A 558192-nucleotide genomic window follows, 5' to 3' on the forward strand; every position below is an offset into this window, starting at 1 on the left:
GAGCACACTTTCCCTTAGCTGGTCAGCGTAACAGAGGGGTCAGATGTTGTAAAGACCCCCCGAATCTCTGTGACCTTGTGTGGACTGAGTCCTGACATGGGCCTGGCATGTCATCAGGGCCTCTATTAGCTGCTGGCACTGGCAGAGCAACTGAAGGGGCCCGGCACATGCGCTCTGAAAAAATAGACACATTAACTCCCTTGATAGTCTGAATTCTATTATAGTCTAGCCAGGGCCTCCCTGTTCAAGCAGCAGAGGAACAGCCCTAAAAATGTGATTTGCAAACCCAACATGATGGCTAAGTGGCTAAATCCTTACCTTGCATGCGCCAGGATCTCATATGGCTGCTGGTTTGTGTCCCAGGTGCTAAACTTCCCATCCAGCTCCCTGCTTGTGGGCTAGGAAAACAGTAGCGAATGGTCCAAAGCCTGGGGACCCTGGGAGGCCCAGCGGATGCTCCTGGCTTCATATTGGCTCAGTTCCAGCTGGGGCCACTTGGGGGTGAACCAGTGCACAGATCTTTCTTTTTCTCCTCTCTGTAAATCTGCCTTTCCAATAAATAAATCTTTAAAATATAAAAAAGCGTGTGGTTTGCACATAACCACATCCACCCCAAGGCTCACCTCGCCTTCCATCCTGGTCACTAGCAAAGCAAAACTCACCCAAGTGCGGTGGCATAGCAAGCTAATCCTCTACCTGCAGCACCAGCATCCCATGTGGATGCTTGTTTGTGTCCCAACTGCTCCACTTCCAATACTGCTCCCTACTTATAGTCTGGGAAAGCAGCATAGGATGGCTCAAGTTCTTGGGTCCCAGCACCCATATGGGAGACCCAGAGGAAGCTCCTGGCTCCTGACTTCGGATTGGCCCAGTTCTAGCTGTTGTGGCTATCTTAGGAGTGAACCCGCAGATGGGAGATCTCTCATCTCTCTCTTTCTTTCTCTCTCTCTCTCTCTCTCTCTCTCTCTCTCTCTTTCTCTCTCTCCCTCCTCCAACTCCTCCTCCTCTCCCCGTCACTTGTTCTCTCTATAATTCTGCCTTTAAAATAAATCTTAAAAAGAATAAAAATTAAAAAGGGCCTTGCATGCACCGGGAACCCATATGGGTGCCAGTGTGTATCCTGGCTGCTCCATTTCCCATCCAACTCCCTGCCTGTGGCCTGGGAAAGCAGTCGAGGACGGCCCAAGGTCTTGGGAACCTGACCCCCGTGGGAGACCTGAAGGAAGCTTCTGGCTTTGGGTCAGCTGAGCTCCAGCCATTGCAGTCACTTGGGGAATGAATCAGCAGATGGAAAATCTTCCCCTATGTGTATCTACCATTCCAATGAAAAAAATAAATAAATACATCTTAAAAAAAAAAAAGTAGCGGACTTGCATGGTTCTACTGAACAGGTAATCTGTTTTCCCTCTCTCTGTAGCCAACCTCAGGACTGTCTGGTCATGACTTCCACAAAGGAGCAGGCAGCCATCAGCCGGCTCTTGAGTTTTTTGCAGGAGTGGGACAGGGCCGACAGAGTCGCCAGGAGTCACATCCTTGACAGTTTCATCGCCACCAACCAAGGCAAGACTGCCCCGGAACTGGAGCAGGAGTTCTCCCAAGGAGCCAGCCTGTTCCTGGTTCGCCTGACCACGTGGCTCAGAATCATGTATCCTTTGCTGACCAGACATAAACATACATGTCAATAGAGGCAATCTCTGGTAGATCGGTGAGGCAGCTGTCCAGTTGGGAGGGGACAGTGGATACCACAGATGATCCCAAAAGCCAAGCGCTCCCCTGGCTGCTTGTCTCGCTGGCCCCCTGATGCCCTCCCGCTCACGGCAGTCCTTTTGTCACACAAAGCAGGGGCAGACATTCCCCTTTCCCTAGTTTAACTTGGTTTCTGCTCTGCTCGGACCCCCTCGTACTCCCTCAGAGATTTCATTCTCTTTCTCCTCTTTCTTTCCTCTTTTTACCTCGTCACCAGCTCTCCCTGACCCTCAGCATTTGTAAATTGTGGAAATTTCTTCTCCCTTTAAAACGATTCAATGAAATCCATTTCTCAAACCTGGGTTCCCACCTCTCCTTGCTTCCATTCATTCTTCCTCACTCCCCTGGCCCTTACCCACCCACCACCCACACACACTCCTCAGATGCAGAGCTGGTAGTTTTATGATTGCAGTGGCCACCCCGGTCACTGCCTCCGCAGTCCTTCCCCCTGACCCCTTCATGTTCATCCATCCACCCTTCCCGCTTCTGCACGCCTGCCCACTTTCTGGAATAACAGTCTCTCCTGTTTTTCTTTTTTCTTTCTGTCCGTTCCTTCCCTAGCCATCCTTGAGATGTAAGGGTGTTCCTCTGGATTCCATCCCAACCCCCACCCCTGCCGCTCACTCCTTGAGTGAGCTCATGCCTCGTCAGTTGCCAACACATCTTCAGTTTGTGGAGCTCCCAATTTCTCTCTGTTGCAATCAGAGTCCTAGAGCTATGCATGCAGCTACCATGTCCACTCCTGCTCACTTTCCTGGTGAATGAAACAGGGTCACAAGAGAAAGGACATTCGCTCTGAAATGTCCGTGGCAGGGCCCAGTGTGGTGGCCTAGCGACTGAAGTCCTCACCTTGCATGCACCAGGACCCCATATAAACACCAGTTCTAATCCTGGCAGCCCCACTTCCCATCCAGCTCCCTGCTTGTGGCCTGGGAAAGCAGTCAAGGACAGCCCAAAGCCTTGGGACCTTGCACCCACTTGGGAGACCCGGAAGAGACTCCAGGCTCCTGGCTTCAGATTGGCGCAGCTCTGGCTATTGCAGCCACTTGGGGAGTGAATCATCTGATGGAAGATCTTCCTCTCTGTCTCTCTTCCTTTCTGTATATTTTCCTTTCCAAGAAAAATGAAATAAATCTTTAAATTTGTTTTATAAAATAAATCTTTAAATTTATTTTAATAAATCTTTAAATTTTATTTAAATTTTTAAAATAAAATTTTTTTTTGCATGGCAGTCAAAGCTTTGGAACATGTTGAGTTCAAAGCATTGTGCTTAGCGACCCTTGAAGGCAGATGGGGACTGAAGACTGACTGGTGGCCATCAGGTGGACAGTTCAACAATGATGCATAAATTTCTGGATATTCCTCCTCTGTGGACCCACAGCCCTCGCACTGTCTTACTGTATATTTTTAATTGGTTTTTCTTTAACGTTTCTCTCCTCTGTATTCAGCAAGCTCTCTGGGTCTCAGTTTAAACATGACTTTCTTGGGAAGCCCTTTTTGAGGTCTAAGCTAACTCATTTTCCCCTGTTATGCATACCCAGAGCCACAGCCCTTTGCTGTTACTGCCTACCTGCAGTTCCTCTCCCCTCCACCACCCCCTCGGAGTGTAAGCACTGTGAAGGCGGCAGGTGCACCTGCGCGTCCTGTCGCATGGTGCTCTCACACATTTACTGAGTCAAGGAGAAGTGGACCACACGGTTGGCAGCCTCAAGTGGACACGGCTCAGCCATCTTTTTCCTAACATTGAAGTCACTGATAACATCATTATTATTCAGATCTAGGCCTCCAACACAGGCCACAGGAACTACCTCCCGAGTATGTCTCTGAGTTGACCCTAGTGTTTCACACATCAATGTGCATAAAGGAAGCCGAAAATGCAGATGAGCAGCCTAGCTCCCCCACAGCGCTGATGGAACCTGAGGGTAAGTCTTTGGCCCCTGTTTTACTGACTCTGTCGCCTGGTTCACAGATCACACAACAGCGCCTGTGTTCTGGCTCGCGTCCCCACGGATTGGGCACTGACCTTGCCAAGGTCATCAGCAACCTCCTTGCTGCCTAACCAGTATTCTCTTTTCATTACTTGTCTTTGCTTAACATTTTTCATTTGATCATCAGGTGAGGCAAGTGAGGCAGGATCAGACAAATACAGAGCCCAATCCAGTCTTCATTTAAAAATATTGTTTTGGGGCCAGTGCAATAGCTCAACTAGCTAACCCTCCACCTCCGAATGTTAACACCTCATGTGAATGCCAGTTTGTGCTTGTCCCGGCAGCTCCATTTCCCATCTAGCTCCCTGGGACCTCGTACCCACATGGGAGACCCAGAAGAAGCTCCTGGTTCCTGGCTTTGGATCAGCTCAGCTCCAGCTGTTGCAGCTATTTGGGGAGTGAACTAGCAGGTAGAAGATCTTTCTCTGTCTTTCCTTTTCTTTGTGGATCTGCCTTTCAAGTGAAAATAAATAAATATTTTAAATTAAATGAATAAATACAATTGATGTTTTATTCTTCATAGATCTTTATATTACTTTTGACTTTTAAATGTTGCATTGCAATATTGTTTGATGGCTGAGGTTTTTTTTAATACCTCCTTTTAAAAAAAATATTTATTTATTTATTGGAAAGACAAAGTGACAGAGAGAGAGATTATTCACTCACTAATTCATTCCCCAGATGCCCACAATAGCCAGGGCTATATCAGACCAAAGCAGTAAGGCTGGAACTCCTTCTGGCTCTCCCACATGACTGGCAGAGACCCACGTACCTGCGTTATCACCTGCCTCTTTCCTAGGAGCATCAACAGGGAAATGGATCTGCAGTAGAGGTGCCAGGTCTCAAAGCAGCACTCTGTATAAAATGTGAGTGTTCTAAGTGGCAACTTAACCCACTGTACCACAAATGCCAGCCTCTCTTTTGATGCCCTTTAAATTCTGGACCCTAATCCCAGCCCTGCTTGACCGTTGCCTCTTCTTAGTCTCTGCTGTCCTCTGCCTTTTTCCAGTGCTGGTTTCCAGTCCCTGTTGCAGGGTTTCCTCAGATTCTGTGTTCAACTCACCTCTTCCTCATTCATGCAGGGAGGTCATTTGCATGCATAGCTCCACCCCCTTCATTTATCTGTAGGCAGGAGGGCCAGGCGAGCTCAAACTCCCAGTCAGAATGCCCAGGTTCCACCCCTAATTCTTATCAGTTAAGTCTGGCACGTTGGATGTGTCCAAAGCCAAGATGGTGACCACAGGTCACTCTTGAAGTACAGGGAGATGCTGACAGCATCCACCAGAGTGGCATGATGAGGGTTATATGAGACTGTGTGCAATATCCAGCACACTATAAATACTGGTGCTTGATAACTACAGACTAATGCTGTGACAACCCCTGGGCCTAATTACTGGAAATAATAGACCAGAAATCTGTGTATAATGAGCAGCTATGAAAACAAGAACCACCTAGGACAAAAGAGACCAAAGATGACAAATGTTGATCAGCCATGCTGGTAATTGAAGGAACGGGGGAGAATGCGTTGAGGCAGGAATGGGGCCAGGGTTGGGGTGAGCACGCCGGGGCCAGTGCAGGAAGGTGGGGACTCACTGAGGGGACAGCCTGGCCACAGCTATGGCCGCAACAGGCGGGGGGAGCCTGGCTCCAGAGCAAACACTGTTTTTGCAGTAAAGAACCTTTGCTAATGAGCCAATCTGTCTCTACTTCTATTGGCATCCTGGGAACCAGGGTGCAGCAGCGATAATTTGCTTCCCGCCCCCACCCTTCCCCCGACAAAGCACCATTACCTCCAGCCCATTACATTAGCCTTTATCAGTCTTAGAAGCTCTCAGTCATCCTCCATGAGCCACGATCATTTCAGCTAATTTCTTAAGTGTTCTAAGAGCCTGTGATGTGTTATGAGCCTAGTAATTGTTGACTGGGTCCTCTTCTGCAGCTTGATTTCATACCTTGTATCCGAGCAGACGCGTGCTCTGCGTGTTTTATTGCAACCAGGCTTCTCTGCAAAAGCTCACATTAAAAAAAAAAAAAAGAATCACATTAAATACGGAGGTTGTTTGAAATTAGCGTTTAATTGTCCCACCATTTCCTGTTACTCTTATTAAGGAGCCACTCAGGGCTTCCTAGAGAGAATGACCTCCTGTGTGAAGTGTCAGAATTAAAACGAAGCTGGTTTTCTTTTCAGAGAAGTCTAGGAAGGAATCACAAAGTGATAAACAGTGCTGAGACCCAAGGGTGCAGTGGTCATGGCTTGGAGAGGCCCCAGGAGATGGATGCCTCCACCCACTGGCTTTTCTCCACGCACTGTTGCCTCGTGAGCACCACCACCACCTCCCCACCCATTTCTGGCTTCCTAGGGAGTCCATCAGAGCCGAGCTGGCTGACGAGGGAACAGGCCAGCACCCACTGCCTTTCACCTTCAGCTGTGGCCCCTCCGAGGTCATCCCAGGCCCCAGGGATCCCAGCCCAGACCACTGCCCCCAAAGGCTGTTCTTTGACTCAGCCTGCAGCTACATGACTGGCTCGTGCTTGGAGAAGCTTCTGAGGTGCATCAACATCTTCTTGTCAGCCGTGAGCAGGTGAGTTTCCTTGCAGGACAATCCTGGCTCGTGGTGTCCTTGGTGTTTATCCAGCCCCAGTTGCTCCCTCTCTCATCGCCTCTGTTGGCCCACTACCAGCCAGCCATCTTCAGGTTGCAAATCACAGCAACCCTATACTCATCCCGCCTCAGGAGAAAGGAACTTACTGTCTCACTTAAAACTGACAGATTCGTAAGGGTGGAAATGCATATTTCAGGCCCAACTAGACCCTGGGAAGGGGAGCAGGTGGGCAGGTGGGGGGGGTCAGCCCTCCGTCTCCTCCTTTCTCTTCTCCATTCCTCAGTCTGTTCTGTGTGCTGAGGGTCCCAGTGGATAACGCACCTGGCCCTAACCGAGTGCTGCACTCAGAAGGATGACGCACACCTTCACCCGCTCACTTCAAAACCCCCTTACCTGCGAGTGACAGGAAGTGTTCCCCAAGGTGCAGTTACAAGAGTCCGCGGGAATAGAAACTGGAGAGTCAAAAATAATGCATTTCCAAAGTATCGGACTCCAGTATTTCCTACCAAAAAAAAAAAAAAGAAGGAAGAGGAGGAGGAGGAAATAAGGATTTCCAAGCTATTGTGCCACCGTGTGCCCACGCCCGTTTCCCACAGAGGATGTGAAAACAGGGCCTGGGGCATTCCTTAGCCAGGTTCGCACCAAGGAACTAGCAAAGTGCCCTCCTTCTGCCTCTTGGGACAGCAATCGGTACCTGATCGAGTTCCTCGAAGTTGGAGGTGTCCTAACGCTCCTGGAAATCCTCGGGCTGGAGAAGGTCAGGGAGGAGGACAAGAAGGAAGCCATCAGGCTCCTCCAGGTGATTGCGAACTCCGGCAGGAAGTTCAAGGAGCTCATCTGTGAGAGCTACGGTGAGTCCAACGTGCAAGCTGGGTGTCGCGGCCCGGGGCTCCCACGTGGCAGCACCCACCTCCGCTGCACAGACAGCTCCCATGTCCTTTGTCTGCCCAAGAGGCCAATTTTTTTTAAGATTTTTTTTTTTCTTACGTGTACTTATTTTTATTGGGAAAGCAGATTTGTGGAGAGAAGGAGAGACAGAAATGTTACCAGAAATGCTTGGTGGGTTCTTTCCTAGCTTAGTATAGAAATAAAAAGCCGGGAATCTGTTGCAGACAAAAAACGTTTATTTGCGAAGGGACCAGGTGAGCAGGGATGGGAGGGGGAAGGGGAAGCAGCTCCGGAAGAGAAGCCGGGAGGTGGGGTGCCTCTCGAAAGAGGAGAGAGAGAGAGAGAGACACCAAAGGTTTGAGGAAGAGTCTTGGGATTTTAAGCATTCCCTGACCCCTCCTTGTTGGGCGGGGAACCTACAGGTGAGATGTTCCCCATTGGTGGTCTCTTAATTAGTTAGAAAATAGGTGGGCAGGGCCCGGCAGCGTGGCCTAGCGGCTGAAGTCCTCACCTTGAACGCTCCGGGATCCCATCCAGCTCCCTGCTTGTGGCCTGGGAAAGCAGTTGAGGACAGCCCAAAGCCTTGGGACCCTGCACCCATGTGGGAAACCTGGAAGAGGTTCCTGGATCCTGGCTTCGGATCAGCATAGCATCGGCCGTTGCGCTCATGAAGATCTTCCTCTCTGTCTCTCCTCCTCTCTGTATATCTGACTTTCCAATAAAATAAATAAATCTTTAAAAACAAAGAAAAGAAAATAGGTGGGCAATTCTGGCGCCACCCACCTGAAGGTGTGGCCAAGACCTCAGCATGCCTGGATGGTGTCAAGAAAGTTTTTCCATCTGCTGGGTCATTGTTCAAGTACTCTCATCTGCCAGAGCTGAGCTGATCTGAAGCCAGGAGCCAGGAACTTCTAGGCCTCCCATACAGGCACAGGGTTCCCAGGCTGTTGGACCATCCTCCAATGCTTTCCCAGGCCAAAAGCAGGTGGAACAGCCAGGACACAAACCAGTACCCATGTGGGATCCCGGCACATGCAAGGTGAGGATTTAGCCCCTGAGCCGTAGCGCCAGGCCCACAGAAAGCCTTTTATGCAGTAGCTTCAATCATGTTTGTCTTTGTCCTCACCGGAAGACCCAGATGTGTAATTTTCCTGATCCGTTATACATGTAAGTGTTTCAGTAGTGGTTTTTAAAAATATTTCACTCTTCGAAAGAAATGCTCTTTGCTGAATCTATTCAATAAATGCATTAGCAGTTCATTTGTGAAAATGGGTTATGGATAAATATGGAAATCAAATGGAAATAAGATTATGGAACATGTACTACATACTAGGTCTGTGCTAACGTCAAAACACCATTCCTTGGCGAGGAGATGGCAGGCTCCAAATGTGCAAGAGGAGGGCACGGAAACGCCAGTTGCCAGATCCAGTCAGTATATGCTGTGTTGAAGCATTATGTACCTTATGAAAATGTACAATATTACAGACATTTTTTATAGTTTTTATTTGTTTGAAAAGCAGAGAGGGACTCGGCATGGTAGCCTAATTGCTAAATCCCTGCCTTGCACGCACTGGGATCCCAGATAGGCGCCAGTCCATGTCTTGGCTGCTCCACTTCCCATCCAGCTCCCTGCTTGTGGCCTGGGAAAGCCATAAATGATGGCTCATGTCCTGGTGACCCTGCCCCCTACCCCCGTGTGGAAGACCCAGAAGAGGCTCCTGGCTTCGGTTTAGGATCAGCCCAGCTCTGGCCATTTCAGCCCTTTGGGGAATAAACCAGCAGACAAAAGATCTTTCTGTCTCTTCTTCTCTCTGTATATCTGCCTTTCCAATAATAAATAAATACATTTTCTTAAAAAAAAAAAAAAAAGAAAGAAAAGCAGGACAGAGACCGACTGATGGAGACCATCAGTCCATTCATCAACTTCCTAAATGCCCCTAGCCGGGGCTGGGCCAGTCCAAGGCCAGGCGCCCAGGATTCTGTGTGATTCTCCCCTACGGGAAGCAGGGACCCCACTGCCTGCCAGGATGCACACCCGTAGGAAGCCAGGGCCAGAGTGGAGCCAGGGCTTCAACCCCCACAATCTGATGGGGGACTCGGGAATCCCAGGCAGCTTTAACTGCTACATGGAGCATCCAACCTGCCCCATTTTTTTTTTCATTTTTAAAGATTTATTTATTTTTATTGGAAAGTCAGATATACAGAGAGGAGGAAAGACAGAGAGGAAGATCTTCCGTCTGCTAGTTTACTCCCCCAATGGCCGCAATGGCCAGAGCTGAGCCAATCCGAAGCCAGGAGCTCTTCCTGGTCTCCCATGCGGGTGCAGAGTCCAAAAGCTTTCCCAGGCCATCCTCGACTGCTTTCCTAGGCCAGAGGCAGAGAGCTGGATGGGAAGCAGGGCTGTCAGGATTAGAACCAGCGCCCATATTGAATCCTGGCACATTCAAGGCAAGGACCTTAAGCACTACACTATCATGCCAGACCCAATTTTTTTTAAAGATTTATTTATTATTATTATTTTTTATTGGAAAGTCAGATATACAGAGAGGAGGAGAGACAGAGAGGAAGATCTCCCATCCGATGATTCACTCCCCAAGTGAGCGCAACGGCCGATGCTATGCCGATCCGAAGCCAGGAGCCTCTTCTGGGTCTCCCACACAAGTGCAGGGTCCCAAGGCTTTGGGCCGTCCTCGGCTGCTTTCCCAGGCCACAGGCAGGGAGCTGGATGGGAAGTGGGGATGTCGGGATTAGAACCGACGCCCACATGGGATCCTGGTCGTGCAAGGCGAAGACCTTAACCACTGCGCCACCGCGCCGGGCCCATATAGACCCAATTTTTAAAATAGAATACAAAAACTGTTCCAGGCCTGAGAGCTTGCAGGTGAGGAAGGGCCGTGGGCAGCCATCTCTGGATAATCTGTCCAGTGTGCTGACGGGTTCCTGAAGTAAACGCCACCTACCACAGCATTCCCCACCCCTTAGCTCACCCTCACTCTCCCTTCCTCCCCCTTCCTCCCCCATTCTCCTCTGTTTCCAAGGGAGGCCTCTCTGAGCCTCAGTGTGCTCATCCACGAAGTGGGAACAATACTTCCCTCCTCCCAGGATAGTTTCCGGGATTAAATGAGGGGGAATTTGTCAAAACAGTTTGTAAACTGCTGAGGCAAGCAGTTAAAAAAAAAATCCAAATTTCATTTGCACATCTTCTTTGATTTTTAAAATAGTTGTGGCGATGCCATGCTTATGCTGGAACAAAATTGGCAGTTTGGTAAGCGAGCCAATGCAACGTGAGATTCTGACCTGGACTTTAAACAGGCACGTGAGAAAAGATCTTAATTCTACTCAGGTTATGGAACCCGGAGCGGCAAAATCCCTGTTGGAGCCGACGTTTCCTCCCTTTGTGCAGGTGTACGCTCCATCGCAGAGTTTTTGGCCAAATCGAAATCGGAAGAGACCCAAGAGGAAGTGCAGGTTCTGTTGGATTCGTTGGTCCACGGTAACCCCAAGTACCAGAATCAAGTGTACAAGGGGCTGATAGCCCTGCTGCCCTGCACCTCGCCCAAGGCGCAGCAGCTGTCCCTGCAGACTCTGCGGACGGCCCAGGTGAGCCAAGGGCACGCGCCCCCGCAGCCAGGGTTGGCGTGCCATCATGGGCCCCTCCCTCCATCTGTCCACCATTCCATCTGCGCTGCTCCCCAGCAGGCCAAGGCCGGGCAGGGAGTTCCTGCCTCCCAGCCGGTTTGCTTAGGGACCAGAAGGATGTCAGCAACTGAGAAGCTGCAGAGAGGAAGAGGCTGATGAAAGGGCTGCAGGAAAGATGAAAGGGTTGGGTCTGGTAGGGAAGGCAGCGTGCTTGGGTGTGTAGCCAGCATTGTCAGGGAGGCAGAAGAGCCTGTTTGTACCGGCTGGCATGCACTGTCCCCTTCCCTAGTGCCTAGAGAAAGCGTGGGACGGCAGAGCTGGGCAGTGTGACCTTATAGAGACGCCATGCCTGGCAAGGAGGGGACACAGACCACAGAGGGTTAGAGAGGCTTTCAAAGGCGCTCAGCCCAGCAACAGAGGATGGGCTGGGGTGGGGATGGGCGAGGGCATGAAGGCCAAGGGACACCGAGGAATGATGAGGCTAGAATGATGGTGGGTAATGATGGCTGCAGGAGTGGAGGTGGCCAGGTTAGAGAAGTGCTTGTGACACAGAGGGTGTGGGAAGTAGGGAAGGAAAGGGAGAGTGTTGTGGCATAGTAAGCTGAGCCTCTGCCTGAAGTGCCGCATCTTATATGGGCGCCAGTTCAAGTCCCAGCAGTTCTACTTCTAACCCAACTCCCTTCTTGCTAATGGCCTGGGAAAGCAGTTGGAAGATGGCCTAGGGCCTTGGGCACCTGCACCCAGGTGGGAGACCTGGAGGAAGCTCTTGGCTCTTGACTTCTGGCTTCAGACCAGCCCAGCCTTGGCCATCACAGTCATTTGGGGAGTAAACCAGCAGATGAATGATCTCTCTCTCTTTCTCTCTGTCTCATTCTCTTTCTCTCTCTCTCAAACTCTGATTTTCAAATAAAAAAAATGAATGAATCTTAAAAAAAGAAGGAGGGAGGGCCAGCACTGTGACTTAGCAGGCTAATCCTCCACCTTCAAGTGCCAGCATCCCCTATGGGTGCCGGTTCGTGTCCCAGCTACTCCACTTCTGATCCAGATTCCTGATTGTGGCCTGGGAAAGTAGTAGAAAGTGTTCCAAGTCTTTAGGACCCTGCACATCCACGTGGGAGACCCTGAAAAAGCTCCTGGCTTCAGATCAGCTCAGCTCTGGCTGATCCGTTGTAGCCATTAGGGGAGAGAACCAGCAGAGGGAAGATTTTCATCTCTCCTTTTCTCTGCAAATCCGCCTTTCTAATAAATAAATAAATATTTTTGAAAAAATAAAGGGAATGCAGGTGAACACATGGCATTCAGGTGGCAAAGTGGGGTGTGAGCACCTGGAGGCGGACAGTGGGGGTAAAGAGGGGAGCCTGTCTGAGTTGGGGCAAACTGGATTTGATCCAACAAACATGGCAAGTCTTGGTGACTCCAAGGTGCCCGTATGAGGGCCAGACAAGGCCAAGTGCAGAGGATATTATGGTTCTCCTTTTCTATTATTGGTTCATTGATTCAAAAAAGGAAGAGTGAGTCCAAGAGAAATATCCTCCAAGTCCACTCCAAATGCTCATGACAGCTGGGGTGGGGCCAGGCCAAAGCTAGGAGCCAGGGTCACAGGGCGGATCTCTAATGCAGGTGCCAGGGGCTACTGGAGCCACCATCGCTGCCTCCCAGGGCGCACCTTGGCACAGCCCAGACTTGACCTCAGGCACTCCTCTATGGGCTGCGGGCATCGCAAATACCATTACTGCCCAACCCCTTGCCCACCCCTGCTTCATTTTTTAAAAGAACATTAGATTCAGACCCACACCTCTCCCTCCATGGAACCTGAGATGGCTCTCAGATGGCCCTGAGTGGTGGTACCTTTTGTCTCTAAGCTCCCTGCACGGTTCTGGTTCCCACTGAGGATAGTTAGACCCTCTATGCCCACGGGCAGCCCGGCCAAGGCTGATGGGAAGCTTTACTGCACTGTGGGAAGGAGCAGCGGGGAGGAGCCTGGCTCGGTGTTGGTTAGGTCAGACAGGAATGAGTGTGAGGGTGTGCAGTGCCAAGATGCCCAGACACAAGGAAATGTGTGAGGCGCTAGGAAAGAGGGGCTACCTGATGGGATGAGTGACCTAAAATGATTGTGGGAGCTGGCATGAGGCGTACACCTCTTTGCGCCTAATCACCAGAACTTTGTCCCTGCACCTCAAGCAGGGGGACAGCTCAGCTCAACCTCATTCCTCCTGAGCTGGTGGCCTCAGCGACAAACTCAGCAACCCATCTCAGCCCCAGCTCTCCATGGCGAACGCCAGAGACCCACAGCTGGCCACTGTCCCTGAGTCCTCCCCCAGGCACCAGGCCTTCGGGAATTCGGTGCTTCCACTGGAGGGTAACCACTGGCCGTGTTGTCTCCCTCCCCAGTCAGTCATCGGAACCATCCACCCCAGCATCGTGGAGTGTGTGCTGATGGTGCTGGGGACCATGCACCTGGAGGTCCAGTATGAAGGTAAGGAGCTCCGCTCAGATGGGCAGGGTGGCAGGGAGAACCAGGAGCAGGGGGTGATGGCTCCAGCGCTTGGGAGCCACCCATATGGGAGACCCAGATGTGGGCTTCCAGCTGCTGAGGGCAGATGAGGAGTGAAGTGAATTAGTGGTCAGAAGATTCATTCTCTCTCTCTCACAACCAATATTCTAAGATATGAGTCTTTGTCACAAAGCAACTTGTTGAGCGCCCTGGCGGACACAAGGTGGCGCCCCATCAGCGACTGAGTCATACTGCGATTCAGATCCACCCCTTCCAGCCTTAGCTGAGCATCAGCCTGCCTGCTGCTTCCCTTCCAAGGCCAAGTCAGCCCCGGGGGAGGTCCTTCTTCCAATACACTGAGTTGGGCAAGCACCGTATTGATCAGCTTTCATTCACCGAGTGCCCCTGCATACCAACCAAGTTTCCAGCCATCATTTCATCTCATTCTCCCAGTAGCTGATGCCTGTTATGCTTTCAGAGGTTGGAAGGAATGCATGGTGGACAAGCGAGAGAACACGCAAGCACAGAGAGGTTAAGGAGACCTCCCGAGGTCACACAGCTTGCTGGATCCAAACAGGATCCGTGTGATGCCAAAGCTCAGCTCGGCACATTCCGCACGTGGCGGCTGTTTAAAGGGATAGCCTCACCTTCCCTCTTGCTCCAGCGGTTCAGAGGAGGGTGGTGTGCAATGAAGGAAGGGCCCGCTGAGAAGGTGGCACTGCAACCGAGCCCTACAGTGAGGATCAGGATTTGGGGAAATGAAAAGAAGTGGAAAAGGGGTTAGACACGGAAGTGGCAGGCGTCTGGAGAGTGATTTCTGGCCAGGAGTGTTTGGAGGAGGCAGGGTTCATACCTGTGTCACCGGCAACATGATCAGGCCTGTGAGCATGTGTGTGTGTGTGTGTGTGTGTGTGTGTGTGTGTGTGTGTAACTCCCACAACTATGGAGACTGCAGTTCTAAAGCTTAACGCTTCAAAACTCGGCCGAGCCAGTGATGGAGCCAGGGCAGAGCTCCCAGGGAAAGATGGCAGAGCTGGTGCCCTGGCAGTGGAGTCAGGTGAGGCAGCTTAGTGAAGCAGCCCCAAGGAAACTAGACTGGTGCTGCTGACACCTGCCTGCCCCGGCCCAAGCCTCCATGTGGCGGACGTGCCTGCTCCGACCCACTGGTGGCTTCCCAGCTCTGGGTTCCATTATGCACAGAAAGCCCCAGAGTTGAAACTGTGCCCGGCATCCTGCAGGCCTGGCCTGGTACCAAGTCCCACTGGAGCAGACAACGAGCACACGCATCAGCTCATGTCATGCGTCCCAAACTCATAACAGGTGTTCAGGAAATGTCTATGGATTGAACAAATTTTTCTTTTTCTTTTTTTTTTTTTTCTTTTCTTTTTTCTCTTTTTTTTTTTTTTTTTAGCAAGGCATTGCAAAGTAGTCTTCTAGTAACTTTGGGTGTAATAGAGGACGTGAATGCCGTGGTCGTCCATCGGGGGCACTGTGTCACGGGAGCTGTTATAGGGCTGCGAGTCCCAGGCAGGGAACCCGAGAGCTGAAGGATCTTAAATGTGGCCCTAATGGTGGCGGCTGCAGACTATCAGAGGTGAACTTTCAGAAAAACCCGAATTACAAATCCAAGGTGGAACCGCGCCCGACGCCGTCAACTGAGAAAGCCCCCAGCCTAGGCAGCTAGAGCAGGTGGCACGGCGGGAGGGGCCGACCTCGGAAGGGCAGGGAGCGTTTGCTGTGTGTTTGACCACGTCCAAGTTGAGTGTCAGTGGATGCTGGTGTGTCCCTCTTGAGAGGCTCGTAGCAAGTTGAGTTCTCTGGGAAGGGCAGGGCTTGGAGGGCCTTAGGGCACCTTCTGGGGCTTGACTTTGTGGGGTCCCTGGGGAGGAATCAGCTGGTGGCCTCCCCGACCCCGAGCTTCGTCTCACCAAGCTGCCTCCCGACATTGTCTGCCTTCCTTCCCACCACAGCATGTCCCTGTTCCTGCCACAGGCCACCTCTTCTACACTTTGCGCAAGCACATCCCCTTCACGGCCCCTCTCCTGTGGGTAGCCTCACCCTTTCCCTCTGGCGGAGGGTGGGGGGGTGGGGAGGCCAGTGCGTCTGCCCTGAACCTGTGCAGGCTCCCTTGTCACTCTCCCCTATCCAGTACAGGCCGACACTGCTTACAGAGCATTCGCGTTGTGTCAGGTAGCATTAGCAAGCGGGAGATGGCTGAAGCACATGGCGGGTGGGCACTGCGGGGGCCGTGGGTTAAGCTGCTGCTCGTAAGGTATGGGAGCAGGGTTCCAGTCCCATTTCAAATCTCCACTTCTGATTTAGCTTTGTGCGAATGTTCCTGGAAAAGCAGCAGGAGGTGGTCCTCAGTGTTTGGAGTCCTGCCACCCAGGTGAGAGACCCAGGTGGAATTCTAAGCTCCTGACGTCAGCCTGTCACCCTGGCTCAGTCCTGGAAGATTTCTCTCTCTCTCTCTCTCTCTCTCTCTTTCTCTCTCTCTGCCTTTAAAGTAAATAACTTTTAACATTTTTTTAGGGTCTGTACAATAGCCCAGTGGCTAAGGTCCTTGCCTTGCATACACTGGATTCCCATATAGGCAATGGTTCTAATCCTGGCTGCCCTGCCTCCCATCCAGCTCCCTGCTTGTGGCCTGGGAAAGCAGTGGAGGATGGCCCAAAGCCCTGGAACCCTGTATACCCATGTGGGAGATCTGGAAGAGGCTCCAGGCTCCAGGCTCCTGGCTTCGGGTCAGTGCAGCTCTGGCCATTGCTGCCAATTGGGGAGTGAGTCAATGAACAGAAGATCTTCCTTTCTGTCTCTCCTCCTCTCTGCATATCTGAGCTTCCAATAAGAATAAATCTTTGAAATAAATAAATCTTTTTTTAAAAAGTGTCAACAGAGATTAAGAAAGTTTTTTTTTTCCCCAAGGGGCAGATTTACAGAGAGAGACCGGGGTGTCTTCTATTTATTAGTTTGCTCCCCAGATGGCTGCAGTGGCCAGAGCTGAGCTTATCTGAAGCCAGGAGCTTCTTCCAAGCCTTCTACATGGGTGCAGGAACCCAAGAATCTGAGTCATCTTCCACTGCTTTCCCAGGCTACAAGTAGGGAGTGGGATTAGAAATGGATCAGCTGGGATTGGAACTAGGCTCCTTATGGGATGCCACCTCTGAAGACAGAGTATGAGGTTGCTAAGCCACCATGTTGACCCAAAAAGTAAAAAGACTTTTTTTAAAGTAGCATCCAGGGAGTTTTACCCTAGCAGTTTGGATGCTGGCTGGAATGCCCACTTCCCACATCAGAGTGCCTTGGTTCAAGCCCAGTGCAGCTCTGCTAAGGCAGACTTTGGGAGGCAAATTCTCTCATATGGGAGAATCAGGCCATACCCCTGGCTCCCAATTTGGACCCAGCCCAGCTCTGGCTGTTGAAGCATTTGAAGGGTAGAACTGTAGATAGGAACTTCTTCCAGGTCTCCCATGTGGGTGCAGGGACTGAACCACTTGGGCCATCTTCTGCTTTCCAGGCACATCAGCAGGGAGCTGGATTGGAAGTGGAATAGCCCAGTCTCTAACGGGTGCTTGTCCAGGCCCCACATGGGTCAGCAACCCTGGCAAACAGGCCTCTCCTCATGGGGCATTTCAGAGAAGTTTCTTGAACTGACACCCCTGTGAGATGCCGGCACCGCAGGCTTTCCCTGTCACCCCCCAGCACTGGCCCACAGACAGGTCCTGGGGCCCCAGCCGATGGATGTGTCAGACCCACAAGGCAGGTGGCAGTGGCTCGAAGTCTGTCCCAGAGGCATGGGCCTCTCTCTCTTGCCCCACTTTCCCAGGTATGCTCATGTGGCTTCCTGAGGTGTGTGTTTCCACCAGAGCATGGCTCACGGAGTCATTGCCCCGGCCCCTGTGCTGGTGGCACCGGAGGAGGCTGCAAGTCCAGGCTGCTCGGCTTCTGATCCAGCTTCCTGCAGGTGCTCGTGCTGGGAGAGAGGCAGTGGTTGATCGCTTCAGATGATGGGCTCCCACTTCATTCAAGTCCCTGAGCCAGAAGCAGGGAAGCTGTTTGCATCTGACCCACAGTCCCCTGGGAGGTGATGCGTGTCTACTGTTGTATGGTTACACCGCCCCCTGCTGGTTCTTCTCTTGGCAGCAGGAGTAACCAGGGCAAGGGGCCTGGTGCTCCCCCGTCCCCTCATTTCTCAGGTGCTTTACCACATAATTAAGATTTCAGAGTTGCTTTTCATGATGGCCCCAGTTACCACCAGGAAAACCAAAGTCAAGATTAAGGGAGGGTGCTTCCTGCCTAGAATTTATCCTCATTTCTAATTGCTTAGAAGTAAAGAAAAAAAAAAAAACCAGCTTCCTCGCCCCAGAGAATGACTGTTCCAGGAATGGAATGTTCTAGGAATGGAACAGGGACCCCCAGCAGGCAGGGACTAAACTGGCGCTGGTCTGGTGGTCTCCAGCCACAGGGGGAGCTGCTGCTGAGCTTCTCCTCCCTGCTGGGGAGAAATCTCAAAGCCAAACTTTCTTTTTTTTTTTTTTTAAGATTTTTTTTTTTTTTTATTGGAAAGGCAGATATACAGAGAGGAGGAGAGACAAAGAGGAAGATCTTCTGTCTGATGATTCACTCCCCAAGCAGCTGCAATGGCTGGAGCTGAGCCAACCCAAAACCGGGATCCAGGAGCTTCTTCCAGGCTGTCCTCAACTGCTTTCCCAAGGCCACAGGCAGGGAGCTGGATGGGAAGCGGGGCCACCAGGATTAAAACTGGTGCCCGCATGGGATCCCAATGCATTCAAGGCGAGAACTTTAACCACTACGCTATGGTGCTAGGCTCAAAACCAAACTTTCTTAGAAGAAATTAATACATTCGGGGTCTGGCACAGTGGCCTAGCAGCTAAACTGCTCACCTTGAATGCACCAGGATCCCATATAGGTGCCGGTTCTGATCCTGGCAGCCCTGCTTCCAGCTCCCTGCTTGTGGCCTGGGAAAGCAGTCAAGGATGGTCCAAAGCCTTGGGACCCTGCACTCGCTTGGGAAACCTGGAAGAAGTCCCTGGCTCCTGGTTTTGGATAGGCTCGGACAGCTCTGGCCATTTTGGTCACTTAAGGAGTGAATCCTCTCTGTCTCTCTTTCTCTCTGTATATCTGCCTTTCCAATAAAAATAAATCTTAAAAAAGAAAGAAATGAATGCATTCTGCTGGGAAACTGAAGTGTGTGTGTGTGTGTGTGTGTGTGTGTGTGTGTGTGTGTAAATATGTTAGTATCTCTTAAAATAAGCTAGTACCTTGGGGACATAAAAATTACTAGGGATGACTTAATTAGAAGCAGACTAATTCACTGTAAAGTAATTTGCCAAATGCGTGCCTGCCGAAAATCAATTGGCCAAATGACCAAGTTGCTGAGTGGCCGATTTACCAAATTGTCAATGTACTGAATACGTGTTTTCTGTAAATACGCGTGAAGTGGCTAACAGTTCACAATGGTTGTAAGAGCGGGGCCTGCGGGAAGAGAGAGAAGCACCAATTCCAGCGTTCCCCAGGGTTTCTGCTCCTCCCTGCACACGCCTCAGGCCTCCTCCCTGCCCCAGTCGGCCCCTGGGTCTCCTTCTCCCTGCCCCACTTCCCGTGCCCTCAGAGCAGATGCCTGGGCTGTCCATCCAAGTGACCCACAACAGGTGCCCCCGTGGTCCCTCTGCCTCCCACCTCCAATCTGCCTAGAGCTCGGGCGGAGACAATTGTTCAAATGAAGGACGATGACATGAAGACGCAATGCGAGCCATCATGTTCAGATTGTGCCTGCACCTTCAGAAGGCAGTTGATCCGAGTGAGTTACCTCTTGCTATAGAAAACTTAGCAGCTCAAAGTGACAGACTTGTATCACCTCCCAGACGCAAACAGCTTCCCTGCTTCTGGCTCAGGCACTTGGATGAAGTGGGAGCCCATCATCTGAAGCCTTCAGCCGCTGCCTCTCTCCCAGCACGAGCACCTGCGGGAAGCTGGATCAGAAGCCGAGCAGCCTAGACGCCAAGAGATGAGGGATGCTCGCGCTGCCCCTCCCCCCCAGTGGTGATTCAACCGCCAGGCCAAGTGCCCACCTGCTCATACCTTTTCTGATTCAACAAGGATGAGCACCAGGTGACAAATGAGGCAGCGCTTACGCTGCCCAGGAGTCTCATCATAGCAACAGTACCAGCAGCACTGCAGCCTGGTCACTGTGGCACCAGCTGCCCAGGGACCATGGACCTGGTGCTCTTCCCGCCTCTCCCACCATCCCACAGCTCAGTGGGAAGCGGCAGGAAGCCACCATGCAGCACCATTAATAACCTCTCCAAGCCCTGAAGCCAGTGGGAAAGCTGTGGGTGAAGGCCAGGCAGGTGGGCTTCTGTGCCCACTGCCTGTGTCCCCACCACCACACAGCCCTGTCCGTCTGGGGTAAAGGAATGGGAGTCTCTTAGCTTTCACTGGTGTGGGGATGCAGGCTAATCCTAAGGGCGGACACCATCACGAATATTACAGGAAAACTCGAAAAATGTTCGCCAAGCTTTGCAGCTTCACAGGTTCGAAACATGCTACTCGATCTCATTTGCTTTTCTTTTTTATGAAGATTTGTATATTCATTTGAAACCCAGAGGTGGATCTTCCAACCACTGGTTCACTTCACAAGTGCCCCCAGCACCCCGGGGTAGGCCAGGTTGAAGCAAGGAACCAGGAAATTCCATTTGGGTCTCCCACATGAGCGGGCTGTCTCCCATTGCCTCGCAGGCGCGTTAGCAGGGAGCTGGGTCGGAAGATGAGCGTAGCCAGGACTGGAACTGGCACTCCTACGCAGGATGTGGGCGTCCCACACTGCACACATCGTCTACACACACAAGATGTCAACTCTCGCCTCCTGGAACCCGCGCCTTTGCCTCGCTCTCCCGAGCTAACACAGCAGCCTCGCCTGCTGAACAAGAGGCCATCTGTCTAGTGTGACTTTGCTGGATAGCAGGCATGGAGCTCTGTGTCACCTACAAATGTCCTCTTTTGCAAAATTTGCAGTTTATAAAAAAATGCATTACTTCCTTAAGATTATAGAAGCATTCAGGGCCCAGCAGAGTGGCCTAGTGGCTAAACTCCTTGCCTTGCACATGCTGAGATCTCATGTGGATGCCAGTTCTAATCCCGGCAGCCCTGCTTCCCATCCAGCTCCCTGCCTGTGGCCTGGGAAGGCAGTTGAGGACAGCCCAAAGCCTTGGGACCCTGCACCCGCATGGGAGACCAGGAAGAAGCTCCGGGTTCCTGACTTCGGATCGGCATAGCATCGGCCGTTGCGCTCACTTGGGGAGTGAATCATCAGATGGAAGATCTTCCTCTCTGTCTCTCCTCCTCTCTGTATATCTGACTTTCCAATAAATAAATAAATCTTAAAAACAAAACAAAACAAAACAAAACACACAATTGGAGCCAGACATTCCCACAGGCGCCTGCTGAAAAGGAAGCATGGCTGTGTGGACTGCAATTCTCCGGTATGGCCACTAGATGGCAGTTTCTTCCTTCTTTCACAGATTTATTTTTATTGGAAAGTCAGACATACAGAGGAGGAGAGGCAGAAAGATCTTCTGTTCAATGGTTCACTTCCCCAAGTGGCCACAACAACCAAAGCTGAGCCAATCCAAAGCCAGGAGCTTCTTCCAGGTCTTCCATGCTGGTGCAGGATCCCAAGGCTTTGGGCCGTCCTTGACTGCTTTCCCAGGCCACAAACAGGGAGCTGGACGAGAAATGGAGCATCCAAGACATGAACCAGCACCCATATGGGATTCCAGTACATGCAACACAAGAATTTAGCCACTAGACTATTGCACCAGGTCCCCTTCCTTCCTTCCTCCCTTCCTCCCTCCTCTCTTTTTCTTTCTTTCTTTCTTTCTTTCTTTCTTTCTTTCCTTCTTCTCTTTCTTTTCTTTTCTTTTCTTTTCTTTTCTTTTCTTTTCTTTTCTTTTCTTTTCTTCTTTCTTCAACTGAGACCCTTCTGCATTCCAGACCCAGGTCCCCATTTGTATGCTGAATGTCCCCCTTGCACCCCACCAACACATTCCGAATGGGGTCCTAGTATCCCAGCTCCACACCTTCCCTTCTCCAGCAGCCCACCAGTGTGTGTGAAGCTGAATGTGGGTGATGGACTGAGCCCAACCCTGCAACTGGCTAATACACACAGGAATCAGATCTGGGGTCACCTCTGGCAAGGTTTCTTTGGGGAACCCACTGGACTAATGGACTCAGAATTCCAACCATGATAGAAATTGCAGGATCTGTGGTCTGAATATGAAGTTCATGTGTCAGAACTGGGCCTCCTCAGTGTCTGCGGCCTGTGTGGTGGATGGCATGCCCAGATGCTCATGGGAGACATGTCAGCCAGTTCACTGAGGAAATCTAGTGCCATGGAGGGCAGAAGAAATTGGACAGCTCTCCTGGTCAGGCTTTGATAGCGAGTATCTGGATGAATCGAGACTCTAAGGGGGACTGTCAGTAAATGGCCCTTGAAGCAATGAAATCAACAGCATCTCAGAACTCTTGAAGCCATTTAAGCAGAACCCTCAGAACATGCTCCACATCGGGGACCCTGGGGTGACATCAGATGGCTGTCTTCTATCCCTAGGTACTGATGCCATTGGGCTGCTGGGAGTGGCCTCTCTCCTCTCCCCGCTTTCCAGATACAGGAATAAAAAAGATTGGAGGCATTTGTCTCATCCACTTTCACCCATTCCTCGACCCTAATTGATGGTCCACATGGGCATACATCCTTCTCAACCATGTAAACATCATAAAAATAAAATGAATTTATTATTAAAAAATATTTTTATTGGAAAGGCAGATTTAACATTGAGAAGAAGAAACAAAGTGAGAAAGATCTTACTTCTGCAGGTTCACTCCCCAGATAGTGACAATAGCTGGAGCTGGGTTGATCTGAAGCCAGGAACCAGGAACTTCTTCCAAGTATCCCACATGGGCGCAGCGTCACAAGGACTTGGATCACCTTCCATTGCTTTCCCAGCCACAAACAGAGAGCAGGAGGGGACGTGGAGCCATTGCAACTTGGACTGGCATCCAGATGGATGGCAGTGCCACAGACAGAGGCTTAGCCCCCTGCGCCACAGCACCAGCCCCACATATGTCATCTCAACAGTTAAAGAAAATGCTCTTGAACCCAGACCCTTCCATGTGGGATGTGAGCAGCTTCAGCAACATCCTGTTAGGTCAGTGGCCTGTCCCTTTTAAAAGGCTCTCCTGGGGCTGGCTTGGTGCCGTGTGCTGTGCAGCGTCCCATGTGAGTACCAGTTCGTCTTGGCTGCTCCATTGCAGCTCCTGATCTAGCTCCCTGTTTATGGTCTAGAAAAGCAGCCAGTAATGGTTCGAGTCCTTGGGACCCACGTGGGTGACCTAGAAGAAGTCCCTGACTCCTGGCTTCAGATCAGCCCAGCTCTGGCTGTTGTGGCCATTTGAAGCGTGAACCAGCAGGTGGAGGACCTTCACTCTCTCTTTCCTTCTCTCTCTATAAAATCTGCCTTTCAAAAATATAATAAATATTTTAGGGCCCAGCGCAATAGCGTAGCGATTAAAGTCCTCGCCTTAAACGTGCCCAGGATCCCATATGGTCACGGGTTCTAATCCTACCAGCCCTGCTTCCCACCTTTCCCTGCTTGTGGCCTGGGAAAGCAGTCAAGGAAGACTCAAAGCTTTGGGACCCTGCACCCGTGTGGGAGACCTGGAAGAGGCTCCAGGCTCCTGGCTTTGGGTTGTCTCAGCTCCAGCCGTTGCGGCTGTTTGGGGAGTGAACTATCAGATGGAAGATCTTCCTCTCTGTCCTTCCTCCTCTCTGTATATCCACCTTTCCCTTTCCCATAAAAATAAATAAATCTTTAATATATATATGATAAATATTTTAAAGATGGCTAGCTTAATAAATAAAGGAGATCTCTCTTCCAATAGTCTGTTATGTCACATACATGCCTTTGATGTGCTGTTTGGCCCTGCCTCGGCAAAGCTGAAAACACAAAAACAAACTTGTACAGGGTCAGGCATTTGGGGTGGCATGTTGGAGCAGCTGGATTCCCAGCTGCAGCTTCTCACTCCTGCTTCCAGCTAGCACGGACCCACAGAGGCCACGGTGATGGCTGTGGTCAGGGCTTCTTGTCACCCAGCACCCAGTGGGAGATCCGATTGTGCTGTGGCTCCTGGCTGGGCCCTGGCCCTAGCACCACAGGCTTTGTGGACTGAACCAGCAGGTGGATCTCTCTCTTTCTCTTCCTCTTGTATTTGTGCCTATGTCTTTCCCTTTACTTCTCAAGTAAAACTTTAAAAAAAAGAAAGAAAGAAAAAAGAAAAAACTTCCAGCCCATCTTAGAACAGCCTTCTCCCTAAGAACTCTGCAGAGCTGAGCCAGGGTCAAACTTTTGTTCCCGCATCCCAGCCTCTCCTGCTCCCACTGGCCCCTGTGTGCATCCCAGCAAACGGGCCTCTCCCGGTGTTCTCACTGGATGTTTCACTCAGCAGCAAGGAAGCAGGTGGTCAGTCTTCATTGTTCAGACATTCCTGGTATAATTCCCACGTGTGGGCCCAGCGCAGTGGTCTAGCAGCTAAAGTTCTCGTCTTGAACGCACAGGGATCCCATATGGGGCACCAGTTCTAATCCTGGTGGTCCCGCTTCCCATCCAGTTCCCTGCTTGTGGCCTGGGAAAACAGCTGAGGACGGCCCAAAGCCTTGGGATCCTGCATCCATGTGGGAGACCCAGAACAGGTTCCTGGCTCCTAGCTTCATATAGGTGCAGCACCAGCCACTGCAGTCACTTGGGAAGTGCATGATTGGAGGGAAGATCTTCCTCTGTCGCTCCCTCTCTCTGTATATCTGACTTTACCATAAAAATAAAATAAATCTTAAAAAACAAAATAACTCCCACGTGTCTGCACTGCTGGGATGCAAATGAGCTAAGCAAGGGAATAAAAACCTTCCCCAAATCCTGGGATGCAAAAGAGAGAAGCTACGGTTGCTGTGGGTCACGCCTTCCAGTCTCCCTGGAGATATCCATCCGTCCCTACTCCGGGGAAGCCCGGATGCCCATCAGCAGGCTACCATCCAGCCCTTTTCCTCTCCCCTTGCTCCCCACGAGCACAAAGCTGAGGTGTGTGCCGGGTGCCAGGCTGGCAACAGGGCCAAGGAAGGGTGAGTGGAGGCACAGGGCACAGCGACGCGACAGGGCATCGCGGGGGTGTGAGGGGAGCCCCAGGCCTCAGCAGCGTCTCTGCTCCCCTCCACCCTCCCTCAGCGATTGAGCTCATCAAGGACCTGGTGGATTACGACCACGTGCGCCTGCCTCTGCTCCAGGGCCTCGTGGCACTGCTGACGCCGTCGGTCAAGGAGACCTCCAAGCTGCAGCACAAGATCCTCATGGGTAAGGCGATGCCATGCCGGAAAAGGAGGTCCCCACTCCCACCCCCGGGCTCATGATTGCCGCACGCTCGCCCACAGACACCTCGGTGCTGCCGCTTACCATTCACCTGCCCATGTTTCTGCAGCAGGCCGCGGCCGCCAAGACCATAGGGTAGGCAAGCAGCAACTGCGGCGGCGGAGGGAGTGGCCGGGCGGGCGGGCGGGCGGACTAGGGGAGCCCCAGGACTTCGCCCCAGCCCTGGATCCCTGGCCCCAGGGTCCTGGCTCGCCGCGACTTAAGGGTTGCGGAGGAACTCCTGCATCTGCACGTGGTGCATAGCCTGATGACGGCCATGGGCAACATGGACCACAGCAACAGCCAGCGGCTGGCAAGCCTCACGCTGCAGGTGCACACCTGGCCGGGTGACAGCGATGTGCGGGGAGAGGGGCGCGGCGCCCGGGCGGCCACGGCCCACGCCCCACGCCCCACGCCTTCCCTCCCGTGCACCCCGCAGTTCTTCGTGCAGACATTCCCGGTGGTGGAGGAGCTCGCGCGCCGCTCCATGGGGGAGGACCTCTACCAGCTCTTCAGCGTAAGTTCCTGGCCACCTGCCCTGCCCTGCCCACCTCCCTGTCCACAGACCATCCCTCAGGACTTCCTTTGGGCGTGTCCTCAGAGCAACCCGGAGAACTTGTATCTGCAAATGGACAACGTCCAGGCAGACATCTTAGCGTCCAACAAGGTCAACGTTCCCAAAGGTAAGCGGGCGCGCTGAGACACCTGAAGACACCCACATACACACTCCCAGAGCGCAGCGCTCGCTCACGCTCCGGTTCTGCCTGCAGCCATGCGCCTCTGCAGCATCTCCAAGAGCAACTCGAGCTTGCTCTTTGGCCCCGAGGGCTCGGACCACGTGGCCAGCTGCCCTGACTTGGAAGAGGAAGATAAGGAACAGAAGAAGTGACAGAGGCAATGTGGGAGAGAAGAGATGTGACCATGGCTTAGTAAAAATTCAAAGTTACAGAAAGTTCGAACAATACAGTTAAGTATCTGTACCCCCAAATACATCCTTTGACTCACATGTCTTCTGTGTGGTTGTTTGAAAGTTTCAGAAATTGGGCCCGGCACCGTGGTCCAGTGGCTAATGACCTTGCCTTGAATGCCCGGGATCCATATAGGTGCCAGTTCTAATCCTGGCAGCTCCACTTCCCATCCAGCTTGTGGCCTGGGAAAGCAGTCAAGGACAACCCAAAGCCTTGGAATCCTGCACCCGTGTGGGAGACCTGGAGGACATTCCTGACTCCTGGCTTCAGATCGTCACAGCACGGGCCGTTGGGCTCACTTGAGGAGTGAACCGGCCAGAAGATCTTCCTCTCTGTCTCTCCTCCTCTCTGTATATCTGACTTTGTGGTGAAAATAAATCTTTTTTAAAAAAAATTTTTTTAAAGAAAGTTTCAGAAATCATAAACCAAATGCTTCAACTCTTTGACAAGGAATAAGGATATTCCACATAACGACGTCACTTTTTTTAAATTAAGGGTTCACTTTCATTTATCTGAGAGACAGGATATTTCTATCAACTGCTTTACTTTCCAAAACTATACCACTTTTTAAAAAAGATTTCTTTATTTGATAAGCAGAATATCAAAACACAGAGACAGATTTTCCATCCTCCAGTTCACTCCCCAGATGGCCCCAAGTGGCCAGGTTGGGCAAGCTAAGCCAGAGGCTGGTACTCTAGTTTCCCCGCTCCAGTTGCAGCAGGCGTCTCCATACTGCAACTGGCATTGGGTTAATGCGTGTCCCACACAGCAGCTAAGCCTACTGCACCACAATGCCAATTGCAACCTTCATGCTGTGACTAAACACTAAGCTCCAAATATGCCCTCACCCCAATCCCTAAAAGCTATGAATATGTTGTCTGACATAAGAACTTCGCTGGCATGATTCATGACCTGTAATGGACGGGAACAGGGAAGGGGGGGTCCCAAGCTAACATAACAGGGGCAAGAAGTCAGAATGGTGGGAACACATTCATGTCATTCCATGAAATGCACAGTTACTTACATCAAGCAGACACAAGAAATCCATAACAACAGCACCTAAAAGAATAAGCACAACACCAATTACTGTAAAAGGACACTACTGGAAGCTCATGGGAAAACTGGATGCAAAAAAACCTTTTGAGTCCAACAAATCAGTTGTCCTGCTGAACAACACAGGAAACTGCATACTTAATGCTAAACACAAGGTTTATTCTACCCTATGGAACTTCCCTATAGTCTTTTTTTACGGTACAGCATTACTAGCCTCACCAGAAGGTAAGGCCTCAAAAAATTGGTTAAAGACTCAGAATTGTTCCTCTCCACGGAAATCTTTAGTAAAAGGCGAAAGATTTATACGATCTGAAGAGAAACCAGAGTATGCCAATTTCCCTACCTACACAGAACTTGAGTATCTACAACACCTAGCACGGCAGTGGTAACTACTTAAGTAGCAGAATTGGTGAGTGTATCCCTCTCAGGCAATTCTAACAAAGAAATATCACTTTTGTTAGTAACAGAAAAAGCAGAAAGAAAGGAATACTCTGTCCATGTTAACGTAAAAAACGGTCTGTGCGCAATGTATTGTGGGTATGTAAATTAGGTTGCGCGACCGCTTCCGAGGCCCGGAAATACCTTCTATGGCTCATCTGCTTTCCGGTGGCGTTTGGTCGGGTCACCACCAGGGGGAAAAGCAGAAACCAGGCTTGGGCCGGTTGTGCTAGAAACAGCTTTGTGATCAGTATCTCATGTTTTTAAAATAAAATTAATGTAAACGTCGGTGGGAGACTGGGTGGGGCTTCTCCCTTAATAACCCCCTTTACCTCAGATACATGAAGGAAACAATATGGAAATAATAGTCTCACCCACTTTCCTGTAGCCCTTGAACCTTTTTGCTCTAATTAACTATGTAAAGATTGTCAAAAATATAATTTTAAAAATGGAAAATTTTTCATTTAAAAACGGAAGAAGAGGACGGGACGCTGTCGCAGCGATGATACCGCAGGTGCCAGGTCCTTGTTGCGCCCGCGGGGGATGTGGACCCAGCTCCTGGCTGTTGGTGTCACCTGAACCCCACCTGGGCTGGACACCCAGTCTCCCTGGCTTTCGAGGAAAATGAAAATAAGAGAGAAAAGGCCTGGAAATGAGTGTCCCCGTGCGTTCCGTCCACACAGCCTGAATGAGCGCCGGCCCTGCGGAAAGTTGTGCGGAGCATTGGCCTGAGAATGTTCTCTGCCATAGAAACATCCAGAAGAACCCAGAGGTGAGGGCGTGTCACGCAGCAGCACCATGAGAGTCCTAAGGATGAGGGCGAAGCTTCATGGGCTTCCGTGCCCCGTTAGGAACTTGAGGGAAATGGAGCCTCCAAAATGTTGTGGCGTGCAAGGGAGATCTCATTGGACCCAAGTGTAGGATGTTAGAAGGAGTCTGTTATCCCATTACATTCCAGAAGCCCCTGGCCGGGCCACCAAAGTCATGGGGTTTTAAGCTCTCATCTCCAATCAGATTGAGAGCCATGCAGTAGAAACAAGGTTTCAGGCAGGAACGGATAGTTAACTAACCTTACCTAGCCCAACAGGAGGCAGGAAGGGCCAGCTGTGCTGGGCCTCCAGAGTAATTTCTTCTCTGTCAGTAGTGAATGGTGCAGCAGGCAGGAGGGGCAGGGTGCACTTTTCGTACCCTCACTTAACTTGCATGGTAAGAGACGAAGTAGGGAGGGCGGGGTGCGAGAACTCCGCTTCTGCGCCCTGCGCGCTGTCAGTTAACCTGACAAGCAGTGCGTGCGGTCAATGGCGGCACCCCGTGACATGGAGAGTGGGGAGGGTGAAGAAACCCTGGAAAGCCTCACAGAATGGTGTGCTCAGTGTTGTCAAATCAGCCGTGTTCCCATCCCCGGGTAGTGAACTGTCTCCCATGCCTGGACAGGAAGTACCTCAGAATGCACCTTTATTTGGAAATGGGCCGTTTTGTGCCTGTGGTTCGGAAAGCTGAGGGCGCTACAACTGGAAGACAGGTGTCTGTTAAGCTGTCCAGTTTGTGGTTCCTTGTAAAAGTAGCCCTAGCAAATGTGCTTCATAGACATGTGAGCTAGAGACCACCATTGTGGGTAAGGCTGCTTCCCAAACGGGCACCAGCACGCATCCACTTCCAATCCAGCACCCTGCTAATGCGCCTGGCTCAAGTACTTTAGCCCCTGCACTCACATGGGGGACCCTGTACTGAAGCTCTTGGCCTTGGCCTGGCCCAGTGGACTGGTGTAGCCATCAAGACAGAGAACCAGCAGATAGATCTTCCCTCTGTCCCTCTACCCTGCTTTCAAATAAGTAAATCTATTTTTTAACTGTGACTGGCCAAGCCGCACTTCAGATGAGGTGAATTAAGGAAATCTGGGAGTGATCCCAACAGCCTTGCTGATAGGGTTTTGTTTTTTTCCTAGCAGTCAATGAGTAAGCCTTCCAGGTGACCCTGATGCAGCGATGCTGGGAAGTCGTGGGTGATCCTGGCTAACGTGGAGCTAGATGGAGAACACGATGTTCAGGAGAGGGGAGGCTATAACACCGGGCCCCAAACTGTCCTACAAATAGACATAAATCTTTGGAGGAAAAAAATGGTTTTCTTCCACATAGCCTCTTTTGAAAGAACTGATGCTTGGGCCGGTGTACTGACCTAGCGGCTAAAGCCCTTGCCTTAAGCACGCCTGGGATCCCATATGGGCACCGGTTCTATCCTGGCAGCCTCACTTCCCATCCAGGTTCCTGCTTGTGGCCTGGGGAAGCAGTCGAGGACAGCCCAAAGCCTTGGGACTCTGTACCTGCGTGGGAGACCTGCCCTCTATCTCTCCTCCTCTCTGTAATCTGACTTTGCAATAAAAATGAATAAATCTTTAAAAAAATTGATGCTTAATACCTATTGGTATCAGTCCACAATTCCTTTATTTGGGGCTCTTTTATCTGCACTTGAGTTATGGACATACAAATGATAACTTCAAAATTCCCTACCTAGAGTCCCATATCGATGCTTGCTGCAAGCTCCAACTCTGTTTGAATTCCAGTTTGCCGGAGATCAGCTCCGCTGACTGCAGAGCTTGCAAACGATGCAAGGATCAGCAAGAAGAGATGTAAACCATTATGATGAGCTCATAACAGACAACTCAGAAAAGCTGCCTTCTTATTTATACAGAAATCATTACAAGCTTTTGCATAGCATAATTGTTTTATTTTTACTTCATGGCTAAAAGAATACAAAAACAATCCTAAAAAAAAACATTATTACCATTTTACTTCAAAGAAAACATTTTCAGCAAGCCATTACTCATTCAAACCTGCAGTCACCCAGTTGAAGCCAGGAACTCCACAGTTGGCAGCACATGCGCTTACACAGTGACAGGTAGGTTTACTTATACCCAAAATTGATTTTCACTAAAGCTAAACGAATAGTATTTAAAATATCAAGAATACAGAATTAAAAATAAAACTTACAAATGAAAGGAATTTATAAAGAATCATAGATTATTTTATTAAATCTTTTTTTCCCTGGTTATTATACTTTTTTCCAATTTTTTTTCCTTTATTTTTGACAATCTTTACATAGTTAATTAGAGCAAAAAGGTTCAAGGGCTACAGGAAAGTGGGTGAGACTATTATTTCCACATTTTTTTTTCCTGTATCTGGGGTAAAGGGGGAGATAAAGGGAGAAGCCCCACCCAGTCTCCCACCCATCCCAGGTCCCTGATGTGGGGCATGCTCCGAGAATCTTGCTCAAGAACTATCTTTTGATAGTTCAACAGTTCTGAATTGCTGCCAATCTCACCACTCCAAGCATGATGAAGTTGCTGCAGAATCCACTGATTGACATATTCCACCTTAGAGTCTCCGTTTGCCCAGTTTTTCACTGCCATATGGCTGGGGTAGTTGATTGATTTGTTCTGTCCTCTGTTGTGGTACCAGGTGTCCTCTGCAGGTTCCAATAGACTGCCATATCCTCCACGTGCAGCTGGTTATGCTCGCCACTGCTCCATCTGAGCATCTGAGGAGGCTTGGCTCTAAAACTTGGTCTCCATGACAGACCATGGGTCTAAGTCCGGCAGTTCAATTGGGAAGATCCCAAAAGAAACTTTGTCTGAGGTGTTCCCAGACCAGATTCTTGTTTGTACTTGCAAGGACAGGGCCCAGTACAGTCCATCGCCCCAATCAGCTGGTGGTTGCAATTGCTGGGTCAGTTCTGTTTCCAGCCCTGTCTTCCACTGGATCCAATGGGTGTTGCAGTCCAGCCTGATTCTGCCCAGCACACACTTGCCCTCATATAAACCACTGGGAGCTGCAGCCCAGTCAGAGCGACCAACAATAACCCCCACAAGGCCTGCCCCCTACCCTAGTTCCCATGCTTGCCAGTATGTGCAGCAGACTAGTCCAGTCTGTCCCATATCAGATTCAGCTCTCATACATGTCTATGAGCATTGAAGCCTAGTTCAACCTAACCAGCTCCACTATCCAGCCTAAACACATGCTGTTGGTTGCCTTTCTGTCTAGCCACCCCTGCCCCTGTTCTGGTTTTTGTGCCCTCCAGTGGGAGCAGTAACCCAAAAGGGAGGAGCCCACTATTTCCTTTCTAGGAAACTCCCACTCCTGGATTATGCACCTTCCAGGTGGTTCTGGAATTTAACTTGACAGAATCAGCCCCTTAGTGCCAGCTTCTGCCAGCTGATGCAGCAGTAAAGCCCAACCAACCCTTACCCATTCTAATTTTTGCCAATCCAAGCTGGCTTTTCCCTGATCTAGTTCACATGAGGTCCACAGGTGTTGTAGCCCTGCCTGGCCTGGTCTGCCCCCCATCTCAGCTCACACTCTCCAGTGGGAGTGGCTGTCCAGCAGGGGAGCCCTCCACATTGCCCCTGCCTCTCTAATGCTAGATTTCACGCATACCAGGGGGTCCATGAGCCAGCCCTACTCAGTCCACCTTCTGTCATAACAGGAACAGTGGCTTTTCCTGACTGGCCTTCGACCCAAGCTGGTTCTTACTGTTGGATGTTTCAGCCCAGCCAAGGCTCGTCCATACCCACACACAGCTCACACATGGCTCAGTAAGGGCTAAGACTTAGCTTGATCTGTCCCACATCTACCCTGGTCCTCCAGTGCACCAGATGGTATTGGAATAGCCTGGCTTGGTACACCCAGTTCCAGCCCACGCTTGAGCCAAGGGAGACTTCAGCAATATCCTGATCAGAACACAGCCCCCATTCTAGCCCCGCATTCCTCGGTGGGAATTTCAACTCAGCTAGGATGTCCCCTTAGCTCCCCACCGGGCCTGTTCCCAGCCATAGATTGCACACATGTCAGTGGTTGCTCTGACTCAGCTTGGCACAGCCCCTCACCTGTCCCAGCCCCTACCTTAGATGCTGTGGCTTAGCATCCCTGGCTCATGCAGACCAGCAGGTGCAAGAGCCTAGCTAGGCATGACCTGCACGCCATCCTGATTTCTAATTTTGCCTGTGAGCTAAGGTTTGCTCAGTTCTAACCGGTCCACTCTGTTCTATTACCAATCTACACATTAGCCAGCCATTGGAGCTGCTTTGCCCAGCTTGTCAGACCCCCAGGTCTGGACCACATGTTCACCAGTGGGAGCTATGACTCACCAGGGGAGTTTCCCAAGTTCCTCCACTTGACCCACTCCCAGACCCAGTTCTCATACATTCCAGTGGATGTTAGGCCAGGGCCTGGCGCAGTCTGGCCTTCCTATTTGCCTTGTATGAACTGGTGAACGTTGCAGCCCGGCCCACCTCACACCCTATTCAGGATGTACATTCGGGTGCTGCTGCCTTAACCAGTCCAGACTGTTATTGGTTTCTTTGCCCATAAATGATGGCAGACTCCTTGGTCACATCTAGCTTAGTCCATCACCACCCCAACTCTTGAGCTAACCAGTGGGACTAGTATTTCCACAGGATTTGGCCCACACATCCCCCACAAAATCTACCTCCAGAAATGGTTCTCTCATGTGCTAGTTAATGTCATGTCCCTGCCTGATGTGACCCATCTCCTGATCCATCATTATGTCAGGTAATAGGATATGGTCCTGCTAGACAAGCCCCGAGCCTTAGCATTTGCATGGACTGGAGTTCGGTAGTCAGCATTGTTCAGTATAACAAGTTCTACACATGACTCAAAGGAGGCTGGTATATCAGTCTTATCCATAAAAATCATCTGGTCCCTCTCCTCCAACCTGCCAGGTCTCAGTACCCTTGCTTACCTTCAAAGGAAAAGTTATTCTGTCGTTGGGAGTCTTCAGGATTGATTTGAAAAACAAAACAAAACAAAACAAAACAAAACAAAACAAAACAAAACAAAACAAAACCAGAAGCACAGTGGGCTCTACATGGAGCTCCCTAAGCAGCAATTCAAAGCCCCAAAACCCCAGAGCTCGCAGCCTGGCGGCCAGCAGGTGGAGCCTGGCATGGAAAGGCGCACTGGCTGTCCGAGGACAGCTCACTGCATGTACCCGGTGGCTGGAATAGGGGCTCTGAGCATGAAGAGGATCCCAGCTTGGCAACCACCAGCAGCCAACAAGGGCTGGTGGAAGTTTTAAGCCCCAGATCCCAAAGTCGCCCCCTCTCCAATCCCATCCACTGCGCAATGTTGGCGGTGGGTGGGGCTTGGGCCCACCCTGTTCTCCAGACTTTCCCTCTCAGAGTATTCACCATGAAGGGAGCAGCTTCCGGAGCTCCGGGCAGGCCCAGGGACAGCTTACCGCGTGTACACGGTGGCTGGAATCAGGGCTCTGAGGATGAAGATGATCCCGGCCTGGCACCCATCACCTATTAAATCTTACAATTAATCATATACTACCATCACTTTCACCTAGTACTGATTCAATTTTTTCTGTTCCTTTGTTAAAGGGCAGTGAAAGGAATCAGGGTTACTCAGCCTTTCTATAGGCAGAGAGCCTTCGCGAAAAATGTCTTTTTATCTTTTTAAATTATTTTCTTTTCCTAAATATAAGTGCCAATATAAGGTAGATTTTTCAAACCATTTCCCTCTAGGGGCTGACAGCATTTGTTTCCCTTTAGAAGATGCCCCATATACTTTCTGCTTTATATGGTGGAAAGTCAAAATGCATCATTTCATGCAATGCAGCAGTTTGAGGCTGTGCGGTAAGTAAACTCTTTGTACCTCCATGATTACATCTGTTTCCAAGATATTGCCAAGCCATTTCATAAAGGGAACATTACATATTTTAAGGTAAGTTTCAGGACAAAAGTGGGCACATTATGAGACGTTTATGGGCTCAGTTGTACTGTTGCATGCTTTTAGCTGTGTCTCATTGTCTTAAGTTGCTGAAGACCCTTTTACCATAGCATGATTGATAAAATCATTTTCAGGTGTTACACCAACTACAGAAATCATTTCATATTTGCAGAAAAACAACAACACCCTCAGGAGAATTCCATGAGATATCAGAGAGGTGATGGAGTGTCCAGTGAGGCAGCCATGAGGTGACTAGAGAGACTTCCAGCCAGGTCTTGCCAAGCAGCCAGAAACTCCTCGTAGCCTTGCTAACCAAGAAGCGGTGCTCATCACACCCTGGTACCATCTGTCCCAACTGCATGGATTCTCACACGAGTTCACTGCCTAAGGAGCACTCTGGTATGCACATGTTGATGCCTGGCGCTTGGAACCCTGCTATGCATGTGGGAGACCTGGAGTGAGTTCCCAGCTCCTGGTTCCTGGGGTGGTATTTGCTGTCCTGCAGCAATGGACTTGGTGAACAGACCTGATAGTAACAGACGTGGACTACTGACTGATGGCCAATAGCTAAAGTTTATTAGTGGCATCAGGCTTCTGTAGACTGAGGGTCACATGGGTATAAGGCAGGAGGTATTGAGGAGCTTACATTGTTTCCATAAGCCTGTCTACAGAATTCATCAACTGTTTCCACACCATTGTCTGAAAATATCTCTCTTTGTTTTGTATAACCACTCAATTGTTCTGATACAAATGATATCCACCCAATTGTCCTCCTACAGGGTAGCCCTCACTGTTACAAGCATCTGGGAAGCGAACCAGTGATAGGAGGATGTGTGTCTGTGTTCAGTGTTTTGCCTTTTAAATAAGTAGGTAGGTCTCTGAAAAAATAAGGGTAATGTAAATAAATGAGATTTTGTTTGACATTCACTCAACAAGAAATACAGATGGAGGAATATTTTTTTAAAAGAAAATCTGGAAGTAAGTGGTTGCTAAAATTGGTTCAATTCCCAACTATCAGCAATGCTCCTGCTTTTCTACTTGGTTATCTTGAGTCTGTTGGTGTTTTAGGCTGGTGACTAGCACCTGTCTCAGGATCAAGAGGTGGCTGTCACAACTCCTAAAGGTACATCCATGTCCACGGCAAGACATAGTGAAGCATCCTTTATGTCACTCTCTTCTATTAAGCTTAGCCATAAGTCCCACCCCCAGAACATTCCTGCTTACATCTCATTGGCAAGGACCGTGTCACATGGTCAGCAATAATGGCACCTGAAAGCCTTCTTCTGGGTCTTTAATGTAGAGGTGAATGAGGAAGTGTGGAGTGGGAATGGATGCTTGCTGTGTAATCATAAACAGTGACTTATTTGTGTTCCACCTTCCTTGTTTTCCTTATTCCATCCTGCTAATTTATGGATGAATCCTCACCCTAATCTTACCACTCATCATTTCATTTTAACGTAGCCATTTGATACTCAGGAAGGCAAAGATACAGAGAGAAGCATATGGAGACATCTTCCATCTGCTAGTTCACTCCCCAAATTCCTGCAGCAGCTGTGGTTGCTGGTTGGACCCACAGCAAATCCAGCACCCAGAATTCAATCTGTGTCTCCCATGTGGGCAGCAAGAGTCCAAGTATCTGAGCTCTGCTGTGTCTCAAAGAGTGTGCACTACTGAGACCCTGGCTTGGAAATGGAGGGGCTGGGATGTGAGTCCCTGGAGCCCAGGCAGATGACTTGGATTGAGTGCTGAGCTGCTAGCTTCGGCCCACTCCAGCTGTGGTTGTTGGGAAATAAACCTTCCAACCTCATCAGAGGATAAAGCAGAGCGGGTTGGACAGCTCTCCCAGCCAAGCTTTGCAGCAAGTATCTGGGTCTGTGGATGCACTAAGATGGACCTGGTCAGCCTTCAGAACATTCTTCCTCACATTGGGGTCATTAAGATGACATCAAATGATCATCCCCCATCCCTGTGTGCTGATGCAATTTGGCAGCAAGGAACAGTCCCTTACATTCCCCAGCCCAACCTTGCAGATACGGAGAAAATGAAAAAATTGGGAACATTTATTCCACTGTCCTTCCTCTATACCTTGATCTTCCCCACCTTAATCAGTGGTCCACATGGGCATATATCCTTCTCAACTATGTAAACAACATTAAAAAATAAAGTTAAAAATGCGTTATTTTGGGCCTGGCACAATAGTGTAGTGCTTAAAGTCCTTGCCTTGCACATGCCCGGGATCCCATCTGGGCACCGGTCCTAATCCCTGGTGTTCAGGCCGGCTGGCCGGTAGCACGGACACGGCGAGAGTCAGGGAATCAGACACCGACAGGAGACCAGTAGTGGTGGAAGAGGTCTCTCTCAGCCTCCCTTTATTCAGCCATATATACCTTTCCCCCAAGCCTCTAGCAGAACAATTGGATGCTAATGAGTCTGACAGACAAGGTGCCACTAGCCTCCAAGCCCATTTCCTGCAGGAGCCAAGCTTAACAAATGCTAATCAACTCCTCAGCCCACAACACCCTGGCAGCTCCACTTCCCATCCAGCTCCCTGTTTGTGGCCTGGGAAAGTAGTCGAGGACGGCCCAAAGTCTTGGGACTCTGCACTGGCTTGGGAGATCCAGAAGAGCTCCTGGCTCCTGACTTCGGATTGGCTCAGCACTGGCCGTTGCGGTCACTTGGGGAATAAACCATCAGATGGAAGATCTTTCTTTCTGTCTCTCATCCTCTCTGTATATCTTCTTTTCCAATAAAAATAAATAAATCTTAAAAAAAAAAGCAAATTACTTTTTTCCTGACACTTATTGAAAGTTGACCATTTTCCTCAATATCTAAGCACTCAGGTTCTGAAGACCACTGGTTACAATTAGTAATTTATTTGTGTTATCAGATAAAATTATAAGAATTTTTAAAAAATCATAAGAAATTTCAAGCTCTCCGTGAGGAGTTAGGTTCATATTGTTGCACATGTTAAGCTGCCACCTAGAATGCTGGAATACCATAAGTGCTGGTTCGAGTCCTGGCTGTTCCATTTCCAATCCTACCTTGGACAGCAACAGACTAGCTTGAGCCCCTGTAATCCATGTTGGTCTCCTAGTCTCTGGCTTTAACCTGACCTAGCCTTAACCTTCGCAGTCCATTTAGGAGTGAAACCGGAGACACCTTGTGTCTCTCTAAATATACCTTTCAAATAAAAATCATTTAAAAATGCATAAAGATCCCAATTGAGTTGTGATTCCGGAATCAGCCAACACCTCATTTCCATAAAAAAGGATGAACTGCCACACTAAGCTGAGGCAAAGAAATAATACAATGTTTCCCATTTGCTGGTTCCTTCCCCAACCCCTATGCACGTCTCCGCCAGATGCTGAGAAGGACCCAACTAAGCCATCCCCTTTGCCGCTTAGGGTGTTATTAACAGGAAGCTGCAAGGGGGAGAGAGATGGAGCTCAACACAGGCGTTCAGATAGAGGAAGCAGAGTAGCCGACCTGGAGCTTGTGAGCCCCAATGCTTGTTCTGAGAGATAGGTTTTTCACACTCAGGGAAGCATGGGAAACGCAGAATCAGTACAAAAAGTGGACTGGTTGTTTCAAAACTTCTTCCTGGTGAAAGTTAAGTTTCCAATGCTGGAAATCCAGAACAATGGATTCAGTGACTCCACTGTGGTTTGGCCACTTGCGCCTAGTGCAGGAATCCCATCCAAACGAACGACCTGCCATAACTTTAAAGACTCATTCATTGCAAAGGCAGAGCGACAGAGGTACACCTACTGCTTCACTCCCTCAATGGTCCCCCCCCCCCCAGGTCAGGGCCGCTGACACCAGGCGCTCCAAGCGGTTCTCCCACTGCAGGGCCCGGAGCACTCAGTGTGGAAACACCAAGGACAACACAGCCGGCAGTAAAATCGGGAAATCGCATTTCAAACAAGAACCCCGCCTTTTAGGCAGCATTTCCAGCAGCCACAACGTCGGAGCGAGTGGCCACACAGACGGTCGGTCCCGAGCGCCTGCTAAACGGGCTGAGAACTACAAATCCCAAAAGGCCGCGCAGGAGCAGCGCTGATTGGCGGAAGCGAGGTGGGCGAAGCATGATGACGAACAGGGACGCCGGCGCGCGGGATTTAAAAACTGCGGCGGTTTAGGCGGCGGTCGGCTTTGGAGGAGTTAGCTGGGTTTTGGTTCTTTGCCTTTTCTTGTTTTTCCTACCGCAGGGCCTCCGCATACTAATGGAGTCATCGCTCTCCGCGCGCCTGTTTCCCGGCCTTACCATCAAGATCCCGCGCAGTAATGGTGAGGAGCTAGGTCCCCCAGGGGCTTGAACTGACTGCCGCGCCCTCAAACGGCAGGGCCCCGAGTGCCGGGTGGGAATTCCGCCCCACATGTGCAGGGTGGGTCTCCTCTGGCTTCCCCTCGCTGGGGAGAGGCCTCTGCCGCGGTGGTGCGCCCCTCCCTCGGGAGTGAGCGCGGCGTCTCCCTGGGACAAAGCACCTGTCGGGGAAATGGGCGCTGCTGCTTTGGCCTCCCTCCCCACACTCCTCGCCGCCCCGCCAGCGGCTCTGCTGTTTCGGGGATCTCGGTTTTGTGGCCGCTCCAACAAGAACTGCTGAGGTGCAGCATGTCAGGTTCTGGTATTCAACGAGACAGACACGACCCTAGCTCGTAAGGAGCGGGTAGTCCCCTTGCTGTCTTGTGGCCCAGCAGCTGCTGCGGCTCTGGTGAGTTCCATGTTCGTGATTTTAGGAGCATGTTAGACGTGAGTTAAGGAAGCCCCTATGTCCAGATCCTTGGTGACTGTTCAGGACAGTTTGTGTGACTGTAATGACTACTGGAATCAAAAATCCTCCGTAGTGTGGTAGACTTTTAAAACAAATACTGTTTTATGTAGAGACAGAGCTGCCATCTGCCGGTACGCTTCCCAAGTGTCAAAGTTGAGCCTGGCATTGAAATCCATGTCTGATGGAAGGGACATAATCAACTGAGCGAGCACCGCCGGTTAGCCGGGAATGAAAGCCTGGTTCCCTGATGTGCTCTGTGGACATCTCAACTGCTGGGCTGTTGCCGGCTCACAGGAGGTTCTTATGAGTGGGAATGGATCCTTACCCCCTAGGAACTCACTTGAACATCTGTTCCCTGCCTATCTCGCTGTGAGATGTTCTAAGGGTGAATATTTGTTTTAGTGCTTAAAAAAGAAGGGAATTCTGGAGTTGATGGCAGTGGCTTAACAGATTAATCTTCTACCTGCTAATGCTGGTATATCACACGGGTACCTGTTCGTGTCCCGGATGCTCTACTTCCCGTCGGGCTCCACACTTGTGGCCTGGGAAAGTAGCGGAAGATGAACCCAGTCCTTGGGACCCTGCAGCTGTGTGGGAGACCTGGAAGTTCTCGACTTCGGATCAGCTCAGCTCTGGCTCCCGAGGCCATTTGGGAAGTAACCAGCAGACAGAAGATCTTCCTCTGTCTCTGCAAATCTGCCTTTGCAATAAGAATTAATATTTTTTCAAAAATGCTCTTTTACCCGCTGGCTCACTTCCCAAATGGCTGCAGTAGCTACAGCTGAGCCATTCTGAAGCTGGGTGGCAGAGCTTTATATGGGTTTTTCATGCAGCTATAAGGTCCCAAGGCTTTGGGTCATCGTCCAGTGCTTTCCCACACCACAAGCAGGGAGCTGCATGGGAAGTGTAGCAGCCAGGACAAGAACTGCTACCCATTCAGGATCCCTGCTCTTGCAAGGGGAGGGTTAGCCAATTGAGCCATTGTGCCAGGCCCAAGCTATTTTTTTTTTTTCAATTGGAGAGTCATATACAGAGAGGAAGAGAGACAGAGAGGAAGATATTCTGTCCATTGATTCACTCCCCAAGCGGCCGTAACGGCTGCAGCTAGGAGCCAGGAACTTCTTGCAGGTCTCCCAAGCAGGTACAGGGTCCCTCGACTGCTTTCCCAGGCCACAAGCAGAGAGCTGGATGGGAAGCGGGGCTGCCAGGATTAGAGCTGGTGCTCATATGGGATCCTGTTGCACATAAGGCGAGGGCTTTAGCCACTAGGCTACCGCGCCAGGCCCAGGCCCAGGCCCAGGCCCAATCTTTAATTAGAAAGAGACAGTAGAAAAGAGACAGTGAGGAAGATCTTTTGTCCATTGATTCCTCCAATGGTTGCAACAGCCAAAGCTAAGCTGAAGCCAGGAGCCTGGAACCCCTTCCAGGTCTCCCACATGGGTGCAAGATCCCAAACCTTTGGGCCGTCCTTGACTGCTTTCCCAGGCCACAAGCAGGGAGCTGGATGGGAAGTGGGGCTGCTGGGATTAGAACCAGCACTCATATGGGATCCCAGTGCATGCAAAGCAAGAACTTGAGCCGCTAGACTACCACACTGGGCCTTCAGCTGCCTCTTTATCCAGATTAACTCACATTGGGTGTCTGTAGGATCCATCTCTTGGAAGCTGGTGGGGTAACTCTGATCTCCTTGTATTTCAGGTTTAATCCACAGTGCTATCATAAGGACTGTGAGCTTAGAGAAATCCTGTGTTTCAGTTGAATGGACAGAAGCAGGTAGCACAAAGGGCAAAGAGGTAGGTGTGATGACCGTGTTTGCCCCCTTTCATACCATCCTATGTGAAGCTGCTGTGTGGGACCTGTGAGAGCCTAATTTCTGATGCTGTGTTGTCCTCCCTAAATCTTAAAAATAGCCTTCCTTGTTTGCACTGGGATTTTGTTTAGTCAAGCCCGCTGCAGACTGAGGCGGCTAAGGGTTTTGGGTGAGTTCCTAGAGAACTGGCTTGTGCAGAGTCCGAACACTTAATTCATCCAAGCTCAATTCCAAGTGCAGACTTACCTGGACTCCACTCCCATCACTCTTTCAAAGTATCCTGTGTCCTGGCAAACGGGTCAGCTCACCATCTCCCATTGCTTGCTTGCTTTCTTTTTTAATTTACTTTACTTTTATTGGAAAAGCAGATATATAGAGAGGAGGAGAGACAGAGAGGAAGATCTTCCTTCCGATGATTCACTGTCCTAGTGACCACAACAGCTCATGCTGCTCCAATCCAAAGCCACGAGTCAGAAGCTTCTTCTGGGTTTCTCACGTGGGTGCAGGGTCCCAAGGCTTTGGGCTGTCCTCGACTGCTTTCCCAGGCCACAAGCAGGGAGCTGGATGGGAAGTGGGGCTGCCGGTATTAGAACCTGCTCCCATATGGGATCCCAGTGTGTGCAAGGTGAGGACCTTAGCCACTGGGCTACCACACCGGGCCCTCTTGCTGCTTTCACACTTGCATCTCATGTTCCAGCTTTCTGGAATGTTCTACCTCAATCCTCAACATGAGAATCAGTGAACATCAGAGCTCGGGTTAGAACTCTGGAGCTTGAGGTCAGAGAGATGTGCGTACACTAAGGGTTCCAAAAAGTGTGGTTACTGAAGTGCTTGTCAGCTTTTCATTTCAGTGATTATAGCAATCTCATCTTGTGCTATTCTTCAATTCCTATTCCTTTATGTGTATGACTTACCTTCCTGGTTAGAATTTAAGATTACTGAAGGCAAGGTGATATTATTGTTTTTGCTTTTTTAAGATTCATGTATTTGAAAAGCAGAGTTGGAGATCTTCATTTGCAGGTTAATTCCCTATGTGGCTACATTGGCTAAGACTGGCATAGGACAAAGCCAGGAGCTTAAAACTGCATCACAGGGATGGCAGGGGCCCAAGAACTTTCCCCTGCTTTCCTAGGCTGTTAGTAGGGAGCCAGATCAGAAGTGGAACAGCTAGCAGTTGCAGTGGCACTCATGTGGGATGTTGGTGTCATATGCTGTGACCCAGGTGATAAATATCTTAAATCCACCTTTGAATATCTTCCCCTTGCACAGTGGATAAGTATAAGTTGCATGTAAAGGTGGTCAGGCACTCATTCTGGCATGCATGCTGTCCCTCTGTCACGTTTGAGATGTAAACAACCGGATTCAGACTAAAAGTGCAGGTGAACCTGCTCTGAAACATTGGTGACATCTAGGTTGTTCCCATTGGCTCAGGCTCTGATGATGTAAACCTGGAATTATGACTTCACTGCAGGCAGAAACAGCTGCTAAGGCATGAGCAGAAAGCTGTAACATGAAGTAGTTTCTCGGCCCAGGAGAAAATGTAGGTAGACTTAGGGTTAGCTAGCAGCTGTTGGGAACTTGTCCCTGCCTGTAAGATCTTAGGGGCCTCAGCACTTTGACTGTCAGCAGTTAGAACTTGTTTCCTCCATCGTGTCAGCCAAGGGGTGCTCAGGGGACTGCACCCAGCAGGACTCCACTGCCCAGCTGAACAGCAAGGGAGCCAAGAGGCCTAGCTCTACCGCGGACTACCAGCGTGCCTGCCTGTCTTCCTCTGCACTTCATTTCCAATACTGACATCTCCCGTAGGCTTGGAAACAGGAGCCTATATCCATCTAGACGGTAAACCCTAATAAGCATAACCATTTCATTTGTAGTGATCAGTACCTAATGGAGCTTCAAGTTAGGAATGTCTGGCTCTAGGGATGATCCTTGGTTGTAGAAATGTGTTTGGATTGAATGAGCTGTTTTGTTTCACTCCAAATTTTACTTTGTCATTGCAGATCGATTTTGATGATGTGGCTTCTGTAAACCCAGAACTCTTACAGCTGCTTCCCTCACAACCAAAGGGCAAGCTGCCCCTGCAGGAAAATGTAGCAGTCCAGGTATGCCCCGCCCCCAGGGGTCATCTCACCTGCTGGCTCTTTGCTGGCTTGTTTTCTGTCTGCGGCTTGAGCAGAGCACATGGGCTCAGGAAAGGTCTATGGGGATTTTAAGAGACCTGTATATTTTGTTTTTCAGAAACAAAACCGCAGATCAGTTAACTCCAAAATTCCTGCTCCAAGAGAAGGTAAATTAATCTCTACTAGCCATCGTCAAGGAGTTTGTGGCAGGAATGAAGCTGTGGGGGCTCAGAACTGTGGAACTATAAAGTAGATTGTTCCACTTTGCCAGGTGGTGTCTGCGTGGGCTGAATTCTGCTCTTTGTCAGGGAGGAAAAATCCAATGTGCAGTTATTGGGCCAATCCAGTAGACCCAAGGCCTGGTGCCTCGGGAGTGGGAATCAGCCACTGGCAAGTTTACCTGGCTACGACTTAATTTCCTCAAGGGAACAGTGAGACTAGGGGTGGGGGACTGGTTGAGGGAGGCACGGGGAGAAGCATTAGGTGTGAATTGTTTAGAAACGCCGTGGATGGTGCCGTGGAGGTGGGACAAGGGAGAATAACAATAATGCTGCCTAGTTTTGACAGAAGTTGGGTTGACCCTACAGAAGCTGCAGCCTAAATCTCCTGTGGCTGTGATAGACGGTGAGCACGGGAGATGGCTAATGGGATGAACTGCCTAAGAATTAGAACCTCCAGTTCCTTGGAGTCCACCTAGCTACAGATCGCCTCGTTCAGGGCCGTCATTGATCCAGCTTCTTCAGATACTCAGAATATGTGGTTGGACTTCAGGGGCCCAAGAAGGCAGATGATCCATGACCAGCTGGATGGGTGGTGGTGTCCTGGCCCTGGGTTGGTGGCTGTTCCTTCAGGGCCTGTTGAAGAGATGAAAAGAACAGCAGTCCCTTTGTATTTGCATAGCCTCAAGAAATATTGCCACAGCTCTTTATATTTTATTTTTATTTGAAAATTGTATATTTATTTATTAGAAAGGTAGAGCAATGGACAGACTAGGACAGACAGAGATCTTTCTTCTGGTACCTACCCTAAGTAGTTTCAATAGTCAGGCTAAAGCCAGGAACTCCATCCTGATCTCCCACATATGGAGCTTTCATATTTCACATGTTGGGCTTCAATACTTGGGCTTTCATCTGCTGCCTATCCAGGCACATTAGCTGGAAGCTGAATCAAAAGGCAGAGCTGTGGGGACTCAAACAGGTACTCTGATGTGAGATGCTGGTGGTAAAAGCAGTGGATCAACTTACTGCACTACAGTATCAGCTCTAAGTTTTGTGTGTGTGTGTGTGTGTTTTCTTTTTTCTTTTCTTTCTTTTTTTTTTTTTTAATTTGAAAGAGCAATAGAGGACCCAGCACAGTAGCCTGGTGCTGAATTCTCACCTTGAATGCACCAGCATCCCATGTGGGCACTGATTCGTATCCCATGTGGGATGCTACACAATCTGTGGCAGCTTAACTACAGCACTTATGGTCCACTTCCAGTCTGGCTCCCTACTTGTTACCTGGAAAAGTAGTAAAGGATGACCCAAAGCCTTCAGACCCTGCATAGGAGACTTGAAAGAAGCTCCTGGCTTCTGGCTTCAGACCAACTTAGCTGTAGTTGTGGCCACTAGGGGGTGAACCAGTGGACAGAAGACCTTTCTGTCTCTCCTTCCATCTGTATATCTGCCTTTCTAATAAAAATAATAAATCTTAAGAAAAAAACAGTAAAGTGATAGGAGACAGAGATTTTTCATCTGCTGGTTCATCTCCTAAATTCCCCTAAGGACCTGGCTAGGCCAAAAAATAGGAACCTGAAATTTCATCCTGAGCCATTCCTGCTGCCTCCCAGAATGCAAATTTGCAGGAAGCTGGATCTGAAGGAGAGCAGTGACTCCAACCCAAGCATTCTGAAATGCTTAACTACAGCACTGATGGTCCACTCAACCAAAACTCCTTTTTTTTTAAAAAAAGATTTATTTTGTTTTTATTGGAAAAGAGATCTACAGAAAGATCTATCTGCTGATTCATTCCCTAAGTGGCTGCAACAGCTGACACTGAGCCTGATCTGAAGCCAGGTGTGTCTTCTGAGTCTCCAATATGGGTGCAGGGTCCCAAGGCTTTGGGCCATCCTTGAATGCTTTCCCAGGCCACAGCAGGGAGCTGGATGGGACGTTTAGCAGCCAGGATACAAACCAGTTTCCATATGGGATCCTGCTGTTTACAAAGTTAGGGCTTTAGCCACTAGGATATCCTGCCTCACCCACAACTCCTTTTAGTGGAAAAAATTATATATATATGTTAGTCAAATTGTGTGAGAAACTGAAACATTTATGTTAATTGTTTCATATATACACAGCATGGATACACAGATGCTCCTTTGAGTTAGAATGGGGTTACATCCTTTTGCTAGAAAAATGGGGTTACTTGCTCCAGATACAGGAAAAAAACAATGTGGAAATAATAGTCTTACCCACTTTCCTGTAACCCTTGAACCTTTTTGCCCTAATTAACTATGTAAAGATTGTCAAAAATAAAGAAAAAAAAATTTTAAATGGGGCTACATCATGATAAAGCCTTGGTAAATTGAAAATAGCTTCTATCTAATCTATGAAACATCAAATGTAGAAATGCAACACAAGATGGGATTTCCATGGCTTACTCTGCTGATCACATAGCGGGCAGTTCAGCTCACTGCTGCTGGCCAGCATTGAAGAGGGTACACCAGCCTGAGAAAGATCCAAATTTAAATTTAAATTTAAAAAAAAATTTTTTTGGGGGGGAATCAGATTTACAGATAGAGACAGAAAGGGTCTTCTGTCTGCTGGTTCACTCTCCAAATGCCCTCAATGGCTGGAGCTGAGCCAACCTGAAGCCAGGAGCCAGAGCCTCCTCCATGTCTCCCACACAGGTGCAGAGTTCCAAGGCTTTGGGCCATCTTGGGGCTAAGCTGATCTGCAGCCAGGTATCAGGAGCTTCTTCTGGGTCTCATGTGTGTGCAGGGTCCCCAGGCTTTGGTCTGTCTTTAACTGCTTTCCCAGACCACAAACAGAACTGGAGGGGAAGAGTTTAGCCTCTAGACTACCACATTGGGCCCGATAATGCATTTTCAATTGCATAAGATTTGTGTCTTCAGAAGTGATCTGAATGTGGCTTCAGATTGGCTGTGGGACCCTCCATGTACTCATGAAAGATGCTTTTATTTTTTTTTCTCGGGGGCTCCTAAATTTGCAAAATGGAGTCTAATAAGTTTTGGCATTACAGGTACTTGGCCTTTCTAGTATTTACTTTCCTGGTGACCAGGACCTGTGTCCCCAATTTGACTGTATGCAGAAACTTAAAAGTGGCCCCAACACACCTCTTTGGACCTGGTTGTCCTCCTGATCCAGGAACATTCATTGATTATTGGCGTCCTTCTCCAGGTCTTCGAAGCCGTTCCATTCGCATGCCATTGACGATGGTCTCAGAGGTCCGCATCACAGCTCAGGAGAATGACATGGAAGTGGAGCTGCCTGTGTCTGCAAGCTCCCGCAAGAAGTTTTCAGGTCCCAGTGAGTGATGGATGGGCTCTCCCCATCTGAGGCCTTGGGGCTAGCCCTTCACTGCCCTTCCCCTGGGCTAGAATTACCCTAGGTTTCCTGCAGCTCCCTGTGCACCAACGCTGCTTCCTTATCTGGAATTGTCTCATTGTACTCCTCAAATACCTGAGAGAATATGTATGTGTATATATGTTCACACATACATACACATTGTTGATTATATAGTTCAGTGTGTTTTCACAAACTAAACTATACCCATGTAACTAACTCAGATCAGAGCATGCACAGTTTCTCTGATAGCATAAGTTAGCTTTTGGTTTCTGTGTACTTTGTATAAGAGGAATTTTAAGAATACCAACTGACTGTTGGTCAGTCTTTGATAGATATATAGAATAATTGCAGATTTTATAAGATAGTCATTGTAGTTTACGTGTATTAAATTCAGCTGCACTGGATGAAGGTAAATGGAAGGGGAGTTAATGAGCTTGTGGATTGCACTTTTCTGTACAAAATCCAAGTAGTTATTTGTTGCCCAAGTTCTTGGCTTCTCAGCTGTTGCTGCTGTTGTCCAGCTGGTCTCTTTAGGCTTTGGAGAAATTGAAAAGGTCTGGCCTTTCAGGGGTAGAAAGGCCTGCCTGGTCCAAGAGTCCCTGCTTGGGTCAAATCTTAAGGAGTTCAGGTCCCCAAAGGCTTTTCCTCATCAAGGCCAAAGTCATTTTGAGCCCTGACATACCCTTTGTGGCACTGTGGCCCCAGTAGCTAGCCCTTGCAGAGAAGACAGTTGGGTTCCTGTCATGGGTAGGGGAAAAGGAAAAAGCTCCTGCTCTGCCTGTGCTGGGAGTCAGAGGCCTTGCTGCAGGAGCCCTCTGCCTGGCCTGGTCCGGCCCACCAGGGCTCAGGTGAGGGCAGCTGCAACACATCCGCTTGCTTCTCCACTGACTCTCATTCCCCTACAGCTGGCCTCCCCAGGCCCGCCTGCCCTGCAGCGACTGACATGCCATTGACGATGGTCAACGAAGAGGTAGAAGAGCAAGTCCAAGTCCATTCCAACCAAGGCAGCTCTTCTGCAAACACTGTGAACACAGGTAGACTCACTGAGCTGTCTGCAGTTCTGTACCTGTACAGGACAGGTAGTTAACATCTTGTGCCAGTCCTGGCCTACCTTGGCATCTGAGTTCAAACCATGTATGGCACATGCAAGTATGTTTTCCTGAGGCTTTGAACTCAGTCTGTCAAGGGGTAAAAGATTGGGCAGAAGCTCTTAAATGGAGTTCAGGTGTTGCGGCTGAAGTCTTGGCTGACATCTGAACAACTGAAAATGCGTATCAAGATCAAGTAGGAACTGTCCACTACTCTCTCTGTCTCTTTTAGCCTTTTAAATTTTGATTTATTTGAGAGGCAGAGGAAGAGAGAGAGCTGTCTGCTGAGTCACTCCTCAAATACCCACTACGACAAAGGAGGGTGGGTGTTGAAGCCAGAAACAGGCAACTCAGAACAGGTGTCCCACATGGTGCTTTAAACAGGAAGCTCAAATCAGGAGCCAGAGCCAGGTATCAAACTCAGGTACTTGGTGTGAGACATGGTGTCCTGACATCTTTCCCAGCAATCAGATGGCTTCTTTCCCCTCTTCTTGATCGTTGAGACAATAGCCACAGAAGCATAGGGAATGTGGTGGGTTAAGACTGAAGTGTTTCTGTCACTACTCTGATGTCACAGTAGCCACGATTTTACTGTGTGGATTCATTCACTCCAAGAGTCATGTCAGTTGCTTCTTCTCCTTGCATATAGCTAAGAACAGGGATCTGGAATAAGCCCAGAACTCGGTGAGAGCCAGGAAAGAGCAGGCTGGCCTAAACACGTAAGAGTGAGCTTCCTTTCTTTTCCTCCCTAGTTCGGCGGAAATCATGTCTTGTGAAGCAAATGGAAAGAATGAAGAACAAACGAGAAGAAAAGAGGGTCCAGAATTCTGAAATGAGAATAAAGCGAGCTCAGGTACCTTCCTTATGGAGCTAAGGCCAAAGTTTTAGAACAAATATGCTTTCTGAAAACGCTACCAGCAACAGAAATTTGATTGGGTCCCAGCTCTTTTGTTTTAATTTTTGAATTTATTTCATTTTCTTTGAAAGGCAAGAAATATATTTTAAATCTGCCAGTTCAAATGCTCAAAACACCCAGATCTTGGTCAGGCTGAAGTTGTCTCCCATGGAGTGGCACATGCCTTCCTTCCTCCCAGGGTGTACCTTAGCAGAAGGCTGGGTCAGATTCAAACCAGGCACTCCAGTATGGCATGTGGGCAACCCAAGTGGCAACTCAAACCACTATGCCAGCTAAGAACACAATGTCAGAGTACTGATTTAAGCTCTGACTGCTTTGCTTCTGATCCGGGGAGGCAACAGATGATGGCTCAAATGCTTGGTCCTCTGCCCACCTACAAGGGAAACCCAGGTGGAGTTCCTGGTCCCTGGCCTCAGCCTAACCCAGCCCTGGATGTTGGGGACATTTGAGACACAAACCAGAGGCTGGAAGATCCTCTTCCTCTCTGCTTCTCTGCCTTTCAAATCATTTTAAAATAAGTAAACTGCTGTGCCAAATATTTAACCTGGGCCCCAGCATTTCTTTTTTTGAAAGACAGAGTTACAGGGAGGGAGGAGGATTTTAAGATTTGTTTATTTGAAAGACAGAATTATAGGGAGGGAGAAGGAGAGACAAAGAGATCCTCCATGCACTGATTCACTTCCCAGATGGCCTCAATAGTCAGGGCTGAGGCAAGCCCAAATTAGGAGCCAGGAGCTTTGTGCAGATCTCCCATATTGGGTGCAAGACCCAGGGAGCTGGGCCATTTTCCATGGCTTTTCCCTGGCCATTAGCAGAGAGCTGGATTGTACATTGGAGCTGGACATAAACCAGCTCCAATATAGAGTACCACTGAGCCGGCCTCTGGCATTTATAAGGCTCCTCGTCTGATACTCAAAAAGTTTTGCAGGTGTCTCCTGAGGATTCAGGAACAAATACATAATGAACCAGTAGGCAAGATCATCACCTGGTAGCATGGCCAGAGGGATGCTGGACTACTTGTCTGCTTTCCTCCACTTTCCCTGAAGCAGTGTGGATGGGCAGTGGCATGGGGAAGAAGGCAGTGGAGTGCCTTTAGTTGGGTTAATTGCTCTGAGTATGTTTTGCCTGTTTCTGTGCTGTCTCAGATGTCAAAGAGTAGCTCTAAGTCCCACTTTGTAGGGTGGCTTGGTGCATGCCTGGACCACCAGCCAACTCTGTTCCCCAGGGCTTTTTACCTGGCTTCTGAGCCTGGAGCCAGGTAGGGGCTTTGGGAACTAACTATGAATTTGTTGTAAGAGCTTTCACTGTGGCTCTCACTGCTGCTTAGCGCTGAGATCTGAGAGCACTGCACAGCTTAAGTCTGCCCTGTTTATTATTGTCTCAAATAGGAGTATGATACCAGCTTTCCAAACTGGGAATTTGCTCGGATGATTAAAGAATTTCGAGCTACTTTGGAATGTCATCCACTTACTGTGACTGATCCCGTAAGTAAATCTAAAGGACTTCCCTCTCCTCCCTGAAACGGTGTCCACCTGAAGGACAGAGAACTGACCTTTACTGGAACAGCAGCCCAGGGGTCCTCCTCGCTTGCTGTGTGTGTGTGGGTTGGCTGGAGCTCAGGAGGCCCAGAAGGGAGTTTGAATTGTACCCTCTGCCCACTATGTAAGGTTGGCTAGATTTTTACTAGTACCAGGAAAGTGCTGAAACCTCTTATAGCTAACCATGAGAAAAAAGAAATTTCGTGACACCTTGCATTTTGGAATGGCCAATGTGGACCTCTAACTGGACCAGATAAGAGATTGGAGGAGGAAATTACCTGGACAAACTTGTTCTTTAAAAAAAAAAAAGAGATTTATTTTTGAGCTCCGGCACAGTAGCCAAGTGCTTAAGTCCTTGCCTTGCACGTTCCGGATCCCATATGGGCACCAGTTCTACTCCCAGTGGCCCCACTTCCCATCCAGCTCCCTGCTTGTGGCCCATCACCTGTGAGCTTCTTGCTGGTAGTTTTTCATAGAATACATAGCAGGTTGTCACGAGCCATGATCGCCTCCAGGCTTGCTTTTGGTCCTGTTCTGCTGTCCCCTGGCTCACTGTCTTCTCTCATCTTCCTGTAGATTGAAGAACACAGGATATGTGTCTGTGTGAGGAAACGCCCGCTGAATAAACAAGGTAAGCTTCGGGTCAGAAGGACACAGCAGAGTGAGTCCCTCTGTGACTGGCAAGCACCCCTGAAATTCTCTTTCTGCAGAACTGGCCAAGAAGGAGACTGATGTGATCACCGTTCCCAGCAAGTGTCTTGTCTTAGTACATGAACCTAAATTGAAAGTGGACTTAACAAAGTACCTGGAGAACCAATCCTTCTGCTTTGATTTTGCATTTGATGAAACAGTTTCAAATGAAGTTGTCTATAGGTGTGTCCCTTTTTTTCTCCTTGTGCCCCCCTTTCTCAAACCCTTTCACAGGACACTGCAGTGACACTTCTCAGACAGGCTGGATTTGAAGCCCCTTGTTAATGTTTCGTGCCCTGACTCCTAGCCCCAGGAAGGCCCATTTTGTACCTGCCACATGTTTTCTTCAGCTGCAGTGAATGGACTGAGTGAGACAGTGTCCAGTGCCCCTGAGGCTGAGCACATTCCAGGCCTTCGCATGGGGTCCTCCTCGGCTGCCCCTGTTCCCATTAAATTTCATGGGCTTGGGAACCTCAGATCTGCTCTGTCCAATAAGACACACACTGAACGTAGCTATTTAAATCTAATGGCTGGTTAGCTAAGTTTGGTAGAGTGTGGTGCTGATAAATAAATCTAAATACAACTTTAAATGCCAGTGTCTTAGTTACACTGGCCACATTGCAGTTGATTGGTAGACACATACATGCGGCACTGGCTACTGTTGGACAGCACAGTGGCTACTGCCCATCATCACAGAAAGTTCTAGTGCACAGCACTGTTCAAAGCAGAGTTTGACTCACTAGGTCTAGGCCACATTTGGCTCATGGCTGTGCGGGCAGAAGCCAGGAGCCTGGAACCCAAGCACTTAAATGATCTTCCTCTGCCTGCCTATGTACATCAGCAGGAAGCTGGATTGGAAGTGGCGGAGGTGGCACTCCAGTATGGGATGCCTGCTTCACAAGTGCTCGTTCAGTCTTCTGCACTAGACATCAGCCCCAGGATCCATGACCAACCAACCATGGATCAGAAACATTCAGGAAAAAATATTACTCCTATATCTTACATGCATAGGTGTCCCCTGCCTTCCCCCTTTGTGATTCCTTCCTAAGCAATACAGTGTCACAACTCAAATAGGTAATATTTACATTGTACTATACAGAGATGGTATAGGGGAGGGTATGCATAGGTTATATGCAAATACTGTGCCATTGTATACAGGAGATTTGAGTATCTGGATTTGGGCATCTGGGGTTGGAGGTGGGGATCTGAAATCAATCCCCTGCCGATACTGAGGGAGAGCTCAACAAACCCTCCTTCCCTCCTTTACACACATTCTCCTAGATTCACAGCAAGGCCACTGGTCCAGACAATTTTTGAAGGAGGAAAAGCAACTTGTTTTGCCTATGGCCAGACAGGAAGTGGTAAGACACACGTGAGTATTTAGGGCTGGTAGAGGGAGAGCCTTGCTGTGCGGCAACTTTGGGCCTCCAAGAGGAAGACAGTGCAGATGCTCCAGATAGTCTTACTGTGGCAGATGCAGGGTGGGACCTTCGTGGGTGCAGCCTTGGCTTTTAGTGTGGCTCATTGTGGCTGTGCCAGTGGAACCAACACAGCTCTGGCCTAACCCAAAGGCTTTTAAGTAAATAAATAGATCATTTATCATTATTATTTTTTAAGATTTATTTATTTTTGTTGGAAAGGCAGATATACAGAGAAGAGGAGAGACAGAGAGAAAGATCTTCCATCTACTGATTCACTCCCCAAGTGACTGCAACGGCTAGAGCTTGAGCCAATCCGAAGCCAGGAGCTAGGAGCTTCCTCCGGGTCTCCCACACAGGTGCAAGGTCCCAAAGCTTTGGGCTGACCTTGACTGCTTTCGCAGGCCACAAGCAGGGAGCTGGATGGGAAGCAGGGCCGCCAGGATTAGAACTGGCACCCATATGGGATCCCACCGTGTGCAATGCAAGGACTTTAACCACTACGCCAGGCGTAGTGGTTAACATTTTGAAAGGTGGAGAGAAATTTCCATTTGCTGGCTTACTGAGCTACACCAGGCAGCCAGCAGCTAGGAACTTAATGTGGCTCTCCTAAGTGGGTCTCAGGTACCCAAGCACTTGGGCCATAATCTGTTGCCACCAAGGGTGTGTATTGGCAAGAAACTAGAATCAGAAGTGGAGCCAGGATTTGAAGCCAGTTACACTCTGGTGTGGGATGTGACTCTCCTAATTGGCACCTTACAATTGCTGCACCAAATCCCTGCTCCCCCAAGGGTCTTCTCCTGCTTTGTTTTACAGACCATGGGCGGAGACTTCTCTGGTAAAGCCCAGGAAACAGCCAACGGGATCTACGCCATGGCCTGTAGGTATTATGTTCTGTCTCCCTGGGACTTGGTACAGAAAGGCATGTGGCTCACTACTTACCCAGGTTTACTTTCTCTCAGCCCGAGATGTCTTTCTTCTGAAGAACCAGCCTCGCTACCGAAGCCTGGGCCTAGAAGTCTATGTGACATTCTTCGAGATCTACAATGGGAAGGTAGCTGGCAGGGTGCCCCTACTTATGCTATTGGGGTTTCTTTTTTTTTTTTTTTAATTTATTTTATTGAAAAGTCAGATCTTCATAGAGAAGGAAAGACAGAGAAAAATGTCTTCCATCCGCTGATTCATTCCCCAAGTGGCCACAACGGATGAAGCTGAGCCAGTGCAAAGCGAGGAGCTTCTTCCAGGTCTCCCACATGGGTGCAGGGTTTTAAGGTTGTTTTTTTTTTTTTTTTTTAAAGATTTATTTTTATTATTTTTTTATTGGAAAGGCGGATATACACAGAGAAGAGACAGAGAGGAAGATCTTCCGTCCGATGATTCACTCCCCAAGTGAGCGCAACGGGTCGATACTATGCCGATCCGAAGCCAGGAGCCTCTTCCGGGTCTCCCACGCGGGTGCAGGTTCCCAAAGCTTTGGGCCGTCCTCGACTGCCTTCCCGGGCCACAGGCAGGGAGCTGGAAGGGAAGCGGGGCTGCCGGGATTAGAACCAGCGCCCATATGGGATCCCGGGCGTGCAAGGCGAGGACCTTTAACCACTTGCGCCACCGTGCCGGGCCCTTTTTTTTTTTTTTTAATTTATTTTTAATAACATTGTATTATGTGAAACAGTTTTATAGGCACTGGGATTCCCCACAACCCTCCCTCCATGGTGGATTCCTCCACCTTGCTGCATAACCACAGTTCAAGTTCAGTTGAGATTCCTTCATTGCAAGCATATACCTAGCATAGAGTCCAGCATCTTATTGTCCAGATAAGTTCAGCAGCTTCTTGGGGTGACCTTCTCTGGTCTGAGGGCAGAGCTAACAAAGTAAAGTCCCGGTCAGTTAAAAGCCCCAACAAAACATCAGCAAGAATATACAATGTTATGGAATTAATTGACATAGTATTGAGTAGACAATATGTTAGAAATAATGCAAGTTCAATTTTTCAAAACACATGGGTTGAGACAGTATCAATGACAGGTTCAAAAACAAACAAACAAACAAACAAAAGAAAAATTGTACAGGTTGGTTTTAAGGTTTTGAGCCATCCTCAACTGCTTTCCCAGGCCACAAGCAGAGAGCTGGATGGGAAGTAGGGCAGCCAGGACCCAAATCGGGGCCAAATCCTGGGGCATGCAAGAAAAGAAAGGCTTTCAGCCACTATGTTACCCTGTCAGGCCAGGTTTCTCATTTTTCTAAGAAATCTTGAAATTGTCTAGAAGTTGGTGGAAGCCAAGCCAACTCTGGATGGAGTCCTCTATGCTGGCGTGAGTAGAGGATTTCACTGAAGGCTTCATCAGGAGCGGGGCTCCCCCTCAGATGGGAGTCTGCCTGTGTGCCGTCATCCTTGGCCCACTCCACCCTCACCTGCTTCCCCTGAGCACGCTCCTTCAGGCTCTGAATTGCCCCCTCCTCTTGCATACATCTCTCTACCTCTCCATAGTCTGTTTTTGTACGGTTGCCTTCTGCAGAGCAAGACCTGAGTATTACAAGCAGCTAATACATATCATTCAGGATACCGTATGCTGTGCACTATCTGCAGCACATTACTGCGTCAACTTCACAGATGGGAAACATCTGTAACATGGGCTAGAGTGGTTAAATAACTCGCAAGGCTGGCATAACTGATCACGTAGCAGAGTTGCATCAAATTAGGGCAACTTGTTTCAGATCCCAGGTATAGTGCTGTCTGCTAGCCTGGTGTCTCACCAGCTCATGCTCTCTTTGTCCTTCATGCTTCCCAGTCTTTGTCTAGCTGCAGTGGGCTCTGTGGGAGGCAGGAGTTGGGTAGGATGACTGATAGCCTCAGCCTCCTTCCTGTCTGGCACAGGTGTTCGACCTGCTCAACAAGAAGGCCAAACTGCGCGTGCTGGAGGATGGCAAGCAACAGGTGCAGGTGGTAGGGCTGCAGGAGCACCTGGTTAACTCTGCCAATGATGTCATCCAGATGATTGACATGGGCAGCACCTGCAGGTCAGAACTGTGGCAAGCGGGCAGGGCCATGTAGTGCCTGTATCAATAAGAGTCTCTGTTTCTACAGCGTGCTGCTTCCACCCTTATTGGTAAGGGCTGTGAAAGCCAGGGCACATCAGAACCAACAGTGATAAGTTAACCAAGATGGGCTTTATTTGCAGGCTGGTATCCCAGAGGCATATTTCCTGATTTTGCTGGGTTCTTCCTTGTTCTTCTGACCCTTTGTGGTACAACTTAGGAGCTCTGGGTCTGTTGCTGCCTAGAAGTAATGGAGCCATAACTCCTGAGTACAGAAGTAGGGAGACTTCCTTCAGGGCCCTGGACATGGCCTGCTGTGGCACTGGGCAGCTGTGGAGGCACTGGAAGGGTGCTGTCCTGTGCAGGGCCATCAGTTTCTACCCAGTGTTTCTGTTCAGGCCCCTTCCTTGTATGTTCACCTAGCATGGCAGCTCAACCTTCCCCCAGTCCATCCGAGCCCCCAGATCTACCCGAGGCTTCACACCGAGTGCATTCCTGCTATCAGGAACATGCATTAGGCCAGTTCAGTCTGGGCTGAGATGTGCTACCCAAGTAGCCCAGCATGGAAGTCTGGGGCAGGCACGTAGGACTTCCCAGAGTCCTGCCTGTACCGGAGAACTCGCTGTCATGGGCTGAGGTGGTTTAGACTTTGGGATGCCAAGGGTCTGGTGACACCCAGAAGCTCATAGCCTTTTTGTTCCCTCTCTTGCCACAGGACCTCTGGGCAGACATTTGCCAATACCAACTCCTCCCGATCCCATGCCTGCTTCCAGATTCTTCTTCGAGCCAAAGGGAGACTGCATGGCAAGTTCTCTTTGGTGGATCTGGCAGGGAATGAGCGAGGTGTTGACACTTCCAGTGCTGACCGGCAGACCCGCATGGAGAGTGCAGAAATCAACAAGAGTCTCCTGGCCCTGAAGGTAGTGGGATGAGCGCAGAGAGCTGCTTGGGAGTCTCGGAAGGGAGGGAATGGCCAGCGCAGGAGAAACAGGACCTCACTTGCTGCTGCTGTCCACAGGAGTGCATCAGGGCACTGGGACAGAACAAGGCTCATACCCCATTCCGTGAGAGCAAGCTGACGCAGGTGCTAAGGGACTCCTTCATTGGGGAGAACTCAAGGACTTGCATGGTGAGCGGGGTCACTTTGGGAGGTGATGGGTTAGGACACACCAAGTTCTGTCTTGGCAGGAGGCTCAGTACCTGGCTCCCTGGGGGTTCCAGGCGCTAATCTAACTGCGCTTGAACACCCACTTCATTGCCTACTCATGTGGGAAGGGAAGGATCTACCCCTTTTCCACATGCAGGTGCAGCTCTTGGTAGGGGCCACAAGGGGTGGTGGTGATGAGCCCTCCCTCACCTAGAAGACCTTGGAGCAAGTGGGAAAGCCAAGTCCTGTATTTTGTATAGCTTCCCTTTGGTTCACAGGTGTTCAGCCTAGAAACTGAACCAAAAGAGGAGGTTGCAGCCGTAAAGGACTATTCTTCCTGTTTTATCCCCACACCCTTTTACATGTGGTCTGCCCCTCCTCTCCTTCAGAGAATAGCCTTTCCCCTGCTAGCTCGGTTTCCACAGCCCAGGTGCTAATTGAGTTCTGTCATTTGTGTGGGTCTGGACAGCTACTGGCAGCTCCTCTGGGAGCTGGCCGTCCAGTGCCCTCATCTTGCAGTCTTCAACCTCTAACCATCCTTTCCCTCTTTGGCAGATTGCCACGATCTCACCAGGCATAAATTCCTGTGAATATACTTTAAACACCTTACGATATGCAGACAGGTACTAGTACCTACAGCCAAGTAGGATGGGGGCTGGCATTGGGGAAGGAAATGGCAGTGATGAAGAGGGGAGGACTTAGGGTTTCAGCCATGATGTTAGCTAGGTTTATCTAATCCCTCTGGGTCTTGGTGTGTGGGGTCTGCAGTGCCTGGTTCTTAATCTGGCTAGCTTCACCTTAATGCCGCCTCTCCTTGGTGGAAGGCAAAACTGCTTCTCCATCCCCCTGGAGCCAGGAGTGTCACAGCCTGAGTGGGCTGCCCTCCTGTGGTGGGTGTCTGTGAGGTCCCAGCCCTTGTTTCCTCAGGGTCAAGGAACTGAGCCCCCACAGTGGGCCCAGTGGAGAACAGCCAATTCAGATGGAAACAGAAGAGTTGGAAGCCAGCTCAAATGGGAACCGGATTGCAAGCAATGTAAGGGGCAGAGTGGACCGGGCAAGACAGAAATGGGGCCTGCAGAGGTGGGTGCTGGGCCTCACTGTGCCTTTCTGTTGACTCCCTTAGTTCTCCGAGGAGGAACTGTCTTCGCAGATGTCCAGCTTTAACGAAGCCCTGACTCAGATCAGGGAGCTGGAAGAGAGGGCTGTAGAAGAACTCAAGGAGATTATACAGGTGGGAAGTTGCCCTGTTAAGAGAGGGGCTGGAAACACACCCTGGCACAGCCGCTGGAGTGTTGAGAAACACAGACACCTCAGCAGGATTCTCGGGCTAAGGGCTGGTGCTATAGTTCATGCCAGGGAGATGGGAAATGTCACTGAATGAAGTTTAGCACAGTGGGAATATGGTCATACTGAATCTTTGGATTCATCCTTGTGACCAGCAGTGTGGGGATTGGTTTGGGGGCTGGCAAATGCAAAGGTGGAAGCAGCAAGGAAATAGCTGGAAAGAATTACAGAAAAATGTTGGTGCCTAGATCATGCGTCCACGGCAATGAGTAGAGGTTAAAGAATGGTTTAGGAATTAGAACTGGCAGATCTTGATGACAAGTAGGGTGAAAGAATAAAGCTGTCACAAAGACTTTTGGCTTGGTGCTGATGATCAATGATGTCGACAAAGGGGACAGAAACAAGTTTGGAGTGGACAGAGAATGAATTCGTGCTGAGAACTTCCCAGGGGAGCAGGACAGGAGGCATAGTATGGGCTATGGACAGGGAATGTCTTATCACACAAGTGCCTGCGCTGCAGGTGGGACAGCCCCAGGAATGGTGTACACAAGTGGGTGAGTTGAGACTGAGTTGATAAGGTCTTTCCTGTGTTGTTGCAGCAAGGTCCGGGCTGGCTTGAGCTCTCTGAGATGACTGAGCAGCCGGACTATGACTTGGAGACCTTTGTCAACAAAGCAGAATCCGCCTTGGCCCAGCAAGCCAAGCACTGCTCAGCTCTGCAAGGTGGGTGTGGCTGGCTGGGCATGGTGGAGTGGCTGCCTCTGCTGGCTCCCTGGCACCTGCTGTGATGGCAGCTCTGCCCTGAGACCCTTTCTAAAGCCTCATGAACCACACTGCTCCTTCTTCCAGATGTCATCAGTTCTTTGCGTCTGGCCATGCAGATGGAAGAACAGGCCAGCAGACAGATGAACAGCAAGAAACGGCCCCAGTGACAACTGCAAATAAAGCATCTGTTTTGTTTTGCACCCTCCCCAGCAAACTGTGCGCACTGTGGGTTGATCAGGGTCTGAGCTGGCCCAGGCTTTGGCAAATGTCAGTTGTGAGGGAATGCGTCTCAGGACAACTAGGGAGGGGTCAGAATGACCTGGGACACTGCTTGCCTTTTCCTCAGTTGTTCCCCTCAAGGGAGCAAGGAGGAAGGAGGTCATGGTTACTTTTGTGTGTTGTTTGCCCCCAGGGAAGGCTCCCTGGGGACAGAAGCTTGGGCCCAGTTTCTGCTGGTGTTAGCCAGCTTTATACTCTAGGTCCAAGCACTTGTGTCTTCTATTTAAAAAAGGAGAAAAAAATTTATAGTACTTCCTCGTTCCTTGCTAATTTTTAAGGCCCAGGAGGAATGTTCCTGTTTTGTTTCATGTGTTCATACATTTTATCTAGCAATAAAGAAAGAAAAAAAATATCAGCCTTCTGAGTAGTTTTGGGGGAGGACCTGAGCTGTGTCTGAGCCTTCTGAGACCAAGGACAAGACCGCAATTTTAGCCTGTGGGCAATGCCAACTGACTCTTCTAGGCAGCCAGGCCACACCTGCGGCTTCAGTGACACTGAAGACTCAGCTCCATGATGTGTTTGCTGTTTCATTACACACTTGAGGGCCTCTGGCCCTTTCCTACTGACAGGAACAACAGAAAGAGATGGGCTGGGACCATGCTGTGGCATAGCAAGTTAAGCCTATACCTGCAATGCTGGCATTACTTGTAAGCACTGGTTGAAGTCTCCACTGCTCCACTTTACATCCTGCTCCCTTTATGACTTGGGAAAGCAGCAGAGGGTGGCCCAAAGCCTTGGATTCCTATACCTACGTGGGAGAACCAGAAGAAGCACTTAAGACTGGCCCAGCTCTTACTTTTGGCCATTTGGAGAGTGAGCCAACAGATGGAAGATTCTCTTCTCTCTCTGTAACACTGTCTTTCAAATAAAAATAAGATAAATCTTGAAAAAAAAAAGTGTGCTGGGTTATCTGAGCCAAGCGTAGGGCAGGGGCAGTTTGGAAAGCGGAAGCTGTCACATTCCAAGTACAGAGCATGAATTACTGCATGAGAACAAGCTGCTGCTAGTTTCAAGGCCAGGAGCCATGGAATTAAGACCTGGGTGGGAACTGAACTGCTGAACTCGGAACCCGAACCAAGAAGAGAAGTGCAGGTTCCATGGTCTGATCATGGGGTCCATGTGTCTAAGCTGAGCCTTCTTAGAGGATCAGTCAGAGCAGTGACAACATATCCAGGTGCACATGGAGGATGTGGCAGTACATTGGAGTCTGCAGAGGACGCCTGGGACCACAACAGAGGATGGAGGACAGAACAAATTGCTCAACTACCCCAGCCAAGTGTTGGCAGTGAAAATCTAGGCAGGGGCCCAGCATGATGGCCTAGTGGCCGAAGTCCTCGCCTTGAACGTGCCGGAATCCCTTATGGGCGCCAGTTCTAATCCCAGCAGTTTCACTTCCCATCCAGCACCCTGCTTGTGGCCTGGGAAAGCAGTCAAGGATGGTCCAAAGGACAGTGCACCCACGCAGGAGATCTGGAGGAAAGTTCCTGGCTCCTGGCTTCAGATCAGTGCAGCACCTGCCATTGTAGTCATTTGGGGAGTGAATCATTGAATGGAAGATCTTTCTCTGTCTCTCCTCCTCTCTGTATATCTGCCTTTGCAATAAAAATAAATAAATCTTAAAAAAAAAGACAAGAAAGAAAACCTAAGCAGAGACTAAGGTAGACTATGTCAGCCAGTGGATTCTGGAGCGAGTTCATTGTGCTTGAAATGACAAGACTGACAGCTGGTGGGTCTCAGGACGGGGCGTCTCATGCCTGGATCCCAGACGACAGCAACCATGTGCACGTGGTGAGCTGTCCTCTGGCCTGCCTGGGCTCCATTTGGTGCCAGGTTCAGCCTGCTGGCCGCCTGGCCACAGAGCTCTGGGGTCTTGGTTCTTTGAGTCACTGCTTAATTAGCTCCAGGTTGAACCCATTGTGCTTCTAGGACCTGAAACATTCATAAAGATTCCCACTGGCAGTAACTCTTCCTTTGTAACACTTGTAATCACTGAACAATGCTGACCACCAAATACCAGTCCATACAGAAGCTATGGCTTGGGGCTTGTCCTGCAAAAGTAGCTCCAACAGCTGGCTAATGTGTCAACTGGTAATGGAACAGGGTAGATCAGGTAGGACTGAGCAAACGTTAGCCCACAAGCAAAACTAGAGACCAGGACGGAGCACAGGTCATGCCGAGCTAGGCTCTTGTACCTACTGGTCCACATGAGCCAGGGACCCCAAGCCACAGGGTCTAAGGCAGAGGTAGGCACAGGTGAGGGGCTGTGCCAAACTGAGTCAGAGCAACCACTGGCATGTGAGTGATCTATGGCTGGGAACAGGCCCGGTTGGGGAGCTAAGGAGACAGCCCTAGCTGGGTTGAGGTTCCTGCCAAGGGGCATGTGATCTGGAAGGGGGGCTGCATTCTGATCTGGAAATGGTTGTAGTCTCCCTTGGCACAAGTGTGGACTGGGATTGGATGCACCGAACCGGGCCAGACCCCAACACCCCCTGGTGTCCTGGAGGACCAGGGCATATGTGGGATGGACTAGGCAAGGTCTCAAACCCCCACTGAGCCATGTGTGAGCCATATGTGGGTATGGACAAACCATGGCTGGGCTGAAACATCCAACAGCAAGGACCAGCTTGGGTTGAAGGCCAATCAGGAAAAGCCAGTGTTCCTGCTACGACAGGAGGTGGACTGAGTAGGGCTGGCTTATGGACCCACTGGTAAGTGTGAAACCTGGCATTGGGAGAGGTTCTGATGGAGGAGCCTGAGCAACTCCTCTGGCAAGACACAGACCCAGCAGGTAAGCACAAGAAACATGATAGGAAACAGCCCAGAACAGACCATGGAAAGTTACCCACTGGCATACAATTGGCAGAGGTTGGGGGAAGACCAGGCTGAATCTGTCCACGTCATCCACTGGCAAATCCAAGCACCAGTGTGGGTCGAGCCAGGTTCAGTTGCAACAATGACTAGTGCACAATACGGAATGCCAAGGTGAGGTTGCCTGTACCAGAAGGGGCCGCAGTGCCCAACCAGCGTGAGAACAAGGAAGGGAGGGGGCAGAGCCGGCAGGGGAATAAGGGAGGGTTCTTTTGCTGGACAGCTACTCCCGCAGGAGAGCATAGGCTGGGATGGGGGCAGACCAGACTAGGCAGAGCTACCACACCTGTGCGCCTGATGTGGCCTGGATCAGGGAAAAGCCAGGCTGGGCTAATTATTCCTACTGGTGCAAACAAAATTAGAATGGGCGAGGTTGGGCTTCGCCACAGCATCAGCTGGAATCTGGGAGTGGGCGAGGCCTGGGAGGGAAATAGTGGGCTCATCCATCTTGGGTTTCCACTTCCACGGAAGTGGACATAAAACTAAGACAGCAGCTGGGGTGGAATGGGGGTGTGGGACATACTGCTGCACATACTGGCAATCCAGGGTAGGGGGCAGGCCTGGTGGGGGTTATTGTGGGTTACTCCAACTAGGCTGCAGCTCCCACTGGTTTATGTGAGGGCCAAGTATGTGCTGAGCAGAACCAGGCTGGACTGCAACACCCATTAGTTCCAGTGGAAGTCGGGAGTAAAAACAACCAACCCAGCAATTACAACCACCAGCTGATCAGGGTGATGGACTGTGCCGGGCCCTGTACTTGCTAGTACAAACAAGAAGTTTCTTTGGAGATCTTCCTAATCTAAATGCTGGACTCAGAACCCCAACCAAGAAAAGAGAGAAGACAGAACAGGTCAACCAACCATCTCAGCTATGATGGACTATGTCAATGAGTGGATTTTTCAAAGACCTCATAGTGCTTGGAGTGGCAAGATTGACAGCAATTCATAACTGTTGCAATATCAAAACCACTTGAGCAAGAACCTCAGAGCATGTCCTACATCCGGGACCTGGGGAGGGTGGGAAACTGGGTGGGCCTTCTCCCTTAATACCCCCTTTAAACATGGAGGAAACAATACGGAAAACATACTAGTCTTATCCACTTTCCTGTAGCCCTTGATCCTTTTTATCCTAATTAACTATGTAAAGATTGCCAAAAAAAAAAAAAAAAAAAAAAGACAAGACTGGCAGCAATTCAGAACTATCAAAACCACTTCAGGGCCTGGCGCGGTGGCCTAGCAGCTAAAGTCCTCGCCTTGAACGCACTGGGATCCCATGTGGACGCCAGTTCTAATCCCGGCTGCTCCACTTCCCATCCAGCTCCCTGCTTGTGGCCTGGGAAAGCAGTCAAGGACAGCCCAATGCTTTGGGATCCTATACCCATGTGGTAAACCTGGAGGAAGTTCCTGGCTCCGGATTGGCACAGTACCGGCCGTTGTGCTCACTTGGGGAGTGAATCATCGGACGGAAGATCTTCCTCTCTCTCCTTTTCTCTGTGTATCTGACTTTGTAATAAAAATAAATAAATCTTAAAAAAAAAAAAAAAAAACACTTCAGCAATGCCTTCGGAGCATGCCCCACATCAGGAACCCTGGGATGGTTGGGTGCTGGGTGGGGCTTTTCCCTTATCTCCCCACTTCCCCCAAAATACGGAAATGGAAAAAAAGAAAAAAAAAGAAGAGCGAGAGAGAGAATGTGGAGAAAAAAGACCTGGGTGGGAGACTACTGCAGACACTCCAGGTACCACTGGGGTCAGCACACCAGACCCTGCCCTCCAACACACAGGGACAGTCTATCTCCTGGTGAGAGAATTAACAGATTTCAAGTAGTAGTGAGTTTAAATTTTTGGATTGAGACATGTACCTTAATCAAAAGGTCGAGAAATGATACCATCTCTGACCCTGAGAAAGCTTCCAAAAACCCAAACTCCCCTCATCCATAAATGAAGCTATCAGTTCACAGAACTAAAGAATGCCACCGTCCTGGCCGTGGTTCATCGGAAATGCTATGTACAGCCCCTAATTAGTTTCCTGGCTTGAATTATTTCTTTTTAAAAACTTATTTTTATTGGGGCCCTGCATGGTACCCTAGCATCCCCCCAAGATCCCCAATGGGTGCTGGTTATATTCCCAGCCGCCCTGCTCATGGCCTGGGAAAGCAGTCAGGACAGCCCAAAGCCTTGAGATCCTGCACCCGCATGGGAAACACAGAAGCAGCTCCAAGCTTCAAATTGGCTCAGCTCTGTCCGTTTTGGTCACTTGGGGAGTGAATCATTGGATGGAAAATTTTTCTTTCTTTTTTTATAAGGAATTATTATTATTATTATTATTATTGGAAAGGCAGATATACAGAGAGAAGAGACAGGAAGATCTTCAGTCCAATGGTTCACTTCCCCAAGTGGCCGTGACAGCTGAGCCAATCCAAAGGCAGGAGCCTCTTCCGGGTCTCACACATGGGTACAGAGTCCCACAGCTTTGGGCCATCCTCGACTGCTTTCCCAGGCCACAAGCAGGGAGCTGGATGAGAAACGGAGCTGCTGGGATTAGAACTGGCACACATATGGGATCCTGCTGTTTGCAAGGTTAGGGCTTTAGCCACTACGCTTTTCTGCTGGGCCCAATCTTTCCTTTTTTCTTCTCTGTATATCTGACTTTCCAATTTTAACACAATTAAATATTTTTTAAAAGATTTATTTTTATTGGAAAGGAAGATATATAGAGAAAGGGGGAGATTGATCTCCCATCCACTAACTCACTCCCCAGATGTCCACAATGGCCAGAGCTGACAGGATCTGAAGCTAGGTGCTTCTTCCAGATCTCCCATGTGGGTGTAAGGTTCCAAGGCTTTGGGCTGTCCTCAACTGGATTCCCATGCCACAAGCAGGGAGCTGGATGGGATGTGGAGCAGCCAGAACTAACTAGCATCTATATAGGATTCCAGTGTTTCCAACGTGAGGATTTAGCCATTGAGACATTGTGCTGGACTCAGTTTATTTGGTTTATTTTTTAGTTTTTTATGTTTGTAATTGATTGGGGTGGGAAGGGTCGAGCATCAGGGGAAAGTGAGTGGAACCACTGCTTCCAGGTTTTCTTTTTCTTCTGTATTTGGGTAGCGCCTGGTTTATTTGTAAAACAGTGACACAGGCTGGAAGCGAAGAGAGAGCTCTTCCATCTCCTGGTTCATTCCCTGATTTCTGCAACTGCCAGGTGAAAGGTCAGGAGTTCGGCCCTCCATCCTGGTTTCCCACACGGAGAGCAGGGGCCCAAGCACTTGAGTCATCATCCGCTGCTTTCCCAATTACATCAACAGGGAGCTAGACTGCAAGTGGAGCGGCTGGACCTTGAGCCAGCGCTCAGTTGCAGCCAGGCAAAGCCAGGGGTGAGAACTCAATCCAGGTCTCACGTGGCTGGCAAGAGCCCAAGTCCTTGAGCCATGTTCCCTGTCTCGAGGATGCACGTGAGCGGAAGCTCGAACTGGAAGCTGAGACAGGATTCAAATCCAGGAACTGACAGGAGCGGTAGGTGTCCCAAGCGATGTAGCTGCTCTACTAAATGCTGCCCCTTAATAACTTTCACTGACACAAAAGATCAATTCTGAATGCGCTACCAAGACTTCTTCGGCCCTGCCTGGCTGGTTCCTCTCTTGCTCCTGTTGGGGTACTAGTTAGGGCAATTTGGAGGCTACAGCGCAGCTTCTGGTGATCCACTACAGGTGGTACCCTGCTCTATAATAACTTTAGGGGCTCACCTTTTGTTGTAACTTGTTAAGCCTACATGTGCAGTGCCCATGGTTCCAGTCCTGGCTGCTCTACTTCCTATCCAGTTCGTTAATGGCCTGGAAAGCAATGGAGGATTGACCAATTCTTTGTGTCCCTGGACCCAGGTGTGTGAGACTCAGAAGGAACTCCTGGCTCCTAGCTTCAGATAATCCCAGCTCTGGCCTCAACGGCCTGAGGTGTGAACAGCTACTTGAGGAGGAAACTGACAGATGAAAGCTCTCTGTCTCTTCTCTATCTGTAATTCTGCCTTTCAAATCAAAATAAAGATTCATCCTCCATGTAAGATGTATCAGTATTTCATTTCTTCTTATGGCTAAATATTCCACTGTATGAACGTACCATATATTTTTCAGGAGCAGGCACTGGGGGCGGCAGATTGTTGCTATGACATTAGCATCCTGTATGAGCATTTGTGGCTGCTTCATATAATTTTTTAAAAGATTTTATCTTATATTTTTCTCGTTAAGACAGATGTACAGAGAGGAGACAGAAAGATCTTCCATCCGTTGATTCACTCCCCAAGCAGCTGCAGCAGTTGCAACTGAGCCGATCTGAAACCAAGATCCAGGATCCTCCTCGGGGTCTCCCATGCAGGTACAGGATCCCAAAGCTTTGGGCCGTCCTCGACTGCTTTCCCAGGACACAAACAGGGAGCTGGATGGGAAGAGGGGCTGCCGGCATTAGAGCTGGCACAAATATGGGATCCCAGTGCATGCAAGGCAAGGACTTGAGTTGCTAGGCTACTGCATCTGGCCCTGCTTCATATATATATTTTTTAAAGATTTGTTTATTTTTATTGCAAAGTCAGATATACAGAGAGAAGGAGAGACAGAGAGGAAGATCTTCCGTCCAATGATTCACTCCCCAAGTGACCCCAATGGCCAGTGTTGCACCAATCTGAAGCCAGGAGCTCAGAACCTCTTCCGGGTCTCCCATGTGGGTGCAGGGTCCCAAGGCTTTGGGCTGTCCTGACTGCTTTCCCAGGCCACAAGCAGGAAGCTGGATGGGAAGTGGGGCCACTGGGATTAGAACCGGTGACCATATGGGATTCCGGCACATTCAAGGAGAGGACTTTAGCTGCTAGGCCACCGCACCAGGCCCCATATATTTTTTTAAATGACTGTTTACTCAACAGAGGCAGAGACCAATTTTCTGATTCACTCCTCAAATACCCACAACAGCCAAAGCAGGGCCAGGCTGTGCTCTGCTCAGGGGAGACATGGGAAGAGCATGTGAGGACAATGTTGCGTGGGCGGAGGAAGAATACTGTTTCTTCAAAAGCAGGCTCAGTAAAGGCCTTCCAGAACACATGGATGGCAACAGAAGCATGCTTGAAGGAGCCAGGCTGAGACACGAGATGGGGGTATTTGCTGTTGAAGCAAGAAGCAAGGTAGGGTACCTGCAAGCTGGAGTGAAGGAAGGGCCATCAGTCAAACCAATGAGCCTGATGCACCTGCATCTTGTATGCCATGGAGAGACCTGAGTTTATTCTGAAGATACCAGCAACTCAAAGGAAAGTTGGAGATACTGAAAGAAAGATGGAATATTGAATCAAAGGGACGGGAACAAGTGTAAAAGGGCCTATTCATTAAGCATGTTAGTGCTTTAAAAAGCTATCCTTCTGGGGGCTACCTGCGGCACTGGCATCCCATTTGGGTGCTGGTTCAAGTCCTACCTACTCCATTTCTAATCCAACTTCCTACTAAATCATCTGGAAAGACGGCAGAAAATGGCCCAACTTCATGGACCACTCCCTGGCTTGGCTGTCTAGATTGTTCTCGACTCTAGCTGCTTGCTGATGCACAATGCAGGAAGCAAAAGCTCAAATAATTAGACTCACCAGCCTTTGGAGTGGACTGGTGGTGAGAACTCTTCCAGATAAAAACAAAACAAACCTTTTGCTCCATGCTTTTCTGCAGTCATCAGTCTTTTTCCTTTAAAGTTATATTTCCAAAATAACTACTTCCATGTAAAACATAAGTTTCTTATTCTATCTTGATTTTTTCACCATTTTACTAAAACTGCTCTTGTCAATATCACCAAATACTTTCAGGTCATTAATCCCAATAACCATCTTTTGCTCTTCATTTTTTTTAATTTTAAAAAATGTATTCAAAAGGTAAACCGATGTGGAGGCAGCAGCAGCCGGGGTGAGTGGAGATGCTCTTCTGTCTGCTAGCTCCCATCCCAAACGTCCACAATAATCGTAACTGGTGGGCTAGGACAAAGCCAGGACACAGGAATCCATCTAAGTCTTCCACATGGGTGGCAGGACCCCAAGTACTTGGGCCCAGGTGGCAGCTTGCGTACCCTCAGACCCTCATTTTAAGCAGACCTCACAGCCCCCTCAGACCCTGACAGAACTCAGCACTGCCTTCCTTCCTCGCGCCACCACCTGCCCCTCTGCCTCTTGTCTCAACATCTCTATCTTGCCTTGAATCACTGGCATACTATAAACCTTGGACCTTGGAGGACCACGGCCCTGCTCTTGCATCTCGTTTTTTTCAGGGTTCGCAAATTATTGTGTATTGACTAGACTCCAATGGCTAAACATGGATTATGTATTTCGTTTAAAAATTCAAAAGTATATCATTTGTCAAAAGACAAAATTACAAATTTAGCTTTCTTTGAAAGAACTTTTATTTTCACTCTGCTGGTTCACTCCTCAAACAGTTGCAGGCCAGAGGTGGGCCTATCTGAAACCAGGAGCCAGAAACTTCCTCTGAGTCTCTCTTGTGGGTGCAGCAGCCCAAGGACTTTGAGGAATTTGTAACTGCTTTCTAAGGCCATAAGCAGGTAGCAGGATTGGAAGTAGAGCAGCTGGGACTTAGGGGATACCAGTACCACAGGTGGAGGCTTAACTTAATATGCTACAGCCCTGACCCCCAAAGGAAAAAATGTTAAAATAACGGATCAGTTAACATCAGGCTACTTTTTTCTAGTAAGAATTAAAGCAGAACCAGGCCTGGTACATTGGCTCAGTGGCTGTTCTTGCCTTGTACATGCTGGGATCCCATGTGGGTAGCAGTTTGAGTCCCGGCTGCTCCACTTCCCATCCAGCTCCCTGCCCTTACTCTGGGAGGGCAGTAGAGGAAGGCCCAAGAACTGCTGACCCTGCAGCTGCACAGGGAACCCAAATGAAGCTCCTGGCTTCGGACTGTCTCAGCTTCGGCCTATGCAGCCACTTGGGGAGTGAAGGAGCAGACAGAAGATCTGTCTGTCTCTCTGCCTTTGCCCGTTCCTGCCTCCTGGCTGGCTACTCCCAAAGTGCTACCAGACAGCTGCTCAGGTTAGTGATTTGTTTTGCATAAGAATTCAGAGGAAGTTGGGCCCAGCGCGGTGGCGCAAGTGGTTAAGTCCTCGCCTTGCACGCCCGGGATCCCATATGGGCGCCGGTTCTAATCCCGGCAGCCCCGCTTCCCTTCCAGCTCCCTGCCTGTGGCCCGGGAAGGCAGTCGAGGACGGCCCAAAGCTTTGGGACCCTGCACCCGTGTGGGAGACCTGGAAGAGGCTCCTGGCTTCGGATCGGCATAGTATCGGCCCGTTGCGCTCACTTGGGGAGTGAATCATCGGACGGAAGATCTTCCTCTCTGTATCTCCTCTCTGTATATCCGCCTTTCCAATAAAAAATAATAAAAATAAATCTTAAAAAAAAAAAAAAGAATTCAGAGGAAGTTAAAGGAAATGGGACCCAGCACAACAGCCTTACTGACTACAAGTTCTCGCCTTGAGGATGCTAGGATCCATATGGGCACCATTTCTAATCCTGGCAACGCTGCTTCCCATCCAGCTCCCGTGGCAGACCTGGAAGAAGCTCCTGGCTCCTGGCTTTGCAATGGCTCAGCTCCGGCCGCTGCGACCACTTGGGGAGTGAATCCGTGGGTGGAAGATCTTTCTCTCTGTCTTTCCTCCTCTCTGTATATCTGACTGTCCAATAAAACTAAAATCTTTTCCAAAAATGCACCTGATAAGCTTTTGCGAATACGGGTGAGTGTCCTTTCTGTTTCTTGCTCTTCCCTGTCTATCCCTGACAGGTGGTTTCCTGGGTTAGCAACAGCTGAAACTCCTCTGGGCGTGTCACTAGGGAACTAATAGACCCCTGGCAGGGCGGGATAAACCCCTTAAGCTTTCCGGAGGAGGGCGGGAACCCACCCGAGATCAAGGAACAGATTAGATGCATGTCTGCTACCTGGCTCCCCTCATTCTGCCACATGAAAAATCCCATTTCCTTTAGCTCCTCCTTACACACGTACGCCGTCCACCTAGCAACCTTATGCAAAGTAACGACTTGATCTTCTGTCGCAATCACTACCAGCGGCCCAGCTATCACTCTCACCTCCGGTGGACAACGGTCTCAGACGTGGCCAGAATAAGCTCCTATCTTCCACTAAACGGCCCCAACTTATGACTCCTCGGCCCTAAACCTTGAGGGAGAGAGCGACGTCCCCAAATCTCCAAACCGTTCAAAACAAAACCCAAGTCCACCACTCACCACTATCGCAGCCACACGCACCTATCCCCTTGCTCTATTGCAATAGCCTCTGAATGTTTCAAAGTGTAAATAAAACCATCCTGAAATCCCACATCCACCAGTAGGGCCAGGGCCTCGCCCCGCCCCGCCCAAGGTCAGACGCCGACGAGCGCAGACGGGCGGCGCAGCGGCGTCGCACACTTAAGGCGTCGCCTAGTGGCTCTGATCGCGTCCCCAGCGGCGCCCGGAAACGACATCAAGGGAGGCGGGGCCGAGCCTGACAAACCGGACCGTGAAGCTTTGCGTTTTCTCTTTCCAGCCGGCCGAGCGATGGGTGAGTGTTGCTCCGTGCTGGGCCGGGGAAGGGGCTGAGTTCAATCCGGCGCCATCCTGCGTCGTAGCCAGGGCAGGAGGGCGGACACCCTCATCCCTGGGCACGAGCCCGCATAAGGAAGAGCGGCCATCGGGTTTTGGCCGCTAAGCCCTTCTACAACCCCGAACTTCCAGGGTTCCGGGCTGCGGGTTGCAGGCAGCAGTAACATGGCTGCCGTGGGGAAACGAGTGCGGGCGGCGGGCCGCACGTGGATGATGACACATCGGTAATGCTGCAAACTCCCGACTTCGCGGTGGGGAAGCGAACCTTGGAGAACTGAGCGTGCGGCCCGCCCGTGGCGGGTTCTGGAGCGCTCTTGCCGCCGGCCCCGAGTCCCCGCGGCCTCATCGTCCCGTCCCTTGGCTCCCCGCACACAGGTATCTCTCGGGACAACTGGCACAAGCGCCGCAAGACTGGGGGCAAGAGAAAGCCCTACCATAAGAAGCGGAAGTATGAACTGGGCCGCCCTGCCGCCAACACTAAGGTGTGTGTGTACAGGGCATATGCTGCAGGGGTGGGGAACATTCCTACTCGAGATCGTGGTGCTCAGATGCAGGGCTGGGCTCCCCTTGGGATCCTTGCGAGGCAGGTGGTGGTTGGTGCTGTCTGCAGACTTGGTGGTGGGACGTGATTGGGGTCTGTGTTTCTTGGAGGTAACCGGAGTGATGAGAAAGTATCCTTAGGCGTGGTGGTGGCCGTCCTGGTCACTCAAGTGCCACTTGCCGATGCAAGGACCTGTCATAGTTACACTGACTGGTGCCTCCCTCCTGCCAGTCCGGGTCCCCAGCTTCCCCGACGGCTTGATAAATTGGTCTTCATCTTTTGTTTTCCAGATCGGCCCCCGTCGCATTCATACAGTGCGCGTGAGAGGAGGCAACAAGAAGTACCGGGCCCTGAGGCTGGACGTGGGCAACTTCTCCTGGGGCTCCGAGTGTGAGTGAGGCTCCTCAGCAGGAAGTCCTGTGGCCTAGACCAGGTTCCTTGAACTTGCCTGATGGCCTTAGGGGATCCGGAGGGGCGTCCTGCCATGCCCCCTGAGGGATTTCGGAGGCTGGCTGGTGATCAGTCTTGCTTGGAAAACCGAGAAATGGAGAAGCTGACTTGATGCTCCCATCTCGGGCTGTCCTCGCTTGAGCAGGCCACTTGGCCCGTGGTTCCTCACGACTGATATCTGTGTTTCTTGAGAGCAGGTTGCACTCGCAAAACCAGGATCATCGACGTCGTCTACAATGCCTCCAACAACGAGTTGGTGCGCACCAAGACCCTGGTGAAGAACTGCATCGTGCTCATCGACAGCACCCCGTACCGACAGTGGTACGAGTCTCACTATGCACTGCCCCTGGGCCGCAAGAAGGGGGCCAAGCTGGTACGTGGCCCCTCCTGCAGGGCTGTGGGGAGGGGTCGGCCTTCTTGTGATGAAACTCTGTCCAGTTCTGCTACTGAAGGGAGAGAGATGACAGCCTTGAGTGCTGAGGAAGGCGGGTGCACACAGGCTCTGGTGAACAGCTGCTCCTTCCTGAGCTAATGTGCCTGTTGCTTTCATTCAGACTCCTGAGGAGGAGGAGATCTTGAACAAAAAGCGGTCCAAGAAAATCCAGAAAAAATATGATGAAAGGAAAAAGAACGCCAAGATCAGCAGTCTTCTGGAAGAGCAGTTCCAGCAGGGCAAGCTGCTGGGTGAGCTGGCTAAGGGGCTGGGGTGGGGGCAGGCCCCAGAGGCGCTCGCTGTGTGCCCGTCTCTGGGCCAGGGGTGGAGGTGTTTGGAGAAATCCATGGGCGGGCTGAGGGGCTGTCTCAGTGATGAAAGCTTTGTCCAGTTCTGCTACTGACTTTTCAGTGAGGATAAAGTGTGCCTGAGGAGACAGGGCTTCACGCCTGCCCCTGGGCTTCCTGTGCCTTGTAGAGATGGGTATGAGTGTGGCCACTTGGTTATTGTCCTAAGGATCACATATGCTCTCTTGCAGCCTGCATTGCATCAAGGCCAGGTCAGTGTGGTCGAGCAGATGGCTATGTGCTAGAGGGCAAGGAGCTGGAGTTCTACCTAAGGAAAATCAAGGCCCGAAAAGGCAAATAAATCCGCCCTTGTGTAATAAAGCTGTTTATTCTATTTGTTACGTCCATGTTGTCTGAATGTTTGGCTCGGCTCACCTGGATCCTTATGATAGTAAAGTGGATCCTTGCAGCCGACAATACTTGCCTCCCTCCCGTGATCCTAACCCTGATTCCCCTGCCCCATCTGTGGAGTCCCTTTGGGCCTTATTTTGTGTGTGTGTGTGTGTGTTTATCTTTATTGGAAAGGCAGAAACGGTAGGAGGGACAGGTCGTGATCTCCCATCTGCTGGTTCTCCCCAAGTGGCCACAGTGGTCAGAGCTGAGCCAGTCCATAGCCAGGAGCCTCTTCCAGGTCTCCCATGTGGGTGCAGGATCCCAAGGCATTGGGCCTTTGTCGGCCACTTTTCCCTCACCACGAGGAAGGAGTTGAATAGGAAGTGAGGCTGCCAGGATTGGAACTGGTGGCCATATGGGATCGTGGTGCAGGGCTTGAGCCACTAGGTACTGTACCTAGGTCTTCAGCTCTATTTTTTAAGGCTAGACTGACAGTGTGGGCTTTGTATTTCCAGCAGGGAAACTGCTAATCTTTCGATCTCACTAGCATAAACTCTGAGATTGGAAAGCTGTGCAGGAGCAGTACAGATTTGAATTGTCACTCTGGCATGGGGTGTAGTGCCACATATGGAACCAGTCCCAGTGTCAGGCTGCTACCTGTGATGCCAGCATACCAATTCAGGTCCTGGCTGCTCTGCTTCCTTGTGGTTCCTCACTTTGGCCTAGTTTAGCTCCGTTTTGGGGCTGCTGTTGTGCTGCAGGTTAAGCCATTAATGGGATTTCTGTTCTAAATTTTCAATGTCATCAGCATCAAACAGCAGCCTGTGCTCCCTCGCTGTTTGAAGAATATTCATTGCTTCAGAATAAGGGGCACCTTGTTTGGTGTTCAACACAATGCAGGTCAATGACTTCGTTTGTGCAAATTCACTGGCAGTGTGAATTTTCTGTGTGTTTGTGTAATTCTTCCAAATGTGACCTGAATGATAATTTTATAAGAAAACTTTTCGGGAAGAAAAAAAAACCACCGAGTGGCATGTAGTGTATTCCTCCAACACGTGCAAGACCTCTGTGCAAGTTTGAGATGGAAGATCTGTCCGATGATTCCCCAACTGACTACAACAGCCAGTTCTGTGCTGATCAGGATCCAGGAACTTCCTCCAGGTCTCTCACATGGGTGCAGGATCCCAAAGCATCGTGTCGTCTTCGACTGCTTTCCCAGGCTCCCGGCCCACAAGCAGCGAGCTGGATGGGAAGTGGAGCCGCCAGGATTAGAACTGGCGCCCGTATGGGATCCCAGCGAGTTCAAGGTGAAGACTAGCTGCTAGGCCACCATGGCAGGCCCAGACTACAAGTATTCCTAGGAAAGTACCAGAAGTTGATTTTAAGTGCATGGACCTCTACATGGGAGATTTAGATGGCTCCTGGTTTCAGCAGGTACTAGTCATTGGAGGAGTGACCTAGTAGATGCAATGCTGGCTTCCCACCTGGGTGCCTTAAAGGTTTTTATTGATAGAGATAACACAGGTTTAGAGGTGAAGATATGCTGGTTTACTCCCCAAGTGGCTGCAACGGCTGGAGCTGAAGGAGTCTTGTAATCTCCCATGCCAGTGCAGGGCCCAAGGCTCTGGACCACCGTCTGCTGCTTCCCCAGGCCACAAACGGAGCTGAATGGGAAGTGGAGCAGGTGAGATGTGAATGGTCTTATATGGGATCTTTGCACTTAACAGGATGAGGAGTTATTATTGAGCCATATTGCTGAGCCCACTAAATCGGTAACGGAGACCAGTTTTACATGCACCAATTGGCACTGGTGGCTGCAGTGGCCACAGCTGGGCCCTGTCAAAGCCCAAGAGCTGCATCTCTAGGTCTCCTGTGTGCTTGGACAGCTGAAGCACTTGGGCCATCTGCTGCAGCTTTAGCTGGCGTTGGAAGTTGGAATTCAAAGCACATGTGGGTTAGCAGTGCCTTGCCAGTCACTTCAACCTGGAGCAGCTAGGGCTTTGTGTGGGGTGTTCTCCATTGCTTACGTTGTTTTTAAGGCTTTATCGGAAAGGCAGATTAATGAAGAGATGTGAGCTTCCATCTTCTGGTATACTCCCCAGATGGCAGCAGTGGCTGGAACTGAGCTGGCCCCTCTGTCCCAGAACTGGGATTTCTCATGTCTTCCATGTGGGTTCAGGGCCCAGTGATGCTATCATATTATCAAGTTAGAAGATAAACGGTTCAGAAGCCAACTGGTTCGTGAACTTGGCTGAACTGTGGGTGGTCCCTTTGGTAGGTGACTAGGACAAATGAAGCAGGCGTTCAGACCTCTTTTTTCTGAGTACAGAAGCTTCCCTTAAGGACCAAGTGAGCTCACCCAGGGTGACCTCACCAAGTTAGTATAACACATGGCGAACACCAGACCTCTCTATTCTTGCTTCTGATTGACCAAAAAAGTGAATGGGTTCCTTGTCTAAAATCTTTAATTCCAGCACCTTTCCCTCTTTCACAGTTGACTAGTCACCTCCCCCCTAAAACTTAGGGAAAAAATTGCACAGTTATTTGAATGTGTACTGTCTCAGTGTGGACCTGGAAACGGGCTTAGAAATGTTGGTTGTGCAGTATCAAGCGTAGCCAGTTCGAGCTGGGCTGCCACCTATTAACCACTCAGTTGGCTGTAGTGGCCAAGGCTGAGCTAAGTGGATGCCTGGAGCACGTGGGCAGGAGCCCAAGCAATTCCCCAGATGCATTGGTGGAAGAGTTGGATCTGAAGCAGCCGGGGCTGGAAAAGGTGCCCATATTTAGCAGCCCCACCCATCAATTTAAACAATACTACACAAGAATATTCTCATTGTATTAGAAAAAAAAAAAAAAAAAACACTTGCACGTAGCATACAGCAAAGCCCCCAGTACACACCTCTGGAGATGTTATAAGGCTAAGGAAGATACAATCTTGCAGGCATTGGCAAGTATGACTTTGAAACTGACCACTGTCCTGCCTCGCCCCGCAACTTGTGAAAAAATCTAGCTGTAACCCAAATCCCAGACAGATGCCAAACTCCGCAGGACCTGCAAACCACCCGCCTTGCTACGCTGCCCAGGAAGCTGGGCTGTGGTTCTCCCGCACCCGCCCAGGCTTCCTTCTCGGGCCGAAGCAGCTGCACCCTCCACCCGGCCGCAGGCACACCGGGAGAGAGCTACTCCAGTCGCGCAGCTGGGAACAGGGAGGAGAGCAGCGGGGTCGGCCTGCAGGCACAGCGACCCTCAGGCTTCCAGGGCCTCCTCCCCGAGCTCATCCTCCTCCTCCTCGATGCGGTCCGCTGCCTCTGGATCCCCGCTCTCTTCCACCCGGAAGCGCACCACGTGCGGGGTCCGGGGCACTCCCCGCGCGCGGCCGAAGTTGCGGAGGCTGATGGCGGGGGAGGGCGCACCTGCACCCAGGAAGCGGCCGAGCAGCGGCGTCTGCGCGGCGTGCCGGGCGGGCGCGGGCGACGGCTCCACCTGCAGACTCTGCTCCGGGTCGTCGCTCATGCTGCAGGAGAGGGCGGAGGGTGGCTGAGCACTGGCTCCCACGAGGGTAGGGGCCCTGTCACTGGCGCCCCTGAGGGTGGGGGCACTCACCGCAGGTTGAAGGTGGAGCCCAGGAAGGAGGGCCGCAAGGATTCTGCCGCCGTGGCTACCGTGTAGGGGGGTTGCGGTTGGGCCTCATCCCAGTATGGGTCCTTCTCGGCAGGAGGCAGGTTCTGGTACATGTCGTCTACCGACAGCAGGGACACCTGGGGCAGCAGAGGGACATGCAGCGGTTCCCAAGGCAGAGCAGGCAGGGAGAGAGCAGGAGCTGAGATGCTGCCCCTCCTCCACCCTCACCTGCAAGTTGCGGTCTATGAGCTTGTTGGTTTCAAAGTCGTCGTCATCTTCACCAAAGGGGTTGATGATCTGCTCTGCCACCTGTGGCAACACAGTGTCTGCGCTCAAGCCCCGCTCTCTGCCCCCAGGGTTGAGGTGGACCTGTGTTGGTCCCTGTGTCCTGCAAGGGCAGGCTACCTTGAGCCAGCCAGCGTAGAAGAAGAACTGCAGCAGAGTGGTAAGAGGCACGTACATATCCGGGTCTCCCAGGGTCGGTGCGGCCTCCTGGCCGGGCTCCAGAGGCTCCGGAGGTTTGGCTGCCCCTGCCTCCGGCTCCAGAAACTGGCGGCCAACCAGACACAGGGCAAAGAAGGAGTAGACGGCTATGGTCACCACCTGGAGAAGGGAAAGCCAGGCTCACCTGGAGAAACGCCACCCCTGCCCTGAGGACCGGACTGGTTACAGGGGAGGGGGCAGGGTATTTAGCTAAGTGACTGGTGAAGCTGTTGGTTGGAACGCTGGCGTCCTACACTGCAATACCTGGGGTCTGTTTCCTGGCTCCTAAGAGAAATAAGTGCTTCCCTTGGCTGCTTTACTCCCCAAATGCACGCAGCAGCCAGACCAAAGCAAGGAGCCAGAAACTCCTTCCTGCAAACAAGCAGTCCCTTAACTTGGAGCACAACAATGCCGGCCCCTGTGTCTGGCTCCTGACTCATTTCTCGATGAAGCGGAGCCTGGGAGGCATCATAATGGCTCCAGTTACAGGGTTCTTGCCAACTGTGTGGGCAACGGGATTGAATTTCCAGTTTGGGGGAGTGGCCCAACAGATGGGAGTTCACTCTGTTTCTCTGCCTCTCAAATAAAAACAAAATCCACAACATGTAACAGGATGTGGCAGCACCCGCAGGGTGGTCATCTTGACAAGGGCGGGAGTGGATGAAGACATCTAATTCTGCTGTGTCTTTCTTGCATGTGGCCTGGGACATACAGGAAGCTCCAGGACCAGGAGGCGAGAGGCAGTTACCTGGGTGTAGACCAGCGGGATGCTGATCCAGTCGTAGTGGAACAGCATGCTGCACTTGGCCCGGTACTTGTTCAGCTCCTGGCAGGAGAGCAGGAACAGGTGGTCAGCACAGGTGAGGAGGCAAGCATGGGGAGGCAGCAGGGGTGACCGCGGTGCAGCTCAGGCCTGGAGGCTCCCTTTGCTGTGAGGTGTTACCGCTGGGTGTCTGTGTGACAGCAAGCACAGACCCCCCCAGAGGAGCCAGAACGCTAGTGACTTGTACCTCAGTCTCCTCATTTGTGACAGGGGGATGATAATAGAACCCTACCTTAAGGTCTATTGTGAGAGTTAAATTAGTTGATCTGGAAGAGTGCACCATCAGCACGTGGTTCAGGGACGTGCTGAGCACTCATACAACTGCTTTTCTTCTGCAAATCTAGGAGGGAAAGGGTACACAGCCCCGTCCTGAGCTGACTCACTTCCAGAAGAAGGCAGAGAGCAATGTCATCTCGGATCCGCCCGTCTTTCCGGGCCTGGGCCGCCAGGTTGGTGAACCACACGCAGGGAATCCAGTACTTGTTGAAGTCGGATTTCAGACTCTCAAACTTTTTCCTCTCTTCCTGGGACATGAACCCTGCTTGGGTGAAGTGGGTGGAGTGCAGGTGCATCCGCTGCCGCTAGGGGCTCCCCTCTTTGACCTGCACCTGTGGTCCCCAGACTCGGTCCTCGGAGCGCCCCCTTGCGGGGAAGGTCTCAAAGCTCCCCTTCCAGGGAGGCCTCGGCTCCAGGACTGCCCACCCTGTCCCTCCTTCCAGGGCAGGGCTCCCTGCAGCTGCGCACCTGCGTCCACCACGTGCTCCATGGTGGGGAAGCGCTTGAGTACGCGGGTACTGACTGAGCGCAGCACCAGCACCGACGCCAGGTTGGCATACCGGATGAGAGTGCGGCGCAGCAGGCGGCCGCGCTCGTCCACGCCATGCACGCTGGCCGAGATGACGCACATCAGCTGGTCCGGCAGTGGAATGCTGGTGTACTGGGACCACCAGCGGTTGACCACCAGAGTCACGTAGAAACCTAACCAGTTGCCGTTGGTGGTGTGGACAGGAAGGGAGTATGAAGGGATGGGACATCAGGGTTCCCGGTTCAGCAGCCAGCAGCCCTAGTGCGGGCCCAATGAGCCACGACACAGGGCAGATCACGTTCTGTGGGACCCCTTCCCCAGGCCACATCACCCGCCCTGTTGTGCCAAGGCCAGACCAGAAGAGGTGAGGGTCAACTTCCCCTACCCGAAGCAGAAGTGGGAGTTCAAGGCCAGATAATGGTTAACCCTGAGACCTGCTTCCCATGAGTGGGGAGGGGCCTGGCACCTCTCTCCAACACCTAGAGGCCAGTCATCCGGCCGGTAGGTGCTCTGTGCTTTGTGCAGAGTGAGAGTCCAGCAAGCAGAGCTTAGCCAGCTGGAAGTCCCGCACCTGGCACGCAGCTCTGCTTGCAATACTGTTGCCTCCTTCTGACCCTCAGAGGCACCAACTCAACCCAAAGGCCAGAGACGACAGCACAGAGGACCCCAGGGAGAACAGAGCCCCCAGGGGACCTTACCCAGGACAAAAGACAGGGGGATGAGGTCCGCGGAGCGGTTGCAGTAGCGGGCCACCTGAGCGTACACTTGCCTCTGTTCCTGGGTCAGCAGCAGCCTGGGTTAAGTACACATCAGGTCAGGCCTAGGATAGCCTGGTCCCCCAGCAGCTAGCCAGCTGTGGGTCCCCTGGCCCTTACCGGTAGGTGATGCTGAGCGTGGCATACAGGGCGATGAACAATAGGAACTCCTTGTAGAGCAGCTTGTAGATGCTGCCCCTCCATCGGAGCAGCAGGCCAGAGAAGCCTCCGAAACGGGCTTCTGCCACTTTGAGCGTGTATGAGACCGTCATGGTGCTGGGGACCTGGGGCAGCAGGTCCAAAGAGCTGTTCCTCCTCTTAGCTTGCCTTGCCCTTACCAGGCAACCTTTCTTCCTGTCAGGTCACACACCCAAGCTTCCACCCTTGGTAGCAGGCAAAGTGCTGTGTGTCCCCAGCAGGACATATATAGTCCATGCTGAAGCCAGGACTGGGCTGGGCAAAGCAGAGCTGAGTGCCCCTCAAGCAGGAACTTCCCAAGCTCCTCTTCCACCTGCACACCGGAAGTCACTGTATCCTGAACTGCTGAAGACAGCAGCCCCATCTCTGGCCCAGACTCACTCTGCAAGCCCATTTTCTAGTTTCCCCAAGTCGAAGGGTACTCTCCTGCTCTCTCCCCTCACTCCCTTGCCACATAAACATCTGCTTACCTGCACAGAGCTGATTGAGAAACAGCTGAGTTCCCCTTCGTGCCCCCAACTTAAGTACCTCCTGGATCCATAAAATGAGGCTGGCCTGAAGTTATCATTGATGGATTAAGGCTGTCACCCAACTTCCCCTGGGAACTAGGTGTGGCTCCCTAGCCAAGAAGGGCTGTTAGAGTGCCCTAACCTGCCCCCCACCCCCACCCCCCGCAGGTGGGATGGCAGCTTGGGACAGGGGAGAGCACGATGAGCTGTTAGAATGCCATCAGTGCTGATCAGAGAGCACTGCCTGAGTGCCAGGTGCAGTGCTAGGGACACTACTGTGTCATCTCTTGCAAGCCTCATCATAGTCCCACAAAGCAGGAATGATTCCATTTACAGATGAGCCTCCAAGAGGTGAATGACTTACCCATGGTCATGGCAGCCAGGCCATGTTGGAGGCAGGATGCAAAGCCAGAGTGGATAGCCTTGAAAGGCTGTGCCAAGGCTTGAGCTCTGGGGCCAGGGTCATTTGCACTGGCCACAATGCCAACCTTCTAGGTCAGGTTCCCAGGGTCCTGAGGGAGCCTTCCTGCCATCACTATGCCACAGAGCTGACAAGGCCACACATGTGGGAACTCGGGCCCATGGAGACAGGCCTCCTGGAGTGCTCTGTTTCCACTGTGTTGACAGCTTGGAGTGTTCAAGAAACAGAGGGGAGACTTCCACATCCAGGCTTCGATGCTTAATTTGTAGAAGAAATGATGTCTGAAGTGAGTAGAGGTAGTACCTGAGGCAGGTCCCTGGCTTAGAGGTTAAGACGCCCTCATCTCACCTGGGCCAGGTGCGTGGGTGTGACACTCTGTTCCTCGTGCCAGCTTCTTACTAACACTGTGCAGGCAGCAGGTGGTGACTCAAGTACCTGGCTTCTGGTCACTCACTTGGAAGATCTGGACTAACTCCTTAGCTCCTAGCTTTGGACCCGCCCAGTCCCAGCTGTTGCAAGGATTTGGAATATGAACAAGTACATGAGAGATTTCTCTTTCCCTATCTCTCAAAAAAGCCAAGAAAGTAAGCATTATGGGTTTTTTTTTTTTTTAAAGATTTGAAAGACAGATTTCACAGAAAGAAAAGGAAAGAGAGGAAAGGTCTTTCATCTACTAACTTACTCCTCAAATGACCACAATGGCCAAAGCTGAGCTGGGAGCTGAGGGCTGCTTCCCAGTCTCTTGTGTAAGTGCCGAGTGCCAAAGACCTGGGCCGTCCTCCATTGCTTTCCCAGGCTACAAGCAGAGAGCTGGATCAGAAGTGAAGCAGCCGGGACACGAACTGGTGCCCATATAGGATGCTGACGTCGCAGGATGGAGGATTAGCCTCCTATGCCACCAGGCTGACCCCCAAGATTTATTTATTAAACTAAAAGGCAGAACAACACAGAGAGGGAAAGAGATAAAAATCTTTTGTTTTGAAAGATTTTTTTCGGCGGGGGGAGTCCAACATACAGAGGGGAGGAGAGACAGAGCTGGTTCACTCCCCAAGCAGTCACAATGGCCGGAGCTTAGCTGATCCAAAGCCAGGAGCCCCTTCCAGGTCTCCCACGCGAGTGCAGGGTCCCAAGGCTTTGGGTCGTACTTGAGTGCTTTCCCAGGCTATAAGCAGGGAACTAGAAGGGAAGTGGAGCAGCTGGGACACAAACCAGTACCCATATAGGATCCCAGTGCATGCAAGGTGAGGACTTCAGTTACTAGGCCACCACACTTGGCCCGAGACACATTTTTTTAAAGAAACTAAAACTCAATGTAGAAAGAAAACTGAATAGCTCCTGTTCCTCCCAGGGCTAATGCAAAATCCCAGGAGGATGGGCCCGGCGTGATGGTGCAGTGGTTAAGGTCCTCGCCTTGCACGGGATCCCATATGGGCGCCGGTTCTAATCCTGGCAGCCCCGCTTCCCATCCAGCTCCCTGCCTGTGGCCTGGGAAAGCAGTTGAGGACGGCCTAAAGCCTTGGGACTCTGCACCTATGTGGGAGACCCGGAAGAGGCTCCTGGCTTCGGATGGGCGTAGCATTGGCCATTGCGCTCACTTGGGGAGCGAATCATCGGACGGAAGATCTTCCTCTCTGTATATCTGCCTTTCCAGGAGGATGATCCTGCCTCTGACCTCTCTAGAACCTTCCCTCCCTCCCCACTCTCCACTGCTCCCCAGAGCTTGCTTTCACCCAAAACTTCTGAAGAAGAGGAAGGATAGAGAGGCCATTAGGAGCATGGGCTTGCACTTCTGACAGACATGCGTCTGGAACCCAGCTCTGTAGCCTAATCTCTTACACCTCAGTTTCCCCCGGGGAGCACATGGAAGGAATGCCTGGAGCCCTGAGCGCTGCAGCCATCTGAGTGGGGCTGCTGTTACTAGGAAAAACCGAAGCTGTTTCCTTAGCTTGCTTCCTTCCAAGATTTTGTTTATTTGAAGGGTAGTGTTGCAGCGGGAGAGGACAAAACAGAGTAGGACCTTCTGTCTGATTGTTTTCACACACACACACACCCTGATGGCCACAACAGCCAAGGCTGGGAGCCTGGAAGTGTACCCGGGTCTCCCACATGGGTGCAGGAACCCAAGCACTTGGGCCATCTTCTGCTGTTTTCCCAGTTGCATTAGTAGCAACTTGGATCACAGGTAGAGCGGCTGGGACTCAAACCTGGTTGCAAGGCCCAACGTGGTAGCCTAGTGGCTAAAATCCTGGCCTTGCATGGATCACATGTAGGTGCCAATTCATGTCCTGGCTGCTTCATTTTCCTTCCAGCTCCCTGCTTCTGGCATGGGAAAGCAGTTGAGAAGGGCCCAAAGCCTTGGGACCCTGCACCTGCTTGGGAGACCCAGAAGAGCTCCTGGCTCCTGGCTTCAGATTGGCGCAGCTCTGGCCGTTGCAGTCACTTGGGGAGTGAATCATCAGATGGAAGATCTTTCTCTCTGTCTTTCCTTCTCTCTGTAAATCTGACTTCCCAATAAAAAATAACAAGTAAACTTAAAAAAAAAAAAAAGCCTGGTTGTATGCTGGTGTCATGGACTTCGGCTCAGCTTGCTGTGCCATGCTGTACCCGCATCCCTTAGGTTTCTGCCTGTTTGCTGACTACTGCCACCCTAGCCTCCCAACATTTGACCGAAGAGATTTTCTCCTCTTGCTCTGTCAGCTAATGCCCAGCCAAACAGTGCTAGTCCTGCCCTCTAAGCCAGGTATACAAGGTTGTCTGGGACTCAGCCACTTCTACCCCAGTCACCAAGCCCTAGCCTGGTATTTTTTTTTTTTTAAGATTTATTCTTTTATTGGAAAGTCAGATTCACAGAGAAAAGGAGACAGACAGAAAGATTGTTTATCCACTGGTTCACTCCCCAAGCAGCCACAACACCCGGAGTAGAGTGGCCCCAATAGCCAGAGCTGAGCCAATCTGAAGCCGGGAACCAGAAACTACTTCTGGCTCTCCAATCTGGGTGCAGGGTCCCAAGGACTTGGCCCATCCTCTGCTGCTTTCCCACATGGCAATCAGGGAGCTGGAAGGGAAGTGGAGCATCTGGGGTATGAACCAGTACCCATATGGGATCCCAGTGCATGCATGGTGAGGACTCGAGTCACTAGGCCACCATGGTTGGCCCAAGACACAAGTCATTTTTTATTTTTTAATAAGATTTGTTTATTTTCATTGGGAAGTTGATTTACAGAGGAAAGAGATAGAGAGGGACAGTTCTTCCATCTACTGGTTCATTACTCGAGTGGACACAAAGCCAAAGCAGAGCTGGAACTGAGCTGATCCAAAGCCAGGAGCCAGGAATATCTTCCAGGTCTCCCACGCAGGTGCAGGATCCCAAGGCTTTGGGCCGTCCTCTACTGCTTTCCCAGGTCACAAGCAGGGAGCTTAATGGGAAGTGGAGCAGACAGGCCATGAACCAGCACCCATTTAGGATCCCAGTACAGGCAAGGCGAGGACTTTAGCCACTAGGCTACTATGCTGGGCTAAACCTGATGCTTTTTACAAGGCTCCTTCCAGGTTTGGCCCAGGGAGCCCCTGGGTAGTTTGTGATGAGCGCACCCAGCTCATTCCTCAGATTCCCCATATTTCAGCCACTGAGCTGTGCAGCCTGGGGCACCTCCTCCAGCCTGTGAGCCGCTTCAGGGCCATGCTGGATCTGGTCAACTCAGTGAGGCCAGTGAGGCCTTGAAACCAAGCAAGCTCCTGGCCCTTCTCCCTTCTGTCTCTCCTCATTCCCGTCCTGTCCTTCCTCTCTCCCTATCTTCCTTTATTGAAGATCCCACATATGGATGATTTTGAAACCTTTTTGTATCCAAAATGAATTTGTTTAAAACTTCTATTTTCTGGACCCAGTGCAATAACCTAGCGGCTAAATCCTCTCATTGCATGTGCCAGAATCCCATTTGGACACTGGTTCTAATCCCAGCAACCCCACATCCCATCCAGCAAACTGCTGGTGGCCTGGGAAAGCAGTTGAGGATGGCCCAAAGCCTTGGGACCCTGCACCCGCTTGGGAGACCCAGAAGAGCTCCTGGCTCCTGGCTTCGGATTGGCGCAGCTCTGGCCGTTGCAGTCACTTGGGGAGTGAATCACCAGATGGAAGATCTTTCTCTCTGTCTCTCCTCCTCGCTGTATATCTGCCTTTCCAATAACAATAAAAAAATCTTTTAAAAACCCTACTTTCCATTTCCTTTTTAAGGAAATATTTTATTTGAAAGGCTTAGGTTCAGAAAGAGAAGGAAAGACAGAGAGCTCTTCCACCCACTTGCTTACTGTGCAAATGGCTGCAGCCGTCAGAGCTGGGCCAATCAGCCTGGTTGAAAGCAGGAGCTTCTTCCAGATCTCGTTTGTGGGTGCAGGGACCCAAGCATTTGGATCATCCTCTGCTGCTTTCCCAGACTGTTAGCACGAGGAGCTGGACCAGAAGTGGAGCAGCCAGGACTCAAAGCAGTGCCCATATGGGATGCTGGTGCCTCAGGTGGAGACTTTAACTCGCTACACCATAAAGCTGGCCCCATGTACCAACTTTTTGCCTTATCCTTCTCGTGTGTGTGTGTGTGTGTGTGTGTGTGTGTGTGTGTGTGTGAGAGAGAGAGAGAGAGAGAGAGAGAGAGAGAGAGAGAAAGATCTAGAAGACCCAGGAAGGTGGGATAACAGCTCTGAGGTCTCACCCATCACGGCCACGAAGCCCTCAAGTGTAGCTTTCTGAGCATTTTCTGGACTGCTCTCCCCAGACAGATGTGTTCCGGTACTTCAGCCCCATGTCTCACTGACAACACTCCCAGGGCAACCTGGCATCGCAGTCCCACCCCACCCCCATCTGTGATTTCCACCTCTCTGCCTGGATTTCCCACAGAGCCTGGGATAGAGGCGCAGGCTCTGTCACCTCTGCCTAGGTCAGGGGACTGTCCCCAGCCCGCGCAGCCACTCCCTGCCAACTCATCTTACCTCCCCTCCCAGCTTCAGACAGGTCCCCTGGCCCCTAGTTTTATGGTCCAGGAAAGGGAACCACGCAGCCGTAAATCACCTGCCCCACCCCGCTTTCTCCTCTCCCAGGGCCGGCTACCTCTGCAAACCCTGCCCTCCCGCACCCTCCTTCACCTCGGAACTCTGGGTGGGGTCAACAGCAGAGCTGAGAAGAACGTGGTGGCTTTAACATGGTCACTGGGTCATCCAGCTTTGTGACGTTGGGCCAATCATTTAACCTCTCTATGCTTAATTTTTCCATGTAGAGTTGAGTCAGAATATAAAGTACCGACCATATGCATAAGGGGCTGCTGTAAGTATTAGCATGTCTTCTCTCTTTTTGACAAGATTTATTTATTTATTTGGAAAGCACAGTGACACACAGAGAAAAATCTTCCACTTGCCGGTTCACTTCCCAAATGCCTGCAATAGCCAGGATCAAGCCAAGGCAGAAACCATGAACCCGGAACTCCATCCAGGTCTTTGTTTAGGTTAAGAGGCAATAGAGAGAGAGTTTTAATTCAGGCGAAGAGTTTTATTAATCAGGGCAGAGGGAGTATGACGGACTGTTCCCCGGCAGGAGACAGCCAGGGACCACTTCCACAGGGCAGGTAACCATTTGAGGGAAATGGCCGCTCAGGGTATACAGCACTGGGCTTCTATACAGCTTAAGTGCTGGGGATGGGAGAAGGTGACAGCTGCTCTGTTCCCGCAAGCTTGTGGCGTGTAACAAGTGCCCTGGAACATGGAGTAGGCTGCCACAAGGTGGGCTAAGCCAAGGCCTGAGTGGTTCCTTAGGGCATTCCAGACATTCCTGAGGACCTAAGGCCCTGATCCATTGTGGAGTCAACTCCCACTCTGCCTCAGGCCAGCATCCTGCTTTGCCCAACCGTACAGTCCTCACATTGGTAGTAAGGACCCGAGAACTGAGGCTATCACCTGTCACCTTCCCCACCACCTTATTAGGAGGAAGCAAAGGAGGAGGGACTCAGATAGGTGCTCTGATGTGCGATGCATGCATCCCAGGCAGTGGCTTAACCCACTGCATCACACTGCCAGCCCCACATCTTCTAACCCTGACCAGACCTTGGTGTCTCCCTCCCTGCACCTGCCAAGGATACCTGGGTTTTCCTGCTTGTTGAATCCCAAATCATAACTCTCCTTGGCTTCTCTCATCTTTTTAAAGATTTATTGGAAAGTCAGATTTATAGAGAGAAGGAGAGACAGAAAGATCTTTTGTCCTCTAGTTCACTCCCTAAGTGGCCAGATCTGAGCTGATCTGAAGCCAGGAGTCAGGAGCTCTTCCACATCTCCTACATGGATGCAGAGTCCCAAGTCCATTCTCGACTGCTTTCCCAGGGCACAAGCAGGATGGGAAATGGAGCAGCCAAGACATGAACCGGCACCCATATGGGATCCCAGCATGTGCAAGGGAAGGATTTAACTATTAGGCCATTGTGCTGGGCCCAGCAGCTCCCATTCTTTTTTTTTTAAAGATTTATTTTTATTATTTTTTCATTGGAAAGGCGGATATACAGAGAGGAGAGACAGAGAGGAAGATCTTCCATCCGGTGATTCACTCCCCAAGTGAGCGCAATGGCCGATACTATGCCAATCCGGAGCCAGGAGCCTCTTCCGGGTCTCCCACGCGGATGCAGGTTCCCAAAACTTTGGGCCGTCCTCAACTGCTTTCCCAGGCCACAGGCAGGGAGCTGGAAGGGAAGCGGGGCTGCCGGGATTAGAACCGGCGCCCATATGGGATCCCGGGCGTGCAAGGCAAGGACCTTTAACCACTTGCGCCACCGCGCTGGGCCCCCCATTCTTTTTTTTTTTTAAAGATTTATTTTTATTATTTTTTCTTTTTTTTTTTTTTTTTAAAGATTTATTTTTATTATTTTTTCATTGGAAAGGCGGATATACAGAGAGGAGAGACAGAGAGGAAGATCTTCCGTCCGATGATTCACTCCCCAAGTGAGCGCAACAGGCCGATACTATGCCGATCTGAAGCCAGGAGCCTCTTTCGGGTCTCCCACGCGGGTGCAGGGTCCCAAAGCTTTGGGCTGTCCTCAACTGCTTTCTCAGGCCACAGGCAGGGAGCTGGAAGGGAAGCGGGGCTGCCGGGATTAGAACCGGCGCCCATATGGGATCCCGGGGGTGCAAGGCAAGGACCTTTAACCACTTGCGCCACCGCGCCGGGCCCGTTTTTATTATTTTTTCATTGGAAAGGCGGATATACAGAGAGGAGAGACAGAGAAGAAGATCTTCCGTCCGATGATTCACTCCCCAAGTGAGCGCAACGGGCCGATACTATGCCGATCCGAAGCCAGGAGCCTCTTCCGGGTCTCCCACGCGGGTGCAGGTTCCCAAAGCTTTGGGCTGTCCTCAACTGCTTTCCCGGGCCACAGGCAGGGAGCTGGAAGGGAAGCGGGGCTGCCGGGATTAGAACCGGCGCCCATATGGGATCCCGGGCGTGCAGGGCGAGGACCTTTAACCACTTGCGCCACCACGCCGGGGCCTGGGCCCCCCATTCTTGAAGAACTCTCTTGTCTTGGCCCCTAGGACCTGACTCTGTAAGGAGATTCTGACCATGAACTGAGCTGGCAGGCGGGAGGTGTATGTGACAGGGCCTGTGGGTCCAACACTTTCCTCTGAGGAATGCAGACCTGCAGAGCTAAGGAAAACCTCTGCCAGCCAAGATGCAATGTTAGGTGGGGCAGGGGTTGGAGGTGGGAGAAAGAGTGCTGATGGAGGGAACGAGAAGTCAGGTAGATGAACATGAGGACAGGTGCAAGTACAGGGAGCCAGTGACCCCTGGAGAAGCCAGGCAGTGGCGACAGACAGCCTTGAATTCCTGTCTTAGTTCCCGCCCCCCCTCCAGGAGCTGTGTGGACCTTAAACCCTGAGAACCTCAGGTTTCCCACCTTGCACTGCGGGAAAGAGCAATCCCAGTGTCTGAAGGCCACTGTGAGCATCAGTGAGCTCATGCCTGCCCAGGGCCTGGCACATGCTGTCAGGTTCACCACATAGGAGGTGCCTGAGCCCTGCTAAGGAGAGCCATCTGCTCTGCAAAGGGAGGCGGGCCAGGCCTGGAGATGGCAGACTCCAGGAAGCCCTCCTGGCATGCGGCTCCTGGAGGAGGCAGCCACAGCCTGGCTAAGGGTGTGCTTTGTGGCATAGTGGGTGAAACCACTGCTTTGGGCACCCACTTTCTATATCAGAGCACCAGTTCGAGTCCTGGCTCTTGTGCTTCTGCACAGCTTCCTGCTGGGAAGGCAATCGATGATGACTTGTGTACTTGAGTCCCTGTCATCTGTGCGGGGCCCCGGATGGAGTTCTGGGCTCCTGACTCTGGCCCCAGCTGTTGCAGGCATTTGGCACAAATGAAATATCTCTATCTCTCTGCCTTCCATGTGAAATGAAAACAAGGAAGTGCAGGTTCCATGGTCTAACCACAGGATGCATGTGTCAAAGCTGAGCCTCCTCAGAGGCTCAGACAGAGCAGTGACAGCATATCCAGGTGCACATGGAGGATGTGGCAACACATTGGAGTCTGCAGAGGACACCTGGTACCAGAATAGAAGACGGAGGACAGAAGAAATTGATCAACCACCCCAGCCAAGTGCTGGCAGTGAATCCCTGGGCAAACAGACTCTAAGGTGGACTATGTCAACCAGTGGATTCTGGAAAGATTTCATCATGCTTGGAATGGCAGGATTGGCAGCAATTCATAACTGTTGAACTAACAAAACCACTTGAGCAGGACCCTTGGAGCATGCCCCATGTCAGGGACCTGTGATGGGTGGGAGGCTGGGTGGGGCTTCTCCCTTTATCTCTACCCTTATACCAGATACAGAAAAAAATAATAATAATGTGGAAACAATGGTCTTTCCTGTACCCTTAACCCTTTGTGCCCTAATCAACTAGGTAAAGATTATTTTAAAAAAAATTTTTTTTTAAAGATTTTATTTTTATTATTTTTTCATTGGAAAGGCGGATATACAGAGAGGAGAGACAGAGAAGAAGATCTTCCGTCCGATGATTCACTCCCCAAGTGAGCGCAACGGGCCAATAATATGCCGATCCGGAGCCAGGAGCCTCTTCCGGGTCTCCCACGCGGATGCAGGTTCCCAAAGCTTTGGGCCGTCCTCAACTGCTTTCCCAGGCCACAGGCAGGGAGCTGGAAGGGAAGCGGGGCTGCCGGGATTAGAACCGGTGCCCATATGGGATCCCAGGCGTGCAAGGCGAGGACCTTTAACCACTTGCGCCACCGCGCCAGGCCCTTAAAAAATTTTTAAATAATAATAAATAACTAAAGGCCACAACAGCAGGACTGGGCCAGGCTGAAACTAGAACCTTCTGGATCTCCTACATGGGTATAGGAACCTAGGGATTTGGACCATTTTCTGCTGCTTTTCCAGATCATTAAAAGGGAACTGCATTAGAAGGGAGTGGCTGGAACTCAAACCAGAACCCTATGGAATACCAGTAGTGCAGGCTGCGGCTTCAACCTGCTGTACCACAATTCCAGCACAGTAATTTTTTTTTTTTTTAAGAATTAAAATTTATAGGCCCAGTGTGATAACTTAGTGGTTAAATTCTTGCCTTGTACATGCTGGGATCCCATATAGGTGCCAGCTCATGTCCTGGCTACTCCACTTCCTATCCAGCTCCTTCATTGTGGCCTGGGAAAGCAGTCAAGAATGGCCCAAGACCACACTACCTGTGTTGGAGACCCAGAAGAAGCTCCCGGCTCCTGGCTTCATACCAGCTCAACTCTAGCCATTGTGGCTTCTTGGGGAGTGAACCGGTGAATGGAAGATCTTTCTCTCTGTCTCTCCTTCTCTATATAAATCTTTCTAATAAAAAAATAAATAAATCTGGGCCCGGCAGTGTGGCCTAACGTCTAAAGTCCTCGCCTTGAAAGCACTGGGATCCCATTTGAGCACTGATTCTAGTCCTGGCAGCTCTACTTCCCATCCAGCTCCTGCTTGTGGCCTGGGAAATCAGTCAAGGATGGCCCAAGGCCTTGGGACCCTGCACCCGCATGAGAGACCTGGAGGAGGTTCCTGGCCCCTGGCTTCGGATTGGCCACAGCACCAGCCATTACAATCACTTGGGGAATGAATCATCGGACAGAAGATCTTCCCCTCTGTCTCTCCTCCTCCATGTATATCTGACTTTCCAATAAAAATAAACAAATCTTTAAAATAAATAAATAAATGTTTTTTTTTAAAGAAAAAGAATTAAAATTTATATGGGGCCAGCTTGGTGGCATAGTATGCTAATCCTCTGTCTGTGGCTCTCGCATTGCATATAGGTACCAGTTCATGTCCTTGTTGCTCTACTTCTGATCCACCTTCCTGCTTGTGGCGTGGGAAAACAATGGAGGATGATTCAGCTTTGGTTGTTGCAGCCATTTGGGGAGCGAACCGGTGGATAGAAGATCTCTGTTTCTACATCTCTCTGTAGAATATTCCTTCCAAATAAAAACAATCAAAATTTGCATTTAAATATCTATGGACAGAGGGGCAAGAATTGTGCCACAACAGATGGGGCTGCCATCTGAGATACCCACGTTGCATGTTGGAGTGCCAGCTTTGAGTGTAGCTCCACTGCTTCCAACCCAGCTTCCTGCTAACAGCCCTGGGAGTAGAAGATGATGGGCCAAAATAGTAGTAGTTATAATAATAATAACAATAATAATACAAAAGAAACAAATAAAGATGGTGGGTCAAGTACTTGCATTCCCACTGACTATGTGGGAGACCCGGATGAAGTGCCTCTCCTTCCTGGCTCCCCATGGCCTTTCTATTTTTTGGCTAAGATTCATTTGAAAGGCAGAGTTACAGGGAGAGAGGGAGCGAGGACTCACTTCCCAAATAGCCACATCAGCTGTGGTTGAACCAAACCAAAGCCAGAAGCATGAACTCCCCTGTGTGGGTGGCAAGGGCCCAAGGATGTGGGCATTTTCCACTGCTTTCCCAGAGAGTTGGATTAGAAGTGGAGCAGCTAAGACTCAACTGCTCCTTATGTGGGATACTGGCATCGCAGGCGGCAGCTTAAGATGCAGTTTTATGGGCCTGGCGCGGTGGCGCAAGTGGTTAAGGTCCTCGCCTTGCACGCCCGGGATCCCATATGGGCGCCGGTTCTATCCTGGCAGCCCCGCTTCCCTTCCAGCTCCCTGCCTGTGGCCTGGGAAAGCAGTCGAGGACAACCCAAAGCTTTGGGACCCTGCACCCTTGTGGGAGACCCAGAAGAGGCTCCTGGCTTTGGATCGGCATAGCAGCGGCCGTTGCGCTCACTTGGGGAGTGAATCATCGGAAGGAAGATCTTCCTCTCTGTCTCTCCTCTCTGTATATCCGCCTTTCCAATTAAAAAAAATAAAAATAAATCTTAAAAAAAAAAAAAAGATGTAGTTCTACAACATTGGCTGATGGGAGAGAGCCAAGGCAAACCTGTTCGTGACCTCTGCCTGGCCAAGTCCTGTCTGTTGCAACCATTGGAGAGTGCATTTGTAGGTGGAAGATCTTTCTCTCTCTCTCATTCTGCCTTTGAAATAAGTAAGTAAGTAAATCTTAAAAAGGATTGGCCTCACTGCTCACTCTACTCAATGAGGAAGGCAATAATAAGAGAGCAGGAAGGCTCAGATGGGATTTCATTTGATCATGACTTCTGGTCCCTGGGCGAGGTCTTCTGTTAAATTAAAAAGATAACAGAGGCATGAATCAGACAGCGCCTCTGGGTCACTCTGCAGAATGTACACAGCAGCTGGGACTGGGCTGGGCTGGGCCATAGCCAAAGCCAGAGGTGCCCCCCAGATTTCCACAAACGTGATAGGGCCCAGGTATTTGAGCAAGTCACTGCTGCTGCCTGGGCTCTGTGTCAGCAAGAAGCTGCAGTCAGGAGCCGGATCCAGGAATTGGCCCCAGGTGCTCCGATGTAGGTTCAGAGCATTTTACCTTTTTGGCCCAACTCTGACTCCTGAAGGACAAGGATTTTGCATGTATTTGACTTTGACTCCGCAGGAGACTGGGCCTTGTGTGTGGGGAAAGCTAGCCCTGTGACTTTGATGTGTGCGTGCTTTGACATAAGACTGGGGCTGCAGGAAGTCTCTTAGCATCCTGGGCTAATGTGAATTCTCTGCAGCACTACAAGATGTGACTGTTGAGCCGGTGTGGTGGTTCAGTTGGCTAATCCCTCTTTAAAAATATTTATTTATTTTTATTTAAAAAAAAAAAAGCAGGGCCCTGCGCGGTGGCGCAGTGGTTAAAGGTCCTCGCCTTGCATGCCCGGGATCCCATATGGGCGCCGGTTCTAATCCCGGCAGCCCCGCTTCCCTTCCAGCTCCCTGCCTGTGGCCCGGGAAAGCAGTCGAGGACAACCCAAAGCTTTGGGAACCTGCACCCGCGTGGGAGACCCGGAAGAGGCTCCTGGCTTCGGATCGGCATAGTATTGGTCCGTTGCGCTCACTTGGGGAGTGAATCATCGGACGGAAGATCTTCCTCTCTGTCTCTCCTCTCTATATATCCGCCTTTCCAATGAAAAAATAATAAAAATAAATCTTTAAAAAAAAAAAAAAAAAGCAGATAGACAGAGGGGAGGAGAGACAGAGAGGAAGATCTTCTGTCTGATGATGCACTCCCCAACTGATTGTAACAGCTGTTGCTGCGCCAATCTGAAGCCAGGAGCCAGGAACCTCCTCCAGGTCTCTCACGCGGGTTCAGGGTCCCAAGGCCTTGGGCCTTCCTCGACTACCTTCCCAGGCCACAAGCAGGAGCTGGATGGGAAATAGAGCTGCCAGGATTAAAACCAGTGCCCATATGGGATCCCAGTGCTTTCAAGGAGAGGACTTTAGCCACTAGGCCACTGTGTCAGGCCCAATCTTCCCTCTTCAAGCATCAGCATTCTATATGGGTACCTGTTCATGTTCCAGCTGCTCCACTTCCCATCCAGCTTCTTTCTTGTGGCCTGGAAAAAAAGCAGAGGATGGCCTAAAGCCTTGGGGCCATGTATCTGCATGGGAGACCTGGAAGAAACTCCTGGCTCCTGGCTTTGGATCAGTTTAACTCTGGCTTTTGTGGCCATTTGAGAAGCAGTAGATGAAAGATCATTCTGTCCCTCCTTGTCTCTGTAAATCTGATCTGCCTTTCCAGTAAAAATAAATAAATAAATGAGAATATGACTATAGGGCCTGGCTTGGTAGCCTAGTAGTTAAAGTCCTCACTTTGCATGCACCAGGATCACGTATGAGCACTGGTTCTAATCCACTTCCCGTCCAGCTTCTTGCTTATGACTTGAGAAAGCAGTCTCCTCCCAAAGCCTTGGGACCCTGCACTCATGTGAGAGGCCCAGAAGGGGCTCCAGGCTCCTGGCTTTGGATCAACTCAGCCTCTGGCCATTGCAGCCACTTGGAGAGTGAATCAGCAAACAGCCGTCTCCCTGTTCACTGTCCTGCAGCGATGGACTTGGCCAGTAATATCACATGTGGACTACTGACTGATAATCAATAGCCAGTTTGTTAATAGCATCAGACTTTTCTTTTTAAAGAAGACTTTTTTTGGTAATGATTTATTTTATGTTTATTGCAAAGTCAAATATACAGAGAGGAGGAGAGACAGAGAGAAAGATCTTCCGTTCATTGATTTACTCCCCAAGTGACTGCAACGGCCAGAGCTGAGCTGATCCAAAGCCAGGAGCCAGGAGCTTCTTCCAGGTCTCCCACATGGATGCAGGGTCCCAAGGCTTTGGGCTCCTGGGCTGGGCCCAGCATCAGACTTTTAAAAGAAGGTTGTCATGATGGCATCCAGGGAGGGGGCTTGAGCCATTTACATTTCAACAGCAAGGGACAGTCCTCCAATACACAACTTATTCCTCTAGCAGGTTCTTCATCTAAGCCTGAGGGACCAGGAAGTCTCCTGTCCATTCATCTCCATATCAACTGCTCTGGAGCCTTTCCAAGGAGATTCAACTGGCTCTGTCTCCCACAATAGCAAAGATTCTGTATGTCCTTCTCCATCTCCCCTCCTCCCTGTATATCTGACTTCCCATTAAAAGTAAATATATGTTAAAAAAAAAAAAGAATGTGACTGTATGGGATGGAACAAAGAGGTAATTTAAATTAAATCTTGCTTAGGGCCTAATCCAACATGACTGAGAAGAGAATAAGGACAGAGCGATAACACCAAAGGTACAGTCCTGTCCGCAGAGCCAGGCCATGCACACACAGAAAGAGCGCACGTACAAATGGAGAGGCTCGGAATGAACCAATCCGTGCACACCGCACATTAGGCCTGTTCTAGAACAGCCAGGAAACAAACCTTTGTTGCTTCAACTACCTGCTAGGTGCTTAGTGCATTTAAAGCTCCTAAAGTCCTTATGTTGTTACCGCAGCTAATTCCCACAGTCAAGTCCTCTTTTCACGATTAGTTTACTGCAAGCCAAAATCCCACACGCAGCATGGTGCTTAGTAGGTCCTTTATTCCAACAGGGTAGGAACGGAAGCAGGGGCGAAGGGAGAGAAAACTAGAAGGAACACATCTCCTGCCAGGGCAGGGCAAGGGACAAGATGGAGGAGGGTCGGGAGAGCCGGGAGAAGGGAGGGGCTGTGTGGACTGTGTACTGGCCCCCGGGGACTTGTGACTGAGACGATCTGAGCCACAGGTTAGTGGGTGGAGACTAGGGGGAGGGGTCGGAGACTGGGGAATGGGATTATCAGGTTACATCTGATTGGTGGATAACCCGGATGAAGTGAATTTTGTGAGCTAGGGCGGGAGGGAGAGGGGGGAGAAGGGGAAACAGGAAGTGGCACCGGGTCCGAGATGGGATGTTCGAATCACTGCTCACATTGTCCAGCTGCAGGGTTTCATGACAGCAATCCCAGCAAATGCAATCAAGGCTATTTTGCTCTATTTGCCAGATATAAAAGAGCAAAACTGAGTACATCTTTCAAAAACCCTCCATGGTCACCATCTCTTTGGCCCTAGAGACTTCTCAGTTCCTGCCTTACCTGGCTCATCTCCGCCTGGAAAATTGCTGACCTGAGTAAGCATAGGCCTAAAGGCCTCCCTATCCACCCTGCCTCCACTCCAGCTACTACTGCTTCTCCAAGCTTCAGGCTGTTCTGGGTCTCCGGGAAGGCTGTGAAGGGTGAGGTGGGACAAATAGACCTTTATGCAGCTGAATGATTGGGTGGGCCCTCTTTAACAGCACAGGGGGATGAATCACCAGTGGGAGCAGAGAGTGCCATAGTGAGAACTCAGGCAGTGACCCCAGTGCAATGGCTCAATAGCTAAATCCCATCTGGGCACCAGTTCATGTCCAGCTACTCTATTTTCCATCCAGCTCCCTGCTTGTGGACTGGAAAGGCAGTAGAGGACGGCCCAAAGCCTTGGGACCCTGCACCGATGTGGGAGACGCGGAAGAGGCTCCTGGCTCCTGGCTCCTGGCCTGGGATCAGTTCAGCTCTGGCTGTTACAGCCAATTTGGGGAAGGAGCCAGTAAATGGAAGATCTTTTTCTCTGTCTCTCCTTCTCTTCGTAAATCTGATCTGCCTTTCCAGTAAAAATAAATAAATCTTAAAAAAAAAAATTTCAGGCAGTGAGGGTGTGGCTCAGATCTGGGTGCAACTTGAACCTGGGTGTGAGGGGGAAGTAGAGCTGGCAGGAATGGTGACAGGAGTGGGCACCCAGCATTTGTTGACTTTGCTGTGCACTCTGTGTAAAGTTGGTCTTTCCTTCACTCTCCTGTTTACTTCCTTCATGGCACTTTTCACAACCTTCAATTACCCTGTTTAGGTACCTGCCTGTTGTCTGTTTCCATCTACTAGGATGTAAACTAAATGAGGGACAGATTCCATCCAGTTTCATCTGGGCGGGTGCCCTGGATAATCTCTGAGGAACCAGCAATATTAGTGACTGACCACATGGTCCTGAGAGAACAGAATAGAGGGCAATGCAACCAGCAGGAGCTACAGTCTTTGCACAAACACTCCGGAGGGATTACTACCCTGCCGGTCTCTGATCTTGGGAAGGCTGGGCTCTAAGCAGGGGCCTAAGACTCCAGAGGGCCCCAAGACAGTCATTCAGTTGCCTTTTGCTAGCATCTGAGATAACCCAGTTCTTACTCTTTATATTCTGGCCTGCTGCTTGCTGACCTGGTGGGTATTTTCAGGGGGAAGAGAATAGAAGACTCTGCAGGAACCAGTGATCCACCCCTCAAAAGCCATGTGGTACAGTGCGTTAAGCTGCTCCCTGGGATGTCAGAATCCCGCATAGGTGCTGGTTCAAGTTCAGGTTGCTCCAGTTGTAATTCAGCTTCCTGCTGGGTGCCTGGGAAGGTTGATAACAGCCCCAGTACTGGGGCCCCTTGCCATCACATGGGAGGCCTGGTGAGAGTTCTAGGTCTCTGGTAATTCAGGGACTGGACCTTTTGATGAAAGATCTCTCTTTCCATCTCTCCCTAACTCCACATTTCAAATAAATACAGCTTAAGAAAGAAAAAACAGAGTGAAGTGAGGTTGGTATTGTAGTTAAGCCAGTTCCTGGCACCTGGCTTTGATCTGGCCCACCTCTGGCTGTTGTGGCCACTTGTGGGGGGTGAATCAGCAAGCAGAGGATCTCTGTGTATCTCCCTGCTTATCAAATAAATAAGCATTGTTAGAAAAAAAAAAAGGCAGGGCCCACATGGGGGTCTAGCAGCTAAAGTCTTTACCTTGAAGGCATCAGGATCCCATATGGGCGCTGGTTCTATCCCGGTGGCCCCGCTTCCCATCCAGCTCCCTGTTTGCGGCCTGGGAAAGCAGTTGAGGACAGCCCAAAGCCTTGGGACCCTGACCCGGATGAAGCTGCTAGCTCCTGGGTTTGGATCTTTGGATCATCTCAGCTCCAGCCACTTGAGGAGTGAATCATTGGATGGAAGATCTTCCTCTCTGTTTCTCCTCCTCTCTATATATCTAACTTTCCAATAAAAAAATAAATCTTAAAAAAAAAATGGTAGGGCCCAGCGGCGTGGCCTAGCAGCTAAAGTCCTTGCCTTGAATGTGCCGGAATCCCATATGGGTGCCGGTTCTAATCCCAGCAGCTCCACTTCCCATCCAGCTCCCTGCTTGTGGCCTGGGAAAGCAGTAGAGGACAGCCAAAAGCTCTGGGACCCTGCACCTGTGTGGGATACCCGGAAGAAGTTCCTGGTTCCCTGGCTTCAGATCAGCATAGCATCGGCCGTTGCGCTCACTTGGGGAGTGAATCATCGGATGGAAGATCTTCCTCTCTGTCTCTCCTCCTCTCTGTATATCTGGCTTTCCAATAAATAAATAAATCTTAAAAAAAAAGGGGGGGGTATAAGTTAACCCCATACCCCTGGGGGCCCCTGAAGCTGGCCGGCTATTCTAGGATGCGTTATCCGGCTCGGTACTGCAGGGGGCAGCACTGACCTGGTCTGGCTGGTCTGAGCCAGGGCGCGGATCTCTTGGGACCGAAAAGTCGAACCCTGACACGCCCAGGCGAAAGCTGGAGCCTCCGCAGCCTCTCAGCCTGCTCCCTCCCCGGCTAGCCGGAAAGAAACCAGGAGCTCCGTCCGGCCTCTCACATGGGTGGGTGGGCAGGGATCAAGCTTTCCTAGGACACTAGCAGGGAGCTGAGAAGAGAAGTGGAACCGCCGGGACACGAACCAGCATGCCGGCGGCGGCTTTAGCCACCATGACGCCTAACCGCAGGCAACTATAGCAGGAAATTTTTTAAGTTGGTCATTTTGTGTAGTCCCTATCCACATGGATGCGCCATGGCCAGGGCGAGGTCCGCAGGAGACAGGCGACAGCAAACCCCTGCACCTCGTGGTTGACTGACATCGGCAGGAGGCGGGGCCTCGCGGCGCGGGAGGCGGGGCTTCGATGACGCCGGCCCGGTGAGGGGCGTGGCCTCGCGGTGACTCGCCGCCAGGAAGGGGCGGGGCTGTCGGTGACGCGCCGCCGGGGAGGAGACAGGCGTTCATTGATAAAAACGCTGGGCTCCCTGAGGCGCGAGCGCAGCGTAGCAAATCCAGGCAGCGCCACGCGCGGCCCGGGCCGAGCCCAGAGCCAGCCGGGCCCGCGCTGCGTCGCGCCGTCCGCATGGAGCCCGCAGCCACCGGCTTCCTGTCCCCGCGTCCTTGCCCGCGAGCCGCCGCCCCGCCCGCGCCCCCCGCCGGGCCCGGGCCGCCTCCGAGTGCCTCGCCCAGACCCGACCCCAACATGCTGGCCGGGCGACCAGCGCCAGACCCCGGGCGCCTCATCACCGACCCGAGCAGTGGCCGCACCTACTTCAAAGGCCGCTTGTTGGGCAAGGTGGGCCGGGGGGCTGCGGGCGGCGGGGAGGTGATGCGGGCGGCGTGTGGAGAAGGATCCGCCGATGGCTTTTCCGGCGTCGGGCGGGGTAGGGGCGCGTGACCCGACGCGCGCGGGGACGCGTGTGCGGGCCCGATCCGCCTTTCCCTGGAAGCGCCGGGACTGACGCCCCCCACTCCTCACAGGGGGGCTTCGCCCGCTGCTATGAAGCGACTGACACCGAGACCGGCAGCGCCTACGCGGTCAAAGTCATCCCGCAGAGTCGCGTCGCCAAGCCGCATCAGCGCGAGAAGGTGGGTCCCGAGCCGGACGGGTGGGTGGGGTCGCCTGGACGCCTGGGAGCCGTGGAAGGATGACAGCCTCGAGTCGCCCCTTTCCTTCTATTGCAGATTCTCAACGAGATTGAACTGCACCGAGACCTGGAGCACCGCCATATCGTGCGCTTCTCGCACCACTTTGAGGATGCCGACAACATCTACATTTTCCTGGAGCTTTGCAGTCGAAAGGTGAGGGGTGGTGATTCAGGCAGGGATGGGGGAGTGTGATGTGAAAGTATGTGGGGGACCCTGGGTGGAGGGAGGGCTTGGGGCGGCCTCGGAGGCTGAGGCAGTGGCTCTCTGCAGTCCCTGGCCCACATCTGGAAGGCACGGCACACCCTGTTGGAGCCTGAGGTGCGGTACTACCTACGGCAGATTCTTTCCGGCCTCAAGTACTTGCACCAGCGGGGCATCTTGCACCGGGACCTCAAGCTGGGTGAGACTCCTGGGCCAGAAGCCCGGCAAGGGTGGGGGGTGTGGGGAGGAAGCCCTGGAAGCCTCTGACACACCTCCTGTGTCCTCATCCAGGAAATTTCTTCATCACTGAGAACATGGAGCTGAAGGTGGGGGATTTCGGGCTGGCATCCCGGCTGGAGCCCCCGGAACAGAGAAAGAGGTAAGAGTCCACAGGGAGGGGTGGAAGAAGGGGTCATGGGTTGTGTGTGAGTGCAGGGGGCAGTCTGGCTTCCTGGGGCTGATGTGTGGGTAACACACTCAGGCGGAGTTGGTGGCCTCTGGGTCTAATCTTGGTGTGTCAGGATTTGCAGAGGTGGATGGCGGCCCTGTGTGGACTGGGGAAGGTGACAGGCAGTGTAGACGGGACGCGTGAGACAGACTGAGGGTGAGGGAACGGCAGAGGATGGTGTCCCGTGGCTAAGAAGGCAGCCTTGTGACTGGGTGTGCATGACACGCACAGCGCACAGCGTGTGAAGCCCATGAGTGTTCAGGGTTCCTGTGACAGCTGCTGTTGCTGTGTGTGGCACAGACCTTGGGAGGTGACAGCCTGGTGGCTGTCTGACATATGGGAGTGAGGGGAGGGGGAGGGAGCAGCAGGAGCCCCTCTGTGGGGGAAGGTGGAGGGCCAGGATGGGGTCAAACCTCCCACCCTCTTTCTCCAAAGCCGTGCGGCAGCTGGGCCAGAGAATGGGCGGAGCCTCAGCTGCCATCCCTGGGCATCTATTGTCCCAGGACAAGCAGGAGTTCTCTGGCCTTTGGTGACAGGCAGCTGCTTTGTCTGGGCTCCCAGCGGGGGGTGGGGAGGGAGAGCTGCTGGGCGGGGGCTGAGCCTCTCTCCCCTCCCCCTTCCTACCTTCTTGCAGGACCATCTGTGGCACCCCCAACTATGTGGCTCCGGAAGTCCTGCTGAGACAGGGCCATGGTCCTGAGGCAGATGTATGGTCCCTGGGCTGTGTCATGTGAGTGCCACGCTGGGACAGGTGCTGGGTCCAGGCCTGGGGGGTCACCCTTCCCCTCATGCCTTTCCCCTGCTCCTCCCCCAGGTACACGTTGCTCTGTGGGAGCCCACCCTTTGAGACAGCTGACCTGAAGGAGACCTACCGATGCATCAAGCAAGTCCACTACACGCTGCCTGCCAGCCTCTCACTGCCCGCCCGGCAGCTCCTGGCTGCCATCCTTCGTGCCTCACCCCGAGACCGCCCCTCTATTGACCAAATCCTGCGCCATGACTTCTTTACCAAGGTTTGTGGTTCCCCAGAGGGCGGCCATGTCCCTGCTGCATATTCCCATGGGATTCCATAGGGACGGGTACCAGCTTCCCTGGTACCCCTTTCCTCTTCATGTTCACCGTGCTCCTCCCCCCAGGGCTACACCCCCGACCGGCTCCCTGCCAGCAGTTGCGTGACAGTCCCAGACCTGACACCCCCCAATCCAGCTAGGAGTCTGTTTGCCAAAGTCACCAAGAGCCTCTTTGGCAGGAAGAAGAATAAGAGTGAGTTAGAGGTGGCAGTGGGGAGGGGTATGAGCGAGCAGGGATGGCAACCCTGTGGCTGGCAGGGCCATGGGGCGGGACACTGAGGGGCCGTCTCCTCACCCCTAGACAAGAACCGCAGCGAAGAGCGGGATGAAGTCTCCCGCCTGGTGAGCGGCCTTGTGCGCACATCCATTGGCCGGCAGGAAGCCATGCCTGAGGTGAGCTTTGCACGGTGCCACTGACTCACCCTCAGCCCCGCAGCCCACGGAAGCCTGGGATGAGAGAGGCTGGGGAGGCATCTGCCTCATGCTGGCCTAATTGGCTGGAACTCATTAGCCAGCTGGAGCTGACCTGGAGTGCCCTGGGAGCCGGGAGAGGGTTGGGCCTCCCAAGGATTTGGATTTGGGCACCCATCTCTTTCCCTTGCCCTACATGATCCTCCAGGCTCCCGCAGCTTCTGGCCCAGCTCGTGTCAGCCTGGTAGAGACAGCAGCTGAAGACAGCTCTCCCCGTGGGACACCGGCCAGCAGCGGTGATGGTGAGAGCTGCACTAGGGATTGCTGGGAGCTGAGGCCATCTCCCCACCCCCGGCACTCCCAAGGAAGGAGTGGGCGGGGAGGGGTGCGAGGTGGCCCGGGCCCTGGGGACAGCGGGGTGAGTACTGCCTAACTCCCAGGGCTTGTTCTCCACAGGCTTTGAAGAAGGTCTGACTGTGGCCACAGTGGTGGAGTCAGCCCTCTGTGCTCTGAGAAACTGTGTGGCCTTCATGCCCCCAGGTGAGGCTGGGTCTGGGACATGTGGATGGCCACGCGAGTGCTCGGGCTGTGAGGTCAGAAGCAGGTCCTGACCCCCCCCCCTCTATGACAGCTGAACAGAACCCAGCCCCTCTTGCCCAGCCGGAGCCTCTTGTGTGGGTCAGCAAGTGGGTGGACTACTCCAACAAGTTCGGCTTTGGCTATCAGCTGTCCAGCCGCCGCGTGGCCGTGCTCTTTAATGATGGCACCCACATGGCTTTGTCGGCCAACAGGAAGTAAGCACCGCTGTGGGGATGGGGGGGCGGGGCTGCTGGGAGGGGAGGCAGTGGCGGCACACAGGTACAGGGCCCTCCCTCCCACAACCTGATCTCCGCCTCTCCACTTCCAGGACTGTGCACTACAACCCCACTAGCACCAAGCACTTCTCCTTCTCGGTGGGGGCCGTGCCTCGGGCCCTGCAGCCTCAGCTGGGTGTCCTGCAGTATTTCACCTCTTACATGGAACAACACCTCATGAAGGTGCATGGGCTGGAGGCTGGGTCCCATCGAGACTGACACTCCTTTCCCCTTTGATGGTGGTCGGTGGTGCTGTGGCACGGGCTGGGGGTGGGGACACACGACGGCTCCAAGCTAGAGGCTGAACTCTCCTGGAAGAGACATTGGTGGGGAAGGGGCCTGATGTCGGTCAGCCCTGTGACCTGCCCTGCCACTGCTCTCAGGGGGGAGATCTGCCCAGCGTGGAAGAAGTGGAAACGCCTGCCCCACCACTGCTATTGCAGTGGGTCAAGACCGATCAGGCTCTGCTCATGCTCTTTAGTGACGGCACTGTCCAGGTAAGAGCCCAACCTGTTCTCGGGGCGGGGAGAAGGGCTTAGGAAGCCTGCAACCCCCGGGGTGCTGATCAGTGCTCCTTCTCTCCTGTGCACAGGTGAACTTCTATGGGGACCACACCAAGCTCATCCTCAGCGGCTGGGAGCCCCTACTCATCACCTTTGTAGCCCGGAATCGCAGTGCCTGCACTTACCTCGCCTCCCACCTCCGGCAGCTGGGCTGCTCCCCCGACCTGCGGCAGCGACTCCGCTATGCCCTGCGCCTGCTCAGGGACCGCAGCCCGGCCTAGTTCCCCGGAGCTAAGCCAGCAAGCTGGAGGCCTGCACTGTGGCCCTCCCTGTCTCTTTGGTGCCTCCTTTTGCAGGGGCGGGAGGGAAGGAGAGGCTCTAGGTGGAATCCTTCAGGGAATCGGGGACCAGCTTTACTGGAGTTGGAGACCCTGCTTGTTGCCACGGTCTCCCTCCTCCCTCCAAAAGCCTGAGCCGAAGCCTCCAGCTAGGGGGTGTTACTTATGGACCACTTTTATTTATTGACACTTATTTATTGGGATGTGAGCCCCAGGAGGGCCCCTCCTGGGACAATAAACCTTTTTTTTTTTTGCATAACTTTGGAGGCCTGTTCACTCGCAGTAGAGCCCGTGGACAATGGCCACGGCAAAGAGTGAAGCATTGGTGAAGGTGGTGGAGGCCAGGCCATCGCAGGCTGCATCCCAGAGCGTGCGGCTGACCACATGCACGCCCTGGCCCGTGCGCGGCCCCAGCACCACGCTGCACACTAGCTTGTAGCGGGGCGGGCTGAGCTCGCGCAGGCGCACATGCACCTGCTCACAGAGTTCCCTTGTCAGTTGCCCAGCCTCAGCGAAGGAGTAGCAGGTGTCTTGCAGCCTCGCTGCCAGCACCTCCTCCAGGGCCTGCTGTGCCCGCACAACCTCCCAACGCTCCCCGGGTGCCGGCTCCATGCGGTATGAAGGTGCCACACGCCGAATGGGGGCCAGAGACCACCCGGATAAGTTAAACCGTGAGCCCAGAGCAGGCATTGGGCCAAGGGATGGTCTCCGGCCTCCAGGACCTGCGCCTGGCCCAACCAGCGAGCTGCGGCGTGAGAAGGATGTGGCTAGGCCCAGCACTGAGCCCCGGCGGGAAGCTGTGCCGAGACCTGTGGGTCCGGCCTCATCGATGCTGGGCAGGCCGCCCCGGGGCTTCACTGGTATGAGTTTTGGCCCAGCGTCTTTGGCGGTCTCCTCCTCCTGGCGTCCACTGGGCAGAGGCTTGCCAGCCATGGATCTGCAGGCTGGAGAACTCGAGCTGAGGGTGGCCGTCACTGGTGGTCTTTCTCCACCACCCAGCCTTTGGCAGCGATGGCAAGGGCTTCTGTCCTTTCCTCTTCTTAACTGTGTTTTTAGAGCAAGTGGAACACACAGAGCTGGGCTGCGCAGCTTCCTAGGGCTTAGTGTGTTAATGGCTAGTAGGGATATGAGCCAGGGAAGGTACACTGCTGACTCTGAGCCTGAGCCAGCCCCTGCCACCAGCAGCCACACTGTCCCTTGGACGCTATGGAGGCCAGTGGAAGAAGGGGAGATGGAGCTGGCTTCTGACTGAGCTGGAATAGGAAACAGTTCCTCTGACCCCTAAAAAGGAGGCATGGACAGACCCAATTATTTGCACCCACAGCTCCTTCCACCCCCAGAGGCACTGGGTGCAGTCACCTTTGACCCCTACCTGTGCTGAGCTCCAACTAGCAATGGTGGCTGGAGGCAGGTGATTAGGAAGCGCCTTCCACCTGCTGCTTTGGATCTCGCCTCTCCAGAATCTGTTCTGGGATCATTGCCCTTTTCTCCCGAAACTCCCGCGGGCATCTGAGTCACCTGCAGCCTTTGGCCTCCAAGCCCTCTCCTGGTCTGATCAGCAGGTGGAAGGAGAAGGCGTGTGTTGTGGAGTTGCCATGGGTTGCTAGGCCACGCGCTCCTCCCACCCCCTGCTCTTCCCTCCAGCCCTGCTGTGGCGTCACTTGCTGAGCGTGGTGTGGCCCTGAGTCATGGGTAGAAGGGAGCTGTGTGGGTTGGGAGCACAGGCTACTCCTCCATGGACAACTGGAGGCCCTGGGCCCAGAGGTGTCTTCCTGCCGCAGAGCTCTCAAACGAGCGGTCATCTCCCATGAAATGGCTGGGAGTCCTGCCCCACTGGTGAACAAGAAACAGGAGACCTGGGATATGGGAAAACCTGGAGGTTGCGAGGGCAGCTGCTGGAATCCAGGCTCCAGGCCCACAGGAAGGAGTGCGTCATGGCTCTATCTTCTCCCCATCAGCCCTGAGGACAGTGGGGACAAACATTTCCGCTCCAGGCGCAGAGCTGGGGTGGGGCTGGATGACTTCCTCACTTCTGGGCTGGTGCGGGGGAGGGGAGGCCTATGGGCTCAGCTGGTCCGAGCCAAGCCTGACGCAATCCTGACTCTCCTGACTCGACGGTGACCCAAGGTCAGTCTCCTGACCCTTGCTGACCCAAGTGCCCTGAGGCTTGTCTCCAGCTGGCCACGCTTCCTGTGGGGCCCAGTGCTTCCAGGACTCCTCCCCACCCCCCAGCAGCAGGTACATTTCAGGGATGCCAGGGGCTATGATGCCTGTGTCAGAGCTGACACCTCCTCACCTGACCCAGCACGGGGAGGAACTGGGCCGGCTGTCCCAGGAAAGCCAAATCTGCATCCTGAAAACCACCCACGGGGATGAGGATTTTCCCAGCCGAGTGGGGTTTCCCAGGCCTAGCCAATCAGATTCAGACGCAGTGTGCCTGAGGGGGGGTGAGGAACAAGAGGGCAGGTGGCCCGGCCCCAGGCAGGACCCTGGGCAGATGCCTGAAGCAGACCAGTTTTCCCTGTGCCTGTGGGGAGGGGGGCGGAGCCTCCTGCTGGGCCTGGCTCCAGTTTCCATGGAAATCACAGGCTTCCCACCCTGTGGCTGCCTGGGCAAGTTCCCAGCCTGGGCCTCAGCTGCTGCTAATCTCCTTCCCAGACCACAAGCTGCTCTATCCTGCGCCTCTCTGGACCATTCTCAGGGTCTGTCTCTCTCCCTGAGCCTCTGGCCTCCCTCCATAGGCCTCTATGCCTACTTGAGGAGCCTGGGCCTCTTGCATTCTGTCCCTCAACTTTAGCCTCCTGACCAATAGGCTCCTTCCCTTTCTACTCTGGCGTTTCTTGGCTCCTCTGCTGCTGAAGGGCCTGGTGGAGGGTGCAGCCAGCTGCTTTCTGTTCTATCCCGCCCATGGAGACCCCAGGACTGGTTGTTCGTGGGCAGGCTGCGCCCTTCTGCGCAGCACTCCGCAGCCTCATCAACAACCCCCAATACAGGTGAGGGCTGGGGAGGGGAGACGGCTGAGCACAGGCCAGGGTCCGCCTTCTCTGGAACCCCGGTATCTGGTACAGCGGGGAAAAGAGCCCCCTGAGAGCAGGGGTGTAACTCAGTTCACACCACCCCCGCCCCTTTCCCATAAACCGCAGCTTGGTGTGGGGGCTTCCCTCCCGGAGGAGGCCGGAGAACATATGACTGTGTTCTGGAAACTGGGGGATTCACAAGAGAAAACAGAGTTCAAGGAGGCTGAGCCCGCGTCCCAGGCAGGAAGTAGCTCAAAGCTGCTGCGGACTGCTCACTGCTTCTTGCCTGGTTTCTGGCAGCAGGGACCTAGAACGCAGCTTCCTGTCATCAGTGTCTCCAGTCTGGGCTCTTGCCCGTGGCTTGGGGATTCCCACGACTGCCGCTTTAGGACACTTGGAGGGTTGGGGGTTGTCACAGCCTGGCCCCAGTGGTGGGAAGTCCAGGTTTTGGAGCTGGAATTTGGGAGCTTCCTAGCTATCTACCCTCCTCCCCAGCCTTGTTCAGAGGCCCAGAGGCTGGGGCCGGAAGTGATCAGGAAGATGGAAAATGTGGTCTGGCCTCAGGATGGTGCATCACTGCTCTGCGAGTGTGTGTGTGTGTGTGTGTGTGTGTGTGTGTGTGTGTGCAGTGCTCCACATCCACCCTCCAGCCTGGAGGAGGACTGAAAAAGAAAAAGAAAAAAAAAAAAGCTGAGTTTGCAGCAGGGGGGCAGAGCACGAAGGAGTAGGAGGGATTCATCTTGGCGGCGTCAGCCCAGGGGCCTCCCCATTGGTCAAGCCCAGCCACATGCCCTAAGATCCAGGATGTGGGAGGACTGTCCCATCTCATGGGTGAGACAAGTGCAATTCAGACAGCCCCTTGCCTGAGGGACCACAAGATGGAGCTGGCACCAGAACTTGAGCCCATGTATCTGCACCTTCTTCTCCTTTTTATTTTTTTTTCAAAGATTTATTTGTTTTCATTGGAAATATTTACAGAGAGGGGCCTGGCATGGTGGCCTCGCAGCTAAAGTCCTCAGCTTGAACATGCCGGGATCCCATATGGGCGCCGTTTCTAATGTCTGCTTCTCATCCAACTCCCTGCCTGTGGTCTGGGAAAGCAGTCGAGGACAGCCCAAAGCCTTGGGACCATGCACCTGCTTAGGAGACCAGGAGGAAGCTCCTGGCTCCTGGCTTTGGATCAGCGCAGCACTGGCTGTTGTGCTCACTTGGGGAATGAATCATTGGACGGAAGATCTTCCTCTCTGTCTCTCCTGCTCTCTGCATATCTGCTTTTTCAATAAAAACAAATAAAAAATTTTTAATAAAGATTTACAGAGAGAAGGAGAGACAGAAATCTTGTATCTGCTGATTCACTTCCCAAAATGGAGCTGAGCTGATTTGAAACTGAAGCCAGGAGCCCAGAGCTTCTTCCCAGTCTCCCATGTGGGTGCAGGGTCCCAAGGCTTTAGGCCATCCTCGACTGCTTTCCCAGGCCACAGCAGGGAGTTCAAAAGGAAATACAGCAGCCAAGATATGAACCAACACCCACATGGGATCCTGGTGCAAGGCGAGGACTTTAACCACTAGGCTATCACCTCAGGCCCATGTCTGGACCTTCTGTGGGAGAGACTGAGCCAGTGTCCCACCGAGGAGAGAAGGAAAGCAAAGCCCAGGGTCAGCCAGGGTCAAGCCTGAGTGGTGCGCTCGCGTCTGGTCTCCTTCCTCCCTGGTTCTCTGCTTCTCTCTCCCGTAGCGATGTGTGCTTTGTGGTTGGCCAAGAGCGGCAGGAGATATTTGCCCACCGATGCCTGCTGGCCTGCAGATGCAACTTCTTCCAGCGACTCCTGGGAATGGACCCAGGGCCCAGGGTGCCTGGGCCGGTGGTGCTGAACACAGTGCCAGCAGATGCCTTTCTGGCAGTGCTGGAGTTCCTGTACACCAACAGTGTCCAACTGCAGCGCCACTCCGTGAGCCCGTGGTGCAGGAGCCCTGAGTGGGAGAGGCTGCAGGGGTGTGGGGTGAGGGGCGGGGAGGGGCCTATCGCATTCTGGGCCAAGGAGTGTGGGAAACTACCTTTTGCTTGCCCAACCCTGACACGGTTGCAGGTGCTGGAGGTGCTGACAGCAGCTGTGGAGTACGAGCTGGAGGAACTGCGGGAGGTAGGCTCTTGTGTCAGGCTCTGGTCTGGTTTCCCTGGGCCTGTCACCGGTTCAGTTCACACATACTCCAGCCTGGAGAGCAGTGTGTGCCCACCCAAACAGAGGAATGCCAAGTCTCCCCTGGCTATTTCCTGCCTCCTCCAGCTTGGGTGGGCCTGGGGCTGCTCTGGCCTTGGGTAACTGCTCCAAAGCCTGCTCGCTGCTTCTGGGATGGAACTGGGATTCTCCTGGCGGGGACACCTCTGCACGCTGCCCCCCTGCACGCTGTCCCCCCCTTGCCCTTTCCTTCCTGTTCCCAGCTATGCCTGGAGTTCGTGATGAAGGTGCTGGATGTGGAGCTGGTTTGTGAGGCTCTACAGGTGGGTGTTGTCAGACAGATCTGGCTCTCAGGTGCCAGGAGCCTGAGTGGCCCCGTGTGTGTGGCCTGGGAAAACCTGCATACACTTGGGGGTCTGGGGACAGGGACAGACACAGGGGAATTCTGAGGATGATTTGGGAATCAGTTCTGCCCACAAGATCTGTGAATACCTGTGAATACGCCGATCTGTGGACATCAGTGTGGTCAGGGACAGGAAGCGTCTGCTGGCCTGTTTTTAGGGCTGACGGATATTCTCAACTGGGATTTTAAAGATTTATTTATTTTTATTGGAAAGGTGAATATACAGAGAGGAGGAGAGAAAGAGAGGAAGGTCTTCATCCAATGGTTTACTCCCCAAGTGGCCACAATGGCTGGAGCTGAGCCAATCCGAAGCCAGGAGCCAGGAGCTTCCTCCGGGTCTCCCATGCAGGTGCAAGGACCTAAAACTTTGGGCTGTCCTCGACTGCTTTCTCAGGCCACAGGCAGGGAGCTGGATGGGAAGCGGGGCTGCCAGAACTAAAACCAGCGCCCATGTTGGATACCAGCGTGCTCAAGGCGAGGACCCTAACCGCTACGCTATCATGCTGGGCCCAAGGTGTGGAGTTTAGAAGCCAAGTTTAGCCCAGGGTGGGTTTGAAAGACCTAACATGATGTTCCTGTAGCACCTGCTTGCATTGTATATGCAAATGGACGTGGCCCTGGACACTGACTGGGTGTAGCTTGCTGGCATGCCATGGGACCTGTCAGTCTCTCCAGCTAAAGCTAGGGTCAGTTTTGCAGTGGTGGTTCTCAGGGTAGAGGGCTGGACTTGGTGGCCTCTCTTCTCTAGCCAGTCTTCCTTCACTCTGCTCCCAGGTGGCTGTAACCTTTGGCCTTGTGCCCCTGCAAGAGCATTGCATAGCCTTTATAGAGGCTCACAGTCAGGTACAATGTCCCCTGTAGTCCCATCTGCATGCACCCTACCCCCACCCCAGCCATGGTTTCACTCCTGCTGACTCGGGATGCCCTAGGAAGCCTTGAGGACTCGTGGCTTCCTGGAGCTGTCTGCGGCAGCGCTGCTGCCCCTGCTGCGCAGTGACAAGCTGGGCGTGGATGAGGCCGAGTTGATCCAGGCTGCCAGGAGCTGGGCGCGAGTGGGAGCGGTGAGTACGGGCCTGGGGGAGTTCCTGGGTATCAGGAACTTGGCACCAGGGTGTCGATGGGAAAGATGCTTCTGTGCCTGGGGCAGTGCTCAGGGTTCATTTGCAGGCGGTGCTGGAGCGGCCTGTGGTGGAGGTGGCAGCTCCCGTGGTACCAGAGCTGAGACTGGCCTTGTTGGCCCCAGCGGAGTTGAGCGCTTTAGAGGAGCAGAACCGGCGGGAGCCGCTCTTTCCGGTGTGGATATGAGGGAGTTTTGGGGGCAAACCTGGCCTAAAACTTTCAGCAGCGTGGGAACTAGGTGTGGGGCGGGGCGCATTCCGGTCCAAGGTCTTCTGGAGAAAAGATCTCCGCGGTGACCAGCTTTCCCTGGCAGGTGGAGCAGATCGTGGAGGCATGGAAATGCCACGCTCTGAGGAGAGGAGACACAGCCCCAGGCGCTCCGTGCCGCCGCCGGAGGGGCACCTTGCCTCGGGAGCATCACCGATTTCTGGATCTGCCCTTCAAGTGACTCACGGCTACGATTCTGACAACTCCTAGGTCTGCGCTGCTGGACCTGTCCCGATAGGCTTGGAACTCAGAGCGTCCGTCCCTAGCACGCCAGGCGCGCAGCACGCAGGCAGGGCAGTTGTCGGTCTGGGGCCACGCCTTAGGCTGGTGCAGCAGGGGACGGTCAGGGACAAGTTTGGGCTGCCCCTTCTTGCAGGGCGGGGGGGCCAGGCCCGAAGGAGAAACTTTCCTTTGTGCCACGCCCTCGCCCGCCACCCAGTGTTTGGGCTGGCTTGTGCACTGGTCTCCTCTGGTGACTCTCAGGTAGTTTGAGTCTGAAGTTCCCTCCTCTTTCCCTTTACCCCACAGACGCATGACGCTCAGGGTAAATGAGGCAGACTTACTTTTCCCGTCTGCCCCCGTCGTGCTTCTAGTTTCCGTGCGCGTCCACACCAGAAACCCGGGCCTCATCCTTGCGTCAGCTCTTTCTCACACCTCCCTTGGGTTACTTTGTATTACCAGCAACCTTCCAGTATGGTCCAGCACGCAGCCTCTCCCCTCTTTGTCCTCCTCATTCCTACCCCCACCTTGCAGCCACACCCTTGTAGTTTGACCTGCAGGTTCCTCAGTGTCCCCTTGACTCTCCAGGGCAAAATACAAGTCTATTTCACTTTCAGACACTCAACCCTAATCGTTGCATAAATTCTTTTCCCTCTGAGGATCTGTCGGGTTGTTGGTGATTGAAAACTGCTCTCAGTCATCTTGCTTTTCTGAGAATCTAGATCTCCTTGGGGAAAACCCCTGGGGCCTGATTTGGTGTTTTTTTTTTTTTCCCCCTAAATTCCTTGCCAAATTATCAGTGCTCTGTAAATGTCAAGTGGGGACTTTATTTGCTTACTTAAAAGTCCCTCAAAAGTCTTCAAGGAGTTGTCCAGACAGCATCCATCTAAAGTAAGGGATGACCCAGTGCAGTAACCAAGCAGCTAAAGTCCTCCCCTTGAACTCGCTGGGATCCCATATGGGCGCCAGGTGGCCCCTCTTGCCACCCAGCTCCCTGCTTGTGGTCTGGGAAAGCAGTCGAGGGCGTCCCAAAGCCTTGGGACCCTGCACCCACGAGGGAGACCCAGAAGAGGTTCCTGGCTCCTGGCTTCAGATCAGCGCAGTTCTGGCCATTGCGGTCGCTTCAGAAGTAAATCATCAGACAAAAGACCTTCCTCTCTGTCTCTCTTCCTCTCTGAATATATAACTTTCCAATAAAAACTTAAAAATAAAATAAAATGAGGGGCAACTTCCTATTTAGAAGAAAATAAATGACTCAATTGGCTAATCCTCTACCTCAAAGTGCTGGCATTCCATAAGGGTGCTGGTGTCTGTCTCAGCTGTTCCACTTCCCATCCAGCTCCCTGCTTGTGGCCTGGGAAAGCAGTCAAGGACGGCCCAAAGCCTTGGGACCCTGCACCCGTGTGGGAGACCCGAGAGAAGTTCTTGGATTCTGGCTTTGGATCGGCACAGTTCTGACCATTATAGCCGCTTGGGGAGTGAACAAGTAGATGGAAGATCTTTCTCTTTGTCTCTCCTCTCCACAAATCTCTTTCCAATAAAGCTAAATAAATCTTTTCTTAAAAAAATAAAAAGAATAAAATTATGTTAGATTTCTGACTCAGGATTTTATACAAAAATAAGTCACTCACAGATTAGAAATAGTAACTTGACATTCTTTCACAGGACCAAAAATGTAGTCACCTGTACCTCTCAAGGCTACATTGCTTGCATAGTGAAAATAGAATGCATACCCAGTAGTAAAGGACTGGATAAACTCATCATATGTTCCTATGAAATGGAAAAAGATCAGTTGGAGTCATGGTGTAATGGGTAAGATGCCATTGGTGATACAGGCATCCGTATCAAATTTCTGGTTCAAATCCTTGATGCTCTGCTTCCCATCCAGTTTCCTGATAATGTGCCTGGAATGGTGGTCCGAGCACTTGGGACCCTGCTACTCATGAAGGAGATCAAGATGGAATTTCTGGCTCCAGGCTTTGGCCTGGCCTGGTCCCAACCTCTCGGGGAATCAATCAATGGATGAAAGACCTGTATCTCAGTCTCTGCTCCCTCACTCTATCTTTCAAATAAAGAAGTCATATCCATAGTTATGATTTCCATGACTTTTAAAAAATAAATTTAATGGGCCCAGTACAGTAGCATAGTAGTTAAAGTCAATACAAATATAAGTGTTTAAAACATAATAATAAGGGCCCGGCACCATGACCTAACAGCTAAAGTCCTTGCCTTAAATGCGCCAGGATCCCATATGGATGCCAGTTCTAATCCTGGAGGCTCTGGTTCCCATTCAGCTCCCTGATTGGGGCCTGGGAAAGCAGTCGAAGATGGCCCAAGGCCTTGGGACCCTTGTGGGAGACCAGAAGAGGTTCCTGGTTCCTGGCTTCAGATTGGCTCAGCTCCAGCCATTGCAGCCACTTGGGGAGTGAACCATCAGATGGAAGATCTTCCTCTCTGTCTTTCCTCTCTGTATATCTGACTTTGCAATAAAAATAAATATTTAGGGCCCGGCGCGGTGGCGCAAGTGGTTAAAGGTCCTCCTCGCCTTGCACGCTCCGGTCCCATATGGGTGCCGGTTCTAATCCCGGCAGCCCCGCTTCCCTTCCAGCTCCCTGCCTGTGACCTGGGAAGGCAGTCGAGGACGGCCCAAAGCTTTGGGAACCTGCACCCGTGTGGGAGACCCAGAAGAGGCTCTGGCTTCGGATCAGCATAGTATCGGCCCGTTGCGCTCACTTGGGGAGTGAATCATCGGATGGAAGATCTTCCTCTCTGTCTCTCCTCTGTGTATATCCGCCTTTCCAATGAAAAAATAATAAAAATAAATCTTTTTAAAAAATAAATAAATGTTTAATAATAATAATAAATTTATTGTTATTTGAAAGGCAGATTTACAGTGGCTGCAACAGCAGTAGCTAAGAAAATCCAAAGCCAGGTGTTTGGAGCTTCTTCTGGACCTTCCATGTGGGTGCAGGTCCCAAGGTTTTGGGCCTTCCTCGACTGCTTTCCCAGGCCACAAGCAGGGAGCTGAATGGGAAGTGATGCAACCAGGACATGAATCGGCGCCCACATGGGGTCCCAGTGCTTGCAAGGGGATTTAGCCACTAAGCCATTGCACCAGGCCTAGGGCTGACACTTACAATCTTGATAGATTTTACCCTGGGCAGGTAGAAGGAAATGTAAGAAGGTCAGACTGGATCTTATCAAATGCTCAAATGCAAAGGGGCATGAAATGCAAGAAAAGGACCTTCCCCATCACTGTTCTGGTCTGGGAAAGCAGCAGGACATGGCTTAAGTGCCTGGGCCCCTGCCTCACACGCGGGAGATCCGAAAGAAGCTCCTAGCCTTGGCCTGGTCTAGCCCTGGTCATCGCAGCAGCTATGAAGTGAGCCGGCAGACAGAAGCTCTATCTCTCCTTCTGACTTTTAAATAAACAAATGTTTGGTTGGGTGGAGCAGAAGGGCCTCCAAAATGACCTTCTCAAGCAGACATTTCCCTCCAGAAATGTTTGGAATGTGCTGCCAGGGCCACCCTGACTTTGTAGGTCAACATCTACCATGATGAGTACCCTGCACTACACGGCACACACATGCGCAGAGCATGGAGCTTCTGCCTTCTCCCATCCCCTGTGCACAACATGTGTAAGAGCTCAATGCTGCATATCCTAGAGGGCCGTTTCCTCATGCAGTTTGTGGACGTGGATTCAGACCGTTTCCAGCCGGGGAGCTGTCTGTCAAGACTCCCCTAGCAAACTTTTTGCTTGAACCAAGAGCCGCCTCTCTGCCTGTAGTCTCAGTCTCTCTGTCTCTTTCTCAAGTCTTCGGATCAACTCATTTCTAGCCATTTTGACCATTTGGGGAATGAATCAACAGATGGAAGATTTCTGTCTTTCCTTGTCTCTGTAAATCTGACTTTCCAATAAAAATAAATAAATCGGGCCCGGTGTAGTACCCTAGCAGCTAAAGTCCTCACCTTGAAGGCGCTGGGATCCCATATGGGTACCAGTTCTAATCCCGACAGCCCTGCTTCTCATCCAACTCCCTGCTTGTGGCCTGGGAAAGCAGTTGAGAACAGCTCAAAGCCTTGGGACCCTGCAGAAGTGTGGGAGACCCAGAAGAGGCTATGGGCTCCTTGCTTTGGATCAGAGCAGTTCCAGCCGTTGCAGCAACTTGGGGAGTCAATCAATGGATGGAAGATTTTCCTGTCTGTCACGCCCCCTCTCTGTATATCTGACTTCCAATATAAATAAAGTAAATCTTTAATAAATAAATTGGTAAATAAATCTTACAAAAAAGCCTAGCTCCATCCTTTAGTAATTTTGTTTTAAAGATTTATTTATTTCAAAGGCAGACTTATAGAGAAGACAGTCAAATCTTCCATCCACTGGTTTACTCCCCAAATGGCTGGCACTGGTTAGAGATAAGCTGATCTTAAGCCAGGATCTAGGAGCTATATCTGGATCTCCTACACAGATGTAGGGACCCAAGGGCTCAGGCCATCCTTCCTTGCTTTTACTGGGCCACAGTCAAGAAGCTGGATTGGAAATCTAGCAGCTGGGACATGAACCAGTGACCATACCAGCGCCTGTAGGTGGAGGATTAGCCTGTTGAGCCATCCCACTAGCCTCTAGTGAAGCCACTTAAACTTTCTATGCCTTACTTCTCTTTAAAATTAATTTTTCATTATTATTTTTCTTATTTCCCTTGCTTATAAAATGGAAAGAACAGAACATGCTTAGTAGAAAGATGAAATTCAGCAGTTCTGTGAAGTACATACACGAGGCACAGGCATGGAGCCTCTCAGATTTCCTTCACCTATAGGCATCAGCATCCCACTGACATGCCAGTTTGTGTCCCAGCTGCTCCATTTCAGATCCCACTTCCGGCCTGTGGTCTGGGAATGCAGAGGGAGGGTCGCTCTTGGGCCCCAATACCTGCATGGGAAACCCAGAAGCGCCAGGATCCTAATCTCCAGTTCTCGGACCATTGTGGCCATTCGGAGAGTAAACCAGTGAACGGAAGAACTTGTCTCCTTTCTATAAATTGTGCATTTCAAATTAAAAAAATATTAAAGCTATATGGTAGGAGTGGAACTGATACTCTACAGGATCCCCTACAGATATCGGAAGAGTCTGTGTAAAGAGTGAAGCATGTAATTGTGCATATTTCAAAACAATAATGTATTTTGCTTAATGAAACCAACTGACATGTTAAATAGTTCTCTTCTCAATAGAATAACCCAAACACCTGCAGAACTGTGAGTGTACTAATGGGTGTGCAAAAAAAACCTTTCACCATGCAGTGTCCATAAAGGATCCTGATGCTTGCAAGAAGTCTTACAGCACAGTAGCCTCACCAAGTGCAAAGCCTCAGAAATTGTTTATAAAGACTCGCAATTGTTCCTCTCCACGGAAATCTTTAGTAAAAGGCGAAACATTTTTACGATCTGAAACCAGAGTATCGCTGAGGCCTGGTACAGCCACACCCCTAAACAGAGGTCATTCCTAATCCACTGACTGTGGCTAACCGCCTGACGGGGTGCACGCTCCCTGTGTGGCATTTATTTCTACAAACACTTCTAACAACGCAACGCCCGACAGCAATGGAGAGACACCTGGGGCGTGGAAATCTAGCTTCGTGGAGCTGTCATTCCGTGGCGCAGCACGGATGTGCAAAGCACAGCGAGGGAGGCGGGGTCGGGGACACCTGAGCCACTGCTCGGGTCCTCCTAGAAGGACCACGCCCCGCCCCTGCCTTCTGGGCAGAACTTGATCCAGCCGGATTTGCAGAGCTTGTAGTTTCATCTTGCTAGCCTTGGCAACGTGCAGGGGAGGGGGAGGGGAAGGGACCACCCTGGGTGGACCACCAATGTGGGCACTTACGCGACCCACCCTCCCAGCCCGAATAGGGGCAGTGCCCGAGGCCGACCACGCCCCTTGGCGGGCCCACAGGCCACAGCCTCCCCATCCCCCATTTCCGGATAGTTCCCGGAGCAACCAAAGCAGAAACTTTCAAGATCTGCACCATCTTGAAACACAAACGGAAAACGCCCTAGTGTTGCCAGGCTACTTCTTGCATAAATTATCTAACTTAAAATCCTGCACGAAAGGAAAAACCCTCCTAAATAGGCCCCAGTCTTTCCATTTCACACACGAAGACCAGTGAGATTAGCTAATTGGCCCAGTTTACTCAGCTATTGTGAAACCATGCACTGACATCATATGTACTATTCTAGCTTCTTTTTATTGCCAGAGACTTAGTTGATTTACTTGAAAGAGTTCAGAGAGAGAGGAAGGAAGACAGATCTTTCGTTCCCTGGTTGACTCCCCAGATGACTGAACTGAGCCAGGGGTGGGCCTGGTTGAAGCTGAAAGCCTGGCGCTTCTTCCAGGTCTCCCATGTGGGCTGTGCTCTCTGCTGCTTTCCCAGGCTCATTAGCAGGGAGCTATATTTGAAGTGGAACAGCCGGGACTCAAACTGGTAGCCATATGGGATGCTGGCATTGCAGACAGCAGCTTAATCTGTTACGCTGACCCTATTCTGGCTTCTGTTCCGCTAGGAAGCTCTACAGTGACCCAGACGCTACTGGACCCGAGTCCGGTCTCCGCCTCCTGCCTGGGCTAGGTTTGAAAACAACTGCCCCTTTCTTCTAAGGCTCTTCAGGCATTTAGTACTTGTTCTACTGTAGACATTCTTTTGTTTATTTTTGGCTTTTGGTCAGAATAGCATTGTGGGGCCTCGGTGGGGAGGGAGGGGGTTGTGAGAGGCAGTGTGGCAGGGGATGGCCAAGAGGAAACGCCTGGAACCCAGGGTGTGTGCAGTACCCCAGGGAGAGTAGGGGAAAGCCAATGAAAGGTCTCCAGCCTACCAGGTGGACTCTGCATCCCTTCCAGGTCAGGGGCAAGGTCAGACTGCTCAGGATGTTCTGCCTTCATAAATGGCTTAAACCCAGTGTCCCCACAGGCTGCTAAGACCCCTTTCCGGACAGCTCCTGCATGAGGTCCACTGACTGGCTGTCCAGATGTCTCCCAGTGTCATGGTCACAGCTGACCTGCCTTGCAGTTGGCTCTGGGTCCTGGCTGCTTTCCTTTCATCCACAAACTTCCTGAAATTTTTCCCCACCTAGAGAAATACCCAGCTACTGTCTGGATGTGCTTTCATTTCCCCTTCCACCCAGCATAGGGTTTTGCCCTTGTACCCCTGGCCCCTGATGAAGAGGGGACGTAGAGGGGTGGCGGCCAGAACTGCAGAGTGATGGCTGTGAACGGCACAGGGGGTGGATGCCAAAGTCGTTGCATCTGGTGTCCTGAGCACTTGGTCTAGACTTTGACTAGAGCTCAGCATCCGGCCTTTCCCACCTAGACCTAAGTTCTCTCATCCCCAAGTACCTGAAGTGTCTACTCTCCACCTGCGAGCTCCTAACTCTGCAAGGATGTGAGGCTCCAAGTCATCGGAGACGAGTTCACATAGAATATATTTCACTCTTTAAAAATATAACTTTCAGCAGAGCCAACATCTATAGACATTACAAAAATAAAGATCTTTATAAATAACTTACGCGGAAGGACATGGGCAGGGATGGAGAGAGCCTATCTGAGGTGGGGTGGGGTGAGGTCACCAAACAGCAAAGGGCCATGACTGACCAAGGGCACTCAAGGGCCCCTCGGGCTTGCCCTGCTAGGAGGGACCCAGAACTGCACTGCAGTCTGATGTCTGGCTTCCACCCCTCCAACTCCTGCCAACAGACATGGACCCGTGGGCAGCTGCCAGCCGCGGCAGGGGTGGATACCGCGTCACAGTGCACAGGGCAGGGGTGTGGTGGCCGGGCCAGGGGATGAGGCAGACAGCAGCAGCAGGGGGTTGTCCTGTATTCGGTCTCCCATCCGGTGCTTCCCAGTGTCTTCCCGTGGCCTTAGCAGGCTCTCCCTACTCAAGCTGCTCCCTCATTCAGTGGGTGGATACAGTCCCGTAGAGTGGAAGCTGCCAGACCCGCTGGCGGCTGGGGCGGTAGCAGGGGACCAGGCGGGCTCGTCAGAGGTTGACTGGACATAGGCACCAGGCAGCGGAGGTGGGTGGAGCGCCACTGTCAAGGAGGTAGTCACTCTGGTGAAGCTCTGGGGCAGGGTGGGCGACATCCCCCACCTGAGTCCGCCTCCCCGTGCAGCCGTGGGGTTCAGGATCTCTGGACTTTCCTTGTATGTCTGGACCACCTAAGGGGAGACACAAGACCCAGTGAGCCCTTCACCCGGCCACTGCCATGACTGCTGGAAAGCTGGGGTCAATTCTGGATCTGGGAACTGATAATGGGAGGTTGAGGCCTGTGGCCAACATTGCATCTGGCTCTGGATCCTAAAAAGGCTAAGGTGGGTCCGTTGAAGAAGCCAGGGGGCTGAGGGGCAGGAGCTTGGGGCCTGGGAGTGGGAAGGAGGTGGCCAGAGGGCCCGACTCTAGGCCATTGAGGGCATTTGGTCCTGGCCTTGTCCTTGGCGATTGAGGGGATGCTCACCTCTGGGGGTGGGCCCAGGATGGATAGCAGGACAGGCAGCAGCACCAGTCCGTGCAGGAGGCCCAGGAGCGTGAGCACCGTCAGCACCACGAAGAAGTACCTGGGCGGGAAGCGGGGTAGTCAGCTGGGGCAGAAGCTGGGGTGGCTGGGGACGGGGCTCCATGTATGTTCCTGTGGCCTCCCCTACCTGACAATGAAGTCAAAGTTGGAACCAGCGAGCATGAGGAGACCCAGCAGTGTGGAGACGGCCCCGTCGGTGACAGGGGCGAACATGTGCTCCAAGGCCTGGGCAGCGCGCAGGTTCCGGCTTCCCTGGGCGGTCAGAAAGCCCTGGGGGGACAGAGTGGTCATGGGGACACCTCCCCTACTGGTCCTGCCCCAGCTACTGCTACTCATCAGTTTAACAGGGGAGGCTCACACGAGGTGAACAGGTGCAGGGGACACGTGTGGGTCCATTTAGGCACTTCAGTGTACACCCTGGACATTAGGTACACAGAGGTACACACTGTGCTTAAATATGAGCTGAGACCCCTGTTTTTGTAAGCATGGGCTCACGGACATGCGTGAACATGGGTCTTTGGGTGATGTGAGCCGCACAGGGGACAGTGGGCTACTAGCCTGCAACGCTTGTCACCAGATATGAAGGAGCAGTACAGCCCGGTTCTAGTGCCTTGGCCATGGTCACGGCTCTCCTGTGAGCCCATGGTGGCACCTGCTGCCAGGGCATCCTTGCTGGCTCCTATATTCTCACCTTCCATTCAACTATCCTTGACCCCTCCCAGAGAGCCTCTCCTCCCTACTGCAGAGGCTGCTTCTTTACCTATTGGTTTGTCTGTTGCCCGTCTCTACCCTCTAGAATACGAGCCTGTCCCAGGACTACCATCACAGCACAAATTCACACAGCAATGCTTCTTGGATTCAGAGTTACCCAATCTGTCCCTCCCACAGTGTCTGTGCTCACCAGAGCCACGTGAACTGTGAACTCTACGCCGATTCCGACAGAAGCCACAAGGATCACCACGGGGATGGCGCTCAGCTTGATGCCCAGGAAACCCATGATCCCAAAGAGTTCCACAGTCATCATTGCCAGGACCAGTACCTGGGGACAGCAGAGTTCACCCAGGGCTCCCAGCATGGGAAGATGGGCTGGGCGAGGCAGGGGGTACCACTGGGGTTGGGGCCTCCCTCTACCGGCTCCCCTGCAGGTGCTTACAATAAGGCCAGCTGTCCAGGGGCTGAGTAAGAGCAGGGCACAGACGAGGAAGCTGCACACCAGCAGGATGCCCACGGCCAGCAGGAAGCAGCGTCGCAGGCCCAGGTACTGCTCCCAGAAGAGGAAGGGGGAGCCGCTGGGGTAGGCGTGCACCCCCGCCCGGCCTGCCTCTGCGCACGCTGCCCGGGCCCCCTCAATGGCCTCCACGAAGTCTGCGGTCTGTCGGAGGCCACGCAGCAGGAAAGGGAACTGGGCGAACTCCAGGGGCTGGGCTGCAGGGACTATGGAGGCGAGAGCAGGGATGGGGCAGAGTGAGCAGGGCTGGGGGTCAGCCAGGGCCTGGGCGGCTGAAGCCAAAGCTCTCTGCTGAGCTACCCACCCCACGTCCCACCCTGAGCACTCACTGCGAAGGTTCTCCCCCGTAGTGTCATATTTGTCGTGTAGCCACTCGGGAGGCGGCGGGTAGAAGTTGGCCTGTGAGGCTGCCAACCCCAGCGGGTCACTGCTCACCCACACAGTTAGTCCCACATAGAAGAGTTCAGGCGGGATAAGGCCCTCCTTATCCACCAGCTTCCTTGTAGTCAGCTGTGGAGGCAGACGGGGATGAAGGCCTGGGCCTATGGGGCTTGGGAGACCGCCCTCCCCTCCCGCCAGCACGCGCTGCCCATGTCCAGCTGGCTCTTAACCTGGCTGAAATCCAGAGGCTCCTGGGCGTCCCCAGTCTGGATGAGCAGCTTGTAGGCCAGGGCCCCGTCCTCAGACCCATTGCGGTAGGAGTGGCGAGTTATGCGCCCAGCAGCCCAGTCCTGGTCAAAGGCAACCTGGATTCCTGGGGAAGCACAAATCAGGGCACAGTGAGCCCCTGGATGGGGGGGGCAGGGGACTTCTCCCCTCTCCCAATCCTGGCGGGGGTGTCTCCTTGCCTCTCACCCTGTAGCCAGTTGCGGTAATAGTGCAGCCAGGTGCGGGGCGCCTGGGTGGCAGGTGGAGGCAACACGGCCTTGAGGGCACTGAAGCGCTGGTGCAGATCAAAGAGGGCGCGTTGGGAGTGGGCGTAGTCAAAGCCGCCCTGGGTCACCAGGGCCACCTCATACAGGGAGAAGTACCTGAGCTGGGCGCTCAGGAATGCATGCTCCTTGGTGCCCCGAGGCACCACATCTGTCAGGGCCAGCCCGTCCTGCACCAAGGTGGCTCCGTAGAGGCTCAGGCCCAGAAGGGCCCCAAAGAGCACCAGCACAGCAGCCTGGGGGAGAAGGGCAGCTAAGCTGAGAGGCCCAGCTCCTGGGTGGAGAGCTGAGCCCTTTCCCTCCAGGGGGTTCTGCCCCACCTGGCCTTACCTTAACACGTGGCTGCAGCAGAATGGGTGCAAACTGATAGCGGGCAAAATGGGCAAGGCTCCAGCGAGTGCAGGGCAGGCTCTTGTAGGCGGGCTTCTGCCTGGCACCCTCATCCTGGCCCAGAAGGTCCCGAGTGGATCCCCCAGGGCCAAAGAGCTCAGAGCCCAGAGGGTCAGAAGGCGGCGGGGTTACCACATGGGCTTGGGGAGGTAGAATGGCGACCACATGCTGGCTGCTGCCTTCACAGTGTGTGAAGGCTTGGACCGTGGTGGTCAGGTGGGCCACACCCACAGGCACGGTCCCATCTCCCAGCTCCTGGGGCAGAATCTGAATCACTCGAGCAGAGCAGGGGCTGGAAGAGGTAAGGAGAATGGACGTCACCTCCACATCCTGGGCACTGGCGGAGGGTATGGACTGGGGGTGGGGTTAGGAGACATGTGGGAAGGAGTCAAGGGGTGGGGTTGGGGTTGGGGACATGGGGAGGAGTCAGGAGAGGCGGGGGTGTCAGGGGGTGATACCTAGAGAAGCAGCAGAGCACATCCAGGCGCTGGCAGTGGCGCCTGCGCAGGTCCAGGCTGAGGATGGCTGGGAAGACAAGCATCACGGCAGCAAAGTTGCAGCCAACCACTATGGCTGCCTGGGGGGAGGAGAGGGAGGGCACAACGGCTGGATGAAGCATGCCCCTCCCTACCCTCCTTACTCGATGCCCACCCTCAGCCTGCCCACGCAGGAGGCCTCACCTGCAGGGAGAAGGCCCGCAGCGCGGGGATGGGAACCAGGGCAGCCATGAAGAAGGCGACCATGTTGTTGATGGATGTGAGGGCGACACTGGTGCCCGTGCGCTGCAGACACTCGCCTGTGCGTGCCTGCCAGGACAGGGCAGGGACACGGGCTCAGGCCTCAGGGGAGGGGTATCACGGGGGCAAGAACATAGCAGCTGGCATGTGCTGAGCAGCCCCCACACGTCATGCATGGATCTCAACAGCCATGTGAACGATCGCTCCCCAGTCCTCACCACACCCCATGGGGTGCAGGCACTGTTGCTTTTACAAGAAACAAGGAGGTGAACTGGCAGTCCACCATGCTTGATTGTCACAGACCAGGTTGGCCCGGGAGAGCCTCACCTGGAGAGGAGTGCCAGGGGGAGCCTTTGCGAAAGCGTGCGCCAGCAGGAATATGTCATCCACGCCAATGCCCAGCGCCAAGAAGGGAAGGACCTGGAGTGGGGAAGGGTGGGCAGCTGGAGGGGCTGTGCAGGCTGACCAGGGCCCTCCCAACGCTGCTCTACAGTCCTTGCGTACCTGGGTAGTGGCAGCATTGAAGGCGATACCCAGCAGGGCGCAGAGCCCGAGGCCTGAGGCTACAGCCAGGGCCACCATCAGCACCCCGGCAAGGCCCACAGCGCCCTGGGACTGGGCACAGTCCCACCGCAGCATCGTCACGCAAGCATAGGCCAGCTGTGGGTGAGAGTAGACACGCTGTTGGACAAGGGTTCCCAGAGGCGGGAGTCGGGGTGCGGGGTGTGAGGCTGGACTGTTAGGGAGGGGAGGAGCTAGGAGTGGGCTGCCGCACCATGAGCAGGTAGCCTCCCAGCACGCGCGCTGCGCTGACTTCCGAGAACGCTTGTAGGATGTCATCCAGGGTGGTGGAGGAGAAGGCATGGACCTGCTGCGAGGCGTTTCTGGGCAGGGCCTCCTGGGCCAGCTGGAGAGGTAGGGTGTGTGTGAGGGCACGGCCTCAGGGCACCCTCCTCTCCTTCCTTCCCCTCGTTTGTCCCTGCAGACCTGCACGAAGCGTCGTTGCCAGGCCTGAAGCACGGTGCCAGCTTGCTCCTCGCTCCAGCCGATGTCATGTGTCTGGTAGTCGCCCCGGAAGTGTTCATACAACTGCCGAGGGCTCATGAGCAGGAAGGTGCTTTGCAGGGCCTCTGCCCTGGGGTGGGAGGAGAGCAGGAGAATGAGAGGGTGAGAGCTGGCCTGGACATCCAGGAGAGGACATGCAGGGACACAGGAGTGTGTGTGTGTGTGTGTACGCACACACACTGTTGCCAGAGTGGTCTGGCACCAGAATATGGGTTCACAGGCACAGGGTTCCCAGACCCCCCTTCCCAGGGGAGGCCCTACCTCAGCAGCTGTCCTTGGGCATCTCTGGCCGTGCCTCCCAACAGCAACTCCTCCTGCCAGTGCATGAATTTGTGGGAGAAGCCGTGGCAGCCCCCACTCAGCTGCTGAGCCACGTTGGGAGCCTGCAGAGGGGTAGGGGAAGCCCTGGCTGTGAGTGACTGGGTGTCCTGGGCTGCCTGCTCCCCTGGGAGTTTGGGAGACGGGAAGGCAGCCTCTTGTCTCCTCTGAGCATCCAGTGTCCTGTAGACAGCAGGCCACCAGAGGGCGCCCAGGACTAGAGCTAGGCTGCTGGGAGGAGCCAGGGCCAATTCTGGTGGATTTGGGGACAAATACAATCTCACAGGGCTACACAGAAATTTGGCAGGTATGGTAGATGCTCTCGCTTGGCTATTTTGTGCTTACTTTCCTGAACCAAGTGTATTTTGGCAAAGTTCAGTTCTGAGTTTAGTTCTGGGTTTAGCAAAGGCAAATGGGATTGATGACAACACAGAGGATTTCTTCGACCTGAATGTAAGGAGAACATGCTCTATCTAGCAGGATGCAGGGTGCAGATCAGCAACATCCCGGAAGTGGGGGTGGCAGAGGACACAGCACTACCAGTGCTCAAAGAACAGGACACTTTATGAGGAGGGGTGAGGGACGGAAAATGCGGTTTCTGTGGTGACCCGATGGGGACCCACCTCTCTGCTGTGATGGTTGGGAGCACTGGGTGGGCAGTGAGCGTCATCAGGGTGCAGACAGGGCCGGCCCACATAGGCCTGGCCCACCTGGGCCTTGTCCAGCAGCTCCCGGAAGCCCTCCAAGGAGGTGAAGGGGCCCAGCTCCTCCAGCAGCTGCTCAGGGTCCAAGTTGGTCCACTGGATGTCAGGGCGGCCTCTGGGGGCAGAGAACCCAGGGTTGGGGAGGGCCGGGGGTCAATACCCACTGCCCCAAGGACAGCTACGTGGCCTCGGCCAAACCCCACCTTGCCCTAAGCTGTCCTTCTTGGCACTGCTAGGTGACACCAGCCCACCAGGCTGCTGTAGTGTGCTGTGGAGCGGGTGTAGTGCCCAAGGCAGCTATCAATACAGACACACAGGGACACAGGCCCAGGAAGCCCACAGAGTTTCCAGGTTCTGACTCTGGCCAGGGAGGTCAACAGAATGGTAGCAGGGCGACCATCACCCTCTCTCCCACACCCCTTCCTGCTGGCCCAGGCCAGCTGTGGGCACTGCCCAGCCATGCAGTACTCACGGTAAGTAGGCAGAGCCACCCTGGAGCTTGGCTCCCTCCCAGAAGCAGTCAAGCGGGGTGAGGATCACGCATGGAAACAGCTTCTCGATCATCTGCCGGAGACATCCAGGCCCTGTCAGTCTTGGTGCTGGGCTCCTTTCCCCACAAGCTTCCAGGGGGGAGCCCTTTGTGATCCCCTGTGACCTTCAACCGCCCCTGCAGCCTGGGAGGAGGAGGCTCACCCGCTCAATCATGCCATTTTCAATCAGAGGAACTCCTGATTTGTAGCAGATCTTGTTGAGATCCCAGGACCTGCAGTGCAGCCAGGGCATGGGGAGATCAGCAGACGGGCATGGCCACGGTGCGCCTTGCCACCGCCCGCCACTCAGCCACACTCACTTTCCGTAGAGTGATACTTGCACTTTGCTGGCGGTGAGGGCTGCCTGGAGGTGGAGGCTGAGGGCCTCTGGCGTGAGAACGTTCTCCCCCTCCTGGCGTGCAGTCTGTATCAGCATCTGGGAGGTGTAAGCAGCCTCCTCTCCCAGCTTCTCCTTGGTGTAGCGCAGCTCCTGGCTTACCCGGCTGCCTACTGCCAGAGCAAAGAGAGAGAGAGAGCTGCGGGGAGAGGGCCCAGAGGGTTGGTGCTTTGGGGGACAGTGACCGTAACCCCTGAGGTACCGACAGGCTCATGGGAGCAGGCTGCAGAAGAAGCCCCTGCCATGGCCCAGGCTGACTGCCCAAGCTCTGGCCCTACTTCCAGCACCTGCAGCTTGGCCAGGAACATGGAAAAGCCTCAGCTGTATTATGGGTTCCATTTTGGGTTAACTATTTATTTGAGAGGGAGGAAGGAAGGAAAGAGAGAGAGAGAGAACATTCCATTTGCTGGTTGATTCCCCAATACTCCTGTTAGCTGGGGACTGGGCCAGGCTGAAGCTGGGAGTTGGGATCCATGTGGGTGGCAGGAGTCCCATCCGTAGATTCCCCCACTGTAGCTTCCCAGGGGCCACATTAGCAGGAAGCTGGAGTCGGGAGCTGGAGTTAGGCGTGGAACTCAGGCATTCCAAACAGGAGGCACCACTTGGCCAACTGCCTGCCGCTGTATGAGTGGTCTTGGGTTTAATCCTGAATCAGGTTGGCTGCAGGTGGGGTAAACCTTTGAAGTTGAGAATGAGCATGAACAAGCCTGGGCTGGAACTCCGTGGCACGGTGCCAGCAGCACTCACTCAGACCCTCTGCTCTGGTGGGGAGAGGAGGCAGCACCGGAGTGCTGCGGTGGCAGAGGTGGGTGAGGATCAGCCTAGCTCCAGCATGGTGTTCCCACACGGGACAGTCAGCTCCTGGACACTGGCAGAGGTGCCAGTGAGCAGGCCCAGGGCTAGATGCCCGCAATACCCTCAGCATCCAGCCCCTGGAAGGTCCCAGTGCCAGGCATGCCTTGGTCACAGTGTCCCCCAAGTCCTGCATGATGTCTGCCAGGAGGTCACGTTCCAACAGGAGCCTGGGCAAGGTGGCACATTACAAGCAGATACGACCAAGTGGGTTTATGGAAGGTGGGGGCTAGAGCCAAAGCCACCCCGGAGGCTTAGTGAACTTGCCCTGGGATCAGATCCAGTTCTGCTTCCCCCTGTCTGAGGACCCACATACAGTGCCTCTGTGCGACTCCAGCCCTGTCTGGGACCACCGTGCTCTTCAACACCCTTTTCAAATCCACATCATCTTCCTAAGCATGAGAGCCCCGAACCCCGGCTACACCGACACGGTTCCCCCTACACTCCCCTCCGCCAAGCCACAGTCCTGGTCCTCACTCATGAGCACAGCTGGTTGCTTCCCCTCCCTGTCAAATCCCACCTTCGGGGACACGGCCCTACTGCCCAACCCCTTTCCAGACTGTCCCGTGGAGGGAGAGGAGCAGCTCCCCGATGGTCAAGGGGTGTGCAGAGCGACAAGAGAGAGAAATTCAGAGAGCCAGAGGAAGAAACACAGATGGGAATGACAACATCAAGCAGCACAGCCAATCGTCGGGGAAAAAAAAGTCGGGGAGGGAGAAATGATGACGGATACAGTACTGACGGGATGCAGTGCGCAGACAGGCGGGGCGGGGGGGAGGGGGGACGAGGGGACAAGGCTCCATCCAAACTCAACTTTAGGCCTTGGCTCTGACACTTAGGCTTAGGCAAATCACTTCTTTTCTCAGGCCTCAATTTCCTCATCAACCAGGAACAGGCCAAGTGCTCAGGGGACTGCCTGGCACGTGGCAAGTTCAGATGTGGAGGTGACATGCAGTGGTTGCTGGGAGGGGAACGTTGTGGCAGAAAGAAGAGGAAGAACGGCAGGAAAAAGGCACTTGGAGGAGAGGGGGAGGGAACAGGAAACGGGGAGGCTGAAAGTAAAAACCGAGACATTCGTGAAGACTTTTAAGCCTTTCTGAAAGAGGGAATCTAGCTGGCTATCTGACAGGAAAGAAGTCCATCCCCTAAGTAATTCTATACACGCAATTTACAATAAAGATACGTTATCATCAGCCACATTAGCCAGACATTAAACATTGTGAGCACCCACTGCTGGGCCGCAGGAGCACGGGCTAGTCTGCTGTGGGAGTGCAACTTGGTGCTCTGTTCGGGGTCAAGCAATATCACCGTATGTGTGCTCACACATCTCTGGTCCTGACATTTCCATGTAAGGATCTAGGAGCTTTTGTAGGGATTCACGGTAGGTTATGAGCAGAAGGGCGAGACGACCTGACATTTTCATCACCTAACAAGTTATTCCGGTGCGTTATGACTCATGAGCAAGGGTCTGTGAGGGGAAGAGATGTGGAGCTGTTCTGTGCAGGGAATTGTTGAAGGCTTGGCATCTCGGGGCTGCCGAGAGTGAGCCGTGGAGGACCGGAGACAATGCTGGAGAAGAGTCGAATGTACAGGGCCCAGAAGACATGCTATGGTGCTCACGGCTGGTCCTGGAGAGTTACACAATCTGGTAGGAATTGCTGGAAGTAGGTTAGGGGACTGATGTGGCCAGAGCTGAGCCAAACCACAAGGCGGCGCTGTGGGGGCAGGCTGGAAGGTGCTGTTGACAAGGCGGTCACCTCCTCTCCTTCCTTCTGTCAGGACTTGGTACTGCTGGCCATTTTCTTAAAGGCCTAGTGATTCAGGACAGTTGGGCCCCTCCCCAGCATCACAGGGTGAAACCTGATTAGTCTAAGCCATTCAAGGTAATTTCACTGCCCTTGCCAAGTGAAGGCTTAAGCAGAGGATGCCACATGATTTTGCCAGAGATCAAGTGGGAAGCAGGCCACAAGGCTTCTGGTAGAGTTTTCCTTACTTTCTAAAATGGTTGTAGGGGCCATCGCAGAAGTATAGGAGCTTAGGCCTCCACCTGCACCGCTGAAATCCCATATGTCCTGGCTACTCCACTTCTGGTCCAGCTCGCTGCTTATGGCCTGCGGAAGCAGTGGGTGGGGGAAGGAGCGTGGCTGTGATAGCTCAAGTCCTTGGGTCCCTGCACCCATGAGGGAGACCCAGACAAAGCTCCTGGCTCCACCTTTGGACAGGCCCAGCTCTGGCCACTGAGGCCATTTGGGGAGTGACCCAGGGAATGGAAGATCTTTCTATCTCTCCTTCTCTCTCTGTAACTCTTTCCAGTAAAAGTAACTAATTCTTTAAAAAAAAAAAAAATGGTTGTAAGACAGAGATGGCTTCTTTTCTCTGCCACTACAGTAGCCGCCGTGGGGAAAGTCTGAGGACAGAAGTTCAACTTGCAGAGGAGTGAAGCCCAGTGTTTGTGTCCTTGAGCTGCTCAACTAAACATCCTTGCAACTTCTCCACCGCCAAACTTCTTGTATCAGAGGATAATAAATTAGCCTTCTTCCTTTCTTCCTTCCCTCCTCCTCCTCCTTTCTTTCCAGGTGCTAAAAGCATCCACACGTTGCAGTTGGGAATGCATGGAGGTTGGAAAAGGCCTCCCCTGGAGCAGTGGACAGACAGGAAGTGGGGTGTCTGTTGTGAGACAGCAAGAAGAGTCTGGTGGCCTTCTAGGTGCCAGGGAGCCCAGACTGACTCCCAAGGTTCTAGCGCTGGGCGTTTGAGTGGAGGAGGTTCTACCCAGGGTTGCGTGGTCATCTCTTGCCTTCTAAGCAGAATTGCTGGATGTCCCTATCTGCCAATTTCCTACTGTCTCTATCCCTGTTTCAGAAGTACAGGCTGGACTGTGTGTTGTGTGTATTTTACAGGGAGGTGTTTGGCGTTTGGGAAGGCAGGAAGGACAGGCCCAGAGCAAGTCTTATCACAGCAGACGGAGAGCTCTGAGCTCTGACGGCCTGCTCCCTCCACTGCTGGTGTTCTCAGCCGAGGGCCAGAGCACCAGAGACTGGCCTCCAGCAGCCCTCACCTCATTGCTGTGGGCATCATGGGGGAAAGCTGCAAGTGCAAAGAGGGCTCCACCATAGGTCTGCAGAGACTGGGTCAAGGTCACGGCTTTCACCTCCCCCTATGCTGACACGGGGCCGACGACAAGGGGCTGGCGCCCACCCTCTTAACAACACCTTCACCAAGCAGCAGCCAAAAACCAGGGGGGTCTGGCCTCTCCTGGAGCACAGCAGGGAGGATGAGGAAACACCGGGGTTCAGGAGGGAGGAGAGGTGGGGAATGCAGACTTGCCTCTGTTGTGGCAGGAAATCCAGGAGTCATTTGGGACCACCCAGGCAGCAGTGGTGTGGGTGGGGATATGTGTATGTGCAAGTACGCACATGTGTGTTCTGAGGATGGGGGCAGGCAGGCGGGGAAACATCTGCTTGGAACCCCAGGGCCGGCCCAGAGTGTGAACGTGTGAGTCTACAGAGGGCTGGGGGCAGGGGTGGAGATGGGATGTGGGGGCCCAGGAGGCAAGCAGGCTCCAAGAAACATCTGCTCTGGGTCCTCACACTTGCCAGGATCGGAAATCACTCCAAGGTGTGAGACTGCAACCTGGGCCCTGCCTTTGGGTACGGACCAGGGTTGGGGGAGGTCTAGGGCAGTCCACAATGTAAATTTCCCAGGGAAGAACTCTGGCAGAGAATTGTGCTGGAATGGATAAGAAAGATTTTCTATCTAAAGCCTGCACTAGGAAAAGAGCGTGTGACCCTAACACTGGTCAGAGCCTCGCATTGTAGGCTCTGGGCTGCTCCTCCACTGACTGGCTTACAAGTGCCTGAGTTGATGAGTCCGGGGCCTGCAGGCCAGCCCAGAGGATTTTCTCACTTTCCCCAGCTTTCCTGGCCCAGCATTTCTGATTCCCAGTGTCTGGTGTGATCTCCCTTCTCTCACCCATAACCACATCCTCCTTTGCCCTGCACGACAGCTCTCTCATTTCTAGTACCTATTTTCCTTGCAACTGAAAGACGGGTCTTACTTTTCATGCCTTCGCGGACCCGACGTACTACGGCCAATACGGTAGAACAAGTCTCCACCATCTGCCACGCCTGCCGATGGGCATGGGTCGGGACCAGCAATGCTCGCAGGTGCTGGCTGCCCACGACCCTTCCCTTCCTCCCGCGCGGCTGCTTCCACAGACCCAGCGGCAGAGCTACTCAGGCTCTGTATCCAGCCCAGCAGTGTCCACACTCACCTTCCACCCAGAGCTGCTCCAGGTCTGTCTCGATGACCGCCACGCGAAGACCCAGCGCCAGGGCCCCAAAGGCCAGCAGGCCCAGGAAGAGCACTTTGCCACAGTGTCTCTGGATCCCGCAGCCCAGGGAGAAGAGCAGGCCTTGGAAGTAAGCACGCAGCCAGAGAGGCGCCTTCAGGCTCCCGGTGAACACCTGGGGAAGAGAGAGCCACGGGAGCAACGCTGGCAGCCCCCGGCTTCTCTCCCTGTGTGCCTGCTGCCAAGCAGCGGCTTCCTGACGCACCTACACAAGACACAAGCCCGAACTTGGACCTTCCTCCCTCGCACACCAGCATACATCAGAGGAAGGCAGGAGCCTTCCTGAAAGCCTTTCTTTTCTGAAAGCAGCCCGGCCACACATACACATCCAGAGCCCTATTGCGAGGGGGCAAGATGACCCTATAGATACACTCCTTCTCACTGGCCAGAGCTCAAGGAGATACACACGTGTGCGCACGCACACAGGACTCGGGCGGCAGTGCTAGCTCTCACCTGTCTGCCAGCTGACACAAACCGCCATGCACACGCGGCACGTAGAGCCAGCCATCACTCCCTGCAGAGGCCCCAGCGACACACCCGGCCCCACTCTCCCCCCTTCCAGCTAGCTTCCGTTCTACTCACCTGGGGTGCTGTGGACCGAGCTGGGGGCGCGTAACCAGGGGGCGGCGGTCGAGCCATGCCAGGAGAGGGGGCGCGGGAGAGGGGGCGCCCCCGACCCGCGTTATCTCAGTGCTCCCATACGCCGGCCCCGCGTGGGGTCTGAAATGGGATGGAAGGGCGCGCGCTGGGGTGCTGGCTGTGGCGTGCGCCCGTGCGGCGGCGGCGACACGGAGGAGCGCCCGGTGCTGCAGCGCCTTCTTGCTCGGTTCCACGCGCTGAGGACACAACTGCCACACTGCGTCGCTCCGCGTAGATCTGTGGAGTTCGAGGTCCCGGCAGCAGTGCCAGGGAGGCGGCGGGAACCCCCAAGAAAAAGGGAGCAGGCCGGGGCGACGCCCTCCCATTGGCTGAGGGGCCCGCAAATTACCCGGAGCCGCGGGGCCGGAGCCGCTGCTAGGTAACAGCGCCGCAGGGGGCGGGGCGCGAGACCACCCAGGCTGGGCCACCCCCAGCTCGCCTCGCCGCCCGCGGGGCCCTCCAGCAGGAGAAGGGGCGGGGCGGGGCGAGCCCGGGGACGCTTGGCGCTGGCCCAGTGTAAGGCAGGCCCACGCTGAGAAAGCGCGTCTGGTGGCCCCAGTGGGGCCACGCTTCCTTCCAGACCCAACCAAAACTCACAGCTTTAACTTTTCCACTTTTCTTTGCTTTCATTCCTGCTTTGAGTCCACCGAGGCCAAGGTTATTTCTGTGTAATGCATATCTTCTGATAGTTGCAGAACGCAAGGTCTTGGAGCACAGGCACCACGGCCTCCCACCTAAAGCCTTCTCCCCCAGATGAAGCTCCCAGCGCTCCTTCCAGCCCTGCAGAGCCATGTGCAATTGCCTAAACACGTAATGCGCTGTGCTTTCCTGCCCTCATAAAAGTTGTGCCCCTTTTGTTTTGGAAACGGCCTTCAAAGCTTCATGTGGGAGCAGGCATCATGGTGTGAGCTAAGCCTCCAACTGAGGTGCCGACATGCCATATAGGCACCGGTTTGTGTTCTGGCCACTTCACTTCCAATCAAGCTCCCTAATTACAGCTTGGGAAAGCAGCTGAGGATGGTTCAAGCCCTGGGTCCCTGCACCCATGTGGGAGACCTGGAAGAAGCTCCTGGCTTCTGGCTTCAGATGGGCTCAGCGCTGGCCATTGCTGCCATCTGAGGAGTGAACCAGTGAATAGAACATCTCTCTTTGATTTCTGCAGCTTTACTGTTTAAATAAAAATAAATATTTCTGGTGCAAAGACTAGTAGCTAAATCCTCACCTGGCACTCACCAGGATCCCATATGGGTGCTGGTTCATGTCCTGGTGCTCCACTTTCCTTTCAGCTCTCTGCTTGTGACCTGGAAAGCAATAGAGGATGGCCAAAGGAATCCTGCACCCACCTGGGAGACCCAAAAGAAGCTCTTGGCTCCTGGCTTTGGATTGGCTCAGTTCCGGCCGTCGTGGCCACTTGGGACTGAGCCATCAGATGGAAGATCTTCCTCTCCCTCTCTGTAAATTTTTCTAATAAACATTTTTCAAAAGTCTTTAAAAAAGCTGTATATGAACGAACCACTCTCTGAAGGGTATCACATACCATGCTACATGTGATTTAATGAAAATTTTATTTGAAGGGCAGAGAGGCAGAGCGGGGAGAGGCAAAGAGAAAGACATGTTGCGTATGTTTGCTCACTCCCCAAACGACTGTGACAATCATGGGGTAGGCCAAAGCCAGCAACCAGGAAGGAACTCCCACACGGGTGGCAGGGGACCAAGTCCTTGGGCCACCTGGTGCTGCCTTCCCAGGAACACAAGCAGAGAGCTAGACGGCAAGTTGAGCAGCTAGGATTTGAACTTGCTATCCAATATGGGGTGTGGCTAAGCCACAACACTGGCCCCTGCCAGGCCCTGACTGCTTTGAGTGGCAGGGAAGGGTACAATCAAGATTTCAGTATGTAAAGTTGGGGAAATAAAAATGATCTCCAACAGACTCGTTATTTGTTGAACACAACTAATATTATTTCTGGCCAAGTTCTTGGTCAATTCTTCCAGGCTTCTTTGTTTATCATTGCATCATAAACATTTCATGTTACTACATAGTCTTTCTATCAGTCATTTGAAGAATGTCCTTAAGACAGATTCCCAGAAATGGGGTTGTTTGGGTCAAAGAGTATGAACATTTTTATGGTTCTTGCTGCGCACTGCCAAACTGTGAATTTGCATCATCTCCTGAGGCTCAGTCCTAGGGTAAGGGAGCCTTTGGGGTTGGGGTAGTGAACAGTTAACAGGCTTGTCACTCGTGTCCATCTGTTCCTCTAGTAAGGTGCCTGTGGAGGAGGAGCCGCTATGCAGATGATGCTGCTGCCTGCCATGTAGGAAGTGCGCATGGAAAGCTGGCTCTGTGAACAGTATCTTCCTCTTCCCTGGCATAGGAGTTGGCTTTGCTGTGAATAAGAAGGTTCATGTCCAGCCAGTCTCTGGAAACACACGGCATCTGAAGCAGACTGTAGGAATTCCTAGGCTGCTTTTGCTACAGTTAAAGATAGGCAAGGGCTAAGCATTCGTCCTGGGTGTCACCAGGGTCATGCGCTTCGCGTTAAGTAGTTTTTGGGTTCTCCTTCCTCAGACTCTACAAGCTCTGTGGAGAAGCAGGTTTGTAATCATCTGGATCTTGTGCCTCTGCTTCCACCACGACTAAGCTTTCCTGTTTCTATGGGGGCTTCTGAGGCAGGGCTTATCTATTTTGAAAACTTATTTCATAGTCCAAAGACCAGGCTGGGAGAAATAGATCTGAAGTTCCAGACTTGCTAACCTAGGCCTCGTGCCCTCTGGCTGCCTCAAGCTCCAAAATGATATTTCTTCTTCTCCCAACAAAATCATTTTAAGTCCAGCCCAACTTAGCCAGACAAGCCCAATAAAGCACAAGCAACAGGATGGAAGAAAGAAGATCCTCTCTCCACAAATCCCCTGCTTTGTGGCCGAATAGTTTGTTTCATTCTTACTTCCTTTAGACCTGGGTATGTGTTTTGGGCTCAAACCAGAGATACTTTTGAAAGAATAACAAAGCAGAAAAACAAGCTTATTAAATCAATCATCACAAGGATTACAACTAATTACTGATTCATGAGATAAACACATCTTGGGGTCCCCTTATGGGTCCACCGCTTTGCTCTAGGCTTCCAGAGTACCTGCTTTTGAGCTCAGACCCCAAGAGGGAAACCCAGAGACCACAGGAAAAACCACTGTGGGCTGAGGGCCTGTGGGGTGAGGTGGACGAGGTAGGGGGGATGACCTTGGAAAGGAAGGCATGGTACAAGGGTTGTGCTTTTAGCCGCTGGTTGTAAGGACTTGAACGGGGCTTGTTAACTGTGACGTTGACATGAGGATGAAATGAGATAATCTACACGGCTGAACAGTGCATGGAAAAATAAGGTGGAGAACATACATACATATTCGTGTTGGGCAAAGGGACCACTTTGGCTTAGGTGGGGGATTCCACGTGGGAGTTCCTGGAGGAGCCAGGGCAGGTCTCCTTTCCGGTATGCCCCCAGGTGTCTTACATGTGGGCAAAGTCACTGACCCTGAGGTGTTGAGGAGGGAGACAGGGGCCCAGGGTAACCCCATTTCCTGCTCCCATTCCACTGGGGGTCAAGCCTGGGAAACTCCCTGTTGGCAGTTTCGGGCCAATAGCCTGATCAAGTGTTTCGTGCTGGAGGCTGCAACCAGAGATGGGAGAAGGGATTTGACCTTGAGTGTGGGGGAGAGAGGCAATGAAGCAAAGCCGCGTCTCCCTGACGCAATCCTCCTGGGTGGTGGTGGACGGCTCAGGCCAAGGACTGGTCATCCTGGCCTCAACAGACTATTCTCCTGCCCAGCCTCTTTCCCTCCCAGTCAGCTCCCTCCAGGCTGAGCTTTCTAGATCTGTCTGGGTGGTCCTACCCACAGCCCCTCCCCTCTTCCTCAGAGGCATTTAGCCATTTAGAAACCATAAACAAAGGCCTGGTTTATAGAACTCTTAGGTATAAAGATGGCTGTGGATAAAGACACCCCTTCCAGTTCTTTGGAAATACAGAGTGCCTCTACACTGAGAATGCAGCTCTCTACATTATTTTTGGGGTGATATCTAAACATGATTCCCTCCCTTCTCTGCTGTGGTTGGAAACAGTAATGCAATGTAGGACTAGTAAGTTAGGGCATCTGGCTTTGGGTAAAAGCTTGGATGCAACCTTGGCAGTCAGTCCCCTTACTGGCTCAGAGAACTCTTGCCAGCAGGTGGGGGAGGTGCGTGTTGGTGGGGAGTGGTGTTCCTGCAGTGATGGCTTCAAATTTGGTGCTACTTGGCAAGCTCCTGGAACCCCATTTCTCAGTACCTCCCCCAAATTATTCCTGATTTGGTATGGAAGGCCCCTCTTTTCCCTCTCTTCCTACACCATCATGCATCCCTGCGAGAAGCTGAGCACGCCCCACCCCACCGACTCTTCTGCCTGCCTGGTTCTGGCTTATGAATCCTGGAGGGGTGGTCTGCCAGCGGATACTCTGTCGCTCACTACATTTCAGACCTAATTAACTCTCTGGCATTAACTAAAAGGAAGTGAAAACTGTCCCAGCTCTGGAGGACAGAGCCAAGAATAGAAAATGAAAGGATCCCAGGCACCTGGCCCCTCCTGTTACCGACGGTAGCAGTGTCCTGGGCTGGGGGCTGCTTCTACCTGGGACTCCTCTGAGGAACTGACATTATTTGCTATCTCCAGTGGACTCTCCTGCTTGATTGGCAAGTCCAAGGGGAAGGACAGGACAGAGTCAGGAGGGGTCTGGGACCGTTTAATCAATTCCCTTTCTTCCCCTACCTTATTCTTTCTCCAAACATGCCCAGTTTTCACCCCCTTTCTCTGATCAAAGAGTACCATCTTCTGGTATATTGGGCCCTGAAGGGCCAAGAAAGCACTACAAAAGGCAATCTAACTTGAGAGCAGGCTGGACCTTTTAAACTCTGCCCATCGCTCAGCGTGATGGCCTAGTGGCTAAATCCTCTCCTTGCATGTGCAAGGATCCCATATGGGCACCAGTTCATGTCCCACTGCTCCACTTTCCATCCAGCTCCCTGCTTGTAGGCTGGGAAAGCAGTGGAGGATGATGGCCTAAAGCCTTGGGACTTTGCATCTGCATGGGAGACCTGGAGGAGGCTCCTGGCTCCTGGCTTTGGATTGGCTCAGTTCTGGCTGTTGCAGCCAGCCTCTTGAGGAAAGAAAGACCTTTTTCGGTTTCTCCTTTCCTCTGTAAATCTGCCTTTCCAATATAAATAAATAGATCTTAGAAAAAAGTCTACCCATCTAACTCACTTTGCAGACAGGGAAACTCAGGGTCAGAGCAGAGGCAGTGATTTGATGAAAACCAAAAAGTGGGCCTGGAACGGTAGCCTACTGGTTAAAAGTCCTCGCCTTGCACACACCAGAATCCCATATCAGTGCTGGTTTGTATCCTGGCTGCTCCACCTCCCATCCAGCTCTCTGCTTGTGGCCTGGGAAAGCAGTCAAGGATGGCCCAAAGCCTTAGGACCCTGCACCGGCATGGGAGACCCAGAGGAAGCTCCTGGCTCCTGGCTCCTGGCTTCAGATAGGCTCAGCTCTGGCCGTTGTGGCCACTTACGGAGTGAATCATCGCTTGGAAGACCTTCTTCTCTGTATCTCCTCTCTGTATATCCGCCTTTCCAACAAACAAGAAAACACAAAACCAAAAGGCATGAGAGGTCAGGTCTTCTTCCACCCAGAACAGGACTGCTTCCAGCACGATTTGGATCCCATAGCTTTCTGTTTAGTTCTGGTGGCAGGCCTTCAGTTCTTTTTTTTTTTTTTAAGATTTATTTTTATTATTTTCTTATTGGAAAGGCGGATATACAGAGAGGAGAGACAGAGAGGAAGATCTTCCGTCCAATGATTCACTCCCCAAGTGAACGCAATGGCCGATACTATGCCAATCCGAAGCTAGGAGACTCTTCTGGGTCTCCCACGCGGGTGCAGGGTCCCAAAGCTTTGGGCTGTCCTCGACTGCTCTCCTGGGCCACAGGCAGGGAGCTGGATGGGAAGCAGGGCTGCCGGGATTAGAACCGGCGCCCATATGGGATCCCGGGTGTGCAAGGCGAGGATCTTAACCACTGCGCCACCGCACCGGGCCCAGGCCTTCAGTTCTTTATCTTTACCTTCCCCTTAGTTCTACTGCCTCAACTACTTCTGCTAGGCCTTTTCGGCAAACTTTCAGGAAACCTGTCATCTCCAGCAGGAATGTGAAGCTCCAGAGCTGCCAAGGAGGCTGGTGGAGGTGGGGATCCCCCAGGGTAGGAATGCTCATCTTGGTGTCTCACAAGTTCAATGAGAACACCACCAAGATCAGGCAAGATTACTAAAGTGAACTTGAGAGCCATGAGATTTTTGAAGCAGTATAGAAACCAGTATTTCAAATCGTTCTTTATAATTACTGCCACCCACAGTGAGGACATCAAGAGAAACCTGTACTTTGAAAATTCTAGGAGGTGAAATCTCACCCCAGGAGCCACTTTTATCTTCCACCAAACACCTGGCGGTCATAAAAGTAGCACAGGGAGAGACAAGAGCAGAGTATGTGTGTGTCTGAGCGCAGGGGTGGTACAAGGAAGGTGGCTAGGATTTCAGAAGAGCTATGGCTATGGAAATTCATTCCTCAATTATGTGAAGCAGGAGAGTCTATAATAGGATGCAAAGGAGTGTAGCTGAGGAGTCAGAACATCAAATCACAGCACAGGTTCCTGGCTCTTGCTTACCAGGCTGGCCTCACTAAGGGAAGTTGGGGGAGGTCTGCCTTGGCTCAGATCACGGTCTCAGGCCATGGATCTCCTTGGCCTCACTAAAACTATGGGGCTATTTTTGTTTGCAAGGCAGGGGGTGCCTCCTGCTTGCTTTAAGAGCCTCCAAGGGAAAAGGTTGAGCTGGAGGAAATGACTAAGGAGAGCTGGGATGAATGGTGGTGTGGAAGGAAGGGCTGGGAATTTATGTAGCAGGAGGAAGCAAAGAATAGTAAGTCCTGAACTGATGTTCAGGAGTGGCTCTGTAGGCAGCTGGGTCTGCGGGTGTAGGAAGCCTGACCAGGGTCAGGGACTGAGTGCTCAAGTCCTTTCACGTGGGAGAGAATGGTGGACCACTGAGGTCCCTGGGCAGAAAAGCAGTGCTTTTAGGAGCTTTTCCTATTGGATAGCCACAAATCCAGCTGGATAACCTTGGTATACCAAATCAGGCCATGTGTCTTTCCTGTTCCGCATGCTTGCTCCAGATGGTCTACATGAGATGACTCGTGCACATACGCTGTGTATTACCAGAGCGTTTACGATGGAGCTCTGGACTGTTCTGTCAGTATCCAACACACCTTTGAAAGATTTTCTTTATTGAAAATAAATACAGAATCAAATAGGTGGGCCAGACAACACCTCTCTTTTGGGGGCCACAAGGACGGAGTACGCCTTGGTCAGAACTCAGATCTCCATGAGCTGGTCATTTCCCACGATCACCTCGTTCATTCGTTTAGCTACAAAAGAAAAGGAAAAGGTTTTCTGAAAAGTGGCAGCAAAATATGTCATTTCAAATGCAACTCTTTCGAATTTTGTGTTTACAAGCAGGTGTTCTCTCCTGCTGTAGCGCTGCTTTCAAGAGGCTCTTGGGAAAACATAGCTTCCTACGAAAGGAGAATTGGAGCTGGGTCTTTATTTTTTAAATTTATTTTATATATTTTTTTAATTTAAAAAAGCAGATATACAGAGAGAGAAAGATTTTGCATGTGCTGATTCACTCCCCAAGTGGCCACAATGGCCAGAGAAGCTGAGCTGATCCAAAGCCAAGAGCTGGGAGCTTCTTCCAGGTCTCCCACGCGGGTGCAGGGTCCCAAGGTTTTGGGCTATCCTCGACTGCTTTCCCAGGCCACAAGCAGGGAGCTGGATGGGAGGTGGAGCAGCCAGGACATGAACTGGTACCCATATGGAATCCCAGCAGACGCAAGGCAAGGATTTAACCACTAGAGTATTGCACTGCACCCAGATGCTGGGTATTTAAAGATGAGTACAAATTTTTCCAGGCAGTGATGAAAAATTAGTCATTCTAGGCTGTTAAACAAAGGGCAAATACATGGAGGTAAAAGAAAGGAAACATGGTCCGGTACAGTAGCCTAGGCTAAAGTCTTTGTCTTGCATGTGCTGGGATCCCTTATGGGCGCTGGCTGGTTCCAATCCCGGCGGCCCTGTTTCCCATCCAGCTCCCTGCTTGTGGAAAGTAGTAGAGGACACCCAAAGCTTTGGGACCCTGCACCCACATGGGAGACCTGGAAGAGGCTCCAAGCTCCTGGCTTCGGATTGGTGCAGCTCCAGCCGTTGCAGCTATTTGGGGAGTGATCCAACAAATGAAAGATCTGTCTCTTCTGGCTCCTGGCTTCGGACTGACTCAGCTCCAGCCATTGCGGCCGCCTGGAAAGTGAATCATCGGATGGAAGATCTTCCTCTCTGTCTCTCCTCCTCTCTGTATATCCACCTTTCCAATAAAAATAATAAAATTAAAAAAAAAAATCTGTCTCTTCCTCTTTCTGTTACTCTCCTAACTCCCTTTCAAATAAAAATAAACTTTAAAAATTAAAATAAAAGGCCTCAAAAAAAAAAAGCCAAATTATTCTATTTTGCTATTACATTGTTAAACTTTATCATAGATACGCACATATAGGAAAAGCAAGGTTGATGTAGGGTTTGATACCATAGCTTTAGGCATCCTCAAAATGTTTTGATAAGAGGGGCTGTTGTATTTTCCTATTATAAATAAGATCTCTCTCTTTGGGTATCTCTCAATATCCTTCTAGCCTCATTTCTTCTCATCTTCCCTCTCATTTCCTGGCCTCTGACCATACCACAGCCAGGAGTCAGGAGCTTCTTTCAGGTTGTCCATGTGGGTGCAGTGGTCTAAGGACCTGAGTGATCCTCTGCTGCATTCCCAGGCCATAAGCAGGGAGCTGGATGGGAAATGAAGCAAGCTGGGATTTGAATTGGCACCCATATGGGATACTGGTACCACAGGCGGAGACTTAGCTTACTATACTACAGAGCTGGCCTCAAGGCCTTTTATTTTATTTAGCCTAGAAGGCTTTGGTGCAGCAAAATACAGATCCTTGATGATAGGACCAGGTATGAGTCTGTTTATTCTGTGTCAGTAGAAAGTGGGTCTCTATTGAGGCTTTGGAAGCACTGAGGCTTTTGAGATTTCAGCTTTGTCACCAGTTCTATCTTTCCTGTTTTGTTTCTTCCTACGTCTCCTTTGCACCTCATTCTCTGGATATTCCCACTGATTTGCAGCTTTCAACACACTGAACTGTTTCATTTTTAGGTGTTCACGTGGCTGTCCTTTGCTTGAAAGATTTTCCTTTTTGTATATTTGGTAAAGAGACTCCTCCCACCCCCCGCCCAAAGATTTAGCCATAATTCTTCCATTTAGGGCAGAACTGTGGGAGCTGGTATTGTGGCATCACATGTTTGGCCTCCACCTAAGGTGCTGGCATTCCATATGGGTGGCAGTTTGAGTAGCTGGCTGCTTCACATCTGAATTGGCTCCATGATGATTCCAGGAAAGCAGTGGAAGACGGCCTAAGTGCTTGGGCCGCTGGACCCATGTGGGAGAACCAAAAGTTGCTCCTGCCTCCTGGCCTCAGCTTGACCTAGCCTTGGCTATAGCATGTATCTGGGGAGTGAACCAGTAGATGGAAGGTCTCTCTGTCTCTCCTTCTCATTCTGTAACTCTGCCTTCCAAATAAATAAATAAATAAATAAATAAATAAATGGATACATATCTTAAAAATAAATACATTTAAATTTTGTTTTAAAAGAGTAAGACTTGGGCTGGCATTGTGGTAGAGTGGGTAAAGCCATCACCTGCAAAGCCAACATCTCAAATGGGTGCCGGTTTGTGTTTGGATGCTCTACTTCTTTTGCTTCTTCTTAAAAAAAGTTTTTTTTTTAAAAAAGATTTACTTATTTTTACTGGAAAGTCAGATTTACAGAGTGAAATAGAAACAGAGAGAAAGATCTTCCATTCACTGGCTCACCCCCCCCCACCCCACCCCGCCCCAAGTAGCCAAAAGGCTGGAGCTGAGCTGATCCAAAGCCAGGAGCCAGGAACTTCTTCCAGGTCTTCCATGTGGGTGCAGGGTCCCAAGGCTTTGGGCCATCATCTACTGCTTTCCCAGCCACAAACAGGGAGCTGGATGGGAAGTGGATCTGCCGGGATACGAACTGATGCCCATATGGGATCCAGGGCATGCAAAGTGAGGACTTTAGCCGCTAGGCTACCACGTTGGGCCCTGGATGTGCTACTTCTGATCTACCTCTCTCCTAATAGCAGCTGGAGATGATCAAACTCCTTGGGCCCCTGTCACGCACATGTGAAGTCCAGATGAAGCTCCTTGCTTTGGCTTGGCCCTGTCCCAACAGTTGTAGCCTCTGAGACCAGCAGATGGAAGATTCTCTCTATCTCTCCCCCTCTCTGTAACTCTGACTTTCAAATAAAAAAAAACTACTTTAAAATAAAGAACAAGGTTTACTGTTTGTTGTCTACTTACTCATAGTATATATAGTCGGAGTGAAGAAATAAGTACTTTTAGATTTTTACAGGTAAAGGGTTAATTAGGAACATATTTAGTTAGTTCTTGGCATAACTCAACTTTTAAAAAAATTGTTTTTTATTTATTTGAAAGAAAGAGTTAGATAGAAGAGATGGAGAGAGGGACCCCAGAGAGAGGGAATGTCCATTTTCTGCTGCTCTCCTAGGCACTTCAGCAAAGAGCTGCAGTAGAAGTAGAGCAGCCGAAAAATGAACCATGTCCATTTGGGATGCCAAAAATCCAGGTGGTGGCTTTACCCACTGTGCCACAGTGCTGATCCTGATTAGTTTTCATTTTTTATTTGCAGGGTAGAGGAATGAGGAGATTAATGAACAGAAAATTTTCATCTATGATTCAGTTTCCAGATGTCTTCAACATTGAAGGGTGGGCCAGGCTGAGGTCAGAAGCCAGGACCTTAATCTGGGTCTCTCATGTGGGTGGCAGGGACCCAGGAAGTTGAGATGTCTCCTACTGCTATCCACAGTGCTCCTTAACATGAAGCTGGGTCAGAAGCAGAGGAGCTGGGCCTGAGCAAGGCATTCAGAAATTGGATGTAGTGGTTCCAAGTGGTGGCTTAAGAGCTATGTCAAATTTCTATCCCTTTATTTTTAATTTGCCTAGCCCTCCAGTGCCTAAAATAGGCAATAAGTAAACCAAAGGTGCTTGGTGGCCCAGAATTCCCATAGGATTATTTTTCTTTCTCCAACAACAAGAGAAACTCAAGATCAGATGCCACAAAGCTTGTTGATATAGCATCGTTTAGACAAAGGCAATCCCATGTGCGAGGAAAAGGGTAGAAGGGGAGGGGAAAAAAGAGACAGGAAAAGAAAAGATTCTGAGTCAAATGATATATAGACCCTAATTTGACTTTCAGTTATTTCTCTGACTTGAGAGCATCATCTACCTTTGGTTTCAGTCTTCTCACAGGGTTGTGTGTTTGCGTAGGGGACGGCATTTGTTAAAGATGCCACTTGGGATTCCGGCACCCCACATCACAGTGCCTCGGTTCAAGTCTCAGCTCTGTTCCCAGTTCCAACTTCTTACTCCTGCATACCGCAGGGGGCAAGCCGATGCAAAGCTCTGTCTCCCTGCCTCCTTCCTTCCTTCCTTCCTTCCCCCCACCCTCCTTCCCTTCAAGATTTATTTATTTTTTATTTGGGAAGGCAGATTTACAGAGAGAAGGAGAGACAGAAAAAAAGATCTCTATCTGCTGGTTTACTTTCCAAGTGGCCACAACAGCCAGAGCTGAGCCAATCCAAAGCCAGGAGCCAGGAGCCTCTTCGAGGTCTCCCACATGGGTGCAGGGTCCCAAGGCTTTGGGCCGTCCTCAACTGGTTTCCCAGACCATAAGCAGGGAGCTGGATGGGAAATGGAGCAACTGGGACACGAACTGGCGTCCATATGGGATGCCAGCATGTGCAAAGTGAACATTTAGCCACAGAAACACTGTGGAGCTGCTGGGATTAGAACCAGCGCCCATATGGGATCTCGGAACATTCAAGGTGAGGACTTTTGCTGCTAGGCCACTGTACTGGGCACTTGTTTCTTTCCAATTCTAATTCCAGCTGACTTCCTGAACCTTCCTGTTGCAGATCAAGGAGGGAATGAGGTACCCGACAGGGGAAGGCACCATTTTTCTTCTGCTTTGCCAGGTTCCAAATAAACACTTGAGCCTTTTCTGGCTTGACTTCCCTAGTCTCCCCTTTCCTTCTGGTCTGTTCTTGGTCTAGAGGCCTTGCTCATGGGGATTCAGGGAGGTTGACATAATTTCACAGGGAGATTGGAAGAAATCTGCATCAGTTATGTGTCAGACCTTGATCTATGTCAGGTCTACCGTCATGGCAACTCCTGCAGTCACAGGGAACAAATCCAGCTTCGCTCACTGACAGTAGGAAGAAGCTCAGAGGAAGTGTACAATTAGGGTTCTCTAGGTTTTGACTCTTGGCTGTGGCCTTTCTACTGTTTGAGAAAAAGGTCAAACTTAGTTGTCAGGATTTTTGCCAAATGAGAATTATGGAGTGGAGTGAGAAAAGCCAGAGTTATTATAAAATGGCCTTTTTTAAAAAAAAGATTTATTTATTGGGATGGGAAGGCAGAGTTATATATGTCTATCGAGAGAAAGAGAGCCAGAGAGATTCTCCATCTGCTGATTCACTCTCCACATGGCTACAATGGCCATAGCTGGATTAGACTGAAGTCAAGGAGCCAGGAATTGCATCTTGTTCTCCCACATGGGAGGTGGGAACCCGCACACTAGGGCCATCTTCTATTATCCTACCAGGAACGTTAACAGAGAGCTTGATTGGAAGAAAAATAGCAGGAACTTGTGGATGCCAGCATTAGGTAGCAGCTTAATCTGATGCAACAGAAACTGGCACCCACTTGTTCTTTTGGTGGTGTGAAAAGGGGCCAAGAGGTCTGAAGTAGATTATTAAGAGTCACAGTTTTGGGAAGATGGATTGCTATGGATGTAGTGACTCTGTGGTATTAATATGCCTGGAAACTGGAGGTTGACACTATGGCATAGTGGGTTAAGCTACTGCTTAAATATTGGCATCCCATATCAGAGTGCTGATTTATTTCTGATCCAGTTTTCTGCTAACGTGTGTGGGAACACAGTGGTAGAAGGCTCAATTGTTGGGCCTCTGCTACCCAGTTGGGAGACCCAGATGGAGATCTGGGCTCCTGGCTTGGCCCTGACCAGCCTTAGCCATTTAAGTCATTTGGGGGAGTAAACTAATGTATGGAAGCTCTCTGTTCCTCTCTTTGTCAATCTACCTTTCAAATAAGTAAGTAAATCCTAAAAAAATAGCCTTGGACTTTGGATGGTGATACTTCTTTCTTAAAAAAAAATCCATATCCATATATTCACATTTATTTATTTCATTGCAAAGTCAAAATCATCTCAGAATAATTATGGAAACAATGGGTTATCCATCACTCTCACCACAGACTCTGGTTAGTTAAAACAGAGAAAAGGAGAGAGAGAATGATCTTTTGTCTGGTGGTTCACTCCCCAAGTGGCCACAACAGTTCGAGTTGAGGGGATCTGAAGCCAGGAGCCAGAAGGTTCTTCTGGATTTCCCATGTGGGTGCAGGGTCCCAAGACTTTGGGCCATCTTCTGTTGCTTTCCCAGGCCACAAGCAGGGAGCTGGAGGTAAGTGGGGCAGCTGGTACATGACCCAGCGCCCATATGGGATCCCAGTGTACACAAGGAGGGGACTTTAGCCACTAGGCTACTGCCCTGGGCCTGGATGACATGACTTCTCATTAGGGTGAATATTTTTTCTTGAAATGTCTCTGCTGTGATAGATCTTGAGGGCTGTGTTGATGGCTAGTTGTTGTGGCCACTTGGGGAATAAACCAGCAGATGCAAGATCTCTAATTCTACCTTTCAAGTAAAACAAATAAACACTAAAACAAACGAACAACATTCTGTTGTAACTAATCCTCACAGCACTCCTCCAAGGTAGGCATTAATGTCTCAATGTATGCTGTCCTCGGCACTGTGCACACGTGCATGCCTCTCACTCTGCTCATGGAGCACAGGACGGTGTCTGTGTCAGTGTGGTGGGGTAGCAAAAGGATGTGGGACTGTAACTTGGGCCTGGTTTACCTTTGGCTTCAATCCTCTGGCCGCTTCCAACCAAGCAGTCCTTGATCTCTGCTCCCTTCTCAATCACGGCATTGTTGCAGATGATGCTGCCGTGTATGCTGCTTCTGTAAAACAAACAGTCAATTTACAGGGGTGGCTACTGTCACCCCCAGCCTCCCCACTACTGGGGTTCAGGTTGTTCCTTAGGCCAAGAACAGCCATTCAGTCTGGTTAATGACTATGAACCTCAAGATATTCCTGAAGATAGAATGGCAGGCTAAGGGAAGACCTGACTTTAGAGAGGTCTGGAGTTTGGATATGCTGCTCGGAATGATTTTCTGCTGGGGCCTGAAAATATCAAATATTCAGAATTCACTTCTTTAGGGACCCAAACTCAGAGGCACAAAATTCCATATAACCTTCTTCCTTTGGTCAGGTGGCAAAGCTGATGCTAGCTCCTGGATTGACCTACTTCATCTGGGGATATATATCCATATCAATACCTAACTTCACTTGAGGCTCCAAAATCATGAATCATCTCAGAACAATTCTGGAAACAATGGGTTTGCACCACTCTCACCACAGACTCTGGTTAGTTAAAACCATATTCATTCAGTGAATAATGATAATAATAAAAAGGATATTTTAAAACTAGCACCATTCCACATAAAAGACTACTCCAAACCCAAACACACATTCTCATGAGCAGCACCACTGACCCTTAGCATCTGAGTGTATTTAAGGACCATCTGACTCTGGGCACTTGTCCTAGGGGTTAAGATGCTGGCTTCCACTGCAGTGTCTGGGTTTGATTTCTGGCTCTAGTTCTTGGCTTTGCTTCAGTTTTTCACCAGTGAAAAACCCTCAGAAGGAATCAGTAATGGTTCAAGTAATTGGGTTCTTGACATCCTGCTGGGAGACTCTGAGTTGTCAGTTTCTGGTTCTGGCCATTCATGGGGATAAGGAAGTGAATCAACAGAAGGGAGCTGTCACCTGGGAGACCAGGAGGATCAGGAGACGCTCCTAGCTCCTGGCTTTGGATCAGTTCAGCTCTGGAAGTTGTGGCTATTTGGGGAGTGAGCCAGCAGATGGAAATGTTTTCTCTGTCTCTTCTCTGTAAATCTCACTTTCCAATAAAAATAAATGAATCTTAAAAAAATCACCACTACTATTTATTGCATACCTACTGTATGTTAGGTACTGTGCTAAATATTCTAAGTACATTATAGGAGTTGTATAAAAAAGTATTTATTTATTTTTACTTGAAAGGCAGATTTTTATAGAGACAGAAGGAGGCACAGAGTCTTCTACCTGTTGGCTCTCTTCCAAAATGGCCACAAAAGCAGAAACTCAACCAATCCGAAGCCAGGCGCTTCTGAATCTCCCATGTGGGTGCAGGGTCCCAAGGCTTTGGCCGTCCTCAACTGCTTTCCCAGGCCACAAGCAGGTAGCTGGACGGGAAGTGGAGCTGCCGGGACCAGAACCGGCGCCCACATGGGATCCTGGCGCGTTCAAGGCGAGGACTTTAGCTGCCAGGCCACGCCGCCGGGCCCGAGCCAGGGATTTCATCCAGGTCTCCCATGTGGGTGGGTCATCTTCCTCTGCCTTCCCAGGTGCATTAGTGGGAAGCTGCAACAGAACTACAGCAGCTGGGACTCGAACCAGCACTCTGATATGGGACACCAGTATCACAAGTGGCAGCTGAACCTACTGCCCATATGTCGGTCCCAGGTGTCGCTGGTATAAACCTAGCTATTGCATCTGGAAAGTCACCTGGGTAGCAGAACAAAGGAAACCACTCTCCGTGTCCTGGCCTATCAATCACATTGGCAGATTTGGGATGGGAGCCTTAACCTGTTTAATTAGGTAAAAACAAACAAACAAACAAACAACAACAAAACAAAACAAAAAATCTTTCTATATGCTTCTGGGGGTATCATTTTTATCTCTGAGGCAGTACACATAGCAACCATCTTTTGCAGATGTAGTTAGATAAGGAGAATTTGAATCATTTACCCCCAAACCACATGACTGCTAAGGAACAAGTTATAATCCCCAGGTCTGTGAGTCCAGAATCCCTATTCTGAAGTGTAATGCCATACAAAGGGACTGAGCGAAGAGACTGGAGGAAGCCTAGAACTGCCAAGTCACTATCCTGACCTGAGATGGCTCTGTGGAAACAGCTGTGTCCTAACAAGGGAATACTCAGCACCCCTGAGTCAGAAACGAAGAGTCAAAAATAGGCAGACGGAAAGAAGAGTACAAGGAGGGTAGGAGCATGATTTAAACAAACAAAACAAACCAACTAAGGAAAAAAACCTTCAAACTAACCAGGAGACATGGAGGGTGGGTGGAACAGAGGCCATTCCAAGGCCTGGAAACATCGACGTACACACAGGCTGTTAAAAAGGATTGTACTCAAAGGACAAGCATTTAGCAAGATACAAAGTAGAATTTTAGAGCTTTATGTCACTTCAGATTCCTCTTTGTCTCTACTCTTCTGGAAGATTCAAGTCTGTCACCAGCAGCAGAAGGCCAAAGCCACAGCACCTCTGTGTATAGGTCAGAAACTGGCAGACAGTAGTAGTTTGCTTTTTGGCACAGACTCAGTATGCACTCAGTGGGTGGGCTTTAAAGGAACTTCCAGAACTTTCCAACCTGCCTAACTTGCAAACAGTCCAATTGTTATGGTGGTTCCTATTCCTTTGGGGGGAATTCCCTCAAACCCCACCCCCCAAAAACAATAAGGAAGTGTAGAAGGCCTTAGATTTAAGATTCGTGGGTTACTAGCTTATCTCTGAAAAGTCTTATTTCTTTTTCCAAGGAAGTCGTTGGGTATATATCTGACCTGGTAGTTTAAGAACCTAAGAATATAAACATTAGAACTAGCCAAGAGGTAAACAGCAGACAAAAAATACCCAGGAACTCTAACAGCCATAATTAGAGATCACTACACAGCTATTTTGGAATCTGGGATGTAAGTGGACACCTCTGGAAGAAGCTGGAATTGCTAAGGTTAGATTTTTACAGGATATCCTGGTTTTCCTTATGTTTAGCAGGCTTGACTAAGGTCTCAGGAACCTTTCATGTTGTTTATGTGCAGCTCTTCCTGAGACACATAAATCACTACTGCAGTCTGCAGATGTGATACCGTATTAGTCAATCTTTTTTGTTACTACAACAAAATACCTGAGGCAACTAAGTTTATAAAGAGAAAAACTTATTTAGCTCACAGTTTTGGAGGTTCATAATTGGGTCGTCCCATGGATTGAGCATCTGGTGAAAGTGGTAAATGGCAACGGCAGAGAAACGACCACACAGTGAGCCAGGATAGGGGTCTGGGCTGGATCCAGTTTAGAATTTTATAATTGACCCTATTGTAATAATTACCTGCTGGGGGCTGATGGTTTTGGTACAGTGAGTCAAGCTGTTGCCTGTAATGCCAGCATCTCATATGAGAGCAGGTTTGAATTCTAACAGTTCTACTTCTGATGCAGCTCCCTCTAAACGCATCTGTGACAGAAGTGGAAGATTACTCAATCACTTGTGCCCCTTCTATCCTTGTGGGAGAACCAGGTGGAGTTCTAGTTTCTGCCTTCAGGCTGGTGCTTTCCTGGCGGCTGCAGCTATTTCGTGAGTAAGCCAACAGATGGAAGATCTTTCTCCTTCCCTCTTTTTGTAATTTGGCTCTTCCTTCTTTCCTACTTTACTTATTTTTATTGGAAAAGCCAATTTACGGAGAGGAGAGACAGGAAGAAAGATCTTCTGTCCACTGGTTCACTCCCCAAATGGCTGCAAGGGCTGGAGCTGAGCCCATCTGAAGTCAGGAGCAGGAGCTTCTGGGTCTCCCATGCAAGTTCAGGATCCCAGGGCACTGGGCTATCTTCTACTCATTTCCTAGGCCACAGGTAGGGAGCTGCAAGGGAAATAAAATACCTGGGACAGGAACCAGCGCCCATACAGGATCCTGGCAGTTGCAAGATGAAGATTTAATTACTAGGTCACTGCACCAGATCTGTAATTCTGCCTTTTCAATAAATAAAAACAAATCTTAAAAACAGAATTTATTTTGGACATGCCACCAATGATCTAGGGACTTCCCACTAAAACTGCCTCCTAAACACAATAATTATAATAAATTTCTATCTTCTGAATATAATTAACTTATTAGTTTGGGGTTTAATGCATCTGTATGAATTCAGAGGTCAAATAATATTTAGACTATACCAGACAGAAAGGTGGGTGGACTGAGGGGAAGCTGAAGCCAGGAGCTTCTTCTGGGTCACCAAGAGTTGGTGCAGAGTCCCAAGGCTTTGGGCCATCCTCTGCTGCTTTCCCAGGCCACAAGCAGGGAGCTGATGGGAAGTGGAGTAGCAGGAGCAGGAACCGGTACTTTCAAGGCGAGGATTTAGCCATTTACCCATTGTGCCAGGCCCCTTTATTTATTTATTATTACTTTTAAAGATTTATTTTTAATGGAAAGACAGAACAGAGTTACAGATAGAAGGAAAGACAAAGATTCTCCATCTCTTGGTTCACTCTCCAAATTGTTGCCAAGGCCTGCTTTCCCTCACCATAATGAGAGAGCCGGATCAGAAGTGGAGCAGTTGGGACAGTGAACTGGTGCCCATATGGGATCCTGGCACTTGTAAGGTGAGGATTTAATCACTGAGCCATTTTATTTTGAAAGGCAGAGTGAGAAGAGAGATTGTCCATCTGTTGTTCACACTCCAAATGGCCTCAACTGCCAAGACTGGGATGATCCAAAGCCAGGATCTAGGAGCTTCTTCTGGGTCGCCACATGGAGGAGGGGTCCAATCATTTGTGCCATCTGCCACTGCTTTCCCAGGCAATTAGTTGGGAGCTTGATTGGAAGCCAAGCAGCTGGGACATGAACCAGCAACCTTGTGGGCTGCAGGCCCACAGGTAGAAGCTTAACTTGCTATACCATGGCACTGGCCCTAGAAATGATTTGTTTTTTTTTAATTAAAGATTTTACTGGGAAATCTTTATAACACATGCATGCTAAGGGGAAGGAAGATGAGACTAAGTCAAACAAGTCCTGTCTAGACTGCCAATCCACAGTAAGCATACAGGGAAAAGTAAGGCTTACTGAGGCTAAGCAATGTGCAAGCCCACACAGTGGGAAGTGAGTGTGCACTGTCTAGGGCGCCTGCTTCAGCTGCTGAGTAGGCAACAGTTGGCAAAGGGCCATGAAACTTCTCAGTAACTCTGAGGGCTGGCAGGTTCTTATCTTCCTTGGCTTTCTGAATCTACTCATAACCCCAGGGAAAGAAGAATATGGAACTGGAGATTCCTGCAGGCTTACCATCTGTGTGACGAAGATCTTTAATTCAACACAACACTTCCGCTCTAATCTCATGTTGAGTTATGTGCTTCTCCGCAGGGGCTGGGGAGCTCCTGCCCTTAGCCTAACTTTTGTCCCTCTACATGAAGAGCCATGTATTCTTTTCAATGACATGTTTCAAGTATTGAGAAAATAGTAATAAAATTTGGTATAAATATCTTAAGAAACAAACAGTACAACTTGTTGTACATTTTTCTTTGATTATATTTTCCCCTTAACATAGCAGAAGTATTGCTTTGCCCACCCTAAACTATTTTATTTTTTTTAGATTTTATTTATTTTTATTGGAAAGGCCGATATACAGAGGAGGAGAGACAAAGAAGAAGATCCTCCATCCAATGGTTCACTTTCCAAGTGAGCGCAATGGCCGGTGCTGAGTCAATCTGAAGCCCAGAGCCTGGAACCTCCTTCCAGGTCTCCCACGCAGGTGCAGGGTCCTAAGGCTTTGGGCCATCCTCAACTGCTTTCCCAGGCCACAAGCAGGGAGCTGGATGGGAAGTGGGGCTGCCGGGATTAGAACCAGCACTGATATGGGATCCCGGCATGTTCAAGGGGAGGATTTTAGCTGCTAGACCACTGCGCTGGGCCCATACCCTATACTATTTTATAGATGCTGTCTCTACGGATACTTCTGAAGCTTGCTTTCACCTCCTTTGACACTACATTTGTGATATTTAAGGCTAATGCATATGATATCAAGAAGTACGCTAGGTTTTTTCTGTTTATGTTCATTTTTGTTACTGAGTCACCTAATTTAAAATATACTGGCTTCTTTGGGCCTGGCATGATAGCTCAACTGGCTAATCCTCTACCTCCCTCCAAGTGCCAGGATCCTATATGGCCACCAATTCCTGTCCTGGTACTCTACTTCCCACAGCTCCCTGCTTGCAGCCTGGAAAAGCAGTTTAGGACAGCCCAAAGCCTTGGAACCCTTGACCTATGTGGGAGATCTAGAAGAAACTCCTGGCTCCCTGGCCATAGACTGGTGTAGTTCTGGCTGTTGTGGCTATTTGGGGAGTAAACCAGATGATGGAAGATTTTTTTCTGTCTCACCTTCTCTCTGTAAAATCCGCCTTTCCAATTAAAATAAATAAATTTAAAAAGTGCTGGGTCTTGTGAGTTGATTAAAATTTTCCTTGCTGGGCTCGGTGCCATGGCCTAGCAGCTAGGGTCCTCGCCTTGAATGTGCCAGGATGTCATACAGGCGCTGGTTCAAATTCTGGCAGCCCCGTTTCTCATCTAACTCCCTGCTTGTGTCCTGGGAAAGCAGTAAAGGACAGCCCGATGCTTTGGGACCCTGTACCAGCATGGGAGACCTGGAGAAGCTCCTGGCTCCTGGCTTTGGATTGGCTCAGCTCTGGCCGTTGTGGTAACTTGGGGAGTGAATCATCAGACGGAAGATCTTCCTCTCTGCCTCTTCTCCTCTCTCTATATATCTGACTTTGGAGTAAAAATAAATCTTAAATTTTTTTTCCTTTCTTTTGTTCTGTGGGATTTCCTTCACTATATGATAGTTTAGGTGAAATTTGTATCCCTCCTAATCCCTAATTTAAGAAAGAGGGGGAAACATGAGGAAATCAAGATGTAAGAGCCTTGAGGAATTCAACACTTTTTTTTTAAAGGTTTATTTATTTTTATTGCAAAGTCAGATATACAGGTAAAACTTTGGTATTTTTAAGACTATGATTAAAGACAAACAAAACAAACAAAAAAGACTGTATGACTAAAGAAATATGGATAGAATTTTTTTGAAAAAATTTTTTGGCAACTGAATTGCCACAGACTACGTTTTATGTTTAAATGGTTTATGTTTATACTTTAAAGTGCTACTCATTTGCTAAGTTTAGCAAGTTTCATTTTTGACTTGCCTATGTCTTCAAATCCTGTTTTCTACAGGATTGCTGGATGACACATGTCCAGAGTCCTACAATATTTCTGGTTCAAGTCGTGGCTGCTTTACTTCTGATCCAGCTCCTTGCTGATATGCCTAGGAAAACATCTTGAGCCCCTGCATCTACATGGGAGACATGGAAGAAACTCCTGGTTTTGAACCAGCCCAACTCTGGCCATGACAGCCACTTGGGGAATGAACCAGGGGATGGAAAATGTTTGTCTCTCTTCTCTCTGTAAATCAGCCTTTCAAATAAAAATAACGCATCTTTAAAAACAAGCAAAAACGATTATTTGAGAGGCACAGTTAGAGACAGAGAAAGAGAGTTCTTTCATTGGCTGGTTCACTCCTCAAATGGTCACAATTGCCAGAGCTGGGTCAGGCTAAAGCCAGAAGCCTGGAATTCCACTCAGGTTTTACAACAAAGCAGGAGGTGCCCATGTACTTGGGCCATTTTCTGCTATATTTTCAGGTACATTACCAGGAAGCTGGACAGAAAGTGGAGCAGCAGGGATTTGAGCTGGCATACCCATAATGGGATTTATTTATTTTTATTAGAAAGTCAGATATACAGAGAGAAGGAGATACAGAGAGAAAGATCTTCCATCCACTGACACTACCAAGTGGCTGCAATGATTGGAGCTGAAATGATCCGAAGCCAGGAGCCAGGCGCTTCATCATCTCCCACATGGGTACAGGGTTCTAAGGTGCTGGGTTGTCCTTGACTATTCTCCCAGGCCACAAGCAGGGAGTTAGATGGGAAGTGGAGCAGCCGAGAAACAAATTGGTACCCATATGGGATCTCAGCGTGTGCAAGGCAAGGACTTTAGCCACTAGGCTACTGTTTTGAGCCCCTGTGCCAGGTTTTGATGTTTTTTAAAAATGATGCTTCCCAGGGCCCAGCGTGGTGGCCTAGCAGCTAAGGTCCTCACCTTGAACACGATGGGGTCCCATACAGGCGCTGTTTCTAATCCCGGCAGCTCCACTTCCCATCCAGCTCCCTGCTTGTGGCCTGGGAAAACAGTTGAGGACAGCCCAAAGCCTTGGGACCCTGCACCCGTATGGGAAACCCAGAAGAGGCTCCTGACTCCTGGCTTCAGATTGGCGCAGCATCGGCTATTGCGGTCACTTGTGGAGTGAATCATTGGATGAAAGATCTTCCTCTCTGTTTCTTCTCCTCTCTGTATATCTGACTTTGCAATAAAAATAAATAAATCTTTAAAAAAAATGATGCTTTCCATTTCTTCTTTGGTTCATCTATTCCCATCCTTGTGCTGGTTCAATCTAAGTATTTTCTTTAGATTTAATCTAAATTACATTCTATTCTTGACTCTATCATGCTTGCAAGCAGAGGTGTTACTTTAGTCTGCTGCTTGAGTTACCTGCTTTGGATTAGGTGGAAATGCAGATGTTGCTCAGGATCAAAGGACCAAAAACGCAGAACACAGGGCTGACATTTGAGCTTTGACAATAAGGTTTTCAATAATTTTGAACTCCTGAGCATCCATTGTCATGTAGAGTGGCAGTAAATGAGACAGATGGGTGGGAATGCTCTCTGCATCGTCTCACTTACACCTCCAAGGTGGTCCTAATCACATCCCTCAAGCTGTGAGGACCTTGGGCAGGTGTCCAAGCCACTGTCCAGAAAGCCTCAGCAGCCTTCCACCTCCACCCCTGGCTGCCGCCAATGCTGATAGAGATGAGACAAGGAGAAATTCCTTCCTGGACAGATTTTACTTCCATTCTTACTCTGATACTGTCCAGATGTAATAGCAGCAGGGTAATCAAGACTCACATGACTGCACTGTAATTACCTGCCTCAAATTTACCAGAAGCAATTAAAACTAAATGACCCTAAAATAATGGGAAGAAGTTCATAAGGGATGCAGGATGTCTGATCTTATCACCAGGAGCTAATTCGCAGGATTGGGTAATCTCTAATGACTTTCCTAGTCATTAGCCCATGTAGGCTGCCTAGAGCTTTACTTCAATCTTTTAAGTTGGAAAATTAAGTAACAGCAGCCACTGGAGCCTCTTCCCAGCTCCCCAGCTAGCAACCTACCTAGATCATCTAGGATTATGTCTCCTTCAGGACAGTAGTTGACTAGTGGATATGCCTGCCTTTTTTTCTGAACTACTCTTCTCACCTAAGTGAGTTTCTTACAGTTGCCATGGTTTCCTCACTAAAGCTTCTACACATAAGGACACTGCGCTGCAGCATTGGGTCAGATGAGCTGTTCCTTTGCCCACTCACAGGAGGGGAGTGAGGGGTTGTTAAGCAGAGGAAACAGTGAAGGTCAAGAGCGTAGGAACTACAAAGCCTTGTGAGTTATTTTGGGAATGTGATCAAATAGATAAAGGTGAGTGTCTTCCAAGAAAATGGTGATATCTGGTCAGTTTCATACCTGAGAATTTAGACATCTACAAAAATGCAGAGTTCAGCTGGATGATGTTGAAAACTGCATCTCAATTCTCAACATTCCAGGATTGGGTTGGAGCCAGGTAATGAGACCTTGCTCTAAAGATCAGGAGGAGTCTTCAGAAGCTTTCCAAACTTGTAAGGCACTCGACTGGAGACATTCTTTATCAAGACACTGGTAATAAGCTCTCTTTGTGAAGTGAGATAAGGTAATAATAACAAAGATTTGAATATAAAATAGCAATAGTCCCTGAATTGAGCACTGTTTAAGGTACTTTATATTCATTAAGTCACTTACTACTCCCAATAAACCTAACAGTTGCTTTGGTTTTACCCCATCTTGACAAAATTATTTATTTATTTGAGAGAGTGAGCGAGCACATTTCTAGTTGCTGGTTCACTCCTCAAATGCCCACAATGATCAGGAGATCAAATTGGGAGCTGGAGATTCAATCTAGATCTCCCATGTGGGTAACAGGAATCCACTCATTATTGTCTCCTGGGATCTTCATTAGCAGGAAGCTGGAGCTGGGAGTTACTGAATCCAGGTACTCCAATATGGGATGCAGGTGCCCTAATCCACATCTATTTTTTGCTTTTATTTATTTATTTAGTTAGTTGCAAAGACAGAATTAAAGAGAGGGATAGACATACAGAGAGAAAGATCTATCCACTGGTCCATTCCCCAAATGGTTACAACAGCTAGGGCTGGGCTAGTTTGAAGCCAGGAGCCAGGAGCTTCCTCTGGGTCACCATTGTGTGTGCAGGGGTCTAAGCACTTGGGTTTTCCTGTGCTGTTCTCCCAGGCACTAGTAATCAGAATTCAAGTGGTCCAGACATGAACTGGCACCAAATGGGAGGCTAGTGCCACAAGCTGAGGTTTAGCTTGCTACACCACGACATTGGCCTCCTTAATCCACATCTTTTTCAAAGATTTATTTATTTTTATTTGAAAGTCAGATATACAGACAGGAGGAGAGACAGAGGAGAAGAAGATCTTCTGTCTGATGATTTACTCCCCAAGTGACCTCAATGGCCAGTGTTGCTCCGATCTAAAGCCAGGAGCCAAGAACCTCCTCTCCCACTTGGGTGCAGGGTCCCAAGGCTTTGGGCCGACTTCAACTGCTTTCCCAGGTCACAAGCAGGGAGCTGGATGGGAAGTGGAGTTGCTGGGACTAGAACTGGCGCCCATATGGGATCCTGGCGCGTTCAGGGCAAGGACTTTTGGCGTTAGGCCATGCTGCTGGGCCCTTAATCCACATCTTAACCACAAGGGTAAATGCCCATCTCCTTTCCCACTTAAGAGGGAGAAAACCAGGCAGGTAAGGCAAATTCTCCAAGTGGCTAACACGTGACAAGCCCACAATTCAGTTTGGCAATCTGACCCTAAAGATCATGGTTAATTCACAGGTTCAATGGTGAGTAGATTTGAGAGAAAGACTGATGAAGACAAGAAATAAGAATACCACATTGCTTCTCTGGGTCCGACTTTCTCTAACCCTTAATCACAACTTAAATCTGTATACCTGATGTCCCACATATATTTCCAACTCTTGTCCCTACACAGATCTCATCTCCCTACAAATCTGCAACTTCCAAAACCTTTCTCATCTAGTAAGTGTACCACTGTATGCCCTATTTCTCTAACTAGAAACCTGCCCTTTATCTATGATTGTCATCTCCCTACCTTTATTTAATTAAAAATAATGATCTATTTGTAAGAGTAACAGGAAAAAGGAGAATGAGACAGAATGGCGAGAGAGAGAATCTAAATGCCTATGATGTTCGGAGCTGGGAAATTCATTCAGTTCAACTATTTGGGTGGCCAGAACTCTCTCACTTGAGCTATCCCTGCTACTTCTCAGGGTCTTCACTAGCAAGAAACTAGGGTCAGACTGAAGGCAAGAACTGACCCCCAGGCACTCAAATATGTGACTTCGTATCTTTACTACTACACCGAACCCTGCCCTAATAGTATACTTGTACCATTAGTATTTTTAAATTTTCATTCTTAAAAAACTGTTTGTTTTTATTTGAAAGGCAGACTCTACAGAGAAGGAGAGATAGAGAAGGTCTTCTATCTGCTATTTGACTTCCCAGATGACTGCAATGGCCAGAGCTGATCTGATCTGAGCTGGGAGTCAGGAGCTTCTTCCAGGTCTCTCACAAGAGTACAGAATCTCAAGGCTTAAGGCATTCTCTGCAGCTTTCTCAGGCCATTAGCAGAGAGCCTGATTTGGAGTGGTGCAGCCAGGACACAAACTGGCACCCATATGGGATGCCAGCACCATAGGGCAGAGGATAAGCTTGCTGTGCCATCATGCCAGCCCATTTTGATTTTAGTTTTTAATTAATGTTTAACAGAGTCTATGTATATTACTATTCTTGTCTTTCAGTTTTAGGCATTATAAATTAATTTCCATTATTGGTTGATATCTCAAAATGAAGGATGAAGTAATTAAGATTCTTCTCCCCTTGCCCGCTTTCCCTTCCTGTCCCTCATCCTTTCAACAGAGTTACAGCATGACTTTGGTCGACAGCATTTGCTTTATTATGATTATGTAAAGTTCGCATTGTAGCTGAACCATATAATGCACTATAATGTCTTAACTCTGTTTTCCCAGAGTTAAGAACTACCTTGATTTTTGTTAGTGTTCTGTATCATCAATTAAACACTAACACTTTTAACTCGTATTTTTAAATCTCCTTTTAAAGAACTTCAAAACAACCAAAAAACCAAAACAAACAAGCCACTCAAGAAATGGGCACGGGAAATGGGCAAACATTTCACAAAGGAACAAATCCAAATGGCAAACAAACATATGAAAAAATGTTCCAGCTCCCTAGCAATAAGGGAAATCCAAATTAAAACATCGATGAGGTACCACCTAACACCAGTAAGATTGGCCCACATAAACAAGAACACCAACGACGCTTGCTGGCGAGGATGCGGGGAAAAGGGAACCCTACTCCACTGCTGGTGGAGCTGCAAATTGGTACAGCCTTTATGGAAATCAGTCTGGAGAACACTCAAACAACTCAAAATCAGCATACCATATGACCCAGCAATAGCACTCCTAGGAATATATCCACAACACCTGTTTTACGACAAACCAACATGCATCCCTATGTTCATTGCAGCACAATCAGTAATTGCGAAAACATGGAAGCAACCGAAATGCCCATCAGCAGAAGATTGGATAAGAAAGCTTTGGTTCATCTACTCCATGGAATACTACTCAGCTATTAAAAAAAACAAAATGCAGTTCTTTGTGGCTAAATGGGCACAACTGGAAACTATAATGCTAAGGGAAATGAGCGAATCCCAAAAGATTAGATACCACATGTTTGCCTTGATTTAACCTGTAATTTTTTGTTTGGTGGTTTGTTATTTTTTGAACCTGTCATTGATACTGTCTCAACCCAGATGTTTCGAAGAATGGAACTTGCATTATTTTTAACATATTGTTTACCCAATACTATGTCAATTAATTCCATAATGTTGTATAATGATACTGAGGCCTTGTTGGGGCTTTTAACTGACTGGATCTTTACTCTGTTAGACCTATCTTCAGACCATAGAAGGTCTCCCCAAGAGGCCACTGAACTTATCTGGACAATAAGACGCTGAACTTTATGCTAGGCAGGTGTTTGCAAGCAATGAATCTCAACTGAACTTGAACTATGGTTATGCAACAAGGTGGAGGAATCCACCATGGGGGGAGGGGTATGGGAGGGGTGGGGGGGATCCCCAGCGCCTATAAAACTGTACTACATAATATAATGTAAGCAACAATAAAAAAAAAAAAAAAAGATGCTCATATATATGTGGTACTTTCTTCCCAGATATGTCTCTTAAAATTTTTAAAATAGTTTTTAGCATATTCAATATAGTTCATAGATATAACTCTAATTTAATGGTATACCCTTCTTCCCTCCCTCCCCCTGAATATGTCTTACCTGCATTCCCAGTTGTAGTCTACTCTGTGGTAACTGTTCCCTTTATACTTCAAGCATAATTAATGTCCTTATCTCTTTTACTGTCATCCTATGAATTCTTTTTACGGTTGGAGCTCTTGTTCATCTTTAGTTTATTCTCCATTTTGGTGAAATAAATCTAGTAAAGTTTTAAGGCTCCTCATAAAATGTTTTTATTCTACTATCACATTTAACATCTGTGATCGCGTATAGAATCTAGGTTAAAACAAACCTTCCTTCACAATTTTAGAGGCATAGCTCAATTATCTTTTTTTTTTTTTTTTTTTTTTTTTTGTGGCTGAGAGGCCTGCTTGCCGTTCTTTTTTTTTTTTTATAATTATTTTTTATTTTGACAATCTTTACATGGTTAATTTGGGCAAAAAGGGTCAAGGGCTACGGGAAAGTGGGTAAGACTATTATTTCCATATTGTTTCCTTCATATATCTGAGGTAGAGGGGGAGGCTCAATTATCTTATAGTTTCCATGATTGCTACACATAAGTTCAAAGTCATTCTGGTTTCTCATTAGTTGTATATGAGCTATTATTTTCTCTTAAAAGTTTGTACACCTTGTTTCATTTTCTATGTTCTGAAATTTGAAAATGTCATGGTCTTATTTTTACCCATAATGTTGAACACTCAGTGGGCACTTTAATTTTGTTAACTCATATCTCAGTTCTGGCATATTTCTTACATTCTTTCTTTTTAAAAATTTTATCCATTTAAAAAATTTGAAAGATTTACAGAGAGAAGGAAAGTGAGAGAGAGATCTTCTACTCCCTGGTTCTCTCCCCAAATAGCCTCAATGGTTGGAGCTGAGTCGATGCAATGCCAGCAGCTTTCCCTAGGCTCGTCATGTGGGTCCAGGGGCCCAAGGACTTGAGCCATCCTCCACTACTTTCCCAGGCCACAAGCAGCGAGCTGGATCAGAAGTGGAGCAGATGGACCAGAACTGACACTCATAAGGGATCGTGGCACTGCCTGTCAGGGGTTTAGCCTGTTGAGACACCAGGTCAGCCCCCCTTCCTTCCTTTTCTTTTTCCTTCCCTCCCTCCCTTCCTTCCTTTATCCCTCCATTCCTCTTTCTTCCTTCTGAATGGATTCAATCATCTTTATTAACCAATCAAAGTTACATTTATATATAATATCTGTTGTTTCAAAAAGTTCTAAGTACATTAAGTTATCAGTAAAAAGCCAAATAAGATGGCTACATCTGAATGCAGCATTTTAATATATTCCGGATAAGAGAAGCTAGAAGATCAATTACTTTACGCATATGTAAGAGTGGTGTTCTAAAATAACTAGGAAGCTGCTACATTTTTAAGTAGGGGAGGAAAAATTTTTATTTAAGTCTTATTTTATATTCCTGCAATTTATACTTTTAATTAACAGCAACAGTTAAAAAATCATTCTAGACTGGATACAGCCCTGACAGGGAGGACAGGTACGTGCGTAATGGTTAGGCCCACTTGGAGAAGAGCTCCTCTTATTTCTTAAAATAACTTCTTACTCCTCCACTGTTTTCAACTCTTTTATGAAACTCTTAGGCAAGATGCTGACCCTTCTGAATTGGTTCTCTAATTTTCTTTTCCTTTCTATTCTCATTTATTTATGTTTAACGATTTAGTTAATTATGTATTTTATTGGAAAGGCAGATATACAGACAGAAGGAGAGACAGAGGAAGTTCTTCCATCCGATGATTCACTCCCCAAGGGGCTATAATGGCCAGAACTGTGCCAATCCAAAGCCAGGATCCAGGAACTTCTCTCAGGTCTCCCACACGGATGCAGGGTCCCAAGGCTTTGGGTTGTCCTTGGCTGCTTTTCCAGGCCACAAGCTGGGAAGTGGGGTCGCCAGGACTAGAACCAGCACCCATAAGGATCCCAGTGTGTGGAAAGCATGGACTTTAAGCTGCTGGGCGACCAGCCAGGCCCTCTGATTCATTTTTTTTTTTAAAGTTTTTTTTCTCATGAAAGATATAGCTTTCGTTTAAAGGCAAAGAGCCAGAGACAACTAGAGTTCCCATCAGCTGGTTTACTCCCCAAATGCCTATAGTTATCAGAACTAAATCTGAAGCCAAAGCTTAGAGCTGAGAAACCAATCTGGATTTTCTACATGAGTGGCAGGAACTCATCTGTTTCAACTATTAGTGATGTCTCTCCAGCTCTGTATTGGCAGGAAGGTGGAGTCAGGATGCAGTTATTCTAAAACTTGGCCAAAGAGCCACTCCTCTTCTCTTTCTCCCTCCCTGCCTCCTTCCTTCCTATTATTTGAAATGGGGGTTTGGTGGGGGTGGGGGAGAGAAAAGGAACAGGGCACTCTCTTACCCACTGAGTTCATTCCCCCAAACACCTGGGAACAGGAAACTCAATCTGTGTCCCTCACACAGGTAGCAGGAAGCCAAATATAGTAGTTCTCAAAGTGTCTATCAGCAAGAAGATGAAATCGGAAATAAAGTCAGGACTTGATTCTAGGAATTGTGATTTGAAATTGTCTGAATTGCTATGCCAAACATTTCTCCCTCCCCTGTTTTCTTTCAATGCTTCACTTTTGGGGAATTTGCAAACTTATCTTCCAGTATTATTATTTTTTAAGATTTATTATTTACTTTCTATTGGAAAGTCAGATTTACAGAGAGAAGGAAAGACAGAAAGAAAGATCTTCTATCTGCTGGTTCACTCCCCACATGGACACAAGAGCTGAGCTTAGGCTATCCCAAGCCAGGAGTCAGGAGCTTCTTCCAGGTCTCCCACACGGGTGCAGGGTCCCAAGGCTTTGGGCCGTCCTCGACTGCTTTCCCAGGCCACAAGCAGGGAGCTGGATGGGAAGTGGGGCAGCTGGGATATGAACTAACACATGCATGGGATCCTGGCGCATTCAAGGTGATGATTTAGTCACTAGGCTATTGCATATGGCCTTTACCTTCTAGTATCATAACGAGCCTTATCGTCTAGTTATATTTTTAATTTCTTAGAGTCCCCCGCCCTTGCAAAGCACTGGCTAATTTTTGAAGGATGAGGAGTTACTGCTCACGATTGCTCCAAGCAGCAGAGAGGGTATTATACCACATATTGTTAGCCTGGGAAAAGATGAAAATCCAAAGTTTGAAGTCTATGAATGCATATACATTCACACCAAAGCTGAAAAATAACAAGCTGAGCTACAGTAATCATGAGCCATCTGTGTTTGACTCAGTCTCTTTTTAACGATAGAGGCTCTCTTTAGAACTCTGGTTGTCCTTGGTTAGCTCTTTATATTTACTAATAGACTTTAAAACAGTTGATTGGAAGCTCTGACCAAAGAATGGGCTTTTTGTCATCCATAAGGTAATCTGACTACCTCATTAGATACAAATCTCTGATATACGGTTACCTTCCAAGAACTGTTAACTATGAAATAAATGAAATCCATTCTCTTTATATTAGTAGCAACTTAAAAAAGAGAAATCTATGGGCCTGGTGCGGTAGCCTAGTGGCTGAAGTCCTCACCTTGCATGTGCCAGGACTCCATATGGGCACTGGTTCATATTCCAGCTGTTCTACTTCCCTTCCAGTTCCCTGCCTGTGGAAAGCAGTTGAGGATGGCCCTAAAACCTTGGGATGCTGCACCAGTGTGAGAGACTTGAAGAAGCTCCTGGCTTTGGATTGGATTAGCTCTGGCTGCTGTGGCCGCTTTGAGAGTGCGCCAGTAGATGGAGGCCCTTTCTCTCTGTCTCTCCATTCTGTAAATCTGAGTTTTCAATAAAAACAAACAATACATCTTAAAAAAGAGAAATCTATGATTGTAAATAAATTTGTGTGAATCTCAATCAGTTTTTGCTTTTCCCTTTGGGCTGGTCAAATTCCCAGTTCCAAATTCATTTCCTGATAGAATAAAGTCAGGAAACTGACAGATCAGGAAAGTGGCTGGGAAAAGGGCAGAGTCCATCAGCCAATATCTCTGTATTTACCGACATTCTTGGTTTTATTATGCTACTTTCTTTCCTGATTCTGTCATCTTTTAGTCACCTTTGCTAATGAATAAAGACGGCTCCTCTTCCCAAAGTGCTTTTCCTAATCCTTCACTGGCAAAGGTAACTTCAGCTCTCACTAGCCTTTCCCCATCTTTCTCTCCTGCTAGCTTCCAGAGAAAGAAATCAACAGATGTCAGGGCTAGAATGCATTTCAGGCTGATCTAGCCAAGTGTTTGTTTGTTTATTTATTTATTTATTTATTTATTTTTAAGATGTATTTGTTTTTATTAAAAAGTCAGATATATATAGAGGAGAGACAGAGAGGAAGATTTTCTGTCTGCTGATCCACTTCCCAAGTGGCTGCAACTGCTGGAGCTGAGCTGATCTGAAGCCAGGAGCCTGGAGCCTCTTCCAGGTCTCCCATGTGGGTACAGGATCCCAAGGCCTTGGGATATCCTTGACTGCTTTCCCAGGCCACAACCAGGGAGCTGGACGGGAAGTGGGGCTGCCGGGACACAAACTGGCAAACATAAGGGATCCCAGTACATGCAAGGTGAGGACTTTGGCCACTAGGCTACCACATCAGGCCCAGCCCAGTGTATTGTAAAATCTGTTTCATGAATTCTGCTTCCTATCCTATACCAGGGACAAGTACTCAATCACAACTACATATAGGAATATATTGTGTTTCTATGTAAGATTAACTTAAGAGAAAGTGTCCTTTCTAAAAAAGGTCAGAATATTTGCTTTCTTTCTACCAACTATGCTTGCTTTGCATTATTTAAAAAAATTTTATTTGGGCCCAGTGAGATAGTGTAGTGGTTAAAGTCCTCTCCTTGAATGCACCTGGATCCCATATGGGTGCTGGTTGTAATCCCAGAGACCCTGCTTCCCATCCATCAAACTGCTGGTGGTCTGAGAAAGCAGTCGAGGCCCAAAGCTTTGGGACCCTGCACCTGTGTGGGAGACCAAGAAGAGGTCCTGGCTCCTGGCTTGGGATTGGCTCAGCTCCAGCCGCTGCGGCCACTTGGGGAGTGAACCATCAGATGAAAGATCTTCCTCTCTGTCTCTCCTCCTGCTTGTATATCCGCCTTTGCAATAAAAATTTTATTTATAACAAAAAACCCCCAAAATACAACCTCCCAAATAAAAAAACCCTAAAAATTTATTTATTTATTATTTTTTCTTTTTTTCTTTCTTTCTTTCTTTATTTATTTATTTTATTGGAGAGGAAGTGAGAGGATGAGGAAAAAGAAAGAGAAAGAGAGAGAGAGAGAATATGTGTCTGCCATCCACTGGCTCACTTTCCAAAGATGCTTGGGAACTGAGAACTCCATTCAAGTCTCCCACAGGGGTGGCAAGAACTCAAACAGCTGGTAGCTCAAAGAGCTGCCGCCTTGCCTCAAGGGTGCACAACAGAAGCTGCAAGTGGGTGCGCAGCTGTAACTCAAACCTATGCAATGAAATGGAATGTGGGAATCTCAAGTGATGGCTTAATTACTGCCCCAAATGCTGCCTCTACATTTGTATTTCATGCATTTAAAAAATCTGAGGTCTACACTGAGGTAAGTTCATGAAGCATCATTCAAGCCTTGTTATCTAAACACAGGCTATTTATAAATCAAGGTTTTATAACACTTTCAAGTGTCTGCCAATGAGGAGCAGATTCCACCAGCTGGAGAGGTCTCATTCCAAAGCACTCTGCAGCTGCTGCATCTGCTCCTCCTAGGCTGCGGCCTTCAGGACCACTCTGCAATGCTGAGGTAGGGCAAGGTGTGTCTTGGGAACTGGTGCAGTGTTATTCCAGTACAGCCAGTAGCTCACTACTGTGACCATCCTCTCAAAGCAGACACCAAGGTAAGGGAAGGCAGCTTCTCCCAGGATAATTGTTACATGCCGAAGAATGGCACTAGAAATGTTTTGAGATATTACATCATTCAGTAGGCAAAACCAAGGCCTCCAAGGACTTGTACGCTACTCCATTTTTTAACCATTTCCTCGATTTTCCTTCTCCAAGATGAGTCCTTGACTAGGCTGGACTGGCTCCAAAGCCTCTTCGGGGTACCAGGAGACATGCTTTAAGTTGGCATATGGAAACATACCCTTCCTCCACTGTGACTGAGTTCATGAGAAGGCAATTGGTAATATTCACTCTATCTCTTATGTGACAGGATGAACCAATGACCGAGTGCTTAATGGATGACTTCTCTCCAACCTGTGTGTCTTGCCCAATGAGGTTATCAGCTCCAACCTGCAAATGGCAAATAGAATACCTCACTTACTCATTTCCATCAAATGCAAGTCACCCCATAGATCATTTGAGCTGTGGCCTAATGGAATCTTTCCATAAAGACACTTCAGTAAGAAGTACCATCATTAGTTTTTCTTTGAGTTAAAAGGCAACACAACGTTTTTTAAATAACTCACACCTACAGTTGAAGCATAGGCCTTCCCTTGTCAAGAAAACAAAACAAAACAGACTTATATGCACCATACTCATGTACAGATATGTTCTCTTGAAGAGAATGCTTAAATCAGGGTTAAAAAAAAAGGGACAGAGAAGCTCCTGTGTCCAAGTCCCAAAACCACACCTTGGACCTGTCCTTATAGGTTAGTACTTGCCCAGGCAGCATTCTTTTATTTTTGTTTTTTTTATAGACTTATTTATTTATTTCTCACTCCCCAAACACCTGTAGGTCAGTGATAGGTCAGGCCAAAGCTAGGAGCCAGGAAGTCTAACCTGGACTCTCACATGGGTAGCAGAAATTCAAGTACTTGAGCCACCATCCATTGCTACTTCGGTGGTTTGACCTGCTGGGATGTGAAGTTTGCCTTATCAGGCAGTATTTTTGAGTGAGTTTATTATCCAGAATGCAGCTGGGACTTTCCTGGGTGCAATCAGGTTCAGGGCTTTTCAGGGATATTTGCAATGCTCTCAGAAAATGTTCCATGCCTGCTTTGCCCACGCTAGCACTTACCAGGTGTTTGTTCACAATCTGGGCTGATGAATGAATCAGTGATTCTTCTGGGCAAAGAGCAGGCAATAATTTGGGCACCTTGAGGAAAGAAACACATTTGATTTTACTAAAGATCAGAAAACACCAGGAAATACTTTACATAGAAACTAATGTCTAGTGGCTAGCATGCACGTTAAACCGCTGCCTGTGATAGCAGCACTCCATATGGGTGCTGCTTCTGTCCTGGCTGCTCCACTTTTGACCCAACCTCCTGCTAGTATGTCTGGGAATGCACTGGAGGATGGCCCAGTTACCTGGGCTCTTGCGTGCATGTGGGAGACCTGGATGAATCTCCTGGCTTCAAATAGGTCCAATTCTTTTTTTTTTTTTTTAAGATTTATTTATTATTATTTTTTTAAAGATTTATTTTTATTATTATTTTTTTTATTGGAAAGGCGGATATACAGAGAGGAGAGACAGAGAGGAAGATCTTCCATCCGATGATTCATTCCCCAAGTGAGTGCAACGGCCGCTGCCATGCCGATCCGAAGCCTGGAGCCTCTTCCGGGTCTCCCGCGCAGGTGCAGGGTCCCAAAGCTTTGGGCCGTCCTCGACTGCTTTCCCAGGCCACAGGCAGGGAGCTGGAAGGGAAGCGGGGTTGCTGGGATAGAACCGGCGCCCATATGGGATCCCGGGCGTGCAAGGCGAGGACCTTAACCACTGTGCCACCGCGCCGGGCCCTAGATTTATTTATTTTTTATTACAAAGTCAGATATACAGAGAGGAGGAGGACAGACAGAGAGGAAGATCTTTTGTCCGATGAATCATTCCCCAAGTGACCGTAAGGCCAGTGCTGTGCTGATCTGAAGCCAGAATCCAGGAACTTGTTCCGGGTCTCCCACAAGGGTGCAGGGTCCCAAAGCTTTGGGCTGTTCTCGACTGCTTTCCCAGGCCACAAGCAGGGAGCTGTATGGGAAGTGGAGCTGCCGGGATACAAACTGGCGCCCATATGGGATTCTGGCGCGTTCAAAGCGAGGATTTTAGCCACTAGGCCACGCCGCTGGGCCCAAATATGTCCAATTCTGACCACTGTGGCCATTTGAGGAGTGAACCAGCACATGAAGGATCTCTGTCTCTCCCTGTCCTGTAACTCTGCCTTTCAAATAAATAAATAAATAAATAAATAAATGAACAAATTTGAAGAACAAAATAAAACAAACCTATGTCTAATATCAGAAGTGGGGGGTTCTCAGGTGCTGCTTTCTTTACAGGTAAGGAAGGGCCAGAGGTTGCTGCATTTGCCATAGGACCAGGAATGCTGATGTGGCAGCTTCTAGACAGCCATAGCCTTAATCTCAGCTGAGAATGCTCTTTTGTGAAAGAAATGCCACGTCCTTCATCTGGGAGGCAGTGACACGCCTCTGAGGTACTCGCACACAGTACTTCTTGTGAGAGAAGGCCTGATGAGGGCAGAGAATAGCCTGAGGCCTGATCGTGGTCATCCTGGTTTTCTGCTCACTTCCTGGACTCTGTGGCCAAGCATGAGGGGACAATGGGAGCGTAGTCAGGCAAATTCTACAACCAGGACAGACTCTGACAACGCACCCATGTTCTTCACCAGCCAACACAAAATATGAAGAGGAAGTTCACACTCCAATGAGAATACGACAGAGGCTTGGCAGCGTAGCTATCTGTGATCCTTCAGCACGGGCAGTTTGCGGCAGCCACACTGGCTACACCAGCATTGCGAGGGCTCTAGTCCTGGGAGCTCCAGCACATGCCAGCCAAGACCTCTCAGACGTCTGTCGCACAGTCCCTGATGGCACTTGAGAGAGGACACTTCTCCAGTCGCAGGCTCCCCAGGAACCCGCTTTTAGGTCAGTCTCACACTCTCTATTCTGGAAAAATATGGGACTTACTGTGACTTTTTTGGGAATTCCATTGAATCTGTAATCAGTTCTGCTTGAGGTATCAGATTGAGGCTGCTCACTATCTAGTATGAGTCCTGAAGATTTCAGACCCAGATTGTGTTTAAGGTTCCAATCCCCATTTTTTGGGGGAAGATTTATTTATTTTTATTGGAAAGGAAAATTTACATAAAAAAGGAGAGACAGATAAAGATCTTCTGTCTGCTGGTTTACCACCCAAGTGGCTACAATGGCTGGAGCTGAGTGGATCCGAAACTAGGAGCCAGGTGCTTCTTCCAGGTCTTCAATGTAGATGCAGGGTCCCAAGGCTTTGCGCCCTTCTCCAGTGTTTTCCCAGGCCACAAGCAGGGAGTTGGATGGTAAGCGGAGCAGCTGAGATATGAACCAGTGCCCATATGGGATCCAGGAGTGGCAAGGTGAGGATTTAGCCACTATGCCATTGCATTGGGCCCTCCAATCCCAATTTTCAGCATGTTTAATATAACTCTTCTTCCCTCTAGTCTATAATAGCCATATTCATAGAATTCTACCAGGAAAAATGCCAACAATTCATATTTTCATTATCTCGACCTTGTTACTCTGAAATGCCAACCTCACATAGTTCCCTCAATTACCTATCTTTTCTGGCTCTTTCCTCAACCCTTTATTTGTCTGCATTTCCTTTTTTTGATCCGGTATCCCTCCTTCCTACAATTCCCACTACACAGAGAGCTACACTCAGCTTCAGTCTCACTCTCCCTCCATTGCCTTCACTACTGTCTGGCTTGTCTTTGAGGGCACTACTTACCCTTCATGGCAAGCTGCTCTCTGTCCCTTACAAACTGCATGGTTAAAAGGAAATATCAACGGATACCTCACTAAGCTGTTTCTGTCTAGATAACTATTTTTCCTGCGCATTCTTTCCTTAAAGCTTTGCCTTTCAGTCACTCTTGACTGTACCCCTTCACTTTCTTAGAGAAACCTCTGTGTGCATGTTAACCAAACCAAAGCAACGACTAAGCAGTATTTACCTTGTTGTATGTTAAATAAGTACTGTAAATATTCCCGTTTTGAACAGAATGGGAGCCAGAAGATAACCTTCCTAGAGATCATGGCCTTTTCTTGGAGCCATGGAAGTCCCATCACCAAGGACAAGGCCCTCCGTTTTTCCTTCTACTCTACCTTAGTAGCTCAATGGTCTTCCCTGGTATGCCAGATTTTGTTCCAATCTTTGAAATGAGAGATTTTGAATAATTTATCATGTGCCTAATGAAGAAATAAAAGGTTCAGTCTTTCTATAAATGGAGCTCCCAAAACTCCCGTCTAAACCCATCTCCTCACCTGTCTGTTTGCTTCCATGTAAAGTCCCAGTGTGTTCACTCGAGAGCAGAGCCCTTCTTTCATGATGTGAACATAGCAGCGCACCTGTGTTTTGGACAAGTCTTCCCATGTGTCTCCTCGACAGGCATTCCAGCAGGCATCATATGGAGCCAAGGTCAGTGTACTGGCTTCTTTTATAAAACTATAAATATCTTTGAAACAAACATTCAAATCAGGCAATTAAATGACAATGAGATGACAGAGTGGGTGCAGTTTTGAAAGGGGACAGCTAACACTTCTGTCCATGGAACTCGCCCATGAAGCATGGGTCCTGGGGAAGTCTCACTAAGTCCTTAATGAATAAGTTAAGTGAAAAGAGGCAATGTGTTTTCTTGTATGTTTGAAATATTATGCAATATAAGAGGTTATCCTAAAAGCAAGTTTGGTCAATAATCACGTACTACTAGGGAAAAAAAAATTAGGTGATCCTTGTCAATCATGAAATAACACACCTAGTACTTAGGTGTTAGTGACCAGCCATGTTGGCTTTGTCATTTTAGTCTGCGTTATCACATCAGGTGGCAGAGAGTGCAGAACTTGGAGCCAGAGTGCCTGGCATCCAATCTTTCAATTCTCATAGTAATCATCTGAGATATTTTATTTTATAATAAGAAAACTGGAGCTCAGAAGAATGAGTATTCTACCTCAGGTCATAGCTAATAAGAGGCAGAGTAATTTAAAATCCAGGTCTGACTTACTACAAGTCCAGTGATCTTAACCATCACATTATATTGCCTATTCATTTATTTGGTGAATATTTTTTCAGAATATCTACCACAGGCCCAGGACAGGGTCAGGGACTAGGTCATCTCCCAATGGTTGGTCTCTAATGATATATCTTGCCTTCCCTTGATAGAACCAATTGAGTTTAATGACAAGATGTCTAGTAAGAATCATAGCGAGAAGAGATTTCCAAAGGTGCTTCTAACCATGCCTCTTACTGCACCAACCCAGGCACTGACCTAAGGACTTGAGTTCCTTTTTCTTTAGGTCTTCCTCTTTGTCTTCTTGTCCCTGTTGTGAACAAGCTGAAGAAAACTGTTTTCTTACTAGGTATGGAATCAGTTCACTTCGGATTGAGGTAATTGACCTAGGAAGAAAGAGGGAACAAATATGAGAAACCTGACTCAGTAGATCTTCTGGATCAAAAACTTTGTGCATCTAAGGAAAACCCAGATTCTGTCATGCTGCCTTGGGGTTGGCAGAGATCAAATGAAGAATGGATTTGGCATTTCTTGAGAAACAAAAGATTTGGGTCTTTTCATGGGCTTCAGGCTCGGGCTGGAAGGCAGCATCCCAAGCGTGAATGAAGATCCCTCCTCTCAGTTAAGGCTGAGAGCAGTCTTCCATAAACTTCCACCTGATTGTATAAGTATGTATTTTCTTTTTTTTTTTTTTTTTTAAGATTTATTTTATTTTTATTGGAAAGGCGGATATACAGAGAGGAGAGACAGAGAGGAAGATCTTCCGTCCGATGATTCACTCCCCAAGTGAGCGCAACGGCCGATGCTATGCCGATCCGAATCCGAAGCCAGGAGCCTCTTCCGGGTCTCCCGCGCAGGTGCAGGGTCCCAAAGCCTTGGGCTGTCCTTGACTGCTTTCCTAGCAGGGAGCTGGATGGGAAGAGGGGCTGCCGGGATTAGAACTGGCGCCCATATGGGATCCCGGGCGTGCAAGGCGAGGACCTTAACCACTGCGCCACCACACCGGGCCCTGTATTTTCTTTTTTAAAAATTTTTTGAAGATTTATTTATTTTTATTCAAAGTCAAATATACAGAGAGGAGGAGAGACACAGAGGAAGATCTTCTAATGATTCACTCCCCAAGTGACCACAATAGTCGGTGCTGCACCAATCTGAAGCCAGGAGCCCAGATCCTCTTCCAGGTCTCCCACACGTAGGCACAGGATCCCAAGGCTTTGGACTGTCCTCGACTGCTTTCCCAGGACACAAGCAGGGAGCTGGAAGGTAGAGCTGCTGGGATTAAAACTGGTGCCTATTTGGGATCACAACTGGTGCCTATTTGGGATCTGAGCTGTTAAAGGTGAGGACTTCAGCTGCTAGGCCACAGCTCTGGGTCCCTCGTTCAAATTTTAAAGTACTAACTATTTTGTTCAGCATTTGCAAAGCAGCTACCTCATGTAAATCACTCTCTCGGGCTTTTGGACAAGAAATTCATAATCCAGTGGGGCATTCGCCTGCTGCAGGTTTCAGGAAGGAGAGAGCTAGACAGAGATGAAGCTGACCAGGCAGACAAAGGAACCAGATTACAGAAGCTCTCTGTGGCTTTGTGTCTACAATGAGAAGCCAGTGGTGTTCAGCAGGAAATGACACATTCAGTTTTACTTCTGAGATAATTCCAGTGGTGGAGGGAAAGGACCCTTGAACAAGTGGACTGAAGACAGGGAAACCAGGGCCCAGTGCAGTACCCTAGCGGATAGTCTTCACTTTGGGGAATGAATCACTGGACACTCTCTGTCTCTCCTCCTCTCTGTATATCTGACTTTGCAATAAAAACAAATAAATCTAAAAAAAAAAAAAACCCAGGGAAACCAGATGGATACTCTGAGAGCAGAGAGATAATGAGTTTTGTCAGAGGCGGTTCTGGAAACCCGCCTGCTGTTGCCTGGGTTCCATCCCACCTCCCTGCTCAGCAAAGCTTTGCTTGCGGACACAGGACCACACAGAAGCAGCAGAGGCAGGAAGGCAAGTCAGAGGCAAATGCTGAGGAGAGTAAGGAAAAGTATAAATCCTGGAGCTGTACAATTCATGGTTTTTGTCATCTTCTTTTTAAAGATTTGTTTGTTTATTGGAAAGTCAGATATACAGAGAGGAGGAGAGACAGAGAGGAAGATCTTCCGTCTGATGATTCACTCCCCAAGTGAGCGCAATGGCTGATGCTATGCTGATCCGAAGCCAAGATCCAGGAGCTTCCTCCAGGTCTCCCACACGGGTGCAGGGTCCCAAGGCTTTGGGCCATCCTCAACTGCTTTCCCAGGCCACAAGCAGGGAGCTGGATGGGAAGTGGAGCTGCTGGGATTAGAACTGGTGCCTATATGGGATACCAGTGTTCAACGTGGGGACTTTAGCCAAGAGCCGGCAGCTGAGTCCCAAGGCTTTGGGCCATCTTTCACTGCTTTCCCAGGCCACAAGCAGGAAGCTGGATGGGAAGCGGGGCCACTGAGATTAGAACCGGCTCTATATGGGATCCCGAGGCATATGTGTGAGGACGGTAGCCGCTAGGCTACTTTACAGGGCCTGAATTATGAATAATTTTAAAAAAGTTTTTGTATTTTTCAAATATCAGACACGGCCATTCCTTGGTCTTCTTCCCTTGTTCTTTATACCATCATTCTTCTGATCTGCTCCTAGTTCTGACACTTCCTCCATTTTCTCTCAACACATTTGGAGCTTAAAGTTTTTTTTTTTTCTCCAGCTCTGTTTATGATTTTCCTCATGCTGTTCATCTCCCTGAGATAATGACACTTGGTGGCTTCTTTACTGCTATTGTCAAATTTAGACTAAAGTCAAGACCTATCTTCTTGACTCTTACATTTTCAACTGACTGAATGTTCCCTCCCACTTAGTTGACTCATAGTTTCCTTGAACTCAGTATCTAAAATGAACTCATCATCTTTCTCCCAAACCACCACTCTATTTCCCCACAACACTAGCTACCTTGCTTGCTTAGTGATATGAAGAATAATCATTTAATCACCCAGTCATCATCCTATCTTCCATCACCCCTTACAATTAAATACCAAATCTTGCTGATTCTATCCCTTAAATCTTTCTCAAAACTGTCGACTTCTCTCTATCTGTATGGCATCTCAATGCTGTCATTAAGTCCGGATTATTGTCATCATTTGTACGGCTTTTAGCTGGTCTCTCTTCCTCCAGTCTTACCTCCCTGAATTTTAAAATATTTCTTTCTTTTTTTTAAAGATTTATTTATTTTTATTGCAAAGGCAGATATACACACAGGAGGAGAGACAGAGAGGAAGATCTTTTTCCGATGATTCACTCCCCAAGTGGCTGCAACGGCTGGAGCTGATCCAATCCAAAGTTAGGAGCCAGGAACTTCTTCCGGGTCTCCCACACAGGTGCAGGGTTCCAAAGCTTTGGGCCGTCCTTGACTGCTTTCCCAGGCCACAGGCAGGGAGCTGTATGGGAAGTGGAGCTGCCAGGATACAAACCGGCGCCCATATGGGATCCTGGTGCATTCAAGGCAAGTACTTTAACCTCTATGCTATTGCGCTGGGCCCCTTAAATATTTTCTAAAGCATTCAGATCAAGTGTCTTGTTCCTTCAATCCATCTACTTTATAGACACAGTGATTTTTTAAAAACTATAAATCTGATCTTATCTCCTTAATCTTATAGAATGCTCAGACTAATGACTACTTACGAGTTTGTGCCTCGAGGAGAGCAGAATGAGGGAGAAACTTCTGGATTTGTAATCATGTTCTGTTTGGAGCTGAGTGTAGGAGTTACAAAAGCATGCTCATTTTGTGAAAATTTATTGAATCATAATACCTCTCAAATATTATCTTTTCTTAGAAGCCTATAAAACATTTGTAGGCCTCTGCATTTAAATAATCGAGACAATTATATGTATTTACTTTTAAACAATATTGTATATGCTTGAAAATTAATATATATCATACCTCAAATTCTGTAGGAATTCTCATAATAGCTATCATTGTCCTTATTTTATAACTGAGGACAGTCTCCCACACGGGTGTAGGGTCCCAAGGCTTGGGCTGTCCTCAACTGCTTTCCTAGGCCACAAGCAGGGTGAATGGAAAGCAGGACTGCTGGGACACAAACCAGTACCCACATGGGATCCTGGCACAGGCAAAGTGAGGACTTCAGCCGCTCGGCTATCACACCAAGCCCAAAACTGGTATTTTTAACATTTTTTCTGGAACTGAGAAAAGATCTTCTTTACAACCATAAACTTCCAGAGAAGTTTAAAAATGATGTCTATGGCAAGATGAAAAAAATTTTTGTTTTGCATTCTGGATTTTCTTTTTGTAAGCAAACCAAAAGAGAGTTAAAATCCCCTAAATGTGTTCTACTTCAGCTCAGTCCTTCAAAGGATTAATTATTTGGGAAGGGTGAAGAACAGAAAACCTTCTTTTATAGGTCCTGGAACTCCAATCTGCAGAGCAGAAGGACTACAAGCTCGGGTTTTATGGCCTCTTGTCTCACCAAAGCTGTAATTGGAACGATAAGGCAATTGCTAAGTTAACCCTACGCTTTGTTCTCAGGGTTTGTTTATTACTTTTGGCCTCCAAAGAAGGTAGATATAATCTAGAAGGGTAAACAGGAAATTACCTTAGATTAAAAGGTACTGACTTAAAAGCTAGGTATTTGATACACAGTATTCTGTGATGCCTGTTTTTTCCTTCTTGGCAAACACTGATACCTTCTACGGGGATAAAATTTCAATGCTGGTGTATATGACTTGAGAATCAGAACATGTTCAGATATTACCAGTTGCAGAGACCTCTTAGTCTTAGGTCAATCCAATAAACTTACATCTTAAGAAAAACTACTGTATGTATTTGAAAGGCAGAAAGACATCTCCCATATGCTGGTTCACTCCCCCAAATGATTACAAAAGCTGGAGTTGAGTCAAGATGAAGCCAGGTGCCAGCAACTCAGTTCAGGTCATCCCTGTGGGTGGCAGGGTTCCAACTACTTGAGTCATCACAGGCTGCCTCCCAGCTTGTGTATGCGTGGAAGCTGCAGCCGAGAGTAAGACTGGGGCTCAAACTCAGGCAGTGCAACAGCAGACACAGGCGTCCCAAGAGGAGTCTTAGCTGCTACACCAAACACACGCTCCAATAAACATCTTAATTCAATTTACCAGTTGGTACCCTAAACATGCCAGACACTGTTCTCAGCAATGCAGATATAGTATTGAACAAAATAGGCAAATTCATGCTGTCACATGGAGTGAACAACTTGATTATCTTTACATTTACTATGTGTCAGAAGAAAGACACAAGATCAGGAAAGGAAATAATTAGTTATGCTTGATGGAGATAAGCACAGCAAAGAATTATGATAAAACATGAGCAGACTGAGAAGGAAAAAATGAGATAAGAGATAAAGCTTCCTATAGGAATTAACACCTGGATAAATTAATGCTTTAAGAAGATAATTTAAAAAAAAATTGTGTGTTTTTATTTATTTGGGAAATACACACACACAGGGTGGGGAGACAAAAACAGGGGGCAGAAGAAACATCTTTTCTACCCACTGATTCACTACTTAAATGTCCAACAATTACTGGTGCTGGGCTAGGTCAAAGCCAGGAGCTCCATCTGGATTTCCTGCATGCCTGGGAGGGACCCAAAGCACTTCAGTCATCACCTATCGCCTCCTAGGCACAGGAGCAGGAAGCTGGATGGAAAGTGTGGAGTACCTGAGACTTGTACTGGGTGCTCCAACATGAGACGGAAGACGTCCCAAGCAGTGGCTTAGCCCACTGTATATTAAGGCCTATTTCATCCTCTATCTTAAGGGGGCTAGCAGGGCTTCAAGACAGCAAAATGGAGAGAAAGGAAAATTTCTTTGGGTTTCTATAAAAGGAAATCAAGACTAGTTCTGGTATAAACCCATGCCTTGCATAATGTTAACTCAGAGTTGGCATTTTGCTTGAGTCCTTCACAAGTCCCAGGCTAATCTAGAGCCCTGAATCAATCTCTCTTTTGGAACAATAACTATTACAGCAAAGAGCTGAACCAACACTTGGGCTTCTACACCTCCTAAAATATCTGAAAGTGTCCAGCTGAAATTGTAAAAGAGTCAAGAACCTCTGGCTCACCAATAAACAATAGCAGAGACACCATTTAACACTCATTCTAAACTCTGCTTCTGCTTTAGACATAAACTTCTGATTTAAAGTGTTCTAGAAATTCTTTGAAACACTCACCTTTTCTATTGTATTCAGAGGTGCATTAAAAAGAAGATTGCTTGGACATCCGTATACAGCGCAATCATTAAACTTCTCATGAAAGAGAATACAGACTCCTTTCTACAGATTTTTTTTTAAAGCTTTATCATTTTTTTATTGGAAAGGCAGGTATATAGAGAGGAGCAGAGACAAAGATCTTCCCTCCCATGGTTCACTCTCTAAGCGGCCACAACGCCTGGAGCTGAGCCAATCCAAAGCCAGGAGCCTCTTCTAGGTATCCCACATGGGTGCAGGGTCCCAAGGCTTTAGGCCGTCCTTGACTGCTTTCCCAGGCCACCAGCAGGGAGCTGGATGGGAAGCGGGGCTGCCGGGATACAAACTGGCACCCATATGGGATTCTGGCGCGTCCAATGCGAGGACTTTAACAACTATGCTATTGCGCCAGGCTCTCCACAGATCTTCCTGAAGCTTTTCTGCTTAGTCAACTGCAGAAATCTTTGTCTGTTTTTCCACTACTGCTGCACTAAATTACTTCTGCTATCTGGTACTACATCTCTCTTCTCCCATTCACCAGGTATATATGGTAGCTAATTCATTCTGAAGGAATTTCAGTGTGGCATGTAAATGTGTAAACAATTAAGAAAACATAAGTGTGATTTTGAAAAAAACACAAAGTTTTCCATACAAAGAACACGGGATAGAACATGGGTTTGTTAGGTTTCAAAGGTAAACTAGAACAAAGGCTTGCAAAAGCAGTCATTTCTTGAAGTTATATCTATTAGGTTTAATCTTTCCATTCCTAAGGAATCATCATTTAATGACAAGATTATTATAAAGGTCTACTACTTACTTTGAAGGAATACCTTCCCATGCAGAATGGTCTATGTTCTCCTGCCAGATTGTATCATTGCTTGTTTCACAAAGACTATCTGTTTAAAGATCTGTAACTCCCTGCTCAGCTTTCAAGACCTTCTACATGCTGCTACTTAACCACCAACCAAATCAATCCCATCTCTCACAACTTCCCAAAGAGCTTCACTATTCCAGCCATGAATAAAGAATGTCCCTCAGGGCGGGCATTTGGCCAAAGATTAGATGCCTCTGTTCCACACTGGAGGCCTGGGTTTGATGCTGGGCTCTGGTTCCTGACAGGTACAGATACTGGAAGGCAGTGCTGATGGCTCAGGCAGTTGGGCTTCTGCCAGAGGGAGATTTGTACTGTGTACTGGCTCCCAGCTTAGGCTTGGCTTAGTCACAGCTGTTGTAGGAGTTTGGATTGTAGGGCTGGAAGCTATCTGCTTCTCATGTAAAGAAATAAAAAACTTGGAAAAAGAGGGGGCTAGTGTTATGTCAAAGAGGTAAGTTGCCATCTAGGACGCAATACCCATATTGGACTGCTTGGGCTCAAGTCCTCTGTTTCCAATTTTTATTCCCTTCTTACTAAGGCACACCTTGGGAGGTACCAAGTGATGGCTCGAGTACTTGGGTCCCTGTCACCCACGTACAAGACCCAGATGAAGTTCCAGACTCCTGACTTCAGCCTGGCCCGACCCCAGCTATTATGACCTGAGATGTGAACAAGTAAGTAGAAGGTCTCTCTTTCTCTGCTTTTCAAATAAATACAAAACCTTAAAATCATTCTGATCTTCTCTATTTTTCCTAATGTATTAAAATTTTTCCAATTTTTGGGTCCTGTGAAGTAGCCTAGTGGTTAAAGTCCTTGCCTTGAACATGCTGGGATCCCATATGGGTGCTGGTTCTAATCCCAGCGACCCTGTTTCCCATCCAGCTCCCTGCTTGTGGCAGGGAGGAATTCCATCTGAGGAATTAATTAGCAGATAAAAGAGTCTCTCTCTCTCTCTCTTAATCTAGCTCTAACTTTTAAAATAAATGAATAAGGACCCGGCGCCACGGCCTAGCGGCTAAATTCCTCGCCTTGAATATGCCAGAATCTCATATGGGTACCAGTTCTAATCCTGGCAGCCCCACTTCCCATCCAGCTCCCTGCTTGTTGCCTGGGAAAGCAGTCAAGGATGGCCTAAAGCCTTGGGCCCCTGCATCCACGTGGGAGACCCAAAATAGGCTTCTGGCTCCTGGTTCCCGGCTCCTGATCCACTTAGTTGCAGCCATTGTGGCCGTTTGGGGAGTGAACCATCGACGGAAGATCTTCCTCTCTGTCTCTCCTCCTGTGTGTATATCTGTCTTTCCAATAAAAATAAATAAATCTTTTTAAAAAACATTTTTTTCAAATTTTCTGATATTATTTAAAACATTCTTAAATTTTTTATTTAAAAGGCAGAGAGAGACAGAGCAAGAGAGTGGGAGATACTTTCTCACTGTTGTTTATTCCCCCCCAAACGCCTGCAAAAGTTGGGGTTGGGCTAAGCTGAAGGCAGAAGTCCCATGGGCATCTAAGAATTTCAGCTACCAGTTGTTGCCTCCCAGAGTGTGCTTTTGCAGAAAGCTACAACTGGAAGTGGAGCATGGGAGGCAGAGGCACCAAGTGGTATCTTATATCACTAAGTCAGGGCCTGGCGTGGTAGCCTAGAGGCTAGAGTCCTCACCTTGCATGTGCCAGGATCCCATATAGCCGCCAGCTCTAATCATGCCAGTCCTGCTTCCTGTCCAGCTCTCTGTGGCCTGGGAAAGCAGCTGAGGACAGCCCAAAGACTTGGGACCCAGTACCCATGTGGGAGATCCGGAAGAAGCTCCTGGCTTCAGATCAGCTCAGCTCTGGACATTGCGGCCACTTAGGGAGTGAATTAGCTGACAGAAGATCTTCCTTCCTTTCTGTCTCTCCTCCTCTCTGTGTATCTGACTTTGCAATTAAAAAACAAACAAACAACAACAAAAACCTGATGATGACAGATGTTTGGCATAGTGATTTTTTTTTTAAAGATTTGTTTTATTTTAATTACAAAGTCAGATATAGAGAGAGAAGGAGAGATATAGAGGAAGTGGAGCTGCCGGGATTAGAACCAGCGACCATATGGGATCTCGGTGCATTCAAGGCGAGGCCTTTAGCCACTAGGCCACGCCGCCAGGCCCCATGGCATAGTGATTTTTAAAAAAGATTTATTTATTTTTATTGTAAAGTCAGATATATAGAGAGGCGGAGAGACAGAGAGGAAGATCTTCCGTCCGATGAATCACTCCCCAAGTGACCGCAGCAGTTGGTGCTGCGCCTATCCGAAGCCAGGAGTCAGGAGCCTATTCTGAGTCTCCCACGTGGATGCAGGGGCCCAAGGCTTTAGGCCGTCCTTGACTGCTTTCCCAGGCAACAAGCAGGGAGCTGGATGGGAAGCGGGGTTGCTGGGATTAGAACTGGTGCCCATATGGGATCCTGGTATGTTCAATGTGAGGACTTTAGCCACTAGGCCACAGTGCCGGGCCCTACCATCTGTTTTTAATACATGCCCTCTGATTCAGCAATTCTAAGATCTGAAGATAGAGGGAGGGCGGGGGGAAAGAAATGAGGGTCTCTAAGAGATCTTGAGATGAGGAGGTAGTTTGATATCAGATTCTGTATCTCTCTGGGAAGGTGCCATTTGGTAGCGCTCTTGTCCGCAGTCATGTAACTAATTTAAGCACATTTTCTGTACTGCACTTGCATCGGTGGTGGCCACATGAGCTACAGATGAGCCACAGCAGTCAGAATGAGGCCAGCTTTGGGAAAACAGAGAAACAATGACCCTTTGGAAAACTTTCTAGGAGTCTAAACAATTTGTTATTCTATTGGCTCACAGGCACGGGCATTCCTGTGGGAGCCTAGCAGGCGTTAGTGGGGCAAGGGTTAGGATGCTGCAAAGAGGAACATAGTGGCACAGAAAATGATCACCTTTCCCTTAATATTTATTTATACACCAAAGTCCACAACCAAGGGCAAAATTAGCATTTAAAACCAGATTTTCAGATTCCCTTCCCCAGCTGATCTGAAGGAATTTGCTACTGTGTTATCTACTTTGTTGTCTTCAGTGCTGTTAAAGGCAGCAGTCATCAAGGCAAACTACCTGCTTCTCTCTCTCTCTCTTTTTTTAATTGTTAATAACATTGTATTATGTGAAACAGTTTTATAGGCACTGGGATTCCCCCCACCCCTCCCACAACCCCTGCTTCTCTTTTGTGCAGTAACTAAATCTCTGTTACATATTTCTCTAAGAGCAACTTTTCTTTAAAAATTTATTTATTTGAAAAGCACAGAGATAGAGATAGAGGGAGAGATAGAGATAGATGTCTTCCATTCGATGGTTCACTTTCCAAACAACCACAATGACCAGGCTGAAGCCAACAGCCAGGAACTCCATCCGAGGTTCCAGGACTCAGGTGTGTCATGACCAGGATCCGCTGCCTACCAAGTGCATTATTAGCAAGAGTCTAGATCAGAAGACAGTAGCTGGGACGCAAACCAGGCCCTCCAATGTGGGATGCAACCATCCCAAATGATGGCCTAACTTGCTGTGCCATAATGCCCACCCGAGGTTCCATTTCTTATCCAAAATGCTTGAGATCAACTGTCACATGTGCTTGGAGAAAAACAGCATCTGGCAAGGAGCTCACCTCGCAGGAGAGAACAAGAGCAAGGAAACCACAGATATGGGCATCCTGGGTTACTCAGTTATACCAACAACTTTTGCTGGTTTATTTTCTCATAGGTCCCAAAACACAAAAAGAAAACTCTTTGGTATAGACAAAATAATACTATACTGATAACATGATTTCATTTCTAAAACAAAAGTGAGAACAAACTATCCTATTTATATAAACTAGTGAATCTAATACTTCAAAGGTTTAAAATGTTAACCATATCACAAGGCAGCTAGTTAAGTGGTATAGCTTTGATTCTACCTCCCTCTTTCTTACTTGTTTTCCATAAGGAAATCCACGACGTATTTTTTCAAACAGTAGAGATGGGCATCCACCAGACCTGTGTGGAAACGAATTCTAGGGTGCCTGGAAGAAGAACAACAAAGAACAGAATCAGAATCTGGAAAAAAAAATTCAATCCTATTACCAGGTGCTATGCATTAGGAAGTTTAGAAGAATCAGAGCACGCCCCCCACACTTCTTCACTCCGGGAACTTGGGATGGGAAATCCCAGTTCTGATCTTACTGCATAAAAGTTCCCTAGACAAGGTAGTTCACACTTGTGAAGCTTTTTTTTAAGTTTTATTTTATTTTATAAATAAAAGCAGAGTTAGTTATAGAAAGAGAAGGAGAGATTGGATCTTCTATTAGCAGATTCATTCACTCCTAAATATTCATGACGACTAGGACTGGGTCAAGCTGAAGCCAGAGCCTAGACCTTCATCAGGGCTCCCTTATGGATGACAGGGGTACAAGCACCTTGGTCATTTTCTGTTACTTTCCCAGGTGCATAAATAGGGAGTTGGGTGGGAAGTGGAGCAGCTGGGGCCCGGACAGATGACCACATAGAATGTCAGTGTCACAGGCGATGAGTTAACATGCTGTGCCATAACACCAGTCAATAGTGAGGCTTTTTAGTTTCCAAAGAAACTTTTGAAGATGTCAAATTACTAACAGTCCAACTTTTATACTATCATAAACTCTTACCTACAATTTTTGCAACATTTTCTTGCTTCTTTCCTACCTGCCCTACTTTGCTTTCTATTTTTCTAAATAATTTTTTATTTATTTTTAAAATATTGTTTACATAGTTGAGAGAGATACATGCCCAGGTGGGCCCTTGATTACAGTGAGGAGGTTCAGGTACAGAGGAAGGTGGGTGGGACATACTGTTTCAGTTTTGTGTGTGACCAGGGGGTGAGGGGAAGGAGCCCCTCTTTGCTGTTAAACTACTTCAGCACCTGAGGATGGGGACCGATCATTGGATGACACCTTAAAACCTTGATGTGGGGAAGAGTGCTGTGAGGATGTTACTTGAGTGGTTTTGACAGTTCTAAGAAGTTGCTGGTTTTGTTGCACCAGGGTTGAGAAATCTCCAAGGCCTACTGGTTGACAAAGTCTACCTTAGTGCATTCACAGACTTAGGAACATGTTGCAAAACTTGACCAGGAGTTCTGCTTTTCATCCTCTGATGAGGCACTCAATACCCACAACAGCCTAGGTGAGCTGGCTGTCATGTCCCCTGAGTGTACCTGGGCATGCTGTCCACTAAACAGGCATCAGCAACTGAGGAGGAGCAGGCCTGATAAATGTACTCCAAGGTTGGACCACATATCCTGGGGATGGAGTCTGAGTTTGTGGTCCAACTGGGAAGTCCCACAAAGAAACCTCACCTGGGATGACCTCAGACTTGACTCTTCTGTGTGTCAGCCAGTGCAGGGTCAGGTGCAGTATGTGACCTATACCAGCCAATTCCCACACTGGTGGATACAGCTGCCTGATCAGTTAAGTCCCAGCCCCATATCTCATGTGAACTAACTGGTGCTGTGGCCCAGCCCAGCCAGTCCACTATAGACCTGGTCTTCACACGTATCAGTGGGTGCTGCGGCCTAGTCAGGATGATCCCAGTAACACCCACCAGGCCTGTTCCCAGCTCTTGGTTTTGCCCATGTCAGCCTCTGCTGCAGCCTAGCCAGGCCCAGTCTATATCCCATCCAGCTCTTGTGCACACACATGAGGACTGCAGCTTAGCTCTCAGCTTAACCTGCCCTCTGACCTAGCCATCATGTATGCTGACAGATGCTACTGTCTTGTTCAGCCTGGCCTGTCTCCAGCCCTTCTTTTTGTGCTCACTAGCAGGAGGTACAGCTTACCAGGGAAGTACTCATAGTTCCCCTGCCAGGCATACTCCCAACCCTGGATCCATCTTCCAGGGGGTAATGGAATGCCAGTCTGACATGATTGGCACCCAGTTCTGGAACTTGCTGTGGCCTAGTCTGGCTGGCCTGTACCCATATCTGCCTCTCTTTCACCAGCACGTGTGACAGCCTAGTCCAGCCTGGCTTACAAAATGCTGGCTGATGGGTGTTGGAGCCCTGCCTGGACTGGCTCACCCCCAGTCCCAGCTCTCATGCTCACCCATGGAAGCAATGGTCCAACAGGGGAGTCCCAGAGGTTCTTCTACAATGCCCGCTTCCATGCCTGGGTCTTGCAAGTGCCAGTGGGTACTATGTCCCAGTCAGAGATGGCCTGTACCTAGTCAGTATTTGCTAGCAGGTGCTGCAGCCTGGTTCAGCCCAGCCCATCCCCAGTCTAGCTCTCCTTGGTGGGTATAGCAGCCAACCCAGCCTGACCCAGTCCCAGCCCTCATGTGAACTGGTAAGTGTTGTGGTCCAACACAGCCTGGTCTACAGCCTATTCTGGCTCCCACTCACACTTCTGTGTGCTGTGGAATGACTCTGCCTGGCCTGCCCCCAGACCTGGCTCCGACAAATGCCAATGCGTGCTACTGCCTCACCTGGTCTGGCCACTCCCAGCCCCAACTCTTGTGCTCACCAGCAGGGTCTGTGGCAAGCAGGGCAGTTCCCCAAGTTTCTGTACCAGGCCATTCCCAGCCAACAGATCTCATGTGTGCACATGGGGGCTGTTTCCTAGACTGATATGCCAGCTCCTAGTCCTGGCACTCACTGGTGGGTACTGTGGTCTAGCCCAACTGGTCCACAATCATTATGGCTCTCACCAATGGATGCTATAGCCTAGTCCAGCCTGCTCTACTACCAGACCCAGCTCTCATGTGACCTAGTGGGTGCTATGGTCTAGCCTGTCCCGTCCCACATCCAATCTGGCTCTTGTGAACATGAGCACCAATGGGGGCCCGCCCACATGTGTTCCAATGGGTACTGCAGCCTTGCTCAACCTGCTCTATCCACAGCCCTGGCTCTCGCACTCATCAATGGGAGATGCAGCCCAGTAGAGCAGGACCCAGAGTTTCCTACCAGGCCTATTCCTATTCTTGGGTCTTGTGCATGTTGGCAAAAGCTTTGACCCAGCCTGGCATGGCTGGCCTCCAGGGTCAACTCTTGCTGGTGGGTGTTGCAGCATAGCCCAGCTGGGCATGGCGCAGCCTGGCCTATTCCCAGATCCAGCTCACACAAACACTGATTAGTGCTGCAACCTTGCCTGGCCTGACCCACTTCTAGCCCTAGCTCTTATGCTCCCGAGTAGGAGCCTAGTAGAGAAGTTCCCCAGCTCCCCTACCAGGCCTTTTCCCAGGATACTTCTGTGTGCTGTGGCGCTGCTTGGCATGATCTGCTTTCAGTCAGTTCTGGCCTTTGCATGTGCTGGCAGGTGCAGTAGACAGGCCCAGCCTGGCCTCCTTCCAGCCCCAGAGAGTGGTGGTTTCCTGTCAGAAAGTTCTATTGTCCAGCTTGGCTTGGCCCATCACCATCCCAAGCTCTCAGTACAAAGCAGTGGGCGGGTGCTGCAGTCCTACAGAGGTGATCCCACAACTCCTCTAGAGAATTTGCTGCCCTCAGATGTGGCTCCCTCATGTTCTAGTAGGTGCTGTGGCTCAACCTGACATGCCAACCCTTGCTCTGATACTTATGGGTAGGTACTACAGCCTAGTCCAGCCAAGAATGTCCCCCCGCCTCTCCGCCCAATGAGAACCAGCTTTTGTGTACACCAGTGGGCAGCAGATGATGCTATTTAGCCCAGCCCAGGTCCCCCATGCGGGAGGTGCCTCGGCCTAACCCAGACATGCCCCCCTCTAAACCACTCTGTCTCAGCTTCTTCTCCTACCTGTGAGTGCAGTGACCCGGTCCATGACTCCCAGAAGTCATTCCTCCCCTCTCAAAAATGACCTCAGCTGCTCCCACTCTGACATGTCACCAGATCCCCTTCCCCAGGCAATCTGCAGGACCCCCAACTCCACTGCTTGGAGGCCAGGGTGGCGTGTCCAGGACCAGCGTTCCCTGCCTTTCCCATATATCTTAAAAAAAAAAAAAAAGTCAGTCCTGGCACAATATCCTAAGGCTAAAGTCCTCGCCTTCAATGCACCGGGATCCCATCCAGCTCCCTGCTTGCGACCTGGGAAAGCAGTGAAGGACAGCCCAAAGCCTTGGGACCCAGAACCCATGTGGGAGACCCAGAGGAAGCTCCAGGCTCCTGGCTTCGGATTGGCTCAGCTCCGGCCATTGTGGCCATTTGGGGAGTGAATCAACAGATGGAAGATCTTCCTGTCTCTCCTCTCTGTATATCTGACTTTGCAATAAAAATAAATATATCTTAAAAATAGTAAAGAATAAATAGTATATAACTAATGTAGCTATGCTGACATACTGCTATAGCTAACAGATTTGGCATTCACCAGGCCCATTAGCCTGTTGGCTACTGGCTGCTTTCCTCCTATATCAGTGTAACACTCACCTAGGATAATACAACTTAGGCAGTTGCCTACAGCTGGGAATCTTTTTTTTTTCTTTTTAAATACTTATTTATTTATTTATTTATTTGAAGGGGAGAGTGACACAGTTACCTCTTACATATACTTTTTCTTTTTAAACTTGGTAAATAGCAGCAATGTCCAAGGTTTGTCTGGACTTAAACTAGTAGCCTGGAGCTGCATCCAGGTCTCCCACATGGGTGAAGTCATCCTCTTCTGCTTTCTGAGGTGTATTAGCTGGGAGCTAGATTGAAAGTGGAGTGCTCTGAATAATGGCTGCTGCTGTTGCAGGGGGCAACTTAGTCTGCTGTGCCACCACAACAATCCCTACCTTCTGCATCCCACACTTCAGTCATATTTACTTTTACTTCTAGTATTTGGTGTAAACCATTCCATTCTCATAGAAAATGAAGCACAATCTGTGAACATTCCTCTCTCCTCTTATTTATGCACCAGGATTCATTCAAGATATATTTCTTTCAGGAAACCTCTACTGACAATCCAAGTTAGTGTTCTCACAATACTTGGTATCTACATCCATTAGCTAATGTATATAGCCAGTTTATAAGTCTGTCTCAACAGGCTAAAAATCAGTAGAGACTCATATTCATAGCTTTAGTAACTTAGCACTGTGCCTCCCACAGCTTAACTGTACAACAGTTGCCAAATAAACAAATACAAAAATGAACTAGTTTACATTAAGGTATCTGTCTATTTGTTTTGTATTTTAGTTGACTGTCTTGTTTTAGTCTTTGCCTTTTTAAAGAATTATTTATTTATTTTTTTAATTGAAAGACAGATTTACAGAGAGGAGAGACAGAAAGAGAGTGAAACAGATCTTTCATCTGCTAGCTCATTTCCCAAATGGCTGCAACAGCTGGAGCTGAACCAACCTGGAGGAGCCAGGAGCTTTGTGTCCCAAGGCCTGTTTTCTCAGGCCATAAGCAGGGAAGCCAGATTGGAAGTCGAGCAACGAAATTAGAATTGGCACCCACATGGGATACTGGTGTTGCAAGGCAGAGATTAGCCTGTTGAGCCACTGGGCTAGCCCTTGGTTTTAATCTTCAATTTAATTTGTAAAAATTTTATTAATACACAGAGAACAGATTTCATGCATTCCAAGGAGACAACCACACTTCCCTCACTCCCTGGTTCCCTGGATTCCTCCCCTGCAATCCCTTTATTTTCCTCCCCTCTCTTCATCAGACATATTTCTTTTTCTTTTTTGGAAAGCAGTAGATAATGGCACAAAACCTTGGGACACTGCACCCACATGGGAGACCAGGAAGAAGCTCCTGGCTCCTGGTTTCTGGCTTTGAATTGGTTCAGCTCTGGCCATTGAGGCCACTTGAGGAGTGAGTCAGCAGATGGAAGATATTTCTCTCTGTCTCTCTTTATCTCTGTAAAATCTGCCTTTCTAATAAAAATAAATACATCTTTAATAAAAAAGGAAGTGCTTCTTTTAGGTGAAAGTACAGCTGCATATTGAAATAAATCAAATTAACATAATTTTTATTACAGTATATGTTTAAAACTGCTCTATTTTTAGTTATTGTTAATATCTTACTATGCTTAATTTATAAACTAAAACTTTTCATAAATATGTATGTATAGGGGAAAACATAATACATATGAGTACTATCTGTGGTTCAAGGTGTCTTTCTCAAGATCTTGGAACGTGTCCCTCATAAATAAGAGGAAATAAATCATAAATCATTTTTCTTTAAAATGTCTGAGAAAATTTACTAGAGCAGCCATTTTGGCTGAAAGATTTTAAATTACTAATTCAACTTTGTTACTTACAGGTCTATTCAAGTTTTCTGTTTCTTGAATCAGTTAGGATGTACCATGCAGATGAACCCAGGACTCTTCCCTGCTCTGACCTCTAACCTGCTCTCGGTATGTATCACTATGTGTGCACTTTAACACAGCACCTGAATTGATTCTGGCTGCTAAAGGAAGGAAGTAAGGGAGACAAGGAAGGAAAGTGGTGGGGCATCAACATTTGTTGAATAATGATAACTGGTCAGGAATTTTGGAATATGCTTTCATATATAACATGCTTGACTTCATTATACAGATGAGAAAGAACAGTTAAGTAACTTGTGTAGTCACAGAAGCAGACACTGGTCAAACTGGGTTTAAGGTCTTGGAAACTCTTCTAACTCTTCTACTGGGGTGGGATGTGCGGCACAACAGTTAAGTTGCCTGATAGTGACCTGTATCCACTACCAGAGTACCTGTTTCCCTACCAGAGTGCTTGGTTCCAGTCATGGCTACTCTGCTTCCAACCCAGCTTTGGTCGTGTCCATCAGAGAGATAATAACTGATGGCTCAGGGCAGCCATTTCAAAATTATTACTCTCTACGTCCAAAGCTTTTAAAGATTTTAGAAAAAGGTCTGGGTTTCTTCACTTAATATCAATATACTTAGCTGTCCCCAAAAAGACATCAATGGATTTCAGGTTCTCATCTCCTTAAAACATACAGATTGAGAGCAAGGGTTCCTAGTTCAGGACAATTACAAATGTTATTGAGGGTTTTTTCTCTTCATCCCATCTGCAGAATATGGAAAGAATTGAACTGCTTTAATGCTGCTCATTGCACAAGTATAGCAAAAGTCAACAGGGAATTCTATTCCTTAATCCCTAACATGCTCCTTTAATAATACTCAGTTACTTAAAGATTGGGTAGAAAAAGATGTTTAGGTGAAAAGGCAGTTTATGGTAGATGCATGTTTAAAAACTGAAATTTTTCCAGACATTATGCGTGTATACACTGTCAGAGACTTCCAGAACCCTTGTGAATGGGACCTGAATGATTTCTAGCCCAGTGGGGTTGCTGAGACAGTGCACAGTGGCCTAATGAAGTAGGAAAAAAGTAGGATACTAGGAAGAAAACCTCCAGGGATCTGCATTGAGAGTGACCTGACAGTTTATATGAATGTACATAGTAACTTCATCCAAACCAAATTGAATTGCAACTTTGAGGACAGGTACGCACAGAGGACAAGCTATAAGCCTGTTCAGGCTCCTGAGGTGAGGCCTCATGTAAGCCCATCTGATAGAGATCGCATGTCAAAAAACTACTGTTGAGACATTGTGGTTTACAAAACAATGTAGGGAGCTACGACAGATGAGAATGTAATGAATTGTCTAAGGAAACAGGCACAGGATAAGATTCATAGGCTGATGTAACTTGAGGTTGCTTTTACAAGAACTGTGTAGAGGCACGTGATAAGAAAACAGTATTTCAGATTGGCAGAATAACATGTACAAAAGCAAAGTAGTATGGAGAAAAATCAGGATATACTAATAAATGTGGGGGAGTAGCCAGGGGCTAGATCATAGCCTTCTAAGGTGCTATGTTAAGGTATCTATCTTGCAGGTATTGACAAATCGAAGAAAGTCGCCATCTTAACGAGATACAAAACATGGCATGCTGCTTTGTAGGTTTTAATTTAACTGAGCCAAAATTGTTTGGGCAAAATTCCCTTTCTTGAAAGGTTCTGTCATGGCCATGACAGGTATTTTATATGAGATTTAGAAGGTGGAAGAAAAGCTGGAGCCACATTTTTATGCTATGAATGCTGATGAATGGTGCCAAATACTATGGTAACTTGAGAGTGTTACAGATATGCCAGTTCATCTAGTGGGTATGAAATAGCACCAAGACTACAGTTTTCCAGATTCTGCCATATATCTCCACTAAGTTTCTCTTAAGTACTGAGCCAAGTATTGAACAGTTCTTTGGGAAACGAGGCAAGTCTTTTCTGCAGATCATCAACAACAAGGAGCCTAAAGATAGTGAGAAACAGCTGGAGTTCCACTTTGCCCTCCCAGGTCTCATGTGTCCTTCTGTGGCCCTGCCTGCTCTTACTCTTAACCATGTCCATTTGCTTTCTGACTGCTTGGTTGGTCTGCCTAACAGTGATTGCATAATAATAACAACAATGTTATAACAACTCTACACACAGAAGCAGTAAATGCATATGCTATTCTAGCAGTTTCCACATTGGCATAATATTCAGAAATCCTTTATTCTACATCCCTCACAGTATTTCTGCTTCTCTGACATAAAAATTGCTATCAGAAATGGTCATGGGGTGGGTTTTTGGCATGGCAGTTAAGATGCCAGTAAGTGGCTGATGCTATAGTGCTGTGAATTGTGTTTGTGACGTCAGTATCCCAAAAGGAGTGTTGGTTCTAGTCCCAGATGCTCTGCTGATGAGCCAGCTTCCTGCTAATGCATCTGAGAAGCCAGAGGATAATATAGTCCAGGTGCTTGAGGCCTTGACATCCATGTCAGGAACCAGAACGGAGTCTGGTTCCTAGATTAAATCTGGTTCTGATCTGGATGTTGCAGTCACTTGGCAAATGAACTAGCAGTTGGAAGATACTTTTCCTCCCCATCCCTCTTTGTCACTACGCCTTTCAAACCGCCAGTGAAGATGCCTATGTCTCACACTGGACTGCCTGGATTTGATGCCTGGCTCTATCTAGCTCCTAACTCCAACTTCCTGAAAATGAAGAACTGGGAAGGCATTAGCGATAGCTCAATTGAGCACCAGCAACCTATGTGGAAAAATCTGTATTGAGTTCTTGGTCTTGGGTTGCCCGTATCTGGCTGTTCTTGGCATTTGGGGAGTAAGGTGGCAGAAAGGAGCACTCTCTTTTTTTGAAGATTTATTTATTTCTATTGGAAAGGCAGACCTGCCTCTGTAGAGAGACAGAGAAAGATCATTAATTCAAATGACTGCAATAGTCAGTCAAACCTATCAAAACCCAGAATTCGGGAGCTTCTTCTGGGTCTCCAATAGGGGTACTGGGTCCCAAGGCCTTGGGTCATCATCCACTGCTTTACCAGGTCATAAGCAAGGAAGTGAATCAGAAGTGGTGCAGTGAGCACATGACCAGGCACTTGCAGGCAGAGGACCAGCCAATTGAGCCATCATGTCGGCTCCAAGCATGCTCTCTCAAAACAGAGTCCTAGAAGAATAGAATCTTTGTTGAAGTTGAGTGGGTTTTATTTGGAATCAGTTTTCTGATTTGATCAGGTTTAAACCTTTCAACTAATTGAATAAGGACCACTCACATGATTAGTCAAGATTGTCTCCCTTCTTTAAAATCAAAACATTGTTGTTATTATATTAACAAAATACCTGTTCAGCAACTTGGATTAGTGCACTACAGCCTAGCAAGGTTGACACACAAAACTAACCCTCACATAGGCTGATGTGAACTGTAAGGGTGACATAACACATGAGTCAGCAAAGCCCAGGCAGGATCACACACAACCAACTATCCATCCTTCCTCCATCTCCACTCAGTACCAGAACCTGCTGAGATCTGAGACCCTACCTCTCACCCCTCCAGAAGGTGCTGTAAACAAAGAGCTCCTACTCAAAGGCAAGTTCAGAAAAGATCTGTTTCTCCTGTCATTCCTCCAAGCTGCCTAGTTCATGTCTGGAAGTTAAATAACAAAAAGAAAAAAAGAAAGAAAAAAAGATTTGCCACTTTCTTCAGAATACTGGTGAGAATGGAGACATTAATTCACACTTCACTTTGGTGTTTAGAATTTAGCCACTAAACTTCTCTCCAATTTATCACTGTCCTCCACTTCACCATCAATTGGCCTAAATTACCACTGTTTCTCACTTGGATTACTATAACACCTCATGGCCATAATTATTTCCATATATATGGAAATAATATATAAAGGATATATATATATATGTATATATATATATATCTATATATCCTTTTGTAAAGTGACTTTGCATCTTCTTCCATTAAGAGATGGTCTGTTTTTTTTTTCCGCATGAGACTGAGCTGATCTCCTGACTGCTTTGATCAAAACAACGTGGTGACAATGATATTATCCCTTTTCCAATTCACAAGATGAAAAGGTCTCAGCTCTGCACAGAAAAACTCCACCACGAAGCATATTACAACAAAGGGTGACACTCTGACACTTGTTCCAATAAATATTTTGGGCTCCTACTACATTTTAGATTATATATTAGATTTTAGGGTTATAAAGACAAAATACAAGGGCTGGCATAGTGGGTAGAGGTACTGTATGTAACACCAGTATCTTCTGTGGGTGTCAGTTCAAGTCCCAGCTGCTCCACTTCAAATCTAGCTCCCTACTAATGTACTTTGCAAAGTAGTAGAAGATGGCTTAAGTGTTTGGGCCCCTGTGCCCATATGGAAAGCTGGATTAAACTACTGTCTTCTGGCTTTGGCCTTGCCCAGCCCTGGCTGTTGTGTTCATCTGAGGAGTGAATTACTGATAAAATATCTTTCTGTCTCTTCTCTCCTCTCTCTGTATAATCCTACCTTTCAAATAAATAAAAATGAATACAAAAATAAGGGCAAAAGCTGGAGCTGCACTGATCCAAAGCCAGGAGCCTGGAGCCTCTTCCTGGTCTCCCACATGGGTATAGTATCCCAAGGCTTTTGGCTGTCCTCGACTACTTTTCCAGGCCACAAGCAGGGAGCTGGATGGGAAGCGGGGCTTCTGGGATTAAAACTGGTGCCTATATGGGATCCCGGCACATTCAAGGTAAGGATTTAGCAGCTAGGCTACCGTGTCGGGGGCCCTCCTTCTTAAGACTTTAAGAGAACCAGAAGAACAAGGTTAGGATTATACAGCAAAGCCTGGTGGGTATAGTGTCTAAACTGAATAAAGAAGGAAATCAGGAGACCTAGCATGATGGCTGAGTGCTATCTGCTGAGATCCCATTTGGGTGCTGTTTTGTGTCCCAGACGCTCTGCTTCCCATCTAGCTCCCTGCTTGCGGCCTGGGGAAGCAGAGGAAGACAGCCCAAGGCCTTGGGGTCCTACACTGCATGGGAGACCTGGAAGAACCTCCTGGTTCCGGGCTTCAGATTGGCTTAGCTCTGGCTGTTGCAGTCACTTGGGGAATGAACCAGTGGACGCAAGATCTTTCTCTCTTATAAAATCTGGCTTTCTAATAAAAATAATTTTTTTAAAAGAAGGAAATGAGGGCAGAAAAGAGATGGAGAGGGAAACGGGACAAGGGAGGACAGAAGGGAGACAAAAAGGAGAGAGACAATAAAAGACTGGTGAGATATAATAAGATGGAAAGGAGGAAACAGGATTCTGGGTAAAGATGGCAGATTACAGTCATTAAACCCCTTCTCTTTTCTGAAAAGGTCATTTCTTTTTGTTTGGAAGATGTAAACTCACAAAGATAAAAAGCACAAAACAAAATGACAAAACTTTAGAATCTGGATAAAGAAGGCAGTAACAGATTTACTATATCCAAGAAAGCTGAATCCTAAACCATCCTTAAGCACAGTTAAGAAACTGTACTGGAGAAGTCCTGAAATGATCAGGAATCTGCAAGTTTGCTTGTCCAGGCATAAGTTAAGATTTTCCTTTGAGGTCAACAGCCAGCCCTAAAGAAAAGGCTTAAAATGGGGGTTTTATTTCCTTTTTTTGAAAAAAATTTATTTTTATTGGACAGTCAGATATGCAAAGAGGAGGAGAGACAGAGAGGAAGATCTTCCATCCAATGGTTCACTCCCTAAGTGATCGCAACAGCTGGAGCTGAGCCAATCCAAAGCCCGGAGCCAGGAACCTCCTTCTGGGTCTCCCATGTGGGTGCAGGGCCCCAACGCTTTGGGCCATCCTCAACTGCTTTCCCAGGCCACAAGCAGGCAGCTGGATGGGAAGCAGGGCTGCTGGGATCAGAACCAGCAGCCATATGGGATCCCAGGGCGTTCAAGGTAAGGACTTTGTCCACTAGGGTATTGCGCAGGGCCTAAAATGGGAATTTTCTTATAGTCACATCATTTTATAGAAATGGGAGTTAAAAGTATAGAAGAATAAAGTACATTATATACTGAAAAAGATGCTTAAGACAGATAAGGGTCTGCTACCCCATCCCAAATGGCAAATCAGGGAACTTCTTCAGGAATGATGATTAATTAGAGCAATGGAGGAGTACCATTTTCAAGACTTACCACAACAACACTACTGGGAAAATAATCAAGAGTTTAAATCATTTCTCATCATCTGTAGTCCCAGAAACACATCTGGCTATGATGTTAGAGTTCTTGACTAAAGTCTTTGTCTCCCAAAATATAAATGCTTAAGCCTTACAAAATGAACTTGTGAACATTTTATCCCATTTTTAAAGATATCCTTTAGAAGCTTGTTTTAATATTTTCATTACTCTTCCAGTAAAAAACATTGCTTAGAATAAAAAAAAAGCATTGGGGAAAAGCTACATGATTTTCTCATTAAATATTTGGCACACATTATCTCTTACTTATGAACTATTAAAAACACATGTCCATCAGAAAGAAAACAGGAACTTTAGAGCTGGAGGGAGAAGTCTTTAAAGAACAACTCAGCCAATTTTACTTAGGGAAACTGAGGCGAAAAGAAATAAAAGTGATTTGCTCATGGTTACTCAGCTGGTTTATCTCAGGACCAGATTCCACATTTTCTGGACTTGAATTTAGAGTAACATACTTTTTCTATCTGCAATATTCTTTTTTTTTTTTTTTTTAAATATTTATTTATTTTTATTGGAAAGTCAGACACACAGAGAGAAGGAGAGATAGAGAGGAAGATCTTCTGTCCAATGATTCACTCCCCAAGCGACCGTAATGGCCAGAGCTGTGACAAACTGAAGCCAAGAACCAGGAGTTTCTTCCGGATCTCCCGTATGGGTGCAGGGTCCCAAGGCTTTGGGCTGTCTTCGACTGCTTTCCTAGCAGGGAGCTGGATGGGAAGAGGGGCTGCTGGGATTAGAACTGGCACCACCCATATGGGATCCTGGGCGTTCAAGGCAAGGACTTTAGCTGCTAGGCTACTGCACTGGGCCCTGTCAGCAATATTCTTTTCCAGTACACATAACAGCTATCCCAGTGACAAATGCACATCTTAGACATGTGGGAAAGGTGTTGTGTTTTATCTAACCCACTGAGGTCACAAGAATCTGGGCCCTTTGAAGTAGTTTTGGTCCAGTTCAGAAGACTGCCTCTTGTCACAGGACTCCCACTCCTACACCTTCTCACTTCTTGGGACCCAAGATGCACGAAGCCCAACAAAACACAGTCTCTGAAATAAAAGGAAATACAAGACATGATCCTCTCAGAAGGGGAAGAAACAGATTGCAAGACATTCCTTCACAGTTCTTTCTTCCATTACAAAGTAAGAAAACTTCAAGAGGTTTCCATGTCTTTGATATACGCAAAGGCCTTTCCCAAGGTTACTCTGGTGTTTGCCCAAAAGGAACTAGCCTCCACCTTTGGAAATTCAGTTAAAACAAAACAAAATCAAATTAAAAAAAGATAGGAAGTCCTGAACTCTCATATTCAAAAGTTCTTGAAAAATTTGGGTTTAATTAGCTTCTGCCCTTCATCTCAACGAGGCAGGAGGAGCACAATGCCCTGGAGGGTCACAGGGACGGAGAACATTGTTTACTGCTCGTTTACCCGGCAGCTGACCTCTCATACAACCACAGGCCAAAGGTCCTGAATCCCTGGAGAATGGATCACAGATGATAAGAATGGGGTGGGGGCAGGGAACGGACAATCTGCCAGTGACCAAAAACTTACTCTAGTCTCAGGAAACTGGAAAAAGATCTGGTGTCAGTGGCCCCAGAGCTGACCAAAGAGCCTCAGCTTCACACCCGTGAAGGAAAATACACAGTCACCAGCTCTTCATCTCCATCTGACCTCTTACCACGTTTGCCTTTGCTCTCATCCTGCCCAAGCTTTGCTGCCTTGGTCAAGAATAACTGGAATTAAGGTGTTCACTAACATTCCACCATATAGAGCGACAGGGCTAGGTCTCAGGGATGCAAAAATGAAAGTACAAAATAGCTCCTACCCTTCCCTTGGGACTATGAAGTCTTATGTCTAGCTCCTAAGTCTTTAAAGTCCAAGACTAGCATAGACCAAAGCATAAACATCAATGTTTGATGAACACATAAACGAGTCAGGACTTTTATTATACTGCATAATAACAGACAATCACCATTAGTCCTTTCTGTATTCCAAAGGACATAATTCTGCCAGAGTCTTGTAATTTAGTAATGTACCTTGGTGTAGGCACTGTGGTGTAGTGGATTAAGCCAATGCTTGAGACGCCCACATCCCATACTAAAACAATGACTGGAGTTCCAGCTACTCTGCTTCTTCTGATCTAGCTCCCTGCTAATCCACCCGCAAAGCAAGAGATGATCGCTCAAGTACCTGAGTTTCTGCCACTCATGTGGGAGACCTGGACGGAGTTCCTGCTTCTGGTTTCAGCCTGACTCGGTCCTGGCTATTGCATCCACATGGGGAGTGAGCCAGGGATGAAAGATGTCTTTTTCTCTACCAGTCAGCTTTTTAAATAAATAAACATATTTATTTAATATATATATATTATTTTTTTAAGTATATATATAAATCCTCCTCAGGAGTCTTTGGAAGATGGCACAGCAGTTAAGACGCCACTTGAGGGTGCAGGGAGCACTGTGGTGGCAGGTGATGCTGCTGCTTGAGATGCTGCGACTTCACAGGAGTGCCTGGGATGAGCCTCGGTTCTGAGCCAGCTTCCTGCTAATGCATATTCTGGAGGCAGCAGCTGATGGCTTAAGTACTTTGGTCTGTGCTATTCCTATGGAGTCCTAGATGGAGTTCCAGGCTCCTGGCTTTGGCCTGACTCACATCCAGCTACTGTGGACATTTGAGGAGTGAACCAGTGGATGAAGATACCTCTTTTTCTGTCACTTTGCCTTTCAAATTAATCAATCAATATTAAAAAGAAAAGATGCCGGTAATGACAACCACATTCCACATTGGGGGATCTGAGTTAGAGTCTTGGCTCTACTGATTCCAGCTTCCTGTGAAAGAGCACTGTGGGAAGCAGGAGAAGATGGCTCAGGTACCAGGATCCCTGACATCCACATGAAAGATGGTGACTAAGTTCCTAATTTTAAGCATGGCTTAGCCCTGGTTACTGTAAGCTTTTGGGGGAATGAACCAGCAAGTGAAAGATCTCTCTTCTGTCTTTCAGTAAATAAAAATTAAGCAATAATGTCCCGCTACTCAAGACCCTTTGTTTTTGAACCAATGTAACTTCACAGCCTCACCTCCTAGTACCTCCAACCATGGCCATTCCATTTAGGTCAAACTTTACTGTTTACAGCTTTTACCATGCCTTGCACATCCTACTTTTCTACATTTGCTCATAGAATTTTCCATACTTAATATTCAGTTGCCTATATCCCTTTGTATACCTGACCTAATCTATTTTTTAAAAAAGATTTATTTTTATTGGTAAGACAGATATACAGAGAGAAGGAGACTCAGACAGAAGGATCTTCCATCCACTGGGTTCACTCCCCAAGTGCCTGGAGCTTGAGTGGCTGGAGCTGAGCTGATCCAAAGCCAGGAGCCAGAAATTTCCTCCAGGTCTCCCACACAGGTCTAGGGTCCCAAGGTTTTGAGCCATCCTCTGCTGCTTTCCCAGGCCGCAAGCAGGGGGCTGGATGGGAAGTGGGACAGCCAGGACATGAATTGGTGTCCATATGGGATCCCAGTGGATGCAAGGTGAGAACTTCAGCCACTAGGCTACTGCGCTGGCCCTAATCTATTCTTCACATCATAAGTATTTTGTTTTTCCTTACCATATCAGTCCCTATAACTGATACTTTCTCTGAATTCTCAGAACACTGTTGATCATAACTGATATTGCTTCCTATTGCTTGTTTACCTTTCAATATACATAATCTTATCTTCCATCAAAGCTGAAGAACTCTTTGAGGTGAAATCTCCTACCTCAAAGATAAAGTCACCAGTGGTTTGACCAGAGGACAAAAATGGGTTACATTTGTCATTTGAAATACATGTGGATGTGTGTATATTTAAAAAATTTGTTTATTTGAAAGTTACAAAGAGATATCTTCCATCCACTGACTTATTGCTCAGATGACCCTAATGGCCAGGGTGGGGCCAGGCTAAAACCAGAATCCAGGAGCTTCATCTGATTCTCTCATGTGGATGACAGGGGCCCAAATACCTGAGCCATCTTTTGTCTCTTTCCTGATCAATAGCAAGGAGCTGCAATCATGACACAAACGGATGGTATATGAGATGCTGGCTCCACCTTCTATGCCAGCTCCACTGAAGGACAGGATCTTGAAAAGGATGAACTAATGGAAAACACCCAGCATGAGCCTTCGTAGATGTGACACATAATACACCCTTTTTCTCTTCTGACATTAAATATCGTTATAGGAAGTATATAGGACTGAATAAAGTGGCTTTTAAGCTAGAACAGTATTCTGGCAATACCTATAAACAAAATCATCCTTTTTTGAAAGATTTATTATTTTTATTTGAAAGGTAGAGTTACTGAAAGAAGTAGAGACAGAAAGAGATCTTCCATTCATTGATTCACTCCCCAAAATGGCCACAATGGCTGGAGCTGAGCCAATCTGAAGCCAGGAGCTAGGAGTCTCCTCTGGGTCTCCCATGTGGGTACAGGGACCCAAGGACCAAGAACAAGGATCTGGACCATCCTCAACTGCTTTCCCAGGACATAAGTAGTGACCTGGATCAGAAGTGGAGCAGCTGGAACAATAACTGATAAAGGACTAGCCTGCTACATCATGGTGCTGGCCCAAATAACCATTATTTAAGAAAATTCACTTAGATGCTGATTGGAGAGATAGACAAAACAAGGTCCCATCTGCTATTTTATTTCCCAAATGCTGGTGTAGGGAGAGGGAGGTGAAGCCAGGAGCTGGGAATGCAACCTGCCTCATGTGTGGCAGGAACCCAACTATTTGGAACATCAGCGCTGCCTCCCAGGGTCTGCACCTGCAGGCAGCTGAAGTCAAGAGTCAGAGCGAGGTATCAAACCCAAGCACTCTGACATGCATGACTCAACTGATATTTTAACAAAATCCCAGGCAAAATGATCAGCTATGTTGCTGATCAATGGATTTAAGGGGGAAAAATACCCAACAAAATCCCCAACTTTTTTCAGAGAAATGTGCAACTATATTCTGACCACTCTATGAAACAAACTGAATAAATAAGATTCTATCAAAGCCATCTTTGCAGGGTGGGGTGAGGAACTTTTTGACAAACTATGTGCTACTAGTTGGATAGCCCTGCTGCCTAATAAATATGTGTGTGTGTGTGTGTGTGTGTGTGTGTGTGTGTATTCACTTGAAAGATAAGAGTTCTCTCTCTCTCTCTCCCTCTCTCTCTCTCACACACACACTTGCTTCTATCTACTGATTCATTCTCCCCAACAGAAGAAATGTCCCAGGCAGAAACCTAAGTATCTGGGTTATCTGCTGCTCAATTCCCAGGCCCATTAGTAGGGATCTGGAAAGGAAGTGGAGCAGCCGGGACTTAAACTGGTGCTTTCTTTATAGCACTATAGCAAAGGCTTAAACTTTTGTGTCACAACACAGGTGCCCCCCATCCAGTTTTCCACAGTTGTTTAATTTGTAAATAAGGCTTTATGATAACACCAACACACTGATTTGTTATATATATATATTTTGTGTTATCACTGCAGAATTGAATAAATGCAATGGAGATTTAATGGCCTGCCGAGCCTGAAATATTTACTATTAGGCTGTATACATAAAAAGCTAGCCAACCCTTGTTCTATGCCCCAACACACATCACAAATGCCAAAGTCCTGATTTTCAGCAACTTAACAGTGGCTAGTCACTAAGCAATTTACTAGTCACTCAAACAAGCATTTAGTGTTATTTCTTATTTCTAATGAATTCTTGATTCAGTTTCCTCATCTGTACAATGGGCATCATAACAGCATTAACTTCATGGGTTACTATAATGATTATACAAAAACTTTGGGCCTGGTGCCATGGCCTCGTGGCTAAAGTCTTCACCTTGAATGCGCCAGGATTTCATATGGGCGCCGGTTCTAATCCCAACAGCCCCTCTTTCATCCAGCTCTCTGCTTGTGGCCTGGGAAAGCAGTTGAGGATGGCCCAAAGCCGTGGGACCCTGCATCCACATGGGAGACCTAGAGGAAGTTCCTGGATCCTGGCACCAGATTGGCACAGCACCGGCTTCTGGGCTCACTTGGGGAGTGAATCATCAGACAGGAGATATTTGTTTCTGTCTCTCCTCCTTTCTGTATATCTGACTTTGCAATAAAAATTAAAAAATCTTAAAAAAAAAACCCAAAACTTTAACATAATACTTGGTACAATATTTGGAAAATCATAACTGATCTGTTTTGCCCCATTGCTGTCTTCCTTCACCTCACTGTTTCCCAATGTCCTATGAAAAGCAGGCCCCTTTTGATGGTCATAATCACCTGAGTGAGAAGAGGGAACCTCAGAATGCCTCTGATTTAACATTATATTTGGGAAACAGCTGTATAAGTATGCTACCAAAAAAAAATTCAGGGTAGGGCGCAGTAGCCTGGTGGTTGAAATTCTTGCCTTACACGCACCGGGATCACATGTGGTTGTCGTTTCTGATCCCAGCAGCCCCGCTTCCTAGACAGCTCCCTGCCTGTTGCTTGGGAAAGCAGTTGAGGATGGCTCAAAGCTTTGGGACCCTGCACCCATGTGGGAGACTGGGTTCCTGGCTTCAGATAGGCTCAGCTCCAATCATGGTGGCCGCTTGGGGAGTGAATCATTGGACAGAAGACGTTCCTCTCTGTGTATCTGCCTTTCTAATAAAAATAAAAAATAAATCTTAAAAAAAAGTTTTTAGATAGAGCTGGCGTGATGGCATAGTAGACTAAGCTGCTACCTGTGGTATCAACATCCATAAACTGATGCACTGGCTTATGTCCTGGTTGTTCCACTTTTCACCCAGCTCCCTGCTAATGGCCTGGAAAAGTAGCACAGAATGGCTGAAGTCCTTGGGTACCTGAACACACGTGGCAGACCTGGAAGAAGCTCTGGCTCCTGGCTTAGGATTGGCTCAGCTCCAGCCATGAAGGCTGTTGGAGCAGTGAACCAGTAGATGGAAGACCTCTTTTTCTGTGTCTCCTTCTCTTTCAAATAAAAATAAAATAAATCTTTTAAAAAAAGTTCATGGTGGGCCTGGCACCGGGGCCTAGCGGCTAAAGTCCTCGCCTTGAATGTGCCAGGATCCCATATGAGTGCTTGTTCTAATCCCAGCAGCTCCACTTCCCATCCAGCTCCCTGCTTGTGGCCTGGGAAAGCAGTCGAGGACAGCCGAAAGCCTTGGGACCCTGTGCACGTGTGGGAGACCTGGAGGAGGTTCCTGGTTCCCGGCTTTGGATCCGCGCAGCACCAGCCGTTGCTGTCCCTTGGGGAGTGAATCATCGGACAGAAGATCTTCCTCTTTGTATATCTGACTTTGTAATAAAAATAAATAAATAAATAAATAAATAAATCTTTTTAAAAAGTTCATGGAAAACAGAATTAGAAGAAGATAAACTTATTTCAGCACAAAAATTTTGAAACCCATGCACAAGTTTTCCAAATACATATTTTCTGTGAATTTTTTGACAGCACTCAGAGTAGAAAAACAAGCATATGAAGCAGGTTCTTTTGATAAGAAATAGCAGTTCAGTCCACAGAACTTTAACACCAGTGATAACAAGAACACATTATCTTTTCTGAGTTTATCATAGTCAACTATGATTGGAATACCTCCCCTGAGATCTCATGAGCTTACCTGAATTACCAAATTCACGCAACATTAAAAGTAATGTCAAGTGAAATTATTTCACTAACTTATTAATACCTTTTCAATGAACTAACTACCAAATTATAAGCAAATAAAATCTTCTAGTTATAGTGAGAACTATGATTTTGCAAAAAGCTTAACAGCCTGAAATATTTATTGCACTTTTATTTCTAACTTAATTCAACAAATAAATAGTATGTGATTGCTTTATGTTAGTCTTAACCTGTTTCTGTAATATGCACAAAGTTGGGTTAAGAAATATGTCTTATGTTCTTCTGAGCACCCTTCAAAATTCTGGATAATAAAATCTATTTTTTTTAAAGATTTATTTATTTATTGGAAAGTCAGATATACAAAAAGGAGGAGAGACAGAGAGGAAGATCTTCTGTCCGATGATTCACTCCCCAAGTAATGGCTGGTACTGCGCTGATCTGAAGCCGGGAGCCAGGATCTTCTTCCAGGCCTCCCACATGGGTGCAGGGTGCCAAAGCTTTGGGCCATCCTCGACTGCCTTCTCAGGCCACAAGCAGGGAGCTGGATGGGAAGTGGAGCTGCGGGATTAGAATCGGCACTCATATGGGATCCCGGCGCGTTCAAGGTGAGGACTTTAGCTGCTAGGCCACAGTGTCGGGCCCTGGATAATAAAATCTAAACTGATTCACTGGTGGAAAAAATATGATTTGAAATCAAGTTTTAATGTCAATGCAGTGGATAATTCAAGTATGATTTATCTATAATGGTGGAATATTATTCAACAACAAAAAGGAATGAAATACTGACATACACAACATATGCTCTATAGATAAACCATGAAAACATTATACCACATTAAAGAAGCCAGTCACAAAGGCCACATGTCTTATGATTACATGAATACAAAATGATTAGCACAGGCAAATGAGTAGAGACAGAAAATAATTAGTGGTTGCTTAGAATGTGGTAGAGAGGTGGTACCTAGGAGAAACAGGAATAATGATTCCAGGGAAGAGCCCTATGGTGCAGTGGCTAAAACTGCTGCTTGTAACACTGACACCCCAGCATCCCATGAGTACTGGTTTGAATTCCAGGTGCTTCACTTCTGATCCAGTTCCCTGCTAACATGCCTGTGAAAGCAGCAGAAGATATTCCAAGTGCTTGGGTCCTGGAATACACATGGGAGACGGAAACAAGCAGCTAGCTCCTGATTGGCCCAGCCCAGGTCATTGTGGCCATCTGGAGAGTGAACCAGGGGATGGAATGTCTGTGTCTCCTCCCTGCTCCACCTCTCTGTGGCCTTGCCTTTCAAATAAATAAGTAATAAGTCTTTTTTTGGGGGGGGGGTTAAGATTTACCTATTTTTATTGGAAAGGCAGATATGCAAAGAGGAGGAGAGACAGAGAGAATATCTCCTATCCAATGATTCACTCCCCAAGTGACTGCACTGGCTGGTGCTGCACCGATCCGGTGCCAGGAGCCAGGAACTTCCTCCAGGTCTCCCACGTGGGTGCAGGGTCCCGAGGCTTTGGGCCATCCTCGACTGCTTTCTCAGGCCACAAGCAGAGAGCTGGATGGGAAGCAGGCCTGCAGGGATTAGAACTGGCGCCCATATGGGATCCTGATGTGTTCAAGGAGAGGACTTTTAGCTGCTAGGGCATCACGCTGCTTCCCCTCCCCCCCCCGCCCTTTTTTTTAAAGGAGTTCCAGATTTCTTTTGGGGGTGATAAAAATGCTGTAAAATTTGATTGTGGCAAAGGCTGTACAACTCCATGAAGGTAATATAACCAAGGAATTATGAGCTCTAAATGGGTAGCCTTAAATCTGTAAGTTACATCTCAATGAAGTTTTTATACATTTAAAAGAAAATCAATGCTAGGACATCTCTGCCTTTTACCTAGGCTATAGAAAGCTGAAATAAAAGCTACATCCATTCTAATAATAAGGAAACACTGAGTAATCTTCAATATCATAACCTTCCTTGAACATGTAGACCAGCTAAGTTGTCAGAATTCCCAGAGAAGTGCCACTAAGCAGAGATGAATACAAGTACAGCACAACATGGAAGGAAAAATGGGGCCGTCACTAAAGTGGGTAGGGAAATTTCAGCTAAAAATTTGAACAAATTCTAAAGGCTGAATGTGTTAGCACAAGGTGATGCAATCCCTGGCAACTGTAGATAAGCAATGCATTTGCACTTTTCTCAAATATACAAAACTGTATACTACAGAACATAAATTTTTCTTATCTAAATGATACCTCAAAAAATCTGACTTAAAAAAAAAAGTCAAGTGGAAGGTAATTAGAAATAACTTGTCTAACAATATCAGACATGATTAAATAATTTATACACACATGAACGTATCATGCAGCTACTGAAAATTACACTAAAGATTTTACTAAAATTATAAAAAGAGTAAGATGGTAGAAGACAGTAAAAGATGTCCACATGTTGGGACTGGTATTGTAACAGTAGGTTAACCCACATGTTAATGGGGATGCCTGGTTTCAGTCCCTGCTACTTCATGCTTCTTTTTCCTTCTTGAAAGATTTATTTGAAAGACAGAAAAAGAGACAAAGACAGAGATCTTTCATCTGCTCACTTATTCCCTAGATGGTGGCTACAACTTGTGTTTGGCCAGACTGAAGTCAGGAACCAGGAACTCCATCTGGGTGTCCTATGTGGGTGGCCGGTGCCATCAACCATTGCCTTCCTGAGCACATTAACTGGAAGTTGGAAGTTGGATTGAAAGTGGAGCAGCTGAGACTCAAATAGGTACTCTGACATGGCATGAATATATCAGCTTAATCTTTTTTTTAAAGATTTATTTACTTCTATTGCAAAGTCAGATATATAGAGATAGGAAGAGAGACAGAGAGAAATATCTCCCATCTGATGATTCACTCCCCAGGTGACTACAATGGCCGATGTTGCGCTGATCCAAAGCCAGGAGCCCAGATCCTCTTCTGGGTCTCCCACAGGGATGCAGGATCCTAAGGCTTTGGGCCATCCTCGACTGCTTTCCTAGGCCACAAGCAAGGAGCTGGATGGGAAGTGGGGCTGCTGGGATTAGAACCAGCACCCATACGGGATTCCGGCGCTTTCAAGGTGAAGACTTTAGCTGTTAGGTCATGGTGCTGCACACAAGATTTATTTATTTTTGTTGAAAAGGTGGTTATACAGAGAGGAGGAGACACAGAGAGAAAGACCTTCCATTTACTGGTTCACTCCTCAAGTGGCTCAATGGCCAGAGCTGAGTTGATCCAAAGCCAGGAGCCAGGAGCCAGGAGCTTTTTCCAGGTCTCCCTCTTGGGTGCAGGGTCCCAAGGTTTTCAGCTGTCCTCAACTGCCCTCTCAGGCCACAAGCAGGGAGCTGGATGGGAAGTGGAGCAGCCAGGACACCAAGCAGCAGCCCCATGGGATCCCGGTACATGCAAGATAAGAACTTGAGCCACTAGGTTATGGTGCTGAGCCCAACCTTTTATGCAACAGTGCCAGTCCTTTCCCTGTGCTTCTGGTCCAACTTCCCGCTAATGTGCCTGGGAGATAACAAGCTCAAGAACCTGGGTTCCCACCACCCAGGTGGGAGACCTGATAAAGTTCCTGGTTCATGGTTCTGGCAGGCCTACCTGGCTGTGGAGGGCATTTAGGTAGAAAACCTGCAGATAATAATTCTGTCCCTCCCTCACTCTCTGTCACTCCCTTTCAAATACATAATTAATTGTCTAAATGAACAAACCAATCAAAATAGGTAGGGTAGTGTTTAAATCCCAATCCCTGGGAATTTTGTATGTTACCTTAAATGGTAAAAGTGACTTTGTAAATGTGATTAAGCTTTTCAGAACATGGGGATTGCCTTAGATTATCCTTGGAGAAGGGCAGTGTAATCACAAGAAACAAATAGCTAAGTGTTCTTAACTAAAATGTCATTTAATTTCTGGAATTACAGCCTGGAATGCTCAAAACGTTAGCCATATCATTAAGTCCGACTGAAACACCACAAATTTAGTGGGTTGTCATTTGAGTACTACGGTTCGTTTGGCTTTGGGAACATATCTACGGTGTCTCACAGATGTTGTTTACATAATCTGCAGCCCGTGTGGGCTCCTCCTTCTGCTGCGGGCTCCTCTTTATCCATGGCCTGCAGCTCTGGGAGAATGAGAATCAGGTCCTGGATCCACTTTCGTTCTGATGCTATTCATTCCTAAGAAACTGGAAAATTCCCTCTGATAGGCCAAATGATTATCTATCAAATATCAGAATGCTGTTGGACCACACACTGGAAAGTTGAATACAGTGGTTTTCAACCTTGGTACGTTAGGATTCTCCAAGAAACTTTCAAAAGTTTCTCATCCTATGCCAGCCCAATTAAATCAATCTCTGAGGGTGCATTTCAGGTATCAGTATTTTAAACATTCCTCCTCAGGGTTGAGAAGAACTGGTTTTGTGAGATGGGCAGACAAGAAGTCAATGCTTATACAGTATGAGGCTGGAAAGGTTTACAGTGAGTGGATATATTTTTTAAAAAATTACTCTGAGGAGTCATAGAGCAGAGATATTATTAGATAACATTCATCATAGTTACAGCTGTAGAGAGCAACACAGCAAGTCTGTTTCGAAAGAATGAAAACAATTAAACCATCCAGGTCCTTTAATTCTATAGCTAAAAGAATAGTTAAGAATATATATATGTGTATTTTTTTCCAGGGAGACAGACCACAGAAATGCCATGTTACCGTATTGTGTGTTGAAGGCTAGATTCCCCAGAACTAACACAGAATTTGGAATGCAAAATGTTTATTAGGGATTAACATCTCTGAAAGGAGAGGGAGGAAGCAGTGTGGGGCAGAAGAAATATTTGAACAGAGCAGGTTCTATAAAGCTTTCACCAACTCTGCAGGAAGTTCTGAAGCAAGGTCTGCCTGCCACAGTGGCAAGGCCTTTCTATCTCTGCCTCATCCAGAGAGGGTATGATCTCAGTTAACATGACTCTCTGTAAAAGAGACAGGCTGTAAAGCTGTTGAGAACCACAGGCTATCTGCGGACCATACTCCCAGGCGAGCAGCAGCAAACCCTTCCCTATAGAGGACCTAGGTAATACATTTCCGTGTCTTTCCCGCTATAGCAATACAACAGTGGCTTAAGATGCAGTTTCTCCTCTTAGGAAGTTAATTGTAACTCACTCTTTCTCTCTATAGGTATACAGGAAAGAAGAACTATGGGACACCTGCTGCCAATATTTAAACAACAAAAAACCTTGAAGTTCAGTAAGAAAAAACAATGGATGACTGCTCTTGCCTTCATTTAGATTGAGTTAGTGATTTGTTGTAGATCTCAACAAAGGGACCTTACAACCAGGTGAATCTACCTACTTCCACACTATGTGGGCAGCAAACTATGGTGGAAAGGAATGGTGCTATATATGATATTAAAGCACATGCTTTTTTCCTCTAAGATATTTTGGCTTTGTTGTTTCTAAGAAACTCTTGACTGGAAGCCTAGAGGTCTAGAATTTTATTAGTCATCTATTCTTAAGTAACATATTACCTCAACTCAAAGGCTTAAAACAACAAACATTTATTATCTCACAATTTTGTGGTTCAGGAATTAAGGAGTGGCCCAGCTGGGTGGTTCTGACTCAGTGCTTCTCCTGAAGTTTCAGTTAAACTTTTGGCTGGAGCTCTGCTCATTTCAAGGCTTGACAGGAAGAGGACCTGTTTTCAACCTGGTGGCTAACCAGCCTCAGGATATCTGCTTCCAAACTGGTTGCTGGCAGGCCTCAGTTTCTCACTACATGCTCTTCTCCAGACCCTGCCCGAGTGCTCAAGTCATGGCAGCTAGCTTCCACTCTCCCAGTGCTGAGTCATGGTGGCCTTTCCAGACTAAAGAAAGGTAAAACAGCATGGTGTGGCGGGGGGAAATCACATTAAGCACCCTACCCTTACACTGGCAACATTCCATATGGGACAATCAGTTCAGCTCCCACCTGCTCCACTTCCAATAATGCTCCCTGCCAAAAAGCCTGGAAAACAGTGGAGGATAACTCAGGTATTTGGGCCTCTGACACCAAAATGTGAGACCCAGATGGATTTTCAGGCTCACAGTTTTGGTGTGACCCAGCCTGGGCCATTAGCAAACAAGTACCTAGAATATGGATATATATCTCTCTGTCTTCCTGTTGCTTGCGCTCTTTCTCTCTCTCCTCCATCTTCCTCTGTATCACTGTGCCTTTTTAAAAAAGATTTATTTATTTTTATTGGACAGTCAGATATACAAAGAGGAGGAGAGACAGGGAGGAAGGTCTTCTGTCCGATGGTTCACTCCCCAAGTGTTGACAACGGCCGGTGCTGAGCCCATCCGAAGCCAGCTCTTCCGGGTCTCCCACGTGGGTACAGGGCCCAAGACTTTGGGTGGTCCTCTACTGCTTTCCCAGGTCACAAACAGGGAGCTGGATGGGTAATGGGGCCGTTGGGATTAGAACCAGTGCCCATACAGAATCCTGGCGCATTCAAGGCAAGGACTTTAACTGCTATGCTATCGTGTTGGGTCCAAAAATAAATCTTGAAAGAGAGAGAGGGCCCAGCATGGTAGCCTACCAGCTGAAGTCCTTGCCTAGCATGCACCAGGATCCCATATGGACGGCAGTTCTAATCCCAGCAGTCCTACTTCCCATCCTGTTTCCTGTGTGTTTCCTGGGAAAGCAGTGGAGGATGGCCCAATTTGGGACCCTGCCACCCGTGTGGGAGACCTGGAAGAAGCTCCGTGCTCCTGGCTTCATATCAGGTTAGCTCCAGCCATTGTAGCCACTTGGGGAATGAATCAATGGACGGAAGATCTTCCTCTCTGTCTCTCCTCCTGTCAGTATATCTGACTTTCTTTTTTTTTTCCCCATTTAAAAAATTATATTTTTGACAATCCTTACATAGTTAATTAGGGCATAAAGGTTCAAGGGCTCCAGAAAAGTAGGTATGACTATCATTTCCACACATTTTTTTCTCTATACCTGGAGCAAAAGGGGAGGTAAAGGGAGAAACCCCACCCAGTCTCCCACCCATCCCAGGTCCCTGATGTGGGGCATGCTCCAAGAGTCTTGCTCAAGTGGTTTTAATAGTTCAACAGTTATGAATTGCTGCCAATCTCACCATTCCAAGCACAAAGAAATTGCCTAAGAATCCACTGACTGACATTGTCCATTTTAGAGTCTCCATTTGCCTTGTTTCTCACTGCCAACATATGGCTGAGGTAGTTGACTGACTTGTTCTGTCCTCTGTCTTTTCATGGTTAGGCTTCTGAGTCTGGCAGTTCGATTGAGGGGATCCCTAAAGAAACTTTGTCTGAGGTGAACCCAGACCAGGGTCTTGTGTGTACTTGCAAGTACGGGTCCTGGTACAGTCCATCATCCCAGTCAGCTAGTTGTTGCAATTGCTGGATCAGTTTTGTTTCCAGCCCTGTCTTCCAAGGGAGCCAATGGGTGTTGCAGTCCAGCCTGATTCTGCCCAGCACACACTTGGCCCTCACATAAACCACTGGGAGTTGTAGCCTAGTCTGAGCCACCCATAACAACCCCCTCCAGGCCTGCCCCCTACCCTGGTTCCCGTGCTTGCCAATATGTGTAGCCAACTAGTCCAGTCTGTCCCACATCCCATTCAGCTCTCATGTATGTCAATGGGCATTGAAGCCTAGTTCAACCCAACCCACCCCACTATCCAGCCCACACACATGCTGTTGGTTGCTTTTCTGTCTAGCCACCCCTGCCCCTGTCCTGGTTTTTGTGCCTTGCAGTGGGAGCAGTAACCCAAGAGGGAGGAGCCCACTATTTCCCTTCTAGGCCACTCCCACTCCCGGACCATGCACTCTCGAGGTGGTTCTGTGGTTTAACTTGACAGAATCAGCCCCTAGTGCCAGCTTCTGTCAGCTGATGCTGTGGCTAAGCCCAACCAACCCTCACCCACTCTAAGTTTTGTTTGCACCAGGAGGAACAGTCAACCCAGCCTGGCTTTTCCCTGACCTAGCACACATGAGGTTCACAGGTGTTGTAGCCCTGCCTGGCCTGTTCTGTCCCCATCCCAGCTCACTCTCCAGTGGGAGTAGGTATCCAGCAGGGGAGCCATTTCACATTCCCCCTGCTGGCCTCGCCCCCTCCCTCCTGGTCCTCATGTATGCTGGTTGGGTACTGTGGACACATCTGGTACAGGTCACCTCGCCCTGGCATTCCTTAATGTGAACTGGTTTTTGTCATGACCGAACCTGGCCCAACCCACACTCTGTTATGGTACTTAGATTCACCAGCGGGTGATATGAACTGGTTCAGCTTTGTCTGCCCCCGACCCATGCCAAATGTATGACAGTGGGATACTTTCCATGGCCTGTTCTGGGCTTTTTCCTATCATGCTTCTTGCGCTTCTGTTTCCTGCCAGAGGAGTACCCAGGCTCCTCCATCAGAACCTCTCCCAGAGCTAGATTTTGCACATACCAGGGGGTCCATGAGCCAGCCCTACTCAGTTCACTTCCTGTCCTACTAGGAACAGTGGCTTTTCCTGACTGGCCTTCAACCCAATCTGGTTCTTACTGTTGGACGTTTCAGCCTAGCCACAGCTCATTCATAGCCACACACAGCTCACACATGGCTCAGTAGGGGCTGACACCTAGCCTAGTCTGTCCCACATCTACCCCGGTCCTCCAGAGTACTAGATGGTGTTGGAGTCTAGCCCGGATTGGTGCGTCCATTCCCAGCCCACACTTGTGCCAAGGGAGACTACAACCGTTTCCCGTTCAGAACGCACCCCCATTCTAGCCACTGTGCTCCTTGGTGAGAACCTCAACCCAGCTAGGTTGTCCCCTTAGCTCCCCAACCGGGCCTGTTTCCAGCCATAGATAGCACGCATGCCAGTGGTTACTCTAACTCAGCTTGGCACAGCCTCTCAGCTGTCCCGGCCCCTGCCTTAGATGCTGTATGCTGTGGCTTAGCATCCAGTAGGTGCAAGAGCCTAGCTTGGCACGACCTGTGCTCCATCCTGATTTCTAATTTTGCTTGTGAGCTAAGATTTGCTCAGTCTTGCCCGGTCCACCCCGTTCCATTACCAACGCACACATTAGCCAGCTGTTAGGGCTACTTTGCCCAGGTTGTCTGACCCCCAGGATATTTGACTTTTCAATAATGATAAAAAAAAAATAAAACAAATCTTAAGAAAAGAGAGAGCAAGCATGAATAGGCACCAAAGAAAGTAGCTAGGAACAAATTGCTAAGCCCAGGCCACTCTCAAGCAAAATTAAGTTTCACTTACTAAGGTAAATGCTTTGAGAATTTGTAAGTATAACTTTAAAACTCCTACAAAAATTAAACAGAATTAGAAAGATCTAGAATTCAGTTAAGTTTGTTTTTGCTATTGGGTAAGAAAGAAATGAATAATCCAACAAAGGCCATTTCCACTGCAGAAAACATTCTGAGCAACTTAACAGTCAGACAATAAATAAAGATTCTTCCCAGCAAGAATCTGTACCATTTTCACTAAACCAGGAAAGGCCACTTATCCAAAGCAAGGACAATGTCTTCACCCATTGGACTGTGTTTTCAGAAATAACACTGCCAACATCCAGCTCTCCTTTGGTCATTAGGATTCTTACAATCCAAGATAGTACAAATGTTTAGCTTCATACTTAAGCTATACTTATTAGGTTTGTGTATTATCCCTCCCCCCGCCCCCCAAAGGCAGAAAAAGAAAGGGGCAAGTGGTGATGATGGTGGTAATAAATATTTCATGTTTTGGTTTACTCTGGGTCAGGCCAAAGCCAGGAGCCTGGATTTCATTCTGGGTCTTCCATGAAGGTGGCAGGAATCCAGATATTTTAGCCATCATCTGTTGCCTCCAAAGGCCTTCAAAGGCAGGAAGCAAAAATGACAGAGCCAGAAATTGGACCCAGGCACTCTAATAAGGCATACAGGCATCTTAATTGCTAGGCTAAATTCCTGTTCCTGTAATTTTCAAAAAGAAATGCCACATTTGCTTTGTGAAAAAGATGCGTGTCTATTTTATAGAATTCAAGAACTTCAGAAAATTGCTAAGACAAAAATTTAAAAAATTCATTCCAAGAGTTGGTATTGTGGTATAGCAGGTTAAGTTGATTGCCTGTGACACCCACATCCCCTGTGGGCACCAGTTTCTGTACTGGCTGCTCACTTCTGATCCAAATCCCAGAATAAATGCTGACTTCCCAGAAGCATTAGCAGGAAGTTACATCAAAAGTAAAGTGGATAGTACTTGAAACAGCACTCTGATAAGGGATGGTGGAGTGGCAAGCAGTAACTTAATGTGCTATGCCAACATCGGCCCTTTCTTTCTATTTCTTGAGGTTTTGTTTTGTTTTGTTTTTTCCAGAATAGGTTGTCTTTTATAGTACATTTTTCTGGCTTTAATTTTGTTTCTTATAGTGTTTGTACAGTTGACATGCTAATCCCTTTGATCTTGTGCATGCCTGAATCATGGCTTTGCCCACAAGTTTTATTTGTTTTGATATGCACAGATGAATTTTTGTCATCCTCTTGGATCTGAAACTTGCCACATGAGTGCTGAGTATTTTATATTCTACGTATTTTCCTATGGCTTCACAGAATGGTGTGAGTGGAAGGGACAGGAGAAATTTAGAAAATACAGCTTAAGGCATTAGTCTTCACTAGAATATTTTTTTCCTGAAGTTTTGTAAAATATTCTTGGTTTATTCCATATAATTATGGGAGAATTCTTATAGACAGAATCCTTCTAGCTTGATGTTATGTCACCTAAGGTTAAATTTGTTTTGATATAGCTGGCCTTATCATCTATTTCCCTTCTTCATTTATACCACAACAGTTCTTCCTTTTATTTCTCTGTTGAAGAAGATAAGGGCAATGACATGCACTTTGTTTTGTTTTAGATTTAGGAATATTAGCAAAATGTGTAGGTTTTCATTAATGTATCAGTAAGGTTCCTGGGGAGGGTGACAGGGTAGAACTGGGACCCCTTTTTAGTTTATTCTTTGTTCCTTACCAGAACCTTGTTTGTTTCTTTGGTCTCCACTTTTTAATTTTTTATTAACTTAATTACCCTATCTGGGGGGCGGTGTTATGAAATGCCAGCATCCTAAATGACAGGGCAGTTTCAAGCCCTGGCTGATGCTCCCTCTCTGACTCAGCTCCCAGGTACAATGCCTGGGAAGGCAGTAGAGGGCTGCTTAAGTGTTTGGGTTCTTGCAGTTCATGTTGGAGACCCAGATGGAGTTCCTGGTTTTTTGCTTCAACTTGACCCAGACCTGCTATCCCAACCATATGGCAATGAATAGGTGGATGAAAGATTTCTCTGTCACTCTGCCTTTCAAATAAACAAATCTTAAAGAAAAAAAAAAAAAAAAAGGAACTTCTTGGAAGACAGAAGCTGATATGCTCCAAACACACACACAAAATAGGAAAATTGAAAGGTTAGTTACTTTGTTTGATTGGTTTATACTGTTTACTTGTACTGAAATATAATTAATGCCATAAAAATGTACAACTATTTAATGAAAATTAATAATTTAATAAACCAAAAATGAAAAGAAAGTTCTCAGTGAGACAGGACTACATACACATTAGGGTGGCTTCTATCAAAAACCAGAAAACCATGAGCCTTGGTGAGCATGCAGAGAAACTGGAATCCTTAAGCACTGCTAGTAGAACTACAAAATGCAAAACTACTCTGGAAAACAACAGGGAGGCACCTCAAAAAATTAAAACTAGAACCATCTGATCCAGCAATTCCCCTTTTAGGTATATATACAAAAATATTAAAAGGGAAATACTGAAGATATATCTTCATACTCAATATTTATTGTGGCACTACTAGTAACAGCCAAAGTGGAGGTAACTCAAATGTCCATCAATGGATAAAAAAAATGTAGCATTTACATTGGAATATTATTTGACTTTACAAAAGGAAGTCAATCCCACCACATTCTATAACATCAATGAATACTGAGGGCATTGTACAAAATAAAATAAGCCAGTAACAATGATAAATATTCTAATTTCATTTCTCTGAGGGATCTAACATAGTCAAATTCCTAGAAACAGAAAATTGAATGGTGGTTGCCAGGTATTTGTATGGAGAAGTAAAGGGGAATTGCTGTTGAGTGGGATAGGTTCAAATTTGCAAGATGAAGAAGCTCTGTAGATTTGTTTTGCAACAATCTGAACATACTGAATATACTGAACTGTTCATTTTATGAGATTTTTTTTAGCACAACCTTTTTTTTTTTTTAAATAAAAAAGAGGTTTTTGTAACACCATCAGAAAGACAGTCCTGTTCTTTCCACATGCTTTGCCCTACTCATATGTGTAGGATTTGCTCAACCTTGGCAAGAGACAGGGGAAAGCTAAGCATATGTAGTGAAGAGAAGCCTTTACCGTCTCCTGGGGAAAACAGTCACATACTTTGGTCAATTTCACACAGTATAATCTAGTTTTCATTCCCTCTTTCCCATGGTGGGTGGTTTTATTTTGTTTTAAGACAAGGAGAACTGCCAAAAAGAAAAACCCTAGGGCTTACTTCCGTAGGATGGATCCCTTAATGACCAGCTCTTCGTCCAAGTCCGCTTCATTAGCCATGAAGAGCAGCCTCTTGCCTGTGCTGTCCACTCCAACGAAGTCTCGCTGCTCCACTGAATCACATAAAAGAAAGAAAACCAAGTAAGACCCCATGCTTCACCTGCATGGTTAAATCAGAGGACAGGGGACGCTGCTCACACTGTTCTCAGAGCCAAATATGGGAAGGAGACAAGAGAGGAGTCACAGTAGCAAGTAGTTAATTTTTTTTTAAGATTTATTTATTTATTGGAAAGTCAGATATACAGAGAGGAGGAGAGACAGAGAGGAAGATCTTCCGTCCGATGATTCACTCCCCAAGTGAGCGCAACGGCCAATGCTATGCTGATCCTAAGCCAGGATCCAGGAACTTCTTCCGGGTATCCCACACAGGTGCAGGGTCCCAAAGGCTTTGGGCCTTCCTCGACTGCTTTCCCAGGCCACAAGCAGGGAGCTGGATGGGAAGTGGAGCTGCCGGGATTAGAACCGGCGCCCATATGGGATCCTGGGGCGTTCAAGGTGAGGACTTTAGCCGCTAGGGCACGCTGCCGGGCCTGTTAATTTTCTTTTAAATTGCTTTAACTAATGGATATTTGGTGAAGTCCGAATAAGGTCTGTGAATTCAAACACTGCACCTATATAATTTCCTGTATTGAGACTATCTGCGCATATGAAGGAGTCTTAAAATTAATGACAAATATACATAAATATAGAAAACTATGTATGGGTTTCAATTTTTTGCAACAAAACAAACATCTTCTAATTTCATTTTTTTCAGAAACGTTTTGAAATTGCTACAGATGTTATAAATACAGAGAATGATGGAACAAATGCTAATATTTGGGGAATCTGGTTGAAGATCACACATTCTTTATAATCTTATAACTATTCTGTAAATGTGAAGTTATATTTCAGATATATGAGGGGCAGTCAAGGGACTGTTTATTTTAAGGTTATTGATATTCACCCAACATTAACTGTTAACTATATGTCCACTGTGCTCTAGATATATAATGTTTCAGACATTGAAACAGATTTGTGAGTATTGTGGCAGATGGTTAGGCTACAGTTTGGGAAGCCTGCATCTCAAATCAGAGCATCAATTTAAGCCCTCAGTACTCTCCTTCCAACCCAGCTTTCTGCTGATGAATCCTAGAAGGCAGGAGAGGACACCCTAAGTGTTTAGGCCCCTGACATCAATGTGGGAGACCCAGATGAGTTCTAGGCTTCTGGCTTGGGGCACCTGAGTATTGAATAGTGGATGGAAGATTGATGTCTCTCTCTTTTGCCTTTAAAATAGATGATTATAAATGATAAATAAATAATGTTTAAAAAATTTTTTTGAAGATTTATTTATTTTTTATTGGAAAGGCAGATCAGATTTACAGAAAGAGATGGAGAGACAGAGAAGAAAGATCTTTTATCTTCTTCATTCCCAAAGTGGCCGCCAATGGCCGGAACTAATCTGATCTGAAGTCAAGAGCCAGGAACTTCTTTTGGGTTTCCCATGTGAGTGCAGGATCCCAAGACTTTGAGCCATCCTCTACTGCTTTTTCAGGCCATAAACAGGGAGCTGAATGGGAACTGGAGCAGCCAGGACTCGAATCAGTGCCTGTATGAGAGCCCAGCACATGCAGGGATTTAGCCACTGAGCCATTATGCTGGGCCCATAAGTACTTATTTTATTAGATACAGAAAATTCTTTGGAAGACAATGATTCCACAGCCATCATATTACTGTTATTTTCTGTTATATTTCTCTCTCACACCCAGATTATAAACTATTCAAAGATAGACTTGGAGCTGGTACAACTCTCAACTGGCTAATTCTCCACCTGCAAATGCTGGCATCCCACATAGTCACTGGTTCATATCCTGGCTGCTTCACTTCTCACCTGGTTCCTTGCTCATGACCTAGGAAAGCAGTGAAGGATGGCCCAATGCCTCATGATCCTGTACCTATGTGAGTGACCCAGAGGAAGCTCCTGGCTTCAGATCAGCTTAGCTCCAGCGGTGGCAGTCATTTGGGAAGCAAAAGTGAACTAGTGGATGGAAAATTTTTCTATTTCTCTTTCTCTTTGTAAATCTGCCTCGCCAACAAAAATAAATAAAGCTTAAAAAGATAAGACTTATGATTCCTTTTGATCTCACATAATATCGAGTAGAGTACAGGACACTTAATAAGATGTACTACTAACATATATACAGTATTCATAACTTACGAAACATAACAAATTAAGAGCAGAACTTCAAAAGCCAGACCACCTGGGTTATGAATTCCAGCTGAGCCACTTATGAATGAGTAAGTTACTTGACTTATCTGTTTCTAAGTTTCATCTATAAAATGGGGAAATAGCATCTACTTCACAGGTCTGTTATAAGGGTTCACTGAGTTAATATTTGTAGCGCATTTTACTAGTATTAAGAAAAACATTAAATGTTTAAGTTAAATAAATAAGATGCATGTTCTTCAATAATCAAAGTAACACTCTAACACCTTTTACATAAGAAAAACTAAAAACTTAGCACTAGGAAGAATTTTACCTGTAAGGATGACTTGGTTGGCATCATACTGACAGACAGTGGCTACTATTCCACAGAATATGCTTGACTGTTGCCCTGCATACCCAAAACCGAATTACCACTCAACTACAAAATACACTTATTTAGTTCAGGTACTTGAAAGCACTGAGGATTCCCAATGAGATGATCTCTGCTCATATTATCAGCTGTCAGCTTGAATCTGAATTGGAATTAGGAGTACCCCAGGATAAAAAGTTGTATGTTGAGGTTTTAGTCCCAATAACCAAGATTAATGAAATCCAAGGAAAGAAGAATAAATGCTGTCAATTTAAAACTAAATTTTAGTGTCCAGTGCAATAGCATAATGGCTAAAGTCCTCGCTTTGAATGCACCAGGATCCAATATGGGTGCCAGTTCCCATTCAGCTCCCTGCTTGTTGCCTGGGAAAACAGCTGAGGATGGCCCAAAGCCTTGGGACCCTGTACTTGCCTGGGGGACCAGGAAGAAACTCCTGGCTCCTGGCTTAGGATTGGCCCAGCTCTAGCCATTTTGACTTCTTGGGGAGTGAATCATTGGATGGAAGAACTTCCTCTCTGTCTTTCCTCCTCTCTTATATTTACCTTTCCAATAATAAATAAATAAATAAATAAATAAACAAATAAATAAAATCTTAAAACTAAATTACATCATGTACTTGCTAGTACATTCAAGAATCTGGTCTGAGAACACCTTAGACAAAGTTTCTTTAGAGATCTCCCCAATTGAAATGACAGACTCAGAACCCTAACCAAGAAAAGAGAGAAGACAGAACAGGTCAATCAACCATCTCAGCTATATGTTGGCAGCGAAATACGGAGCAAACAGAGACTCTATGATGGACTATATCAACCAGTGGATTCTTCAAAGACCTCATAGTGCTTGGAATGGCAAGACTGGCAGCAATTCATAACTGTTGAAATATCAAAACCACCTGAGCAAGACCCTCAGAGCATACCCTACATCCGGAACCTGGGGAGGGTGAGAAATTGGGTGGGCTTTCTCCCTTAACACCCCCCTTTAAACATGAAGGAAACAATATGGAAATGATAGTCTTACCTACTTTTCTGGAGCCCTTGAGCCTCTTTACCCTAATTAACTATGTAAAGATTGTCAAAATATAATAATAATAATAATAATAATAATAAAAACCCCAAATTACAGAGAATTTAAATGGCTGTACAGCAACCTTGACATAGATCAATTAATCTATTACATGGAAACTTGAGGCTGTAACAAAGTCTACAAAAAGTCTGCTTATGAGCCAGCCATTTAAAAAGAAACAGAGAGATGTTATTTTTGGATAAAGTCTGGAGTGCTTATCCTATCCAAGTCCTTAGGCTCACAGAATCTTGAATAAACGAAATGTCCTGGGCATAATCATCTCCAGCCATCTCATTTTTCACCTGTTTTACATTAGCAGTACTCTTCTCAGGCCTTCCTCCATGTATTGCTTCTTCTCAGCTACTATAACCAGGACCTCAGATTATACTACAGGTTATAGAAATGTGAAAATGGTTCTTTCTGTTCTATTTTACCACAGTAGGTAATTTAATAATGCCCATCCTAAGAAGAAAAGGCTATACAAGTAAAGTTATAAAAGCAGAAAAAGTCTCTATTTTTGACATTTCTGCACTATTATTCATATTTTCTCCTGATATTTACATCTATCACTGATTTGGGCTCTTCTCTAGTCATTTACTTATCCATTCACCCAACCAACAAACATATTTGCGCATATACTCTGTGACAGGTGTTGAGTTTAGAGGTGGGAATTCCAACTCATTTTATGCGATCCTGATGTCAAGACCAGAAAAAGAATTATGAGAAAGGAAAATTACAAGCATATTTACTCATTATTCGAATATAAAATTAATAAATAAAGTATTAGCAAACAAAACATTAAAACATACAGTAGATAAAAAGTAGAAAGTATTTGGCAAAATGCATATATTTATTTTTTTTTTAAAAGATTAATTTTTATTATTTTTTCATTGGAAAGGCGGATATACAGAGAGGAGAGACAGAGAGGAAGATCTTCCGTCCAATAATTCACTCCCCAAGTGAGCACAACGGGCCGATACTATGCCGATCCGAAGCCAGGAGCCTCTTCCGGGTCTCCCACGCGGGTGCAGGTTCCCAAAGCTTTGGGCCGTCCTCGACTGCTTTCCCAGGCCACAGGCAGGGAGCTGGAAGGGAAGCGGGGCTGCCGGGATTAGAACCGGTGCCCATATGGGATCCCGGGCGTGCAAGGCGAGGACCTTTAACCACTTGCGCCACCGCGCAGGGCCCAAAATGCATATATTTATGAAAAAAAGTTTCAATGAATCAGTATGAGAAGAGGACTTCCTCAATCTGATGACAAGCATCTGTTTCTAAACATCATTTTAAACATTCACTGTAGTAATTAGCATTTTATGAGATGTTAAAAATAATGTCTTTTAAAATATATTTATTTTCATTTGCTTTAAAGGCAGAGTAACAGAGAAGGAGAGAACGCATCTTCCACATGTTGGTTCACTGCCTAAGTACTGACACAGCCAGGACTAAGGTTAAATTCAGCAGAAGCTCAGAATTTCATCCCATTGCCCGCCTTCCACATGTGTAGCAGGAACCCAAGCACTTAAACCATCATCTATATGCATTGACATGAAACTGTATCACAAGCAGAGGTGTTGGGACATGAACCAGCACTACAATATGTGACGTGGGCATCCCAAGCGGGAGCAATCTGCTATGCCACAATGCCTGCCCTGAAAGCAATCTTTTTAAAGTCAGGAATGAGAAAAGAGTGCCAGCTAGTACCACCTGTATATGTAATTATATTGGAGGTCCTGGTCAACATAGGAAAACAAGAAAAATAAATTATAAACTACATTATAAATTTCAAACTATTATGGAGACAAAGGAAGTAAAAATTTCAGTTAATAGTTAAGTTCAAGAGACCTGTTTTACAACATGGTGACTTTAATTAAAAACAACAAAGTTATATTCTTGTAGTCAGAAACAACAGTTATAGTCTTGATAATTGGTGAGGCTAGATTTTAAGAACACTACAAACAAAATAACTCATGTAGGCCTCCAGAAAAAATATTTATGTAAAAACTTAAAAATTGAAATAATATTAGACCTCTTTACTAGAACACAGTAAAATACTATTTTCAAATATTTCAGGGAACATGATTCCCAACTGAAGTTTTTGTCCAGCCAAAGCATCAAAAGATGAGAGTAGAAAAAGACCTTTCACACATGAAAAAGCTAAACAAAAATCCACTTCTAACAAATCTCATCTTACTAGGCTACCAGAGATTTATCTATTACAAAAATGTGAGTATAAACCAGAAAAAGAAGATATGATTTCAACATGACAATGAAAAGTGACATAAATGACAGCTCTACATAGCAACTAACGCAGATTATGAAAACCCCAGGACAGGTATCTTTAACAATTCAAAATGTGGGAATATCTAATGTGTTGGATTTTTTTTAAATTAGAAAGACAGATCAGGGGCCCAGCATGATAGCCTAGTGGTTAGCTAAAGTCCTCGCCTTGAATGAGCCGGGATCCCATTTGGTACCAGTTTTAGTCCTAGTCGCTCCACTTCCCATCCAGCTCCCTGCTTGCGGCCTGGGAAAGCAGTTGAGGACAGCCAAAGCCTTGGGACCCTGCACCTGCGTGGGAGACCCAGAAGAGGCTCCTGGCTCCTGGCTTTGGATTGACTCACCTTCGGCCATTGTGGCCACTAGGGGAGTGAATCAGCGGATGGAAATTCTTCCTCTCTGTATATCTGACTTTGTAATAAAAATAAATAAATCTTAAAAAAAAAAAAAAGATCAGATTTACAGAGAGAAAGATCTTTCACTTCCCAAATGACCATAATGGCTGGAGCTGAGCCAATCTGAAACCAGCAGCCAGGAGCTACTTCCAGGTCTTCTACACAGGTATGTGTTGCAATTTCACAAGAAGAAATTCACAAACCAGTGGCTTGAATCAGTGATAAATACATAGAATGCAAGCAAACAAAGAAATAATACAATATTTAGGAAAACAAGAGGAAAAGTAACCAGATACTACCAGGCTCAGCTATGAATGCTATTTATGTAGCTCTAATAGTATAAATACTAAGTATTCAAGTAATCAATAATGCAGTATCAACAACTATATTAGAAAGATGAGAAAAATGGAAGTTTGCATATGTAGAGCAGGAGCTGAGGATGTGGTAAAACCTAACTAAACTTTAAAATTCATAGTAGGAAAAAAAATTACACACACACACACACCAGTTAATTCTTATAGCAAACAGAAGTTTTTGGAGAAATGGAGTTAAATGCCAAAAAGCTGGCTAAAAATGTTGGTAGAGGGGCCTGGTGCAATGGCTTAATGGCTAAATCCCTACCCTGCAAGCTCTAGGATCCCATATGGGCACTGGTTCATGTTCTGGCTGCTCCACTTGCCATCCACCTTCTTGCTTGGAGCCTTGGAAAGTAGTAGAGGCTAGCCCAAGCCTTGGGACCCTGTTCCTGCTTGGGAGACCTGGAAGAAGCTCCTGGCTCCTGGCTTCTGATCAGCTCAAGTTCTACTGTTGTGGCTATTTGGGGAGTGAACTAGCAGATGGAAGATCTTTCTCTGTCTCTACTCTCCATAAATCTGAGCTACCTTTCCAATAAAAAGAAATAAATCTTAAAAATTCTGATTATTATACTTGTCACATTGTGGTTTCTGAAGCCTTGCATATTTGAACTTACTCCTGCGTATTCTCCCTCCAGCAGAACATATTCAGTTGAGTATGCAGACATTTCAACATTTCTATTATCAAAAAATGGTTACAGGAGGTGGGAAGTTTGAGAAGAATGGGGATTGAGAAAAGAGCACAGATAAGCAGAAGCCCATGCAGCAATAAAAACTTTGTTTTTGCAGCATTGCCTTGGGAAAAATAGAGGAAATGAAAGCAAAGAAACAAAAGCTTTGGTTGAGGTTCTGGCATAGTGAGTTAAGCTGTTGCCTAGAATGTTGAATTCTAGTTGGGCAACTGTTTGTGTCCTGGCTGCTCCATTTTCCAACTAGCTCCCTGCTTGTGGCCTGGGAAAACAACAGAGGGTGGCCCAAAGCCTTGGGACCCTGAACCCAAATGTAAGACCCAGATGGAGTCGAGAATTTGTATAGTGACAGCAATAAACACTTAAACAGGGGAACGTACAGCAAAAAAAATGCCTCTTGGTAAACATTTGTAATATAGCAAAATAAATACATCTTCTCATTGAAATTGAGATGGACGAAGAAAAAAAAGAAATTGGGCAGGAAGGAAATCTTAATTTCCAACAAACAAGAGATGACAAATAGAATGCAATTTTCACAATTTAAGATATATATGATACAATATTCTATGTGTAGTATCCTGAATGTAAAAAATTATAGATATGAGGTAAAGTTCTTTCAAGATCATGTTCTCTAATTTTGCCCATCAGATTTCAAGTTTCTGAAAATGTTTTATGACTACAGAGAGATCATTGAGGGTAGGGAGATGGTGTATTTTCCCCCTTTTTCCCCCCACATATGTACACACACATCCCAATACATAGTTTATGCTCCATCAAACTGATCTCTTGATCATTCAATACGTACATTTAGCAATGATGAAGAATGGCTGAATATTGATAAGTAGAAGACCATATATATCAGTAATGATATCTACTGCTGCAAAAATACGATTTATGTATTTATTCAAAAGGCAGAGTTAAAGAGAGGGGGAAGAGACAGAGAAAGAGAAAGAGGGAGGGGGAGAGAGAAGGACAGGGAGGGAAAAGGAGGGGGAAAGAGGGAAGGCAGACACTGCAGAGCGAGTGAGCAGGTGGGTGAGTGCAACACAGAGATCATCCACCAGTTCACCCTTCAAAGGGTCATAGTGGTCAGTGCTAGGAAAGGTCAAAGCCAGGAGCCTGAAACTCCACGCGTCTCCCAAGTGGTATCCGGACTAAAGTCTACTTGACATTTTCTGCTACTTTGCCCAGTGCATTAGCAAGGAGCCAGACTGGAGGGAGAACAGCCAGAATTCAAATCAGCAGTATTACAGGATGCTGGCTTTGCCATAAAGCCAACGCTTAGTTACAAAATCTTGTATAAAATTTCAGTTAGATTGGAAGAATGTTTTAGCTATCTTCTACACTGATCATTATTAATAATAATGTACTATATATTTCAAAACTGCTAAAAGGAATAGTTCTCACAACACACACATACACACAAATGCTAAGATGTTGAAGTAACAAACATGGTGTCAGCTTCATTAAATCTTTGTTATTTATATATATATGTCAAAACATAACAAAGTACTCTACAAATACACGCAATTATTATTCTTCAGTTTAAAATAATCTTAAAACTACTTCTAAACATAAATAACTGACAATGACTGGTTTGTGAGAATCAAATTCCTGAATTCATTAGCTCATGGGCTCTTATAATAGCTTGTTATAGCTACTCATAAATCTTGACTACAGCTCAGATTCCAATCTTTAGGATTTTTAAACAAATATTTATTTATTTACTTGAAAGGCAGCGTTACAGAGAGGAGGTGGTGGGGAGAGACAGAGAGAGGTCTTCCATCCTTTGGCTTACTCCCTAAACCGGCACAACAGCCAGAGCTGAGCTAGTTGGAAGTCAGGTGCCAGGAGCTTCTTCCAGGTCTTCCTTGTGACTCCAGGCACAAGCATTTGGGGCATCCTCCACGGCTTTTCCAGGTACATCAGCAGGGAGCAGGATCAGAATTGGGGCAGCCAGGACTCAAACTGACACCCATATGGGATGCCAGTGTCACAAGTGGTGGCTTTACTCATACTGATACAATGCTGATCCCCATCTTTAGGATTTTAAACTGCTAGGGCTAAGGTTCATCTTCATTTACCTGTGAGACTACAAAAGCTATTTTTATAGACAGGCCATTTGACAGCTCACCATGACCCATAAAAGGGTCAGGTGTCGGGATAAAAATCAACAAAAGAGATCTAATCTCTATCATGCCTACAGTCTAAAGGGAAAGAGTAAATAAACCAGCAGGTTGCTATATCAAAATAAACATTTCTGATTTCACTTTCCTTGAACCTTTTGAAGTGCCCTTGTACAAGTCGGACTGTTCAAATCCTAAGAATAAAAGCACTAAGATATTAATAAGTCATGCATAGTTTCTAAGTATAAAACACTATTAACATTAATGTGTATAATAATTGAATAACAATAAAAGACTGATATGAAAGAACAATGAATCACATTATCCCAACTAAGCAAAACATAAAGAACACATAATCTCAGAAAAAAAAAACCGGGGGAAAAAAAAACCACATAATTCCAGGAAAAACTGAAACCCATTAAAATATGCTCTTACTTATAGCACTCTATGGTGGTATAGCACTCTATGACATAATTGAAGAAAGATAAGAATAATTAATAACTACCATGTTTATTGGTTAGTAAAAGCATTCAAAAGAATCAGTTATACTCATATATTTAGATTTTGTTTATTCGAAAGTTAGAGATCTGTCTATCTGCTGGTATAATCTCTGTTTCTCTGGATAACTCTTTCAAATAAAATATAAATAAAAATCTTTAAAAACAAAATCAAAAGCATTTAATTGAATTTATTATAATTGGGGCCTGGAGATATACTGCAGTGGGTAAAGTGGCCATTTGGGCACTAGATTGAATCCCAGCTGCTCTACTTCTAATCCAGCTGCATTAATGCACCTGCAAAAGCAGTGGAAGATGGCCCAAATCCTCAGGCCCCTGGATCCATGTGTGAGATTTGGATAGAGTTTTGTGGTAATTTTGGGAGTGAGGCAGCAGATGCAAGATACCTGTTTCTCTCTTTAATTCTGCCTTCATACATGAGAACCAGGAGGGAGGGGGCGAGGCCAGCAGGGGGAATGTGAAATGGCTCCTCTGCTGGATACCTACTCCCACTGGAGAGTGAGCTGGGATGGGGGCAGAACAGATAGATAGGGCTACAACACCTGTGGACCTCATGTGTGCTAGGTCAGGGAAAAGCCAAGCTGGGTTGACTGTTCCTCCTGGTGCAAACAAAACTTAGAGTGGGTGAGGGTTGGTTGGGCTTAGCCACAGCATCAGTTGACAGAAGCTGGCACTAGGGGCTGATTCTGTCAAGTTAAACCACAGAACCACCTGGAGAGTGCATGGTCTGGGAGTGGGAGTGGCCTAGAAGGGAAATAGTGGGCTCCTCCCTCTTGGGTTACTGCTCCCACTGCAAGGCACAAAAACCAGGACAGGGGCAGGGGTGGCTAGACAGAAAAGCAACCAACAGCATGTGTGTGGGCTGGATAGTGGGGTGGGTTGGGTTGAACTAGGCTTCAATGCCCATTGACATACGTGAGAGCTGAATGGGATGTGGGACAGACTGGACTAGTCGGCTACACATACTGGCAAGCATGGGAACCAGGGTAGGGAGCAGGCCTGGAGGGGGTTGTTATGGGTGGCTCAGACTAGGCTACAACTCCCAGTGGTTTATGTGAGGGCCAAGTGTGTGCTGGGCAGAATCAGGCTGGACTGCAACACCCACTGGTTCCCTTGGAAGACAGGGCTGGAAACAGAACTGATCCAGCAATTGCAACCACCAGCTGACTGGGGTGATGGACTGTACCAGGACCCGTACTTGCAAGTAGACGCAAGACCCTGGTCTGGGTTCACCTCAGACAAAGTTTCTTTAGGGATCCCCTCAATCGAACTGCCAGACTCAGAAGCCTAACCATGAAAAGACAGAGGACAGAACAAGTCAGTCAACTACCTCAGCCATATGTTGGCAGTGAGAAACAAGGCAAACGGAGACTCTAAGATGGACTATGTCAGTCAGTGGATTCTTAGGCAATTTCTTTGTGCTTGGAATGGTGAGACTGGCAGCAATTCATAACTGTTGAACTATCAAAACCACTTGAGCAAGACCCTTGGAGCATGCCCCACATCGGGGACCTGGGATGGGTGGGAGACTGGGTGGGGTTTCTCCTTTTACCTCCCCTTTTACTCCAGGTATAGAAAAAAAATGTGTGGAAATGATAGTCTTACCTACTTTTCTGGAGCCCTTGAACCTTTTTGCCCTAATTAACTAAGTAAAGATTGTCAAAAATTAAAAAAATAATAAAAATTATAATTATAGCAGACATTTGGCATAGTGTTAAGGTGCCAGCTGAGACACTTACATGTCACATTGAATGGTCTGGTCATGAAACCTGGCTGTTTCCAAACCTACCTTTTCACTAATGCACACCTGGGAAATATCAGATGATTGCTTAGGTACATAGGACTCTGTCACCCACATGGGAAATCTGAATTGGATTCCTGCCTTCTAGCTTAAAGCCTGATCTAGCATCAGCTGTTGCTGACATTCGGAGAGTAAATCAGCAGACAGAGATCTTTCTCTGTGTTTGTCTCTGGCCTCTCAAATAAGTATTTATATAAAACTAATAATCGGGGCCAATGGCATGGTGTTAATTCCCTGCCTGCAGCACCAACATCGCATATGGACATTGGTTTGTACCTTGGCTGCCTTACTTCTGATCCAACTCCCTGCTTATGTCCCGAGAAAGCAGCTGAAAATGGTTCAAATCCTTGGGCCACTTCACCCAGGAGGGAGAGCCAAGAAAAGCTCCTGGCTCCTGGCTTTGGATTGGCCAGCTTCATCTGTTACAGTCATTTTGGGAGAGAGCCAGCAGATGGAAGATCTCTCCTTCTCTTTGTAATTCTGCCTTTCAAATAAAAATATAATACATCTTTAAAAAAGGAAAAAAAAACTTTCACAATCAAAGTTTTGGGGCTGGAATGATGGCATGGTGTAATATGCCAGCATCTGTGATGTGAGCACCCCATATAGGAGAGCAGCTGCTCTACTGCCAACCCAGCTTCCTGCTAATGTGTTTGGGTAGGCAGCAGATGATGGCTCAAGGATGCAGGCCCACGTTGCCTATATGAGAGATCCAGATGGAGTCTGGACCCTTGGCTTTCATCTGGCCCAGCCCTGGCTACTGTGGGCATTTGGGGAGTGAACAAGCATGTAGAATTTCTCTCTGCCAATTTGTCTTTCAAATCAATCTTCAAAAAAGCTTTTATAATGAAAAGTTTAAATTTTAAAACTACATTTTCAATTATTTTTGTTTCCTACATATATTTATTTATACATTCAAACCTAAATAAAATGCAAATTTTTCGAATATTCCTTTCCAAATAAAAAAGGACATTACAGAATCTGATCAATGATTGTAACCATTTTCAAGTCAGGGATTGTCCTAATTTGATGTTGTAATGACTTCTAGCGGGCTGTGAAGCACAGAAAATTTCCCAATAAATGTTTCTTTAGTGAAAACATACATGACAATAATTTTGAAAATCCAATAAACAAATAATTTATTAAATCTTAATCTTCTTTACCTGCTTTTTTTTTCCCCTTTTGGCCTGGAACTGGCAATAAGCCATCTTGACCTTTTCTCATTAACATGGCGAGTGATGCATCATAAGCTCGGAAGAGGTCCACAACTTCATGTAAGGCAACATCTGTTATCAGATCACAGCTCAGGACCAAAACATCTGTCTGTCAAATAAAAGTGTGAAAAAAAAAATCATCAGCACCACAAAGGACAATGGATGAGACAAATGATCACAAGATAAATCCATGGTGGGTTACAAGAACAAAAATCAGGGGCTGGCGTTGTAGCACATTAAGTAAAGCTACTGCCTGCAGTGTCAGCATTCCATATGGGTGCTGGTACAAGTCCCTGCTGCTCCAGTTGGCTGTGCCTAGGAAAGCAGTGAGGATGGCCCAGATTCTTGGGTCACTGCACCCAGGTGGGAATCCTGGAAGAAGCTCCAAGAACTTGGCTTCAGCCTGCCACAGTTCTGGCCATTTGGGGAGTTTCCAGTATATGGAATATCTCTGTCTCCCCTTCTCTCTGTAAATCTTCCTTTCAAATAAATAAATACATCTTTTGAAAAAAATAATATAATATTTTTCAAAAGATTTTTATAGCAAAACCAAGTAAAATTAAGTAGACTTTTTTAATTGAACTGAGCTGCTAAAGTCTCTGAAATCTCTACCCCCTGCCTTATGAACCTTCCCAGATTCTGAAACATCTTTGGGATCCTAGACCTGAAAGAAGAGTTGGAAAAGCAATACCACATTGCCAAATATTTCTATAACTGTAAATTATTTTTTACAGTTTAAAAATTAGTTTTTCAGGCCTAGCGCGATAGCATAGCAACTAAAGTTCTCCCATTGAAAGCACCAGGACCCCATATGGTCACTGGTTCTAAGCCCAGTGGTCCTGCTTCCCAACTAACTCCCTGCTTGTGGCCTGGGAAAGCAGTCGAGGATGGAACAGAGCCTTAGAACCCTGCACCCACGTGGGAGACTCGGTAGAAGCTTGTGGCTCCTGCCTTCGGATTGGCTCAGCTCTGGCTGCTGCGGCCACTTGGGGAGTGAACCATGGGACAGAAGATCTTCCTCTCTGTCTCTCCTCCTCTCTGTATATCTGCCTTTCCAATAAAAATAAATAAATCTTAAAAAAATTAGTTTTTCATAATTTACTGAATGTCCCATGCTTTGGGATCTCATATTTCAGATAATAAGCAATAACCACATAATCTCTGATATGTATTAAAAACTCCTTGAATCTCATCAACTCAAGAGTGATATTATTAAGCGTATCAGTCTCTATGTATAAGAAAAATGAGATCTCTTGTCATAGCACCTGATACACATAGGCCTTTAGTAACTGACAAGCAATAAACCAAAGAAAAACAATATTCTCATTACAGTGAGTTTTCTGGTTAAAATTCTAATAATTCATATTAGTCTTAATAATTAAAATGAGTAATGGTAATCAATGTCTATTGAATGTTGCTATTGGCCACAAATAATGATAATGCTTTTTAATGTACTGTTTCAATCTTTTCATCTAGTAGTCATCATGTTTCACAAGTAGCTCTAACAAATGAAAAGAGCCAGAAACTTAACAGTTGAAAGAATTAAGGTGTTAGGGCCGGCGCGATGGCACAGTGGTTAAGGTCCTTGCCTTGCATGCCCGGGATCCCATATGGGCGCCGGTTCTAATCCCGGCAGCCCTGCTTCCCTTCCAACTCCCTGCCTGTGGCCTGGGAAAGCAGTGGAGGACGGCCCAAAGCCTTGGGACCCTGTACCCGCATGGGAGACCCAGAGGAGGCTCCTGGCTTCGGATCAGCATAGCATCGGCCATTGCGCTCACTTGGGGAGTGAATCATCGGACAGAAGATCTTCCTCTCTGTCTCTCCTTCTCTCCATATATCTGCCTTTCCAATAAAAATAAAAAATAAATCTTTTTTAAAAAAAAAAGAATTAAGGTGTTAGGTTAAAAAAAAAACATGTGTTGGGCCCGGCGCGGTGGCGCAAGTGGTTAAAGGTCCTCGCCTTACACGCCCGGGATCCCATATGGGCGCCGGTTCTAATCCCGGCAGCCCCGCTTCCCATCCAGCTCCCTGCCTGTGGCCTGGGAAAGCAGTCGAGGACAGCCCAAAGCTTTGGGAACCTGCACCCGCGTGGGAGACCCAGAAGAGGCTCCTGGCTTCGGATCAGCATAGTATCGGCCCGTTGCGCTCACTTGGGGAGTGAATCATCGGACGGAAGATCTTCCTCTCTGTCTCTCCTCTCTGTATATCCGCCTTTCCAATGAAAAAATAATAAAAAATAAATCTTTAAAAAAAAAATGCATGTGTATAGAACAAAGTCAGCAGGACAGACTAAGGTTAAGGAAGAAAAAGTTTCAGGCCTCAACTATGTCTCAATTTAAAAAAAGAACCAATTTTAAAAAATAATTATTTGCTTTTTATTAATTTGCAAGGCATAGTTACAGAGATAGGAGGGCCAGAGAAAGAACTATCCGCTGGTTTACTCCCCAAATAACAACTGCTGCAGCAGGGCCAAGGTTAGACAAAACTAGGATCCAGGAACTCCTCAGTTCTTGCACATGGGTGCAGGGACACAAATACCTAGGCCATCTGTAGCTTTCCCAGGTGCATTAGTAAAGAAACAGATCAGAAATGGAGTGGCCAGGACTCCATTGGGTGCTCATTTGGGATGACAATGTTGCACTGTAGCTGTGCCATGATGCCAGCCCCAGGAAGAAGCAAATTTTAAACATTACTCAAAAGCAAATTTAATGTAACTATGAAAAGTGGTTTTGGCTACAGTGTTAATTTTCTGGTAACAAAAGCTAGCCAAAGGACATTGTGGAGCAAAAGGTTAAGCCACTGCATGGGATACAGACATTCCATAAGACCCCTGGGTTGAGTCATAGCTGCTCCACTTCTCTCTCTCTCTCAGATTTATTTATTTTTTCTCAGAAAGACAGATACACAGAGAGTAGGAGAGACAAGGAGGAAGATCTTCCATCTGCTGATTCACTTCCCAAGTGGCTATAATAGCAGGAGCTGAGATGATTTGAAGCCAGGAGCCAGCAGCTTTTTCTGGGTCTCCCATGTGGGTGCAGGGTCCCAAGGCTTTGCCCATCCTCGATTGCTTTCTCAGACCACAAACAGGAAGCTGGATGGGAAGCGGGGCCATTAGGACTAGAACTGGCACCATTAGGGATCCTGGTATATGCAAGGCAAGGAATTCAGTCACAACACTAGGTTACTGTGCAAGACCCCAGATGCTCTACATCTAAAACAGCTTCCTGCTAACATGCCTGGGAAAATGCTGGAAAGCATCTGGGTACCTGTTACCCATGTGAGAGACTCAGATGGAGTTACAGGTTCCTGGATTCCTTGTGACCACCACTATCTCTCCCCCATGCTCTGTCATTCTGCTCCACCTCACTCCTACTGCACGGAAAAAAAAAAAAGCGCTAGTCTAAAAGAATTTTGTAAGGCTGTTTATCATCAGACATCTCAAGTCAAAGACCCAGCAACTGTGGTTATCTGGGGAGTGAATCAGAGGCTGGAGGATCTCTCTCTGGCCCTCTTCTTTCTGTAACTGTGCCTTCCAAATTAATAAAAAGCAAATAATTCTTTTTTTTAATGGTTCTTTATTCAGACTGAGAAGTCTCAAACAAGTGATTGCAATGATTCACTTTCTGACATTAATACGCACTTCTATGAACTAGAAAGTATTACATGTAAGTAGTAAGTAGACATAATCTATTACTTCAATTGTTTTTTAATTTGAAAGGCAGAGTGACAGTAAGAGGGACTGAAGACAGATGCTAAGAGAGAGAGATTTTATCCACTTGTTCACTCTGCAAATGCCCACAATCCTTGTAGCTCGACCAGATTGAAGCCAGAAGCTAGGAATTCCATTCAGTTCTCCGGAAATGGAGTAGCTAGCCAAACTAGCACGATGATATGTATGTGTCCCAAGTGACATATTAATCTGTTTTTATCACAGTGTTTGCCTCTACTTAATATTTTTTAAATCAATGTGTACCTATACCTTCTGTCATTATGCGACCTTAAAAATAAAAAAATGTGGGGCCAGTACACTGGTTCAACTAGCTAATTCTCCACTTTCAAGAGCCAGTATCTCATATGGGCACCAGTTGTGTTGTGGCTGCTCCACTTTCCTTCCAGCTCCCTGCCTGTGGTCTGGGAAAGCAGCAGAGGATGACCCAAAGCCTTGGAACCTTGTACCCATGTAGGAGACCCGGAAGAAGCTCCTGGCTCCTGCTTTAAGACTGGCTCAGCTCCAGTCATTGTGGCCACTTGGGGAGTGAACCAGCACAGCATAGAGATCTTTGTCCTTCCTTCTCTGTAAATCTGCCTTCCCAATAAAAATAAATTTTATGAAAAATGCAGAAAATGTACAGTTCAAAAACAGTCAACCAGGAGCTAGTGCTGTGGCGTGGTAGCCTAAGTTGCTACCTGTAGAACCAGCATCCCAAAGGGGCACTGGTGTCAGTCTCAGCTGCTCTACTTCTGATCCTGCTCCCTGCTACTGCACCTAGGAAAGCAGTGGCAGATAACCCAAGTGCTTGGGTCCCTACCACCTACATGGGAGACCTGGATGAAGTTCCTTGCTCTTGGCTGCAGCTGGCCCAGCCCTGGTTGTTGTAGCTACCTGGGGAGTGAACAGTAGACGGAGGATCTTTGTGTTTCTCATCTCTCTGCCTTGCAAATAAATGAACAAAAGATAAATTTTTTAAAGTAGAAAATCACATTGTAATTTAAATGTGAATGAAAATTTTATTTATTTATGACACAGAGAAGCAGATACAGACACACTGGGCTCTTCGCCAGCGGTTCACTCCAAATGTCCACAATGGTAGGGGCTGGGCCAGGCTCGTCAGGAGCCACAAATTCAACCTAGGTCTCCCATGTGGGTCGCAGGGACTCAACTACTTCATCCACCACCTGCTGCCTCCCAAGGTGTACATTAGTAGGAAGCTGGAATTGATGGGATGCGTCTGTCTTAACAGTGTCCCAGAAGTGCCTCAGGGAATACCTGATTGCTACAGCCCTTCCTAAACCGACCAGGGCAGGTCCTTTTTTATTAATCTTACTTTCTGGGTTTCTATATAAGCATTGGCTTAGAAGACAAGTATTATTACCTTAAAAAAAAAGTCTAAGTAACCAATGGATTAAATTACTCTGGTTTAGGTGAATATGTACATGGTAAGTTTTATACACAACCCTAACTTTCCTAAAGTTTTAATTTAAAATCAATTTCTGCTTTGGATAGCCAAATATATTTCAATCCATATTCTACTAATTCAGAATCTTATTTGCTCAGGAAATGAGATTAAACAACCAGAATGCCTTGTCTTATAGCCTGAAATTTCCTACTATGAACATAGATTCTGTATTCATCATTATTTCCTAGTCAAAATTCATTATTCATATCCTAAATAATTTCTTTTTAAGTTTTTCTAAGATTAAGGAGAAAGTGTTAAGCCTTGCAGTGGACACGACCTGTCTATATTGCAGTAACGGGTTAAATTCTGTGCTCTGGCTCTTCTTTCCAGTTTCCTGTTAATGGAACTGGAGGCAAAGTGTTGGCTCAACTAACTTGTGCCCTACCAGTCACATGAGAGATTTGGATTGAGTTCCCTGACTGCTTTTGGTTCAACCCCAACATGGTCACTGAGGATATTTGGAGAGTAAAGCACCAATTCTCTATTTATTGCTCCTTGCTTTTCAAATAAATAAATAAACAAATAAATAAAAGTTCAGGGATGGGGACTGGTGTGGCATAATGGATTAAACTGCTGTCTACAATACTGGCATCTCATATGGGCACTAGTTCGACTCCCAGCTCCTCTACTTCTGACCCAGCTTCCCGCTAAAGTGCCTGAAAAAGCAATGGAAGATGATCCAAGTGTTTAGGTCCCTGCATCCACATGGGCAACCTAGAAGAAGGACCTGGCTTTGCCTGATCCTGTGCTGGCTGCTGTGGCCATGTGGGGAGTGAACCAGCAGATGGAAGATCTCTCTCTCTCCTCGTTCTCTATAATTTTGCCTTTTAAATAAATGAAATAAATCCTATAAACAAAACAAACAAACAAATCAGGGTGGGGTGGTTATTGTGGTACAACTGCTTAAGCTGCCAATTGTGAGGCCTACATTCCAAATCAGAGTGGCTGGGATATCTATTTCTGCTTCTGATCCAGCTTCTAGCAAATGTACCTGGAAGACAATGGCCAGGGACTTTCCATCATCCACACGGAAGATCTGGACAGAGTTCCTAGTTTTGGCCTGACCCAGTCCTAGCTGTTACAGGCATCTGGGACTAAATCTTAACACCAAGGATCTCTTTCTGTCTTCACCTGTATTCATGTTATTTTGCCTTTCAAACAAATAAACATTTTTTTTTTTTTTTAATTCAAACTTGGGGGCCTGATGGCATGGCTTAGTGGCAAAGATCCTCACCTTGCATCCACCAGGATCCCATATGGGTGCTGGTTGGCATCCTGGCTGTTATACTTCCCTTCCAGCTCCCTGCTTGTGGCCTGGGAAAGCAGCAGAGCTCGGACCAAAGCCTTGGGACCCTGCACTTGCGTGAGAGACCTGGAAGAAACTCCTGGCTCAGCTCCAGCCATTTTGGCCACTTGGGGAGTGAATCAGCAGACTGAAGATCTTTCTCTCTGTTATCTCCTCTCTGTAAAATCTGCCTTTCAATAAAAATAAATCTTATAAAATCAATTCAAATTTGGATATTTTTCTACATCTCTGTTTAAGCCTCTCTTAATTCTTTTTTAGAAACTACCTAACTTTAATTTTATAATTAGGAAAAGATGTTCCTATAAACATCTTTTCAGGAAAAAAAAAAATTCTAAGCCTTAAAGTCACAGCCAAGGACCATCAAATATAAACAAATCTGACCGCACACATGCAAGCAAAGGAACATTGTGCAGAGTCCTACTTCTTACAACAATGCTTCGGAGGCCAAGAACACAGTCCAATACTAATGACATCCACAAAACTGTCACCACAATGGTGCAGAAGCTGTCCCATTTCATCAATGAAAATAACAGTTTGCTGAGGAAAAAATTCTCCTGTTTTTCTACATCTCCCTAATTCAAAAAGTGGCATTTTTGCAAGATGACTGCTCTTCAATAAATCTGAGTTATTAAGTGTATTCTTAGGTGAAGACACGACCTCAGTGCAGATGCTTTTGAAATGGTGACAATGTTGTTTTGGAAAATAAATGCCATTATCATTCAATATCTATAAAAGTGTTTAAAACTGTCAGTATAGTAAATGAAGAACACATCCTGAATAATTGTAAACAGGTTGTAGGCTCATTCAGATGCTTTTTTGCTAAACTGAAAGCAAAACCCCCCAGGGATTACGAGGAACAGACCCCTCCTCTTAGTGTCTGTTTGCCATCTGTTCTCAGGGCATAAAGGAGTTGGTCTCAAAGAGGAGGGCAGGTGGGATACAGATGGAGGTGCTGTTCCATCAGCCCATCTTGTATCTCTATTCCTGGAGAATACATCATACAAGATTCATGGAGGCTAAACATGTTCCCATCCTTTTTGCAGCTCTACTATTTCTAAAGAAAAGTATTTACTGTCTGATCAATGTACTTCATTTTCAAAGCTATAAATCCTAGAAGTAGAAGTCTAACAGGAAAATTAAATCAACTTTATACGTTCGTAACACTCCCTGTTTTTCCTTACATTTTCATTAAAGTTGTAATAGAAAGAAATTACCATTGTTTTGACCTTTGTCCTAAAAATATAAAAGCTCATCCAAAAATGTAAATGGCCTTCTCCTAATGAGAGCCCAGAGAGAGAAAGTAGAAAAACTGAAAAGAGATAAAGAAATAGTTTTGGTCATGTGTGATCATAAGGCATGGATAAACACACTGTACTCTGAAACAATTATTCAATGCAGTTAATTGGAAAGTTTCCTGATCACACCAAGCCTCAGGTGCCTGTGTTTCAGGTTCTTTTATTTTGCAGGGACCAGGTGAATCTCCAAAGACCTCCCTAGTCACAGACCTAGGTATCCTTCCCTGGAAGCCTGGTCTTCCGGAGAAGGGCAACATCAAGGGTGAAAGCTCAGCTTTGAAGGCCAATCATGTGTACTGTTAGCAGTTACACAGAAACACACAAGGTCTCCAGGAGAAGGCAGCGCTTTACAGTGCTTGAAGAGAAATCAAGACACCCAGGAACCCAAAATCCAAACTGCTGCCAATTAGTCTTGACTAACGCAAACAAATTAAACAGTAAACCCAATTACCAAGCCATGGCAAAGCCCAGAAATCTCACATTACAAGAATATTTTGCATCAAACCAAAACAACTGAAAAAACTTGAGGGGAACCTTCCCCCAAAGAAAAACCACCAAAACCCCAAAAAGTTAAATCAGAAAACTGGATGCGTGTGTGTGTGTGTGTGTGTGTGTGTGTTAGTGGTGAGGTGGGAGGTGAGGCGAGCTACTGGGAACAGCCCTTTCTCTTTTCCTGGCAGCTGTTCCATGACAGATTGTTATAAATAACACAATCTGGCAAACGATTTCCTAGGGCAAGGAAAAAGAAAAACACATTTCTTTCCTTGGGAAAAAAACTGTCAGAGCAAGGTAACCACCATGCTTTCATCCACGCAGGACTTCCACAAACACTGGCCAGGATCCAATCACCACCCTGTGCTCCACCCCAGCCCATATGGAACTAATGAATTCAGCTACTTGGCGTGACTGTGAATGGCCACAATTTACATTTTTCCTGCATGGTCTAGTCTCCATCCAGTCCCCAAGAGTAATCCATGTGCCTTAACAAACTTCTCACCACTATACCACCAGCGCCTGTGCCTTAACAAACTTTTAATGGTTAACTGTGATGGAGACTTCCTCAGTTCAGTTTTGGCAGAAAATGTTTGGAAAAAGACTCCCAGTCTGTAGTTCCCAAAGCAAAGAGAGCTCAGGGAAATAGGTACAAAATGGAATGACCAACTTAAGTTAGAAATTTAATAATCTTTGGGCTCAGCACTAAATGTCCTTCTTGCATTCCTGGCTCAGTGATACCATCATGCCACCCAAACAGTAATCCAGCCACTGAGCCCAGGACTCGAATCCGCTCTCCCCTCAACAGTCTCCAACCCTCACGCCTCTCTAGTCCCCTCGCTGTCCTCTTGAGAGGTCCCGACAGTGCTAGTTCTTAACTGATTTTTCTCACTCTAGTTTTTCCTTATTCTAATCTGTACTCCCATATTTACTATTTAATTTCTCTGCTAAAGACACCTCCAAAATGGTGATCTGCAAACACACAGCTGAATTTGTCACCACCTACTTTTAAAATTTCTTTTGAAATACAAAATCACTATGATAAAACATATTCTCTATATCACATATAAAATAGAAATTTTAAAATTAAAAGAAAGCTAGAAATCCTAATATTTTTCTAGAGCACTCCATCTCATACACGGCTTTGAGTACATCCTACCTTGAAGATCATTCTCAAAGGAGATGAAGTTCCAGCTCCTTAGCATGACATTCAAAGTATGATCCCACCTCCCTCCTTCAGCCTTTGTGCCCACTTCCCTGTCACAACTCCAACGCTGACAGAGTAAGCTGCCAAGAATCTATTCCCTATTCTCTTTTTCACATTATATTACGTATTCATCCATCAAAATTCAGTTCTTGTCATAATTTCTAGAAAGTACAGGGCATATATATATATGTATATCAATCACACACACATACATATAATTTTTTTTTCCTTTAAAGGCAGAGTTACATAAGAGAGAAAGGAGAAGGAGAGATATATCTTTCATCCAACAATTCACTTCTCACATTGCCTCAAAAGCCTGGTTGAAGTCAGGGGTCTCCCACATGGGTGGGAGGGGCCCAAATACTTGAGTTATCTTCTGCTACTTTCCCAGGTGCATTGGCAAGGAGTTGGATCAGTAGTGGAGTGACCAGGACTCAAAGCAATGCTTCAGATTCAAACCAATGCCTATATGGAATGCCAGCACTGCAGGCAGTGGCTTAACCCACAGAGCCACAGCACCAGTCCCTCAGCCAATATATTATCTTCCCTATAGATAAAGCCCCTTCTGATCCATTATAGATTTTAAATTAACTGGATTTTCTTTCTTTCTTTAGTTTTTGTCATCTAGATTTCAATAGCTAATAGCTTGCATTTTTAAAAGAGGTTTATTTTTTTTTAATTTTATTTATTTATTTTTTTAAGATTTATTTTTGTCATTTTCTTTATTGGAAAGGCGGATATACAGAGAGGAGATACAGAGAGGAAGATCTTCCGTCCGATGATTCACTCCCCAAGTGAGCCGCAACGGCCGATACTATGCCGATCCGAAGCCAGGAGCCTCTTCCGGGTCTCCCATGCGGGTGCAGGTTCCCAAAGCTTTGGGCCGTCCTCGACTGCTTTCCCAGGCCACAGGCAGGGAGCTGGATCAGAAGTGGAGCAGCTGGACTTGAACTGGCACTTTTATGGATGCCAGTGCTACAGGTGGAGGTTTAACCTACTATACCCCAGCACTGGCTCACCCCACTGGCTTTTTTTTTGGTCTTTGTATCCTAAATGTTCAACCTGGTACTGGCAAAGCATTGTCAATAGATGTCAGTACTCATCCTGTTACCCTTTTTAAAAAAAGATTTATTTTTATTTGAAATAGTTATGAGAGGGCAGAGAGAACAAGATCTACCATGAGCTGATTCACTCCTCTGCTGGACCTAGCTCAGTACAAAACCAGAAGCCTAGAGCTTCTTCTGTGTCTCTCATGTGGGTACAAGTGCCCAAAGACTTGGGACATCCTCAGCTGCTCTCTCACGTCATCAGCAGGGAGCTGGATGGGAAGTAGAATAGCCAGGGCTCCACTGGCACCCTTACGGGATGCTAGTGTGGCCAGTGCTGCAGACAGATGTTTAACCTGCAGTAACATGGTAGCAGTCCCATTCTCTTATTTAATTGGCTCAAAGATTATGACACAGCAGAGACTGGCACATGCAAAATCCTGGGCTGGGGCAGACCTAGTGGAGGTTATGAAGGGTTGCCCTGACTAGGCCACAGCACCTGCTGGTATGCATTAAGACCAGGTCTACAGAGGGCTGGCTGGGCTGGCACACAACACTCACTGGCTTATGTAAGATATGCAGCTGGGGCAGAACTGACCAGGCAGCTGTATCCACCAGTGTAGTATATGTGTTAGCTGGTACAGGTGATAAACTCCATCTGACCCTGAATGGTTGGTGCACATGAGAGTTAAGTCTGAGGTCAACCCAGGGAAGATTTCTTGTGGGACTCCCCAACTAGACCACTTGATTCAGACCCTAGCCATAGGGAGAATCACAGGATGTGTCATCTGACCTCGGTGTGCATATATCAGGACAGGGTCTTCTCAGTTGCTGATGCCAGTGTGGTGGGCAGCACACCCAGATGCCCATGGGCGATATAGTCACCAGCTCATCTAAGCCATCAGGAGATGTCTGCCTTGTGAAAGCAGAACAGACTGGACAGTTCTCCTGGCCAAGCTTTGCAGCATGTTCCTTGGTCTGCAGATGCACTAAAGTGGACTTTGTTAACCTTCAGATCTTGGAAAGATTTTCTCAACCCTGCTGCAACAAAACCAACAACTTCTCAGAACTATCAAAACCACTGAACACTCTTGGAACACTCTTCCCCACATCGGGGCCTCTAAGGTGCCATCAAATGACTGTCCCCCATCCCCAGGTGTTGATGCTGTTTAAACAGCAAGGAATGGCTGCCTCCCCTCCTCTCCCTGAGACATAGGAGAAAAAAAAATAGAAATATATGTCCCACTCACTTCCTCCACACCTGTACTTCCCCATCCTAATCAAAGGCCCACCTGGGTGTGTATTCCTTTCAACCATGTAAACAATATTAAAAAGAAAATGAAAAATTAAAATAAAATGGAGGCTCAATAGTTGTGTAGTTCCACTGTTAGCAGTTCATTTTTCTTCTCAATAGGAGGTTTCCTTCTCAGGTTAACAACAAATTCTATTCATGTATAGAGGAATTTTGTTTTTTTATTTTTTTTAATTTGTCAAACAGTTCCATAGGCTGCTCTGGGATTTCCCCTCCTTCCTCCCTAAGTCGCTCCCCCCACCCCAAATATATGCAGGGATTTTATTCATCTTTCCCTGGAGAGATTTCATTGTGCTTGGAGTGGTGAGATCAGTAGTAATTCAGAACTGTTGAACTATAGGAGCCTCTTGAGCAGGACTCTCAAAGCATGCACCACATCAGGGACCCTGGGATGGTTGAGAGGCCTGGTATGGCTTCTCACCTTATCTCTCTCCTTCCCCCAGATACAGGAAGAAAAAAAGAGAAAGTGGAAATGGTGATCTCACCCACCATCCTGTGGCCCTTCACCCTAATCACCCCAATCAACTATGTAAAAATCATGAAAAATAAAAATAATTTTAAAAAAGAAGTACCTGTGAATATAAAAATTTCTAATTCTGTTAAAATGAAGTTTCTACAAAAATATTTATCACCTCTCTAGCATTTATATATATCAGATTTTAATTACCAAATGTACAAATCTGTAACAGAAGAAAAACAAAGACTTCCCCCTTCCCAAATAAAGTCTTCACTTTAAAACAACTTCTTACTGCTGAATTGATGTTAATACATCTTTTTTTTAATTTGAGGAACACATGCCACAGTATAAAATTATTATTTCATTAGTCTAATAAACACCTCAAGACCATAAAATATGCTCCTAGAATTATAAAAGATATTTTCTTCCTGAATTTGAATTTTATCTTGCAGCAAGGCATAGAAATACTATTCAGGTTACTTAGGAACTAGAAAGCTAGGAGAAGGTCACAGGGAACAGTTACAGAATGTAATAAAATGGAGTTTACAATATAAAAAGGCAACTAATGACTTAAGGAACAATCAAAATCACAATTTTAATTGAAAGTAGTGATGGCTATAATTCATCACTTGTGTGGGAGACCTAGACTATGTTCCTGTCCTGGTCCTGGTCCTGGTCCTGGTCCATGCCCCAGCTTGCAAGGGTATCTGGAAAACGAAACAGTGGATGAGAGCTCCAACTGTTGCTGCCTCTTTCTCACATACATATAAACCTCTAAAAACTGCTTACATGGATAAAACAGATTCAAATGAAACTACATGATCAGCAAATTTTAAACAGTTGGAAAAAAGAGAATATGGACACATTTCTAGAAAGACAATGTTTATGGACCTGGGCAATGTTGGGAGGGGGTTAACCTAGCAGTTAAAACATCATCTGGGACGCTTATATTCCATTTCAGAGTACCTGTGTTCAGCTCCCAGCTGTGCTCCTGACTCCAGTTTCTTGCTAATGGGCACCCTGGGAGGCATAAAGTGACAGCTCAAGTAAATTGGATCCTTGCAGCCCTTGTGGGAGACCCAGATTGAGCCTCAAAGTTCAACCTGACTTCAACCCTACCGGTTGTGGGAAACTGGAGAGAAAATCAGCAGACAGGAAATTTCTCTCTCTGCCTTGCAAATAAAATTAATTAAAAAAAAAATTCTTAGGGAAGGGCCAGGGTTGTGACACATCAGATTAAGCCACTGCTTTGAGACATAGGCATCCCACATGAGTGATACTTTGAGTCCTAACTTCTCTGCTTCCAAGCCACATTTCTGCTAAGCCATTTGGGAAAGGAGTGGAAAATGGTTCAACAACTTGGGCTCTTGTCATCCACATGGGACATCTGGATGGAATTCCAGGTTCCTGATGTTGACCTGACCCAGGCCTGGCCCTTGAGGGCAATTTTGAGGAGTGAACCAATAGATGAAAGGCCTTTATTTTGGTACCTCTCTCTCTCTTTGTAAAGGTTTATTATCTATTTATTTAGTAATTTAGTTTTTGTTTGAAAGGAAGATTTACAGAGAGGAAAGACAGAGCAAGAGGTCTTCCATCCATTGGTTCACTCCCCAAATGGCCACAATGATTAGAGCTGGGTTGGTCCAAAGCCAGGAGTTTCTTCTGAGTCTCCCATGTGGGTTCAGCGTCCCAAGGCTTTGGGCCATCCTCCATTGCTTTTCCAGGCCATAATCAGGCAGCTGGATTCGAAGCGGAGCATCCGGGACATGAACTAGCACCCATATAGGATGCCAGGCTAGCCAACCCCCTCTGTCATTTTAAACACATTTTTTTCCAGGAAGTTTTAATATGTTTTCCACAAAAGCAGGGAATCAACAAAGGGCATCAAACTCAAGAAACTGACAATGAGAATCCTCTCAATGATAGTGAAGGGAAGGGAGATGACAGGATGTATTGCAGTAGGTAAGGTCGGGAGGGCAGACTAACTAGACTGTAGTTGCTTGGGCAGTAGGCCAGGCCTGTGTGAGGGTATTTTTCAACAATGACGGTATAGTTTGCAGGCGTGATATATCTTAGGGATAAGCTGAGTCGATTGGTTGTGTGGTAAATGGTATGTTGGGCATTTGAGGTGTTGATTTCTTGGTAGTGGTGGTAATGGCAAGGTTATTTGGGGGGGGGGTCGCATTGATGGCGGGAAACCACTTGTGTTTGGACAGGGGGTGTATAGTCAGGGGATAACATCTGGTCATTGATCCGTATTATATGTCAAATTGTATATCAGTGAATATTAATAATACTATTAAGTGTATTAATGGTGGAACTTATATTTGGGCGTTAATGCATGTAGGTGGTTCACATAGTAGCTCTAAACATTTTATGTTATGTAGGGTTAGTATCAATTGGGGTAATATTGGGATTGAGTCTCTGAGTTAAGTTTATGATAGAGTTGATGGTTGCTTCAAAGTTTGGGCTGGGTGTCTTAGTTCGAAAAATTTTTATTTTTGGGATTTGGATGTGCATTCTGAATGCAGGGGGATATTGCGGAGATTGGATGAGGAGGCAGAGAGATATCTGCCATCCACTGGTTTACTTCCCAGTGTCAGAAATGGCCAGGTCTGGGCCAAGCTGAAGCCAGGAGCCAGGAACTCCCTTCTGGCCTCCCATGTTAGTCATCTTCCACTGCCTTCCTAGGGACATTATCAGGAAGCTGGACTGAAACCAAAGTAGCTGGGACGTAAACCAGCACTGTGCTATGGAGGGTTCAGACACTATCAATTCAGGCTTAAGCTATTGTAACATCACACTGGCCCCAAGGACTAATATTACATATTTTAAAGCACTTATTCATGTATTTTATTTTATTTATTTAAGATTTATTTATTTTTATTGCAAAGTCAGATATACAGAGAGGAGGAGAGACAGAGAAGAGTACCTTCCGTCCAATGATTCACTCCCCAAGTGACCACAATGGCTGGAGCTGAGCCAATCTGAAGCCAGGGGCCAGGAACCTCCTCCGGGTCTCCCACACAGGTGCAGGGTCCCAAGGCTTTAGGCCGTCTTCGACTGCTTTCCCCGGCCACAAGCAGGGAGCAGGATGGGAAGCGGGGCTGCCGGGATTAGAACTGGCACCCATATGGGATCCCAGGGCGCATGCAAGGTAAGGACTTAAGCCGCTAGGTCATGGCGCTGGATCCAGAAGTGATTTTCTATTTGCTGGTTCATTCCCCCAAATGATCACAACAGCCATTTCAAGACATTTATTTATTTATTTGCAGAAAGAACTGTTAAGTACAGATGTTCTAAGGTGAAACGACAATGGCACGTTTGAGAAACAGCAAGAAGACCATGCTGACTGGAGCACAGTACAAGGCCTTGGAGTTAGATTTAGATCAAATCATTAACGAAGTTATAGACCACAGTAAAGATTTCGAGTTTAAATTTTGTTCTTTTTGGGAAACCTTTGGTAGGTATTTACAGACATAATTTGACTTATGCTTTTTTTTAAAAAAAGATTTTTATTTATTTATTTTTTTGGAAAGGCGGATATACAGAGAGGAGAGACAGAGAGGAAGATCTTCCGTCCCATGATTCACTCCCCAAGTGAGCGCAACGGCCGATACTATGCCGATCCGAAGCCAGGAGCCTCTTCCAGGTCTCCCACACGAGTGCAGGTTCCCAAAGCTTTGGGCAGTCCTCGACTGCCTTCCCGGGCCACAGGCAGGGAGCTGGAAGGGAAGCGGGGCTGCCGGGATAGAACCGGCACCCATATGGGATCCCGGTTGTGCAAGGCGAGGACCTTTAACCACTGTGTCACCACGCCGGGCCCCACTTATGCTTTTAAAAGATCACTTCAGCTATTGTAAGGAAATTTAGACTTAACAGGTTTAAGACTGAATTATCAAAACAGTTAAGTAAGTGGTAATTGTGGTAATCTCGTTTTATGGACTAGAGTTCCTACAAATAGCAATCTTTGAGAAGGTAAGATGAAAACACTTCCAGTCTGTACATGAAAATTTCCTAAAGAAAAAATGGGTTGAGCTTTGTGATTAGGCTGCTACTTGGGAAGTTTGCATTCCATACTGGAGTGCCTATTCAAGTCCAGACAACTCTGCTTGTGCCTCAGCTTCCTGCTAATGCATCCTGGGTGACAAGGTTGATGGCTCAAGAGTGTGCGTCCTGGCCTCTTACGTGGAAGACTCTGATGGAATTTCTGGGTTCCGCCTTGCCCAGTCCTGTCTTTTGCGGGCATGTGGAAAATGAGCCAGTGGATAGAAGACCTCTCTTTGTCTCTGCTTTTCAAGTAGATGAAAATACGCTGGGGGGGGGGGGGCGGGGAGATGGCAGGAAAGTTTTTAAAATTTCTACATCTAAGCCCCGTGAGTGACCTAGTGGCTAAAATCCTCACCTTGAACGTGCCAGGATCCCATATGGGTGCCAGTTCTAATTCCAGCAGCTCCACTTCCCATCCAGCTCCCTGCTTGTGGCCGGGGAAAGCAGTCGAGGATGGCCCAAACCCTTGGGACCCTGCACCTGTGTGGGAATCCTAGAAGAAGCTCCTGGCTCTTGGCTTCAGATTGACTTAGCTCCAGTTGTTGTGGTTACTTGAGGAGTGAAATCAACAGACAGATCTCTCTGTCTGTCCTCCTCTCTGTATATCTGACTTTGCAATAAAAATAAATGAATCATTAAAAAAATTCCTACATCCAACTTGTTTGTGGCCTAACTCTGGGGTTTTTCACTATGTCACCAGCAGGCTCAAAGAAGGCATCATCAAGTATAAACTGAGGCTCTCCTGGGCAGCCAAAGCCACCAAAGCAGTTATCAGAAGGAAAGTTACCACTCAATAAAGTTTTCAAACAAGTTGAGGCTAAGTTCTTACACCTTCCCTTGACCAAACTTTTCAAGCAGATAGAAATCTAACAAAAACAAATCCTTGGGCAAAATTAAAGGGAATGACAGAGATTTGTAATTTGATAAACACATCAAACACTCAACTGAAAGTAACTCGCATTTAGCTTTTTGAACATCTAAAAATAGCATATATGTTCAGTCTTTCTAATAAGCTGTCTCCAGGAGGGGGATTTCATCGGCATAGTTTGTTCTTTGTTGTAGCATGTTAGCTCTTTCATAAGGTATATAACAATAGGACCTTTTCTACATCAAAGGACCTAAATAACTAAACCTCTAACAATTAGTGTGTTGGTATCATTATCCCTATTTTCTTGGTTGTGAAACTGAGGCAGAGGGAAAATAAGCCTTGCCTGAGGCCAAAGGAAGATTCCTGCCTAGATAAAAAAAGAGATATCAACTCTTTTTTTTTTTTTTTAGCTTTCTTAGCTTTTATTTCACTATACAGAATTTGAAATTTAAAATTTCTGTTCTTCCTCTTTTTATTATTATCATTTAAAAACATTTTCATTTTGAATTTTAAGGTACAATTTTGTATAGGTTTGGATTCCTCCCCCGCAACAGATTTTCCCCATTTTACTACAATAGTATAATACATTTCTAAACTAAGAAAAGCAATGAGACCTACAATATAAGAAAGCGATTTAAACACAGGCTCCAAGATTGTAGTATAGATTTAGTTTGCTGATGCTTCTTAAATATACCTTACTAAGTTGTTCTCAAAATAATCATCTAAGGAATAATTGCATTCTGTTTCTAAAACAAACACAAAAACAGCACTGGGCAACAATGTAGTGCAGTAATTTAAGGCACTGTTTGTCACGCTGGCTCTTATATCATGGCACCAGTATGAGATCTAGATGGCTGCTTCGACTCTGATCCAGATCCCTGCTAATGTGTCCTAGAAGAGCAGCAGAGGATGAAGTGCTAAAGATCCCTGACACCATGTCAGAGACCTGGATGGAGTGCTGGGCTCCTGGCTTTGGTCTGGCCCAGCCATGATCACCACAGTCATTTGGGGAGTGAAAGTGCATGAAAGACTGCTTTGTCACCCTACCATTCAAATATGTATAATAAATACTTAAAATAATAATAATAATAAACAGCACCAATGGCTAAATATGTCAGATGGAGTAGCAACTCTAACATGCGTTAGATTCAATGTCCAAGGATCCAGGCCTATTCTGTAACCTTACTCAGCCAGCTCTAGACAGAAAACAGAATATCTTCCTATCAGACTGGAATCCCTTCCACTTTAGAGAAAGATAACCAACAAGCAACAGTGAGTTACACAATTGCAAGATAATACAGGAGTCCTGTAAAGAAGTATGCCAGGTTTCCTTAAAAAAAGAAAAATATTTACTTGAAAAGCAGAAAAACAGAGAATGGGAGGATAGTGGGACAGACACAGGCAAACAGAAAGGTCTTCCATCTACTGGTTTACTTCCAAATACCTACAACAGCTGAGCTGGGCCAGGCTGAAGCCAGAAACCCAAAACTCAGTCTGGATCTTTGAGGTGTGGCAAAGACTTAAGCACTTGAGGCATCACCTGCTGTCTTCCAGGGTTAGCATTAGCAGGAAATCAGAATCGTAAACAAAGTTGGGACCTGAACTTAGGCACTACAATACAGGACTTGCTACACATTCTAAGTAGAGCCTTAAATGTTAAAACAAAAGCCAGCTCTAGATCTGCTAGTTTTTAAATATGGATGTTCCTGAAATCACAATTATGTTATGTATGACCCAACCATGGGATGTTAAAAAGTTCACAGTTCAAAAGTTGATTTAATACACCTAAACTGCCAAACATCATATCCTAGTGACACAGTACACCACAGAATAGGGATTGGCACTGGTGAGTGCTGAGTCTGGGGTGGGTCATTCCAAGCTGGATTAAGGCAATCACTGGAACATGCAAGAACTGGGGCTGGGTGTGTTTCTGGTGGGGGAACTTGATGTACTTCCCTGCTAAGTTGCAGCTCCCATTGATGAGCATAAAAGCTGGGGCCAGGAGCATGGGTGGTCCACGATGGGCAGGGTTGTATCACCTGTTGGCATGCAGGTGGGCTGGATCTGGGAGCAAGCTGGGCTAGGCCACAGCACTCACCAGTTCACATGACAGCTAGGTCAGAGGGTTGGCCAGGCCGGACTAAGCTATAGCATCCACTGGAAAGAGTGGGGAAAGGGTGTAGCCCAGTGGGGCTAGCCCACAGTACCTGTCAATAATTGCTGGGACTCCACTAGCACTGCTGGGAGTCTATGCAGTGAGTACACACACTCTGCTAGGAAGGGCCAAGTCAGGCTGGGTCACAGAACCCACAGGCGCACGCCAAATTGGGGCTGGGAATGGGCCTGGTAGGAGACTATGAGCACTCCCCTGCTAGCCTGCAGCACCTGTCAGCATGCATGTGGGCTGGGTTGGGGGGTGGGCTGGGCTGAGCAAGGCCACAGCACCCATGGGTGTAGGTAAGACGGATGTGAGATGGATGGGTTAAGTAAATCATAGCACATGCCGGCACATGCAGAAACTGGAGTCGGGGGGTGGCTGCATCCATCGGTAGGTTTATGGGATGGTACAGGTGAGGGACTGAATCTGACACTGCACTATCTGGCACACTCAAGATTCAAATCTGAGGACTCCCCAGGCAAGCTTTGTGATGAGTCCCCATCTAGACCACTGCACTCAGACAGCAGCCTCTGGAAAAATCCCGATACATGATCTGATCTTGGAGTACAGGTAATCAGGTCTGGGCCTCTTCAGTTGCCAAGCCCAAACAATGGAGAAAACTCACAGACGCACATGAAAGGCACAACACCCAGCTCATCTAAGCTAACAGAGGACACTGAGTACCTCATTAAAAGGTGGAAAGCAGAACAGGTTGGACAACTCTCAGGCCAGGCCATGCAGCCAATGTCTAGGTCTGCTGATACACCAAAGCAGACCTGATCAGCCAACTGACCTTAGAAATATTTTCTCAATTCTGGTGCAATGAAGCCAACGGCATCTCAGAACTACGAAGACCACTTAGGCAGCAGTCTCGGAACATTCATTTTCTAAGATAACATTAAATATGGTAGCAGGGAAGAGGAGAGGAAAGGGAAGAGTCCCTATAACTACAAAAACTGTATCATGGATAATAATAACAATAAAAAAATGTTGAAAGTAAAAATACATATATAGGATGGGGGCCTGGTGCCATAGCTCAATTGGCTAAATCCTCACCTTACACATGCAGGGATACCATATGGGTACTGGTTCATATTCCGGTACTCTACTTCCCATCCAGCTGCATACTTATGGTTTGGGAAAGCAGTGGAGGATGGCCCAAAGCCTTGGGACCCTGCACAACATGGGAGGCCTGAAAGAGATTCCTGGCTACTGGCTTCAGATTGGCTCAGCTCTAGCCATCGCAACCATTTTTGGAGTGAATCAGCTGATAGAAGATCTTTCTCTCAAATCTTCTTTCCCTCTGTAAATCTGCCTTTCCAGGTCCTGGCGCGATGGTGCAGTGGTTAAAGTCCTCGCCTTGAACGCGCCGGGATCCCATATGGGTGCCAGTTCTAATCCTGGCAGCCTCTGCTTCCCATCCTGCTCCCTGCTTGTGGCCTGGTAAAGCAGTCGACGACGGCCCAAAGCCTTGGGACCCTGCACTCGCGTGGGAGATCTGGAAGAGGCTCCTGGCTTCGGACTGGCTCAGCTCTGACCATTGTGGCCGCTTAGGGAGTGAACCATTGGACAGAAAATCTTCCTCTCTGTCTCTCCTGCACTCTGTATATTCACCTTTCCAATAAAAATAAATATTTTTTTAAAAAAATCAGCCTTTCCAATAAAAATAAATACATCTTACAAAATACGCATATATGGGTTAGGGCTAGTGCTGTGGCATAGTAGGCTAAGCCTCTGCCTTTGGTGCTGGTATCCCATAGGGGTGCCAGTTCACGTCTTGCTCACTCTTCTGATTTGGCCTGATGCTATGGCTTGGGAAAGCAGCAGAGAATGGATCAAGTCCTTGGAATCCCGCACCCACATGGGAGATCTAGAACAATCTCCTGGCTCCTGGCTTCTAATTGGCTCAACTCAAGGCATTGTGGTCATTTGGAGAGTGACCCAGAGGATGGGTATTGCAGTTTGTGTCCCAGCTGCTCCACTTTCCATTCAGCTCCCTGTTTGCAGCCTGGGAAAGCAGTACTGAATGGCCCAAAGCCTTGGGACCCTGCACCCAAGAAGGAGACCCAAAAGAAGCTCCTGGCTCCTGGCTTCAGATTGGTTCAGCTCTAGACATTGTGGCCACATAGGGAGTGAACCAGCAGATTGAGGATCTTTCTCTCTGTGCCTCCTTCTCTGTATATCTGCTTTTCCAAAATAAATAAATAAATAAATAAAATAAAGCTAAAAGAGTATTGTATATTACTACTCCAGGAAAAGATCAAAGTATGGTTTCCACGGAATACAGTGTGTGAGTGAGCACAGAGGACAGGGCATATCACTTCCACATCATTATTAGGTTAAAAAAATTGTAAATCAAACCATAAGTCAGGGACTCTCCATACATTTTTCCCACAAATATTTAATTACGAGTTTTCTATGCAGAACAAGAAGCACTGAGCAGTACATTTGAAGACCTGGAGAAGCTCCTGGCTTTGGATCAGCTCAGCTCTAGCTATTGCAGGCACTTGGGGAGTGAACCAGCGATTAGAAGATCTTTCTCTCTGTCCTTCCATCTCTCTGTAAATCTGACTTTCCAATAAAAATAAATAAATCTCAAATATTTTTGGTTTCTCAAATATACTCACTTATAGAGTTAGCAAATGTATTTATCCCCAGAATTGCACGAAAGGTTGGAAACAGAGATCCCATATGAAAATAATGAGCTGTGATTACAAAGCAGGAGTCTACTCGCATCTCACTGCCTAATTTCCCAGCTGTCTCTCTATTCTTCCCCCAATAGTTCAACACTAAAAACCAACCAAATAAAAAAGGATCAAGATAGGGGTCAGCACTGTGGTTCAACAGGCTAGTTCTCTATCTTTTACTATATGGGTGTCAGCTTATATTCTGGCTGTTCCACTTTCTATCCTGCTTGTGACCTGGGAAAACAGTGGAGGACAACCCAAAATCTTGGGCCCCTGAACCCACATGGGAGACTCAGAAGAAGCTCCTGGCTCTTGGCTTCAGATTGGCTCAGCTCCAGCCACTGTGGCTGTTTGAGGAGGGAACCAGTGGATAGATCTTTTTATTTTCCTTCTCTCTGTTTTTCAAATAAAAATAAATAGATCTTTATAAAGGGTCAAATTAAACATTACCATTGAGAAATCAAAAATCATTTAATTGATTTCTGGGCATATACTTCAATGAATCACAGAGGGAAGTCAAAGTTTTAGGGTGTTTGTGCTTTAGATCACATAATCTGGAGTGTTTAAAAATACCCCCTTATGGTGGTTAAGAGTACAAGATCTACCAAGATTTTTACTCTTTCTCAGGCATTATTCTATCCTATTCCCACTAGAAATGTCTATCCTTCCTTATACCCGTTTATACACAATTTTCTATTTTTCCTGCAAAACTCAATTTGAAAGTCATGTTCATGAAATGGTCCTTCTTCCTCAACAAGCAGATCCAAGCAATGCTCCCTGATGAGCTCTGGAGGGCACCTGGTATTTTCCCAGCTCCTCGCCATGTCCCTAGACCACTCCAACTCGCCACTCTCCAATAGAAATTCAGTTTTCACCAAGATATGTCCCACCTGGTTATATCTGGTAGACATTTTTCTCTTAAATCTTTTCGTTAATGTATTTATGGAGACTCTGACACCTAATCCATACTCCTTTCCACTCAAACTTTGGGCAACTAATCCAAGCTCTCTGAGATCTACTTCTCCCATTTCTAAAATGGGGCTAAAGATACTATCTACCTCAGATTGCAGTTAAGGGATTATACAAAATAGTGCAAATAAAGTATTCAGCATAGAGGCATCTAGTATTGGAAAACTGGTAGACTAAGATAATCCCCAAATTCTGCTAAAAACATGTTTTTAATAAAACACAATTTTTTATTATTATTATTCCTTATGAAGATTTAGGTAAAGGCGAATCCTTCTTAACAAAGAATCTTAAAACAAAGGGCCACTCCATTAAAAGTCAAATCATTTAAAACACTTAAAATGCAAGAGAAATGAAGTTCTAAAGCAAAATACCTGCTTGTAATGAGCCATCTGTCCACAGCTTCAGGGAACTCTTCTGTTAAAAACTTTTAAAAAAAATTTATTGTTATGGAAAGGTCAGATACACAGAGAGGAGGAGAAACAGAGAGGAATATCCTCCGTCCACTGATTCACTCCCCAAGCGGCCAAAACAGCTGGAGTTGAGCCAATCCCAAGCCAGGAACCAGGGGCCTCTTCCAGGTCTCCCACACAGGTGCAGGATTCCAAGGCCTTGGCTTGTCCTCGACTGTTTTCCCAGGCCATAAGCAGGAAGCTGGATGGGAAGTGGGGCGGTTGTGAAACAAACAGGTGGCCATATGGAATCCTGGAGGGTACAAGGTGAGGATTTAGCCACTAGGCTACTGCACTGGGCCCCTGTTAAAAACTTTTTAAAATTCTGAGTATGACATAACAAAAATTTCAGATACATATCAGAATTTACAAGAAAAGAGAAAATGTCAAGTCAGAACTGAAGAAGGGAGTGAAAATAAAGCAAAGACCTTAGATGTGCTAATTTGGGCTTCTAAGAGTTACACTGCGCCAAAAGAAGCACCTTGAAGCTAGTATGAGTTAGGTATTGAAGAAAGCTCCTGTACAAGTGAAAAGGTAGTCCTGGAGTGGGACAGGGAGGGAGGCTGACCGGGTCAGGGGTTAAGAGCAGAATCTACTTACCAGTATACCTGCTCAAGAAAGTGTGTGGCTGCTTGGAATTAGCATAAAAACTTTTTCTTTCTTTTTTTTAAGTGTAAATATTAGGGGCTGCTAGTGTGGCATACTGGTGAAGGCTGCTGCCTATAGCACCACACCCGCATCGCATACAGGTACCAGTTTCAGTCCTAGCTACTTCCCTTTTGATCCAGCTCTCCGCTAATGAGTGGGAAAGCAGTGGAAGATGACCCAGGTGGTTGGGACCCTGCATTCACATGGGAAGCTGGGAAAAAGCTCCTGGCTCTTGGCCTTACTCCTGGCCATTTGGGGAGCAGACTAGTAGATGGAAGATCTCTCTTTGTGTCATTCTGCCTTTGAAATAATAATAATAATAAATAAAAGTCAAAGTAAACTGTTTATTTTCATCCACTTGAGAGACAGGTAGTGCTTCTACCTTCTAGTTCACTCCTCGCAGGTCCACAACACACAGGGTTGAACCAGGGTAAAACTAGCAGCCCAGAACTCCACTCAGGTCTCCCCAAGTCTGGCAGGGCCCCAGAAGTCGAGCTATCACCCACTGCCTTCTAAATTCTACAAACAGGAAGCTGGATTGGAAATTGAGCAATTAGGGCTAGACCTGATAATCCAAAATGGAATACAGGACACTCGAAGAAATTTAACCTGCTGAGCCACAATGCCCACTAACACCAAATTCTGATTCTTTCTTTTGCTTTCTTTTTCTTTTTTCTTCTTCTTTTTTTTTTTTTTTTAGGATTTATTTATTTTTATAGCAGAGTCAGATACACAGAGAGGAGGACAGACAAAGCGGAAGATCTTTTGTCTACTGATTCATTCGCTAAGTGACCACAACAGCCTGAGCTGTGCCGATCTAAAGCCAGGAGTCAGGAACCAGGAGCTTCTTCTGGATCTCTCGCAGGGGCAGGGCCCAAGACTTTGGGCCATCCTCGACTGCCTTCCCAGGCCACAAACAGGGAGGTAGACGGGAAGTAGAGCTGCTGGGATTAGAACCAGTACCCATATGGGATCCTGGCACTTTCAAGGCGAGGACATTAACCATTATGCTATCATGCCAGGTTCTCTACTCTTTTAAGAAGTCAGTAATGGGTAGGCACAGTGCCGTAACCACTTGCAATGCTGGCACCCCATATGGAAACCCAGCTGAAATCCTGGCTGCTCTGACCCTGACACTGAGGATGGGTTTGGGAAAGGAGTGGAAGATGGACAAAGCGCTTAGGCCCCTGCTGCTGACAAGGAGAACCCAAGTGAAATTCCTGGCTCTTGGCTTCAGCCTGGTCCAGCCCTGACTTGGTCCTCTGGTCCCCTGACTTGGGACCCTCACCCATGTGGGAGACCTACTGTGCTGGGCCTCAAAAATGTTAAAACTTGTGTGTGACAAATGATAACATAACAAAGGTGATAGCATTATCTGCAGTCCATTAAAATTTGGAAAAGACTAATACACAGAATATGTAGCATATATACAAATTAGTAAGAAAAAATACAAACAAAAAAAGAATATAAACAGACAATTCATTTAAAAAGAAAATGGCCAAAGCATCAAGCAAAAAAAAAAAATCAGACTCACTAGTAATAGAAGAAATACAAAATTAAACGAACAATGAGGTACTATTTCACAACCATTACACAAACAATACTTAAATCTGAAATCATCAGTTGTGAGGAACAAATCAGAACTTTAACTTGTTCTCCTGGTGGGACCACAGACTGGTAGGTATTTGGTACAACAGTCAAGATGCCACTGGGGACACTACACCCTACATCAGAGTCCTGGCTTAGGTAAGTCCTGGCTCTCCTTTCTAATCTAGTTTCATGCTAATGGGATCCATGGGAAGCAGCCATGACTGTTCAACTTTTCCTGTGTCCCTGTCACTCATGCAGGAAACCTGGTTTGAGTTCCTGACTTCCGGCTTCTGGATGAGCCACCCCTAGCTGTTGCACGTATTTGTAAAGTGAAACACTAGATGCCAGATTTCTCTCTCTCCCTCTGCTGTTCAAATAAAAATAAATAAACAATGAATTGCACTAAGGAAAAATCTCTGTGAATGGAATCCAAGCTGAGTTGGACAAGGACAATGAGTACAAATCAAAGAGAAAGGCCAGAGAAAATGGAGATAATGAAACAGCGAAGGAAGATCTCAAAAGAGAGAGCCGCAGGAGCATGAAGCTAGAAACCCCATCCCAACTCATTCTTCATTTCTCAGAACTTTGGAAGACCAACTTAGGATAAAAATCAAGACCAGAAAAAAATATAAAATTATCAAAAAAAGATAGTAATAAGGTTAACATCCCTACAGACAATGCAACCACATGTGAGAAAACCATGGCCACAAAACAGATTAAATCCATGGCTTTTAACACTGGAATATACTTTGAGTAATAAAATGATAGATAAGGTATAAAAGTATAACATAACTCTGAATTACAGAAACTAGCAGTGAGGCGAATTAGAAATAACTTTTAAAAGTCATATAAAAAAAAGTCAGTCAGAAATAAAAGTTGGGGAGCCAGCACAATGGCATACAGAGTAAAGCCAATGCCTGCTCCATATAAAACTATATGGGTGCTGGTTCGAGTCCAGCTGTTTTGCTTCTGATTCAGCTCCCTGCTAATGTGCCAAGGGATGATGTGCAAGTCGTTGAGTCCCCAATACCCATATGGGAAACCCAGAAGAATCTCTTGGCTCATGGCTTCAGACTGGTACAGCTCTGGTCCTTGTGGCCATTTGGGAAGTGAATCAGCATATGGAAGATGTTTGTAACTCTGCTTTCAAGTAAATAATTAAATCATTAAAAATTGGGGATAGCATCATGATACAGTGAACTAATCTACCTGCAATACTAGCATCCCATAGAAGTATCAGTTCCAGTCCCAAGTGATACTTTTTTTTTAATTAGGTTTTTATTGTATTCAAATGCAAGACTATCTTAAATATACAGCAATAGGCTCTGAATTTACAGTAGTACAACTATAATAAATTTTGCATTCTAACATTGTACAGCTATGATACACACCTTGTTATAACTGTCTGAGCCAGTCATCTAAATTTAAGAAGAGGTGAACATATAAGAAGCTCAACAGAAGGTTCATAACTCATATATAGGATCTATCACATCCCAGATCTTTATCCTGAATTTCTACTAGCAAGTCACAAAAGCTCTAATTTGAATTTATTTAAAGACCAAGAAAATAAAACAAAGCAAAATAATATATACTACAAACAGGACAAGATCATGTACACAGGGATATGCCTAAATTCCCAATGGAATTTAGGTCTACACAAGTGATACTTTTTTAAAAAAGATTTATTATTATTGGAAAGATAGGTTATATTTACAGAGAAAAAGAGAAACAAAGATGTCCCATCCACAGATTTACTCCCCAAGTGGCTGCATCAGCCAGTCAAGCCAATCTGAAGCCAGGAGACAGAAACCTCTTCCAGGTATTCCACGTGGGTGCAGGGTCTTAAGGCTTTGGGCAATCCTCTACTGCTTTCCCAAGCCATAGGTAGGGAGCTGGATGGGAAGTGAAGCAGCTGGGACACAAACTGGCACCCATATGGGACCCCACTGCATGCAAGGGGAGGATTGAGCTCTGAGCCACTGTCCTGGACCCAAGTTGATCCATTTCTGATCTAGCGTCCTACTAATGCACTTAGGAAAGCAGTGAAAGACAGCCCAAATGTTTGGGCCTCAGCCACATGGGAGATTCAGATGGAGTTTCAGGCTCTTGGATTTGGCAATGGCTGTTCAGGCTGTTCACTTAAGGAGTGCATCAATGAATGAAAGATCTCTCTGCCTCTCTTCTCTCATCACCCCTCACCTCTGCAGCTTTGCCTTTCAAATAAATGAATCTTTAAAAATAAAAATAAAAGTTAACCTACAAACAACACAAGAGTGAATAAAACATTACACCATAATACCTTAAGAGAAATAAATCTAAAAATAATATTCACAGCATTGAACAGGATACATTATGTAGCAAAGCAAACAAGATTTTCAAGGGAAAAAAAATGAGTGTTTCAGATGACATAATCCTATACATAGAAAAACCAGGAGACTCAATACAGAAACTGCTAGAACTTATACGAGAGTTTGGCAGAGTGGCGGGGTACAAAATTAACGAACGAAAATCAACAGCCATAGTGTACGCAAATAACACCAAGATGGAAGAAGATCTAACCAACAGGATACCATTCAAAATAGCAGAGAGAAGCTGAAGTATTTGGGAATAAATCTAACCAAAAGTGTAGGAGACCTATTCGAAGAAAACTACAAACTATTTAAAAAGGAAATTGAACAAAACCTCAAAAGATGGAATAACATCCCGTGCTCCTGGATAGGCAAAATCAATATCATTAAAATGTCTATACTACCACAAGCAATATACATTTTCAACGCAATTCCAATCAAATTGCCCAAAACATTCTTCACGGAACTGGATACAATGATTCAAAAGTTCATCTGGAAACACAAAAAACCACGAATAGCTAGAACCATCCTGAAAAATAAGAAATTAGCAGGGGGAATCACAATCCCGGACCTCTGGACATACTATAGAGCAGTGGTTATCAAAACAGCCTGGTACTGGCACAAAGACAGAAAGGAAGATCAATGGAATAGAATAGAAGCACCAAAAGGGAATCCACACAGATACAGCCAATTAATCTTTGACAAAAAGACCAATGACAGCTTAAGCAAGTGGGAAGGACTCTTTAGTAAATGTTGTTGGGACAACTGGCTGATAGCCTGTAGAAACAAAAAGATAGACCCACATCTATCACCATACACTAAGATCCAATCTACATGGATAAAAGACCTAAACCTACATCCAGAAACCTTCAAACTCTTGCAAGAAAATGTAGGAAATACCCTGCAAGACCTAGGAGTAGGTCCTGACTTTCTAAGAAGGACACCAAAAGCAATAGCAGTTGAGAACAGAATAAACAAATGGGACCTCATCAAACTAAGAAGCTTCTGTACAGCAAGGGAAACAATCAACAAAGTAAAAAAGCAACCCACAGAGTGGGAGAAGATCTTTGCACACGATATAGGCGATAGGGGGCTAATTTCCAGGATATACAAAGAACTTCAAAACAACCAAAAAACCAAAACAAACAAGCCACTCAAGAAATGGGCACGGGAAATGGGCAAACATTTCACAAAGGAACAAGCCCAAATGGCAAACAAACATATGAAAAAATGTTCCAGCTCCCTAGCAATAAGGGAAATCCAAATTAAAACATCGATGAGGTACCACCTAACACCAGTAAGATTGGCCCACATAAACAAGAACACCAACGACGCTTGCTGGCGAGGATGCGGGGAAAAGGGAACCCTACTCCACTGCTGGTGGAGCTGCAAATTGGTACAGCCTTTATGGAAATCAGTCTGGAGAACACTCAAACAACTCAAAATCTGCATACCATATGACCCAGCAATAGCACTCCTAGGAATATATCCAAAACACCTGTTTTACGACAAACCAACATGCATCCCTATGTTCATTGCAGCACAATCAGTAATTGTGAAAACATGGAAGCAACCGAAATGCCCATCAGCAGAAGATTGGATAAGAAAGCTTTGGTTCATCTACTCCATGGAATACTACTCAGCTATTAAAAAAAACAAAATGCAGTTCTTTGTGGCTAAATGGGCACAACTGGAAACTATAATGCTAAGGGAAATGAGCGAATCCCAAAAGATTAGATACCACATGTTTGCCTTGATTTAACCTGTAATTTTTTGTTTGGTTGTTTGTTATTTTTTGAACCTGTCATTGATACTGTCTCAACCCAGATGTTTCGAAGAATGGAACTTGCATTATTCTTAACATATTGTTTACCCAATACTATGTCAATTAATTCCATAATGTTGTATAATGATACTGAGGCCTTGTTGGGGCTTTTAACTGACTGGATCTTTACTCTGTTAGACCTATCTTCAGACCATAGAAGGTCTCCCCAAGAGGCCACTGAACTTATCTGGACAATAAGACGCTGAACTTTATGCTAGGCATGTGTTTGCAAGCAATGAATCTCAACTGAACTTGAACTATGGTTATGCAACAAGGTGGAGGAATCCACCATGGGAGGAGGGGTATGGGAGGGGTGGGGGGGATCCCCAGCGCCTATAAAACTGTACTACATAATATAATGTAAGCAACAATAAAAAAAAAAAATGAGTGTTTTAGCTTAGTATACTGAAAAGTACAAGATTCAAGCTGGCTTTCAAACTATGTCTAAATACAAAAAAGAGAAGTGGCGATCAAAACAAGAGAAATTCACACCACTGCATGTATGCAGTCAGAAAATTCCATCTCAAGTCACTGTATATCACATCATTTTGTTATGGAGTTTTGTTATGCATGCACTGGAATCCCATATGGGTACCAGTTTGTGTCCCAGCTGCTTCACTTCCCATCCAGCTCCCTACATATGGCCTGGGAAAGCAGTCGAGGATGGCCCAAAGCCTTATCATTTTGTTATGGGGTGCCACCAATAATAGCCAGCACCCATTGACAGTGGGCTAAGGACCTGATTAGTGCTCATTGAGCTGGGCAAGAACAGGAACTGGACTTGTGGCTAAAAACACCTAGACTAATTGGACTCATCTGTACCCAATATCCTGGCTAAATTAGGGCATGAGGGAGAAGAGTATATAAGGAGAGGTGAAGGAGCAATAAAGGGAGACTTAGCAGAGACTTCTACCATCACTGGTCTCCTGTCGGTGCTTCATCCCCAGACCCTCTCCCTGTCCCCATTACCAGCTCTGCTAGTCAGAGCAATCATGGTCCTTGTGTACCGCTTAGATGGAACAATGGATATAGTAATGTTGTTTCTGGTTTGTGTACTATCAGGAGTTCAGGAGACGTGAGGCCTAGCAGTGATGGAATGTGGGCAGCGAAGCCAGGAAAAGGTAAATGTCTGCAGCTTTGTAAGTGTGTCCAGGTTATTCGTTGCATGTCTCTTAGGATAACTTATATTATTGGGGAAGCTAAAACACAGGTCTTCAACTTAATGGATAAACTTAAGGGTAATGACCATTTATTTGTTTCCCTTTTGGATTATGTTTGGTTGGATTATCATTGGTTGGGCTGCCATATGAACTTGTGATTTGCTCTTTCTAGTATGTTCTATTATCACCAAGCTTGGTTAATAAAGACTCCTTAATAAACCTTAGACATGTCTGGTGTGATCTTGCTCACACCTCATAATAATTTTCTCTTACCTCCAAAGAGGACAGGCAAAACCTATAAACACAAATCTCCATTAAAAAAAAAAAAAAAAGACAAATAGCACATGATTTCAGCTTTACAGCAGGCAAAGTCACAGCAGTGGGTAAGACTCTGCTGGGAACACTGGGCTCAAGTCCTGGTTTCACTTCCAACTCCAGATCCCTGCTAATGTGCATCCCAAGGGAGCAGGTGATCAGTCAAGTATTGAGTCCCCACCACCCACACAGGAGACCTGAATTGAGTTTCAGGCTACTGGCCGCGATGGGATTTGGGGGACCGAACCAGAGGATGGAAGATTTCTTCCTTTCAAACAGATAAAAAATATATAAATAATTTTTTAAAGATTTACTTTATTGGAAAGGCAGATGTACAGAGAAGAAGAGAGACAGAGAGGAAGATCTTCCATCTGGATTCATTCCTCAAATGGCCACAACAGACAGAGCTGCACTGATCTGAAGCCAGGAGCCTCTTTGGGGTCTCCTATGTGATGCAGGGTCCCAAGGATGTGGGCCGTCCTCGACGGACTTCCAAGGCCACAAGAAGGGACCTGGATGGGAAGCGAGCCCGCAAAGATTAGAATCAGTGCCTACATGGGATCCTGGTGCATTCAAGGTGAGGACTTTAGCCACTAAGCTACCACACCAGGCCCTTAAATAAATAAAACTGTTGACTTTATCTGGACAATAAGATGCTGGACTCCCTGCATGATCCATACCCATAATAAAGGAATCCTGACCGGATATGAACTGAAGTACTGTAACAATATGGAGGAATTCAATATGGGGGGAGGGCTTTTTGGAGGGGTTGAGGGAATCCCAGAGCCTATGAAACTATGTCATAAAACGGAAAAAAAAAAAAAAAAAAAGAATGGTGGTTGCTAAAGTTTGGAGGAAGTATGAAGCTATTACTTAATGAGCTTAGAAATTCGATTTTATAACATGAAAGTCATGGAGATGGATGGTGGAGAATGTAGAACATCATGAATGTATTTAATATTACTGAACAGTACACTTTAAAAAAGGTTAAGATAGTAAACTGGGGCCAATGTGGTGGCATAGCTGGCTAGGCTACCCACAGTGCCAACATTGCATATGGGTGTTTCCTGCTAATACACCCAGGAAAGCAGCAGCAGATGGCTCAAGTCTTTGGACTCTTGCACCTACTTGGGAGCTCCTGGATCCTGGGTCTGGCTTGGTCCAGCCCTGGGCATTGTGGCTACTTGGAAGTCAATCAACAGATGGAAGATCTCTCTCTCTCTCAAACTTTCCTTTCAAATAAATCAATAAATCTTTTTTAGAATTATTACTTAACTTTAAAAAGACAGTAATCTTTGTTATGTGAATTTAACAGTTTTTAATAACTGAAAAAAATTGGGCCCAATGCCATGGTTCAGTGGCTAAATCTTGTGCTTGCCAGTGCCAGGATCTCATTTGGGTGCTGGTTTGTGTCCCAGTTACTCCACTTCCCATCCAGCTCCCTGCTTGTGCCCTGAGAAAGCAGTGGAGGATGGCCCAAGCCTCAGAACCCTGCACCTGCATGGGAGACTCAGAGGAAGCTCTGGGCTCCTGGCTTCAGATCAGCTCAGACTGGTCCACTGCAGCCATTTGGGGAGTGAACCAATGGATGGAAGATCTTTCTCTCTGTATCTCCTTCTCAATATAAATCTGATCTGCCTTTCCAATTAAAACAAATGTTTTAATATTTGAAAAGAAAGAAAGAAAGAAAAATTCCAAATTTCCTAATAAACCTGGCTTCTGTTCCAGTGAGAGAACCAAATTCTCTTCTCATTAACAGTGAAATTCTCCCTGTCTCCTCTAAGGAAATAAGCAACTTCCCGCACTCTGGAAAGTAACACCCTTGGTTTTATGCTGCTAGAGCCTCCACTGTAATCAGAGGCAACAAAGGCCAGTTGGCTGGATATACAGGAAAGCAGAAAGGCAGGCCACAAACTACATGGAAATGGCCAGAAAGATAAAAAAGAAAACATAATCCTGACTTGGGTTATAGGCAATGTAATAATATATATACAGAAAATGGTAAGGGAATTTACAACTTAACAGTCACAGGATCTAAATTCAAAATAAAAAAACAATAATTATATTTCAAAGTAATGAACAATGGAAAAATAGAATTCAAAATATCAGTTATAGTATCACTAAAACACTGATCTATGAGTAAAATAAATTCACCAAGATAGACCCAAAACATCTAGACTGGAAATTATAAACACTGTTGAAAGAAATTAAAGGAAACAAATATACAAATCATGTTCAGAAATGGAAAACACAACATTAAGATGTTAAATCTCCTGAAACTCATCTACAGAATTCAATGCACTTCCAATCAAAATCCCAGAAAGAAACTTTAGTAGAAACTGACAAACTTTTTCTGAAAGTTACAAGGACCTAGAATAGCCAAAATAATTTTTAAGAAAAAAAGACAGGGACTGGCAATTTGGCATAGTATGTTAAACTGTTGCCTGCAGTGCTGGCATCCATAAGGGTTTAACGTCCTGGCTGTTCCACTTCTGATTTTGTTCCCTACTGATGGCCTGGGGAAGCAGTGAAAGATGACCCAAGTGCTTGGCCCCTGCACTCATACAGACCTGGCCTGGTCCAGCCCTGGCTGATGTGGTCACGTGGGGAGAGAACCAGTAGATGGAAATTTTTTCTCTCTCCCTATTTCTCTATAGTTCTGCCTTTCCAATAAAAATAAATAAAAATCTTCAATATATATGTATATATCATATATATATAGCCCAGCACAATAGCCTAGTGACTAAATCCTTGCCTCACATGCCTGAGATATGAACCAGCACCCATATGGGATCCCACCACCCATATGGGATTCCAGCATATGCAAGGTGAGGACTTAAGGGCCCGGCGGCGTAGCCTAGTGGCTAAAGTTCTCACCTTGAATGCATCGGGATCCCATATAAGTGCCGGTTCTAATCCCAGCAGCTCCACTTCCCATCCAGCTCCCTGCTTGTGGCCTGGAAGGGCAGTCGAGGACGGCCCAAAGCCTTGGGACCCTGCACCCTTGTGGGAGACCCGGAATAAGTTCCTGGATCCTGGCTTTGGAGAGGCACAGCACCTGCTGTTGCGCTCACTTGGGGAGTGAATCATCAGACGGAAGATCTTCCTCTCTGTCTCTCCTCCTCTCTGTATATCTGACTTTCCAACAAATAAATAAATCTTAAAAAAAAAAAAAAAAACAACAAGGTGAGGACTTTAGCCAGCAGTCTACCATGCCAGGCCCAAAATAAATAAATGTGTGTGTGTGTGTATAAACACTATACATAAGTGTTACTGTTAGGGGCTGATATTGTGGTACAATAGGTTAAGCCACAACCTGTAACCTCAGAATCCCATGATCACCAATTCCAGTCCTAGCTGCTACACTTCCAATCCAACTTCCTGCTATTAACGCACGTGGGAAATCAGCAGAACCCTGCTAGCCTTATGAGAGACATGGATGGAGTTTCAGGTTCCTGGCTGAAACCTGCCCCAGACCCCGTCATGATAGCCATTTCAGGAGAGAACCAGTGGATGGATGTAAGATATCTGTCTCACCTTCTCTGTCTTCCACATAAATAAAAAAAAATCTTGTAAAAATAAAATCAAAGAGGGGCCCGGCGCGGTGGCGCAAGTGGTTAAAGGTCCTCGCCTTGCACGCCCGGGATCCCATATGGGCGCCGGTTCTAATCCCGGCAGCCCCGCTTCCCTTCCAGCTCCCTGCCTGTGGCCTGGGAAAGCAGTCGAGGACGGCCTAAAGCTTTGGGAACCTGCACCCACGTGGGAGACCCGGAAGAAGCTCCTGGCTTCGGATCGGCATAGTATCGGCCCGTTGTGCTCACTTGGGGAGTGAATCATCGGATGGAAGATCTTCCTCTCTGTCTCTCCTCTCTGTATATCCGCCTTTCCAATGAAAAAATAATAAAAATAAATCTTTAAAAAAAAATAAAATCAAAGAATATCACATACTTCAGGCAAGCAAAGATTTCTTAGAAAACAAAAGGTAATATTCATAGAAGCAAAAGTAATTTAGATTTCCTCAATATATAAAACTTCTAGTCTTTGAAAGACATTGAAGTAAAATGAAAAGGAAAGCCCAAGCTGTCAGAAAATATTCTCACTGCACATTTGACAAAATACTTGCAACTAAAACATATTAAAAATTTTTCTATAATCAGTAACAAAAAACTCTACTGGAAGATACACAAATACCTTGAAAATAGATATTTCATGAATGGCCATGAAACATCAAAAAAGGGAGTTAGCTTCATTATCAGGGGAATCTAAACTGAAACTACAGTGAGGGCCCAGCACTGTGGTACGGAAGGTTAAGCCACTACTTTTAATGCCAGATTCCTGTCCAGGAGTGCCAGTTTAAGTCCTGGCTGCTGTGTTTCCAATCCAGCTTCCTGGAAAGGCAATGCAAGATGGACCCCTGATACATGGACCCCTGAAAGCCATATGGATCTTTCTTAGCTTATGGGATACAAATCCTTAGGGAGACAGTAATTTCATGGTTATACACTTCTTAAGCACATGATAGTAAACTCAAATATTATACTCCAAATGTAGGCAACTGCCTAAGTTGCCTTTTACCCATGAAAGTGGTACATTGCTGGACAAAAACAGCCAATAGCTGGCAGACATTCTGGGCCTGGTTAACACCAACTCTGTGTTAACTATACCAGTGTGCCAGTATAGATCTGAGAAGAGGACAGAGTACCTGTCATGCCACCATGGTTTATACCAGTCAGGGCCACCACCACAAGTGCTAGGAGGGGGGTGGTTATGCATTGCTAGGAGTTGGGGGACTGGGACAAGTTGAAGTGGGGCTGCTGAGGGTTTATTTGACTTATATAAAATGATTGCTGGGGGGCTTCCAGGCCACAGTACCAGCAGGTAATCAAGGAAGCTGAGATGGGTTGGATCATAAGAGGGAATCCAGAGGACCTCCCTGGGTCAGACTAAATCACCTGGTCATGTACAAGAGCCAGAGTTGGGGCAGACCAAGCCAGGCTAGGTTGCAGCACCACCAGCCAGTGCTCACAAGAACCATGTTTGGGGGTGGGAGAGGAGGGGGCAGCGAGTCTGGTAGGAGTTCTTTAGGGTCACCCTGACTATGCTGCAACTCTTGCTACGCATGTGAGCTGGGGCTGAGGGTGGGTCCAGTTGAGCTGGGTCGCAGCATCTGCCAGCATTTGCAAAGGTCGGGTCTAGTGATGAGCCAAGCCAGTCTAGGTTGCAGTACCTGCTGGCAAACATGAAAGCCAGGGCTAGAGGTAGGCAGAGCCAGGCTGGCTCAGGGTACTCACTGGACTGGGGGCAGGCTGGGCCTGGCTAGGTTGCAGCACCCATTGGTGAATGTGAGAACAGGGTCTGGGGACAGGCCTGGTAGGGGTCCTCAGGAGTCTCCCAACCAAGCCACAACACTCACTAGTACAAGTAAGAGCTAGGTTCTGGGGGTGGACCAGGCTAGGCCACAGCACCTGTCAGGGTACACAAGAGCAAGATCTGGGAGTAGGCTGGGCCTAGGCTATAGCACCCACTAGTACGCATGAGTCAGGGTTAGGAGTAAACTGGGCTTAGGGCAGGCTGAGCCTGGCTAGGCTGCTGCACCTACCAACAAAAGTGAAAGCCAGGTCTGGGAGTGAGCCTGGTAGAGATCCTCAGGGATCTATCCAACTAGGCTACAGCACCCACTGGTGCACATGAGAGCTAGACCTAGGGAGGGGGCAGGCCAGGCCACAGCACTTGCCAGTACACATGACAGCCAGATCTGAGGGTAGGCTGGTCTAGGCTGCAACACTTCCCAGCATGAGCAAGCCAGAGCTGGGCCAACCTGGACTGGGCTGGGCTGGGTTGGGCTAGGCTGCATCACCAGCCGATAAATGTGAGAATCAGGTCTGCGATGGGCCTGAAAGAGGCCCTCGGGTCTCCCCTACTAGGCCACAGCACCCACTGGCAAAAGAAAGAATCAGTTCTGTGGGCAGGCTGGGCCAGGCTACTCACCTGCCAGCACACACCAAAGCTGGGACTAGGGATGGGACAGGCCAGACTAAGCTATAGCACTTGTTGGTGTGAACTGGTACTGGGGCACCTGTGCCAGGTTAGGCTAAATCATCCCCCTTGCACATGGGAGGGTCTGGCCTAGGAGCAGACCTGAAAGGAATCCACAGAGAACTCCCTGACTAGGCCATAGCACCCACCAGTACTCTTAAAAGGTAAGAGCTGAGTATGGAAGTATGATGGGCTAGGCTGCAGCAAGTACTGGCACATGCAGGGTCCAGATCTGGATGTGCATATGCTTAGAGTTCTTGGGGGTCACCCCAAACAGGCTGCAGTGCTGGGGTCCGTGCAGTTGGTGTGGATGACACAAAGATGTGAAGAGAACAGCTCCCCTGTTTGGTTGGGCCCAGGGAAGCTTCCAGCTCTTTGGCAGGGCCCAGCAGATGTCTCTCTGACAACTTTGACGTGGTATCACCCCCTTTTTGCTCGGACACTCAACCACCCCACTAAAAACTGTAACCTATTGAGGCATTGTTGTTTACCCTTGTGAGATGGTTTTTGCAACCCATGTGAGCTTGAGAGTTAATGTCACTAATAATGTTTTGGTGAGTGGGCCTTTGATAATTTACACACACAGGAGCACAATTAAGCCCATGCCATCCCTGGACACCTTATGGGGTGCTTAAACACTGCTTCAGAATCTGGCTCAGACATGCAACACACCTTCTGGGAAAGGGCTTGATAAATACCCTAAATATTAACGCAAGTGATGGGAGTAAGAGTTGAAACTGCTATGGCAATAAACATAGTTATTGGGATCTCAAAGGCTAGCCTGTCTTAACAATTTCTTTGGAGCACAGAAAATGTTAACTGTTTTAGCCACTTTTATAATTTTTAGCTAGAGTAATTAAGAATGCTTTCATTAAAGAAATATGCTTTTAATTATTGTTTGTTTATGGGATGGTAGAGGCTACAGTTACAGGGGGACTTAACATTTGAAACTGTTGGGCCCAGCGCCATGGCCTAGTGGCTAAAGTCCTCGCCTTGAACATGCTGGGATCTGATATGGGCGCCGGTTCTAATCCCAGCAGCTCCACTTCCCATCCAGCTCCCTGCTTGTGGCCTGGGAAAGCAGTCAAGGACAACCCAAAGGCCTTGGGAACCTGCACCCACTTCGGAGACCTGGAGGAAGTTCCTGGATCCTGGCTTCGGAGAGGCACAGCACCTGCTATTGCACTCACTTGGGGAGAGAATCATCTGATGGAAGATCGCCCTCTCTGTATATTTCACTTTGTAATAAAAAATAAATAAATAAATCTTTAACAAAAAGATTTTTTTTGAAACTTTTGCCTTGGATTTTTATGTTTTTTTTTTCTTGTGATATATTTTCCCATTAAATGATGGGTAAACTGTAAGAATAGAAATGTGGTAGGAATGTATTACTGATTAGCAGGTAATCACATATGCTTTGGCCTTGGAGTTCTGGCTGTCGCTCCATGGCTACTGTTGAAGAATGAATAATAGCTTGCTTTGAAGAATATGAATACAGTATTTTGTAGAATTATCTTTAGGGGCACCTGCTTAGCCATGAAGTACAGACAGAATGACCAAACGTCTATACATGCCCCCTTAGTCTTGAAGGAAAAATAGAACAATTAGTTGTTTGTGTAGAAGCTTGTAATGTGTCTGAGTGAATAAAAAAGAACAGCTTCTTGGGCTGTTGTGAGAGGGCACCAAGTGACAGTGCCCAGGTCTTTTCTTTTCACCAATGTCATACACCCTTCTTGAGCTCCAAACTTGGCTGGAGCTGGCCTTCAGCACTGCACACATGAGGCTGGGTCTAGCGGCAGGCAGGGATAAGCTCTGCTGCTGCGCCTGCTGGCACAAACAGGAACCAAATCTGGGGACCAACTCAGTAGGGGCTCTTAGGAGTTCACTCCACCCAGCCCCCAACCTCAGGGAGTGCTATGCAAACATCTGGTCTGCCTCAGAGCACAGGTTGCATAACTAGCCTGCCCCTTTACTGACTCTATGTAAGCAGAGACAACCTACTAGGATACACACAAAAGACAAGACAACTGGCTTCTCAGATTCAAGAGTACCTCGAGTGCCTCACAAAAAGATAGGAGGAAGAGTAGGATGAACAATGTTTCAGGCCAAGATTTCCACCAAGTATCTAAGACTATGAACATACCAAAACATTGACAGCCAAGAAATATGGGAACTGGCATCTCACACTTGATGCAGCAGAATCAACACCTTCTCAGAACAATCCACACTACTCATGTAAAACCCTCAGGACATTGTTCCCCCAGTCAGGGTCCCTAGAATACAAAGGACCACCTCTGCCCCCTGATGCTGATGTGATCTGGCAGTAAGGAGTAGCACACCATTTCCTCCTCTACCCCCTTGCTACCATGATCACGGGGGGCAGGGTCTTTCTTTACCCTTACATACCTTCCTTCCATCCCACTTAAAGACCTGTATAGATCTGTAATCCCATCACCCATATAACAAACATTTAAAATTAAATAAATTTAAATTTTAAAAAACATTATCACATGGTGGGGCAGGGGAAAATATATGAAATTTCTGAAAGTGTCCATGTGCTTCTTTCCAGCCAAGCCCCCATCTGCAGTCAACAGTAACTCTGATTCTGTCATCATATATTAATTTCACGTGTTCAAAAACTATATCCAAAGGAATCTTTTGAAGTAAGCTGGAATATTTTAAAATCAGGATTTATTATTGCTGAAAGATATGGGAGAGTTAAGGCTTTTAAGGATTTGTCTAGCTCCTCATAAAAAAAAAATATATATATATATATATAAACTCCTGTGGGGCCAGAATTGCAGGATTACAGCTTACATTGCTGTTTGTGATGCTGACATCCCATATAAAATCCAGTTAGAGTCCTGTCTACCCTGCTTCTGATCCAGCACCCTGCTAATGCACGTTGGAATGTAGTGAAATATTTCAGCCCTGCCACCCCCATGTGAGACCAAGATGGAGTTCAGGCCTCCTGGCTTCAGTCTGGTCCAGCCTCATCCATTGTAGCCAGTCTGAGGTATGAACCTCTCTGTCTCTCCCACTCTGCCACTATGCCTTTCAAATAAAAATAAATCTTAAATAAATAAAGGGTCTGGCATGCTAGCTCAATAGCTAAATCCTCAACCTGTAAGTGCTCTGAGATCCCATATGGGCACCAGTTCATGTCCTGGCTGTTCCACTCCCCATCCAGCTTCTTGTTTATGGCCTGGGAAGCAGTAGAAGATGGACCAAAGCCTTGGAACACTGCACCAGCATGGGAACACTGCACCTGCATGGGATACCTGCATGGGAACAGTGCACCTGCATGGGATACCTGCTTGGGAACAGTGCACCTGCAAGTTGTTCCTGGCTTTGGATTGGCTCAGCTCTGGCTGTCTGCAGCCATTTGGGGAGTGGACTGGTAAATAGAGAATCTTTCCCTCTGTCTCTTCTCTCTGTAAATCTGATCTGCTTTACCAATTAAAAAAAAAATTAAATTAGATCTAAAAAAAATTGTTAACAACTAAATGTCTAAATCTTTCCTAATAATCAAACCAAAAAAGCAACTGAAGGTGGTACCATGAGATACAGGAATGCATTTTTAAAGTTTCATAAATTCTAATGACTGGGAAAACAAAATATTATTTATCTTTGATAAACAATAGAAGTCAACAAATAGGTTTTCACCTTAAGCTTTGGATATATGTAGCGCAGAGAATCTGCAGTTCCCATGTCAGCCTCATCAGGAATACACACAATATCAGCCTTCATTTTCATCTTGAATTCTGCACAGAGAGCCTTTTGGATATCCTTGGTTGTAACCACAATGACCTCTATAGCATGTATGGGGGAAAAAAAAGCACAAAAGCTCATTCATTTAGAAAATGGTCTCATAATTTCAATATAGGTTTGGTCTGTTTCTACATATAATAACTGCTAATATTACTGAGCATTTTTAATATGTTTATAAGTACTCTCAATTCTAATAATAATCTCATTTTATAAATGAGGAACTTTGGGGTCCAATTTCACGATTCAGAGGTTAAAGCTGCTGCCCGTAAATCTATCAAGATGTGTCACAATCTCCTTCATCTGTGAAACTGAGCCATAAAAAGGAAATCTTTAAAAACTATTTATTTTATTTGATAGGCAGAAGGACAGAGATAGATTTCTACTGACAGATTCATTTCCCAAATGCCCACAACAGCCAGGGCTAGGCCAACCCTAAGTCAGCAGCCTAAAATCCCATCCATGTCTCCCACATGTATGGAAAGGTTCCAAGGCACTTGAGCCATCACCTGTTGCCTCCCAGGATGCACCTCAGTAGGAAGCTGGATTGGAAGCAAAACAGCTGCGTCTTGAAACAGATACTCTAATCTGAGGCATTCCAAGTGGCTATTTAATCACTGAGCCACATGCCTGTAACCAAAATGTATCTCTTAACAAGTGTTCATGAGAACTTGGCTTTTCCAAGACAAACTCTCAGAGAAACAAACACTAGATCACAGGATGGGGCAACCAGGATCTGCCAACCTATTATATTACATTGAACAGGCACTCTAATTTATTCTAACTACAATACACCTCAAACTCAATGTAGCCAAAGATGAGTTCGTTATCTTTACTTAAACTGTTCAAGGGTAGGCACTGTAGAGCAATGGGCTAAATTCCTGCTTAGAACATCCACATTCCACATTGGAGTGCCTTGGCTACTCCATGCTTCTACCACAGCTTCCTACTAGTGCACTTGGGAGGCAACAGATAATGGCCCAGATCTCAGGCTACTGCCACCCACTCAGGCGACTTGGAGTTCCAGGCTCATGGCTTCAGCTTGCTCTAGCCTTGGCTGCTGCAGGCTTTTAGGGAATGAACCAGTAAATGGAAGATATCTCCTTTCCTCTCTGTCAGTCGGCCTTCCAAATTAATCAATCAATCAATCAATCAATGAAGTTGGTCAATACCAGAACAATCGATCAATCAATAACAAAAATCACATGTTCACATCCAGACACATACAAAAACACCTGCTCCTTGTCTCATATTCCTTTCTCTAGTTAATGGCATCAATATGTATCCAGTCATCTAGGCAGAAAGTAAAGACATGTCTTCCTACCAGGCTTTAGGGTTCTAGAAGTCAGGGCCTGAGTTACCTTTTCAATTACGTACCCCTGTGTTTCACATATTACCTGGCATATAAGATTCTCAACAAGCAATGACCATGAGGCACTTAGATTCTCCATCTGCTCTTTCTGATATTTCAGTGTTCACTTAAGGTCATTGTGGAGATCAGCTACTTTCTCCATCTTTTTCACATAACAATAGAGTATACCCATGTTTCTGAAGTAAAAGGGGTAGTCTCCAGACAATTCTGAGTCTTGTCTTCATTCATTCATCCTTGCTTATCCTCCTAATGCTGACACATCTCTGGGATCAAACACCCTAAACATTTTATGAGTACATGTCATTGTCACAGCTCACCTTCAAATCCAACACGCTCAAGCAAGTTCAATGGGTACCAAATTAAAGGTTTATTCCCAACTGGAAGCAGAGGCTTGGGAATGCTGGAAGTCAGGTCTGTCATCCGAGATCCCCCACCAACAGCCATCACTACTGCTTGAAACTCCATTTTCAGAAACTGCAAGCACAGAAAAGGAATGAACAACAACAACAAAAAAAAGATAACAAAAAAAGTCAACACAAACCCAGTGCTAACCATTTTTATCTACAGCACTCAGAAACTCTGGCTCTTGCCCTTGATTTGCTCACGATTAGAAGACAAATTCAGTAAATTACAATATACTAGCAACAATGCCACAGCAAGGATATATCCGAGGTGCAGCAGGTATTCAGTGAGAGGAAAAGCCAAGTCCTCCAAGAAAACACAACGAAGGTTTCACAGGAAGCCAATACTTGAGCTGACTCTGAAGAAGCAAGAGCTTGCCAAGTAGGCTTCTGACAGGTGAGTTCTTACTCTTAAAAATGTTTTAAAATGTCTGACTAGAATTAACAGTAGAAACAGAACCATGGTAGGCTTCTGCAATGTATGAAATGACCTTAAGTTGCCTCCAACAACATGGTCATTTGCTCTAATTTTCTCATTACCCCTAAATGCTTTTTGTTCGTTTTTACATTTATTTATTTGAAACAGTTGCAGAAAGACAGAAACACAGGGAGAGAGAGAAATCTTCCATTTGCTGATTCACTCCCCTAAAAGGCCACAACATCCAGACCTAGGGCTGGGCCAGGCTGAAGTCAGGAATCAGCAATGTCTCACAGTTTTTCCTTGTGTGTGGCAGTGCCCCAATCACTTGAGTCATCTACTGTTGCTTTCCCAGACCACCAACAGAGAGCAGGATTGAAAGTAGAGAAGCCAGGGGCCTGGCGCCGGGACCTAGCAGCTAAAGTCCTAGTCTTGAATGCACCAGGATCCCACATGGGCGCCAGTTCTTATCCCGGCAACTCCACTTCCCATCCAGCTCCCTGCTTGTGGCCTGGGAAAGCAGTCATGGACGACCCAAAGGCTTGGGACCCTGTACCCGCGTGGGAGACCTGGAAGAGGATCTGGGCTCCTGGCTTCGGATCGGCGCAGCACCAGTCGTTGTGCTCACTTGGGGAGTGAATCATAGGATGGAAGATGTTCCTCTCTGTCTCTCCTCCTCTTTGTATATCTGACTTTGCAATTAAAAATAAATAAATCTTAAAAAGATTGAAAAAAAAAGAGGGCCCGGCACAGTGGCCTAAGGGCTAAAGTCCTTGCCTTGAATGTGCCAGGCTCCCATATGGGCGCCGGTTCTAATCCCAGCAGCTCCACTTCCCATCCAGCTCCCTGCTTGTGGCCTGGGAAAGCAGTCGAGGATGGCCAAAGCCTTGGGACCCTGCACCCGCATGGAGGATCCAGAAGAAAGTCCCTGGCTCCTGGGTTCAGATTGGCTCAGCTCCAGCCGTTGTGGCCACTTGGGGAGTGAATCATTGGACGGAAGATCTTCCTCTCTGTCTCTCCTCCTGTGTGTATATCTGACTTTCCAATAAAAATAAATAAATCTTAAAAAAAAAAAAGAAAGAAAGAAAGTAGAGAAGTCAGGACCTGAACTGACAGCCATATGAAATGCAGGTGTCACAGGGGCAGCTTTATCTGCACGCCATAATGCTGACCCCATCATCACCCCTAAATTCCATACTCAAATATCTGAACCTAGATTTGAAGAACCAAATTACAAAAACAAACAACAAAATACCCACCAAGTCTGTAATTCCTTTTTTCAAATTCAAGGTTGTAAGTTAATCTATGCAGCTACCACAAAAGACATGGTAAATTAAGGTCATAAATTCATATTGATTTAAACAAAATATTCTGACTTTAATAAGATGACAAAATTATTGTAATGAAAGTGCAATGTTTAGAAAAAAGAAATTTATGCAATGCCAAGTTGGCAAACAATGCTGTACTTTTTTAAAAAAAGATTTATGTATTTTTGTTGCAAAGTCAGATATACAGAGAGGAGAGACAGAGAGGAAGATCTTCCACTCAATGATTCACTCTCCAAGTGACCCCAACGGCCAGTGCTGCACCAATCTGAAGCCAGGAGCCAGGAACTTCCTCCAGCTCTCCCACATGAATGCAGGGTCCCAAGACTTTGGGCCATCCTCAACTGCTTTCCCAGGCCACAAGCAGGAGCTAGATGGGAAGCGGGGCTGCCAGGATTAGAACCGGCGCCCATGTGGGATCCCAGTACATTCAAGGTGAGGACTTTAGCCACTAGGCCATGGTGCTGGGCCCAAAAGTTTCAAATGTTAAATCCCCCTGTAACTATAGCCTCTACCATCCCATAAACAATCAAACAATAATTAAAAGCAAGGCAAGGACTTGAACCACTATGCTATCGTGCCTGGTCCCAGCAATGTTGTACTTTTATCTCAGTGACCATCAGTCTTGGGTGCCATACATCCATATCCAGGCTAAAGCACCTGGTGCTGTCTCACTGCACAACATTCATGGTTTAGAGATATGATATTTTATTCCAGCCTGTATTGTCTCTGACGGAATTTAACTACAACTTGGCACTCAACAACTTGGATCACACCTGATATTATTAAGGAAAGCTTGGTGGATCAAGTCAAAAGACTTGGGTTTGAGCTCTGGCTCCATCCCTTAAAGGTGTTATGACCAGGGGTCTGCCATTAAGACACGGTGTCCTCAGTTCCTAGAAGGGAACTTGATGTTAAGTTTACAGATCCTAGAGCCAGGTAGCCTAGCTTTGAATTCTAGCTCTATCATTTACTAGCTGTGTGAACTAGGGCAAGCCATATAACTTTCCTATGGTTCAGTTTTTTTTTTTTTAATAAGGTGGGGATAATTATAGTATCGACTTCAGGGTTGTTGTTAAAACTAAATGTGCCGCTCTATATAAAATCCACAAAACAGTGTCTAACCCAGGACAAGCACCATGAGTGTTTGGTATTATTGGACAGAGTCTGGACACAGGAAGCCTCCTATGCCAGCTGCACCAATGCTGTTCTCACAATCTGCTCTTGCTTCTTAGGTTTTCTTCCCCCTGTGCCTGGTAATCAATGACTAAACTTTTGATACTGAAGAATCACCTTGCCTAAGAAACCATTCCCAATCTTTCCCACACGTCTGGTAGAAATGACTCCTTCTAGAGCCAGGATAGTAGTTGAACAGGCTAATTCGCTGCAAGTGCTGGCATCCCATATGGGTGCAGTTCATGTTCTAGCTGCTCCACTTCCCTTCTATCCCTTCCAGCTCCCTGCACGTGGCCTGGAAAGTAGTGAAAGCCGGCCCAAAGCTTTGGGAGTCCCAGGAAAAGCTCTGGGCTCCTGGCTTCGGACTGGCTCAGCTGTGGCTGTTACAGTCATTTAGGAAGCGAACCAGTGGATGGAAGATCTCTCTATCTCCTACACTGTAAATCTGCATTTCCAATAAAAATAAATATATCTTTTTAAAAAACATGACGCCTTCTTTTGAAATGCTTCCCCTCTACCATCGCTGGCCTTACCAGGCTAACTGCACATACAGGTTTAGCTGTTCGTTTAGACATTCTTCAGTGTTTCTTAAATGGCTATAAGCGTGAATTTCTTGAAGGGAAGGAACTGTGTGTTTGTCATCACCATGGTCTTGGACCCCATTAGCGTTCACGAAACGGGGACCTGCGACTCTCCCACAAGTTCTGCGTAAGAGCTGAGCCCCAGCATGGGCGTAGGGCCACTAGAAGCTAGGCTGCTCCTCCCAGAACCTGTGGGAGGAAGAAGGCAGTCCAGGAGGCAGCACAGGGCCAACCAACCTAACCAGGCTGCTGGCTGAGTCTCTCAAAAGTCACTGATTCCCAGGGAGAACCCAGGACAGGCGACTTGCCAGCACCCCAGCCTTTGCTGGTGGCTGTGGGTGCAGAGGGGGGCATCTCAGACACCTGTGCTCTGCATCACAGCACCTACTGCCTCCGCCAGCTGTAACCGGGAGACAGGGCACGCGGTAACCTGTCGGCCAGCCCACTGGATGCTGCCCGAGCGCAGGGCCTTGCTGTACTCCAAGCAGCCAGGGCCACCTGAGTAAATGAATGAAGGACCAAAACGGACAGAGTTCCATCGGGGTCTTGAGGGCGTGTGTGGCCCCCAGGTCTGGGGCTACTGCAGAAGCTCCCTGCCCCGAAACTCGGCCGAACTATTGCACAAGGACCCCAAACCCCCTCCAGCCTTCCAGGTATGTAGCCCAGCCACTGGGCTTCACGGCGAGTCTAGCAGGGGACTTGGGCTGGCAACTTTTGAGACTCGCCATTCCCGCACGCGCGGCCCCTTAGGTTCGGCTCGACGAGCCCGCTTCCCGCACATGATGAAGCGGGGACTCCCGCCCACCCTGCGCTGCTCACCCGGGTCAGCCAGTTCGTGCGCGGCCCGCGAGGACTCGACCCGCAGCTTTTACCTCAGCTCCCCACGCGCCACCACCGTTCCCAGTGCTCCCCACGCCGCCGCGAACTGACAGCCCCAGAGCGCAGGCGCGCGATAGCCGAGCAGTTCGATGAGACGCGCTAGGTAGACCCAAGGAGAAGAGACGAGCGCCGAGCGACAGATGAGGGACTGCCAAGGCGAACAGAAAGGAAGGAAAAGAGGCGGGGCCGGGCGGAAAGCAGCTCACGCCCGTTGCTAAGGGAGGGACTTTGCCGGCTGTGCTCTGTCCTCTTCGCGCACGATGGCCAGGAACTCGGATGGAACAAGTCAGTCTCTGCCCTCAGAGATTGTCCCCCCTCCCGCATCACTCCGTGAAGAGAGCCCCGTGGGTTTGACTAGCAATGAAATAAGTCATCAGATACCTTGGCAGACCAGAGATGGCCAGGGCATCCTAAGCTGACCAGCCGTCATAGTACGGGGATGGGAGGGTGGGGGAGAAGACCTCCTTGAGAAGGCGGCGCTGAGAGAGGTGGGGAGTATTGGGTCATGCCGGCTCGGCAAACTAGCTAGGAGAGTGCAAGGTCAAAGACCGGTAGGGATGCCATTGTGGCCATGGACACAGTGAATGGTGGAAAAGGAGGTGAAAGAGGTGAACCCCGACCAGCACAGATGCCAGAGCCGGCAGAGCGAGTGAGAAGCAGCCAGACGTAGGAGAGCGGAAGGGCATCCTGTGGCAGGGTTTTAGAGGACCCCTCTGGCTGCTGTGTGGAAAAGCAGGGAGGGAAACCGCTGGTGTGGGACTGCAAACACCTCAGTCTGGAACCCTCTCCAATTGTGAAAAATGATAGGAAATACTTGGTCTAAGCCCTAAGCTTTGGGTGGTTGGTTAAACTGCAGTAGGTAACAGGAACGAGGGTCTTTATTCTCCTGCTGATTCCTGCGATTCCCTCAGCTTTGAAAGCTTCCTTTTGACCTGATAGAGGAGCTTGGGGAATTCCTTTGTCAGGACACAATCCCTGCAGGTAAACAGAGAAGAATCAAGAATGGGAGCAGCCCAGGCCAGGCCAGGCCAGGCCAGGCCAGGCCAGGTTACAGTACCTGCCGACATACATGTGGGTCAGGTCCTGGGGGCAGGCCAGGCTGGGCCAGTTCATAACACCCACTTGCATATCTGAGAACCAAGACAGAGTACAGGACAGACAAGGTCCAGCCGCAACACCAGCCAGTTCACATTAGGATTGGAGCTGGGGCTAGTTGGGCTGGGCTAGGCTGTAGCACCTACCAGCAAACGTGAGACCTGGAGGTGGGGGGTTGTGAACCTGGTAGGAAGGCAGCGGGGGAGGGGGGGGCATGAAAACTGGTGAGCATGAAAATTGGGACCTGAGGCAGACCAGACCAGGCAGGGATACAACACCTGTTGGTCTATGTGTGAAATGGGTTGGGGGAGAGCCAGGCCATACCCACTGATGCATGCATGAGCCAGAGTAAGCCCAGCCTTGTTGGGCTTTGCCACAGCATCAGCTGGCAAGTGTCAGGAATGGGGGCACGCCCTGTCAGGCTAGACTGCAGAACCACCTGGAAAGTGCAATATGTGGAACTGGAAGTGGGCCTAGTAGGGAAACCATGGGCAGCTCTCTGATGGGCTGCAGTTTCCACGGGTAAACATGAGAACCAGAGCTGGGAGCAGGACTGGCTAGGCAGGTGATAGCACCCACCAGAGTGAGTGTGGGCTGGATAGTGGGGTCAGTTGGGTTGAGCTAGGCTTCAATACCTGTTGATGTGTATGCTGAGTAGGATGTAGGACAGACTGGACCAGTCTGCTGCACATACTGACAAGTACAGGAACCGGGACTTGGGGTGGGCCTAGTGGGGACTATTGGGGGTTGCTCCAACTAGGGTGCAGTTCCTGTTGGTGTACATGAAAGCTGAGTGTGTGGTAGACAGGATTGGGCTGGGCTGCAGCATCCATTGATTTGCCTGAGATGGGGACAGAATTGATGGAGCAATTTCAACTACCAGCATTTGTAGGCAGATCTGGGTGGCAGACTGAGCTGGACCACACACTGGCAAGCACACACAAGGATCAGGTCTGGGATCGTCTCAGTTGAGGTTTCTTTGGGAAACCTTCCAACTGAACTGCTGGACTCAGAACTCCAATCATGTGGGGGGATCGCAGGGTCTGTGGTCTGACCGTGGAATGCATATGTCAGAACCGGGTTTCCTGCGTGTCTTAGATGGAACAATGAATGGCATGCCCAGATGCACATGGAGGATATGGCACCCCATTGGTGCCTGCAGAGGACACCTGGTACCATAGCAGAGAAAGGAGGGCAGAACAAATTGGTCAACTACCCCAGACAAGTATTGACAGCAAATATCTGGTTAAATGGAGACTCTAAGATGGACTATGTCAGCTAATGGACCTTGGGAGGATTTCCTTATGCTCGGATCATCGAGATTGACAGCATTTCAGAATTATCTAAACTACTTGAGCAGAACCACGGAGCCTGCCTCCACATTGGGGACCCTGCAATGACATTGGGTGGCCATTTCCCATCCCTGGATACTGAAGTGGTTGGAGGCTGGGTGTGACTTCTCCCTTTATCTCCTTCCTTCCCTCAGATACAGAAAGAAAAACAAGAACATTTGGAAACAATGGTCTCACCCACTTTTCCCTAATCCTCGGCCTTTCCCACCCGAAATAATGTAAACTATGTAAACATCATCAAAAATAAAATTTAGGGGCCCGGCGCGGTGGCACAAGTGGTTAAGCTCCTTGCCTTGCACGCCCGGGATCCCATATGGGCGCCGGTTCTATCCCAGCTGCCCCGCTTCCCTTCCAGCTCCCTGCCTGTGGCCCGGGAAAGCTTTGGGACCCTGCACCCACGTGGGAGACCCAGAAGAGTCTCCTGGCTTCGGATTGACATAGCATCGGCCGTTGCGCTCACTTAGGGAGTGAATCATCGGACGGAAGATCTTCCTCTCTGTCTCTCCTCTCTGTATATCCGCCTTTCCAATAAAAAAAAAAAAAAATAATAATAATAATAATAAAAATAAATCTTTAAAAAAAAATAAAATGTAGGGCCCAACATGGTAGCCTGACAACTAAAGTCCTTGCCTTGCAAGTGTAAGGATCCTATACGGGAGCTGGTTCTAATCCCAGTGGCCCCATTTCCCATCCAGCTCCCTGCTTGTAGCCTGAGAAAGCAGTTGAGGAAGGCCCAAAGTCTTGGGACCCTGCACCCATGTGGGAGTACTGGAGGAGGCTCCTGGCTCCTGGCTTCGGATTGGCTCAGTTCCAGCCATTGCAGACTCTCGGGGGAGTGAAGCAGCAGACAGATCTTCCTCTCTGTGTCTCCTCTTCTCTCTATCTCTGACTTTCCAATAAAAATAGATCTTTTTGGGCCCGGCGCGGTGGCGCAAGTGGTTAAAGGTCCTCACCTTGCACGCCCGGGATCCCATATGGGCGCCGGTTCTAATCCCAGCAGCCCCGCTTCCCTTCCAGCTCCCTGCCTGTGGCCTGGGAAAGCAGTCGAGGACGGCCCAAAGCTTTGGGAACCTGCACCCGCGTGGGAGACCCGGAAGAGGCTCCTGGCTTTGGATCGGCATAGTATCGGCCCGTTGTGCTCACTTGGGGAGTGAATCATCGGACGGAAGATCTTCCTCTCTGTCTCTCCTCTCTCTGTATATCCGCCTTTCCAATGAAAAAATAATAAAAATAAATCTTTAAAAAAAATAGATCTTTTTTAAAAAGTAAAAAAAAAAATAAATAAAGCTGCCTTTAATTTTTCTGAGCCACATTTCGTACATTTTTCTCTAATTAATGTTTATTTGTATATTTGAAACACACACACACACACACACAGATGGCACTTCTGTTCATGGGTTCCTTCCCTCAAATGCTGGCAGCAGTCAGGATTGGGCCAGGCTAAAGCCAGGAGCCTGGAACTTCTTCCTGGTCTCCCTTTGTTGCTTCCCCAGGGCAGGGAGCCAGATCAGAAATGGGGAGACCATATCTCCAACCAATGGAAATATGGAATACCAGTGTCTTTGCCTGTCATTGTCACAGTGCTGGCATCTATAATCTAACCAATGATTAGTAGAAATGGGCATTTGGTGTAGCGATTAACCCACCCTATTTAGACCTTTTCCATCTCACGTTGGAGTACTTGGATTTGATTCCTGGATTTGACTCCTGAGTCTAGCTTTTTGATAATGCAGACCCTGGGGGGCGGCAGTGATGGCTCAGGTCATCAGCTTCTCGCCATCTATGTGGGAAACCTGGATTGAGTTTGCAGCTGGGCGCATTTGGTGAGTAAACCAGTGGAGGGGAGTTCTGTTCTCTCTCTGTTTTTCTTTCTCTCTCTCTCAAATAAAAATTATAAACAAAACCGTTGCTTGGTAACATCAACATTTTAATTAAAATGTAATTCCTTTTTAAAAAGATTTATTTATTTTTATTGCAAAGTCAGATATACAGAGAGGAAGATCTTCCGTCCAATGATTCACTTCCCAAGTAACCGCCATGACCAGTGCTGCGCCAATCCGAAGCCAGGAGCCAGGAGCTTTCTCCAGGTCATCTCCCACACGGGTGCAGGATCCCAAGGCTTTGGACTGTCCTCGACTGCTTTCCCAGGTCACAAGCAGGGAGCTGGATGGGAAGCGGGGCTGCCGGGATTAGAACTGGCACCCATATGGGATCCTGGTACATTCAAGGTGAGGATTTTAGCTGCTAGTCCATGGTGCCAGGCCCAAAATGTAACTATTTTTGTAACTAAATTTTATGAAAGGATGTATCAGTATACCTTTTTGCAAAATTTTAATGTCTGATTTAATGGAAACTAGCTAGGATCTTCTGTAAAATTGGTATTGTCTTTTGGTTAAATTAGATGGTAAGGGCCAGTACGATGGCTCAGTGGCTAAACGCTTGCCTTGAAAGTGCCAGGATCCCATACATGCACTGGTTTGTGATCCAGCTACTCTGCTTCCCATACAGCTTCCAGTTATGACATGGAAAAGCAGTAGAGGATGGCCAAGGCCTAGGAACTCTGCACCCATGTGGGAGACCTAGAAGGAACTCCTGGTTTCGATGGAGCTGTGGCCATTGTGGCCACTTGGGAGAGTAAACCATTGGTTGAAAGATTTTTCTCTCCGTATCTCCTTTTTTCTATCAGTCTGCTTCTCCAACCAGTCTGCTGTACACATTGGCAAGCACGGGAACCAAGGAAGGAGGCGGCATGGTGGGGGTTATCGTGGGTCACTCCGACTAGGCTGCAGCTCCCACTGGTCTGCGTGGGGATCAAGTGTGTGGTGAGCAGAATTGGGCTGGACTGCAACACCCATTAGTTTGCGTAGGAGACAAGACTGCAGACATCTGACCCAGCAATTGCAACTAACAGTGTGCGCATAGGCGACAGACTGTGCTGGACCCTGTGTTGGCATGCACACTCAAGAATCAGGTCTGGGCCCCGGCACGATAATGTAGTGGTTAAGGTCCTCGCCTTGAATGCTTTGGGATCCCATGTGGGCACTGGTTCTAGTCCTGGCAGCTCCACTTCTCATCCAGCTCTCTGCTCGTGGCCTGAGAAAGCAGTCGAGGACGGCCCAAAGCCTTGGGACCCTGCACCCACATGGGAGACCTGGAAAGAGGTTCCTGGCTCCTGGCTTCAGATTGGTGTAGCACTGGCTGTTGCGGCTACTTGAGGAATGAACCATTGGATGGAAGATCTTCCTCTCTGTCTCTCCTCCTCTTTGTACATCTGCCTTTCCAATAAAATAAATAAATTTTTTTTAAAAAAGAATCATGTCTGGGATCACCTTAGATGAAGTTTCTTTGGGAATCCCCTCAACTGAACTATTGAAGGAGGGGATCCAGAACTCAGAACTCCATGGAGGAAATTGCAGGTTCCAGGGTGTGACCGTGAAATGCATGTGTCAAAACTGAACCTCCTCAGTGGCTCAGATGGAACAGTGGAGAGCATATCCAGATGCACTTGGAGGATATGGCAGTCCAACAGGGTCTGCAGAGGACACCTGGTACCACAACAGAGGACAGTGGACAGAACAAATTGAGTAACTATCCAGCTTAGAGTTGGCAGTGAAAATCTGGGCAGACTCTAAGGTGGACTATGTAAGCCAGTCGATTCTGGAGAGATTTCAGTGTGATTGGAATGGTGAGATGGGCAACAATACAGATCTGTTGAACAATCAAAACCATGTGAGCAGGACCCTTCGAGTATGCCCCACATTGGGGATCCTAGGATGGTTGGCACGCTGGATGTGGCTTCTCCTTTTATCTCTCCCCTCAGATACAGAAAAGAAAAAAGAATGTCAAAAGTGGTTTTACCCACTTTCCTGTAAGCTTTGACTCTTTACACCCTAATCAAATATGTAAAAAATATAAAAAATAAAATTTATATAATTAAAAAATAAAATTAAAATAATAACTTAGATAGTGAAAATCTGATCATATGCAGATATACATCCAGAAAAGACAAGAAGATTTTAATAGACTTTTGAGATAATTATAGGTAATCTTTTACTATACTAAAACTCAGTAAGTGGTAGTTCAAAGATTTACTTAGTTTTATTTGAAAGGCAGAATTACAGAGAGAAAGAGACATAGAAAGATCTTCCATCCACTGGTCCACTTCCCAAATGGTCTTAACGGCCAGGTCTGTGCTAATCTGAAGCTAGGAGCCAGCATTTTTCTAAGATCTCCCATGTGGGTGCAGGGTCTCAAGACTTAGAGCCATCATGTGCTGCTTTTCCAGGCCATCAACCATGAACAGGATAGGAAGCAGAGCAGCCAGAACATAAACTGGTGCCCATATGGGATGCCAACAATGCAGGCAGAGAATTAATCTGCTTTGTCATGGCGCCAGCCCTTTTTAAGTGGTAGTTTATTAAAAGTTAGTTATAATGTAAAACTTGAGTTTATAACAGTGAATATATTGTAATGTGTCACATTACAGTACTTGTGCTTTGAATGTTTCTTTTTCTTTATCCATCATGGTTTTGCAATTTTGTGTATTAATCATTTGTGAAATATTGCTTCACTCACTTATGTAGATCTTCCCAATACTGACTCATTATGCAAACATTTTAAAAGTCACAGCTCCACCAATCTCATCAGAAAATGTTCTTAAAATTAAAAAGCTGGTAGGGTTTATGATGACTGATACAAGTTTTCCAAAATTCTGATGTTGTCTTGAAAGCTCAAGTATTACTGCAAAAAAAATTACTGTAAGCGAATTTCCTTAGAGTGACTAGCTTAGTTTGTTTATTTGATGAATGGTTGGCCCTAATTTCTCAGTTGTCTTTTCATGTAAATACAGTGTCCCATGTAAAAACAATTCAAATGGGGGAGTGGCAAGACTGTTGTGCTGTGAAAGGTAAAGCTGTATCTGCTATGCCTGCATCCCATATGGATACCAGTTTGTGTCCCAGCTGCTCCATTTATGAACTAGCTCACTGTTAATGCCCTGGGAAAGGAACAGAATAGGGCCCAAGTGTTTAAGCTCCTCCCATCTGTGTGGGAGATCAGGATGATGCTCCTGGCTCCTGGCTCAAGTCTGGCCCAAGGTCATTACAGCTATCTGGGGAGTAAACCAGCAGATGGAAACATAATGTCTCTCTTCTCTCTCTCTCTTCCTCTCTCTCTCTCTCTCTCTCTCCAACCCAGACCTTCAAACTAAATTAACAAACCTTTTTAAAAAAAGAATTCAAATTGAAACCTAAAATAATGACATAAGAGCTTTTCCTAAGAAAAACATTATTATACTTTTGAATATGTAGAAGTGTTACACAAATATGAGTACTAACACAGAATGTTGAAATGATGTATGCTTGAAGGCCAATATTTACTGACAGGTGCTCTCAAAGAGTTTTATTGATTCTTAGGCATCCATGGAGCATACTCTAAGACCTCTGGTGACCAGACGTTTGGTACAGTGGTTAAAATGCAATAGGGATGCCCACATCTCATATTGGAATGCCTGGATTTGAGTTCTGGCTATTCTATTCCATATTCCAACTTCCTGCTGTTGCAGATGCTGGGAGACAGCAGATGATGGCTCAAGTAGTCGGGTCTTTGGCACCCACACAGGAGACTCAAATTAAATGCCAGTCCTCACTTTGGCCTGCCCCAGTCCTTAGTATTGCAAGGTTTTTGTTTATATGTATTATGTCAACAGATGATTGTTTCCTGTCTGTCTCTGTGCCTTTCAAACAAATAAAAGAATTAATACAATTTTAGTAAGAACTGAAACCTCTTGTGACTTTGTCTAAATGAACGCAGACTTCATCTAAGAGGATGCTTCCAGCATCCTTCCCCATGGCAAAAGGGTCTGGCTGGAGCCCAGTGAGATAGTGGAATCCCCAAAGCCAGTTTCTGTCAGCAGATCTGGAAGCTGATCCAAAATGTGCTCATCACCTGCAAGCTTGCGACTGTGCATTCCTGGGCTTGCTGCTGGAAAAACATCTTGTCCTGTGCGAGAGGGTGATCAAAAGGGTACAACCAATACACAAACGCCATGCCTGTTAACCTGAAACAGAAGGCTGTGGCTTCTGCACCAGCTGCTCAGAAGATACCACGGACCTATGAAGATCAGCTACTGTGCCTATCACAACCCTTACCTGAACGTGAAGGGAAACCCATTCAAAAACAAGCAACTTCTCATGGGATACATATTGGGAAGAATAACTGGGAAGAATATTTGTGAATCAATGGCCAACTTTTGAACAATTTCATATGTCTTCCACTGTTTAGAGCATTTACCCTTCTTAAACTATTCCCCTATTTCCTTGGCCTTTGGATCCATCCCCACACACATAGACACTCCCCAGCCGCACACACACACATTCCTTAGACAGAAAGGAAACAACCACAGATCACAGAAGGCAGATGAGGCCTGTGAGAAGCTCCTGGCGGAGGCCAGTGGATCTAAGACCAAAGACACCAATACCTGAAGTGCGCCTTCACACCACCAACAGTCAAGGTCATGTCCAATGAGGAAAAGACTAGGAAATAAAGCTTTCCCTCTCCCGTCCTTACATTGTGGTCTCAGGGTTGACAATGGACCAATTACTGAAATAAAACAAGTTCTGGGGCCAATACAATGGCTCCGTTGGTTAATCTTTCACCCGCAAGCTCTGGCATCCCATATTGGCACCTGTTCGTGTCCTGACTGCTCCATTTTACATCCAGCTCTCTGCTTATGACCTGGGAAAACAGTAGAGGATGGTCCAAAGCCTGGGGACCCTGAACCTTTGTGGGAGACCTGGAAGGAACTCCTGGCTCCTGCCTTCATAGTCTCAGCTCTGGTCATTGTAGCCATTTTGTGAGTGAACCAGCGAAGGAGGATCTTTGTCTCTCCTTCTTTCTGTAAATCTACCTTTCCAATACAAGTAAAATAAATCTTAAGAAAAAAAAAATTTAAGTTCTATTTGCAAAAAAAAAAAAAGGAGAAACCTATTGGTTCCTTCTTTCCTGCTGATTCCCCCTGTTTCTAGAGCTTACACTTGGGCGCTCACCATAAAATAAAATGGCCATTCTGCTTTCCATGTCATCTGTATCATATTACAGATACTTGGAGAGTAAACACTTCATCTTGTTTAGCTTTGGCTCCTTCCTCCACAAGACTTAGCCCAAGACCTGGTGTGTGCTGAGTAGAATTGAAATGAACTGAAAATAAATTTTCTTTTGGCCCCCCACTTTGTTGATGGGAAAACTGGGCTGAGAGCCGAGTTTGCTGACAACATCTGTTCTTCTTAACTTTTCCTCTCATTAAGTCATGTTATTATCCCTCTTGCCTAGCTTCGACCTTATTATTTATTATTATTTATGAAGTTCACAGGAAGTACTGAGTAAATGCTTATTAAAGGCAGACTGTACACTGTAATATTTTGCTTCCTACTCACAGTGATTTTTTTCCTCCAAGGGATGTGTGTGTGGCTCTGGGGGAGGGAGGGTAGTGAGGGAAGGGATTATTTTAAGAAAGACAAACTCTGTAAACTGTGGGAGACAAAAGAAATCTTTCAAAAGTTGAGCCTTAAAAATATTTTTTAAAAAAGTTGAGCCTTGAAACACAAATATTCTTCCCACAGTCTGTTAGAGAACTCTCTTTGGGGATTTGTTGGCCACATATAATATTCATCTACTTCTTTTGGCTGTGGACTCATCAGTGAAATGGATCATTTGTCCTGCCTTCCCAGCTGAACTGTAAGGATCATAAGGGTTGGAATTATTGTTTTTAGAGTGTCAAGTGAAACACAAAAATGAAAAAAAAAAAAAAAGAAAAAGAAGAAGAAAATGCTTTGGCAGCCAGTTGCATATCTCAAAAATACTTACATCTTATTTTTGTTTGTAACTCCAGTTCTTGCCCAAAAGTTTCACAGTAAAAGTTAGCAAATAATGCTACAGAATGTAATAGAAAGATCTGGAGAATAATTTTTACCAACTAGGGCCACAATATTTCTTTTTCAGAAATAACGAAATTTCATTGTTGTTGTTTTCTTTTTCTTTTTTTAAGTTTTATTATTATTATTTTTTTACAAGGCAGAGCTAAGCTAGATCAGAAGTGGAGCAGCCAGGACTTGAACTGGTGCCCGTATGGCATGTCAACAATGCAGGTGGCAGCTTAACCCATTATACCACAAGAACGGCCTCTGTTGGTGCTTTTAATCGTGATCTGGATGCATATTCTAAACTAAAATAAGTGACTTAATCCATTTTGTTATTTCCTTGCACTTTATTGTAAACAAAAAAACGCAGACAGCAATTTGTTTTCAAATTACAAAGTATGGTTTAGGTGTCCCAGTTCCTTTACTCATTTAGCAATTATTTATGGAGGGCCTATTATGTACCAAGTACCAAGAAGAGTTTAAGGCTCGTATGATATATTAGTTAATAGCAAAAAGATCCAATGCTTATGGCCCTTACAGTCCAGCTGGGAAGACAGCACAAAACAAAGAAAATTCTAGTTTATTAGAAGGTGATATGTGTATTGGGAGTAAGAAAAAGTTGGGCAGGAAGAAATGGGGGTGGAGGGAGAACACCACACTGAAAGCTTTATGGTCTCAGAGCCCTACGGAGGCTGCGGAAGCTTTGGACTTGTGTTACATTTAAATATTTTTAAATTTCCTGTTTAACAAATTTAGAAGTAAATATAAACAGAATGGCTTATGTTAGTGAGAAAAAGAGTGGAGTAAAACTACTCTTCTTCCTACCAACAGTGAGAATACTGTCAAAATTGCCAATGTCAGTTTGAATTTGCATCATGAGTAGTAGTAATCAAATCGAGCCACTTCCTTCAAAATCTGTTGGTCATTTATACACACACACTAATGAATACAATTGTATTGCTTCCTTGTTGTTCGGTGATAAAGACACGTGACTTAAAAAAAAAGATTTATTTGTTTCTACTGGAAAGGCAGATTTACAGAGAAGCAGAGAGAGAGAATGATCTTCCATCTACTGGTTCACTCCCTAAGTGGCCGCAATGGCTGGAGCTGAGCTGATCTGAAGCTAGAAGCCAGGAACCTCTTCCAGGTCTCTCATGCAAGTGCAGTCTCAAGGCCTCGGGCCATCCTCTACTCCTTTTCCAGGCCGCAAGCAGGGAGCTGGATGGGACGTAGAGCAGCTGGGAAATTAACCAGTTGGTGCTTTTATGGGATCCTGGAACATACATGGTGAGGATTTAGCCACTGAGCCATTGCCCCAGGCTCAAAGCATGTGACATTTTAACAAGGATCAGTTAAAAAAGAAATGGCCAACAAAATGAAAGTGCTATTTAAAAAATGAAAACATGAGAATGCTAAAGTGAAATGTTGACCATACTGACCGTTATGAAATGGACTGTGGATATGCAGCTAGAGGAACTTCATTGATTTATCTATATTTATAAACAAAATATCATTATAAATTGGATGAGGATGTCCAAAAAGAAGCAAGAACAGTAAACACTTTCATGTTAAAGGACTTCATGAGCTTGAAAATACAGAGAATAAAATGTTATTACCTGATAGAAAGGAATATGACAATTTTCCAAAGCATAAAGAAGTTGCTTGTTCCATGTACAACATGATAAAAACCAGCAAATTCTTTCAAGCTATTCTCATTAAGATTTTCTATTAAAGAAAGCAATTAATGTCCATTTTTCTTAATATTACAGTTCACTAAATAATCACTGCTTCTTTTTTTTTTTTTTAAGACTTATAGATTCATTTCTCTACCTGAAAGATATATATAGAGAGAAGGATAGAGAGAAAGATTTTTTTTTTCCATTGGTTCACTCCTCAAATGGCTACAATGGCTGGAACTGTGTTGATCTGATGCCAGGAGCAAGAAGTTTCTTTTGTTTCTTCTGCATGAGTCCAGGGGCCCAACTGCTTGGGCCATCTTCTGCTGCTTTCCCAGGCTTATTAGCAAGAATATGGATCACAAGTGGAGCAGTTGGGAGTCAAATTTGCAGCCATATGGGATACTAGTGTAGCAAGCTCTGGCTTTACCCCCTATATCATAGTGCCAGCCCCTGCTTTTTCTGCTTTTAAAGTTTTTCTACAATTTATAACAACAGTGGCACAGTTTTTGGAATAAAAATGTTTGTTTACATTTTTATTTGAAAGCCAGAGAGACAGAGAAGGATTTACAATTCATTGGTTCATTTCCCAAATACCTGTAACAGGCCAGGCTAAAAACAGGAACCTGGAACCCAACTGGGTCTACCACACGAGTGACAGGCACCTGAGATCTGAGGGCGTCGCCTGCTATCTCCCCGGGATGTATTAGCGGGAGGTTGGAATCAGAAAAGAAGCCAGGACTGACACCCAGGTGCTCCAGTAGCGGATGCAAACATCCCAAGTGGAGTCTTAACCTCCAGACTAACACCCATCTCACAAATTGGTTGCTTTATTCATCACAACATTATGAGGGAAATACTATTTTTATCCTTATTTTTAAAAAGTAGTATCTTGGACCTGGTGTGAAGGCTCAGTTAGCTAATCCTCTACCCTCTGCAAGCACCAAAATCCCACATGAATGCTGGTTCATGTTCCTAATATTCCACTTCCCATCCAGCTCCCTGCTTGTGGCCTGGGAAAGCCATGGAGGATGGCCAAAGTCAGGAGTCAGGAGATCCACCCAGGTCTCTCACACAGATGGGTGGCTCACAAACACCTGGGCAATCACCTGCTGCTTTCCAGAGCGGGTTTTAGCAGGTGGCCGGATTGGAAGAGGAGGCTGACTCGATCCCAGGCCCTCTGATCTGGGATGCAGGTATCCCAAGTGGTGGCTGAACCACTGTACCACCTCACCTACATCATCATCATCATCATCATTATTATTAGAAAGACATAGAGATCACATTTCCATTCAATGGTTCACTCCCCAAAAGGCAGCAATATCCAGGTCTGAGCTGGGTTGAAGTCAGGAACCAGGAACTCAGTCTGGGTCTCTTACAAGGATGGCACAGACCCAACTGCTTGAGCTCTGATTTGTTACCTCTCAGGATATGTAAGAAGCTGGATCAGCAGTGGAGAAGCCTGAACTCACCCAGGCACTCTGATAGGGGACACAGGTGGCTCAAGCAGTGCTGAGCTGCAGCAAACGCCTAGTGCATTCCCCAGACTTTATTTTAAAGGTTTATTTCCTTGAAAGACAGGTTTACAGAGAAGAGAACCACACACACACACAAACACACACGCACAAGTATCTTCCATCCTCTGGTTCACTTCCCAGATGACCGGTGACCACAATTGTTGGTGCTGAGCCGATCTGAAGCTAGGAGTCAGGATCTTCCTCCATGTTTCTCACATGGGTTCAGGGTTCCAAGGCTTTATGCCATCCTCCACTTCTTTCCTAAGCTACAAGACCTGGGAGCTAGATGGGAAGTGAAAAAACCAGAACATAAACCTGTGACCATTGGGAAACTGACACTAGCAGATGGAGGATAAGCTTATTAAGCCACCACGTCAGCTGGACTTTTAAAAGAAGTATTAGGGGCTGGTACAGTAGTATAGCAATCTAATCCTCTGCCTTGTGACACCAGCATCCCTTATGGGCATCAGTTCATTTCCTGGGGGCTCCACTTTATTTGTTTGTATTTATTTGTTTGTTTGTTTATATATTTATATTATTATTATCATTTTGTGGTACAATTCCATAGGCCCTGGGATTTCCCTTACCCACACAGGTCTCCCACATGGGTGCAGGGTCCCAAGGCTTTGGACTGTCCTCAACTGCTTTCCCAGGCCACAAGCAGGGAGCTGGATGGAAAGTGGAGCTGCCGGGATTAGAACCGGCGCCCATATGGAATCCTGGCGTGTTCAAGGAAAGGACTTTAGCCACTAGGCCACGCTCCTGGGCTCTTGATTGAGGGATTTAAGCCATTTACATTCAGGGTTAATATGAATGGGTGGTAATTTGGCTCTGTCATTTTAGCAATGGGTTGTTAACTAATTTAGTCTTCTGTCGTTGTTTTACCAGGATGTTCTTCACATTTGCCTTTGGTTTTGATGGGTGCTATTCTTTTTCTCTGTCAAGAGAACATCTGTAAGTAACATTTGTAGGGCAGGTTTGGAAGAAGCATATTCTTTTACCTTTAGTTTACTGTGGAAAAATTGAATTTTATTTTCAAAGACAAAGGGAAATTTTGTTGGGTACGTTATCCTGGGTTGACAATTTTTTGCTTTTAGAATCTCAAATATGTTGCTCCATTCTCTTCTGGCCTATCAAGTATCCTGTGAGAGGTCTGTGAGTTTAATTGGCATTCTTTGTAATTGAATTGATGTTTTTCATGTGCACATGCAAGCGTGTTTTCCTTATGTTCAATTGAAGAGAACTTGATTATCATATGTCGTTGTGAAGATCACTTGTGGTCAACCCTGCTGGGAGTCTGTGTCCTTCCTGGATGTTGTTTCCCAATTCTTTCTCTGGATTAGGGAAATTTTCCCTTATTATTTCATTGAATATATCTTTAATTCCAATTTCTCTTTCTGCACCTTCTGGGACTCCCATAATTCTTATATTTGGCTTGTTAATAGTGTCTTTCAATTCTTGAATACTTTTTTGGCCTGCTACAGCTCTGCTTCCTGCTTTTTGTCTGTTTCTCCCTGGTGAAAGCAAATATCTTTTTTTTTTTTTTTTTGCAGCAAAAAACTTTTATTTCCATTTGGTCCAAGGTTTAAGAGAGAGCTCTGGGGGCTGTTAACAAGCTGCCTAGTGGCTGGAGGGGATGGTTAGGCATAAATTGGGATACCTGGAGATGCAGGGGACACCTGCCCCCCCCCCCCCCGCCATGGCTGCTGGGCTCTGTTGCCCCTAGTCGTGCTTCAGAGTGAACTTTTCAAACTGAACTTTTCAAAGAGGTACTAACCCAGGCTGGCCTGGGATCCCTGGGGGGTGGCCACTCTGCGGATGTTGGTCAGGTGGTCACCCATCTTCTTGAGGAGTTTGACCTCCTTGTCAAGGAAGTGGTTCTCCAGGAAACACAGAGATGAAGGTTTGTGTGGGCAGAACCCAAGGTATGAAGTTCCAGAAGGGCCTGGTTCAGGTTCTTCTCCAGACCCGAGGCTGCTTCCAAGGTGTCTGGGTTTTGCCCCACTCATCTTGGGGCGGCTTCTGTACATCCTGGAACAGGACGTGGCCGCCACGTTGGTTTTGCATCTTCAAAAGACACTCAGTCCTTTCACGCTTTTCATCTGCCAGCTCGCAGAAGAAGTGGCCCACACCCTCCAGAGCCACATCATTGCGGATGAAATAGCAGCCCAGAGAGAGGCAGGTGTAAGAGGCCCGCAAGAGCAGATTGACCAGGTGGTTGACAGCAGCCTCCACCTTGGTGGAATAATTCTGACGAATCTGGAAGGTCATGGTTGTTCAGTGTCAAGGAGATGACCCCAAAAAACGGCGTTGGAGGAGATGGAGATGGCTGACAAGTGGTCCCAGAGGCTGTAAACTGGAGAAGAGATGGGAAGGTGGTTGAAGTCAGTGAAAGAGAGTCCGTGGGCCTGTTCCGTTTAAATACTGTTGAAGCAAGACACAGGTCTGCGGGTCTCCTGGAGCATCGCTCAGGAAATATCTTCTAATTTTGAGATTCTTTCTTCTGCCCTCTTCATTCTATTTTGGAGACTCTCCACTGTACTTCTAATTTGTTCCACTGTATTCTTCATTTCTGATTTATCAGCTTTCATTTGATTCATTTCCACTGTGACATATTCCTTGAATTCCTTGAATGCCTGCTCTACATGCTTCTCATTGTTGATAAGAAGCTTTATAAGTTTTTAATTATGTATCTCCCATTTTCTCGGTGTCTTCCTCAGTTAACTCTGAGGTTGATAAAGGCTTTTGCTACTTTGCAGGGGAGTCTTCAGTAATATTCATTGTGCCTCTGTCTCTTCTTTTGCTCTTGGTCATTATATTTCTGGTTAGCAGATTCTTCTCCTTGGGTCAGGTTTCTAAGCTGTGTCACCCACAGGTCCAGTTTGATTTTACTTATTACAGTTGGTACACAGCTTTTTGTTTGCAGTCAATTGTGTCACTCCCTCCAGAGAGTTCCAGGTCTGGATTCTTATGTCAGATTTCCACCATGGTCTCTGTAGCCCCAGCTCCTAGCTCACCAATCTCCACTTCCTGTGATACCGTGCTGAGGCTGCACCATTGTCTGTACAACCTTTTTCCTACTACTGGTTCGAACAGTTCCCAGGATTAGGGAGACACCAGGTGTCTTATACAACTAAGTTGTTGGTGGTGATCTTGCTGGAACCTGCTGGCTGTTAGGTCTGAGGGCCACATGGACCTGTTTTGACCTGTAAAATGCCATGGTCAGTATTATTTTCCTGTGGGACCAGTTATGCACTGAGCTCAGTGAGTTCTCGCCAAGCTTAGCAGATGCGCATCTCACTGTTGTCCCCTGCAGTCTTAAATTCTTGGCCAAACCATAAGAAATGGCACCTGATGTGCCACTGCTAGGAATCTTGATCTGCTGGCCGTCAGGTCTGAGGGCTACTTGGACCTGTCTTGGGTGGAACCTGTTGGATGCCATGTTATTGCAATTCACTGAGTCAGAAATGACTTCACTTCCAGCTCAGTGCATGCGCAATACTGTCCATAGCCCTTGCCTCCTTAAACAAAATTGTGCCAAATAGGGCTCCTTAAGCAAAATTGTGCCAAATAAGACAGACTGAGCTGTGAAATCCACCCTGTTCCTGCACCGCCTGTTTGGGGCCTGCTGTTATGTCTCTGTTTCCGCTATGTCTCTGCTCCTGATCAAATGAAACAGAGCATCAGGATGGGCAATTCTTTGGGCTCACCTCCTTAGCTCCCAGTGAACTTCCCATCCCATTTTGTTGCTGGTGGAGTTCTAGCTGCTGGTGGAGTTCAAATTGCCGTTTGCTGAATGCCACTGGGGCATCAGTCACTGCAACACCACATCATGGTGTCTGCTGCTTTTCTGTGTCTGTCAGTCTCCAGGTACCCCTCTGCTGTTGTTCTGCCCTCTCCTATTTCCTGGAATGTGTCCTCTTTGCTTCACACTGGTTAATATTTCTCCGTCTGTTTAAATATGTCCTTACCCTATTCTGCCATCTTGATCCTTCAGGATGATGGTTCTGTCTGCCATGACTGCAGCCATGTTGAGCTGAATCCCTGACTTGCTGCTACACACTCAGCATCTCAAGTCCCAACTGTTAAGATGATCCTGTTCTGATGTCTGACCACACACAAATGGTATGAACTGCGATAGTCCATATGATTGTCGATTATGAGTCTCTCATTATGGTTTAAATTCCCTGAGGGCCAAAATGATCTGTTTTAGCCACTGCACTTAGAAGGCTGCTTGATGTGTATTTTTGAGTGAATGAATGATTAAGTGAAAAGAATACCATGAAACATACAGTGTGAGGAAAATAGGGACCAGACTTGGGAGACCAACCCAGAAACTGACAGTGCCTGCAGAGAACAGAAAAAGGAAAGGCCTGCCCCCTGCAGGCCAGATGGGAGATTGCTCAGAAGAGCGAAGCCAGCTGGGCCTGGGGGCCCGGTGGTCTTCACCTGTCTGCCTGTTTCCTGGGTGGACTGGCAGGGACTGGATGGGACCACGGGGGAGTGTTAAACTGTATTTGGGGGAGTTGGCCAGTATCAGGGTGAGCACAAGGAGAGAGGGGTTCAACGCCACTACTCCAAAGTCCTCTTCTGGCTGAGGGTGCGTCAGAACACGCTAGAACACGAGGTGTGGAACAGCTGCAAGGATGCTGCCTGAGCCATGCTGAAGCCTCAAGCCCCCCACTGTCCGTCAATTCTGAGTCAACCTAGGAGTCAACCTAGGCCCCGGGGCTGTGCTGATCTTGCCTGCCCATTGTGGGGGCTGGACCTGCACAAGGTCCCTCACAGGTGATTCGTCCTTACATTGCACTCTAGCCTGAAGCAGATGCAGGTGGGTGGGGAGGGCGAATAGAGTAGGCTCCTCCCCCCCGGCCCCCGCCAGCTATCTAGCTTTGCCTTCTGCTATGAAATGCTTCAGGTTACTTGATTCCAAACAGACTCCCATCCTCAAAATCGCCAGCCACACCATCCCAGAATGCCAGGCCAGCCTCTTGAACCCCTCCAGTAGGGCTGTCCTTAAGTCCCTTGTCAGCTCACTGGAATGTCATAACGACACTTGACATACTTCTCTAGCTCTTCTGGGATTGAGCAATTTCCCTGTGTACTTCCTGTGCCAAGCACTGAGCCCAGTCAGATCTTAGGAGCCCCAAAAAATCACACTTGGAATGAATTCAACCATTTATTCAACTCTGTCATGTGCAAGACCTTCTTCGGAAGGCATGTCTCAAAGGCCCACAGGGGCAGGGCTGGGGCAGGGACGTGCATAGCCCTGGAATAGGTGCAAAGTTAGGCGTCGAGTTGGGCACGGAAAAGCTGTTGGTATCGGGGCGGACATAACTGGCCTTAATCTGTGCAAAACCCACAGCAGATGGGGAGGTAATGTGGGGGTGGATCCGGGGTGGTGGGATGGGTGTCAGGATGAGTGGATGTGGGTTTCTGAGTGAGGAAGGTGGTGGCACCTTGTCAATGAGACTGGTTTGGAGGAAGGGCAGAGCTCTCGCCTTGGTTATGGAAGAAGAAAAAAACTCGGTAGTGACACAGGGGATGCTCAGCTGTTCTACTCTTGAGCAGGTGATCAGGGGGATGGCCGTTGCTCCCTATCAACCCCTGGCCCCTTGCCATGGAGGGACAGACATTGTCTCCCAAAGTTTAGAGTCAGAGCTGAAGCCAGGAAGAAAGGAGATAAAAAGACTGAACCAAAAAATGGAAGCCAAATGCACAGGGTGGGGGGCCGGGCACCCCCCTTCAAGTAGCTCAGGCCTGGCAGCTGTGCTGGGCTTGTCTGGAAGGTCCCTCTGGCGAAGGCTGAACGCCTCGGGGAACAAGTCCCAGCACGAGTAGGGCTTGTGGGTCTGCGGGGCTGCACCGTGGTGCCAACTCCGACCACACGGAGGAGTGCGGCCAGGGGCTTTCTGAAGGTGTCTGCTCATGCCGGGCCACCGGCGCTCAGTGGTGCAGGGCAGGGTGTTCGTCCTGGGTGAGGCCAGCCAGGACCAAGCAGGCGCAGTGCTGCCTGCCCATGGCTGTCCCCTGGCAGCACCTCACTCTTCCCAGGGGCTCATGTCGGTGTCGATGGCCACACAGTTGTAGGCGGCATAGCGCAGCTTCTCTTCACACACCTTGGCGCTGTGGGGATGTCTTGCTCAGGCCCCTCTGTTACTCCTCAGGAGAACCGGGCTCTGGTCTGTGTCAGAAGTCCTCCACCCCACAAGGACAACACCCCCCTTAAGACCCCCAGGCTTGTACCCAGGCAAACCTACCTGACATAGTGCGGCAGGAAGAGGGTGCTGGAGCAGGTGGAAGACTCCGGCAGCGCATCTGTGGTCTCATAGCTGGTGGAGGGCAGGGAGGGAGGAGGTGGGGAACACAGAGCAGGCCGGTTTAGGCGTGTGTACAGAACGCTGGCCGCAGCACCTGCAGACCCCCGCCTCAGCACTCACCCCAGTTTGTCTGGGTAGATGTAGATTCTTGCAGGCAGGCGGCTGCGGCCCGTGACAAAGCGCAGGAAGCGGCTTCGGTCCTCTGGGTGGCAGCGGAGTGGGAACTCAGCACGTGCGCTGAGGGCCGGGCTGCAGGTCCCCTCCCTGCCCCCGAGTGGGTGCCAACCCCGGCGGGTACCCCATCCTCCTTCACTGACCGTTGGTGAAGTTGTTCAGCGCTTCCCAGAAGTACTGCACCCGCGTGTCGGAGGGTTCGAAGTCCTCAAACCGGGCTACAGAGGACAAAGCCAGCTTTCACTCTTAGGTCCCGGTCTGCCTGGTCCGAAAGCCCCGCCTAGCCCCCTGGGCCTGCCCTGTTCCCACGCGCCTCGCTGCGTGAAACTCACTGAGCTTGCGCAGAGCATCCACGGTGACCTCGGGGTCCCCGCACACCTTCTTCTCCAACTCTTGCCAGGTCAGCAAGTCCAACACAGCCTGCGGCACCACCTTCAGCAGACCTGCCTGCATGGCTGCCACCTGGGGTGCGGAGGAGGTAGGTGGGCAGAGGAGTAGGTTTCAGTGCATGGCTGAGGCAAAGGGCACAACCCTCAGCTTATCTTGTGGAACTCCTCCCTCCCCTGCAGGAGCATCGAACACAGAATGATGGGGGCCAGGGTTCCTAGAACAGGTTCTCACAGTCCAGGTTGGGTTCTGGCTTCTAAGGGCCAGGTGCTTAGCCCACAGCATTCTGGAACCAGTGCTGGCACGCTACCTGCTCTTTGCTTTCCTCCAGGCGTGCCTTCTGCACCAGCTGGATGAACCGAGAGCGATCTTCATAGCCCACCACGATGCCTGCGCCCCCCGGCACCAGCTCCACCACCTGCTGGTCACTTAGCACAGTGGTGAATGTCAGCTCCTTTCCAAACTTGAACTCAAATGTCTCCTTGTCCATTCCCTCCATCACTTCAAGGAGCTTCACCTGGGGTTGCAGAAAGAGCGGCTGGAGGTCAGCTTGTCTGGGGAGTTGCTCCTGGTCTGTCTGCAGGCCTCTCCCAGGGGAGGAGATGCAAGCCAGGCATGGTGGCCTTGTGCGGGCAGTGGGACGTGTGTGTGCTGTACAAGGGCTGTGAAAGCCTTGAGGATCAGGGGAGGTGTTGCGGGGGGCAGGAAACAGCATCTCAGCGGAAGCCTAGATAAATTGACAGCTGGGAGACAGAAGAGAGAACATCCTGCAGAGTCAGAGAGAGAGAGAGGGCCAAGGACTCCGCTCGGCAGGAGCCTGAACGTGGATCGAGTGGCTCCGAACACGGCCATGTGTGGAGACCTTCACGGAGCCCTGGGCCCTCTGTGAAGGGTTTAAGTCAGGCCGGGGGTGTATATGGGAGGGGCAGAGCCGGGGATGCTGGTTTCTGTAGTAAGTGGCCAGGTTAGACATGGTGCCTGCACCAGGCAGACAGCAGTGAAAGGGGAGAATGGAACTGGGAGGGAGACTTGGTGCAGTGTGAGGGGTGAGGGAGAAAGAGGAGTGAACGGTGACCTTGGTGTTCAGAGGGGGCAGTGCCATTCTGAGCCAGGAAGCCCTGTGGGGGGTGGTGGCAGCCTGGGGAGCAGAGGAAGAGTGTGCTGAGGCACAGATGCCACCATGGGACAAACATCCAGGGTGTAGGTGCACCTGGGGCCCTTGGGAGTCACAAGAAGTCACCTGGGGAGTAGGAGGGATTGGAGAAGGAGCATGCGCATGGCAAGAGAGTGTGTAGGACAGCCAAGGATGGGCCCAGGCCCTGCTCACCAGTACGGAGTCCACAGCCGGGAAGTCCTTGCTCCAGCTCACCTCCTCCCCGGAGAGCTGCTTCCACACGAAGCCAGGCAGGGCCAGGACCTGTGTGACAGATGCCCACACCCGCCTTCTCATCACGTGCTGCCCATGGCTGCAGGCCCCTTTCTCCAGGTAAGGCTGTGGGTTACTCACCAGAAATTCCTTCCCCCGCAGGGCGGCCCCCATCAGCTGTCCGATCCACTCATATTTAGCAAAATCTCGGCAGGAGGGGTTGGGGACATACATGTCCCGGGCCTCGCCGGTGCCGTTGCCCTGGCCAGAGACAGCAGTGAGCACGGTGGGGCAGACCTCACCTTCCTGCACTACTACCCTCTAGGGGTTTCCTGAATGGCTCTCCCCCGCTTCCCCTCCTACGTCCAGGGGCTCCTCCTCTCCTTGTCTGCCCAGAGGCTCCCCGGGCAGCCCCATGTCTCCTCTGTCTACTGTGCTTGCTTGGGCTCAGGGATCTGCAGGGGTAACTACCTGGTTGGCTGTGCGCACAAAGAAGGGCAGAGGTACGGGGGTGTCGGCTGAGCTGGGGCACAGCTCTTCTGACATATCCGCTAAGCTGTCCCGGAAGCCGCCACCTGAAATGAGATGCTGTCAGCAGGCACTCAGAGCCCAGCCCGGGTCTTCCTTAGTTGGTGGCTTTAAAACCCCTACCCCTGCACGAGGCAATGAGTGGGACCCTTGGCCTACCCCTCAGGGCCTCACCTTGGTCAATGATGCCTTCGGCAATGAATTTACACTCCCACCACTGGTCATACCGCATGGGCCACCTGGAAGGGGAGTGGGATGTCTCTCCATCAGGGAGGTCAAGGGTCAGGCAGCCAGGCAAAGAGCCACAGAGCGGAAATGTTGAGGGGCCAGGGGCAGGGTGTGGGTGGTCGTGTGTTCCTGTGTGCCCTCAGGCCCTACCTGTAGTCCAGGGGTTTTTCATACTTGTCAGAGGGCTTGAGGCCTTCATACACCTGGGGGAAGGGCACAGGGAGGGAGCTAGAGCAACGCTTGTGTCAAGACCTCGTCAGGTCTCTTTTGGTCCAGTCCCCTTCGCCCCAGGCCCCTAACTGCCCCTGGGTCGCTCAGACCCGGGGTGGTCCAGACCTGGGTGAAGACTGCGTTCTTGCATGCAGGGTCCCGAGAGGGGCAAGCCCGGTGCTCCATGGCGAGGCGCCGGTTGATGTAGAGGCGTGGCATGAAGCTGGGCTTGCTGCTCTCTGAGTCGCGCAGGCATTGTGCCACAAGGCCAGGCCGCTGCCGGGACAGCAGCAGGAACTGCTTCACTTGCTGTGGAGGAGGGGGAGCGGAGAGGGCTCTGGGCTCAGCCAGCCTCTGGCCAGGCCCTGGAACCTCCCTGCAGGCCTGGACCTGAGCGCACCATTCTAGTACCCGGCTGGGCCCATCTGTCCCATTCTTGTCTCCAGGTCTTTCCTCAGTCCAGCCACCAGGGGAGCCCTTGTGAACTAACAACTCTAACAACTATCACTCTCTGATAGCCTTTTCTTGGGGTTCTGTCAGCCTGGGATACAGCTCTTGTTTTACAGCCTGGGTCTCAGCTACAGAGCCTGCTTCCGGGCCACCGTGTCAACCTCATTCTATGGTCCTTCTGCCACTGACGAGTCTCCATCACTCATCATCCCTAGCCGTGGTGACTCCTGACACAGCCTGCCTTGCCCTTCTGCCACCTCCTCTTCCTCAGCCCTCGTGTACCCCACAGTCTCAGCTGGGGAACAGCTCCCCAGACACCAGGCTTTGGCCATTTGTATCCAGCAAAGGGTTGGTCTTAGTGTAGGTCCTGGGGCTCTCTGGTGAAGTATAAACAGCTGCATGTGTGCCAGGTGGGTGCCTGACAGTCCAGCCCAGTGCAGCCAGCCCAGCCCTGGGTGTGAGCCAGGCTCACCTTGATCTCGCTGAAGGTGCCTAGGGTGTGGTCCCAGGCAGGCACCAAGTGGTGCAGGACGCTGTCGAGGATCTTGATGAACCTGCCAAGGGGGTACAGACACCTGAGGCTTAAGAGCTTGTCGTGGCTGTGAAGACTCCCAGCTTCCCAGCACCTGGGGACGGGGGAGCGAGGGGGGGGCAGGGCCCTGGCTGCTCTGACCCCCAGTGCAGAGCACCGTGGGACTGGGGGACCTCCTCCACGCACACACAGGAGGCCAGTGGGGCGTGGGTGGGGTGGGGACGGAGGTAGGCCCAGGGGCACAGCCACCTCTGCAGGAGGACAGCTCTGCGGTACAGTACTTCCGGGTCAGTGCCTTCAAGGCGCGGATATCGCACCAGACTGGCTGGCTGGAACAGGTCTGCATTCAGCCCCAGTTCCCGCTGCCTGGACGACTTGATCTTGACCCCTCGGAGCCGAACATCAATCCCGTCATCTAGTAGGGGGAGGTGGTCAGAGGTCACATCTGCCGCCTCCTTGGCTTCCAGCCCCGGACTAAGGCTCCCGGATGCTCAGCCTTGGGGCCCCTCCTCAGCACCTGACCCTGATGCCCATATCCTTGCTGGGTCCTTTGCCCACCACTCCAATACTGAGCCCTTGAGGGTCCCATCTCACTTCCTCTTTTAGATGGGCCCAACTACCTGTGTGGCTTTAGGGCAGGCTACGGTTGGCAACCCCCTCTTGGCTCAGGCCCCAGAGGTCATGGTCTGGAGCTGGCATAGCCCTCGCCCAGCTCTAGGCCCGGCCGCTCCTCTCCACACTGTCCACTGGCCCCCACTACACACCGGGCTCCCTTCCCATCCTTACAGTCTTAGGCCCCCACCTCGGCACTCCACGATGCGGATCTCAATTATTGGGAGGTGGACGGTCATGTCCTCCAGGACACAGACATCCCCGATCAAGGTCCTGGGGAGATGGACGTGAGGCACTTCAGACCCCTGCCTTAGGCCTTCACGGACCTCTGGGGTCCCTCCTTGCTCCTCCCTCCGCACCCCTACTTCAGCTTTCAGGCTCAGCCAGGCCCAGGACCGTGCCCTGCCTCTCCCAACCCAGGCTGCCTGCTCACTCGTCAATGCTCACGTCACTCAGCTTCTTCAGGTTGTCTCCTTCGCCCCCGTAGACCACCACCCGCTTGGGCATGAAGTTGTCATCTGTGGTGTCCACCGTGAGGAGCAGCTTCCTGGGTGAGTCAGAGCATGCACCTGCTGCTGCCACCTCCCAGGGCCTGCAGCTCCTTCCCGCCCCCGGCCTCTCTCGGAGCCTGCCTACTTGACAATGGTGCCCTTCTTCATGGTCAGCCGTACCCAGTGCTGGCACTGGGACCCATCGCTTTCCCAGTAGGTGTCTGCGTTGCTGTCTGTCAGGCAGGACACGTTGAACTCCTCCTGGTTTGGGATACAGAAGTGGAGTCAGTGGGCAGGCCTGACTGCATATGCTTTAGGCCAGACAGCACAGGACACAAAGCATGCTGGATTCAGGGGGATGCTAGGAGCAGGGGGGCCTGTGGGTTGCCTACAGGCTTCCGAGATGGAGAGAACTGCCCTAAGCCCGCGGCCTGACGGGAATCTGGTTCGACTCTGGCCCGACCCTAGGGTTCTGGAGCTGGCCTTGTGCCGTGGCCACCTCTTGCCGGGAAGAGTGCCAGCACCCACCGTGTAGGAGGAAACGTCTATGCTCTCCACATACTGCTTCACACTGCCCAGGTTCTCGTCCTCCTTGCCCAGGTGGTCATACAGGAAGTGGATCAGGTCCTCGTCACACTCATAGGTCCACGTCGGGGGCACATAGCTGAGCAAGCCGCAAGCCCCTGGTTAGCGTGCTGCCAGACCTGGAGCTCCTCCCTCCCCGACTCCAGGCCCGCTCACTCACAGCAGCCTCTGGACGGCCTCCGTGTATGCCTCCGCCGGCTGGGGCCTGGAGCCCAGGCGGTGCGAGTAGGTCAGGTCCACCACCTGCTCCCACCTGCGGGCACCGAGTCGGGGGGCGGGGCATTGGGATGGGGCGGCATCAGCAAGCGGCGGCATGACACCACAAGTTCACCTCCACAAATACTGCCCGGACTCTGCTTGCTCTGGGCCGGGGTCTCCGCCCCAATGTCCACCCCTCCTCGTCCGCCCCAGCTTCTCGGGGCCACTCCCATCCTGACCCCCCTGCCCCAAGCGCGGAAACCTGAGCACCGGCCGGTAGTCCACGCCAAAGAGCTGCTGCTGCCGCTGGAGGTGGTCCGGGGTGTCGATGGGCACAAGGCGGGCGCCGCCCTCGGCCGGCCGGCACACGAGCAGCCAGCCTGCGTCCAGTCCGCAGTCGCCCAGGTGCTCCGCCAGCTGCTCCTGCCACCGCGCGCCAGATCGGGGCCAGCCGTCAGGGAGCTGCCCAGCCGGCCCCGGGGCAAAGGGCACCGAACGCAGGATGCCAGCTCCAGAGGGGGCTTTCCTGCCCCATCCCCGCCCGGGGGCGGGTTCTGCGCACCTTGGTCAGCTTCACCCAGAGCCCGTGGCCGTTGCACAGCTCCTCGCCCGTGGTGCGCACGCAGGCGCCGCGCCGGAGCTCGATGCTCTCGCGGGCGGTGCGGAGAGGCCCGGAGGCAGGCCCCGCGGCCGGCCCCGCGGTTCCCACGCGCAGCCCCAGGCCCTCCGCCTCCCACACGGGCAGCAGCACCCGCGACGGCCCCGCCGGGTCCTTGTACAGCTTGTAAAGCACCTCCCGCGGCACGAAGGCCAGCGCCGCCGGCAGCGGCCTCCCGGCGCGGAGGCTCCGCGCTGCCTCCGCCAGGAAGCGCACGCGGCCCAGCAGCTGCCGCGGGGACTCGAGCGCCGCGCCCGGGCCAGGCCCCGCCATGGCGAAGGGACACAGGGGAGCCGGGGCAGGGGACGAGCCCGTCGGCGAGCGGCCGGAGCGACCGCGGGCCACGCTTCCCACCACGCCCCGGCCCGCCCCGGCCCGCCCTCACCGTATATTCTGGACTAAGCGCACCTCCTCGTGGGCCTGGGCCATTAGACACCCCAGTTTTAGACACCCCAGGAGGGTCCCTACTGATCGTTATCCGCTTCAATGTGATAGCAGCTGTTTGGGCTCTCATCAGGCTGTACTTCCTTAAAGGGACTGGAGCAGAGTTGGACTCGTTCAACACCTGCTAGAGAAGTTGATTCTGGGGAGGAACCATCTGATAGTTGCACCATCTGGATAAAATCGTTAGTATCATGTGGTGTGGACGTGAGAGTAAGACTTGGGCCGAATCTTCAAGGTTCCCAGATAAGAACACGTTTTTCACGCCACTTAAGAGGTAGTTTGAGCGGAGTTTGAGCTTTTGGAGGTTTGTCGGTGCGTCGCTACAGCGATGTTTACGGCGAAAAATGTCCAGGGTCTTACAGGCATTCGTCGGGGCAGCCCCAGAACTGTCTCTGAGGCCGGATCACGTGGCGCCCAACATGGCGCCGCCCCTGGAGGACTCCAGGAAGGGGCGGAGCCTGGGCTGTCCACAGGCTCTGTTAGGGTTCCAGGGGGCGTAGGCGCTGGCAGTGACAACACGCCATGGAGACTAACGGGTCCGGGTGAGTTTTGCGTGCGGCTAGCGGGGCTTGTGATCTGAGTCTTCCGACTCGAGTGTTCTGTTCGTGTAGTCTCCATTCCCTGGAAACTTCCCAGCAAAGTTCCGAGTAGTCGGAACCCTGCAGCCGTGCTGAGACTCATTCCTGGGATCTCCTTGCATGCTTGTTCCCTCCCTCCCCACCCCGGCAGCTCTTCAGGAGCCGTCCTGGTGTCGTCAATTGGGTGCCTCTTTGGGTGTCCCCTCACCTCGGCCCTGAACCTGCCCTCTGGCACCCCCGGATCCTGCTTTCATTACAGTTCCCTCCGGAGGCTTTGCGGCTGGGAGCGGGGGCAACGCGTAGGAAGGAGGCCCCAGTGGAGGCCGCTCTGCAGTGCTGTGCAGCAGCTGATAGGCAGAGGGGAGCGGGGAGCCAGGGCTGGGGAAGCTGGCCTGGAGGTGGCAGATAGCGGACCCCGCCTTCAAAATGCACACCTCCCCCACCAACTCCCAGCCCAGCATACTAACCTCTACCCCCATCTCCACCTGCTCGCCAGCCCCAAGGGTTTTCCGGAGCTGAAGAATGACACTTTCCTTCGAGCAGCCTGGGGGGAGGAAACGGACTACACTCCGGTCTGGTGCATGCGGCAGGCAGGCCGCTACCTACCAGGTGGGAGCCGGACTGGGACTGGACTAGACCACACTGTGGAGTTGGGGTTTGGTAGAACAAATCTCCCAGGGCCTCAGTGTTGAGCCCGTCCTGCCTTCTCCTGTCAACAGAGTTTAGGGAAACGCGGGCTGCCCAGGACTTTTTCAGCACCTGCCGCTCTCCTGAGGCTTGCTGTGAACTGACTCTGCAGGTGAGGGGTCCGCAAAATGAGGGGGGGAATGAAAGCGTCAGCGCGTCACCTAGCAACTTGCTTCCAATTCCCTACAGCCCCTGCGGCGCTTTCCTCTGGATGCTGCCATTATCTTCTCCGACATCCTTGTAGTACCCCAGGTACCCACGCATGCCTGATCCCGGAATGGGCGGAAGAGGGGAACCCTCCTGTCAGTCCAGTTAAGGTTCAGGATGGGCTGTTATCCACATAAGCAGATAGAGTAATGCTGAGGCTGGCAGGGATGGGGCTGAATTGTATTCTCCTTTGCCTTTCCTCCTGACCTGGGCTGAACAGAACCTTGACTCTCAGGAGTTCCAGGTTGGGCACACAGATGTGTTTCCCCCCTCCAGGCACTGGGCATGGAAGTGACCATGGTACCTGGGAAAGGACCCAGTTTCCCAGAGCCATTAAGAGAAGAGCAAGACCTGGAGCGCCTACGGGATCCAGCAACAGTGGCCTCTGAGCTGGGCTACGTGTTCCAGGCCATCACCCTGACCCGGCAGCGGCTGGCTGGCCGTGTACCACTGATTGGCTTTGCTGGTGCCCCGGTGTGTGACATGACAGACTGGGGGAGGCAGAGGGGTAATCGGCTCGCCCTGGCAGGTCTGTTGCGACCTGGGAAGGAAGTGTCCTGCACCTGTGACCTCCGCTTTGTGTCCTTCTGCAGTGGACTCTGATGACATACATGGTGGAAGGTGGCAGCTCAAGCACCATGTCTCAGGCTAAGCGCTGGCTCTACCAAAGGCCTCAGGCCAGCCACCGGCTGCTTCGCCTCCTCACTGATGCTCTGGTGCCCTATCTGGTAGGACAAGTGGCTGCTGGTGCCCAGGTGAGTGCCCAGGGAGAGAGACAAACAGGCTGGGGTTTGGTCAACAGGACCAGAGGCAAGTATTGTAAAACTGAGAGGTCAGGGTCTTCGTGCCAAATGCAAAAACCGCTTGGCCTCCAGGCACCTGGCTGGATCCCACTTCAACAACGGCAGGAGAGCCTGGTGCCTCCTGTTTCCGAAGAGCAGCAGTAGTGCTGGGATCTCAAGAAGGCAGAACTTTGACTGGAATTGGGTTTATAGTCTCAGGCAGAATCAAGGATGCAAGTCACCTGGGAGGAAACTGAGGTTCATTCGCTATGTGGAGCTCAACACATTTCCTGGTTTGTGCTACATATTTCTTCTCGCTACCTTTGAACTGTAGGCACTGCAGCTCTTTGAGTCCCATGCAGGGCATCTTGGCCCACAGCTCTTCAACGAGTTTGCGTTGCCCTATATCCGCGATGTGGCCAAGCGAGTGAAGGCTGGACTACAGGAGGCAGGCCTTGCCCCAGTGCCCATGGTAGGGATAAGGGCTGGGTTGAGGGAAGGTGGGCCTCCTTGGGAAAGTCATGCATGGACCCAGAGTGACCACCAGAGGGCAGCAGAAGTGCAGCTGAAAAAGGTCAGTGCGCATAGTGGCGGGGGTCCTCTGTATCTTCTTTTCTTCTAGATCATCTTTGCTAAGGATGGACATTTTGCACTGGAGGAGCTGGCACAGGCTGGCTATGAGGTAATTGGGCTTGACTGGACGCTGACCCCCAAGAAAGCCCGGTGAGTGATGGAAGTGGACCCTTGAGGTGGAGGTGGAATGGGGACAGCTGCCTGAAGGCAGTTAGGAGAATGTGGCAGTGGCTCTGCTTCTAGGGAGCGCGTGGGGAAGACGGTGACCTTGCAGGGCAACCTAGACCCCTGTGCCCTGTACGCATCCAAGGTAAGAACCACGGTAACTCTATGTGTCTGTGTAGTCCATGGTGATATATGATTGTGGGTATTATTATGTATGCATTTCTAGCGGGCTGTTCCCTCCTCTAAATGCATAATCTAAGTCCAGGGAAGGCAGGCATTCTTATTATTGTTGATCTGTACTTGCTTTCTTTTTAAGGATTTAGTTATTTGCTTGAAAGGTAGAGTTGTAGAGAGGGAGATGAGAGATCTTCCATTTGTTGGTTTGTTCCCTAAAGGGCTGCAACAGTCACAGCTGGGCCAGCCTGAAGTCAGGGAGGCAGGAATCTCCTCTCCGTCTCCTTTGTGGAGCGAAGGACCCAAGCACATGGGACATCCTCTACCATCCTCCCAGGCACGTTAGTAGGGAGCTAGTTGGGAAGCGGAGCAGCCAGGACTTGAACTAGCACACATAAGGGATGCCAGTGCTATGGATAGTGGTTTAGCATGTTATGTCCCAGCACTGACCCCAATTTGTGTTTTCTTAGTGCAGGCTCCTGTCAGACATCCAATACATTTTGCTTGAATGAGTGGCCAAGTGGAAGCATGTCTGTGTATGTGTATGTCACTTATGTCTGGGGAGGGAAGGCTTGCTGGCTGCCTTGGTTAACAGTGCCCCATTGGTCCCCCAGGAAGAGATCGGGCAGCTGGTTCAACAGATGCTGGATGGTTTTGGGCCACAGCGCTACATTGCCAACCTTGGCCACGGGCTTTATCCTGACATGGACCCAGAGCATGTGGGGGCCTTCGTGGATGCCGTGCACAGACACTCACGGCTACTTCGGCAGAATTAAGTACAGTCTTGCCACGTGCTGCTTCCGGGTGATTGTTGTCAGAGAATAAACGTCCAGAGTTGTGATTTGTGAAACACGTCTGCCTTCAGTTCCTTCTTAACCTGTGCTTCTTCCCTGAGCTTTTCTCTGCATCCTCTCCCATAAGTACTTGAGAGTGCTCACTACCATCATGTGTACACACGGCCAAGCCCCAGAGCTACAGGGCACAGGAGTATATAGCTTCCTGCTAGTCGGGGCTGTGCCATTTGCAGAGAGAGAGGCAGAGGCACACAAAGGTGAAATGGACAGGATTTTGTGTCTGGAAAGGAAGAGGAGCAGACCAGAGGGAAGTACAGAAGTGTTCAGCACACTCAGGGAGGCCTGGGGCCCAAGATGAGCTCTTAAGGGAGTAGGGAGACACTGGAAGATGGAGGGACATAAAGGCTCAGTGAGGTGCTTAGAATTGGAGCCTTAGGCTAGTCTCCAAGCAGAGTGGCTGGGAGGCCACAGAGTGCTCAGGGTTCCTTGGCGTCGTCTTGAGAGCACTCCCTGGTGTTGGATCAGGATCTTGATGGCATCTGTTCCCATGTCAAGGTTCTGAGCTTCCCATGAGCTCTGGGAAGGAGTCTCATGTGGCAAGGAGTCCTTCAGGTGTCAGTCTACACCTCCCTTTAGGCACAGCCAACTCCCCATCAGGCAAGCGCATCATGCTAAAGGGAGAGAAGGGCCTAATTTATTGAGAGAACACAATTTCTGCTTTTAGAAAAATGTGACCCATGATTTATTCATAGAAAAGCACTGTGAGTTCACACACTTGCTAAAAAAGGGCAACTGTGATACAGAAATGGGAGTGGCTTCTCTTTTTTTTTTTTTTTTACCAACCCCCATTTGGGCTGAGATGTTGTAGGGGCCCTTGGCTGGACGGTAAGACTCTAGTAGCCACAAACAGCAAATACAACTTACTGGTCAGTTTGTAATAAAAAAGGGTGACATAAATAGTTTGCCAAAGAAAGGAAAAAGCAGACAGGTCCTTAGTTCACACTCTAGCTATTCCACCCCTTCTCTATCAAGCCCCACCCCAACTCAGGAACTAAGACATGAAACAGTGAACACCAAGACTCATCCGAACACCCTAACTACCTCCTAAAACAACTCCAGGCCGAGCACGGGGGTCAGGTGGTAGCAGGGACATAACAGTGTGGCAGCTGGCCAGGGTCCGCCCTCAAAGGCCAAGATTTAGCAAGGGAAAGGCCAAACGAACACCAGTCCCAGCCTCCAGGTCAGTGACCGACAGGACCATGATGAAAGCAGGCAAAAGGAAGCTTGAGGTAGAAAGGCAGGGGTTGAAAGCAAGTATGGGCTGAGAACTGTGGAGCTAAAGCCGCCGGTCTCAGGGCAGAGGGAGACTGGTGCTCAGAAGCCTGGTAGGCAAAAGAGAAAGGTGACCACAGGAGGCACCGGCACGGGGGACAGATGGTTTTCTGGTACGAGAGACGGAGGAATGGAGGAGAGATCTGGTACACATTTATGCAGATCCTCAAACAGAATCACAGAGACAAATCAACACATAGTAATATACTCAGCTACACAGATCTGTAGGTCCAGTGACAGTGGGCACACACACAGGTACAGAGGTTGAAACGCCTGTCCTTATGTGTGCCCAGACACACATACATACATACACATTAACAATGCCAGACAAACATGAGTTAGACACAGATGGGCATTCTCACACATATATGTGTATGCCACACTGAAGCCCATGGTCTAGCACACACATACATGGACACAGAAGTAACAAATACACGTCAAGATATATGTGCATATACAGACTGGCATGCACAAATACATCTACATACATGGACCCAGGTACTTAGCCATTCAGACAGTCACACACAGAAATGAAACCAGATGCTCTCTAACACAGGCGACCAGAGTCGGTGGGTATTATGAGCCAGCACCTTCCCAGGCCTCTGTCTTCTCCCTGCACTTGTTTCTTGGGATCAGCAGGTTCTGGAGAAGCTGTGTGAGGTGGAAGAGGGAGCTTCAGTATCTTCACTGCTCCATGAGTTGCAGGTGGAATCCAGTCCTGGCTTCTGCCCATCACCACTGGCTATAGGTGCCTCCTGCAGCCTGGGTTTCTGCATAGACTAGACTTGGGATTTACTCCAGCTGACCACTTTTCTCCCTGCCACCCTCACTCTCCCACTATCAACAGCACACACTCTACAAGGGAAACCTGAGAAATGGCTGTGAGTCTCCTCAGAAAGCAAGCCTCACCTCCTTCCCACAGCTACTTCAAGTGCCCATCCAATCATAAATAGTTACAACTTTACAACAGTTGGCAACACATATACTATAGTATATACAGGACTGTAAATGCTTCTGTTTCTCTGGTTAGGCAATCCCTGAGACGGAACAGTGTTCTGTGTTTGCCAAGGTCGAGAGGGCCAGCGGCCAGGACACGCAGGTTCCAAGGGACGTGAGGTGGCGTGTTGTGGGGATGTCTGATGGATCTGCAGGGCCTGGCTCCTCCAGGAATGGTGGGCTGTGGTGAAAAGCTTGCCAAGGCAGGTGGACTGGCTAGAGCTGGACTCTCTCCATCCTCAGCCCTGTGCTCCTCCAGCCTCAGTCACAAGTGCTCAGAGTTCCCTCAGGGTAGACAGACAGTCCAGTGGCCATGGCCTGACTTGTTGGTAGCTGGAGCTCAGGCTGCCTGGCAGTGAGACACCTGCCTGCTCAGCCAAAGCGCTCACGTACCAGCAGCATCAGCTTCTTCTTGCCTTTGTAGATCTGTTTGAGGTTGTCGATGAACTGGGCAAACTGCAGGTGGCCGTCCTGGGGCAGCAGGAAGGTCTCCCTGGCCTTGCTCAGAAATTCGATGAACTCTCCGTAGTGGCGGGGGCTGATGTGCGTCAGGCGTGAGTGGGTTGTATTGATGTAGGCGTTGATGGTGGCGTCCAGCAGCTGGCGCAGTGGAGCCTTGTCCGTGGACATGAGCTTGCCAGAGCTGCGGCGGCCGGGGATGCCAGCCAGGCCCGGTGCAGTTACCGTGCAGCGCCGCAGGATATCAGACAGGACCGTGGCACAGTGCACACTCTTCACCACCAAGGGGATGAGGGCCGCCAGCTCGTTCTTGCCCAGAGAGTGGCTGAGGGCGCATGCCCAAAGCACATCATTGATAGCTGGGTGGGTATCCTGGTTGTAGGCCAGGTTGAGATGGCTCATAGCCAGGGAGGCCAGCTTGAAGGCACGCAGCGGGTAGCCACGGAGCTCCATGTAGCGGGCGATGGTGAACAGCTGGGAATGGGTCATGCCGCCAGCAGCGGCATCGATGGCAATCTGGTAGGCTGCCTCAAAGGCAATGTGGTCCTTCTCACAGAGTGTGAGGGCTGACAGGGCACAGCTCTGTGGATCCTTCATAGCACACTGCAGGGCCAGCGTGCGAGCACAGCTGGCCAGCTCCTCCCGCTGAGGGTAGTCAAGACTGAGGCGCAGGATAGTGGTGTGGGAGACGGCTGTGGCTGCCACAATACTAGTAGCCTCGGTGGGGGTGAAAAGCGTGTACCAGCTCTGTAAGATGCTCACCAGGGCCCGCACACCTGTTGGGAAGAGCCTGGGCTCAGCTGTGGCTATCTGGGTCCTGATCCAGCTCCGCCCAGGTTATCATTTGGGATCTGTGGAGACGTCCTCCTTCCTCCTTGGCAGCCTTGAGATAATCTAAGGCAAACCAGGGTAAGAGGAGCACCCCAGATGGCCAGATCCTTTCCAGGCAGAGGCCCGAAAGTTTCTGCTAGGCTCGTAGCCCTCATAAGGGGGCTGCAACAGAGTCTGCGAGTAGCAGACCTCCCTAGTGGTTCTAGCTCAAGTGGGGCCTTTCGGGGAGGAGATTTTTCTGCTAGAGCTTTGGACTCTGGAACGGTTTCTCAGAAGCATTGAGAGGGGCTGAGACCAAACCATTGGGCCCATTACTTCCCGAGGGAGCACTGGTGGAGATTCATCCTCTCAGACATGTCTGTGATCAGAGGGTCACCGTGCTGCTGACATCAGGCTGCAGTCCAAGCAGAGAGGGCAGGACTCAGGCTGGCCGAACAGAGGCCATATTCTGCTACGTGCATTCCCCACCTTCTCCTAAGATGTCAGGATTGGAACGTGGGGGCTCTACTGATTCACTGTACTGTCACAAGGGCAGGACACAAAAACTTGTCTCCTGGAACAGGTGAGAGGTGGGAAACTCACCCACTTCCGTAGCACAGGTCACCAACCATCGCACCATCTCCCGGCGTCTCCAGTTAAGAGTTGATAAGGTCATCCGCATCACCTGCGCACGAAAGAGGCCTTTCTACCAGCTAAGCTCAACTGCTGTAACATCCCCTTCCCCACCGCCTTCTTTTTTAACGCTTCAAACAGCAGTCTTCCCTGAAAAGTACAGGCAGGTTGAATTTCTGCTCCATCCCTCCCATTGATCAAATAGGAGGCTTCTCTGATGACCTAAAACAAAGTTCTTATTTCCACACCTTGAATGACTTGGAGGAGTGAAGGGACAGAGAAGACAGGGTCCCCATGGAACCTAAAGCTATACTGCTTTTGGCTGCAACTTAAAGTTCTCCCTTCTGCTAGATCTGTATTCTAGAAAAACAGAAAGAAGGTCTACGGGCAATCCTCCAGCGACCTTATCCTCTGAGCATGGTCAATATGCCACAGGCTGCAAGCAGGGATGGCCCATCCCTAGCCTACCTGCAACCCCAGCTCCAGGGCCACGTTGAGCAGGGTGCTGTCTGTACTACTGTCTGCGGGAGTAGCAATCTTGAATGCATCCTGAGCCAGTTTGAAGATGAGGGAAGAAGAGTGGATGTGCTTCTGTATTGCTTCCAGAATTGTTCGGAGCCTCAGAGTGTCTCCTGTAAGGGCCGAGAGAAGGGACAGGGTCTGCTTTAAAGTTTCCGCAAACAGCCAGCTGATCACACAGGTATGGGTTGGACTGGCAGCTACCGCACCTTCGCAGGGGAAGCTGTGACCACTGAACTAAGGCTCCCTTCGTCTCCAAGTACCCACACATGTTTACTTCTCGCCACCTTAGACACTTGAGCTTTAAAAGGTGTATTTCTTGGGCTGGCATCTTTATTCATACTTGCCACAGCTGGAAGCAGCACAGATGTCCTCCAGGAGGTGAATGGTTGAACACTTAATGTAAGGCATTAGTAACAGGGTGTATGTGTGAAGTGTCGGTATTATCTGCTCAATTTTCTGTAAAACTGAAATACCTCTTAAAGCAAACTCACATAAAAATCTTTTAAAAAAAACTGGCTTAGGCTGTGATGGTATCAGACCTGCAGAGTCTGCTATTTACAAAATAACTTGCTGGGCTACTGGTTAGAATTATCTATAGATTAAGACAAGAAGGGCCCAGCGGCATGGCCTAGTGGCTAAAGTCCTTGCCCTGAACACGCTGGGATCCCATATGGGCACCGATTCTAATCCCGGCAGTCCTGCTTCCCATCCAGCCCCCTGCTTGTGGCCTGGGAAAGCAGTTGAGATGGCCGAAAGCCTTGGGACGCTGCACCTGCATGGGAGACCTGGAGGAGGTTCCTGGCTCCTGGCTTTGGATTGGTGCAGCACCGGCCGTTGCAGCTGCTTGGGGAGTGAATCATCGGACAGAAGATCTTCCTCTCTGTATATCTGACTTTCCAATAAAAATAAATAAATCTTTAAAAAAAATGAAATAGCTTTTGCTTTCACTGATTCTTTGTGCATTGCTTTCCTACTTTCAATTTTGTTGATTTTTGCTGTGACTTTCAGTACTTCTTTTATTTTACTTTAAGTTTATATTACTCTTTTTTTTTCTCCATTTTCCTAGCTTAGTAGCTTTATAATACTGTTCTCTATTGTTCTAATGTGGAATGTTACTGATTTGAAATACGTTTCTTCTTTTTTGTTTGTTGTTGTTGTTGTTAAAGGCAAGAGTTGGAGGGAGAAAGAGAGAGATTTTCTGTCCACTGCTTTACTTCTCAAATGACCACAACAGCTAGAGCCGGGCCAGGCCAGAGTCAGGAGCCAGAAGCCTTTCTGGTCTCCCACGTGGGTGCAAGGATCTAAGAACTTGGGCTATTTTCCTGGGCTTCTCAGGGGCATTAGCAGGGAACTGGACTGGAAATGGAACAGCTGGGACTGGAACTGGTGTCCATATGGGACACTGGTGTAGCAGGTGGTGCCTTTACTGGCTATTACACTGCGATGGCTCTGAAACCTGTATTTTCTAAACTGTATACTCAATCCTACAGATTTCCATCTAAGCACTGCTTCTGTTGCATCCCACACATTTTGATGAGCTGTATTTTAATTCATGGGGTTCAAAATGTTTGAATACTTTTCAGACTTCTTATTTGATCCATGTGTTATTTCAAAATGTACTGTTTCACCTCCAGATATTTTTGGATTTTTCCAGCTTTTTTTTTTTTTTTATTGATTTCTAGTTGAATTTCTCTGTGGCCTAAGAGTGCCTCCCCATTTTTTTCTAAATTATTCATTGTAATCTCTTTAAATGTATTAAGATATACTTTGCAGCTCAAAATGTAGTCTCTCTTGGTGATTGTGCCTGGGGGAGAATGTGTATTTTGCTGTTGTTTGATGAAATATTCCATAATGTCATTGAATTCAGTTAACTGAAGATACTACTCAGTTCAAATATATCCTAATTTTATGCCTACTGGATCCATCTGTGTCGAATTCTCCGTTACAGTGGTCTTGTTTATTTTTCTTCAGTTTTACCGATTTTTTGCCTTGTGTATCGTGATGCATTGTTGTTAATATATGCATGTTAAGGATTGTTAAGTCTGTTTTGGAACCTAATCTTTATCGCTAATAGTTTTCTATATTGAAATCTGCCTTGTTTAAAATTACAGTATTCCAGCTTTCTTTTGATTTGTGTTATCATGGTATGTTGTTCTCTATCCCTTTTTTTTTGTTGTTGTTGTTAATTGTGAAGAAATCTGTGGTTAGAAAAACAACTTTAGGGCCTGACGCAATAGCCTAGCTGCTAAAGTCCTTGCCTTGAACGCCCGGGATCCCATATGGGCACTGATTCTAATCCCGGCAGTCCTGCTTCCCATACAGCTCCCTGCTTGTGGCCTGGGAAAACAGTTGAGGACAGCCCAATGCGTTGGGACCCTGCACCTGTGTGGGAGACCTGGAGGAGGTTCCTGGCTCCTGGCTTTGGATCAGTGCAGCACCAGCCGTTGCGGTCACTTGGGGAGTGAATCATTGGATGGAAGATCTTCTCTGTCTCTCCTCCCCTCTGCATATCTGACTTTCCAATAAAAATAAATAAATCTTAAAATAAAAACCTAGGGGACAGTGTTGTAGCACAGTACCCTAAGCCACTGCCTGTGATGCGGGCATGCCAAAACAAGTCCTGTTTTGAGTTCTGGATGCTCCACTTTTGACCCAGCTCCCTGCTAATGAACTTGGGAAAGTAGTGGAAGAGGGTCCAAGTCCTTGTGTCCCTGCCATCTTTGTGGGAGACCTGGATAGAGTTCTGGGCTCACGGCTTCTGCCTGGCCTAGTCCTGGTCATTACGGTCACTGAGGAGTTAACCAGTACATGTAAGACTCTGTGTCTCTCTTTGTAACTCTGCCTTCAAATAAATAAATAAATCTTAAAAAATGATTTTAAAGAGAAGGAAAATGACAAACTGGCTAAATTAGTACGCATACTTTGCTGGGAGAGTATCATTTTCCAGAATCTTGTTTTCAGCTGGTATAACATGAAAGGAGAGAGCAGCAGAGTGTTAACAACACATACTAGGAAACCCGTGTTTTTTTCTTTTTCCTTTTCTAAGGCCTGGGTCTCTGTTTTTGGGAGAAAATAAAATACCTGAAAAGATGAAGCATATAAGATCAATTACAGAGAAGTTTTAAATATCTGTCCAATGGTACTAGGGCAAAAATGCAGTCCAGCACATTCCTTCCTGTTTAACACTGTGCCTTTACTTTTTATTACCTTTTAAAGATGTATTTATCCACTTACATTAGTGTTGAAGAGAAAACGGAGAGAAACAGAGAGAGAGAGAGAGACAGAGAGAGAGAGAATCTTTTGGCTGCTGGTCCACTCTCTACATAGGTACAGTAGCTAGTTCTTGGGTGCCTCCTTCTAGCACCTGGTAACCCCTAACTTATCCCTGTCTCTAAGGCTAGCCTATTCTAGATATCTCATGTAAGAAGAATCATATAATATTTATTCATTTGTTCCTGGCTTATTTCCCCTATCTTTGATTAAAGAGTGCATACATATAGATTATAACAATTTCACTCTTGGGGCCAGTGTAATGTTGTGGAAAGTTAAGCCACCAGCTGGGATGCTGGCATTCCATATGGGTACTGGTTCATGTCTGAGCTGCTCCATTCCTGATCCAGCTTCCCATGAATATTCTAAGGAAAGCAGTGGAAAATGGTCCCAGTACTTGGGTCCCTGCCACACACACGGAAGACCTGGATGAAAATGCTGGCTTTAGCCTAGTCCAAATCTGGCTGTTGCAGCCATGTGGCAAGTAAACCAGCAGATGGAAGCACTCTCTCTGTGTAACTCCTCCACATAAATAAATATTTAAAAATTTAATTATTCTTTATGATGAAATATTTTCTACTGTGTTCACCTATTATATGTTAATAAACCCTGGGGTTGTTTTCAACTTTTGGTACTGTGAATAATTCTGAAATGCTGACACATATATCTGAGTGTCTGTTTATAATTCTTTTGGGTACATACTTAGGAATGGGTTGGGTCATGGTAATTCTCTTTGACTTTTTGAGAAATTACTAAACTGTTTTTCCATAGTGGCTCCATCCACTTTACATTCCTACCGTCCATGAGCCATGGTTTCAACTTCTGAAAATCCCCAAAATATTTATTTTCTACTTTTTGGATGGCTAGTCATCCTAGGGGTATATAACTGTGGTCAATGACTTGCATTTATCTAATGGTTAATAACTATATTGAACACATTTTCATGGGCTTACTGGTCATTTTTTTAATGTTTTCTGTGAAGAAATGTCTGCTTAAGTCTTTAGTACACACTATAAACTATCTTGATTACAGCAGATTTGGTATGTTACTTGAAATCAAGAAGTCCGACACCTCCAGCTTGTTCTTTCTCAAGTCTAATTTGGCCGTTCGTGGTTCCAAATGAATCGAAGAACTCTTTGTTTTTCTATTTCAATAAAAATGCCACTGGTCTTTCAAAGAAATGCTCTGAATTTGTAGACTGTCTTATATGGACATTTTAAACAATGCTTCCTACCACATTTGTGAACAGAGATGTTTTTCCATTTGTTTGTATTCTAAAATGTAATTTCTTTTCATTTTTTTAGTTTTCAGAATACACTGGATCCTTCATTCCCAATGGGTTCTGAATCCACAAATTCAACCAAACACAAAGTAAAAATATTCCAAAATGTGCCTGATCTGAACAGTTACAGACTTCTTATCATTTCCCTAAATAATAAAATATAACAACTAGTTAGGTAATATTTACATTATATTAGGTATAATCAGTAATCCAGGGATAATTAAAAATACATATGGAGAGGGTCCAGCGTGATAGCTAAAGTCCTTGTCTTGAACGCACTGGGATCCCATATGGGCGCCAGTTCTAATCCTGGCAGCCCTGCTTCCCATCCAGCTCCCTGCTGTGGCCTGGGAAAGCAGTTGAGGATGGTCCAAAGCCTTGGGATCCTGCACCTGCGTGGGAGACCTGGAAGAGGCTCTGGGCTCCTGGTTTCAGACTGCCTCAGCTCCAGCTGTTGTAGCCACTTGGGGAGTGAACCATGGGACAGAAGATTTCCTGTCTGTCTCTCCTCCTCTCTGTCTATATTTGTTTTTCCAATTAAAAAAAATAATTCCTTTAAAAAATATATGGAGGGTGGGTGTTGTGGCACAGAGGGCTGAGTTGCCACTTGCTTCTATATGTAGGCTTCTACCTCCCATACTGCAGTGTCTGGTTTTTGCGTCTTGAATCCTTCATTTTCGGTATAATTTTCTGCTAATGTGTCAGCAGACGATGACTCAAGGTTACCTGAGTCTGTCCCATCCATGTAAGAGATATGGACGGAGTGCCCTGCTCCTGGCTTTGGCTTGACCCAGTCCTGGCTTTGGCAGGAATCTGGGATATGAGCTAGCAGACAGAAGATCTCCCTCTTTCACTGTGCCTTCTAAGTAAACACATGTAATAAATCTTAAAAAAAAAAAAATGCTTTCAGTACAGCACCACATCATGTATCCAAGAACTCACTTTAGTTTATGTGTCCTTTCCAAATAAAATTCTGCATGCTTTGACCAACGTCTCTGTCTTTAACCCTGAACCCCCATTGGGAACCATCACTCTTCTACTTCCGAGTGATCTACTGTTTTAGTTTGCATATATGAATGAGATCATGTGGTATTAATCTTTCTGTGAACGGCTTATTTAAATGCCTATAATATTCTCCAGATTCACACATTGCTATCATTTCATAGCTTGGCTAGTGTGAATTGCAATAAACATGGGAGTGCAAATATCTGTTCAACATACTGATTTCATTTAAAAATGTTTTGAAATTTATTTCCACCATTTGAAAGTCCCAGTGAGAACAGGGGATCCTTCCTCTGCCAGTTCATTCCCCAAATGCCCACAGCAGAAGGGCTGTGCTAGGCTGAGGCCGGGAGGCAAGAACTCCATCTGAATCTCACTGGGTGAAAGAAGCGAAGCACTTGAGCCGTCATCTGCTACCTCCCAGGATGCATTGCAGGGAGCTGGAAAGGGAGCAGAGTGGCTGGCACTCAAACAGCACTCTGCTATGGGATGTAGGTGTTCCAACCACTCTTAATTTTACTTCTTCTATATATGTTCTGTAGCGGGAATGCTGGATTTATATATCATGATACTTCTTAAATTTCTGTAACTTATCTTGTGATATCCAGTACTCACTCAATAAATGCTTATTCATGGCACGTTCTAGGTTGTTTAGTGAACAACAAACCAGGCACTCACAATGCTTCACTACTGAATCCATTCAGTCACAGTTATATCAGCATCTTCATTTTTTGCCCTCTGGAGGCCTTTTCTACTCTTCTTCAGTTCTGATCTCTGTTGTGCCTGTAACGTTTTTAATAGTTTGTCTGCTTTGTTCAAGTTCCACGTGCTGTTGATTTCTATACCACACTGAGGAAGATGCACATGACCAAGCTTTGGCACTATTTTCTGTGTCACTGATAATCACGGAATGTCATTTTCTTCCTTTTACTCACAGAAAACCTTTGATTTTCGTGACACTTTCACAGGAAATTTAAACATAAGCTGACGAAATATCCACATCATTAATTTTTTAAAAGGCCACACAAATATTAGTGAACAGCAGGGGTGTCTGCGAATAATAAAACTATTAAGAAAAAACAAACTCTTCATGTCAGCTGTGGTTAGGTTTTAAAAGCTGTCAAATTTATGGGGAAAAATGGTTGGGTTTTCAAATTTTTCAGATTCTGAGATTTTGGACTTAACATAATGGGTTTATCCTGTTGAATTTAGAATTTCTCAAACACTTTGCAACTATCAAAAATGTTGAGGTAACCACATAAAAGCATCACTTCCACATCTGCATATATTATACACATTTGTTAGATAATCCTGGAAGTAAAATTTTTGGGTCAAAGGATGAGCATTTTGTTCTTTTAAACAAAAAAAAGATCTACTTTTAAAAAGAATTTATTTCAAAGGCAGAGTCACAGAGACAGGAGAGGAGAGAGATCCTCCATCCACTGGTTTACTTCCCAAGTGACTACCACAGCGGAGGCCGGGCCAGGCCTAAGGCAGGAGTTAGGAGCTTACTCCAGGTCTCTCACATGGGTATAGGGGATCACACCCTCGGGTCATCTTCCATTGCTTTTTCAGGAGCATTAGCAGGGAGCTGGATCCAAAGTGGAGCAGTCAGGGCTCAACACGGGCATTCATATGGGATGCTGGCACTTTAGGCTGTGGCTCAGCTTGTGGTGCCACAGCACTGGTCCCCAGGATGTGTGTTTTAATTTTGATATTGTCAATCCCATCAGTAATGTGTAAGAACAGTCATTTCTCCACATCTATGCCAACACAAAATTTTATGAAATTTTTTCCTTTTATTTTAGAGTTTCAAACTTAAAAATTGTTTCAAGAGAAATCTTTTTTTTTATTGAGCCATTTGAAAATGAATAACTGAATCCCATCACTCTTGAATACTGCAAAATATACTTCTAACAGACACTGTTTCACAATGTTGGCTCCAACACTATTTTTTCATATTTACAACACAACCATCAAAATCATGAAATTAACAGTGATACGTAGTATTTATACCACAAACTCCTTCAGAGTTCCACCAATTGTGCCAGTAATGTCCTTTATTTCATATGAGATCATTCAGAGTTGCATTTATTTTTTCACGCCTCTTTAAGTCTTCCTGAAACCGGAAAACTTGACATTCATGTCTTGACACTTTTGCAGACTAGTTATTTTATAATATATAATTAATGATCAGTATGCCTGCGGTTAATTCATGATTAGATGTAGGTTTATATTTTTGGTTGCAATGTCACAAAATTAATGCTGAATTTATATTGTTCTCTAATTGCTGATGATTTTTATTTGCCATTATTGATTACTGTGATCACTAAAGTGATGTCTGTCTTCTTTTTCTATTGTAAAAAAATACATTTTCCTATAACAATTGATAAGTACTTTGTGGAGAGATGTTTCAACAGAATGTTAGTATCCCATTCCTTATCAATTGTCAATCCATTCATATTCTATAGTTGAATTAAGTCTTACATGGTTGTCAAAAGTTCTATTATCAACCATCGTTCCTACCACACTTACCAGCTGGTATTCAACTCCACTTATTTTTTTAGTTAAAAATTCACAGATGCCTATAAAAATTGAACTCAGTGAATCCTAATCAATGGGCTATCCTTATTTTATTGCATTTATTGGGGTGTAACAGATGTAAAATAATCAGGATACATATATATATATTTGGTAACACAATTTGATACAGTTTTTTGGACAGGATCCAATTTTGACTTATGTATATGCCCAAAAAAGCATCACCACAACCTTGGTGATGAATGTATGTGTCATTCCACTGGTGACCTCTGTAACAAAGTCTTCCCTTTCATTCTAATCTGCTTCAGTTTCTATTCCTAGAGCATCACACTACAGTATACAGCTCCTAGAATTTTATAGAAATGGAATCATACAACATGTACTGTGCTTCTCTGATCTGGCTTATCTTATTTGGGATAATTAGAGATTCACCCAGGTATACTGTGCTCTTATTGCTAAAAAATATTCCTTTGAATAATGATATTATAGCTTGTTTATCCCTTACATTTAGATGGCCATAAAGATTGCTTCCAGTTTTTTATTAGTAAGAATGTAGGGGCTGGTGTGGTGGCTCAACCAGCTAATCCTTTGTCTGTAGCACTGGCATCCCATATGGGTACCATTTCTAGTTTCAGCTGCTCCAATCCAACCCAGCTCCCTGCTGATGGCCCAATGAAAAAGCAGAGGATGGCGCAAGGCCTTGGGCCCCTACAGCTAGGGGGAAGACCCAAAAGAAGCTCCTGGGCCCTGGTTTTGGCCTGGCTCAGCCTTGGCTGTTGCAGCTATTCAACCAGTGGATGGATGATGTCTTTCTGTAACTCTTTCAAAGTAAGTAAATGAATCTTTAAAAGTATAAGGGTGTTATGAATAAACATCCTCAAGTCTTTGTATGTACATGTGCTGTGAATTTTTTTTTGGTGGAGTTAAATGACTAGATCATATGTGTAGGTATCTTTTGAAGAAACTAAATGACTTCCCAGGGGCTGTGCCATTTACATTACCACCAGCAGGTATCAGAACTCCAGTTGGTTTACATCCTTGCCAACCCTTGCTACAGTCAGGTTTTTCATATCTGAAACTTTAGCAATTTTCTCACTGTGTTTTAATTGCCTTTCTCTAAGGACTGGTGATATTGGGCATCTTTTCATTTTCTTAATTTCAACCAAATGTCTGCTCAGCTCTTTGTCCATAAAAAAAAAAAAAGATTGTTCGGTTTCTCATTTCTGAGTTTCAGAGTTCTTTATGCATTTTGGAAGCATATGACTTGTAAATATTTTTTCCGGTCTCTAGCTCATGTTTTCATTTTCAACAATGATTTTCACAAAGTATAAATTCTTAATTTTGACAAGTCTTATTTATCAATTTTCCTTGTGTAAATTGTGCTTCTAGTGTTAAGAAACCTTTTCCAACTCAAATTTAAAATGATTTTGTCTGTGTTGTCTTCTAAAAGTCTTTATGACTTCACATTGGCGTTCTTGATCCAGTATAAGTCATTTTTTAAACATATGGATCATCTTTTGTTGAAAAGACAATCCATTTTCTCATCTAAACTGGCTTTGGGTCTTTATCAAAATACATATGGGAAAGTCTATTTTGGTACTATGCCCTTTGCCTATGTTTGTAATAAGTTACATAGTACGGATTACCCTAACTTTTAATTTTTCTACCTAATTCCATTTTGCTTAACTATTTATTTTTCATGACGTAGTTCCATAGGTTCAGGGATATCGCTCTCACTCTCCCCTTCCTCCCTGCCCCCTTATTACCATAGCTTTATTATCAATCTCAGAATCAGGCAGTACTAGAATTCTGGCTTTACTCTTCTTTTGCAAAGTTGTTTTTGGTTATTCTAGTCTGTTGTTACTATATTATGATTTTCTACCCAAAAAGTCTGTTGAGATGACACTGAAGCTATAGGTCGATTTGCAGAGAACCAATATCTCAAAACCGAGTATGTCAATCCACAAACACAGTTATGCCTTTTCCTTTATTCATGTCTTTAAATCTTCTCGGCAAGGCTTTATTTTTATTTTTTTATTTTTAAATTTCTATTTATTCTTATTGGGAAGTCAGATTTACAGAGAGAAGGAGAGACAGAGAGGAAGATCTTCTGTCCGATGGTTCACTCCCCAAATGGCCACAATGGCTGGAACTGAGCCAATTCAAAGTTAGGAGCCAGGAGCTTCCTCCTGGTCTCCCACATGGGTGCAGGGTCCCAAGGCTTTGGGCTGTCCTCGACTGCTTTCCCAGGCCACAAGCAGGTAGCTGGATGGGAAGTGGAGCTGCCGGGATTAGAACTGGTGCCCATATGAGATCCTGGTGTGTTCAAGGTGAGGACTTTAGCTGCTAGGCCACAGTGTCGGGCCCAATTTTTCTGTGAAATATCTAATCATTTCTTTGTTAATAATCTTGACATAGATTTGTCTGTATTTTTTATTACCCTCTCTACAATGAGTATGCATTTTCTCATAATGCTAACATAACATAAAGTTATTTTAAAAAAAGATTTATTTACTTTTATTGGAAAAGCAGATTCACAGAAAGAAGGAGAAACAGATCTTCCATCTGCTGGTTCACTCTCCAAATGGACGCAATGACTGGGGATGAGCTGATCTGAAGCCAGGTGCCAGGAGCCTCCTCTGGGTCTCCCATATCTGTGCAGGGTCCAAAGGCTTTGGGCCATCCTCTGCTTTCCCAGGCTGTAAGCAGAGAGCTGGATGGGACACAAACTAGTGCTCATATGGGATCCCAGTGCTTGCAAGGGGGAGATTTTAAGATAAAAATCTTTTTCAAAAATCCATGTAGTTATCTGGTACAAAATACACAAGAATCCACAGTAGCTAGTATTTTACGATAGCTCACCATACAGAGGTTTATTTTCTTGTTTTAATTTTTTCGTAGGGATACTTGTATAGTTAACAGGATGCATATAAAATTGAAGAACCAAGAATCAGTCTGTATTGCATTTTTTTCTGGAGGAATTGCAAGCTCTCGCATCTATCAGAGGTTCACTTTACAGGATCTTTCAAAGGTCCTGGGAGGCTGACAGGTCAACGACAATGATCCTTAACTTGCAGACTTTGCAATTAAGACTCACAAAGGTAAAGTTATCACATGGACCTTTATCATACGGAAGGTTATATTTAGAAATCATTTAAAAACCCATCTAATTCTATATATTCATTGTCCTGTAACCTGTCATTAGGGTGAGGTTTTGGCTTGGCGACAAGTGCTCTTTCTAGTGACAGAATCAACGTGAGGGTCTTTCCCCATCACTCTGAACGGCTGAGGAAGAGCCAACAGCGTGCTTCCTGAGACTGCAGTCTTCTTTTTGGGCGGCCATGGGTGGGCAGGAGCTTGAGGTCTATCCATACTCACCTTTGGCAGCAGTCAGCATGGTGGAAGCTAGTTCACACTGCTGCGATTCCAAATGTCCAAGAGTGAACCAGCGAGGATAACGGCTGGGCACCACAGACACCATTTGGTGAGGGTGAGAAGTGTCACCTGCAGCAGCAGAGTTTTCTAGAACAGGTAACCTAGAAGATGCAGGAAGAGTTATCAGTCACAGTTGAGACCTGGACATTCTGAGCCACCTTGGAGAAGTATATTCTGGGCAGGAATTGGGGAAGAAAAAGTAAGCGTTTTGAAACTGTTTAGACCATTCTTATATACTACACAAGGTGAGTTAAAGGCACTTGCAGAACTCCTGGTGAACAGGCCCCGCTGCAAAACAGTTTAAAATGAGGCTTGAGCCATAGAGTCATTTATTTTGTAAAGAATATATGAAATACTTGTTTTGGCTGAGGAGTTTCTCTCAGCTTTATCATCTAACTATAATTCTTCTGTCTGGTGTGTGTATATCCAGGAGTTCTACCTGCCCTTTTTAGTTTGGAAGCAAGATGTCCAAAGCTGAAGTCCTGGGGTAAACATATTTATCTCTGCTACACTCAAATTCCTCTGGGGATCCGTGCCTGAGAACCATGACTCAGCTGAGCTACGGAAGAGCTCGAACACTTCTCATGCTGCCTCAGTGGTCCCGTGGAAGGGAGACTCAGGCCCTGGGTGCTCTGTACTGATGAACATCTCAGTGGTTCCTTAAATAATCTACAAGTATGGGCAGAGAGACAAGAAGTCCATAACAAGAAATCCCATGACCAGAGTCATTCTAAAGTAGCCTGGGTGGCAGGCCACAGAAACAACAGAGGAAACAGGTGAAAGTTGAAGCAAAGAATAAAAGAGCACTGGAGACTTCCTGTTGGTAGAGGCAGGTAGACGGGGGAAGGACTACCTACCTCATAGCACGTAAGGCTAACTTATAGGACAGGTCCGGGTCATGAGGCAGCAGAGCGGAGAACAAGTACTTGGCAAAGGTATGCATGGGAACACTCTCTCGGTGGATCACTTCTCCCAGACCACTGAAAGGGCCTCCTGCAGCAAAAAGATAAGCTGGCCAGTTATTTATCAGTCTGCTTCCACTTATCAGCCTGGAGATGAGAGCCCCAGGGTACTACATGTGTCTGCTAGTTGTAGAAATGTTCACTATACTTTTGTAAACATTCCCATGGCCATTCACTATTAAAGAGTGAGCCCAGGAACAGGCACTTGGCCTATCAGGTTAAGATGCCAGTTAGGATGCCTCCTTTTTATACTGAAGAACATGGCTTTGGATTCTGGCTCTGAATCCAAAGGTTTCTTGTTTATGCAGGCTCTGGGAGGCATCAGGAATGGCTCCAGTATTTAGGTTCCTGCCACTTGTTGGGAACACCTGGATGACGCTCCCCCCTTGCCTCCTCCCACTGGGCACTGTGAACATTTGTGGAGTGAACGAGCCAATGGGAGCTCTGTTATTCTTCCTCTCTTTCAAATAATTTTTATCTTTATAACAGAGCACAAGGCCACAAATCAGAGGTCTCTTCTCTAGTTACCTTCCAGCAGTAAGATGCACTGCTTCCTCAGTGTTTGTACCAGTTCATCATCCAGTTGCAGTTCCTGGAGTTGGCTCAGGAGCTGTTCCTCATTACGGCACACCTTGTCCTGTGCATACAGGCCTTCAGGCATGACTCTCTGTTGACCCATACCCATAAGAGCAACTTCCAGGGCCAATGACAAATAGGACTCACTGCTGTTTGAGCAGCCCGTAGCTACTGATACATGCTGGTATATAGGGAGTCTGCTTTCATTCATATCTGAGGGCAACAGGTCAATAGTTAGCACAAGTGGAAGTGGAGTCAGGTCGGTAGAGCATTAAGGAAAATATACTGGAAAAAGTAACACAGAGTCACAAAAATTCCTACCTTCTTCTTAATACAGGAGCTGGCTAGGCTAGTAGGGGAAATCTTATACTTATCTTTTGCTAGTACATGCCATAGCTATCTGATTTTTGTCTGTTTCTTTCCCTAGGGTGTGAACACCCCCAAGGGTGGGGAATCTTTCTTCTGTAAAGGGCCATTTAGATATTTATAACATTAATCATGGGTGGGATAAGGTCATCAACTTAAAAATTAACCTGCTATAAATAGTCAGAATTTGCCTTGGTAGGGCCAGACCAAATGATTTTGGAGGCCTTGCATGACTTGCAGGCCAGATGTTCCCCACTCCAGCAAGGGATGAGATGATTTTATTCCTCTAGATATCTCCCAAACCTGGCGTATGGGAGGAGCTAAGTGCAGCTCAGTTCTGAGCAAATAAACCTCAGGTGTTCCAGATGTAAAGGTCCCTGTGCAGTGAAATAGACCAAATATGCCTGTTTCCTCTGCAGGGGATGACAGGAAAGACACAGGTACCTCCACCTTGTTTGGCAGTCAACCTTTGTTTCTCTACCCAGAGAAATCTGAATCCATTTGGCTGAACTCTTACTTTTTGAATACTTGCAACGTCTACTATGTACATCCTGTCACCGAGTTTACCCTTCAACCATCTTTAAGTATTTATGGAGGAAGACTATTAAATGGCAGGTGATATGTTGATAGGAACACAGAGATAGGTAAGTCAAAATTTCTGCTTGGTAATAGACAACAGGGTAGTCAGAGGTATTTATTTGTTGCAAAGCTTAATACAGTGTGTTAAATAGTAAAGCAGATGCATTTATATGATATAGTGATATCACTGAGAACAGAATAAATTGCTTCTATTTTGTTCTGGCTATTTCGAGACTCTATTATATTACTAAAGTCTATCACTCATTTGTAAAATTGGTACAAAACTATGATATGGGAAAAAAGTTCAAAGGAAACCAGAAAATATTATGTAATTCCAAAGGACACACAGAATCTTGGTGGGTACAAGTTCTCTCTTGCTTCTGAACTACTCTAACGCATTGGCCTCTGATTCCTGAAATTCTTCTATCTTGTCTTAATCCCCTTGAACTACATTCTTCAGTTATTCATGGTAGGGATCTGAGTATGGCAAACTAAAATTTGAAAGCAGGAAAGGGCTGGCCTACAAGGTAGGAAAGTAAAGTTGGAAAGACAGGAAGCTTAAGCAAATGTCTCAGGGATAGCCCAGTTGTACAACAGGTTTAAAAAAGGCACAGGATTTTGGGCTGGTGTGGTGGCAGAGCACACTAATCTACCTGCAGCACTGGCACCCCATATGGGTGCTGGCTCATGTCCCAGCTGCTCCATTTTTAAACTCTAGCTCCCTGCTTATTACTTGGCAAAGTAGCAGAGGATGGCCCAAGTTCTTGGGCTTCTGGACCCACATGGGAGACCCAGATGAAGCTCCTGGTTCTTGGCTTCAGATCGGTTTGGCTCTAGCCTGTTGAGGCAAGTGAACCAGCAGATGGAAGTCCTCTCTTTTTGTCTCTCCTTCTCTCTGTAAATCTGCTTTTCAAATAAAAACAAATAAATATATTTTAAAAAGGTAAGGAAGAGTAGAAGAGAAAATGGCAGGGAGAAGGGGGCTGCTCAGGGTAGAGCTAGGGTGTCTCCAGCTGACCCCTGTACCTGACACTTCCAGATAGCCATCAGCGTTCAGGCGGCAGGCCTCCGTCAAAGTGAGAAAAAGGCAGCCAATGGGATCCAGAGGGTGGCCTACCCAGCCCTCCAGGTTTGTGATGGTTGTAGTTCCTCTCTGCAACAGTTCTGGAAACAAGCAATCAGAGATTTAGAGAGCGACAGAGACACACTGCTCTTTCCCCGCCGGGGTCTCCTCATCAGACTCATCAATTCTAAAGCCAATGTTCCCTTGCTTTCTGAGGTTGATAGGAACAAGTTCAGTAACCAGTTATTTAAAGTCATTCTGTGGCTGACAGTAGTATAAAGTGCATACAACTTTACAGTTTAAATAGTCTTCTTAGGCCAGACCCTAGGGAGTATTCCAACTGCCTTGGGAGGGAGGCAGGCAGGTATCATTGTTCCTACTTTACAGATAAGAAAATTGGGACTCAGAGGGCCCAAGTTAGGCATTCTACACAGCGGATGAAATGTTTTTGAATTCCCACCTTTTGCCTACTATGATACTTAATTGAAAATTAGAATCTGGGCCTTGGATCCTCTGAGACTCCTCAACAGTCTTAGGCCTGAGGGGGTGGACAGTTCTTAGCCACCATACCTTTCTTCTGATGTTTGTAGATCTCCAGCTGCCGCTGCTGCTGCAACCTCAGCGTGTTAATAATGGCCACTGTGAGCCTGAGGGCCTCTTTAGGATAGCCATGGGATCGCAGGGCATCAACCCGAGCACAGGCTGTAGGCACATGCTCTGACAGATAAGACAAAAATATTTTGGTATGATTAAAATTTCAAATCAGGAAAACAGATGCACAACAGATGGGGTTTGTGGTCAGTCCAGTTCCTGAAATTTGGCACAGAAAGTTATGTTTTTATCTTTTAGGGATAAAAAAGTGAATCAGTCATAGATGCCACCTGGCAAGAGCTTCCTTGCAAACTTGGCATGGTGGGATGATAAAGAAAAGGGATTCCTACTCAATAGAACAAAATGTGAACATGTCTCTGGGAACCCAGTGGAGGTAACAAAGGGTTGCTTAAAAGGAAAAGCCTGTTCACTTATTAATCCTACATTTAGTGCAAACCTAGTATATGCCAGGTACTGTGCTGGACAAAAGGGGTAGAAAGATGAAAAAAAGAATAGTTACTTCCCTCAAAGAGCTTACGAATAATACGTGAACAGATAATTACAAAAACAATTAGGTAAGAAGTGAATGATAGAAATACAGAGAGAATAATATCTGAGCGGGGCTCGGAAAGGCAGGCAAGATTTTAAGTGGAAGGCAAACAGAAAAGATACTCCTGGCAAAGGGAACATGTAAGTAAATACAGATAAGTATAAACAACACATTAACTGTGATTATATTAACTTGGTACAATTAGAGTTAAGTTATGTGGTAGTCTGAAAAGTTAGAATAGAATGTAAAGACTTGATTATTTTATTATTATTATTTTTTTTACAATTTTAGTCATTTCTTTGAAAAAGATTGAGAGAGGGAGATTTCCCATCTGCTACTTCACTTCCCAAATGTCTACAATGGAAACCAAAACTCAGAACTCAATATGGGTCTCTAATCACCCTGTCTCCTATGGTTGGTGATAGCAGAAAGCTGGAGCCAAGGGCCACAGTCATTTTGAACCCAGGCATTCTGAAACGGAGCTCTGGTAAATTAGCAGGCTCTTAACTGCTCAGCTACACACCCACTGCTGGAACCCATTAGAGAGCTTAGAATACCAATCTAAGGAATTTCGATGTACCTTGGAGATAAAAGACTACCAAAAGTTTATAAATAGGTGAACAATTGTAACAAGCTTTATGGTTTATTCTGTGGTTTCTTTTAAAGAGAACATTAAAAGCTATAGAAATAATTGCATAAAATTTCAAAATAGATAAGAAAAATATAAAGATCAGATATAACCACTCTTTCCAATTTCACATATATTTATCCAGACTTTTCCATTGGGCCCAGGGTGATGGCTCAACTGGTTAATCCTCCCCTTGTAAATGGTGCATGGGTGCCAATTTGTATTCCATCCAGTTCCCTGCTTGTGGCATGGGAAAGCAGTCAAGGATGGCCCAAAGCCTTGGGACCTTGCACCTGCATTCGAGACCTGGAAGAAGCTCCTGGCTTTGGAATGGCTCAGCTTTGGCCGTTCACTTGGGAAGTGAATCAGCAGATGGAAGATCTTTAAGATATTTCTGTCTCTCCTTCTTTCTGTAAATCTGACTTTTCAATAAAAATAAATCTTAAAATAAGAGAGCAAGAGGGAGGTTGGACCTTATGGGAATAATTAGGACATTGGTGGCTCACTGCAAAAAAGGATAAGTGTAGTTGGTTTGTGTCAGGATGGTTTGCTATGTGGCAGCACCATGGTAATGTACGTTGGGCCTCTGCCTGCAATGCTGGCTTCCCAGGGTGTTGCGTTGAGTCCCAGCTGCTCTATTTCTGCTCCAGGTCCTTGCTAAAGTGCCTGGAAGGCATTAAATGCTGGCCCAAGTCACTGAGCCTTTGTATCCATGTGGGAGTCCTGGAAGAAGCTCCTGGCGAGCGAACCAGTGGATGGAAGACCTCTTCTCTGTCTCACTCTCCTCTTTCTGTAACTCTACCTTTCCAATAAATAGGGCTTAAAAAGGAAACCACATGGACAGTTTCAGACTCTACAAAATAAGGGGTGAGGGATGAAGAAAGGGAACTGGGAGAAGACAGTGAGAAATTTAAGTCATTTTCACTAAGACTTAGGAAAAAATATTAAAAATAGAATATCTTTTGGAATGGGCATCCTATGGTGAAGCCAAGGTAAAGTGATTGAGAGGCAGCAGGAAACTGTTTCAGAGTTTAAGCTCTTGATGGAATGGATCCGTCCTATTATTATGGATAGTAGGAAGATGAGAAGAAGGATAAGAAGATAGTTTGGTGACATACAGTTGTGTCCTGGCTATTAGTACAGAGTAGTTCAAATGTCAAACTTAGTATTTTTAAAGCAGAATATATCATTTCAGAATGAAATATAATATTGCACACAGTCAGTGCTGATTGAGAGAGCCTGTGAACTGATGAGTAGAGGCTTGTTGGCACTCTACAAGATGCAGTAATTGCCTTCCCCTAGCAAAGCTAGGCAGACAGGACATGGATTCCTACTCAAGATTACTATACCTCAGCCGAGAACATCTGAATAAATATCCTGTATCCCTTTAAAGGTACAAAACATCTATGTGAAATCTGTCAGTCTGCAGCTGGTGTTGCTAGGACCTATGCAGAGGCTCAGGGCTAAGCCGGGTACAAGACCGGATTCTGACACCATCCATAACTTACCAAGCCACAGTGGCTGGCCTTGAGAATTGAAGAGTAGTCTCTCACTTTCCTGCTGGCAGATAGGAGCTGTGTATATATCACTGTTGATTATTCGTTGTAGGTGGCTGTCCTGCCAATGTAATTCACGGCCCTCAATGGCTCTAGTGAACACTGTTCTTCTTGGTCTGGATAAAGAGTCTGAGGAAAGGAAAAAATACAGCCATACAGTGATGGGTAATTGGAAGTATCAATCTCTGGGTCATCTTCAAGGAGCGAGGTTGGACAGAAGAACAATACATGGGCATGAGAGCAACTGGCCAAGTGTCTGTTATGCTGTCTGTCGGCCTCTTCTTGGATAAGCTTTTATTTAAAAACAAACAACAAAACAGACTTTATTTATTTATTTACAAAGCAGAGTAACACAGAGAAGGGAAGGCACAGCAAGAGATTTTCCATCTGTTGGCCTCTCCCTACCCCCAGATGGCAGCAGCAGCCAGGGCTGAACTAAGCTTAAGCCAGGATCCAGGAACCCCATTTGGATTTCTCATATGGATGGCAGGGACCCAAGTACTTGAGCCATCTTCTGCTACCTTCCCATGTGCATAACCAGGAAGGTGGTTTGGAAGCAGAGTAGCCAGGACTTGAGCAAATATTCGAAAATACTATTCTGGCATTACAAGTGGTGGCTTAATCCTCTAAGATGTAACATCAGCCTTTGAATAAGCTTTTACTGTGTCTATGCTGTCTACAGGAAAAATCTTTCTACATAGATCCGTGGCTGCCTTCTTCCTTCTACAGAAGAGCAATTTTTCCCAGGACCCAGAGTTACATGGAAGGTAGGAGAGGCAGTGGTGCCCATGTGCTCAATCATGATAATATATAACGCTTCTAAAGAGGTCTGAAGTAGACAGAAATAGCTTCATAATTCCCCTGGCAAATTCATACCTTACTTCATTTATAGCCTCATACTTTTCAGATGAAGTGTTTTAAAGACTTCCACAAAATTCATATTAAAGGCCGAAAAAGAACTGAAGCCCTGTATGTTCTGGGTGCTACTATCTTATACAGAAAAGTCTCTGATAAGGTAACGTTTGAAGAAAGATTTGTTTGTGCTGAGGGCTGAGCCTTAAGGATAATTAAGAAGCAGGAGGAAATGCCATGTCCCGGAGTAGGAGTCTATCTGGAATGTTGGAAGACAGTGCGGAGGGCCAGTAAGAGTAAGCAAGAGTGGAGCCAGATACCAGAGGGCCAGATCATGGAAGACTTGGAGGCCATGAGTAAAAGGTGAGTTTGAGTAAGAAGAGAAACTACTGGAGGGCTGTGAAAGACTATGATAATATTTGCATTTCAAAGAGATAACTCTGGCTACGGTACTGAGAATAGATTATAAGTGGAAAGACAGAAGCAGGAGGAGTTATGTGGGTACTGCAATCATTCATGAGAGATGACAGTAGCTGGCCAAAGTAGCTACGTGGTGGAGATGATAAATGGTTGGATTTTTGGATGTATTCTGGAGGTAAATACCATCTAGGATTTGTTCATTGATTAGATATGGAATGAAAAAGAAAGAGGATGAGGAGTCTGCTAATTTTTAAAAGCATTTATTTATTTGAGAGGCAGATCAGTAGAGAGAGAGAGAAGGAGGATGGGGAAGGAGGAAGAGAGAGGAAAGAAAAGAGGGAGGAAATGGAGGGAGGGAGAGGAAGTCAGGGAGAGAGAAGGGAGGGAAAGAGAGAGAGAGAGAGAGAGAGAGAGAGAGAGAGAGAGAGAGAGAATGAATCTTCATGTACTGAATCGTTCCTCAGTTATAATAGCCAGGTTCAGCCAGGTTGAAGCAAGGAGCCAGGAATTCCATGCTGGTCTCTCACATGGATGGCAGGTGTCCAAGCACATGGGTCATCTACTGTCTTTCTGGGCATATTTACAGGAAGCTATATCAGAAGTGAATGAGCCAGGACTCAAATTGGCACTCCAGTATAGGATGGTAGCCTTACAAGTTATGGCTTAACCCACTGTCTCCCTGTGCCAGACAGAGTTGCCATCTATAGAGATAGGAAAGCCTGCAGGAATACTAAATTTGGGTGGAGCTTGAGAGTAAGAAATTCTACTGAGATCCTTATTAGTATAAATAAGTGAAACTTTGAAAAGGAAGTTATATGCACAAGAATGGAGGTAAGAAGAAAGATTTGAGCAGAATATATACATTTGGGAGTTGTTAGCACACAAATGATTATTGAAATAACTGAATCACCACAGGAGTATGGAAGGAGTCTCTGTCTGATGACAGAACCATGGCCATCATAATAGAGAAGTAGAGAAGAGATGGTAGATTGGAAAACCAAGAGAAGAGTATCTTGGAAATCAAATGACAAAGATGTTTCAAGAAGGCGGTGATCGATGTGTTAAAATCGCTGACAGAAAAAAAAAATCGTTGACAAGTAAAGCAAGATTACAACTGGGAATTAAGCCCAAGGTTAGGCAATAGCAACAGTAACCAGGACAATAGCTGTTTCAACAGTGGTGAGATTGAAAGCCTGACTGGAATAAAGTCACTAGACAGTAAGAGCAGAAGAAATGGAGACTGAAAATGAATACTCTTGTTTTGAATAGCTTTGACAATTTATATCACCACATCTCTATGACCTCCGAGACTAGTAACTAGAGAAGCAAATGAAGTCACAAGAGCGTTATTTATATATTTTTTTTGTATTTTGGGATGGGAGATATTACAATGTACTTGTATACTCACAGCAGTAACTCAAGGAGAAGAGGAAAAACAATCTATGATTCAGGAGATAATTCCTATGTAATATGTCAGACCAAAAAAAAAAAAAATAGAATCCTGAGAACAGCTTCAGAGCACCAATGGTGAGGTGATGAGGGAGATACATCAATCCCAACTTGAGAAACCTACAAAAGAAGCAAAATCTTCAAAGGAGACCAGTACTGAAGAACTGATACTATAATAAGGAAGAGACTGCTAGGCTGAAGAGCTGGGTTTATATGCATTTATATGCACCTTTTCTATTCCATTCAAAGGTGATTCTAAAGGAATGCTTCCTGTGTGGATGGAGGCTTGAAGAGTGCCAAGAATGTACAATCAAAACAGTGGTAACATTGCAAACTTTTCACCTGTATTTGTCTCATTTTGTCCTAAGTAAATACACAGATAATTAATTGTGTTAGAGTAAAAGATGACCAAGCAAAGATAGTAACTTAAGTGATTATCTTCCATGAGATTAGAAATACCAAAGAGTTATCAAGTAAAATAAAAGAGACAGTATAAAAATCAGTGTTTCTTAACCAATAAAGGCTTTCCATGGACTAAAGAATAGTCAGTTCCCAACACAGAATTATCTGAGTTAGATGATATGATGCTAATGCTGAGTGACATCTGTAGATCAGTGGCCTCAAAAGGCAGGATACAGTGTCACTGTGTTGGATTTGTCTTACAATAGGGCAGGAATTCTGGCAAAAGCTTAGGAGGATGACCTTAATGAGCGATCTGATATTTATATAAATTTGAGGAAAACAGAGATAAGTACAAGAGGCTATGGTTAGGACACTTTGTAAAGCTGTTTTGGGGAGCCCTTCTGTCTATCTTGAGATAAATCTGAGCAAAAATGCATCCCAACTTAGGCCAAGATTTCAGACACGAAGGACTTGAAGAGTAGAAGAATCATTCTAGGCACTATTAAAAGACAGTCTCGATGGGGAAAAGGATAGCATCCCAATGCCAAAGACAGAAGCTTTTCCTTATTTAAAGTTTGGCATTTCAAGAAGAACTAAAAGATTTTACTAACTTAGGATAACAATCCTGGCATCCAACTGCCCCACACCATTGTTCTAGGGATTTTCCCTTTAACCTTTTTAAGTTCCAGGTACAAAGATCTTAGAAGGATTCTTGGCTCACCTGGGCTGTGACTAGCATTCTGGGGGAGTGCATTGGTGATATTGGGCAGCTCGTGTCCGTAGTTCCCATCCTCCAAGGGACAGACATCCAGGTCACTCCATTTCTGCAGCTGCTGCAGCCAACAGGATTTTTCCTCCAGTTTGCAGTGTGGATTTAAAATTATGCACACCCATAAAGCCCCTGGAAAATAAAGCAATCCACATTCCTGACATCTTTCTTATGATGTATGAAAGCCTTAATATTTCCACTTTATTTTTAGGTGGTACAGAAAGAGTCCAAATATAAAAACAATTTGCTAAGATTTTTGGAAACAGCTTATTTTTCCATTCATAAGTTTCCTTAAAACAGAATGATTATCAGACATCTGGATATGAGTTCCTGTGATGAGGGACAAGATGGCCTTGGGTTTGAAATCTGAGCTCAAATCTGTAGTTTAGCAAATATTTACTAAGCCTCCTGTAGTCAAAGCCTGGTATAGTTCCTATGTGGATGGGCTGTCTGGTAGGGGAGATGGAAGAATAAATATAATGCTATCTGAATATAGCAAGTGTTAAGGTGAGGATATGTTTAGGATCTAAATATCAGCACAAAGGGAGAGCATTTAGTTCAAGGATGGGACTGTAAGGCAGGTATTCAGAAAATGTTTCATGTTTTGCCTACCTGGAGTTCCCGACTTTCAAATTTGTTAACTTTAAGACTAAGCTAACACTTACTGGCAAACCAGGGTAGGGGCGGTCCTGGTGGGGGTTATTGTGGGTCACTCCAACTAGGCTGCAGCTCCCACTGGTTTAGGTGAGGGCCAAATATGTGCGGGGCAGAACCAGGCTGGACTGCAACACCCATTGGTTCCAGTGGAAGTCGGGAGTGAAAACAGAACCAACCCAGCAATTACAACCACCAGCTGATTGGAGCGATGGACGGTGCCTGGCCCTGTACTTGTTAGCACATACAAGAAGTTTCTTTGGAGATCTTCCTAATCTAAATGCTGGACTCAGAACCCTAACGAAGAAAAGAGAGAAGACAGAACAGGTCAACCAACCATCTCAGCTATGATGGACTATGTCAATCAGTGGATTTTTCAAAGACCTCATAGTGCTTGGAGTGGCGAGATTGACAGCGATTCATAACTGTTGCAACATCAAAACCACTCGAGCAAGAACCTCAGAGCATGCCCTACACCCGGGACTTGGGGAGGGTGGGAAATTGGGTTGGCCTTCTCCCTTAATACCCCCCTTTTAAACATGAAGGTAACAATATGGAAAACATACTAGTATTATCCACTTTCCTGTAGCCCTTGAACCTTCTTACTCTAACTAAGTATGTAAAGAATATAAAAATAAATTATATTTAAAAAAAAAAAAAGACTAAGCTAATGAGGCTGGTACTGTGCAAAGTAAATAAAGCTGTTGTCTGCAGCAGCATCTCACATATGTACCATCTGGAGTTCTGATGGCTCCACTTCTGATACAGCTCCCTACTGAAGCACTGAGATAGTACCAGAAGATGGTCCAAGTGTTTGAGCCCCTGCATCCATGTGGGAGATTCAGAAGAAGCTCCTGGGTCCTGGCTTCAGACTGGTTCAGCTCTAGCTGTTTTGACCATTTGTAGAGTAAACCAGCACATGGAAGATCTGTCTCTTTTCCCTTGTCTCTTCAACTTTTTAAAAATAAATAAATACTATAAAAAGACTTGAGATAATAGGAATACTTATTCTGTAAGGATCCTGTGAAAATTAAATGAAATAACATTTGTAAAGGGTTTAGTTTGTTACCTACTACATAGTAGAATCTTATGTATTTTTTAAAGATTTATTTTTATTGAAAAGTCAGGTATACAAAGAGGAGGAGAGGCAGAGAGAAAAATCTTCCGCCCACTGATTTACTTCCCCCAAGTAGCCACAATGGCTGGAATGAAGCCAGGAGCCAGGAGCTTCTTCCAGGTTTCCCACACAGGTGCAGGGTCCCAAAGCTTTGGGCTGTCCTCAACTGCTTTCCCAGGCCACAAGCAGGGAGTTGGATGGGAAACAAGGCAGCCGGGACACAAACCAGCACCTATATGGGATCCCAGGCGTGCAAGGCGAGGACTTCAGCCACTAGGCCACCATGTGTGGCCCTGAATCTTATTTTCTTTTTCCAAGGGAGAAGACTTAAATTTGAAAACTACTAGCTAACCTGTTTGCCTACTTTCTTGGTGTAGGCATTTGGAGTAGCAGTTAAAATACTAAGTCCCATATTAAGAGTACCAGAGTTAATGGTCCTCCCGGCTCTTGACTCCAGATTCCTGCTAATGTTGACCCTTGGAGGTGGCAATATTACTAGAAGTTCAACGTGGGCAGTGGAGATGTCTCAAGTGAATGGTTTCCTGTTACTTACATGGGAGATTTGGATTAAGTTCCTAGTTCTTGGGTTGGCCTGGTCCACACAGGTCATTGTCAGTATTTGGGGAGTGAAATACCAGATGAGAGTTCTCTTCTTTTGCTTCTCTTAATAATGAACAAAACAAAGCAACAATAATAATAAAAAAAAATCATTAAAAAAAATTGTTGTATGTTGAGTTATGCCAGTTTGTGATGCCAGCATCCCATACTGGAGAGTTAGTCTCCAAAAAGTTTTTCTCCCAAAAGCAGCTTGGGAAGGCAGCAGATGATGGCTCAAGCACTTGGGTTCTTTCTACTCATTTGATGGATCTAGAGTTCTTCGTAAAGATTTATTTTATTTTACTTGAAAGTCAAGAGTTACAGAGAGAGAGAGAGAGACAGACAGACAGAGATAGAGAACTCTTCCATCCATTGGTTCACTCCCCAATGGTCATAATGCCAGAGCTGGGCTGGTCTAACCTGGGAGCCTAGAGTTTCTCCAGGGTCTTCCATGTGAGTGCAGGGGCCCACGGGCTTGGGCCAATCTCCACTGCTTCCCTAGGCCATAAACTGGGAGCCAGTTTTGAAATGCAACAGCTTGGACTTGAATTGGCACCCATAGGAGAGGCCTGTGCCACAGGCAGAGGATTAGCCTGCTACTGTACTCTGCAGGCCCTGAGATCTAGGGTTGGTTCCTGACCCAGCCCTGCCTGTAACAACCGTCTGTGGAATGAACGGATCAGCACATGAAAAGCTCGCTCTTTCCTATTTTGCCTCCACCCACTCCCTGCACACTGACCTCGCTCTCCTAATCTCTTCCATCCTCTATTTCTGACACCATGTTTTTCAAATAAATATACAAATCTTTTTTAAAAAGGCAAAAACCATAACTTCCTTGGAGTTTCTCTGTTACTGTGGCAGAGTATAACATTCCACATAACAAGTGACTACTGGCTTTTTTGATCACCTCACCCTCCTTGTCAAGGAAACCTGCTCTTTTTTTCAAGGCTGGCTGTATGGCTCTGCCAGATAACGATGCAACCTCTAGCTAGCAATAAGAGTGGCCACAGTGCTTAATTTAAACATCCTTTGGGATGGAGCTATATCCAAGGATGGAGGTACACTCAGACACTATTTAAAGTCTCTCAAAGTCAAATAGAGAAGTTTTTTGTTCTGTCTTATTTATTTATTTATTTATTTTTAATCTTTTAAATAGAAAAGTTTTAAAAGGCCATCTTGGTCTCCATTTTAGACACTGAAAATAAAGATTCATTTTTATTGGTTCAGTTCAATTTTATTTTTTCTTTTTTTAAGCAGCTTTTAAAAAATAAAGACTTATGGGCCCGGCAGTGTGGCCTAGTAGCTAAAGTCCTCACCCTGAACAAGCTGGGATCCTATATGGACGCCGGTTCTAATCCCGCAGCTCCACTTCCCATCCAGCTCCCTGCTTGTGGCCTGGGAAAGTAGTTGAGGACGTCCCAATGCTTTGGGCCCCTGCACCCATGCGGGAGACCTGGAGGAGGTTCCTGGCTCCTGGTTTTGGATCGGCACAGCACTGGCCGTTGCGCTCACTTGGGGAGTGAATCATTGGACCGAAGTTTTTCCTCTCTATCTCTCCTCCTCTCTGTATATCTGACTTTGTAATAATAATAAATAAATTTTTTTTTAAATAAAGACTTATTTATTTTTATTGGAAAGTCAGATTTACTGACAACAGAGAGGAAGATCTTCCATCCACTGGCTCGCTTCCCACATAGCCACAATGGCTGGAGCTGAGCTGATCCAAAGCCTGGATCCAGGAGCTTCTTCTGGGTCTCCCATGTGGGTGCAGGGTCCCAAGTCTGTGGGCCATCCTTGATTACTTTCCTAGACCACAAGCAGGGAGCTGGATAGGAAGTTGAGCAGTTGGGATATGAACCGGCACCCATATGGGATCTTGGCGGTATATGCAAGGCGAAGACTTTGGCCATTAGGCTGTGCACTGGGCACTCAGTTCAATTTTCAATATGCACCATGAAAAAGAATTAATACTATGTAATAACTACATTAATGGCTCTTAAGGAGGTTATAGAATTAGTAGCATTTATTTTATAGTTTTTAAATAATTGCACTTATTTATTTGAAAGGTAAAGAGAGAGAGGGAGAGACAGACAGACAGACTATTCTGGTTCACTTCTCAAATGCTCACAGCAGCTAGGCTAAGGCCAGCTTGAAGCTAAGAGCCCAGAATGCAACCCAGGTCTCCCACACGTGGCAGGGACACGAGTACTGAAGCCATTACATTCTGCTTCCCGTGGTGTACATCATCAGGAAGCTGGAATTGGAAGTGGAACTGGGGCTCAAACCCAGGCTCTCTGACAGGATGTGGGTATCCAAAGCAGCATCTTGATCACTATGCCAAACGTCTGCTGCTTATGTTACAGATTTAGAAGTATACTTTTGGAGTTAGCACCATGGCGTAGTAGGTGAGACCTCTGCCTGTGGCACCGACATCCCATACGGGTACCAGTTCATATCCCAGGGCTGTTTCACTTCCAATCTAGATAATCTAGATCTCTGCTTGTGGCCTGGGAAAGCAGTGAAGGATGGCCCAAAGCCTTGGGACCCTGCACCCACTGGGAGACTCAGAAAAAGCTCAGAAAAAGCTGCTGACTTCTGGCCTTGGATAAACCCAACTGGCTATTGTGACCATTTGGAGAAAAAAACAGCAGATGGAAGATCTCAAGATCTATCTGTCTATGTTTCTCTTTATATCTTTGCCTTTCAAATAAAAACAAAATAAATCTTAAAAAAAAAAAGAAGTACACTTTTTATCTATAGTGAAGAAAAAGACTTTCTTTTTTCCCACCCAAGATTTATTTATTTTTTTTTGAAAGGCAGATTATACAGAGTGAAAAAAACACACAGAGAAAGATCTTCTATCTGCTCATTCACTCCTGAAATGGCTACAATGGTTGGATCTGAGTGGTCTGAAACAAGGAGCCAGGAGTTTTTCTGGTCTCCCACATGGCAGCAAGGGTCCAAGGTTTTGGGCTATCCTCCATTGCTTTTCCAGGGATACAAGCAGAGAGATGGATCAGAAGTGAAGCAACCGGGCAATGCTCATATGGTATTCTGGTAGTAGCAGGCAAACAATTAGCATGATACACCATACTGCTGGCCCTGAAAAAGGTTTTTATATTTGCTCTTCCCAAGTAGAAAAGAGGAACAAAAAGAAGCCATTCAATTTGGTAAGCAGATGATCTTTGAAGCAGCAAACATAATAGCATAAGAGGAATAGCAAACAGACTGGGTGAGTTGAGAAAGGTTTAAGAGGTAAAGGAGCAAAATGCTGGAGAAAGTGTTTGGGATAGTGGTTACAATGCCACTTGTGAGACCACATCACATATTAGAGTGTTTGCATTCAAGTCCAAGTTCGACTTCTGACTCGATACTTGGGTCTCTGTTATCCACAAAAGAGCCTGGACTGAATTCCAGGCTCTTGCTTTGATCTGATCCAGCCCCGGCTGTGTGAGTGCTTGAATGAACCAGTAGACAGAAGCTCTCTGTCTCTCTCTTCCTCTCTTTCAAAAAAAAAAAAAAAAAAAAAAAAAAGATAAAAAGGTACCACAAAACAATAAGAAAAAATGATGTTCTAACTCTAGTCTTGTTTCTATTTTCCAATCATGTAGATATTAAAAAAGGGCTACCTAGAAAGCAAGTATAAACAATCTTATCAGTAAGATAAAAATGAGTTTTCTGTGCTATTAATTAGTCCTTATGAATTTGTTTCAAAAACACCCAGAGATGATCACATTTCCAAGATTTTAGAGATTTTTTTATGTTTTTTTTTTTAAATTTTTATTGTGAAGGCAGACATGCAGAGGAGATATGGAGAGAAATATCTTCCATCTTCTAGTTCACTTCCCAAGTAGCCGCAAGAGCCAGAGCTGAGCCAATCCAAAGCCAGGAGCCAGGAGCTTCTTCCAGGTCTCCCACGTGGGTGCATGGTCCCAAGGTCTTGGCCGTCCTCTACTGCTCTCTGATACCACAAGCAGGGGCTGTACGGGAAGTGGAGCTGCTGGGATTAGAACTGGCACCCACATGGGATCCTGGTGCATGCAAGAGAAGGAGCTAGCCTCTAGGCTATGAACTGGGCCCACATTTCCAAGGTTTTAAGCAAAAAAAAAAAAAAATCTTGCCATTGCTTGCAAAGAGCAGCATTCATTGAACTTTGAAAGCATATTTTTTGCAAGTAAAAAAATATCAAGAATGCTAAGCAAAGCTATCTATATATAAATTAAAACTGTACATAATTCTTCTATGTCCAGGACAATAATAGCTATCATTGATTTAGTCTTATCAGTTAAGTATTAGTACTTTATATACATTATCTCATTCATCTCTCCAACTCTAAAGATCAACGAGGCTTGGTTTTGACATAGAAAACAGAACATGGCGACACACGGATGTCTCCTACATTTTCTTCTTGACCAGCTTAATATATCTCTCACCAATGTGTTAGAAATGCAAACTCTCCAGCTCTACTCCAAAGCTACTGACTCACAAATTGTGATCTGGTTAAACAGATACTCCAGGTGACTCTGAGAGATTTGAGTCAGTATCTTAGAATGATGAGGGTTTCCTGGAAGGCTGACGTTTCAACTTCTTAGATATGACAATGTCAGAAGTTTTTCATAATGAACACAAGTATATGACAAAAGCTTTAAACATCCTGGGAGCCACCTCTGTTCACTTATTCTCATCTTCATGACCCAAAGGCCAAGCCCAAATCCATAGCACAATTTGGTGACTGGATATTCTACCTATGAAACTGACTGACTTGATCAAGAAGCCTAACTTGAGTACACACTTAAAAAAACCTAAAAAACAAAGCAAGACAGAATTGAGGAAGCTAATATGTTTGACTTAGAATCACATACACTGGGGTTTCAGTGTTGGAGCTGGTTACCCTAAAGAAAATAATTAACTCTCCTGAGCTTAGTTTCATTTAAAAAACAAAACAAAACAAAACATTTACTTATTTATTTGAAAGGCATAGTTAGAGCAGAAAGACAGAGAGGCTGAGAGAGAGATCAATCTTCCATCTGCTGATTCAGTCCCCAAATGGCTGCAATGGTCAAGGTTGGGCCTTGCTGAAGCTAGGAGCTTGGAGCTTCTCCCAGGTCTCCACATGGGTGCAGTGCCCCAAGCATTTGAACCATTCTCTGCTGCTTACTGGCCATTACCAAGAAGCTGAATCGGAAGCAAGACTGGAAGTGGAACAGCTGGGAGTCAAACCAGTGCCCACAGCGCTGGCCCCCCAGAACTTAGTTTCTCTTCTAAAACTCTGGAGTTGCTAACAAGTAAGGGAGTTCCTGGGGAGGAACCCATGCCTACAAATTCTTTTGAGAAAGGAGTCCAGAAGCGGTTCCTAAGCTTCCATGTTTTGTGTAAAGTGACCTCTGAACACAGTTGTAACTAGTTGGATAAGGAGCTAGAAAGGCATTATTCCTACACTTCAGCATTGGTAGAGATAATCTTCTGCAAGACTTTATTCGGTTATCAAATTTAACCAAATGTGTTTCTTTGTAACAAATACACAAAATATTTCATATGGTTATTATGAGAACTAAATGAAACAATGTTGAGAACAATATTTAATACAAAGACTGGAACATAACACTGAAACATGTAGCTACTCCTTATTATTGACAATTCCAAAGCCTTTAGTGCACCTAAAGACATAAGCACCTAAACCAAAACCCAGGCTCACCACACTCCAAATAATCAAGTCCTCAGGCTCCCATATTAAGACTCTTAAGATCTATGCTTTAGTCTAGGAGAACTCGCTAAAATTCCAAGCTACTGACATCATTTTAGACGAGTGGAAAGTCTGCTGTTGCTTTCTGGAGTGCAGTACACATGGAGAACTTATGATAAAATTTTTAGAATATTAAAAAACATTTTCTGTATAATGCAAAATGGTTGGATGGTGAGTTCAGGGTATGAAAGTGTCTGAGAGTAAGGATAAGAGTTGAGTATTAACGTGTCAAAACTGGCCTTGAACTGGCCTCAGATCAGGAGAATTAACGATCAAAGAGGGCTGTCACAGTGGGGGTAGAATCTAGAACAGAAAGGCAATTCAGGAAGCCACATTTCTAATCTAACCTAAAATGCCTAAGGCTTCCAACCACACTAGTGGTGATGGGAAATAAAAGGTGTGAATGGACACTTGATTGCAACCTAAACGTCAAAGAATCAAATAAAATTTGATTGAATATAGGGAAAGAAAAAAAAAGCCCAGATGTTCTACAGCACATCTGGTAGAGTCAGGAAGTGGTGCCAGTACCACCTTCTCTGCAAAAGAGTTCATTTTGGATTTCTCAGTTGAAATGGTCAATGAAAAGCTACTAATTAGGGATGAACTCAGACTAGTGGAAAGAAGGAAAGTTTGAGATCACCATATAAGTAAGCACTTATGCCAACATAGTTTTTTTTTTTTTTTAAGTTACTAGCGAGTGAGTGCAGAGGAAGAATAGTAGGTCCAAGTCTTGGAAACTGTCATGTGTCTAAGAAATCTGATTAGGAGTCCTAAAGAAGCAAAGACTCAGGGAAAGAAACAAAAATGAGCTGGTGAGTATGTGGAGAGCAAGGCTAGTAGCACACAACAGAAGCCAAGCGAAGGCTCCCAATACCTGGAACAGAATGCTGATGTCCATAACGAAGCACAATGCTGTAGAAGCAACAAGAATGAACTCAGAATTACTCTTCATGGCCCCTGTAGATGCTCAATCTTTCACCAGCTGGATTTAGCAAGATCTATGCTCACTCATGCTGTTGCCTCAGGACAAGCTGGTAAGATGTAGTACTTCCGCGAGAGATGAGGACTTACCTAGCTCATCCCAGAGCTGCCTGCACTTGTCTGTCATGCTTGTTCCTTGTTGTCTCCAAAGAGTGAGTCGTGGGTCAGCCATAAACTGTTCGGTTATAAGTGTCAGCATCCTGGCTCCATTGGAATCTCTCATCCGTAGCATCTCTCGAACCTGACACAAAAGGTGTGGATGAGATTGTTGATTGTACAACGTAAAGGAAGGCGAGGAGGGCTAGGAGAGGAAGCATCTAAGCACAATAGTAAGATACTACTTCATATTCTTAATCAAAAAAGGGCAGATAGTAATAAGTGTTGACCAGTATGTAAAGAAATCAGAACCTGTTGGTGGAAATGTAAAATGATGCAATCGTGTTGGAAAACAGTCTGGTAGCTCTTCAAAAGGTTAAACAGTCATCATACGACTCCACAATTCTCCAAGAGAAAAACATGCACAGGAATATTTATAGGGGACAGTATTGTGCTGCAGCAAGTTAGGCCATTGCCTACGACTGTGGCATTCCACCTCCCCTCTCTGTAAATCTACCTTTCAACTAACTATATTAATCTTTTTTGTTAAATTTTTAAATTTATTTGAAAGCCAGAGTTAGAGAGAGATACAGACAGACAGACAGAGATTGAGAGATTTTTTTCCTTCCACTGCTTCACTCCTCAAATGGCTGAGATAGCCAGGGTTCTGATAGGCCAAAGTCAGGAAGCCAGGGATTCTGGCTTTCCCATGTGGGTGCAGGGGCCCATGCACTTGGGGGATATCTTCTGCTGCTTTCCCATGTCATCAGCAGGGAGCTGGATCAGAAGTGGAGCAGCCAGCTCTTGTAACAGTGCTTTTTATGGAATGTTGACATTGTAGACCGTGGCCTCATCTGCTATGCCACAAAGTTGGTCCCAATAAGTAAATCTTAAAGAATGTTTATAACAGTATTACTCATAACAGTCAAAAGGCAAAAACAACTTAAATGTCCATGAACAGGTGAATGTGGAGTATCCATACAATGGACTAGTATGCAGCCACGAGAATGAATAAAATTACATACAAATTTATGTAATACCACAGATGAACCTTTAGTACCTTATCCTAAATGCAAGCAGCCAGTCAGAAAAGGCTACCAACTACATTATCCCATTCATGCAAAAGTCTAAAATGGAGAAATCCACAGACAGAAAGTAGATGAGTGATTGTTAGGTCCAGGGAGAGGGATGTGATAAAGGATAAAGAAGTGATAGACCTTAAAAGAATATCTTTTTCAGATGATGAAAATGCTCTAAAGTTGATTATGCAGATGGCTGCATATATTTGAATTGTATACCTTAAATATCACTAAATGAGTATTTACTTTAAATGGGTGAATTGTATAGTATTTGAATTATGTCACTAACGATGGTAAGGGGCAGGCAGGAATGTAAGGAAGACTTGTGAGATTGTCTAGTTTCAAAATACTGTCGGGTTAAGGGCACTTTTGAAGTCAGTCCCCATTAGCTGGGTAGCTTTTGCTTCAAAGCAAAGAGAAAGTAGTTTCCTTGCTAACTCTCCCAGCAATGCCAATTTACTTGGAGACCAGAGCAGAAGGAATAGAAGGACTATCAGGTTGAGAGAGCAGGGTTCCCTGGATGCTCTTTCTTCAAGCCAGCTCTGATCAGCTCCTCTCAGCAGGTTTCAAGCACTCAGGGTAATGAGGTTTAGTTAGTATAATGCAATATTGAAAAATTGTGATGACTCCATTTTTTTTGTTTTAAATGTTTTTATCTTTTTTTTTTAAAAAAGATTTATCTTTTTTTATTACAAAGTCAGATATACAGAGAGGAGAGACAGAGAGGAAGATCTTCCGTCCGATGATTCACTCCCAAGTGAGCCCAATGGCCGGTTATGCGCCGATCTGAAGCCGGAAACCAGGAACCTCCTGCAGGTCTCCCACGCGGGTGCAGGGTCCCAAGGCTCTGGGCTGTCCTCAACTGCTTTCCCAGGCCACAAGCAGGGAGCTGGACGGGAAGTGGAACTGCCGGGACCAGAACGGGCGCCCATATGGGATCCCAGTGCATTCAAGGCGAGGACTTTAGCCTCAAGGCCACGCTGCAGGGCCCCGATGACTCCATTTTACTTGAGAAAATTTCTTTTTTTTTTTTAAAGATTTATTTTTATTATTTTTTTATTGGAAAGGCGGATATACAGAGAGGAAGATCTTCCGTCCGAGCCGATACTTATGCCGATCCAAAGCCAGGAGCCTCTTCCGGGTCTCCCAAGCAGGTGCAGGGTCCCAAAGCTTTGGGCCATCCTCGACTGCTTTCCCGGGCCACAGGCAGGGAGCTGGAAGGGAAGCGGGGCTGCTGGGATAGAACCGGCGCCCACATGGGATCCTGGGCGTGCAAGGCGAGGACCTTAACCACTGTGCCACCGCGCCGGGCCTGAGAACATTTCTTAAAAAAAAAATAGCTTTTCACATCTTACCTTGGCAAACATCGAGTTGAGCTGTTTTCCAGAGCCATAGTAACCCCCCTGAGAGAGAAAGAGTTTCACTTGTTCTTTCACCTGTTCTTCGTCCAAATGCCAACAGTTCTCATCATCAATGCTAGCCCCAGCTGTGGGGTCAGGGGCACCTGTGAGAAACAGGAAGTGTATAATGAGTCCTCTGAGTTGTAGGAGCATTTTATGAGAACATACAAATTTACTATAGGCTTATTCTATGTTACTGTGGTTCTCGTCAACTGTGTGGACCTAAGTAAGTATCAAAAATCTAATGCTAACTTCATGTTTACTAAGTCTCAGTTGCATCCTCTCCTGAGGTTGGAAAGAAAAAGCCTAGATGGAAATGCAGCCGTGACAGAGTGAAATATATTTGTCTGTTTGGTCTTTATTTGTCTATTTGGTTTTCTGGCACATGACTCCTAAAATCCTTGAAATCTTCAAACTGATGCATCTTTTTGTTGACTGGCTGGGCACCAGTGCAGGGTTAGAAGCTAGAACTCCTCCACCTGCTGGGGAGAGCAAAGAGACAGAAGGTTAAGCCATTCCCCAATGACCAATGATTTAGTCAACCATTCATAGGTAATGAAGCTTCCATGAAACCCTCAAAGGGAAGGATAAAAGAGAGTAGAACATGCAGGGGTTCTTGGAAGGTGCTATGCCTGGAGAGGACGCAAAAGCTCAATGCCCCTTAACACTTCCTTACTGTGTGTATTTCTTCATCTGCATTCTTTATAAGAACCTTTATGATTAACTGCCAAAAGAAGTAAAATACTATGAGTCATGCCAGCACATTAATCAAACCCAGAGAGCCAGTGTGGGAACCTTGATTTACAGCAGGCTGGTCAGAAGCCTAGATGAAACCATCTGGAGATTGCAACTGGCATCAGATGTTGGTGGTACTGTGGAATTGAGCTCTCAGCCTGGGGTCTGATGCTATCTGCCGGTAGACAGAATCCGAGGTGAATTAGAGGCTATCCAGCTAGTGTCCTCTGTAGAAGTGATTATCCCCTCGGTACATGGGGAAAATCTTCACGTATCTAGTTACAGAAGCATTCTGTGTTATGTTCAGAGAATGCAGTAAGAGAATCTGAGTGTGTCATTCCTCTAAACATTCAGTATACAAAACGAAAATTGTAGTGTATGTATACTTTTTTTGTTAGAAGGATGGCATTTATTTTGTTCTTTTGTATTCTATCGAATTCAAATATGCCTCAAAGTGCACATATTATTATTTTTTAAGAAAAAAAGTTTTTTATTTTTTTAAATTTGGGAAGCAAAGAGACAGACTGAAGGGGGCTCCAATCTGCTAGCTCACCCTTAAACGCTTACAAAATCTAGGTTTGGCCTGTGGCTGAAGCTGAGGGCCCAGAAAGCCATCCAGGTCTTCCACATGGGTAGCAGGAACCCACCCAACTGCTGGAGCCATCACTGCCACCTCTCAGAATCTGCACGGGCAGGAAGCTAGGGTCAGGAGTCAGTGCTGGGAATCAAACCCAGGGATTCCAGGGTGGAATGGAAAAAATTTAGAGGTCTGAGTAGTAGCATAGTGGGTTAAGCCACAACTTGGAATGGTTGTACCCCAAATCAAAATCAAAATCCCAAATGGAATTTGAACACAGGAGTTCAAATTCCAGCTACTCCATACTTCCAATCCAGTTTCCTGTTGAGGCACCATCATGCAGGTAGTGGATGAAAGCCCAGGTACTTGGGTTCCTGCCTGCCAGGTAGGAAACCCTGATGGATTTCCAAGCTCCTGGCTTCAGCAAGCCTAGCCCCAGTTGTGGTGAACATTTGCAGAGTGAGTCAGTGGATAGAATATTTCTGTCTCCTCATTTCTGTTTCTCTAGTGTTCAAATAATTTTAAAATAAAAAAAAAAACCCTTCTTACTACATACAAAAAATATGTTAATCATAAAGCTGCTTCCTAAAGTACAGGCACAGTTGCTTATAGGTGTGTGTGTGTGTGTATATATAAAATATAAAAGAAAGTAAAATATTTGAAGAAAAGTCTTCAGTGATAAAGTGTTTTTACTAAACTAAGTCCAAATACTTCAGTTTAGTATTGAAGGCCCTCAATGTTTAGGCCTTTCTTCTTATTATTTTAAAAAAATAAACAAATATTTATTTGTATTGGGAAGGCAGATTTTCAGAGAGAAGGAGAGATACAGAGAAAGATCCTTCATCTACTAGTTTACTTCCCAAATTACTGTAATGGCTGGAGCTGGGTTGATCTGAAGACAGGAACCAGGAGTTTTTTCCAGGTCTTCTATGTGGGTGCAGGTGCCCAGAAATTTGGGAATTCCTCTAATGCTTTCCCAGGCCGTAAGTAGAGAGGTGGATGGGAAGTGGAGCAGCCAAGACAATGAACCAGCACTCATATGGGATGCGGTGCTTGCAGGGAGAGGATTAGTCAGTTGAGCCACTGTGCCAGTTCCAGGTCCTATCTTTAACTTCTAGCTTTATTTTCTCTTCATTTATACAATATTTCAGCCAGAAATCTGTGTTCCCAACATTAGCCATACTTCCTTATGATGTCTATGGTTTTCCCTTGGCTTCCCTCCTGCTCCCTCTGATCTGTTCTTTGGCTCAAAACCAGTAGTTCTCATTGACAAAACTGCCTCATGCTTACAGTCAGGGCCACATTCTGAACCTGAAATGCCAACATTGCTAAGGTTCAATTAAATGCTTGGTTCACTAGGCAGGAGGGTTTTGCTTTTATCCCCTTGCTGAATGAGCCATATATCATTGTCACCTGCAAAATATCCCCAACTTATGCTGATATGCTCAGCACACAAAGGCAAATATCCTTCAGTTGCATTTTGTTTTCACTGGAATTGTGTGTTTTCATATATTTCCAACTGAACTGAAACTTTTATAAGGATAGGGATTCATTTTTTAGTACCTCAAGTCCCTACTCATTAGAAGAACATGGAGTTAATATTTATAGAAAGAACAATACATGTCTCACTGACCATGTAGATTTAAGTTTTAGGTGGAAAAATACTGTATCTTATCAGAAATATTTACAAAGTTCAGGTGGGAAAACAGAGTGTCCTACCACAAATATTTGCTAATAACTATGTATTGAGTGCTTTCTACAACCTAGAATGCCTTTCACATACACATCTCAGGTAATGTATGCTTTCTGAGGACAGAAACTATTTTCTTTGCTGTTATGTTTGTAAGAAAGTGCCTGGCATGTGACAGATGTTCAGTAAATATTTGTTGAATGGATTCCAAAGAACCTTCCTAACAACTCTATGTGATGGTATATTTAACCTAATTTTAAAATAGAGAAGCTAAAGTTTACACACAGTATTTCAACAGGTAGAAAACTCAGGAGTTGGGCCACTGCCATGGCATAGTAAGTTAAGTCTCTGCCTACAGTGCCGGCATCCTATATGGGTACTGGCTTGCGTTCTTGCTGTTCTGCTTCCCATCCAGCTCCCTGCTGATGTGACTAGGAACACAGCAGAGGATGGTCCAAGTGCTTAGACACCTGCATCAACATGAGAGTGAGAAGCAGCTCCCGGCTCTTGGCTTCAGATTGGCTCAGCTCTGGCCATTGCAGCTATTTGGGGAATGAACCAACAATTTGAAGATCTCTTTTTCTCCTCTCTACAAATCTGTCATTTACATAAAAATAAATAAATCTTTAAAAAAGAATAAATTAGCATTGAGAGTATAAGACCTACCCTGAAAGGATTCTTAACTCTGAGGACTTAATTTTTTCACTCTTAAATACCTTTGTAAAAACCATAAATATAGGGCCTGGCATAATAGCATAGCAGCTAAGGTCCTTGCCTTGAATGTGCCGGGATCTCATATGGGTGCTGGTTCTAATCCTGGTAGCCACACTTTCCAACCAGCTCCCTGCTTGCGGCCTGGGAAAGCAGTCGAGGACAGCCCAAAGTCTTGGGACTCTGCACCCGTGTGGGAGACCTGGAAGAAGCTTCTGTGTTCGATTAGCTCAGCTCCAGCCATTGCAGCCACTTGGGGAGTGAACCATTGGACAGAAGATATTCCTCTCTGTCTCTGCTCCTCTCTGTATATCTGCCTTTCCAATAAAAATAAATAAATATTTTAAAAGTATATGTAATTAATATATTACTTCTATTACATATATACTTATTTTAACAAATACACTAAAGCATAAAAAACCACTTAAAATTCAATCAGTAGAAAATAAATAAATTTTATTCAAATAATTTGAATAAAAATTTAGTCATATTATCATTGTTACTATAGTATATTTTCTTCCATTCTTTCCCCATATATACATATATCCATGTATACGATGCAAAATTTTAAGTTAATATTTTTACTACAATGTAAAGTATAAAATGTGCATAAATATTAAGTATACAGATTAATGAATTATCACATAATGGTTATAACTGTATAATGACCATTCATGTCAAGAAATAGAACGCTACCAGTATTCCATGCCACAATTTTTACAAGGGGGAAATTGGGTTGCTTTAAGAACTCTTGATCATTTGGACAGAATGAACTGAGTGAGGTTAAGTAATTACAACTCAAAAATATCTCAGTCTCTAAACATGCAATAAAGGCACATAAAAGGCAAAATAGAGGGGAAAAGGTTGATTTGCTGAAAGTAGTGGTGAAAAAGACCATTTTTATTGATAAAAATGTGATTCAATTACCGTTCACTTGGTTGATTTCTGAGTTGGAGGACAGAATCTCATCTGCCAGTTTCTGTGCAGTAGGAAGAACTTCAGTGTGGTGTGCTGTGATTAAATACTGAATAAACTTTTGGAGCTGGTCTCTATTCATCTGAAAGAGGGTTTCTGAGATAGGAAGACGCAGTTTGACTTGGTCTGGTTTTCGGATCCTATAGAGTGAGAGTGCTACCACGTGAGCACAGTAGAATATGTCCTTGTTCCCACAGCCACATGTCACTGAAGTGATTTTGCATCGATCAAAACTGATTGCAACTTTGTAAGTCACCGCTGGTTCAGAAGCAGTGGCGGGTTCAGTTACTGTGCCACTCAGATGGAAGCCTAGAGAAACAAAGAAGAAATTGTGTTTACCGATTCAGTAGTTAAAGGGTCACATTTTGCATCTCAGTTCATCAGCCTAAAAACTATTTACTGAGCATCTCCTACACACTGACTGGTCCAGCCATAAACACAAGAGGCAATGAAAATAAGTAGTGCTCTGAAGGAACATACAATCTAGAAAGGGTTCTTAATCCTGAAGTCCATAAACTTTCTCAATTAACCTGAAAACTTTGGTTTGTGTCTTGTTATATTTTTCTAAAGAGGACAGCTTTCATTATAGTCTTAAAAAGATTAATAAGAAACTCCAAGCAAGTTAAGTACTTCTGTAGCAGGTTTTCAGTTTTAGCTGGTAGGCAGACAAGTCCACAAATAACCTTATCAGTACAGTCTAGAATAAGGTGAATTTTGCAAATGGAAAACAAAACAAAAACAAAACAAAAAAAGCAAAACACAAACCAGAAGAATGCATTGAGACAGGATAAAGGAACAACAAAGAGAATCAAGGACAATATTTCTTACTTAAAACATACTCTTCTAAAATGTGACCATGTGGAGCACCCCAAAGACAAGAAACCTTCCAATACACAGACGCAGAGCTTGGTGCAGTGAGACTATATATTGTTTATACTTTAACTCAACCAAGGAATAATAATTTTGAAATGCAAAGAGAATGCATTTTTAAGGTACAACTAAACCAAAAATCCAAATGCAGTCTATATATTATTATTATCATTTTTATTTAAATGATTCTTCTTTGTATTCATCATCATTCAATTATACAACAAAAGTTAAAGGAGACCTGAAGTATTGGACTTCTAGACCTACTAGGATTGCTAATAAAAAAGAGGATGCTGTGACACCTACATCCTGTGCATGTGCTGGTTTGAGTCTCAGCTGTACCACTTTCGATCCAGTTTCCTGTTAATGTGCCTGCCCCTGAACCCAAATGCGAGACCAGAAGAAGCTCCTGGCTTCAGACCAGACCATTCTGGCTTTTGCAGCCATTTGGGGATTTAACCAGAGGATGGGAGATTTCTTTCTGACATTCTGCTTTTCAAATAAATAAATCTTACAATGTTATTTATTCATTTGAAAAGGAGGGAGAAAGTGGGGTGGGGGGAAAGAGATTAATTTCCCTTCTACTGCTTTATTCCCCAAATGCCCACTTGCACCAGCCAAGGCTGAGCCGGGCGGAAGCCAGGAGCCTATAGTTCTGCTGGGGTTGCTTTCTGCTGTTTTCCCCAGGTGTATCAGCGGGGAGCTGGATCAGAAGTGGAACATCTCGGACTTAAACTCACACTCACATGGGAGGTGGCAGCTTAACTTGCTGCACCATGATGTTTTAGCTTCCATATTAAAAAACAAATCACAAAATATTTTATTTATTTATTTAAGAGTCAGAATTTAGAAAGAGCAGTAGAGATACAGATAGAGATAATTAATCTTTCATCTGCTACTTCACTGTCAAGATGGCTGCAATGGCCGGGACTAGGCCAGCTAGAAGTTTCATCAGAGTGTCCCATGTGGGTGGCAGGGACCAAAACACTTGGGCCATCTTCTGCTGCTTTTCTCAGGCCAGTAACAGGAACCTGGATCAGAAGCTGAGTCGTGGACATGAACAGGTGCCCATGTGAGATGGCAATGCTGTTGGCAGAAGCTTTACCTGCTACACTACGAAGCTTGCCCCACAGCTTCCATGCTTTTAAGATGAGACTGGCTTAGACGATCTCTAGAGTTCACTCCAGTGCATGTGCATTACGATTCTAACACTGACCCTCCCACCATGCTTGACACAGAACTTTGCAGATTACAGGTAGTTAACACATGTTGGCTGATGTTACACAGTAAAGCTTCTTCTCCTGGCCTTTGCGAGTGTATCATATGTGTTAGGCTCAATTCTAAGTGCTTTACATGTATTAGTTAATCTAATTTTCAGTTAGGTAGTCACAGAGGGTGTGGTATAATGGTTAGTTGTATGTATCAATTTGACTAGGTTCGAGTTTTAGTTATACAAGCACTAAGCTAGGTGTTGCTGTGCAGCTCTTTTGCCGATGTCCTCTAAGAGACAGTATCCTCCGTCATGTGGGGAGGCCTCATCCAATCAACTGAAAGACCTTATATGGCAAAACTACAGTTTCTGTGAAAAAGAAGAAATTCTGCCTCAAGACAGCAGCATCGGGTCCTGCTTAAAAATTTGTCTCCTGCCCCATAAAAATTTAACTCCTCGCAGTTCTCACAATCATATAGGCTAATTCCCTGAAATAAATTCCCTCTCTCTTTCTGAGGGGACTTTCAAAAGTTTGTGGGAAAACGAAATTTGTAGATGTTTACGCTGTTGCACAAACTTTGAAATCCATGTGCACTTTTTTTGGATGAAGTTTTGAAGAATTCTGGTATGTAAAAGCTTCAAAATCTTTCACACCAAAATAAACTTTATATTTTAGTTCCATTTACCATGAACTTTTTGAAGTACTTTCATATCTACATATACGCGCATGTGTGTGAGTATATGTACGTATTCACTGCTTATGTTTCTCTGGAAAACTCATTTCCATTATATGAGGAAATAAAGCAGCTCAGTAATTTGCTATAGGTCCCTCTGCCAGTAGATGGTAGAGCCAGGATTTATATCCAGGTAGTCTGGCTCTAAAGCTAATACTCTATTCACCACACTGTCTTTATGTTATACAGCAGGTAATACCATATTTAACTAAGTAAATCATAAACTACAAAACATATAACTAAATATATTAGAAAATAACTTTCATGTTTATTATAATTCTAAAATTTCAGTATAAAATTAAAAAAAATTATTTAGGAAATCAGAGTTATAGAGAGAGAGATAAAGAGCAAGTTCCATTCACAGATTCACTCCCAGAAGCTTAATCTGGGTCTCTCACGTGGGCTGCAGGGGCCCCAGGGGCCCAAACACTTGGGCTATTTTTCCCAGGCCATTAATAGAGAGTTGGATTAAAAATATAGCAGCTGGGACAAGAACCAGACCCTATATAACATGCTGGTACCACAATGCTGGCACTAAAATTGCAGTTTTTATAACACTGGTAATAGTTTGAACCATCTAGGTTAGTCTGTTACAGACAAAAATGTCAAGGATCAATTTAGACTCCAGCTTTTTCTCAATTTTAAACAACTGAGAAACCATCTACAGAATATCTTGCAAAAGCTAATAACATTTGGCTTCCTAGGGGCTTCAGCTAAGGTTTATGGCATTTGTGGGCACATGCTAATTTGAACTCTGAATGCTGGGGCCCATCAGCTTTATGTATTAATACTAACTGGGCTCCTTCTTCAGGAGCTTTGACGGTCAATGTTTTAACCCTTTTAGCTAGATATTAAATGTGTCTACTTATATATTTAGTATTATTTAGATATATAAAAATACTAGCATAAAAATACAGTATGCTTGATCCCCTTGTATTCACGACTTCAGCTTCAATGGCTTGCAACACAAAGATCAAATTATTTCATCTGTATCTTTTCATGCCTCACCATAGATTATACTGAAGTAAATCCCAGAAATACTATTTCATTGACAAACACCACTATATGCAATTCCTTCACATCAAATAACTACTGTTTCGCATTTTAGATCTGATCTAATTACAAAAACAAACAAAGCAAACAAACAAAAAAACAAGCAAAACAAAACAAAAAACCCAAACAAGAGATTTACTCAAGTAAGGATGCAAACAAGGCCCAGAGAATTAATTTAGTTGATGCCTCTGTTAAGATACAAGTTTACCTTCTTCTCTGGCACTCCAATTATTTACTGAAAAAAAGTAACAGTTGACTGGGAAGACCTGATCAGACTCAAGACTTTCTGTTGAAATTATTTATTTCACAGCATTCATTGCATAATTCCTTCTGCTTTACATCAGGAGACACACAATGCTTGACTGTTTTCCTCTTGGTACTATTAAGATTGATCAATGGGCTCTATTGTCCTGATGCATATATTAAAAGTTTCTTGTCAGTTTTTCCCTTCATAGTTTTAGAAGTCATCAACGGTCACTGACTATTGGGGTGGTTTTACTTCTTTATTTAAAATTCTGACCCACTTTTCTTGACTCTACAAAACATAATTACTAAAACAAAGGGGAAAAGCATGTAAAGTGGTTAGTTTGCTACTTTAATATGTGAGTTCTAAAAAAAACTGAAAAAAAAAGATAATAATCACAAAAATTACTTTGACTTCTTGTGAAAAACAACTTTGTTATCCTTCATCCACAGTTCTCTAAAATACACACATCCTAAAGCACAAGAAATCCCCCACATATATTGTAAAGTCTTCCTACATATCAAATACTCAAATGCTCAAGAACTGCAGGGTCTGGACAGCCGCTTTTTTGTTGTATCTGTTCACACTTCAAAATTATGGGTGGACAGAAAGGGGAGGAATTGGGCAGGGGTGAAAGGAAGCAACATCCAGTGTTCATTTCAGTAGTGGCTCGAGTGGGCCATCAGAGTCAATACCAGTATTTCCTTCCTCTGTACCAGCTATCTCTTCCCATACAGGACTAAAATAAACAAGCAAAAACTAGCTCAAGTGCTTCACCATTGAGCAGGTCCTGAATAAAGTACCAAGGCTTTTCAAGCAGCTCCTCTTCAGCTTTGCAAGAAGTGTATTTCCAACCACCACCACCCACAACTCTCTCCTAATCCACAATAACAAAGCAAGCCTTGCCTTAAGGAAAGGATGTTTCATTTCCACTTTCTATTCTATGGCTTAAGAGAGCTTTCCTACCTGCTGACCCCTACTCTGTCTAAAAATGTAAGAATAAAATCATATCACAGCTTTTCTCCATTACCTACCACAATAGCTCTGACATTGCCGCAGTCTCTAAAAAAATTGTTAGCCTTCTATTAAACGCCTGCTATGAGCTGATCCCCTAGCAGCATGCCATCCTCTAACTGTGCCTTTCCAAGCTTAAAAAATGCATGGCAAGCGCTATGAGAATCTCAAGATCAGCAAGAAATTGTTAAAAATCCACGAGTTCATGGCTTAAAGAGTTCTAATTTCTCTGCCTTTTAAAACTGAATGGTAGCACACAAAGAAATGGGAATTAATTGAAACTGCTCATTTAATTTTCTTTCCCAACATTAAACTGGAGAATCCACGGCATAGGCTGAACTCTGAACTAAACAGAAGGTACTAAGCTTATTTTCCCATTTGTTCACACACAAACACAAAAATATATAACAATTTAAAAAATGTACTAGAAAGGCAGAGTTACAGGGGCAGGCACTGAGGTGCAGTATGCTAAGCCTCCGTCTATGGTACCAGTATCCTGATGGGCATCAATTTGTGTCCTGGCTTCTACATTCCAGTTCCCTGCTTATGTCCTGAGAAAGCCACAGAGGATGGTCCAAGTCTTTGAGCCACTGCACCCATGTAGGAGACTCAGAAGAAGCTCTTTGCTCCTGGATTTGGATCAGCTCACCCCAACTGCTGAGACCACTTGGGAAGCAAACCAGCAAATGGAAGACCTCTAGTTGTCTCTCCCTCCTCTTTCTGCCTCACCTTCTTCTCTGTAACTCTGTCTTTCAAATAAAAATAGAATAAATTTTTGAAAATAAAAAAGTCAAACTTAGGGAGAGAAAGGCAGAGAGAGAGAGAAGGGAGGGAGAGAGATCATTAATTTGCTGTTTCACTCCAGAAATAGAAAACCAGGAGTCAGGAGCTTTTTCCCGGTCTCCCAGGTGCATGCAGGAGCCTACAGCATCTTCTGTTGCTTTTTCAGGTGCATCAGGGTATGAGTTGCCCCATTCCTAATGGGCAGCCAGGATTTGAATGGGCACCCATAGGGAATACTGACATAACAAGCAGTAGCTTAACCTGATATGCCATGATGCCAAACCTGAAATTCTCTTTTTTAAAGAATGAAATGCAGTGTTCTTCATGGCTAACTCAAAAAATTTTTTAAGATTTATTAATTTTAATTTCAAAGTCAGGTATACAAAGAGGAGGAAAGGCAGAGAGAATGATCTTCCACCCACTGATTCACTTTCCCCAAGTAGCCACAATGGCTGGAATGAAGCCAGGAGCCAGGAACTTCATCCAGGTCTCCCACGTGGGTGCAGGGTCCCAAGGCTTTGGGCCTTCCTCGACTGCTTTCCCAGGCCACAAACAGGGAGCTGGATGGGAAGAGGAGCTGCCAAGATACAAACCGGCACCCATGTGGGATCCCGGAGTGTTCAGGGTGAGGACTTTAGCTGCTAGGCCACCACCCCTGGGCCCTAACTCAAATGTTAATTCAAATACCATCTCCATATGAAATTACCTGGTACTTCAATTGTTGAACAGAATCATATTAAATGAAGAAGACTAAACATTTATACCTATGGAACTTGAATTCTAATATATAAGAGTTTTTAACTAGAATAAGAGATAATCATTTAATGGACAAGAAAGAAGCTCAGAGAAGTTACATGATGGCCAGTTTTACTGCAGAAATTAATATGACCATAGATTTACATTCTGAAACATCTTAGGCTTTGAAAACTAGAAAGAAACCCAACATTTAAAATTGTTGTACTTCCTGAATATAGCCAATTGCTTCTCTTCATCAAAAGAAGGAATAATTTTTAGTTTTTAATAAGCACTATGTACTATGTATGTTTTTACATATATTATGTTATTTAATCCTAATGACAAAATTATATTCAACACTGTTATTATCCTTATTCTGTTGGTAAAGGAATAGAGGTAGGGCTAGGATTTGAACCTAACAGTTATAGACTCAGAGAATAAATTTCTTACAGCTACATTTTATTTCCAAGATAACGTTTCTCTATTTTATTTTTAAAAGATTTATTTATGAAGGACTATATAATTATAATCATATAGGGGAAATCAGTGGGGGGAGCAGACTTGGACAAGGGAGAGGGGAAACCCCAAAGCCTATGCAATTATATCACAAAATTTTTTAAAAAGACAGAATAGGCACTCAATAAAGATTTATGTTTTTTTAGAATTTGTCTTTTATTTGAGAGGCAGCGTCATACAGAAAGAAGGAGAGACAGAGAGAAACTTCCACCTGCTGATTTACTCCTAAAATGGTCCAAATGGTCCAAAGCCAGGAGCCAGGGGCCTCCTCTGGGTTTCCCATTAGGTGCAAGGCCCAAGTACTTGGACCACCCTCTGCTGCTTTCCCAGTTACTTCAGCAGGGAGCGGTATCAGGGGTGGTACAGCCACGACTTGAAGCAGCACCCACATGGGATGCTGGTGCTGCAGGCAGACGCTCAATATGCAACACCACAGCATCGGCCCCTATTTATTTATTTGAAAAACAGAGTGAGACAGATCTCCCATCTATTGGTTTACTGAGAAGCAAACAATAGCTTACAACAGCTGGAGCTGGGCCAGGCTGCATCCAGGAATCCAGAACTCAATCCAGGCCTCTCACAAAAGTGGTCACAGGACCCAAACACTTGGGCCATTACCCAGTGCTTCTCAGGATGCATATTAACATGAAGCCAGATCAAAAGAGAAGACAAAATTTGATCTCAGGCCCACCTTCCATGATAATTTCCAAAAATCAACCTAATTTTTCTAATCAGAGTGATATCTGATATGCTCAAAAACATTGAAAAAAAACCAAAACAAAACCATAAGACACTGGGGCTGACATTGTGATACAGCAGGTTAAATAACGACTCTTCTAATATCAGCATCTCATATTAGAGTGCCAGTTCGAGATTCAGTTGCTGTACTTCCAATCCAGCTCTATGATAATGTACCTGGGAAATATTGGACCCCTATAACCCATGTAGGAGATCCAGATGAAATTCAGGGCTCCTGGTTTTGGCTGAGCCCAGCCTAGGTCATCGTGGCCATTAGGGAAGTGAATCACGAGACAGAAGATCTCTTTCTCTGTCTCTCCCTCTCTGTCAATCTTCTTTTCAAATAAATATTTAAAAATAAAAATTAAGACACTGTTGAATCACTCTAATTCATTTTTAATCTTTTGTTTTCTACTATGATACTCAACTGCTATACTGAGAGAAACAGAACCTGAACAGGAACAAATGGCAGAGAACACACAACATGCAATCTCCCTGGTTAGGTCATGTCTTGACATTCAAAGAGCTAAAATACAGGAAGATAACAACCTAAAAAAAAAAAAAAAAAACCTTTCTAGAGGCAGACACAATAATAGAGGTTTAGGTGGGGCAGAGAGCTTGCATCTGTTGATTCATTTCCCAAACACAGGGGAATTATATCCAGGTCTCCTACTTGGGTTCCAGAAATCCAACCCTTTGAGCCTCTGTACTATCTCCCGGGGTCTTTTATCAGCAGGAAGCTGCAGTCAGAAGGCAATGCAGGCATCAAACCGAGGCATTGTGACATAGGCTGTGGGTATTCTGTCACTGTCCCACCCACCAAGCTAAATGCTATTACCAACTAATAATTTGTTCTCAAAGATTTATTTACTTATTTGAAAAGGTCAAGAGATGAGAGAGAGAGACAAAGAGAATGAATTTTACATTTGATTGCTGGTTCATGAAACCAGGAGCCAGGAACTCCATCTTGGTCTCTCATGTGGGTGGCAGGAATCCAAATATTTGAATTATCATCTATTGTTTCCTATGCGTATTAGTAGGAAGCTGGAATAGAGGTTTGGAGTAGCCAGGACTCAAGTCAGGTATTTCAAGATGGGGTAGGGTGTCCCAACCAGTAGTTTAATCCACTGCATCACAAGGCCTTATTATTTAACATCTACTATGCTTTAGGTCCTGAGGATGCATCTACTGCAAAGATCTAATGATATCTGGTATTATGGAATTTACATTCTAGCTAGGGAAACAGATATTGGACAATAATGTCCACAAACAATTATTTAATTCTAATTGTGATAAGAACCATGAAGGAGAAATGCAGAAAGGTAGGCCTGTAAGAGGAAGCCCCTGATCTGACTCAAAGACAAGTTGGTAAAAATGAATTTCTTGAAGCGCTGGAACTGAATTTTATTGGATGAGTGGGAATTAATTCGATGAAATGATGGGAACTGGCAAAGTAATAGCAAAGGTGCCTCCAGGTAGAGGCCCCAGAGGGGCTGAGACAGAAAGGAACATGGATATTCAAACAGAAAGAAGACCAGTGACTGGAAAGCCAACAAAGGATGCAGTGTCACGCATGAGGCTAGAAAGGTAGACGAAAATCATTGCCCTGGAGTCTTCCTGAATTCCTACTTCTACTTTACTTCCAAACGATCACTAAATCCTGGCAATTCTGCTTCCTGAACATCTAGCCCTCTCCACTACCTCCTCTAACACTGCCTCACGTAGCAGCATAGCACTCTCTTGTCTGGATTAACTAATCTTCCTTCCTCTAAGACTTTTCTCCTCTACTCATCTTCCGTAATATAAGCAGATTGATCTTTCCAAAAGGGCAATAAAATGTTCTTCATACAAAACTATGACCTACTTATCTTCTATTCCTGGTGGCTGACAGAGTCGGGCACAGAACACACATTTGCAAACATGTCTGCTGAACTCAAACTGCTTAAAAATCTTTAAGTGGTTCCCCACTGATCATAGGATAAAGTTCAAACTTTGCACAATGGGGCTTCTTTCCATCTCTTCAGACTGTGCCCTCACTACTTCTCAACACATTTAAGACTCTAAACTACTTTCAGTTTCTCAACAATGGTACATGTTCTCCATTGTCCTAGCATCCATGCCTGTGCATGTGACATTCCCTATCCCAGGCAAGGCCTTCTCACCTTCTTCTCATCCCTAATTCTCAGCTCATATGACACTTGCTCTGAGAAGTCTTCTTTAATCTCTCTAAAGAACAGTTAAGTGCTTCTTTCTAAACTCTCATTTTTCACTAGTCATTTTTCTATAATTACACTTGACAGCAATATAATTAGTAGTTTTGATATTTGTCTTGTAAACTCCTAGAAAGCATGAGTTATGTCTCGTTCATCTCTTTTTCATTAGTCATATCGTAAGAGTTTAATAAGTGTTAATGGATAATGAATAAATGAACACTAAACTGAGTCCTTAATTTACATATTTATCATTATTATTCATAGATTAAGAATGTTTATAAGATTCCTGACTTCATGATTAAAATGAAATAGGCCAATAATGTAAACAACTTTACTTGGATAGTGAATAGTGAGCAAGGTAATAATAATTTACAAGCTAATAATATCAAAGCACTATTTCATAGAATTATCATTAATGCTTACAATGGATGGCTGTTGTTTCTGCCAATTTTTGTAATGCATATTTAAAAATATAAAATGAGGCATTTTATTAACATCTACTGGTTACTTAGTATATGCCAGTGTTGTAGGTACTTTCTAGGTATTAGCTAATTACAGAAGCTCCACAAGGCAGCTTCTTCTGCTGTTTCCCATTTTCAGGTAAGAAAACTGAGGTCCAGACAGGTAAAATAAGTTGTGTCAGATCATACAACCTGGGATTCAAACCAAGGTATTCTCTAGTGCCTGTACACTTAACTAGCATATCAAATATTCCAATGAAGCTATGTTTACAAAACTTCATGAATGCAAGTGGCAAGTACAATTCTACAAAGGCAGAATCTTGTATTAATGACAATTAAGTAAACTGACACTTGCCTGGTTTCCTGGGAAACTGTTCAAGGCAACTGAAATTCACAAGAGCTCTGTAATGCTCTCACAGTTGGAATGAAGATGGGCTCGTGAACTCATCTGTACCAGACAATGTCTCAGCACAGTGAGTGAATCATCTGCTCCCAGTTCTAAAGGAAAGCACTTCTCACCAGCCCTCTGACACCATTCAAAGGCTTTTGTGTTTTTGAGTGCACGGAAGGCTCTAGAAAGTCTAAAGCAATTAAAACCACTTTGCTCATTGCTCTTTTGATTCATCAGGTCCTCAGGCAGGTGCTAATGCATGAAAATGAATGTCATTTCAGCCAATGGCAGGGAAAAGAATAGCTGAGGTTTTTCTTATATCCACTTTAAACATATGAAACACACACACATGTGCATACAAATGCAAATATATGATGAATTAAGTAGCTCCTTGGGAAGAGAATCCTTCCTCTTAAATAAATTTGATTTTGATGAGATTACACAATGTACAGACCTTCTCAAGGGATATCTCCTGGAAGGTCATGGTAGTATACCAAGCAGAAAAGACAGCTGTCATGCCTCACCTTTCTGTCACCCAGCAAAACAGAAGGCAAGAGACGGTTTAAAACTGAGTGGAATCTACAAAATAACTCATTTTCTTTTCAGAAAGCTTTTCTTCAAATCTGGGTAGCTACTCCTTACACAGGAGCACTCAAGTGGCTTGGTGGACTAACACTGTGATATAAAGAGATCAGGAGTTGCAATTCCAATATCCCTCAATTCCTCTTTGCCTCAGTTTCTTAATTATGCAAATGAATATAATAATAACACTTATCTGCCTATCAGACTCCTGTGAGAGTAATTTGTAAAGAATGCATTTTCCAAAGCTATCATTCAGCAGCAATTCCAACTGGCCAGGCCTATAGAAGTTCCCAAGAAGCAGATGGTGCCTGCACACTTGAGTGAGGGTGCAAGAAACTGCAAACTGGGGAGTAGTATTGTTATTTGGGAATGTAAGTGATGCTGCCCATTACCCTGAGAGCTACTTGGTTTGTTTGTGTTAGAGAGGTCATCCTAAGCTTCTCAGAGCAGCTGAGTAAGCTGGAGGGCCCTTCTTGCGGCCATCTGCTCCCTTCCCAGACTCCTGTGGCAAATCAAGAGCTTTTCCTTGTGTTAACCTCTGCCGAGCAGCCATGGCCCCTCTCAGCACCAGCTTCAGCACACAGGGGTTCCTGCTCTCCATCTGTGCCAGCAACTACGGCTAAATAACAAGGTTTCCCAAGCCCAGGCATTCATGTGCTGAGATTACTTTGCATTGCCTAGATTTTCAATATTCTTTGCCTTGGATCGCTATAAAGGAATTAGATGTATATTTTAAAAATCGGCAATTTTGTTATTTTTAGACATATCTAGATGAGAAAAATGCAATGGGAATAATTTGGAAAATTTACTTAAAAATATAACATCCATAAAGCATAATTACTTTAAAAAAAGATTTCATTTTTGTGATAACTCCTCTATGGTACTTAAGATTTACAAAACAAGCTATTTTACATATTGATAGATAACTGCAGATTAGATGCCTCATCTTCAGGTTACAAATTGTGCGCAGGTTGAAAGAAAAACATAACACAGCTCAAGAAGATCTCTGTAGAAACAGCGTACACATATGCAAAGTACATATACTGCCAGAATGGATGTTTCAGGCTACCACCTATAACCTGAGTTATTTATTGAAATGGAGAAAGATCAACATATACTTTGTAAAATACAGCTTTATTTAGCAGCTTACCTCAGAGGGACTAGGTTAAAAACTAACAATGAGGGCCCGGAGTGATAGCCTAGCCCCTGAAGTCCTCGACTTGAACACACCAGGATCACAGTAGGGAGCTGGTTCTAATCCCAGTAGCCCTGCTTCCTTTCTAGCTCCCTGTTTGTAGCCTAGAAAAGCAGTCAAGGCTGGCCCAAAGCTTTGGGATCCTGAACCTGCGTGGGAGACCTGGAAGAAGCTCCAGGCTCCTGTCTTAGGATTAGCTCAGCTCCATCCGTTGCGGTCACCTGGGGAGTGAACCATTGGACAGAAGATCTTCCTTTCTGTCTCTCCTCCTCTCTGTATATCTGCCTTTCCAACAAAAATAAATAACTCTTAAAAAAGAAACCCTAACAATGAACTGCTTTTCAAAATGAAAATGATATGTGTAACTATATTTAGTTAACCACAATACCGAGTGATTTTTTTTTGTGGGACTTAAAAATAGCATTCAGCCAATCATTTTCTTTGCTGTATAGAAGCTTCTCAGCCTCATGTACTCCCATTTGTTTATTTTGGCTTTGACTACCTGTGCTTTTGGTGACTTTTCTAAAAGGTCTGTTCCAATTCCTATGCCTTGAAAAGTGCTTCCTATGCTTTTCTATAATAGTTTGAGGGTTTCTGGGTACAGATTTAGATCTTAGATTCATTTAGAGCTGACTTTTTGCATAAGGTGACAAGTGAAGGTCTTGCTTCTTCTGCAGACTGCTAGCCAATGTCCCAACAGCATTTGTTGAATAGACCAGGCTTTTCCCTTGGAATAGTTTTAGTTCTCTTGTCGAAGAGAATGAAAAATGTTCAACTGTACATGCGTGGGTTTCCTTCTGGTGTTTCTACTCTGTTCCAATGAACTTCTTCTCTGTTTCTGTACCAGTACCAGTCTGTTTTAATGACCACTGTTCTGTAGTATGTCTTGAGGTCTGGAATTGTGATTCCTCCAGCTTGATTTTTATTCTGAGGATAGCTTTGGCTATTTGTGGTCTCATGTGTTTCCAGATGAACCTTTGTATCATCTTTTCTATTTCTTTTTTTTTTTTAAAGATTTATTTTTATTTTTTTTTATTGGAAAGGCGGATACACAGAGAGGAGAGACAGAGAGGAAGATCTTCTGTCCGATGATTCACTCCCCAAGTGAGCGCAACAGCCGATGCTATGCCGGTCCGAAGCCAGGAGACTCTTCCGGGTCTCCTACGTAGGTGCAGGGTCCCAAAGCCTTGGGCCGTCCTCGACTGCTTTCCCGGGCCACAGGCAGGGAGCTGGAAGGGAAGCGGGGTTGCCGGGATAGAACCAGCGCCCATATGGGATCCCGGGCGTGCAAGGCGAGGACTTAACCACTTGCGCCACCACGCCGAGCCCCTGCATCTTTTCTATTTCTGAGAAAAATGTTGGGATTTTGATTAGATTGTACTGAATCTGTATATTACTCTTGGTAATATGAACATTTTGATGATGTGGTTCCTGCTGAGCCAGGACACTGATCAGTTTCTCCACCTTTTAATGTCTTCTCCTATTTCCTTTTTAAAAAAATGCTTTGTAATTTTCATTATAGAGGTCTTCCACATCTTTGGTTAGGTTAATTTTAAGGTATTTGATATTCTTCTCTGCTATTTTAAAGGGGACTGTACTTAAAATTTTATTTTTTATTTGTTTATACTAGTTCCATCATTTTATGTTCATTAATTTTGTATCACTCTACCCTGCCAAAGTTCCAATAGTCTCTTGATTGAATTTTCTGGTTTTCTTACGTAGAGAATCATGTCATCTGCAAGCAGGGATAATTTTAATTCCTCAGTTCCAATATGAATTCATTTAATTTATTTTTCTTGCCTAATAGCCTTTACAAGAACTTCTAATACTATACTGAATAGCAGTGGAGAAAGTAGACGTCTGTGTCTAGCTCCAGATTTTAGTGGAAAACCTTCCAATTTTCCCTATTTAGTATGATGTTGGCATTGGGCTTTTCATATATTGGTTTGATTGTTTTATAGAATGTTCCTTCTATGCCTGTCTTGCTTAAGGTTTTTTTTTTTTTTTTTTTTTTTACTACTTAGAAGCTAGTTTATTATGTTAAGAGGTGGGTTTCTGTTGCCATAATTTGAAATTATTTTTTTAATTGTTATTAACATTGTATTATATGATACAGTTTTATAGGCACTGGGGATTCCCCCCACCCCTCCCACAACCCTCCTCCCATAGTGGATTCCTCCACCTTGCTGCATAACCTCAGTTCAAGTTCAGTTGAGATTCCTTCATTGCAAGCATATACCTAGCATAAAGTCCAGCATCTTATTGTCCAGATAAGTTCAGTGGCCTCTTGGGGAGACCTTCTCTGGTCTGAAGGTAGAGCTAACAGAGTAAAGTTCTGGTCAGTTAAAAGCCCCAACAAAACCTCAGCATCAATATACAATGTTATGGAATTAATTGGCATAGTACTGAGTAAACAATATGTTAAAAATAATGCAAGTTCCATTCTTCAAAACATCTGGGTTGAGACAGTATCAATAACAGGTTCAAAAAATAACCAACAACCAAACAAAAATTACAGGTTAAATCAAGGCAAACATGTGGTATCTAACCTTTTGGGATTCGCTCATTTCCCTTAGCATTATAGTTTCCAGTTGTGCCCATTTAGCCACAAAGAACTGCATTTTGCTTTTTTTTTTAATAGCTGAGTAGTATTCCATGGAGTAGATGAACCAAAGCTTTCTTATCCAATCTTCTGCTGATGGGCATTTCGGTTGCTTCCATGTTTTTGCAATTACTGATTGTGCTGCTATGAACATAGGGAGGCATGTTGGTTTGTCGTGAAACAGGTGTTTTGGATATATTCCTAGGAGTGCTATTGCTGGGTCATATGGTATGCAGATTTTGAGTTGTTTGAGTGTTCTCCAGACTGATTTCCATAAAGGCTGTACCAACTTGCAGCTCCACCAGCAGTGGAGTAGGGTTCTCTTTTCCCTGCATCCTCACCAACAAGTGTCGTTGCTGTTCTTTTTTATGTGGGCCAATCTTACTGGTGTTAGGTGGTACCTCATCGATGTCTTAATTTGGATTTCCCTTATTGCCAGGGAACTGGAGCATTTTTTCATATGTTTGTTTGCCATTTGGGCTTGTTCCTTTGTGAAATGTTTGCCCATTTCCCGTGCCCATTTCTTGAGTGGCTTGTTTGTTTTGGTTTTTTGGTTGTTTTGGAGTTCTTTGTATATCCTGGAGATTAGCCCATTGCTTAAGGTTTTTAGCATGATACGGTGTGGATTTTATCAAATTTTTTTTCTGCATCTACTGAGATGATCATGTAGTTTTTATTTTTCAGTTTGTTGATGTGGTGTATCAAATTTATGAATTTGTGAGTGTCAAACCATCCCTGTATGCCAGATATAAATTCCACTTGGCGCAGGTGAATGATTTGCCTGATGTACTGCTGGATCCTGTTGGTCAGATTTTTGTTGAGGATATTTGCATCTATGTTCATCAATGATACTGGTCTGTAGTTCTCTTTTCCGCTGTATCTCTATCTGGCTTTGGCATTAAGGTGATATTGGCTTCCTAGAAAGAGTTTGGAAGGATTGCCTCCCTTTGTATTATTTCGAATAACATATGGAGGAGGATTGGGGCAAGTTCTTGAATCATCTGGTAGAATTCAGCAGTGAAGCCCACTGGGCCAGGATTTTTCTTGGTTGAAAGGGCTTTAATTACTGATTCAATCTCAGTCTTTGTTATAGGTCCATTTAGATTATTAATTGCCTCAAGATTCAATTTTGGTAGATTGCATGTGTACATGCAATCTCAACATGGATAAGTCTTGCAAATATTGAATAAAATATGGAAGATGAACACAGTATGATTAGATCAGATAAAGTTTAAAACCCAGAAAATTTAAATTATGGTGTTTGAAGGTATTTAGTTAAGTAGAAAAAAAAGAAAAGCAACAAATTGACTACCATGACACTGGAGCAGTGGTTACATTTGTGTGGAGAGAAGGGATGGCATGAATGAGACTTAAAGGGTGCTGGCAAATGGTCTATTTCTTGTTATGGTACTGATTAACAGGAATTCACTCTGTGATATAACACAGCTGTACAAAATAAAACCACGGTAAAATAACACATTTAAACTCAATACAGGATAGCAGCTAATTTTTTCCCAAGTTTCCCTATAATTTTGTTTTAAATGAATAAAATTGATATTCATTTCCAAGATTAGTGTATATATAACAAATAAATAATGCACATAATAGGAACCCAGGGAAGGTTAACTTTAAAACTAATAAAAAGACCACGTTTAGTTGTGAAGAAAAGGTGGCTTAGGGCTCTGCAGAAAGTGAAAGTCATGGAACTTAAAGTACTTAAAAGGAATGCCTCAGCTCCTTTAACTAGGAAGTTCAAGTGGGCTGACTTCAAATTTAAGCATGGCTAGATGCACTAATTCAAATGCTGTCATAAACAATGTATTGGCTATACATTCCTACATTCCTATGTCTCTCAAAGCTTCATTGTCAGGCAGGTAGTAACAATCCATCATTTTCCCCAAAATAAAACATCATATTACTTCTCCCATCCTTAAAAACACAAACACCTCCTTTTAACTCAATCTCCTTGCTATTCACCATCCCATTCCTTTGCTTCTTTGGGACAAAAATCAGAGTTATTGATAGTTTCTAATTTTTCTCTTTTGTTTTTTGAAATTGAAAAGTCATATATATAGAGAAAAGGAGAGACAGAGAGGAAGATCTTCCATCTCATGATTCACTCCCCAGGTGGCCACAATGGCTGGAGCTGTGCCAATCCAAAGCCAGGAGCTTCCTCCAGGTCTCCCATGCAGGTTCAGGGTCCCAATGCTTTGGGCCATCCTCTACTGCTTTCCCAGGCCATAAGCAGAGAGCTGGATGGGAAGTGGGGCTGCTGAAACACAAACCAGTGCCCAACTGGGATCCTGATGTGTGCAAGGTGAGGACTTTAGCCACTGGGCTATGGCGCTAGGCTCCCCTCCATTTACTTTAAAAAATAAAAAAATTTTTTTTAAAATTTTTGATTATGATTACATAATCGAGAAGGATGCATGCCCATGTGGACCACTGATTAGAGTGGGAAGGGTCGAGGAACAGGCAAAGGAAGATGAGACAATTATCTCCAATGTTCTCCTTTTTCTTCTTTCTGTTTCTAGAGGAAGGAGGAAGTGCTGGAGTCTGTGCAGTGGGTGTGGAGGACACGAAGGTGTTTGGAGAACTGTTCCCCTGAAGGCAAGGCCACAAGGAATTTCCAGCTGCATGGCAATGCCCAGCGGATATCTCTGGAATCACCTGAAGGCAGTTCCACCTCCCTTTGCATGGACATCCACCGATGAATTCTGTAATCTATTCAGGCATTGCTTGGTCTTTACTATCAATGTGAGCTTGGAAGTTGATGTTGCTGATAAGTCTTGCCAAAGGGACTTTTACAATTCATGCTGTCTCTGTCTGTTGCCCCCATTTGATCATCCTTGATCTTTAGGTTCCCCTTTTTTTGTGATGCATTTCCTCCCTTAACTGATTCAAGACTAAGCTGTAGAATGAGGATTGTAGTAGGAATGTGGTACTGATTGATATGCATGGTCTACTGAGAACTTCTATTGAGAGCTTTGAGGTGAAACAAACAGAATTATCTTTGTAAACACCCACTTGATCATGCCAGAGCTTGTGACCACTTCTGTATAAATAAAGGGACAGCTTTCTTGCATTGTCCATTATGATCCTGAAATTGTAGTGGTCCATTTCTTTTCGCTCCTTGCGTATTCTATGCACCCTTCTCGAGTTCTGAACTCAGCTGGAGCTGGACTCAGGCATGGAAGAGAAGGGGAGAAATCGCACCCAGCATCAGTACCCAGGGACGGGTGATGGCGCCTGATGTCATCCCAGGGTTCTTGATGAGGACCACATTCCAAGGACACTGCTCAAGTAGTTTCCATAGTCCTGAAATGCTGCTGATTTCACTGCTCCAAAGATGAAATCCTTCCAAGGTCCACTGGCTGATATAGTTCACATAGAGTCTCCATTTGCCCAGATACTTGTTGTCAATGCTTGGCCAGTAGATTTGTCTGTACTGTCTTCAGCCCCATCTCATACACAAACCAATGGGTGCTGTGGCCCAATGTAATCATACCTACAACACACTGGGCCTGTTTTTACTTTTTTTTTTTTTAATTGAAAAGTCAGATATATAGAGAGAAGGAGAGACAGAGAGGAAGATCTTCCATCCGATGGTTCACTCCCCAATTGGCCACAACGGCCGGAGCTGTGCTGATCCAAAGCCTGGAGCTTTGCTTTTTCTTCAAAGGCAAATTCTTGCCATTCATATAAATTGAATCACAGAAAATATGATTCTTAATGTGTTTCACTAAGCATAATGTTTTTCAAGTTCATTCTTATCATAACATATACCAACATTTCACTCATTCTCCTCCTCTTTTTCAGAAATTATTTTGTGAAGGTAAAATTCATATAAAATTTGACCATTTTGAAGTAAATAATTTAGTGGCATAAGTGTATTTACAGTGTTACATAATCACTATTTTATATCAAACTTACTTACCATCCCAAACAAAAACTTTGTATCCAGTAAGCAATAATCATCACTCTTCCCTTTTCATGGTTCCCTCTACTTTACCACCTCTATGAAACATTTGGTTCAAGACATCTGTTCTTTTCTGTCATTTCACCTAGCATTAACTACTTAAAATTATTTTATTTATATGAAAGGCAGACAGCTAGCAAAACAGTGGAGATTTCCCATTTGTTGAGTCACTCTGCAAATGCCTGCAGTAGCTAGGACTGGATAAGGCCACCAGAATCTGGAACTCTAAGACTGGGCATTTAACACAGCAGTCAGGATACTCCTGACTTTGAGTCCTGGCTCCACTCCCAGTTCTGTGTACTCTAGGAGGCAGTAGGTGACTGTTCAAGTGTTTGGATCCCTTTCACCAACTTGGGAAATCTGGATTGAATTCCAGGTTCCTGCTTTGATCTGGCCCATCTCTGACTGTTGCAGGAATTTGGGAAATAAACTAGCAAATGAAAGAACTCTCTTTCAAACAAATAAAGCAACTATAAACACATTCTGTTTTTCATCAGCAATGCACCCCTGGAAGAAGCCTCACTTTATCATGAGGTGTTATTCTTTTACTTATTGCTTAATTAATCTGCTATAAATTACTTAGAATTTTTGCATCTATGTTCATGACAGACACTAGACTACAATTTCTAGTAATAGCTTTGCCTACTTTTTGTATCAGATATTGCTGGCTGCACAAACAGCTAAATAATCTGTTCACTGATTTTTAGAAGGAAAGGGAGCTGGAATTTGTCAAATGCTTTATCTGTATCTACTGAGTTAAGTTTTGTTAATATGGTGAATTAAATTTACTGATTTTCAATGTCTAATTTACTGTACATTCCAGACCAAAATTCCATTTGGTCATGATGCATTATGTTTTCACATGTTGGGTTTAATTTGCTACAACTTTATTCAGAATTCCTGTGTTTTTGACCAAGTAGGATATTAGTTTGTGGTTTTCTTTTCTTGTAATGTCCTTTATATAGCAGGGGGAAGGCTGGTCTCATAAAATTGAGTCTTATCTCCTTTTTCAAACTTTTGAAAAAACTTGTATGTGGAACTGATTATGTAGAACTTTCTATTATTCCCTGTTTAAACACTTTTTATTATTCACCTGTTTAGCCATCTGGGCTTGGACATTATTTGTACGATAATTTCAAACTACAAATTCAACTCTAATACAGCTATTTAGGCTGCATATTTCTCCTCTTGAATCCTTGCCATTCTATTCATTCCTACTTATTATCTGTATCTCTCCATTAGAATGTGGACATCAGTATGGAGTCATTTTGGCCTTTTTTTTTTTTTGAAATGTGTTTTATTTTCTAGTGTATTCTCAGTACTTAGGGCATGGTATATACTAAAGACTGAACACATTGTATTTGGATAAGATTTATACTTTCAAAAAGATTTCTGTTTATTTTTATTTGAAAGGAAGATATTACACAGAGAGAAGAAGAGACAGAGAAAGAAAGACCTTCCACCTGCTGGCTTACTCCCCAAATGGTCACAATGGCCAGAATAGAGCCAATCAAAAGCTGGGAACCAGGAACTTTTCTGGGTCTCTCCTGTGGGTGCAGGGTTCCCAAAGACTTGGGCCATCCTCTGCTGCTTTCTCATGGCATATGCAAAGTGCTGGATCAGAAGTGGAACAGCTGGGATGTGAACCAGCACCCATTTGGGATGTCAGAACTAACAGGTGGAAGTTTAACCTATTATGTACCATGCTGGCTCCAATATATGCCTTCTAATGCCTTCCAAATGCTCCACTATTTGTATGTTTAAATATATCATCTCATTATACATGATATCTATTTATTATTTTAATGTTATATATGTTTAAAAATTATGTGATTTCTATGTAATCATATTCATGAATTTCATCTCAGAAGGATAAAGGAAGTCTCACAAAATATCTGTCACAAATGATCATACTGGATTTGGTTAGTGGAGAACAATTGATTAGCCACAATATTTGATGTAAGAAGTTAATCTGGGTCATTGTTCTAGAAAGAACCGCTCTCTTCAGATTTAAAAAATGTCATTAAACTAGTATCTGTCAGTTTTCTACAGGTATGTTAGGTAGAAGAATGGATAAGGTCCTTAGTCTCCTTCTCTCTCTTTTTAAGATTTACTTATTTTTATTGGAAAGATGGATCAGATTTATGGAGAAATAGAATGAGAGAAAGATCTTCTGTCTACCTCTTCACTCCGCAAATGGCTGAAATGGACGGAGCTGAGCCAGTCCAAAGCCAGGAGCCAGGAACTTCTGGGTCTCCCACATGGGTGCAGGGTCCCATGGCTTTGGACCTTCCTGCACTGTCGCTTTCCCAGGCCACAGCAGGAAGCAGGATGGGAAGTAGAGCAGCCCGGACATGAACTGGCACACATGTGGATCCCACAGCTTGCAAGGTAAGGATTTAGCCAATGAGCCATTGCACTGGGCCTCCTCAGTCTGTTAAATGTAGAAGTTATAGCTTGGATCCAGGATAGTACATACCTTGTTTTCAGATCAGTCAAGGGTGGTGTCAATTATAGCAAAAAAAAAAAAAAAAATCACAAAAATAATGGAGAACTCTTCAAAAGCTATAATATGGGGCTGGCAATGTGGCATATAGTGTAAAGTCTCTGCCTGTGGAGCTTGCATCCTTTTTGAGTGCCAATTCAAGTCCCAGCTGCTTCAATTCAGTTCCAGCTCCCTACAAAGGTATTGTGAAAACAGGAGAAAATGGCACAAGAGCTTGTACCTCTACACTTACATGAGACCCACAAACAACTTCTGGCTTCAGACTGACACAGCTCCGGTCGTTGGGGTCATTTGGGGAATGAATCACAGGCTGGAAGATCTCTGTCTCTATGTAGCTCTGTCTTCCAAATAAATAAATCAGTTTTTTTTTTTATTTTTTTTAAAGATTTATTTTTATTATTTTTTCATTGGAAAGGCGGATATACAGAGAGGAGAGACAGAGAGGAAGATCTTCCGTCCGATGATTCACTCCCCAAGTGAGCGCAACGGGCCGATACTATGCCGATCCGAAGCCAGGAGCCTCTTCTGGGTCTCCCACGCGGGTGCAGGGTCCCAAAGCTTTGGGCCGTCCTCGACTGCTTTTCCCAGGCCACAGGCAGGGAGCTGGAAGGGAAGCGGGGCTGCCGGGATTAGAACCGGCGCCCATATGGGATCCCGGGCGTGCAAGGCGAGGACCTTTAACCACTTGCGCCACCGCGCCGGGCCCCAGTTTTTTTTTTTAAAGCAACATACATCCTTCAGAGTAGTTATAGTTGGTATGTTAGTACTTCATGAGTAGGGTTTTCTTGATTGGTATTATCTGTACTCTCTGGGTACACAGGAAAAAATTCAGACAGACATCTGCTCCTTTGTTGTTACACTGAACTCGTACAGCGCAAGTTCAGAATCAATAAACTTCAGAGGATTATGATACCAGATCCAAGAAGAAATTATCTTATATAATTGTCTTTCCTCAGGGAATACAGAGAATAAAATGATTCACAGAGCAAAAAATGGATCTAAATAGTATGAGAGTAACAAGGTTGCATGGTATAAATCAGCTTTATGCTTACTGGCTTAGTGTAATTATAAGGAAACTAGAATTGTAAACATTAATATAAAACAAAACAGACTTTAAGACACGGAATAATAAAGGACATTTTATGATAAAAAGATCAGCATAACAAGATACATCATAAATGTAGATGTATCCAATAAGAGGGCTCCAAAATATAGGACCCAAAACACATGGATATATGAATTCAAAGGAATATGTAATAAGAATTTTTTTGCTAGTGATTTCAATACTATTTTGAAAAACAATTGATAGAAAAAATGCATAGTTCTGCTTTCTTCAACAAACAGCAAGTGAAGTCTGGCTCTCTGTCACACCAGTGGGTGTGGTAGCCTGGCCAACCCCCACTCCCAAACCCAGTCCACATGCTGGCTGATGGATGTAGCAGTCCTGCCTGTACTGACCTGCTTCCCCAGTCCCAGCTCTCACACTCACCAATGGAAGCAGTAGCCGAGCAAAGGAGTCCTTGAAGTTCCCTATCAGGTTCACTCCCAGCCCTCAGTCTTGTGTATGCCTTCAGGTGCTATGGCCAGTCTGAAATGGCCTGGCACTGTCTCAGCATTGGTTTAACTTATCAGCTAATTGAGCACATAGTCTCCCTGCACAATAATAAAATACTTAATCTGGTTTCAGAAATTACTGAACTGAGCTCTTCACTTACACCAACCATTTTTTTATGTGAATGCCAAAGTACAGAATAAAGTGCTTTATCACAGGTTCTGTTACTATTGATCTGCTACTTGAACTATTGCATGGTGCCTGGCGAAAAACAAACAAATAAACAAACAAAAAAACACCAGTAAGATACTTACTAAAACACTCAGGCTACTATCCTTCACATTTGCAGCATTAGTTGTATATAAACTCTTATTCTCAATCTATAACAATCAGCTGTGAATCAACAGCCCTCTTAGAATATTCATATTTGAAAACTTATTTACATTAAATGCTTACATTATATATTAAGGTGTAACTAACTTCACAAGTATTTCTAGAATAGCCATTAAGAAATAAATTGTGGGGCCCAGTGCGGTAGTCTAGCAGGTGAGAGTTCTTGCCTTGCATGTGCAGGGATCCCATATGGGCGCCAATTCATATCCTGGCGCACCCTACTTCTCATCCAGCTCCCTGCCTGTGGCCTGGGAAAGGAGTCAATTATAGCCCAAAGCTTTGGGACCCTGCACCTGTGTGAGAGACCGGAAGAGGCTTCAGGCTCCTGGCTTTGGATCAGTGCAGCTCTGGCTGCTGTGGCCGCTTGGGAAGTCAATCAATGGACGGAAGATCTTCCTCTCTGTTTCTCCTCCTCTCTGTATATCTGAGTTTCCAACAAAAATAAATCTTAAAAAAAAAATACATTGTGGGGCTGGCATTATGGAACAACAGGTTAAACAGCCACCTATGACACTGGATTCCCATAATGATCACCAGTTGGAATCTTAGCTGCTCCACTTCAGATCCAGCTCCCTGTTAATGCACCTGGGAAATCAACAAAGGACTGCTTCAAGTCCCTGCTACTCACGAGGGAGACCTGGATGGAGTTCTTGGCTTCTGACTCTGGCCTGGTCCAACCACGGCTGTTGTGCCCAATTTGAGGAATGAACTAGCAGATGGAAAATTTTATGTTCTCACGTTTTTCCATCTCTGTAACTCTGTCTTCCAAATAAGCAATTAGAAAAAAAAAAAGAAATTATATTCCTGGGTGAGCATTTTAACCTCCAAAACAATAAGCAAAATAGGGACATTTAACAGTCTTTTACACTACTAATTTTAATAATAAATTTCAAGGTAAAAAAGAAAATCACAAATGAAAATATGTTTAAGTCTAATCATTTAATTTAATTTGAAGATTCTAATTTAGCACCAAGAAAAATGAACTTAGACAAAATTACATTAGTTTTCTTGAACAAATTAATCATTTACCAAGTAGTTGTTGAGTATTACTATGTGTTAGATACTATTTTAAGTAATGAGAATGTGGTAGTAAAAGGAGTCCAGTCTTATGAAAAGTATTTTATCAAAGAGAGGGGTACGCAATAAATGAGTAGATAAACAATGTCCTTCTATGATACTGTTAAAAAAGATATATAGGGCCTGGTGTGGTAGCCTAGTGGCCAAAGACCTCACCTTGCACACACCTGGATTCCGGTTCATACCCTGGCAGCCCTGTTTCTCATCTGGCTCCCTGCTTGTGGCCTGTGAAGGTAGTAGAGGACGGCCCACAGCCATGAGACCCTGCACCTGTGTGAGGGCCCCAGAGGAGGGTCCTAGCTCCTGACTTTGGATCAGTGTAGCTCTGACCATTGCAGTCACTTGGGGAGTGAACCAGTGAAGAGGGTCTTCCTTTCTGTTTTTCCTCCTCTCTGTATACCTGACTTTCTAATAAAAATAAATCTTAAAATAAAGAAATACACAATGGGATATACAATAAATGTTACACAGCATGGAGAATAACCAAATAGTATGGTGAAGAGCAGCCTCAGGAGGTTTTTATGGAGTTCCCAGACCTTGCCCTCTCTCTCCTGCCCATTGTGGATATTTGGTGGAGTAAATCAAAGAATGGGAAATGGACTCTATCTCTGTTTCTCAAACAGAAAATCATTTTTAAAAAAGATATCTAGAACTATTTGTTCGGTTACAGATCCTGCTTGTGAAGTCTAGACAGCTCATGGGTTAGAGTACCTGCCAGTATTTGTGTGGGCTGGATCTCACAATGGGATAGGCTGGGGCAGCCTGCAACACCCACTGTCATGTGCAAGACCAGGACAGGCTGGGCCAGGTTACAGCAGCCACTAGTGTGAGCTGGCACTGGGGGCAGGGCAGGTGGAACTAGGTTACAGCACCTGCTGGTAAATGCCGAGATGGAGTGGGCTATGCCAGACTGGGCTGCAGCACCCACAGCATACTCAAGCCCCAGGACCGGGAGGAGGCCTGTAGGGGAGCTTCCCAGACTCCCCTGCTAGGGCACTGCTTCCACTGGTGAACTAGAGAGCTGTGACTGGGGGTGTTGAATGAACTGGGCAAGGCTGGAACACCCATTGGCCTGCACAAGAGCTGGGTTTTAAGAAGGTCTGGGCTAGGTTAAGCCATTACACCTATTGGTGTATGCAGGAGCCAAAATAAGTGTGTGCCAGCAGGCCTTTGCCACTGGCGAGCACGAGAAATGGGGATGGGGACAGGAAAGACCAGGCTGGGTTGCAATACTCATTGGCATAAATATGGCCGGGTCTGTGGGTGGGCCAGGCTGGGCCAGCCCACAGCCAGATCCAGAGCTAGGAATGAACCTGGTACAAAACTTCAAGGACTCCTTTGCTGGGCTATTTCACTGATGAGCATGAGAGCTGGGGGTGGAGGGATGGTACAGGCAGGGCTGCTACAACCATCAGCCAGCATGTGGAGTGGGTTTGGGAGTGGGGGTTGGCCAGGCTACCACACCCACTGGTGTGACAGAGAGCCAGAATGTGTGGGCCAGCCAGGCTTTTGCAGCACCCACTGGCAAGTGCTGTGACTGGGTGTGAGTCATATCAGGTCAGACTGTAGTACCCTCTGGCAGGTAAAAGATCCAGTGCTGGGAGTGGGCCTGGTAGGGAACTGTGGGCACTAACTTGCTGGGCTGTAGTTTCTGCTGTTGAGTGTAAGAGCCAGGGATGGGGTTAGGCCAGGTTGATCAAGGTGGCAGCACTTGTCAGTATATGTAGGTTAGGTCTGGGAGTGGGGTGGGCTGAGCTAAGCTATAGCATCTACGAGTATGCAAAAGAGTCTGATGAGACTCAGGGCAGACAAAGCTAGGTCACAGCACATGCTGGCATGTGCAAAAACTGGACTTGGGGCGAGCCTGATGGGGTTAGTGGGGGTTGCCTTGACTAGGCTGCAGCACCTGCCTGAGTGTTTAAAAACCGAGCCTATGGTGGATTGGGCTGGGCTAGGCTGCAGCAACTGTCAATTCTCCTGAGATGGGGCTTGCATGGAACTGACTAAGCAGTTGCATCCACAGGTATGTGTGTTGGCTAGTGCAGGTGACATACTGAAATTGACCCTGCACTAGCTGCCATACACAATAGTCAAGTTTGAGCTCACCCCAGATGAACAACAACCAAATGGCTAGACTCAAACTCAGACCACAGGAAAAACTATAAGATGTGTGGTCTGACATTTGAGTGCATGTATTGAGACTGCGTCTCCTAGGTTGCTGATGCCTGTACAGTGGATGGTATACACATGATGCACATGGAGGACATAATAGCTCATCTAAGTCAGGTGGGATGACATCTACTTCATCAGAGGATGGAAAGCAGTACAGGTTGGACAACTCTCCTGTCCAAGCTCTGCAACAGATGTGTGGGTCTGTGAATGCACTAAGTTAGACTCTGTCGACCAATATATCTTGGAAAAATCTTCTCAGCCCTGGAGCAATGAAACTGACAATGACTCAGAATTATCAAAATTACTCAAGTGAAACCCTCAGAAGTTTCTTCCCCACATTAGAGTCTCTAAGGCATCATCGAAACAATGCCCAAACCCTTGGTTGTTGCTTGGTTTAACAATAAGGAGCATCCCTCTGCCCCCTTCTCCTTCCACCTACCACAGACAAAGGAAAAAAAGAAAAATAATTGAAACATTTTTCCCACCCTCTTTTCCTCCATGCCTTGACACTCCTCAACCTAATCAGAGACCCACATGGGTTGCATCCCTTTCAACTAGGGTAAACAATATTAAAAATAAAATAAAAAACTAACAATAATTAAAAAAAAAACAAAATAAAGTATACCCAATATGATGGTACACTGTTACTATCAAGTGTTACTATCTTTTTAAAAAATAATATTTATTTATTTTTATTTGAAAGGTAGATATTGCAGAGGAGAGAGAGAACAAGAGAGCAAGAGAATCAATATGGCAGAATAGGGTAAGGACACGTTTAAATGGGCAGAAAAACATTTAATCAAGATGAAGCAGAAAAGACATATTTTAGGAAATGGAAAAGAACAGAACAACAGCAGAGGGGTACCTGGAGACTGACAGACACAGGAAGGCAGCGGGCACAGCAAAGTGGTGTGGCAGTGATTGATACTCCAGCAGCATTCAGCTAACAGCAATCTGAACTCCACCAGCAGCCAGACCTCCACCAGCAACCAGGTGGGAAGGGACTTGCACTGGGAGCTTGGGAGGTGAACCCAAAGAACTGTCCTTCCTGCTGGTCCATTTGATTTGACCAGGAGTAGAGACAGAGCAGCAGATCCCAGACGGGCAGTGCAGGAACAGGGTGGATTTCACAGCCCAGTCAGCACGCGAGAGCCAAACTGGGCGCCATTTTGCATAAGAAGAAAACGGCAAGGGAAAGGATTGAGCATGCGCTGAGCTGCGAGTGAGCTCATTTCTGACTCAGTGAACTGCATTGACATGGCATTCCACAGGTTACACCCGGTACAGGTCTGGGTAGCCCTCAGACCTGACGGCCAGCAGATCAAGAACTGTAGTAGTGGTAAGTCAGGTGCCATTTTGTACACTGTGGCAATAGCTTTGGGATAGCAGGAGCCAACAGTGAACTGCGCATGTGTGTTGAGCTCGCGAGAACTTGCTCAGATCAATGGATTGCACTGGTCCCGCAGGAAAATAATACCAACTGTGGCATTGTACTGGTCAAAATAGGTCCGTGGTCAAAATAGGCACCCAGACCTAATGTCCAAAAAGATCAGCGCCACTAACAGCCTCATTATATAGGACACCTGGTGTCCCTAATCCTGGGACCTGCTCCAACTGGAAGTGGGACAAAGGTTGCAAAGACAACAGTGCAGCCTCAGCACGGTATCACAGGAGGAGTAGAGCGGTGAGCCAGGAGCTGGGGCTGTGGAGACCACGGTGGAAATCTGACATAAGAACCTAGAGCTGGAACTCGCTGGAGGTTGTGGCACAAGTGGCTGCAAGCAAAAAAGTTGTGTACCAACTGCAATAAGTAGAATTGCATTGCAGACCTGTGGGTGACAGCCTAGAAACCTGCCACAAGGAGAAGAATCTGATAACCAGAAGTACAATGATCAAGAGCAAAAGAAGAGACAATGGCACAATGAATATTACTGAAAACTCCCCTGCAAAGGAGCAAAACCCTATGCCAACCTCAGAGTTAATTGAGGAAGACATCGAGAAAATGGGGAACACAGAATCCATAAGACTCATTTTAAAGCTTCTGATCAAAAATGAGAAGCTCATGCAAGAGTTCAAAGAATTTAAGGAAGCAATGTATCAAACCAAGGCTGGTATATCAGAAATTAAGAACAGAGTAGAGCAAATTACAAGTACAGTGGAGAGTCTCCAAAGTAGACTGAAGCAAGCAGAAGAAAGAATCTCAGGGCCCGGTGCGGTGGCGCAAGTGGTTAAAGGTCCTCGCCTTGCACGCCCGGGATCCCATATGGGCGCCGGTTCTAATCCCGGCAGCCCAGCTTCCCTTCCAGCTCCCTGCCTGTGGCCTGGGAAAGCAGTCGAGGACGGCCCAAAGCTTTGGGACCCTGCACCCGCGTGGGAGACCCGGAAGAGGCTCCTGGCTTCGGATCGGCGTAGTATCGACCCGTTGTGCTCACTTGGGGAGTGAATCATCGGATGGAAGATCTTCCTCTCTGTCTCTCCTCTCTGTACATCCGCCTTTCCAATAACAAAATAATAAAAAAAAATAATAAATGAAGAAAGAATCTCAGAATTGAAAGATATTTCCTGTCATCAGGGGGAAGCAAACAAAAAGCTTAAAGTAGAGCTAGATCAGGCCAAAAAAAGTATTCAAGAATTGAAAGACACTCTTAAGAGGCCAAATATAAGAGTTATGGGAGTCCCAGAAGATGCAGAAAGGGAAGCTGAGTTTGCAAATGATTTTAATGAAATAATCAAGGAAAATTTCCCTAATCTGGAGAAAGAATTGGGAAACAAGATCCAGGAGGGGAACAGAACTCCCAACAGGCTTGATCAAAAGCGATCTTCACCGAGACACATGATTATCAAGCTCTCTTCAATGGAACATAAGGAAAAGATCCTTAAATGTGCGCATGAAAAAAATCAATAGACATATAAAGGAATACCAATTAAGCTCACAGGAGATCTCTCACAGGAAACTCTGCAGGCCAGGAGAGAATGGAGAGACATATTCCAGATTCTAAGAGAAAAAAATTGTCATCCTAGGAGAACATATCCAGCAAAGCTTTCTTCTGTCTTTGAAAATGAAATAAATTCTTCCACACTGAAGAAAAGTTAAAAAAATTTGCCTCTTCCAGACCTGCCCTACAAATGATACTTCAAGACAGAGATACTTGACAGAGAAGAGGAATAGCACCTACCAAAACCAAAGGCAAATGGGAAGAACATCCCAGTAAAATGACAACAGAAGACTAAACCAATAAACAACCCGTTCCTAAAATGACAGGACCAAAGTACCACCCATGTATATTAAACTCTGAATGTAAGTGGCTTCAGCTCAATCAAACATCATAGATTAGTAGCTGGATTAAAAAACAAAACCCATCTGTTTATTGTCTGGAGGAGGCACACTTCAACAACGATCAGCGGAAACTATATTGCATGGGTTTTGTTGTTTTCTGTTGGTTTCATCTCTTCAAAACACTTTCTTCTGATTAAATGATTTGGTAACTCGTAGATCATGCAGTGGCATCATTTTCTTCAAGAAGGTTCTTGATTTTCATTTCTTCAGCTACATGTTAGTCATTTAATAGCACGTTATTTAACTTCCTGGTGTTGTTAATTTCTTTTTTCTCCCTGATGTTGATGTTGTTTTATGGCTCTTCATTAATGGGATGTATAGTAGCTATGTAATGGAGACTGTCATATCTAGCAACATGTCATTTAACTTCATGGCATTGTAAATTTCTATTTTTCTTTCTATTGTTGATTTTGTATTATGACTTTTCATTTGAGGGGATGTACAGTAGCTGTGAAATGGAGACTAACATCCAGAGGTGAGGATGCAGTGTAGTATGCATTTCTGCTTCCAGTCAAAGATGGACTTACAATGAAACTGTTTACTATATCTTGACAATAGTATGCTGGACTCTCTGCCATTGTCCATGCCTGCAATGATGGACATATGACTGTGTATGAAGAACTATATGTTAGTAATGATATAGAGGAACTAGGTGGGGGGGAGAGAATTGGGGAGGGGATAAGGGAATATGGAACTGTATCATCAAATGAAAATAATAATAATAAAATATTAAAAAAAAAAGAAAAGAAAGAGCGCGAGCGAGATCTTCCATCTGCTGGATTACTCTTCCAGTGGCTTCAACAGCCAGAGTTGAGCTGAGTTGAAGCCAGGAGTCAAGAGCTCTCTCTGTGTCTCCCATACAGGTGCAGGGGCCTAAGGACCTGGGCAGTACATTCTAAGGAGATAAGCAGAGAGCTGAATCATAAGTGGAGCAGTTGGAAAATGAACTGACACCCATAAGATTGCTGGCAGCCCTTGTGTGGGTAGTTTGTTGTCACATTGCACCCGCCACCCCCCCCGCCAAGTGTTATCTTAAGCGGGTGAAACTCAGTGAACTGGTTGAGTCTCCTGAGGTCTGAGAAGCACGCTGAGGGAATGTTATAAACTTGTACGTTTATTATATTAGACATTCATAGTTTTTTCAATCTTGGTTTCTTTCTTTCAATCAGGAGCTATGTCTTATTATTTTTCATCTTAGTATCCCATACCTAGTAGAATCTGTAAATGATTACTAAACATCTCAAAACTGCTAATTTTCATTTCTCTTCTGATAACCTCATTTCCTATTTACCAGAGAAATAAGAAACTAAGACAGCTGTACCCACAAACTTTGTTTTATTAATCCATTCTTTTCTATGCTCCTCAGCTCTCTTTCGTATGGTCATCCTTTTACTTTAGCCCTGCAAAACCCCAATTGTAGATGAATCTTAACTGTCTTTCCTAAATTCATCTTGTTAGTTAACACTGCTGACAAAACTCAAATTGCTACTAATAAACTCTAGGTATCAACTTCAGACTTAATTTCACCATATCACTTTATGTCATCTATATTCATCATTATACTCTTAAACCTATTTTTCAAGGGCGATTTCAAACAATTTCCAGTATAGGCAAATGTCCAACCCTTCCTTTTTTCCCCTTCTTGTTCCAACAGAAGTTGTTCCTCTCCTACCTAAGGTCTAACCTCCCACCTCTGCTCTGAATCCTGCCACCTTTCATGTGGCCTCCTCAGATTATCCCCTTTGGATTACTTCCTCTCAACAGTCAGTTTCTACTGACCTCCACTCAACAGTCTCATGTGTCGGTGTTTACTCCGTTTTCCTTAGGATTTACTTGTTTGGGTTTTTCTTCATATTTACTTATTTTTATTGGAAAGGCATATTTACAGAAAGATCTTTCAGCTACTGGTTCATTCCCCAAATGGCGGCAACGGTTGGAACCGAGCTAATCTGAAGTCAAGAGTCAGGAGTCTTTTCCATGTGCGTGCAGGGTCCCAAGGCTTTGGACTATCCTACGCTGCTTTCCCAGACCATAAGCAGAGAGCTGGACAGGAAGTGGAACAGCCGGGACATGAACCAGTACCCCTATGGGTTCCTAGTGCTTGCAAGGTGAAGAGTTAGCCATGAAGTTATTGTGCCAAGCCAAGTTGCTCTACTTTCAGTCCAGCAACCACTTATGGCCTGAGAAAGCAACGAAGGACGAGTTAAGTACTTGAGCTCCTGCATCCACATGGAAGACCTGGAAGAAGCTCCAGCTTCTGAACCAGCAAACAGATCTCCCTTTGTCCATTGTCTCTCCTTCAGTCTGCAAATCTGCCTTTCAAGTGAGAAGACAAAAAGCACAATAGATCTTCCTCTCCAATTTATCTTCTAGAGTTTCCATAGCAATCTTAATAGAATACTAATGTGAACATCTTACTTTATCTACTTAAAATTCTTCAGTGGCGCCCCACTGCCAATCTTCAAGTCTATTACCAAAAAACAAACAACTTTACAGAAGTATAGGGAAAATGATTTGAAACTTGTTGCAAAGAAAGAACTTAATATTTCATGTCTTATCTAGAAAAGAAATACACTGAATTATATACTTTAATGAGTAAGCTTGATAAGCAAATTGCATCCCAAATACTGTACTGTTTATCTCTAGGTTTGAAAATAGAAACTGGAGCATATGTTTGGCCTAGTGTCTTTAGGTGCTGGTTAATGATCACCATATCAGAGTTCCTGGGTTCATTTTCTGTCTCAGACCTCAGTTTCCTACTAATGTGGATTCTGCCAAGTCAGTGGTGATGGCTTAAGTAATTGAGTCCCTGACATCCATGTGAGACCTAAATTGTGTTCTTGGCTTCTCGTTCTGTTGTGAGTATTTGGGGGATGGACCAGTGGATTACAATTCTCACTCTCTGTGTGTTTCTGCCTCTCGCATAAATAGTTAAAAAAGTAAACAAACAAAAATTATATATTAATTTTTTTTATCAGTTTAACTACTAGCCATTTTTCTTGCAAACACTCAGGTAAATATGATGAAAGCTTTGCCTTGTTTACCCTGCAGCTACTCATGTCCTCTGGCCCTCTGGCACATAATCTTTTTTTTTTTTTTTATGTTGTTTACATGCTTATCAAGGTGGGAAGGATCGAGGGTTTTGGAAAAGTGGTTGTGAGCATTGTTTCCAAATTTCTATTTCTCCTTCCTGTTTCGGGGGCAAGGGAGGAGATAAGCACATGAGCCATACTCAGCCTCCCAACCACTCCAGTACCTGGGGACAGGGAAAGATCACCTGATATCAACCCAGGGTCCTGATGTGGCACATGCTCTGAGGGTTTCAATAGTTCAGAAATGCTGTTGATCTTCCCAACCCACGGATGAGAAAACCTAAATGTCCATTGGGTGACACAGATGATCTTAGAGTCTCCATTCAACCAGATTTTTGCTGTCAACCTTTGGCTGAAGTAGCTGTCCAATTTGTTCTGTTCTTCTACAGGACCCAATGGGCTGCCATATCCTCCATGTGCACCAGGGCCTGCCCTTCACTGCTCTATCTTTCACTGAGGAGGACCAGTTCTTGCAAGCGGACCCAAGGGCTTGGGCCAGGCAATGAGAGTCCAGTCAGGCCCCCACCCTCAGGGCTCACAGACTTTCAAGCAGGTGAAAGGACCTGGGCCAAGCAACCTGGGCCCCACCTCTGGGACTCACAGAATTAGCTCCCATGCAGAGGTGGGCCCAAGAACCCAGGCTAGGTGACCCATGCCCCACTGGACCCTCCTCCCCTGGGGTTCACAGACCTGGCACCCACTGTGTCAAGACTAGTATGGCTTGCCTCATCTCAGCATCCACCAGCAGGTGTTGCAACCTGGCTTGGTCCACCCTGCTCCCAGTTCCAACTCCTGCTGGTGGGCTGGCACATAATCTTATATTCAATAATCAGAGAATTAATATCCCTAGAAACTGAGAAACACAGGATAAACCCAAATTTCTTAGCATGGAAGAAAAGGCTTTCAGTGCATCACATACTTGCTGAAAATCTGTTCTTTTTCAGCATTAAGCTGGAGTACAAAGATGTCAAATCAGGTTTCAGTTCTTGAATAGCTTATGTCCTGATGCATCAAGATATTAATTCTCACTTTCTTAACATTAGAGTGAGAAGTGTTTGGTAAAGTTGCTGAGTAGAAGTTATTAAATAGATGACAACTGAACTACATAAAAACATATAATCTTGCCAAAAGTTTTTAAAAAATATTCCTAAGAAAGTCCCTATTAAAGCTGGCATATGTCACAAAATTCAGCCTATTATTATTCTCAAATGCAAATGATCATCTGCATTTAATTTTGTTTAGGTGATCCTCTTTAGTTTTCTCAAATAATATGTTAATGTTATTTGTATGCAAAAAAGGGCTATAATAGTATTCTTGTACACATATCTCTTTTTAAAAAAGATTTATTATTTTTATTGGAAAGGCAGAGAGAAGGACAGAGAAATAGACCTTCCCTCTGCTGGTCCACTCCCCAAGTAGCCCCAACAGCCTGAGTTGAGCCAACCTGAAGCCAAAAGCCAGGAGTCTCCTCCAATCCTCTCATGCAAGTGCAGGGTCCCAAGGACTTGAGCCATTCTCTACTGCTCTCCCAGTCCACAAGCAGGGAGCTGGACAGGAAGTTGAGCAGCTGGAAAACAAACCAGTGCCCACATGGGAACCCAGCAGATGCAAGGTGAAGATTTAGCCACTGAGCCATGACACCAGATGACTTTTATACTGAACTAACCTACACTTTCACCAACAGCGGAGTAAGGTACCTTTTCCCCCCACATTCACAGCAGCAGGTATTGTTAGTAGATTTCTGAATGTAGGCCATTCTCAATGGAGTTAGGTAGAATCTCAGCATGGTTTAAGCCAATCCCCAAAGAACAAAAATCACATGTTCTCTCTGATATAAGGCAACATTCATGCTAAATATAAAACAAACTAACATATAGGTGAACAAGTATATACACATAGTCTCACAGATGAACTATACAATAGAGACAAGCATACTGGGAAGTGAATATGTATTGCTGTAGGCATCTTTACTCTTGAATAAAAGGAAGACTCCCACTGAAACAGTTAAATATACCTTGACAATGTAATACTAGATTTTCTTTGTCTATACCTACAATGATGCGCAAATAGCAGAATGTTAAACCTATAACTGTTACTAAGGAACTATACTACTATAATAATATGGGGGAAAACAGTTGGAGGGGAAAATGAAGAGTGACAAAGGTGAGGGAGGAAATGAAAAGTGATCAAAGGGAGGAAAAGGGAGGAATCCCTATACCTATAAAGTTGTATCAAGGAAATATAAATAACTTAAAATTATACATATAATTACTATATGACTTAGTAATTGCACTGACAGAGACTCTTGAAAATAGAAATTTATGTCTACACATAACACTATGTGTGAATATTCAAAGAAGTCTTGTTCATAATAGCTGGAAACTGGAAACAATTCAGATATCCTTCAGTGGGTAAGCAGCAATGTATAACCATACCATGAAACACTACTTAACAATTACAAAAAAAAAAAAAAGAATTAATACACAATAGCAGTACACAATGCGAGTCTCCAGAAAATTATGCTGAATAAAAAGAACCCACTCCCAAAAGTTACACATTATATTACTTCACTTACATAATAATTTTCACATTATAGGAATAAAAAACAGACAACTATTTCTCAATTAATACAGCAGTTAGTTGACAGGGTGTGTAAAGAAGTGAGTGTGTCTATAAAAGGACAATATGATGGGTAGTTGTGATGATTCAACAACCTGATTGTGATATCCTATTAGTTTTGAAAAATATTGGGGAAAACCAAGCAAAGAGCACATAGGGTATCTATATATTACTTTTTACAACTGCATGTTACTTTACACTTATCTCAAAATTTAAAAGAACATGTAATAAAATAAAAAATAAGAATACATAATTATGTTTAAAAGTTGAATATATGACATTCATGACTTGGGGCGAGCTGATGAACTCATAAACCATAGGGAATATAAACATCAAAGACAAACATCACAATTCATCAGTCAAAATAACAGGTCCTTAATTATATACCACATACATCTAAATAGTATATACTATCATAAACTCTTTAAACACATCAATTGATTTTTATTTCCACATCAACCTTATGAGATACCATTACTTTATTAATGAACAAACTTAATTACAGCATAGAGATGTTTGTGATGTGCTAAAATGATCAGTTGATATGAAAGCAATATCCAGCATGAAAGCTACATCCAGCACACACGGGAAGAAAACATAGACTGGTATCAACCGCATTCAAAGGGAGCCAAGGACTGACAGAAAATGTCACAGAACCACATTTTTTTTTAAAGTATTATAACTTCAAGAAATTTATTTTGTAGTTAATACCTTTTTAAAAAAGATTTACTTTCTAAATTGGAAAGTCAGATATACAGAGAGGAGGAGAGAAGGAGAAGAAGATCTTCCATCCGATGATTCACTTCCCAAGCAGCTGCAACGGCCAGAGCTGAGCTGATCTGAAGCAAGGAGCCTGAAGTCTCTTCTGGGTCTCCCACGCGGGTACAGGGTCCCAAGGCTTTGGGCTGTCCTCTACTGCTTTCCCAGGCTACAAGCAGGGAGCTGGATGGGAAGCAGGCCGCCAGGACTTGAACTGGTGTGCATATGGGATTCCGGTAAGTTCAAGGCGAGGACTTAAGCCGCTAGGCTACTGTGTCAGGACCCAGAACTGCATCTTGATGGATACTAAGGAACTTGTTAGGTATTTAAAGTAGAAGTATGCACATTAAATAGTAATTACTTCATTTTGTATTTTATTATCAAAACATATATTGTACATCTTACATTTCTAAAGTAAAATAATAAAAACATGCAAATTTCATTGATGGGCAGTAAGACATCACTAGAGAATTAATTTGCTTCTGCTGTTTCTCTGTCAAAATCAAAGTTGTGTATTTTATTGTTTAATCTTTGAAATCCCTTTAAGTTCATTATGTTTGTTATTCTTTGCTGCTAGTGTAAAAAGTTAAATTATTGGAGCCCTGTAGGCACAGCACTTGTTTGCATGCAATACTAGAATAACTCATGGGAAATAGGTCCCTGTGTCCCAGAAACAAGAGTGCTGCTGTTGTCACTTATAAATGAAATTGTACTCCAACAACAAGTTAAAAAGACTTTGTAATTAGCCATGGAAATTGAATTGCCATTTATAATGTTGTCTTTGGGAAAATAAATTTTAAATTAAATACGGGATATAAAACAATTATTTTAAAACTGTGCACATTTCACATTGGTATAAAATAATAAAAAGACAAAAAAAGACACAGTCCTTATAAAAAAAATATTAGAATCAGTCTTAGAAGCGACTGCGGGTCTTAGAGAAAAGTTAATGAATAATCTTTTGTGTCTGATGCCAATTAGCTTTTATAGCAGTTCCAGTCTTCAGAGCAAGCGAAGTAGAAGAGCAGAATTCAAGAAAGAACTCTTCACCTACACTGAAAAGAAATGGTACATACATTAAAACCTTTTCCTTTCCTTTTGGTTCAAGTTGGAAAAAGGCAGGACACTGAAAAAACACAAGGAGGCCAGCAAAACCTGAGCTAGGATAGCAGAATCAAATAACCTTCAGTGAGTCATTAGTAGAGTATTTTCTCTTAGCTTTACATTACTACAAGTCAAAAGTACTCTTTCAGCTTCTTATTGCAATAAAGAAGAAAAGTTAGAATTCTTATTAAACCAAAATAAAACCAAGATTAAATCACAAAGCTGGAAGTCTTGTGTGATGAAGTACCCAAGTATGCTTATGAATTGTGTATTTTAAACTCAAACCCAAGGCGGTACATTGGTTAGTCCAAATATTACCATTTATACTTGTCTAAATTTGAAATCCTTACATTCAAGTGCCAACCTGTATTTTTGGATTTCAAACTTTTTTTACACGAAGGAAACCTACCTTTTGATTCCATTTACCCATGGACTTTTTAAAGGATCCTTGTATAGACAATGTAATCTAAAAAGACTTAAAAAAAGAAAGAAATTGGGCCCGACACCGTGGCCTAGCTGCTAAAGTCCTTGCCTTGAACGCCCCGGGATCCCATATGGGCACCGGTTCTATCCCGGCAGCTCCACTTCCCATCCAGCTCCTTGCTTGTGGCCTGGGAGAGCAGTCAAGGACGGCCCAAAGCTTTGGAACCCTGCACCCTTGTGGGAGACCCGGAAGAAGTTCCTGGATCCTGGCTTCGGATCGGCATAGCCCGGCCATTGCGGTCACTTGGGGAGTGAATCATCGAACAGGAGATTTTCCTCTCTGTCTCTCCTCCTCTCTGTATATCTGACTTTTCAATAAATAAATAAATAAATAAATCTTTAAAAAAAAGAAATCCTATCACTTGTTATACTATGGATGAGCCTTGATGAAAATATTGTAGTAAAATAAGCCAGTCTCAAAAGGACAAATACTATGGGATTCCACTCAAAATCACTATTTAAAGCAGCCAGAGTCAGACAAACAGAAAATAGAAATGATCCTGAAGTGTAGGCAACTGCCTAGGTTACCTTATACCTAGGCAAGTGGTACACTGCTGAGAAAAAAGCAGCTGACAGCCAAGGGGCATCTAGGCTGGTTAATGCCAAATTTATGTTAACTATACCAGCATGCCAGCATAGTGACCTATTCTATTTTTTTTAAAAGATTTATTTATTTTTATTGCAGTCAGATATACAGAGAGGAGGAGAGACAGAAAGGAAGATCTTCCACCCGATGATTCACTCCCCAAGTGACCGCAATGGCTTAAGCTGAGCTGATCCGAAGCCAAGAGCCTAGAGCTTCTTCTGGGGCTTGCACATGGATACAGGGTCCCAAAACTTTGGGCCATCCTCGACTGCTTTCCCACGCCACAAGCAGAGAGCTGGATGGGAAGCAGGGCTGCCGGGATTAGAACCGGTGCCCATATGGGATCCCGGGTGTTCAAGGTGAGGACTTCAGGTGCTAGGCGACCGTGCCGGGCCCCTATTATTATTATTATTTTTTAAAGATTCATGGTGGGCAGATGCCTGCGCACCACACACCAGCACGGACCCTGGGCAGGTGGGCAGGGCCTCAGGCTGGCATGTTGTACTGCTAGAAGACCAAGTTTTGGGACCTATGTGCTTGTGGGCACAGGGTGATGTGGACTGTTCAATGAAAGGAATTATGGGGATGTGTGATAGACAGGACCATGGACGGAGAAGGGTACATGCGAGGAATTACTTCTGGGGGACTTCCACCAACAAGGTCACTGCACTTGCAGGTAAACAAGTGGACTGAGACTGTGTGGTTTGGAGGAGAGAAGCCAAAGGATCTTTCTGGGTCAGATCAATGCACCTACCCCCATGGGAGACCTAAGCTGGACTAGTTGGTATCGACTATCACCCACCTGTTTACGTGAAAGCTTGGGTTAAGGGCCTGTCTGATACTCACCAATGACTGCAGAGCAGGGGGTAGGTCACTTTAAGCTAGGCCATGAGACTAACCGGCAGGTGACAGAACCAGGTCTGGGGGCAGATTCTATGGGGCATATGTGGGCTCTTTCCTGTGGAACTGCAATACCTGCTGGTTTGCTCAAGAGCTGAGGGTGGTGATGGGCTAAGCTAAGCATGACCATGGAATTTACCGACACTCAGGGGAACTGGGGTTGGGATCAGGTGGGCTGGACCAGTCTCTAGTACCTGTACGTGCACCCAGTAACTGGGTGTGGGGAGGTCTGGGCCACAACTTCTACCACCACACACAAAGGCTGAAACTGGGAGACAGACTTTATCAAATAGGGGCCTAGCATCCACCAACAATCATGAGATCTGGGTCTGGGAGTGTGCTTGGTGGGGGAACTTGGGGAACACCCTGGTGGGTCATAATGACTACCGGTGAACACAGAGTCAGAGTGAGAGTCAGGGTTGATTGAGGGCCAAACCAGGCAAGGATTTGTGGTCCAACCTTGGAAGGCATGCACTGGGTCTGAGTCTACTTGATTGCTGATGTCTATGCAGTGGAGAGTTTGTCCAGGTGTATAAGGGGTAAGTAATGGTCAGTTTGCTTGGGCCTACAGAGGATGTCACATAAGAAGATGGAGAGCAGAACAGGTTAGACAACTCTCCTGGTCAAGATTTGTGGGCAAGTATCTGGGTGAGTGGATACACTAGGGTGGACTCTGTTGGCCACAGACCTTGTAAGAATTTTCTCAACTTTGGAATAGCAAAAGCAACAGTGTCTCAGAACTCCCCAAACTACTCAAGCAACACCCCTGGAACATTCTTCTCCACACTGGAGTTTCTAACATGGGATGTGAGTTACTCTCTACTGCTTTACTAGGCCATTAAGCAGGGAGTTGGATTGGAAGTAGAGTAGCTGGGACTAGAACCAGCGCCCATATGGAATGCCAGCATCACGAGTAGAAGCTTAGCCTATTATATCACTCTCAGTCACTAAATTCTGGGGTCTTCTAAAACAAAGTGAAGCACATTACAGAAAATCATATGTAAGTATTTGTCCTTCCAGAGATTGACTTTTAATAGGTTTTAAACTAACCATGGTTTTAAGGGAGAACATTTTTAGAGATAAAATATTAGAAAAAGGCAAAATAGGTAATCTAGGCTTTATAAATTGTGGTGTTGATGTGGATGAATCTTCATGATATTAGCATTATTCTGAATTTCTGCCTCTACAGTATGTACTGTCACATACAACAGTCTATCAAACATATTCACATATAACTCCTAGGCAGACAATAGATGAATAAGAAACATCTTTTAATAACACCTGCAAATAAAACATTAGACAAAGAGGGAAGGAAAATAAATGATAAATCAACATTCTATTTATTGGCACTATCCAAAAAGAAAAATATTACAATATTGATGTTTACCTGAATCCATCCTACTCTACAATACAGCAGTGATATTTTCTGAACAGAGAAGAGGAAAAAATGTAATGAAGATCACTGATATTTCCTTTTATTACCCAAATTCAAATATCCCCTTCTATAATAAAAAATTCAGTCATCCCTACAATGAATATTAAAGTGCCAAATATTGAAAACCATCGGTATTCCAAAACCAATCTAACCTTAGTTACATTAGTAATCATTCAAGAAGCTCACAGAGGCGCAGGCATTTGACATGGCAGTTCAAATACCAGTTAAGACACACAAATTCAAGTCCTGATTTTGGCCCCCTGAGTCCAGACTCCTGCTAATATGGACCCTGGGAGGCAGTGGTGATGGCTTAAGCACTTGGATTCCTTCCCATGGGAGATCTGAATTGAATTTCCAAGTCTAGATTTTACCCTGCTTAGCCCCAGACACTAGGGCATTTGAGGAGTAAAGCAGAAAATGGGGAATTTCTTTATCTGAATCGCTCTTAAAACAAACAGCACCCAGGGTCTCAGGACCGGGCGTCTCATGCCTGGATCCCAGACGCCAGCTACCATGTGCACATGGTAAGCTGTCCCCAGGCCTGCCTGGGCTCCGGGGCCTGCTCCCTTTGGGGTGAGTACACTGAGGGGGAAGGTCTCTGTGACTGAGCAGGTCCGGCGCCCACCCACGGGTGGTGAATGGGATTGGGGAGGGGCGCAACCCTGGGCCTGGGAGTTTAAACTTCCAGCAGCCTCCTGGCTGCTGGTGGGTCTCAGGACGAGGTGTCTCATGCCTGGATCCCAGATGACAGCCACCACGTGCACGTGGTGAGATGTCCCCAGGTGGCCAGTGCACCATTTGGTGCCAGGCTCTGCCTGCTGGCCACCTGGCCGGGGAACTTGGGGTTTGGTTCTTTGAATCACTGCTTAGGTAGCTCCAGGTTGAACCCATTGTGCTTCTAGGACGTGAAGCAATTATAAAGGTTCCCAATGACAATAACTCTTCGCTTGAAAAACTTCTAATCACTGAACAATGCTAACCACCAAATACCAGTCCATGCAAAAGCTATGGCTCGGGGCTTGTCCATCAGAATCATATCCTGTTACCTGACATAATGATGGATCATGAAAAGGGTCACATTAAGCAGGGCCATTACATTAACTAGCACTAGAGAACCATACCAGGGGTAGATTCTGTGAGGGATGTGTGAGCCAAACCCTGTGGAAATTCTAGCCCCACTGGTTAGCTCAAGAGTTGGGGTGGTGATGGACTAAGCTAGGTGTGATCAAGGAGCCTGCCATGAATCACAGGTAAAGGAACCCCCAAAAGTCTGGACTGGTCAGGGCAGCAGCACCCGATTGTGCATCCTGAATAGGGTGTGAGGTGGGCCGGGCTGTAACGTTCACTAGCTCATACAAGGCCAAATGGAAGGCCAGACTTTGCCGGAACCTGGCCTACACCCAATGGCAAGTATGAGAACTGGGTCTGGGAGTGGATTAAGTGTAGGAACTTGAGAAACTCCCTTGGCGAGTCATAGCTCTGTTGGTGAACATGTAGTCCAGACCTGGGGGTCAGACAAGCTGGGCAAAGTAGCTCCAACAGCTGGGTAATATGTCAACTGGTAATGGAACAGGGTGGACTGGGTAGGACTGAGCAAACCTTAGCCCACAAGCAAAACTAGAAACCAGGAGGGAGCACAGGTCATGCCGAGCTAGGCTTTTGCACCTACTGGTCTGCATGAGCCAGGAATGCTAAACCACAGTGTCACAAGCCAGAGGTCAGGACAGGTGAGGGGCTGAGCCAAGCTGAGTCAGAGCAACCACTGGCATGCGCGTGATCTATGGCTGGGAACAGGCCCAGTTGGGGAGCTAAGGGGACAACCCTAGCTGGGTTGAGGCTCCCACCAAGGGACGCATGGCCTGGAATAGGGGCTGCGTTCTGATCAGGATACGGTTGTAGTACCAATTAGCACTAGTGTGGACTGGGATTGGATGCACCAAGCCCGGCCAGACTCTAACACCCTCTGGTGTCCTGGAGGACCAGGCAGATGTGGGATGGACTAGGCTAGGTCTCAATCCCTACTGAGCAATGTGTGAGCCATATGTGGGTATGGACAAACCATGGCTAGGTTGAAACATCCAACAGCAAGGACCAGCTTGGGTTGAAGGTCAGTCAGGAAAAGCCACAGTTCCTGCAAGGACAGGAGGTGGACTGAGTAGGGCTGGCTCATGGACCCCCTGGTAAGCGTGAAACCTGGCATTGGGAGAGGTTCTGATGGAGGAGCCTGGGCAACTCCTCAGGCAGGACACAGACCCGGCAGGTAAGCGCAAGAACCATGATAGGAAACAGCCCAGAACAGGCCATGGAAAGTTACCCACTGGCATACAATTGGCAGGGGTCGGGGGAAGACCAGGCTGAATCAGTTCACATCATCCACTGGCAAATCTGAGCACCTGAACAGTATTGGTCAAGCCGGTTTGGTCGCGACAAATACCAGTGCACAATACGGAATGCCAAGGTGAGGTGACCTGTACCTGATGTGACCGCAGCGCCCAAATAGCACACGTGAGAACCAGGAAGGGAAGGAACAGAGCTGGCAGGGGAATATGGGGGTGCTATCCTGCTGAACGGCTACTCCCACTGGAGAGCGTGAGCTGGGATGGGGGTATGCCAGACTAGGCAGGGCTACAACACCTATATGTCTCATGTGGACTAGATCAGGGAAAAGCCAGGCTGGGCTGATTATTCCTACTGGTGTAAACAAAATTAGAGTGGGTAAGGGTTGTTTGGGCTTAGCTGCAGCATCAGCTGGCAGAAGCTGGCACTGGGTGCCTAGTACTGTGGAACAACCAGGATTACAACTGGTACACTAGGGCATGGGGGTATTACTGGCTTACCTCACCATGCCACAACATCAAAGTCCAGCTTGCCACTATCATTTTTTTAAACCCTGTTGGGATTTTTAATTGAGACTATACCGAATTTAGAGATCAATTTGGACACATCTGACATTTAAATAATACCAAGTATTCTGGGTCTTCATATCTGCAAGCAATGTTTAACATTTTTTGTGCGTATTTGTTTAATTAATTAATTAATTAATTTAAAAAATAATCTTACTTAGTTGATTAGGGTACAAAGGGTCAAGAGCTACAGGGTGAAAGTGGGTAATACCATTGTTTCCACACTAATATCATCATTTTCCCCCCTGTATCTTGGGTCAGGGGAGAAGAAAGGGAGAAGCCCCACCCAGCCTCCCACCCATCCCAGGCCCCCAATATGGGGATGCTCTGAGGGTCCTGCTCAACAGTTCTGAATTGCTGCCAATCTCACCATTCCAGGCACGATGAAACCTCTTCAGAATCCACTGGCTGACATAGTCTCTTCATGATTGGGGTTCTGAGATCAGCAGTTCATTTGGAGGGATCTCTAAAGAAACTTCATCTGAGATGATTCCAAACCTGATTCTTGTGTGTGCTTGCCAGTATAAGGTCCGGCACCGTCTGTTGCCCCAGTCAGTTTATGCACATTCTGTTCATTGAAATTGCTGGGTCAGTTCTGTTTCCCTGCCCTCTTTTCCATGTGAACCAATGGTTGTTGTAGTCCAGTCCAATCCTGCCTACTTCATACTTGACCCTCACGCAAACCAATGGGAGCTGAAGCCTAGTTGGGGCGACTCCCCATAACCCACACCAAGTCTCTCCCCTGCCCTGGTTCCCATGCTTGCCATTATGTACTGCAGACTTGTTCAGCCTGTCCCACATCCCATTTAGCTCTCATACATGTCAATGAGCATTGAAGCCTAGTTCAACCCAACCAACCTACTATCCAGCCCATACCAATACTGGCTGGTGCCTTTTGTCTAGCCACCCCTGTCCCGTCATGGTTTTCATGATCTCCAGTGGGAGTGGTAACCCAAGAAGGAGGTGCCCACTATTTCTCTACTAGGCCATTCCCACTCCTGGATTATGCACTCTCCAGGTGGTTCTGCAGTTTAACTTGACAGAATTAGCCCCAGTGCTAGCCTCTGCCTGCTGATGTTGTGGCAAAGCACAACCAACCCTCATCCACTCTAATTTTTGCTTGCACCAGTAAGAACAGTTAGCTCAACCTGGCTTTTCCCTGATCTAGCTCACATGAGGCACACAGGTATTGTAGTCTTGCCTGGTCTGGCATACCCCAATCCCAACCCATGCTCTCCAGTGGCAGTGACTGTCCAGCAGGGGAACCCACATTCCCCCTGCTGGCTTTGCCTCCTCCCTCCCTGGTTCTCACGTGTGCTGTTTGAACAGTTGAACATCTGGTACGGCTCACCTCACCTTGGCATTCCGTAATGTGCACTGGCATGTGTTGCAACCGAACCTGGCCTGACCCATACTCTGTTCTAGTGCTCGGATTCACCAGTGGGTAATGTGAACTGGTTCAGCCTGATCTGCCCACAATCTATGTCAAATGTATGTTGGTGGGTCTCTTCCTCTGGCCTGGTCTGGTTGCTCCCTATCCCTTGGGCTCACCTGCAAGGACTGTGTCCTGACAGAGTTTCCCAAGTTCCTCCATCAGAACCTCTCCCTATGCCAGATCTTGCGCATACTGGTGGGTCCATGGGCCAGCCTTACTTAGTCCACCTCCTGTCCTGGTAGGAACAGTGGCCTTTCCTTGCTTCAGTCCATTCCATTTCTTACTGTTGGATGTTTCAGCTCAGCCAAGGCTTGTCCATACCCAGACATTGCTCACATATGCCTCAGTAGGGGCAGAGACCCAGCATAGTCCGTCCTATATCTACCCAGGTTCTCCAGAGCGCCATATGGTGTTGGTGTCTAGCCCAGTTAGGTGCATCCAGTTCTAGTTTACCCTTGTACCAAGGGTGATTGCAGCCATATCCAGACCAGAACGCAGCCCTCACTCTGGCCCCCACACTCTTCCATGGAAACCCAAACCCAGCGAGGGTATACTCTCACAGCTCCCCAGCCGAGCCTATTCCCAGCCCTAGATTACGTGCATGCCAGAATTCATCCCTCACCTACACTCACACTGGCCTTATCCATGGATGTCCCTAGGCAGCAATTATATATGCTAAAACCCCCCATGCTTGCCACTGGGCAAAGAGACAGCAGGCAGAGCCTCAAGCCAAACAGGTGCACTGGCCGCCCAAAGCTTAGGATTCTGTCACCACCTGTCAGCAATGACTTTGGCCTGAGACCCCAGCATTGGGTCCAGCCTGGCTGGGCACTCCCCACAGCCGCTACACTGCAGGGAGCTGTTTTTGCCTCAGCCTCACGGCTGTACCAACATTTTAAATTTTTTATTTAAGGATTTATTTCTTTTGGGGTCAGCCCAATGGCTCAACATGCTACTCCTCCACCTGCAAGCACCAGCATCCCATATGAGTGCTGGTTCATGTCCTGGTTGATCCACTTCCCATCCAGCTCCCTGCTTGTGACAAGGGAAAGCAGCATAGGATGGCCCAAAGGCTTGGGACCCTGAATCTTGTGGGCAACATGGAGAAGGTTCCTGTATCCTGGTTTTGAATGGACTCAGCTCTGGCCATTGTGCCAACTGGGGAGTGAACCAGTGGATGGAAGATATTTATGTTTCTCCTTCTTTCTGTAAATCTGCCTTTCCGATAAAAAAAAATTTTTTTTTTAGCAAAAAGAGATTTATTTCTCTGGTAGGAGTTACAGAGATAGAGGAAGACACAGATGTTTCATCTGCTAGTTCATTCCTCAGATGGCTTCAATGATCAAAGCAGATCGGTGGAAGCCAGGAGTTGGGACTCCATATCCTGGTTTCACATATGAATACAGGAACCCAAGTACTTGAGTTATCTTCCATTGTTTTTCCAAGTCATTAGCAGAGAGCTGGTTTCAAAGTGCAGCAGCTGGGAGACATCTGGCACCCATATGGGATACCAATGTCCCAGGCAGGGGCTTTACTTGATGTATTACAATAAGGACTCCTGCTTATAACTTAAATATATATATATATTTATTTATTTATTTTAATTGGAAAGCTAGAGTTACAGAGAGAAATCTTTCATCCAGTGGTTCACTTCCTGAATGACTACAATAACTAGAGCCAGGCTAGTCTGAAGCTGGGAGCCAGGAGCTCCTTCCTTGTCTCCCACATGGACCTTACAAGGGGGTCCAAGGACTTGGGTCATCCTCTGCTGCCTCCCCAACCTATAAATAGGGAGCTGGAGCAGTCAATGGAACAACTGGGAGAAAAACTGAGACCCATATGGGATGTCAGAGCCACAGGGAGTGGCCTGTTATACCACTGCACCAGCTCCTCTCTTTTATAATTTTAAAGTGTGCATCTGATAAGTGATGTCTGTTGTCTGCATCTCCTATGAGACTACTTATTTTCTTTCTTCCTTTTATTTTGCTCTTAGTGTTTGGTCAGCTCTTGTGTATTTATTATAAGTGGTTATTTTGTACTCAGTTCCAGTTGTTGGGAATAAGAAACTGAAGAAATAATCTGAGCTCTGTAATATTTTATACCTTCCTCCAAAGGTTTGTTTTTCTGGCAGGCAGTTAAATGAAGCAGTGATCATTTTTTAAACTATTGATAGGATTAAGACTTTGGTTTTAGCTTTTTCAAATATGAATATTTTTCTGATTCATTCTTACTTTTCAGAGTGTAGCCTTTCATAGTTCTGACTACAAACCTGAGGTGCTTGCTAGGCCTTTCCTTCTAAGCAGATAATTTTTGTCCTTGTACTCCTACCCGAGTGCTGAAAGCTCTTTTCAGTCTCTCATCCAATCCCTTTGCCACTAACTTATAAAACTACAATCACCTGAGCGGTCCCAAAAACTTGGGCTTATCTCCTTTGGGTTGTATCTCCAAAAGATGTCAGCTCTGGAAATTCTCACTGCTCTGGTACTTTGATGCCTTTTTTATTTGTCCCATCATCTGGGAATTTCTGATGCTTTTGAATGAATTCTTAAAATATATCTTATCCATTTCTTGTAATGCTTTCATTTTAGTAAGAAAAGAATGGCAATAAAAATAGTAAACTTCAGTATATTAGAAGATGTAAGTGCTTATAGAACAAAAAGGGGGAAAAAGAGCAGGGAAAGAAGGAGGAGTTGGAAGGTATGTTTTATATTTGAAAGAAAGAGAGATACTTTGACGTGTGACACAGACACCTTAACTAAATGCCTGCCCTAGTCAGTTTTGATTTTAAATAGAGTGAAGGTAACAGGAGTTACATGAAGATAGATGGCATCTGAGTAGGATGCTCTGGCAATCTGCCCACACACCAGTTTGGATAGTTACTCGCTACAAGTCACTTTCACAAGTCAAGAAAGCCAGGGAGGATACCACAGTACCAGGTTTTAGATAATTATAAGAAAAGACTCATTGAAGAAGGCAGGAAGGAAGTAGCTGCTATGTATACTTGATCCAATTAACACAGACTGTAGAGAGACCTCTCCCACTTAGGGAATGAAGTTCATACTTGATACTTGAAATTCAGTACCAGGCCTGCTACAATGAAACCAAGACTCAGTTTCTGCAAACTAAGCTTCTGCCAAAGCACCACTCTCACCCATCCTTTCCTAGCCTCCAGTAGTCAACTGGAAAACAGGTGGGAAAGTAGAATTTGCCATGAAGAGCAGAGTTTGACCTGCCCATCTCCAGGCCAGTCCAACAGCTGCAGCCCGTAGATCTGCCCCGCCATCAGATAGCCCTAGAGTCCTGGCAGAACAAATGAGTGCTTCCATCCACATGACACCCAGGTAGTTGAAAACCTCAACAACAGATTAGGTCAAGCAGAATAAAAAATGCTTCAACTTAAAAACAGAACTTGTGAAATATCTCAGTTGGAAAAAATGAAGAAAGGAAGAAAGGAGGGGGGGGGAAGGGAGGACAGGCAGACAGGCTGTTGACCCAATTACATGAATAAATATTCAAATTTTAAGTATTGCTGACAGTAAAGAGCAAATAGATCTAGAAAAGCTACTCAATGAAACACTGGTTGAAAACTTCTCTTATCTAGAGAAATGTAAGAACATCCAAGCACAGAAGGACCCCCAATAGATACAACCAGAGAAAATCCTCACCACAACACAGAACAGTCACATTCTCAAAAGTGCAACACAAAAAGACAACCTTTATTATTTTTTAAAAATTATTTATTTTACTTGAAAGAATTATGCGGAAGGGGTTGGGGGAACACAGAGAAATCTTGCATTTTGCTAATTCATTCCCCCAAATAATCTCCACAGCCAGAGCTGGGCCAGTGTGAAACTGGGAGCCAGGAACTTCTTTAGGTCTTCCACATGGATGCAGAGTCCAAGGATTTGTTACTTTCTCAAGAGACAAGAGAGCCAGGTAGGATACCACAGTTTCAGGTATTAGATAATTACCAGATAATTTACATACATGTATAAAAGGCCATATTTTTGTTTATTTCTTATTTTCACTGCATCCTTTAAATTTTTTCTTTATCATTGGTTTTAAGCAATGTAAAACTTATGCGTCTTCATGCAGTTTTCTTTTTTGTAATCCATTCATTGAGCTTCATGAATGTATCCTTTAACAAATTTAGAAAAATTTAGGCATCATTTCTTCAAATATATTTTCTATATTCTTTCATTTTGTAGGAATTCCAACTGGCTGCTCAGTCATTTCATAGCTCATCTAGGTGCTATTCATTTTCCCCCTGATGTTTTTTTATTTTAAAAATTTTTTCCACTTTTTTTTACATTGCATTATCATTTTATGATACAGTTCCATATTCCCTTATCCACTCGCCAATTCACTCCTCCCACCGCCTAGTTCCTCTATATCATTGCTAACATATAGTTCTTCAAACACAGTCATATGTCTATCATTGCAGGCATGGACAATGGCAGAGAGTCCAGCATACTATTGTCAAGATATAGTAAACAGTTTCATTGTAAGTCCATCTTTGACTGGAAGCAGAAATACATACTACACTGCATCCTCACCTCTGGATGTTAGTCTCCATTTCACAGCTACTGTACATCCCCTCAAATGAAAAGTCATAATACAAAATCAACAATAGAAAGAAAAATAGAAATTTACAATGCCATGAAGTTAAATGACATGTTACTAGATATGACAGTCTCCATTTCATAGCTACTATACATCTCCTTAAATGAAGAGCCACAAAACGACATCAACATCAGGAAGAAAAAAGAAATTAACAACACCAGGAAGTTAAATAACATGCTATTAAATGACTAACATGTAGCTGAAGGAATGAAGATCAAGAACCTTCTTGAAGAAAATGATGCCACTGCATGATCTACGAGTTACCAAATCATTTAATCAGAAGAAAGTGTTTTGAAGAGATGAAACCAACAGAAAACAACAAAACCCATGCAATATAGTTTCCGCTGATCTTTGTTAGTGAAGTGTGTCTCCTCCAGACAATAAACAGATGGGTTTTGTTTTTTAATCCAGCTACTAATCTATGACGTTTGATTGAGCTGAAGCCACTTACATTCAGAGTTTAATATGTATGGGTGGTACTTTGGTCCTGTCATTTTAGGAACGGGTTGTTCATTGGTTTAGTCTTCTGTTGTCATTTTACTGGGATGTTCTTCCCATTTGCCTTTGGTTTTGGTAGGTGCTATTCCTCTTCTCTGTCAAGTATCTCTGTCTTGAAGTATCATTTGTAGGGCAGGTCTGGAAGAGGCAAAATTTTTTAACTTTTCTTCAGTGTGGAAGAATTTATTTCATTTTCAAAGACAGAAGAAAGCTTTGCTGGATATGTTCTCCTAGGATGACAATTTTTTTCTCTTAGAATCTGGAATATGTCTCTCCATTCTCTCCTGGCCTGCAGAGTTTCCTGTGAGAGATCTCCTGTGAGTTTAATTGGCATTCCTTTATATGTCTATTGATTTTTTTCATGTGCACATTTAAGGATCTTTTCCTTATGTTCAATTGAAGACAGCTTGATGACCATGTATCTCGGTGAAGATCGCTTTTGATCAAGCCTGTTGGGAGTTCTGTGCCCCTCCTGGATCTTGTTTCCCAATTCTTTCTCCAGATTAGGGAAATTTTCCTTGATTACTTCATTAAATACATTTGCAAACTCAGCTTCTCTTTCTGCATCTTCTGGGACTCCCATAACTCTTATATTTGGCCTCTTAAGAGTGTCTTTCAATTCTTGAATACTTTTTTTGGCCTGATCTAGCTCTACTTTAAGCTTTTTGTTTGCTTCCCCCTGATGACAGGAAATATCTTTCAATTCTGAGATTCTTTCTTCTGCTTGCTTCAGTCTACTTTGGAGACTCTCCACTGTACTTGTAATTTGCTCTACTCTGTTCTTAATTTCTGATATACCAGCCTTGATTTGATACATTGCTTCCTTAAATTCTTTGAACTCTTGCATGAGCTTCTCATTTTTGATCAGAAGCTTTAAAATGAGTCTTATGGATTCTGTGTTCCCCATTTTCTCGATGTCTTCCTCAATTAACTCTGAGGTTGGCATAGGGTTTTGCTCCTTTGCAGGGGAGTTTTCAGTAATATTCATTGTGCCATTGTCTCTTCTTTTGCTCTTGATCATTGTACTTCTGGTTATCAGATTCTTCTCCTTGTGGCAGGTTTCTAGGCTGTCACCCACAGGTCTGCAATGCAATTCTACTTATTGCAGTTGGTACACAACTTTTTTGCTTGCAGCCACTTGTGCCACAACCTCCAGCGAGTTCCAGCTCTAGGTTCTTATGTCAGATTTCCACCGTGGTCTCCACAGCCCCAGCTCCTGGCTCACCGCTCTACTCCTCCTGTGATACCGTGCTGAGGCTGCACTGTTGTCTTTGCAACCTGTCTCCCTCTTCTGGTTGGAGCAGGTCCCAGGATTAGAGAGACACCAGGTGTCCTATATAATTAGGTTGTTAGTGGCGCTGATCTTGTTGGACATTAGGTCTGGGTGCCACACGGACTTATTCCTACCGGTACAATGCTACAGTTGGTATTATTTTCCTGCGGGACCAGTGCAATCCATTGATCTCAGCAAGTTCTTGCGTGCTCAACACACATGCGCAGTTCACTGTTGGCTCCTGCTATCCCAAAGCTATTGCCACAGTGTACAAAATGGCACCTGACGTACCACTACTACAGTTCTTGATCTGCTGGCCGTCAGGTCTGAGGGCTACCCAGACCTGTACCGGGTGTAACCTGTGGAATGCCATGTCAATGCAGTTCACTGAGTCAGAAATGAGCTCACTCGCAGCTCAGCGCATGCTCAATCCTTTCCCTTGCCGTTTTCTTCTTATGCAAAATGGCGCCCAGTTTGGCTCTAGGGTGCTGACTGGGCTGTGAAATCCACCCTGTTCCTGCACTGCCCGTCTGGGATCTGCTGCTCTGTCTCTACTCCTGGTCAAATCAAATGGACCAGCAGGAAGGTCAGTTCTTTGGGTTCACCTCCCAAGCTCCCAGTGCAAGTCCCTTCCCACCTGGTTGCTGGTAGAGTTCTGGCTGCTGGTGGAGTTCAGATTGCTGTTAGCTGAATGCTGCTGGAGTATCAATCACTGCCACACCACTTTGCTGTGCCCGCTGCTTTCCTCTGTCTGTCAGTCTCCAGGTACCCCTCTGCTGTTGTTCTGTCCTTTCCTATTTCCTGAATTATTCCTCTCTGCTTCATTCTGATGAAATGTTTTTCTCTGTCCATTTAAACGTGTCCTTACCCTATTCCGCCATCTTGATTCTCCTATTTTCCCCTTGTTGTTGTTTTTTGAATGTCTTTAGTGAATCTTTAATAGCAGATCTGTTGACTAAGTTACCTTAATTGTCCTTCTCTTTCCACAATTCATGAAAGATATATGTAGTGGGTATATAATTCCAGATTGACAGTTCTTTCTGTCCATTGGCTTGGTAACGTTCCAGTGAAACCCTCAGGCAATACTGCAGTAATGGACAACGAAGGCTACAGCAGAAACATCAGTGACATCCAGTGTCATCAAAAACTAAAACTCTGAAGAAGCCCTTTCTTCGTTTAGTAAAGCTGAGATTGTAAGTGGGTGTAGCCAATTCCCCATATCTTTACCTTTTTCTGTTTGCTTGCTGTTTGGAACTAGATGTGTATATATATATAGTAGAAAGGATTGAGTAGGCCCCTGAATTTCTGGCACAAGAAAGGGACAACTGTGAAAATCAGAAAGATCTAGGAAAATGACAGTGGTGGAAGATTTCATGAGAGAACCTTATTAACTTGTTACGAACTCTAGGCCAAGCTCAACTTAAAAACATGTGGGGCTGATTTCATTAGGCTTAACACAGACTCTAACAAATAGACCATTACACCAAGTACCAAACCAGCTAATGAGTGGTAAAACACATCTTTAATAACAGAACCGATGGTGGAGTCAAGGATACAGGTGCCAGGCTGTAATCTGAGGTCTGAATTTAATTAGGCAGAATGCCTGCTAAAACCAAAACATGCTCCACCACTTTATCAAGCCATCAACTGCCTGGGACAGGCATTTGACCTTGATGTCAGTTAAGACACAAGCATCCCACACTCGAGTGTCTGCTTTATAGTGCCACTTTAGCTCCTTATTCCAGCTTCCCGCCAATGCAAATTCTTGAAAGAGACAAGTAACAGCTCAGGATAGAGGCCCTCTCACCCATGTTGGAGATCTGGATTGCATCCCGGCTCCTGATTAAGGGTTGTGGCTCAACACTAGCTCAGTAGCTATAGTGGGTATTTTGGGAATGAAACAGTTGATGGGCCTTGTTTGTTTCTTCCCCTCTCTCAACAATAAATAAATAAATAAATAAATAGCAAACAAGACCAAACCAAGAAACAAAGAACCAGCTGACTACAAAAAAAAAAAAAAAAAACTCCTTTCAAACAGAATAAAAATGTATGAGTATACTATGCAAACACAAAATATATCTGTTGTGGCTATATTAATAGTAGGCAAAACAGACTTTGGGCAAAAGTAAACAAGAATATTGTGTGATGATAAAATAGTAAATTCACCATGAAAACAACAATCCTCAGTGTTTATTTACTTAACAATGCTTAAAAACACAGTATACAAAGAATACTACACCACAACAAAGTGAGTTTTCTCATGTGAATTCAAGGTTGCTTCAATTTTTGAAAATCAATTCATGTAATCTAACATAATAATGGGCTGCAGGGAAAAAAAATGACCATGCCAATTGACATAGAAAAAAAGCACTTGAAAAAATACAACATCCATTCATGATTAAAAAGAACACTTTAGTTAGCTAGTAATAGAAGCAAATTTCCTAAGCCTGATAAAGGGCATCTAAAAAATGGTTCATCTATTATCATACTAAATAGTAAAAGGCTTAATGTCTCCCTTCCAGGATCCAGAACAAGATAAGATAGTCACTAAGAGAAATAACAATAAAAGCACAGAGATTGGAAAAGTAACTTATCTAAAGACCCCATAACTGTCTACAGAGACACTTTCAATGAATTTACTGGAAAGGCAGATTTAGAGAGAGAAAATATAAAAAGATCTTCTGTATGCTGGTTCACTCCCCAAATGACCACAATAGCCGGAGCTGAGCTAATCTGAAGCTAAGACCCTCTCCCAGGTCTCCCACATGGGGGCATAGTCCCAAGGTCCTCTACTGCTTTCTCAGGCCACAAACAGGAAGCTGGGTGGGAAGTGGAGCAGCCTGGATACAAATGACAATCTGGGATCCCAGTGTGTGCAAGGCAAGGCTTTAGGCACTGATTCATTCAGTTAGGTCCAATCATGCTAATTTGAAGATGATATAGGATTGGCTGTTTAGCACTAGCTTCAGGATAGTACAGACAAAAGTGGGGCAACGCTGAAGACTTGATGGTCAAGTTTTCAGTGCCCGTTAGAGAAGCCTGGGTTGAGTTCCCAGCACCTCTGAAGAGTGAGCCAGTGGATGGAACTCTCTCTGTGTGTCTACCTTGCTTCCATAAATAAATAAATCAAAACTTAAATTAAAAAAGCAAAAGATTACCAGAGGGGGACTGAGGGAGGAAAGAAGGAAGGAAAGTAGGGTTATCTTCTTAGAATGGCATCTATGAAATATGTAAAATATGTTCTCTTTATGTTAATAAAAATTCAACAAAAGTTTAATATAGTAATATAGACAGAGTGATAATGGGGTGGGATGAATACATAATCTAATGAAATAGATACAGGCTAGAAATGTATCTTTCAAATACAGTCAATTAATTTTTGACAAAGATACAAAATCAATTCAATAGAGCAATTCAATGTCTTTTCAACATACATGGTTGACATTTTTTTCATTTTTAACATTTTTTATTATACAGCTCCTTAGGCTCAAGGATTTCCCTTCTCACCACCCCGTGTTCTCCCACCACTCCCACTGCTTTCCCCTATATTAAAAGCATAGTCCCTCAGCAACAGTCACATGTTCATGAGACTGACATTTAGCATTAAGTCCTGAATAGCCATAAGCTAAAACAAGTAAGTCCCATCTAAACCTCATACTTTGTACAAAAATTACTTAAATAAAACACAATCTAAATGTAAAATTTTAAAGAATATAGTGTTTTAAATAAAACATAACAAAATATTTTGACCTGGGATCAGGCAGATTGAAAATAAAGCACAGACTGGGAGAAAATATTTGCAAAACACATGTCCAACCAACCACTTGTATCAGAAATACATAATGAAGTCTCAAAACCCAAAAGAAAACAAGCAACTCAATTTAAAAATAGGCAAAACAGTTAAACTTTCACCAAAAAGAATGTACAAATGGCAATAAAGCACACTAAAAAAATGTTCAACATCATTAGCTATTAGGAAAATGCAAATTAAAATCATGACAAGATCTTACTACGTACCTATGAGAATGGGTAAAATAAAAAAACTGACAATTCCAAGGGCTGGTGAGGATGCAGAACAACTGGGACTCTCATGCGTTGCTGGTGGAAATATAAAATGATACAGGCACTCTGGAAAAGCATTTAGCAATTTCTTAAAAAGTTAAACATACACTTACCATATTACCCAGCAATCCCACTCCTGGGATTTCTCCCTAGAGAAATGAAAACTAATGTTAACACAAAACCTGATTAATCAGTGTTACAGAAGCTCTATTCAGAATTGCCAAAAACTGGAAACAACCCAAATATCCTTGAACAAGATAAACAATTTATGTTGAGTTTATACATTACAATACTAGTTGGCAATCAGAAGCACCATATCAAAGGCATCATGCTGTAAAAAAGAAGCCACCTAGAAAGGCTTTACTGTACAATTGTATTTGTGCAACATTTTCAAAAAGACAGAACTATAGTGACGGAAAAATAGATCAGTGGCTCCAGGCATTTCAGATATGACTAGAAGGGGAGAGCACGAAAGACTCTCATGAAGAGATGGAACTATCCTGATTACGGTACCAATTATATGAATTATACCTCAAATTCATACAATGAATATTTTTAAAAGTCAATTTCACTGTGTGGCACTTTATAGACATTTTTACTTTTAAAACTGGTGGCAGGGGGCAGCCAGAGAAGAGGAAGAATTGGCAAAGGAGACTAAAAGGCAGCTATCAATGAAGTAGAAGAAAACTAAAAGAATGTGTTATCTTAGAAGCCCTGAGAAGATGAATCAAGAGTGACTAACTGTATCAGACACTGCTGATAGCCATGTAAGACAAGAACTGAGAAATGATAATTAATAATGGTCATTGGTGACTCTGATGGGAACAAATTTGGAATAGTATAGTGACAACTGGTTGAATTAGGCTTAAGAGAAAAATGTGAAGAGAGAGAGTTAACAGGTCTAGATAATAAATGCTTACTACAAGAGATAATAAATACAATAGCTGATGAAAAGAGCTAAGATTTTTTTTTTCAAGAAGCAAGAAACAAACATGAAAAGAATGAAATATTAATAATGAGTCAAAATTATTTGTTCTGCAACTTTTTCCTTAGCACTTAACAACTTACAGCTTTTTCAATATACATCTACTATATGACAATTATTAAGTCTAAAAGTATAGGCAAATTTATATGTTATCAGACTTCCTCAATCCATTAAAATATATGAAATAGAAGTCCCCCTGTTTTCAGGACACTATAGATACCCCTCCCCACAACTGCAGATGCATACACTCAGAGGACAGCTATCATGCCTATGCTCTCAGTAGTCCTACTGCCTGTAAGAACGTGCTGATTCAATTAAAAGTATTTGCTGCAAGTCAGACTTAAAAAAAAGGAAAAACCTTACCCCTGTGATAGATCAACTTACTTTCCTGTGAAAATTCTTTAAAGCATAAAGTAAATCCTTTATTTCTCCACCCTTTCCTTACATGACCTTGTCAGTCCTATACTATCCACATCTCTAGTATTAACTATAAACCTAACTGAATTCTACATTTTTTGCTACTGTGAAATATATTTCTTTTATTATAATTGTTCTATGATTTCCTCTTGTTCCAACAGGCCTAAGTGACATGCTCCTGATAGCAAATCACATCAACTTTAACAAAAGAAAAAAAAATGAACATCTACTTCAAGTAAATACTATATCTAAAAATCTAAGACAAAATAAATAAATAAATAAGTAGAGTTCGAAAGTGGGAAATCCTAATTCAAAGCATGATTCAACTTCTAAGTAGATACATTTAGATTAAATATCAAGAAATTACTTTCCTAAAAATATCCCTCCAATTACCACAAAAGAAAAGAAAAAATATTTATATATTCATATACATAGCAACTTGTCAGCTTCACTCATAAATGTACAATTACCATCACAGGAAAGGTTTTTCTTTGTAGAATTCAACTATGCATTCAAATACAGTTCTAAGAAAGGCTTTAATCTGTTCCATTGTTGGTCAAGTGGTTTATACATGCAGAAAAAAAAAAAAGAAAATCAGACATATGTAACAAGGAAAGAAAAGAATGAGAATAGGAGAAATCACCTCAGCATCTCTCTTTTTTCTTTATAAAAATCTTTATTTCTCTCTTCTCTCATCTCTTGACATCTCAAAAAAAATCCTTTCCAAACCTCACAAACACCCTCAGGCCCCTCTCAAGCATGCAAATGTAATTTTCTACCCAGACAACACACTCCCTTTTAATGAACTCCAAAAACAATCTGTGAATGCCTACAGAACAGAAAGAGGAAAATTGCAATGAAAGAAAATACAAACAGAGAGATGTGGGGGAGGGTCAAGATGAAAATGGCAAGTCCAGAGCTTAAATAGACATAAAAGAAAATGAAGGTGAAGGGATTGTAATCAAACAAAACAGTTTGCAGGCTGTCATTTCACACAAACTGGAATCAGAGAAATATATGAATATTCACTTGAATAAAAATCATTCATTATAGGAGTGGTCCTTCAAGTGAAAGGATCCCTGTCAAGGCCCAATGTGGCTGTCATTCTTTGTTCCATTTTGTAATTGAAAAAAAAAGTGTACAAAGATAAAAAAAAAAAAAAGAAAGGAAAAAATCATGCTACATACGCACAAACCCCTAAAGCCATCAAGAACAGGAGCAAGTTGCTTCATCATATAACCAAATACTGTATCAAAATTAGACTTTGAAAGAGTATTAATAAATGACAAGAGACACTTCAGTAAGTCACATGATCCAGGATCCCTCCAGATGCACATTATGATTCAGATTTGAACAGTAAACAGAGTAGGCCACAGGGTAGGGTGGGGGGACTTGAAGAAAAACACAATGCAGGAAAGGTTGTCAAAATGAAAACTGTCTTCTTGCCTCACAATTTGAAAAGAAGTTTTATTGAAAAAAAATAGCTGGAAACCAATTTAGGCTGAAATAATTACAACATTTTACAATCTATCCTCTTAATGATGAATAGAATTCTCCCTGCTTAAGGATCAAATTGGTTGGGCTCTACACTTGTCTGGCACCATGCTGAGGGCTGTTTCCCTTAATATATAACCAATCAAAGATGTATTCAGGCTTTTGTGAGATCCAAAGCTTTGTAACTGCACATTTTAGAGCATCATGAAGTTTCTCAAAAGGAGCAGACAAAGCCATACACAGTGATAGCCTCTCTTGGACAGCTAATATTTAGTGGCCTCTCATTTCTCAAAGGTAAACACTGAATCCATTTATAGTAACTGAATATACACACTTTTTCTTTTATATTTATCCTATAAAATGTATATTAAACTTTTCTCCTTCTGTGTCAATATACAAGATCATAGTTTCTTAAGCCAGAGATAAAAGAAAAATTATTTAAAATACACAATTACTATAAAAACCATAAAGTAATCTGAGTACTAACTGAAAACTAATACAACTTTCTCAGACTTAATGGTAAGTGTCATCAACTGAATATATAATTTAGCATAAATCTCTATGGGTTAAATATTCTTATGTAAGGCACACATAAATACATTGTTAAGCTTGTAATTTGTAAGTAAAAGCAATTTTATATATCGGCACATATACAGTTATACAGTAATATCCATATTTATAGAGTCTGAACACAAAACCTTTAAAAACCTATCCATCAAAATTCATTAACGTAATCCAGTAAAATCAAGGATCTGAGGGAAAGGACTATCATAAGAGTATTATGTGACTTCAATTTTGCTTCCATTTATTCATAACAAAGTCATCACCCATGGCACCCATAAGAGAATACAGAACACAAATGGAGCTAAACATCTGTTCATACTAAAAAATAACAGGTATCTTTGTAAAACATCAATTTGAAGTTTATTATATTCTTCATAAAACAGTATTTTGTTTATTTTCCCATCAACTGTGATGGGACAAAGATTAACCACCTAGTAATCTTCAGACCACTGTAGAAAAGCTGCTATAAAAATGAAACACAAATGGCCAATGAACACATGAAAAATACATATTTACAAGACACAAATCAAAACTACAATGAGATACTTCACACCCATGAGGATGGTTATACATAACAACAGAAAATAACAAATGTTGGGCAATGATGTAGAGAGATCAGAACCCTTTACATTGATGGTGGGAATGCAAAATATTGTCATTATTGTGGAAAACAATTTGGCAATCATTTAAAAAACTGATCACAGAATTCCCCTAGAAACCAGCAATTCCACCCCTGGGTATATGTCCAAGAGAAATGAAAACACATTTTGTACATATTTATAGTTGCATTATTCCAGACAACACAATATCTATCAACTGATGAACAGATAAATAAATTTTGACATAATCATTTAACATAATATTATTTAGCCATAAAAAGGAATGAAACACTGATGTAACTCCAGCCGTTGTGGCCATTTGGGGAGTGAACCTCTCTGTATATCTGACTTTTCAATAAAAATAAAATAAATCTTAAAAAAAAAAAGACACAATGGACTGGCAAGTGGCACAATAAGCTAAATGGTTGCTTACAATACCAGCATCCCAAATAAGATGACCAAGTTCAAGTCCTGGTTGCTCTGCTTCTGATCCACCTCCCTGCTAATGAACCTGAGAAAATAAAACATGGTCCAGTCCTAGGTTGCTGGATCCATATGGGAGATGGAGATGGAATTCTTCACCCCTGGTTTCACCCAGATCTAGTGCTAACTATTGTAGCCATTTGGGAAGTAAATCAGTGAATGGAAGATTCCTCTTTGTCACTCTTTCAAATAAAAAAATTTTCAAAAAACAAAACAAACATCATGGATGATGCGCACTCTTTTTAAATTCAACTTTCTCACAAACTTTCAAAAGCATTCTTATATACAAAATTACTCAGTTTAGAAATTTACTATATGAGAAAGGCAAACACATTTTAAAAAGATTTTAAAATTTTTATTAGAGGCAGATTTTTTTATTTTTAAATTTTTATTTTACTTCTTTATTATTATCATCATCATCATTTTATGATGCAGTTCCATAGGCCTCGGATTTCTCTTACTCCCTCCCCAAGTTCCCTCTGCCCTCACTGAGTTCCCCTAGTATAGTATAGTTCTTCGTAAATGTCATATATCCATCATAATGGAGACTATTATATCCAGATCAAAGATGGACTCCCAATGAAACTGTTAGCTATATTTTGACAATAGGTGCTGGACTCTCTGCCATTGTCCATGCCTGCAATGATGGATGCATTTTTTTTAATAAATGGTGATTAAAAAACCCTTAATTTAAGTATTTAGAGGAAAAATTGGATAGCTTCATTATACTATAGACAAGAATAAACTTCAATCAAATCAAAGATCTAAATGGGAGTTTCAGACTCCTGGCTTTGTCCTACTCCCCTGTTGAAGGTATTTGGGGAATCAATCATTAGATGAAAGAGCTGCCCTGTGAGTGTGTGTATGCCATTCTGCCTTTCAAGTAGCTGAAAATATTTTTTGAAAGAAAAATACAAATTAGAATTATCCTGAATTATCAATTCTCCCCCAACAGACTGATAAAAATAAAAAAGTATGACAACTCACTCTCTTGGTAAATCCATGTACAAATGGGAATTCTAATAGGAAATCAAAGTATGACAACCCTCATAAAAGGAAATTTGGCAATATATACCATAATTACAATGCAGTTTTATATTCTTTAACCTCACAATCCCACTTAAAAGGATTTACCTTTCAACAATACCAAAACACTCACATGTAGTTATTCATTGCAGGAAAGTATTGGAAACTACCTATTCACCAAAATTTAGAGAAATTGGTTGAAAAACTATACAGTACTATCATATATACCCACAATGAAGTGCTGTGTAACTGTTTTTTAAAAATGTCATTAACTGATCTTAATTATTTTCTAGAATATACTGTCAAGTGAAAAAGCAAACTGCAAAAGATTATATAAAGTAAGCTGTTATTTTGTGTAATAAAGAATCAGCAAATAAAATATACAGGACCTGCTTATAGCTACAAAAAGGAACAAAGGAAGAAAAAGCTAGAAACCAGTGAAACTGGTTATTTACAATGGTAAATGACTGGGGAGGACAGGATAGAAGAGAGGAACATCACTATTATTCATGCTCTACATACTGAAAAAAAATCAAATTAATTCAACAAGGACTTAGGGGAGTTGTTAGGAACTGAATGCTTGTGCTTTCCAAATTCATGTATTGAACCCCTAATGCACAAGTGATGATATCAGGAGGCAGAGCCTCTGGAGAAGCAAATCGTTCACAAAGGTGGAACACTCCCTACCCTCTTCCTCCATGTGAGAACACTGCACAAGATCAGTATCTACAGAGCAGAAGGTGGGCTCTTACCAGGCAGACATTAAATCTGCCAGGATCTTGAAGTTCAGACTCCTCTGTCTACAAAGCTACAAGCAATGTGTTATACAAGCTACTGAGTTTGCATCACTTTTTTTTAAAACACTGATGATGGATTGAGTCTGAGAATTTATAAAAATTGAACATAGAGGGGTATGTGTTTGGCCTACTGGTTAAGATGTTTGTTGGGACTCTGTGTCCCATATTAGAGTACCTGGGTTCATGTCCCGGCTCTGGCTTCCAATTCCATCTGCCCAACAATGCAGATCCTGGGAGGCAACAAGCAACAGTCTCCGGGTCCTTGCCACCCATGTCATGTGGGAGACCCAGATTAAGCTCTCAGCTTTCAATTCAGTTTGTCTTATCCTTGACTTTTGTATTTGGAGAGTGAATCAGCTGATGGGAGCCTGCCTATTTTCTCTTTTCTCTATTTTCTTTCTCTACCCACTTCTTCCTCCTCTATCTCCTGCCTTCCTTCCATCCCTTCCTCCTGTCACACACAATTCAATGCAGGAACAAATGAACCAAATATAATTTCACAAAAATAACGTACCCATATCTCAGAAAGTACTCTCACTGTAAATTCTTGTCAATCCCCACCTTTCCATGTTGTTCTGATGAATTTTTTTTATCACTAACGATTGGCTTTCCCTCCTGTAGAACTTCATATGAATGAAACAGTGCTAAATACAGACATATAATCTTTTGAGGAAAATTTATTATAACTAGTGTAATGTAGACAAACAGCCTGCCATTACTGCCACCCCCGGGGGAGGGAAGGTCATGATCCAAAGCAACCAGAGCAGTTGAGGAAACTGTTTATTGGTGGACTGAGCTTTGAAACTACAGATGATCATTTCAGAGAACCTTTTGAGAAACGAGGTGTGCTGACAGATTGTGTGGTAATGAGAGACCCCCAACCAAAATGTTCCAGGGGGTTTGGTTTTGTGACTTACTCTTGTATTGAAGAGGTGGATGTAGCAATGTGTGGTCAACCACACAAGGTTGATGGATATGTTGTGTAACCAAAGAGAGCTGTTTTTAGAGAGGTTTCAGTAAAGTCTGGAGCCCATCTAACAGTAAATAAAATTTTTGTTGGTGGTATTAAAGAAGATACAGAGGAATATGATTTGAGAGACTACTTTGAGAAGTATGTCAAGATTGAAATCATAGGAGTTATGGAAGACAGAGTGGCAAAAAAAGAGGATTTGCTTTTGTAACTTTCAACGATCATGATATAGTTGATAAAATTGTTGTTGCAGAAATACCACACTATTAATGGGTATAACTGTGAAGTGAAAAAAAGCCCTTTCTAAACAAGAGATGCAGTCTGCTGCTGGATCACCGAGAGGCTGTGGAGGTGGGTCTGGCAACTTTATGGGTCGTGGAGGAAACTTTGGTGGAAGAGGAGGTGAAGATGGTGGTGGCAGCAGAGGAAGTTATGGAGGAGGTGATGATGGATATAATGGTTTTGGAGGTGATTGTGGCAACTATGGTGGTAGTCCTGGTTACAGTAGCAGGGGAGGCTATGGTGGTGGTGGTGGTGGTGGACCAGGATATGGAAACCAAGGTGGTGGATATGGTGGAGGAGGAGAATATGACGGTTACAATGAAGGAGGAAATTTTGGAGGCAACTATGGTGGTGGTGGTGGAAACTGCAATGATTTCAGAAATTATAGTGGACAACAGCAATCAAATTATGGATCCATGAAAGGGAGCAGTTCTGGTAGAAAAAGCTTGGGCAGTCCCTATGGTGGTGGTTATAGATCTGGTGGTGGAAGTTGTGGATTGGTAGCAGATGGTTCTAAAAACAGCAGAAAACAGCTACAGTTCTTAGCAGGAGAGAGAGCTAAGAGTTATCAGGAAAGCTGCAGGTTACTTTGAGACAGTTATCTCAAATGCATTAGAGGAACTGTAAAAATCTGCTACAGGAGGAACGATGATCCATAGTCAGAAAAGTTACTGCAGCTTAAACAGGAAACCCTTCTTGTTCAGGACTGTCATAGCCACAGTTTGCAAAAAAGTGCAGCTATTGATTAATGCAGTGTAGTGTCAATTAGATGTACATTCCTGCGGTCTTTTATCTGTTGTAGCTTTGTCTTTTCTTTTTATTTTCATTACATCAGGTATATTGCCCTGTAAGTTGTGGTAATGGTACCAGGAATAAAATATTAAGTAATTTTTACCTTATCAATATGGGTGTAGTTCAGTTTTTCTACATTTTAGTACAAACTTAAACACAATGCAGTTTTGCAAGTGTTTCCTTGTGAGTTAATAAGAAGATCATTGTTAATTACTATTTTGTATGAATTTTGCTAACATTAACTGTGGAGAAACATCTATTGACCTGTGGGTTAAGGGGAATCTATTCTCCCGATTCCAAACCATGATACGAACGGGCACTGATGTGTGTAGAGAATAGATATTTGTATGTTTGCAATGTGTGTTTTAGATAAATAGGATTGGGCATTTAAATTAGCATATTTGTGAATTCAATAGCATTAAGATTACCTTCAAATGAAAAATCTTAAAATTCCTATTTATTTTTGTACATTTTCTTTCAAAAAATGTAATCATATGATTTTAGTGTGTTAGATTTTGCTGAGTCCTAGTTGTGTTAAGAACATCTCCATTCTACACTTTACGTTGATCACATTTGAACTGCCCATAGTTTTGGGGTATAAAGAATGTCTACTGCCCTCTATTTGAACTTTGGAATGGGATAATGGGTATTTTCCCACTGTTACCTTAAAAACCATTCTGAAACACTTCAAAATATAGGACCACCAAGCCTGCTACTTCTAAGCACATTAGTTGGGTACCTTTTTATTTTTCGAGCATAAGAGGCCCACTTAAATCTGATTACTTTCCTTGGTTTATCTTCTTTTAATGGTTACAAACTCAGTGAGAATAAAACTGATGTATTATTGAATCTTCTAATCCATAGTCAGACGCGTTATCCATTGCACCACTGGCCCCATCTGTATTATTGAATCTTAAAAAAACAACAACAACAACAAAAAACTAGGAGTGGAAGTTCTGCATTGGTTACAAGTAGGTATATATGTAGTTCCATAAGAAATTGCCAGACCAAAAGTACCAAAGTAGTTTATACCATTTCCGACAAGATATGAGAGATTTCTAGCTGCCCTAACATATGATGCTGTTATATCTGTATTATTCTTACAACCTTGATATATGTTTGAAATTACTTCAAACTAAAGTTAAAATAGCATTTATTTTTATTTACATTTTTCTAGTTCCAGCTACTAGATATGAAATAAATACTGCCACTATTCTCATTTCCTAGCAACTTATCCCAGATCACATAAATAACAGATGCCATAACCTTCTGATTGATCTCTTCAATTCAATCATTGTATTATTTCATACTGATCTACTCTACTAGAAGTCAGTAACATTATACTCTTTTCAGTCATGTGAAAAGACCAGTTGAAAACTTGCATCTAAATTTTGACTTTCACATTTTCAGTAGCCCTATTCTATACTTCCTTAGATCAGCAAAGCAGAATGTCTAGCCAATGGGACATATAAGACCTGCAAAATCATTTGACTTGGCTCTGCCAAGGCAACTACAGGTGGGGATTGAAATTCAATAAATCTATAGCGGGCTATTTTTTTTAATAAACAAAATCTTGAGTTCCCATCTGCTGGCTCACTTTCCAGATGGCCACAACAGCCAGGGCTGGGTCAGGCCAAAACCAGGTGCCAGGAGCTTCAACAGGGTCTCCTATGTGGGTGGCAGGGGCCCAAACATTCAGGTCATCCCCACTACTTTTCCAAGCCATTAACAAAGAATTGGATCAGAAGTGGAGCAGCCAGAACACAAACTGATATTCTTATAGGATGCCGGCTTTGCAGGCAGCAGCTTTACCATATACAATCACAACACTAACCCCAGCAGGATAACTTTTAAACTGATAACTTTGTATGGCCTGCAAATGGTATAAGTATCTAAATGGGTGTTGGTAAGGAAAAAGGTTCCCACACCCTTGCTAGATATCAGTACCTACCAAAACCTGTCTACCTTTGAAATCACTCAGACACACATCTCACTCACTTTGTAGATGCTTGCTCAGCTATTTCATTTTTCTACCTCACTTTGAACTCTTGTCTACTAACCAGTACATTAATTTCCTCTATTCCTCATTCTCCTGGTGCCTACCATATAATTATCACTTAATAAATAACAATAAAATTATATTACCCAGCTTAGATTCTATGGTCTATTATTTTAACTGTTAATATCCTAAAACCTCAACTATATTTATTTGATAATAAGCTGATAAAACCTCAATCTCAGAAATATCCATTCACTATCTCTACATCTGTATCTGGACTGACAAGCATCAATGAATAAAAGTTACACAATTAGGCTGCATGGGGTGATGGAATACTGGATTTACCCATCATATTTAGACCCACAGTATTGTCAAGTACTCTTACTGAATCTTCATCATTCAGTCTCCAATCTCAACATTAACCCTCTTTCTTCAAAATTCTACTTGTTTTTTACATTTGGATATCTAACAGATATTTCCAACATATTGACAACTGAACTCAATCCAACACTCCCTCAACTATCAATACATTGATGCCCCTTCTCTAAAGCACTCCTACCCAGCCACTAAAGGACAATAATCCAGGACTCATCCTTGTTTCCAGTGGTTGCTCATCAACTATCCATGGTGGTTGTTTGCAACCACCATGTCCATTGTTTCTTATTTATGCCTACAATCAAACACTTTTTTCATGCTACTACTATTCAACAACAACACTGTTTTCTAATAATGGTAGTTTTTGAAATCTACTCTCGTGGCTTTCACTCTTTCCCTAATTCTAATTCTTTCTCCAAACTGCAGTTAACATTCTATTTGGCTTAACAGCTTTACCACATACTATCTAAACTGACTCTCTCATTTCACTGAATTTCTTCTAGACTATAAAGTATCACTGTCTCACCATCAGACCTTCACATCAACTATTCTCTCAAACTGATATACTTTGTCAATATTTCTTTTAAAAAGAGAAATGTTTATTTATTTGAAAGATAGTTACAGAAGAAGGAGTAAGAGAAATTAAGAGGTGAGATCTTCATCTGTTGGTTGGTTCACTCCCCAAATGGCTAAAGATAAGAACCAGGAGCTTCCTCTCGGTTTCCCACATGGGTGCAGGGGCCCAGGCACTTGAGCCATCCTCTGCTGCTTTCCCAAGCCATTAACAGGGAGTTGGATCAGAAATGGAGTAGCTGGGACTCAAACCAGCATCTATATGGGATGCTAACATTGTAGGAAGAGCTTTACTTGCCTATACACTGCCTATACTTCCTAAATTAACTGTTCCTCAACTTAAGGCTGCAAATCAGACATCACTTACTATTGGCTCTATGTTATTTCAAAAAACAAGGGCCAGAATATAAAATCTAATGCAAACAAATGCAAAACTTCAGTGGTACTTACATAAGAAATAATACTAGAAATGAGTCTTTTTTCCTTCTTTGGAGAGTCAAGAAGGAGGTGATATCTTAACAGTTTTGAATGATGAAATGAGGTTTTGCCCAATCCTATCCCACATACAGTCAGAGGGAAGGGAAGAAGTGAGTGGGTGGTATCCAGCCAAACCCATGAACACAAGTTTCAAGTAAGAAGAGAGGTCCAGGAAAAGGTAATTCTGCACTATGATAAAGCCAAGAGATGAGAGAACTTGTTGAGCAAAAGGTGGTCAATCTATCTGTTTCAGAATCACCTTATTTGTTAAAATAAGCTGAATTTTAAAATTTTTTTGTTCTTTTATCTATTTCTACATGATAGGTTTTTTTTTTTACATTTTTTAAAAAAGATTTATTTATTTTTACTGGGAAGGGAGACATACAGAGAGGAGAAGCCACAGAGAGAAAAATCTTCCATCCAATGATTCACTCTCTAAGCGGCTGCAATGGCTGGAGCTGAGCCAATCTGAAGCCAGGAGCCCAGAGCCTCTTCTGAGTCTCCCACACGAGTGCAGGGTTCCAAGGCTTTGGGCAGTCCTCAACTGCTTTCTCAGGACACAAGCAGGGAGCTGGATGGGAAGCAGGGCCACTGGGATTAGAACTGACGCTCATATGGGATCCTGGCACATTCAAGGCAAGGACTTCAGCTGCTACGTGATCACGCCAGGCTCCTATGTGACAATTTTTAAAGAGACAAATTAACCTTTGTCCTAAAAAGGGTACTTATGGTTTTATTAGTGAAGTGAATAGTATTTACTAAAATTCTTATGAGCCTGAGGAATAAATGCCACACCCTAAATCTATCTACTCTGTTATCAAGGAAGATTATTAGCTTAAGCAAAAAATAAATCAGGATGAAGATGTAATATGAAACCTTTTGAATCAGAATGGCGGAAAAGAAAAGCTGCTTAGTTCTTACAAGACCTCATAGAAAAACATTGATTGAGGGCCTGACAGTGAGAGGATACAGAAACACAGTTGGTGCAAATCCTCTGTGACAGTGGGGTCTTATGAAAGAGCAGAATGGGCCCAGTGCAATAATAGCCTAGTGGCTAAATCCTTATCTTACTTTTTTTTTTTAAAGAGCAGAATGTGTTGTGTATCTGAAGACACTGGGATCAAAGAGGAACTGCCTTAGTCATTTGGAACTGAGAAAGTAAAACTATGGTGGAGCCATCACCATTTGAAAAGACTTTTATCAAGCGCTGGACCACTGAAACTTTGCTGTGTAGGGCCAGCAACACCAGACAGCAGAGGTGTTGTGACACCTATACCATCCTAGCAACAAACAGTAGTAGCAGAGAGTCACCAAGATTCTTCCCTACTCAGAAGCAGAAATCTATTATGTGGAGTACATTATTTTTATAACTATTTTTCCTACATGTTTGTCTTGTCAACTAAATTGTGTTACTTAAAAGCAAGAAAGACTGAAACAACTGGGTTGTTTTTGTCACACAGGATCTTGCCCATAATCAGTAATTAAACCTTTCAGTAGCAACCTAGGGAATGGCCCCAGCTCTATAAAACCTAAATAAGATCATCTAAACATCATATCACTATTTGAAAGGGCTTAAGTGATCTAACAAGATTTCTGATCTTATTCTTGCTTCACAGATTGCCTTGAGACCCTCAGGACTAGCCTCATAATGTCTTTTATGTCTTGTCACCCCAAGGAGTTTAGGGCTCCCAGATCTTCCCTCAGCACCCAGATTCTAATCAACATATGTCTCTATGAGTCATGAAACAAACTCTCCATCTCTGCTTTGTTTTTCCAAAGCATTGACTATCAACAGATTAACTACTTATGTTCAAACTTCAAAAAAAAATTATTTTATTATTATTGAAAAGTCAGATATACAGAGAGGAAGACAGAGAGGAAGATCTTCCATCCATTGATTCACTCTCCAAGTGGCAGCAATGACCGGAGCTGTGCTTATCCGAAGCCAAGAGCCTGGAGCCTTTTCCGGATCTCCCACATGGGTGCAGGGTCCCAAGGCCCTGGGCCATCCTCGACTATTTTCCTGGCCATAATCAAGGAGCTGGATGGGAAGCATGGCTGCCAGGACACAAACAGGCACCCATATGGGATCCTGGCGTGTGCAAAGTGAGGACTGCTAGGCTACCGTGCAAAACCCCAAACTTTTAAATATAAGATTCATAACGGAGAGTTAAAAGTGTGTTTTATTCAGTGCTCTGATTCCAGAACCTGAAATAGTACTTGGCTCATAATATGTCTCAATAAACATTTGCAGAAATGAATATATATTTCATTTGTTAACAGTAATAATTATCAAGTACCTATAATACACCCCTGGGGTATATGAGTTAACAAGAAAGTCATACTATGTTCTTGAAGCTTCCAGTCTGGAAGAGAAACAGCATTAAACAAATATAGCATAATTATGATAATTATGAAAAATGTTCTTAAGGAAAGCACTGGATACATAACAGGGAGAAGGACAGAAGTTTGATAAGAAGGGGGATTTCCAAGCCAGACCTCAAGAAAATAATGTAAGGAAAAACAAAAGGATGAGCAGGAATTAAATAAAAAGAGAAGAGTGTAAGATTTGTGGCAAAAAGAATATTCCAAGATCCTAGAAAGTTGTTTGTTTACGAGCTTTATTAGTGGAAACATTGTAATTAATAAGTTATAACTAGTAAGCAGTATATTTTAATTTTTAGTATTTATTACAAAAGTGAGAGGGTCACAGATCCATGGGGGTCTCTGATTAGGATGGGGCACATTGGGGTGGAGAAGTTGGGTGAGATAAATATTTCGGTTTTCACTCGTGTGTCCATGGGCTTGAAGATGACCATTTGATGTCATCCCAGAGACCCCAGTGAGGAAGAATGTCCTAGAAGTGTTACCTGAGTGGTCTTGATCTGTTCTAAGGAATTCTTTCTAAGGCCTCTTACTGTCCATGTCTACCTCAGTATTTCCACAACTCTACATGCTTACTGTAAAGCCTGGCCAAGAGTGTTGTTCAGCCTGCTCTTCTTTCCATCCTTTAAAGAGGTACTTAAAGTCCAATATTGGCTCACACGACTGGCTTCATGTCACTGGCTATGTTTTCTAATGAATGGGAGTCAGCAACTGAGGTGGACAAGTGATGTAGCATGTGTTCTGGGGTTGGACCACAAGTATATGTAATTTTCCCTGAGGTTTGGGATAGAATGAAGTGTAGTTGGGGAAACCCCTAAGCAATCTCCCCAATGGGGGTTGGGAGGAGTCCTCAGACCTTGATCTAGTGTACAAGGCACACCTTGGCACATAGTATTTATTTACCCTCAGCCCTCCACTGCACCAGCCAACATATGTTCCAGTGGGTGCTGCTACCTAGCCAGTCTTGTCCCTATCCTTGACTCTGACACAAACCAGCAGGTGCCATGGCCTAGCCCAGCCCAGTCTGCCCCCAGGTCCAGAGCCTAGTTGAAGCAACCCTGAAGAACCGCAATGAGCCAGCCCCAGTCTTCGCACATGCTAGTGAATGCTAAGGCCTGGCCCGCCCCAAGCCTCAAGCACATCAGTGGGTACTGCTCCCTAGCAGGTGGCCCCACAGAACCCCTACCGGGACCATCCCTAGTCCTGAGCCTCGCATGGGCTGACAGGTGCTGCTGCCTAGCCCAATCCAGCTTGCCTCCAGCCCCAGTTCTCATGCACACCAGGAGGTGCTGTGATTTAGCAGGATATTCCCAATGATCCTCCACCAGGCCTACCTCCAGCCCTGGTTCTTGTGCTTGCTGGTGGGTGCTGCAGGCCACTCTGGCATGACCCGCCCCCTGCCACAACATTTTTCGACAGGTGCTACAGCCTTGTCCAGCTCTTCTCAGCCTGTCTCCAGCCTACCTTCGCAAGTGCAAATGGGTGCTGTGGCCAGCCTGGTCCAGTTTGCACCCAACCCCAGCTCTTGTGCACATCAACAGGTGCCTTGGCCTGATGCAGGGAGGCTCTTTGGATTCCCCCCTCTGATCTACCTATCTCTGCTCCCTTGATTACCTGCAGGTGCAATGGTCTGGTCTGTGGAAGTCTTTAGAAATCATTTCATACATGTCAAACAAGTTCTAGGTGGCCACTATTCTGATTTTTCCCAACTCCTTTCCCCAGGCTATGCACATTCCTCCCAGTGAGGTATGCTGCCCTGGTCCAGTGTGTGCCCTTGCTGTCATGGCAGTCACCCTGCCTTCCACCCAGCATCAAGCTGTACCTATGTAAAGTGCACATTTTAAGTTTACACATGTGTATGATACGAACTTTGATATAAATACATGAATCAATAACCACTACTGAGTTAATGAAAGTATCCATCTCCACTTCGGCACATAGTATTTATTTACTCTATTAGTACATGTATTGGTACCTATCTTGTCAGGCCCTGAGTACTCACTGGTCAATGATTCCTGCACTTTTATAATCTTACTAGATGTCTAGCTCAAGGAAGCAAAAGAAGGTCAGGATAACAATGGGAAGTTAGACAGAGACTACATTCAGAGTCTTGAAACCTACAGTTAGAGATTTTCATGCAAAGAGCAATAAAAACCAAAAAGGCCCGAGTTCTCATGTATATTATTATGTTCCTTTTTGTTAAACAATTACAGTGTCCATTATACATATATACCAGTTTGTTTCCAAGCCATTCTCCTCTTCATGTACAACTAGGTTACTGCAGTTTGGGACATTTATGACTGAAGCTGTCACGAACATGCACAGTCATGTACAAGTTTTTAATGAATATTATTGAAACACACTTTTATTTATCTTGGGAAAATATTCAGGGGTGGAATTTCTGGGTCATGGGTAAGTGTAAGTATACACTATGCCCAGAGAGTTTTACCATTTTTTATTGCTGAAAACAATGCCTGAGATTTCCATTTGCTCTGCATCCTTACCAGCATTTGGCTTTTAAAATTCAGCCATTCTGGTAGGAATACAGTATTATCTCAATGTATTTTTAATTTCTGTTTCCCTGATGGTTAATGATGTTGAGTGTTTTTCATGTGTTTATTTTTCATTTGTACATAATTTTTTGTGACATGTCTGCTCACATCCTTTACATATTACTGTGTTGTCCTTTACTGGGCTGGAAACATTCTTAGATAGCTATCATATATTTGGTGGCTATTTTCTCCCACAGTATAAGGATTTATTGATTATGCTCTTTAAAATTTTTAAGCATTACATAATTTTATTTAAAATAAGTTTATGTTTGCTTTTAAGTTGATTGTCTTTTTCTATTTTTTTTTTAATTTATTTGATAGGCAGAGGGACAGAGACAAGGGTAAGGGCTGTGATTTTTCATCTGGTGGCTTACTCCTTAATGGCCACAAGAGCCAATGTTGGACCAGCCTAAAGTCATTAGTCAGGAATTCAGTCCAGGTCTCTTACATGGATGACATGGACCAAGGCACTTGTGTGAACATCTTCTGCATCCCATATGGGCACAGGTTCAAGTTCTGGCTGTTCTGTTTCCAATCCACTCCCTTCCCTCGAAAAGCAGTACAAGATGAATCAAGTTCCTGGACCCCTGCACCCACATGGGAGACCTAGATGAAGTTCTTGGCTCCTGGTTCTTGGTTTTGGCCGGGCCCAACCCCATCCACTGTGGTTGAGTAGTGAACCAGTGGGTAAATCTCTCTCTCTCTCTACTTCTGCCTTCCAAACAAATATATTAAAAATGAATGTCATATGTATTTCTTTTTACTTTCAAATAATCTCAAACTTGCAAAAGAAAAACTTTCTATGAGCCATGTGACAGTAAATTGTTAAGTCAACTCATCATCCCACAATATTTCTTCAAACAAGAACATTCCCCTAGAGCCAGCATGTGGTAAAGCCACAGCTCTGTCTTCCTCGCTCTCATATAATAAGTAAATCTTAAAAAGGAAAAACAATGTTCTCTTGCATAACCATAAACACAATCAAAACTAGAAATCAACATCAAAACATTACTGCATGTTTTGTCAATTGTTCCAATAAGGATTCAGTACAATGTAGTATATTCTGCTTAGTTCTTTTTTTTTTTTTATTTCATTTTATGACACAGTTTCATAGGCTCTGGGATTCCCCCAACCCTTCCCCATGCCCTCCCTGCATGATGAATTCCTCCAAATTGTTTCAGTATTACAGTTCAAATCCAGTCATGATTCCTTCATTGTAAGTATGTACCATGCATAGAGTCTAGCATCTTATTGTCCAGATAAATTCAACGGTTTCTTGGGGAGACCATCTCTGGTCTGAAAGCAGAGCTGGCAGAATATCATCCCGTCCAATTAAAAGCCCCGACATGACATCAACAACCATTTACAACATTATGGAGTTAATTGACATTGTATTGAGTGACTAATACATTAGAAAATGCAAGTTCTTAACCACATCCTGTGACTACTTCATTGACATTTCAATTTCAGTTTATACACAACCAGCTGCTATACACCTTAAAATGGCTACAGGGTACTATTCAGCTGTCTCATGACTATTTTCATCTTTATATTTAGCAGTTTATAGTGTTGAAGCATAATTTTTACTGAACTTGGCAAATTTTAGGATAGTCCAAACTGGCTTATAACTCTAACAAGGCATATGTCAACAGCTGAGGAGCAGAACGGTTTTAGAAGGGGTGTGCAGAGATATCTTCAATACCTTAGTGAGGAGTAACTAATCTTTGTGTCCTACCTAGTAAGGTCTATGTGAGTCCAAGCTGACCATTCCCTGTCTGGTTCTAAGCTTTCCCTATTGGTCTCCATCTATCTAATCTAATTTTTTTGTTGGGGGGCGGGGGTTCCAGAGCAACCCCAATGGTCATTGCAAGAGAGGGTGGGGATCCAAAGTTGGAGCTAAGCAAGGACCAGAGAAAGCTCCCCTCCCAAGTCCTGAAGGAAGTTTACTATTCTTCTGTTTCTGCAGACTGCTCAGCTCCCAGCTATATCTCTTTAGTCTCCTTCAATATGGAACTATCTATAGTTTTTGATTTTTTTAAAAAAAGATTGATTGATTTCAAAAGTAGCGTGACAGAGAGAAACACATAGATAGATCTTCAACCTGTTGGTTTACTGCCCAGATGGCTGCAGCAATCATGTCTGGGGCAGGACAAAGCCAGGAGACAGAAACTTGGGTGGTAGGTACTTGGGTCATCTTCCCATGCCTCCCTGGCACATTAGTGGGAAGTTGGATCCAAAGAATAGCCCAGGCTCAAACCAGAATTCCAGTATGGAATATTGGTGTCAGGGTAGAGCTTAACCTGCTGCATAAACTTTAATGAATTTTACACATTTTAAGTCAAAAGCCAGTTATTCTGAAGATCATCCCCCACATAGAATGTCCTTAATTATTTCAATCAGAATCCAGTTACACATGTTTGACAGTAATATCATAGAAGTGATACTGTATTCAAACTATGATCTGCCAAGTGGCATCTAATTTTGACTTTTATCACAACCGGTAAAGTTAATTGTATTAATAATACTTTTTGCCAGCCATTATGAAATTACTCTTTCCCTTTCTTTAATTAAAGTGTTTAAGAAGCTACATTAACCTTATATGAGGAGACTTCAAAAAGTTCATGGATGCTCAGTAGCCTTCAGGGACCATCCCATCCTGGAAGTTTTTTGACGCACACGGGTGCCTGTAGCTGGGCCATGGAGGGGGGCTATTCGTGACGGGCTTTCAGGATCCCCAGCATGGAGGCTTTTCTAACTAGCGCATGTACGCACAGTTGAACACACTGGCTCCCTGGGGAAGGGACACTCAGGGGGCTTCTGGTACCAACCCATCGTGGAAGGTTTTTTTTGAGCCGCATGGGTGCCTATAGCTGATCCGCATGGCTCCCTGCCTCCCCCCACCCACCCAAAGGCCAGGGCAGCTCACGCACCAAACGCACATGGCAAAGCCCCTCAGGCTTCCTGGAAGCGTGCCCTCATGGTTTGAGGGGTCTTTATTTACAGGGGGATGACAGGATTACTATGAGAGTAGTGAGCAATGACCTGTGGTTTTTATGCCCAGGTCAGGAATTACAGCTGAAGGATTGACACTAAATTGGTTTGGAGGGGAGAACAAAAGTGACAGAAGCGGGTCTGATGGCAGAATCTGTAGAGGAAATGTGGGCTCACCCCTGTGGAACTGCAATCTCTGCTGGCTTGCCTAAGAACTATGGATGGGGACAGGCCTTGCTGGGGAGCTAAGGGGGCACCCCAGCTGGGCTGGATTCTCACTGGTGAGGACGAGAGTAGAACTGGGGGCTGCAAGCTGTATTGGACATGCCCACAGCCTCCATTGGCATGGGTGTGCATTGGGTCTGGGGAGACCCAGATTGGGCTAACTCCAGGCACCACTAGTACTCATGAGAGCCAGGTTGGGTGTAAAACAGGCTGGGCTAGGTCTTGACTCCTCCTGAAATACATGAAAGCTGTGTCTGGGTGCAGCCCAGGAATCACTGGGCTGCAACACCCAACAAGAACCAGAATTGGTGTGGCCAGTTGAGCAAGGCCACTGTTCTTGCCAGGACAGGAGGTGGACAAAATCAACCTGGGCCAACGACCCACTGGTGTGTGCGAGAACTGCTACTGGGAAGAAACTCTATAGAAGAGCTTGGGAGTCTACGGCCATACCACCCTGAACGCGCCCGATCTCGTCTGATCTCGGAAGCTAAGCAGGGTCGGGCCTGGTTAGTACTTGGATGGGAGAAGAGCTTGGGAAAATGTTTCACTGGGACACAGTCCCTGCAGATGAGCACAAGCAGCAAGGCAAGGTAAAGCCCAGATAACACCAGGTTACATTACCCAGCAGCATACATGTGGGTCCAGTATGGGGAAAGACCAGTTTGGGCCAACTCATAACACCCACTGGCGGATCTGAGAACCACAGCAGGGGGCAGGAGGAACCAGATCATGCCACAACACCTGCCGGTTCATATTAGAGCCAGGACAACAATCATGCTAGGCTGGGATAGACTGCAAGAGCTATAGCAGGGGACAGGTTAGACTAGGCTAGGCTGTGCAATAATATTGTGGATGCTAAGGTGAGGTGAGTCATGCCAGCCTGAGCCTAGAGGGGCCAGGTTCACAGGTCCCAGGGATGGACAATCTGACAAAGCTTGGGAAGCTTGGGAAGCTTGGCTCAGGTCCTGGGGCCCACCTTCTAGGTGGGTGTCATGTTCGTGAGTCCTGAGGGTTGGGGATCTGGTGGGACCATGATTGTCTAGCCCAGGTCCTGGGGCCTGCCTGTGAGGTGGGTGCCAGATTTATGAGCCCCAGGGGTGGGGAACCCGGCGGGGCTTGGGCCTCCTGGTCCAGGTCCTGGGGCCCACCTACTAGGTGGATGCTGGGTTCATGAGTCCTGGGGGTGAGGGATCTGGAAGAACTCAGGTTGCCTGGCCTGGATCTTGGGGCCTACTTGCCAGGTTCGTGAGTCCCAGGAGTTGGGGATCCAGCAGGGTTTGGGTCACCCAGCCCAGATGCTGGGGTCAGCCTGTTAGGTGGGTGCCAGATTCGTGAGCCCCAGGGGTGGGTGATCCGACAAGGCTTGGGATGCTTGGCCCGGGTCCTTGGGCCCACCTGCAAGAACATATCCTACTTAATGAAAAAGGTGGAGCAGTGGATACAGGCCCTGATGTAAAAGAAGCATATGGCAGCTCATTTGATGCTTCAGTGAAAGGAGAACAGAACAAACTGGACAACTACCCCAGTCAATGAAGCAAAAAGTCTTGGTGAATGGAGACTTGAGGCTTACCATGTCAGCCAATGAACTCTGGGAGGGTGACATTATCCTTGGATCAGTGAAATTGGCAGCATTTCAGAATTATCCAAACCACCTGGGCAGAGCCCTCAGAATATGTACACACTGAGACTCTGCTTTGATATGAGGTGGTGGTTCCTCATCCCTGGGTCCTGGGATGTGTGGAAAGTTGTGAGTGGCTTCCCCCTTTGTCTCTCCCCTACCCCCAAAAAAACAAGAAGAAATAGCAAATTTGGAAACAATGAGTTCGCCCAATTTTCCCTAAATCTTGATCCTTCCCACTCTAATCAACCATGTAACCATGTTTTTTTAAAAAAATAAATTAAAAAAAAAAAGTTCATGGAACAAAATTAAAGCTTTATTTTGGTGAAAAATAAAAACAACCTTTTCAGGGCCTGGCATTGTAGCTTAGTGGTTAAAGTCCTAGCCTTGCATGCTCCAGGCTCCTATATGTGTGCTGGTTCTAGTCCCGGCAGCCGTGCTTCCCATCCAGCTCCCTGCTTGTGGCCTGGGAAAGCTCTCAAGGACAACCCAGAGCCTTAAAACCCTGCACAAGTGTAAGGTTGAAGACTTGGAAGAAGCTGCTGGCTAAGAAGCTCCTGGCTTCAGATCAGTTCAGCTTCAGTCACTGCAGCCACTTGGGGAATAAATCATCGGATAGCTCTTCCTCCCTGTCTCTCCTCCTCTCTGTATATCTGATTTTGCAATAACAATAAATAAAATTTTAAAAGCCTTTTCCAAATCATACATAGCTTTATTCACAACACACATTTTCCATAAACTTTCTGAATAGATCCAAGTACAAATATGATCAAAAAACTTACAACATAATCTTTTGATTTGTTACTACTACTATTTGATGTTCAAGGCTCATGTGGTACCTTTTCTGCCCTGGCCCCAAATTCACCCTTGCCTCCAAGAAACCCCAGTTCTTTTTGATGGAGGAAAGTATTTGGAAATGAAGATCTGGGCACTGCGCATGCTTATAGCTATTGAGATGTCATTGCTCTTAGCAAGCAATTTACAAATCTATGTATTACATAGCGAAACCATGGGTTTCCAGAAGTATCTCCATTACAATCCAACATCCAGGGTCATTAGCCTCTCCTCTTTATCTATATTGCAGCTTCTTTCTCTGAGAGAAACTTGACCCCCGTTAACCCCAATTACTTTACTGAATCAACAATGTAAGTAACAAATCTTCCCTAGTCATAGCAAACCCCTTCCCAAAAGGTCAGTTTCTTTATATTGCCTCAGCTCAGAAAACCTAGACACACTGTGGCCACCCCCTGACACATCCTCTCTCACCTACTCTAACTCCTCACACCTTTGTTCTCCCTCTCACCCCTCTGCAAAAATCAGCACCAGGCTCCAACAACCCCCTTTCTTTCCCACTCTACCTCATTCTCCATCTTATTTCCTTTCCTTTTTTCTCTCTTGCTTATTTCATGTTCTCTCTGAATTTTCTAGAAAGGGAAGTCAGAAGAGAATAAAAGGAATAATTAAGGGTCTAGAGGAAAAAGAAGAGCAATTAGCATATGGTGATGTTATTTACATGCAATTTTAGTACACAATTACTCCTTACAGTCCCACAATCTATCAGAAAAATAAAGAAATAAATGACATAGTAAGCAACAGGAAAAAGAATATGATACTGAAAATAGAAACTTTTATTTAAGCATATTGAAGCATTGGTTTTTATATTTTATCTATTATATTTTATTTATTCATCTTCATTTTATTTGAAAGGCAGAGCCAGAAAAATAAAAAGACAGAAAGAGACCTTTAATTTGATGATTCACTCCCCAAACGCTGGCAACATCCAGGGCTGGACCAGCAAAAGTCAGGAGCCCAGAATTCAATCCAGGTCTCCTACAGGAACAGCAGAACCTCAGCACGTGGGTCATTATCAACCGACTCCCAAGATGCATATTAGCAGGAAGCCAGATCAGAGGCAGAGTATTTAGGACTCAAACCAGGCACTCTGACAAGGGGTGCAGGTGGTCCATGTAGTTTAAAACTACTGTGACAACCGCCTGTCCTTGTTCTTATTTTATGATTTAGGTCATTAGGCATTGTCACTGACTGTAAGTAACTATGGCTAGTCCCCTTTTCCCACATTGCAGTTAAAAAAAATGCCATACACAAGAAATTTAGAATAAGTTGGGGAAGTTCTGCAGAGTAGCAACAGCAATAGAACAGTTCTTCTAATCCTTAAAATTCAAAGTAAAAATCAGTAATTATTAAAATTAGAGGGGTTCTTTGTCTTTTTTAAACATTTATTTGAAAGAGTGAAAACGATCTTCCATCAAATGGTTCACTACCCAAATTGCCACAATGCCTGGAGCTGAGCTAGGCTGAAGTAAGGAGCTAGAAATCCAGTCCGGGTCTACCTAGTTAACACATTAGTTGAAATGCCCACATCAAGTCTGAGAACACCCCAGGTGAGATTTCTTGGGGGACTCTCCGACTGGACCACTGGACTCAGAGACTGCTGCTACAGAGAAAATCACAGGATGTGTGGTTTGACTTTGGAGTACGTGTTTCAGGACTGGGCTCCCTTGGTTGTTGGTGCCTATGCAATGGGCAGCATGTCCATATGCACACAGGGAACATGACATCCAAGCTCATCTGGGCCAGCAGTGAACATCAACCACCTCATTAGAGGATGGAAATCACAACAGGTTGGACAATTCTCCTGGCCATGCTTTGCAGTCCCTGGGTCTGTGGATGCACTAAGGTGGACTCTGTCAACTAGTAGACCTTGGAAAGATTACCTGAACCCTGCAGCAATGAAACCAACAATGCTTCAGGGCTATCAAAATCATTCTAGTAACACACGTGGAACATTCTTCCTCACATCGGGGTCTCTAGGATGTCATCAAAGTTCAGTCCCCATCAACAATCCCCAGATACTTAAAGTAGCGCAAGTTCAGTTTCTGAAAGCAGACACCTAAATGGAGTTTAGCATGCAAGATAAGAAGGGACTTACAAGTTCATGGAAGAGCAGGCATTTGCCTGGCAGTTAAGATACCCATGCACTTGAGTCCCGTTCCCAGTTCTGCTCTTGACTGCAGCCTCCTATTAATGTGCACCCTGCAAGGCAGCAGGGACGGCTCAGTTAATTGGGAAATCTGGATTGCATTCCTGGATCCCAACCCCAGCCTAAGCCCAGCCTTGGCCACTGCAGTCATTTGGAGAGGGAATCCAGAGAATGGGAGTGCAATCTTTACCTCTCAGTCTCTTCGAATACAATTTTTTAAACCTTTTTAAAAAATTATTGGAAAACAGATGTAAAAGGTTAAGTTTGTTTGGTGCAAAAAAATAATCTGAAATCCAAGGATGAATATCACACCACATCCACATATAGAAGTCCCAATTGCTCCACTTCCAATCCAGCTTTATGTTGTTTGCATGGAGAGAGAGGAAGGAGTCTTCAAAAAGGTCATTCAGGGAGTAGCAGAACAGGTTGTGGCACAACAGGTTAAGCCACTGCCTACAACACTAGCATCTCTTATGGGCACTGCTTCAAATTCCAGCTACTTCACTTCTGACTCAGTGACTTTCAAGCACCTGAGAAAGTAGCAGAAGATAGCCCAGTGATTGGACCCCTCCTACCCAAGTGGGAGACCAAAAAGCAATTCCTGGCTTCAAATGTGGCTCAGCTCCAGCCAATATACCCATTTGAGGAAGGTCTCTCTTTGCCTTTCAGATACCAATTTTTTTTTAAAGTTGATGAAAATTGGTATGGAAAAAAACACATATGGGTTTTAAAACTTTTCACACAAAATATACATAATTCCAAATCTCATTTTATGCAAGGCTTTTTAAACACCCTCACACTTAATAGAAATTAACACCTGTGAATGAAAAGGCAGGCAGAAGGAGGACTGAAAATAGTTGTAACTGTTAACACGGAGGGTGAAGGTGAAACTTCAGATGAACATACTGTGTATGTGAGCACCAATTCAAGCTCTGCCTACTCTGCTTCCAATCTAGCTTCCATGCATCCTGGGATACAGCAGATGACAGCTCAAGGACTTGGGTGCCAGCCAACCAAGTAAGAGAACCAGAAGGAGCTACAGGCTCTTGGCACTGGCCTGGCCCAGCGGTGGCTCTTGCACCTATGTGGTAAGTGAGCTAGAATGGACGATCATTCTATTTCACCTCCCTCTCTGACAAATACATGAAAAAAGGCTTTTAAAAAACCCTCCACCAACTAGGTATGACCCTCTGGAGCTGGTACTACCTATCAAAGAGCTCCATGTTGAGTTGAAAGAGATGGACAACCATGCTCCCACCCTGCTCAGCCATCTGCAAGCTGACTTTGGACCACAAGGCCTTGGGTAAAACCGTCCGTGCAACTGAGACCAACAACAGCTAGAATAAGTAGTTCCCTAAAGAGGCACTGTGTGGTTCATCTCCATCTCTACCACATAAAGAAACATACTTCTTCCAATGTTATAGCTCTTCCCCTTAGCTCAGACCAAATCCAAATCCAGAAAACTTGTAGTGCCAGTCCAGCTCCAGAGCTTTCCAGGGGATTGAATGCAGCACGCCCTACAACTGCACTAATTGAATCACTCTGCCCTCTCAATCTTGTTTCTCACACTCTTTTTATTTTTAAAAAATTAATATTTATTACAAAAGTGAGGGAGTTAATGCCCCCATGATCCAATTAGGATGGCGACGGTAGGAGTGGGGGAGTGGGGGAGGGTGGGTGAGACAACTGTTCTCAGTTGTCCCTGTAAGTGTTTGTCCTAAAAGCACTCTCTAATAAAACCTTCTGTAAGCAAACTTGCATCTCAGCGTCCATTTCCCAGGGAACATAACCTTAAAAATGCAATTCCATAAAAAGACAATGAGGCAGCTAGGCATAATATGTTCAGTAACCTCATAGGTTATTACTATGCTTCTAATGCAAACCATTAAAACTCATTTGTCAGGCCTAGTGTGGTAGCCTAGAGGCTAGGGTTCTCACCTTGCATGTACCAGGATTCCATGTAGGCATTGGTTCATGTCCCAGAGACCCCACTTTCCATCCAGCTCCCTGCTTGTGGCCTGGAAAAGCAGTCAAGAATGGCAAAAGCCTTGAGACCCTGTACTCATGTGGGAGACCCAGAGGAAGCTCCTGGCTCCTGGCTTCAGATCTGCTCAGCTCCTGCTGTTGTGGCCATTTGGGCAGTGAACTAGCATATGACAAATTTATCTGTGTCTTTCCTCTCTGTAATTCTATCTTTCAAATAAGAATAAATAAATCTTTAAAAAAAAGATGCCTATTAATTGTAGTACTGTATATTTGTTAGAATGCTTGCCCTGGAAGAGCTTACAGACTGGAAGGGAAGTAATACTTCTTTATTTGTTTATGATATAGTTCCATAGGCTCACGGTTTTCCCCTCCTACCCTCCCTATTTCCAATTCTCTCCTCCCCGGCCCCTGATTTCCCCTATATTATTACCATAGTTTAGGGCTTCGACAACAGTCATAAGTCTATCATTCTGCTATTTAAGTCATTCTGACATGATAGGTATAGACAATGGTAGAAAGTCCAGCATCCTTTGTCAAGATTTATTTAACAGTTTCATTGGGAGTCCACCCCTCATTTGGAGTAGAGATGCACACTGCAATGTATTCCCACTTCTCAGTATGCTGGTTTCCATTATACAGTTCCTCTAGATGAATGTATGTTTACCTATATAGAGATATTGATATTGTACTTTGCATGAAGGTTGCCTTTCATCAGAGAACATATATTTATCCTTTTGGGATTGGCTTATTTCACTCAGCATAATGGTCTCTAGTTGGGACCACTTTATTGCAAATGGTAGAATTTCATTCTTTTTAATGGCTGCATAGTGTTTCACTGATTAGATGCACCACAATTTCTTCATCCATTCCTTTCAACAGGCATCTAGGTTGTTTCCATGTCTTCACTATTGTAGATGCTGCTGCTGTACATACAGGATCACAGGTCATTTTCTCATATGCAGATATCACTTTCTTTGGATATATTCCCAGAGGCAGAAATACAAATAAAAACCACACTGATGGTTCACCTTACTCCAGTGAGATTGGCTCACATTCAGAACTACTAACAACAAATGCTGGTGGCATTGATGTGGGGAGAAAGGCATCCTCCTTCATTGATGGCGGGAGTGCAGGTTAGTATAACCACTACGGAAGTCAGTATGGAGAGTGCTAAGATAACTGAAAAGTAATACTTGTAACAATTTATAACATAAGTTCAAAGACAAAGTGCTCAGCCTATTGTCTCACTGAATATACTCCAGGTAAGCAGAAACTTTGTTGTTGGTTGTGGTTATTTCCAGTGACTAGAACACAGACAGGCTCATAGACACCCAACAAATAATGACTGAATAATGCACAGGACTGACATCAAAGAACATTTTAACCTTGACTAAGTAGCTAAGAAAATGGCACTTTCAAAAGTAGATGAGTATGAGTTTTTTGCTCACTGGTTAAGATGTACACATCCTACCTCAGAGCGCCTAAGTTTAATTTGTCCTTTGGCTCCTGACTCCAGGTTCCTGCCAATGCAGAAATGGGAGGCAGCTTTGAGTTCCCAGTCCCTACTTTTAACCCCAGCCCAGCCTTAGCAACTGTGGGAATTTGGGAAAATAAACCTGAGGCAAGTACTCTGCATCTTTGACTCTCAAAAATAAATAGTAGAATTTTTTTAAAAAGATTTATTTTTACTATTATTTTTTTTTATTGGAAAGGCAGATATACAGAGAGGAGAGACAGAGAGGAAGATCTTCTGTCAGATGATTCACTCCCCAAGTGAGCGCAACGGCCGATGCTATGCCAATCCGAAGCCAGGAGCTTCTTCCGGGTCTCCTACGCCGGTGCAGGGTCCCAAAGCCTTGGGCCATCCTCTGCTGCTTTCCCAGGCCACAGGCAGGGAGCTGGAAAGGAAGCGGGGCTGCCGGGATAGAACCAGCGCCCATATGGGATCCCGGGCGTGCAAGGCGAGGACCTTAACCACTTGCGCCACCGTGCTGGGCCCAACAGTAGAATTTTAAATGCAGAAAGCAGAAAATAAAGATAATACCCATAGCTTCCATGTGTAGCAAACTCCAAACTGCCTTCACATACATTAACTCATTTAACTATATTGTCATCATTTCTGGCATATTATTGTGTCTTTGTTTTCTAGAAGAGGAAACTGAGGCAGTGATTAAGTAATTTATCCAAGATTACATGGTTAGAAAGCGGCAGGAGTGGGGGTTAACACCAGTTGTCTAATCTAATGCTTAGGAATTTAGATCATGAAACAGAATGTCTTTGAGGTTAACTTTTTCTTTTTCTGGAATATTTGTTTTTCTAATAAGGCTTACTGAGACATTACTCACATGTACAAATACAGTGATATTTTTATGCTTACAGATTTGTATATCCATCAAAACCATTAATTTAGAACATTTTCATCATCTCCAAAGGAATCCCTGTGCTTACTAGTAATCATTTTTCCTACTTCCCATCCATGCAAACAAATAATTTATTTTCTATTTCCAGGTATAACTTACTTTAGACAGCTCATTTAAATGGAATCATACAATATATAGTCCTTCCTGCTTAATTTTTTCTTGTGGTAAAGAATCCATGTTCAGTAGCATTAAGTATTTTCACAATGTGTACAACCATTTCCACTGTCAATCTCCAGAATTTTTTCACAATCCCATACTAAAACTGTGATAATTAACCAGTAACTGCCCACTCTTTCCCCGTTACTAGCCTTTAACTTCTGTTCTACTTTCTGTTCCTATGAATTGTGTAGGTTAGATGTTCCTGAATCTATTAATATTACAGATTTCCATTCAATAAAATCACAAATGAATAGAGAGCGCACACACACACATATATTTATAAAATTATCATCAAGGCTTTCAAAGACATAATATATTTCCCTGTTGCTTATAGACCACAAGATAACAAATAGATAGTCAAAAAGCTATTCTGCTAATATTTCTACCACGTATTTGTACCTTAAAGGAGCAGTAATTTTTTGAAACAAAAAAAAAATTATTTTGCAATAACAAAGGTATCCTGAAGCCAGAAATCTATAAGGTTTATTCTGAGGGAAAAAAAGGTTAATACATGGCAATATTTTTGTCATCTTCCTGCCTATCAATATTTCCTTTGAATTAACTGTATTACAGCATTACAGGTATACAAAATGCCTAAACAGAAGGAATCCCATCAGAGGTTCAGTTAACCTGCAAGCAGTACATCGCGTCTTCAATCTCTACTACTATAAGTATTAAATATAATTTTACTTTCTTATAATTAGGGTTAAAATAGAACAATATTCCAGCTATCTTCATTTTTTCCAGTTAAGCACTTCTTATTCTCAATCTCTGTAGTAACTACCTCTATTATTCAAAACATTGTGTTGAATGATATTTTATATGTATATATTAAATTGTATACTCTTTAAGTATGGGGATTATGTTATATTTTGCACAAGACACTACAAATATATTAAGCTTTACAAATGAATAAGTCAAACTGATAAGAACAGATACTACGCTTGATCTTAGCCAAAAGGCCAAGAGGTGAATTTTGGGTGATTCCCAGTGACAGGGTCATGAAAGTTTCAGGCATGCGTGGGGACGGAGACCAGAGGGTTTGGAGGGAAGCAGCCATACAATTATTTGGGTTAGACTGATTCACCAGCCCAATTAGGAATCCAGAGATGGGCTGTTAGCATAGAGCATCACTGATGGCCACACACCAGTCTACATCAAAGCTATGGATGGGGGCATGTTTGGTAGGGTTAGGTACCATTACCCAACTGGGTGGTACAGTGGTGGAGTGATCACATTTGGCAGGGTCAAGACACTATCCAGGATGCGAGAGAACTTGGTCTGGGGGTAGATTCTGTGGGGTTGTGTGGACCCAACCCTGTGGAAATACAAGTCCCCCTGGTTAGCTCAAAGCTGGGATTATGATGGACAGAGCTAGGTGTGACCATGGCACCTGCCATCACTCACGGGTAAAGGAACCCACAACAGTCTGGGCAGGTCAAGGCAGCAGCACCTGAATGTGCATCCTAAAACAGGATGTAGGGTGGGCCGGGCTGCAACTGGAAGGGGGCAGAATGGGCAGGGCTGAGCAAACCTTAACTCATAAGAAAGGACAAAAATCAGGAGGGAGCACAGGTCATGCCGAGCTAGGCCCTTGCACCTACTGATTTGCGTGAGCCAGGGATGCTAAACCACAGCATCTAAGGCAGGGACCAGGACAGGTGAGGGGCTCTGCCAAGCTGAGTCAGAGCAACCACTGGCCTGCACATGATCTAAGGGTGGGAACAGGCTCGGTTGGGGAGCTAAGGGCACACCCTAGCTGGGTTGAGCCTCCCACCAAGGAGTGCATGGGCTAGAAAGGGGGCTGTGTTCTGATCAGGATACGGTTGTAATCTCCCTTGGCACAATTGTGGACTGGGACTGAAAGCAACAAACCAGCATAGACTCCAGCACCATCTTGTGCTCTGGAGGACCAGGGTAGATGTGTGACAGACTAAGCTAGGTCTCAGCCCTTACTGAACCATGTGTGAGCTATATGTGGGTATGGAAGAGCCATGGATGGGTTGAAACAAACAAAAGTTAGAACCAAACTGGGTTGAAGGCCAGTAAGGAAAAGCCACTGTTCCTGCTAGGACAGGACGTGAATTGAGTAGGACTGGCTCATGGACTCACTGGTATGCGCGAAATCTGGCATTGGGAGAGGTTCTGATGGAGGAGCCCAGGCAACTCATCTGGCAGGACACAGTCTCTGCAGGTAAGCGCAAGAAGCATAATAGGAAACAGCCCAGAACAGGCTATGGAAATTATCCCACTGGCACACATTTGGCATAGGTTGGGGTCAGACCAGGCTGAACCCGTTCACATCAACTGCTGGCGAATCAGAGCACCAGAACAGAGTGTGGGTCGGGCCAGGTTCGGTTGCAACACATACTAGTACACATTAAGGAATGCCAAGGGGAGATGAGCTATACCAGATGTGGTTGCAGCGCCCAAACAGCACACCTGACAACCGGGGGGGAGGAGGCAAAGCCGACAGGGGAATGTGGGCTTCCCTGCTGGACAACTACCTCCACTGGACAGTGTGAGTCGGGATGGGGGCATGCCAGACCAGGCAGGACTACAATACCTTTGGGCCTCATGTGAGCTAGATCAGGTAAAAGCCAGGTTGAGCTAACTGTTCCTACTGGTGCAAGCAAAAATTAGAGTGGGTGAGGGATGGTTGGGCTTAGCCACAGCATCAGCAGGCAGAGGCTAGCACTGGGAGCTAATTCTGTCAAGTCAAATGCCAGAACCACCTGGAGAGTGCATAATATGGGAGTGGGAGTGGCCCAGCAGGGAGATAGTAGGTACCTCCCTCGAGGTTACCACTCCCACTGGACAGCACGAAAACCAGGACAAGGGTGGCTAGACAGAAAGGCACCAGCCAGTATGTGTGTGGGCTGGATAGTAGGTTGGTTGGGTTGAACTAGGCTTCAACGCCCATTGACATGTACAAAGCTAAATGGGATGTGGGACAGACTTGCCAAGCCTGCGGTATATACTGGCAAGCATGGGAACCAGGGTAAGGGGCAGGCCTGGTGGAGGTTATGTGGAGTCGCCCCAACTAGGCTGCAGCTCCCACGGGTTTACATGAGGACCGAGTATGAAGTGGGTAGGATCAAGCTGGACTACAACATCCGTTGGTTCACAAGAAAGACAGGGCAGGAAACAGAACTGACTCAGCAATTGCAATGACCAGCACGTGCAAAAGCTGATTGGTGCGATGGATGGTGTTAGACTCTGTATTAGCAAACTCACATGAGAATCAGGTTTGGGATCATCTCAGATGAAATTTCTTTGGAAATCCCTCCAAACAAACTGCTGATCTCAGAACCACAACCATGAAGAGATGGTCAGCCAGTGGATTCTGAATAGGCGTCATTGCGATTGGAATGGCAAGACTGGCAGCAATTCAGAACTGCTGAACTATCAAAACTGCTTGAGCAGGACCCTTGGAGTGTGCCTCACATCAGGGACCTGGGATGGGTGGGAGGCTGGGTGGGGCTTTTCCCTTTGTTTCTTCCCTGACCCCAATACAGGGAAAAATGATAATATTAGTGTGGAAACAATGGTATTACCCACTTTCACCCTGTAGCCCTTGACCCTTTGTACCCTATCAACTAAGTAAGATTATTAAAAAATAAATAAATAAAAGAACCGGTGCCCATATGGGATCCTGGCGCGTTTAAAGCGAGGACTTTAACCACTACACTGTCGCACTGGCCCTGACTACTTTATAATAAACCATTGAATAACTTCTTTGATTCATGAAAAAAAAAATGAATAAGTCAACAAATATGAAGAAAATTACAGCATGGCATTACATTAATTCACAATCTATATACTTTAGCTTTCCAACAGAAAGACAGACTCATTGCTGAAATGATAAGAAAAGTAGATTTCCTTAATATCTACCAATAGGGCCTGGCATGATTGTTCAATGGCTAAATTTCCACCATGCAAGTACAGGGATCCCATATGGGTGCCAGTTCATGTCCCAGCTGCTCCACTTCCCATCCAGCTCCCTGACTGTGGCCTGGGAAAGTAGTTTAAGATGGCCCAAAGCCTTTGAAACTTGCATCCATGACGGACACATACAAAAATCTCCTGGCTCTTGATCAATCCAGCTCTGGCCATTAGGCCATTCAAGGACAAAACCAGCAAATGCAAGATCTGGCTCTCCTCTCCACAAATCTGATCAGCCTTGCCAATAAAAATAAATAAATGTAAGCCCAGTGCTATAGCCTAGTGGCTAAATTCCTCACCTTGCACATGCTGGGATACCAGATGAGCACTGGTTCTAATTGTGACGACCCCACTTCCCATCCAGCTCCCTGCCTGTGGCCTAGGAAAGCAGCCAAGGACAGACCAAAACCTTGGGGCCCTGCACCGACATGGGAAACCCAGAAGAGGTTCCAGGCTCCTGGCTTCAGATTGTCTCAGTACTGGCTGTTGCGGCTTCTTGGTGAGTAAATCAGCAGACAGAATATCTTCCTCTCTGTCTTTCCTCCTCTCTGTATATCTGACTTTCCAAAAAAATTAAGAATTTATTTTAAAAACAATAAATAAATTTTTATTTAAAAAACCCTATCCATAACTTTAAAATAAGTGAAATAGCATAGCCAAAAGTAGAAAAGAAAGTTGATACACACACATTTGTATTGTAGAAACTGTATAATGTTTTGATTGACAACAAAAAATTTAGAAATGTTGGCAACATTAATAAAGGTGATCATTATTCTAAAATAGCATTTTTCAACCTTGGCTACTGCCCATAAAACCATCTGAGAGCTTTGTCTTCATTCTCAACAGATTTTGAACTAATTTGGGGTGTTTTTTTAATCTCCCCCCAGTGTTTCTACTGTGAAATCAAGACTGGGGCCCATAATTCCCCCCCCCCTTTTTTAAAATCAAACTGTTGGACCCAGTGCAGTGCCTAGTGGCTAAAGTGCTTGCCTTGTGTGTGCCAGGATCCCATACAGGCACCAGTTCACGTCACAGCTGTTCCACTTCCCATTCGGCTTCTCACTTGTGGCCTGGGAAAGCAGTAGCGGATGGCCCCAAACCTGGGGACCCTGCACCTGCGTGGGAGACCTGGATGAAGATCCTGGATCCTGGCTTTGGACTGGCTCAGCTCCAGCTGTTTTGGTCACCTGGGGAGTGAATCAGTGGACGGAAGATCTTTCTGTCTCTCCTTCTCTGTAAATCTGATCTTCCAATAAAAATAAATTTTTAAAAAAGATTCATTTATAAATCTAATTGTTGAGGAATATTTAATATTTATAACCAATGTAAGCACATAAGTTTGGACATAGTCATATGACCACCACATAATGTAGAATACTTATAGCAACAATCAGCTCTGATTTCCTCTTTTTAATTTTTTTTAAATGTTTACTGTTTTTCGTTTACTTGAAAGGCAGAGTCACAGAGAAATCTTCTATCCACTGGTTCACTCCTGAAATGCACATAACATCCAGGGCTGAGCCAGGTCGAAGCCAGGAGCCTATAACTCCATCAAAGTCTCTCACTTTGGCAGCAGGGCCTGAAGCATGTTATTATCCATCATCCACTGCCTCCCAGAATGCATCAGCTTCATGCTGGTTTGGAACTGCAATAGCTGGTACTCAAACCCACCCTCCAATATTGGATACATGCACACACACGTGTGCCTATTATACCTATATAAAGATGTACATATATATATACTTACATATATGTATGTGTATATCCCATGTATACATACATACATGCACTGTGCCGCAATCCTTTCCTTCTGATCTTCCTGTCAATATAACTTTTGGCTTTCTAGAATTCATGTACATTGAACAATATTATATGTAGTCTTTCATGTCTGGCTTCTTTTTATTTAGATTCATCTATGTTGCTAGGCTACCAGAAGTTTCTTCCTTTATACTGCTTACATGACTATACAATAATTCCTGTAACCCTTCACCCTTTTGATGGGCATTTGCATCGTTGGCAGTTTGCTACTATGACAAACAAAGCTGCTGTAAGTACTCATATGAACAAAAGCTTTTCTTTCTATCAAATAAGCATTTAGGAGTAAGACTGCTGAATCTTATGGTTAAGTGTATGATCACAAGAAATGGTTTTAAATGACTAAATTTTTTTTTTTTAAAACAAGAGAAAGAAACTGGGACAAGTGTTGCGGCACAGTAGGTTAAGTTTTTGCCTATGACCACCAGCACCATGTATCACAGCATCAGTTCTCTTCTGATTCAGCTTCACGCTAATGATCTAGGAAAAGCAGCAAATGACAGTCCAGGTGCTTGGGCCCCTGCGCACCTATGTAGCAGACCCAAAGGGAGTTCAGGTTCCAGACTTCAGCTGCAGCCATGTGGATGGTGAATCAGCACATGGGAGATCTCCCTCACTTCCTTTCAAATAAATAAATAATTCTTAAAGAGTTATTTTAAAATAATCACTTTTTCAAAGTAACTGCATCATTTAATACCCCACCAGCAATGTATGAAAGTTCCAGTTGTTTCATATTCTTGTCAGCACTTGGTACTTCAGTCTTTTTCTTTTTAGCCATTTTATTTTTAAAAAATAATTTTAAACACATTTGTAAAAAAAAAAAAATTACGTGTATGATGCAGATGTTTCCCTAAGCCTTAATTTACATTTCCATAAAGAGTAGATGGTAGTAAGTTTACAGACAACTAATCTTAAGACAAGAAAACCTCTAAAATTACCTTTTACATCAATAGCCTATTTTTTAAGGAGGCTAACAATGTTATACTCTCCTGGGTACCATATTCGACTGGAAGGTACTCAGACATTACAGAATTTAATGCATCTACTTTTTGTACAAATGCTTGTCTTAGTTTACTTTCTTTCAAAACTTTCATGTTGTGTTCCATTTAAATTCCTTATGACTTTTTACTTAAAAAGAAACGGTTATAGAGACATGCCAACTTCCTTCTTCCCAAAGCAGCAACCTTCAGTAGCCACCCAATTCTGCACTTATGATATAGCTTGGTAAGGAAATTTGTAGAATTCTTAATTAACATCACTTGGTAATTAAATCGAGGTTGGAGTGATGTTATAAACTGGAGAACATGATTACTGCCTTGCTATATACAGATCACTTCCTCACTCATCTCTTGGCAATACTTTCATAAAACCTATCATGTAGATGAAGTCATTATACTCACAATTTTAAGACTAGGAGCTGAGGGGAGAGCTCTAGTTACACATATTACATTCACACCAAGATGCAGAGCTCAAAATTACAGAATGGAATATCCTTCTCCCCTATACCTACCAGAAAGGTCAGAAAAAATAATGATCATTCAGCTTCTAGTTCTCAAACAGCATACTTAAAAGAGACTAATTCACTCTCTTGTCAATATTTGAAATCCAAAGTGAATCTGAAAACATATTTATATGGATCTTTTCTCCAGGTCCCTGAAAGATCATAGCAGTGCCTAGCACCCATAAACACATCCGTTATCAGTCTAGAAGACCTGCACAATCTGCATTTGGAATTTAACATCTGAGTCTCTAAAAATAGATACCTCCTCAAAACTCTTCCTTCATTTATCCCCAGAAGTTTGAAAATTCTTTCAAATTCATCTCGTACACTTAAGAATTGTCGATTTAATACATTTTAAAGGCTTAAAAAGTTAAGTATCAACTCCATAAAAATTAACCTAGATCAATAAATGACTATATTCATTTTCATGTTTTCAATATTTCAGCATTGAAGATATATGCCTGAATTACCTATTTATTCAATTCATTCTTTCAAGAATATATACAAATACACAAAGGACTAGCCCTTTTAAATGAGCAAAACTTTCTCAACCCAGTCACTGTATTCTGGCAAAGGATAAATCCGCATTTCACCTTTACATAACATATCATGGCAAGCTATCCTTTCAACAAGAAAAAAATGATTCAATGACTCTCAACCACAAGCATATTACATTCTATAGAACACCATAGTATATTATGTTTTAAAAGAAAAATTATCCATATATGTTGGTTTTCCCTGGGAATAAGAGAGCTAGATGTTTTGGTTTGTACATATGTGCCTGTGCTTGTTTAATTCTGAAAACAACCTCCTTCCAACTCCTTCCAAAAATCGATATTTTCTTCAATAAATAAGAGTACACATTACAGAACAAAACGCATAAATATGTGCTTCCAGAACACTATAATGATCCAGATGGAAAAAAATCAATGCTTTAATTTTCCACATAGCAAGTCAATGTTAATTACTGTCATTTTTTCCTTCCCCTTAACCATTCCCAAATCAGAATCGTCGTATTTATATATTTAATAAGATTAGCAAACTGCCTAGACGCTCCAAAGAACAAGAAAGAAATCATTTTTCATCTCTCCACAAACAGAAAGATAAAACAAAAGCAAATGCGAAGACTTGTTCAATGAGACGCGTTTGAAAACCCAACGTGACCAGCTTTTGATTTACCCCAGTCTGACAAGGAAGACAGACCCCACCCCCACTCCAGATTGTGTAGGTTTTTTTTTTCCTTGGGTGGGGGTGTGGAGAAGAGAAGCTGTCACATTTCCATCTTCGGTTTATTGTTAGTCTGCAGCCTAGATTCCCAAGTACCAGTGGTCCGGGGGAGGAAAAAAAAAATATATTGAAGCAGACAATTAAAATTTTCTGAAATGCACAGCATTTTGTCGTGTTTTTCTCCCAGTGTCAAAAGTTAATTACACTCAGATTCAATCACCTAGGACTACAGATTTACTTGTGACAGCCTGTCCTTCAAAGCTTCTAATATCGTTCGCTCCCGATTCAGTAACAACCCTCTCCTCCCTACACTTAAATCTAAAAAGAAAAAATTTTCTCAAAGCATCGCCTCCCCAAAAGGCTTTGCCGCCCCTTTCTTTCTCCCTTTGATACAGAGAATGGGGGGGGGGGGGGGGAGGGACGGAGAGAGGGAGAGGGAGGGAGAGAGAGAGAGAGAGAGAGAGAGAGAGAGAGAGACCTAGTTGCTCTTCAAACAAACAAACAAACAAAAAAAGCAATAGGGACCAAGAGGAGAGGGCCAGCGGAGGGTGGAAAGAGCAATAGTGGACCTGAAAGAAATGTTGAGAAAAGTTTTTTACGTGGCTTGCTCTTGCACAGGAGTTGGGCAGAAAGCCTGGGTTCGAGCAGAAAAGGGAAGCACCTGCAAAAAGAGGAGGCCAGGGACCGAGGGGCCAGGCGAGCACCTACCGACTTGCAGCACGTTCTCCACGGAGCCGCTGTCCAGCAGACGGATGCCCCGGCGGAACGGCAGCCCCTCGCCGCCGCCGCCAGCGCCGGTCGCGCCTGCCCCTGCGCCCAGCCCGGGGGACGTCCCCGGCACGGCGGCCCCGGGGGCGGGGCCGGCCGGAGCGGCGGCCCCGGGGGGTGGCGGCGGCCCCTCCTCGGCCGGCGAAGACCCCGCGGCGCCGCCAGTCGCGCCGGCGCCGGGGCCGCCCCGGTACTGGAAGCTGGAGTACATGCAGATCTCCCGCTCATTCCGCGGGAAGGACCAGTAGACGATGCGGCGCTGCACAGGCTCCGGGATCCGCTCGAAGCGTTCCTCGACCCGCTCGTACGCCCACTTTTCCGCCACCGTCTTGGCGGCGCAGTCCAGCAAGGACTCCGGTTGCAGGTGGGGGCGGGCCCCGGCGGCCAGGCAGCTGCTGCCGACGCCCCCTACCCCTCCGCCGGCCGCCCCGGGAGAACCGCGAGGGTGGTGAGCCTGTGGGCTGGGCCACGAGCACAACCGCTTGGCCGGAGAGACCGGCGGCGGCGAGAGCAGTTCCTCTCGCTCACCTCCTTCCGCCATTGCTGGGGACGGACTGACTGACTGAGGCGGCGGCGGCGGCAGCGGCGGCGGCGGCTCTGGCTGCGGCGGAGACCCCAGCCACGGCCACGCGCCCCGCGCAAGCGCCTAGCGGCGGCGCCGGAAGAAGAGGGCGGGGCGAGAGAACTCGCGAGCCAGCCGGCCCGAGTGGGGAGCCTGGGCCGGTCTGGTGCGCGCGCCGCGAGAGGCGACGCGGGCGACCTCAGGACCGGCGTGAGGTGGCGCGCGCCGTCCGGGCCGCCGCGGGCGCGAGGAGGCCGCGGGCGCGAGCTCAGGCCCGCGGCGCGCACCAGGCGGCGACAGCCCCGGAACGCGCGCCGAGCGCTCGCGCTGGGCGGTCGGCTGCCAGAGGGCCGGGACGCGCCGGCCACTCCAGCCCACCCGCGCGCTCGCGAGCGCCCTGAGAGCACCTGCCGTCAGGCCGGAGAGAAATGAATTGTGTGGCCAAGTGAAATGGCGAGACCGACAGCCTCAGAGGAACCACCACCTCAAGGGCAGAGAAACTCAAAGTCGAGCTCCTGCGGTAGACTGACTTGACAGGAGACTGAGCCGAGCGGAGGATCTGAGGGGCAGATACTGGGCAGGCAGATACCGGGGGGAGGGGCGGTCCTAAGTTCGAGTCGTAAAAACTCTGCCTGTGCCTTGGTGTAGGATAAAGTCAGCGATCCCCGTCCCCCGTCCCCACCACAGAACTCAGCGAAGTCGCTGCAGCACATCTCCTTCAGACACTTGGCGGGGTTGTCTGGGCGATTTCGGACATCGTGTCCCTAGGACAAGGCTATCTGACAGGATTCTGACACCCTGCCCCCACCTCCAGTCTGACTTAAGGCTTTCACGTTTTCCTCACTTGCCTTAGTCTTCTATCCATGTATGTCAATAGTCAAGTGGTATAAAGATTTTTCGATTTAGTAACCCTACTGACTGTACACTCTGTGACAGGGAGGATCACTTATCTATTCACTCTGCCGTGGTTTGTCCTCTACCTGACACATACTGTGTGCTACAGGATGGCAATTTGCTCATCCAAGAAAACGGAGTATTTCAGAATCTGCTGGCAAATTCAGCTCTACAACTTAAGAATGCTCTAAGAATTATGGTAGTTATAATTCCTATAGTGGTGCTGGTCCTTCCAAGTGAATGGATTCTCAAATTTAGTATCATGACTAGGTTAAATCACTTAAGAAAGCTAGTAATAGTGCCTCTGCGTAAAACTGATAAGAATTACGAGTAAAATTGAGTGCTTACTCAGCATAGTAGGGAGGCAATATCTGTAAATAGATGTGTATCTGTAAATATCTATAAATGGGTTACGATGAAGTAGTGTAATCTCAATTTATCCCCTGAGTGAGATCACCTTGACAGGCTTTTTTTTTTTTTGAGACTTATTTTATATTTTGTTGGAAAGGCAGATCTACAGAGAGAAAGAAATTCAGAAAGGTCTATCCACTGGTATACTCCTCAAGTGGCCATGATGGCCAGAGCTGAGCCGATTCGAAGCCAGGAGCCCAAAGCCTCCTCTGGGTCTCCCATGCATGTATAGGAACCCAAAGCTTTGGGCCATCCTCTACTGCTTTCCCAGGCCACCAGCAGGGAGATGGATGAAAAGTGGAGCAGCTGGAGTATGAACAGGTGCCAATATGAGATCCCAGCGTGTACAAGGCAAGGACTTTAGCCACCCTGCTACTGTGTCGAACCCTAATGCCAACCTTTAAAAATGTTTTGCATATATTATTACACTTGCTCTTAGCAAGAGGCCAGGAAGCAATGCACATATTATTTAAAGAAAGCTTTCATAATCTGTTTTCTTCTAGTAGTTTTGGAATTTCTCCATCTTTAGGGTTTTTGTCGCATTTGGCGTTTGTTCACTATGAATCTGATTTTAATTTTTTAATGTAGTAAAATCAATTAATTGTTTTTGGGGTTTTAAAAATTTTTATTTTGAACTTTTGAATTTTATAGTACTATTCTGTAGAATCTGAGATTATCCCCTCCCCCAAATCCTACCCCCTGACTGATTTTCCCCCTATTGTTACAATAGTATAGTCCTTCCTAGGGGGTCATGATTCCATCAGTCTGTCGTTTAATTGTGTCCCAACATTGCTGGTACAGACAATGTCAGACAGTCCAGCACCCATTGTTAGACATGTCCAACAGTTTCATTGGGAGTCCATCTTTGATTTGGAAGTAGAGATGCATATTGCAATGTATCTTCACATCTGGAATATAGTAGTCTCTATTACTCCATCACTATTCATTCCCTTAAATGAGAAGCCATGAAATAAGGTCAAAAATCGATATGAAGTTAAAACAACAACAAAACTACAGCACCATGGAGTTGAAAAAAATGTTCCACTGAATAACCAACAGTCTTGGGTGATGAAACAAAACAAAAAAGCCTCTTGGGCAAAATGAAGCCACCATGCAATTCATGAGCCAGGGATAAATTCAACAAGAAAAAAAAAGTATTTGAAAGAAATGAAAGTGAAATCAAAATTATCAAAACACATGGATGCAGCAAAAAATGGTATGGAAAGTGTAATTGAACTTACAATTTACATTATGGTTTCCTTATATTAGAGAGAACATATTGTATTTGCCCTTTTGGGATTGACTTATTTCACTGAGCATAATGATCTCTAGTTGGGACTATTTTATTGCAATTGGTAGAATTTCATCCTTTTTGATGGCTGAGTAATATTCCATGGAGTAGATGTACCACATTTTCTTTAATCACTCCTCTTTGCACAGACATCTGGATGGTTTCCATGTCTTTGCTATTGTGGATTGTGCTGCTGTAAATACAAGATTACAGATCCCCTTCTCATTTGCAGTTTTTATTTCTTTTGGGTATATACCTTAGAGCAGGATAGCTGGGTCATATGGCAGGTTTATTTGCAATTCTCCAAGCACTCTCCATACTGATTTCCACAGTGGTTATACTAGCCTACACTCCCACCAGCAGTGAAGGAGAGGACCTTTCTCTTCACATCCATACCAGCAAGTGTTATTAGCAAAAGGTCTGAATGTAGGCCAATCTCACTGGAGTTAGGTGGTACCTGAATGTGGTTTTTATTTGTATCTCCCTGATGGCCAGGGGGCCTGAGCATCTTTCCATATGTCTGTTAGCCACTTGAATCTGACCTTTTGAAAAATGTCTGTTCATTTCATTTGCCCATTTTTTCAGGTTTTTCTTTTTTTTCTTACTGTCCCTGGGTTTCTAAAGCTCTTTGTGAATCCTGAATATTACTTCCCTATCACTTGTGTAGTATGCAAAAATTTTCTCCCATTCTTTTGGTTACTTCTTTATTTTGTTAATTGTTTCCTTTGCTGTATAGAAGCTTTTTAGTTTGATGTAGTCCTGTTTGTTTGTTTTGTATGACTGCCTGTGCTTTTGGTGACTTTCCTAAGAAGTCCTTTCCAGTTTCTATTTCTTGGAGAATGTGTCCTATGTTTTCCTCTAATAGTTTGATGGTTTCTGGGTACAGATTTAGATCTTTGATGTATTTAGAGCTGATTTTTGTATAAGGTGACAGGTGAAGGTCTTGCTTCTTAATTCTGCAGGCTGCTATCCAGTTGTCCCAACAGCATTTGTTGAGCAGACCAGGCTTTTCCCTTGGATTATTTTCAGTTTTCTTGTCAAAGACTAGTTGATTATAGATGTGTGGGCTCCCTTCTGGTGTTTCTGTTCTGTTCCACTGATCTCTGTTTCTGTACCAGTACCAGACTGTTTTGATGACCACTGCATCTTGAGGTCTGAAATTGTGATTCTTCCAGCTTCTTAGGATAGCTTTGGCTATTCATGGTCTCTTGTGATTCCAGATGAACTTTTGCATCATCTTTTCTATTTCTGAGAAGAATGTTGTTGGAATTTTTATTAGGATCATGCTCAATCTGTATATTACTTTGGGTAAATGATAAGAGACTAATATCCAAGATTCACAAAGAGCTTCAGAAACTCAACATCAAAACAACCCTGTGAAGAAATGGGTGAAGGAAATGAACATTTTTCAAAAGAACAGATTCAAATGGCTAGTAGACATATAAAAAATGCTCAGGCTCTCTAGCTGTCATGGAAATACAAATGAAAACCACATTGATGTCCACCTAACTCCAGTGATATTGGCCTACATTCAAAACTCTACCAATAACACCTGCTCACGAAGATGTGAGACTAAAGGTATCCTCTTTCACTGCTGGTGGGAGTGTAGGCTAGTACAACCACTATGGAAGTCAATATGGAGAGTACTAAGATAACTGAAAATTGATCTGCCGTATGAATCAATTATCCCACTTCTAGGAATATATCCAAAAAGAATGAAATCTGCATATAAGAAAGGGATCTGTGGTCCTATATTAGCACAATCTATAATAGCAAAGACATGGAAACAACCTAGATGCCTGTCAAAAGAGGAATGGATAAAGAAACTGTAGCACATTTATTCCATAGGATACTGCTCAGCCATTGAAAAGAATGAAATTCTACCATTTGCAAAAAAAAAAAATTGGTGCCAATTAGAGACCATTATGCTTAGTGAAACAAGCGAATCCCAAAAGAACAAATATCATATATTCTCTCTGATATAAGACAACCTTCATGCAAAACGCAATACTGCTGTTACTACATCTCAGGTGGTTTGATAGGTTTGGTTTTATTTTCATTTATTCAAAAAAAATTTTTTTTAACTTCCTCACTGACTATAGGTCACACATTGATCATTCAATAACATGCTATTTAATTTCATGTTGTTAATTTTTTAAAAATTTTTTCTTCCTGTTGTTGATTTGGTTTTATGGCTTTTCATTTAAGGGGTGTACAGAAACTGTAATAGAGACTGTCATATCCATATGTGAAAATACAATGCAGTAGGCATCTGTACTTTCAATCAAGGATGGACTCCCAATGAAACTGTTAAATATGTCTTGACAATAGGATGCTGGACTCTCTGCTATTGTTCATGCCTACAGTGTCAGAATACATTTAAATAGCAGAAGAATGGATTTATGACTGATTATGAAGGAATATACTATTGTGATGATATGGGGAAATTCAGTGGGGGAAAGGGCTAAGGTTTGGGGAGAGGAAATCCCAGAGCCCTTGAAACTGTATCAGAAAGTATTAAAATAAATAAGTGGATTATTTTTAATAAATATTTATTAATAGACTATGAAGTTAAATTTCATATCTTCAAGTATGTTTGCTATAAATATACATATGCTGTTTGTGAGACATTGTCAGTTAAATATATTGCACTCCTAAACTAAATTAAGTATATTTATTCTTAAAGTAAATTATTTAAGACTGGACATTAAATTATTTAAGACCGGACATTAAATTGTTTAACACTGGACATAAAGGGCTCTTCTGGTCCTGAAATTTGATACAGAGGAAATCGCAGGAAAATACATAAAATTGATGCAGTGCTTTACAGTTTTCAGCTGGGAAATATAGTGTTGTTGAAGAAAGCTCACTGAATTGTGCTGGCCAAGAATTCTACCACTTTAATTTCAGTGAGGTCTTAAATGTTGCTCCATAAGCCATTTAGATAAAAGAGTAATCAATTATTCATCCTGAATTGATTAGCCCTTTCTCTCCATTTTATATATGAAGAAAAGCCCACGAAAAAAAAATATGTCTTAATCAAGGACACTAGGAAGTGAGTGACAGAACCAGGATTTTAAATTGAGATTGTTGGGAGCAGGTTGTTAGCCTATCAATTAAGAAGCCTGAGTCCTAATCAGCGTGCCAAGGTTCCTGGCTCCTGACTCCACTCCATGCAGATCCTTAGGGGCAGTGGTAATGAGTTGAGCTGTTGGGTTCTTACACCTGAGAGACTTAGATTGCATTCCCAGTTCTTGGCTCCAGCCGCAACTGAACCGCAGCCATTGTGGATCAATGAATGGAAGATTCTGTCTATTGCTCCGTTGCTCTCTTTTTCTCTCCCCCCATTCTCTCCCATCTCATCATTTCAGTGCCTTTTAAATTTTTTTAAATCCAGTGTGTTGAATTCTGAATATAGTGAAATATCCTTTCTGTACCACACTTATTTCACTGGGGAGGCAAAGGAATTTTTAGAAGGACAGCGTTAAAGGGATCAAATATTTTTCTCTTCTGAATAGAGACTCAAATTTGGCCAGATATCAAATTGATTAACAACTTAGAAGGATGCAAGAAAAAGTCAGCATGTGGCCCCACAGCACAGTAGTTGAATCTCTGCTTCTAACACTTGCATCCCAAATTGGAATGCTGATTCAATGGCTTTTGATGTAGCTTCTTGCTAATGCCCAGCCTGGTAGTCAGCAGGTGGTGGCTCAAGTGCTTGAGTCCCTATCATCCACGTGGGAGACCCAGATGGAGTTCCAGGCTCCTATCTTTAGCCTGGTGCAGCCCTGACTGTTGCAGGCCTTTAGGCAGTGAATCAGCAGATGGTAGACCGCCCTCTTGCTCTCTCTCTCTGCCTTTCAAATGAAAATTTTTAAAAAGTTAAATGAGGGGATAATCAATTAGATTTCCTAGTAACATATAAGAACCACATTATTGTCTACGTCAAATAGTCAACTGAAAGAACAGAAAAGGAAAAAGAGGGCAAGAACAGGAGAAAGAGAAGGGAAAGGAGAAGCAGCAGTGTCTTGTGGAAAGAGACCATAATGCAGGGGAAGAATCAACAGGTGGGGTAATAATGAGACCTAAAGTAAGCCTTTGCTAATATGACTCCATATGAAGTAAATACAGAGGTCAACAGTGTTGTTAACAATGTTGTGAGGCCATTGTTGACATCCGCCTTTTTTTTCAGGATTAGCTTAAACACTGACTCAGATAATACATATTAGTTGATACTAACATTATTGTCCTAATGCTTTCAGTCCAAAGGTCAACGTGCATACTCAACAGAGAGCAGAGTCAGGGTTTGGAAAGTAGCTATTAAAGAAACAAACACATAAATATATAAACACAGATGGTAATGACATGATGCAGAAGATTTTTGAGATAAAAAGTAGATGGGATAACAGGTGCACTAGACTGATTAGAACTGAAAATTTTATGGTGAGAATTTTTTGGAAAGGATTGTAAGGGAGACAGAAGACATGGTGAAAAAGCTTTACAATCCAAATTTAAGGAATCTGGGTTGTCTCGGTTAGCAGAAGGAGGCTAATAAATGTCTTTTGAAGCAGAGAATCACATGATACACAGGTAGTGCCTTAGCAAGATTAATCAGACAGAAAGATGTGGAATCAATCAGATTAGAGCCTGGAGGCTGAGGATGCATTAGGAGGATACAGCAACGGTGTAAAAAGGAGGTAATAAATGACAGTAGATACACAGGAAAAAGACCACTGAGACATAGGACAATTAGGGGCTGAATCCAGTGTGCACTCCATTTGCATCTGGGTTTCCTTTTCCTAATTCTTAACAAGTGACCAGGTGGACTAGTTTCCTCTGTTTGATCCCTATCTGTTGGTGAGAAAATGGATCCATTTCAAAGGGACTGTAGAACTCCAACACCACTTCTTTTGCAGCATTACAATATCCAGGGTGAAAACAAAATCAATGACCAGAGAGTACATGGCATTTTAAGTCAGCTTTTTTGATGTCAGGAAAATTATTTTATTTTTGATGATGTTTACACAGTTGAGAAGGGTGCATGTCCACGAGGACCACCAATTAGGGTGGAAAGGGTCAAGGAATAAGCGACCCTTATATGAGACTTGCATCCAATCTCCTTTTTTTCTTCGCATATCTGGGGATGTGGGCTGAGAAGTGGAGAGGGCTGCTCCCAGCAGCCCAACAACATCAGTACCCGGGAATGGGGGATGGGCAGATGATGTTATCCCAGGATCCCCGATATGGAGCATATTCTGACGTTACGGCATAAATGGTTTCAATAATTCTGAGACGCTGTTGATTTTGTTGCTCCAAGGATGAGGAAATCCTTCCAAGGTCCATTGGCTGACACAGTTCACTTTAAAAGTCTCCACTCGGGGCCTGGCGAGATAGCCTAGTGGCTAAAGTCCTTGCCATGAATGCACCAGGATCCCATATGGGCGCCAGTTCTAATCCTGGCGGCACTGCTTCCCATCCAGCTCCCTGCTTGTGGCCTGGGAAAGCAGTAGAGGATGGCCCAAAGCTTTGGGAGCCTGCACCCATGTGGGAGATCCGGAAGAAACTCCAGGCTCCTGTCTTGGGATAAGCTCAGCTCTCATTGCGGCCATTTGGGGAATGACTCAATGGACAGAAGATCTCCCTCTCTGTCTCTCCTCTTCTCTGTATATCTGCCTTGCCAATAAAAATAAATAAATCTTTAAAAAAAAAGTCTCCACTAGCCCAGATAATTGTTGCCAAAGCTTGGCTAGGAGAGTTGTCCAATTTGTTCTACCCTCCATTCTTTGCCACGGTACTAGACATACTCTGTGGGCCACAATGAGCAGCCATGCCCCCCCCCCCATGTGCATCTGGGCATGCCCTCTGTTACACTGTCTTCAGCAACTGAAAAGGCCCATTCTGACACATGTACTCCATGGTCACACCACTGACCCTGCAATTTTCCCTGTGTTTGGAGTTTTGAGTCCAGCAGTCCAGTTGGAGTGGTTCCTAAAGAAAACTCACCAGAGGTGACTACAGACCTGAATCCTGTATGTGCCAGTAGTGTGGGGTCTGGCACAGTCTGTCATCCGCATCAGCCTACACACAAAGTGGTGGTTGCAGTCACCCTATCAATTCCATCCCCAGCCTCATCTCATACACAACCAATGGATGTTGTGGCCCAACCTAACCCTGCCCACCACACACTCTGCCCTCACATACACCAATGGGAACTGCAACCTAGTTGGAGTGACTCTCAGTAACCCCCATTGGGCCTGTCACTAATTGGCTCCTATGCATGCCAATATGTGCAACAAACTGGTTTAGATGTCTCTCATCCTATTTAACTCTTATACACATCAGTGTGTGCTGCAGCTAGCTCAGCCCGACTGATTCCACTATCCAGGCCACACTCATGCCAGTGTATGCCACCCCCTGCCTAGCCAGGCCCACCCCAATCCTGACTCTCATACTCATCAGTGGGAGCTGCAGCCATCAGAGGGATGCCCACAGTTTCCCTACTAGGCCCACTCTCAGCCCTAAATCTTACACTTTCCAGAAGGTTCTGTAGTCTAGCCTGACAAGACTTGCCCTCAGTGCTGGCCCTTGCCAGCTGATACTGCAACAAAGCCTGGCCAGCCTGAACTTACCCTGCTCATACATGAACCAAAAGATACAGCCTCTCCCCATAATCCAGCTCACATGTTGAATGTGCCAAGTGAGCCATAAATTCAGACATCCCCATTATCTGTCATAAGAAAGAAATGACAGAGCCGAGGAGGAGCAGAGGGCCCAGGCAGGAAATCCAGGCCCACACATCACCCACCACACTTGCGTTGTTACTCTTCTTTCAGTTTGTGCTTATGTCTGCATAAGAGAAAGGAAGTCAGACATGTTATTTGGAATAGGAAGAAGAAGCCAGATCTTGGTTGATGGGTGGATCTGTTTGGAATTGTGAGTACAAGCCAGAAACAGATAACACCCACATCATACATACATGGAGCCAAGGGCACTGCCTCTGGTTATCTACTTTGTGAAGGAAAAGTGGTTAGAGAGGTGAAAAAAATGTGTATGTATGTATATATACACACATACATTTATAATAAAAATGTGTATATATATGATATAAATATATATATTTCTGGGCAGGTGTGAGCCATTTGGCCTCAAAACTGGAAGGAAAAGGATTTTATATTACACTAATAAGGACTGTCAGAAAGTATGGAAAAGCATTGAATAGTCAAGCCAACAAAATAACTTGGTTGACTGGCATCACCCAGCCTTTCTGTATATCTGACTTTCCAATAAAAAATAAATAAATTGGGCCTGTGGCATGGCCTAGTGGCTAAAGTCCTCGCCTTGAACACAACAGGATCCCATATGGGTGTCGGTTCTAATCCCGGCAGTTCCGCTTCCCATCCAGCTCCCTGCTTGTGGCCTGGGAAAGCAGTCGAGGATGGCCCAAAGCTTTGGGACCCTGCACCCGCGTGGGAGACCCGGAAGAGGCTCCTGGCTTCGGATCGGCATGGTATCGGCCCGTTGCGCTCACTTGGGGAGTGAATCATCCCATGGAAGATCTTCCTCTTTGTCTCTCCTCCTCTCTGTATATCTGACTTTGTAATACAAAAAAAAAAAAAAAAATCTTTTAAAAAAATAAATAAATATTTTTTTAAAAGTGTAGAAAGATCATCATTGTGCCTTTCAAATTAAGTAAAAATAAATACCCCCCTCCCCTTTAAAAAGTAAGAATATTCCCTTTTTTGGATGTTGTTAGCAAGCCACATACTGTGGTGACAACCTATGAGCTATGCTTATTCCTGAACCAAACTCTATGATTAGAGAAATGGCATTCATTGATCTGCCTATCCCCAAATGAATCACTTTTGAATGTGGAATTACTACAATTAGTAAGACAAGTTGAGCTTAACCTTTGGAACTAAATTCCTCTAATTTTATGGCTGCTACACAACCAGAGGAAATAGGTAATGGATTTAGGGAAGAGAATCACAAGTTCAACTACAAGAGATACATGAGAATGGGGTAATGTTGGGTAAGTTCAATTAATCCAGTTTCATTTCAATCATGTTCTTTCTGTTTTCCAAATATGTTCCCCCATTCCTACTTCATCCAGTATTTAATAAAAACCCATCTGACGTAGTGTTATCAGAAAGCACAGGGGTTTGTCTCCTATATTTTGAAATGGATGCCAGAATAAATTCCATTTTTAAATGAATGGTTCTTGGCTGCATAGTTTGCTTTCCAGATAATACCTAAATCCTCTGAGTCTCACCATGTCCGTGACCCTCATCTCGTCATGATTTCACTTCCATCCTGAGGAGGTGAAGATGTTTCACAAAAACAATTTTTAAAAAGTTTTCTTTTTTATTAGAAAGTCAGAAATACAGAGTGGAGAAGAGACAGAGAGGAAGATCTTCTGTTCATTTTCACTCCCCAAGTGAGCACAATGGCCTGAGATGAGCTGATCCAAAGCTAGGAGTCAGGAGCCCCTCCAGGTCTCCCATGCGGGTGCAGGGTTCCAAGGCTTTGGACTGTCCTCTACTGCTTTCCCAGGACACAAGCTGGGAGCTGGATGGGAAGTTGGGCTGCTAGGATTAGAACTGGTGCCCATATGGGATCCTGGTACATGCAAGGCAAGGACTTTAGCTGCTAGGCTATCGCACCAGGCCCCTATAAACACAATTTTTAAGATTTGTTTTGAAGGTTGTTTAGAATTTTCTTCCCCAGCTGTAGACAAATGCCTAGGTTGCCTTGTACCTAGGCAAGTGTTAACACTCTGGGAGAAAAGCAGCTAATAACTGGCAGGCATTCTGGGCCTGGTTGATGCCAAATTTGTGTTAACCATATCAATGTGTTAACACAATTGCCTCTCTCTCTCTCTCTCTGTCTCTTTGTCTCTCTCTCTATATATATATACACACATATATATACATGCACACACACATACATGCATGCACATACATATATATGCATGTATCATGTATGTAAATACATGTATTTTAAAAATATATAGGGAGCAGACATTAGCATGTAGGAACCCAGGCCAGAATGCCACGCTGCCAGAGGACTAAGTTGAAGACTGCGTGCTGTGGATTGCTCAAGGAATTGGGGTTTGCGAGTGTTGTGGGAGGGAGGACCACTGAGGGAGCATGGTACAGGTGAGCAATGACTTCTGGGACAGTCCCACTGACTAGGCAACTACACTTGCAGGTAAACGGGGGGCTGAGACTGGGTGGTTTGGAGGAGGGAAAAGGAGGACCTTTCCTTTCTGGATCAGCCAACGTACCTGGCCAGTGGGAGATCTGAGCTGGGCTTCTTTGGTATCTACCACCGTCCACTGGTGTACATGAAAGCTAGGGGTGGGGGTTTGGTAGGGCTAGACCACAGTGCCTACAAGGGAGTGTCAGAACAGGGAATGGATCATGTTAGGCTGGGCCATGGCATTAACCAACACACAAGAGAACTGGGTCTGGGGTATATTCTGTAGGGGACATGTGGGTTCCCTTCTGTAGGACTGCCATACCAGCTGGTTTGCTCAAGAGCTGGAGGTGGTGATGGGCAGAGTTAGGCATGACTATGAAATTCACCAACACTCATGGGAACTGGGATAAGGAGCAAGCTGAGCTGTTTTAGGCTCAAGTACCCACAGGTGCACCCAAGAATAGGGGCAGACCAGGCCATGGCATGCACCAGCACAACACAGAACCAAAACAGAGGGGGCAGACTATGTCAGGTAAGGGCCTAGCGCCCACTGGCACCCTTGAGATCTGGATCTGGGAGTGGGCCTGTTGGGGGAACTTGGGGAACAATCCTGGTGTGCTTTAGCTTCTGCTGGTGAGCATGCGAGTCAGGCCTGGGTGTTAGTCAGGCTGGACAAGGCTGCTCCACTTGTCAGCAAGTAAATGTGTGTATGTGTTGGATTGGGACCGGGTACAGGGATGGACCAGGCAGGGCCAGGCCAAATCTTAGCACACTGACATGTGAAGGAGCCAAGTTAGTGTGCAGGTTGGCCTGGCCTAGGCTATCACACCTACCAGTTTGCATGAAGTCCAGGGATGTGTGCAGACTAAGTAGGGCTAGGTTGCAGCACCCATCAGTGAGAATTGGGACTGGGGGTGGTCCAGGCTAGGCCAGGCTAGGCCAGGCTAGGCCACGCTGCAGCATCCAATAGCAAGGCCAAGATGGTGTATGGGCTATGCTGTTTGGGGTTGGAGCAATCACTGGCATGTAAAGAGCTGTGGCTGAGAGCAGGCTCGGTCAGGGAGCTAAGCAGACACCTCTGCTGTGGTTCCCACTGGTGAGTGTGAGAGAGAGAGAATGGGGGTGGCGAACTGGGTTAGACATGGTTGCGGTATTCCTTAGCAAGGGTGTGGACTGGGTTTGGGGTATGCCAGATTGGTTTAGGCTGCAGCACCTTATTAGTGCTCACAAGAGCCAGGGTGGGTATTTGATGGGCTAAGCTAGGTCTTGGCACCTGCTGAACCTTGCAACAGCAGGGTCTAGGGATGGATCAAGCATGGCTGTGCTGTAGGAGCAGAATGGGTATGGGCCAACTGGGCAAAGCTGCCGTACCTGCCAGGACTGGTGGTGTGTGTGCTAAATCAAGCTGGCCAAGGACCCACCAGTGTGCATGAGATCCAGCACTGGGAGGTGACCAGATAGAGGAGCTTGGGCAATTCCTCTTTCGGGACACAGTTCCTGCAGGTGAGCAGATAAATCAAAGCTAGGAGCAGCCCATACAAGGCCAGGTTATAGTACCATTGGCAAGCATGTGGGTCAGGTCTGCGGGTGGGCCAGGCTGGGCCAGTTCATAGCACTCACTGGCAGGTGTGAAAATGAGAACGGGGTGCAGGACAAGCTGAGTTGGGCCATAACACCAGCCAGTTTACCTTAGGGTCAGGACTGAGGGCAGTCTAGGCTGGGCTAGGATGTAGACTTGCCAGCATGAGCTGGAACTGGGAGCAGGCTGGGCAGAGGCAGGTTGCACCACTTGTTGATGAATGCTGTGGTGATGTGGGCCATGCCAGACTGGGCCATAGCACCCACCAGCACAGGTAAGACAATGTAGGTTTAGGAGGTAACAGCCTGGTAGTGTGGCAGCTAGGATACCCTTACTGGGTCACTTCTCCTGCTGATGAGCATGAGAACTGGGACCAGAGGCAGACCAGGCAAGGCAGGGTTATGACATCTGTTGGCCTTCATGTGTGCTGCTTTAGGGTAGAGCCAGGCTGGGCTAAGTGACTATATCCACAAGTACATGCATGAGGCAGAATAAGTGTAGGCTATTCAGGCTTTATCACAGCATTAGCTGGCAAGTGCTGGGAATGGGGGCAAGTCCTGTCAAGCCAGATTGTGAAACCACCTAGGAAGTGCAAGATCCACGGTTGGGAGTGGGCCTAGTAGGGAAACTGTGGACACCTCTCTGATGGGCTGCAACTCCCACAAATGAGCATGAGAATCAGGGTTAGGGGTAGACTTGGTTGGACAGGTGGTAGCACCTGCCAGCATAAGTGAAGGTTGGATAGTAGGTAGGGTTGGTTGGGACGCATGACAGACCAGAGCAGTCAATCGTACATATCAGCATGTGCAAAAACCAGGGCTGGGGACGGGCCTGATGGAGGTTATTGGAGGTTGCTCTGACTGGGCTGCAGTTCTCACTGGTGCACATGAGGGCCATGTATGTGGTGGGCAATATTGAGCTGGACCACAGCATCCATTGGTTTGTGTAAGAGATGGTGCTTGGGCCCGGTGCGGTGGCGCAAGTGGTTAAAGGTCCTCGCCTTGCACGCCCGGGATCCCATATGGGCGCCGGTTCTAATCCCGGCAGCCCCGCTTCCCTTCCAGCTCCCTGCCTGTGGCCTGGGAAAAGCAGTCGAGGACGGCCCAAAGCTTTGGGAACCTGCACCCGCGTGGGAGACCCAGAAGAGGCTCCTGGCTTCGGATCGGCATAGTATCGGCCCGTTGCGCTCACTTGGGCAGTGAATCATCGGACGGAAGATCTTCCTCTCTGTCTCTCCTCTCTGTATATCCGCCTTTCCAATAAAAAAATAATAAAAATAAATCTTAAAAAAAAATAAAAATTTAAATTAAAAAAAAAAAAAGAGATGGTGCTGGAAACAGAACTATCAGAGCAACTGCAACCACCAGTGTGTGTATAGGCTGATATGGGTAACAGATGGAGCTGGACTCCACACTGGGTAGCACACACAGGAGTCAGGTCTGGGGTCACCTCAGACAAGGTTTCTTTGGGGACACCCTTCTCAAATGGACCACTGAACCATGGGGAAAATCACAGGATCGGTGGTCTTACCATGGAGTGCATGACTCAGAATGGGCCTCCTCAGTTGCTGAAGACAGTGCAACAGAAGGCATGCCCAGATGCACATGAGGGACATGGTTGCTCATTGTGGCCCACAGAAGATGTCTTACTATGGCAGAGAATGGAGGGTAGAACAAATTGAACAATTATTCCAGTGATAGCAAGTATTGGGGCAAATGGAATATGTAAGGTGGATTATGTCAGCCAATGGAACTTGGAAGGATTTCCACATCCTTGGAGCAACAAAATCAATAGCATTTTGAAACTATCAAAACCACTTGATCAGAATCCTCAGAACATGTTCCACATCAGGGACTCTGGGATGACATGGGGTGGCAGCCCTCCATCCCTATGTACTGATGCAGTTAGACTGCTGGTGCGGCACCTCCCTTTCTCTCCCCCTTCTCCCCGACTACCCATGCTGCTCCCAGATACAGGAAGAAGAAAAAGAAAATTTGAAACAATGTTCTCATCCACTTTCTCCTTTTTCTTAAACCTTCTCACCCTAATCAGTGGTCCACATGGGCATGCTTCCTTCTCATCTATCTAAATGTCTTCAAAAATAAAATTTAAAAATAACATCCTGCACTTTGAGAGAAGGCAGGAAAGTTAACATAATCCCAAGACAAAACTTTAAGTAACTATGATGGCTAGTTTTATGGGTCAACTTAACTAGCCCAGGACCAGTGTCATGGGGTAGTATGTTAAGCCACTACCTGTAACATTGGTATCCCATCCCATATGAGCTCTGATTCAAGTCTCAGTTGCTCTTTTCTGATCTAGCTCCCTGCTAATGAGCCTGGGAAAGTAGTCAAAGATGGCCCAAACATTTGTGTCCCTTCCAATCTTGTGGGATATGCAGCTGAAGTTCTAGCTTCTACCTTTGGCCTGATTCAGCCTTAGTCATTGTGGCAATTTGTAGAGTGAACCATCAAATGGAAGATCTCTCTTCTCTCTGTGTCTCTGTGTCTCTGTCTCTCTCTCTCTCTCTCTCTCTCTCTCTCTCTCTCTGTGTGTGTGTGTGTGTATGTGTGTGTAACTCTGCCTTTCAAATAAATGAATAAATAAATACATAGGTAGGTGAACTAATAAAACAACAACTTGAGCAGGCTATTGTGTGTGCAGATGTGTGGTCAAACATTCTAAGTGTTTTGTGAGAGCAGTTTTGGATGGTATTGACATAAAGCCATAGACAGAATAAAGCAGGTTGTTATCACCTGCCAATCCAATCATTTGAGAATCTAAACAGAGCAGAAAGGGTGACCCTCTTCCAACTAAGCAAATCTGTCTTCCTTTGAACTTGAACATCAGCTTTTTTCTGGCCTTTGGACTCAGACTGAACATTAGTCTTTCCTGGGATTTGAGCCTGCTGGCTTTCAGACAACAACGATATCATCGACCTTCCTGTTTATCAGTCTTTCAGGGTCGGACTGGAAGGAAGTATCCAATGTCCCAAGTCTTCAGCTGACTTATCACACAAATCTTCTCTGAAGATCCTTAATACAGCAACTATGTAACTCCTTCAGATCCTCTTTCTTGGTTAAAGTTTAAAACAAGGCATTTGCCAACACAATGGCCATGTACTTGAGGCCATATTAATCTAATAGATCAATGACACTGTTTCTAGTATGGCATTTGCAATTAGGGCTGCTGCTTTATTAAGCTTGTGATAACTCGCAGACATCTTTTAGGGTCTCACTAGGCTCTCCAGGGGCCTCGACAGCACATTACAGCAGGGATTTTTTCCTTTTCGATCTTGAACTATGACACTAATCTTTTCATTACCCCCACTCCAGCTCTAAGGATGCACAGGGGTCAGATATTTTCAGTGATTTCAATTTAGTCTTTAAAAAAAATTATTTTATATTTTATTATTATTATTATTTGATGATACAGTTCCATATTCCCTTATCCACTCCCTAATTCCCTCCCCCTCCCCGTCTAGTTCCTCTATATCATTACTAACATATAGTTCTTCATACACAGTCATATGTCCATCATTGCAGGCATGGACAATGACAGAGAGTCCAGAATCCTATTGTCAAGATATAGTAAACAGTTTCATTGTAAGTCCATCTTTGTCTGGAAGCAGAAATGCATACTACACTGCATCCTCACATCTGGATGGTAGTCTCCATTTCACAGCTACTGTACATCCCCTCAAATGAAAAGTCATAATACAAAATCAACAATAGAAAGAAAAATAGAAATTTACAATGCCATGAAGTTAAATGACATGTTACTAGATATGACAGTCTCCATTTCATAGCTACTATACATCTCCTTAAATGAAGAACCACAAAACAAAATCAACATCAGGAAGAAAAAAGAAATTAACAACACCAGGAAGTTAAATAACGTGCTACTAAATGACTAACGTGTAGCTGAAGAAATGAAAATCAAGAACCTTCTTGAAGAAAATGATGCCACTGCATGATCTATGAGTCATTGAATGATTTAATCAGAAGAAAGTGTTTTGAAGAGATGAAACCAACAGAAAACAACAAAACCCATGCGATAGAGTTTCCGCTGATCTTTGTTAGTGAAGTGTGTCTCCTCCAGACAATAAACAGATGGGTTTTGTTTTTTAATCCAGTCTACTAATCTATGACGTTTGATTGAGCTTAAGCCATTTACATTCAGAGTTTAATATACATGGGTGGTACTTTGGTCCTGTCATTTTAGGCACGGGTTGTTCTTTGGTTTAGTCTTCTGTTGTCATTTTACTGGGATGTTCTTCCCATTTGCCTTTGGTTTTGGTAGGTGCTATTCCTCTTCTCTGTCAAGTATCTCTGTCTTGAAGTATCATTTGTAGGGCAGGTCTGGAAGAGGCAAATTCTTTTAACTTTTCTTCAGTGTGGAAGAATTTATTTCATTTTCAAAGACAAAAGAAAGCTTTGCTGGATATGTTATCCTAGGCTGACAATTTTTTAGAATCTGGAATATGTCACTCCATTCTCTCCTGGCCTGTAGAGTTTCCTGTGAGAGATCTCCTGTGAGCTTAATTGGCATTCCTTTATATGTCAATTGATTTTTTTTATGTGCACATTTAAGGATCTTATCCTTATGTTCAATTGAAGAGAGCTTGATGACCATGTACCTTGGTGAAGATTGCTTTTGATCAAGCCTGTTGGGAGTTCTGTGCCCCTCCTGGATCTTGTTTCCCAATTCTTTCTCCAGATTAGGGAAATTTTCCCTTATTTAATTAAACATATCTGTAAAACCAGTTTCTCTTTCTGCATCTTTTGGAACTCCCATAACTCTTAAATTTGGCCTCTTAAGAGTGTCCTTCAATTCTTGAATACTTTTTTTGGCCTGATCCAGCTCTGCTTCCAGCTTTTTGTTTGCTTCCCCCTGATGACAGGAAATATCTTTCAATTCTGAGATTCTTCTGCTTGCTTCAGTCTACTTTGGAGACTCTCCATTGTACTTTTCATTTGCTCTACTCTGTTCTTAATTTCTGATAGATCAGCCTCATTTGATACATTGCTTCCTTAAATTCTTTGAACTCTTGCATGAGCTTCTCATTTTTGATCAGAAGCTTTAAAATGATTCTTATGGATTCTGTGTTCCCCATTTTCTCGATGTCTTCCTCAGTTAACTCTGAGTTTGGCATAGGGTTTTGTTCCTTCGCAGGGGAGTTTTCAGTAATATTCATTGTACCTTTGTCTCTTTTTTTGCTTTTGGTCATTGTACTTCTTCTGGTTATCAGATTCTTCTCCTTGGGGTAGGTTTCTAAGCTGTGTCACCCACAGGTCTACAGTTCAATTTTACTAATTGCAGTTGGTGCATGGCTCTTTGTTTGCAATCAGTTGTGCCACAGCCTCCAGCGAGTTCCAGGTCTGGGTTCTTATGTCAGATTTCCACCATGGTCTCCACAGCCCCAGCTCACCACTCTCCACCTGTGATACCGTGCTGAGGCTGTACTATTGTCTCTGCAATCTTTCTCCCACTTCTAGTTTGAGCAAGTCCCAGTATTAGAGAGACACCAGATGTCCTATATAATTGGGTTGTTGGTGGTGCTGATCTTGTTGTAACCTGTTGGACGTTAGGTCTGGGTGCCACACAGTCCAATTTTGACCAGTACAAAGCCACAGTCAGTATTATTTTCCTGTAGGACCAGTGCAATCCATTGATCTGAGCAAGTTCTCGCGAGCTCAACACACATACGCAGTTCACTGTTGTCTCCTGCAATCCCAAAGCTATTGCCACAGTGTACAAAATGGCACCTGATGTACCACCACTACAGTTCTTGATCTGCTGGCCATCAGGTCTGAGGTCTACCCAGACCTGCACCGGGTGCAACCTGTAGAATGCCATGTCGATGTAGTTCACTGAGTCAGAAATGAGTTCACTCGCAGCTCAGTGTATGCTCAGTTCTTTCTCTTGCCTTTGCCTCCTTACACAAAATGGCGCCCAGTTGGCTCTAGGGGGCTGACTGGGCTATGAAATCTACCCTGTTCCTGCACTGCCCGTCTGGGATCTGCTGCTCTGTCTCTGCTCCTGGTCAAATCAAATGGACCAGCAGGAAGGGCAGTTCTTTGGGTTCACCTCCCAAGCTCCCAGTGCAAGTCCCTTCCCACCTGGTTGCTCGTGGAGTTCTGGCTGCTGGTGGAGTTCAGATCACCTGTTAGCTGAATGCCGCAGAAGTATCAGTCACTGCAACACCACACCGTTGTATCCACTGCTTTCCTGTGTCTGTCAGTCTCCAGGTACCCCTCTGCTGTTGTTCTGTCCTTTCCTATTTCCTGAATTATTCCTCTCTGCTTCATTCTGATTAAATGTTTTTCTCTGTCCATTTAAACGTGTCCTTACCCTATTCTGCCATCTTGATTCTCCTTCATTTAGTCTTCCCACTCTGATAACACTTATACTACAGTCAAAGACCCCATGTGGAGGTTACTCCAACTGCCAAATATACCATCCTCAATTACACATTTGAAATCCAAGGAAAGACTAGAGTGAGCCCATGTCTCCTGTGGACCCACTGAAACCTAGACTCTTCCCAAGACTCGACTTATTTATTGGGTTCCATATGCCACATTCTCAGATACAAATCTTGATGACAGATCAGGTCTCTAATAACAATATCATTCCAAACCCTGGGCCCAAGAGTCCTCACAAGTCAATCATTACCCTGTCCCAAGTATAAACTCAAGCAAATGGCCATAGGCCAGAAGAGTCGTTGGGGTGAATTATCATTGTGTTCATTTGCTGTGGTGTTGCATGGACACTTTACCTCAGGAACTCAGAACATTGCAGCTAATGGTTTCCACGTATGAAATGGGTTCAAGCTTGTTAATTTAGGAGATCATTACCTTCAACTGGAATGACTTTCTGCTGCCTCCTGATCATTTATTCTTGCTTCCTTTGAGCTTGTTCTCTATAACTGTCTACAGCAAGTGCCTGTGACTGTCCCTCCCACCCAGTTGATCATATGATAAAGACAACATTCTGGCTTCTGGCAGGTAAGTGCTGATAGAGAACCTCGGTTGTCTGGGGAACTCCATCATCCACTTTCTAGCAGAATCCAAGTTTTTTGTTTGTTTGTTTTTATAGCTTCTAGTACCATCATCTCTGGTTTGCAGAGAACAAACATTATTAACTTTTTAATGATGCTGTGGTCCCTCTTCCTGACCCCTTTCTGAGTTGTGGGTCCTCCAGGACATTGTGAGGAATACAATCTGGTCTCATATAATACATACATGTTCCCCTACTTGAGCTTTCAGTTCCTTTCTCCACTGTCTACTGTAAAAACCAAGAATTCTAACCTTGACTATCACTTTTCCCAGGTTTCTAGAATCTATCCTAGAAGTGATTGCACTATCCTTTAGTGCTTGTAACGGTGTTGAAACTGTGTTTGGCAAGAAGGCCCTTCAGTCAATAAATCATCTTATCCAGTCTCATGGTTTAAGTTTCTTGATGGAACACCACCAGTTTCCAGTCTCATGGGCACTCCCCTAGCTCCTGCCCAATAGATGCCAGTTATGCTTCTTCAGGGCATACTCCTTCTCCTTCCTTATCAGTTAGAGCATGTTTCTGACTAGGCTATGCTGCAACCTATCCTAGCTGATACATCCTATAACCAAGAGAGTAAGTGGGATCAGTGCCTGTGGGAAATGTTCTTTTCTCACATGGAGAGAATGCTGGTTCTTAATTGCGAGACATAAGCTACTTCTGCAGGCTCTGAGGTTCAAAGAAAAATGGGGAGACAAATCTTCAGGTATATCCAGATATCCTACTCTAACCTATGTGTTAGGCTTACAGGTTCCCAAAAATGATTCTGACACTGGCAAAATTTTAAAAGAAAAAAGCAACCCTACTTTAACTGAATACTTAATTATTCCCAGAATTAAGCTACTCAAGTCCCATGCTTGAACTTTTCCTGCTTACCCACTGCTTGAGATGAGAGCATCTTTGTAAGCTACCGAGGAGTCTCGCTGGCTCTCATACTTGATTTCAAATGCCTGCTGATTGCTCTCTGCTCTTCATCATTATTTGCTGGAAGGCACTGATACCACCAGTGACAAACATCCCACTTCCATTGTCCTTATAATTGTCATCACCTTCAAAACTTCATTGAACTGGCGCATTTATTCTGTTCCACAGGAATGTCATCCCAGTTCACTGTTGGGAAAAGTTTTCATGATGAGAGAGAGTGCTATCTGTATACCACTTACCAGCAAGGATGAGTGGGGCCTGAGCCAGTTTTTCTTATTTCTTGTTTTCCTGAGTCACTTCTGGTACCAACTGTCACAGGTGAGTTCCCCAGGAAGCAGATGTCTAGACACAATTAGTTGTGAAAACAATGTCTTAGAAAATACAACATGTAAAAAGAAAAGAGGAAGTGGGATTGGGCAGGCAATATGGTTAGACAACAATGCCAACTTAACAAGGTCTAGTCCAGTCCAACAAGGAGATGGAGGGCAAAGACTGCCCATTAGAGGAGTCCTGAATTAAGCAGGAATGACTGAGCATTTGGACAGTCATTGGTAGGTGTGTTTGAAAACAGCAATGCCCTGAGCTCAAAGCTGGGGAAGAGCCTGATGAAGCTAACAGCTGGCAACTGTTAGCTAAACACATTCTTCGCCACTAAGCTAAATTCCTTCTCAAGGAGGATATGAGGAACACAGCTGTGTGTCTGCCACCTTTTCCTCCCTTCTTTCATATTCACCTTATCAACTTTTCTGAGCAAATAATTAACATTCTTAAGGTGTGCAATATGAACAAGTTTTCTTATGTGAGGATTCTCTCTCTGGTCCCTTCCCATAGACACTTGAATTTCTGCTTTCTTGATTCTGTGAAAACAGTTTGTCCATCTGCTTCTCATCTTCTCATTTTTTCAATGCATCTGTTTTCATCGCATCTATTCTTTCTGTGCTCAGAGCTTTAGACTTCGCTCACTCTCTTTCTATCATCTAGATTAGAGACTGGAAAACTTTTTTTCTATAGAGAACCTACTAGTATATATTTTAGGCTTTATGAGCTGTGCAATATCAGGCCATACCTATAGCTTGTCAGGCTGTGCTTCAGAGCCTTACTACTTCAAGTGTGTTGCACAGACCGAAAGCAGCAGCAGCAGTAGAGAGCTTGACAGAAACAGAATTCGGGCCCCATCCCAGAACTGCTGGATCTGCATGGTTGTTTTATGAGCGTTCTAGATGATTTACATGCACCATAAAGAAGTATTGACCCCAGAAAGATTTGGGAGAAGGAGCAGAAATAAATGCAAATGGAGCCTGGTGCAATGGCTCAATGGCTAAATACTTGCCTTGCATGAGCCAGGATCCCATGGGCGTGCCAATTCATATCCCATCTGCTTCAGTCCCATTCAGCTTTCTGCTTGTGGCCTGGGAAAGCAACAAAGGATGGCCCAAAACCTTGGGACCCTACATCCACCTGGGAAAAGTAGAAGAAACTCCTGGCTCCTGGCTCTGGATTGGTTCAGCTCTAGTTGTTGCAGCCACTTGGAGAGTGAGCCAACAGGTTGAAGATATTTCTGTATCTCTCTCTCTCTCTGTAAAATCTGTATTTTCTTCAAAAGAGAAAGAAAAAGGAAAAGAAATGCAAGTGTTAAACCCATTATGTTTACCCAGAGGTTTCTCTCACTAATGCTGGTTTGAGGAGCTGGCATTGTGGTGTGGCAGGTAAAGATGCTTGTTGTCTGCAATACCAGCATCCCATATGGGTGCCTGCTCCTGTCCTGTCCACTGAACTTTTGATCTAGCTCCCTGCTAATGGCCTGGGAGAAACCAGCAGAAGATGGTTAGAAAAGCTGGGCCTCTGCTGTCCATTTGGAGACCAAAATGAAGTTCCTGGCTTCGCTCTGGCCAACCCCTGGCTACTGTGGCTATTAGGGGAGTGAGCCAGCAAATGCAAGATGTGTCTCCCTATCTCTCTATCTCTTTCTGTGTAACTCTGATAATAAATAAATAAATAAGCAAATAAATATATGTGTTCCTGGCCCAATGCTTCAATCTTCCTCCTGTTTCTAAAAAGTAATGAGAAATAACCACATAGAAAAAGGAGTCAGAGAAAAAGGCTGTTGTTAATGGGCTCCTAACTTCTGCTTCCTGGTTTGCCACGTGATTTTTTCTGCACTGGCAGCCTCCACAGGATGTCAGACTCGTGGGCTTCTGATCTTCAACTGTGACCCAGAAACCATGAAATAAATATTTTTTTTAAAAAAACAAATTTTATTTATTTTTTTTAATTGGAAAGTCAGATATACAGAAAGAAGAAGATACAGGGAGAAAGATCTTCTGTCTGCTAGTTCACTCCCTAAGTGGCTATAATGGCTACAGCAAGCCAATCCAAAGCCAGGAGCCAGGAGTTTCTTCTGGGCATTCCATGTGAGTAAAGGATCCCAAGGGTTTGGACCACCCTCTACTGCTTTCCCAGGCCACAAACAGGGAACTGGATGGGAAGTGGAGCATCTGGGACATGAGCTGGTATCCATATGGTATCCTGGCACAAGGAAGGCAAGGATTTAGTCACTAGGCTATTGTGCTCAGCCCCCAAAATAAGTCTTTTTGACAGTTGCTCTCCAGTATTTTAGTTAAAGAAACAAAAAGCTGACTGATACAGTTAGTGATTCCTCAAATAAGAATTTTGCTTGCATGAGAGATCTAGAAGAATTCCTATGGACACCACAGTCAACCTTTCTTCTTGAAAGATGACAATGGTAGTAGACTCTAGAATTCATGATATTTCTTTTTTTTTTAAGTCTTTTAAAAAAAGATTTATTTTTTTTTTTATCAGAAAGTCAGATTTACAAAGAGAAGGAGAGACAGAGAGAAAGATCTTGCATCCACTGGTTCATTCCCCAAGTGGCTGCAATGGACAGAGCTGAACTGATCAGAAGCCAGGAGCCAGGAGTCAGGAGTTTCTCCAGGTCTTCCACATGGGTTCTAGGTCCCAGGAACTCTTTACTGCTTTCCCAGGCTATAAGCAGGGAGCTGGAAAGGAAGTGGAGCAGTTAGGATATGAACCGGCACTCATATGGGATTCCAGGCTTGCAAGCAGAGGACTTTAGCCACTAGGCTACCTCACCAAGCCCTCATGATATTTCTTTTACATTTTATGTATCAAGGAATTCTGCATGGATTCATAAGAATGATTTATCCCTAACTTTTGCTTAAAAATTTTTTTTAACTTAGCTTATTCTCCAAGCTACTCACAGTGGCTATTCCAAATAGTCTTCATCAAGACTCTGCTTTGGAGCTCTTGTCCTAACTACGCCTTGCTTCCCATCCAGCTTCTGGTTAATATATTTGGGAAGTCAGCAGAAGATGATTCAAATGATTGGTCCCCTGCCACATACATAGGCTACCTGGCCATTTGGAGTTTCTGGCCGCTGGCTTAATCCTGGCCCAGTCCCAGCCTTTGCAACCATTTGCAAAGTAAGCCAGCAGACAGAAAATTGATCTCCTCCCACTTTCTATGAAATGCTACCTTTTAAGTAAATAGATAAATCTTTTTTTAAAAAAAGAAAGAACGAAATCTAATCAATGCTTTGAACTCAACATTTTCAGTAAGATCAGCTATCCTGGCAAGGGCATTTGGCCTAATAATTAAGTTGACCATATATCAGAGAACTCAGGTTATACTTCCAGTGATGGTTCCTGACTCCAGGCTTCTGCCAATACAGACACTGGATAGGAACAGTAATGGCTCAAGTAAATGGATTGCTGACACACATGTGGGAGAACTGGCTTGATTTCTCTGCTTCTGGCTCTGTCTCTGATGTAGCATCAATTTCTGTGGGGGTATAAACCAGCAGGTCGGATCGTTCTATCTTTCCCTCTTTTTCCTTCTCAGGAAAAAAAGGGAAGGGAGGAAGGAAATATGAGGGAGGCATGGAGGGAGGGAGGGGGGGAAGGAAGGAAGGAAGCAAGCAAGAAAGAAAGAAAGAAAAGGAAAGAAGGAAGAAAGAACGATAAACAGACACCATTGGGCCTAGTACCTCTTTCCCAGCTGTAGACATCAAAACATTCTGACTTCTTTTCATTCTTTCTCCTGCCAAGGTTAAGCTCGCAATCTATGCTTCCATCCCACTTTCTCTAGCTCCTTCAGGATCTTCCTGTTCCTGAATCTGCTAGGTCTTTCCATTCTGCCCCCCTCTCTACTCACATGTACAAACTCTCTTATTAGGGGCAGAAAGAAGTCTCCATTGACTCCTCAATATGCCCTCACTTCTGTTGTGTTTCATTCTCTTTTCATTTTCATACTTAATAAATAAGCGATCTATCTCCTCATCACTACTCCCTTAATGCCCAGACATACACTGAAAATTGGTAGCATCAAGTGCCTCTGAAATTGGGGATGAAGGACAGTGGCCGAAAGGAGGCTAGAGTGAAGCTGTTTGCAGAATGAGCGCTTCCCCAGATCCCCTCCCCCATTTCCATATGGCTGCAGTTTGTTGTCTGACTCCTGCTATAGCAGAGGTTGCGAAGCTGACTTTCATGAGGAATGAAGACTTGGAGACTTGAGGATGCCAGATACAGCTTAATGGTTGTATGTCTTATAAAACCGCAGAAACCAAATGACTACATTCACAGTAAATGCTGGACCTCTCCCAGTTCATCTTCCACATCACTCCTGCCACTGGCAATAGTCAGATCTCTATACCTCAGGTGGTGAAAGCAAGACTCTGGAGAATCTAACCATCCAAGGAGAAAGACCTAGAGAACTGACATCAGGAGTTTCCTCAATGATTGAGGAATCTAGATCTGTCTATAGGGAGAATTAAGATCAATAAGCCACACTGCATATACAGGTTCCCAATCAGGTCTTCAACTCATAATCAGAAGCAGACAGTCAAGAGGTCTCAGTCTCTGAAGTGAGCTCTAACACATGAGACATAGACCAAAGCAACTAAACAACAAACAGAACAAGAAATGTGGGTGAGAGTAGCAACTCTGCAGAGACAAGCGCTTAGAGGAAAAAAAGAATACATGCATGAAACAAGAATAGGATGTCATTAATAAGTGAATCAACAAAAGAGATGTTCAGAGGACAGAAAAAGACCTTGAAAATTAAATACATAAAAAAGATTCAAATATTAATGAAATCAAAATCTATTTAAAACAGTGGAAAAAGAGTTGGAGATGGAAAATAGGAAGGAAAACATGAGCAAATTAGATGATAAGTCTAAATGTCATAATAGCGGAATAACAGGAGGCCCAGGAAAAGTCAAAAGGGGTGATCATTAATTAAATAATTCAGGAAAATCTAGAATTTCTAAATTTAAAAATATAACCATACTGGATGCCATTATTTTCTTCTTCATATTAGGATGAACAAAAGCGAACTACTGAGGTTGTAACGAAGTAGAGTGTTTGTTCAAAGAGACAAATAATGCTTGGGTTATGAATTCCAAAAACTGGCCTTGGGAAAACCAGCTGAAGTGGCAAAGTAATCATGCTGACCCTCCAAAAGATTGAATTTATTATCACAGAGTGTAAAGAAGTACAAATAACCAAGGGCACAATAAGCATAGGCTTTGGGCCAGGGGGGTTGCTTCCTGCCTAATGGAACATTGAAATCTTTTAACACAATGCTTCACTTCTTTTAGATCCCAGCCAAAAAAAAAAAATTGTAGCTGTTTAGTTGTGCAGAACATCCTTCAAATAATTTAATTTATTTGAATGGCAGAGCCACATAGAGAAGGGGAGAGACAGAAAGAGATCTCTCATCCACTTATTCACGCCACAAAGAGTTGCAATGGCCAGGGCTTGCCCCGACTGAAGTTAGGAACCTAAAACTACATTCAAGTCTCCAACATGAGTGTCAGGGTCCCAGAGACTTGGGCCATCGTATGCTGACTTCCCAGGTGCACTAAAAGCTGAACCAGTGCTCTGGTGTGGAATGCCAGCAGCACAAGCAGAAGCTTAACTGGACACAGCACTCAACTCCAAGCCATGTTCTTAAGGAACTGCACTGACATACATGATGGATAAAAGATCCCATTGTTAGATCTACAAGCAGCTTCAATTTATTGATTATAAAGATTTATTTTATTTATCTGAAAAGCAAAGTTACAGAAAGGAGAGAGAGAGAGAGAGAGAGAGAGAGAGAGAGAGAGAGAGAGAATGATTCTACCTGCTGGGTCACTTCTAAAAATGGCCACAATGAACTGGGCTGGTATGAACACAGGATCCAGGAACTTCTTCTAGGTTTTCTCACATGGATACAGGGGCCCAAAGACTATAGCCATCTTCTGCTGCTTTCCCAGGCAGCAGGGAGCTGGGTAGCAAGTACAGCAGCCAGGACCCCAGTCAGAACCCATGTGGGACACCAGTGCTTCATGTAGCTATGCCACAGTGCCAGCCTCTTATGAGATATTTAATATCAGAATGTTAAACTTATAACTATTACTAAAGGACCATATTACTGTGATAATATAAGGGGAAATGGTAGGAGGGTTGAAAATAAGAAGGGAGGAAGAACAGGGAAAGGGAGGAATTCCTACACCTACAAAACTATATCATGGAAAATAATAATAGTAAAAAATTAAAGAGTTATTTAAAAGATGTGCTAAGGAAGACTTAGAGCAGTAAAAAAGATTTGATAAAAAAAATAAAGTAGGAAGCAGTTTCCAGATTTACAACTCGAACTATACAATAAAAATTGAAGCAAATAATCAAAATAGAAAATGCAGGAATAGGAGATTCAGAATAAAGCAGGATGATTTCATTTTGGGACACATTAGACTTGAGATCTCTGTAGAGAATCCAAGTGTAAATGGCCTGAAGCTCAGGAGAATAACTTAGGACAAGGGAGAATTTGGTTAGTTAGTCTCTTACAGAGAAAGATGGGGTTACCCGAATTAAGGGTGTAGAGTTTGGTGGGAAGGAGTGGGGCAGGGAGAGAGGAAGTCAGATGACATCACATGACTACTACAACCTAGGCGTGGACACCCAGAGAGAAGCAAGCCAAGTAAGCAGAATCATTCAAGAGGCAGAAGGTACGGTCATACAGGCCTATAAAAAGGAAGGCAAAACATACCAACAAACACAAAAGCAGAGGATAAGGACAGAAAAAAATTGCATTTGGTCATTAAGAGATTCAATTCCAATATTGTGGCAGGTCATATTACAGCTCTTCATTTCCAAAGGATTAAATGAGAAAAGAAAGGAGGAGATACAACCACAAATGACTGCTGACATGCCTGCTGTCTTAAGACAAGCTGCTATTGGTCTGAAGCTCAGGGGCAGGCCGCCTCCAAGCTGCTGACCCTCAAGCTGCCCCAATGACACCGGCCTGGTTCCAATCTAGGGCCTCCACTTGCCCTCTCAAGAGGGGCACACATACCGCTTCCCAGGACCTGTGGGTCAGCAAAACTGGTGGGTTTTCCTTACGTTCAGCTCTCCAGAACACACCTATGCTCCAGAAGGAGTGGGAGAGGGCTAGATCAAACTGCAGCCAGGACAGACTCCCCTCACCCCTGCATTTACTGCAGAGCTTGTCCTTCCATCTAGCCCTGTGTGCTAGACTTCCTCATTTATGAAGCTTTTCTCTCCATGCATTCTCCCTCCAGTCCTCACTCCACTGGGCTATATGTATGTGCCAGAACTCAAATAGGAACCAAGTTCAAGCTCTCTCCCAGAAATTTCCTGTATTTGAGGCAAACTATGGAGTGACCTGAACTCATTTTATTTTCAGTGCCCCAAGGCAGATCAGGGGCTGTAGATTTGAGGAAAATGTGCAGAAAATTAATAATAACTAATATAAGGTCCAACATTGTGGCACAGTAGGTTACACTGCTACTAATACTACCAGAATCTCATTTGGAAGTCCAGGCTGCTCTGCTTCTAATCTAGCTTCCTATTATTAGTGCTCTTGGGAAGGCAGTAGAAGATGGTCCAGATAGTCGAATTCCTGGATTTTGAATTTCTGGATCCTGGCTTTGGCCTGGTCCAGCCTCACTGTTGTGGCCATCAAGAGAGTAAACCAGTGGATGAAGAATCCCTCCATCTGCACTCCCAACCTCCCAGTCCCCATCTCACTCTCTCTGTTTCTCTTTCTTCCTACTAAAATCAAATTTACAACACAAAATGAACATAAACTGGTATATCAGGGACTGCCCTAATTTTTATATGTATTTTATAGATAAGGAAATAGATTCAGGAGTTAAATCATTTGTTCAGGGACAGGCATTGTGGCGTAGCACGTAAGGTTGCTGCCTACAATGCTGGCATCCCATATATCCACTGATTTGTACCCTGGCTCTTCTGCTTCTGACCCAGCTTCTTGCTCATGTGTCTGAGAAAAGCAGGAGAAGATGATCCAAACGTTTGGAAGGCCCAGATGGAGCTGCTGGCTTCTGGTTTTGGCCTGTCCCAGGGTGGCCATTACTGCCATCTGGGTAGTAGAGCAGCACATAGAAGATTTTTTCTTCTCTTCTCTCCTCTCTCCTCTCCTCTCCTTCCCTCCATGGTCTCTTCTCTTCCCCTCTCTCCTTTCCCCTCCTCACCTCTCCTCTTTTCTTCCCTCTTCTACCCTCTCCTTCTTCTCTTCTCCCTTCTCTCCTCTCCTCTCTTTTTCTCTTTCTGTTTCCCTGTGACTTTAACTGTGACTTTCAAATAAATAAATCTTTTTTAAAAATAACTTTCCTAAAGTAGCCATGGTTGGTGAATGGCAGAGATGTTGTTTGACACTATACAGTGTTAGTCCAAAGTTCTTACTGGGTAAGAACAACGAATTAAATAAACACTGAAGGAAAACACACAAACAAAGCAAAATCTTTGCCTCTGCCCTCAATTATCCTTTTTGAATAGAAAGTTCAGTTTAATGAGAGGACTAAAATGTGAATAAAGGAAATATCAAGGAAGCATAACAACAAAATACATAAAGCACATTACAAAAATAGAAGCAAACATCAGTTATAACAATAGATGCAGGCAGTTTAAAATCTTACATTAAATAACTAAGGCTAAGGAGTTCTACTTGAAGTTGCTAATTTGGGCACAACAGTTCAACCTCCTGTATTAGAGTCTAACAAGGAAATATAATTTCTACAAGTAGATTGAACAGGAAAATTTAATGTAAAATGTTGTTAACTTGGAAGAGGTGGCTAACCTTCTAAAAGGTCAAAACAGATTTAATCCACCTGCAAGCAGCACGTGCAAAAGTAGTGCTAACTCTAAGGCTGAGGGAGACTGAATAAGGAAAGAATAAAGAGCTCAGAAGAGTTTCAATCCTAAAGGAGGACTCCGACATTTCTGGAGAGAGTGTGGCTGCCATAGGGACATGAGGCCTGTGGGTGATGAAGGAACTTGCCAAAAGCTGCAGACCAGCGCTGGTTCATAGGTCTGACTCACCAGATGGCAGGAGAATCCTGCCAAACTGTTAAGGGAGGCTGGATCTAATCTGCAGGAGCAACCCACCAGGAGTGGGGGGACGGGTGGAAAAACCTGCTGAGGGGCACATGGGCTGAGTGCAGCTGGTCAGTGGATACATCCTGCCAGGTAATAGAGAAACATGCTACAGAATGCAGGTTGCAGCTGCTAGGTCAATGAGGACTACTGGTGAGCACCACCAGGCCCCCTTTTCTGATGCCAAAACCAGCTCAGTGGAGCAAAATCTCTTTTGCTATGATGTGGCCCTATTCCTCCAGAGCTCTCTGTTGATAGATTGATATCAGGTCAGCTGATGAAGTAGAAAGTATATGTTTTAAAAAAAGATAGTTTATAAGCATTTACTTTTAACAGTATCAAACGGGTGAAGTATATTTGGATCTTGGAAACCATATATTAATAATTAATAAACAGGGCCACTGTTCATCCCCTTTGGCTTCCAAATACAGCCTCCTGAACTGCCAGACAGGAGCATAACTACTTGGTTCTACCTAACAAGCTATAACTATCCTTCATACAAGTCAAGTTCTTACTCTTCCCCCAAAGTGAGGAGACGCACAATCCAATCAGTCATGACATCCATCATTGATCATAGCAACTGTTTCTCAAGTTCAGCCATGGTCTGATTGAGTATTCTGTTACTTGAAGATATAATTATCATGTTACCTAGTCTCCAACGCCTTTACATAAAATATGGATGGGGCAGACATTTACTCTAGCAATTATGGTACCAGTTAGGATGCTCAAGTCTCCTTTCGGAGTACCTTGGTTTGAGAATCAGCTCTGGCTTCTGATTCCAGCTTGCTGCTAATGCTGCTGCTAAGGCAGCAGGTGATGGCTCAAATAGCTGGATTCCAGCCTCCCACTAGAAGACCTAGCAAAACCTAGATTGAGTTCCTGGATCCTGGCTTTGGCACAGCCCACTCTCAGTCATCACAAGCATTTGAGAAATGAACTGGCAGATGGGATTTCTGTCTGTCTCTACCTTCCAAATTAAAAAAAAATTAAAAATAAAAAACAAAATTTGTTGGATATAGACTGATTGAGATCTGAGTGGAGGGGAGGGGAATCACTGTTTCTTTCCTCATAGAAGCAAAAATGAAGATTGGGTCAGCACTCCAAACCTTGAGGCAAGAATCTGCTGCAGCAACAAGGTTACTGCTTGGGGTGCCGGCATCCCATAACAGAGTCTGTGTTCTGAGTTCCAGTTCTGCCACTTCCAGTTCAGCTTCCCTGCTGTTATGCATCCTGGGGGCAGCAGATGTGGCTCAGGTACCTGGGTCCCTGCCACCCATGTGACAGATCTGTGTTGAGTTATGAGCTTCCAGCTTAGTCTTAGTCTAGGCTCCGAATGTTGCAAGTGTTTGTGGAGTGAACGGAAAGCCTCCTTCTCACTCTCGCTTTCTCTCTCTCACCCCATTTCTCTCTCTCTCTCTCTTTCACACGGTTGTACCAAATGAAAAATTAACAATTTTAAGAAGTCAGCACTGAAACGTTGATAGTAAAATAGCTTGCCTGCAGTGCTGGCATCCCATAGGCACTTGTTTGAGTCCCAGCTACTCTATTTCTGATCCAGTGCCCTGATAATGTGTCTGAGAAAGCAGCTGAGGATGGCTCAAGTCCTTGTGCTCCTAACACCCATGTGGGAGACCAGAAGAAGCTCCTGGCTTTGGCTTGACCCAGCTCCAGCCATGTGGCTATTTGAGAGTGAACCAATGAATGGAAGACCCACCCCCCTCCTGTGTGTATGTGTGTGTGTGTGTGTGTGTGTGTATGTGTGTATGTAAAACTGCCTTTCAAATAAATATTTTTTAAATGAGTCAACCAGAAACAAAAGCATGAACATCAGAAGAAGAAATTGGAAAAAAAAATAAAAAGAATTCAGAAACTTATCCATCAGTGCAAAAGAATAGGCTTGGATCTTCCCTTTGCTGCCAGAGTGGTGCTGATTTCAGCACAAAGGCATCCTTCAGCTGAGAAACCCTGATACTCATCAGTGATGCTCACTTTGGTTAATTAGAAATGCTAAAATAACATGGGAATAATTTTGCTAGCCTGAAAGAACATGAATAAATGATAGAAAAACCATGGGTAAACACAATGTTCACATTAGCTTTTCGTAATGGTTCCCATCTCAACTTCCCAGACTTAAAAAGACTTCAAAGCTCAATGTGGCAGAAAGTCAGAGAATAAGACTCCTCCAGGCTCTGCTGTGTTTCACATGCAGTAGTAGCTCTCGTGTAGGAGACAGTATGCTACAGAGACGGGAATCAGTTTCCTCAAAACTGCTTTGGCAGTGTTGTGTGTAGTTAAGTAGAAATTGGGGGTAGGTTTCCGGCCAAGGATGAGCTGTGGTCTTGGAATAAGTCATTTTCTTACAATGACTTGTTTTAGAGGCTGTGGTAAGACAGAGGAGACAATTGTAAGCCACCCCTCTCTCAGATTACAGAAAGATTTTGAAAGTAGTAGTTATAGCCACAATATTCTCACAAAGAGAACAGAACTCCCCTAACTGAATGTTTCCCTTGTCTATGTGAAATCGCAGACCTAAGGAAAAATTGCAGTAGAGTAAGGAAGAAAAAATTTGTGGCAACATTGTCTGTATAAACTATTTAATTCACTCAAAATCAGCATGCTAGGTGGGCCCGGCACGGTGGCGCAAGTGGTTAAAGGTCCTCGCCTTGCATGCCCAGGATCCCATATGGGCGCCGGTTCTAATCCCGGCAGCCCCGCTTCCCTTCCAGCTCCCTGCCTGTGGCCTGGGAAGGCAGTTGAGGACGGCCCAAAGCTTTGGGAACCTGCGCCCGCGTGGGAGTCCCGGAAGAGGCTCCTGGCTTCGGATCGGCATAGCATCGGCCCGTTGTGCTCACTTGGGGAGTGAATCATCGGACGGAAGATCTTCCTCTCTGTCTCTCCTCTCTGTATATCCGCCTTTCCAATGAAAAAATAATAAAAATAAATCTTTTAAAAAAAAAATCAGCATGCTAGGGAGCCAGTGTTGTAGCATTACAGGTTAAGCCACTATCTGCAATGTCAGGACCCCATATGTACATTGGATTAACTCCTAGCTGCTTTACTTCCAGTCCAACTCCCTGATAATGTAGCTGGGAAAGCAATAGGGGCTTGGCCTAAACACTTGGGCCTATGAACCCATCTAGAAGACCTGGATGAAGTACCTGACTCCTGGGGTTGGCTTGGTCCAGTCCTAGCTGTTAAGGTCATTTGGGGAGTGAACTAGCAATTGGAAGGTTATTCTTTCTGCATTTACTGCTCTCTGTAACTCTGCCTTTTGAATAAATAAACACATTTTTAAAAACATCCACATGTTGGCACCGTGCTAGTAGCCCAGTTTCATGCAATTCCATGGATATAATAACATTATAGCTAGACAGTCTCCAAGCCACTTTTCTAGAACTGGCACCCAGCCCATGAGACCCTGGAATGACCTCACAGCACGAGTTCACACTTCCTCAGAATATCTAATCCACCTTTTCCATAGGGTAGAAATAAGTAATCAGAAAATGAAATGAAGAGCCAGTATTGTGGTGCAGAGAGATAAGCAGCTGCTTGCTAAGTCAGCAACTCACATGGGAGTGCCAGTTTAAGACTCCACTGCTCTGTTTCTGATTCAGATCCCTGCTAAGGCACCCGGAAAAGCAGTAGAAATGGCTCAAGTGTTTGGAAACCTGCCATTCAAGTGGGAGACTCACATGAAACTCCAGGCTCCTGGTTTCAGTCTGGTTTCGGCCATTGTGGCCATTTGGGGAGTAAACAAGCAGTGGAAGACATCTTTCTCTCTCTGCTTCTTTCTTTCTCTCTCAGTCACTCTGCCTTATAAATAAATTGTTAACAGAAGAAAATAAGATGAAGAATAATTCAACTTTCGGATAAGCATTTAGTACAGTAGTTAAGATATCATCTGGGAGCACACATTCTATATTGGAGTACCTGGGTTCAAGTACTGTTACTGTTCAAGTTACTGTTCCACTCTTAACACCAGCCTTCAGATTTCCAGTTTTCTCTGTAGCTTTCTGGAAACTGACAAAGGATAGTCCTTCCTGGGAAGACTACTCAAGTGTTTATGTCCTTGCCATCTCCCTGAATGGGAGATTAAGACTGAATTCTGGATTCCTGGTTTCAGGTTGACCAGCCCTGGCTATTGCAGCAATTTGAAAAGTGAATCAGTAGATAGGCTGAAACTTTCCATTCAAATAAATTAATTAATCAAAAAAGAAACATAAACATAACCCCAGGGTGGGCATTGTGGCACAGATGGGTAAGCCACCAACTACAACATTGGAATCTCACATTGGATTGCTGGTTTGAGTTGCAACTGCTGTGCTTCTGATTCAGCTTCTTGTTAATGTACTTGGGAAGGTAGCAGAGGATTGGCCTAAGCACATGGGCCCCTGTCACCCATGAAGGGCACCTGAAAGAAGCTCCTACTTCCTGATTCTTGGCTTTGGCTAGGCCCAGCCTTAGCTGTTGCGGGCGTTGGGGAGTGAACCAGTGAATGGAAGATTTCTCCTTGTCTTTCCCTAATCTTCATAATTCTACTTTTTTTAAAAAAAGATTTTATTTTATTTTTATTGCAAAGTCAGATATACAGAGAGGAGGAGAGACAGAGAGGAAGATCTTCCATCTGATGATTCATTCCCCAAGTGAGCACAATGGTCGGTGCTGCACTGATCCAAAGCCAGGAGCCAGGAGCCAGGTCTCCCATGTGAGTGCAGGGTCCCAAGGCTTTGGGTCATCCTCAACTGCTTTCCCAGGCCACAAGCAAGGAGCTGGATGGGAAGCAGGGACGCCAGGATTAGAACTGGCACCCACATTGGATCCCGGCATGTTCAATTTGAGGACTTCAGCCACTAAGCCACCACGCCAGGCCCAGGCCCAAAGGTTTTATTTTACTTGTTTGAAGAGTGGAATTATGGAAGAAGCTCTTCGCTTCTGGCTTTGGATCAGCTCAGCTCCAGCCATTGTGGCCACTTGGGAGAGTAAAGCAGCAATGCAAGATCTTTCTCCTGTTTCTCATTCTCTCTGTAAATCTGCCTGTCTGATAAAAGTAAAAACTAAAAAATAATAACAAAATATAACTTTTCTTAAGAAAGATGTTCAACATCGTTATTCACCAAGAAAATATAAATTTAGACTATGAGATATTAAACACTTTCTCCCCCAAGAAGGCTACATTTTAAAAAAAGTCAAGCATCACCAAAAGGAAGTATATGCAGCAAGTGAAACTCTGATACATTGATGATAGAAATGTAAAATGGAACAACCACTTTGGAAAAATAAGCTTGGCGGTCTCTTCTAAAGCCCAAGACAAACCTATCTTTTAGCCTGTAATTTCACTTCTAGTATTTAGCCAAGAGAAATAAAAATATGTATCCACAAAAAGACTTGGACCAGAATGTTCACAGAAGCTTTATTCATAGTAGAATAACACCTCTAACAACCCAAACATTGTTCAGTATTTGAATGGAAAAGCAAATTGTGGCATATTCTTGCAACTGAATGATTACTAAGAAATATAAAGGAACAAACTACTGATGCTTGCATCCACATGGGAAAATCTCATAGACAATGGTAAGCAAAACAAACTAAACTCAAAAAATACATTCTATGTAATTTCATTCATATGAAGGACTGAAACAGGAAAATGAATCTAAAGTTAAAATAATCAACTGTGGTTTTCTTGGGATAAGAAGCAAAGACTGGTGCAGGAAGGATTCAATGGATGTTCTCTCTCTTTCCTTCTCTTTCTCCCGTTTCCTCTTCTTCTCTCTCAGCCTCTCAAATAAATAAATAATTTTTTTAACTGCAAACACAAAACAACTATAATCACAATCAGGAGTGATGGGTGGAGATACAGATGAAACAAAAATTGCAGAATGTTAACAATTGCTGAAGGAAGGTAGTAGCTATGTCAAGTTCATTGTATGATTCCATTTATTCTGTACCTGTTTAAAATTTTTCACAATCAAAAGCTTTAAAAAAAATCAGCTGGGGATGCATTCGCAACAACCAGCATGTGCATAAGCTGATTGGTATGACAGACGGTGTTGGACTCTGTACTAGCAAACTCATGCAAGAATCAGGTCTGGGATCATCTCAGATGAAGTTTCTTTGGAAATCCCTCCAACTGAACCGCTGATCTTAGAACCCCAACCATGAAGAGACTGTCAGGCAGTGGACTCTGAATAGGTGTCATTGCAATTAGAATTGCGAGATTGGCAGCAATCCAAAACTGCTGAACTATCAAAACTGTTTGAGCAGGACCCTCAGAGCGTGCCTCCCGTTGGGTATCTGGGATGGGTGGGAGGCTGGGTGGGGCTTTTCCCTTTGTTTCCCCCCTGACCCCATATACAGGGAAAAATGATAATATTAGTGTGGAAACAATGGTATTATCCACTTTCACCCTGTAGCCCTTGACCCTTTGTACCCTAATTAACTAAGTAAGATTATTTAAAAAATAATTTTTAAAAAATTTTTAAAATAATTTTTAAAAAAATCAACTGGGGGACAAGCGGTAGCACCCACTGCCAGTGGCACCGACCCCACGAGTGTGAGATGGAGGGTGGAGTCAGTTGGGTTGAGTCAGGCTTCAATGCCCCATGATGTATACAAGGTCTCAGTGAGATGTGGGGCAGACTGGAACAGTCCACTGCACATGTTGGTAAGCACAGGGACCAGAGTTGAGGGACCAGTCCAGTGGGGGATATAGGGGGTTTCTCTGACTGGGTTGCAGCTTCTCCTGTGGTACATGAGGACCAAGCTGGTGCTGGGCAGGGCAGGGCTGGGCTGCAGTACCCATTGGTGCAAATTAATGAAGCTTGACAGAAAATTTCTGGGCTAATGGAGACTCAGAGGTGGACTATGACAGCCACTTGACCTTGGAAGAATTTTCTCACCCTTGGAGTGGTGATATCAGCAGCATCTCAAAATGATCAAAACCACATGAGCAAAACCCTCAGAAAATGCTCCACAATGGGGACGCTGGGATGACATCAGGTGGCAGTTCCCCATCCCCCAAGCAATGCAGTGGTCGGGAGCCTGGATGTGGGTTCTCTTCTTGTTTTTTTTTTATTATATTTTTTACAATCTTTGCATAGTTAATTAGGGTAAAAAGGTTCAAGAGCTATAGGAACGTGGGTAAGACTATTATTTCCATGGGTTTTCTTCTTGTATCCCCCTCTCCCCCATATACAGGAAGAAGAAAAGGGGAAAAAATAAACTGGGCTGTCCACATTTCCTGGTTGGCTACTGTGGCATATCAAATAGCTCATTTTACCATTACCTAAAGACAATATCAAACCTTTTTCCCATCTCTCTGAAAACCTCCCACCTCCCTTTCTTTCCCAATAGACAGCTTTGTCTCCTGTCATAAAGAAAACGGACCATCAGATAAAAGCTCTTTCATCTACTGCTATAACCCCAGCTCCTCCAGCATCTGCACCCCCTGCTTTCTGCTTCCCTCCTGCTCCAAAAATGGGTGACATTTCTTCAGTCCAATATCAGTCTCCCTATATAAGCCCTAGGGTTGTCCTGCCCCCACCCAACTTTTTAGAGATCTGTGTCTTGGGGTGTTACTATTTCCTCCAGCTCCTCCACTGGCTTCTTCCCAGCAATATTCAACCATCCTCAAGTATGCCAAATCAAAATCAAAGCAAAGCTTAAAATCTTGACTGCATGTTTCCCCCTACCCCTCCTTCTTCACAATCCATTTTTTTTGCAGGGGATGAACTGTGCATTTAACTCTTTCAACTGCATCCTATTTCCCTCATGCTTGGGCCATTTCTGTGTGGCTTCTATTTCCACTATCTCATTGAAATGGATATTTTGAAGAACACCAAAGACCTGCAAGGTACTAAATCAGAAGCATGCTTTTCAGTCCTTATCTTGTTTGGACATCCTTTCCTTATTAAAGGCCTCTTGGGGGTTCTCAAGCCTAAGATTCATCTGTTAACCTCTTACACTGCACCAGAACCTTATAAACTAGAGCTTCCTTGGCTGATGTCTTAGACCTCTCTGGTGAGGTGATGTATTTGTTTCAGTTTATGTGCTGAGCATTCCCCAAATGAATAACCCCACACACTTACCCTACAGTTTCTAGAACAATCTGTAGATGATTCCCTGGCTTATAATGGGGTTATGTCCCCAACATAATATCCCAAGTCAAAATATGCTGAGAAAATTTCTCTTAGACTGCGGATGGAAAAAAATCATCTAACAAAATTACTGTTATTCTACCGAAAGTAAATAACAAAATGGCCATATGGGTATGCTCTTATGCCACTATGAAGCTGAGCACTGTATGTCAAGAACATTCTGCATCCAACTCTACCGTGTCCTTGGATGTTCCAAGCTCACCTCAAATGCTGCAAGTTCAAAACTGAACTCTTCATTGCCTATATATGTTTCCCACATCCGTTTTCCCTATGTCAGCTTCTGGCATGACTTTCCATGCCATGGTTCCAGCCCAGAAACCAGGGCATCTTTGACTTATTTCATTTGCTATCCAAATTCAATCAATGGCCAAATTTGGGGGACTCTACCTTTTCTAATTTTTAAATGTATTTTATTTTCATTTATTTGAGAGAGACATTTATTTGAGAGAGAAACTAAGCACTTTCTGTTGGCTCACTCCTAAATGCCTGTGACAACCAGGGTTGGATCAGGAGTTAGGAATCAGAACCTCAGTCTAGGTTTCACACATGGGTGGCAGGGAATCAACCGCTTGAGCTGTAATCTGCTCCTTCTTAGGGTGAGTATTAGAAAAAAGCTGGGAACAGGAACAGAAGTGTGATTCAAATCCAGGCACTCCAACATGGCACAAGTGTCTTATCTTCATGCCAAATGCCCACATGTTTCTCTTTTTTGAATTATACTTCTTTTTATTATTATCATCATCATAATTTTATGATACAGTTCCATAGACCCTGGGATTTCCCTTATCCTCCTCCAATTCCCTCTCCCTTCACTGAGTTCCCCCATAACATTACTATAGTATAGTTCTTCATAAACAGTCAGATGTCCATCATTGTGGGCATGGACAATGGCAGAGTCGAGCATTCCATTATCAAGACATACTAAACAGTTTCATTGGGAGTTAATCTTTAGTCTGGAAGTATGCATACTGCATTGTATCCTCACATCTGGATATGACAGTCTCCATTACACATGCAGTTACTATACATCCCCTTAAATGAAAAGCCACAATACGAAATCAACGACAAGAAGTAAAAAGAAATTAACAACACCATGAAATTAAATAACATGCTACTAAATGTGTCGCTGAAGAAATGAAGAAGAACCTTAATGGAGAAAATGATGCTACTGTATGATCTATGAGTCAAGAAGAATTTAATGAGAAGAAAGTGTTTTGAAGAGTTGAAACTAACAGAAAAAAAATCAAAAATTATGAGATATAGTTTCTGCTGATCTTTGTTGGTCAGATATATCTCCTGAAGGCAACAAATAGATGAATTTTGGGTTTTTTTGATCCAGTCTACTAATCTGTTTGATTGATGAATTTGAGCCATTTACATTCAGGGTGATAATTTGGTGCTGTCATTTTAGCAATGGGTTATTAATTCATTTAGTCTTCTGCTGTTATTTTCCTGGGATATTCTTCACATTTGCCTTTGGTTTCGATGGGTGATATTTCTCTTCTCTGTCAAGAGAACATCTTTAAGTATCATTTGTAGGGCAGGTTTGGAAGAGGCATATTCTTTTAACTTTTCTTTCCTGTGGGAGAATTTTATTTCATTTTCAAAGACAAACGAAAGCTTTGCTGGGTACCTTATCCAGAGGCAACAATTTTTTGCTTTTAGAATCTGGAATATGTCACTTCATTCTCTCCTGTCCTGTTGAGTATCCTGTGAGAGATCTCCTCTGAATTTAATTGGCGTTCCTTTATATGTCAGTTGATTTTTTTCAAGTGCACATTTAAGGATCTTTTCCTTATGTTCAATTGAAGAGAACTTGATTATTATGTGTCGTGGTGAAGATCGCTTTTGATCAAGCCTGTTGGGAGTTCTGTGCCCCTCCTGGATCTCAATTTTCCTGTGGGACCAGTACAGTGCAATGAGCTCAGCGAGGTCTCACCAAACTCAGTGCATTCGCAGCTCACTGTTGTCTCCTGCAATCTTAAATTCTTCGCCACCCCATAAGAAATGGCACCTGATGTGCCACTGCTAGAGTTCTTAATTTGCTGGCCATCAGGTCTGAGGACTACCTGGACCTGTCTTGGGTGGAACTTGTTGGATGCCACGTCGATGCAGTTCATTGAGCCAGAAATGAGTTCACTCCCAGCTCCATGCATGTGCCCATGCCTCCATGGCCCATGCCTCCTTAAACAAAATGGTGCCTGACACAGCACTAGGAGGCAGATTGGACTGTGAAATCCACCCTGTTCCTGCACTGTCTGTCTGGGACCTGCTGTTCTGTCTCTGCTCCTGGTCAAATCAAACAAACCAGCAGGAAGGGCAGTTCTTTGTCTGGATTCACCTCTGTAGCTCCCAGGTAACGTCTCTTTCCACCTGGTTGCTGGTGTAGTTCTAGCTGCCAGTGCGATTTGGTTCTCCACTTACTGAGTGCTGCTGGGGTATCAGTCACTGCAATACCACACAATTGTTTTCGCTGCTTTCCTGTGTCTATTAGTCTCCAGGTGTCCCTCTACTGTTGTCCTGCCTTCTTCTATTTCTTGGAATGGGCCCTCTCTGCTTCACATTGGCTAATATTTCTCTGTTTAATCATGTCCTTGCCCTATTCCGTCATGTTGATTCTCCCCACTCTTTTTCAAATATATAGTTTTTACTTATTTATTTTTATTTGAAAGGCACATCAGATTTACAGAAAGAAGAGACAAAAAGATCTTCCATCTACTGGTTCACTCCTGCAATGGCTGTAAGGCCACAGCTGAGCTGACACAAAGCCAGAAGCCAGGAGCTTTTTCTGGGTCTCCCACACAAATGTAGGATCCCAAGCTTTGGGCCATCCTCCACTGCTTGGAGCTGGATGGGAAATGCAGTAGCTAGAACATGAACCAGCACCCATATGGGATTTCAATGTGTGCAAGGCAAGGATTTAGCCACCAAACTATTGCCCTTTACTTATTTATTTATTTATTTGAGAGACACGCAGAGAGAGTGAAAGACAGAGAACCCCCACCTGTTGATTCATTCCCCAAATGCCTACACTAGCTATGGGTCAGGGAATGTAGCTGGGAGTGGGAACTCAGAACTCAGTCTGGGATTCCTAAGTGGATGGAAGGAACTTGAACCTTCACCAATTTTGCCACCCAGTGTCTGTATTAGCAGAAAGCTGGAGTAAGACACTGGGTATTAAACCCTGATACTCTGATATGGGATGCAGAAGTCTTAACCACTAGGTAAACATCTGCCCAAAGGATTCTACCTTTTGAATATCTCTCAAATCTCTATTGTCTGACTCATTCTAATCCAAGCCACCATCCTCTGTTCTTAAACTCTAATAATAGTTTCTGTACTAACTGCCTTTCTCCAGGCTCATGTTCCTACAGTTCTTCTTACTCACAACAGCTAGAAATTTCTATTTATTTCTCCTGCCCCTTTCCAACCTGCTTAAAAACACAGAGCCTTGCAATCTCCCTAACTACAAAGGCAAAAATACTTAGCATAGCCCATAAGACCTGCATGCTCTGACCTTGCTCTCCTCTGTTGCCTTGTTTCATGACTCCCCCGTCAGTTTCTGTATGCTAGCTCAACCAAGTCAGGGTGGCAACGGGGTCCCCTGGGAAGCAGATGCTGAGATGCTGTTAGGAAGGCAAGAGGCTTATCACAAAGTTAACACCTGAGAAAGGAAATGGGGACAGCAGGACCAGGCACGGGGATCCCCGAGGACTGAGGTGCAGATTTATCCAAGTCTTTGCCAGCCCAAAGAGGAGATGTGGAGCAAAGATGGCATGTCACAGGAGTCTGCTATTGTACAGAGATAGTCAGGCCCTGTGGTCCAACGTGTTTATAGCACCAGAGAGTTTTTGGTGCACTTAATGAATGGTTAGTTTTTCAAATCAAGTGTATCCAGGACTTTCTTGAGGACTTCCAGATAAAATTCTGATCCCTGGGCCCCACCTAGAAATTCTGTTCAGGGCCCAGTGCAGTAGCTTAGCTAAAGTACTTTATTGCATGCACCAGGATCCCATGTGGGCGCCAATTAGTATTCCGGCTGTCCCACTTCCCATCCAGCTCCCTGCTTACAACCTGGGAAAGCAGCAGAGGATGGCCCAAAGCCTTGGAACCCTGTACCCATGCGGGTGACCCAGAAGAATTTCCTGGCTTCTGGCTCCTGGCTCCTGGCTTTGGATCGGCAGAGCTGTGGGTGGAGATTTTTCTCTCTGTATATCTGACTTTCCAATAAAAAGTGAATACGTCTTTTAAAAAAAGAAATTCTGATTCAGTAGGTTTGGTGTACAGTCCAATACCTGTGTCTCAATGGGCACTTCCTTCTTTGGGATTCAAAATAGGTGAATCATGAAAAACACATAGAGGGTTGTGATAAACAGTACCTGTCATTATTATCTCTTTACTTGTCCGTTTCCCACAGACAATGAGTTCCTACTCCAAGAATTTCAAAGCATTTGATTGGGCATAAAATATATACTGATGAATATTTGTGGAATGAATAAATGACCAAAAAAAGGAAGCAGAGCTATGCAACAAAAAGGTGATATATAAAAGCACCTTTTAAACTATACATAAAATATTTTATACTGTAAAGCCATGATTTCAGGCTTTTTTTTTTAACCTTATTCTACAGTAAGAAATGGATTTTATATAGTGATCCAGTTAATGCACAACACACATGCGCAAACACAGATACATTTGTAATTAAAATGAATGTTTCAGATATCTGAAGCACATGTGGCACAGCTGGTTAAATTCTCTCCTGGAACACCCATACCTCACATCAGAGTGACTGGGATTGGATCCCACCTTCAATTCCATCAACTTCCAGCTAATGTGCCTGGAAGGCAGCAGGTGGTGGCTCAAGTTCTTCAGTTCTTCCACCCACCCACCTGCAACAGTCATTAGGAGTTCCTGGTTCCTGTGTTCTGCCCCACTCTGACTATTGCAAGCATTTGGGGAGAGAACCAACAGATGGAAGATCAGTCTCTCTCCCACTCACTTTCAAATAAAAATAAACTTTAATGAGACAGCATCAAACACCAACAGTTACCCTTACTGTACATGAAGCATTTTGATATTTCCTATTCTATTCTTACCCATTTTCCATGAAATAATAGTTTGTTTTACTGACCCATCAATAGATCCTATTTTTTTAACCAGTGAATAAAGTGCTTTCTTTGTCACCACCCTCTAGCCTATCCTGCCCTCACTCCCCCAGCTACAATATGACCTCGCTAAATTAGCATCAAGCACCTGCAAGTGCTATGAACTCCTATTTCTCAAACCTTGCACTTGCTGCTTCCTCTGACTCAAAATATGCTTCTTTTCCTCACTTCAGTAATTTTTGTTTGTCCTTCCTGTCCTATTGCCTGAGCTTTCCCTGCCACAGGCTGACACTAGAGTTCTTTTCTCTGATAGAGCTTTTGTTACTTTGTATGGCAATGGCTTGCCTGTCCATTCCCTCAGCACAAGAATTTAGAAGTCAAGGACTGAACATAGTAAGCACTCAAAAATGCTGGTGAAAAACAGGCATTTAGCTTAGAAACTAATTCAAAACCAAGAAACCTGCATCCTATAACAGAGTCACCGGATTCAAGTCCCTGGTCCTCTCCCAATTCCAACTTCCTGCTAATGAACACCCTGAGAGCAGCAGGTGATGGTTTAAGTACTTGGGCTCTGCCCACCCATGGGGGTGATCAAGATTATGTCTCCAGTTTCCAGCTTCAACCCAGTCTAGCCCCAGTTGTTGCAGGCATTTGGGGGAATGAACCAGGAGATGGGAGCACTCTCTCTTCTTTCCTCTTGAATAAATAAACAATTTAAGGCTTGCTGAGTACTTACATAAATTACAGAGTTGTTATATGTTAATATGTAAGGGGAAATTTGGGAGTTGTGGGAGGAAGGAGCATGACCTAAATAACAGGCTCACATTGTTCAAATCAGGAATCTGACAAGCAGGCAAAAAGAAACTCACTTTTCAGGCTTTCTTGATTTTATGGCTCACAAAAAGTTCAGTGTTTTGGTCAGGTTTTAGTTCAAATATAACACATACTTTTGCTCTGTGGTCTTCTTAAAGAACCTAATTTTTAAAAATACTCATTCATTTTTATTTACTTAATTATTTGAAAAGGCACAGCTTCAGAGAGAGAGAAAGAAGGAGAGGGAGAGAGAGATCATCTTCCATCCATTGGTACATTCCCAAATAGCTGTAACAAATAAGTTTGGGCTTGGCCAAAGCCAGGAGCCTATAACTACAGCCTGGGTCTCCCATGTCAGCAGCAAGAGCCAAAGTACTTGAGCCAACTTTTTCAGGTGCATTAGCAAAGAGTTGAATTGGAACCAGAGCAGCTGGGACTTGAACAGGCACGCCAATATAGGATGCTGATGGTCACAAGTCGTGGCTTAACTCAACTGTGCTACAAAGCCATCCCAAGAGTCTAAACAGTTAAGGTTTCAAACATAAATATTAATAGAAATACACATTTACCAAGACATGATAAAAGCTTTAGTGCTGGAATCAAACTAGACTGGGTCAAGCTCAAGAATGTGACCTCAAAGTGCCCAGTACGATGGCCATTAAATAAATCAGATACACAGCTCTTAAGGGGGCAGAGTGGCTTCGTTCCTCAGTATAGCTGTAAGGCACCTTGGCTAATGTCCAAGTACAAAATGAAGAACTGGAATTACAAAATTCTTTATTTCTTCATTCCTCAGGTTACTTCTGTTAGTTGAATTTATTTTACTCTGTAGTGTTGGGACAGCATTTTAAAAAAAAATAAAACCAACAGCATTGTGAAAGATGCTTGTGTTGCTTGTATAAACTCGAGTCTTCATGAAGACTCGAATGAAGCATTTTTGTTACATCTTAACAGTTCTTGGTGGCTTCACATCAAGTATTTTTGCTGAAAGAGGCTCCTGACACCCTTTCCTCTGTTCCTGGGGTCCTTCTGACTCATCTTCTCCCTGTCTAATCAGAAATCCAGAGAGCGTTTCCCAGAGCTGCTCTCTGAGAGCTGAAGGAGGTAGAGACCCCCTCATGTCATGCTCTTCAAGGACACTAGAGTGAAGCTCAACCCTGAGCTCCTGAGAGCCAAGACTGATTTTCAGCAGATGTCAGCGAAATAGGATTCTGACAGGAAAATGAAGAAGCTGCTTATTTATAAAATGTTAGTTGCACACTTCCACTTTGTTCTTCAAGCACAAGATTGATCAACCCAGATTTCATTTTTATAGTCTTCACTTTTTCTATGAAGATTTGCAAAATGTCACACAGTAGGCCATGGAAGGATGTGTTTTGAGAGGCAGGCAACTAATGCTGCTGTCCAGATGACACATGGTATATCCACATCCCACCTCTTCTCCCCATTCCACCTTTCCAATGCACATGCTGGGAGGCCTCAGGTGCTGACACAAACACATGAGTTCCTGCCACTCACATGGGAGACCTGGATTGAGTTCAGTGCTCTTAGTCTTGCCCTGGCCTACCCTTGGAAGTTCTGGCCATTTGGATCACAAATTAGCAGATGAGTGAGGTAATATTTTTAAGATGTCTTTTCAATCATTCGCTCTTGAGAAATACTCACATAAACTAACCCAAGCTTCTAGTATGTCCATGTGTAATATAAAGAAGATTTCAGAAGTCACAATATTTAAATATTTTATTATTTTTAAAATTTTTAATGCAAAGTCAGATATATACAGAGAAGAAGAGAGACAGAGAGGAAGATCTTTCGTCCAATGATTCACTCCCCAAGTGACCGCAATAGCTGGAGCTGAGCCTATCCTAAGCCAGGATCTCTTCCAGGTCTCCCACACCGGTGCAGGGTCCCAAGGCCTTTGGCCATCATTGATCATTGACTGCTTTCCCAGGCCACAAGCAGGAAGCTGGATGGGAAATGGGGCTGCCAGGGTTAGGACAGGTGCCCATATGGGTCCTGGCACATTCAAGGTGAGAACTTTAGCTGCTACGCTATCGTGCCAGGCCCAGAAGTGACAATATTTAGAATGAATGTTATGCTGTGAGCCTACAACATTTATAATAGTATGCCTGTTGAGATTCTTTCTCTTTCAAACTTTTTCAACATTCAGAAAATTTTGTCAGTCACATAAACAGTCTTAGCAAAAAGCAAGCAAGAAAAAAAAAATCTATTTTCAATCCCATCATGGCAACAAATCACAGACAAAATATATTTCTTACCACACAGCCTTGCCACTGTGATAGCAGAACGGCTGCCCAAGTTCTAGATCCCATATCGTTGTACCTCATCAAAGGAATTATTTTATTGGCTTCCACTGGTAAAGTTTTCTCTGCCCAAATCCTAGCAAGCAGGATTAAACTACCTGGCCACTCAGGCACCAACCACACTGGACAGGGAGAGAGGTTCAGATTGACCTGAATCATGAAGACCTACTCACATGATTGAGGATTGGAGAAGAGCAGTTTCCCCAAAACAAAATGCAGGTTCCTTTTTGGGGAGAAAGGGAAGATGGGATATTTGGAACTTAAACCATATGTTCTTATTCTACATGTAAACTTGATTTGTTTTACATCATTGTGATCATGGCTTTGATGTGATTACATATTTTGCATTTAAAATGTAATTTTCTGTAGAATGGCATTTCAATGTGTCAGACTAACAATATGCATACTTCCAGTGCTGTATAATTTAGGCCATTTTCAGTAATTTTTTAAAAGATTTATTTTATTTTATTTTATTTTTTTTACTGGAAAGGCGGATATACAGAGAGGAAGAGAGACAGAGAGGAAGATCTTCCGTCCAATGATTCACTCCCCAAGTGAGCACAACAGCCGATGCTATGCCAGGAGCCAGGAGCCTCTTCTGGGTCTCCCACGGGGGTGCAGGGTCCCAAAGCTTTGGGCTGTCCTCTACTGCTTTCCCAGGCCACAAGCAGGGAGCTGGATGGGAAGTGGGGCTGCCAGGATTAGAACCGGGTGTGCAAGGTGAGGACTTTAACCACTGCGCCATCGCGCTGGGCCCCATTTTCAGTAATTTGATCATCATTTGAAAAAAAAGATTTACTTATCACTTTATTTGAAAGGCAACGTTACAAAGAGAGATGGGGAGAGAAGGAAGGCGAGAAAGAAAGAGAGAGAAAGAGAGATTCCTTCTACGGCTTGGCTCCCCAAATGTCCCCAGCAGTTAGGATTGGGCCAGTCCAGAGGTAGGAGTTTTGGAACTCCATCCAGGTCTCTGTGGGTGCCAGAGTCCCAACATTTGGGCCATCTCTCATTGCTTTCCTGGGTACATTAGCAGGGAGCTGAATTAAAAAACAGAGTATCCAGACCTGGCTAAAGTCCTTACATGGGATGTAACAGGAGCCCAAATGGGTGCTGGTTCATATCCTGGCTGCTCCACTTCCCTTCCAGCTCTGTGTTTGTGTCCTGAGAAAGCAGTCAAGGATGGTCCAAAGTCTTGGGTTCCTGCACCTGCATGGGAGACCTGGAGGAGGCTCCTGACTTCAGATCAGCTCGGCTTTGGGCATTGTGGCCACTTGGCGAGTGAACCAGCAGATGGAAGATCTTTGTCTCTCCTCTCGATAAATCTGACCTTCCAATAAAAATAAATAAATAAATCTTTTTAAAATGTTTATTTAAAAAGGAGGATGAGAAACAGAGTATTCTGGGACTTGGATCAACACTCATGGGATACTGGCATCACAGCTATCAGTTTAACGTGCAACAACACTAACCCCACTCTCGTTGTTTAAACTTGCATGCAAAATACTGCTGACACTTGGAACTTATAAACCAAGCAAGTAAAATATATCAAGCATAGAAGCTGGTGTATAATAACTGATTTTAATACATCTTTGGTGGTCAATGAGCTAAGGCCAAGAATTTAAGCCCATATACATTCACTGATTGTGACTTCATTTAACAGAGCTTCAATAAGGACTTCTGTGTGCCAGCATGTGAGTGCATCAAAGAATGCAAAAAAGAAGTAAGATTTGTCCTCTGACCTCAAGGAAGGCACGGATTTTGTCAGCATTTTCCCAAGCCTCATTCTGGGTTTCAAAGCTTGTTTTCTATGTATTTTACTTAAATGTAGAAAAATTCAGCAATAACCTTGAGTTTTACATCTCAATGCTATGCATTTTCTTAGGGCAACCCAAACACTATTTTGAAGTCTCTTCACACTGACTGGTAAGCCACAGGACTGTGGTATCTGTTACTCAAATCCTTACATATCTATTTGTTCAAATACTTCTACCATGAGCTACCAGCACATAATAATTCCTAGGTATTTAAAGAAAGGCTTGCTCAAGGGCCCGGCACAGTGGCCTAGAGGCTAAAGTCCTCACCTTACACACACCGGGATACATATGGATGCTGGTTCTAATCCTGGCAGCCCCGCTTCCCTTTCAGTTCCCTGCTTCTGGCCTGGGAAAGCAGTCAAGAATAGCCCAAAGCCTTGGGATCCTGCACCCGCATGGGAGACCTAGAGGAAGTTCCTGGCTCCTGGCTTCAGATAAGGCGCAGCACCAGCTGTTGCGGTCGCTTAGGGGAATGAATCATTGGACAGAAGATCTTCCTCCTCTCTGTCTCTCCTTCTCTCTGTATATCTGACTTTGCAATCAATCAATCAATAAATCTTAAAATAAAAAAGAAAGGCTTGGTCGAATGGAGATATGCAACATACTCCCAGATGCCAATTCCCCCAAATTAATGCATTACTAAGCATAATTCTTTTTTTCTTATTAAGTTTATTTTATTTTTAATATTGTTTACATAATTAAAGGGATACACATCCATGTAGGCCTCAGATTAGGGTGGGGAGTGTCAAGTATGGAAGAAGGTGGGTGAGAAAATTTTTCAGTTCTTTTCTTTTTATTCTCCTGCTCTGTTGGAGTGGAGGAGGAAGATCACTCCTTGCTGTCAAACTACATCGGCACTCAGGGATGGAGGAAAGTTTTTGATGATGCCTTAGAGCATCTTCCCTAATGTGGGGAAGAGTGTTCCAAGAGTGATTTTGTTAGTTCTGAGACTTCGTCAGCTTCATTGCACCAGCATTGAAAAACCTTTCCAAGGTCTATTGGCTGACCAAGTCCACCTCAGTGTGCATCCACAGACCCAGACATTTGCTGCAAAGCTTAACCAGGAGAATCGACCAAATATTCATCATTCTCTGATGGATCATTCAACATCCTCTGCTGACCTAGATGAGCTGGCTGTCATGTCCCTCATGTGCATCTGAGCATGTTGTCCATAGCATGGCATCAGAAACTGACAAGGACCAGTCCTGATACCTGCACTCCAAGGCTGGATCACATATACTGTGTTTTCCCTATCACCAAGGTTTGAGCCCAGCTATCTAACTGGGGAGTTCCCCAAGAAACCTTTCCTGGGGTGACCTCAGACTTAACTCTTGCATGCATCAAACAGTGCAGGATCAGGTTCAATCCATTACCTGCACTAGCCAACACTCATACTGGTGAGTATACCTACCTGGTCCCTTCCATCCCAGCCCCATCTCTCATGAGAATTCATGGGTGCAGTAGCCCAGCCCAACCCACCACAGGCCCGGTCTTCACACACACAAGAGCAGGTGTTACAGACTAGTCAGGGCACCAGGGTCACCCCCCCACACCCATTTTCTGTGTGCCAGAATGTGCTGTGGCCTAGCCTGGTCCATCTCAAATCCCATCTGTTTCTCATGTACACCAATGAGTGCTGTGGATTATCTTAGTCCACCCTGCCCCCAAACTTGACCCACACAAATGCTGATTACTGTCACTTTGACCAGTTTGACCTGCCCTCAGCTCTGGCTCTCATGCTTACCAGCAGGAGCTGCAACACAACAGGGATGTGTCTACTGCTTCCCCTACCTGGCCTGCTCTCAGCCTCAGATCTTGCACCTGCCAGAGGGTACTGCAGTTCAGCCTGACATGACTCACACCCAGTTCCTGCACCTGCCAGTGGGGGATTCTGAACTGAACTGAAGGGATTCCCAGCTCTACATTAATGATATGCTTCAAGACACAGGATGAATAGGGTGTGAGGGCTGAACCATCAGCAGGGGCAGAGGCCAGAGAGACCAACCAAAAAAGACAGGCTGAAAAGAGCTTTTTGGACACAGAGGCTAGTCAAGCTGCAGAGAATTATTCTCATGCCTGGCAGCCTCATGCAGCTTGTTCTGTTAGGTCTGAGTCTTGCCTGAGACCAGTAGCCTCTTTATTCCTTCAATTTTCTCTCTTTCATACTAAGAATGCCTATCTTGTGCCTGTCCCATCATTATATTCTGGAATCAGACAACTTGTTTTCTAGCTTCACAGGTCCACAAATGGAGATAAATTTTGCTCCAGGGTAAACCAGAGTCTTGTTCATATCTAATTTAGATGATGAGATTTTGGATTTTAAAAAATGGGCATTTAGATGAAATGTAGGATTTAGAATTAATACTGGAATAAGACTTTTGGGGATGTTAGGATGGCATGAATGAGACATATGTGGATTTGGGGGATGAAGGGGTTGACTATTAGATGAGGTTGAATAGTGTTGCTAAAAATGAATGCCTGCTGAACTCTCACAATATGGCCTTACTTGAAATACTCTCTGCAGGTGAAATCAAGTTAGGATGAGGGCATTCTAGCTAAGGGTGGGTCCTAACAATGGCTACTGTCCTTCTAAGAAATTTCTGTCAAGCTGGAAGTAGCAACTGGAGCAACACAGCCACAAGCAAATAAACACCAATGATTGGTGGCAACCCCCAGAATCTGAGCAAGAAAAAAGGAATGTTTCCTCTTAGAGCTTCCAGAAGGAATCAGCTTTGTAGGTTGATTTTGTGTGGAAGGGACATATAAATACTGAACACTAAGTGGACATACAGGTGTATAAATTTGGACAGAAACATTGAATCTCTTGCTTAGAGAAAATGCTTGAATACCTGAATTAATAGCAAGAACTCTGTAACAAAACAACAAAATCAAAGTTAGCACCATTTAACCTCCCTCTGCCTTTTAGGAGTTTGGAATGAGGATCAGCAGGATCATTAAGCATTTTCTGTGGTAGCAGGATGGACGTGTTAGTCTCAAACCATCCATAATAGATGGGTGTCTAGTCTAGCCTTAGAAATATACTCAGATGATGATTGCTCCACAGCCTCCCCTGGCAGCTCCTAAGTGTTTTTAGGAGTTTAATGTTTATTAAGTCCGAACATCATCAACTCATTTTCAAAGCCCAGGCAACAGCAGACAGAATCTGTTGTAATTGATTAGTCACCTGGCCTTCCCTTGCCAGTTGCTTGTCTTACATGTCAGGCATCTTCCAATGGCAGACTACTTCCTTTCTCTCCTAATTGCCAGACTTTGTTCTACTTAATCTTACATCACCTACTCCTTCCTCCCTTCCCTTCATGTCTTGGCTCTCCTTTTTGGACGCTTAGTTCTCAGCATCCTCTAGACTCAATTCCAGGAGTGCTTCCAATTCCAGTTTCTAAATTATGAAACGTTGCCTTTCATCACTATAACAAAATACTTCAGGATAATAACTTTACAAAGAAAATTATTCATTAAATCCAAGGCTGGATGGCCCTACTGGTTTGGCCTCTAGTGAGTGTAATGAAAGGTAATGATGGGAGTATATGTCAGAGCAGTGTAGGCACATCTCAGGTCAGGAAGCAGAAGTTGAGGTTAAGTCAAATCAAACTTTTATAATACCTCTTATGAGACTGACCTTCCGATACTCTGGGGTACAGTGGGTTAAGATGTCACCTGCTATAGCAGCATCCCCAGAGTGCTGATTGTCTGCTCCACTTCTGATCCAGCACTCTGCTAATGTGCCTGGGAAACCACTGGGTAGTTGACCCAAGTGACTGAGCCCTGCCAGGTATGTGGACAATCCCAATTGTACCCTTGACTCCTAATTTCAGCATGGCCCAACCCTGGTCAATGCAGGCTCCTGGGGAGTGAACCAGCTGGAGAAAAATCTCATGGTTTCTCTTTCTCTATGTTACTCTGCCCTTCAAATAATAAAATAAATATATTTTTTTCCAAAATTACCTTCCAAGTACATATTCCCAGTAATCTAAGACCATTTTTTTAGGCCTATACCTAAACAACAAAATGGATGAAGCTTCTCTCTCTTAGTACCATTTACTAATGACTTTGGAGTTTAGACATCTGCATGAGCTCAGGAGCAAAATCATGTTCAAACTATAACATCTGTCATGCTTTTTCTAAACAGTAGATGCTCTAGCAAGAGACTAATACTAATTGTGTATTATTATACTTGGCTAAGGGAAATCTGTGCTTATTTTATAAGGTTTCATTAGTCAGAAATAAGCTAGCTTAAAATTTTTTCACCTAGCGATGCTCATATTACCTAGTAAGCCAAGTTTTATACCATTTTCAACTACGTATTTCTTTTAAATTTAATTAATCATTTGAGAGGCAGAAAGACAGAGCTCCTACTAGTTGGTCCAAATCTCAGATGCCCACTCTGGCCAGGGTGAGCCAGGTTGATGCCAGGTATCAAAAATGTCATTCAGGTCACCACCATGAGTGGCAGGAACCCAAGTACTTGAGCCATCACTTATTGTCTTCAAGGGTGTAAACAAGCAGAAAAGTGGAAACGGCAGCAGAGCCAGGACTCAAATCCAGGCACTCTGCTGTGAAATTCGGGCATCCCAGCAGATCTGCTCCAGCTATGTATTTCATTTGTACTTAAGTGAATTGGTTAAAAAAAAAAAAAAAAACAACCCTCCTTTTAAGATGATTTGACAAATGTATGGCTGCGGAATCATGAAAATAAGTTTGATTTTAAATGTTCCTGCTCTAATCATTCATACACCCCCCTCCCCCAAAATAGTCATCAATTACCAACTGTATCCTGAATCCTGGGCCACTAGCATGAACACTTAAACTGTCTTCCCAGAGCTCATCTTCTCAGTAGGGTGCCAGGCATTCTAATAATTACAATAAAATGTTGACAATTGGGGCCGACACTGAGCCACGGCCTGTAATGCCAACAACCCATATGAGCATATTCAAGTCCTGGCTGCTCCATTTCTGATCCAGCTTCCTGCTGAGGTGCCTAGAGGAGTAGAGGGAAATGGCCCAAGGGCCTAGGCTCCTGTCACCCATGTAAGGAGACCCATTGTGGACATGGGTTTTGGGGAGTGAGCCAGCAGTTAAAATCCCCTCTCTTGTTCTAACTCTGTTTTTCAAATAAATATAATAAACCTTTAATAAAAATGATAATAACTGCTCTAAGTGTTATGACACCACAGTTAAAGTTAGCTTGATCACAAATGTTCCTTAAGTAACTTCAGTTTGGCTGACAGGTGTACTATGTTGATCAGGGCCTACAAAAGAATATGACACTAGGGTACTCCAAAAAGTTCATACAAATAGAATTAAAAGTTTATGTTTACGCAAATAAATTTGAAACTGATGCATAGGTTTTTTGTAACATGTATTTTCTTTTTTAATATCATCTTAAATTTTATTTTTAATATTATTTACATCATTAAAAGTGATGCATACCCATGTGGGGGATGCACACTCATAAGGGCCTCTGAATAGGGTGAGAAGTGTCAATGAATGGAAGAAGGTAGGTGAGACAAATGTTTCAGTTGTGTGTGTGTGTGTGTGTGTGTGTTTGTGTGTGTGTGTCTTCCTCTTCCCCCTCCCTTCTTTCCTGTGTCTGCAGGAAAAAAGAGGAAAGCGCTGTTCCTTATTGTCAAACTACATCAGCACCCAGGGATAGTCATTTAATGAGAGCTCAGAGATCTCTATGTGGGGAGGCATGCTGCTTGAGTGGTTTTGATAGTTTGAGGTATCATTCAGCTTCATTGCACCAGGGAAAATCTTTCCAAGGTCTATTGGCTGACCAACTCTACCTCAAGATGCATCCAACAGACCCAGACATTTGCTGCAAAGTTTATTGCAGAGTTGTCCAGCCTGTTCTGTTTTCCATCGTCTGACAAGGCACTCTACTGGCCTAGAAGAGCTGCTTGTTATGTCCCCCATGTGTATCTGGGCATGCTATCCACAGCATGGGCATCAGCAACTGAGGAGACCCAATCCCAATAACTATACTCTAAGGTTGGACCATATGTACTGAGTTTTCTCTATGGCCAGGTTTTGAGTCCAGCAATCTAGCTGGAAGGTTCTCCAAGGAACCTCTCCTGGGGTGATTGCAGACTTAACTTGTGTGTACCAGTTAGCACTAGCCAAAGTTCACACTAATGGATGCAGCTGCCTAGTCAGTTTTACCCCAGCCCCACTTCTCAAGCAAGCCAATGGGTACAGCAGCCCAGCCTAGCCCAGCCCAACTCACAACAAGTTCAGCCCTCACATACAAGTAGATGTCTTAGCCCAGTCAAGGCAATCTCCAATATCCCCTACCAGGCCTGCTCCCCAGGCCCAGTTTTTGCATGTATCAACCTGTCCTGTGGCCTAGCCTAACCTTCATCCCATTTGACTCTTGTGCATACCTATGGATGCTGTGGCTTAGCTCAGCCTAGCCTACTTCCAGACCCAGCCTACACATGTGCCAATATGTGCTCCTGCCTTGCCCAGCCTAGAAAGGAGTGCTCATAGTTCCCCTACCAGGCCTGTTCCCAGCACCAGATCTTGTGCTTACTAGAGGGTACACCAGTCCAGTCTGATACAATTTGCACCAAGTCCTGGCACTGGCCAGCAGGTGTTGCAGCCTAGCCCAGCTGGCCCATACTATTCTGCTTCTCTGTCATGCCAGTGGTGTGGCAGCCTAACCCAGCCTGACCTGCCCCCCAGTCCCAGGTCTCACATTCACCAATGGAAGTAGCAGCCCAGCAGGGGAGTCACCAAAGTTTCTCCAACAGGTTTGCTAACAGCCCAGGTTTTGCACATAACAGCAGGTGCTGCAGCCCAGTTTGGCATAGCCTGCTCCCAGTCTCAGTATTTGCTGGCAGGTACTACAGCCTGGCTCAGTCTAGCCTGCCCTCAGTCCCAGCCCTCAGTGGCAGTAGCAGCAGCCTAACCCAGCCTGGCTAACCCCAGACACAACTCACTTGTTACCCAATGGATGCCACGGTCTAACCTGGCCTACCCCAGCTCTCATGTGAACTGGCAGGCATTGCAACCCAACCTGGCCTGGCCTATATCCCACCGTAGCTCTTGCTTATGCCAAGGCATGATGTGATCTGGCCCAACACAGGCCATCTCCAGACTTAGCCCATACATATGTCAAGAGGTGATGTAGTATAGCAGGGGAGTTCCCCAATTCCTCCACTAGGTTTGCTCCTGGCTCCAGAACATATGTATATCAATGGGTGCTGTGCTCAGCCTTACCTGGCTTGCCCCAGTCCCTGAACTCACTGGCAGGTACTACGGCCTAGTCCAACTGGCCCACATACATTCTGGCTCTTGCCAGAGGGTGCTACTACCTAGCCTAGTCTGACCCACTCCCAACCCTGGATCCTGTGTTACCCAGTGGGTGCCATGGCCTAATCTATCCCATCCTACACTCATCCTGACTCTCATGAGCATCCATAGATACTGAGGCGTAGCCCAATCTGGCATGTCTCCAGACCTAGTTCACATGCATGCCAAATGCTGCAGCCCTGCCTGGCCTAGCCTGCCCCTAGCTCCAGTTCTCATGTCCCTCTCCCTCCCCCCACCCCTCGCCAGAGGTAGTTGAGGTCTAGCAGGGAAGTTATTCAAGTTCTCTTCCAGGCCTGCTCCCAGCCCCAGATCCCATGTGTGTCAATGGGTGCCATGGCCCTGTTTGGCATAATCTGTCCTCATTCCTGACCTTTGCATGTGTTGGCAGGTGCCTCAGCTTGGTCTGGCCCAGCCTCCTCCTAGCCCCAGTTTCCATGTCAGTGAGTTCCTCAGTCCAGTCTGGCTTGTCCTGTCACCACCCCTAGATCTCATGCAAACCAGCAGGTGCTACAGTCCCACAGAAGTGAGTCCACAAATCCCCTACAGAATGTGCTCCCCAGATTCAGTTCTCTTGCATCAAGGTGGGTCTTGTGACCCAGCCGGACATGGCCCACCCCTGCCCCAACACCCACAGGTAGGTATTGCAACCTAGCCCAGCCAGGCATAACCCCTAATCCCAACTTTTGCATATGCCAATAGGTGTGGGCAGCAAGCAATGCTACTTAGCCCAGCCTAGCCATCTCATGTGAGTAGATGCCTTGACTTGACCCAGACATGCCATCCAGTTCCCCCACTCCCCCAAACTACCCCACTTCAGTTTCCTTGCTCCTGCGAGTGCAGCAGCCTGGTCTGTGCAATACCTCTAGAAGTCACTCCTCACTTGTCAAAAATACCCTCAGTGGCCCCTACTTTAACACTTCCCCAGCCCCACTTCCCATGTCAATTTGCAGCCCCACACCAACCACACAGGGGGTGGCATGCCTGGGGGCCTGACATGTCCTGGCCCAGTGTACCCCACATTCCCCACATATCCTTTTTTAAAAAATAGAATAGGCAACTATGCTAGCACACTGGTATGGTTAACATAAATTTGGCATTAAACATGCCCATGAGCTATTAAATGTTTTTCCCCAGCAGTGAAGTGTACACTTGCTCAGGTACAAGGCAATGTAGACAGTTGCCTAGAGCTGGGGTTAAATACACATTTTTGATGAATTTTTTTAAGAGACAGATAGCTCTTATATGCTGGTTCACTCCCCAAAACTCAAGAACTGACAACTCAATCCAGGCCTCCCATGTTGGGGTGGGAACTAGTCGTTTGGCCTGTCACTGCTGCTTCTGCAAATCTTCATTGGCAAGAAGCTGGAGTTAGGAGCTGAAGCCTGAAAAAGAATTCTGTAGTGGAATACAGGTGTATTAATCACTAGCCTAAATACCGCTCCCTCCGTGGACTTTCTGAAGAGTCCATTTTGTTCAGACTTTTCCAAAAAAAGAGACACCAAAATAAATTTATGTTTTAATTCCATTCATGAACTTTCTACAGTAACCTCTATGGTTCTCACTCTCAGGAGCTCCGATCCTAGCTGGGAAGAGAACAGGGTAAGACGCCTTGAAGTTTACAAAGAGAAAATGCTTGGCCTCCATCTTGAAGGATAAGAAGCTATTGTCCAGGGGCTGGTGCAGAAGTTCAATAGGCTAATCCTCCACTGTAAGCGCTGGCATCTGATATGGGTGCTGGTTTTGTCCTGGCTGCTCCACTTCCAATCCAGCTCCCTGCTCTCTGTCTCCCTTCCTCTCTGTAAATCTGCCTTTCCAATAAACAAATCCTTTTTTAAAAAAGAAGTTATTGTACAAACATAAGTGAAAGAGGGTAATAGCCTGAATAGAAAAATAAAAATCAACCAGAGTAGGTGCAAGGAACCACAGACATTCTAGCACATGAGACAGCAAGGGGGTAAGTCTAGGAATAAGGAGATGAAATAAAAGAGAGACATGTAAGCTTTGGATGAGGATTTACAATTATGTCATGGTAGTGGTGGTAGAGCCAGGTTTGTGTGTTAGTTCACTCAGTTCATGAGGTGGAGGAATGGGCTTCTGGCTTGGGCAAATGGATATATTTGGTGCCATTTAGTGAGCTAGAGAACACTGAAGGAAGAAATATGGGTTACTTAGAGTGATACAGGAGATGCTCGGAGTACGTGGAATTTAAATGTCTCTGAGAGATCAAAGCAGAAATATTTAGCAGGAGTTTGGACTGAGGGATATTTGTGAGTCATTCGCTTGTAGGTGGTAGTTAAAACCAGAGAATGTGATAACACTAAATATGTCCAGACATTAATGATATTAGTAGAAAAAAGTAATGTGACATCTTCATGACACCTTCCAGTCATTAAAGTGAGTCACCTAAGTTGCAATAATATAAATCTTCCCCACAATATTTAAATGAAACTTCACTTAATTTTCCACTTTGCGTTCATTCCGTTTGAATTTTAAAAATGCAGCAAGGACACAGGTGTGTAGCCTAGTTTTAAGATCTCTGCATTCCACATCTGAGTGCCTGGGGCTTGAATTCCCAGATCTGGGTCCTAACTCCTGCTTTGGGGTTGAATTCCCAGATCTAACTCCTGCTTTCCTTATTATATAGGTCCCAGGAGGCAGCAGTAACGGCTTAAGTTCCTGAGCCGTTAACTGGATTCCTGCCATCCATTGGGGAGACTAGATTGAGTTTCCAGTTCCTGGCTTCAGCCCTAGCCCAGCTTGGGCCATTGTGGGCATTTCCAGATTGAACCAGAGGATGGAAACCCTCATAAGCAAGTAATAAAATGGTTTTACTTCAATTAAATGCAGCAAAAAAAGGAGGTAGGGAGGGTGGAAGGCAGCTTTATAATGAAGGATCCTATCCAGTACCAGCTTGGCTAGAGGATCAAGGTTAATGTGATGAATGGTACATCATGGTAATGGTATATACCCTTGATAAGATTTGATGACAATGACATTTTGTCTCTGTGGCCTTCCTCCCCCAAACCTAGTACAACCATGAGGAAAACATCAGACAAACCCAGACTGAGGGACATTTTGTAAAAACATCCTGGCCTCTGTTTCTCCACAATTGTCAAGGTCATGTGAAACAGAAAAGCGTAAGAAAATGTCACAGACTAGAAAAGGCTAGGGAGATCTGATGACTAAATGTAATATATTATCCTGGATAGGATCTCAGAACACAAAAAGGACCTTGGGGGAGGAAACTGGTGAAATCTTAATGAAAGTGTTTAGTTAACAGCAAGTCATGTACCAATGTTGGTTCCTTAGTTGTGATACATGTTACCATGGTAATATAGGATGTTAACAATAGAGGAAACTGAATGAGCAATATAGGAAAATTTTCTGCACTATCTTTGTAGATTGTCTGTAAATTTAGAACCATTCTAAAAAAAATTTTTTAATGTATTTAAACAAATGCAGCAGGCAAACATTTTTGTTTTCCTTAGTTATCTCTAAAACAAAGATTTCTCTCCACGAATATAAACTGGGAAAACTGTGAACAGAGAATGGCCCTTGGAGGAGGCGAGGGGAGAACATTTACAAGGCAGTAAGAGAAAAAAGGCAATGGGCCCGGTGCAGTGGCGCAAGTGGTTAAGGTCCTCGCCTTGCACACCCAGGATCCCATATGGGCGCCAGTTCTATCCCGGCAGCCCTGCCTCCCTTCCAGCTCCCTGCCTGTGGCCCGGGAAAGCAGTCGAGGACGGCCCAAGGCTTTGGGACCCTGCACCCTTGTGGGAGACCCGGAAGAGGCTCCTGGCTTCGGATTGGCATAGCATCGGCCCGTTGCGCTCACTTGGGGAGTGAATCATCAGACGGAAGATCTTCCTCTCTGTCTCTCCTCCTCTCTGTATATCCGCCTTTCCAATAAAAAAAAATTAAAAAAATAAATCTTTAAAAAAATAAATAAATAAATAAATAAAGAGAAAAGAGGCAAGAGCCATTACTAAGGTTAAGACAATAAAATGTTCAGAAGAACAACCCCAAGATCTAAAGCGAAGCAATCTAATGAGATAAAGACCTAAACATCCACCAATAAATAGAATAAAAGCCCAGAAACAGGGGCCAGCCTAGTGGTGCAGCACACTAATCCTCTACCTGCAATGCCAGCCTTCCATATGGATGCTAGTTCCAGTCCAACTGTTCCACTTGTGATCCAGCTCCCTGCTATGGTCTGGGAAAGTAGTGGAGGATGGGTCAAGTCCTTGATTCCCTGCACCCGTGTGGAAGACCCAGAAGAGGTTTTTAGCTCCTGGTTTTGGATCAGCCCAGCTCCAGCTATCGTAGTCATTTGGAGAGTGAACTGACAGGTGAAAGACCTTTCTCTGTCTCTCCTTCTCTCTGTAAAATCTTCCTTTCCAACAGAAATAAATAAATCTTAAAAAAAAAAAACCCAGAAAGAGAGCTACACCTAACTGAAAACTTGATATACTGCAAGGTTCACTTATAAGTCAATAGAAGAAATGATGAATTATTCAATAAACTATTAGTTACGTTAGACAGTTAGTTATGTTAGAGATAGATAGATTCCTACATCACACCATTTAGCAGCAAATTAACTCTAGGTTAAAGATTTGAGTATGAAAAAGTACGTAAGTATTTCAGAACAAAATAGAGAGATATCTGGCACAGTGGCTAAGATGGCACTTGGGAGACCCACATCCAATATCAGAGTGCCTGGTCCAAGTCCCAGCTCCTTTGCCTCCAGTCCAGCTTCCTGCTAATAACCATCAGCAAGGCAGCAGTATGGTCTCAAGTGTGAAATTAGGGTTGAGTTTCAGACTCATGGCTTCAGCCTGGCCCAGTTCTGGCTGTTGCAAGGCAGTCAACAGAAGGTCTGTTTCTATTTGTTCCTTTATTGCTCTGCCTCGCAAAGAAAGTGAAAATATCTATTTTTTTAAAAAGAAAACAAAAACAGAAGAGACTATCATATCCATCATATCCATTTGTGAAGCTACAATGCAGTAGGCATCTCTACTTCCAAATCAAAGATGGACTCTAATGGAATTGTTGGATATATCTTGACAATAGGATGCTGGACTGTCTGTCATTGTCTTTACCAGCAAAGTCAGGATACACTTAAATAGCAGAATGGTGGACTTACGACTGTTTATGAGGTACTATACTATTGTAATAATATGCAGGAAATAAGTTGGAGGGTGGGAATATGGAGAAGGTGGAGGGTAAATCTCAAACCCTATGAAATTGTACCATAAAAGTAAAAATAAAATAGAGGAGAAAAAAGAATTTTGAAGCAATTTCCAAACATACCAACCACAGAGTCAAAAAAAAAGGGGAATATTCTTCAACTCAAGATAGGGTAAGATTCCTTAAACAAGATGCCACCAGCTCTAACCACAATTCAAGATAAACATTAAAATTAAAATGCAGATTAAGACAACAGGGAACAACTATACTAACCATAGGATAAATTGGCTAAAATTAAAACATTTCACAACAATGAGTTTAGAACAGGTGTAGAGAAATTGGAACTCTCATACACTGCTGTAGAGGGTGAAGATTCATAAAACCAATTAGGAGAATAATTTTATATCTGGTAAAGATGAAGATTTATAGATCCTCGAAGTACTTATCCTCTTAAATATAAATGCAAAATAAATTACACATACATTTACATGTGTATAAGGAGATATGAATAAAAGACCATTCCTCGAAACATTATTCATGACAGTAAGAAATTGGAAGCAATCTAAATATCCATCAGCAGGAGACTGGGTAAATAAATTATGCACGTTTATTCAATGTGTAACAGATGTTAAAGTCGAACTATTTAGTGAGATTCAAAATCAGTGTGCCAAGCCTGCAAATGAGGGCTTTTTTTTTTTTAAGATGTATTTATTTTATTGGAAAGGCAAAGTTTTAGAGAAAAGGAGAACCAGAGAGAGATACCTTCCATCTGCTGGCTCATTCCCCAAATGACTGCAAGGGCTAGAGTTGTTCTGATTTGAAGCTGGGAACCAGGAGCTTCTGGATCTCCGACATGGGTGTAGGGGTCCAGGGACTTGGGCAAGTCTCTGCTTCTTTCTCAAGCCATAATCAGGGAGATGGAAGGGAAGTGGAGCCAGCAACCACATGGGACAAGCATGCTAGAGTTGAGGCTTACCCTGCTATAACATGGTGCCAGCCCCCCAAATGAAATTTTTGAAAATCAGCTGTCAATTCTAGATTTCTCACCACAGTGAGGATAAACAGTTTCAGGAGTGTAGATGGAAAGTGGAGCGCAGTCATGTGGGACCTGGTCAGTACTGCTAACACTGACACAGGCAAAGGACTCGGCAGTGAGCCACAACCATGATAGCTGGCTGCTGGGAGGTGACTGCAGATCCCATCCAGGGAGAACCCACACAATAATATAAAGTTAGCCTGCAGATGCTTAGAATTTGAAAAAGGAACAGCCCCTGGAAACCACTGGTTTATTTCCCAAATGGCTGCAATGGCCAGAGCTGAGTCAATCTGAAGCCAAGAGCCAGAAGTCTCTTCCGGGTCTGCCACAAATGTGCAGACTCTGAAAGCTTTGGGCTATCCTCTGCTGTTTTCCCAGGCCACAAGCAGGGAAATGGCTGGGAAGTGAAGCAGCTGGGACATGAACTGACACACATGTAGGACCCCAGCACTTGCAAGGTGAGAAATTAGACAGAACCATCACACTGGGCTACAAATGTCATGTTTTCATCCATTTCAGAAAATTTTCCTGAGAAATCTCTACCCCATATGACAGCAGCAGTTGAAAAAAATTTTTTTCAAATAAAATTAGATCATTTGAATGACTTCCCAGTGACTGGCATCATGACTTAGTAGGTTGGATTACTGCTTGAGATTCCTGAGTGCGACTGTGGAGTTCTGCTGTTCAGCTTCTTAGTCAGCTTTCTGCTAATTAGCCTGGGAAAGCAATGGATGGTGGTTCAAATGCTTGAGCCCCTGCCATTCATGTAGGAGACCCAGAGGGAACTCCAGGCCCCTGGCTTCACCCTGGCCCAGCTGAAGTGATGCAGCCATTTGGAAAGTGAAAAAGTAGATGGGAGAACTCCCTCTGTAACTTCCTTTCAAATAAGTAAATAACTTTTGAAAAAATGACTTCCCGGGCCCAGCGCAGTGGCCTAGCAGCTAAAGTCCCTGCCTTGCATGCGTTGGGATCCCTTATGGGTGCTAGTTCTTATTCCAGTGGTCCTGCTTCCCACCCTGCTCCCTGCTTATGGCCTGGGAAACCAGCTGAGAACAACCCAGGACCTTAGAATCCTGCACCCACGTGGGAGACTCGAAAGAGTCTCCTGACTCCTGGCTTTGGATCGGCTCAGCTCTGGCCATTGTGACCACTTGGGGAATGGATCATCAGACAGAGGATCTTCTTCTCTGTCTCTTCTCCTCTCTGTATAGCTTACTTTGCAATAAAGATAAATAAAATTTGTTTAAAAAAAGACTTTTCAAATGCTGTGTCTGTTTAATGATAACATTTGGAATGCTACAGAGGATAAAATTGCTAAACTAGAGGAATGTACAACAATATGGATTATCTCAGAACTAGAATGTTGAGTTGAAAAATGTTGCAGAAGGATAAGTATCAAAAATTACAATTTAATGTTTGAATATAGGTAAAACACCACTGTATTAGGATCCTACAGAGAAACACAGTGCTCTTATTTATCATAGGAATTGGCTTACACAATTATGGAAGCTTACAAGTCTCAGGATCTGCTGTCTGCAAGCTGGAGAACAAGGAAAGCTGGTGGTGTAATTCAGGTTGAGCCCAAAGGACCAAGTGCCTGGAGCACTGACATCCAAGGGAAGGAAAGGACAGATGTCTCAGCTCAACTGGAAGCAAGTGCATGCTCCCTCTGCCTTTGCATTTTATTCAGGTCTATAATGAACTGCACTATCCTTTCATAGGTGGCAGTGGGTCTTCTTTGCTCACTTTACCACCTCAAATACTAATCTCGTCCAGAAACACACACACACAGGGCATCTAACTACTATTATAGGGATAATATATACATACACATTTTTTTGGTAATACACAGTGTTAGTATTACTGTGTTATATCTATATTATAGTATACAATATAGCATACCCATACACACAAATTTAATGCATTTACTATTATTAGCTCAACCAAACTAACCATTAAAATAGAGCAGCATAGGGGCCCGGTGGTGTGGCCTAGTGGCTAAAGTCCTCACCTTGAATGCACCGGAATTCCATATGGGTGCAGGTTCTAATCCCGGCAGCTCCACTTCCCATCCAGCTCCCTGCTTGTGGCCTGGGAAAGCAGTTGAGAACTTTTCTCAAAAGCCCAAAGCTTTGGGATCCTGCACCGGTGTGGGAGATCCGGAAGAGGTTCCTGGTTTCCAGCTTCAGATCGGCCGTTGCGCTTACTTGGGGAGTGAATCATCGGACAGAAGATCTTCCTCTCTGTCTCTCCTCCTCTCTGTATATCTGACTTTGTAATAAAAATAAATAAATCTTTTTTAAAAATAGAGCAGCATAAACATTACATAGTATTTTGATACTTTTGTGTAGTAAGATTATAAAAATATGCATAAGTGTTACACATTTAATGTGCTCTGGTGGTTACTTCTGGAAAACAGACAGAGCTGAGCCAATCCAAAACCTGGAACCTGGAGCTTCTTCCAGGTCTCCCATGCGGGTGCAGTGTCCCAAGGCTTTGGGCTGTCCTCTGTTGCTTTCTCAGGCCACAAGCAGGGAGCTGGATGGGAAGCAGGGCTGCCAGGATTAGAACTGGCGTCCATGTGCGATCCCACCATGTGCAAGGTGAGAACTTTATCTACTAGACAATTGCGCTAGACCCTCAGATGAATCTCAAAGACTTGTTAGGCCTCAACTGCACTTTCAGCCTCTAACCACCCTAAACAGGCCACTAAGTCCCAGAGACAGTCAGTCCCCTTACTCCTCACACTGAACACCTGCATTATGTTAGTTTGCTCCCTGGGATTAACAGTAGCCACTTAGAATATAGCAATCCTGGCCAGAAATTTCTTCATGCTGGAAACTTTACGAATACTTTTTCATTCTGACAACAGCTTTATCAAATAGATCATGTTATTTTCGTTTTTGTAAATTAGGTCATTCCATTTAAATGCCATGTTCAAGGTTCATTTGAGAGCCTGTAGAGGTGAGATTTAAATCCAAGTTCATCTGACCCTGCAACACACCTTTCATTATAGCAACTAGGCCTGCCTTTCCCAACCCTGGCCCTGCTGCATTTCAGCTTCTATACTCTGACTCAGCTCAAATGTCAACTTCTTCGCTTTTTGATTCACAGCTTTTCCACTCCCTCAAATGTTCATTGACATGGTAACAGAAGGAACTGGTATCCTATTCAGATGCCCTTAGCCTAGCCCAGAGGCTGCTGGCAGTTTCTGGGGACAATGAATGGTTTGTGCATCAAACACCTGCATCTCTCAGCCTGAAGGATTTCTCTGGCTGCAGGAGGATTCAGACCACGTGCAAGGCAGGCTGAGATACCAGGGAATTCGTATCATTTTGAACAATCCTCAATCAATCAATGTGGAGCAGGCATTGCTGGGAAATGTCCCAGTTTCCTCAGCCCTTGATGGAGCAGCTCTATACTCCCCTATAGCAGGCACCCAGCTGGATAGAGCCTCTGTTACCCCCAGCTGTAATCCTCTCAGTAATATACTATTGCTGGCTTTCTTCTCATTTCTGTCTCACTTCCTCCACCCTCTCCAAATGAGCTCCTTGTGCCCAACTCAGAGCATGCTTAGGGAGCCTTCACAGACAAGGCTCTTTCCTGTGCAGCCTCTGGGAAGCCCTCTTTCAATCCCTGGGTACAATTCTTGCTCATTCTTTTCCAGTCCCTTTGTTTCTTTGCCCTGCCTCCTTGTCAGCCTTTGGCACACAATGCTAGAGCCTTTCAAGGATAGGTTTGACTGGCATAGTTGGAACAGCTCAAAGCTGGGCACCCTGCCTCCCAACACAGCCCAAATATTTGTTGAAATTCTGCTGAATAGCTGAATTGTTGAAAGTACTTCCTATGTTTTATCTGATAGATCCTTACCACTTCCGTGGAAACTCTGTTACTTCAAGGAGAAGAAATATGCATAGGTGTTAAAATCAAAACACAGGAATGTTGTGACACGAATAAATTCTTGAATCTGGAAAAAGGCTGTAGGGAGAGAATGGGGCTGGAGGAACAACAGTGAGCTCCACATGTGCTAAGTTGGGAGAGAATCCATGTCTGGCTAAATGCATTGCACTAGTCACACAGGGAGCAGTACTGAACTGACATCCTACAGAGGTCACTTGATATAGGTCTAATGGCCAGCAGGTCCAGACTTCCACTAGTACCACATCAGGTGCCATTTTGTGTACTGAGGTAAAGGCTGTGGGGCTAAAGTAACAACAGTGAGCTGCAAGAACACTGAGTCAGGAGAGAACTCACTTTTGGCTCAACACATCACACTAGTTTCATAGGGAAAATAGTACCAACGTGGCATACTTCAGGTTCCACCCAAAAGAGGTCCAGGAGAACTTCAGACCTAACAGCCAGCTGGCTCCAGCAAGACCAGTACCACAGACAACCCAGTGATTTAGGACAGCTGGCATCTCCCTAATCCTGGGAACTGCTCGAACCAGGAGTGGGAGAATGACTGTGCAGGCAATGCTGTGACCAAACCACAGAATCATAAGGGGTAGAGAGAGGTTAGCCAGGAGTTGGGGCTAAGGAGATCATGGTGGAAGCCTAGCCCAAGTGCCCAGGACTGAAACTCACTGGAAGAAGTAACACAAGTGACTGCAAACAAAGAACCAGGGACCAAATGCAACCAGTAGAAGTGACCTGTAAACTAGCAGGTAACAAAGCTTAGCGATTGGCCCTAAAGAGAGGAATCTGCTAACCAGAATAGCAAAGACCAAGAGCAAAAGAAGAGACAGAGAAACAATATTATTGATGTCTCCCCACCCCCCAAAAGTAGCAAAAGTCGTTATCAACCTCAGAGTTAACTGAGGAAGACATCAAGGAAATGGAGGATAAAGAATTTTAAAAACTTGTAATAATGCTTTTTAACAAAAACAAGAAGAACATACAGGAGTTCAAGGAATTTAAGGAATATGTAATACAGAAAATAGTAACACTAAATCAAATTAAAACTGATATATTAGAAATCAAGGGCCGACACAGGTGAGGGGCTGTGCCAAGATGAGTCAGAGCAACCACTGGCATGCATGTGATCTATGGCTGGTAACAGGCCCAGTTGGGGAGCTAAAGGGACACCCTAGCTGGTTGAGGTTCCCAACAAGGAGCATATGGGCTGGAATGGGGGCTGCGTTCTGATCAGGATACGGTTGTAGTACCAATTAGCACTAGTGTGGACTGGGACTGAATGCACCAAGCCCGGCCAGATCCCAACACTGTCTGGTGCTCTGGAGGACCAGGGTAGATGTGGGACTGACTAGGCTAGGTCTCAGCCCCTATTGAGCCATGTGTGAGCTATAAGTGGTTATGAACAAGCCATGGCTGGGCTAAAACATCCAACAGCAAGGACCAGTTTGGGTTGAAGGTCAGTCAGGAAAAACCACTGTTCCTGCTAGGACAGGAGGTGAACTGAGTAGGGCTGGCTCATGGACCTCCTGGTATACATGAAATCTGGCATTGGGAGAGGTTCTGATGGCAGGACACAGACCCTGCAGGTAAGTGCAAGAAGCATGAAAGGAAACAGCCAAGAGCAGGTCATGGAAAGTTTCCCACTGGCATACATTTGGCACGGGTTCGGGGCAGACCAGGCTGAATCAGTTCACATCATCCACTGACAAATCTGAGCACCAGAACAGGGTGTGGGTTGGGCCAGGTTTGGTCGCAACAAAAAACCAGTGCACATTATGGAATGCCAAGGTGAGGTGACCTGTACCGGATGTGACTGCAGCACCCAACCAGCCCGCGTGAGAACCAGGAAGTGAGGGGCAGAGCTGGAAGGGGAATACAGGGGTGCTACCCTGCTGGATGGCTACTCCAGCTGGAGAGCATGAGCTAGGATAGGGGCAGACCAGACTAGGCAGGGCTACAACAGCTGTGCGCCTCATGTGGACTAGATCAGGCAAAAGCCAGGCTGGGCTGATTATTCCTACTGGTGCAAACACAATTAGAGTGGGTAAGGGTTGTTTGGGCTTAGCCGCAGCGTCAGCTGGCAGAGGCTGGCACTGGAGGCTAATTCTGTCAAATCAAACCACAGAACCACATGGAGAGTGCATAATCTGGGAGTGGGAGAGGCCTGGGAGGGATAGTGGGCCCCTCCCTCTTGGGTTACCACTCCCACAGGAGGGCATGAAAACTAGGACAGGGGCAGGGGTGGCTAGACAGAAAGGCACCCAACAACATCCATGAGGGCTGGATAGTTCAGCTGGTTAGATGGAACTAAGCTTCAATACGCATCGACATGTATGAGAGCCGAATGGGATGTGGGACAGACTGGACTAGTCTGCTACACATACTGCCAAACCAGGGTAGGGGGCGGGCCTGGTGGGGGTTACTGTGGGTCGTTCCGACTAGGCTACAGCTCCCACAGGTTTATGTGAGGGCCAAGTGTGTGCTGGGCAGAACCAGGCTGGACTGCAACACCCATTGGTTCCAGTGGAAGTCAGGGCTGAAAACAGAACCAACTCAGCAATTGCAACCACCAGCTGATTGGGGCAATGGACTGTGCCGGGCCCTGTGCTTGCTAGAACATACAAGAATCTGGTCTGGGAATACCTCATCATTCTTTGGGAATCTCCCCAATTGAACTGCCAGATTCAGAACCCCAACCATGAAAAGACAGAAGACAGAATAGGTCAATCAACCATCTCGCCATATGTTGGCAGTGAAGAACTGGCCAAACTGAGACTCTAAGATGGGCTATGTCAATCAGTGGATTCTTCAGGGACCTCATCATGCTTGGAGTGGCGAGACTGGCAGCGAATCATAACTGGTGAACTATCAAAACCACTTGAGCAAGACCCTCAGAGCATACTCTATATCCATACCTGGGATGGGTAGGTGACTGGGTGGTGCTTCTCCTTTAATATCCCCCTTAACCTCAGATACATGAAGGAAACAATATGGAAATAATAGCCTTACCCACTTTTCTGTAGCCCTTGAACCTTTTTAGCCTAATTAACCTTGTAAAGATTGTCAAAAATAGAATAAAAATTTAGAAAAAGGTAAAAAAAAAAAAAGGACACAATGGAGCAAATTAAAAATTTAGTGGAATGCCTCAATAATAGAATGACTGAGGCAGAAGAAAGAATCTCAGAATTGGAAGACATTTCCTTCAACAATAGAAAAACAATTTAAAAACAAACTGGAAGTGGAACTGAGTCAAGATAAAAAAATGTTTTCAAGAATTAAGGGACACTATTAAAAGACTGAATATAGGAGTTATGGGAGTTCCAAAAGGCACAGAAAGAGAAGCTACATTCAAGAAATGCATTCAGTGAAATAATAAAGGAAAACTTCCCTAATTTGGAGAAAGAAATAGGAAGCAAAAAACAGTTGAACATAGGGAAAAGATCCTTAAATCTGCACATGAAAAAATTAAATAACATATAGAGGAATCCCAGTCAGACTCACTGCTGGTCTCTCACAGGAAACTCTCACAGAAAACAGGCCAGAAGAGAATGGAATGACACATTTCAGATTCTAAACGGAAAAAATTGTCTGCTCAAAATAATTTACCCATAAAAGCTTTCATTTGTATTTGAAAATGAAAGAAAATTATTCCACAGTAAGATAAGCTCAAAGAATTCACCTCTTCCAGACCTTCCCTACAAATGATACTTTTAAAATTCTATAAACAAAGAAAAGAAGTAACACCTACCAAAAGCAAAGGCAAACATGGAGAATGTCCTAATAAAACAATAAAAGAAGACTACATCAAACAATTAACAACCTATTGATAAAATGACAGGACCAATTTACTACCTATCAATATCGATTCTGAATATAAATGCCTAAACTCATCAATCAAAAATCATAGATTAGTAGATTAGATCAAAAAACAAAACCCCCATTCATTTGAAACTGAAAAGATGGAAAAAGATATTCCAGGCTGGGCCTGGCACGGTAGCCTAATGGCTAAAGTCCTCGCCTTCAACAAGCTGGGATCCCATATGGGCGCTGGTTCTAATCTTGGCGGTCCTACTTCCCATCCAGCCCTCTGCTTGTGGCCTGGGAAAGCAGTCAAGGATGGCCCAAAGCCTTGGGACCCTGCACCCGCATGGGAGACCTGGAGGAAGTTGCTGGCTCCTGGCTTCAAATCAGCGCAGCACCAGCTGTTTTGGTCACTTGGGGAGTGATTCATCAGACAGACCATCTTCCTCTCTGTCTCTCCTCTCTGTATATCTGGCTTTGTAATAAAAATAAATAAATCTTAAAAATGATATTCCAGGCTAACAGAAAGGAAATATTAGCTGGTAAAGCCATTCTTATATCTGATAATACAGACTCTGATGCCAAAAATATTAAAAGAAATGAAGAATGACACAGATAATGATGAAAGGATACATTCAGCAAGAAGAGATCACCTTATAATTTTCTTGTGATGTTTTCTTTTTCATCTCCAATTTTACTTCGTTTTTCTCTCTTGCTTTTCTTTTCTGGTCTGATTAAATGTCTGTTTTGCTCATCTTAAAAAATGGCTCTTTTTTTTCCATTAATTTCTTCGGTGACAGTAGCATCATTTTATTCAAGAAGGTTTTTTTAATTTCCATTTCTTCAGCAACACATTGATCATTCAGTAGCATGTTGTTTAACTTCATGTTGTTATAAATTTTTTATTTTTCTTTCTGTTGTATTTATTTTATGACTTTTCCTTTATGGAGATATATAGCAACTGTGTAATAGAGACCATCATATCCAGATGTGAGGATACAATTCAGTATGCATCTCTACTTCCAGATCAAAGATGGATTCCCAATGAAACTATTAAACATATCTTGACAATAGGATGCTGGACTCTCTGCCATTGTCTTTAACAGCAATGTCAGATTACACTTAAATAGAAGAAAGACGGACTTATGACTATTTATGAAAAGCTATAGGGGAAATCAGTGGTGGGGAGAGAATTTGGGAAGGGAGCCAGAACCTATGAAACTGTATCATAAAGTAATAAACTAAATTTTTTAAATGGAAAAAAATTCTTGAAGCTGTCATTGTGATACAGTGTGTAAAGTCACCACCTACAATGCTGGCATTCCATATGGTGGCTAGTTGGATGATATCTCTGTGTCTCTCCTTTTCTCTCTGTACACTTTCAAATTAATGAATTAATGGGTTTTTTTTTAAGATGGGGAGGAATAATGCTTCCCTAGTTTGAACCAGAAATGAGCTGGTGAAAAAAATACCTTGCTAGTTTTCATAATAATTCTGATAGTTTTCCTTGTTTAGAAAACAAACACAAAAAACACAGTACTGGGGCAGGATGTAGTGGTTAAGACACTGTTTGGGATGCCTAAATCCCATGTTAGATTGCCTCAGTTTGAGCCATAGTTCTGCTTCTGATTCCAGCTACCTGTTAATGCACACCCTCAAGAGTCTGCGGTGATAGTTCAAGTCATTGGGCTTCTGCTGCTCATGTGAGAGACATATATTGCATTCTGAACTCTTGGCACAACTCTGACACAGCCCTGATTATTGTTGGCATTTGAGAAGTAAACTAGCAAGTGGAAGATACCTCTTTCTTGGTCTCTGTTTCTCTGCCTTTCAAACAAAATGGAAATAGCTAAATAAAAATAATAATAAAGCAAAAGTTAAGTTTTGAGTTAAGGTGTATAGATGAACTGAAATAATTTAATTTCTGCTCACACATAAAATGAACACACACATGCTAGTCCAGAACTAAAGAGAAACAAGTCGTATTATTTCAGTGAGGTGCCTTTATGAAACAGCACAGAGTGTTGGATAAGAACATGAATGCAGCCTCTCTCTGTTTTCTTGATTCATGTAATCTGGAACAATCTACCCAGCCACTTTATTTCTTAGCTGCTTTAACTTTAACTCAGAGTTAATAACACTCACTGTTACTGAGATGGGGGTTGGGATGATGACATTTCTGTTGTATTCGATTTATCCCTAATGGCTTCTCATCTTCTTCCTCTTACTCCCTCAAAGGGAATCTTGTTCTGGCTCTCATTCCTACAGATCCCTCCTCCTTCCTCTATCCAACCACTTTCTTGACTTCATCCTCTTCTCCCACTACCTGTTTCCAATCCCACACCTCTTTTCATTGTGGCGTGTGCTCTAGTCTCTCAAGTACATTCCTGCCTCCCTCTGGCAGCCTCATCTCTTCTCCAGGCTAAGGACCAGGCATACAGGAGAGGTAAATGCATATTGGTAGCCCTCACACTGGTTTTTCAAGAAGAGACAATGGAATGGTTGAGGAGCAAGGCAAGGGAGGATGGCAGCTCACTCAAGGTGATATACAGAACAGTTGGGAAACAGTGAGAAATTTAAGGTGATTCAGCAAATGAGATTCATCCTAACAGTCCCTCACAAGAAGCCACACTAACCCAGACCACTTTCTTCTGCAAGACACTGTTCTTCCGGACCTACCTAGGACCTCAGCTGTGTCTCTCATGCCAGGTGTCTGGAAAGAATAGCTGAACCAGAGTCATCATTTCTCCTACAAATACAGTGGCAGGACTGTCACTTCTGAAGAGCAGGTCTTAGGAGAGGAGCTTGGTTCTTCTAGTTTTTTTAACCTGCTCCAATCTTGCAAGATTAACTTGGCTTTATCTTGGAAGTGGCAGATACAAATACTAAGGTGTCTTATCTATAAACCACTGGCTCTCTAGCTGTAGATCTAATTTAGATTATAATCTCCTGAAATCATGTCCAAGAGTGTTGTATGGAAGAAAGCATCAGCTGTAGTGTCAGAGATATAAATGCAATTTCCAGCTCTGCCTCTTGCCATCCAGATGACTTTGAGCAAGTCATTTAACCTCTCTGAGACTTGGACTCCCCGTGGAGATTAAAGTATCCATCTAACAGGTTTTAGGGAGAGTAAGATTAGATGAAATGTGAAATCCCCATAATATGTGAGGACTAGGATTGTAACATTTTGTTTTTTATTTTCACCCACTACCTGGCATAGGGTTTGTCTTTAACAAATATTTGTTATAATTGAATGAGTGAGTAGGCACCTTACACATTATCAGCAGGTAGCCTGCTGTCCAGGTTATAGTTTGACAAGGATTCTTGTTGATGACAGTGACAATCTGCTTTGAAGTAGTCAGAAAAAAGTCATTGCATCTAACTTGAGAAGATTGACACATCAATCTAATGTGACTGATGCATTGCATCATGCACTACAGGCTTACAGAGGTTTGTCCAGAATGAAAGTCTCAGTAATACTGATTGTGCCCAGTGGAGGATAAACCAAAGTGGTTGCAGTGCTGTTCAAACTTTAATGTTTGCCTGGAAATACGCAGGAATCCTGTTGAAAGTTCTCAGGGCCAGTGGTATGGCATAGCAAGCTAAGCCTCTGCCTGTGATCCCATATGGAAACCAGTTCACGTCTCAGCTGTTCCATTTCTGATCCAGCTCTCTGCATATGGTGTGGGAAAGCATCAGATGATGGCTTCAGGGCTTAGGCTCCTGCACCCATGTGGGAGATCCAGAAGAAACTCTGTCTCCCAGCTTCAGACTGACCAGCTCTAGCCACTGCAGCCATTTGGGGAATGAACCAGCAGATGGAAAAATCTCTACATGTTCCTTTCTCCCTTTTTTGTGTGTATGTCTCTCTCTCTATCTCAAAAATTCTGACTTTCAAGTAAAATATCTTTAAAAAATAAAAAAAAGCAAGTTCTCATTTAGTAGTTCCAGATGAGATCTCATAAACTTCCAGGTGAAGCTCAGATTTCTGGCTTGTGAATCTCTTTTGAATAGTAAGAGCCAAAACAAGGAATCAGCTTTCTTTTTTCTATAAAGAACCAGATAGTAGGGCCCGGCAGCATGGCCTAGCAGCTAAAGTCCTCGCCTTGAACACACCGGGATCCCTTATGGGCGCTGGTTCTAATCCCGGCAGCTCCACTTCCTATCCAGCTCCTGCTTGTGGCCTGGGAAGTACGGCCCAAAGCTTTGGGACCCTGCACCCATGTGGGATACCCGAAAGAAGTTCCTGGATCCTGGCTTCGGACTGTCATAGCAGCTGCCGTTGCGCTTACTTGGGGAGTAAATCATTGGTCGGAAGATCTTCCTCTCTGTCTCTCCTCCTCTTTGTATATCTGACCTACCAATAAATAAATAAATCTTAAAAAAAAAAAAGAACCAGATAGTAAATACTGTTAGGCACTGTGAACTGTACTGTCTCTGCAGTTGCTGCTCCATTCTGTAATTCTAGAACAAAAACAGTCATGAACAAAAACAGTCATGAACAATACACAAATGGCTGTGTTTCAACAAAATCATATTTACAAAAAGAAGGCAGACTGGATTTGGCCTGTGAGCCACAGTCTGCCTAGCCTTATTTAATATACCTTGAATCAGTGTATGATTCTCATAATGGATATCCATAAGTGAATCAGCTTAGTGCCCAATGATTTTTCTCTCCCTGCAGATCCATCTCTCCCTATCCACAATCTATATGGCACAGGAGCACAACATCCACTGCCAGTTTCCCACAATGGACTGAAACTCTGGATTTCATAACTGGCTCAAGGTAGTGGCACCCAAGTGACCACCACCACTATAGTCTATAAAAAGGTTGTGCTTTAGGGCCAGGGTGTAAACTGCTGGTTTTTTTGTTTTTTGTTTTTGTTTTTTTTCCTGCTAAGAGGCATTGGTATGTTTATAACATCCCTAAGGGACCATACAAAACAATCAACTAAATCCTATCTGCAGTTGCCTTGGCAGGGCCAGACCAAATGATTTCATGGACCCTATATAGCTATAGGCCAGATATTCCCACTCCTGCTCTAGGGGATGCTTAAAAGATTCTCTTTGCATAGAAAACAGGGTGACTATCCCATTGTTTGCTTATAGATTCTACTCAAGATGGCACATGAAGTCAAGCTATCACCTGTAATACCAGCATTCCATATGAGCAACAAGGTGAGTCCAGCTGTTTGACTTGTTATCCAGCCCCATGCTAACGCACCTAGGAAAACAGCAGAAGATGGCCAAGTGCTTGGGCTCCTGCCACCACTTGGCAGGCCAAGATTCAACTGCTGTAGCCATTTGGGAATCAGGGGATGAAAGATCAATTTTCTCTCTCTCTCCACTACTCCTACCACCTCCAATTGCCTTTCTGATTCTGAAATAGTCTAGGAGATTTCTGTCTTGGTCTCTTTGTCTTCTTTTTGTGTGTGTGTGTGTGCTATGTGTAATAGTTTATTATTATTATTAATATTATTATTTTATGATACAGTTCCATATGTTTTGGAATTTCACTTCCCATCTCCCCAAAAAACCTCCCACACCCACTGATTTCTCCTATACAGTAGTATAGTTCTTCATAAACAGTCATAAATTCATCATTGCGGGCATGGACAATGGCAGAGAGTCCAGCATCCTACTGTCAAGATATGTTTAATGGTTTCATTGGGAATCCATCTTTGATCTGGAAGTAGAGATGCATACTGAATTGTATCCTCACATCTGAATATGATGGTCTCCATTACACAGTTACTTTACATCCCCTTAAGTGAAAAGCCACAATACAAAATCAACAACAGGAAAAAAAAAAAGCAGAAATTTACAGTACAATGAAGTTAAATAACATGCTAATGAGTGATTAATACGTAAGTGAAACAATGAAGAAGAATATCAAGAACCTTCTTGAAGACATGACTTACGAGTCAGTGAAGAATTTAATGACCAAAAAAAACTGCTTTGAAGAAATGAAAATAAATCATTGTCCTTTTAAAAGAATAAATAGATGTGATAAGAGCTTTTTCTTTAACCCTGTATGTGGGACGTGGAGAAAGTTAGTATGAGAAACAATAAAGGGGAAATACAGAGAGGACCAAGGGTGATAATTGGCAAGGGGCTTGCGGGGCTCTCCAAAGCTACAACCATGGCTCCAGGCCAAGGTCCAGTCGTATCCTGGCCCTTAGGTTCTATTGAGATGACCTGTATCCTTATTTAAACCCATTTTTCCTTTTCTTATATCAGCAGAATTCTGTTGCATGCCAACTATGGTATAAATAGCATTATCAGATAAAGGAATGTTTCAATACAATTTTAATTCAGTCAGATTTTTTTAAATCCTATTTAATTCAATTTATGGATTGTTTCAGGAGCATGTATTTTTGTTTAAATCTAGATCTCCTTGACAATGGAGTTTGTATAATTTCATAAACGTTAAATTACATCTATATTCTAATGATCTATATGATAAGAAAACACTTTGCAAGTTGAATAGTAACTCCTACCCCTTTGCAGTGGCAGATGGGGAAAAAATAACTACCCCTTAGGACAGGAAAGAATTTGTTACACAGGAATAAACAATTTAGTGTGTTAGACGGGACAAAGAAACCCACTCTAGGCTAATCTTTTAGGAACAACTCTCCAAGCCACACCTGAAGGAAGCTGTGGCTCTTGCCAAGCAGAGGAAGTTAGCAGGTGAACCAGGGAATAACCACTACCAGTAGCCAACAGTCCTGGATTCATGCCACCTCTCCCACATCCAAATGAGGGAGCTGTCATTTGCACATCAGCAATCTACTCTATAATCATCAGGACCAACAAAATAAAGGCCTCAAGCTCCCCCTCGCTCTCCACCTTAACTCAGTTCATTTTCAGAACCTCATCAGCAAAGGAGGCTGGGAAATGCAGTTTTAAGTTGCTCTGTCTCTGCATTCATTCCAGGAAGCCACTCTATATTGAGACTAGAACAGATGTTGAGTGAACCAGTGCACAGAATAAACCACACCCCTAATGGACCACACAGTTGTTAAACAAAAATTATATTTGGGGAAGGAAAATGTAAACATGAGCAAACAAATACCAACACGGTAGTTTAGTGTATTTGTCAGATTGCATAATTCAGAATTTTCCTGTTTCTGCCAGATAGTGCCAGTTATATATTCATTCCTACTTATGCGACTGGAATAGCATTTAACATCTGAATGAGTATGATGAGTAAAGAAATGTATTCACTGTTTCGTTTAATCAACAAATAGTCTTTGGACATCTGCTGTGTGGATGCCAGGCATTTCTTTTGTGTTGGGTTATAACAAGGAATAACAGCTGTTACATCTTAACAGGTCAAGACTGTCTATGAAAATTCTTTGTCTTGTGGTATGCTTAATGGACTCAGGGGTTTCTGTCAATATAAGAAAAGACAAAGCAAAGTCAGTGGTTGATGACCCTTAAATATTTGGCTTTTTATTCCCAAAAGGTACAAATGTTTTGTCAAAGGTTATAATAAAATACACCAACTTGGTGGCCTTAAATATCATGGGAAAATCTACACTTAAGTTTAATGTTTTCAGAAACCAAAAAAATCTCTCTCAACCAACACCTCATCAAGTGATGATCCTTAAGTTTCACCTGTATGCCATCTGAAGTACTCTTTCCTTGGACTGAAATCACTAAGCCAAACCAGCCTTTCAAGAGTTAAATATTTGTGTTGACTTGTTTGTGTCTATTATTCCAATTCATTTAGATTTAAAAACCCATACAGAAAAATGCGGAAATGAGGCAAAAGAAAATTCCAGGCACCTGTCAGAACCATCACTGATGTAATTGCTACTTCATGCCAAATAGAAAGGAAACAAACAAACAGAAAATTTTTCATGCATTTGCTGATTTATTCATTTAGTGTTCACTGAAAACCTATTATATTACTTCTCTATTGTTACATAACAAATTACCCCTTAGAACTTGAAAACTTCAAACAACAGTCACCCTGTGTTCTCACAGGGAAATAATGTGGAAGAGTGGTTCTGGCTTCGAGTCTCATGTGAGGTTTCAGCCAGATGTCAGCCAGAGCAGCAGCAATCTGAAGGCTTGACTGGGGCTGGAGAATCTACCTTCACAGCGACTTCCCTCCTGGGGGCAGGGAGGAGGATTGGTGCAGATTGGTGCTGCTTGTCAAGCCTTCAGTTCCTCTCCATATGCTTCTTGTCTGTTTTCTTCAAAGATCTCGTGGCATGATTTCCTCTGAACAAATAACCCAAGGACAGGAAAGCATCAAGAGGAAGCTGCATTCTTTCTATAACCCGTTATCAAGAAATCACACATTCATTTCCACCATATTCTCTTTGTAGAAAGATAGCAAATCATTACTAAGTGTGGCGCATCAAGAAAAGGAGAATTAGGGCCTGGCGTGATAGCCTAGCGGCTAAAGTCCTTGCCTTACACGTAATGGGATCCCATATGGGCACCAGTTCTAATCCTGGCGGCCATGCTTCCCATCCAACTTCCCTACTTGTGGCCTGGGAAAGCAGGCAAGGACAACTCAAAACCTTGAGACCCCCACACCTGTGTGAAAGACCCGAAAGAGGCTCATAGCTCCTGGCTTGAGATCGGCACAGCTCTGCCCATTGTAACTGCTTGGGAAATGAATCAACAGGTGGAAGATCTTCCTCTCTGTCTCTCCTCCTCTCTGTATATCTGACTTTCAAATAAAAATAAAATAAATCTCTAAAAAAAAAAAGGAAAAGGACAATTACACTTCTGCCTTTGGGAGGGAGTGTCACAGAGTCTGTGGACATAATTTTATTTACTTATTTGTTTTTAAAGATTTATTTTATTCATTTGAAAGGCAGAATTACAGACAATGGCCATGGATAGGCCAAACCAAAGCCAGGATCCAATAACTTCTTCCAGATCTCTCATATGGAATACAGGGTTTAAGAAACTGGGTCACCTTCTACTGTTTTTCCCAGGTGCATCAGCAGGGAGCTTGCTTACAAGTGGAGCAGCCAAGGCTTGAATCAGAGCACATATGAGATGTCAGCACTGCAGGTGGCAGCTTTACCACCATGCTAGTCCCTTTGGACTTACTATTATATAATACAGTTCTATAAGTTCTGGGACATTCCCTCCCTATCACCAAATTCTCTCCCCACACTGATTTCCTCTATATTATCATAAGAGTACAGTGCTTCATAATCATTCCTAACTCCATCATTCTACTGTCTAAGTGTATCCTGACATTGTAAGTATGGAGAATGGCAGAGAGTACAGCATCCTATTGTCAAGATATATTTAAGGGTCCATCATTGATTTGGAAGTAGAGATGCATACTGCATTGCAGCCTCACCTCTGCTCATGATAGTTAGTGTTACACAGTTATCATACATCCCCTTAAATGAAAACCACAAAACAAAATCAACAACAGGAGAAAAATAGAAAATTTACAACAATAAGAAGTTAAACATCATGCTACTGAATGACCAATATGTCACTGAATAAATGAAAAGGAAAATTAAAGGCCTTTTTGAAGAAAATTATGCCACTGTATGATCTAAATGTCACAGAGAAATTAACAATAAAAATTTTTTTTGAAGGGAGGGGGCAGAGCCGGCAGGGGGAAAAAGGGAGTGTCCCCTTGCCGGACAGCTACTCCAGCTGGAGAGCATGAGCTGGGATAGGGGCAGACCAGACTAGGCAGGGCTACAACAGCTGTGCGCCTCATGTGGGCTAGATCAGGCAAAAGCCAGGCTGGGCTGATTATTCCTACTGGTGCAAACACAATTAGAGTGGGTAAGGGTTGTTTGGGCTTAGCCGCAGCGTCAGCTGGCAGAGGCTGGCACTGGGGGCTAATTCTGTCAAATCAAACCACAGAACCACATGGAGAGTGCATAATCTGGGAGTGGGAGAGGCCTGGGAGGGATAGTGGGCCCCTCCCTCTTGGGTTACCACTCCCACGGGAGGGCATGAAAACTAGGACAGGGGCAGGGGTGGCTAGACAGAAAGGCACCCAACAACATCCATGAGGGCTGGATAGTTGAGTTGGTTAGATGGAACTAAGCTTCAATACGCATCGACATGTATGAGAGCCGAATGGGATGTGGGACAGACTGGACTAGTCTGCTACACATACTGCCAAACCAGGGTAGGGGGCGGGCCTGGTGGGGGTTACTGTGGGTCACCCCAACTAGGCTACAGTTCCCACAGGTTTATGTGAGGGCCAAGTGTGTGCTGGGCAGAACCAGGCTGGACTGCAACACCCATTGGTTCCAGTGGAAGTCAGGGCTGAAAACAGAACCAACTCAGCAATTGCAACCACCAGCTGATTGGGGCAATGGACTGTGCCGGGCCCTGTGCTTGCTAGAACATACAAGAATCTGGTCTGGGAATACCTCATCATTCTTTGGGAATCTCCCCAATTGAACTGCCAGATTCAGAACCCTAACCATGAAAAGACAGAAGACAGAATAGGTCAATCAACCACCTCAGCCATATGTTGGCAGTGAAGAACTGGGCAAACAGAGACTCTAAGATGGACTATGTCAATCAGTGGATTCTTCAGGGACCTCATCATGCTTGGAGTGGCGAGACTGGCAGCGAATCATAACTGGTGAACTATCAAAACCACTTGAGCAAGACCCTCAGAGCATGCCCTGTATCAGGGACCTGGGGTGGGTGGGAAACTGGGTGGTGCTTCTCCCTTAATATCCCCGTTAACCTCAGATACATGAAGGAAACAATATGGAAATAATAGTCTTACCCACTTTTCTGTAGCCCTTGAACCTTTTTATCCTAATTAACTATGTAAAGTTTGTCAAAAATATAATAAAAAATTAGAATTAAAAAAAGAAATGAAAATAAAAACAAATATATCAGAACCCATGAGATGCAGCAAAAACAGTATAAAAGGGATATTTATAGTAACTCCCCTCCATTGTCCCCTGTTTTTCATGGTAAAATAATCTGTCAGGTATAAAATTTTTTTAAAGACATTTTTTATATTCTCAACATCAGTTTTCAAAAATATTTATTTATTTTTATTGGACAGTCAGATTTACAGAGAGGAGGTGAGACGGAAAGGAAGATCTTCAATCCAATAATTTACTCCCCAAGTGGCCACAACGGCCAGAGCTGAGCTGATCCGAAGCCAGGAACCGGGAACTTCCTCTGGGTCTCCCACACAGGTGCAGGATCCCAAGGCTTTGGTCCATCCTCTACTGCTTTCCCAGGCCACAAGCAGGGAGCTGGATGGGAAGCAGGGCCGCCAGGATTAGAACTGGCACTCATATGGGATCCCAGTGCCTGCCAGGCAAAGACTTCTAGCCACTAGGCTATCGCACTAGGCCCTATCGGGGGCAATCTTGACTGTAACTTTCTGCCCTATACATGGGTCATGACACTGTTGGCATAGGCAATGGTAGAAAGTTTAACAATCTGGGGCCTGCATGGTAGCCTAGCGGCTAAAGTCCTCTCCTTAAATGCACTGGGATTCCATATGGGTGCTAGTTCTGAGCCCGGTGGCCCCACTTCCCACCCAACTTCCTGCTTGTGGCCTGGGAGACCATCTGACGACGGCCCAAGACCTTGGGATCCTGTGCCCACGTGGGAGACCTGGAGGAAGTTCCTGGCTCTTGGCTTTGGATCTGCACAACTCTGGCCATTGTGGTCACTTGGGGAGTGAATTATTGGACAGAAGATCTTCCTCTCTGTCTCTGTTCCTCTCTGTATATCTGACTTTCCAATAAAAATAAAATAAGTCTTTAAGAAAAAAAAGTTTAATATTCTGTTGTCTTACATTTAGAAGTTTCATTGGGGTCTACTTATTTTCAGTTGTAGAGATGCATTCTATTTCCTTTGATTCCTGGTTCTCTGGTTCTATTATCCTTCATTTGTGAGTTTACAAGTGCGCGCTTGTTTACTTTAGTTTTTATTTGCATTCTCAATGGAAGCTGTCTTAGAGTGAACATGTGATATTTGTCCTTTTGGGATTGGCTCATTTCACTGGGCATAATGATCTCCACTGGGACCATTCGGTTGCAAATGGTAAAATTTTGTTCTTTTAGTATCTGAGTAGTATTCCATAGAATAGATGCACCGCAGTGTCTTTATCCAGTCCTCCTTCAATGGACATCTAGGTGGTTTCCATGTTTTTGTGATTGTTGATTGTGCTGCAATGAATATTGAGGTGCAGGTTGCTTTCTCATGTGTACGTGTCAGTTCTTTCGAATATATTCTCAGGAGTGGGATTGCTGGGTCATACAGTAGGTGAATTTTCAGTTGCCTGAGTATTCTCCATACCAACTTAAAGCGACTGCACCAGTCTACAGTCCTACAAGCAGAGGAGTAGGATACCTTTTCCCCACATCCTCACTTGTGAACATTAAAACATCATACATATCAAGCACAAGTACAATTGGTGCTGTGTTGGCTCTGCATGTGTCAATTCAAACACAGAATGAATTATATACATATAATATGCACATGGCACATAATTTCTCCTTGTCAATGTTCTCTAAATAATATGTTTAAACAGTTGCTAGCATCACATTTACTTTTATTAAGTACTGTAAGTAATCTAGAGATGGCCTAAAGTATACGGGAGCAATGAGTAAATTACATCCAAAACTGTGTCACTTTTTACTAGGGACTTAGGCGTCCACAGATCTTCATGTACACAGGGGGTTCTAGACTGGTACTGGGATAATTGCCCAGGAGACCATGTGAGTAAAAGCAAGGGGTTGACATTGCAATTCTATGAGTTAAGCCATCGCTTGCAATAATAATGAACCATTTCAGAGCACTGGTATGAGTCCTGGCTATTTTGCTTCCAATAACTTCCTACTAACATGCCTGGGAAAGCAATGGAAGACAGCTGTCTTAGATACCTGCACCTACATGTCAGACCAGGATTGAGAGCCTGGCTCCAAGTGGCTGTTCCCCTGAACCTGAGGGCAGACACTTAGCTGCCTGTTTGCATGCTGCGTGCACATCTTCATCTGCAGAAGCCATAGGGCCATGTCATTGTCAACTCACCCCCAAGTAAATTCCCAATCAGTGCCTAATGTGTAGCTTAAAAACTCTGGGGACAAATCCCTTCCAAAGAAGTCACCTTCCCTTTTAAATTTCGTTGTAACTCTACTTCTTATATACCTGTAAACTGAACCAGCCCTCTTCCTCGCTTTGCTCCCCAATCATTCCTCTACATCCTTCTTGAACTTCCATGCTGTGGTCTACAAACTTCCTTAGATACCTACATTCCCAGTTTTTCTCAGACTAGAATTTCCATCTTCAGCCTAAATTGAAATCCAGAACAGAATCTGGGAACTTAGCAGAAGAGGAAGAAGTAGGAATCTGTCTCTAGCCTAAACAATAATTTCACGGGCCATACTTGTCTGATAAAACTATTTGGGAACTCCAGAGTTTATTGAAGGCTTCTAACTTTTAGAGAAAGATGTGGGTGATAGATTATATAGTTAATTTTGATAAATTTCAGCCCTTAGCACCCACTCAGCAAGGCAGCTATACATGTTTCTGAAGCAACCTGCATACAGCCTGTGAACCAGGTAGGCAAAAAGGAGCCTGTCCCCCAAGTGTGAGCTCTGATGGTTGATTACTCTTCTGACCACAGAGGTACAAAGAGTCAGGCAGGGCGGAGCGAAGATGGCCGACGTAGGAGGAAGGCTGTGAGGGAGAGTCTAGTGAGAGAGGGATAGAAAGCTACAGAAGCAGCAAAGAGGAACAGCAGGGAACCGCAGGGAGAGGTCCGTGAAGCTCCCTGGGACAGTGTGGAGCCAAAAAGATCCACACAACTCGGAAGAACAACGAGAACGGAGCAGGGCAAAGGCAGAGAAACCGACATCCCACTCCAGACCTGCTGAGTCACTTTTGAAAACGGCCTGACGGGAGACGCGGCCAGCTCGGAGGCGGGGAGATCAGGGGGATCGTCACCGGCGGGAGGCCTTCGGCAGCGGTGGAGGCAGACTGCAGCGGCCGGACCTTTGGTGAGCTGGGGGTTGACGTGGCAGCCTCCGCATTTCTTGCCCCCCGCTGAGGCTCCAGCCTCAGAACGCGGAGCAGAGGGCCGAAACTGTTGGGTTTGTGTGGAACTACGCACAGTGGTGTTGTGTTGGTGGCTGAGGGGGCCCCGGGAAGGCGCATCGGATGTCCCTGCGCTGAGGGGACCAGTGCGGCTCGGTGCGCAGAGGTAGCTGGCGAGGGTCTGGAGTCCCCCACATCCTGCCTGGTGAGTGCTTGAAACCACCAGGACTCTGATCGCCGCACCGAGCGGGCTGGGCGCCCCGCCTGCAGCAGCAGCACCTCCGTAGCGCAGGTTCAGGTGTCAGGAGAACTCCTGCAACAAACTGACACGGTGCGAACCTGCCGCCGTGAAGTCATTATAACAGGGCGCCCGGGCCACTCCTCCGCTAAGGGCCTGTGTGGGGGAGCCACACGGGAGCAGGGGCTCTGAACACCCACACACCACGAGTGGTGGATTCACTGCACAAGAGCCACGCCTGCAAAGTGCCTCACCCACAGTCCCGTGTGTGGGAGACGCACCAGGTGGGCTCTGAAAAACCCTGCAGTCCCTGACACGGAGAACGCAGGGAGAAAGCACATAAAACCTTCTACGCACTGCGGATTCCCGTGAAGGGAGCACACCCAGAGAGCGCCTCCATCCCGCCACGCCCTGGGGTGTCACACCTGTAGAAGAGGTGCCCAGAGTGTGCCTGGAATCCACTGGGCCCCCAAGGTGGTGCTCTACAGCCCCGGGCCCTGAGAACGCACCAACGGTGCCTTGAAAATTACCACGCCCGGCAACACCACGCCTACAGGCTCCAATCTCTACAGGAAAGCACCTGACAGCCCCTCAACACACGGGTCCATTTGCCTCACCAGAATACACCAACGCAATGGGAAAAACCACCAGAAAGAGTTGTGCTCCAGATGAAAGAGCCAGCACCCCACCAAACAAGGGCCAAAAGCCATTATCAATATCGACGATACGAGATGAAGACATGGAAGTGTTACCAACAAAGGAATTGATGAAAATAATGCTAAAATCTCTCAGAGACGTGGACACAAAGCTGGAAGACTTCCAGAACCGTATAATCACCGAAATACAACAAATCAAAACCAAACTGGATGCCCAAGATAATAAGATTGAAAGCCTCATCAACAGAATAAATGCGGCAGAGGAAAGGATCTCTGAAACAGAAGACACACAAAATGAAAGTGCCCAGCGAATTAAACAGCTGGAGACAAACCTCAGCAAAACTAATAAAATGATGCAAGAGATGAAGGATTACCTTAGAAAATTGAATATTCGGATCATCGGCCTCCCCGAGGGAGTAGAAAGAGAATCTGGGATGCAAGCAGTGCTCGATGAAATTATACAGGAAAACTTCCAAAACACTTGGAACACGAATCCACCCCGCATACAGGATGGACAGAGAACTCCCAACAGACATGATCCAAAGAGATCTTCACCCAGACACACGGTGCTCAAGTTCTACTCCAATGAAGACAAAGAAGGAATCCTGAGACAAGTACGAAGTAGAGAAAAGATCACATACAGGGGAAAACCCATCAGAATCACTGCTGACTTCTCCGAAGAGACCCTACAAGCAAGGAGAGAATGGACAAAGATCTTCCAAGTCCTGAAACAAAACAACTGTCAACCAAAAATAATCTACCCAGCAAAGATCTCATTTGTATATGAGAACGAAATCAGATACTTCAATAGCAAAGAAAAACTAGAAGAATATGTCTACACAAAACCAGCTCTGCAAAGTCTCCTTAGAAATGCGCTAGTCCCGGACAAAAAGGAGGCAAATCACAAACAAAGTTGGCAAATAAGAAGGTCTCCAAACTAAAGGCCGCACCAACAAGACAATTACATAGGCAACAACACACACACAACACAATCACATGGCAGGGCAAAATTGCAACCTCTCAATTTTAACTCTCAACACAAATGGTCTAAATTCACCAATCAAAAGACAGAGATTAATAGAATGGATCATCAAACAAGACCCAACCATCTGTTGCCTACAAGAAACGCATCTAACCAGAAAGGATGCAAAGAAACTGAAAGTGAAGGGATGGAAAAAGATATTTCACGCCAATAGACGAGAAAAAAAAGCTGGGGTAGCTATCCTAATTTCAGACGAGATAGATTTCATTCTAACCAACATCAAAAGAGACAGGGAAGGCCATTTTATACTGGTGAAAGGAATGATCCATCAAGAAGCAATCACCATCATTAATGTTTATGCACCGAATCTTAATGCACCTACTTATGTAAAGCAATTACTTACAGACTTAAGGGAAGACATAGACACCCGCACAATTCTTGTAGGCGATCTCAACACACCTCTAACAACAATGGACCGGTCTACGAAACAAAAACTCAACAAAGAAACAACAGAGCTCACACAAACAATAGAACAACTGGACTTAGTAGACATATATAGAACTTTTTATCCTAAGGCCACAGACTATACCTTCTTCTCAGCGGTGCATGGCACCTTCTCCAGAATCGACCACATGATAGGACATAAAGCGAATCTAAACAACTTCCAAAACATTAGTATCATACCATGTACCCTCTCAGACCACCATGGGATGAAACTGGAAATCAACAACTCAAAACTCCCCAGGAAGTATAGGCACTCTTGGAAATTGAACAATATGCTATTAAACGAACAATGGGTCAGAGAAGAAATTAAAGATGAGATCAAAAAATTTATGGAAACCAATGAAAACTCTGATACAACATTCCAAAACTTGTGGGACACCGCCAAAGCAGTGCTACGAGGTAGATTCATCGCAATCGGAGCCCATGTCAAGGCCCAAGAAAGACGCCAAATACAGGAACTAACCTCACACCTCCAGGATCTGGAAAAACAGCAGCAGAAGAGTCCCACACACAATAGGAAACAAGAAATCATCAAAACAAGGGAGGAGATAAACCAAATAGAAATCAAAAAAACTATACATAAAATCAACAAATCAAAAAGTTGGTTTTTTGAGAAAATAAACAAAATAGACACTCCACTGGCCCGATTGACCAAAAAAAAACAAGAGAAAGTGAGAATCAATAGCATTAAAGATGAAAAAGGCAACATAACAACAGACACTGCAATCATTAAGAAAATAATTAGAAATTACTACAAAGAACTGTACTCCCACAAATTTGAGGACCACCAAGAAATAGAAAAGTTCTTGGACTCCCACCACTTACCAAAACTCAGTCCGGAGGCAACTGCAGAATTAAATAAACCCATAACCGAGGCAGAGATTGAAACAGTCATCAAAGATCTCCCAACGAAAAAAAGCCCAGGCCCAGACGGCTTCACTACAGAATTCTACAAAACATTCCGAACAGAACTAACCCCAATCCTCTACAAGCTCTTCAAAACAATAGAGGAGGAAGCAACCCTCCCAAACTCATTCTATGAAGCTAACATCACCTTAATCCCAAAACCGGACAGAGAACCATCAGAGAAGGAAAACTACAGACCTATTTCTCTGATGAACATTGATGCTAAAATTCTCAACAAAATCCTAGCCAATAGAATTCAAAAAATCATCAGACAGATCATTCATCCGGATCAAGTAGGATTCATCCCTGGAATGCAGGGATGGTTCAACATTCGGAAATCCATAAATGTTATAAACCACATCCAAAAACTGCAAAACAAGAACCACATAATAGTTTCAATAGATGCAGAAAAAGCTTTCGACAAAATCCAACACCTCTTCATGCTAAAAACTCTAGCCAAAGTAGGCATAGATGGGAAAATCCACAACATAATCAAAGCAATTTATGAAAAACCCAATGCCAGTATCATACTGAATGGAGAAAAGCTAGAACCCTTCCCACTGCGATCTGGAACAAGACAAGGGTGCCCGCTATCACCACTGCTATTCAACATAGTCCTAGAGGTACTTGCAGAGGCCGTAAGACAAGAAAAAGAAATCAAAGGCATACGTATAGGAAACGAAGAAGTCAAGCTTTCACTATATGCAGATGACATAATCCTGTACATAGAAAAACCAGGAGACTCAATACAGAAACTGCTAGAACTTATACGAGAGTTTGGCAGAGTGGCGGGGTACAAAATTAACGAACGAAAATCAACAGCCATAGTGTACGCAAATAACACCAAGATGGAAGAAGATCTAACCAACAGGATACCATTCAAAATAGCAGAGAGAAGTATGAAGTATTTGGGAATAAATTTAACCAAAAGCGTAGGAGACCTATTCGAAGAAAACTACAAACTATTTAAAAAGGAAATTGAACAAAACCTCAAAAGATGGAATAACATCCCGTGCTCCTGGATAGGCAAAATCAATATCATTAAAATGTCTATACTACCACAAGCAATATACATTTTCAACGCAATTCCAATCAAATTGCCCAAAACATTCTTCACGGAACTGGATACAATGATTCAAGAGTTCATCTGGAAACACAAAAAACCACGAATAGCTAGAACCATCCTGAAAAATAAGAAGTTAGCAGGGGGAATCACAATCCCGGACCTCTGGACATACTATAGAGCAGTGGTTATCAAAACAGCCTGGTACTGGCACAAAGACAGAAAGGAAGATCAATGGAATAGAATAGAAGCACCAAAAGGGAACCCACACAAATACAGCCAATTAATCTTTGACAAAAAGACCAATGACAACTCAAGCAAGTGGGAAGGCCTCTTTAGTAAATGTTGTTGGGACAACTGGCTGATAGCCTGTAGAAACAAAAAGATAGACCCACATCTATCACCATACACTAAGATCCAATCTACATGGATAAAAGACCTAAACCTACATCCAGAAACCTTCAAACTCTTGCAGGAAAATGTAGGAAATACCCTGCAAGACCTAGGAGTAGGTTCCGACTTTCTAAGAAGGACACCAAAAGCAATAGCAGTTGAGAACAGAATAAACAAATGGGACCTCATCAAACTAAGAAGCTTCTGTACAGCAAGGGAAACAATCAACAAAGTAAAAAAGCAACCCACAGATTGGGAGAAGATCTTTGCACACGATATAGGCGATAGGGGGCTAATTTCCAGGATATACAAAGAACTTCAAAACAACCAAAAAACCAAAACAAACAAACCACTCAAGAAATGGGCACGGGAAATGGGCAAACATTTCACAAAGGAACAAGTCCAAATGGCAAACAAACATATGAAAAAATGTTCCAGCTCCCTAGCAATAAGGGAAATCCAAATTAAAACATCGATGAGGTACCACCTAACACCAGTAAGATTGGCCCACATAAACAAGAACACCAACGACGCTTGCTGGCGAGGATGCGGGGAAAAGGGAACCCTACTCCACTGCTGGTGGAGCTGCAAATTGGTACAGCCTTTATGGAAATCAGTCTGGAGAACACTCAAACAACTCAAAATCTGCATACCATATGACCCAGCAATAGCACTCCTAGGAATATATCCAAAACACCTGTTTTACGACAAACCAACATGCATCCCTATGTTCATTGCAGCACAATCAGTAATTGCAAAAACATGGAAGCAACCGAAATGCCCATCAGCAGAAGATTGGATAAGAAAGCTTTGGTTCATCTACTCCATGGAATACTACTCAGCTATTAAAAAAAACAAAATGCAGTTCTTTGTGGCTAAATGGGCCCAACTGGAAACTATAATGCTAAGGGAAATGAGTGAATCCCAAAAGATTAGATACCACATGTTTGCCTTGATTTAACCTGTAATTTTTTGTTTGGTTGTTGGTTATTTTTTGAACCGGTCATTGATACTGTCTCAACCCAGATGTTTCGAAGAATGGAACTTGCATTATTTTTAACATATTGTCTACCCATTACTATGTCAATTAATTCCATAATGTTGTATATTGATACTGAGGCCTTGTTGGGGCTTTTAACTGACCGGATCTTTACTCTGTTAGACCTATCTTCAGACCATAGAAGGTCTCCCCAAGAGGCCACTGAACTTATCTGGACAATAAGACGCTGAACTTTATGCTAGGCATGTGTTTGCAAGCAATGAATCTCAACTGAACTTGAACTATGGTTATGCAACAAGGTGGAGGAATCCACCATGGGGGGAGGGTTATGGGAGGGGTGGGGGGAATCCCCAGCGCCTATAAAACTGTACTACATAATACAATGTAAGCAACAATAAAAAAAAAAAAAAAAAAAAAAAAAAAAAAAAAAAAAAAAAAAAAAGTAGCAAGTGCAAAGAGTCAGGCAGCCATTGCTGCTCGGTCTCCCTCCCTTGCCACAGGCCCCTCCCCTTACAGCTGAAGAGACTTCTAGAGTATTTAAAGTAAAATGAATTTAAGCAGACTCACAGGACACACTACAATCAAACTTCTGAAAGATGAAGATTGAATCCTGAAGGCAACAAGAGGCAAGTGGCTTATCACATATGAGGGGTTCTCAATAAGATGCTCAGCAAATTTCTCACCAAAGGAGATCATCACCTATAGACCTGCCTTGAAAAAACATTTGGAGGAGTCCTGCAATGTAAAATATAAGTACACTAAATAGTAACTCAAAGTTGTATGAAGAAATAAAGATCTCAATGGAAGTAAATACATGGAAAATTATAAAAACTAACATTATTGTAATAGTACTTTAGAACTCTATATTTTGAGACTGGCACTGTGGCATATAACATTAAGCAACCTCCTGAATCACTGATTTTCCATATGGGCACCGTTCAAGTCCTGGATGCTGCACTTCTGATCCAGCTCCCTGCTGATGTTCCTGGGAAAGAAGCAGATCATGACCCAGGTGCTTGTATTGAATGTGAGTTTTGAATGAACCCTCCTATTCCCTGGCTTTGGTCTGACCCAGCTCTAGCCATTGTAGCCAACTGGGGAGTGAACCAGCAGATGGAAGATTTCTCTTTTTCTCTGCCTCTGGTTCTCCATTTCTATAATTCTTCCTTTCTAATTAATTTTTAAATTTTTAAAAAAGCTACTTTTAATTTTTCATCTGATTTAAGATAACAACATAATAAAAATGATTAGCCTTAAAGGTAGTATTATTGTAACTTTGGTTAATTCCACATTTTGTCTTCTATATAGCTTAGAGGTCAATATATTTATAACTACTAGCTTATCATTTGGGAAATATGTATGAAGATATCTTTTTTAAAAAAAGGTGGGAATGCATTTGTGAATGAGTAAATGTAAACTTGTATGTTTCTAAACTCACAGTGTTATAACTTAGGATACTACTTAATTTTTTACATCAATTGATTGATTGGTTGATTTTATTTGAAAGGTATACAGAGTCAGAGACAGATGGAGAGAGATTTTCCATCCTCTGAATTACTCCCCAAATTCCTGCAATAGCCAGACTTGGTCAAGTCAAAGCTAGAAGCCCCAAACTCCATCCAAGTCTCCCACATGGATGACAGGGACCCAAGTACTTAAACCATCGCCTGCTGCCTCCCAGAGTGTGCACCGGCAGGAAGACGGATCACAGAAGTGGAGAAACTAAACCAGAAGCAGAGAAGTTGAGACTCAACCAGGCACTCCAGTGTGGGATGCATTCCAACCAATAATCCAACCATGTCACTACAGGATGTCAAATTTAATCCCCAAAATAATTATGATGAAAATAATCATAAAGCATATGCAAAAGGAAATAAGGGAGAAAATAAAGCATCTCATCACAACAATTTCAATCTAGAAATCTCACACTTTTTACACCTTTTGGTTTTTTGCCATCAGAAGCAGCTTCCAGGATCTCAAGGCACCTTTCCACTGGTTCTCATAAAGTGTGCCTCTTTGAATGAAGCAAACTGGCATTTCAGTTGAACCCAGAATATTTCTTCTTGGCTTATTTATTAATTTATTTATTTGAGAGGTAAATTGATTGGCATGACTGCTCAGCCTTGTAATTTGCCTTGCACGTGCCAGAATCCCATATGGGCATTGATTTGTGTCCTGGCTGCTCTGCTTTCAATCCAGCTTCCTGTTTGTGGCCTTTGAGGACCGTAGAGGATGGCTTAAGGATGTCTTAGGACCCCTATACCTGCATGGAAAACCTGGAGGAAGCTCCTGACTCCTGACTTCGGATTCGCTCAGCTCTTGGGGAGTCAATGAGCAAACCAAAGGTCTTTCTTTCTGTATTTCCTTCTCTCTGTAAATCTGCCTTTCCAATAAAAATATATAAAATCTTTCAAAACAAAAAGAAAGAAAGATAGATTGACACAGAGGAAGAGACAAAAAGAGAGCTCTTTCAACTCCTAGTTTATTCTCCAAATGACCCAATAGCTAAGTCTGGGTCAGTCTGAAACCAGGAGCCAGGAATTCCATCCTGGTCTCCCAACTGGGTGGCAGGGGTCCAAGCACCTGGGCCATTCACAAGAGGGCACTGGTTTGAGTCTCAGCTGCTTCACTTACAACCCAGCTAACTGCTATTATCCCAGAGAAATCAGAGGAAAATGACTCAAACACTTGGGCTCCTGCACCCACTGGCTTTAACCTGGGCCAGCCCTGGCTGTTTCAGCCATATCAAGAGTGAACCAGCAGATCTCTTTGTCTCTGTCTCTGCTTCTCTCTCATTATAACTCTGACTTCAAATAAATAAATAAATCTTTTAAAAGGTGGAAAAGATATTTTATGCAAATAATAACCAAACGAGAGCAGAAGTGGCTGAACTAATATCAGACAAAATGGATTTTATATGAATAACTGTTTCAGAAGATAGAATATGAAATATTAATCAAATGTTCAATGTATCAAGAAGACCTAATAAACATTTACATGCCTAGTGAATGACAGACCATCAAAACAGATGAAGCAAAAACCCAGTTTACAATAAAAGTTTGTTTAACATTCTCTTCTCAGTAATAATCAGAAACCTGAAATAACTTGTCAAAAAACTTAATTCAGCCACAAGACTTTCTCACTCCAGCTCATTTTATTTAAAAGCCCCCATGTTGGTTCTGTCTCTATGCATCAGAACCCTTCTCTATTCCCTTCTTACCTTAAACCTATTCATCCATTGTGATCATTCTCTTATAGATACCCTCAACCTCCCCGGCCTTCTTTCCTGCCTAGACTAAACCTATCCTCAGTGGCTCAAGGATCTGAGTTACTCTTGCTTCCTCAGAAAGCCCTGGTCCCTTCCCTCCCAATCTCTTGTGCCTGGTAACTGCTACCTCTGTGGCAGAGAATGCTAGCTGTTCACCAACCCCATTTCCTGTTCCTGGGAACACACCTAGACTATATTTCCCCACCTCCCTGGCAGTTAACTACAGCCCCGTAACCGATGTTACCTTCACCAATCTTGCCTGTGCAGAAGTGATCCATGCTACTTCCAAACCAGACCCATAAAAACATCCCACAGATCAGCCCTGTGGCATAGCATGTTAGACCACTGCCTATCATAATGGTATTCCAAATGAACACCAGTTCCTTCATCTTTTGCTGATAGGTATTTCCTCTAGGTCAGAGAACTGATTCAGCCCACAGACTAGACTTGTGAATTTCCAAGAACTATTTCAATAATTACAAATGTAGTTTTTAACATTAGACTGGAGAAAATTTATAAATACATAAAAATATTTTTATAGAGCTAGGAACACAAGCTTTGGAGGCTTGCATGACAGCCTAGTGGCTGAATCCTCACCTTGTAACCACCAGGATCCCATATGGATGCTGGTTTGTATCTCAGCTGCTCCACTTCCCATTCAGCTCCCTGCTTGTGGCCTGGGAAAGCAGTTGAGGATGGCCCAAAGCCTTGAAACTGTGCACCCAAATGGGAGACCATGACGAAGCTCCTAGCTCCTGCTTTAGATTAGCTCTGTTCCAGCTATTGTGCCCACTTTGGGAGTGAACCAGCATATGGAAGCTCTTTCCGTCTCTCCTTCTCTGTAAATCTGCCTTTCCAATAAAAAATAAATAAATAAATCTTTTTAAAAAAATAGGTCCCGGCATGGTAGCCTAGTGGCTAAATTCCTCACAGTGCACACACCAGGATCCTACATGGGCACCTGTTCTAATCCCGGCGGCCCCACTTCCCATCCAACTCCCTGCTTGTGGCCTGGGAAGGCAATCAAGGATGGCCCAAAGCCTTGGGATCCTACGCCCATGTGGGCAACCCTGAGGGAGCTCAGGGTTCCTAGCTTCAGATCAGCACAGCTCCTCTCTATACATAAAATTTTACAATAAAATTAAAATAAATCTTAAAAAATATTTTATTTGGCATATTCCATTGTTTCAAGTTTTTTTTTTAATGGAAAGGCAGAGTTACAGAAAGAGAAGAAACAGAGAGGTCCTTCATCCTCTGGTTCACTCTCCAAATGGTTGCAACAGCTGGGGTTGGACCAAACTGAAGCCAGGAACCAGAAGATTCTTTCGAGTCTCCCACATGGGTTCAGGGGTCTTAGTGCTTGGGCCATACTCTGCTGCTTCCCCAGTCACATTAGTAGGGATCTGGATTGGAACTGGAGCAACAGGGTTTCGAACTGGTATTTGAATAGAATGCCAGAAACGCAGGCTGCAACTTAAACCCTACACCATAGCTCTAGCCCCACTTTTTTTAAAAAATATTTTATTCACAGTATTCTTTATGAAACTGCTAATTCAAATTATTTTAAAATATTTTACAAATGGAGCCCACAAATTGTTAAACCTTAAAAACAAAGTATTGGGATTGGCACTGTGGTATACCAGGCTAATCCTCCTAGCTTTGTAATTGCCCAGTTCTGGTCACTGCAGTTATTTGGGGAGTGCACCAGCAGAAAGAAGATCTGTCTCTCCCTCCTTCTCTGTTTCCCTGATTTTCAAATCAAATAAATAAAACTAAAAAAAAAAAAAAGTATTGTCTTCTAGTTAGTACAAGCAGATAACAGCAAACAGAAGATGTCAGTTTGGCAAAACAGATGTGATTCAACTGTCATTCTGAGTTCTCCAGGCTGCTGGGGGTTACTATTTAAAATCCAAGTAAAAATGGCTCAACTCACTCTTCTACGGAACGCACAAGTCCCTGTTTCCTCCCCCACAGAGCTTGTTGTCACCAATTCCCCTATTTCCCAACTCACAATGGTTTCTCCATTTTACTGAAGGTTCCTCCTTGGACAAGGTGCTCTCGTCTTCTCATTTATTCTCATTGGATGATGCTCTCCAGCTTCTCAGGCTATTCCGCCAACCTGCCCCCAATTCCTCTGCATTCTTATTTCCTTAGCAGAGCAATTCTTCTCTGCTACTCTTCTGCCCTCTCTCTGGTGCATTTCGTTCTCCTAGCCTAGATCACCCTACACACTCATCAGTTTACCCCCTCTTCCCCTCGGTCTCATTCAATTTATATACAAATTCAACTCTCACCCAACTTCACCATCTCCAGTATCTGATGTATGTTTGCTGACTGACCAAATAACATCTTTGCCACTCTCAAATGCAAGCAGCATTCATTTCTGGAAAAGATCCCACAGAAAAATAAGGGAAAATTGATTCTGACTTAATTCAATAATCCTTATATTCTGAGCTACCATTACTATCAGTTTCTGCTTCTGCTCTTTATTTCTAGATTTCTGATTGGCTGAAGTTTAGCCCAGATTGGAACACATCTTCCTCCCCCTCTTCATGTTCATTTACTCCTTTAATGAATGTATTTCCAGTATTGAGCATGCTGCTCATCAGACACTTAGCTGCTCCCCTGTGGTCTCTATTATTTTGCCAGACCTTTCTGGCATTTTGTCATCTGGTCAACATTTGTGGGTTTGCATTCTCCCTCTGCCAGAGAAATAATAACAAATTTTCAAAATTTATTTTCTTTAAAAAAAAAAATGTGAAAGGCAGCATTACACAGAGGACAGAAAGTGAAAGAGATCCTCCATTTGCTAGCTCACTTCCCAATCCAAAACCAGGAGCTAGACTTCATTCAGGTGGAAATCGAATGGTCAGACTTGAATGGACACCCATATGCTATACCAGCATGCACAGCAGATGCTTAACTTGCTACATCACAATGCTGCCCCTCACCACCACCAGCTTTTTTTATTTTAAAGACTTATTTATTTGAAAGGCAGGGTTAGGGAGAAAGAAGAAACAGACTTTTGATTTTAAGAATTCGCCTTCGTATCATTTGGAAAAGAGCCACTTTCATAATGTAAGAAAGAAACTTTAAAGAAAGGAATACACGTGTTCTTCTCGAATTGTCTTAGAGAGAGGTAATATACATTATGATAGAACTATTTTGATAATTATCTGTGCCACTATTCAAATGCTATTTTTCTGTAGCATGCCTGTGTATATTCTTAGCAACATGAAAATTGCATCATTCCCAATCTCCTGCAAAGTACTTGATCACTGTTTAAAAAATTTTTTTTATTAAGAAGCCATTGTTTGAACTAAGCTCCTTCACTAGGCTCCAGCTGACAAAGCTAAAAACCAAAAATGGAGTCACTCCTACTAATATTCATTCTTACCAAACTAAAACCAAGCTGTTATCTGACCTTCTGAGAAATCAGGAGAGAGAGAGAATAGCCAAATTTCCCAACAGGTAATTTTACATAAATAAATACATCCTAATTACCCAGTAGGCATGATAATAAAATTCCTTCTGCTTTAATTCCTACCCCCCAAAAAGTAACTGGATGTAAACCAATAAATAACTTTTTTGTTTTACTGTTTCATTGCCCCTGGCTTGAAAAGGAGGTAAATTTGAAGTAACCATTTTTTGTTCTGTGTTTTGGCATTAGAGCAATTTTCTGTCCATAAAGCCAAACTCCTGGGCCCAGTGTGATAGTGTAGTGGCTAAAAGTCCTCACCTTGAACGCGCCAGGATCCCATATGGTCACCAGTTCTAATCTTGGCAGCCCTACTTCCCATCTAGCTTCTGGCTTGTGGCCTGGGAAAGCAGTCTAGGATGGCCCAAAGCTTTGGGACCCTACACCCACATGGGAGACCCAGAAGAGCTCCTGGCCCCTGGCTTTGGATTGACGCAGCACCAGCTGTTGCAATCACTTGGGGAGTGAACCATCGGATGGAAGATTTTCCTCTCTGTCACTCCTCCTTTCTGTATATCCGCCTTTCCAATAAAAATAAATAAATCTTCAAAAAAATCTTTAAAAAAAAAACCAAACTCCTTTTGCTCAGCTTGTTGGAACATTTATTCTATTTTACCAATGAAGCATTATCAAATTCTGAAAGCATAAATGAAGCCAATTAATATCATAAAATTAAAGTGTGGTAAATTTGTCTTTTGACATCATTGACCTGTATTAGATTGCTCATTTTATTTTGCTCCTTTTAAATACATTCTAGAAGTTGACGTACTTTCACAAACTCTATTATTTCTTACTCTAAGACAATTTAATCTATCAGTATATAGAAATGCACGCATCACAGATTTTATCTGATCACAGTTGACTATATAGCCCTTTGCTTACACTTAATTACAAAGCAAACAGAAGAGCCTACAAAGTGGTGATCTTTATTACCTTGGTTTTGTAATCAACAAATACCTCTATGTGTGGGCTACATGACATTGAAAAAGGTCATTTCAACTCTATGAAGTCTAGGTTACTATTTTGTAAAATGGGAGATAAAGTTGCATAATTATTTCAACTAATGACCCTAAGAATTAAGTAAAATTATACATGTGACACAGGGAACACAGAATATGAAACACAGCAAGTACTTAAGCAGAAATCATTATTAATAATAATATTATTATTTATTATCTTTAGATATATAACCAAAAGAGAGAATTGTTAGATTATTTATTTTTAGAATAAAAAAATCATATTTGCAAGGCAGAGAGACAGAGACAGAGGGAGAAATGGAGAACTTCCAACTGCTGGTTTACTCTCCACACACCCACGATGGCCAGGGTAGGCAGAGCCAAAGCCAGGAGCTGGGAAGGCCACAAGGATCTCCCACATGAGTGGTAGAAGCCCATCTACATGAGCCGATTCCACGCCTCTCAGGAGCTGCATTAGCAGCAGCTGGAGTCAGCATGCAGGTGTTTCACAGTGGGATGTGTCTAACCACTAGGTTACACAGGCATACTAGCAGTTCTATGTTTAATTTGTGGCGGGGGACTTCACCACCTTCTTCCACATCAGCGACACCAATTTACATTCCCATTAACAGTATACAAAGGTTCCCTTTTCATCTCACCCCTTTCCAACATCTGTTACTTGTATTTTTGATAACAGCCACCCTAACAAGTAGAAGGTAATATCTCATTGTGGCTTTGATTTGCATTTTCCTGATGTTAGTAGTATTGAGATCCTTTTTCTTGACCATACACACCTTATCTTTGAGGGAAAAAAAATCTGTTCAGATTTTTAGCCTATTTTTAAATCAGATCATTTGTTCTTTTTGGTTTTTTGTTTGTTTGTTTTGAATTTTCGCTATTGAGTTCATTCAATATATATTCTTTAATTTTTTTACCTCCAAATAAATACAAAAGGTACTCAGTTATCACTAATACGCCTTGAAATGAGAATAATAGTTTCAGTGTAACTTAATGGTGGTTATTTTATCTCAAGTCAAATTTATTGGGCTTGGCATGGTAGCCTACCAGCTAAACTTCTCGCTTTGCACACACCAGGATCCCACATGGGCACCAGTCCTAATCCCAGCTGCTCCACTTTCCATCTAACTCTCTGCCTTGGCCTGCGAAAGCAATCGAGGATGGCCCAAATCCTTGGGACCCTTCATATGCGTGGGAGACCTTAAAGAAGCTCCTGGCTCCTGGCTTCAGATAGGCTCAGCTCTAGCCATTGCAGCCACTGGGGAGTGAACCATCAGATGAAAGATCTTTCTGTCTCTCTTTCTCTCTGTATATTTGCCTTTCTAATAAAAAATAAATAAATCTTTACAAAATTTACTCACAGGATTTATGTATTTTGTCACCACCTTCAACAGTTCTGCTTTTCCATTCATTTATGTAAAATTCAAATAATGCTACAAATAGTCTTGTATTAAGACAACTGGTAAACAGCAAAATGTAGTTTAGCACAGGGTGTTGGGATAAAAATGTGTACTTATCAGCAGATGTACAATCATTCAAAATGTCCTGTTTGGAGATACTAAATCTAATGTACAAAAGCACAGGCTGTAGGAAAGTTAAGAGCTAACCCTACTGCTCTTTAGCACATTTTTTTTTTTGAAAGGCAGATTTACAGAGAGAAGGAGATAGAGAAAGATCTTCATCCGCTGGTTCATTCCCCAAATGGCTACAATGGCCAGAGCTGAGCCATTCCGAAACAGGAACCAGGAATCTCTTCCAGGTTTCCCACATGGGTGTAGGGTCCCAAAGCTATGGGCCATCTTCCTCTGCTTTCCCAGGCAATAAGCAGGGAGGCGGATGGCAAGTAGAGCAGCTGAGACACAACTGGTGCCCATATGGGATCCCAGTGCTTGCAAGATGAGGATTTAACTATTGAGTCATCATGCCAGGCCCTTGACACTCCTTCAGAAGTGTCAAGATCGCCACTAATCTGTGCAGTTAGTACTCCCCCGAGGATATTATGGGGCAGCCCTTTTTAGTGATGCTCACATAAAGCAAAAGAAATCTCTGGGCAGGGAATACTAGGAAGAGCAAGAAAACCATGGCCACAGCTATAAAGGATTTTGAACATGTGTAGATGGCACTAGTACATGAGGTCTGAGGCCAGTCTACGTTAACGGGAAAGGTATATTTTGTGTGCCAATATTTATAAATGCCTGTGTGAATTGAAGCTTTTTTGTTTCTCCCTAAAAAACACCTGCAGTTTACAAATATTTTTGTGGGGACCAGCAATGTGGCACAGGCCTGCCAACACTGGCATCCCATACCAATTCACTACAAAAATTCCTCTATGACTTCCAATAAAAATTAATAAATCTTTCCAAAAAATTTTCCTCCATACCTCACAATCTCCTCTCCTTCCCACTCGTCCAATTCTCACTAACACTTCAAGTTACACATTAAGAAACACAATGAAAACAAAATACTAAGAAAAAGACATACCACATAAGCCAAAACCAGCTTTAAACCTAAATCCAGGGCTAACCTTGTGGCTTAGTAGGTTAAGCTGCTTTTTGCAATGCCAACATCCCAATTCAGAGTGCTGGTTTGAGTCCTGGATACTCTGCTTCTGATCCAGCTCCTTGCTAAGGCACCTAGAAAGGCACTGAAGAATGGCCCCAGGGCATAGACTTCTGACACCCATGTAGGAGACCTAGAGGAAGCTCTGGCTCCTGGCTTTGGCCTAGCCCAGCTCTGGCTATTGCAGACATTTGGGGAGGGAACCTGTAGATGTATAATCTGAATCTCCCCCACCCAACTTTAAATAATAAACAATAATCAGGGCCCGGCGCGGTGGCGCAAGTGGTTAAAGGTCCTCGCCTTGCACGCCCGGGATCCCATATGGGCACCGGTTCTAATCCCGGCAGCCCCGCTTCCCTTCCAGCTCCCTGCCTGTGGCCTGGGAAAGCAGTCGAGGACAGCCCAAAGCTTTGGGAACCTGCACCCGTGTGGGAGACCCGGAAGAGGCTCCTGGCTTCGGATCGGCATAGTATCGGCCCGTTGCGCTCACTTGGGGAGTGAATCATCGGACGGAAGATCTTCCTCTCTGTCTCTCCTCTCTCTGTATATCCGCCTTTCCAATGAAAAAATAATAAAAAATAAATCTTTAAAAAAAAAAAACAATAATCAAATAAATGAACTATTTTAACAAATTAATAAATAGACCTAACGTAAAAATAATTTACAACAGCTTGGTACCTGCTGCTGCTTGCTGGGAGACTTCCTATACACAAGCCTCTGGCACACAGAAAGATATTCCGACAAGAACTGCTTCTGGCTTGGTGGGGTCTCTTAGTCAATCAAGTAACTGCCACTGCTCCGTAATGCATCATAAGCTATGCTGGGACAGAGAGGAACCAGAGGGCACACATGGCAGCATCCCCCACTCATACACAGTACCTCCAAAGTGTCACAGTTCCAGCTTGCCAAGATGGGAAGCAAACATTCTGTGAATGGGCTATTGTCAAAAGAAATCGAGGCTAGTGCAGTGGCATAATAGATTAATCTCCTGCCCACAGTGTTGGTACCACATATGGGAACCATTTTGTGTCCCAGCTGCTCCACTTCCACTCCAACTCTCTACTTATGACCTGGGAAAGCAGCAGTGGATGGCCCAAGTCCTTGGGTCTTTGCATCCACATGGGAGACCCAGAAAAGGCTCTTGGTTCTTGGCTTCTAATTAGCTCAGCTCTGGTCCTTGCAGCCCTCTGGGGAATAAACCAGCATATGAAAGATTTCTCTCAATCTGTCTTGTTCTCTCTGTAATTCTGCCTTTCCAATAAAAATGATAAAATAAATATTTGGGGGGAAAAGCTGCTGTATGGATCAGTACTTAGACAGTTCAAACTAAAAATGTGATTTATATATTGTCTCCAAAATCTAAAAGGCCTTCCGTGTCATGACTCCATCATGGTAGGTAGCACATCAGCATTTCTGTCATCTTGGAAAGTTATTTCAACAAGTTCTGACCACTGGATCCCTAGAAACTCTCCCAAGGTGGCAGGCTACTCGATTTATCTTATACTCCCTGATTTGCATTTATCTTATTAAGACTTCCAAATTAACTTCTACTTTCTGCTCATGAGATCCACTTAGCATAATTTCTCCATATCCTCACCAAGTCATGTTGACACACAAAATTAACCACCATAATAAGAAAATAGAATACATAAGTTTAAAAAAAGGCCACAAAATCCTCCCTTGTCTAAACAGAAAAAGTCTCCTATTTTTCTACAGTATAGGTATTTTCATTCTTTTATTTAGCAATATGTAACACACTTGAAATAAATGTCAATCATCCAACACTGAGCACAGTCCCATAAAAGCGTTCCTTTGCATGGCTGACACTGTGGTGTAGCCAGTTAAGCTGCCGCTTGCAGCATTACAAAGCTGGTGTCCCATGCGAGTGCCAATTCGAGTCTTGATGACTCTGCTCCTGATCCAGCTCACTTGGTAGTGTGCCTGGGAGGAGAGCAGAAAATGGCCCAGGTCTTTGTGCCTCTGTACCCATGTGGAAGACTCAGAGGAGGCTCCTGGCTCCTGGCCTCAGCCTGGCCCAGCCCCAGCTGTTACAGCCAGTGAATCAGAGGATGAAAGATCTACATCTTTCTCTCACACACTCCCAGCTTTTTCTGTAAGTCTGACTTTCAATTAATAAATAAATAACTTCTTTAAAACATTCCTTTGCTTTTCTGTGGAGTGATGGATCCGAGCTTTGTAAATTTTTCAATACTGATGAATTTCTCCTTAAAGAAATGAGGCATTTCATACTCAGTCCACACCAAAGCTATGGATGGGAGCCTGTTTGGCAGGTCTAGGTACCATTACTTGACTGGGTGGTGGAATAGTGGACTGTTCACATTTGGCGGGGTCAAAACAGTAACCAGCGTGAGAGAATTTGGTCGAGGGGTAGACTCTGTAGAGGAAGTGTGGGCCCACCCCTGTGGAAATACAGGTCCCGCAGGTTAGCTCACGAGCTGGGGTGGTAATGGGCTAAGCTAGGAGTGACCATGGCACCTGCCATCACTTACGGGTAAAGGAACTGATAGCAATCTGGGACGGTCAAGGTGCATCTTAAAATAGGAAGTGGAGTGGGCCAAGCTGCAACTGGAAGGGGGCGGACCGGGCAGGGCCAAGCAAATTTCAACTCACAAAAAAAGAACAGAAGTCAGGATGGAGCATGTCATTTTGACCTAGACTCTTATACCAACTGATCTACATGAGGCAGGGATACTATGCTACAACATCAAAGGCAAAGGCTGAGATAGGTGAGGGGCTAAGCCAACTGGGTCAGATCAACCACTGGCATGTGCATAATCTAGGGCTGGGAATAGGCTCGGTTGGGGAGCTGTGAGAGTACACCCTTGCTGGGTTGGGATTCCCACAGCAGGGTACGGGTGCTGAAGTGGGGGCTGCGTTCTGGTCTGAATATGGATGCAATCTCCCTTGGCACAAGTGTGGATTGGGGCTGGACGCACCAAGCCGGGCTAGATGCCAGCACCATCTGGTGCTCTGGAGAACCTAGGTAGATGTAGGACAGACTAGGCTGGGTCTCTGCCCCTACTGAGCCATGTGTGAGCAGTGTCTGGGTATGAACAAACCTTGGCTGCGGTGAAACATCGAACAGTAAGAACTGGAATGGATTGAAGTCCAGCAATGAGGGCTGGCCCATGGAACCACCAATACGCACAAGACCTGGCAATGGGAGAGGTTCTGAAGGAGGAGCTTGGGAAACTCCTCTGTAGGGACACAGTCCCTACAGGTGAGTGCAAGAACCACAATATGGAGCAACCCAGACCAGGTCAGAAGAAGATACCCACCATCATACATTTGGCATAGATTGGGGGCAGACCAGGCTGAACCCGTTCACATCAACTGCTGGTGAATCCAAGCACCAGCATAGAGTGTGGGTTAGGCCAGCTTTGGTCGCAACACATACCAGTGCACATTAAGGAATGCCAAGGTGAGATGAGCCATACCAGATGTGGTTGCCGCGCCCAAACAGCACACCTGACATCCGGGAGGAGGAGGCAAAGCCGACAGGGGAATGTGGGCTTCCCTGCTGGACAACCACTGCCACTGGAGAACATGAATTGGGATGGGGACAGAACAGGCCAGGCAGGGCTACAACACCTGTGTGCCTCATGTGAGCTAGATTAGGGAAGGGCCATGTTGATCTGACTGTTCCTACTGGTGCAAGCAAAAATTAGAGTGGGTGAGGGTTGGTTGGGCATTGCCACTGCATCAGCAGGCAGAGGCTGGCACTGGGGGCTAAATATGTCAAGTTAAACTGCAGAACCACCTGGAGAGTGCATAATCCAGGAGTGGGAGTGGCCTAGTAGGGAAATAGTGGGCACCTCCCTTTTAGATTACCACTCCCACTGGAGAGCACAAAAACCAGGACAAGGGTGGCTAGACAGAAAGGCACCAGCCAGTATGTGTGTGGGCTGGATAGTAGGTTGGTTGGGTTGAACTAGGCTTCAATGCCCATTGACATGTACGAAACTAAATGGGATGTGGACAGACTGAACAAACCTACGATACATTCTGGCATGCATGGGAACCACCCCCCCTGGTGGGGGTTATGGGGAGTCACCCCAACTAGGCTGCAGCTCCCACTGGTTTTCATGAGGACTGGTTTTCATGAAGTGGGTAGGATCGAGCTGGACTACAACACCCATTGGTTCAAGTGGAAACAGAACTGACCCAGCAACTGCAACAACCAGCATGTGCATAAGCTTACTGGGGCAACAGATGGTGCTGGACCCTGTACTGGCAAACTCACACAAGAATCAGGTTTGGGATCATCTCAGATGAAGTTTCTTTGGAGATCCCTCAAAATAAACTGCTGATCTCAGAACCCCCATCATGAAGGGACTATGTCAGCCAGTGGACTTTGAATAGGTTTCGTTGTGATTCAAACAGTGAGACTGGCAGCAAATTAGTACTGTTGAACTATCAAAACTGCCTGAGCAGGTCCCTCGGAGTGTGCCTCACATCAGGGACCTGAGATGGATGGGAGACTGGGTGGGGCTTCTTCCTTTGTTTCTCCCCTGACCCAAGATTCAGCAGGGAAAATGTTGATATTAGTGTGGAAACAATGGTTTTACTCACTTTCCTGTAGCCCTTGACCCTTTGTACCCTAATCAACTATGTAAGATTATAAAAATTAATTAATTGATTAAAAATGTAAAACATTGCATGATGAAATTAGTGTGGAAAAAATTGTATTACCCACTTTCCTGTAGCCCTTGACTCTTTGTACCTCAATCAACTAAGTAAGATTATTTAAAAAAACAAAAAGGAGAGAGAGAGAGAGAGAAAAGAAAAGAAAAAAAATTTATGGCCAAAAATTAAAGTGAGCATCTAGCAAAAATAATAATAATAATAATAATAATAATAATATTTTTAAAATAAAGAAAAAAAGAATTGAGGCATTTATTTCATTTTTTAAAGAGATTTATTTATTTTTATTGGAAAGGCAGATTTACAGAGAGAAGGAGAGACAAAAAGAAAAAATTTTCCATCCATTGGTTCACTCCACAATGTCCATAATAGCCAGAGCTGAGCCAATCTGAAGTCAGGAGCCTCCTTTGGTTTCCCACATGGGTGCAGGGGCTCAAGCACTTGGGCCATCCTCCACTGCTTTCCCAGGCCACAGGCAGGGAGCTGGATGGAAATGGAGCAGCTGGGACACAAGCCAGCACCCATACAAGATCCCAGCATATGCAAAGCAAGGATTTAGTCACTGAACTATAGTGCCAGATCCTTGTTATCTTTTATCTTTTTGTAAAAGATTTATTTGTTTTTATTGTAAAGACAGATCTTACAGAGTGAAGAAGAGATAGAGAGGAAGATCTTCCATCTGCTGGTTCACTCCCTGAGTGACCACAATGGTCAGCACTGAGCCAATCCTAGGCCAGGAGCCAAGAGTGCCTTCTGGGTCTCCCACGCTGCTGCAGGGTCCCAAGGTTTGGGGCCATCCTCTATTGCTTTTCCACTGCACAAGCAGGGAGCCTGAAGGGAAATGGAGCAGCCAGGACACAAACTGGCACCCATATGGGATCCAAGGGGCACTGGCCCCCTATTTATTTTCTATAAAGCAAGTATCTAATTGGTACTTAGGAATCGCCCTCAGAAACTTAGTCTTTTTTAAAAAAGAAAAAGGAAAAAAAAGAAAAGAAACTTAGTCTTTTTTTACATCTGTGGGTTTACACAGAGTCCAAGGACAACATATTCAGAGACCCCTTGGTCAGTTATCACAGTCACTTGCCCATGTAAGCATCCTCTCCTGAGGCGCAGGTTCTCTTGGATCTAGCACTTGGTTTCTTTCTTGCCCTCCATGGGGAACAGGACCACAACAAGGTCCTGTGGTGACCCCTTAGCCAAGTTCCCAGATTGCTATCACATCTGTGGAGTACTGGTCTCTCCACTGGTGGGAAATATCAGCTCCTCTTCTCTTTGTTCACACCAAAGAACACCTTTTTTGTCTGTGTGGATGATTCTTTCCTCCAGCCCTATTCTTCTTAATTTGAATGAGATCATTCAAGGTTCCACAAAGAAACAGACCAACAGAACACAGGTATGTGTACATACACACACACAACTGCATGCCCTTTTACATATATACACAGATTTAGGTTTATTTTTACTTAGCATAGTGTTTTTTTCTCACACGATATAACCAAATAGTTGCATGTTTCAGTACTCTGTTCCATTTTATTGCTAACTGACACTTCATTATTTGATACATCAAATTTTATCTGTTCATCAGTTAAGGAACATTCAGATTACTTCCACTTTCGGCTATTATGAATACTGGTTTGAACATTCATAGACAAATTACTGTATGAAAATAATTTTATTTTCTCGAGTACATACCTAGGAGTGGAATTTTTGTGTCATATGAAACTATATTTAGCTTTTCTTTGAGGTACTGCCAAACTGTTTTCCACTGAAACACCACCATTTTATATTCTTACCAGCAATGTATGAAGGCTCCAATTTCTCTACATCCTCACCAATTCTTATTTTCTATTAATATATACATATATAGCCACCCTAGAGGATGTAAAGTGGTGTCCCATTGTGATTTTGATTTGCATTTCCCTAGCAACTAATGATGTTGACAATCCTTCCTATGCTTAATGGCCATTACACATCTTTTAAAGACTATTCAAATCCTTTGTCTAAAAATTGGATTATCATTTTATTGTTGAATTGCAAAAATTGTTTATTTTTTCTGGATACTAGTGATCCTTATCTGATGCATATTATTTGCAATTACTTTCTATTATTTTATGAGCTGTCTTTTTACTTTCTTTTTTAAAAATCTTCATTATTTATTTATTCTTATTTGAAAGGCAGATTATTTTTAGAGAGAAGGAGAGACAGAGAAATCTTTCATCTTCTGGTTCACTCCCCAGATGACTGCATTATCTAAACTGAGCTTAAATGAAACCAAGACCTTCTGCCAGGTCTCCCACATGGGTGCTGGAGCCCAAAGGATTTGAGCCATCCTCTGCTGCTTTCCCAGGTCATAAGCAGAGAGCAAGATTGGAAATAGAGCATCTGAGACACAAACCAGTGCCCATATAGGATGCTAGCACTGCAGGTGGAGGATTAGCTTATTGAGCCACCTCATCAGCACCTTTACTTGCTTGATAGTGTCTTTTTCTTTCTTTTTTACTTCTTCCTTTCTTTTGGGGGGAGAGACAAAATAGAAACTGACAAAGCTCTCATCTACCAATTCACTCCTGCAACATCTGGAACTAGACTGTACTGAAGTTAGGGGACATGAAATCATGTGGCAATAACCCAATCATTTGAGCCATCATCTGCTGCCTCCCAATGTCTGCCTTAGCAGGAAGTTAGAATTGGGATCTGGAGTCAGGTCTCAAATTCATATACCACAATATATTGCATAGGATTTTTATTTGGATGAAGTTCAATTTATTTACCTTTTCTTTTGTTATTTGGCTCCTCGTGCTATATAAGAAATCATTGCCTATTCATAACTGGTGAACTATCAAAACCACTTGAGCATCTCAGAGCATGCCCCACATCCGGGATCTGGGGTGGGTGGGAAACTGGATGGGGCCTCTCCCTCAATATCCCCTTTACCTCAGATATATGAAGGAAACAATATGGAAATAATAGTTTTACCCACTTTCCTATAGCCCTTGAACCTTTTTAGCCTAATTAACTATGTAAAGATTGTCAAAAATATAATAAAAAAAGAAAAAAATTTAAAAATAAGAAATCATTGCCTAGTCCAATATCAAGATTTGATATGTTTAAGAGTTTTAGCTCTTGGGCCCAGTGTGGTAGCCTGGCAGCTAAAGTCCTTACCTTGTATGTACCAGGATCCACATGGGTGCCAGTTCCAATCCCGGCGGCCCTGCTTCCCATCCAGCTCCCTGCTTGTGGCCTGGAAAAGCAGTCAAGGACAGCCCAAAACCTTGGGATCCTGCACCCGAGTGGAAGACCCGAAAGAGGCTCCAGGCTCTTGGCTTTGGTTCGGCACAGCTCTGGCCATTGTGGCCTCTTGGAGAGTGAGTCAACAGACAGAAGATCTTCCTCTTTATCTCTCCTCCTCTCTTTATATCTGCCTTTCCAATAAAAACCAAAATAAATCTTTTTAAAAAAAGTTTTTTTAAGTATTTGATTGAATTTGCATTGATGATTTATGCAGTGAGACAGTAACACTTGAGCTCAAGCAAAGAACTAATAAACAAAGGAACACTGTAATGATCTGAAAGTTTGTTCCCCTACCCCTCCCAAATACCTGACCATCTTCCATTCTCTTCCTAAGCACATTAGCAGAGAGCTTGCCAGCATCCCAAGCAGTGGATTTTAAGCAGGAAGGATAACAGAATTGAGTTTGCAGCTAGAAACGATCCTTCTGATAATAGTGTAGATAAAATATTTCAGAGAGAATAAAATGGAAGAAGACCATTGGGGTCCATGGCAAGAATGCAAGCAAGAGATGCTGTTAATGGGCATTAGCACAACAGTAGAAGAGAAAGCAATAGAAATGGCAAGAAATTAACTTTTCTTTTTTTAAAGATTTATTTATTTTTATTACAAAGTCAGATATACAGAGAGGAGGAGAGACAGAGAGGAAGATCTTCCATCCAATGATTCACTCCCCAAGTAAGCGCAACGGCCGATGCTAAGCCAATCCAAAGCTAGGAGCCAGGAACTTCTTCTGGGTCTCCCACGTGGGCGCAGCATCCCAAGGCCGTCCTCGACTGCTTTCCCAGGCCACAAGCAGGAAGCTGGATGGGAAGTGGAGCTGCTAGGATTAGAGCCGGCACCCATATGGGATCCCGGCATGTTCAAGGCAAGGACTTAAGCCACTAGGCCACGCCGCCAGGCCTAAGAAATTAACTTTTTAAGATTTGTTTTTATTTTTATTGGAAAGGCAGATCAGATTTACAGAGACAAAGGGCGATACAGAAGATCTTCCATCAGCTGGTTCAATCCCCAAATGGCCACAACATCCAGAATTGAGCCAATCTGGAGTCTGGAGCTTCTTCTGGGCCTCCTGTGTGGGTGCAGGGTCCCAAGGCTTTGGGCCGTCCTCGACTGCTTTCCCAGGCCACTCAGTGAGTTAGATAGGAAATAAAGCAGCCAGGACACAACCCTGCGCCCAAATGGGATACTGGCACTAACAAAATGAGGATTTAGCCATTGAGGCATCATGCTGGGCCTAAGAAATAAACATTTTGAAGAGCTTTGTTAGAGGAAAAGGTGACAAGCATTTGGCGACAAGATATGGATACAAATGAGGGAAGGTTTGAGGTACCCAGGTTCTTCTGGAAAAACTGTCTAGGCAGTTCCCTGCCTTACTCATATTAAGGACAATGGACACAAAAACTAAAACAAGGTATGGTGTGGTGCAGCAGATTAAGATGTTACCTACTATACTAGAATCCCATTCACATACCCATTTCAACTCCCAGCTGCTCCACTTCCAATTAATGCGCCTGGGAAAACAGTGAAAGTTGGCTCATGAGCTTGGGCCTTGACAACCATGTGAGAGACCCAGATAGAACTGCAGGCTCCTGGCCTAGGCTTGGTCCAGTTTCTGCTACTGTGGCATTTTGGAGATCAAATCAGAGTGTGGAAGCTCTCTCTCCTCTCAGCCTCCCTCCCTCCTTTTTTATCTCTCTTTCCCTTCCTCCATCTCTGTCCCTTCCCCTTGGATGTTAACTGTTTCAAATTTTAAAAAGTAAATCTTAAAACACACACACACACAAGGGAAACTACATGTTACACCTTAGATATGCTGAATTTGAGGTAAGACACCCAAGAGGAACTATTTAAAAGGCAGCTGAACAAGAGTTCTCAAAAAGCTCATGGAAAATAGAATTTAAAATGAGTTTATTTTTATTCAAATAATTTAAAGCCTATGGGCCTGGTGGCGTGGCCTAGCGGCTAAAGTCCTCGCCTTGAAAGCGCCAGAATCCCATATGGGCGCCCGTTCTAATCCCGTCAGAACCACTTCCCATCCAGCTCCCTGCTTGTGGCCTGGGAAAGCAGTCGAGGACGGCCCAAAGCCTTGGGACCCTGCACCCGCGTGGGAGACCCAGAAGAGGCTCCTGGCTTCGGATCGGCATAGTATCGACCCGTTGCACTCACTTGGGGAGTGAATCATCGAATGGAAGATCATCTTCTCTGTCTCTCTTCCTCTCTGTATGTCTGACTTTCCAATAAATAGATAAATCTTTAAAAAAAAAATTTAAAGCCATACACAGGTTTTTCATCAGCAATCTTTCCACGAACTTTTGACATATATTTGTACATTAAGTCTGAAGATCAATGCAGGTGTGGGTTGCATGTAGGTATTTGAGAGTTTTTCCCCAGGCTAACCTACCTACTGGCAGAGTTGGCACACTAGTGCCCTAATACTTTTAGAGCTCACAAAAATACCTTAGTTTGCTGTAAAGTCACAGAATATGTTTTCGTCATAATATTAATTTTTTTCATCTTTATGCTTATGTAGTCTCAAACGACTTAGAATCTGAAAAAATTCACAAAAGTCATAATGCCATCCCAGTTCTATCAGTAAGGATGACTTTTGCTACAAATAAAAGAAACTCCACCCTCAGTGGCTCCGGTGGAGACTGTACTTAATTCCCCTGCCCAGCAAGCCCACCATTAGTGGAGGGCTTGGAACTTCAGGGTCAGCAGACAGGGACTCCTCCCAACTCTGCACTCAGCCATGATGGCTGTTGGCTCCATTCTCAGATGTGAGCAAAACAGCTACAGCAGTTCCAGGCACCTCCCGACTTGAAAACGTCCCCAGGAAGAGGAGATACCATCACTGTCACAGAAGCATTGTCTTCCTTCCTTGCTATCCACTGGATGTTTGTGTTCCCCAACATTTATATGGTGAAATCCTTTACTCCCAAGGTGATATTCTCAAAAGATTGGGCCTTAAGGAAGTAACTGAATCATAAGGATACAGCCCTTACAAATGGGCTGAATGAGGCCCTTCAGTAAGGAGGCAGACATTCATGAACCAGGACAGCCCCTCACCAGACAATACCTTTCAGTGCCCCAACATTGGGTTTCCAACCTCCAGAACTCTGAGAGATGAATGTTTACACCAGCCAGCTTAGAGAGTATTCTGTCCTAGTAGCCCAAATCATAAAATTGTCTCACAGGACAAGACCAGAACATATCCTTATTCCTACATCAGTGGCTGGCAGGAGAGAATAAATAGAGTGTTCTCAAATTAACCACCTGGGTTGCAACAGGGACTCATGTACGTTAGAAGGCTTCCTCCAAGAAGGATAGATGAGCTCACCTGGAAAGGATGTTAAGAAACAGGCAGAGTGCTGAGCAGCTTTGGCATCTCCAACTCCACTAGAAGCAGGAAAAGCAGAGATAGCATCCATCGTGGTTGTGCCCCAGTGGGGCTTCCTGTCTGATGGAAGAGACACATCAGTAAATTTAGTGGCAGATGGCATGAGTTGTAGTTTGGTCAGCCTGCGAGAGCAGGCTAGGGTATGAAGCCTCAGTTGTGTATTAATAATTGTATGACTCTGGGTGGGTTATAGTTAAGCTCTCTGTCTTGATGTACTCTTCTACAAAGCACCCTGTGCAGAATAAACATCAATTAAATGCAGCAATTATTGTCTACACTATTATCATATTTAGGTGGTAGGAGGGTGTGCTGGTGAGATCTGTGTCTGGTTAGATGGCTCTGGAGTCTGTTCTGTCCCTGGCTGCCTGTTCATTAGGTCACCATGAGCAAATATATCCTCTGGCTGGTTTTACTTCCAGCTGTCCCCACAGCAGAGCCCACCAGACACCTCTGGGCCCCAGCAGCATCCCCACAAAATCTCTCTGTTGGTTTTAGCTGTGCTTCCGTGCTTTGGAATCAGGATGAATTACTGCCCCTCATTTCACCCCTGTCCACTTACATTGTTGCTGCTCAAAGAAATTAATCAAGTTTATTAAGCATGACCTCTCTTAGGAGCCCTGCTCCCGGTCTGCTGATCTGTACCTGCCGGCTGCTCTCCCAGCTCTGTTCCAATCAGAGAGGCCTCTGCTTACATTAGTGCTCTGGTGGGGGCAGGGAGAGGCGGCTGGGTGGCCACATCTTTTGTTGTTTGCAGAGACTGACGCACTGAGCTGCATCGGACAAAGGCAGGATGCTCGGCTACAGTGAGCACAAGGCCCTTTGTTACCAAAGCTGTGGGGAAAAAAAAAAAAAAAACTAGGAGCAAGAAAGGATAAATGTTGCATCCAAATGCACTAATAATTAACACGTAGCACCATGGATATAAAAAGCACTTAACGCTAAATTACAAGGATCATAATAGCTATTCTTTATTCAGCCCTCCTCTGTAAGGCACCATGGCTTGATAGCTAAGTATATGTGAACCAGAGCTTCCCTGCCCAGGTTCCAGGTCCTTGTTCTACCACTTATTACTTCTGTGACCTTGAGTGAGTTACCCAGTCTTTCCAGACTCAGTCTTTGTATTCATAAAGCATAGACAATGAAAGAATACAACTCATAAGATTATGTGAGCTCATACATTTATTTACAAGAATATTCTTTATAATAATATTCTTATAAACTATCTATACATGATCTGCCACACAAGAAATATGTTTGTAAATATCAGATTTGTGGTTTTACAGACATCAACTGTAAACTCAGATCTGAAAACAAACTTGTATAAATGTTCTTATTTTCCATATTTATCAGCTAAGAATCAAGATTCAGAGAGGTTGAGTAACTTTTCAAAGATCACCCATGAAGAAAGTGGCAGAACCGTTCTGACTGTAATGCCTTGTGCTTTCACTATACCACTCACTGTCCTCCATGAGCTCCTAGAAAGACGTGGCTGCTGTCTCTTGTTATCACAGTGGAACACACTAGGTCTTTCTAGAGAGGACAGAGGCAGCTTAAGCTACAGTTTCCATCCCCTACAGCCTTATACACAGGCACACAAACTGCCCTAGAATATGTGGTCTGGGTTATCTGGCAGAAGGCCACAGCCTAGCCAGGGAAAAACTGAGGTGCAGCCCAACTCTAACAATGACTTGGGCAGAGGGTACCTGTGTGATTACCTGCCTGCCAGAGTTGAGCCATAGACTGGAAACTGGCCACCAGGCAGTGAGTTGTAGAGGTCCAGGGGCAAGGAGACCTAGTATACATGTTACAACCTAAGAGATTTTGGACATCAGAAAAAAAAAATGTGATGAATGGACCCACAGTATTTGTATAGAAACTTCCTGCCAGAGTACTTGAGATTCTTGAGGGATGTTTGAGTTTTGTTTTTTAATGCAGAGGCATTTCAGTCTGGCTTATTATATCTCCTGAGGAGTGCACATGTGCCCATTCCAGTCAGGCTTTGTTATAGTTCCCACCCACCTTTCAATCACACATTTGTCCCTCCAGCTGATAGGTAGTTCCTGATGACCCCTCTCCAGTCCAGAAGTCCATTTGCAATGAGCTAAAAGCTAACAAGATCCACCCAAGACTCTGGGAAACACAGTCCTGGCTCCTTAAGTGAGGATGGAGCTCGGTGTCAGTTATGCTGTGAATGGATGCTCCTGGATGTCCCAAGGCTGTATCCACATTCACCTAACGTGACATAGTCACTCATGTGGGAATAGGCAAGATGTCAACACTGTGTGTCCCCATCCCCCAACCCCCTAATAATCCTGACTACAACCTTCTCAGCCCTCCCACCTGCACTTGACTCTTCCCTTCCACCCACATCCCTAGGTTTCCAAATGAAGAAGATAAGGGAAGGAGGAAAACGACCAGGATAAAATTTAGTAATAAAGGAGGAGTCTGTAGTTGAAAACTAAGGGGTTGTATTTTTTCATGTCATCAATAATAGCTGTGTGACTTGGGCTGTTTTCTCAGTTCTGAAAGAGGGATAATCATTATGCTTAGAGTTTGTGTGAAGATTAGAAATAATATGGGGGCTGGCAGTATAGTATAATGGATTAACCTACTGCCTATGATGCCAGTATCCCATATGAGCACTGGTTCAAGTCCAGGCTCCTTCACTTCCAATCCTGCTGTCTGCTAATATACTTTGGAGAGCAATGTAGGATGACCCAAGTACTCGAGGCCCTACAACCATAAAGCTTCTGGCTCCTGGCTTTAGCCTGGCCCAACGTGGCCATTGTGGTCATTTGAAGAATGACCAAAAGATGGGAACTATATGTCTCCTCTCTCCTCTCTCTCTCTCTCTTTCACACACACTTCCAAATAAATGAGTCTTTTAAGCGGCACTTGATAAATGAGAATTAGTTTCAAACACAGATGAGTACCATCATATTCACTAAATTCTGACAATAACGAGCCTGCAGGTAGTGTCTGTTCACCAGGGATGTTGCTATAGAGAATTGGCTTGGGTGGAGTTATGTTCTCATGTTGCACCAGATCTTGCTCTAAAGAAGACATAAGGATTTAGGTCCCTTTCCCTGTGGTTGGGAAACTAATCTTCTCAATTGTCCAGGACTATCCAAGTTTTAACACTGAAAGTTTCAACACTGAAGAAAACTTGGATGAACTGTCATCCTGTCAAGTAAACTGTCAAGCAAGACAGAAGTGTGAGGTCTGTAAGAAGCTGTCAGGATTCTTGCCAACATGCTGGAAGGACAGACCAGGCTGGGCAATTCTGGATTGCCAGCCAAGTCCCGTTAAGCTGAGGTCAATGGTGACACCTAGAGAACATGTGAGAAATTGCAGCCTAAGTCTTTAAATTTCTTTCTTTTTAAATTTTTTTTAAAGACTTATTTATTTTTATTAAAAAGTCAGATATACAGAGAGACAGAGAGGAGGAGAGACAGAGAGGAGGAGAGACAGAGAGGAGGAGAGACAGAGAGGAAGATCTTCCCATCCGATGATTCATTCCCCAAGTGACCGCAATAGCGGACTAGAACCAACACCCATATGGAATCCCAGTGCGTTCAAAGCAAGGACTTTAGCCGCTAGGCCACTGTGCTGGGCCCTGCTCTAAGTTTCAAGATTCTTGTAAGACACCCTCAAGGCAAGTGAAATTTATGCTGAGATCTGCTGATTGAAAAAATGTTGGCCAAGCCAAAGTGGGGGTGGGGAGAAAAAGAAGGAAAGAAAAACAAATACAAAATCTCTATGGAAAGAGCAGGAAACTTTCAAGAAACTAATTACAATATGGGTAAGAAGACAGTGGTAGAAAAAATGATAGAGAACTTATCAGGATCTATTAACCTTGGGGAAACCTTTCCCTTTAAATAAATCTTTAAAAAATAACCAGTTAAGTTGTTCATGTCCCATAATCAGAGTACCAATATTCAACTCTAATACCTGCCTCTAGGTCCCTGCTAACTTGGACTCTGAGGAGCACCAATGATGGCTCAAATAACTGGGTACCAATCACTCATGTAGGAAACCTGGACTGAGTTCCTAGCTCCTGGCTCTGGCCTGGACTAGTCTCATTTGTTATAGGCATTAGAAAGGTGAATGAAGATATGAGCTTCATCACTCTTTCTGCCTGTCAAAATACACACGCAAACACACACTTGCCTTTAGCACAATTCTACTTTCAAGAAACCAGCCTATGGGCCCGGTGGCATGGGATCAAAAGCTGGGATCCCATATGGGCGCCGGTTCTAATTCCGGCATCCCCGCTTCCCATCCAGCTCCCTGCTTGTGGCCTGGGAAAGCAAACAAGGACGGCCCAAAGCTTTGGGACCCTGCACCCGTGTGGG

General features: G+C 45.4%; 12 protein-coding genes, 1 long non-coding RNA gene, 6 other non-coding genes and 3 pseudogenes across 26 annotated transcripts; 11 read left to right on the forward strand and 11 right to left on the reverse strand.

Moving 5' to 3' along the window:
- Positions 1-1439: 1439 nt before the first annotated feature.
- On the forward strand, positions 1440-25721 carry ARMH1 (armadillo like helical domain containing 1). The gene is made up of 11 exons (XM_040977813.1): positions 1440-1645; positions 6248-6316; positions 7022-7188; positions 10629-10825; positions 13256-13340; positions 24653-24778; positions 24856-24928; positions 25034-25163; positions 25272-25349; positions 25434-25515; positions 25603-25721. The coding sequence occupies exons 1-11, from the start codon at positions 1440-1442 to the stop codon at positions 25719-25721; spliced, it is 1332 nt and encodes a 443-aa protein (XP_040833747.1).
- A 1343-nt stretch (positions 25722-27064) lies between these two features.
- LOC121154800 lies at positions 27065-27182 on the reverse strand. The gene has a single exon (XR_005883605.1). It is a non-coding gene; the product is annotated as a U5 spliceosomal RNA (small nuclear RNA).
- An 11008-nt stretch (positions 27183-38190) lies between these two features.
- Positions 38191-58382, forward strand: KIF2C (kinesin family member 2C). 2 transcript variants are annotated; one of them, XM_040977729.1, is made up of 21 exons: positions 38192-38327; positions 40511-40605; positions 42623-42724; positions 42861-42909; positions 46141-46269; positions 47214-47342; positions 48149-48249; positions 49701-49796; positions 50427-50481; positions 50561-50723; positions 51822-51912; positions 52775-52838; positions 52921-53012; positions 54831-54973; positions 55707-55911; positions 56010-56120; positions 56694-56761; positions 57066-57171; positions 57262-57369; positions 58022-58145; positions 58272-58382. In XM_040977729.1, the coding sequence occupies exons 1-21, from the start codon at positions 38264-38266 to the stop codon at positions 58352-58354; spliced, it is 2178 nt and encodes a 725-aa protein (XP_040833663.1). In that variant the 5' UTR covers positions 38192-38263; the 3' UTR covers positions 58355-58382. The 2 variants fall into 2 exon arrangements, with proteins under 2 accessions (XP_040833664.1, XP_040833663.1); XM_040977730.1 differs by lacking the exon at positions 47214-47342 and having other exon boundaries at positions 38191-38327.
- Positions 58383-69848: 11466 nt separating this feature from the next.
- Positions 69849-72060, forward strand: RPS8 (ribosomal protein S8). Its single transcript, XM_040977731.1, has 6 exons — positions 69849-69914; positions 70331-70437; positions 70787-70886; positions 71144-71319; positions 71501-71630; positions 71918-72060. The coding sequence occupies exons 1-6, from the start codon at positions 69911-69913 to the stop codon at positions 72025-72027; spliced, it is 627 nt and encodes a 208-aa protein (XP_040833665.1). The 5' UTR covers positions 69849-69910; the 3' UTR covers positions 72028-72060.
- LOC121154804 lies at positions 70161-70240 on the forward strand. The gene has a single exon (XR_005883607.1). It is a non-coding gene; the product is annotated as a small nucleolar RNA SNORD55/SNORD39 (small nucleolar RNA).
- On the forward strand, positions 70609-70712 carry LOC121154807. The gene has a single exon (XR_005883610.1). It is a non-coding gene; the product is annotated as a small nucleolar RNA SNORD46 (small nucleolar RNA).
- On the forward strand, positions 71362-71430 carry LOC121154806. The gene has a single exon (XR_005883609.1). It is a non-coding gene; the product is annotated as a small nucleolar RNA SNORD38 (small nucleolar RNA).
- On the forward strand, positions 71746-71815 carry LOC121154805. Its single transcript, XR_005883608.1, has one exon. It is a non-coding gene; the product is annotated as a small nucleolar RNA SNORD38 (small nucleolar RNA).
- Positions 72061-75289: 3229 nt separating the features above from the next.
- BEST4 (bestrophin 4) lies at positions 75290-78846 on the reverse strand. Its single transcript, XM_040977817.1, has 9 exons — positions 78667-78846; positions 78490-78584; positions 77731-77964; positions 77370-77524; positions 76912-76989; positions 76086-76283; positions 75909-75989; positions 75663-75817; positions 75290-75573 (listed from the first exon to the last, which is right to left on the reverse strand). Exons 1-9 carry the CDS (start codon positions 78816-78818, stop codon positions 75306-75308), a joined length of 1416 nt encoding a protein of 471 aa, XP_040833751.1. The 5' UTR covers positions 78819-78846; the 3' UTR covers positions 75290-75305.
- Positions 78847-97774: 18928 nt separating this feature from the next.
- Positions 97775-102424, forward strand: PLK3 (polo like kinase 3). 2 transcript variants are annotated; one of them, XM_040977818.1, is made up of 15 exons: positions 97775-97987; positions 98173-98280; positions 98377-98493; positions 98611-98740; positions 98833-98920; positions 99624-99719; positions 99804-100002; positions 100126-100252; positions 100361-100452; positions 100679-100772; positions 100927-101010; positions 101102-101264; positions 101378-101507; positions 101708-101821; positions 101917-102424. In XM_040977818.1, the coding sequence occupies exons 1-15, from the start codon at positions 97775-97777 to the stop codon at positions 102106-102108; spliced, it is 1947 nt and encodes a 648-aa protein (XP_040833752.1). In that variant the 3' UTR covers positions 102109-102424. The 2 variants fall into 2 exon arrangements, with proteins under 2 accessions (XP_040833752.1, XP_040833753.1); XM_040977819.1 differs by having other exon boundaries at positions 100361-100401.
- A 14-nt stretch (positions 102425-102438) lies between these two features.
- DYNLT4 (dynein light chain Tctex-type 4) lies at positions 102439-103098 on the reverse strand. The gene has a single exon (XM_040977820.1). The coding sequence runs from the start codon at positions 103096-103098 to the stop codon at positions 102439-102441; it is 660 nt and encodes a 219-aa protein (XP_040833754.1).
- A 1974-nt stretch (positions 103099-105072) lies between these two features.
- On the forward strand, positions 105073-109329 carry BTBD19 (BTB domain containing 19). Its single transcript, XM_040977822.1, has 8 exons — positions 105073-105158; positions 106918-107131; positions 107270-107323; positions 107623-107682; positions 108537-108605; positions 108692-108823; positions 108930-109055; positions 109195-109329. The coding sequence occupies exons 1-8, from the start codon at positions 105073-105075 to the stop codon at positions 109327-109329; spliced, it is 876 nt and encodes a 291-aa protein (XP_040833756.1).
- Positions 109330-114712: 5383 nt separating this feature from the next.
- LOC121154801 lies at positions 114713-114824 on the reverse strand. Its single transcript, XR_005883606.1, has one exon. It is a non-coding gene; the product is annotated as a U5 spliceosomal RNA (small nuclear RNA).
- Positions 114825-117306: 2482 nt separating this feature from the next.
- PTCH2 (patched 2) lies at positions 117307-130072 on the reverse strand. Its single transcript, XM_040977814.1, has 22 exons — positions 130016-130072; positions 129356-129548; positions 124154-124343; positions 123997-124066; positions 123776-123867; positions 123223-123418; positions 122543-122664; positions 122204-122351; positions 121992-122123; positions 121721-121876; positions 121544-121636; positions 121160-121285; positions 120938-121056; positions 120420-120771; positions 120013-120325; positions 119769-119911; positions 119487-119667; positions 119083-119363; positions 118831-118968; positions 118057-118199; positions 117870-117969; positions 117307-117573 (listed from the first exon to the last, which is right to left on the reverse strand). Exons 1-22 carry the CDS (start codon positions 130070-130072, stop codon positions 117307-117309), a joined length of 3612 nt encoding a protein of 1203 aa, XP_040833748.1.
- Positions 130073-137405: 7333 nt separating this feature from the next.
- Positions 137406-272994, reverse strand: EIF2B3 (eukaryotic translation initiation factor 2B subunit gamma). 2 transcript variants are annotated; one of them, XM_040977732.1, is made up of 12 exons: positions 272946-272994; positions 268490-268646; positions 266699-266844; positions 225587-225746; positions 212568-212679; positions 179900-179989; positions 169076-169203; positions 168075-168265; positions 164848-164925; positions 163972-164120; positions 144283-144386; positions 137406-137563 (listed from the first exon to the last, which is right to left on the reverse strand). In XM_040977732.1, exons 2-12 carry the CDS (start codon positions 268635-268637, stop codon positions 137511-137513), a joined length of 1359 nt encoding a protein of 452 aa, XP_040833666.1. In that variant the 5' UTR covers positions 268638-268646; positions 272946-272994; the 3' UTR covers positions 137406-137510. The 2 variants fall into 2 exon arrangements, with proteins under 2 accessions (XP_040833666.1, XP_040833667.1); XM_040977733.1 differs by having other exon boundaries at positions 272893-272976.
- Positions 272995-288241: 15247 nt separating this feature from the next.
- LOC121154779 lies at positions 288242-288779 on the reverse strand (annotated as a pseudogene).
- Positions 288780-292211: 3432 nt separating this feature from the next.
- On the forward strand, positions 292212-303707 carry UROD (uroporphyrinogen decarboxylase). Of its 3 annotated transcripts, none has more exons than XM_040977738.1 (10): positions 292212-292231; positions 300766-300878; positions 300989-301068; positions 301146-301208; positions 301440-301637; positions 301757-301918; positions 302280-302417; positions 302568-302668; positions 302762-302828; positions 303472-303707. In XM_040977738.1, exons 1-10 carry the CDS (start codon positions 292212-292214, stop codon positions 303631-303633), a joined length of 1104 nt encoding a protein of 367 aa, XP_040833672.1. In that variant the 3' UTR covers positions 303634-303707. The 3 variants fall into 3 exon arrangements, with proteins under 3 accessions (XP_040833672.1, XP_040833670.1, XP_040833671.1); XM_040977736.1 differs by lacking the exon at positions 292212-292231 and adding an exon at positions 300142-300233 and having other exon boundaries at positions 302747-302828; XM_040977737.1 differs by lacking the exon at positions 292212-292231 and adding an exon at positions 300144-300233.
- On the reverse strand, positions 292483-299607 carry HECTD3 (HECT domain E3 ubiquitin protein ligase 3). Its single transcript, XM_040977735.1, has 21 exons — positions 299152-299607; positions 298852-299012; positions 298552-298644; positions 298335-298470; positions 297952-298067; positions 297749-297862; positions 297506-297588; positions 296953-297118; positions 296644-296725; positions 295848-296030; positions 295662-295714; positions 295458-295522; positions 295227-295330; positions 294897-295016; positions 294717-294806; positions 293700-293906; positions 293335-293464; positions 293146-293220; positions 292949-293030; positions 292769-292840; positions 292483-292634 (listed from the first exon to the last, which is right to left on the reverse strand). The coding sequence occupies exons 1-21, from the start codon at positions 299518-299520 to the stop codon at positions 292550-292552; spliced, it is 2586 nt and encodes an 861-aa protein (XP_040833669.1). The 5' UTR covers positions 299521-299607; the 3' UTR covers positions 292483-292549.
- A 625-nt stretch (positions 303708-304332) lies between the features above and the next one.
- Positions 304333-442193, reverse strand: ZSWIM5 (zinc finger SWIM-type containing 5). 3 transcript variants are annotated; one of them, XM_040977740.1, is made up of 15 exons: positions 441761-442193; positions 441544-441610; positions 347004-347360; positions 342319-342467; positions 339879-340029; positions 330649-330828; positions 326743-326933; positions 324050-324194; positions 323463-323580; positions 321424-321707; positions 320791-320926; positions 319877-320034; positions 308350-308513; positions 307852-307933; positions 304333-307214 (listed from the first exon to the last, which is right to left on the reverse strand). In XM_040977740.1, the coding sequence occupies exons 1-15, from the start codon at positions 442142-442144 to the stop codon at positions 306352-306354; spliced, it is 3429 nt and encodes a 1142-aa protein (XP_040833674.1). In that variant the 5' UTR covers positions 442145-442193; the 3' UTR covers positions 304333-306351. The 3 variants fall into 3 exon arrangements, with proteins under 3 accessions (XP_040833674.1, XP_040833673.1, XP_040833675.1); XM_040977739.1 differs by having other exon boundaries at positions 321424-321684; positions 323443-323580; positions 324050-324196; positions 326757-326933; positions 441544-442193; XM_040977741.1 differs by lacking the exons at positions 324050-324194; positions 326743-326933.
- On the reverse strand, positions 357137-379225 carry LOC121154740. Its single transcript, XR_005883602.1, has 3 exons — positions 379157-379225; positions 372764-372768; positions 357137-357148 (listed from the first exon to the last, which is right to left on the reverse strand). It is a non-coding gene; the product is annotated as an uncharacterized LOC121154740 (long non-coding RNA).
- On the forward strand, positions 382132-411387 carry LOC121154776 (annotated as a pseudogene).
- LOC121154799 lies at positions 433202-433321 on the reverse strand (annotated as a pseudogene).
- Positions 442194-558192: the final 115999 nt, after the last annotated feature.

This window comes from Ochotona curzoniae, unplaced genomic scaffold (assembly GCF_017591425.1).
Source record: "Ochotona curzoniae isolate NIBS_2020 unplaced genomic scaffold, NIBS_Ocur_1.0 contig_2855, whole genome shotgun sequence".
NCBI classification, from domain to species: Eukaryota; Metazoa; Chordata; class Mammalia; order Lagomorpha; family Ochotonidae; genus Ochotona; species Ochotona curzoniae.

What these genes read in the sequence shown, in the direction of transcription:
- ARMH1 (XM_040977813.1), top strand. Translation starts at nt 1,440, where the DNA reads ATGACTTCCACAAAGGAGCAGGCAGCCATCAGCCGGCTCTTGAGTTTT. An exon ending in CCTGGAGGTCCAGTATGAAG is followed by an intron (nt 13,341 to 24,652) that starts GTAAGGAGCTCC and finishes ACCCTCCCTCAG; the next exon opens with CGATTGAGCTCATCAAGGAC. An exon ending in TGGCAAGCCTCACGCTGCAG is followed by an intron (nt 25,164 to 25,271) that starts GTGCACACCTGG and finishes TGCACCCCGCAG; the next exon opens with TTCTTCGTGCAGACATTCCC.
- KIF2C (XM_040977729.1), top strand. Translation starts at nt 38,264, where the DNA reads ATGGAGTCATCGCTCTCCGCGCGCCTGTTTCCCGGCCTTACCATCAAG. An exon ending in GACATGGGCAGCACCTGCAG is followed by an intron (nt 54,974 to 55,706) that starts GTCAGAACTGTG and finishes CTCTTGCCACAG; the next exon opens with GACCTCTGGGCAGACATTTG. An exon ending in GCACTGCTCAGCTCTGCAAG is followed by an intron (nt 58,146 to 58,271) that starts GTGGGTGTGGCT and finishes TCCTTCTTCCAG; the next exon opens with ATGTCATCAGTTCTTTGCGT.
- RPS8 (XM_040977731.1), top strand. An exon ending in CTTCTCCTGGGGCTCCGAGT is followed by an intron (nt 70,887 to 71,143) that starts GTGAGTGAGGCT and finishes TCTTGAGAGCAG; the next exon opens with GTTGCACTCGCAAAACCAGG. An exon ending in GCAAGAAGGGGGCCAAGCTG is followed by an intron (nt 71,320 to 71,500) that starts GTACGTGGCCCC and finishes GCTTTCATTCAG; the next exon opens with ACTCCTGAGGAGGAGGAGAT.
- BEST4 (XM_040977817.1), bottom strand. Translation starts at nt 78,818, where the DNA reads ATGACGGTCTCATACACGCTCAAAGTGGCAGAAGCCCGTTTCGGAGGC. An exon ending in CTCTCTGCCTTCTTCTGGAA is followed by an intron (nt 76,990 to 77,369) that starts GTGAGTCAGCTC and finishes CTCTCCTGCCAG; the next exon opens with GAGCTGAACAAGTACCGGGC. An exon ending in GGCTCCACCTTCAACCTGCG is followed by an intron (nt 75,574 to 75,662) that starts GTGAGTGCCCCC and finishes CCTCTCCTGCAG; the next exon opens with CATGAGCGACGACCCGGAGC.
- PLK3 (XM_040977818.1), top strand. Translation starts at nt 97,775, where the DNA reads ATGGAGCCCGCAGCCACCGGCTTCCTGTCCCCGCGTCCTTGCCCGCGA. An exon ending in TGGCAGGAAGAAGAATAAGA is followed by an intron (nt 100,253 to 100,360) that starts GTGAGTTAGAGG and finishes CCTCACCCCTAG; the next exon opens with ACAAGAACCGCAGCGAAGAG. An exon ending in TTAGTGACGGCACTGTCCAG is followed by an intron (nt 101,822 to 101,916) that starts GTAAGAGCCCAA and finishes TCCTGTGCACAG; the next exon opens with GTGAACTTCTATGGGGACCA.
- DYNLT4 (XM_040977820.1), bottom strand. Translation starts at nt 103,098, where the DNA reads ATGGCTGGCAAGCCTCTGCCCAGTGGACGCCAGGAGGAGGAGACCGCC.
- BTBD19 (XM_040977822.1), top strand. Translation starts at nt 105,073, where the DNA reads ATGGAGACCCCAGGACTGGTTGTTCGTGGGCAGGCTGCGCCCTTCTGC. An exon ending in TCCAACTGCAGCGCCACTCC is followed by an intron (nt 107,132 to 107,269) that starts GTGAGCCCGTGG and finishes ACACGGTTGCAG; the next exon opens with GTGCTGGAGGTGCTGACAGC. An exon ending in GCTGGGCGCGAGTGGGAGCG is followed by an intron (nt 108,824 to 108,929) that starts GTGAGTACGGGC and finishes GTTCATTTGCAG; the next exon opens with GCGGTGCTGGAGCGGCCTGT.
- PTCH2 (XM_040977814.1), bottom strand. Translation starts at nt 130,072, where the DNA reads ATGGCTCGACCGCCGCCCCCTGGTTACGCGCCCCCAGCTCGGTCCACA. An exon ending in TGCTGCAGCCACGTGTTAAG is followed by an intron (nt 120,326 to 120,419) that starts GTAAGGCCAGGT and finishes CTTCTCCCCCAG; the next exon opens with GCTGCTGTGCTGGTGCTCTT. An exon ending in TACGGGGGAGAACCTTCGCA is followed by an intron (nt 119,364 to 119,486) that starts GTGAGTGCTCAG and finishes TCGCCTCCATAG; the next exon opens with TCCCTGCAGCCCAGCCCCTG.
- EIF2B3 (XM_040977732.1), bottom strand. Translation starts at nt 268,637, where the DNA reads ATGGAGTTTCAAGCAGTAGTGATGGCTGTTGGTGGGGGATCTCGGATG. An exon ending in GATTTCCTTATGGAAAACAA is followed by an intron (nt 169,204 to 179,899) that starts GTAAGAAAGAGG and finishes CTTTCTTCCTAG; the next exon opens with GTCAATTACCTCAATCCGAA. An exon ending in CCAGAGGATTGAAGCCAAAG is followed by an intron (nt 137,564 to 144,282) that starts GTAAACCAGGCC and finishes TTTCTTTTGTAG; the next exon opens with CTAAACGAATGAACGAGGTG.
- HECTD3 (XM_040977735.1), bottom strand. Translation starts at nt 299,520, where the DNA reads ATGGCGGGGCCTGGCCCGGGCGCGGCGCTCGAGTCCCCGCGGCAGCTG. An exon ending in GCACCTTCAGCGAGATCAAG is followed by an intron (nt 296,031 to 296,643) that starts GTGAGCCTGGCT and finishes CCTCCTCCACAG; the next exon opens with CAAGTGAAGCAGTTCCTGCT. An exon ending in CGAAGGCATCATTGACCAAG is followed by an intron (nt 295,331 to 295,457) that starts GTGAGGCCCTGA and finishes ATCTCATTTCAG; the next exon opens with GTGGCGGCTTCCGGGACAGC.
- UROD (XM_040977736.1), top strand. Translation starts at nt 300,214, where the DNA reads ATGGAGACTAACGGGTCCGG. An exon ending in ATGGAGACTAACGGGTCCGG is followed by an intron (nt 300,234 to 300,765) that starts GTGAGTTTTGCG and finishes CCTGCTCGCCAG; the next exon opens with CCCCAAGGGTTTTCCGGAGC. An exon ending in TTGGCTTTGCTGGTGCCCCG is followed by an intron (nt 301,638 to 301,756) that starts GTGTGTGACATG and finishes GTCCTTCTGCAG; the next exon opens with TGGACTCTGATGACATACAT.
- ZSWIM5 (XM_040977739.1), bottom strand. Translation starts at nt 442,144, where the DNA reads ATGGCGGAAGGAGGTGAGCGAGAGGAACTGCTCTCGCCGCCGCCGGTC. An exon ending in GGAGAACGTGCTGCAAGTCG is followed by an intron (nt 347,361 to 441,543) that starts GTAGGTGCTCGC and finishes TTGTTTCTCTAG; the next exon opens with GCTTCCATCTGAGTGGCACA. An exon ending in CTACAAACATCAGAAGAAAG is followed by an intron (nt 323,581 to 324,049) that starts GTATGGTGGCTA and finishes GCTTGTTTCCAG; the next exon opens with AACTGTTGCAGAGAGGAACT.